General features: G+C 45.7%; 6 protein-coding genes and 1 long non-coding RNA gene across 21 annotated transcripts; 4 read left to right on the top strand and 3 right to left on the bottom strand.

Annotated features, from left to right (window-relative positions):
• Positions 1–12,180: 12,180 nt before the first annotated feature.
• Positions 12,181–79,522, bottom strand: USP32 (ubiquitin specific peptidase 32). Of its 5 annotated transcripts, none has more exons than XM_051809375.1 (34): positions 79,388–79,522; positions 59,053–59,180; positions 53,588–53,693; positions 52,914–53,032; positions 49,879–50,038; positions 40,777–40,908; positions 39,419–39,526; positions 38,556–38,671; positions 38,160–38,222; positions 36,545–36,628; positions 33,772–33,833; positions 33,560–33,662; positions 32,199–32,391; positions 30,892–31,067; positions 30,028–30,168; positions 27,554–27,713; positions 25,228–25,382; positions 24,893–24,974; positions 24,297–24,371; positions 23,594–23,732; positions 23,235–23,340; positions 22,461–22,634; positions 21,997–22,171; positions 21,235–21,386; positions 20,557–20,668; positions 20,134–20,342; positions 19,534–19,718; positions 19,079–19,165; positions 18,067–18,187; positions 17,223–17,414; positions 16,360–16,645; positions 15,551–15,963; positions 15,210–15,302; positions 12,181–14,563 (listed from the first exon to the last, which is right to left on the bottom strand). In XM_051809375.1, exons 1-34 carry the CDS (start codon positions 79,443–79,445, stop codon positions 14,390–14,392), a joined length of 4,839 nt encoding a protein of 1,612 aa, XP_051665335.1. In that variant the 5' UTR covers positions 79,446–79,522; the 3' UTR covers positions 12,181–14,389. The 5 variants fall into 5 exon arrangements, with proteins under 5 accessions (XP_051665335.1, XP_051665337.1, XP_051665339.1 ...); XM_051809377.1 differs by having other exon boundaries at positions 27,596–27,713; XM_051809379.1 differs by having other exon boundaries at positions 32,346–32,391.
• Positions 79,523–79,680: 158 nt separating this feature from the next.
• On the top strand, positions 79,681–89,502 carry LOC127480871 (uncharacterized). Its single transcript, XR_007908042.1, has 3 exons — positions 79,681–80,741; positions 84,308–84,369; positions 89,381–89,502. It is a non-coding gene; the product is annotated as an uncharacterized LOC127480871 (long non-coding RNA).
• Positions 89,503–103,322: 13,820 nt separating this feature from the next.
• On the bottom strand, positions 103,323–122,932 carry APPBP2 (amyloid beta precursor protein binding protein 2). The gene is made up of 13 exons (XM_051809412.1): positions 122,748–122,932; positions 114,033–114,121; positions 113,165–113,316; positions 112,521–112,644; positions 107,951–108,119; positions 107,189–107,278; positions 106,706–106,773; positions 106,515–106,620; positions 106,096–106,220; positions 105,826–105,911; positions 105,267–105,457; positions 104,712–104,877; positions 103,323–103,935 (listed from the first exon to the last, which is right to left on the bottom strand). Exons 1-13 carry the CDS (start codon positions 122,886–122,888, stop codon positions 103,682–103,684), a joined length of 1,761 nt encoding a protein of 586 aa, XP_051665372.1. The 5' UTR covers positions 122,889–122,932; the 3' UTR covers positions 103,323–103,681.
• Positions 122,933–131,365: 8,433 nt separating this feature from the next.
• Positions 131,366–151,567, top strand: PPM1D (protein phosphatase, Mg2+/Mn2+ dependent 1D). Of its 2 annotated transcripts, none has more exons than XM_051809411.1 (6): positions 131,366–132,002; positions 135,978–136,206; positions 138,503–138,627; positions 144,999–145,189; positions 146,055–146,297; positions 150,129–151,567. In XM_051809411.1, exons 1-6 carry the CDS (start codon positions 131,567–131,569, stop codon positions 150,669–150,671), a joined length of 1,767 nt encoding a protein of 588 aa, XP_051665371.1. In that variant the 5' UTR covers positions 131,366–131,566; the 3' UTR covers positions 150,672–151,567. The 2 variants fall into 2 exon arrangements, with proteins under 2 accessions (XP_051665371.1, XP_051665370.1); XM_051809410.1 differs by having other exon boundaries at positions 131,367–132,002; positions 146,052–146,297.
• A 1,717-nt stretch (positions 151,568–153,284) lies between these two features.
• On the top strand, positions 153,285–467,794 carry BCAS3 (BCAS3 microtubule associated cell migration factor). 9 transcript variants are annotated; one of them, XM_051809390.1, is made up of 26 exons: positions 153,285–153,370; positions 154,752–154,839; positions 157,595–157,649; positions 159,613–159,685; positions 160,771–160,877; positions 169,309–169,390; positions 176,777–176,849; positions 189,032–189,139; positions 190,769–190,845; positions 199,937–200,013; positions 201,703–201,786; positions 207,460–207,630; positions 217,051–217,144; positions 232,109–232,242; positions 241,321–241,585; positions 257,165–257,315; positions 264,256–264,300; positions 270,349–270,473; positions 271,082–271,247; positions 272,412–272,512; positions 283,079–283,179; positions 286,575–286,771; positions 288,420–288,517; positions 446,286–446,453; positions 451,871–451,936; positions 466,911–467,794. In XM_051809390.1, exons 2-26 carry the CDS (start codon positions 154,769–154,771, stop codon positions 467,057–467,059), a joined length of 2,838 nt encoding a protein of 945 aa, XP_051665350.1. In that variant the 5' UTR covers positions 153,285–153,370; positions 154,752–154,768; the 3' UTR covers positions 467,060–467,794. The 9 variants fall into 9 exon arrangements, with proteins under 9 accessions (XP_051665350.1, XP_051665355.1, XP_051665351.1 ...); XM_051809395.1 differs by having other exon boundaries at positions 446,286–446,500; positions 466,911–467,045; XM_051809391.1 differs by lacking the exon at positions 264,256–264,300.
• Positions 467,795–470,203: 2,409 nt separating this feature from the next.
• Positions 470,204–480,921, bottom strand: LOC127480854 (5E5 antigen-like). 2 transcript variants are annotated; one of them, XM_051809448.1, is made up of 2 exons: positions 480,494–480,892; positions 470,204–479,440 (listed from the first exon to the last, which is right to left on the bottom strand). In XM_051809448.1, exon 2 carries the CDS (start codon positions 478,235–478,237, stop codon positions 477,329–477,331), a length of 909 nt encoding a protein of 302 aa, XP_051665408.1. In that variant the 5' UTR covers positions 478,238–479,440; positions 480,494–480,892; the 3' UTR covers positions 470,204–477,328. The 2 variants fall into 2 exon arrangements, with proteins under 2 accessions (XP_051665408.1, XP_051665409.1); XM_051809449.1 differs by having other exon boundaries at positions 478,096–479,440; positions 480,494–480,921.
• Positions 480,922–481,143: 222 nt separating this feature from the next.
• On the top strand, positions 481,144–491,628 carry TBX2 (T-box transcription factor 2). The gene is made up of 7 exons (XM_051809407.1): positions 481,144–482,154; positions 482,864–483,131; positions 485,604–485,750; positions 486,928–487,004; positions 487,089–487,258; positions 488,528–489,141; positions 489,996–491,628. Exons 1-7 carry the CDS (start codon positions 481,790–481,792, stop codon positions 490,440–490,442), a joined length of 2,088 nt encoding a protein of 695 aa, XP_051665367.1. The 5' UTR covers positions 481,144–481,789; the 3' UTR covers positions 490,443–491,628.
• The last annotated feature ends 16,308 nt before the right edge of the window (positions 491,629–507,936 follow it).

The raw sequence follows: 507,936 nt of genomic DNA, 5'->3' as shown, positions 1-507,936 counted from the left end.
AGTTTTACTGAGTGACTCAGTGTTGTGGCAATGAGGAAAAGGGAAATGCTCCAGTCTGTACCTGGGACAGTGATTGAGTTCAGTCTGTCCCGTGGCAGAGTCTCCTCTTTGCACTCAGGTGACACGTTCTCTTCTGGGACAGGGTGTGACAATGACAGGACCAGTACTGATGCACTGAATAAATACAGTGCATTTAAAATGCAGTAAAAGACAGGAAGGCTTCAAGTGGGACGTTTGAATTGCCTTTGTGAAGATGGTTATGGAAAAGTAATTTGCTGTTCCACAGGTAGCCTCAGGTGCTGATTGTCAGGAATTTTGTCTATGCTGTGTTTGGCATGAAACTTCTTATATTGTGAAGACACTAGGAAACGAGAGTAACTCCTGAAGGACAAGTGGCCAAGCCATGATAATACAGGAAAGGGTGGGGGAAAGAACAAAAGGATTCAGAAGGACCCAGAAAGAACATTATTTTCCCACGTACAGAAAAGTCAGCAGAGAACATCACTAACACATTTCACATCTGTGGGAGCCAGACTAGATGACTGTTTGTCTTCTGGGGCTGAAAACTGGAGTCCAAGAGAAAATGAAACTACACTGGAAATTAAAATTCACTAGAGATGAAAGTCTGGGGTTTAAAACAGAGACAAGCAGAGGCTCTGCTGATCTGGATCAAGTGGGAGGTAGAGCAGCATTTGGGCTGCAGGAAACCAGATGTATGAAGTGATGGTGCTCAAGAGGGCAAAGACCAAAACATTTGGGAGATTATCAAAGTGTGGATGTAGCTTTGCTTACCAGAGCTCTGTCCTTTGGAAGCAGCTTGGACTTTGGTTGAGAGTTGGAACTGCTGCCACGGCAGAGCCCATTCATGCGCTGAACAGCAACTGGGGACTCACCAGATCAGCAGATCCTCCCTGTTCCTAAAAACACTCCGAGCTGAGATTACATGGCTTTGTACAACACATCCAAAAAGCTCTTTCCCAGATCAGACCTTGACTTGAGTGCACCCTCCGGAGGTGTGAGAGGTGAAGGAGCAGCTCTCCCACATGAACACAAGCCCGGCGTCGCTCCTTCGCAAACATCGGGAGCAGGGGGTGACAGGAGGGGCAGGCACAAAACAAAAACTCTTAATACAATATGTTTTCAGCAAAACATTTTCTCAGGAAGTAGAAAGAGACAAGGAAACCAAACCACTACTCACAAGAAACATATTTACATTACCCACAAAGAATTCTGACAAACTTGGCGCCTCCATTGAACAGTCACAGCTCCTCCTCTGACAAACACCAGCTCAAAACGCACTTGTCTGTACAAAATTAATTTTCTGTGGCTGCTGGGAGAAGAGGAGAAAGCCTTTTGCTTTGTCCTTTCCTTTGTGGCCCATCCAGGAGTGGATTTCACAGGAAAAAACAGCACTTGCCAGCACAGCCAGCAGCCTTCCAGTTAAAAAGATACCACACAGCAAATCCATGTAAAATATCCATCCAACCACCCATAGGCAAAGAAAAAAAAATGATACAGAGAGGCCTACTGAACTTCCCAGGCTGGTTTTGGAGTTTAACAAATGTGTTAATACCATGTATAACATCAACCAGCTCTGATCCAGAGACAGGGGGGATCCATTGCCTGGTGCTGTACCTTGCCCAGGACATACAGCCCAGGAGCAAACATTAAACACAAAAATTATAGCTGGACTCGATGATCTTAAAGGTCTTTTCCAACCTAAATGGTTCTATTATTCTATAAACGATTCTATGAAAAATTATTACCCTTGGAGACAGGATGTTCTTTCTGATAGAGTTAAGAGTGGACTTGGTGATTTTCTTCCACCAAGCACTAAAATGAGATGGGATTTAAAAACAATTCAATGACAGAGAAACAAACGACCTGGTAACTCAGAGGTCGCTGTGGAAAACATTGCATATGGGAGAAAATCATATAAATTACATTATAAAAAAATTGGAGCGTGGGTTTTACTCGTAAATTAATGTGTATCCGTGGAAAAGGCAATAAAACCCCAGCTGGGATGCACTGAAGGGACACAAGTGAGGAAAGGGAATCCTCCCACCACCCTGCCCAGCCCAAGGGGCTGCTCCCACGGACACAGGGGAGATGTTTGGGCACATTCCTGAGGGATTCACCCACAAGAAATGTCTCAAACCCCCCTCACTCACACCACGTGTGAGCCCTATAAAACATCTGAGGGGATCCAGCCTGAGGGGGATTGCACACGTGGGGAGGCAGCCAGGACTGAGGCATCCTGTGCTCGGGATACTGCTCCACCTGGCACATCTCTGTGCTCCACGTTTTTCCCGGTGTTATTTCCCTGTTTGTTGTCTCCCCATGGACAGGACGGACTCACCCCCAGAGGCGGCGGGGCCAGGCCGGGCTCTGAGGGGGCCACGGCTGCCATGACAGAGCCGGGCGCTGGTGCCAGGCCCTGCCACAGAAACACGAACCGAGGGGAAAAGAAAGCTGGGAAAAAAAGCCAGGAAAAATATGAAAAAAGGTGAGGAAAGGCAAAAATTCTCTCTGGGCACAGCAGGGGTGGCAGGCTCGGGGTTGGGCACCCCCCAAAGCTTTAGCTTTGCTGGCCGCCATTTCCTGAGGGTCCCCTTCAGGCTGAGGGGAGCTCCTTCACCCCGGGGCCCCATCCCAGGGAATAAACACCCCATCACGGAGCAGGTATATCCTGTATCCCAGGGTTCAGGTGGTAGAGACAGTGTGGTAAACACTGCATCTCCAAAAAAGGTATTTGAAAGTTGATTTGATCTTGTTGTAGAGGCCTGGGGTGCAAATGGTCTTAAACAGAATGAAGGCCTGCCTTGAGAGAAGTCTAAACAAACTACAAGAATCTAGGAAGTTCGATATGAAATGGGGTCATAGGGTTGGGTATGTGTAAACTACTGTTCTAAAGTGTGACAGATTATACAGCTACATTAAAATCTACGTTTACTACACAACTACTTCTAAAATCTACGAAAAGCTAAAAATCCTAAAAATCCACAGGCATCACCCCCAAAAACAGTGCTGCTTTGGCTGCTCGAGGAGCCCCCATAAAGTGTCTCACCAGCGGCTGCAGGGAACAGAGGTGGCACTTCCAGTGCCTTTCCAGCAAAATTCCAGTCCCTCTGGTGACCTCGGGGCCACCATCGAGGACTCTGGTGCCCAACACAGGATAAAAAGCGATCAAAGAAACTGGGAGGGTGAGCAGTGGAGCAGCAGCGCCACAGTGACCTCCCCAGACCCCTCCTCAGCACGTTCCCTTCCTGATCTCCTCCAAACTCCTCCTGAACAGACACAGCTCGTTCCAGCCAACTGCTGAGAATGGGAACATGCAGTTTCCATTATGAAGTTTAAATGTATTTCCTAAAAATAACCTGCTGTTTGGGGCTTTTAGCATCAGAAATAAATCCATATACACCGATAAAACCTGATTATAATTAGTCACACAAGTAAAATTATGAGTGTAATTAACTACAGCAATTAATTGAAATGCCTTTGGGACATCATTTCCCTTCTTGCAGTTGAACGCAATTTGCATTTAAAGTTATATCGTAAACGGTATAAGATCATAATCAATTTGGGTTATTTTATTATCTTTTACCTATTAATATCTTCTGAAGTGATTTAGACATCCAGTAGTCAAACACTGTAAAAAGAAATGTAAAGGAAAAAAGAAAAGGATGTAAAAAGAAATCTGAACAGCTGATACTGTTTTAATGACCATGGGGTTTGTTTTCCCGTAATCCATCTCCTAGCTATCTCTAGCTAAACTTCTCCGTGCCCTTCCTTTTTATTACCTCTCAAAACTACATTGTTTTTCATCGACTGAAATTACCTTCATAATGTCAACACCCATTCCCTTCCCACATTACCAAGACTGCTCGTTGTTCCCAGCACGTAAGAGAAAGATCTTGATGGATTAGTGATTAGACGGGTAGTTATGAAGAATTTATATGAGACAAAGAAAGGCAGAAGTTTTACATTTTGCTGATTGTGCTGATGTTGAGATTAAATTCTAAATAAATCATAGACATTTCCTATCAAGAATGCAGTATCTTTGTAAACCTGCAATCATTTGAGTTTGTGGCACATGAAGCTCTCAGCATTGCACAAAATGCTTTCTGACATGCAGTAAAACATGATGGTTTATGTCCTGGAACCCAGCAGTGACTGCTGAACCTGGGAGTACCCCTGGGAGAACAGCAGTGACCTCCCCAAGGCAAACAAGAGATGGAGTTTAAATCTTAAAACAGCAAGATGAAGACAGAAAGTCAACCATGGAGCTGCTGAAGCTTCTCCAGCCCTGTCAGCTGAGATGCACAGTGACTGATGGTACCCTACTGCCTGTGCAGCCCTTCATGCCAAACACATCTAAGCAAAAGGGAGGATTCACCACTCATTTGATCTCCTCAGAGAATTTCAGTGCTCCAGATCATTGGTTCAGCTCAAACATTTCAGGAACCGTGTGCTGTGACAGCTGCAGTCCCAGGAGTGTCCCTGTGTACAGAGAGCTCATCCACAAAGCAGGTTGTGAGAAATCGCCAAGGCTCCGTTTGCTCCAGCGGTGTTACAACAGCTTGATTGGCAGGAACACGGTGTCTTACCAAGCACTGTGACAAGGACTCTGCTGTCACTCACATCAACCCCCTGAAAGGGGTTTCTATTGTTCCCCTTGTTGTTACCGCGGCGCCAGGGAAGTTGGGATTTATGATCCCACGGATAGGAGTGGACACGTGATGCATCCGGGCTGATTTATGCTGAAAAACAGCTATTAAAGCTCATAAAACACAAACATTCAGATTGCATGGAAACGCACTCAAAAAGCCAGTGCAGTTCCTGCTGCAGCCACAGGGCTGTTGTGAGGCCGGGACAGGGAAGACCTGCTGGGACCGCAGGCAATCCACGCTTCATGATTTATAAATGCCTCGTATAAGGCTTATTAAAAAGCAAAATCCTGCCTGCCTGTTTCTCAGCAAGTACCAAATGACCCCAGGAAAGATTCAGCCTCAAGAAAGAGAGATCAGTTGGTGAAACCAGCAGCTGGTTTTGCCAACACGAGGTAACACATGTTCACAGGAGGGCTGTGGGACCCAGGGATGTGCAGAAGCACCTTGGAGAGCTAAACTCATTTACAAAAGAGCATGCACAGTAAGCTCTATAAGATGGAATCAACTCCTCCAATAGCTCTTTTCCCTCCTTTGACTAAGGCATAAATGGCTAAGTAAGTGTTTAACTTCTGCAGAACACAGAGCTGCCTGAAATTTTCAACTTTCTGGTTAAACACACTAAATACACGCTTAAAAAATAAGAATAAAGACTGAGATGGGGGTAAAACAAACCTCAACACATGAGAAAGCAACAGTTTACTTTGCAAACCAGTTGTCCCCAGCAGAGCCCACAGCAGTGAGAGTGTAACCTGCTCCTCCCTGAGGAAAGGAGGGAGAACAGCCCCACAGCCGCATCTGGGCACGGCCATAAAACCTGCAGCCTCAGTGCCTGGGTGGCTGGAACCTGCTGCCAAGTTCCTGTCAGGACCGCTGGAGTGGAGTGATTAACACATCCTGTGCCCTCATTAGAGAGCAGTCAGTTATCCCGGGATAATCCGTGCAAAGGGACTGTTTGGGGCACAGCCCGTCCCGCTGCTCCCCACCCCACCCTTCTGCCTGCCTTGTCTCCAGACTCACCTGCAAGGGACCTTCAGGACAGACAGCTCTCCTGCACCAGTGCCCTGAGCACTCCTGGGGCAGCATTTGGACGTGGTGATTTCCATAGGAAGCTCCTTGCAGCACATCCTCCATCGACAGCTCTGTTTGTTCTTATTAAGAGGAATTTAATCATCACTGATGACTTCTACGAGTCCTCTACCATCAGGGACATTATTTCTAATACTGAAAGGGTGGCAATTTCCTCTCTTCCCACTCCTCACTCCTTTTTTCCCTTTTGTTAAAAAAGTGACCAGCAGGTCACTGCAAAGACAAGACGAAAATAGTAAGACTGAAATAAAAGTTCAGTTAAGGCCTAACCACTAGAAATAGTCAGACAGGGCACAGCACAACTGTGGACATGCACAAACTGCAAACAGTACAAGTGACCTGCCCACAACACATTTTTGGTATTCCAGTTATTCGGGGAATCTCAAGCAGTAAAATGACTGGAAAGTATTTGGTGCAGCTTGCAAGGGACTGTCAGCCCAGGTCAGCTGAGTGAGGGGGGGATTCTGCATGGCAAGTTGTTGTGGTAAAGGCAGCTGGGAGCAGGCTGAAGGTCTCTCTGAATTGTGCAGGTTAATGTCCAGCTGACAGCCCAGCACAGCCTGCCAAAATAAATGTGGCCCCTCTCTGCAAGCATTCTTCCTCAAATACCTTCCTTTGGAGTCATCTTTTATTTTAAGCAAAATACATAAACAAAAGAAAACAGTGTCAGTTTTACTATTGTACACATGGACCCAAAATACCCATTACAATCATCACCAAAATAAATTATTGTCCCGGTTTGAAATGGTGGGAAACTTCAGTTTTCCTTTCATTCAAGTGGAGAGCATTTTATAGTAAGACATTCCTTAGGGATAATACACACTTTAATGGACTCACATAAAAGTTATCATATATTTTTATATCAAGTCTGTGTATATTAAATTTAGTAGTGTGGGAAACAGAAGAAGAGCCTGTTAAGAACTTGAAATGATCTTTTTTTATGCAAAAGAAATGAAGGATGACACTTCCAGTGGCTCTTGCAAGAGGCCCTTGAAACAACAGCTTGTGAAAATGAAATAGAGATTTGTGTAAAAAGTCTGTTTTCATACTTGACGAGTGCAGCCTCTTCTTTAAGCAGGTAACTGCATTTTACAGACAGAGAACCCGGCTAAGAAAACCCTTCCCTGTCCCCCTTGTCCCTCTTTTTCTTCCCCACAAAGAGAAAGCAGTTTTGTTCAGCAGACTGGAGCAATCAGAGCCATCAGAGCTCAGGTTGCGGACGTGTCAGCTTTTCCACGGCCGATCCCCTTCCCCTCGGCCACCCTGCATTTAGTTTGAAAAGGTCATTAAACAAGACACAAAAGGTGAAGTGCAAGGTTACAGATTTATAACCTGCCTGAGCAGACAGGGGCTGACAAAGGGCTGGTGCTGCCTGGGACACCAGGCTGAGGTACAGGAGGTGTCTGCTTTGTGCCCTGCAATCCAACCCAGCAGCTGAAGGAAGCAGGGGCAAACCCAGCTCAGAGTGAAATATATTCAGAGGGGATGCTCACATCTGCGTCCTATCCTTCCTTTAATCAGTTCTTAATATATGTTATTTATTTATTTGAACTCTACCCTTCTTCACCCTCACCTTGTCTTCTGCTGTTTTCCACCACCTGCCACTCACACGAGAGGGAAGGCAACCAGTGTTTTGGTCCCAGTTAAATCAAATAAGTTAAACAACAGTCCAAGCTCCTCATCCTGACAGATTTTGTGCTAAAAGCTAATTATTCTTCAGGTCACTCTGAATTCTTACTCCTTTAAACTGCTGCTGGTTTACAGCAGTATCCCATTGAGCTGCCAGATCTCTGGATTATGTTAAAAGCAAAACAGACTGGCTTCTTTAATTGAGGCACTATTTGGAAACACCCACACTGAAAGTAATCATCTTCTGGTTTATAATTCATTCATAATCATTTAAAAAAAAATAATTGGAAGGAAAGGTAAGAAGTTAAAACATCCAGAGTGACATCCTTGTTCGTAACTCATGGCCAAACTGCTCCTCTGATATGCTGCCAACTTTTTATCAAAAAGCTTCCACCAAAAGTCTCTTTGTTACAAGTTAAACGCTGGGGCTGCCTGTGCTCAAAGGGGCTGTTGGGCCCAGAGATTTATTCCCTGGCGTGGGTCTTTTAAACAGGAACATTTTTATAATCAAAACTGGAGATAAAAAGGCACGAGCACATGGCAAACAAACCTTCACCAGCGCGAGCGGGGTCATCGACGGGAGCGTGTGCTAACGAGCCTCGTGCATCACTGGGGCCTTCCTGTGTGGAATCCTTTCCTGCCCCTTGAAGAAATGTTCTGATACAACACGAATGGCTTTGATTTAGAGATCTCCAAAGGGGTTTTATTAAATATCAGAAGGAAAACATCATGTAAGAAAAGAATCCATCGAGCTTTCTGTTCTGCTTGGTGGTGGCTCACAACAGAAACCTCCAGCGTCTCGACAAAGCCCTGAGCCAGGATTTAAACTGCTGCAAGAACATCTGAACCACAGAGCTCAAAAACTCAGCCAGTTCAACCCTTCTGAGTCTGCAAGTTTTAGGTTTAATACTCAGCAAATTTAAACCAAGATCACCCAGAGCTGCAGCAATACCTGGCCAAACTTCTCCCTGGTTTTAAGACTGAGCTAAACCTGTTGCCTCAAACTATTTCATTGCCTCCAAACACAGATAGCACGTAATCCACCACTATTCCAATTTATTTGTCAATCTAGATCCTTTCTTCTACCTCAGTTTGACCAAAACATCCAATTAATAGTGTAAAAACAATAAAAGTTGCAGGATACTTTGAGGGAATAAGAAGCTGGAGAAGATTCAGTAAGAAGATGGAAATCACAGTTCTGCATTTGCAGGCAAGATCTGAAAGTCTAAGTGAGATGGCCTGACTGTGACAGAATAATGACAAACCAAAGTAAAAAGAAGATATTTCAGAAATGAAAATATCTTTTTTTTCCTAATTTACAAAATCTATGTAGGTTTTTTTTTTAAATCACCATTTTCTGCAGCATTAGGATGTGCTCTAATTCAGTGAGGACAGTGCTCTGAGCAGAAGGCTGGACTGGATCAGCTCATTCCAGCCCAAATTATTTTATGATTCAATAGTTCTATGCCAAATAATACCCTGTGCTATGATTTCATTTCTATGAAGTCGATGTTACAGTCTGTGGACAAGACAGAAAGTAAAAAAAAACCCTCCATCCCTTTGGTTTGAGTAAAAGGGAAATGTATCTATTCCTGTCATGAGATAAAACAGAGTCTGCCTTGGTGAGGCCCCCTTCCCAAGGAGCTCCCTGTGCTTCCCAAACTCTGGATCAGGGAAGAACGTGGGATTTTAGCCTGTTACACAGAGCTGAGGAACAACAGACTGAGACAACACTTCCCAAATGCTCAGCACAGTCCCCACACAGCAGAGCTCCCCCAGCCAGTCCAGCTGGACTTTGCACCCAATAAAACTCTAATGCTGAAAAAAAATCTTCCAGCAGCACCGAGATAAATAATATCCAAGTACAGGGAGTCCTGTATTGTCAGATCACACAAACACTGGAACAAAGGCTCTCAAGCATCTGCTGCTCTGTTTATTTTCCTTGCAGGGGATGGGAGTGCACGAACTCCGATCCCCCCCAGCAGCTTGTGACCCACCTGGGGACATCTGTGTTCTCCTCAGTGTTTTTAAATGCACTGTTAGAAGTTGGGTGAGGGTCAGTCATCAGGTAACTGCTCAAGAGCTGTCTGGAATAACCCTAAATCAAATAAAAGCTGTATTTTGCCATTATTTTTCCTCCATTTGTTTTCTACTCTCACAATTAGCAGGGGGAAGCCACTGGATGGGCTTTTGTACAAATGCATGTTCTACTCCTACTGGTATATTTGTTTTAGTCTCAAAATGAGCATCCATACCTGCTTCTGGTGCCTCTTGCATTCTCACAAGCTGGAATAAACACAGGAAAGCAGCCTGGCTTGGTTTTATTCCCGTGCCTTTTCCAGGGGCATCACCACCAACCACACCAGCTCCGAAAGCTTCCAGCCACCAGGGGCTGAACAACAACTGAAATGTAACAAATCAACAGAAATTCTCCTTGTGATTTTCAGTCTTGAGGTCATTTTTTGTGCAATCTAAATAAAGGACTAAGCTTGATTTCCCACTGTCCTCTCAGCTCTGCCCTTATAGGAACAACTCCACGTGTCCTACGGACACCCTGACGTCCTGCTCAGTTCTCCTTCCTCAGACCCTGCTGGGCTTTTTACCCCAGACAAAAGGTCTACACTGCAAAAACTAGGGAAATGCTGAAGACTGCCTCAAGGAAAAACAATATTTAAACCCCAAAAGTCTGTGTGCCTGTATCATAAACCAGCCAGGATGTCACCCGGGTGTTTTAGCTTTTGTGAGCTCCTAAGACTCCTGAAGTGAGCAACTACCACGAGCAGGACTTTCAAATTCTGCAAACATGCTCTGAATATTTAATTCATATCAAATCCAGGAGCATCCTCACCATATTTTCTCATTTGTGTCTCATTTGGTTTAAGGGACCTTACCCAACACCTCTTTCCATTCTCACAAACAGGAAATCTTTTACACGCCATCAAGGAAGTCGGAGGCCTGTCCCAAACAAAAGGCACAATCTCCCGAGCTTCTGAGAGGGTTTTATTTTCCTGAAGTGATAAATCAGCAGGCATGGATGGCTGCATTTCACTCACTTCTTGCTCCAATTTACTGCACCTGAGGGAACAAGTGTAACAAAAGGTATAATTAATACCTTCGCGGATGCTCCGGGGCCCTGGGCCAGCGGCCGCAGCCCGGCACGTTCTCGGGGCACTTGAGGGCCCTGATGGCAGATAAGGGATAAATCCATGATATCCAGATATTTAGAAACAGGGAAAAGCAGGGACACAGCCTCCTGTGGGAGGGCAGGGAGCAGGGGGATGCACTCTGGCCACAACAGTGGCTCCAGAGCAGATTCAAGAGTTGGATGGAGACGGGAAGTACCTTTGGAGTTGGGACTGTCAGCCTGCAGGGGCGACAGTGGGCACTCCTTCTGGCAGCAGGGCACCCTCAGGAGTTGGTGCATCTGTCCCTCCTGTCACACCAGGGGAAATAAGATGCTTTCCCCGCTCCATCTTTCCCCTCCCTCCCAGGAGAGGGATCAGAAGGCACAGCTGGTGGGTGCAGGTCTGAAGGAAGGCTGACCGACCACCCTCAAGTGTAGCACAGGCACTTCCAGCACCGAAAAGGTATGAGGGGAAAATTCCAGCACAGCTCATTTCACATCCCTCCCATCTCACAAAATGGGCTCTGCTAATTTTAGAGTCCTTGTCTGAGACTGCACAGTTCTGATCTGGGAAGGAAAAGGGATTCAGCAGCAGAAAATGGCTGCAGGTTTTGGCAGGGATATGATCCCTGCATCTATTTAATGGCCCTTCCTACACTTCTGAATCAATAAAAGCTTTACCACTGACAACAGCACACGTGAACATCTCTGGTAATTAGAATTTTTAATCTTTTTAAACTGCACTTCCAATACCTCAAAGCCTTAAGAGAGGAAATGCACAATAGGAACAACTAGAGACTGTAATTCTTTCACTGAAATTCAAATTCCAATATTGAAAATGCCCCAGTGACTCCAGTGACACTGTGGGCTGGTCACACTGGTGAGGAATGACCCCAGGCAGTAAAGGCAACTGAGCCCAGCTCGAGGGTCATCACTTAGTGCTGCACCAGCACTCCAAACACAGCAAGAGAGGGCCTCACTTCCATGGACACCAGTTCCTCTGGATCATCCTGGTGATGATCCTGATGTCTGCTAATCCTGGGATAAATATCCATTTAGCACCTTGAAGGGCCATAAAATAAGAACAGTTGTTCATGTCCAGCTCAACAGTGTCTCTGGAAACACTCAAAAGCAAAGAACCTCCACAACCTGTGTCTCCTGGCACAGCTCACCCTGGACTTGGGTCCAGTTTCCAGAATCCACCAGATTCTCTTCCTTTTTGGAAAAAAGCACGACTGTAATTTCAGTTAAAGCTCTCCCAGGCAGTGTCTGCTCAGAGGGAATGTCTCAGCACCATCCACAAGCAAGAAACTGGGAGAAGCAGCACCAGGAACACGTCAGGCCCCGGGACTGTCCATGGAGGACCTGCAGCTCCTCCTTCCAGAGACAGGAGAGCCAAACCTCACGGACCTGAGGGCTCCTTCCACCTTGGCAAAGGACTGTTTCCAAATAATAACCACACTTACTGTCCACAGCAACACTGAACAAGGGACTCCACTGAGAAAGGACCCAACTCACCTCTGGTAAGCAATCGAGAATTGCTGGATGCTCATTCCCACGTTCCTGTTTTTTGGATTGACAAACACATTTAAGCTGAATGAAAACAGCACAGACACTTCAAAGCAGGAAAAGAGTTATTAAAAATTATCTGACAAGAAGTGACACTTCATCTGCATCCACAGTATTTAATTTGTTTGAATAATATAGTTACAGATAAACAGGTTCACTCCATATACAATTACCAATACCTTTGTTTTAATACAGTTCATATTCCAGTACATCAACACTATTTTATTTACAAGGTATTTATGTACATTAACATCTTTCTAAAGTCAGTGCATTGTCAATAAGTTTTTATACAATAATTTACAAAGTGAATGTAGTTAATAGTTAACTTAATAAATTTACTACTAATTTATGAATTAATTTAATTTAAAAAATTAATTACAACCAATGTAACAAACACAGAAGATCAAATAACATTAGTAGATTGTGCTACCTGCTTAAATAAAACATTTTAAAGTAAATCAGTTGAAAATCTTTCACTTTTCATGGAGTTTGCTGAGGGAGGAGCAGACAAGTGGGTATTGAAAAAGCTTCTACCCTAGAAATTCCCAAGTCATGTTTGCTTTTCTTCAGGCTCAATGTTTAGACCACTTGAAAGATAAAAGACCAGAGAGGATAAGGAGCAACACCTGACAGGTAAGACAATACCCATTTTTGGAACAGATCTGCTGCCCCTGCAGAGGCACAACCTCCCAAGGAGGGAACAGCCAGACCAGCTGATTCCATTCCTCACATGGAGAAAGCTCAGACCTTCCTGGGAGTGACAAACCCACTGAAGGTTTGGCATCTTTGTAAAACCCCTCAGGAAGAATCCAAACGTTCAGTTCAGAGAACCACGTAAGTCACAGCTCTGTCAGTGAAGATACAGAATCCAGAGAACTGGGAAGATGACACAGGACAAAATTAATGAGCTGCTTGAACTCAGGAAAAAAAAAGGCCAAAAGAGTGAGATTTTTATCTTCATTCAGATATGCAAACGACTTAACACTGAAAATGTTCAAGGAAATGCCTGCTCAAAAAACAACCATCTTTTTTTCCAGTCTCTGCTAAGACTCAGTCACACCTTCCCTCCTGCAACAGGCCCCTGGAGTTACAGAGCACTGCTGCAAGGGCAGGGAAAGCAATTCTGGTTTAACTGCAAGTATTTGCATAAACTGTTGTTTAAAAAAAAAAAAAAAGGAAGAAGAAAATTTGAAAAGGCAACCAAATTTTGAAACCAAGAAACTCCATTAAATTATGAAACCAAAAAAAAAAAAAAATCTCTCCATCCATGAATGCTACGAGAGCTCCCTGACAGCCACAGCTTTGCCTCCCTTGGAAATACACAGTGGATAATTCACAGCCATTCACTCCAGAGCCCTTACAACAACGACAACAAACAACAGAAAACCAAACTCTGGTTTTTCAATTCAATTCTACGCATTTTCAAAAGTGCAAATTTAAAAAGCAACACCGGTCATGAAACATAAAAGCTCAAGCGTCTCTCCTTGCGCACGCCGGGAACGCTCCGTGCAACGTGCACGCTTTAAAGACACCACGAGTGGAACCACAGCTACTCTCTGCAGCCTGAGGCAGCTCAGAGCTTTGAGCCAGCACCCTCCAGGCAGAAAAGCCATTCCTGAAACCCGCTGGATGTGCACGGCCAACACGGGGAGGAAACACGAGAGAACAAACCATTCGAGTGCAGAAATGAATCTCTTCTCAAAGGATGATTTGGGTTGTGCTCCCAACATACAGAAAGAAAGCAACGGACACACATCAGTGGTGGCAAAACTGGAAACTTCTCCTACTCTTGACAAGAATTCTTTCGGTTTGTGCACTTTTCCTTCTCTTGCTTTCCCTGTTTTGCCAATAAAATGCAATAAAACTGCAGGAAAAAGGAGGTAGCAATATCATGTTGTCCAAAGACAACACTACAAATTGGTTTTCCCCATTACCTTAAACCTAACGAGAGCCTCGGGGGGTTGTTAGAACAGTTGGTAAACTCTACACTACTTCGTTTAGCTCTTATTTGGACTATTTAATTTAGCTCTTATTTGGTCCTGGGTGGCTTTTCTCAAACCATTAGATTTAAAGGCCAGTGGCAGTCTCAGCCTGATGTCCAACATCAGAAACGTTCAGAGCGCGTAGTGAGAAAACAGAACAAAACGATACTACTGGATATTAACTGGGTAACCAGGGGGTGCTTTTTGTGCTTTCGGCCCACGGGCTGCGACAACCACGCGTGGGTGACGCGTCCCAGGGACACCCTCAGCATCCCCTGCCCTGCAGGGTGTCCCCTCCCCTGCTCCCACGGCGGGCAGCTCCTCCTCGCTCACTGCAGCACGCAGTACTTCTTGTAGTCGGACTCGAAGTCCTCGTCCATGCTGCTCGTGTCTGCCATCTTCTTGCCGTCGATCTTGGGCAGGAACTGGGCATAGTCCACCCCCTGCTGCTCGTAGAACAGAATGTAGGCAGAGTCCGTGTCGATCTCATCCGGGTGCAGCTCCTGGGACACGGAAAACACACGGGCGGGGAGACGCAACGGGATGGTCGTGTTACTGTCACGGAACTTAAAATACACAAGACTGCCCTGGAAACTCTTTTTAACTGTCTGTTTGTAACAAATAAAAAATAAATAAATCACGTTTTTGCTCTCTTATTTGTTATCAGGCTCCATTAATTACTGGAGAAGTCTGACATATTTTATAGTGATAAATGCAAATACTTAAAAACATCGGAACTGAATTACTCACTAATTGAATACAAACTGCTCCCATCATGAAAATATATTCTTGGCTTCCTATTTTTAGTAATTTTCCCCATCTCTGCACAAAATAAGCGTCTTTAAGTGTGGGAGCAGCTGATGAACAGATGTCACCTTGGAAAAAATCTCATGTACAATTTCGGTTAATAATTTTAATATTTCTCTGATGCAGCTTTTGAGATGCTCGTGATTTCAAAAAACCAAGTGTCTGGTCTAGTGGAAGGTGTCCCTGCCCCTGGCAGGGGGTTGGATCAAGGTGAGCTTTAGGCTCCCTTCCCACCCAAACCATTCCATGACTCTATAAGGTAAGTTTCTTTGGCAATAAGTAACCAGATTATTATTTGCTAGAAAACTCACTCACTATTTGCTAGAAGAAGCAGTGATTTACCTTACAGCTGCTGTCATTGTAGCAGTACCACTTGTTGTTCGGGTTTTTGGCATAAGTGACGTAATGACCCCCTCCCATAATTCCTGAATGGCACTGAAGAAAAGGAAGGAGAGAATCAATCCTGGATCAAGGAAACGACTCACAAATTCATTATCTGCATGTGACAACGGCTCACGACGATCTAACTTTACACACTCGAGCAGAACAAACAGGTGGCAGAGAGACACCTCAGTTGGACTCAGTGCCAGTTCATCCTCCTTCCCGACTGAGTGACCCACCAGAGGCATTTGGTGCCAAGCCCGTCCCCCCGAGGCTGTCCCGGCCCCGCAGGGCGCACGTACCGAGATTGCATAAAGGTTGTAGATGGGGTTTGCACACACGTCCTCTCTTTGGTCGTCGGCGCCGTCGTCCTCGCTGTGGGTGTCCCCCTGCACACCCAGCCCGTTGCTGAAGGAGCTCTGCTCGCACAGGTACCCGTTGGCCAGAGGCCCCTCGCCCTCCTGGGCACCGCACAGTTCGCTCTGGCTGCCCCCCAGCACGTGCCCCTTGGTGAGGGCATCCCCCTGCTCCTGCTCGGTACCGTTCTCCTTGTTGGCGTCCAAGTTCTCTTTGCTGCTGGACAGTTTGTTTTTCCCCAGCTGGGGCAGCCGCAGCCGCCCTTTGCCCCTCCCTAAAGTCCTGGGGCTGCTGTTTGGGCTGCTGTTTTTACTCGAGGGACAGCTGGTTCCACCTTTCCTCCCCAGAGATGGAGATGCTAAAACAGAAAGCACGTGGATTACTAAGATGAGTAAACACACAGTCTGCGTTTCTTCTTAAAAAGTGATTTTTTTAATAACCAAACATTAAAAAAAAACCAACCACTCTTTCATTAGAACTAATGAGTCATATATGGAATTAAAAATCTATCTTTGTGCACACCTGGAAACTGAAATTTACCTCTTTTGTGCAGGAGCACATTCCTCACTCTTATTCCAGCCCACTTACACGAGTGCCAGTATCTGTTGGCACTGAGCAACTTTATTATTTTTCTTTGGTTTTTCATGGTAAAGCTTCACTAAGAAAGACTAAGAAATGTTGCAAAGTGAGTGAGGAGCTTTGGCCAAAACACTCAGAGGTTCAGATTTTGGAATGTCCCCATGTCACTGCCTACCTTTGACACTGTTGAGGACAGTAGTGTTGAGGGAGGACGGGCTCCTGTTGAGTGTCTCTCCTTCCCCTGGTGTGCCAGAGCTCTGCAGCTCTGTTTTCCTGGGCTCCCCTGGGAGGCTCCGTGGCTCCATGTCCACCTGGAGCGTCAGGGCCTTCCTTTGGAAATGACTTGGATCCCTTTGTACCAAAAAGGCACTTGGGTCAAAATTTTCTCGGGGAAATTTGACAATTTTCTGGGATTTTATCCAGCGGCCGTTTACGAACTGAAACCTTTTCAGGTGAATGATCTAAGGAGAGAAGTTGGAGAAAATTAAAGGAGGACAACTACATCCCAGTGAGTAATTTCACTGTTTAAAAGGAGTTTTTCACAAAACATACACGTTTTATCACTTGCTAATAAACACGGTGACAAAGCTGTGTGTGACAACAACTGTGATCAAGGTGGTAAAATATGAAACTAATGTTTTCATGGGGAATTGATGGAAAGAGTTGCTTCAACTCAGTGATCAGCACTGTCTGTTTTGAATAACCAACCAAATTTGAAAAATAAGAAATGCAGGTGTTGCCCAAGTAAAGATCATGGTACCAGAAAGCCCATCTGAGCGTGAATTCGGTGTCACAACAGCTCACCCTGATCACAAACCACCACCATTTCCTGCCATGGAGCAGCTACAAACATTCAGAAGGAACTCTGAGGTTTGCTTTATTTGCCTGCCTGACAGAACTGCACACAGCAAACTCAGCCAGTCCCCTCCTGAGGCTGTGAGCAAAGCAAATCACCTTCCTCACAGCGAGTGACTCAGATTTGGGAACAACGTACTTTGGGTTTGCTGCTGTGGAGGAAAACCACACAAAAGATCATACCAAAATAGGGGGAAGTCTCCAGAGATCCAGTTTTTTGGTGGCCAAGCAATGGGTCTTGCACTTGGAGCAGTAGTACATCTCATCCTCCCCCAGCTCCTCCTCGCTGGTGAAGGCTCGCAGGCAGCTGTCCAGGTTGATGGGCTCCGCCTGAGCCCGGCGGCTCTGCTCAACACTCTCGTGTTCCTCCACGATCTGAGGGCAGAGAAAACTGCATCTGACTTGCCAAGGTACACACACTGCTCAGAGGGAGGCTCTGCCCCCAGCACCACACAAATAACTTCAGGGACTCGCTTAGAATGGAAGGTAAAAACTGGACGTGCTAAGTTTTAGCAGAAAATTTCATTTCAGTTCTGAAGAGGCAGGTATAAAAATAACTCACTGTCCTTGCTCTTGGGCTCTGCTTACAGATTATCCATAAGGCACAACTTTATGGATTGAACTCACAAGTTTGACCAGTTGTTCTACATCAACTCAAGCACAGGCTTTTACCTTTACATAGGTTTTGTTGGCTCAATGGGGAAATGGGTTTACTAACATGCATAACTGTTTATAGTTACAGAAAATTCATCAAATTAACATATTTTGTAATAGATTATAGAGACTAGATCAAAAGCAACTCACAACAGGCAGCTGTGGTTGCTTAAAAGCTTCCCTTCCACACTATTCAACCACTTAAGAGGTCTAACACAGACATCAATTTATCCAGAATATACTGCTCCGTGATCACTGACTCTACATTAAGAGAAAACGGACTAGAGAAGCAGCAAATAAATTAAAAAAGAGATGAAATGGGTCATGCTTCAGAGCACAGTTGAAGGGCTGAGGGTGTGTGCTGGAGTCTCACCCGCTCCTGGGAGGTTTGGTAGCGCAGGTGGAGGGCGGTGGGGTCCCAGTCCACAGCGATGTACGCGCTGCCCACACAGGCTCTGTCCTCTGTGCACTCGATTTTACAGCCCCGGCAGAACCTGCACCCAAAAGTCAGACTGGATAAGGAACTGCCCAGTGGCTTTTACTTGCTCAGTTCTGCTCCTTGTTGTTTGACACGTGCACCCTCCGGGTTCCAGGCCAGGCCTCGGGGTCAGAGGTGTTTTTATACAACAATCCTCAGAGTCATTTGCTGTGTTCCCACAGAACTTGAACAGGGATGAGGAACTGAAGCATTTGGGTGAATCCAACCCTCTGCCTGCAGATGATGCAGGAGAAGGTTCCTCAGTGGAAGGTGTCCCTGCCCTTGGCAGGGGGTTGGAACGAGATGAGTTTTAAGATCTCTTCCATTCCAGGATCTATCACCCCAAAAACTACACTGCTTTGTTTACTCCATGATAACCAATTCAGTTGATTATTTAGCTGTAAGACACTTTTTTTTTTTTTTAAATGAATGTATGTCCAAATACCTCTCCAGGAGGGGCCTGGAATTTTTGTTTCAGAAAATTTCCAAGCATCCTTCCAGGGTGAATTCCTTATCGCCCATCTTAGTTCTTACCCTTCCAGTGGGACAGGAGCTCACAAGGGTAGCTGATTTACATCTGAAGTTTGGGTTTGTATGAACCCCCCAAAACCATCCAAGCATGTGGAACACATGCCTGCACATACACACGGAATATTCTGAGGGGTTTTTGATAATCTCATGTCTGCCTCCTAATTTAAAGTTTCTCTGCCAGCTTTCAGCTCCCCAAGCCATAGAAGCTGCACTACAGTGCAAGTCTGCCCTGGGAGAGATCTGGTGAAATTGGATTCTAGATTCTTATTGTTTGATATTACCTCTGAAGTCTGAAATGCATCACAGAGCCATTACCATAAATTACCTTTCTGCTGGAGTGATTCCCTGCTGTAAATCGAAAAAAGGGACAATTTACCTGTACCATGGACACCAAGCACAAGAATTTCCATCCTTCTGAACTACCCTGAGGGTGAAGGGATACTGATACCCCATGCTGTCATCACTGAAACAGAAGAGAACACAACATCAAACAGCAGCACTCACTCACTGCCATATCCCCTTAACCAGGCTTATGTCTAGTTAAAAAAAACCAAACAAGCTTAAAACTATAATTTTGATTAGATTAAGCTATTAAAACCTGCCTTTACATGGCCTAAATTTGCCAGATATGAATAATTATCAATCAACCCATTTGTGTAAACCAACCTTCAAGTGCAGCAACATTTAACTGTTACAAAAAGGATTACGAGGTATTTTTATCGTCGCCATTATTATGAGAAATCAAACCTGACAGTGATTAATTTAATTTTAAACCTTGTAACCAAGTTTAAGCCACTGGGTTGGGTCCCTCAAGGCAGAGGCTGCACTCACCAGTCCTGGGCATGGTTACTGGCCTCCTGAGGAGGGAGGGGACTGGCCAGCCTGGACACCTGGATCCACACGGCATCGTACAGGTCCCTTTTCCGGGTGTGCACCGTGCAGGGAACAATGAGGGGCATTCCAAAGAGACTGGGACGATTCTTCTGGGATGAAAGGAAGTACAGCTCTGTCCTCATCTGTGTGCAGGAAATAAAAGGACTCACATGGAAAGGTGCATTAACTCATGGCCCCGTAATTACCTGGGTGCTGACCTTGCTCTGGCAATTAAAATTAACCATTAATTCTACTAAAACCACTCTATTTATTTCCATTATTAAATACTGTAAATTTTGACCACTGACTTGAAAAATGCTTGCATTTTATGATATTATGGCCATGTTATTCAGGCACTAGACCACATCAAACACAAATCTGTACTTCAGACGTGTCCAATATTCTACATTTCACACGATGCATAGGAGGGAAATGCATTCACGCTCCCTCTCCTCTTAGGAAATAAAGATTAATTACCACATGGACATTAAAAAAGTCTTTTTTTTTTTGATAGTTTCTTTCCCAGTGTGTCCCCCAGCCAGTCCATAGCCCACTGACCATTTTCCTGTGCACTGCAATGATGTACCCTGTGCAGGGGCTGTCACACAGCGAGGGCACGTGGCCGTTGAGGGCCCAGCCGGGCGGGTTCCGCTCGGTCCCACATGGCACCACAGTGTTTGGCATCCCGTTGGGAATGAGGGGCTTGGGAAGGTCCCCGTTCATCAGGATGGCGGGGGCTCCGTTAGCTGAGGGCCCAGTGGAGATGTCTGCAGGGAGACAATGAAATTCTCAGTTACCCACAGCAACCAGAGCTGATCCCAGGATCTTTATCCTCTCGTTCCGTGTGGGATCACGGTGGATCACCCGCTCGCAGTTCTTGTCCTTTTAACTTATTACAAGGAGCAAAGCTTTCTCCTGGATTTCTCCATACCAGGGCAGTGTGCAGTTTAAATAAACAGGAAAATCCATGTTTTCTCTTACCTGTCTGCACAGGGCTCGATGCTGAGGTGGGGGATCCTGGGATGGGGATCTCAAACGCACACAAGAACCCGCTCACCGACAACCTCACCTTCTGGTTGTCTTGAGGGAAGTTCTTCAATGAAGAAGGGAAAGTCAGTCAGGCATTTCAATCTTTTAGCTGATCTAAACATGCTTTGTTCTTTTGAAAACAGTGTATCTAGCAGCTCCTCTCTCTCCCTCTCATCTGATTTCTTACCCCTTTCTAGAAGAATAAAGGAACCCACCCCTCTGCAGCAAAACCTGAGAGGAACTGATGGTTCTCTAAACACACTGAGAATATTTCAAGTTTCATTTCAAGCAGTGACAGCAAAATATATCTACAGGTGTACATACACACCACACAGAACTAAGCCAGTCATTACTTATGCCCCCACCACCTCGACAGTGTTTGAATTCCTCACTTCTAACTGAGATTTATCACCTCGAGATGATTCTATGCTTTTCTCCTAAAAATATCATTAGCAATCCATTTTAATTTATTTACAGCTAGCCAAATTACTGTTTAAGAATGAAACAAGAGTTCATGTAGAGATACAGCTAAGCTGACTCTTTAATCATACTTTCAGTTCAATTATTTCAGAGTTCTTGTACACAAAACAATGTCAAAAAGAGACAATGATTCATTTTTTTTCTTCTCACCTTTATATTGGAGCTGTGCACCTCTGCAAGTAGGATCTGTTCTGGTTTGAGCCCACAGAGTTCACTTAACTGTTTTTTCAATCCTGTGTACTTTTCATCCATGTTCAGCCTCAGGCCATATCGAACAGGAGTGGTACCATCTAATTTAATTACTTCAAAGGGGAAAAGAAACACATTGGTCAGCAAACCAGGGAAGTTTTAATGAGAATAATACATTACAGCCCCATACTAATTGGAATTTATTTTTTCCCTGCTTGAAGATATATTTTATTTTCCCAGTCAACTTCCAAGGTCTGCAGGCAAACATCAGACAATGTCTTCTTGCACAGGCAGTACAAAATGGTTTCAAAATTTGGTTCACTTTTTGATGATCTTTTCTTTTGCCTCTTTCCCAGCAATACAGGGGTCCTTCATTGCAAAGTTCATGACCCACACTGTATTTTCCCCTAGGCCTTGTTTTTGCTTCAGGCAGATTTAGGACAACCTCCACAACACAGTGGACAGAAGCAAACTTCCCAAAATCTCCATTTTACATATTTCTGTGTCCTTCAATCACGGTTGAAAATGGGCCATCTATGTTCTGTTTCTAAAGGTTTTATCTTAGTTTAACTGTACTGCAATGAAAATTCTTGAACTCTTGTTACATTAAAGTGACTATAACAAGTACTAACACAAGAAAATGTGATGTTTTATAGCTGTTCTACACATACAACTTTGATTTTAGCAATGACAGCTTAGAAGGAGTTAAACACCCCCACTCACCTGTAATTTCTAGGTGCATGTAGCTGTCCATTGGCAAAGGCAAGGATAAAAAATTAAAGGGGTCAAACCTAACACTTATATGGCCACAAGTTTTACATTTCACTTGTGACTTCAGCTGCCCATGAAATAAATCCACAACAATGGATCTGTTTCTTCTCAGATGGTTTTCCCAGGCCTGAAACAAAACACGAAAAAAATAATAACAGTTAGAAACTGAAGGCTATTCCTTTGATCTCCAAAGTTACACAAGCCTATGGGAGTCATATTATTTCCACAGAAGTTGTGTAGTAACTTCTAATAAATAGCAAGTATTGAGTTTCAACATAAGTAAAGTTCTCAACTAACAGAAGTATCGAGGTATGACATAATTTAAAGTGTTTCTGAGAGGATCATCAGGTACCTTGAAATATTTTAGTGTCATAAGGACAAAAAAAACCCAGCACACAAACAATTTGAAGCCCTACCTCTGCTGCTACTTCCCAGTCTGGTCGCCCATCACTGTCCTTCAGTTCAACATATGGCTTATCATGAACTCTGTTCAAATCCTCGTGGAGCCCATCCAGGAGGAAAGCCAGAAGCTCCTGGGAGTCTTGCTGTTGGAAGCCATTAAATCTTGGAGCATATTTTGCTATTGTCCACTGGAAATAGATGACAAAGTAATTTAACATCACGTAGCAGAAGTTGTAACAATAAATCACGATACTGGAGACAAGACACGTGTTGTCAATGGGAACAAATTCCATTGCCAAGAGCTAAAGGGAACCCCTTTGCTTGCAGAACAAAAGCTCATTTACAGGCAAATGCATCATCTTTTGTCCCTAGAAAGGGCTATGAAAGCCATTATTTTATCCCACAACCTCTGAGTCATACCAGGTCATTCCTTTGACCTCACAACCAGCGAGCCACATATTCCTGAGCACCAGGACTGATGAACATTCCTCTTCCAGGGCATTTGCCCCTGGCACTGCCCTTCCTGAACACCTTCCTTGCACCCTTTACAGGCAAGAAAGGCAATTCCATGATGAGTCTGGAGTGGCAAAGGGGATGTCTGACTGCCCGGGATGTCACCGGCTTCAGAGCCAACTTCCAACACATCCAGGTTTCCTTCTCTTTCTCTAGGGGAGACACTATTTGAGTCTCCAAACCATTACAATACAGGTAACATGAGGAAAAAGTCCACTGAAATATTTATTGGAAGGGATTCTTGTTTTCTCCCCTAACTCCCAGCACAGACTCACCCTCAGCTTTAGGGGTGCAATGTTCTTCTGAGTCCCACTCCACAGCTCCTGAACCAGATCCCCATAGCACTTGGCCATGTGTCCTTTCATTCCTATGGGATTTGTCCTAGAAATTACAAAGTAATTAATACCATATTAAAACTGAAACCCAGTTCAAGCCTGCAGATAAACAAGGAAGTGGAAAGGTCTCTGGCTCCCAGAAGCGAGAGGTTATATTTTCACGTTATCTAATCAGTATTTGCTGCAGAGCTGATAACACTAAATTGAAAAGATTTCTTTAAACTGAGTTTCAGCTTTCAGAACAGGATGAATAAATGCTGCAGGATCTCAAATGCCAACGGTCTCCCACAGATAATTACCTGTTAAGTTCATAGAGATGCCTTCCTGAGATGAAGTAGCGAGTGAGAGGCTGTGTGTTGCTGACACACTGGATGCTGGAGTTCATGAAACACGTGTTCCCCAGATTGCTCAGCCCTGTAGCACCCTTTTCAGTAGGAACTGAGAAAAAAACCCCATCATTAGATCAACTGTGCAGATGTGAAAATTCAGAATGCTGTTATCAGTAAAGATGTGACCTTTTCACAGCAACCAATTTCATTTAACCTGCTCCCAATTACAGCAGCACAGATGCAAGAGATGTTCAAAATACCTGCTCTCGACTCTGCTTAACAGAAATTGAGGTGTTTGGTTGGACCTGACCCACCACAGACATCAGCACAATCCAGACAAACCATTCTCTAATTATGGTACTGAAAATTCTGCATGCATTTGTTAAAATTAATTCCTTACCTTAAAAAGGTCCAAGATAATAAACACAAAATGCAAAATTTGCTAGGTATCCTTCACTACTTCTGTATCTAAACACCTACAGATTTATCTGCCTACACCCTCAACCCACCCACATTTCCAGCATTTCATTAATATAAAGACCAAGCAAAGCTGCACAGGCATACAAGACCTCTCTAATCTAAGAGCACTTAGATTAAAAACAATTGTTTCAGCATAAAACATTCTTGGACTTTTCTTCCCATCATCATTCAGTCACTTTGCTGAAATACTCACCTTTATGTCTGTCTATTTTACTGCTGTTTGCTATAAAAGACATCTCCTCTGGCCAGCTCATGTCCTTGTTCCGAACTAGAAAGAGATATAAAGAGGGTTTTTTTAAAAAAATTTTACTTACTCCACAGAGCTTACACAGCTGAAGAGGTTTAATTAAAATTCTCTAAAATTTGAGACTGGAAATCTGCTTATTTTTAGTTATTATTTTTGCTAGTTTTCATCTCCATGTTTCCAATCATTACTGGGAGTCATTCTAACACTGGCATCACTCCAGCCACACTAGAACATCTTTAGAAAGCAGCCTTAGGTTTGCTTTCCTGTTGGACAGCGAATTTTCCAGTGCTTATTTTAATAATTAACAAGGATCCCCCCAGATCTGAAGGGATCTGTTCACTCCATGAGTGATCACTAATGTTTTTTGTTGTTATGAGCCAGCAACAGAATCAAGTGCATTTCAAAACAAGGACAAATTACATCTGTGTCAAGATAAATTGTGAGAAAACAATGTAAAAACTTGCCTAAGCTGGCTCTACCACCACCTCCCTCTGTAAACCTCTATTTCTAGTGCATGAACTAAGGGTAGGCCCTTTTTATACCTTCTATTACTAAATGCTGCTCATCCTGGATTTTAAGATATTCCAGTCTGTGATCTTCGTCATCCAGCAAGGTGAGATAATTCTGGAGGAGAAAAAAAAAAAACCCTTCATGTAGTTATTACTTCTGGATGTAAAACACTCTCAAAGCAATGAAATTAAACAGTGGAGTGCACAAAAAAACCTCTGGAAAACGAGGAGCGAGAGTTTTCCAACCTGAGCAGTTAAACTTATGGCCACTATAATTTTTCTGTGCAGGTGTATTTAATGGTTTCTAGAAAGGAATGTGATATTTAATAGCTGAAAAGGAGGAGAGGAAGGAGAAGGGCCCCCATTACCTCACTGTTGTACAGCCAGAGCCTCATGTCCTCCTCCTTGATCCTCAGCCTCTGGGACAGATATTCATGGATCTCTTTGATGGTTTGCATCCGACTGAAGCAGCCAGTGTAAGCCAAGACCCTTTTTAGAGGAGCATTTGGAGAAGGGACATTCCCTGGATTCACAATCAGGAGAGAAAGGGAGAAGATAATCTATCCCCTGTCATGACCCCCAGGCCAAGAGAGCAATCAGAGCAGTAACAACTCACACGCTGCATTTACCATCAGGCCTCTGCCAAAAACACCAGACAATTCTACTGCTTGTATTTATGGATAAAATAAACTGGAAAATCAGTTGTTCCTGACCCTTTGGGACAAAAAACTCGCTATCACAAAGGAGATAAATTATCTGCCTTGGTACCAAAACCTCTTAGAAAATGGCTCCCCTGAGAGTCTCACAGGAAACAAATCATTTCAAAGAAGTTTTACTGTTCTTTTTGTCTCTTAAAGACACAGTATCAGAGGCAAAGGTAAAATTTCAAAGTAAAGGGCTTCAAATTTTCCTGAGGATTTTGTTTCTGAGAGAACATCATAAATAAAAACTAAGGGTAAAAAAAGTCAGTCTGACTATTCTTGGGAGTAGCTTCAGCTCTTCTGTGGAGATAAAGGCTGATCTGTGCAGATGGAATCAGCCTGGAGTTCACAACAAAAGTATTCCTAATGACTAAATTCCTCAAAACACATTCTGTGATGGCACCCAGGATTTTCACCAAAATCTCTCAACAACCTCATGTTTGCAACACAAATTAATTCCATCATCAGTCAAGATCGTTGCTCTTTATAACGTGAGCTCATCTTTGAATAAAACATCTGCACAAGAGATGAGACTGACTTGAGATTTAATTTTTTTGAGCTGTTTTAGTTTAAACTTTGGAGGTTCCCCACAGAGACAGGTCTGTAACACACTCATGACAAGCTTTTACTATCCAGCCAAGCCCAAACTGGCAACTGCAGTGCTTAAGTGACCTGAGGAGTGACATCATTCTACCCTTGCTGTAAAAAGATTAAAATAAAATGAACAGCACCATGTGAAAAGATGCAACATTATATTATTCCATGCAATTGGACAAGAGAGGAAACTATACTCTAATCATAAGTCAGCAAAGCATCAGTCTTGCTTCAGTATACCAAGCAAAGTACTCATTTTTTTTTCCAAAGAAAACAAACCAGCATTTTCTGAGATTAGGGATCAGAGGATTAGTTGTAAGATTACAGCAAGAAAGCATATTTGAGAACTCAACAAGATTAATAACTGATTGGATGATTGAATTAGTGCAGTGCAAAATGATTCCAAATCGAGATCAAATTTGGCAGAGATTCTTTATTTGAATTTGGGCATTTGAGGATGTCCAAAGGAAGCGGTTTCCATGGGATTAGGTCAGGTGGGAAAGGTGAATTTGGGAGCAGGCAGTTTCTGTGGTGGAACTCGATCACACAAGGCAGCTGCTGGCTACACCTGAGGTTTAGATTCCAGAAAAGCAGGGAGAAATGGAGCAGCTGCAGGAGGTTTTTAAACACTAGCAAGGCTAAAGGACTGAATTTTCAAGGAGCCAGGTGAGCCCATTTCTGGACATCTGTCCCTGTGGATGCAAATGGGATTCAGGGATTCCTTCAAACCCCTCGTGCCAGGCAGGTTTGCAGCCGTGCAGGAAAACTGGGAACTGGGGACAAATCCTGCAGCACTTCCCAGCTGAAATCTAAATCACAATCTAAACATGGTTCTTGTGCAGTCTTGTGGTGAGCATCACCACCACAGTTATGACAAACAGATTTTAGCTGCATGTTTACACCTCCCATTGAATTGTCTTTCTGAACCGCAACAAATAATAACCTTAATGTTCCATTAATTCAGCTGCTTTCTAAAGAGCATTAAATAATTTTGGGCATCAAAGCCCAGCTGCCCAAGCAGCTCAGAACCAGCTGACTGAACATTAATTGAATTTATTGTGCCACTGTACTGTGAGATGCACACACCCAGCCCGGTGCAGAGGCACCTATTCCACGGCTACAAAAAATCCAAACAGGAACGACCAGCTCTGCCCTTTATCAGCTCAGTTCCTGCAGTGCTCATTTCTCCCTCTCAACTTACAGTAAACCATGCAAATCAACTTCCCTGCCAACGCTGCCCGTGCCTGTTCCTTCAGGAGAGGGCAGGAGGAAGCCTTTGGCTCGTCACCGTGCCGGAGAGGTGATGGTGATTAGCTGGAGCACAAGCACAGTGCCAGGAAGCTCCTACAGCCCGGGGCTGGCTCAGAAACTGCACATTCTTGCTGCATTCTTAAGTTACCTCTGGGTAAGTGCTGAGGGAACATTCTGAGGCTCATCATACCCATATTGACCCAGATGTTAGACTGCTGGGTGCGCGTGGCCGGCTGCTGCCGCAGGAACAGCAGGTACCGCGGGAACAGCTCCAGCTCTGCCACGTTGGTCTTGCTGTTCTTGATCACCTAAACACGTCCAAAACACATGGGAGAGTGTCCTGGTTAGAACAGCTGGGGCCAGTTCATCACTGCATGGCTGTAACCCAAAACTGGGTATTCCATAGCCTTCCATGCCATTGCCCAGAAACTGGTATCAATAGAGCATTTACACCCTCTGCCCATAGAGCCTGACTCCTCAGGGTATAAACTGGGTGTTAAGAGGCCTGTGAGATAGGAGGGTGCTCCTGTCCTCATGCCCATTGTGGAACCCCTGAGGGAGGTACTGGGCATTCCTGCCTGAACTAGAGGATATATAATCTTGGGGTCTTGGGACGTTTTTAACCACTCGTGGGATCCAGAGGAAGACTGAGACCACCACTCTCAACTGGACTGAGACCACCACTCTCAACCAGACTGCAAAGACCACTCTCAACAACAGGTTTTTCCCTCTCCTTTTCCTTTGGACTCAGGGGTCCCAACAAACACCACTCTGTTCATGCCCCAGGGTGCCGGGTTATACATTTGGGGTTTTGTGGGTTAAAACCAATTGTTTGTCTGTATAATCGTACTAATTGTATTATTTTATTAAATTGTTATTCTGACTTATAATGTCTCTTTTGAGTTGGGTTCATTTCCCCTGCTGGTTTACCTTTAAGCCAGCACAGAGACACCCCCTGTTCCAAGCGGGTTGGGAATCCCAACGGGAACGGGAAGCAGCAGTCAGGAAAAATAAACTGTTCTACTGGGAGGTGAGAAATCTTCTGAACTCCTTATGTGGGCAAATATCCCCAGGAATGACAGTTTACTGATTGCTAAGCACTTTTTTGGAGCTTATTAGCTGCAGGTTGTCAAGAGCAAACCCCTTAGTTAGTGGAGCATAGCTGTCTGCACCACACCACAGAAAGAACATTTTTATAATTCCTGAAATATCTGTGAATCTACAATGAAGCTCATTAATTCCACTCAGTGTGTACTTCAATGAGAAAGTTTCACAGCTGTTGAACAAACTGACATGTGCTGCATAAGACATTTGTTTTGCACTTTTTGAACTACAGGATTGAATTAAAACCTTCGTGTTGTGAGAACAGACTAAAACTTGCTTTTGTTACATTCTGATATGTTGACAGAAAGAGCTGGAATCACCCCAAGACATGTTTTTTGCAGCTTTTCAGTCACCATTTCTACCAAGGTTTTGCTACCTAGATGTACCCAAACACAGACATCCACAAATGGAAGGAATGTTGATTGGTTTTGTGACCGTGTGAAGCAGAAAAAAACCCACTTCATCTGTGAGAAGCAATGTAACCCACTGAAGTGCCACAGCACTAAACTCCAGCTACAACAGAAACAACAGTGATGACATTTTCTGAGAAGAAAGCACGTTAGTTTGTGTATAAAGTGATGTGGCCTTTTCTGGATCATGAAAGGTGTTTGTTTCCATGGAGAACGTGTGGGAGGAGGTAACACAAGCCAGTGATTTTTCACTGTAAAATAATTGTCAGTACTGGAGCCAAGAGAGAGGATTGTCAACAATCACCCAGCTGATTCCCTCCCATCTGTGACACTGGATGTTTGTGACACCAACCATCTCATCTCTGCTGCCACCAACAAAAAATCCCTTTGGTGGTTTTTTAAGTGTAGCTCCTACAAGAGACTGCCTGACACAGAACAAACCAACCAGTCTCTGGAATGAAGGCACTCCAAAAAAATCTAAGTTTACACCATTTGTAGGTGAACAAACTGCAGCTCTGAAGTGCTCTGAGCACCTCTTGTGCCAGAGTGCAGGCTCTGCCCCTCCCCTTCCCCAGGCTCCCCTCCTGCCATCTGCTTTTTAGCTCTTCACCAAGTTTTTGCTCATTGTGTTTCTATGACACCGAATCTGAAGGAGCAATTGTTGCCTTCCCCCACTTCATGGAATTGTCAGGGAGAAGAGGAGGGTTTGCAGAGCTGCAGGTGTCCCAGTTTTCATTTCACAGGATTTGCAGACCAGCTGAAAATTTCTCTCAGCTCCTCAAGATGAGTGTTTTGATGCCAAGCCTTTCAAACTGATCTCAGGTTTACTTCTGGCTGCTTTAGCAATCACCACCAGTTGAGCAGCACCCCCTGCCCTGCTGCAGCATCTCCTGGGGATTGTGCTGCAAACCTCCTGCTAAATATCCACAGTTTTCTATCCAAGTCCATTTTGGAGACTGATTTTTCCCAGCTTGCTCTTCCAGACTCTCCATTTAGGATGGGTGGGAGGTGACTGGAGCAGGTGCCCCTGGCAGGGGGTTGGATAAATGAGGTGGTTTGTGTTCTCTCAGTGGTTATGGCAAGTGAAGTGTCTAAAATCCCAACTTACCGGCCTGGGCAAGGACAGATTTGCTCCATACCAGTGGTAAAGTGCTCTCCAGACTGGTTCTGGTACCATCACATAGTCCTTTCCTTCCACCAGCTGTGGAGATCTCTTTAACCTCCCCCCCTCCATTGTTAGTGAGGCAGCCTTGCAAAAAAGAAAAAAGAGGGGTTTTGTCACATCTCAAATGGAAAAATCAGTTTACAGCCACAATGATTTTAGTTCATGAACACAGAACACTCTTTAATTATTAAAAAAAACCTTCTAAGTAGCAATTAGCAACTGCTTTTCATGCTGAAAGATGGTATTTAAATGTAACTACCAACATGCAAGTTTCCTTATTTACTATTTCTCTAAAAGCCTGTCCAGAATAAAATTCATAATGTGTTTCTCTCTTGTGTCACCTCCTCCAACAACTTTGGATGGAGAAATCCAATCCCTGCTCATCACTGATGGTGCTGGGCTGTGTTTCACCTTTCACTTGCACCAACATTGCAAAACCTGTGAGTTTTACAATTTAGTTAATGGTTTTCTGTTGTTATGAACAGCAATAAACTCATCCTCAGATGGAAAATAACAAAGTGCTTCATTATCAAAGTATTTTACATTTAATGCTGCAAGCTGTGTTTCCATAAATACCTTTCCCAGTGTAAGGACATCTTGAATGTTTCTTCTCTCACAAAACACAAAGTAGCCTTAGAAGTAGAACACAATTTTTTTCCCCCTCTTAAAATAAGAGTAAGAAAGCCAAATTTTGTTCTGTGACAAAGCAGGGTTAATTTGGAATTAAGACACCAGCTGACAAAGCTCAACACACAAAAAGCTGTGATATCAGTAACTAAACCAGAGTTTTCCTCTCTTCACACTCACCTTCACTGGTTCCTGTGTCACCAGGGGCTGGTTGTCAATGGCTCCTGGTTTCTGAGGGTTAAGCTGGAGCAGAGCATTCCCATTGCTTCCAAGGAAACACTGGTTGTTGTTGTCTGAAGTGTTGTGCTGCCTGGCAAAGCACACCTCAGAGCCTGGGCTCCCAGGGTAAAGGGTGTCTGCAGCAGAACACAGGGAAAAGGAGAATTTCAGTTCAGGATTCCCCAGGATATAAAGGAATGAGTTACACTCTCTTTTTTTGTTGTTGTTGTTTTTTGTTTTTTTTTTAAAAAAAAAGGTTGTTCAAGTTGGCTGTTCCTTACACTGCAGTTAAACATGCAACTCTTGCCAACCACAGAGGGATAAATGTATTATCTATTATTATCTAATATCTATCTATTATTACAAAAGGTAAAGGAGTGGATAGATGAGCTCCAAATATCACTTACAGGCTTGAAACAGGAGGTTTGTGTGAGCAAATGTGTGGAGCATTTGCTTGTTGTCTGGATGTCTGAATATCAAACTCCTGAATGTCTTACATATAAAACTGAATATATATGCAATAATGCCTTATTTACTTTTCCTTGAAAAGGCAAATGATTTTATTCTGACAGAACCTGCTTTGGTCATGCAGAACACTAAATCTAAATGTCAATTAAAAAAAAAAATAGAAAAAGAACATTTAAGCTAAAACTTGTCTTCTCTTCCTGCCCTTCCTTTATTTTCCCCAAACCCCATCCCCCAAATTCATCAGAGCAACTGATCTAACTTAAATTGAATTTATGATTTTAAAGTACCAGATGCAACATTCAGCTGTCTCACAAGAAAAAAAAAAAATTATCTCCAATTCCCACAAGACCTCATTGAAACCCATCACTAAAATCTCCTCTTTCCCAGAGATGGCTTCAGGATCTGCACAAACTCATTCAAATATAAATCACATGTCCTGTAAAACTACAACTGTCTTTTTCCTAATGGTTTTTGCTGGTTTTTTCCTCTTTTTGGTAGGTGAGGTCATCTCATTGCATGGCAGAGTGCAGAACCAACCAGGCACCAGCTTAAACAACTTAAAGTGAGGACAATCCAGAGAGAAAACAAATGATAAGACAAAAAAACCACCTTGAAAATAATTCTGGAAACTACTCAAAGCAGCTGAACTGCTGTTTAAAAAAGACTAAAAGATCCTAATGATCCTCCAAGTCCTAAAATCCAAAGTGAGTTATGTTTTTAGCTGGAGGGGTTCCATGCAGGGTGGAGGTTTTTTTCAAGAGCTGTTGTACATTAAAGCTCCAAGGAAATAAGGTGCTTACTGCTGCTGCTGGACTCTGAGGCTTCTGAGGCAGTAGAAATATTATCTGAAAACTTTTCTTCTGTTGCACTGCAGTAATTAAGACCTCCCACTTTGTCTTCTCCCTGTTCTGAGGGATTGGCTGGAGCAGCTACGAGGGAATTCTTACCTCCACTCAGGACAGATGAAGGCTCTATCACAACAGGCTTTGCATCCTAAAATGGGCAGAAAAGTGAATTATAAGCCATTATCCAAGACATGGCAGCGAGAACAACCACCAAAATTCACTTGGCACGTCACACAAGCTTTACTCAAAATCCTTGCCACACCTACCAGTGAAAACTCTGCAGGAATGAACAGGCAAAATTGTTCAATGGATGGAATAAATCCTTCTGCACAATGTGAAAATTGAGAAATGCCAGAATTTTCTCTATCTAGATAACACAAAAATCCAACCATTTCAGACAGCTCTAATTACAGACTATAAATATTTGAAGATCTGTCCCTGCTGAATTTCACATGGTTAAATGAGAACAGCAAGCACGAGAACAAAAAACACATTCCTTCCCCAAACCTGCAGCATTTTCACAGCAATTCTGAGTTAATGGCCTTGTGCCACCAGGCAAAGGATTAGGGATGAAATCCTTAGCACATCTGAGCACTTACACCAGGACAAGGATCAAATTACCTGCTATTTCAGGCATTTAAGGCATCGTTTGTCCAATTCATTGTGCACAAAGAATAATTGTCATTACATGGTTAGTTAACACACACACACTGCAGTTTTCTGAGTCCTTTCAGTTATTTGTTTTTATAAAACAAAGCAAATACTCATAGGATTACTTATGATGATATAAAACTCCTCTGAGAAGTTTATTTCACTTGTTTAACCTGCAAACGATATTTATCTCCACCTCAGTTACATTTTATTAAATTTAATTCTAGTAAATGCTCTTTCTTCTGTAAGATTCACAGTGAACATTTTGGAGGGTATTAAAGAGCACCAGTGACTGTCAGGTTTCAGTAGGATTCCTTTGATCACCATCAGGTACTGGGGCTACTTTTCACATTCTCTCTAAATCAAATTATAGCAATTCCCTCCTGATTTGCCCAGAAAATGCCCAGTGTGTGTGTTTGTCCCAACTAAAGCAAATTTTTTATCAAATCCAGATTATCACCAAATGGATCAGAAGACTTGAGGGAAGTACTACTGTTCTGAGAGGCAGGAATGAGGGAAGTAATTATTTGCCACCAAGAGACAGGAGATGCTTCATTTCAAGCATTATTGGTAAGCAGTTGTTTGCTCCACAATATATTTCCATCAACACGTTCACAAACAGAAGATATCACTTATTCAGTGTGGATTATTATAATTATACTTACATATTTGACATATTCTTTCCACTGGTGCCACCAGGGCATGGCAATGAGAAACCAGTTGTGCCCTGGCTGGAGGCCATACCTGCTCTCTCTTTCTAACCAGCCTCTGCACACAGAGAACATGAATTGTGAGCTGAAACAGGGGACTCCCAGTGCTTTGGAAAAATCAGAAAAGCTGACTCTGAAACGCTGGAGGTCCTGAGGAAAACACACACCTGATAATCTGTCCCTCCTCCTCCGGGGTGGCAGGTCTGAGCCCCAGCACTATGTGACACACCTGCAAAAGGAAAGGTGTCCTGGTTAAGAACCACACAGCAAACAAAAGCAAAAACCAGCTCCAATGGGACTTTACAGCTTTTTTTTTTTTTTTTAAATTATGCAGTAAGATGAACTAAAATTGAAATAAATAAAGAAGTGTTTTGAGTTATGAGGTTCACAACCCATTCCTGCTGTTAAGACAAAGACACCAAGAATGTCAAATGCCCCAAGAGGTGAACAGTTGTCATTATTTAGTTTATTTATGTAGTTTATTTATATAGTTTATTGCTATTACATTTATCAGAGTTTATACAGCTTATCATATATTGTATTATTTAGTTTCATTCTTTTCAGGTCTGTGCAAGATCCCAGGACTGACACGGATCAGACACACAAATTAAGATGTTTGGATGTACTGCAGAGAGGGAATGAGGAACTGGGAGAGCAGAAGCTGTTGGAAGAGGATAAACTAAAGGCTAAAACAAAATGGAAAGGGGGAAAATGGGGAGAAGTGGTTATATCTAGGACTTTTTAGTTTTGAACCAAACACAGGAGAAAAAGCACCATCTCCTGGGTGGGGTTTTATTCCCAGGAGAGGACAGTCCCAAGTTTTGCTCCTCATACCAGGATTTACAGTCTTATATCTCTTTTGAGGCCATCGATTTGCATCTCATCTGGAGATTTCTCCATAAAATATCTTATTTAAATTTATATTGCAGTGAGAGAGACCATTTCACATTCTGGATGGAGGAAAGGTCATTAGCTGAGGGGAAAAGCAACAGATTTTCCAGCACCCACAACACAGCTGGTCCTGGTGTTCCCTTCTAAATTCATCCAACACCGAGCTAATAGGAGATTCATCAGAGAAAGCAACCCCTCTGCAAACAAAGCAATTTGTTGACAAGCTTTCCGAGATGCTGCACTCAGAATATTTGGTTTTTGTCTGCGGATGAGACACAGCTCAAACGCCCAGACAAATCAATGGCAGGCTCTGCCCTCCCTGTGCCTCACTGATACAGCTGTCAAAAAAATAAAAATTAAAACAAAAAGCTGAAGTCAAAATACAGCAAAACTGTGCCAGGAATTAAAAAAAAAAAAATACTGTAAATGAGGCTCCCAGTGAGCAGTGTGTGACACTGGGGATGTGCAATCAGCACCAGGACAGATTTATTACAGGTTCAATATTGCAGAGATATTTGTTAGTTCATCAATACTAAGTTATGATGGGATATTTCAGGCTAGACAGGTCAAAAATAAAGGCAGCCCTTCTTGAGAAGGTTGCAATGTAAGCAAAACCTGATGCAATCAGAGATAAAAAGAATCTGAAGAACTTTCTGGTGTTATTCTTTCCAGCTGTGGCCTCAGAATACTCTCACTCAGTTTAGCTGCCCTAAAGTTCTTGGAAAAGTGTCATTCAAAATGCAATTTATAAAGTAGTCCTGGGTCACAAGCAGGAGAATCAGCATGTGCTATTCAGGTAGCTTTTTGCCATGACTTTATTAAAAAAAAAGCCCAAACCACACAGTTTCTCTCTGATTAAGTATTTTTCTGCTACAATCTGACCCTGTTACTGTTTAAGATTCACTGGGAAGATGGGAATGAAGCCCACTGGTTCTCCTTGGCCTTCCCTGGAAGAACTGAGACTCTCAAACAGGGCTGGAGGTGAATTTAGGTGAATCCTAAATTAGGATTATTATTATCATTATTGAAACTCCAAGTATCAACCTCTACAGAAAACAGGCAAGGAACAAACTGCAGTGCATGAAAATACTCTTTGGGTTTTTTTTTCCCCTGCATAAAGTGAGCCAGAGCTAAAATATGGCTTTTAAGGATTTAGAGAAATCCAATTCAAGCTCAATTAAAACCAAATTCAGCACATACTTAATCCTCAGCTGCTGCAACAGAGCAGTGATATGATATCACAGCTTCCAAGGGCTGCCTCATTAAGGAAGCAGTGAGAGGCACCTCAGAGGGCCTGAGCAGAAATTGGAAAGGGAAACTGGAAATTGGAAAGGGAAACTGGAAATTGGAAAGGGAAACTGGAAATTGGAAAGGGAAACTGGAAATTGGAAAGGGAAACTGGAAATGGAAAGGGAAACTGGAAATGGAAAGGGAAAGGGAAAGGGAAACTGGAAATGGAAAGGGAAAGGGAAACTGGAAATGGAAAGGGAAACTGGAAATGGAAAGGGAAACTGGAAATGGAAAGGGAAACTGGAAATGGAAAGGGAAACTGGAAATGGAAAGGGAAACTGGAAATGGAAAGGGAAACTGGAAATGGAAAGGGAAACTGGAAATGGAAAGGGAAACTGGAAATGGAAAGGGAAACTGGAAATGGAAAGGGAAACTGGTTGCAAAATCTAAAGGGAAGGAGAGATTTTTCTCCTTCCCTGAGTCACTTCCTTGGTGAAGATTGGCCACCAAACCCCTTTGAGAAGTCAGCCTCTGTCTGATGGAAAATACCCCTGCTGATACAGCTGGAATTCCATTTTCTGAACACTACACCGGGTTCACTTTAACAACCTGTGCTTTAGGCATCTCCACCCACTGAAAGGAACAATAACCAAGCTGAGAATCCTCTGTGAGGGCAACTGAGCTGCAAAGCCACAGCCCCTCGTGCCCGGGCTCGCGCGGCAGCGCTGACACAAGGGCTGAGCCTGCACCTCATGGCCATGCAAGGAGCTCAGGAGTTCATCTCCAGCACTGTCAAGCTGAAATTTCCAGTAAACATACCTGAAAAAGTAGATTTAAAAACTCATTGGCAAGTGAACTCTTCACACTCCAGATCTGGTAGTCCTCCAGAGTGAGGTGTCCGAGCTGAGAGGGAGGAGGAGGAGGGAAGGGGAAGGAAAAACCATCAAACCATTGAGTTCTAGTAAAATGCTCATTAAATGTCTCACACCAGACAAGACTTTTATTGTACAAGTCTGATAAAAACTAGCACCCACCACTTTGACAGTAAAGTTTGATTCAATAAAAGAAGAAAAACCCAGTTTTAGCACAAAAAACCCAATCCAGAGAACCCAAAAGCTTTGAGAGGAGAGGATGAGCTGTAACCTCTGCTCCATCACTCAGATTTCACTGTCACCCCCTGCATCCATTCAGACCCCCACCATCTCCCTCTGTGGGTTGGGAAAAACCAGTTTGGATCATCCAGTGTTTATGATCTCCCCTAACAACACAAGTCCCATTAATTGTGAACCCCCTGCCCAGTCAGAGCAGTGAAACACTGCCCAGTGTCACTCCTGCTTTCCAACCATCCAGGGGTGGGATCAATCTGATTTTTTATATGGTAATATAATTCATAGCCAATTTTCCAGCAGTGGCAGTTGCTCTGCCTGCTCTTACAGCCCATTTTCTCCAGAGTTCACCCAGGTCAAAGCTAACACACAAAAAGAGGTTAAATAATTTATGTAATTACTGCACCATCAGCTCTTTCCAGCACTCCATTGATGATGCAACTAGGAAAGATATTCTGAAGACTTAAGTCATTTTTTTTTAACTCTTTGTGGAATCAAGACTGCTGGACACTTGCTTAAAAATTACCTTTTTTTAAAAAAGTAAACAATAAAACCCTCAAAGGATGAAAAGAGAGAGAAGCCACATATTCCACTGCTTTGGCAATTAAAGAATTGCAATAAAATATCTGCCCACCACTTTGTTGGAGCCCAAGCAAGCAAAACAACTACTCAAACAAGTAATTAAGCATTTCTAGGCATTCTTTACAGTTTTCATAAATTATTTATAGTTTCCAGACACTTTTCCCAATTAGTGGAGCAGAGGATGAAATAATGGAAACAACTCTGTTGTTCAAGGGTGATAACTCCAAATCTCCTCACCCCCAAAAGCAAGGACATAATTACAGATTTACACCCAGTTCACTCTAAAGCACAATATAAACTAAAAAGACTTTTTGTTGTGTGTCAGATCCCTCCATAATTTCACAGAGGCACATTCCAGCACAGGAGGATAATGTGTCTTTACACAGCATAAAATAGAAGTTAAACTTATGCTCTCTTTTTCATAAGATCATTTTTAACACGAACCAAAAGAACAGTTTCTCCAGGCAAGCATCAGATTTAAAACTGGTGTTAGTGATACACAGTGCAGGCTTCAAATTCATTTCATCTGGTTATGTATTTTTGGGTGAGTTTCATATATAAAAATGGCTTATAAAATTCAAACCTCTCACAGAACAACGTGGTAAATTGTAATGGAGAAGTGACATTTCTTGAAAGAGATTCTTTTATTGACCCGTCTCTGCTCTGAAGAAAGGTTTTACTTCCTTACAAATAAACTGAAGATACAGGGGTGTAAAAGTGACAGGGAAAGAACAGCAAATTCCTACCTTTGTGTTATCATGGGTATGCAAAATATCTTCTACGATCTCAGCCAAACCCATGTCCAGCTCCTTAAACAGAAGGACAGGAAACCTGAGTTAGAGTCTCCCAGCACTCTCTGGAGCTGAATTCAGAATAAAAATGTAACTGTAAGGGATGCTGATGATAAGTATGTAACTCAGAACTGAGGGCTTCCATAGCTGAGGTTTCTTTATGGGAAAGAAGAAATACAATAATGAAATGGTTCTGCTTTGGGCAGGTCAGAGCTGTGCAAGGCAAGGCACACCCAGTTATCCACCTCCCTCAGATCAGGGAGGTCAGGGCAGCCTGTTCAGTGTTCCCATTCCAGCTTTGGAAGGATGGTTTGAAGAAAGGGGAGGAGTAAGAAGCCAAGCACAACTCACGGGTATTTTATCCGTCCGATTGTCCTTCCACACCTCCAGCAGAGCCACCACCATGTCCCTGAGCTCCGTGCGGGACAGCACCCCGTCCCTGTCCACGTCAAACACCTTGAAGCAAACTGAGAGGGGAGGAAACGACTTAGAGCCACTCAACAACTCTCCTTTTCTACCTCTTGCAGAGTCACAAGAAGCTGATTTAGTGCTGGCAGTGGTGATGAGGCAGGATCTGTGTGTGGTGGGGAGGAAGTGGAGCAGCTGTGTTTAATAAACTGCAATCTAGATCCCTGCAATCCTCTGCTGTGTTTTCTGCTGTGACAGAGCAGGGAACATATGTGCATCCAGAAACTTCCAGGGAGTGATGGCTTTTGAGTTGCAGCAATATGGCTTTGGGAAAGGAGGGAACAAAAAGTGTCTCAAAACACCAGAACCTTGCAGGGAGCCAGCTGAGGACTGGGCAGTGAAAAGCCACAACATGCTGTTTTAGCACAAGACAATCAAATAGGACATTTGGTTTATATTATATATAATGAGCAGGTAAGTGTTTGCACTTTATTGAGATACACACTTCTGCATCATGATGCAGAACACTACAAAAGAACTTCGGAAATATGGTTTTTTCCCAGTTTGATAATTTATGTGAAACTACTGGTAAGTTATAAAATATACAGAATTAGGTTTAATCATCCTTTATAAAAGGAAACATTGATATTTAAAGTTCCTGTAATTTTTTTAACTTCCAGAATCTGTCAACCTTTCCCAGACACACATTTGTTCAGCGGGAAAAAAACCTCTCAAAATGTGAAAACAACTAAACCTCAAACTGAAAAACTCCTCTAAAATTAACAGTTAACATTTTGCATACTTACACTTCTGTCTTTCTGCCAAGGGTCCCCTGCAACATGCTGAGAGCCCACAGGAAATTTCTTTAAAATCTATGTGATTGTCTCGGTTTTCATCAAAAGCATTAAACAAACCTGCAAACCACAAAAGCATCTCCTGTTACAGCACCTGACAGTCCCACACTCAGCATTTCCAGGAGGGGTTAATGGGTAACATTGGCAAGGAGAAGTACAAACACTTGTAATTTATTCTTATTAAGTGTAATAAAGACAATTAAGCAGCACTAAGACCATTTCAAGGTGAATCAAATCGCTGGTCAAGCCAGGGCTGGGGAGGGATCAGGAATTCTGATTTACAGGGAACATCTGAACCAGCATGGTCAGGACAGGCCTCTTCCCAAAGGCTAAGGGACAAAACAATCTCAGATGCCAAATGCCTTCACTTTTCCAGTGTGCCTGGCAGAAATTCCTATGGAAATCACTGAATTTCACTGCAAATTTGGCCCTCAGGAGCTTTAGTTACCAGCCTTCAAAGGACTTATCAATTCCATTCATTCAGCACTTATAACCTTCTTTATCCCATGTTATTTTTTTTTTAGCAGCAGTGACTCCACAGAAGCCATAGAATGACCAGAAACCATCCAAGCTTCCCCACAGCAGCTGTGGAAATTTATATCACTAAATAGATAAAACACACTTAGGAACAAAAGAATATGGGGATAAATCCCTATGGAATTGGACATAAGCTCTGATTTTTTTTAACAGTTTGCATCCACTGCAGATGAATTTCCCATTTTCTACTTGCTTGTCAGTGAAGCCAAGCATTTGGTGACAAAAAAATTGCCACTCCTGGACTGCAGACAAAAAACTTGGGTGCAAGTGGAACGTTCCTGAATGTCCTGATGTGCTGCAGCAAATGGCAACTGCACAACTGAAACCTCCAGTTCTGATCAGAGTGGCTTCAACTGGACAGACCAGTTGGGTTATTAACAGAAATAACAACAGACAAACCTCCTGAGTGAGTGTCCTGAATTAAATCTTCCTTAACTTGCACTGCTGGGGAAGGGTCTCTCACTCAGTTTGTCGTGACAGAATCTTAAGGAACCCAGTGAAAAATTTTAAGCAGCTACAGGGCAACTTACACAGAAATTTTGCTGTATTTCCTGACAACTCCTAAGAATGAAACATCACTTCCCTCATCAGTCCAGATTTCCCAACAAACAGGGATTTCTCAGGCATCATTTCCCACTTCCCAAGAGTCAGGACCCAGCGGAACGATCGTGTCATCGAAGCCTAAAAGCCATTTTAGAACAGGCCCAATTTGAAGCCGTAACATCTGTCAGGATTTTGTGTGTCCTCCTCACACTCCTGATCCCATTCCATACCTTCACTCAGAGATGGATGAATTGGAGGGGAAACCAAGGGGGCAAATGTTTCTAAGTCAAAGCGTCCCGTTCTCGACTGAGCCTTCAGCAGCCAGTAGCGCTTCTCCAGGTCGATGATGTCGGACTCTTCCACTGCACAACCAACAAAAAGAAATCAGATTTTATCTTCTTTATCCACAGAACCTTCTCACCTACTCCCCAACAAGGAGTTCAGCATCAGTAGCACCATCACAAGCGTTTAGAGATACAGAAAGGAGCTTTTCCCGCTGCTGAAGGTTCCTGCAGCCTCTTCATTCTCACCTGTTTCTTGAACAGGTAGTTTATAAGTGCAATATCTTATTTTCCCAAAATATCCAGTATTTAAACCCTCAAAAAGGAGAGTAAAGTAGCACTTTTGAAAAATCTCAGATCTTTTAGGAAAAAATAATGTGGTACTTGCCTCAATTCTTCTGATACAGTAACAAGGTTAAATTTTAATGCAGCATTTTAACACTATTCAGCATTTCCCCCCAAATTAAAAAGAGTTTGTTTCACATTATTATTTATACTATAGAATCATTTAGAATCCCACTCAACGTTAGGGAGTGATTACACAAACCCACAAGACACTTTATGCAGAGGAACTTATAAGGCAATTTAAAGAGGGAGGGGGAAAAACCAAACCCCAAAACCAATTAGCAAAACAAGGTGCTAAACAAGAGTAAATAAAATTAGCCAGAGGAAGGACTTGTGCTTTCTTTCCAAACCTCATCCACAAATGCTGGTCTTATGCTTGATCCTTGAAATTAAATATATAAATATATATATATATAAATAACAAGATTAAGTTTCTGCTCAACAATACTTTTAACCTTTTTACATATGCAAGTGTGTCACAACACTGCTTTAGGTCAGTGCAAATTAATTGGTGCTCAAATAGATGTGTAATGACAAAGCTGTCTATATTAAGCACCACTACGTGTGATCTCATTCCCAGATGGTTCTGAGCCCTTAAATCCACGCCAGCTTTCTAATAGGTTTAACTTGAGCTATTTGGCCTGGTTTAGTCTAGAGAAACAATAATAATCCTGTAAGGTTTAAGAAAAGAAGAGCTCCCCCCTCTAAAAACTTATGTGTCAGATTGGAAATTTATTTCTTTCTTATCCTGTTTCTGTTATTAGTTTACTTAGAGTAGTAACTTAGGTAATTCACAGTGAGTTGTAATACCCAGCACACCATTTGATGCATCAAAACCTACACAACACCTCGCCCTCAGCAGCAGAAAGTTGGGGAAAATCTGAGTCAAATGCAAGGAGTTGGAGTGGAAGGGGTTTGCATCTTCCTGTGAGGGATTTTTAGCCAGAAAAGTGACATCAGTGCAAACACGTCCCTTGTGCTCTGTGCAGTCACAGCCAGATCCTGGGGTGCAGCTCTGGGGGCACAGCAAGGTGACCCACCCCAAGCCCTGCCTCCCACCCCCAGGGAGGGCTGAGTGATGGAGAACAAGGAAATACAGCACCCCCAGGCTGGGCTCAGCACCCCCAGGCTGGGCTCAGCACCCCCAGGGCATCATTTCCAGCTGCTGCACTTGCACAGTGACTTAAGAGCTGATCCAGAAGAAAAACTGATTTCCTTTCTCCTCTCCCCCTCCTTCCCAGCTGGATCAATTCCCTGCTCCACCATCTCCTGGCTCCTGGTTGTGTCGTGATCACAAAGTCATTTGGGTTGGAAGGGACCTTTAAGGGTCACCCTGCAGGGAGTGACCCTTCTGGTGGATCAGGTTTTCAGAGCCCCATTCCAGTTGGTTTTGGATGTTTCCATGGATGAGGCATCCACCACCCCTCTGGGCAACCCCACCACAAAAAATTACCCCCCTCATATCTCTCAGTTTAAATTCATTATCACCACAAGTCTGTCCCCAACACATAAGGAAGCAATAATTTAAATAAATAAAGGAACATTATTCTGCTAGAAATCAAGAAAGAGAAATAGTTATTTCTTTGAAACATCACAGCCCTGATACCTTAGGGCTGCCACAGACGTGAGCAGAGCAGTCAAGTGATGGAGAACTGGAATGTTCCATGAAATACAAGGAAATACAGAAAGGCACCCAGGGGATGTCTCCATCACAGTGCCTTGATGATTTAACAACATGCTTCCCCACAACAGCCAGTGTATCAACACAGGAGACAATCTACCCAATCAAATCCACTTTTCCTCAGTCCTGTCACCTCTCCAGGTGTCAGGGGGTCACAGCAGGGACAGGAGAGCTCACAAGAGGTGACATCCCAAACAACTGCACTGCCATTTACAGATGCACAGCCCCCTCACTGCTCTCATCAGCAAACACAACAGCAGCATTTGTGTGCTCCTGCTCCCTTGTTCCCTCAATCACTTTGTTCCCTTTTAATCCACCTTGTAACAAGGAGGAATAACAAGTGGGGGAGTTGCACTTTGTTCCTGAAATGATGCAACACCCAGGATACTCCAAAACCTCAAGGAAGCTCATCCTGCCCTCGGTGAAGGGTAAATCTGCAGAAACCTGCTTTGCCTGGCAGCTGCAATGTTTATCTTCAGTAATTAAGAACTGAAAGACTGTTTTATTGTCAAATATCTACAGTAGAACCTAGCTGCATTCTGGTTTTTAATTGTACTTTACAGAGGTTTCTACAGGGGTAACTTGTTTTGTTCTTTTATCTCCAAGAAGAAAGGTTATCAGAAAGCATTTCAGTTCAAGCAGTGGTTGGAATGACACGGACATTTAAAAGGTAAAGAATTTTCCAATAATCACCTTTAAAGGAACAGCTGATAAGCATTAGCATAAGTGTTACACTTGTATTACAGCAGCCCCAGTACACTGACTTTTGAGGAAAAGACGAACATTTTAGAAAGTAAAACTGGCAAAGCAGTAAATACCATTCTTAGCACTAATCAGCCTTACAGAGATTAGGTTGAACACAAGTAAAAATGTGACAAAAGAGTATTTTTCATTTATAGTCCTAAGGAACTGTAGCCCACTGCAATAGTTTCAGGTAACAAAATCCAGAGGATTTACTGGATTGCAGCCCACGTGAAGTTTAAGTGCAGCTGAGAAAGCAGCTGTTGCATAATTTGATTTCTCCAGAGTGAATTTTTGCACCTAATCTTGTAAGTCACTCTCAGGATATGCAGTGCATCATCTATTCCTCCATAAATGTGAACTGAAAGAAATCTCTGGCAATTTGGGGAATACATATTTGCTGCTGAACCTCAATGAAGCATGAGAAAGGCAGACTGCACTTAATACCCAAACATGTTGATGTGCACGACCAACTCCATATTCTAAAGAGGTTTTGCATAGATAAAGGATTTTATCTTTTCAAAATATAACCTTATTTTCCCCTCATGCCTGTTCAAATCCCATCAAAAAAAGTGTGAACTAGACTTTCATTCAGATTACTTAAAAAAATGTATCATATAGACAACGTAGTCCAAACCATCAGAACAGACTTTCTGGGCCAAGTAATTTTTTCATTTTTGTTAATTAAATACATTTGAGGTCTCATGGAGATATTACACACCTGTGTAATTTAACCATATACTACCAGTTTACTCCCACCTGCTGTTTTGTGTCTCCCTCATCACTTGTCCATTAGGAATAACCAAAACCTTTCACATCTGTAAATCTGTAAAAATCACGGTCTGTAAAATCATGAACAGCATTTCTTGGTTCAGATCCTTAAGAATTAGACTAATTCTAATTTAGGTGTCAAGTACACCTAAAGCACAGTCTTCATATTGTAAAGGAAGAACAAGCAAACACTTTCAGCCAGAATATGCATCTAGAACTGTAAATCTACTAAAAATGGGTTAATTTAAGACCAGACCGAGTCAGGTGGGATGACAGTGATAAACACTAAAAAAACCCCCCATCCTTCATTTTAATGTCATTCCCATGAATCATCCATCCTCCTTAAATATTCCATAGGTAGCAAGCCATGAATAATCCCCTGTCTTAGAACAAAAATTTCGAAGCATGTTTTCATTTCAGGCCCCATTTATCACAATTCTTCCTAGGCCCAGAACTCACTAAGTATCTCTGGTAATTTTTACCCACCTATTGGTACAATCCTCTCTGGTTCACAGCAGCAGAAACATACCATATTCCCAACATTTTCACTGGGACTGGGCCTGCTTTGCTGGTTCCCAGGATGTCCAGGTGGATCCCCGTCCCCGCCGGCGGCTCCTCATGGCGAGGCAGGAGCAGAGCTGAAGGCCTGACACAAACTCTTGTTTCTGACTAAACCCACTCGTTTGTGGCTTTAAAATCAACCCACAGAACACTCTGGGACCTGGGCACCCAGAGCTGCTTTGCAAGACATAAAATAGCCTGGGAACTAAGAGGATAACAAGGGGCAAAATGCAGCTTAAGTGATGCTTGCTGAGGCTTTTACTTATTGGCCCGGGCTGATGTCACACTTTCATCTTTTTTGCCTTTCCTAATTGAAAAAAAACAAACCCAGGGAGAAGGGAATGTTACAGCCTTGGCCAGGAGAGATCCTTGGGTGCATCAGACACGGCTCTCCAGGTTTCTCTCCAGCAGAACAGGGATTATCAGAGCCTTAAGATGGGAACAGCACAGGAGAGGGGGGAGCAGCACAGCTCCTCTCACAGCACAAGTGTTCACACACTTGGAAAAAGCAGTACAGAAGGAAAGATGCTCTTAAAAGCACCTTTAATAAATCTAAAATCTTCAGAATTGCCTTGTAGATATGACTAAGAGATGGTGTTTCAAGAAGTTGAAGTGGAAAAGCTCCAGAACACGTATTTAACATCCTGACAGGCATTTAAAGGGGAGCAAAGGGAAGGGATCACCTCATTTCACTTTGCTTTTACTCTCCCATCTCCAGCTTCCCACAAAGCCCACAGGTTGACAAACCCAGCTCTGACAGACAAGGCTAATTCCACAGCATTCAGCTCCAATCTTGCTTCAAAAGCTGATTCTTCCATTTCCACCCCCCTGTCTGGTTACCCAGGGCTCCTCTCATTAATTACATTAAAATAGTGATAAATGTCTGTTCTAAAATAGAATTATTATCCTGATTACAGACTGTCCTAACTGCCCCTCAGTAGGCAGGAGCTGGTAGGAAGAGCAGGAGCACTTTGATGAATTTTTCTGACAAGAGAGGAGAGTCTCTTCAATTCAAAGGAGAATTGGGATGTTATTTAATCACAACTCAGTGACACAAGAACTGGGTAACAAAGAAGTACAAATTAAACATTCTGTCAGTTCGAAAGCAGGAACCCCTCTGATAAATGTGACTACTGTCCCCATGGAAAAGGACTGGAAATCTGAGCATCTGAGCCCATTACATGACACTGAGACACACCAAAATGACACATACAAAAGGCAACCAGCACCTACAACCAGCAGGAAAAATACTTCCAGTTAAAGGAAGGAAATCAGTGAGGTCTCACCTGAGTCTGTGTGACAGTAACGTGGGATTTACACCACAGTGCTCTTCAGTGGGATGGGTTAAATATATATTTATACACATCAACCTAAATGTACATGATCATACCATGAAACTGAGAAAATCCAAACTGCTGCTAATTGGTCAGTACTCAAGTGCAAGACAGACTCATATCCCTGAGACTGTTTTTTAGGAGCAAATGTCCAAGACAGACTTAAGTTATTTTGTCAGCTTTCAAATGGAAAGATTCATCTTTCTGATTTAAGTGAGATGGAACAAAATTTGATTAAAAGCAGCAAGTGTGGGCAGTTTCCTGTAACTTTAAAATTTCCTTGCTAATTATGTGTTGAGAAACATAATTCAATACATCTGCAGAGCAAAATAAGTGTTATTTACAGATGAAAAATTAGTATTCCGTTGTTTCCCTGCTAGCTCGGCTCATTAGGCAAATTTAAATGGAGCCACTGATGCTTTGCAATAAAATGGTCTCTGTGACTGAATCGATGGGAATAACTTTCACTATTTTGATCAGGGTGATTTTTCACGTCTCTGACATGTTATTCCAGGAGCTGGATGGAAGCACAGAGTGAGGGAAGGCTGGAAGAGGGTCTGATCCAGGGCCAGGAAATTCCTGATTGCCCCAGCAAGTGTCAACTTTAAAACCTTTCCCTCTTTCCCTGTGTTCTCTGACAGTGTTTGCCTCAGTTTACCACAAACATTATTTCACTTACTGGTTCTTCCAACAGGCATCGACTCTCCAGGGAAAAGCCTTAAATCCCAGCCTTCCTTCAGAGCACAGGAACTGTCACAACAGCTCTCACTGTTTTACTCACTCAGCTGGGTTAAAAATACTCCTGAGCTGAATTTCTCACTCTTTAGATTGACCTGATTAGGCTGAAATTACTCCTAAGTGCTCGAGCACTTATATTTTCCTTACTCTTGCATCTGCTGGATGAGATTCCTGCACTGTCACCAATCACAGGGGAATTGGGGAACATTTCATTTTCTCTGGGGTTCCAAACAGAACTGGCACGTGAGCTTCCCAAACCTGGGCACAACAACCACCCGGGGGTTTTCTGGGAGGCACTGAAAAGTTCCACCCCAGACCTCACATGCACTTGAAGACTCAAACACTCTCGGATGTTTTATGTCAGTTTTCTAACCCTACCCACAGAAAACTTAATTTTTCACTCGGTTCTACCTTCACTCAGGTCAGTAAGTTATCAGTAAAGAAAGAGGGAACTCCATCAATCATTAGTGTGATTTCTCAGTCATCTGCTGCAATATATAGCAAATAGTTGTATAGAGAAAAATAATAGAGAAAAATAATGTATGGGAAATGTATGGGAAATGTATGGGAAATGTATGGGAAATGTATGGGAAATGTATGGGAAATGTATGGGAAATGTATGGGAAATGTATGGGAAAACCCAGAAATATACAGAAATTGAAGAAATTGAAGAAATATATAGGAAATATATCGGAAATATATAGAAAATATATAGAAAATAGTTTATTTTTTTCCCTGAGAACATGAGTTGTGTTGAAATGCCCAAGAGGGACCCAAAATTCTGCAAACATGTTTCCCAAGGCTTTAAAACTCCAACTTCTCCAGCAGAACACATCAGAGAGTGACCACACCACCTGGTTCTTGGACAAGAAAAGTTCAGTATTTCCCCCTGTAACTCAGTTCACAGTGTCAGACCCTGCAACTCACAGGGGGGTGATGAAATTCTTACAAAGCAACTCGATCAGAGAGAGATTAAAAGCAAGGACAGGAAAATATGACTTGAATTTCCAGCCCTAAAAAATGAGGAATTGCAAGATAAGAGAGGCAGAGGGAGGTGATTTCAGGCCTGGCAGCTCAGGGCTGGTGGATGTGCTGAGGCAGAGGCTGATTAAGTAACTGGCAGTCTGTTCTGACAAAGGTTGAGCAATTTGAGATGAGAAGATGAAAAGGGAGAAAAAGTAACTGCAACAGGAGAAACAAATGTGATGGGGGGAACCACCTTTTCTCCAAGAATCAGAACAGGTTTTGCCCTCATTCGTTTTTTCCTAATAAGCTTCTCATCCAGTCTCCTTAACTGTGTTTTTAATTATCACTTCAGCCTTAATTGCTCTAATTCTTGGTTTAAAACTGAAAAAAAAAAATCACTTAGTCTAGAGATTGAAAGTAGAAACACTTTTTTTTGACATAACAACAGAGGAGTGGTTGGGTAGAGTATTACGCTCTTCAGTCTACAGATCATTTCCTTCTTGAATGATGTATTTTGCACATCCAGGTGAGAACACAGTTCAGGGCCTGGCTGCAGATGTAACAGTGACAGGCATATCAAACCCAGAGGAAGTGACAACAACATTAAATAGGAAACAAAATCTATTAAAAACAGTAGCTCTTCAATGTAAAGTGAATTTTTTTCTAGTTATAAACCTCAATTTCAGAATAAACAAACTTTCTGGGGGAAAAAAAGCACAGCAAAAACCATTGGGAAAGTTTCAGTTTCAAAGCATAGAAACCCCAAAATCAAATTAAGCTCCATCCAGAGGCCTGGGGCAAAGCTTTCTTTGAACACTGAGGCTGAAGGACACCTGGCCAGGCTGGGGACAGGGACCATCTCACACTGATCCCACTCGAGATCTTGCCCAGGGCTGAACTCCCCAAAACTCAGAGGGTTGGGGTTTTTCAGCCTCATCTCTCAGAGCTCAGAATATTCAATGCTCTTCTGGAACCTCAGTGCCTCCTGCAGCCTCTTGTGTAATGCAAATAAATTGCCTGTTTATAAACCTCTGACTTTCTGATGCCTTTTCCTTTCAGACGGTCCGAAAACAATTATAATGCTCATTTTTAAAACCAAGAGAAAAAACCTGGATGCTGCTTTATTCAAGTAACCCACCTATTAAAGAGATTAAATGCCACACTCACCCCAACAAAGTCAACCTGTGAGAGCACAGAAAACAGCACCAGATAAATGCCTGCCACCTCCACAACAAACCTCCTTCTCCCAGGAATCCCAGGGATCCCTGGGATGCTTTATTGCAGTGAGTGCTTACAATTGGGCATCAGTTATAATTTATCAGCCTTTTGGTTTTAGATTTAATTTAAAAACCAGCTGTTCCTTCTTTTACAGTAATAGAGACACAAGGAAGCACTTGTTCTTTGGAGATTATTCCTAAATGCAAATCCTGAGGAGGCTCCTCTGTAGTTAATTCAGTTCCCTGCCTGTCTCACATGCCAGGAATGCCACTGATTTTAATGCCCAAGTAAATGAGGAGGTAACAATTATTTCTGAAGCAAGCATTATTTTCTCAACTGTCTCAATAGTTTAATGATCCACTATAAAGACTAAATATAAGACCAGCATTACTGGCAAACCACTTCAGAAAATTAATTACCAAAGAGAAGATACCTTTATTTTTATTTTTTTTTTCCAACCTGCTCAGTAGCAAACCTCTAGTAAAAGTTCTCTTAGAAGTGTTGCAATGGCAGCCTTGATAACTCTTAAAAATAAGAGCCACAGTGTCCTTGGACAGAACAATGTTTTCCATGGGCCAGCACAGAACAAATGGAATTTATCCCCGAGCGGGGAGGTTTAATGACCAAGGGTGGCAGAACAGGAGCTGAAATGTGAAAGGCTGTTGAAGATGTGAATAGGCAGCCCCCTTTACTCACAGTGGGTGACTCCAGCCAGGGTCTGGTAGAAGGTGGGGGTGTCACTGTCATCAGTGAGGGTCACGTAGACGCCCCCCGAGAGCAGCCACCGCGAGAACGTGAAGGCGTCTTTGTTGTGCAGGAGCCAAACCCTGAACTTCTCGTAGTTCACCTTCTCACCCTGCAAGAAACGGCAGAAAAGGGGAGCTGTTTGTCTCTCAGCAGCAGTAAACAGGAACCATCCAGCTGGAGGAAGGAAAATTGGGCCAATCTCCTCAAAAAATAAGGACTGAAATGATTTTGCTCTTTGGAGCTTTGTGCCTGTTTTTCCCTTTCCTTCTGAAGCGCAGCACTGGGAGGGAGATGAACTTCTCTCTGCACTTCAAACACCTACTCAGTGTGGCCTTTGGAAACCTGTGTCCTCTGAAACTCAGGTTAAAGGGACTCAAAGAAAAATGGTTACTTACAATCAAAACAGAGCAGGTTATTCTTATGAATTTCAATTTATTATCACAGGCAAAAGCTCTTACGTGCCAAATAACAGCTGCTATAAAATCATAAACATGCTGTTCTATCTGTGCAGGAATACAAGCACCTAACACAGAAAAATGAGATTTGGGAATAACTAATGCCATGATTAATCACTGCAGTAACATGTCCATTTTTTGACTAAAACCCACTTTGGAGCACACGTGTGACCGTGACATTCCCAGGATCTCCCCCTTCAGTCTCTCCTGCTGGATGCCCCATGGAGCTCCAGGAATACATAAAACCAGCACACTGACAGAATTTCAGTGCTGGAGAGGCTGTTTAAACCATTTTGTTGAATCCTTTCCAAGCTGTGCCAGTGAAACCATTGGGATCAGCAGCCTCATTTCCACAGAACCTACACAACTAACTCAAATGAAAGCAAACCCATTATCAATAGACAAACTCATTATATGGAGATTCCAATCTCCAGGGGAAATAAACAGGGGGCTGCAAAGTGGCAGAGGTTTCAAGTCATTGATTATTTAAACTCCCCTCATATCACAGCCCATTAAACTTCACTGAATTACATCTCTACAGATTCCAACAACTCACATTTGGCCACGGACTGTCTGCAACTGCCAACAGCTGAACATCCAGCACTCCTTGGCCAGGCTGCTCCAGGGGTTCTGCACCAGCACTGCCCAACATTTGCTGCATATTCCCATTGTTCCAGGTCCAGACACTCACCCTTTTCATGCCTCTTTTCCCTACACTAAAGACTGTTACATTTTCCTCCAACAAATCCCAGAATGGTTTGGGTTGGAAGGGACCTTAAAGCCCATCCAGTTCCACTCCTTCCACTAGCCCAGGTTGCTCCAACCTGGCCTTGGACACTTCCAGGGATGGGGCAGCCACAGCTTCTCTGGGCAACCCAGGGCCTCCCCAACCTCACAGTTTCTTTAATTTATTATTCTTCAATTTCTCTAACAGTTTGGATCAAGACACAAGATCATTTTCTCACTACCTGCTCCACTCTTGCCCTCCACTTTTTGCACTGCTCCCTGTAAACACAGAAGGGGCTGTGTCACACTCCAATTGTTCCAATGGATTAGGGAAAAGGACAAGGAAAAGGGACAGAAAAACTTGGGATAGGAGGAACAAAAAAACATTTGAAGCAAGTAGTGTTTACAGTTGAGCCATGATGGGACTGGAGCAACACAGGTATGCCTGAATTTCTTCCCTGTATTTCGGAAACAAAAGGAAAACTCTGATTTATTTTAAAGCTTCTACTTCTAGCTGAGCACATGCAATAATTCTGAAGAGCTGAAGCACCTTTAAACATCATCCTTGAAAGCATCAGCTCACCCTCCCTATGGCAGGAAGGCAGGTCCAGAGCAGGAGCATTAAACCTTCTCACTCTCCAGCACTGACTGAGGGTGATTGTCAGCCCAGTAAATCCTGCTGAGTGGGTTATTTTCATCTGAAAAGAATAATCAATATGCAGCATCTTCTTGAGCAGGAAAATGCTCTGAAGCCAGGCTGATACTCCTCTTCCTGCAAGCCTTCATGAAGTATTTCTGGATTTCTTGGACAGCGTGCAGTTAAACTTGTAGGGGGCAATTCATCACACCATGCACTGCTGGGAAATTATAAATAGGAAATACCAGCGTGGGTCAGGTCCAGAGCTGGACTGCAGTGTCCATCTGAGCTGTGATTCCAGCCAAGACTGAGGAATGTCATCACTGCCTACAAATCCAGCACGATCCCAGGGCCAGATCCAATGAGCCTGGTTCAGGCAAAGCCCAGAACCAAAGTTATCTTCAGTAAGGACAAGAAAATCTGAGGTAATTAAGTGATCTGGTAGCCACAAATAAAGCTCGTGGTCAATCCCTTTGGCAGTGGAATGTACAGTCATGTCTAGATTTTGCTGATCTTAGCCCTCTGATAACAAACAAAGCCACCAAAGCACAAAAGCTGACAAGTCATCAGGATCTCTGGTGTCTAAGAATCATCTGTGAAAATCTACAAGCACCAATCCCCTGTTTTGGAGCAGGACTGCAGCAAAGCCTCATAAAGATCACATCTCCCAAACAACCTGAAGCATAAATAAATGTTGTAGCTCCTGGCAGGAACAGTGAGACAACAGTAATACTATAAAACTGTTATTTTTAAGCACCCACTGCTGGCAGGCATTTTTAAATCCAGGATGCAAATTTTCTCCCCTCTCAGATCCATGTTCCAGATTTCTCCCCTAATTGCAATAAAATGGCCACACTAATGAGTAAGTTCCCACTAGCAATATTAGTATTTAAATGTACCTGATAACATGATTACCCTTGGGAAATGGTATCTTTGAAAGCAGCACAGTAAGTACAGGAGCAGGGAGAATGCCTGCATTTATATAACCAAACTGCTATTCACAGCCACAAAATACCTCTAATATCACAACAGCAAAAACTGGGAGCTTTTACCCAATTTAAACAAGGTCAATTTGCTCCCATATGTGCAGGAGCACGAAAAAGAAACTACTTAAGGTAATTTTTATTTTCTTGGAAATGCAGTAGGGGAAAAGCTGGATGAGATACCTCCGAGAAACATTTCTTGAGTGACTCTGGGACTTTCCCATCAACCACATGCAGCATCTTCTCCATCTCATCACGGACCACATAACTCCCAGATTCATTAGAGAAGAGACTGAAAATATCTGAGGAAACAGAGATGTGTGTCAACAACTATGGCAGTGACATTGGTCAGATTTTAAATTTACAACGGGCTGGGAATGCCAAAGGCTGTGCAAGGACTGAAGGAATAAAAACTCTGGCTGATCCAGTTCCAGCAGAGCTCAAAACAAAGTTCAGGTCAAGATGTCCATTCTCTTTTACCTTTGTCATCAAAAGCAAAATAAATACTATCAAGTCAGATTAACAAAGAAGACAAAACAACACAAGTCAGCAGGCAGATGCTTGCATTTGTTTTGAAAATTATCAAGGCCATCCTCCTTCCCCTGCCCACAGCCAGAGATCCCCAGGCTTTCTGGAGGATCCCAACACTTGGATGACAGCATATATTTCATTTTGATGATTACAGAAAGAAAAATGCACTGAATTTCAAAAATTACAGCTAAAAATGTCTTTATTGGAAAATGTTTGCCCTGGTTACATGCAGGAATAGGGACCACAATTCCTGTTTGCTTTTCAGAAGTGTATTTGCACTCCCTACCCACAATCTTGTTGTTGCTGCTAAAAGTTACACCACTTACATTTTGTTTTCTCTTCCTCTCTGCCTCTTGTGAGTAGAACTAATCCAACTATCAAGTTATTGAAGTGTAGCCCTTTGGATATTCCTCCAAATGAACAGTAGATAACCTAGGAGAGGAAACCAGAGAAGTTAAAACCAAAGGCAGGGCAAACACAGAGGGCAGAAGTAACAGCAACAGCTTAGACTGAGGCTCCATCTCATGTGGGTTTTAGGCTTGTCTCCTCCCAGCCACCTAAACAGGCTTCAAATATTAATTGTTATATTTTTGTAGCTCTTCTGGTACCTATAAAACAGCCTTGCCAGGGTACAGTGAAACACAGGTACTTGTCATGAAGAGCAATGTCAAAAACCACGTCAGAACCCTCCAGTGAAGGCAGCTTCTGGCCTGCTCATGGGGTTATTTCCCCAGACTATTTAGCAGGGAAATGAAGGTGAAATCTCCTCCAGGTTGGGCTTGGATAATCTCAGAACCATCAGGGGGATTGTTGGAGCATCAAGTGTTTCATTGAGGCACTTCCAGGAAGACACAAACAACTGCTGCTTCAGAAAGGTGGGACACACCAAAACCAACAAACCAACCTTCCAGCAGCTCTGCCTGAACTATCCCAACACTGCAGCTGCTGCTGGAGGGATTGCTCCAGTCTAGTGCCCTGCTCTAAGAGCAGGATTTACAACCTGCTTCCAAGAGAAAGCTCTAGAGATCAAGAATTCCACCCAGAAGTTATGGAAGATCCACGGAGCGGCACCTGAAGCCAGCTGAGGAAGGGCTGAAGAACTGACCTTCCCCACGAGAAAGGCTGAAACCTTTCCCAGGAAAAGCCACAGGTCAGGAAGGGCTGAAGAATTCACCTTTCCCAAGAAAAAGGCTGCAGCCTTTCCCAGGAAAAGCCTGGATGCTGCAGGCTCAGTGCCCCATCAGCACCTGAGCAGTGACTCAACACTGATCCACGAGACATGAAGTCACTCTGCTGTTTTAGGACAGACAGCAACTCCTTCCAGCAAACAAGAATTACCAACTCACTTGTTGCAATTCATCACCTTGGCTTTAATTCTCCAGAGTGGACACGAAAATACATGTGCTGTACTGCTCCTCCAACACAGGCTCCTCCTGCAATCCCAAATCTACTCCTACAGACACCAGCACTCCATCAGGATCCCAAGACAGGGATCTCCAGCAGGTATTAGAATTTAAAGCAGTCAGAACTTATCTGTTATTCTTACACTTCTTATTTCAGCGTGTCTTATAAATTGATTTTCTTACAGGTATCACAGGGAGCATCTGAGAATAAGGAGAAAGGATCCAGTCTGGCTGATGAGGAACTACTGGGAAAGAGCAGAACTAAGGGATTTCTCACTGCTCGTGGTTTGGACAGCAGCCTTTATTTGCTGAACTTATTTATTAAATAGGACTTTTTCAGAGGGGAAGACAAAGGACCAGAGATCAATTCCTACTAGGAAGAGTGTTGTATTTTAAACAGTGTTTACTTTGCTTGCATCTGAATTACAATCTAAATAAACAGTACTAAAACCAGGATGTGTACTGGGGTTTTTTTAATGTACTGATTTTTTCACTTTTCTCCAGTAAAGCCTTGAGAATATTCCTTACATAACAATTTAGCCAAATACCAATAGCAGATTCAGAATTATTGAGGACAGATTCAATATTTCATGTGAACCTTTTACACTTCTAAACCAAAATACAACAAAATGCTGCCACAAAAGGTTTAATTACCTTAAAACAAGCAGCTGAACACTGGAAATGGACGTGAGAGAAAATAAAATCTTCCTGCATTGTTAAAAACAGGAGCTTTTGAGGTCATCTGCTGACCACTATTTGGTATTAATAAAGGAAAATTTAGCTTCCTTGGTAGTTTAATCACTTCAATAATGTAAATCACTAAGTGACACTTTTCAGAGACAGCTCTGAGTGAAGGTGGAACAAAACCAGCAGCACTGAGAGGAAACCTCTGTGAGCAGCTGCAGTGACATCACTGGGAGGGCTGAACCTGCAGCTTTTCCTGTTAAAAAGGCAGAAGAAGACAACTGAAAATTCCCAAAGAATATATTATATGGCTGCTAACTTCCACACCTGCAAGGGTGGCATGTGTCACCTCTGAGACTCTTCAGGATGATGGCGTGAGGTTCAAAACTGAGCGTCAGAAACGTCTGATGACAAAGCTCAGACTGAGCTGTGCTTCCTCGAGGACCTGATGAGTTGGGATTCAACAAGAGCTTCTCAACTAGACTAAGAAGAAAGCTCCTGGAACCCAAACCCCTCTTTCTATCCCCTCTTTCCCCCCAAGCCCAGTGCTGAATCCTCAAGGCCAGGCTGGTCAGAGCGCCGTGAGTCACTGCACTATCACAGGGGTGGTTTCCACTGCAAGGCAAAACTAAGCCAGGACTGGGAGTGACCAAACAAAACCAGTCCTGGGCTGTCAAGGGCACTGGTTAGACCTGGCCAAGCCCCACAGTGCTGTGGTGGCAAGGAGGAGATAAGGGAACACCTAACCCAGAGTGGCTACACCAGATCTACCACTGCTCTGCAGACTCCCTGGAGAAACCTGCAGAAAATCCTCTCCTGGTCCAACCCATCCAGCCCCTTCCCACTGTTATCCACTTAAAACTATTAAAATATGTCTGCAGGCACATCAGTGTAAATGAGACCAATAACAGAGGAGGATTTAATCCTCCAGCAAACATTCTGCAGAGCCTCAGACCCATCCCACTCTCAGACAGCTCTGCCCAAGCACAGTCATTTCCACAGGGTGCTCAGCTCATCCTCTTCTATTACTACAGTTTAATCCCTTTCCAAATGCTTGAAGGGCTAAATTATTAAAACTAAATTTGGGCTTTATTTGGGCACAGGGATTGTATGGGCTTCACGGCAGAGACTTGAATTCCACACTTTTTATGGCTAATTATTCTGTTTTCACAAGGTGCCTTCAAGGCTACACAGCCCATGTGGGCATTTTACCTTTATATTACACACTGGAATCACTGCTTTTTTAAAATATGCAGTTAAAACATCCCCTCACTTCTGTTGAACTTTGTACATCTCAGTTATGGTAACAGCTGAATGCCAAATATTACATCTATGCATTATTTCAGTGCATTGTCTGCTCCTGATACAAACACAGAAAAGGAATTCTATGAGAATGCCCAGTGTATCTGTATCTAATATATGTAATTATGACCATGGGCAGCTGGCATTGCTTTGAGTTTAGCTGCTTAACCATTCCTTGGGAAGAGTTTATAAACACTGAGTGGTCACAGAACAATATATAAGACAAATTAGTGTGCATGCCTAGAGAAGGGGCTCCACAATTTTTCACATTAATGTGCTATTTGAGAAAACTGTAGCAATATGCACCATGAAAATATGATGCAATTTTCCAAAATTACTTAATACTGTTGCAGCTTTACTTAAAATAGCCACACCCAGGCTATCAGAGCAATTTACATTTCGCAATGTAAAATTCAGGACAATGACATGGTACAAAGTAATGCTTTTTTGTAAGATCTGAGTCTGCCAGCTTATTTTTCATGAAGAGTATAAAGAGATGGTTCTTTTCTGCTCAAAAGCAGCCTCAGCCTATCCAAGCAGTTCCCTTTGGGTCCCAATCCCTGGCCCTGTGCCCATGAGCTCCAGTAAAGGCTGTGGGGGAGCAGGAGATGCTCAAGACGTTCTCCTGGCTCCTTTCTCCAGAGTATAAAATGTCCTGGATTCACTCCTGATTTTATCCTTCTGACCCCTCTCCTCTCCCAGTCCTTGGGAAGTGTGTGTTCCTGTTCTGGCAGCCCCCTCAGTGTGTCCCTCCTGTCCCTGCTGGCATCATCCCTCTCCTCCTTGCCTTTCTGGGGCTGCAGCTTGGGAACCAGTGAGTCACATTTGGAGAAGAAGCTGCACTGACACTCAGCTCCTCAGTCAGGATCACTGAATGCTGTGCACAAACCACCTCACAATCATAATGTGGGTATTTAGAACAGATATCATCTCATGAGTCACTGAAATGACTGCACTGGCCAAAGTTAGGAGCTCCTTTCTCAACGCTGTTCTCCTTCACAGCCTAAAATAGAAAACTATGAAGAAAAAGCCTTCTTGAAACATCATCATCATCATGATTCTGTCCTTCCACCTCCTCTGCACAACACTTCTACTATCAAGGTGCCCACAACTGCAGATGGTGATTCCATTATTTCCCTGCATTTAAAACCAAAAGCTGTTCATGGTTCTCCCCACCTGCAGTTAACACAGACACAGCACAGCTCTTCAGTCCATTTTATTATCATCCCCAACTCCATTTGCCAAGAGATCTTTGGAGAACACTCCTGTCCTGAACATGTAAATAATGGTTTGTGTGTGTGACAATCATGCAAACTGCCGACCAGAGTTCCCCTGGTTTCAGTTCCCTGTTCTGTGTTCCTGCTGCACAACTCCTGTGTTTTTAATTTAACAAATTCCTGAAGGCCCATCACTACTCAGACATGAATAACTATTACTCAGAACATGCAGAGCAGCCAGCCCAGCAACCTGAGGCTCCAAATGATCTATTTTAATGACTGAAAGACTCAAAACCCAGAGCAAGGTCTTTAGCTGCCTGATGGCTTTGCCTGCCTCTCCCCATCCTGCAGCCAGCGTTTACAAAGCACCCCTTTTCAGTATGAGCAGAATCAACCCCAAATTTTGTCCAAATGTACAGTATTCAAGCTCCCAGATATGACCCTGCATTGCCTGAGCCTGACAAGTACCATCATTGGCACTGGAATTTTGAGATGAGTTCTGATGAGATGCCATCAAAAACCAATTATGACTCTTCCATTAATTTTATTTCGCCACCTGGAAACCCAAGAACTGCTGTATAACCATGATGAGTGTTAAAGGACAGAACCATCACCAAAATTGTGTCTTTAAGGACAGATTTTTAAAAAATAAAATAGAGAGCAGCCAGCAGACAGGTGAAAACCCAGAACCTCTATTTGTGACTAAATCAGTAATTTAATCCTTAATATTGACATAAAAGGGACACAATAGTACAAGCTAATATAAAATGCTGAGAATTTTGTTATGAATTATTTCAAATCAATTGTATGCAATTGATTTTTTTGTTTGTTTAGTTTTATGGGCTACCAACAGTCAAAGAACCCAGAAAACACCCTCAGAAATTAATACTGAAGAGAGGTTTTAACCCACGGGCAAATCAGATCCCTCCTTTTAATTCCCTTGTGTTCACACACGTTGCAAATTTTCCTGGGAAGCCTGAAACACCCCCACAGAACCCAAACTGTTTACAGAAGCCAGTAGTATCATCCTCTCTGTCAACACTTAGGGAAAAACCAGGAAAAAATGGAAAGAAATTCAATTAGTTCCTGGGCCTGTAGAAGCACATCTGTGTGTGCACACCCACAGCTCCACGTGATCCACTGCATTTGGCTTCCCAAATGGAAAAGAGCAGGTTCAGAGCTCACCTCAGCAACTTTTGGAGGGACTCCATCACCAAGAACTTCCCTGATGAAGCACTGCTGGGTCATATAATAGGAGAGGCCACAAGTCCTCTTGAAAGCATCTTTCAGCCTCTTCAGCTCTATGTCTGTAACTGTTGAGTGAGAACAGAGGGGGGGAAAAAAACCCAGTCAATAAAGGTGTTAGAGAAAGGTAACAGCTTAAGGAATCCCAGAATTCTGTATGCCTTACATTTACCTTTCCAATAAAGAGACACAAAGAAATTAAATGCATGATTTCACCTAAATAATGGGGAAATGTGACTACTGGAAAATGAGATCTAATAATCTAATCTTGCTTGAAAAGAGAGAAGGGAAGCAGACCTATAGTTAACATCAGTGTGAACACCAGTTCACTGCCTAAGTTTTCTGACTTCAATGGTGTATTATAATTTGTTCTAAATTCAGCCCCATTATTGTCACACAAAGGAAAATGAGCCAGTTTTATGATCAGTTTTACATTGCATGCAAGCCAGAGAAATTATCTGCAACCAACAGTGGTGAATGTTAAGAGCAGCTCCAACAGCATCTTTCAAGCAGCTTCATCCTGTAAAGTCTGATTTTCTGTATTCAAAAAATAAAATACCTCCCCACCACTACATGCTCATGAGGCATGATTCAGGAGGGATAAAACTTGGGACTACACGGAATTCTTCACCTAAGATTCCCTTGCACAGCCAAAATCTGCCTGCCAGCTCCTCCTGCCCAGGCTTGTCCACAGCTGTAAAGGTGGAAAACCTGCTGCCATCCCATCCATGCCTGGGTTGGGAGCTTCCTGGAAAGCAGGAAGCCCTCAAGAACTTTACAGGCACAAGGCAACTTTCTAACAAAGTGTTTGAGAAGGGAAGTATCTCGTGGAACAAAACAAGGCCTTTGTCCAAAGCCAAGCTTCAGGAATAGCACAGCTTGGCCCAGAGCCCCCTGGAAGTCCCCACGTGGTGCAGGGGGGAGTTATTTCTCCTCCAGGAGCTGCAGAAGTGATGCTGCACATGGGAGCTGTGCCACTGTATTTATAGTAAGGCATTTTCCTAACCCTGATATCACGAGCCAGACAGAATCAACACTGACATGGCCAAAGGCTTGTCAGGGCTTTTTGTCAGCCAAAATAAAACAGAACCCTCGAGGGCTTAATCCAGCCCTCAGTAAAACTTCTGCATTTCACTTAATTCATTCATCAAAAGAAAAATCAATCCTTAAAAGTAAATCACATTAAAACATTCCTCCCTGATTTTAATCCTTGTCAACACCAAAACAGACCATTGGCTCCACTTAACAATTGTGTGTAACACCAGAAATTGGGTTATGTTTCTGCTCGAGTTTTATTACAGATTCTGGGGACTTCTGACCAGGATAAAGAAATAAAATCAAAGCAGCTAAGAAATAAACCTCCAGTGTGACCCACACAGCAGCAGAGCTATCAATTAGCACAGTGATGAGTAGCATTATCACAGATCTTGTTTTACTAAACCAAGCACGCTTTAATTACCTGGCAGAAGAATGTTGGGATAACGCTGTTACCTGGCTCATGTGGTGTTTAAATCTCACTATTTCATAACAACATCTGTCCAGAGAGGCATTGGCTGTGCCTGTGCCTTTACATGTGATGCTTTAATGAGCACTCAAAGAAGAAAGAACTGAAGTGCTTCACCTCCTCTCACCTCTGATGCAGAGCAGAACTACAGAACATTTCCAGCCAACAGGGACAACTCCCCACCAGGTGTTCAAGGAGCAAGAGCCTGGGATTGCTCAGGGAACATGGGAAGGGGAAGCTCCTGGCTTTGTGCTTTTGGCAAGGTAAAGCAAACAACCTGGATCTCAGACTAAATCTAGCAACAGTTCTTTGAGGAAAACATTCCCATTTATTGCAGTTTTTATACCCCTACACACACACACACTTTTAATAAAAACAGACTCTGCATTCTGGGGTTTTTTTTTCTCCCCATATTATTTTTTTTGATCTCACAGTTCATCCAATCAGATTGGTGGTCATTTGGTAAAAAAGTTTGTATGCAAACGAAGCATTAATTAACCTGATGCTTACAGCAGTGTGGACTTCAGGAAGTGCTTGGGAACAGGAAAATCCCATATAAACATATTTACCATGACATGCAGGAGTGACTGGAGTGCCAGTGAAGGTGAGGAGAAGGTTGGGAACAAGGTTGGTCATCAACACTACCAAGACCTTCAAAGAGAACTAAACTATCAGGATATTTAATAACAATGATTAGTTGACACTGCCAGCCCATGTTATATTTCAAAAGCAAGTTATTAGTGCCAGAGACCACTTAATATTATTGTTTGCATGCAGAAACTACAAAACAGGTCATGGACTAACAGGAAAGGTAATTACTTCCATTCCTTCCTCAGGAGCCATTAAAATGACTGATGCTGCCCATTTAAAATCATCTGCAAAGCTTTGCAAAGAGAAGTTCATTAGACATTTAGATGCAGGCACACCGAAGTACAACTGAAATGAGCAGAGTATAAATCAAAGATATTATCAGTGTTTACTGGGAGGCTGGAAGACAAAATATTTGAACACAAAATCCCAACACCAAAAGTACCAATTACTCAACACAGAGATAGAACGTGATGGGGTGCTGAGAGGAAATAAAACTAAGTCTTAAATTATTAAAGGAATTATTTCTGGAAGCAATACATCTATTACTACACCAACACTAGGAATCAGAACACTCACACCCCCCCAAAGCCACCTTTTTCTCTCTCAGTTCCACAAGCCCTGCACGTGAAGCATCACAGACCACTGAGGTGTTTTTAATCCCACTTTTAGATGTAAATAGAGTTGACAACCCTGCTTCCTGAAGTTCTTTCATTAAGTTTATTCACTTTTTCCACAGCCCAAAGACTTTGAGGAGCCATTTCTCCCCAAACACCTCCAAAAGACCATTCACAAGCTGCTCTCATCAGACACAGGAGACAGACACTACTAAATACACTTGTTGCATTCATGAACTGACAGAGGAAAACTTCAGACTTCCCAAAATAAGTTCATGGTAGTCAACACAGCAAAAACCATCTCCTGAGCACAGCAAAAGCCACCTCCACATCACACCTCCCAGTGGCACCTCAAAATTATTGTGAAATTGGAACTGCAGAGCTAATTCTTCACACCTCCAAATTAGAGAAGTGAACTTTTTATTGGAAGGTTCTCATTCAAGGTAACGAAAGAAGTTTCAGTAGTTAGATACTGTATGTTAATTCTTAAAAATATATATATATCTGCCCACTTCCAAAAGTCACCACTGAAAGAAATGGTCTTCTCCCCAAAAGGAGAAGCCACAGGCTGTCACTGTGGCTGGGCTGACTCTGCTAACACAGACCTCGGTGTTACCTCAGCTGGAGGGTTTCCAGGAGAGCTGGAGACACTTGAACAGGAGATTAGTGCTGCATCCAACTCTCCAGGGAATACTGGAGCTCCAGTTTGTTTAATAAAGTTTAAATGAAACCACGCAACCTCAGCTAAAAATGTCACCCAGCTTCAAGTAATTGTCCCAAACCTCCAGCTCACCAACTGCTCCGGGTATTTTTAGTTTCAGAGTGTTACTTAAACTCAAGGCTGTTTATATGGATGTACAACTCCACTGTGGCTTTTAATTCCCATCTATCCAGGTAATGACTTGTGCAGTGCCTTCCAAAACAGCCTCGTGCTGGAACCCACCCTCTGCTCTGCCTTCACATTTATCAGCAGGTCATCCTGGAGGTTTCCTTTTAGGCTAAAACCCTCTCTGAAGCTCCAACTGTGCAAGTGCAGGTGCCCAACTCAAGGTAAACCTTAAGTTTACACCTCTAAAGCTGGCCTGAGTTTCAGAGGGGATCCCTGCCAGCTCTGCCACTGATACAAACGGGAGCAGCAGGAGTCTGGCTCAGAAAAAAATCTGCTCCGTGTCTGTAGAAGCCTCATGTTGGATACCCCCAGTCTGGGCTCCAGAGGTGATGTTCCACTTGGAAAAGGAGGGCAGGGAACTGAAGTCACCACCCTTCTCCTCCTCCTTGAAACGAAGAGGGGTGTGAGAAACCCAGGTTAATTGTCTGAAGCATTTACTGCCTAGTACTCAAATGCTGCAATATTTACACGTGCCCATCAACCACTCTCGAGTTTAAAGTCTGTTCTGTATAAAAACTGCAGCCCAAAGAGTGCACATAAACCCCTAATTTATGTACCACAGAGCTCCTCTTCCAGCAGCAAAAACTAATCCTTTTGCTTCCCCAGCCTCGAATGTTAAAACTCATCTTTAGAGGTACCTTTAGAGGCACCTCCAGTTCTGTTTCAGCTGAGCTGGAGGAAACCAAGGGCTGGAGTGGAGCTTTGGCAAGTTCTGCAGCCACAATTATTCATCTGAGAATCTCTATTCACTTCAGAGACTTTTTTTTCTTTGCACATCCTGCAGCTCTAATCCCACCCCCACCTCCTTGGCTTTTATCTTGGAAGGCTCTAAAAGCCTCTGTGTGTAGTTCAGGTGCAGCACAACCCCTGTCCCTCCCAGACAAAGGTCACCCTGAAAGGCCCTGGACAACTTCAGAGCACACAAGCTGGGACACAAACCCTTGTCTCAGCAAAAGCTGCTCTGCTGTTACCAGACTGCTGGGGAGATTTATTAAGAGTCATCATAAAAATATGACTGCATGACTAAATACACCTAATATTGATATTTTTGCTTGTTCACTTCCTGTTTTGGAGAAAGATAAAGAAGAAAACGGCGACATCAAAGCCAGTTTCTCACTAATCAAAGCACCTACAGTGCATATTCTGTGAAACTTCCTCAGAGACCGAGGAATTTACACTAAGATTGGCAAAAACTCCCTCGGTGATGTTTTATTCAAATTCTGTAAAGCAAGTAGTTAAAAATCTTCCTTGATTATATGTATCTGTTATTTTTGTCAATGATGCAACACTAGCACACCGGTGACAGCAGGAATGAAGAACTGCCATGCACGACATTCTCTTCTTGGCACCACCAACCTGCACCTGAAGCAAGAACCAGAGTCACTCCCCTTCCCACAGGGCTGCTCCCAAATGGCAAAGAAATTCCAGTTACGGATTTAGAGGTGCACTGAGGAGAAGCAACAGCAACATTGTGATGAGCAGGCACTGCTGCTGAAGCTGCACCAGCTCACACGTGGATGTTGAGCATTACAAGAAACAAATGTTCATTTGGAAGTGAGTTTGTCTAAAGGTTAGAAGTGGTTAGTCAGGCCCAGTGGATTTTCTGCAGCTCAGATAACATAATTACTGCGTGACACAGGCAGTGAGGACGAGCACAACAAATGCATTTTAAATTCCTATTTAATAGTTACTTGGAAAGTCAGACCAGCCACAAAAAACCACCTTCCCTTACAGTGCTTTTTCCCTCCTGTTCTTCAAAATCCAAACGCACTGATGTAAAATGCTGGAATGAGATACAAACCACAGCTTTCCAAAGCAGAGCAAAGGGGAAGAGTAAAAGCATTTGAACTCTTAATGCTGCCTGAGACATTCAGGCAAGAGCCACTTAACCTCTCTGTGTCTTCTTTCCACACTAAAATGGATATAAATTCTAGTCTACACCAGGCAGATGTGTGATAAATGATCTCAGATACTGCAAAAGCACTACAAGCTACTAAAAAGCTGCTTTAATCACCAAAAAGGGCAGAATCCCAAGAGTTTAACTGAGGGAAGGTGGAATTAATCTGCCCTGGTTGCTAAAAACTGACCAATTAACATCATCTGGAATTAACTGGACACACAAACAACACCAAAATCACAAAAGCAACGTGCAGATCCTCGCTGCCACCAGGATGAGCAGCAGCAACAGCACCAAAAAGCCTCAAATATTTAATTTGAATATATGAAATTATTTATTCTAGTTCGCAGGTTACCAGCAAAAAACGCCAAACCAGCCAAAACAGGGCAAGAAGACCACAACACATCCACAACGCTGACAATCAAAACAGGAAACAAAGTATTGCATAAGCAGGAAGAAAAAAAAAACAGAGGATAAAAAGGTCAGCTGAGGTGAAGGGTCAAGAAACCTTGAGCTCATCTGACTGAAGAATCTCTCTCTAGTAGGATTGGTGCTTTTCCCCCAGAAACACAAGCATCAAAATGCCCACAGTGCTCTACAAACACACACAGAAAATCTGAATTTCCAATGACACCACCTGATGAAAACCAACCTGCTAAAAAAGACAAAATCCCCCTCCCAGCCCTGCAGATCTCAAGCACACAAAGCAAGCAATAATTTGCAACCATCAGCATAACATTGCATTTACTCTTTACTAAAAATAACCAAACCTGAATTGTAATAAAACAGGCAACTTGCTCAGCCTTCAGAAAGCAAGGAAAATTCACCTGTCTCGAGCAGCTCAGGTTTGCAGGATTCTAATATTTTGATTTTTAAGTGACAATTTGAAAGGTTCGATATCAAACTCACAGGGCATATAATTCTCTAACCAGACAATTATCTTCCCTGTAATCACTCGCTCAATATTTCCCCCAGGAATCTTCATCCTAGTTATACATGGAAATTTTATTACTTTTTTCATTAGTCTTTATTGTGACTTAATGGCTGCAGTTATGAAGTTGTCAAGAATTGCAGCAATTACTAAAAAAGCTTCTAAAAGAGGTAAAATGAGCAAGTGAACATAAAGAATGTTTGGGAACAGCCCCAAACAGGCACAACAAACTGCAATTGGGATAAATGAACCAGCTATGAGTAAAAAGTCGACCTCCACACCCACACAGCCCTGCCAAAAGGGAATCCACTGGGGGATATTTTGGGCAAAAACACAGACAAAAAAAAAAAAAAATCCTGCCTCCCCTAAGGAAAAAATTAATCCACTCTTAAGGAATCTTTCATAGCTGGAGTATCAAAAATGACACCACTGGATTTCCACAGAGCACCTCACTAAAGACTTGTCAGTCTTCTCCTGCTGTTTACCAACAACAGGAATTTAAGGATAACACCAGAGTTTTGGGATTTTAAAAAAATAAATAAATAAATAAATGGAATTATTCAATCCAGCTGCACTTTTTTTCCTCCTACCTCTTCTTTGGTTTTGGTAGCAGGGGCTCATCCTGGGGATAAAGCTCTCCTTGGTTTGTCAGATTTAAAGCATATCAGAGGTTTAACATCTCCTGTGCAGGGAGTGGAAGGAGATTTAGTCATTACAAAAGGATTGGCCAGTTCTCTGGAACACCAACACTTCGCATTTATGTGATGCTTTTTATCTTCAAAGAGCTCCCTCCTCCCAGCTCCCATTCCCAAAGGAATGCCAGCATTCCCAGCCTGGTTTATCCCTCTGTATCTCCAGCAGGACACACGCTGGCACTGCTGGGATTATGGTGCCTGCAAAGCAAAGCTCCTCAGCGTGGGTTTGGGGACAGCCCTCCCAGGAAACCCAGGAAACTTAGCCAGGGTAATAATTACAACAGGGTAATAATCCTCCCACCATCTGAGCATATAAATCTTATTGGCTGTATTTTATATCCTCAGGAATTAAAGGAATCCTGGTCCAACCCTGGGAGCCACGGAAAGAAGCTGAACATTCCCAAACCTCTGCAGGGCAGCAAAGGCAATTTTACCATTTGCACCAGGGGCAATCTGAGCACAATGGACTGTGATATTAGGGACAGAAGTCATTCCTGTCACCAATTAAAGAATTAGTAAATTCATTCTCAGGGATGGAGCGAAGTAATTCCCAGCCCTGGGTCATCCCAGGGTGGCACCTTCCTCCCCCACAGGTTCCTGTCCTTTGGTAGAGGGGAAAAGGGGGGCAAGTTTGAAGTGGGTTTAAACAGAGCACAAGTGATCCTGCAGCAACCACTGAGAACTGAACTCCCCTCCAAAAGACAGAAACATCAACTAAAAATAATCAGGAGTGTGGGAAGCCCTAAAAGCAACCCTGGGATGTCCGTCTGCACCTGAGTTCCCAACCTTTTCATTCCCTAATTTTCTTTCCACTGCTGTTTTATGCACAGTTGTCATGGTTTGTCCGTGATTTCCCAGGAGATCATTTTGGCTTTCAATCTTTTCAGTATTTTTAATTAATATTTAGTCCTCTTTAGATGAGAAGTTAAACTCTGCTCTTCTGAGCTGTCCCTTCACCAGTTTTCCTGGCAAACACACTGGAAGTTTGGACTGTTAGAGGTGAGCAGAGCATCTTCTGTCACAATTCAAAAAAGCTGCTCCCACTTTATTACCACCATGAAAAAATCATGTAGACATTTATGCTTGTTAAGATTCACAAAATTACAATATAGAACTCATTTCCAAGAAATAAACAGCCTGTTAAAATGAAAGGCAAATGCCAACTATGTAAATGCAAACACCACATAAGGACCTCGCTACAAAATAAATCGTAACATAACAAATATTTCATATCCTGCCTCCCAACAGTGCCAAAAACACTAGAGGCAGCTGTAATAGGAATTGTTCTTTAAATAAAACAAATATAATCTGAGCCTGAAAGTTAAACACAACCTGCAACTTGTGCACAGGAAGGCAGAGCTTCCCATCACCTTCAGTGAGGATGAGAGGCAAGGAAGGAGTTCTGGTTTGGGGTTGCTGGTGTAGTTTGGATCAAACACTCCAGTGTTTCCCTCTGGCAGCTGAAAGAGCCAAGTCTAGTAAAGCACAGCACTTAAATACTGTGACAAGAATAATAAAAGATTCAGATAATATTTACACACTGCTACATCTTCATTGCTGAAGTCAGAAGGAAAATATTACTCGAGTGCTGTGGCACAAACACACTCCATGTGTGTATCCATGTGCCAGTAAAAGGCTCTGGACTTTGAGCCTTCCCACTCCCAACTCCTGGGGACACATCTACAACCTCAGACTCAGGTGCAAAGGGAGTTATTGCAGTGCCAGGTCACAGATTGATGCCTCCTGCTGCACTGGTGAAAACACACAACAACGAGTTTGCTGCACAACCTGTGAGGGGCTGAGCAGCAACAGCAGAACCTCCCAGGGAGACACCGGCCTGGAGAGCCAAGAAATAAAATCAAAACTACCATGGGGGTAGTTCTGGGACCCCATCACACGTCTGGGAGAACACCAGGAACTGAATGAGGGGTTTATTTCCTATTTCCAAACCATTTCCATCTCCTGTTCAGAGAATTCTCAATTAACATCCGACCGTTCGTATTTAGAATTATCCTGAAAGACTCCAGACCAGTTTTACATCACAAAATTTATGTCTAAAGATATTCAGCATTGGATGTAGATTATTCCCAAGGTCCTCCAGTGGGAAGAATGAGGCAGCCCATTTAGACCCAGCCTGTGACAGCTGCATGGGAATCCAGCTCCCAGTCATCCCACTGCTCAGAGGGATGGGATGACTCCAGTTTCAGAGCTTCTCAGGAACACACTGCCCATTGTTCCACGGGAACAGAACAGGGATTAGAGCCACTTCACACCCCAGAGCTCCAGTGCCCTCAACAGCAGCAGCTGGAACCTCTCCCTGAGTCCCTGCAGAGACTCACAAGATCTCCTCAAGGACATCCCAGGCTCCGGGAGCAGCAGCACATTCACATCATAAATTATCGACATTTTATAAGAGTCTATATTTACCAAACATTTTATAGTCTGCTTTTTAACCTCCCTCCCTGTGACACTGTGACATCTTTAGCCCACATTCTGCACTGGAATTCCTGCACATTGTGATCTATCACTGCAATCTCCTCATTATTTAAAGAGCAAGATCAGTTCTCACAAGACATTCACACCACTGTTCTTTAAACAAGGTGATTAGATTTGTTAATGGCAAAAAGATCAATTACAGTTCTTTAGGAAAAGAAAAATAATGCTCTTTGCTGCAAGATTGGAAAGCAGAGACCAAAAAGTTCTTACATTAGTTTTCCACTGATAAGAACCTTCACTAAGATCCTCAGAGGACACAGCCCAGGCTGTCCTGACTGCTCCAACTGCTCATCAGGATTTATCCCAAAGCACTGTTGCTGAATTTAGCTTGTGCCAAGTGCAAATCCACTCTTTCAATTTTCACACTAAAATCCAGGTTTTAACTGTATCACATCACCAGGGAAAACGTGCTAAAAATCTCCTTTACGAGACCAGGAAATTTCCAGTGCAGAGTAAGATTTTGGTTCTGGGGTAACACCTAAAAGCCAGAAACAGGGATTGAAAAGAAGTGCTTCTTCAGCCCAAAATACACTCATGATGCCACATTCAAGTTCATTTTTAGAACAAATTCAATCTGCAAAACTCAAGTTCTCATAATTACTATCCCAATACTTTCAGTTCTTTTTCTCCACATCCACAGACTTATTCAATCTGGCTCTTCCTGTTCTGTTTAGGGCTCTGAGTTTCTTCCACCTTTTTTTTTCCTACATTCAAGGCCTCCAAATTTTAAAAGAGCAAATTTTGCAAAGTAATGGAGTAAAATTGATGGTTTAAAACAATTCCAGTGACTGAAGGGAACCCACAAGGAAACCAAAGAGGAAGCTGTAGTGGTAGGACACAGAGAAACAGGTTCAAACTGAAAGAGGGGAAATTTGGGTTAAATAGGTTAAATATACAATGGGATATTGGGAAGAAATTCCTCCCTGTGAGGGGGGTGAGTTCCTGGCACAGGGTGCCCAGAGAAGCTGTGGCTGCCCCATCCCTGGAATGTCCAAGGCCAGGTTGGACAGAGCTTGGAGCAACCTGGGACAGTGGGAGGTGTCCCATGGCAGGGACTGGGGGATCTTTAAGGTCCCTTCCAACCCAAACCATTCTGGGATTTTAACTGTCAAAAAAAATCCAACTAAATCAGCCTTGGGATTGTACAATCCCACTGAGACAGCAGCATCTACCTGTTCCAATATTGCAGCTGAGGATTTTGCTGCCCCAGGACAGCCCCAGAGCACTGCCCTTCTCCCTGTGTTTGAGATGAGGAACACCAAGGCAAAACACAAAGAAACAGAAGCATACATTCTATATTAAATACCTAACATGAAATTAAACTACGACAACTGAAAGACCAACTAACAGAAAGATAGTTATAATGTGAATAAAACTGCTGTTCTTGAGGGAGAATTCAGAAGGGCCTGTAAGAGGGTTTATTTTTGAAGGATGAAGCATGTATTTTTACACAGAATGCAATTATCTCTTATTTTGGCCTGCTGACATTGCTTCTCATAACTCGTGGGTCTAATTCAGACTCTAAACTAAGTGAAACAGCTTTCAAAGGCTTTGGACATTTTAAAAAAATCATCAAAATAAGTGTTATCCATCCCTTCTGCCTTTGTAGTGGTGCTGCACTGATGCTGCTGTGGCTGCTCCCTCCAGGCCAGCTCCCACTGCCTGTCCCTGTCCCTGCAGAGAACCCGACCAGGAGGAAGCCAAATCTCATTTTAAGGTACAGAACGTCTCAGTGCCTATTTAAAACCACAGGAAAAGTCAGAGGTGCAGTGTGTGACCCAGCCAGACGTGATTCCTGCCCGGCTGGGTTTGTCTGCTGCTCCCCATCCCGAGGAAGGGGCTGATCCCTCTGGTTCCAGCAGCATCCCTGTCCCAGGAACTCTGCTCTGCAGTGCATTCCACCTCAGAGCAGCTCTGGGAATTAACACCAGCAGTAACACCTCATTTTTGCCCCAAATACACCCCACGGTGAGCACAGCTCCTGTCATTCCCATGGGATGGCAGAGGTTTGTTCTGTGTTAAAAGGAGGAGGGAAAGGAGGATTCAAAGCCCCTGGAGCTCAGGGGATGTCACTGGATCTGCCAGGTCACCCTCCCTGTGACAGGGATCACTTCAGGGAAGTCACTATTTCAGTGCTTGCACCATTTTTTCAGTAACTAATGAAATAAATAAACACCAATCCTTCCAAACTGCCTCAATATCCCTTGTCCAAACCTTGCCCAGCCACATCCTCTTTTACTCAACCCCAAATAAAGGCCTCGTTGCAAATGTTGGTGTATTTTTGACAGAAAGTCATTTTGTTAAATGAGTTATTTAATCAAGACTCTCACACCTCTATCTTCTAGAACTCAGGCACATATAATAAAGGAATACACTAAAATAATTAAGGGAATTTTTTTTAATTGCCATTATAATGAATGACTTAATGGTCTACACAGATTATAAGTTGCAGCAGTTTTTAAAGCAGATTTGGTGAACCACTACAAAACCCATATGCAGACACACTTAGTGTTAAACCACCATCTCAGCCCAGGTTACACCCATCAAAAATCACAAACCCAGGAGCTTTCACACCAGTTTAATAAAACAGCATTTAAAAGTGATGCACTTTCCAAACATGTCCCCACCTATAGGGGCTACATCAGCTGAAGACAAGCCCATAAAAAAAAAAACCCACTTCTCAGAGGGGTTAGAATTCATCAGGTAAAAAAGAAATGCCAGGTATTATTACCCAGCTAAGCTGGAAATACTAAAGCTCCACAGACCCAGCCATCACTACCAAAGGTAAGGTGTCCCTGAAGAAATCACAAAAGAAAATGTGCATTAGGATTTTTGCCACTCTTTAGGTGAGCAGGGGATTTTTATTCCAGTAAGTGCCAGCAATAATCCAGCATTCAAAGTTTTGTGAATCAGACCCTTTCAAACTCTCAGGCAGAATCTACCTTAATGGGTTTTTCTTCTACATTCATCTTTGCCCAAAGGCTTCATTGTCTCATTATGTAAACGACCTTTTCATATGAAAATTAAATGTTAAAGATGCTTTTTGTAGTTCTTCAATACTGCAAATATCACATGGACATTCACAATAATTCAGACTAAGTGTAACATAAAGAAAAAGCACCTGCTTCAAGCAATAGAACAAATTAAGAAATAACTTGTTTTTAAAAAACTTAAAAATTGGAAGCCTTAATTAGAATTAACCTCCAGAACTTTCTTTCCTGCACAGAAACTCAAACTAAGAAATCACAAGGCAAAGAAAGGCTTTCAAGGAGGCCTTTAAGAGCCCTAAAAACCAACTGGGTAGTTCTGGTTTGCATCAGTCTTTGAAATAACTGCAGTCAGTGGACAGAAACAATTCCAGTATTTGAAAACACATCACTTACTCTACCCCTCCTCCCTTGGTTTCCTGTGTGCTCACTGTATTTGGAATTTCTTCTTGGACCAAAAAAGAGCAGGATTATTTTAATAATAATAATTAATAAGTCACACAGAAGCCATGAGAGCTCAAGGACTCCCCACAGAGCAAGTTATTCACGTGAATGTGTGAATTCACAACCTGACCAAAAACACACTCCCTTTTCAGAAGATGTTGTCCTTTTTAAGAGGACAGATATTGGTAACACCTGGTTTTTTACGTACAGAGGAATCCCAGCCAGCCCCACCTCAAAGTAGAGTTCTCCAATAACCTGGATTTCCAGAATGCAGACACTGCTGCTGCCACGTTCCTTCCCAGTCCCACAAAGCCTGTCAGCCCTTCACAGGCCCGTTTTTTGAATCTGATTTCATCTTTTTTGAGTACTAAAGAACTGAATGCTTTACTTATTTTATGAAAGGAGACAGTGCAGAGCAGAGCAAAGGGTGAGGGTTGTTTTACTCATTCCTCCCGTAGTGCCAGGAGCCAGAAAGCCTCAGACTGTTGAGTCAAGTAAACAGGATTCAAAGCAGCCCCCTCTTATTTTCTTTCTTTCACATTTCATTAGAGATGCTTCATCTCATTCTGAAAGACTCCCCAGTTCCTATTTTTGTCTTTTTTTTTTTTTTCTTCTCTGCAGGACACTGTCAGGTAGATTTAGGACTTCATCAAAACAAGGCTTTACCAAATTCAACACAAACACAAATATTCCATAGGATAATCCACCAGGTTGGAAAGTATCTCAGGAGGTCACTCAGTTCAACCTTGTGCTTGAAACTGGGTCAAGGCTGAACTCAAACCAGCTTCTGAAGGGCTTTGTCCAGGCAGAGTTTGAAAACCTCCAAGGATGAAAGTTCAACAACTTTCCCTGGGCTTGTATATTTAAAAAAAAAAAAAAAGAAAGAAATCAAAAAAAGGCCTGGTGTTACAGGAGGAAAAACCAAAGTGACTAGAAAGAGGTGTCCATGAAAATAACTGATCTCATTGATTAAAATCCAAGAAATAAAGCCCAACAAGCCCAGTGGGTCTATGAGAGCTGTGAAATACACAGGCATATAATCTATAAAACAACTGAACGTTGTCAGCACTGAGTTTTACTCTCTATCAAGATAAGAAAATATATTAAGTATAGAATAGGCTGATAGTGGTCTTTTCACTTACATTAAGATGTTTCACACTCAAAATGAGGATTTGTTCAGCTTATCCTTTAACCTCCAGCCCCATGGCTGGAATGGTATCTGTTTACACTCCTTTGGCAGCTTTCCTGACCACTTTGATTGGAATCTCTGCAACATGCTGACAGGACAAAACTGCAGCTAATCTGTGAGACTGCTAGTATTTAGAGACATGATTCACCTGTGAGGGGAGAAACCAGAGGATTCCCAACATTTACTGAATCATATTTCAAGTTTTGAGGTTTTTTTTTTTTCTTTAAGATGTTCAACTTCTTTTTATTTATGAAATGCCTACACTCACAGATGCTCTTTTCTTTGCATCACTGTGTGCACATCCAGCATCTGAGCACTCACCAAGGTTCTGCCATGCTTGGAACAGCTGGGCTTGGGAACCACCTAAGAATCACTAAAAACCAACTAAAAGGTATGAAATCGGCTCCCACAGAACCACAGCACTCCCAGAAGCCTGAGCAGAAGGCAACATTTTCCTCTAATTCCTAAGTTTTCAACTGGCATTTCATAAAGAACCTCCCAAGCCCACAGAAGGCATCTCAGGGAAGGAACCTCAGTGTCAGTTGACTTAAGTTCACCACACAAATGTTCCTCATTTCCAGCAGGAAAGAACTTGGGTAGTTCTAAGTGAGAGGCTGAAAACCCCCGAGGACACTTCTCTAAACTTGGAACGTGAAGTAAAGGAAGAGAAAGTGGTCACTGAAACTTGGCAGATGAAGAATTACAGATAAAACCCCTCTCTCCTCCAAGAGATCAAGGGCAGCCCTGGGGAGAAGGATTTGGGGGTGCTGGTGGGGGAGAGGCTGGACCTGCCCCAGCCCTGCAAACCCTCCATGCCCTGGGCTGATCCCCCAGTGTGAGGGGGTTCTGTCCCTCTGCCCCCTCAGCTGAGACCCCCCTGCAGAGCTGCTCCAGCCCTGGGAACAGCACAGCAAGGACAGGGAGCTGCTGGAGAGAGTCCAGAGGAGGCACCAAGATGATCAGAGGGCTGGAGCAGCTCTGCTGGGAGAGTTGGGATTGTTCAGCCTGGAGAAGAGAAGGCTCTGGAGAGACCAAACTGTGGCCTTCCAGGACCTGAAGGAGCTACAGGAGAGATGGAAAGGGACTATTTCCAAGGGTCTGGAGTGGCAGGACAAGGGGGAACGGCTTCACACTGACAGAGTAGGTTTAGATTAGATATTAGGAAATAATTCTTCCCATGAGGGTGGGGAGGCCCTGGCACAGGTTGCCCAGAGAAGTTGTGGCTGCCCCTGGATCCCTGGAAGTGTCCAAGGCCAGGTTGGACAGGGCTTGGAGCAACCTGGGATAGTGGCAGGTGTCCCTGCCCGTGGCAGGGGGTTGGAATTACGTGATCTTCCCACTCAAACCATTCTGTGATTCTCCAAAAGGCAGCCTCTCTTCATCAGTTTGTGCCAGTTTAAGTAAAGTCCCCAAGTCACTCCCCCTTGGTAGTCCATGCCCAGCAGAGCCTGCTGAGGTGCCCTCCCAAAACAAGCATCACAGCTGAATGCCAAGGTTGTGAAATAATTACTGCCCTGTGAATCTGAGCAGCTACTTGCAGCTCTGCAGCTTTATAAACAGGAAGTGTGAAGCTGTGCATTCATACCTGCTTTCATCATATGACAGAGCCCTAAAGCCATCAAATACTGGCTGGCATAACAAGCCTGGCTGTATAATCTAGACTGTCTCCACAGTGGCTCCTATTCATCCTGATAGCTGGAAAAAAAGGCTAAGAGAGATCTGGGCATTTTCATCACATGCCTCTGAAACTCAGAGCTCCACAGACAGAAAGACACAGGTTTATCCCCCTAAAAAAAAACAACAACACATTCTGAAGAACCCTCACCTCCCCATAATATTCAAGCACTGCTTTTCAGTTATGATAGAAAATAAAGTAGAACAACTTCCTTCTTGGAATACAGAGAGAAGAGAATAAAACACTAAAATGGTTCCCTGATCGTTTTGCCTAAAAATGCATCCGGGATCTAAGAAGTTAATTTTATAATTTGGAGCAATAAAAAGCAGTTTTCCATGGGCTCAAGGGCTGAGTCCATGGATTTGTCACCACGCTGAGATGGACAACCTCAAATAGATGATTATATATTTGCACAAGTTTTCCATCATCCCTCTGTCAGATTTATTACATCTGTACTGGAGGATGTTAATGATCAGACACCAGATATATTTGCCTTGATTTAAATAAAACAAATGTAGCTATTTTTCAAATTCAATCAAGGCACAAGAGGTCATTAACAAGATTTATCCTCTGCCCATCACACAACATTAGTCATTACTGGCACACACACTAAAACCAACCTTCTTGTGGATTAAAGTGGGTTTTCATGGCTTTGATGGGCTTGGAGTCCTCCAACCGGTACCACCTTCGAGATGCACAATGAGGAGGGAAACTGCCTTCAAAAATGACTATTTCCATGACCTCTCCAGAGGCAAAACCTGTGGAATTGATACACCTACCAGTTTTGCCTCACCATTACCCAGCATTTTACATTTCTGAACGACAGCACTGGTTTCCTGCTTTATTTTTGCTCTTTTTCTCCCTGTGCACAAACCCAAACCCAAAGAAATGGATTCAGCAGCAGCCACTCATCCCTCCAAGCCCCTCACACTCCCTGACCACTCTGACGCTGGGGCACTGCCCTTTTTCCCACCCTGCACACAAAAACTCCACCTTGCTTCAAGCAGAAGGAAAACTCTGCCTTCCCCTGCAGCCCCAATCTGACAGATCCATGATTATTCACTGGCATTTCTGGTGTTTCAGCCGTCACCTGACTCAATATTCGGCACAGATAAGCTGGGACTGGCCTGAGTTAGACCTGCTCTAAGCAGCATTCACAGAAAATTTGGCCACACATTCTATAGTTTCATAACTTTCAAGCACCTTGGTGGATTTCTGTTCAGTCTGTGATTATCCTCCAAAAGTTACTGAGGCAGAACACATCAAGAGTCACTGGAAAATACAGTCCTTAGGGATCTCAAATAAACTGGCCACCAACACCACACAGACATCTCTTTCCTGGAGAATACTTATTAAAATATTCTATAGGCAACACAGTGCAGGAGCTGCTGGGATAACAGAGCAGTAATAAAATACAACAGTATTGGAGATAATACAAAAGTCATAACAAGTTCTTCCTTTTATGAAGTTTTAGTGGCCCAACAACAGCACTTTTAAGGAACTGGGTGTCAAGACTGGCAGCAGAACAACTAAAAATAAGGTAGATTTTAGAGCACCACCTCCTTGGCCTAAGGCAAGGCCTAACACCAAGCAATTCCAGACATCCTGATGGACAGAGGGGCAGGAGAGGAGTGGAAATGTTGGAAAAGGCACCAAACCAAAACAGGACCCTGCCTGACTTGCAGCACTGCCCTGGGAAGAAAATTGTTGTTGGAGCTCAGGACGAAGCAAAAAGCAACAAACTCACCAGCCACAAGACCAGTCTGTGCCATCACAAACTGAGTTTGACACGATAACCAACAGTTTGATGCTCAGTTTGGAATAAAGCACTTCTTCCTTCACCTCCTCCCAAAGAATCCCTCTGCAGGCCCAGGGAGAGCTCTCCCCACAAGAGCAGATGCCACACCTTTCCCACAGCAGCTCCCACAGCAGCCCCTCTGGCTACTGGAAATAAATGACCACGAGTGGCAAAAGTCATGAAAAAGCATCCCTTCCTTTCCACTCCCAAACTGCACAACCAGGCCTGGATCTCAGGGAGACCAACGTGGCTCCCTGGGACCTGCACTGGTGGACACAAGACAAGCCCAGGGTGCCCATCCCGAGAAAAATAACCCAGCAGCACAACCTCATGTCCCAGGGTGGAAAAGGCCACCACCACCAGCCTGCTGTCACACTTTCATCTCCTCCAGCAGAAGTTACATTTTAGCTACAGTTATTTATATTGTGAGCCTTTAACCACAACAAGCCTCCTCACCTTCAGAGCCTTTGCTGACTCCCAAAATGGAACTGCAGTAAGTAAAACTGTTGGTCATTATTTTCTAAGAGCAGCATTTATCCAGGTATTCTGAACAACTGAAATTAAAACTGGTGCCTCAAAAATATGATCACCACATTCTGAACGATCACCACAAGCATGGTTAACCACTACTGATTACCCAGAAAGAATTCAGAACCTGTACAACATCACCTAATATAAAACTTTCTCAGCATTTATCTACCAGACACCAATGTTAGAGAAAGCAGATCTAATCAGAGATAAATAGATTTGGCTTTCTTTTTTTTTTAATGTTTGTGTTTATCCATTATCTCTGTTTGTGTCCACAGAAATGCCCCAAGTACCAGGACAGTTCTGTGCAAGTAAGAAACAGTCTAACAAATAATGTTTTGATAACTAGCCTGTTTTATACACACAATGATTCACTGGTTAAGTAAACAACATAGTTATTTAGCAAAACATCAATTTATAACAGAGTGCCTAAAACAACCTTTCTGTTCTCCTACAGAAAAACAGTATTAAATGTCTCATATAGAGAAGAATAACATGAAATAAAATAACAACAAAGGAAAACATTATATTCACTGCGCAGAAATAATTTCAAATAACTTTTTAACAGATCAATCTTATTAATTACAAAACATCCAGAGCAACTTAAGAGTTTGAAGCATTTAAATCCCACGTTAAAATTCAAACCACTCATTTTTTCTTATTTATGAACTTTGAAATACACATTTTGACCAAATGAATGTATTTTCCACCTAAGAGCTTATTTCAAACTCTTCCTGGTATATTCAACTTCACACCTCTACCAAGCTGCATTTGTGACTCCAGCTCCTCTAAAAATACACGCACCAAAGCTTTTAAGGACTTCCTATACTTTCACTAGCAGTGAAATTCTTCAGGGCTGTTACGTTTAAAACATGTAACGTGAGTTTGAGTCACATATTTGTTTCTCCTCCTTGACAGTACGTTGCTCCATTTCCCACCGACATGGCATCCCCTCAGAGGCCCCCACCAGAAAAAAAAAAAACAAAACAAAAAGAAATAAAAAAAACCAGAAAATATTTCATAAAAATCCCCTTTCACATCAAATTGTTTCTCTTTCAATTAACACCCAGCGGTTCCACCCAGCTCTCCCTTATCACTCCTGGCATGCCTCTCACAGAAAGGGCAGCCATAGATTGGCCTGAGCTCGTGGATTTTATCAAGGCTTTCCCTATCAAACAGGTGAGCTGCTTTACCTGCACTGCACCCCGGGAACGCACGACGGGGCAACAACCACAAACACCTGCCCTGCCTGCAAACCATTCACTGCCGAAAATTCCCGTCCCTCTTTGTCCTTGGACTTGGCTATCCCTTCCAGAGCCAGGGAGCTGCCAGGGTGTAGCTGCTGTCGCCTTGGAGCCCTGCAGCTGCGAGCATTCACCATTCAGCTTGTTTATGTTTTCCCCTCGCTGCGTTCCTCTTTAAATTCTCCAGGAGGGCTCTGGAAACGGGGCTGGAACAGCGACACGGATCCCAAAAAACCCCGCACACGCCACATCCACCTCCCCACCCCGGCGGCTGCAGATGCGCGATCCCCGGGCACGGGGGGAAGTAAACACGAGGGATGGGAGAGCCGGGAGCTGACGGACAGCCCTGTCACACCGGGATGGCAGCATTTCCCGATTTATCCAGGGGGAGAGAGCCGGCGAAGCGGCAGGGAAAGGGAAAGGCCGGGCCGAGGGCGGCGGGAGGGTCCTGGCGGTGGGGACGGGAAGGGAGAGAGCGGAGGGGGGGGGGGGGCCTTCCGCGGTGAAACAGGGGGGAGACACCGAAATAAATAGATGGAGAGACACCTAAATAAATAGACGGACAGATAAATAAATAAATGACGGGGTGCTGGGGAAAGGGGGGGCGAAAGGGGGCGGGGAAGGAGCCCGAGGGAGAAGCCCGAGCGGCGCAAGTGCCTCCGCGCGGGGTCCGTCATGGAGGTGCCGCCTCACCGCCCGCTGCCGGGGGGCAGCGCGGGGAGCCCCCCCTCACACACACACACACACCACCCACCCGCACCCCCGCCCTGCCCCGTCCCCGCCGCGCCCTCACCCCTCCGCAGCGCCTCGTCGTAGCCGAGGAAGCCGATGCGGGACTCCTTGGCGCCCATGGTGCCGCTCAGTCCATGGCCGCGGCGGCGGCGCCCGGCGGAGCCGCTACCGACGGACGGGGCGGGGAGGGGCGGAGGGGCGGGGGGGGGGGGAAGAGGCGAGGGAGGGGCGGGGCCTGCCGGGGGGGGGCGGGGGGAGGAGGCGGCCGCGCGCCCGCCCCGCAGCCTCCTCCATGCCGGGTCACGTGGGCCCGGAGAGCGAGGGGAGGGGGGGGAGGAGCGCGCGCCGCGTCACGTGGCGGCGGAGCGGGGGCGCGCACGCGCGCGGGGCGGGGCCGCCATTGGTCGCCGGCGTGAGGGGAGGGGGCGGAGTCCGCGCGCGCGTCGTCTCCTTTCGGCGGGCGCCGCCCCCCCCCCCCATTCTACCCTCAGCCCTCGGGGGGTCCTGAGGCGGGAACCGGGAGTCTGATGGTTCGGGTCCTGCCTAAGGTTCTGTTTCGGCCCAAGCGGCCTCAGAGGAAGGGCCCTGTGAGGAGGTGGGAAGGGTTTTGCTGGCGCTTCTCTCTCTGTCTCTCTCACAATTTTTGGCGCTTGCGAAAGTGGCGGAGCTTCCCGGGGAGACCGGGGAGGAAAAGGCTTCGGGGCACGGGAGGAATGGCCTCAGCACGCTGTGGGAGGGTGAGCTCCTTCTAAACCTTACGGGGAAGGGGACCCTCAGACTGCTCAAACCTCACAGGGGGACCAGCCCCTTGAACCTCACAAGGCCCTCAGCCCTTCAAACTTCACAGGGGGATCAGCCCTTCATCCCCCTCAGACGTCGCGGGGAGATCAGCCCTTCATCCTCCTCAAACCCCACAGGGAACAGCCCTTCAGCCCATCAAACCTCACAGGGGATGATGGTTCTCCTCAAAAAGTCCTCCAAGGAGCAGGGCTGCGACCACAGGGTGACAGTAGGAGTTTCCCATTCCATTAAAATGCCTTTTCACTGTCTGAAACAGAAACTCGTGCTGAATGGTAAAAGGATCAAAACCACCTCTGCCCTTTGCTGTTCTCCAGCGTGTTTGCTTTTAGTATTCAGCCCAGCACTGACACAGAATGGGAGGATTTCCCAAATGGCTTTGTTACAACATTAAGCCTGGTAACCTACCCTGGGTCGCTCCTGAGTAGAAAATAAGGAGCTTGAAAGAAAAACATTGATTTCCAAGGGCGGCCTGTTCCAAGGATTGTTCCTGCACTGAAACAAAGCCTGTGAAAACACCAGTTGCCAGTCATTCCCTAAGTTACTGTTTCCACAGGGAATGATCTTGCCACATCAGAGCTGCGGAAAGGTCACGCCGCAGTTACTTTCTCGCTGATGTAAGTTCGTGCGTAGGTATTTTTATAGCAAACATTCCAGACAAATTTCATATCTGATATGCAAAGCCAAGAATGCTGCTCGCAGAGACAGGGAGCTCGAAGGCCAGATTTCTCCTCGTGTGACCCAAGTGCAAAGACACAACAAATGAAATAAGTTTTGTAAAGCCTCCTTATATTTTTTTTTTCCCTGCCGTCATTTGAAATGTTTATTGTCTTAGATTTGTGACACATAATTATTCAAGAAAAAAATCTGCTACTTTTGCCTCTGTGGAATATATGGACTATGAGGACAAGGGGGAGAAGCTTAAGTGATTTTTAAAAATATAAACAAAACTAGTGGAAACATATTTCACCCACCAGCCATTTGTTATGCATTTATCATTTAAAGAGTAAAGGTAAGAGAAAAGGTAAATGTAAAGGTAGGAATAAGAGGATTTAAGCTCCCTTGATATATGTCCTCTTATTTCCATGTTACCTTTACACATCTCTTCTTGATATTGTCCTTCAACAAGTAGCTTTCAATTTAGATAAAGTCTTTAAAATATTTGAGAGAATAACAGTACCCCTATTTGTAGCATGAACAACCCTTACTCTCAGGCAGCAGAGATTACTAGGCAGTATTGAGGGTTTATTGACAACTGGTTCCCTTGCTAAATCATGAAAAAAAAATGAATGGTTAAAATTATAATTACAAATCAGATCCTGCCACCAGCCTAAAGTCACAAGGAGCTGACTTGGTACCAGTGAGGAAGCAGAAACCTCTAGTGAGGAGTTCCTTCCTCTAGAGGAAGGAAAAGGGATTGATGGTTCATAATAATGGTTAGCATTTCATATTAAAAAATTAAAAAAATCTTCCCAGAATGCTTAAAAAATATGTGCTTCCTTAAAACTTGCTGCTTTTCCCAGTTTCCGAGACTCACCCTGCATTTTTGTATGACATTCTAAAAGAGCCCGACCACAGGGACACCTCTCACGTCCCAGAGATACAAACCATGTCTAACAACCAGCAGAATTCTGTTTGAAGAGTACTTTAAAATAATTTACTGGACCCATTGTATGCACCAAATTTAATAACAAAGATATTCTGGAGTGGAAAGTCGGGCTGGAGGCTCCTGGTGGCAGTGCCTTTGCTCAGATTAAATCAAGCATGTTCTCAAAGGCACTGGAGCAGGAACCCTGAGCTAAGGCTGCCTGTGCTAACCAAGGATTGGATCTGGCACTAACTTTTTAATGAAGCCTTATTGGGGAGCACAAGGTTGTGGATGCTGCTACTGTTTAAATGCCATGTCAAAGGTAAATCAAATTAAGATGCACTGAGTTCAGACTTGTATTAGATGAATTGAGCTCCTCTGGTGACAGAGAAGTGCTGTACATGCAAATCACGCTGCCCACCCGTCCTTTGGATTGCTGGGGTTTAGTTAATTATTCACTAATCACAAATTAATTCCTGAGCACTTAGCAAATATCTTGAAGTGTCTTTGCATCACTGTCAGGTGCCTGTGGCAGAGCAGGTATTTACTGCAGCCCAGGAGCTGCAGGAGCCTCCTCGGCACGGCAGCTGTCACCGGGAGGGGGCTGCAGTCCACAGGGCCACCAGCAACAGGGAAAAGGCCACCTGCGAGGAGAGGGTGTTTGGGGTCACAGCAAAGAGGCCTGAGCTCCAAAGAGGTGAGCCAAGGAATTGTGGAACTGCTGCAGGGACTCAGAAACCCTTCTGAGAAGAGCAGTGTAGGGCCGAGGATTTCCTGATCCCAATCTACAGAAAACAGAAGCCAAAAAACGCAACTTTGAGGCCCTGCTCTGTCGCTGGGCTCTAGATCTGTGCCTCCCTCCCCCCAAAATCTGCCTCCCCACCCCGGGACATCATTCATTTCATAAGGACTGCTTGGAACTGGACAAACAGGGGACAACTTTTACCCCTTCCTGCTTCACAGACAGCCCTGACAGAAGTGCAACAGAGCACATCCCAAATATTTGGGAAGAGCAGAAGGTGGCAGAGATCTCCAGGTGCAATAAGAGCATTCAGTACTGCAGGCCTGCAGTGCTCAGAGCTAGATGGTTTCACATCTCTCTAATCACAATGAACTGATGGAGGAGAAAAATACCCCAAATCATTGTCTGCCAACCTGATTCTGATTTTTCAGAGGCAGAGGGGAAACACAGAGGTTGCTGCTCCTCAAAGAGCAGCAAAACTACACTTGCAAATTGAAACTGCTGCCACATTTTCCATGAAACAAGTGGTTTAGAGTAGTAGCAGAGGGTGACGTTTGTTACAGATTTATATAAACTAGAGGGGAATAAGAAAGGGAACAGATTCTTACCAGGACACCCCTATTGTTGTCATATAAGCTGTACTCCCACACTATTGCCAACATGGGGTGAAATACTGTGGGGGAAAATTAAAAATTTAATTTAATTTTTTTTAATTAAGTTACACTGAATTTTAATAAACATTTCAAAAGAGAGAAAATTTAAAAAGAGAAAGGTAATAATTCTAGGATCCAGTTTTAATAGCAGATAAGAAAATGAAGTCTTATCTTCTTTCTCAGGAAGCCCCACTCTATTTTATCCAAATTTGTGTTTATTTTTTTTAGCCACAAACAGTCCAACTGCATTTCTGCAAGCACAGCAATCACCCCCCTGGCTGAGGGGCTGTGCTTCCAGGCAGGCAGGGCTGCAGGGGGGTGTAGCCAGGGAGGAAGAGGGTTGGGATTTTTTTCCCACGTTTCCAGCACGAGGACACTTCTCTTTCCCCCCCTGCCCCAGAGATCCCCTGCACTCCCCTGACCCGAGCAGCTGCCCATCCCCACCCACCCTGGCACAGCTGCCTGTGCCCCGACAGCCAGGCCTTTGCCTGGCACCCTCCCCTGCTCCTTCCTGGCACCTCAGCCCCTGGTTTTTCCTGCTGAGTTCCAGGCAGGGCGGGGAGGCAGGAGGGACCAGCCCATCCCCGTGTCCCAAAGGCTGAGCTGCAGTGCCAGCACAGCGTGGGGGTGCCAGGCAGGAGTGACAGCCCTGCTCTGCACACCCCCAGTGCCACACAGACCTGCAGCCCAGGGGGTGGCAGAGACGGGCAGGGGACAGCAGTGCCCGGGAAAGGACAGCAGGGGAAGTGGGAGCATCCCACAGGCCTCACTTGAGCTGTGGGCTCCCTCTGGTTAGTTCTGCCCCCCCCTTTATAACAGAATTAATTACTCTTTTTGCTGAGCCACTTCCCCCTGGTTGTTTCTGCTCAGGGAACCCGTGCCAGGTTTAAAGCCACCCAGAAGTGCTGCTCACATTACTGCTCAATCCATAACTTCAGCTCCTCTTATTAACAGTGGTATCCACACAGCCCAGGGAAGGGGGGCACATCACACCCAGAGCTATTCTAGGGTTTGTGGGTAAGGGATCCCCCACTTTTCCTGCAGTTGCCTTTGAAAGACACAGAAAAAACACCATAAGGCTCCCTCCACTCTCGCTGTTCTCTTGAGCAGAGCTTCCCTGTGCGTGGAAGGGTGGCACAATCCCACTCGAGGCCCACAGAGAACAGGAAAAAAAATCCCTTTTTTTTTTCTCCTTCCCAGACTTTGCTGCTGTTCCTCCACCCCAGAAGCACCGAGGGGCCACAGCTCACGACAGTCCCGAGGTGAGCGTCACGCGTCAGACATTCCCACAAACGCCACGTCCTTCCCCATTTTCTGTCAACCTGTTTGATTGGGCCATGCCCAGGGAACGTGTGACAGAATTAATCATCCTGCTGGGCTGCACACCGAGGGAAGGGAGCAGCTGAGCTCTGGCAAGGCTGTTGTTAGCACTGAGAAACTGCGACAAAAAAGAGGCAGACTGCAAGCCAGACGTGTGTCAGTCACCGAGTGAGACACGCTGTGATTTATCAACAATTGACGGGAACGTGGATCTCCCATTTCAAAGTGTTGTCTCTGTGTGGATTAAGAGTAGGATCTGTCATCAGGAAACAATGGGAAAAGAAATATGTTTGATAAAAGCAATCCCGTGCTCTCCCGGAGACAGAAACCGCTGTGGCGCTGGAATGGAAGTAAAGGATTGCTCTGCAAGTTCCATCCCGGGCAGCAAAAAGAAAATGTGTTGTGACAAGAGGAAGTGCAAATAATTAATAACAGAGGATCAAATGAAAGGAGTGGCTTTGCAAGGAGTGACTAATGCTGAGTGTGTTCCAGCAAAGCCCGGGTTGCACTGTGGACAGAGGAGCTCTCTGGCCCGGGCGCACAGCGGGCAGGGCCCCGGCCCCGCGGCTCCACGGGGCAGCTCCCCTTTCTAAGGCAGGGCTGCTTTTCCTCTGAGCTCCCCAGCTGCTGCACACGGGGTCCCCAGCACTGCAGCACTCTGGCTGTTGTGTACACAGAGAGCAACACCAGAGCATCAAACATGGAACAAGCTCGGGAGCGCTTTGCCAGCAGCTGATTACAGGGAGAAGTGCATCTCAAAGCAGCAGGGCAGCAGAGTAAAACAAAAGCCACGGAGCCAGTGCTGCCCTGTCCTTTGGCACATCCTTGTGCTTCCCTTAATTCTGCCTCAGAGCTTGGAAGGGAAGGCCAAAGCTTCTTATTTGCTAATTAAGGTTCCACCCAATTCAAACACCCAACAAAGGACATCCCCAAAGAGAGGAACCTGCCAGCCCTCCTGGCCCTGCCAACAGGCTGATGTCTCAGTTCAGTGCTCTCCCAACACAGAGAGTGAAAGAGCCCTGGACAGTGGCAAATCCAACTGTGTGCACACACACATTGTTGTGCTGGCACACAGCTCTGATTGGGATCCAAAGGCTCCAGCTCCCTGGTTTTGTTGTGCACACTCCAGACACCCCACAGACAGGGGTAAAACAGAAAGATATTGAAACAACACAGCCCTATTTTATGGTGTCAAATGGCTAATGACAGTAATTAAGGATTTAAAAGGCCTTTATCAAGGGGCATTATCTAAGATACCATCATGCCTGTAATCAGTCAGGGAAGAATTGCTTGATCAAGCCAAGAAGGCAACAAAAATAGCCCAACCTCTTGCCATCTGCTCCAGCCACCACATCCCACCCCACTGCCTGAATGCAGCAGTGAGTCACAACAGGACACAGATGAGCAGGTTGTGTCCCTGGCATTTCAGCTGAACGTGCAGGGGCTGTTGAAGTGTTCCAGTGGGCTCCCAAAACAAAACCTGTGTCGTTGCTGGACCAGTAGCTCCAACAGCATTTTGCCTTCCCCCTTTTGTGGATTCATTGTGCCTGTGCAGCAAGGTAAAGCATTAGAGGTTAATCAACATTTTTGCCTACTATATTAAGTATTTGCATGGGTATTTATTTTGTAAAACATACTGTTAAATGATCCATAAAAGCCTTTGGGTAGAAGTCCAGCTACTCCTAGAAGAGCTTTTGGCCTAGCAGCTCTTTTCAGCTACTGTAATAAAAATTAGGCCTGGGATATGGAGTAGACTCTTGAGCAGATTCTTTGCAACAGAAGACAAGTTCAGAGTCAATGGAGGTTGCCAAATTGTCACAGTTTGAAAAAGAAAATTGGTACATTCAAGGAAGGAGCAATTTGAAGTTCTTATAAAACACTTGGACACCACGATGATGGGCAAAAGTTTCTCCACTCATTTTGCTGCCTCTTATCACTTCCCAGCTGTTTCTTCCACTCTCAGGTAGTTTCAATTTACCCTTCTATTTTTACCCACACAGTTTGCTAACAGCCTTGGAGTTGAGATTCTGCTGGCTTTAGTGATGAGGTGCCAGCTGTGCATCCCTGCAAACTGCTGCATGGACGACCTTGAAATCTTCTGGAGATGCCTCTAAACATCTCCCAGAGAGCATCTCTCTGTTTTTAGCATTAGAAATATATCACTTTAGAGCATCCAGAGCGTTGTGCAGACGTTTGCCAGGCTAATGCCAACCCAAATCCCTCCCCTCCCAGCCTGTACCCTGTCATTGTCAAAGGAACAGCTCCTCCATCCCACTGGAGCCAGCCTGGGGAGTTCTTTTTGCTTCCTTCTCTGCAGGAATATTAAACCAGAATGAGAATAAAGATAGCTGTTAATTTTATGTCACAGCAAGAAAACTGAAGGTCTTCAGATCACACTTTTCTCCTCAGTCTTTTAATTGCAAAATTATACTTCAAGGTTTGACACGAGTTTCTCACCTCCCTATTTTCAAGCTCCTAGCAAACAAAACCAGACAAAGACACTTTTTTTCCCCCCTGCTCTGCAGAGCCTGCACAATGCTTTAATTTCAAAGAGCTGAAATATTGCTAATTACCAGCATATTCTAACAAAACTTGTGATTTTACAGAGAGCTGTGTCAAACCAAACCAAATTATAGGTCAGAACATGCCAATCTTTTCATCGTTCTCACCAATTCCCTTTGTGGTTTGTGTGCCCTCCCAACATGTGTCTTCCCAGGTTGTTGGAGCCCCTGGCTGGCACTGCTCAGCTGCTCCATAATTATTCCTCACACCAGAGACAGCAACAAGGCATTCACAGCACACTCTTCTCACATTTTCTTTAAACATTAGCTACAATAACAGGAATAGAAAGTGGAGATTCCGAGGCAGGAGACACGGGAATCTGGGTGGGAACAGATAGCCAGAAGAATTTTTTCTAGAAAAAAAACACTGAAGGGGTGAAAAAAAGATCCTTTCTTTTTTTGGATAAGCACTAGTCTAGACCATGGAATACTCCCACTTCTAGATATGGTGCTTAGTAACCTGCTCCTAATTTCCAATTAAAGGTTAATTAAAATAATGGGAATACTCCCTAAATAAGTTACAATGTGACTTCCCGTGATCCTCTCCCAGATCCCACACTCTGTCCCTTTGCCATCAGACTTACCTGAACTCTGTGGCATCCCACGACCCTTCCCTGGCATCCACCATTCCCTGCAGCCACCCACAGCCTCTTCCCCTTGGATTAGATCCCACCTTCCAAGATGGAACTGCCTGCCCTGCCTCTGGAGAACACCCAGCACCAGAGGAGCTGAGCATCCAGAGCCCCAGCTGGGAACTGCACAAACAATAAATCATCAAAACCCATTTTTTTTTTGCTGCAGATTAATGTTATATAAGTTACTCCAGCCATAAACTATAAACAGCATAAAATGCACTTCTTTGCATTCCAGCGTGTTGGGGGAGATCATAAAAGCACTTAATATATTATTTAAGCCATTTAAGGGAGATGGCACAAGTGCTGTAATTAGCAACAGTTCTCCAAATCCCCATATGCCAGACAAAGGATCACATTCAGCATTTCCAGGCTGGTGGGAGGGAATCAGAACATCACAGAAATTAAATGGCACACACTGCTTTTTTTCCCCCCTCTGCCAATCTCAGCAGAGCCTGTGTCTCACTCCAGCCTCCCCCCTGCACCATCATGCAAGAGACTCAAACCATCCCCTAAAGATTGGCCTTTTTGGTCTCATTATTTGAAGCATAACAGGGTGTTGAAGGCTTTAAGAAAGAGAAATGAAGCCACTTCTCCTGGCAGTGACCTTCTGCAGGCTGGAGGGGAAATTCCTTGCTTTTTCCTTTTAATAAAACCAAAACCAAAAGAAAACCAAAACCAAAACCTGAACTTCCTCTGGAAAATCCACGGACTGAAGTGTTCAGTGGAAGTTTCCAAGCTCTCCAGTCCTTGGTGCCCAGGGGGTCAGTCCCAGGGCCAGAGCAGGAGGGAGGCAGGATGGGCACGCAAAGGGCACCGGTGACAACGGAGGGACAGGGCCTGGCCAGTGCCAGCAGCCTGAACTCACCACCTCGTGCCACCCCAGCACTCACCACGTGCCCAGAAGCCTCAGCCCAGCCTGGTGGCACCACTGCCCTGGCAATTATCCCAGTGTGACACTCCTGTGCCAGGAACAAGATCACTGGGGGCAGGTGACAAAATCTGCCAAAGGAACAGGGAGAGAGGGAAGCTTGAGAGCCTCTGCCAGGAAGGGAGGCTCTGAACCCCAGGGTGCCCTGACTGCAGGAGGGGAGACTCCTGAGGCAGGGGGGTCTCCTGGCTCTGGGGCCCACTTGCTCTGACCAGTTGTTACTTCCCATCCTCTTCCCATGCACAGATACAACATGGAAAAGGTGTTTCCCCAGTGAGCCCTTCAGAGAAGAGCTTCAAGACTGGGAAGGGATAACAGGACAGGACAACCCCTTCTGGTGGCCTGACATTTGGTTTCTCTGTATTGCAGGGAGAGGAAAATCCCTTTGTTCTTCTACAGCTTTTCTTATTTTTGCATCGTCTCTCCCTCATTTCTTTTTGTTGCTCCCTGTGTGGGCTCCAGTTTGACTTACCCAGCTCTGTGCACATCTCCCTGATCCCCTGCCATCCCCTGTCCTGTTCCCTGGGCAGATGGGAACCAGTCTCCTCCTTTTCCAGGCCTCTCTGACTCACTGCTGGCCTGGGGGATAACCTTGTTAGGGAGAGGAAGTGAGCAAGGCAGATATCACCCAGGGAGCTCATATTATGGGATCCAAAAAGTTAATAGAAGTCAAATAATTTTCACTATGAAGAGATAGCCAACTTGTTATACCAGTGGCACCAAAGGGATGGGCTTATTAACATCTCATTAATAATGCCTATTTCAATTTGCATAAAAACTTATGAAGCACAATAAGAAGAAAAGCCTTTAACTATCTTGTTTCTCACAGGGTGCATGTTTCAAAGTGTGGAGGAAGCTGATAATGCTCTTTCAGTTCCTGAGGACTTCAAGCAGCTTAAAAAAGTTTTTTGACATGAGCAAACACCATCAATAAGCTCATGAAGAGCTGGCTGAGAAGCCAAGGACAACACTTACCAAAAAGCAGCTCCTGTGGCATGTCGAGATGCCTCTGACAATGCCACATAGAAACAACAGCTGGCCCAAATTCTCCTTCACATCTCTTCCCCTCAGACAGGTTATTAACTTGAGCTGTATTTATCTGCAGGGAGAAGACAGGTCTTTGGTTGGCTGTGAAAGTCTTCGTCACCCCCAAGCAACAGGAAAGGAATTTCCAGGTGGAATTAGCAAAGCCTCCACCCCTACAGTCCAAGCAGTTGCTGAGTATCACTGATCATTCCATCAAATGGAGCATTCACCACCCCCCTGGTAAGAACAGGTTATTGGAAAACATTCCTCGTTACAATTCCTCTTTGGCATCACATTGCAAGACATCTGGCACTGATGGTTGGAGTTTGTGTTTAACTAAACCACATGGACAGGCAGGTGGTTTAAGTGTAAAGCAAAATACCTGTATATTTATCTGCCTTTATCAGCTCTCCTTCCTGTGATCTGACAGTAAATAAATACCACATCAGCTGCCTGCACGTACCATGAGCACCCAGATCCATCCCATCCCACGTGGTAATGGTGCTAAATCTGCCCACAGCAGCAAATTACAAACAGCAGCACACCCAGAGCATCTTCCCAGCTTCCTCTCTGGCTCCCTGCCTGCTCTGCACTGCAAGACTTGGGTAATGTTTGCACTTGCACAGCTCCTGGAAGATGAAGACACTCAAATACAGAAATTAATATTCACAGGAGAGCTGTCAGGGGAAAGGGGAGCCTTTTCCCCGAGGTGCACTGTTCCAGTACAGTGTGTTTGACTGGCACCCTCCTTGCCTTCCCAGGGAGAAACAGGAGATGCATAATCTGTTTGTACTCTTCCCCATCCAACTAGAACACCCTTTCAAAGGACTCCTGCCATCAGCAGGCAATATAATCCCACGGATTTACATGGCTGTGGTCTGTGTTACACCACCTTCCAACAGGAGAGGGTTCAGAGCAGGAAGCAGAGTTGTATTCCAGAGGAGAGGGGGAAGCAGGACAGCCACAGCCTCGGGAGGGCTCAAAGACACATCTCGTGTCTGATCTCACAGCAGTGAACCAGGCTGATGGACAACTTCTAAATCCAGGGAGAGCCTCAGAGGAAGCCTGGCCAGAGAAGTCCATCTGTGCCTCCCACTTGTATATTCCTGGCTTTGGCTGAGCTCTGAGCGCCGCGGACACTGAGAGGTGGAACAAAGCCTTGGGTTTTCAAGGGGAACTCAAGGCCCTCTCAATCCTCTGAAAGGCAAAGTGTACACATGATAAGCCAAGAGAGCCATTCCATGCTGCAGTCACATGCTGTGTGGAAGCTGTAATCTCACAAGGACACAGATATGGCCATGCAAATATGGGTTATGCCTGTGCTAACAACCAGCTTCTGTCCCCAGAGCTCCTGAGTGGCCTTTAATCTGGCTGCTAATGCAGGTGAAAGCTCGTGCTGAAGAAGCTTCATTTCTCTCGTGCTCCCATTAGCCAGGAACCTGCTGCCCTTCATCCCCTGACTTGAGAGGTGAGGACATAAAATGGCAACTTCTGGGATTACATCCTTGGAGGTGAAAAGGAGAGGAGCTGCCCCAGAGGGGACGGATGTCACCATTGCAGGCAGCAGGAGCAGCAGGAGGGCGGTTGGTGTTGGGAAACCAGCTGCATTTTCAACATCCCCTTCAGCCAAACCACCTCTAAGAGTCCTCCCAAGAGCCAGGCTGAGGCAGCCCAGCTCCAGCCAGCTGTGCCATCCCACTGCTTCCCTCTGCAGAGCTCACCTTGGGTACAGCAACAACACCCTGGGCAATCCCAGCATGGGCTAAACGAGCTGTAAACCCACCTCAGATGGTCCAAGCAAACCCAACTGCACAGTGGGAGCAGGGAATTGCCTTTGCATCTGCCCAGCACCGGCCTGGGAGAGGCTCCTGCACCCAGAGCTGGCAGCAGAGTCTGAGACAGGGGGAGGAAGAAAGCAGACACAGGAGGGAAAAGGCTGCAGACATCTTGAGGGGAGGGCCTGTCTCTGTGGATGTTTGTCACTGTGGAATTCAATCATGGGTAAAGGTCCCTGTTCCCCATCAAATGGGACCATCCCCAGCTCAGGGCAGAGCTTCCCCACAGCACTGGCTCAGCAGGGGCAGGGGGAGAGCTGAGAAAGACCCATCTTGGACTTGCTGGTACAGAAGCTGTAGAGGGAAACTGTGATTGCCCACCCCAGGAGCTGCACCCACACTCCCTGACAGCCAACCCAGCCCAGCCAGGGCTGTGACTCAGAGCTGCACTTTGCACCCTCAGAGGCCACACTAATCCTGACTGATGCCCAGGGACTGGTGCTGCACCCACTGCAGGGGCAGACCCTGAGCCCCAGAGATCCCACAGCTGCAAACAGAGCAATCCTCTGAGGGAGCAGGATGTCAGGGAGGGAAGGACTTCTCTTCCTACACACTTCAGCATCTTCTAAAAGGCAACATAAGCTGGTGCTGAGGTCAGTTATGTAAGTGCTGCTTTCCAAAGGAGGAGTGGAGGAGTTACCTACACAGGGGAGAGCAGCCCTGGCCCCTTTGCAGGAGAAAATATCCCCATCCCCAACCCAGGGAGGTGCACACTCAGTGGCTGAGGGTTTGGGTTTGTCACAGGTCAGCCACAGCCCCTTTGCCACCAATAAAAGCTGCAGACAGAACACCCTGGGGTTACAGTGACCCACAACCACACATTTCCACCTCACCAGTGGCTGCCAGCCCGTGTTTGATTGGTGCCATTAGCAATGGGTGACCATTGCTTACCCTGTAATTTATTAGAGGCAGCATTTCCAAAAGGGACCTAAAGTAGGCACCTAATTCTTATGGACTTTTAATGAGCGTTGAACACCTTCATTAAGCAGCTCTGAAAACCCAATCTGGAATGATTTGGCAGGAACAAAACTGCCCCTGAGCCTCAGGACAGGGTTTGTCACTGGTGGTTTTTTAAAGAGAGGGTGAAAGGTTTGTATGAGCTGGAGACTGACCCATGGATTTGGCAATTTGTAGATCACAGAGAAGGACCTGGGCAGCTCAGGGGAGGAGACAACTGTTGTATTGGGCAGAGAAGGCTCCACCATGCAAGACCCTGATCATCTGCACAGACACCCTCATCAGGACACATTGTGAGGGACTGAACAGTAGAAAGAGTCAGTGGCACCTCAGGTGAGAAAGAGAGAGGGAACAAATAAAACCCAGGAGTTTGGCAGAGGCAGCCAAAAAGCAGGACAAGACACTTCTTTCTGCAGCTTTCAGCAGAAGACACTGAGCCCAGAGCTCTGTCCCCTCTCACCCAGCACTGGTGGCACCACAGCAGTGACACTCCCAGCACAACGGGCTCCTGGACACAGACTTTGGCCCTGCATTTCCAGGCACTGGAAGGGAGGTTGGATATCAACAGCAGACTTGCACAGCTTGATCCAACTGCCAGAGAATCACAGGTCACACAGATAATTCCAGCAGAGGCCACGTGGCACCTGGTCCTGCCCAGCACGAGGGATTCAATGTGCTGCCCACCAGCAACACCCCTGGGCAAGTGAAGGGGCTCCTGTGCAGCCCCCTGAGCTCATGGATCACCCTTTCCATGCTTAGGGAAGAGCAGCTTTCACCTTTATAGGCTTGGGGGAAGAGGAGAAAAGCAACTGGTTCAGGCAAAGCCTGTGTTTGCCAACAACCATTCCTGTGCCTGAGCATCTCCTGCAGAAGGGAAGGAAACTGCAACAGTTCCCTGGGAATTCAGCTCCAAAGGGTTAAAACACACTTAAGCACACTCAGAGCCAACAATAAACATAATCTCCTGAGCAAAGGCTGGGCACACCAGGAAGTTCAAAGGTCCACAAGAAATACACACTTCCAGGAGTTCATTAAAAAATAATTAGAAGCAGGTCTACCAAAAAAAAAAAAAAAGTCAACTAAGAAATTGTTTTGAATAAAAACGGGGACAGGCTTGTTGGGTCACTGGGACACTGCCTGCTCCAGTCAAAAGGGAGCTGTGGTCATTTGATAGCTGGCACTGATAAGGCCACAAATAAGTTTGAGGCTGCAGGTTAAGAGCTCTCTCCTGCAGTTAGAGAGACCAGCTACAGTTTTTGCTCTTAGTTTGTGGGGAAACAAACCCATTTATTTACTTTTAAGGCTGCAAAAAGATTCTCCACCGAGGAGGAAATCAAACCTACTGGGAAGAGAAAACCCCAAACACGAATTCCTGCTGGGAGACACTCGAGATTCAGAAAAGGCATTAAAAAAGCAACTGCCAGCTCGGGGAGGCAGGTGGTGACAGGTGCTCCTGCTCCTTAAACCTGGGGAATGGAGCTCCATTTCCAGCACAGCCCTTTCCAGAGGCTTGGGACACGAGCTCTGCTGAGGACAAGCCCCCTCAAAACAAGGACTACGGAGCAAACAACCCCCTAAAACACCTTCCCATCCTTTTGCTCTCCGTAACAACCACGACCAAACCACACAACTCCACATCTTCCCTTCCCAAGGGCGGAAAAAAAGGCAAAGCCCAAGCGGGGGGTGAGAGGAATTAGTCAGGGATGCAGCGGGATGTGCTGGGGCCGAGCTGCCTCCAGAAAGGCCACAGAAGTGACAAATCCCGCCGTTATGTAACGGGTGACAAACGCCTTTTGTTATGCAAGACAAGTGGGAGAAAAAGAAGCATCTTCGCCCTTTGTGGGGAGGGAAGAGCAGGCGGCTCCTGCTCGAGCACAAACAACAGGCTGCGGATCCCGGGGCACCGGCACTGCAGGAACAGATCCCGGGGAAACGCCTCTATTGGGCTGAGCGAGCACGAAAACACGGGATCGATACTGAATTGGTCAGTGATTGAGGATGTCAGCGCGGTAACGTGGTGATTCGGTGGGTTTTCTTAAGGAGAGAGGCTACAGGGCAGCCATCCCTAGCCTGGCTCCCCAGTCATCTAAAATTAGGGATCCACCTCCCCTTTGCTCCATCCTGGGGCTTTTAGGGTTTTTTAAAAAATTAAAAATTTAAATCAGCATTCACATAATTGAATTAATAAAAATAATAATTAAAGAGCTCCACACATCTGAATTTAAACACTGGTCCCAACTCCTTGTTTTCAGACTTGGTGCAAATCCCAGACCCACTTGGGGATGGAACGCACTTGTCAGCTTGGAGCTGGAACGGGGCATCCTCTCCCCCTGCAATCTGCTGGCTCCTGCAGGCTGCAGAAATCAGCTCCACGGCTTGCTCTGGGGAAGAAATCAGGCTCTGGGCTCTCGGAGGCTCTGCAAGGGTTTGTTTAAAAACAAAAAAATAAAACAAAAAACCCAGCCAAACAACTGGCGAAAGGAACGCTATTTTCCCCTGGGATTACCCGAGGGATGCTCAGCAATCCGCTCCCCATCCAGCTGTGCGGTGCTCCCACCACTCCCGCGGAGCTCAGGGACCGCCCCGCCGTGCTCCCAGTGCCACACGGCCACAGTGACATCCAGCGGCAGCCACACCGCCCACAGCGCCCCAGCCTCGGCCACCTCCAACGCCTGGGAAATGCCGGGGAAATTCCAGCCCCCTCAGGGTGCCGGGAAGGGCTTGGGCTTGAAGACACAGGATTAGGTGCTGGGTGCCAGCACGGAAGGACAGACACCTCCCAGGTGAGGATTTCACCACTCACCCCTCAGCCCTTTGCTGCTTCCTCCCAACAGCCCCACAGTTGAGCAAGAGCTGTTGCCCAGGCATGAATCAACCTGGGGTGCTTTGCTCACAGAAATATCTCCAAAATTGGGGTTTTGTTCTTTTGTTCGTTTTTTTTAAGCCATTTTGCTGTCCTTCAGCAAAGCCCAGCTCGGTTCCGGGACTCACAGGACGGACACGGCAGCAGCTGTAAATCAGTTGTTGCCTCCTCAGAGACCTGCAGGGACACAGAGAGAGTCACCTCCACCACCCCTGGGAAGGAGGGACAGGTGAGGGCCTGGCACAGCCAGTGTCACACTGTCACTGAGCAGGAGCAGCCTTTCCCTGCTCCCCTCGAGCAGAGGGATGAGCAGGGGGGACGGGATCCGTGCTGGGGCTGCAGCAGTCGGGCAGGGAGAAGAGCAGGAGCAGCTGCTCCAGCACCAGGAGGGAGCAGGGACTGAGACATGCCAGCCAGTGGTAATTAGGGTGTCTCCCCAGAGCAGTGTGGATGTCAAAGCATAGCTGTGGTTTGCCTTTGGGCCCACCCCAGCCAGGCCACACGTGTGTGTTCCACTGCAAAAATGCAGCCAGACCCGTCCCAGGGGTGTTTGGCAGCCAGGCCTGGGAACCTCAAAGGGGGAATGCAGCAGGGATGGTAACAGCCACTGCTGACAGATCAGCTCTGCCACAAACAGGTACCACAGCCTGCCCAGGGAAGGAGGGTTTGTCCCACACAAGCCTCTTTTCAAGCAGCTGAAGTACAATCACACATCCTGTGGGAGTTCTCACACACTTGGAGCCATCTTGATGTTCATCCCCTTTTCTCCCCAGTCTCTCTCTCTCTGCCCCTAAAAAAGTCCAGTCTGGGCTGTGACAGCTCTGAGGGAGCACTTCAAACCCAAACTGGCAAACTGAGAGTCAAACCCCCAGACAGGCTGAGGAGGAGCCCCACAGTGCCCTGCTGGCTGTGGCTCCAGGGATGATCCTCCTCTGCTTCCCTGGAGGAACAGGGAAACCCCCCCAGCCAATTCCTGCACCAGGAAATGCACCCAAAACACAGAGCACGGGAAACACTGGAAACCAGAGCACTTGGAATGGCAGGAACATCCCAAGGGCCTGGGGCTGCTCCTGCCCGTGAGCCTGGGTGGGCCACAGAGCAGCTGCTGTCCCTGGGGATTCCTGAGGACACGGACTTGGGGATGGAACCAGATGTGGAACCCACCCAGCCAAGCCCCAGAGCACAGACTGGGCTCACCAGTGTCACTCCTGCCTTCCACTTGGGGGGGTTTTGTTTCTGAGGTTCCCAGACAACATCAGGAGACCAACAGAAAAGACAGAACTTGGTTAATGCAGCATCACCACCTGCACAAAAAGCAAGGAATAAAGACTGTCTCCATGGTTTCCCAAAACCACAAACCCCTGCAATACTTGCAGCATCATAGCAACAAGCTTCAACCCAGCAACATGGAAATTCTGTTCCTTGAAACCACATGACCTTATTTATTATTATCCTGGAGATTCCCAACAGTTGTGCCCCAGCACTGAGGCTGGATTGGGGCTGTGGAAGTCCCAGACCTACCTCCAGTGCATTGTTCCTTCTGTGTAAACCCCAGTGGAGGAGCAGTGTTTGGAGGAAGCAGCAGCTGATCCTTTCCTTGCTGTGGCAAAAACCCTCTTCAGGGGATTGGGCATTGCTGGGTTAGGGTTGGGCTTGATGATCCTAAAGGTCTTTCCCAGCCTGAATGATTCTGTGATCCTGAAAGATCCTGGCTGGGCTTTGGGGTTGGCCAGACCTGACTGATGGTGGAATCCAGGTTTTAAGGAAACATCAACAGCTTGGTACAGAAGTCCTTTAGTCTCCTAAAAAAAACCCCAAAAGATCCTTCACTCCCACATGCTGAAGCTGGGATGGGTGGGTGGGGCTCAGCTTCTGTCTTCAGGAGAACAGAATATTTCTTGTAGCTGAAGGTAAACCCAGTGTAGGAGCACATGTGGCTGCATCAGAAAAATCCTGTCTGCCCTCAAAGTGTCACACTTGTTTAAGACAGAACTGAGCAAGATTAAAGGCTGCTCAAGACTTGGATTATCCTACAATTTTTCCAGTAGGACATGAGGTGACTTAGAAGTGACAGGAAAGCTCTCCAGGAAAATTGAGCTCTGCCAGAAATAACCTCAGTTTCCTGACCAGGTGATGTGGGCAAAGAGGAAAGATTCACCTTGGAAGGTTCCTGTTCCAAGTATGATCAGAAAACCTTTGGAATAAACCATGGATGCACCAGTGCCCCTCACAGGGATTGCATTTTCCTGCTGTTGGATTTTGGAAGCTGGTGGGCAGCAGCACTACCAGAGCAGACCTGACAACTGGGATGTGCATTTCCTGGGCTCTTTTCCATGAAACATCAGGGAATTCATGGAATTGTTGCACAACCTTGGCTTTAGCTCTTAAGGAAACTAAGATTTTAATGCATTTTATAAAGTGTCAGTGAGTAACAAACCACAGGGAAAAACCACCCAAAATCCCATTTCCCTCTGCAAACCACCACCTGAAGGGATGGAAACAAAGGCCACTGGTGACAGTTGAGGGCAGTGACACACATTTTGTGCCAGAGGAAGCAGAAATGTTGTTCAGGGAGAAACAAAGGATGTCAGGAATAAGCAGAACTTGCTCTGCCCAAAGCCCTGCAGGAGTGACACCGGCACTGTCACCCTGGGCCAGGCAGCCCCAGGGCAGGAGCTGGCCCTGCCAGGGATGCACCAGAGCTGTGCCAGCCAGGAGGAGCTTCAGGAAGCCCAAGGGAGCATTTCTCCTGATGTCTGGAAAACCCCAGAGCACCCAGAGCCCAGCCAGCCCCAGGCAGGTTCAGCACAACAGCCTCCCACCTCCCTTCCCCCTTCACCTGGGCACAGCAGTTGTGGGGTTGCTGCTGTTGATTCTTCCCTGGTAGCAGCTGAAGGAAACAGAACTTTTTACAGTCTCCTGTGGTTGGCTTGTGCTCAGCAGCTCATCTTCAGCACTTCCAAAGTGTCACCATTTCCCTGGGGAAAGTAAATGCCCATCTCAGCCCTGTGGGATGAGGGACTATGGGTCACTGAAACAACTCAAACCTGAGGATTTGAAAATAAACCCCCCAAGAAAAGCCCATTTTCAACCCCCCCTGTGCTCAGGCAGCCACATGAGACACTTCCCTGCTCACCTGCACGAAAAACTTCCATATTTCCACAGCTACTTCAGAGGGGGAATAAAAGACCAACATGCAGGGAAGGAGCTGGGAAAGATCCACACCTCGCAGGTAACACAGGTTCCCACTTCACAGGTACCCCACAGGCTCATCCCACAGCCCCCATCCACAAGGATTTGCCCACAAAGGCTGGAATCAACACCTTCTCTTTGCCCCGTGGAGCGACCGGGCCGAGGCAGGAACGTGCTGGGAGCAAAGTTTGAACCAAGTCAGTGCAGATACCTCAGGCTGCAGGAACACTCTATTTATTAGGTCAATATTTCAGTTGAGCAATACAGTTACAGAATATCACAATGCTGGTTACAAACAGGGGATGGTTCCATGGGCACAGACAACGCCGGGCTCTGCAGGGGGGGTCAGGGGGACACCAAAGTCCACCCTGACACCACAGGGAGGGTGGTCTGCAAGGTCTGGTCATGAGCAAGAGACTTTTATATAAATGAAAGTGGCACTACAGGCAGAGATTCTGGTTTAGAGGTGGGTTTGTGTGAGTATTTCCATTTATACAGTTATACAGTTCAAGCAACACCTTTTTTTTTCCTCTTTTTTTTTTTCTTAAATGCTATTAAATTAAAATCCCCTGTAGTTCAATAAAGTATAAAAATAGTACTGAACCTGGTAATATTCAATAAAATGTAGAGTTCATTCACATCATTAAGTAGTAAAGAAATTGTAAAGTTGTAGTTACCATGGCAACATTGCTTCCCAGAGAGGGATACACAGAGAAGTTACACGTATGGTACCTGCGACGATTACTGAGCGATCCAACACTGAACTTGTGCACCACAGACCGAGTTCCTAAATAGCTCTATATATTTATATAGTATATATCTTCTTCATCTTAAAATTTACTTCTGAAAAGAAAAAAAAAAGAAAAAAAAAAAAGAAAATGTGCACTTCAACAAACTCACTAAGGCCACTCATGCTATAGATACCGAGGAGAGCGCCAGACGAGAGCCCAGAGCACACACAGCCTTCCACCCCCCAGGGACACCTGTGGCACTGCCCAAAATGTTCCTGAGATTGAGGGACAAGAGCATTCCCAGCGCTGCCAAGGCTTCTGGGGGAATTTGAGTTGATTTCTAGATGGAGGGAGCCCCGAGGCCCTCGCAGGGCCCAGCGGCACGAGGTGACAACCCCCCAGCTGCAACTGCGTTTGGCCAGGAATTCTCTTGGGAAACTTGGGAAAACAGGGAGACAACAGTCTCTAGATAAATCCAGGGAGGATCTGTGTGAGGGGTGGTGACAGCAATCCCTGCCCTGTGTCACCTGCTGCCAGCCCGAGCCACGGCCCCACCACAGCACCCAAGGGGACGTTTGCCAACAGTTTCCACCCTGTTTGAGGCACCTTTTCATCCTCTGCCACGTGCAGGGCTGGAAAAAGGGAACTGACTTCCATGTGCATCTTGTACCACGAGAAGCAGCACCTCGAGAGAATTCCAGACTGCAGCACATGGACAGGAAAACTTCCTCTGGAGAGTCACAAAAACATCCCTGTGCTGGCAAGCTGGAATTCAACAAACCCCTCCAGAACAGTTTAACAAAACCTGTGTGCAAAAAGGAAATAGTCTGAAACCAAAGGTCTGGCTCCAGAGCAGGGAGTGAAGCAGCATCCAAAGAGCTGGACACCCAGGCAGACACAGACACTCCCTGGTTGGAATTATCCTGCTACAACAGTGACCAAACAACTGTTAGGGGCCAAATTAATTACTGGCTTGTTTACTTTGAGCAGCTGAGAGACTTGCAAAGACATTTCCCCCTCCCCTTCTGTTAGCTCTTCAAACCCGGGTGTGCTCCCCCTCTTCCATAACATCCGGGGGGAATCTGACATCACCTTCCTCACTCCCTCCCAACTGCATGGAAAACAGGCCTCACCCCTCACTGACCAAACATGGGAGGGAAAGATTAAGGGTTTAACTTCATCAACAGTGAAAATAATTTGCCTTAAGGTGCCACCCGTCCTCCCCACTGCACCCGCTGACTCTGGGGGGATTTGTTTACTCACCTTCAGGCAAAAGATGCATGTTCACAGGATTGCCACTCCCAGGTCTCCCCTGGCACTGCCAGCACCAAACAGCCCCTGTGCAGCTGCCAGGGGGTGCTTTGTGTGCCTATAAATGCCAATAATTAATTCCCTGTGTCCAGGGTTCCATCGTGCCAGGACTGACACCCGTATGGAAAACTGCTCTGGGGTACGGCCAGAGGGGACACCTGGCAGGGCACTGGAAAACCCCAGAGTAGGGAGAACATAGGGAATTATACCCCCTGCTCCTGGAAAACCCCACAGGATAGAAAATGTAGGGAATTGCACTCTCTGCTCCTCCAGCTCTGCCCGGGGCAGTCAGGCAGTGCTGGAGCCCCACTACAAGATCGACCCACGCTGGCCCAGAGGGACAAGTCCTTTCCCTGCCTCTGGCACCATCCCATGGGGCTCCAGCTTCCTCAGACACATCCAGCTGGAACAGCAGAGACAGGAACACACATAAGGGCAGCACAGCATTCCAGACTGGCTCCAGGTGCCAACAGGGACACTTCCAAGAGCTCCATCAGGGGGTTCTGTGCCATCCCAGCTCCCGGCGGGTCCTGAGCCCCGGCAGGAGGAGCTCCCGGAGCCAGAGGAGCTCCAGGGCAGCTGCAGCCTCATCCTGCCAGCCCCAAACAGTGCCAGCCGTCGGCACAGCCCCCTGTCCCACACGGGGGAGCTCAGCCCAGGGCTGGGAGCTCCTGCAGCCACGGGCAGAGCTCAGCAGAGCCTCCCGGGTCACATCACGGCCCAGGCACATCTCCTGGCCACATCCTCTACCAACGAGAATTCTCCGGGAGTTTTAGGACCTTAATTCCTTCCTGACAAGCCAAAGCACCAAGGAGACAACATCCTAAAGTGGCTTTAGGAAAGGAAAAGGAGTGACCTCCACCAGATTTGAGACTAAAGCCACTGATGGGACACGTTTGGTTGTGGGATGAACCTGCCCTGGCTGAAGGCAAACATGGAGCAGGGACACAGGGCAGGGCTGGAACAAGAGATGGTGTCAGTCAAACAATGGTCCTCATCCCAAACACGACCTCGAGAGCCCTGAGACTCCTTAGTCAGAGGCTGGCCATGGAGACTCCGAGTGGATAAAGGATCTCCCCGGGACGTCAGGGTAAGTGCAGGGACCCACTCCTGCAGCTCAGAGCCCCAGAACCACTCAGCTGCTTCAGGACAGCTCTGAGCCACTTCCCTGCCCGAGTTCTGACACCACTGTTACCTACTTGGTTTGACTGTAAATAAGTTTTAATAGGATTTAAGAGCTCATGAGAACGTTATAACTCATCAGGGAGAAAAAGGTTTTGCCTTTTACAGCTGAATTTGTCTGTAGTTCCTACACATCATAAACAAAAACTGCTATAAATAAATTAGATTTTAAGTCCACACATACAGTTGGATTTTCACTGAGCAGCTGCTGAGGCCACACTGCAGTTAAGTCCTAATACCACAGGGGGTTTTATGCAAACCTTTCTTTTCACCTCAGTGAAGACATCCCAAGCATGCAATCATTAATCTTCCCTAACTACACAACTGCATTTTAAAGTTGATAATTACTCAGCCTTTCCCCCCAAAACACACTTGAAGGCACCAGTATATGAACTATTGGCCTATAAAATTTCACTTCTTAAAAGAGCCATTAAATCATGTCCAAAATCTCTATTTCTTCCCTGAAGACCATCCAGCACCTTTCCCTGCCAGAAACCAACTGCAAACCAGACCCCAAAGGGAACATCCAGAGCCAGCCCAGCCCCAGCTGGGACTGGCCAAGGTCCAAACCCCTGAAATCAGCAGGAGAGAAAACTCCCCCAAGCCAGAACCCGCTGGAAGAACTGAGGTACCACCAGAGTCAGGTCTAGTTCGTGTCACACAGACTTTCAAATATCACCTCAACACTGAGAAATAAAACAAACCCAGAACAACACCCAAACCCACACCAACAGGCAGCCCCAACAGAAGGATTAAGACAAGCCAGTGAGAGAGGCATAGCCAAGGTCTGTCCAGTGAGCTCTGCTTTGGGAAGGAACGGGAAGGAACCGGTTTCTGGTTGTACTGGTGTTTAATGTAGAAATGAAGCATCACAGAAAAAAAAAAAAAAAAGAAAAAAGACCTGTTGTGCTTTTTGGCATTTTCCACTGACCCCTGTGAACTGTACAGTAAGTTGTGTTGTCAGAAACAGAAAAGGGAACTGGATTGTTATACAAAACTCTTCTGTATAAACAAGGACTGGCCTCCATCAGCAGGTGAAAGCCCATCAGAGAGGAGAGCAGAGGTGGCTGCAGCAGAGTCGAGCGTGGCTGGTTCTGCCTGTGGCACTGGCAGGGTGTCTGGAGAAGCTCACTAGGTACAGACATGCCATGGCTAAGGAACGGGCACTTCCTAGCTCTGGATCTATGACAGGAATATCATTTGCACTGATCAGACACCTAAATGAAAGATTCCTACTGTCAAAGTGAAAGCAGGGGCAGAAAGATTAAATTAAAGCCACTGGTCCAAAAGCAGTTTCTAGCAGCTGGTCCACTGTGGGTTCTGCTGGTCCTGCTCAGGCTGAGCACTGGTGGTGGCCCCAAGGACACCGGGGTGGCTGGGCTGGGGGTCTGTCCCGCTCCCAGGTGAGCACTGGTCCAGTTCAGGGATCACAAAGCACACGGTGGGGCTCCACTCCGAGCGCGGTTCAGTGTTGCTCCCAAGTGGTTCTCGGTAAGGCAGCAGCCCAGGCCAGGGCATCCTCCCTGTGCTATTTCCCATCAACTTTGCTACAAAGATACAGCAGAAAGACCTTTCTCCTACAGCTCCTCAGAGGACAGCTTTTACTCTCTCTCTCTCTCTACATCAGCAGAAAGCTCTTGGTGACACCTTCCATCCATAACAACAATGCAACTCTTTTGAACTCAAACAGTTTTATTTAATGTTTTCTTGCAGACTTTCTGCAAAGGAGCTTCTTTTGGAAGAAGAGAGAAAGAAGGGGTGGTTTTTTTTTTTTTTTTTTTTTTTGTTTTTGTTTTTGGGAATACCAAGTTAAAAATGTGAGCCGAACTAAACATGCCATACACATGCTGAGAGGAATTGAACACACATTCATCCGTATGGGCACTCTTCAGTAGACTGGACCAGTGTTTCAACGCAAATTCCAGCCCCCAGAGAACTACATGGTTTAGATTTCACAGTATGACTTTTCCCCCTGGAACTCGGGGGGTGGGGGGGGGGAGGAGAAAACCTTAACTGGTTAAGTGACCAAGTTCTTAGCTGCTCTGTCCATCGAGGCTCTGAGACATCAGGAAGGACTGGACCACCTCCTCCGTGGACTGGGGGCTGGTGCTCACGTCCTCCAGGGCATCCGTGACCGAGAACTGCCGGTCCCGCAACCGGTTCCAGTTGGCCAAGATATTGTGGTACTCAAAGACCTTCTCATAATTGCCAATGGAATTGTACAGTTTAATGAGACCTCTGTAATCATATTCAAGTCCACTGTATCCTTCCCCAAAAAGCTTCTTTCCTAAAGGAATCCAAAAGAAAACTGGATTCAGAGGTGGAACATCCACGCGCTGCGATTGCTCAGGTCATTTTTAGCAACAGCTTGGACTTTTTTGTCAGGGCAAATCAAGAGCACAAAACAACACACAGGGTTATCAACAACCTTCCTGGATGATGGTCTGAATTCCATCCACCTCCTGCTCTGAGGGTGCTGCAACTGCTCCTCAGGGACTCTACAATCTCACCTGCACCACAGCTTTACACGTGCAGAATCTACAGCCCTGCACAGGAGACTCCCTTTGTGCCCCAGTCACACTCCAAATTCAATTTAAACGGTGAAGTTGTTGTTGTTTTCTACCTTAAAACCATATTTTTTTTCTGTAACACACTGTACATAACTGTATGAAGCACGACTATGCCCCAAACCTGGGCTACAGCATGGCCCAAGGATGCATTTGATTGGGGATTAAAATTCACTGCAAAGGGTAACAGGCAAGACAAATATTTAATGAGAGGAGTTATTCTGATGGGCACAATCATCACCCATTTCTTTCAAAATTTGACTACATTCTGCAACTCAGGTTCTGGCCACAACTCCAAAATGTATTTAATGGGTCTGTTTTCAATGAATTCTGAAGGAACACTAAAAATAACATGAGTTCAGAATTCAGTCCCCGGGGAGAACATTAAAGAAAAAACCCATATTTACATTGAACACCCATATGAAATAAAGTATCTTGTGTCTCATGAAGTTCTTTACTAAAACTTTCAGACACTTAAATGCCCTGTGTCACTCACCAATTGCTATGGATCTCAAATAAAGCTTTTCAGCATTTTCATACTGGTTCATGTCATAGTTGTAGAGGGAGGCGAGATGGCCCACGGAGAGGGCGACTTCATAATCCTCCTGGCCCAGGAGCTGCTCCTTGATCTGAATTGCCTTGATGTGCATTTCCTCTGCTTCCTGGAGGGTCAAAATCACACAGGTCAGTCAGACACCTCTCACCCCACAAACAGAGGAAAAGGTTTAAAGAAACACAACTGTGTTGCTGAACAGTCTGTAGTATTTTAGAAAAGACAAAAAATAACAAAGCCAAAACCAAAGTTCTCCAAATTCTTAATGAAGTGGATCATTAAATGCTATCACCAAACCCTCTGTTACCCCCTGAGGGCATCAAGCACCCCCATGGACTGTTTCTGCACAAAGCTTTTGGGATGAATCATAAAGCACAAGTTTTCCAAGCACAGAACTACTGACTGAGGCTGTGAAATGTGGACACTGGAAACCCTCCCCTGTGACAGATTCTGGATGCCTTGCAGATGAAGTCAGGCCCTTCACACCCCCAGTCTCACCTTGAACTTCCTCATGGACTGGTACAGCCTGCCCAGGTTGCCGTAGTGTTTGGCTGTTTGCACGTTGAACTCCCCAAAGGCTTTTTTGGCCAACTGGAGCGAGGAGAGGTGCAGGTCATGAGCCTCCTGGAGCAGCCTCTGCTCTGTCTCCTTGTTGTGACAGTCTATGGCAATCTCCTCCAGGATGAGTGCTGGGGGCAGAGAGAGGGGCTGGCACTGTGTTGCACACCCAGGGTTCCCTGTGGGCAGCACAGAGCCATCCCTGGACACACCTTGGGACACATCTCACCAGCTTGGGCTGGCACAAACTGGGACCCCCAGGGATCAAGCTCACAACCTATATTTGTATATTCTATGTTTTTACACCCCTCAAAGCCTTCCAGACAAATTGTAAAGAGCTTTCTTTGTGTTTTACAGGTGTGTTGACAGAGAACAACAAGGATTACGAACACCCAGAGTTACCTCCATTGAAAACAACAACTCAAGTTCCATTGTCTGTAAGAGAACAGGATAAACAAATCCCAAGGAAGGATTTCTAGGGAACTAGAAAGGGAACTACCTTTCACTCTCTTCGAAGAGGCCAAGAGAAGATGGTCCTCTGGGAGAATGTGAGTTATAATGCCAATAGCACGTTCAGCGTGGAATCTGAAATCAAGTGGAAATAAAAAAATTCAAGGTACCCCTCTGAGTCAGCAGCTGACACAACATCCCAAACATTACTGCAGTCAACATGCATTGAATCCTAATTGGAAAGCTGGATCACTTAAGAACATTTTTCTCCATTTACAGCAGTAAATGTGCTGCCAGACCCCCAAAGGGCTGCACTCACAGTGCATTGTCGAATTTGCCAGAGCTGTACTGGTGAACATATGAAGAATAAGCCAGGTCTTCGTGGGCTGTGGCTACGTGGATGTTTTTACCTCCAAACACCGACTGCCGGATATCGAGCGCTGTCTGCAAGAGGGGCCAGACAAAAATCCCACAGTTAATACAGAAAAAAATCCCTGGCAAAAAGGGACAAAAACCCACTGCCTCTGAAATTCTCTACATGCTTGAGACATTGAATATACAAAGGACACATAAGTCAGGGAAAGAATACAGAAAGAAAAATCCCACAGTTGGCGGTGTTCGGGTTTTTTTTAAAGAACAGCACTGCAGTAAATAAATCAACTATTATCTGTCCCCATGAATTAACTAGAACATTTCAGAGACTGAGAACACCAAGCCAGACACAGTCCTGCTGCCTACCTGATAGATGGCAACAGATTGGCAGATATTGTCTACGTTGAGCAAGTAAAACCCATAGTCTAGTAGCGTGTCAGAGTATTTGGGGTGCTTGGCTCCAAAATGCTCCCTGGAGAAGAAACACACTTCCATTATTACAAATCAAAGCAAGCCAAGCATCATCCTAAAAGGGTCTCTCTTGGAGTGCTGCTCACCTGGCCAGGTACACGGCGTGCTTGATGAGCTGCTCAGCCTTCTTGAACTCCCGCTTCACCACACAGGCCTGAGGGGAAAGGGAGCACGTGAGGAGCTGGGCACCCCCTCAGCTCCACACACTGCTGCTTTTATCTCAAAACACCCCTCTGCTTATTAAAGGACTTGGCAGTTATTTGAGGAAAGGATCACAGTATTAATAAACTTATTTTATTCTGCCAGAAATGCCTGACTGAAGGGTTTGTGCTGTCCAGATCAAAGAGGGAAGAGAGCACCTTTTTATGGCAGCTCACAGCTTAATGTTGTCATGATGGTCATTTGTGCAGCTGAAGCTCAGTTTGAGAAAGGAAAAACCCCAGAAATACATCCCTGCCCAAGGCTCCTGAAATAGAGCTGGTCCCAAGAATTCTGGAGATACAAACTATCCCCACCTGCTCTGGGTTGCAGATCAGGTACAAAAGCAACATAGAAGCTTTTAAATTCACCTTTGAGGCTTGTCGGAGCACATCCACCACCACCTTCACGGGCAGCCCCACCGTGATCTCCTTCATGGCCTCTATGCACCACTTGTAGGCCTGGGGGACACAGAGGGACCAACACAATGGAGCTGGAACTTCACCACAGCAAGAAAAAGATTACCTGGCTCTGAAAAGCTGCTCATTTACATTCCAAAATTTCAAATGTTCCGTCCAATTGTTTACGTGTAATGGAACTTGACCTAAAAACCACTTTTAAGTTAATACTGAATGTGTAAGTATTTTATGTTAGCCTAAGCATAAATTATTACAATTGCTTTTTCAGACAAAACTGTATTTATTATGAACATTTATAAAGATGTTTTTATAAAGGTTATTTTATAATCTTTAAGTCATCCTCACAATTCCCACTGTGCAGGACAACACCCTGGTCGGTGGACTCGGGAGCCAAAGGAAAACCAGAGTTTACACAGTGGTTCCACTTCAGAGAAAATTTTTAGAAAACAGGTGTAAAGCTTTGTTACCTGTGCTCTGCTATACATTTTTACCCATTAAAAGAAGCTTTTGTAACACTTAGGGAGGACCAACACACCCCACCGAGGTATCGCACATCCCAGCGTCGGTCACGTGGACCAACTCCAAATGACACACAGACTGACAACTCCAGGGTTTCTCTGGCAGAGCCAGGCACTGGGAGATCAGGGACAGGATGTGGGTGATGCTGCACCCCCTGGCAGGGTGCAGGGTGCAGGGGCAGCCCCCAGCCCTCACCTCGTCGTAGTGGCTCTTGGCGAAGAGCAGGGCGCAGAGCTCGCCGTAGAGCGCGGCCTTGTTGGCCTGCTGGCCGTGCTTGGCCAGCTTGTCCATGTAGGACTGGGCCAGCTTGAACGTCTCCTCCCCCAGGTGGTATTTACAGTTCCCGTTCCGGACGTGCAGCAACCTGGGGGGACACAGAGGTGAGCTCAGGGAGGCTGGGAATCATCCACACACAGGATCACAGGACCAACCAGCTGGGAAAACACCTCTGGGGTCATCGAGTCCCACCTGTGATCCAACCCTACTCTGGCACCCAGAGCCACATCCAGGCTCTGCTTCAACACCTCCAGGGACAGTGACTCCACCCATTCCAATGGCTGATCACTCTTTCTGTACAGAACTTCTTCCCAATGGCCAACCTAAACCCACCCTGGCACAGCTAAGGCTGGGCCCTCTTGTCCTATTCCCTGAGAGCAGGGCCTGACCCCCCCGCCTCCCCCTCCTCTCAGGGAGTTGTAGAGAGCAATAAGGTCTCCCCTGAGCCTCCTTTTCTCCAGGTTGAGCCCCCCCAGCTGCTCCTCACAGGACCTGTGCTCCAGTTTGGTGTGGCACCCTCAGAACTGCCCTGGCCGGGGTCAGGAACACACAGTTCTGTTCCCAGAGCAGTTCTGGGGCTGCACTTTGGCTCTGGCACGGCAGGAATTGTCACTGCTGGAGATGTAAATGAGTTCACATATTGATGCAGTTTTGCACATCCAGTGCTTGAACCAGCCTGGTGTGGTGGTTTTGTGTTTTATTTTTCATAAAATCTGTTCTCCTCAATCCTGATGAAATGCCATTCCCAAAGCCCTGTCCTGTGCAGCAGGAAATCCCTTCCACCTGCTTCCCAAAGGATGGTAACCTCAGACAGCCACTGAGTACACACAGAGCTCCTTTTCCTGCATCTCTGCACTTTTCCCTCAAACCCTGCCTAGCCCAGGGCTCCAAACGGGCATTTTTGTCTTTTGGGGTTTCCTCACCAAAGATTTAGTCACAGTCATTTGACATGAGATCCAGCAGCACCAGAAGAGAGTATTTTCTTGACCCAATCCACAATAACTCCACCATCCTCTCCCTGCCCTGCCCTGCCCTCTCCTATCCCACTGCCTTTCCCTCTGCAGGATTAACAGGAGCCTCAGGGAGCAGCCAGTCACACACAGCACTAGTGAAATCCCCTCCTGTCCCTCTAGAGAAGTAACAGCTTCAGCTTCTGGCAACTTAAGTTAAAATAAAAGTAAAGCATTTTTTTCATTAGTGTAGGCTGATGCTTATTTACTTTAATGAGATACATTTGGAATGGGTGCCTTATCATATTCCAAGCCCACGGGGCAGAGGTGGATTCCCAGCCAGGGCAGCTGTTCCTGCTCCATGGCAAATGCCTGCATGGAGCACACATGAAATCTGGGTGAATTAACCTCTCCTGGCCCCCTGGAAATGTGTCATTAGACAGTGAGTAACAGAGACTGAAAAACAGAGGGCAAGGCTTGGGAATCAGGACACCAGAACCCAGTGGTGCTGCACTGCAAACAGGCTGGAACTCGGAGTTAATGGATGGCAAAAGCATTTTATTCCTGTTATGATACCTTGGGATAAAACTCCCAATAAATTGTTAAGGAGGAAGGAATGAACAGTGAAGGTTTTGCTCAAATTTTTTTCTTCTCTAAGCGTGTTTTCTGTTTCCACTTACTCCAGGCAGAGATTTAAGGTACTGTAGCCACGTGCTGTAGCACAGAAACACAGCTCAGTTCACCCTAAAAATTCAGCCTGTCCCTCAGTTTCCTATCCAATGCATCATCAGACTCAAACACTGACAGGAAAGGAAATAAAGTTCCCCTTTTCCCAAGCAGGGAGTGGAGGCAAGCACATGACAGATGTGCATTTGCTGCACAAAGAGAACATCAAAGAACAGACCTTCAAAAACCCTGCAAGCAGCTCCACAAACACCAGCCTTCCAGGGGCAAACAGCAACCAGGCTCAGGAAAAGCAGAGAAAAGTAACACCCACAGTTTTCCTTAAATATGGTCTGAGAACTAAACACGATGTGCAAGTGCATTGTGTGCTTGGGCACAGGAATATTGCAGCTACAAGAGACAGGAATTATGAAGAAACTGGAGAGAAATTAAGCAAACAGCTTCCCTAAAGAGGCAAAACCATTCTGCCTGCACCATTCAGCTGGGAGCTGCTCTGCAACATCAAAACCTTGGAGCCCAAATCCCATGTAATGGCATAAGCCAGTGGGGATAGCACTGCAATTTAGATAAGCTCCTGGGAAAGATCCTATCCAGTGTCTGGATGCTTCAGTGATAGTGTCTTAAAACAAAGAAATCTCCCAAAAAACCAAGCTAAACCTAAAAGCCAATCCTCTAGGATAAACAGAGTTTATGTGATCCAGCTCTGAGTAACAAAAATCCTTTATTAATCCAAAGGAATTCTAGAAGATAAAGACAAGAGGAAGAGAAAAGGCCTCGGGACGTTTATGCTAATGGTTCTGAACCTCCTTTGATGTCTGCAACAACAGCTTTTGGGGACTAACCTCCCCCCATAAAACCAGTCTCTGGGAGCCAACACAATGTTACACAGCAGCTTAGGAAGTCTGAAACCACCAGAAAAAAAACCAACCCAAGAATCAGCAAAACGTGAAACAATGAAGTGGGGGAACCACATACTCGTGTTCTTTATTTGTACCTCGTTGTTTAACACACAATAACGAGAGAAAGCAAACCAAGAGGAGCACCACACACTCAGGAGAGCAGCACACAAGCTCATCAAAACCTCCAGTCTTCCCAGCTTCTCCACAGAATTTACTACTGGTAGAAGGAAACACCAAGTCGTGCCTAAACAGCACAAAACTTCCCATGTTTGTGGATTCCATTCTATTACCAATGTGCATTAATTCAACTCCCAGAGCTCAGACTTATTAGCATTTAGAGCAAGAGCTGCCACTTTTTTAAAGGGTCATACACTGGATTTGAGTTTTGCTTCCCTAAAACTCCCCCCAGCCTCCAGTGCAAAGCCAGTTGTAAGAACAAGATTTCCTGGAGCAGGGATCAGGTGGAGCCACACAAAGTTTCTCTCTGCAGTCAGAAGGCTGAGTGAAATCACTGCTCTGTCCCACAGGAAGGTGTTTGGATTTCACACACTTGAGCCCTTCTCTGAGTGCTTTAAATCCTTTCAGTGTGACACAATCCCAAATGAGGGTTGCAGTGTGTTTGGGAGATGCCACAACATCTTCCCATTCCTGCTGCTGCCCAGAGGGATGATGTTCCTCAGGGAACAATGGCTGTCTCTACCAAACCCAGTCAATTCTAACACAGGATGCTTTTTCCCCAGCCCAAAATGAAAATCTCCTTTCCACGACTGCTGTCCAACAGAGAGTTTCATTTTTCCCTTTCTTTACCTTCTTTTCTTTTTTTTTTTTTTCCTATTCAGAGAAGGCAACAGTTTATTTAAAGCAACTTCCCCAGCTTGCCAAATGGCTTGATACCACCAGGGAACTTTTTTTAGACTAATTAGAAGGCAAAGCACCAAGTACTAACTGTGGTTCTGTATCCATCACTCCTCAGTTCTGGAAGGTGGGTACGTGTGCCCAGTCTCCTGGCACCAGTTTATTGCTGGAATGGCAGCCAGCAGAACCAGGCAGAGCAGTGTTGCCATGGCCCTGGGGCTGGCACAGCACATCAGCAGCTCCTGGCAAAGCCTCTTTCCTCTTCGTGTTTGCCCAGCCATAAAGAAGATGCAGGGCTTTTTTTGGAGCAGCTTCCCCAAACAAGTTTTGCTCTATATTCAACACAGCACATGCTTTGTTCTGTTTTGCAGCAGCTAAAAAAAGTTCAGTCCTGTCCTAGCTCTGCTCAGCAGCCCCCAGGTAACTCCTGTGATCCCTGGTGTTCCCAACAAACCCCACCTGGCCACTGGCTGCACTTCATCTCACCTGGACACAGAGGTGGAAGAGCTACCAAAATCTGCAATATGATCTCTATCAATGCAATATCAATCTCCACGGGCCCCTGAGAAACAAGGCAGGTTCAAAACCCAAATGCCTCCTAACAGCAAAAAAATTCTTTCCCAAATGTTTCCAGCTGTGGCTCAAGGTGCACACAAGAGCTGGAGAGCTGCACATCAGATCTTTACCTAATCCCTGTGAAGCAAGAGAACTCACTGATCTGAACCAGGAAAGGTAAGTTTTTGCTTTTATTTCTGAATCTGTAGCACTTGAGTTTGGATTTGGCAAATTCTTCTTGCAGCAAACAGAACTTCAGCAGAGTCCAACACTGAACATTCCTTCATGTGCAACAAGCCTTGAGCAAGCAGGGTGCTGGCCCACTCTCACTGCCCAGCCACACTTCCCAGGAGATATTGGGAAGGGCAGCAAAACAGGGGGGGTTATCCACTGTTCTGTGCTGCCAGCTTACATGGTGAAAACCCAGGGATTAGTGCAGAACAAGCACCTCCTGACCCTCAGCTCTGGCCAGGAGAGTGTTTTGGTGCAGCACAACAGCAGAGGAGCATCTGGAGTGGGTTCCCCCAGGAATGAAGGGGAGCTCACCTCACACAGCACTCCACGGCACGGAACCAGTGCAGGATCTCATCGTGGAGGGTGCACAGCTGAAGGCAGGACAGGAACACCTTCTCAGCATCACTGTACCAGCCTGCATCCGACAGGAACCCCCCTGGGAAAACAGCAGGGACAGAAATGGGAACCCTTTCCAAGGGATAAAGGCTTTGCCCAAGTCTTGGGAGACGACTCTTTATTTCATAGACCTGCATCTACAGACAGAAATCCTGTCAAGGTCAAATCCTCCAGCCCTGAACTGAAAAGGATGAAATCTGAGAGTAGAAGGATTCTCCTTCAATTAAAGAATTCTCCTTCAGTTGAGCATGACTAGTTGGTATGACCTAGTTTTCCTACAGTTCTCTGTCAAGAAGAACTTACCAGTAATAAAAACATTTAAATACCTTACATTAAGCATCACATCTGCAGAGAAATTTTAAGTCTAAACCATTTGAAATAGAAAAGCCTATACGCTCTTAGATATTCAAGTCCAGTCTATTTTTCTTAAGACACCAGGGAATTTTCTCAAAATCACATCCCAAAACACACAAGTTCTTTAAAAAGATGTCACAGACATTAACATGAAAATAATTAGAAGTTAGATTAAGTGAAGCTTGCACAGAGAAAGCAGCAGTTACCTAAAACAAACCCAATCTGGATTGCTTTTTCTTTGACAGCAGCATCTGACTCTGCAATGTAGGAGCACCTTCTGCTGAAGGAATAGGCCAGGACAGAAGCCACTTTGACCCCATGGTCCATCAAAGCCTGGAAACAGTGATGGAGCAGATGTCTGGAACAAAAGAAAGCAGAACTCGATGCCACATGAAGTTTTTAGAGCGCTGGCTCTGGGGTGCCATGAATTCACATGAGAGAAATCAAGCCCAAGCCTCCCTCCAACCCCAAGCAGATGAGGACCAGCATCCCTGGGGGTCTCCAGGCTCAGGGATCACAGCTGTGGGATGGTCTGACACCAAGGGAGGGGACACAGAGTTCTTCACAAGGACACCCTCCGGTGGAAGGAAAACACAGCCTGCCCAGGCAACATTAAAACTGGGAAACAACGTTTTCAGCCCAAACTGAGGAGGGAGGAAGCCTCAAATCCCCCCTCCCCCAGCAGTCAGCCAGACAAGCAATGATGGCTCCATTAACATCACACACGTGCAGAGTCTGGAGACTCAGAGCTCACTGCAGTTCCCAGGAATCTGATCTGAAACAGTCGAGTTCTGAGTGTAACACCACAAATGCAATATTTAATGACAGGAAAGCTCTTGAAACTGGGGCAACCCTGTCAGCAGGAGAACCCTTCCCTCAGGATTTGCTAAGCCAGCAGGATGTGGGTGCTGTGACTGCCACAGTTCAGGGCCTGGCTGGGCATCCACAAGAAACTGAGGGGGGTTTGGCATCGTTTGTTTTTCTTGTTTGCACCTTATTTTTCCCCCCTCCTTTCTCCCAAGATCGAGAGGTCAAGGGCTGAAATGGGAATTACTGGTTTGTTAAGACACTCACCTTTTATCTAAAGCTCGTAGCACCTTTGCAAAAACTTCTAGTTCACAAAATTCACTACCCAGCTGGCACAGACGGCCCTGTTGGTAAAGCTGAAAAAAACCGTGGAAGTTAATCTTAAAATTTAAGGTTGAGCTTTTTTTCCTGGGAAATTTAGCTTAATGGTAAAGAGGACTCATGAGGAAATTGAGACTTTAGAGCACTGAAATCCAGCAGGCTAAAAAAGTAACAATTCCAGAATCACCACAGGGTATCACCACAGGACATAAGTGCAGTGTTTAGCTGAGCACACCAGCTAGGAGAGCTCCAGAGGGGCTTTCAAGGGGTTTTTTTTATCTATAAATATATTTTCAAGTGTCTGTGTCCTCCTGCATCACTAAAACACTGCCACACATAAGCTACAAACCCAAGAGAAAACCAAGAAACCCCTAAAGTCAGCAAAAAACACAATTAAGAGCTTTGACACATAAGCCAGAGCACAGCAATGCACATACACAATATACAAATAAACCCCAACCCACAAGTTGTGCAAGGGGTGACTCAGCAATCCCCAGCACCAGACAGGCACTGGCCCCATTAACACCTGAGCTCCCCCAGGTAAGTGCTCCCTTGGAAAATGGGGAAACTGGAGCACAGCTGTTCCTGCAGTTATTGAAAGCAAGGGCCTGTTTCACACCCAAAGTGATCTGTGCCTGCAGGTCAGCACATTTATCTGTTGAGTCCTTCACAACAAACCAAGAGACACCTGCCCATGCAGAGCAGGGGGAAGTTGTGCCACATGAGGGTGTAAATAACATGGATTTACACAGGTACAACAATACAACAGTGACTGTGCAAAGAAGTGTCAGAAAACCCGCTGTGAGTGATTAATTCCCATTATCCTGAAGCCCCTGACCCACAGCTGGGACCTAAGGAAGCACCACTGCACACCTGCCACAGGTACCACCAGGGCTCTAATGACAACACTGATATTCCTCTCAGTCCTAATAAAGGCTTAAAATCCTTCCAGTGAGAAGCATCTTGTGCCTGGTTCACCTTTTTCTCCACAAACACTGATGGATTAGTATTCCAAACACAGCAAGTGAGAACATCTCCAGCCAGAAATTTAGTTTTTAGCCAACTCTTCTTACAAAAGCACATGACACTGACTCCACAGCACGGCAAGTTTGTTATTTTAACAGCAGCACCTACAAAAAAACCCTCCAAAAATACTTTGACCTAATAACGTCAATTGCCAGAAATGAACGTTTTCCTTTCAGTTATCTGTTTTTTCTGGGGGATAATAAATAAAAAGGAAGCCTTTTAAAAAACCAGAGCGAGTTTGCATGCAAAGTTAGTGCTCAGATAAAGCAGGGATGTGTCCCTGCACTTCAAAGGGATCAGAGCTGGATTCTCTCTGGCACTGGAGGAACAGCCAGGGTGGTGTGTTTAAAAGCTACAGTCATGGTTAAATGGTTTCATTTCTTCAGCACAGCTGTCTCGGGGCAAACGCTCTATAAAACCTAAAACATATTTTCTGCAGTAAAATCAAAAAAAAAAGGGGGGTTAAATTGCCTGGTTTTCCATGCCCAAACTGCAGGGGGACATCCTGTCAATATTTCAACATTTCTGGAGGGAGCCAAGGCACACCCCCAAGGTGTTTTACCTGGATTTCAGGCAGTCAAAGCCCCATCACACATTGCACAATTCCCAAGCCCAGTATCATTTCCTCCTATCACTGAGCAGTGGTAACTAAAAACCCCAGAGACTCCTGGCTCACCAAAAACTAACTGTAGTAAGACTTGTTAAAATTAATATTTATGAGGTTACATAAACACATCTGGGACTGTGCCCATTGTTCCATGTGATTCCTAAACTGCCAAGGAATAAAAGCCCTGGTGGGGTGGAGGGAAGGGCCCAAACTCCCCTCAGCTTTGACACATCAATTATTTGGGGCACACCTGAAGGCTGGTCCAAGGTGCCAGTTTTCACTGCTCTAAGTAGAGATAAAATCTCCCTGGGACGTTCACCCCACCACTCACCCCTTCCCTCGAGGAACTAACCCAGCTCTGAGCCTCTTGGAACTGTTGGAGCTGTTACAGCAAACTTTTCAGACAGGATTTGACATGGAAATAGTGAGTTATACGTCAAACTGTGAAGTAATTCCAGGAGATTCAGCAACACTCATTTGTTCATTGAGGACTGAAGAAATAGTTCTCTTGTCAAAGTTCCAGAGAGACAGAATTCCTGACCACAGCCTTGCTACATAACCCAAAATACAAAACAAAATAGTGATTCAAGAAAAACATGTCCTGACACGAAGAGCAGAGCCTGGGCTTCTGAACAACTGTTCTTTTCTGAACAGAGAAATGCCTTTTAGACACCAACTTCACCTATTTGGAGCCTACCAGGGATTTATTTTTCTCTAACAATGGAAAAATGACTAAAAGGCTGCAATGGGACTCCACCAGTTCACACTGACACATCAATTCTGGCACTGCAAACAGCTATAAATTTAATATACAGGTATATTATTTACATACCTGCCCAATCCAGCTGTGGGAAATCCACCCTGACCCTCCTACAGGATCTGAGGCTGAATATTGAACTTGTAACACACTCACCTAAACATGCAAAAGCTGCACATCACAGTGGCCCCAATTAAATAAATTAATAACATTAACTTCTTGTTATCTATTATATCATAATTCTATTAAAGTTCTCGTTGGATTTCTCTCCCTGAGTAGATTAAGCTGAAGGAAAAAAAACAAAACAAACAACAAAACAACTTCTTCTAAACGTAACAAAAAATCATTTTAAAACTTATTTTTTAAAGCAGCTGGAGGTTAATTCCAACCAGTTGCACAAGGACCCTCCAGAGGAGGAACTGAACACGCAACTTGAAAAATATGCTCCTGTTGCTCCAGCTTGGAAGAGGACTGAAAAACATGGATGTTTCAGTAAGAATTACAGAGGAAATCCAAGGAGCTCCCCAGCACGTTTTGTAATGCCTGACAACATAACGTGGAGTATCCTGCCAGGCTGGGGGAGGATTCTGCACTTCACAAACAGCAGGAGTTGGGAAAAAAGTGTGGCTGAAGCCACCATCTTCCTTCCCCACTTGACAAGGAAGGAAAAAGTTCCCTGAGTCGACAGTGCACTGAATGAATCTGCTGGCAAATGAGTCAGGGGGCACGGCCTTGGAGAACAACCAGCTGGAAATTTAGGGACATTCAATGCTTTTAAGTGTCAAAACCATCTCCAAACCTCCAGCCAAGCCCTGGTTCTACTGGAGATTGTTTGAGGCATAAAAAATGCAATTTTTCAACTATTCTTGGAAAACATATTGACAATTACTAGGCTGGTCCTTACAAACCTCCATCAGTTAAATAATCAAGAAGAAAACCAACACTCTGGCTTCAGAGCCAACTTTTGGACACCCCAAACACTCCCCACCTGCTCTCTGGGTCACAGCAGCACAGTCTGTGTTTCACAAGGGACACAAGTCTGAGCCTTCCAGTGACACAGGTGGGAGATTCTCCTCAGCAGTAATTGGGAAAACCCAGTTTGCTTTGGAGTTAAATCAGCCCAAAGGAAATGAAGTGGAAATAGGAATTATTGTTCAGCAGGAGCCAAACACCTCTGTTCATGGTGTGACCTCATTATCTCAATTGTGATGAGTTCTACTGTCTCAGTCAGCAAGGAGACTGAAAAAAACAGAGAAGCTACAGGATATTGGGATGAGAAAATATGTCCCATAGGTAGAGCTTCAAAAAAAAAAAAAGCAATCTGAGTAATACCAGTTCGAAGTAAGAAGTTTCAAACCAGGAAAGACACAACAAGGAAAGATGGTTCAGCTCAGATCTAAATTTAGACCAGAGAAACAAGGCATGTGTTAATAATTGGAAAAAACTCATGAGGTGCTGATTCTCCCTCAGAGGGAGGGTTTGATTTGCAGTGGTGGCAGAAAGGAGGTTTGGTTCCAGCAGCTCTCAGGGAGGGGAGCAGGGAGGCTGCAGGGGGTGTGCACACCAGAAACCAGCACATGCTTCAGGTCTGACCCCAAACCAGCAGCACAGGGGAATGAGGTGTCTGTGAAATCCCACTGGGGGGTCCCAGAATCCCACAGAACCGGCTCTGGGATGCTCTGCCTCCCTCACACGCTGAGCTGGGGACCTTGTTTGTGCTGCCCTGGGCAGGGAAGCTCAGCCACACTTCACTTCAGGGGGAGTTTCTCCTCCTCACATGGGACAGTTTCGTTCTGATCTACAGAACTGATGATGATCCTTCCCCAGCAAACCTGATCTCTGAGCTCAATCTGTGCTGCAATGCAGGGAACGGACGTTCTGCTGCTTGCTGGGAACAGTCAGCAAATTCCTGTTTGCTCACTTTCTTTGGTTCAAAACACATCCAGACGTGATGGAAACCAAATCCATGTCATCCCCAACTGTCCCTGTGGTTAATGATCACATCAGAAAGCACTCCAAGAACACTGGACGCAAATTATTGTCAAGAAAAATCAATTGTAAAGAACCAAAACCACACAGTCCAGAAAAGACATTCCAAAAGGAAAATAAACATGGGATGAAACTCCTCGTTAACCAACACAAGTCCAAGATGAGCCTGTCAGTGATTAACTGCAACAAATACCTGGGACAGAGAACATTAAAGCACCTCGAGACCCAAAGAAATGAGATAATTACACAAAACAGAATATAAGGCTGAGGCACAGGAGGAAAGAGCTGAATTCTGTGTAGGGCACCGACTACAGAGTTCAGTATCTGATTTCTGCCAACAAAAACTAGATCCCTTCCATGAACACCCTCCCTCAGAGCTCCATCCTCACCCCAACAAACTACAAAATATAGTAATTTGATTTTTTTTTTTTGAGGACTTACAGTTTATTCCAGCTGTCACCACTTTTTGATGTAGAATTTTGGCATTTTGTTCATATGCTGGATCTCAGTTAAATGAGATCCAGTATATTTTTTTCTTTGGCTTCTAAAAACTACACCCTCTCTCTCTCTTTTCTCCCCAGCCCAAAAAAAAAAAAAAAAAAACAAAACAAGAGGAAAGAGAACCTGACCAGTTTAACTAGGAAACAACCCAACCAGGATATACACACACCTGGCAAACACCCAAAGGAAATAAAATATCATATGTGAGCACATTTTTATTTTGCCCTCCAGAGGCAGGTGTTACTTGTAACAATACTAGTTATTAAGCTCTTCAAAATACAGCTGTGATTAATAAGACATTTAAATATTTTTTAGCTCAAATGTAGGCTTGGAAATTTCCAGGATATCCTCCCAAGTGTCCTGCTCTGCCTCTAATGGTTGCAAGGAAAAAAAAAAAAGATATCCAGTGACACCCTGCTGAACCAGGACAGGTTTGTTGTTTTACCACAGTCATGATTATTTGATATTCCTTGTTTTGAGCTTTACTCACTGTTTGAGAATGCTCCAGAAAGACAAAGGTGCTCAGTGTGAGGGGCCTGCCTGCTCCTGGGACTCTGCAGCAGGACCCATCTCCTACCAAACCCACACCAAGAACTTCCCACAGCTACCCCAGGGTCAGCTCCTCACTCAAGTCCCAAAATTTAACAATAATGGAAGACAAAGTTCAAACTAATTGAATTTGTTCAATAAACACAGGCAATATATTGTGACAATAGAGCCAAACACTGGATCAGAGGGAACCCTGGGGAAAAAACCAAGACACTCTGCTGGCACTCTCCTGCCTTTTAAATCCCAGCACAGTGATTGTCTCTGCTGCTGGATCTTATCTGTGGCTTCTGAATCAACCTGAACACACTGGTAAACCTGTGCCAGCCTGGCAAATGTTAAGTTTGAGTGTTGATATCAATGAATATGATACAAAAAGTTCTGTATGGCCACAGCCAATTAATATCTGTATATCAAAATACAACCTGACTGACACCACCGTTTATTTTCTGCAAAAATCAGTGGAACCTTCTCCAGTACCACAAACCATGATTAAGAGCTGGACAACAAACCATTACTTCCAAATCGTACTCACTCATATGTGAAAGACTGGGGAAAAAATTATTTTTATCTTTTAATGATCACATTAGAGGGATTCTCTGCCTCTTTTAGGGTCTAAATGCAGGTGTACTTGTGCAAATCCTCAATCACACACCACTTTTCCTCAGCTGTATCTGAAGGATAAGTCCTGTTCCACAGGATGCTAACAACTGACACCACCCAACACAGCAGCAACACCACCAGGCAGCCAAACAAAGATTTAATAGTCTTCTAGTCTGTCTTACTTTGGAAATTCTACTTCTGGATGGCCAGGATGAATGGAACATGGCTCACCAGGCTGAAATGGCATTAAAATCCACCTGATTTTCCAAGTAACTGTATCCAGAACTGAACAGCTACACCACTTGTCCTGCTGTCACCAGGCAAAGAGAGACAGCAAGAACCAGTTACCAAGAGTTCTGCAGGTGCACAGGAAAATGCAAACACTGTTCCAGGAGATCTGCACCCTGGGCTGGGCTCTGAGGCACTCACTGCAGGCACACACTGTTTAGTGAGGGCTGAGGACTTCTCTCAGCATCCTATCCAGGGTTTAGGGACATTTATGGATAAGCTAATTTGAATGTGACTATTAAAGAGGACAGTTATGGAATCACAGGACGGTTTGGGTGGGAAGGGACCCTAAAGCCCATGTCATTCCAACCCCCTGCCACAGGCAGGGATGTCATTCCCCAGACCAGGTTGCTCCTGGTCTAAAATTGGTTCTCCTCCCCAGAAAAGTGGCAGGAGCAGAAGCCCAGCGTGCCCTGGGCAGCCAAGGAACACTCACTGCACGAGGGGCCCAGTTTTCCTGTTCCCTGGGGGCCATCCCAGAGATGAAGATTGGTGAGAGGAATGTTGGTGCACCTCACACATTCCAGGTCACCAAAGGCTGTCCTGTTGTAAAACACAGAAGGAACAGAGAAAGTGAGGGGGAATGGCTTCAAACTGACACAGATGAGGTTTAGAGTGGATATTAGGAAAAAATATCTCAGGTAGCAAGGCCCTGGCACAGGTTGCCCAGAGAAGCTGTGGCTGCCCCATCCCTGGAAGTGTCCAAGGCCAGGTCGGACAACCTGGGCTAGAGGAAGGTGTTGGGATTGGAACAGGATGAGCTTTAAGGCCTCTGCCAACCCAAACCATTCTGTGACTCGATGAAATTACAGTCACCAACAACAGCAATACTGTCAGTACAACACAAACAGTATTTTGGGGACAGGTACTTAGCACATTTATTACCCAACAAGACAACAAACCAACACACAGGAGCAGAACAAACAGGTCAGAAGGTCTCTTCAGAACTCAGATGTGCTGCTGGACCTTTTTTCATCACGGAACAACTCCCCACGAACCTGAGTCAATGCAACCACTGAACACTGCCAATAAAAGCACCAGAAATCAGTGATGTATTAAGCTCACCTGCAAGTGAGTTTTTAAACAACACTTGAACATTTCTATCATCAGACAGAGGTTTTGGTTTTATGCTTTTAAAACCCACGGAGCACCATCCTCTCACCTGAATGAACATGAAGACAGGCAATGCCAAGGAAGGTTATTTGTCAAGAGGTCATACCTACTAACAGTTAAAAGTGACCTCCAAAATATTTTTCCATATCTTTAGCCTTTATCTGATGAGATTACCATGTGGCAATCACATCATTTATCCATGAGCACACTCATGTGTGGTAAAAAGGGGTTTCCATCCTCCTCAACACCCAAGGCAGACAAGTAACAACCAGTACACAGAAAATGTTCATGCCCGTTTCAATGCCACAGAAGCAACTTCCCTGTGTCCACTGAAGGCATTCCTTACAAATACTATTACTCCCTATGTATATGATGGATCACTACCTCTGGTTCATAAAAATCCACCTAAAGGATTACTTCACTCAAGAAATCCTCAATTTTTAGAAATTCGCCGGCAGAGGAAAGAAGGGTTATCCCCCATCTTAGGTTTTTGGGGAGGGTTTTACACACGCTGTTTCTCTCCTGATGATGCTCATTTCCAGCAGTTCCTGCACACAGATGAAATGTCTCTTTAGTGGACAATGGAAATTAATGGACCATCTCAGTACACCTTTTACAGCAACTCTCTACATTTCAGGGGCAGCTGAATGAGAAACAGCCCTTTCAGCAAGGAATGATTTAATGCTAATAAACTACACCGTCAAACGACTCTCAGTCCTTCTCATCTGGTTCCTACCAGATCATTAATACCAGAGCACGGCAAAGCACTCCTTCAACCACTGACATCACCATCTCCAATACATTAAAAAAAAAAAAAAAGGAAAAAAAAAAGGGAAAAAAAAAAAAGGCGAGAAGGAAAAACACATATTCCAACACATCCAGCCTGGCCTCCTCCTGCCCCAACCGCTCCCCAACGGCGAGGAGGCCCCTTTCCCCCGGCCCCCAAGGACGGGCCCCGTGCCCGCGTCCCCCCGGGGGCTCCCCCAGCCCCTCACCGCGGCCTCGGGGCGGCTCCCGGGGGCACCCGCAGGGCCCCGGCCCTGCCCGAGCCCCGACCCGCAGCCCAGGCGGCCCCACAGGCCCTCGGTCCCCCCGGCCCGTCCTTCAGGGGCCCCGCGGCCCCTCAGCGCGGCCAGGCCCGGGCCGACCCCCGGGGCCGCTTCTCCTTCCCGCTCCCGCAGGCCCGGCCGGGCCGGGGCCCCGCTCGGCCGCGCCCCCCATCCCCCCGTACCTTGTAGTACACGTCGAACTGGATGTTCTCGGGCAGCGAGCGGATGTCGCGGCGCCGCGCCCGCCCGTAGCTGTCGACCACGGCCGAGATGGCCGTGTTGTACAGCGTCTCGGGCACCCACTCCAGCTCCACCGCCGCCATCTTGGCTGTGCGGAGCCGCCTTCCCCTCCCTCCCTCCCTCCCTCCGCCTCCCGCCCGCTCCGCCTCGCGGGGCTCCCGCCGCCCTGCCCGCCCCGCCTCACGGCCCGGGGCTCCCGCCGCCTCCCGCCCGTTCCCCTCCTCACGCTCCGGGGCAGGATCCTGCAGCCCTGCCCTCCTCAATCCCCGGCTCTCTCGTCCCCCTTGCCCGTTTCCCCTCACGCCCCGGGCCTCTCGTCCATCTACCCGCCCGCTCCGCCTCGCGCCCCGGAGCTCTCGCCTCGCTGCCCGCCTGGTTCCCCTCACGCCCCGGGGCTCCCGGAGCTCTCGTCTCGCTGCCCGCCTGGTTCCCCTCACGCCCCGGGGCTCTCGTCTCGCTGCCCGCCTGGTTCCCTTCACGCCCCGGGGCTCCCGGAGCTCTCGTCCCGCCGCCCGCCTGGTTCTCCTCACGCCCCTGGGCTCCCGCAGCCCTGCCCTCCTCACGCCCCGGGGCTCTCGTCCCCCAGCCCGTTCCCCCTCACGCCCCGGGGTGTCCCGGGGCGCTCAGCCCTCCCCGGGCGCGGGCGGGCGGCTGCGGCCGGAGCGGTAACGGGGGATTGGTGAGGGAGGCACGAGGGAACCGCCGCGGGGCTGAGGGCACAGCGAGGGGCCGCGGGGCAACGTGAGGGAGCACGGCCGAGAATGGAGGGTCTGGAGGGTCCCCCCGATGAGGAGAGACCGCGGGAGCTGGGCCTGGTTATTCTGGAGAAGAGAAGGCTGAGCAGGTCTCGTTAGCGCACATTAAATATCTCCAAGGTGGGCGCCGGAGGATGGTGCCAGACTCTATTCCAGCGGTGCCCAGCGACAGGAGGAGGAGCAAAGGCCACGCGAGAAGTTCCACCTGAACAGGAGAAGTTCTTTACATGGAGGGAGGTGGCCAAACACTGGTTTGGCCAAACAGGTGCCCAGAGAGGGTGTGGAATCTCCCTCTCCAGAGACATTCCAAACTGCTTGGATGCAGTCAAGGCTCCTGCTCCAGGTGCCCCTGCCTTGGCAGGAGTGGGTGATATCGAGATCCCTTCCGACCCTAATGAACATCCCCCCTCATGCCGAGCTCCAGGGCCCGCCCAGCCTAAACCTCTTTAAGGGTGTAAATATTATTTACAGCTTACCTGTGCTAACACGCAGCTGATACTGGGCTTTTTGTGACTTCCAGGTGTATTGGCAGCTCCTGTGAGCAATACCTGGGCACCCGAAGTTTGAGGAGGTTTGCTGTTGAACCTGACATTCTTCTGACCTTTGTAGTGTTCCTTCTTGGCTGCCACGTGGTAAAAACACCCTTTTCCTCCCTAAATGAGCCCTGTGACCCCACGTGGGAGTGCCTCTATATTTTATCAAATCTCATTATCTTCAGCAAGCTCTTTAAGGAATGTTTTTCTTCCCAATTTGTGTTCCCTGCAGGGCTCACACACGCCCCTAGGAACATTTTGGGTGGTTCCCAGACACAGGTGGGAGATTTTTAGGTCATTTGGTCTAAAGGAGACTCACCCTGTGTAGCCAGTGATTTAACTACCCCAGTGCAACACAGGTAAGGGGTCTTGGTGTAGATTTAATCTCACCAAGCTGATATCACTCAAGTGTGCCTGCTCTAAATGTGGTCTTGAACAGAACTCTTATTCAGAGTTAAATATTTGGCATTTTTCAAACTCATGAATACAAAAAACCCAAATGCTTGGTGCACTGACTATACTGGGAAATATTTCTTCTATCTAGTCTTAATTTGGTTTTCTTGGCTAATGTAGGACTGCTACTGGGACTTATTGTTTGGTTTTTTTTTTTTTATTTTAAGAATTATAGGAAGCAGAGCTTCTGCACTTTGGGCACGTTATTTTTAATAATCCTAAATTGTTGCTATTCCTCCCATTTTGTGAGAGGACATTATTCTCTGTCCTTTACTTGCAGAAAGAAATGTTGTGGGGTGGGAAGAAAGGAATGCCACATAAACAGACCATGGAATGTTGCTTTGTCCTCTTTTTCCTTCTGCTTTTCCTACTGGTGGCTATCTGGTTTTCTCTCATTTTCTGACATTAAATGAATTTATTTCAGTTGAGGGAATACAGCTGGTTTCTGTTGGCAATTAGCCCCCACCCCCAAGGAGAGGCTATTTATCCCACTTACTTTTGGAGGGCTAGTTTGGGAAGGTTGGGGGCCTGTTAGGAGGGCACAAGTTTTTCAGTGCATGAAGGAAAAAATATTGTTAATGTATTAAAAAGGGTAATTCTTGAACTCATAATGCCCTTTTTTTTGTTTTGCTTTAAAATAAAGGGTCTAATAATTTTTCCAAAAGTAATAGCTAAGGTAAATATACTTTTCAAGCAGCATGGCAATGGACTTTATCTTCTTGATAAATTACTATGTTTTGAAAAATAAGCCAGGCTACACCTTTTACTGCCTGGTAATTTTTTTGTAGACAAAGCTATAATGTGCCTGTTCCAGGAGAAGAAATAAATGTATCTATGAAAGAGGGATGTTATATTAACTTTCTCTGGAGCACGTTATGTATTCAGGCCACAATTCATTTTGGTGGAGCCTGAAGAATAATCTTCATGGCAAAAGTGATTTAATCTCTAGGTAGAAATAGAATTTAAACATAGAAGCATTTGTTATTTATTAATACTGTGTGATTTAATATATTTGTGTGTTGAGCAACTTGGTACTCTTCTATATTAAATATTTATTTTGCTTTAAAGGTGTTATTAGAGAGTTGAAGTTCTCAGTTCACTGTATGTGTTTAATGTTGAGATAGTAGGTAACCATCAAAGTAACATATTTAGCAGCAAAACTGACCCACAAAAATCTATTTTATTAAATAATTTATTAGTCCTCTGAAAGTCTTTAAACTTAAGAGTTATCCTGTTTGTTTAATGATTTTTTTTTCCTCCTTAATCTGTATTGGGAACTTCTTAGCAAAGTGGCTCTGTGCAGTGACGTGCATTTGCACATCAGTAAATTCCTTTAATGCAATTGCTCATTAATAATTGCAGATGTTGGAAAATCCCTCTGACTCCAGTGCTTGCTGGCAGAGGTTCTGATGGATATCCTTATCTTTGGTGGTGTCTCCTCTCTTTTCTTTTGTCTTCTTTATGCAGGGAAGCATTTGAAGGACGTTTACAAACAAAACAAAACAAAAAAGCCGAGTGTGGTGAGGGCTGTTGTTGAGGGAAAAGCCCTCAGCCTGTCTGTCTGTCTGTCTGTCTGCTGGAATCTGAGCTTTTGAAGCTGCAGCTGGGCCTCTGAACCCCTCACGTGTCCAGCGTCTGGAGGGACATCTGGGTGTCATCGGAGGGGAAGGAGAGGCAGACAAGCTTTGTGATGGGTAAGTGCATAAAGAAAACCTAATCAGTCTTCAAATTGTAAAAAAAAAAATACTCCTAGAGATCAAACAACCCCTTGGTTGTTGGAGTTCTCTGGGTGGAAGGAGCTCGTATGGAAGAGATTTTCCATCTGCAAAGATGGTTGTGCTGTTTCAGTAGAGTGTGGTTGGAGCCTGATGCTGTTCTGCTCCCCCCAGGCCTCAAAATCCTTAAAAACCCCTAAAATCCCAACCAGCTCTGAGTACTGAGTTACTGTTTCTGGACAGCAGTGAGCTGCTGAAGCTCACCAGAGCTGGAGGAGGTTGTTCCCATGAAAGGCTGAGAGTTGGGATTGTTCAGCCTGGAGAAGAAAAGGCTTTGGGGTGACCTGACTGTGGCCTTCCAGTGCCTGAGGGAGCTGCAGGAAAGATGGAGAGAGACTTTTCACAAGGGCCTGGAGTGACAGGACAAGGGGGAATGGCTTCCCACTGCCAGAGGGCAGGGTTAGGTGGGATATTGGGAAGAAATTCCTCCCTGTGAGGGTGGGGAGGCCCTGGCACAGGTTGCCCAGAGAAGCTGTGGCTGCCCCTGGATCCCTGGAAGTGTCCAAGGCCAGGTTGGACAGGGCTTGGAGCAACCTGGGCTAGTGGAAGGTGTCCCTGCCCATGGCAGGAGGTGGAACTGGATGAGCTTTAAGGTCACTCCCAACCCAAACCATTCTGGGATTCTTTCCCAAATCCATTTGTGAAACCATAGCTTGATGACTAACAAGCCAATTGGGTCTGAAAATCACTGCAGAAAGTAACAGCACTGTCTTTGTCTCACAATTTATTGACTCTGTGGCTGAGCTGCAAACTGAAAAGAGGTTTGTTTTCTTTTTGTTCCTTTGGTTGTTTTTTTTTTTAGTTGTGCTTGCAGATTTATATTTCAGCCAAATCAGGAGCTGTACCTTGGTTACAGGTCATGCAGGAAGCAGCAGAATTGCCTCTTCTCCTGCTGCTTTTTTTCTCACTGCTGCATTCTCAGGTCAGGGGAAGTGACCTGCAGGTTCCCCTGACTTGCCTTTAACTGAAAGCAATTAGGAAGTGTTCACATAATGAACATTTTCAGGGGATAGGTATGGATGGGGATTTAGGGATTCTTGTCAGGGAAGTGGTGATCAGTGTTTGTGTGAGCCCTTTCACTGACCCAGTGAGGAACTGAGAGGGGAGCGCTGCAGATGCTCTGCCTTTTTTTTTCCACTTCTCAAATAATTTTATAAATGTGGTGTAGTAGTATAACTACTGCAATTATTGCTAAATAAATAAATACTGTCTTTTTCTTTTTTTTTCTTTTAGGACTATAGTTCCAGGAAGCCTGGATGAAAAACATGGAATCTGTTTCATGTGCTGCCAGAGTGTTGTTTGCATGTTTTCCTCAAAGGTAAGATAGCTGTCAAAGAGCAAAATTGTGTTTGTCAAATGAATGTGGTAACGAGGATGAAGTTCAGTGTGGATGTAGCTGAAAATTCGAGCTAACTCATCAATGGAAAATCAGGATTTGGGATCATAATCCTGGCAGGGTTTAGGCTTTTCACATTGGACCAGCAGTTCTTGCTTTGTCACGGTTTAAATATGAGCTTGTGTCTTTGAACAGCTTTATTTTTTTAATTACTGTAGCTGGGCATGGTTAGTGAGGAAAAAAAGGTTCTAAGAGAACAATAAAAACCTGCTGAATTTCCCTGCAATGTGCTTATTTTGAAGTGGGAAGGAAGCGAAGTGACATGGATAACATATGAACCTACTATATCTCCTTGATGTGGATATTAAAGGAACCTTGAAAATAGTTTATGGGGAAGTTGTTGGAGGCTTCTAATTTTAAATTCTTAACAGGAAATCATTAAACTGTAGAGGAGCCAACATAACAGACTGTTGCTCTAAAACAAGAGCTAAATGCAGAGCATCCACATGAACTTGTCAGATCTTTCTTTAATGATTTTTTTTTTTTGCCCTTCCTTTCATGTTTGCTGCAACCCAGATAAATACATTTTCATTTTTTTGTTTTTCATATGCATCAGTTCAGGGGTCTCATTCTGGATGAGAGGTGAGAGCCAATGCCCTTGTGGTCAGACCTCAGGGAATGTGGAGATGATCCATCAGCCCCAGAGGTGTTAACTCCTTGTGTGGCCACCCAGAACTTGTGGAATTAGGAGGAATTTCAGTGTCCCTTTCTTGGTTCCTTTTTTTGTCTGATGCAGGGAGAAATGCAACTAATTTAATTTAAAGTTTAAGCCTATTTGGCAATTTTTTTTTTAAACTCCAGCCACTCTGAGATGGATTTATTTCAGTAACTGTTAGCCAAAATGAGAAATAAGCTGTCATTAAGGTCAAGTAAATATCTGATTGTGTTGGAGTTAGAAACATTTTATGTTAAATGATTTTTTTACTCACATAAAAGATGCTTTTAACTGTGAGCTGTTTAACTTGAGCTGGGTATTAGAAATAAATAGCTGAGGGGCCATGGGCAGTTTCTGCTTAGCATTTGCTTCCTTTAGGTCCAAACCCAAGGGAAGCACTCCCCAATTTTATATATCCAAGTGAGAGGTCCATAAAAAATGCTCAGTTGCCCTTCAGTTGTTGCCTGGGACTCAGGCCCTGCAGTGGAGAAACTTCCCATCAAGCTGCTTCTTTATTAAAAGCTTTTTCTCCCTGCATCAAACTTCATCTTTATTAGAAGATTTTTTTCCTCCCTGCATCTTCAAACTTTTATGTGCTCCTATTTCTGTGAGGGTCTGGTTTAGCTGAAAGGGTTTGTTGTTTTTTTTTTTTTTTGAAGGACTTCAGAGGAAAATGAGGAAATATGGTTTGAGTTGCTGGAGGATCTGCTGGTTTTTGTGTGCCCTGTAAATCTTGAAGCACTTTGGTTTTCCAGCAGTGGTTTGGGGAATGCAGTTGTTGCAGGCAGAAACATCTTTAATGCATTGTAATTTGATTAAATGTGTGAGTGTAGGTATGATTTATATGTGCTGCCATTGCCTTGATTGTAGAAGTATTGACAGAAACGAGGCACTTTTTCACTTGAAAAGGCAAAAGCAACACTTGGATATAAAAAGACAGAAATACCTTGGGGTGTGAAGAGGAGTTTCTTCCCTCATAACTATTTTTTCCCCTTTGTTTCCTTAAATTTTACAAATGCCAGGCTCCCTAGAGTGTGTTGACACCAGGCACAGGGGTAGGAGTCCATCTGTGTGGTTCTGTTCCTGGAGGAGCTTGTGATTTTCCACTCTAAATTGTTTGGGAGAGCATCACCTCTATTGAATGGGACTAATCCTCCCATGACAACACCCCTGCCCACATTTATCCAGCTATGAAATAGGAATATTGTACTTTTTGGAAGTGATGGGCTTTAGTCATCCCTGTGACGACACAGATGTGACAATCTTATTTTGTCATTTTTTTGGGCAGTGGTTTTAAGTTGGTTTCCTCATTTCCTGGCTGAAAAGTAATTGTAAAATATTTATTCCCCCCTTATTTTGTGTGTGCTGTGATGTGGATGGCAGTGGATCTGCTGCAGGCCTGGCAATTAATGTGCCATGCCCATGTTTTATATGTTAATTAAAAGGGGAGTAGTGATACCTCGAGGTGTTTGGGATTGTAGAGAGCTCAAATTAATCTTTATCTCCTTTACACGCCGTTGAAGTGCCCAACAGACTTATCTAAAATACTGTTATGAAACTTAATGGGCAGATTTTTAAAGCAATTCTATCTTGGGCTGCTGATCTGGTGATTGATCTGATGGTATAAACACCTGGAAAGTAGGGAGGGCTCGTTATCTTATTGGATTAGTGGGGATTAATTCATTAATGCTTGTAACAGGTTTGCAAATCCCTCGGAGCTCCTGGAATCCAAAGCTTTGTTGATATATTTGTTATTTTTTTTAAAATACCGTTGACTTTCATGTGGTTGAGGGAAGGAAATCCCAAGGCCTTGCAGTCCTTAAGCTGAACAATTATCTCCGTGGAAGTATTTCTGCAAAATTCCACGGTGGTTTCCCCTGGGGTGGGAAGGGGCTCTGGGAGCTGCAAGTAAAACAAGGTCTAGAATTTCAGCTCTAAAACCCAAATGCACAAACCCCTCCTGTCTTAAATAGTCAGGAGTGGAAACCCTGCATGTCCTGTGGGATGTGTAATTCCGGAGGGATCACTGTCCAAGCGGGAGAGCAGGGATTTCAGCCAGGAGCAGGGAAAGATGGAGGGGCTGGAAAGATGCTGGAGTTTCTGGCTCAGGGAAAGATGAGGGGGATGAGTAACAGGGGATCCTGGAGCAGGGAAAGATGGAGGGGCTGGAATGATGCTGGAGTTTCTGGAGCAGGGAGAGATGGGGGGCTGAGTAACATTCAGGGATTCCTAGAGCAGGGAAGGATAACGTGCTGGGCTTGTTGGAGCAGGGAAAGACTGGAGTAACACCCAGGGGATCCTGGAACAGGGAAAGATGGAGGGGTTGGGATAATGCTGAAGTTCCTGGAGCAGGACCTGAGTAGCACCCAGGTGGTCCTGGAGCAGGGAAAGATATGGGGCTGAGTAACATTCAGGGATTCCTAGAGCAGGGAAGGATAACGTGCTGGGCTTGCTGGAGCAGGGAAAGATGTGGGGCTGGAGTAACACCCAGGGGATCCCGGAGCAGGGAAAGATGGGATTGGGGAATCTCCAGCATTCCAGGAGCAGGGAAGGAGAAGAACGGGGGCTGAGTAACAGGGGATCCTATAGCAGGGAAAGATTGGGGCCGGAGTAACACTGGAGCAACGTGGGGAGCCCCGCGCTTCGAGTCAGTAGCTGCCATCCTACTGGCACCTGGGGGTGTGTGTGCTCGGAGCCCTCCTGTCGCGGGGTCCCCCCCCCTCCTGTCCCAGGGCTCCCCCCCCTCCTGTCCCGGGGTCCCCCCCCTCCTGTCCCAGGGCTCCCCCCCCTCCTGTCCCGGGGTCCCCCCCCTCCTGTCCCGGGGTCCCCCCCCCTCCTGTCCCGGGGTCCCCCCCCTCCTGTCCCAGGGTCCCCGCTCCTGCCGCGGTCGGTCCCGCCGGTGGCCGCGGGGGGCGCTGCGGTGCCGAGGCCGCGCCCGCCGCCCCTTCCTGCGCGGCGGTGCCGGGCGGGGCCCGCAGGGGGCGCTGGCCCGGCCCGGCCCCGCTGCCGGCGCCGTTCCCGTTCCGGCGGGCGGAGGGAGCGCGGCGGGAGCGGCCCCGGGAGGCTGCGGGAGGCGCCGCGGACATGCCCGGGCGGCCCCGGGGACGCCCGCAATAGTCCTCGCTGTCGGCGGCGCTGGGCGGGGAGCGGCGGGCGAGCTGCCCCCTCCTCTCCCCCCCCTCCTCCTCCTCCCCATGGAGGGGCCGTACGCGCTCGGGGTGAGCGTGTTCTCGGACCAGGGCGGCAGGAAATACATGGAGGACGTGACCCACATCGTGGTGGAGCCCGAGCCGCCGCCAGGGCCGCACAAAGGCGGAGCGGCGCCCGCAGGCCCCGGCGCCGCCGAGCCCCCGGCCGAGGGCGGGCGGCGCCGGGGGGGGACCCCGCGGGCGGCCGAGGAGGGAGCGCAGCCCCCCGGCAGCGGCCCCGGGCGGCGGCCCCGCCGCTCCGTCGCCTTCTTCGCCGTGTGCGACGGGCACGGCGGGCGGGAGGCGGCCCAGTTCGCCCGGGAGAACCTGTGGGGCTTCATCAAGAAGCAGAAGGGCTTCGGCTCGGCCGAGCCGGCCGAGGTGTGCGCGGCCCTGCGCAAGGGCTTCATCGCCTGCCACCGCGCCATGTGGAAAAAGCTGCGTAAGTCCCGCACCCTCCGCTCCCTCCCGCGGGAGAACCGGCCCCGCCATCCCCCTCCGCGGTTTAGCCGCCTTTTCCTTCCCCCGCACTATTGTGAGTTCCCCCTCCATCGCTGCCCCTCCGTCTCTGCCGGCCCTGTGCCGGGAATGGGGAGAACGCGGGGTGGGATTCCAGGTCTCGGCTCGAGTGGTTCGGTGGAACGAGAAAAACTGGAGCGCGGGCTGCGAGAGAAAAGATGTAAACACAGGGTGGTGAGGACGCGCTGTTGTGTAGCTGGGAATGGTGTGATGGGAGAGCTGCGGTTTGTTTTCGGCGTGTTACAGGTCGCATCTCCAAACCGGATTTATTTGGAGGTCTTCGCCTTGTTGCCCTGGGGAACCGCGCGGGACTCCCGCTTAGATTTCCCTGGGATCATTTATAAAAAGATAATTTTAACAAACCGGGCTGGGAAGGCGTTTTTTCCTTAAGTGTGCTTCCAGTTGTTTTTGTGAGTCCTGATGGAAGGATTGAAGTGTGGCTGGCGTATAACGGGTACTCGTGTTGTTGTGTGAGCATCGGGGGTTACGCAGGGTCCCTGCCAAAATAGAGAACACGCTCGGTATCCTGAATATTCTGTATATTGTTTGCTTAATTGCAGGGGTCCTAAATAGGGAAGGGTAAAGGAAAGAGAGTGCCCAGACAGGTGACAGTCATCATTCCTGTGCTATTCCTTCTCCCTGCGTCTAGTGAGACTGAAGAATTGAGTTTTTGAAAGGTATTTTTTTCTCTGGGTAAGGTGAAGGTTATGGTTTAGAGTATGGTTATTGTTTATATAGGATGTGTAGAGTGTGTGTGTACCGTGTGTGGATTTATGTGTTCAAAAGCCTCAGGAAGAAAAAAATACAACAGGCAGCATCCAGCATATGAAGACAGAAGGGTGTGGAACACGGGAAAATCGGATCCAAAACACCGTGACATAATGACAGTTGGGCTCGGGAGGGAAACCTGAAAAGCAAGAACTGCACTCTGAGCACCCCCGGGGGATTTCAGTGGAGTGATTCAAGGGGTGGGGGGGATTATAACGTCAAAACAGTTTCGTTTTCCTTTTTCTTGAACAGCAAAATGGAGAAGTTGTGCAAATATCAGATGCTTGAGAAATGCAGGGGAAGGAGTAGCAGGGTCGAGGGCACTCTGTGTGGAGAGGAAAGGGTGTGTGAGGTTTAGGAGCAGCAGAACTTGCCCCCAGCCCTGATGTTGGGGTGGGTGCCCTCCTGGGCTGCAGAGCTGGGTGATAAGATGTGTGAGCAGGGGAAGGTGGCATGGGGGGGAAGATAAGGAGTTTAGTTTTCTGCTTGTGGTATCCCTGGTGTGCTATTTGTCACTGGGACCAAAGGCAGGGAGGTGAAGTGGCAGAGTGCAGCCAGCCTTGTTTTAGTAAGGAGTGTTTAGCAATTACCACCGGGGCTGTGGAAGCAATTTAAATTGTTGGGAGAAACAACATCGCTCTGGCTGTGAGTGTTTGATGACAGTTCGAGGTGTTTTGTAAACTCCAGAGTATGTTTGGCCTTAATGATTCGGGCTGCACTTGTGGAGGTGACACTGTGGGCATGAAATGGAGAACTGGGTATTTTGGTATCTTGGAAAGTCAAAGAACAGTTTGGAATTGTGGTGTGGGGGATGGAGGCTTTACTGCTTCCAGTTGGAAGAGAAGCCCACACTCAGCTGCTCTGTTGGTTGTTGGAAGCTCTGGGATCACCCTCTGCATCTCCTGGGATGGACACAAAACACACTGATTGTGAGAGTACCAGAAAAATTAAAAGAGAAAAATACCCCTTTGGCATTGCTGATAATTTTGGGCGTTAATTCTATAATAATAAAAATTTGTACTGAAGAGCTTCTGGAGTAAAGGTTCACATTGGAAGCTACAAATCCAGTTTATGAGTTTATGGGCTCAAAGTTACAAGGCTGAGTGAAGGGTAGTGGTTTTCAAGTAGAGGGGAAAGTTGTTGTAGGAAGATGTTCTTGCTCAGGTGACAGGATTGCTGAAGACACGCTCCTGGTACCTGGAGGAGGGGGGTGAGTGGCTTCAATTCTAATACTTGAGCTCAGGAGAAAACTCAATGGTTTTGCTGCTTCTGCTGATTTCTAAATGTCCTAAGAGAGCTGTGCTGGGTCTAATAGTTGTGTCTGCACAGGAGCAAGGCACGAAGTGCAGTCCCTGCTGAGCAGCAGATCAGATCTGCTTCTGTCGAGCCTAAAATCTGAGGCTGCTCTATCAGTCTTTTTCTCACAAGTGGGTGATTTCCCTCTCTGTCTCCTCGTCCCCATAAAGACTGATTTGACTCTCTGATAGGTTTTATTGCTGTTGAGGGGTTGTTCCACTGACAGAAACTCATTAGTCGCAGCTTGTTTTCTGTTAAGTGCACGGTTGAAGTCCTCATTACCACTTGGCTCCCTCCCTCGTTTCCTCCCATTTGGAATGTGTTACATTTAATATCCACAGTTAAAATTGCCAGACAAAGTGCTTCCAATAAGCTGATTGAATGTTTGTGTTCCTGAAATAAAGCTACTCCGAGGGAGAAAGTGTGGTTTAGTATTTAGAACACAAAGCTAGAACGCTGTTAGAGCTCAAATGTTTAAATTGTGCTGGATGCCTTGGTAGCTCATTCCGAGGGGATGCAGCTTTTACCTTCATCCTGCCTATAAATTGTGCTTCTCCTTCAGCACTTTTCCCTCAGGCATCTGAACACCAGAACTTAAATTCCTCATTTTTTGGTCCCGCTTAAAGCCGTGGAAGTTTAAAAATCTGTATCTTCGCAGAGGGGAAGGAGTAATTGTGTTGAATTCTTCTTTTCTCCTCTGTTTGTTTCTGGTGTGTTTGTTGTGTCCCAGCAAAGAGAAGAGCAGCCTGGCTGGGGTATTCCCTGCAGACAGCTTGTGTCAGGGTGGAATTCCTGCCTTGTGAGCCTGACTTGTGAAGTGCAGGAGATGGAATGTGACAGGGAGATGAGTCTCCCCGTGGAGAGTTTGTCTGGAGACGTGAGTGGGTGCAGTGAAGAGGAAACAGGAGGTTACTGTTGACAGTTGAAGTCAACTGATAACTGGGAATTGGAGTTGGGATTTCGGAGGGTGCTGGAGCGGGGAGGAGGTGCTTTGGCTGAGCTGTCTGAAGGGGGGATGTCTCTGTGGAGGTTTGGAAGTAGATGTAAAAATAGAAAAGGCATGAAAGGGAAATTTGGGTTGGACATAAATGGGGAGAGCAGCGTAATAGGAAGTTAATATCAGTGGTTTGAGGGCAAAGCAGTTGAGAAAGGAGGAGATTTCCTTAACCATGTGTAGCTGACAGCAGTGTAGGGATGTTGTTGCTCTGGTTTCAAGGGGTATCTCCTGTAGAAGTGGGATGTTGTGTTAAGGAGAGCATCTCTAACCAGTCTGCATCAGTCCTCTCAAAGGAAATGTGGGTAAAACAGTTGAGATGTTGCTCAGTCTGAATGTTGTTGTTCAGCTATAAAAATAAAAGAACACTTTCCTTCCTTCCGAGGGGATCAGGAACATCCAGAAATCCTGATTGCCAGTCCAGTATCCAGACAAAATAATTAGAATTGGTGACATTTCTTCTACTTCAGACAGGGAAATGAACAGTAGGCCTTAATGAAACACTCTGGATCCTGTTTGAGGAGCACATCTTCCCCTGGGTTCTTCTAGTGGTGCTTGGAATATTAAGCCAGAGGAGGCAGTTTTTTTGAATCCTATTCTGGTGCTTTGGTAGTAGCTTTATCTCCATGTTTGTGTCAATTCAAGCTGTAGCTCAAACTGCTGTGAGGAGAGTGGGGGTGCCCCGGGGGCACTGCTCGCCCTGACCGTGCTGTGGTTCAGCCCAGGCCGTGCTGTAACATCACACAAGCCTCTGGCACACCCTCCATCCTGACCTTCAGGACTTTCCCAGCTCCAGAGAGTTAAAATCATGCCTTTCCTTGGCCTTTTCTGTCCCTGCAGCAGAGTGGCCCAAGACCATGACGGGCCTGCCCAGCACGTCGGGGACGACGGCGAGCGTGGTGATCATCCGGGGCTCCAAGATGTACGTGGCCCACGTGGGGGACTCAGGGGTGGTGCTGGGGGTCCAGGATGACCCCAAGGACGACTTTGTGAGAGCTGTGGAGGTCACACAGGACCACAAGCCAGAGCTGCCCAAAGAGAGGGAGAGAATCGAAGGCCTTGGGGGCAGGTGAGTGTGTCTACTCTGACTGAGCTAAGCTTGTTCCTAGAGGGTCATGCAAGAAGCTGAATCTCACAGTGTATTTCTATTATCCTCTGTTTTTTATAGCTTGTTGGGGAATATGTTACAGTGATCCATTGTTACATGGGTTTTTTTTTTGCTGGTGGTTTATGGCATATACAGAATTTTAAAAAACCCAGCTGAGGTGTGCTTACAGTTCTACGTGTTCACCCAGCACTTTGAAAGTGGAGATGGTGATATTTGACCTATTTTTTGTTAAATTCCAAGGAATCTGGGGGTTGGGAAAATTATCTTTGCACCTAGAGAAAATTATCTTTGCAGATAGGGAAAATTATCTTTGCACCTAGAGAAAATTACCTTTGCATATAAGTAAAATGATCTGAGGTCTGGAATACTGAGTTTGTCAAATTTTGACACAAACCACTGTAATTTCTTAGGTGTTCTGCATTGTTCCTGAGATGACAATGGCAGCTGTTGAGTGGGCTCCTCAAAGCTTCTGCTTAGGGGACATTGAAAAAAAAAATAAAGGTTAGATTTGAAACCAAGTCCTGTTTGGATTTGCTGTGTTTAAACACCCCCTGCAAGTGTCAGAACGCTGTGTCTGGGCAGGAGTTGTTTCTTCCTTGTCAGGAGCTGGCAGAGGCTGGAATGCCCAAGCTGGGGTGGGTGTGTGTTCCCTGTGGGTGAGGGGGAAGCAGGCAGGGCCGTCAGGTGGCACAAATGTTTGGGCACCAACCTCAGGGCTGGTGTTTGGTGGAGTTTCCCGGGAGCTCAGGGAGCTCAGCGCTCCCCTGGTGTCACAGCAGATGGGTGGGCACGGCTTCCTTCCCAGAGCAGGGCTCTGCAAAGGCTTTCCTGTTGCCATCACTCATGTGAGAGCCCTGTCAGCCCATTAACCTGCAGACATTTGTGTCTCTGGCAGCTGGGACTCCATCAGGTGGCTCTGCAGAAGGGGGAACCTGCAGTTCCCCTGGGTTAGTCCCTGTGCACGTTTCCAAGTTGTGCATCTCAGAGACTGAAGCTTCAAAGCAGCATTCCCTGAAGCTTTGTGTCTACAGGAATGCTTAATTTGGTTTTAGGTTGTTTTGTTTTTTTTTTTTTGTTTTTTTTTTTATTCTTTTATTTCTACTGGTGCTCCTCCTGTTTTTCCCAGGCTGGCTGTGAGGCAAATGGTAGGAGTGGGGTGGAACTGTGCAGCTGTGCCTGGTAATGTCCTCTCTTTCATGAGAGCAAACTGGGAACAGTTAAGGGCAGAGCATAATTGAATCTTCCATTAAAATGAGATTTTTCCTAGTAACAGTCTGAGCGTGGGATGAGGTTTTCTTTCAGCTAATGCCTGAAGTGAGCTTTGTGTGGTCATTAGTTGGACAAGTGGATGAGATCAGTTTTTAGGATGTGGTGTTTGTGACTTTGCAGTGCTGTGGATGGAGCTCAACATGCCCTTGTTGTTAAGGCCTTTGAAGTCTCAGGAAGTGCATCTTGAATGGCTTCAGTATGAGGAATCTTGAGGCTGTTCCAGAGCTGCTCAGTTCCTAATTACCAATGGCTGTTCCTTGGATGAAAGGAACTTCCAAGTATCCAGTTCTTAACTTGTCTGGGACCAAGCTTTGCTAGCTCCTGGTTTCATTAGCTCTTATTCCTTGGCTGTTCATACACTATTCTTTCTTCCCTGCCTGATGCAGCTGCCCCAGTTATTTGCTGTGCAGCCTCTCTGACCCCTCAGTGCCATCTGTGAGAGCCAAACCAGCTCAGTGCCTCAGAGCAGGTGTTCACATGCAAATACAGAGCTGTTTCCTCCCATCTCCTGCTTCCAGCAGACAGCAACTGGCAACAATTCCCCTTTTGTGTCTGCAAGGGAATCCCTACAGCAGGCTGCTCCTTTCTCTTCTCTTGTTTCCGCTGTACTGTGCTGCTCTTTGCTGCCAGACTCTGGGAGATGGAGAAAGCTGCAGGAGGAGCTCAGTGCTAAATCCACCTGAGCGAGCTGGTGTTGATGGTCCTCGGATGAGGGGGGCAAATTCAGTTCTGTTCTTTCTCTGACAAAGAGTTTCTTCGAGTTCTTCATTCCCCTGCTTTTTTATTTTCTTCTGCCCTTCCCCTCTCACTTTTCCCTTTGGCTGAATAAGGAGTGAAGCTCTCCAAGGGGCACGGTGTGTTTTGAAACACTGCATTGTGCCCTGGACTGCCCCGAGGGCGTTGTCATTATCGCCTCCGGATTTGCATATTTAACTGGCTTTGTCTCCTTTGTTCCTGTGTGACCTCTGCCTGTCTCTGGTGCTTCCAGCGTGATCAACAAGTCCGGAGTGAACCGTGTGGTGTGGAAGAGGCCCCGGCTGAGCCACAACGGCCCCGTTCGCCGCAGCACCGTCATCGACCAGATCCCCTTCCTGGCCGTGGCCAGAGCCCTGGGTGAGTGCTGTGCTGGGGGCAAACATGGAGCTCGAGGGATTCAAGCACTTGCTTTTTTGCAAGCCTGGGCCTTTTAAATATATTTTTAATACCACCTGGATTTATTTTTTTGAAATCTGTAAAAGGCGGCGTCGGCGAGAGAAGAACCCGCCTTAAAACTTTCAGGGTTTTCAGTGTCAGCCTTACAAGGATGGGACTTAATTTCTGGTGCAAATGAAAATGTATAAGCAGCACATTGTCTCCAGAGTGGAGAGCACCTTGGTCTTTTTCTTGCTGAGATAACAGGACTGGAATTTTTGACTGGTTGGTAAAACTTAAGTGTTGCTGGATGGCAGGTGAATTCAGTCTGTCCTTTGTGGTGAGTCTTTTTTCTTTAAGACTTAGCATAGAATGGGATGAAAGTCAAGTCTGTGTTTTATCTGTTAACTTGCCTTTGTGGGAGCTCTAATAATGGGAAACTGTCTTTGAGAAACACTTTATTCCAAGGACAAAAAGGCATATTGCAGTACTGGAAAACTAGTGACAAATAGTTTTTGGGAAGTGCTTCATAACTGAATCACTGGATGCCTCTTACCCATGAGTGTTGGTGTCTGCTGGTTATTTTTTTCCCTTAAAACACAGGGATCTGTCCAGGCTTAAGGAGAACTCTGCAGTGAACATTTAAAAGCCAGATCCGTATCAAAGTGGTGGAATGGTGCTCTTATAAAATTTTAATTGTATGGACGTTTTCTCAGTAGCTTCAAGCCTTTATGGGCCATATTTTAGGTAGGATAGAGTTTATTTTGTGGTTAGTAAAACCGACTGGGGAGTTGGAGTAAATCCTTGGAAGAGTCTTTGGCATCTTCAACTCGTGGCACAGAAAGAATTCTGGCCCAAGAGAAACCTTGTGAGCTCTGTTGACATCCCCTTTCCTGTTCTGATTGTCACAAGTGCCCTTCTGCCCTAAAATAAGCATTTGTGGAATGCTTAATTCTGCATTTAAGTATTTAAATAATGTTTAATTTATTTATAGCCCCAGAATAAGGCAGAAATATTTGGGCTTCCTCCTGTCCCTGTGAAACATCTTTAAGCTGCTTTTGCTGAATCCAGCAGGTTTCTGTGCCTTCTAATGGAATATTTTAAGAGTATTCTGCATTTTCACAGCTATTTCTGCTGACCTTTTCTGGGCAATAAAAACACCTCTTTTTATATCAATTTACCTCCTAATAAATATGAATCCCAGGGAGTCCCAGAATTGGAAATCTGGCTCTGTGTGTAATTTTGGAAGGTGCTGCACTAAGCAGGGGACATAGAGAGAGAAGCTACACTTGGTATCACTTGAAACAAGAAGCAAGTGTAGGAAGGAGCAGACAGGCAGGGTGATTAATGGCTGGGCTTTGGGGGTTCCTACAAGTGCAGCTTAAAGTCGTTGTGGTTTTCCTAAGCTGCTGTTTAAGTTCATATCCCCCAGCATGGGTGAGTTCACTGCTAACAGTGTGGTGGCAGAAATGGGGCTTTTAAAGGGCTTTTTGATTTATGTGGGATCTCTCTTGTTGGTAAATTAGCTCAGCTCTAAATCTGGTAAATATTTTATGGACTTTTTTTCCCCTGTTCCCCTCCCCTTTTCCTTGGGAACTGATGTGGAGCCAAGACCTGCAGCTGTGAGTGGGTTCTGTGGGGAGGGATTGCCCTGAAGTATTGGAGCTGTTTGGGGGGTGTTTAAATTAATGAATGATGAAAGCTGAGCCAAGAACCCCTTAGTTAAACCCCCCAGTCACATGGGAACACAAGCCATCCTTTCCCTGGATTTTTATATGGAACTATAATAGACTCAGCCCTGTATTTCAAGTAGGGCAGCCTCTGCCATGCAGGTTGGACTTTTCCTAAGAGCAGGAATTCCCTGCTGCCCCCTAAAAGGAGTTGTGTGCTAGCACAGGGAATCCCTGGATAGCTGCAGGAATGTTGGCTCTGACAGGGACAAGGAAGCTGTTTCAGAGCAACTTCCTGGATGCCAGAGTTTTGTGAAGCTCCCTGAATGCACATTCCATGGAACCCCGGGGAAGAGGGTGTTGCTGACCTCAGATGACCTCAGTAGACTCCTGTATGATGGTCTAGGTTTTTTACATGCATTTAACCATTATTTTATTGGAATCTACCTCTCCTTTGGCAATGTAGAAAAACAATCCCAAACCCTTCTCCCAAAGGCAGAACTTCAGCCAGGTTTGGGCAGTGCATTCTTGGGGTTTGCCCCTTCTCCAGCTGAGCAGATGCTGCCCAGGATTGGCTGTTGAAGCCTCAAATTCCACCCTGGTGTTCATTTGAAGGATTTAATTCAAGGCCAGCCACTGGGAGTAGCTTCCTGCAGGTCGAGTTCTTTGCCTCTGCTTTTGCAAGGTGTTCTTGCAGGTTTTCTCATTCCAGCCCCCTGCCATGGGCAGGGACACTTCCCACTTGCCCAGGTTGCTCCAAGCCCTGTCCAGCTTGTTCTTGAGCACTTCCAGGGATGAACAGTGCTTTAGGAACAGCTTTTGATTCACCATTCATTTCAAATGCAATTATTTGTGTAAATTGCTGTTGAAATACTGTTCTCTTAGCTGTGCTTTGCTTTTCTGTTGAGGGTGGCATCCTTTCTACAGGGGTTAGACTGAAAAAGTGTGTAAATAAAACAAGTTCCTAAAAACACACTGCTCAAGGAGTGCAGAAAGTTTTAAAGCCTCAGGTGCTTCTGTGTCACTTCTCTGCTTGCTGTCCCTGCAGTTTTGTCCCCATCTCTCAGCCTGAGCTCTCCTTAATCATTCCTGATTGGAAATCAGGATGGGACACTGCTTCCATTCCTCCCCTTGTGGCTCCAGGCCTGGCTTGCCAGGGGTGCAGTGAAAATCCCCCCCAGCTCAGCCTGACTGGTTTCCAGTGGTTCCTGTCCTCATCCTTGCAGGGATTTGTCTCACTTCCCCCAGCTCTGCTTCCCTGGCACTGGGAAAAAAAGGAAGTTCTGCAAGTCTTCCCTTTGTAGCAACAGCCCTGTCAGATAAAACTGGGCTTTGGAAAGCTCTGGGATTAATCAAAGCAGGTTTTTGGTTTGGACCCACTTATAAAAATCAACGTCTCTTTCCTCTATTAAAACCAAAAGCTGTTTTTGTATTTTGTATGCAAGGCAGCATCTCCTGAAACAGGAATGAAAGGCTTGATTTATGTGACTTCTGGACATGCTTTGCTCTAAGAAGGCTTTGGGTTTAATCCAGTCCAGCCCACTTACGTGATGGGTGTTTTTGTTTGGAGCTTCAGTTGCCTCCCTGGCAGCAGCTGAGCTAAAAGTGGGTTTTTTGTTGTGTGTTTGAAGAGTTAGCCCTGAGCACGTAAGAGAGACTGCACAGTTTGATATATTCTCCTAGGCAGCTAAATTAGAGTCCTGCTCCTTCAGGATCTGATTTCAAACATCTCTTTCATTTTGGAAGATGCAGTATTTTAATGTGGAGCTCTGTGTGTTATTCAGGTTTGAGCCAGTACTGAGAAACAGGTATGACTTTTCTGGAAGATGCAGAAGGAACCACGTTAGTAACAATTTTTTAATGCTTTGGAAAAGAAATATGCAAACCAAACACTGCAAGGAATATTCCCAGTGTGTAAAGTCTTTAAAGAAGGAGATTGTTAAAGAGTTGTGTAAATGTTTGGGTTTTAATTCAGAACAAAAATAGTCTGGCTCCCAGAAGGGAGTCAGAGCCTGGCATTGCAGTGCTGTAACAGGAGCCTTTGGCACATCCCAGTGTCACGGGATCCCTCCTTCCCAGCCTGCCAGAGGGTCACTGTCCTTCTGCTTGCTTTGGAACAGAATTAAACATTTCAGAGCCCTTTGAAATGCTCAGGGAAGAGTGTGCTGTGCCTCCTGCCTGGCCTCCCTGGCCCTCTCTCCTCCCCAGGGCTGGGGCAGAGGCTGCCCCGGGAGGGACTCAGCAGGTTTGTGATTCCTGAGCTCTCCAGGTTTGTGATTCCCGAGTCTCCAGTCAGGCAGGGAGGGCACACAGCTGACATTGGAATGACAGCATTCCATCTGGGCAGCAGCTCCACAGAGCTCTGGCTCAGCCTGTGCTGAAAATAAATCCCAAATCACTGTCCCTGCCCTGTGACAGGGATCAGCCTCTGGGGGGTCTGAGAGCCCCTCCCCGAGCAGAGCATCCCGAGGCTGCTCCTCCTGCCAGGAATTCTGCAGGTCCATGGAGCAGCCTGCTGAGAAATGAACACCAGAGTCAGTTCTCCCTGTTCTTCAGGGCAGTCACAAGTACTGGTTGTTTCCTCCTAGGCTGAGGAAGGCAGAATTTCACTGTATGCCTCAGGCTTCAAGTATTCCTTGTGGAATTTTTGCTGGGTTAAGGACCAAAAGCTTTATTTTCTTTCAGTTTGTGAATCCTGAGGCTCTTCTGAGCTTCCAGTAGCTCCTGACTGGTCTGGTTGGTCAGTTAATTCCTGATTGGGCTTTAATGCTCTTCCATCCTACGGCTTTGGGAATAAATTATTGTGTATTTCCTCTTTATAACCACTGTGATATTCCCAGTTATCCCTGTGAGGAGCCTTCTTCCTCTTGGAGAAGATCCCCTGAAATCAGTGTGGTGATTACTTGGCAGTTTGCTCAGGAAGAGCAGCAGATGGACACGATGACATGTTCATCCCTGAACCCAACTGAAATAGCAGCAGGTTATTTTTATCAGCCAGCCCAGGATTTTAATTAAAACAACGATTCAGTGAATGACAGTTGTCTTTTCTCCTACGTGAGTGTGAACAAAGAAGCAAAGAGCAGCAGAAAAATATTAAGCACGTTGGAAATGGATGCTGCCAGGACTCCAAGGGTGGGTTTGTGATCCCAGGCTCCTGTTTGTTCACCTGCTGTGCCCACGACAGGTCGATGGGAGGAACTTCGGGTGGCGATTCCCATCCAATAATTTCTGTGCTGCAGCTCCTGTGCCCCAGGATTTCTTTCTTTGGCTGCCTTTCCAGCTGGCTTTGCTGGGGTCTGGGGGGGCCCAGTGCACCTCTGGACGAGCAGCCTTGGCTGTTAATTAGGGCTCATTAGCAGCGTGTGCTTGTCGGGGAGGAGAATTGGGGCTTTAATGAGGGTGGAGCAGCCCTCCTTGCTACTGGAGAGCACTAATTGAGCCCAAGTATTCCCTTCCCTCATCCTGGAAGAGTCTTTTCAGCTGGTTGATAGCTTGAGGCAAAGCTAATGGAGGGAAGTAGGAAGACAAAAAGCTTATTTATTATCTTTAAAAGGGTGGTGATGGATGTGGAAGAAGCTCCAGGCTTTGTGAGGGCAGCAAAAAGCCAAGAGCCCGACAAACCTTTGCTCTTGAGCTGGAGTTGTTGAGCTTCTCTTTGCTGCTCACCTCTGACATTTTAATTAATTTCTGCTTTTAAAGCTGTGTGTCCTGCACAGAAAAGCTTAGCCAGTGCTTGCAATTAATAATGTTACTTTTTGTTGCTTTTTGCTATGGGAAGTTGTTTGTGAACATGGAAATGAAAGAGAAGGTGCCAGCACAAATTATTTCTTGATTTAAATGAAGGATTTTAATTTTTTCAAATATACTTGGTAAATGAAATTGAAATAATTTGATATGGAAATGGAATTTTCTGATGGAGGGGGGTTTTACCTGAGGAGGGTTTGGAGGGAGCACTGGATGCAGGGGATGTTTGGATGTGTTGCTGCCAAGGTGACCCCCAACTCATTCACACGGTGAGGGAGGGGTAAAAATAGAAAGGTTCCCTGGCTGAGGCCATCCTGGGGAGAGGCTGCAGCTCTCATTCCCTGCTGGAACTCAGCACTCCTCGTGTTCCTGTGGCTGCTCTCCAGCTCTGAAGTTTGGCACAGGGTGTTCAGCTGGAAGGAGGCTCCAACAGCCCTGCAAGGGATGCAGAGGGAAGAGGGCCGGGGAAGAGGATGGAGCAGGGGAAAGCTCAGTCTCCTCCCTTCCCCTCTGCCTTTGTCCCCTCCCTGTGGCACCTGCCCACAGGAATATTTGCAGGTTTGGTGTGGGATCAGCAAAGTAAGGCCTTACTTCTGTTTGAGGAGGACTTTATAAATCCAGGTGGGTTTTACTTTGGGCAGCGACTGAGGTTTCACCATTTTTGAGGTGTTAATCTCTGATATTTCCCCTTGCCCCAAAAACTAGTTTGAAGAGAGTAGATCTCCTATAAACATAGGTTTGAATGTGGCTTAATTTGTTGCATTAAATATGATTGGAAGGTGCCAGCAGCAGAACAGCAGCTGTGCTGGAATTCCTTCGTGTTGCTGTTGACTCCAGCCTGGTGCCGACGGTTTTCCCAGGAACCCTGATCTGTATTTTCCAAGCTGGAGATTTCTCACGTGGAATGTAACCATTCCAACCCATTTTCTGCTTTGCCAGGTGACCTCTGGAGCTACGACTTCTACAGTGGGGAGTTTGTGGTGTCCCCTGAGCCCGACACGAGCGTTCACACCATCGACCCCCAGAAACACAGATACATCATCCTGGGCAGTGACGGGCTCTGGAACATGATCCCACCCCAGGATGCCATCTCCATGTGCCAGGATCACGAGGAGAAGAAGTACTTCGTGGTGAGAGCAGTGGAAATTTAATACTTTTTACCTCTAAAAATCACTCAGACTGAACAATGAAGTGTCCAACAAAGGGGTTGTTATTTGGGCATATTCAGTTTTGCCACAGCATAAAGTTGTTAGAACAGCTTAGTTGTAGAGGCTGATGTCAAATAACATTGTTGAGTTTATTATTATTATTATTATTATTATTATTATTATTATTATTATTATTATTATTATTTGGTGGTCATTTTGGGGAAATGTGACCACTAGAATGGTATCTCTCAGTAATAAAGGACATGGTGTTCCTTCTCTAAGGAGGTTATACAAAATGCTGTCCGAAAATCAAATTTATCTCATGTCAGGGCTCGTGTCACAATGCAGACAGTTGCTTAGACTGAATTAAATTATTCTCTGGTTTATTTTACAAAGCAGTTAAGATGAGGGCAGTGGTCACAGTCTCCAGAAGCAGTTGGACAATACCCTCAGGCACAGGGTGTGACCTGTGCAGGGCTGAGGGTTGGACTCCCTGATCCCTGTGGGTCCCTCCCAGCTCGGCACATTCTGGGATTCTGTGAATTCCTGTAGTGGAGCATCAGACAGTAAATGCTCTGTAAACCCTGGAGAGGCTTTGGGAGGGAGGGCTGTAGGTTCTGCCACAGGCAGGCAGTGTTCTGGTTTAGAGCGCTTGTATGTACGTGGAAGGAAGGGTTGGAAGGAAGAGGTTTCCACGAGTGTTTCCTCCCGCGTTTCCGGCTGGAGCTCCTTCAGCCCGTGCCTCGCAGGAGCACAAACCTCCAGCTGTGCTGCCCCTGTGCCACCTCCCAGTGGCCCTGAGGTGTCCCTGACGTGTCCCTGATGTGTCCCCCCGTGTCCCCAGCAGGGAGAGCACCGGCAGTCGTGTGCCAAGATGCTGGTGAGCCGCGCCCTGGGCCGCTGGAGGCAGCGGATGCTGCGGGCGGACAACACGAGCGCCATCGTGATCTGCATCCACCCCCCTCGCGCCAGCCAGAGCCCCTGGGAGCACGAGGAGGAGCTGTACCTCAACCTGGCCGAGGGGCCCTGCTACAGCAGCCCTGACACCAACAGCACGAGCCCCTCCCGCTGCTGCACCCCCCCTGTCAAGGTAAAGGTGCCACAGAATCCTCGGCAGCAGCTGAGCTACGAGGGGGTTTTTTGTTGTGTTTGAAAAGGTAGCCCTGAGCACGTAAGAGAGACTGCACAGTTTGATGTATTCTCATAGGCAGCTGAATTAGAGGCCTGCTCCTTCAGGATCTGATTTCAAACATCTCTTTCATTTTGGAAGATGCAGTATTTTAATGTGGAGCTCTGTATGTTATTCAGGTTTGAGCCAGTACTGAGAAACAGGTATGACTTTTCTGGAAGATGCAGAAGGAACCACGTTAGTAACATTTTTTTTAATGCTTTGGAAAAGAAATATGCAAACCTCACACTGCAAGGAATATTCCCAGTGTGTAAAGTGTTTAAAGAAAGAGATTGTTAAAGAGTTCTGTAAATGTTTGGGTTTTAATTCAGAACAAAAATAGTCTGGGTCCCAGAAGGGAGTCAGAGCCTGGCATTGCAGTGCTCCCCCTGGGAGGAATTTCCCCTTAGACAGCTTCCTGGGGCATGGTGGAGTCAGACCATTGCCAGGGATTTAGTAATAGTCTTAGAAACTACTGACCTCTCAATTTAAATCACTGTTTAACGTACCCTTTTGATGTCTTCAATGTGTTTTTAACCCTGGGCCAGGCACCGTGTGTATCTAGATAATGTGTTTCAGTTGTGACTTGTTCTGTGCCACCTCCTCAGTACTTCCACGTGCAAGGCTTTGGAGAAGTGGGCCAGCTTTTATTATTGTTTCTTAAAAGACTTTGGAGCACCAGAGGCAGAGTATTAATGTAGGAACCTCTCAGAATTGCTGCTGGTGGTTTGTTAGTAGTTTTGGATCTGTGATCCCTCAGTGTGGAAGAAATTATTAGTGTAACTTTATGCACGTGGTTCACACAGCTTGAAATGCACTCTTAGGGGTAAGTTTTTTCCAAGATTCACCCCAAAATCCAAAGGAGCCTGTTAGGAAGAAATCAGACTGGGGATCAGAGGTTTAAAAAAGGAAAAAACCCAACACATCCCCTTGGAGAATAAGGTTGGGCTGCAGTTTCCCTTCTGCCTTGCCATGTCCTGGTGCAGCACAGCTGGGGAACTGCAGAGTGGTGCTTGTGGGGGTGTTCTGACCTTGTGGGGCTTGGTTTGGGATTGTTTGGCTGTGGGTTTTTATTTTCTCCTCTAAGGTAACCCATGGGTTAATTTATACCAGCACATGTTGATATAAAGAACATTTCTCTCTGCATTGGGAGATCTCATTATCTTCCTGTGGTTGATTTAATGTTCTTTGTTGGAGGAAGAGACATTGTAACAGAAGGTCTTTCTTGAGGCTGGAAGTTTTAACCATCAACATAAAGCAGAGCCCTTCAGAAGGTTATTTTGTTCTGTTCTGTGGCCTTTTCTTTGCCCCTGTAAGAAGTGCAGTGTAGCTGTGAGTGGATGTTTGCTTCAGTAATTCCCAGCTGCTCCTGATTTCAGTCACTGTCCTTTGATGTTCTGCAGTGTCTGTAGATAACTGTCCTTTGGGCAAAGGAAAAGAAAGCAGAAATTAGAGAGGGAGTTGGGAACGTTCCCTTGGGAGAAAGAAGCTGCTCATAAAACAGGAAACTCCACCTTTGTCTCCTCCCCTTCCATCCATGGAGAGCCATGACAAGAGCTCAAACCCCAGCAAAATCTTGAGGGGAAAAATATTTGAATTCTGAGCACTCCTAAAATTTTAAATGGTGCCATCTGGTCTGTGTGTGAACTGTTAGCAGGAATCACTGAGCTGTGCTGGCTGCAGAATATCCAGCAACCAGCAGTTCTGGATGAGGGCTTAGGGACAGTCTGTATTTTTTTTTATTCCCCCTCTCCATCTAAGTAGATTCAGTGAACTGGGAATCTGCAGAAATGGAAGCAGGTGGTGAGGGATTCGGGAAAGGCCTTTATTCCATGATCCTTTGGGATCCCAGTGGTGTGGGCAACATCACAGGAGGAAGAGCCCCATTTGGTTGGTCCCAGCAAATCTGGCCATAGAGAACAGCATCCATTTGCAGAACAAAACAGAAATACTTTGGTACATAAAGCTGCAGGTAAATGTATGATCTAATTTAGGTTGGGAATTAATTAATACTGTTGAATTTTACTGCAGAGGGATCATCCCAATTTCTGTGAGGGAAGCAGGGATGGCCTTGACTCCTGACAGCTGCTACCTGCCAAAACAATTAATCTGGGAATAGATGGAGACCAAAGTTTCTCAATTAAACAGAAGTATTTCTTAATTGCTTATCCTTCTGGCAGCAATTACTAATACCAAATTAATTCCAGTATTCCTGGGGCCAGTGATAAAGATTGATTGGATTGTTGAGACATTAAATGGTGATTCATGGTTTATTTTTCCTGTTTGGTCACATCCCTCTCCACAGTCCATCCTCTGCCTTCCCTTGGCTTCCTGAGCCTTCTCCAGGCTCAGCTGTTTGCAGCAGGCAGGAGATGTTGGAGATAAGTTAAATGTCTTGCACAATAAAATCATCAAACCAAGTTGTTGTTAGAGACACAATGTCAGAAATTTGGCTGAGGAGCTGCAGCAGCATTGCCAGAGCTGCTCTCTGTGTGTGTGTGTGATCAGCTTCCTCATGGATCCTGCAGGAGCTGAGCTGAGGAATAACCTTTGGAACACCATCCATAAAGGTCTTCCCTCTCCTGTTGGTAAATGTAGCAAAAGAATCTTAACCCAGATGGTTTTATTTACACGTGGGGAGCAGCAGAGGAGTGGAAACCTGGTGTGGATGCTGGAAACAATTCTGATTATCCTCTCTTTTGGAGGGCATTTTATAAACTTCAGGATCAGATTTTTGCCAAGTGCTGAGCAGCCCTGGAACTCACCTTGAAGGAGAACTGGAGTTCTTCTGGGCTGGGACTCAAAAAGCATCTGTTTGTTCACCTGAGGTGTTGCTCTGACTGATGGAGCTGTGTGAGCACTGGAGTTTTCAGCACATTATTTTCTTAAAATAAGAACTGTCATCTGCCTCTCACTGATGGTGTGTGGAGTAACGTGGCCTTGAAATTTACTTTTGAAGGACTCTCTGAGTAACCAGGGATTTCTTCACAATTAAATCTTTAATAAGGTCATAATTCATATCTTCAGGGCACTGCATAAACACTAATTTTTATAATCTCCCTGTGGATGGGGAGAGCAAGTGTTGTCCCCATTTTCCTGTCGGTAGGACTGGGAATGAGGCTGCAGAAGAGATGAGGAGCTGAAGGGAGGGTCAGAATTTGGGAAGTCCCTGGTTCTCAGGACATCATTAAACAGCTCCTGCCCAACACACAGAGACTGTGCTTCCTGGGGAGTGGCTGGGAGTGCTGGCAGGGATGGAGCTGGAGGAAACCAGAGGCAATAAAGCCATTTTTAGAATAGCTCTGACTCCCTATCTTTCTGTGGGCAATGAGGACACTGGTGAGGAGTTGGTCCATCTCTGTTAACCTGGTTATGCAGTAACTGAGGACTCAGATGTGACAAAGGTTAGAAGCCTCTTGCTGCTGTTTGGCCCCCTGATGGTGGATGGATCTCCTGGGGGCAGGACAGGGCCCTGTGGCAGTGCCTGAAGGAGGGAGGTCATGTCTGCAGGGTGGAAAATGCTGCTCTGCCTCTGATGAGGCTTAGAGGAGTTCTGTCACACTGTCTGCAGCCCCAAAGGACAGTGCCCGTTCCTGGAAGTGTTCCAGGCCAGGTTGGACGGGGCTTGGAGCAACGTGGTCTGGTGGGTGCAGCCTGGCAGGGGTTGTACAAGATGATCGTTAAGGTGCTTTCCAAGCCCAGCCATTCTGTGATTATATTTGAGCCTAACCGTGTATTTTCCTTCCCCCTCAGCTTTCGGAAGATGAGCCGTGGCCACGCCTGAGCGCCGCCGAGCCCGTCCCTCCCCTCCTGCACAGCCCCGCGCTCACAGACAAGTACCTGGAGCTGCCAACCGAGATTGCCAAAAGCAGCGTCGCTCCCTCGGGAGGAGCCCCGAAGGATTCCGGCCCCCCGGAGGAGAAGTGCAGCAAAGCGCTGGCTCTGCGGATACAGGAATCCTACGGCAGCGGCCTGTCGGTCAGCCTGGCCCCCTCCAACTCCGCCAACTCAGGCACGGACCAAAAAGGCTTCAAGGTGTCCCCTGCCGGCCAAACTAAAGCGCAGGAGGCGGAGAAAACGCCCGCGGCGAACTTTAAAAGGACCTTGGAGGAGTCCAACTCGGGCCCGGCGGTGAAGAAGCCGCGGCGGGGGCTGGGCCGGGCGCTGGGCCCGCAGGGGGAGGCCCCGGCCCGCAGGACCCCCGCCAAGCTGGCCATGAGGCGCAGCCTGCGCGGGCAGAAGAAGCTCAGCCCCGGCCTCTTCCACCCGCCCAGGAAAGCCGTGTGCGTGTGCTGAGGGAGGCTCTGAGGGGCTGCAGAAAGTTTTGGAAACTCTTTTATCTTTTTTTAATAAAAGTAGAAAACTTTTTTTGGTATCCGACAGCTTTATCCCCCACCCCACCCCTCCCCGGCCTTGTACTTGCTTGTATTATAACTGTGAATTTTGTAGATGTGTAGGGTATAAGTCACTGTAAAATGTGTGTAAATTTGTATTCCTTCATATAAATGTAGTCTCTTTTTTTTTTCTTCCTTGTATAATTGTTTTAAAACCTTGTTTTAAAAAAGGAAAAAAAAAAAAACGAACACAAAAAATTAATCCTTTTTGTTAATTTACTAAAGTCATCGATTTGTATACGCTTCTTGTGAGGAGAATTTCACAGCTTTTTAACTAAAGTAAATTATTAAACAGAACAGGAGATATGTATTTTCGTAGTCCAATATGTTCCACCTAAGGTGTGTCTTTTAGAGAATACACTAGGTCTATATTTTGGTTTTAAATTTTAGATTTCTCTACTCAGAAAGGAAATGTATGTGGAAGCAGAGATTTGGGTCTTGCTTTACACACCTCCATGTCGATTTTATGTTCATTAAAATACTATGCAGTATCTTTATTTAGTTGTATTTTTTTGTAACAATGATCGTCAAAAGTATTTAGCAAAAAAAAAAAGTGTGTTTTAAAAAAAAACTCCCAACTCCCCAGAGCATCCAACAAAGCCATTCCCATCCCCTGTTCCAGATGATGGCATTTTAGCCAGGCATAACTGCCCTTTGGAGACGTGTTTTCTGGTATTCCAATACTGATGGTGCTGCTAATACCTTTCAACACAAGTTCTTAAATTATTTTATGACTATTTTCATTGACTGTGTGGACCATGTGTATGTTCACCTCAATAAAACACATGAAAATCTCAAGGGGATGCTTTTCATTTTTTAATTTTATTTCAGGCACGAGTTCTGTTATTTATTAAACAGTATAATATGAATTTATTATTCCAAAATAAATTCATGTTTGTTTTGCATTCATTACAAATCTGAATATTCTCCCCTTTTCCACGTAGGAAACAAGACATCCCACACAGGTTTATCATGGAAGTGATCTTGGTAATTTATACTGAATGTTTACTGGAGCAATAGAGAACTTTTTAAAATGTTGTTTTAATGGGGAATTAAAATGGTTATTTACAGAATCCAATTGTTTACTGCTGGAACACTCAAACATAGGTTGGAACCAGGCCTGCCATCTATACACGTTACCATGGTTACAGAAATCCCAGGGGATTTGATTCCTGAAAATGTCCACTTCTCTTTCATCCCTGCTGGGAAGGCAGTGCTGTCTGGGGATGTGGAAGTACCAGTCTGTCCAAACGGGATCCTGCAGGAATGTTGCTCCTGTGTATTTTGCCCACCTATTTATCACTTGGCTTCTCTGAAATTAATATTCAAAGCTGAGACAGCCAAGAGTGGGAATTTACTCCTGGTGTGTGAGCACAGGCTCCTTTGGTAAAATCCAAGTGACACCAACTTTTCCTCTCCTGAGAAATAAAGCTCCAGTACGTGCAAACCTGCTAACAGGTGCTTTGTGGGTGTTGGCTGGGTGGCTGTTTAATTCTTCAGGTATGCAGAGATGGTGACTGTGCTCACGGGGTGGATTCCTGGAGCTGCTGCTGGAAACCTGAGCTGAGCAGGGCCAGGGGCGTCACCCTGAGGGCTGCGGGCACCGCTGGGCACTGCAAACATAAATCACAGCCCGGGGGCGTGGGAAGGGAACTTAAAGGTCACCCAGTGCCACCCCTGCCGTGGGCAGGGACACCTTCCATAGACCAGGCTGCTCCGAGCCCCGTCCGACCTGGCCTGGGACACTTCCAGGGATCCAGGGGCAGCCACAGCTTCTGTGGGCAACCTGTGCCAGGGCCTCCCCACCCTCACGGGGAAATATCCGATTTAAATCCACCCTCTGTCAGCGTGAATCCATTCCCCGGGCCGTGTCACCCCATCCCTTGTACGAAGTCCCGCTCCAGCTCTCTGGGAGCCCCTTTAGGCACTGGAAGGCGCTCTAAGGTCTCCCCGGAGCCTTCTCTTCTCCAGCACTTGGGCAGCGCTGCCACAGCACCCACATTCTGAGCGACGCCCGCTGCTGCCCCTCAGGAGCCGCTGCCTCGGCCCCGCGGGGCTTCACCCCGCCAGGATCCTCTTCCTGCTCGTTCCCCGTCCTCCCCGAGCCGCGCTCACCTTCCCTGGGCCCCCCCGAGCCGCTCTCGCCCCGGGAAAGACTCGTCACCCCCTCATCGCCCGCCCGCCCGGTCCCCTCACGGTCCCCTCACGGTCCCCTCACGGTCCCCTCACGGTCCCCTCACGGTCCCCTCACGGTGGTGACCACGCCCCCGTGACGTCACTCATCGGGGGCGGGCTCCACCCCCGCCAATCCGGCGCGGCCCCGCCTTCCTCCTCCCCTCCCCGCCCCACGTGCGCGCGGCGGCTCTCGCGAGATCCCCGATGTAAACAAAGCCGGGGGACGGGGCTGGAGGGGGCGGCTCCGCCCGCCTTCGGCCGCGTCCCACCGCGCCCCGCCCACCGCCCGGCGGCGCGGCCTCCCATTGGCCGAGCTGGCGGAGCGGCCCGCCCCCGCGGCGCGCTGATTGGTGGCGGGCGCGGAGCGCTGGTTGTCATTGCCCCGGGGGTCCCAAACAGTGTCAGTGGCGCCGGGAGCGGCGGCAGGTGAGGGGCGTGCGGGCTGAGGGGGCGCCGCGCGGGTTCGCGCGCGGGGCAGCGCTGAGGCGGCTCCGAGCGGGCTCCGAGCGCCGGGGATGCGCGGCCGGGGCGGGCCGGGGGGCGGCGGGCAGCGGGCAGGGCAGGCCGGGCCGTGCGGCCTGAGGGACCCCCGGCGGTGCGGCGGGAGGGCGCGGGGCGGGAGGCGAGGCCGCGGCCCCGCTCACCGGGCGGTCCCGGCGAGGACACGGCCCCGCTCACCGGGTGGCCAAAAGAGGGACAAAAGGCCGGGCAGGTCGCGGCGTTTGGGTGGGAGTTGCTCAATAGCTGAGGGTGCCCGGCCGGCCCGGCCGCGGGGGGGGACGGGGTGTCCAGGTTGGGGCGCAGGCGTGTGGGATCCCCGAAGATGAGGGGCCGAACCGTGTTCAGCTGCTCCCTGCCCCTCACGGGGGTGGCACCAGGTGTTGGCACTCAGGGCTGGGCGGGCACAGGTGTCCCGAGGGTGGGTTCATCCCTCCCCTGCCATTTTGTGTTCTGCGGTTCCTTCACGTGCGTGTCACGCTGCGGTTGTGTTCCTGGAGGTTTCGTTATTAATTATTATTTTTTAAATTAATTTCCGGGTGGCTGTCTTGCCTCACTGAATGAGTTGGCCCTGACAGAGTCTGCCCCGACGTGAAACGATGCTGGTGATTGGTACCACGTTGGGGATTTGGCTTTTTTCTCTCTCACTTTGTGCCCAGGTTCTTGGTTTGGGGTGGGGGGACAGAACCGAGTGGACTGAGGAGCTGGCAGGGATCTGTGATGCTCCTCAAGTGCTTTTTGCCTTTAGGAACCTTGCCCAGAACGTTCACACAACAGAAGTGTGAAGAAAAGCTCACAGGTGGCACAAAAAGCTGACATGGAACAGCAGAATGCGTTCCACCACACTTTTTGTGTGAGCTTCAGTGTAACGCATTTTTTTTCAAGAGTACAGTACACTGCAGTTGTGACTGTATATTATTTTTATATAATTATTTTCCAAGACAACAGTAAATAGTGGGTTTATGTGATGATGGCGACACCTGTGTGCCTGTACCACTGTCCTCAGTCATGGAATTGTTTGGGTTGAAAGGGTTGAGAGTCGAAGGTGCTTTTCCAGTTTGTCATGCAGGTCTGTGGGGTGTTTTTTTGCTTCCACAAACGCTCCAGGAGCTGCAGTGACCGAGACACTGCAAAGAGGAATCGCTGCTTTGGCGCATGCTTTTCTTTCGCTTAGAAAAGAAGTGCTGTGAAGGCACCTACAGGTTTGTCTGGGTGGAGTTTCTCTGCTACCACCTTGAAGAATGTGTCAGGGAGTTTGTAACAATTAACCTTGCACAGGTGATGCTAAAAAGGGCTGTGTTTCCTGCAGGTGTGAGCACAGAAACGATGGCGACAGAGTCCCCGCGCCGGCCCAGCCGATGCACAGGAGGGGTGGTGGTTCGGCCTCAAGCTGCCACGTAAGAACCTTCTAGAAGAGCAGCCCTGAGTGAAATGCTCTTTATTTTCTTGTAGAGTTCCTTGCCTGAGTTTTGTGGGGTGTTTTTTTTCCAAGCCAGCTGGGAGGGTTTGTGTTGCCTCTGCGGTTTTCCAAAAGTCAGCACACGTTTCATTCCCATCTTTTAGGTGCAGGTCAGACTTGTCTCCCTGCCTGGGATGCTTTGCACTTGTACACCAAAGCAAAGCTGCATGTTTAGAAAACTGAAATGTTGCATGGTTTTGTTGTTGTTTGCACCATTTTGCTGCACAAACACTGCCCTGGCTGTAGGTTCAATGGTGCAAACTTCCTTAGGCCAGAGGGACATGCTGCACAGGCTCCTTTCCTGCTGTTCTCTTCAATAACACCTTGCCCCCTGGACTGGATATATTAAAACACATAAAACTTGTCATTGAAGTCCTTCAGTAAGTAGAGTTGAACATTCTATTCTATTTATTTTTTTTTTTTTTTTATACTTGAAAGAACAAAACCAAGAGGAAAGGAAGCAGCTCTGTCTCTTTGGCCAGAGCTCCCAAGAGACCATTTTTGTCCTTGGGCATCCTGACTTTCATTGTGTTCACATGGAAATACTTTCATGGCAAAAGAGCTTTTGGGCTGTAAGACAGCCTAGAAGATTTATGGTCTTTTTTCTGTCTGTTAAAGGATTTTTGTAGCAGTTTTTCTTTCTTGGGATGCTTACACTGCTGCAGGATAACACTCCATTGAAATATTCCCTTCAGTTTTTACCCCTGTGTGCTTAAACATCAAGATTCACTTTATTTTTACTGGAGAGCACAAGAAACTGATTGTTGTAGCACAGAAAGTTGTGTTAGAGGTTTGTCTTGCAGCCCTGTGACAGAGGAAGCATTTTTTATATTTTTTTTTTAAGTTGCAGAATTCCTTCACAAACACACTTCCCTTTGTAATGACCTTTTCTTGAAAATAGGCTTTAAGAATATAATACTGGAACAACACTGCAAGAAGCTGATTGTGATGGTTATCTGTTCTTTTTATTTTTGTTCTTTTTGAACCTGGTGTCTTGTTCTTGAGGTACCAGTGCTCACCTCACAAATGTCAGTGTTTTTGAGGCTGTGTGTGCTGAGCAGCACAGCAGCATTCTGCTGGTCATGTTAAGTTTCTAGATCCCTATTAGGGAAAGATTTTTATATATATATGTGTGTTTTGTGGCTTATGTTGTTTTTAAGCACTTTAAAGACCTCTTCCTGGAAGTTTTTCAGCCTCAGGAGGGATTTAGAGCACATACACTGCATAAAACATTGCCCTGACATCAAATTTGTTTTGACGTGTAGCTGGGGGAGGGAAAAGTCCATTCCAGGAGCTGAACCATGGGGACAGGATGACTCTGGCTGGGAGGCATTCCCAGACCTTCAGACACTGTGTTTAACACCCTGCCTGTGGCCAAGCATTATAATCAAGGGCTCTGAAGGTGTGCAAGGGCAGTTTGGGTGACCTACATAAATCAGAGAGGAGTCAGCACCAGACACCCACAGCTCGTTTGTGAGGCCTCAGCCTAAAGCAGTGGCACAAACTGGGATGCAGAAATCCTTGGGTTACTGGACAGAGGCTGATTTGGCCACGAGCTGGAATAAGCTTTCTAAAAGTTAAGACTTTGAAAACACAGATAAAACTGAGAGCAAAACTAATCCAGCTGGTGCAGCATTTGGCTTTGATACCTTCTGTATTGCTGTGTGCAGTGCTTAATTCTTCAGAGGACTTCACTCTTCAGTGCTAAACACTCCCACTTCTATTAAAACACTCTTGCAGAGCTTCAGAAAGCACCTTTGGCCATCCAGGAGTTTACAGGTTCCCTTTGTTGCTCTTAGAAATCTGGAGTTAGCCCAGAAAAAAACTGTGACAGCATAAAAGTTAATTTGGGGGCTGCCAAAGCTGTTGCCTGAAGAGTTGTTTTGTTTTGGTTTTTTTTTTTTTTTAAGTAGTCCCAGACTGTGTGAAGGTAGTTCTTGCTGCCAGAGTGTCTCTAGTGTTACTCACTGCATAAAAACCCAAACTTCTTGCATAGTTTCAGCACCATCTGTGTGACCTGCTCAGCCCACACCACGTTACTCAGCACTTACACGAGACACTCCCCACCTGGGCAGGGCTAAGCTAATAAAAGCATTACTTTAAATCTACCCCAAAAAAATGCATCTCATGCTTCACACCATCCTAAATCATGGCTGCTGGGGAACTTCCAAGAAGGAATAAGCTTTCCCAAGCTATAAAATCTCTTCTGAAAATACCTCTCCCCCTGCTATTCTTAGGGAGGATGTTGCTCCATCTCCTGCCCCCCCTCGTGCTGCCACTTCCTCCATCCTTGTACATAATGCACAGGAGGGCTGGAATCTTCCTTGTCCCACCATCCCCTGTTTAAATCCTCATTTTCATGTTGTAACAGCCAAATCAGGGAGAAAAATACTGAGAGATAATTTCCTGATGTGGAGAACGTGGCTTATTCCTTCATTTTTAGGTTTTATACTTCCCCCCCCAAGCAGTTATTCCATAAGCAGGTGTCACTGAGCTTTTTTATTACTTGTCTTTAGTCCTTTCATTACTTACAGGCCAATATTTATATTATCAGTGTTTGGCAGTATATTGAATAACTGCATTGCATATTTGGTATTTTCCTTTGTTTCCTCTGGTTCTGTGTGTCTTATTTGATATTTTCATGACCATTTCTGAGCTTCAGTGGGAGTTGAAATTCTCCTTCTGTTTTCAAGGGAACAGTCCTACATGGAGAGTGTTGTTACCTTCCTGCAAGATGTTGTGCCACAGGTATGTGCAGGTCTTTAAAACTGGGGTTTTCTTTTGAGTGGAAATGCGTGTCAGGTGGACCAAAATAAAGTAAAATAACCCAGAAAAACAAAAGCCAAGTGTTTTGACCTTTTGAATGTGAATCTTGAGATGGGGTTTGTGAGCTCAGGCTGCAGAGCAGCTGAGGGTGGGCCTGCACACTTCCTCTGATGAGTAAGAATGAAGTGAAAATCACAGCCACACAGTGGAAGAACTGCAGTATAAATAGCAGGAAGAGGATTGCAGCTTTTCCTTGGATAATTTGAACAGTGGAAGAGCTGGTGGAGGGAGGGACTGCCTGTCATACTCACTGTGCCTCTGACAAATATGTGTTTTCTGGGAGGAGGTGGTTGTAAACCTGTGGCTGGATTGGTGCAGGATAACTTGGTGCACACCCTTTGTCACCTGAAAAGGAGAAAGGGAGGCAAAAGAAACTTGCTCCTGCTTTTATATCTTGTTTCCTTAACTTGCCCCAGCCTGTCCTGGCTGCTGTGGGACTGTCAGCTCTGCCTGACCCCAGCTCCTCCAGCCTGCTGAGGAGTCCTCACTCTTTGTCAGTGTATTATTTCATATAATAGATAAATTTCTATAAAAATATATTTAGATTTATCAATACAAATGTGTGGATATTGAATTTATGTATAAATATTTTGATATTTGTATATAATAAATGTGGAACTGGAATGGTCCCTCCCATGGGCCTCTTGGTAGCAGAGGGGCAGGAATTCTGTTCTCCTCCTTGGAAAGCTGTGGTTCATAGTGGAGGAGCCCTGCAGCTCATTGGAGCCTCAGGAAACAATCCTGATTGTGATCTGAAGGATTATCTTGGTTAGTTGGTGCCTTGGTTTCCTCGTGGAGTTCCTCCTGGGAATTCCCAATGATTTAAATGATAATGATATAAAAAAATACCCTGAATAACAGCAATTTGTGCAGTGCATTTTGGACTCAGGGTTAAATTAAGCATAGTCCAGCTTTCATTTAGGAGGTTGCTGCATTCCACAGCCACCCCTTTCCCCCTCTGGAGTTCCAGGATCCAGCCTGTGTTTTATTTCCCAAACCAGTTTTGCCTTTGCAAGCCCGGAATGTGATTTGTTTTGAAAAGTAAAACCCCACGCTTATTTTTCAGATTTGGGTGTTTTTAGCTCATGTTATTGCTTTTCTGGCAATGTGTGAAGTGATTATACAGGCTCTTTTCATATTTAATCCCAAATACTGCTCAGCATTTTGTTGTAATTCACTTGGAAGTGCTGGTATTTCTGCTGGAGCTCACGTTCTCCCCACCACAGCTTCTCCTGAGAACTGTAAAACCTCCAGCTTGGAAGCACTGCAGGGGCTCCTCCACAGTTCCTTTTTGTGTCTCATCTTTTTATGGGAATGTGTGGAACCCAGAACTGAAACCTGGATCTGTTCTGCTGGAGTGAAGAGTTGATTCTCTTTTAAATGGCTGCATTAAAGGTGTCACAAACGGACCTGAAAGGTGGCAGTGGAATAAACTGGCCAGTAAAGGTCCCTTTCTTTCCTCAGTCTTGCCTGCAAAGCTTTTAAGTGAAAGAAAGAGGATTTTAATAATAAAACACCTCGTGTGAGAGCTCTAACACTGCTTTTGGAAGCAGTGTACAACTGCTGAAGGTAAAGATTATAGAAGCCACTGTATTTAACTTTACTAACCTGCTGTAATTCATGTGGCATTTCTGACCTGCCCCAGCACATTGATTGCTGTGTATATTTTGTCATTCCTGCATTAGTAAGTGGTGTTTAACATGGTTATGTTGCTCATGGAAACATTCATTCCTGAAACCCAGACCTCCCAGGAATACTGGGGACAACGAGACACATGGATCAGGTTTTTCTTTTTTAACTTACATTCCCTCTTAGAGAGGGAGGGGGAAAAAAAAAAAAGGATGTTAAACTTACTTATTTCAACCCTTTTGCTTTTTTTGTCCAGGCCTACAGTGGGACCCCACCAGAAGAAAAGGAGAAGATTGTTTGGGTCAGATTTGAAAATGCAGATTTAAATGGTATGGCTTCATTTTCCCCTCATTATTTTAATGATTTTTTTTTGGGGGGGTCCATGTACAATAATTCCAGTCAGTTTTATCCATGAGCATTGCTGACTCCAAATTAAGTATTTAATTTCCCTAAGTTCTAAGTGATAGCTGCACTTTTGCCCAGTACCTGCCAAACAGAGTCAATAGGCCTCGTGATTCATCTGAAGGCAAACAAACTCTAGCTTGGGAAGAAATGCAAATTAGGAAAAAATCCATTTATTTTCCTTAAGGTAGTTGAAAACAAAAGCATAGAACTGAATTTATGTCACCTGCAGTTTGATTTCAAAGCCACATTCTGTAACTGAATCCAGTCCAGGTCCCAGGTACGTTTTCAGTGGTGTGACAGAACTCGGAGTCACCTGGAAAGGAAGAGCAGTTGGATAAAATGAGCAGGAGATTCCAGGAGGTCTTTGAGAGAAATAATAGAGCAAAGCCACAAAATACTCTTAAAAGGTAATTTGTTTATCACTTCCAGTGTATATCAGTAAATCATCCCTGCTGACTTAGGGCAGAAAACAGATTCCAACCTTTTTAAGAGGAGATGGTGATTAATTCCCACTTCAGCTCTGAGCTGTTCTACTGGTCTATCCCAGTTCCCTGGTTTTTAAAGGAAGGGTAGGGACTGAGTGAGAAGTGGTTGGATGCTGCAATCAGGTAGTTACTTCTTAATTAATTGAACACACCTACAAATACTTCTGCCCAGTCTGTGCATTTCTGTAATTTCTCTTTTTGTTAATGTTTATTTTGTTGGTGCTGTGCAAATTTGTTCTCTATTTAAAAAGTTTGCCACGTTTCATTAATCCCTGGAGGAAGAAACAACCCATGTTGTAATGCAGAATATTTTTCTCCATTGTTTTAAATTTTAAAGCTTTTTAACTTCTCTGTTAAAAGTCTTTAACGTTTGCATTAAAGAACATATTTTGGTGTTGTTCCAGCATTAAAATTTCAGCCCCTTTGGTTGCTTTAACTTCTGCCAGCAGAAAGGGGCAGTGAGAAAACACCCTCTCGTGTTCCTGACCTGCTCCTAATGGCTTTGCTGTTTAACCCCCTTTTAGATACATCCAGGAATATGGAATTCCATGAAATCCACAGCACTGGGAATGAACCCCCCTTGCTGCTGCTGATTGGGTACAGTGATGGAATGCAAGTCTGGAGCATCCCTGTGAGTACAGAGCTCACCTCTCCTCCCTGCCAGGGGGTTTTCTCTCTGTGTTGTGCTGCTACCTTGATATTTTACTTTTAATTTTTTCCTTCTGAAGTGCCAAAAGCCAATATTTCCCATCAGGATCACGTGGCTTGTGTGCAATGTGCTTGTCTGAGGATAACACTGAGCACAGATCAAACACTTGAATTCATGTACCTTCACACTGGAGGGTTTTTTACACATTATTTGTGTTAAATACACTTTGAGACTTAAACTGAGAGCTGTGTTTGACGTTAGGGAATAATTTGTAGCCCAGAAGGGGCAGATCTTTTATTTAACAGAAGAGAGTAAGGGTGGAAAAAAACACAAACAGGGCTTGTTTGTCCCAGCAATGCAGGTGTGTGACAGTGTTCATAATATTCCACAGTCACATTTGCCATGTGTGTGATCTGCAGTTTTAATTTCGTTAAAATTAACAAAATTAATTTTTAATTAATCAAAAAAATATTTTTTTAATTAATTAAAATTAAATTTTAGTTTTAATTGTGTGCACATGACTTTGATTTCATGCTGTCAGAGCCTGTGTTTCACAGTGATTTATGGGCACGTGGTCCTGATTTGGGGGAATTTACCCCAAATTTCACCAAACAACAGAATAAAGTTTAAGACAGCAGGTCATAAAATTCTTAGCTTGAAAAAGCAGAGTGGCTCATGACACCTTGCCCTTCAGAATAAAGGAGAGAGGATGGAGTTCTGCCTTTTTAAAATGCTTTTTGTTTTTTTTAAGAAATATGTACATTTTCCCAACTTTTTGGTTGCCTTAGTAGGACATATGTTTGTGTAGCAGTAGTTTGTAGAAAAAAGAAAGTTAATTTCTACACCTAAAGTTCAGTTAAATTGAGTTTCAAGAAGTGTGGGAGTTTTTTTCCCCTCTTGATTGCATCTTTTTGGCCGGAGATGAGGAAATAAAAAAAAACTGCTGGGCTTTTGCATTGGATGGAGGGTTTGACAGAGATGGAGTAACACCTCATATACTTCACTAAATTTCCTTATTTTGTAACTGCTTGCTAAAATTTAGGAGCTTAATCCAAAAATTAGGGACATTTCAACCAATCCTGGGTTTGTTTTCAGAGGAGCAAAACCTAACTTTGAGTCGGGTTTATATTTCATGTTTTTAAAGCTGAAATGAGACACAAAAGCTGCCTTGGGCACTCTTTTTTTTTTTTTTAATAATTTTTTAAAAAAATCTGCTTTTACACTGGATTTTGTCTTTCGAACTTCCAGAGGGCAGGGTTAGTTGGGATGTTGGGAAGGAATTCTTGGCTGGGAGGGCAGGGAGGCCCTGGCACAGGTTGCCCAGAGAAGCTGTGGCTGCCCCATCCCTGGAAGTGTCCAAGGCCAGGTTGCAGCAACCTGGGCTAGTGGGAGGTGTCCCTGCCCATGGCAAGGAGTGGAATAGATGATCTTTAAGGTCCCTTCCCACCCACCCCGTCCCGTAATTCCGTGAAAACTCAGGGAATCGGGTCCCTGAGGTGGTTTTGTGTCGCGGTGCATTTACGCGAACCCCCCACACGGGGCCGCTGCGACACCGAGCGACGGGCGCTTCATTAATTAATTAATTAATTAATTAAAGCACCCTCAGGAGCACATCTTGAGCTAAAGAATCCTTACAGAACACCCTGTTTTATCCAGCTGAAATGTTCTCGTCCGAATGAACACGTGTTTCTGACATAAATCTGGAACGGTTCTGTGCCCCTCTCCGGAAGGGCTTTGTGTCCAAACTCTCTCAGAGTGGGGTTGGATCTCACCTGGGTGAGGGAAGGAAGAATGGAAGTGTTTCAGTTCTTTGGGATGGGGACAATCACCTCGGTGTAGCCAGCCCTGCATTCCCTGCCTGCATCTAAACTGCAGTGACTGTGAAATAATTTGATGGAGATTGCCCATAAATGACAAGTTAAACGACTTTGTTTGTCCTGGCTTAGAGTCCTCAGTGTCATTGTCAGCCAGGCAGTGCATTAAGATACAGATTTCTACTTCTCCTAATGGGGAAGAAGGGTTTTCTTCAGGTTTATGGATTTTTTTTCCTTTCTTTTTCCCTTTTTTTTTTTTCTCATTTTTTTCTCTTTTTTTTCCCTCATTTCTCTTCCCCCCCCCCCTCATCTTCACATCTGAATGAGCAACAATTTGGGCTGTTTCTACCTTCTTTTTTACATTCTTTTCAGTAGGACCATACAACCAGGTTGTCTTTTTTCTTTTTCTTTTTTTTTTCACTTCTTCCTAATTCCTAGATTTTGCTGGTATTTAGTATTTGAGGAAAAAAATAGCAAAACTGAAATTGCAGGGCAGTTTCTCTGAGCGTTGTTCAGGTTTTGCAGGAGTATTTGTGATGAGCAGGGGAGAAGGGCAGTGAAATGCAGAAAATGCCAAATGTGGAGATGTTTTTCCATCAGCCTTAAGAATATCAGCTGTAGAGATACTGGATCACTTTGTCAGCCCTTCATTTGTACATTCTGTGAAATTCTGAGGCCGCATCCAGGGATGTTCAGCTCGGACCTGTGCAGGTTTTGTCAGTACAAATTCACTGTTGGAGTGGTTCCTGTGTTAGTAAGATGGTCTTGGGGACTGTCACAGTCCTTAACATCAGTTTTAAATGTCTTTTCAGAGCAGGATTTGTATATCCAACACATCCAGAAGGAGCATAACCCGGTGGGGTTTTGTCCACATTGTTGTTTCTCCTTTGCATTTTTTCACTTATTTAGTTCGAGCACAACAAAATTTGGCAGTCGTGTGATTGACTTGATATTTAAGAGCTTATTTGGCAACACTTTTTTGTGTCCTTTGGTATCAGACAAACCTTTCTACTTGGCCTTGCTGAGTATTTAGCTTGTAATTAAGCAATGTTATTCCAGCTAAGGGGGGGAGGAAAAACCCCAAAAACCACCACCCTGCATTCTCCACTTTATAAAAAAAAAAAAAAAAGCTTTTAATCCGAAAAAGCAACAATCTGACATTTATGTGAAAATCTCCTCGGGAAGGCCATTATCTGCAGCATTGTGCTTTTTTTATTCCTACAATTGAAGCTCTATTCAGCACTTAATAAGGTGTTGCAGGCGGTGGGGTTGGTGGGTGAGTGATTATGAAGTGTTTATGACAGGTCCTAAGCCCACACTCCCCGGTAATGGTGTTACATTGACTTGCCCACACCTCGGCAGCTCTCTCTGCAGTCTGAGTGCTTTCACATTAACATCTCCTCGGAGTTCAGGTCTTTGACTGCACGGGTGTGACTTTGCAAATGGGAGATACCATTAAAGCTGCTTCAAAGGGCCGGGAGTGGTGTCTGGAACCCCGGGAGCGGGCTTGGGAGCGCAGCCTTTGTTGCATAAGGAGCGGAAGGTGCCCGTCCAAAAGGGCTCTGCTTTGATCTCTGTTTGGAAATGGGGGTGGGAAGGTTAAAAGTGTTCTTAAAACCCGCCTCACCGAGCGGGGAGAAATCTGGGAATGCACCAAAGCGAGGCTGGGAGTTCCTATTTGATAGTTGCGCGGCGCGGTTCTGTTTGGAATTCGGTTCTCCCCTCGCTCCCAGCTCTCTGTTTCGAGCACGGTTGGAACTGGTTTCTGCCTCATGTGGTGTCCAAGTATCTGCTCTGGATGTTCCTGTTCAGGGAATGCACGTTGGCTGCTTTTGGGGCAGATGAGTTTTGTTTCGTTGCAGGCTGGACGTTTCAAAAGTGGAAAAATCGTCTTAATTCAGTGGCTCATGTTGGAATTAAAAAGGAAAGATCAAGCTGGACTTGAATAAAGCAGGAACTACCAAAGGGGACTTTTAATAACAAGCACAGATGTGTATTTAGCAAAAATACTCCAAGGCTGCAATCCTTCCTCTGTCCAGACCTCCTGCTAGAGGGAACCACTGTCCAGGCTTGCATTGGCCACTTGGAAAAATGGAATAACAACCTGACCTAGTAACCCTGGGAAATGTCTGAGGGACTTTACAAACAATTTTCTGAGGCTTTGGGGTTTTCACACTGAGGATGTGTGCACAGTGTGCAAGAAATTTTTATAGCCTTACACAGTTATCAATAGCACTGCCATAATTTAAAGTACTGGGTGCCACTTCACACTCAGTCCAGTCACTAGAGTAGATGTCTGTAACATTCTTTGAGCATCTAAATCCTTATGATCTCTAGATAATTAAAGATATTTGGTTTGAATGGAAATGCAGACTGTTTGAATTTCTAAACTAAAGTGTTAAAGTTTATCCTTTTGCTTCCAGTCCTTCCCTACTCTCTTCTTAGTGCAATGACTGCAAGTTGTCGTTAACCCAGTGTGATTATATCCAGTAATATTTTGTGGTGGTATCTGTCAATTGCTTATTGTCATAACATCCCAGTTCATTCCCTTTCCCTTTTACAAACTCCCCAGTTTCCTTTTTTATAGTTGCACAGAAGTTTAAACATCGAGTTCCGAACTCAATTTTCTTTCACTTTGGTGTATGTTTGACTTTTTTTTATTATTTTTTTTTTTCCCCCCACCATGTGAAAACCATTTTCTATGGTTGGAAACTATTAGTTTACCCTTGGTGTGAACAAAACTTCCTTTGTTCAGTGTTTTTGATGGGTGCAAACTGGTATGTTCCAAACAATGCAGCTCTGTCATCGAAAATTAACCAGCGCTCCAGATTTCTGGGCTGTCATATTTTAAGCTCAAGATGTCTTAAGTGGAGGAGAGAGGAGCTCTTCCTCCTTCAGTCTGGCATTGGAACATGGTGCTGAAGACTTCAGTGGGGGCTGGGATGTGAATCCATGTGTTCTTTGCTTCCAGCCTTCCACGTAGGCCTGGGAGTTGTGGAAAGCTGAGATGTTCTCTCAGACCAGCTTGGAGCCATCAGTTTGGATTCCCTCTTCCACACAACAAGTACCTGGAGCTGCTTTTACAGCTTAATATCCAATTCTTGAAACCTGCTTGGGGAAGGATTCTTGGCTTTTGGAATGGGGAAAGGAAAACCTTTTTAAGAGCTCTGAGAGCTGCCACGGGGACTTGCTACTTAGCTGGAGCCCGTCCAGAATGGCAGCCCCAGCCCCGCTCCTCACAGGTGCTTTTTGAAGAATTTACAGCTCTGTTTTCAATTCACAAAGTCTATTTATGTTTTGTCTGTGCATGTGTGAGACTGTGGAGCTCCAGGGACTGGTAATGGGATGTGGAGCCTTTTTCCTGAGCCTTGCCCAGCCCACGTGTGCCCCGGGCTGGCAGGGATGGAGCTGGTGGGGCTGCCTGGGGTCCCTTGTCCCACCTGAGTTCCTGGAGGAGTAAGTGTCCCATTCACAGGAAAACTCAGCTCTCTCATGGCTATCTCAGGGCTGAACTGGCAGGAAGATCAGCCCACCCAGCCCCTCTCCCCTGAAGAGACAGGTTTGATCTGTGTGGCCTCAGCACTGGTGATAAAGGTCTGTGTTATCCACAGATAAATGAAGGCCATAACATTAACCACAGTTAATTCAGAATTTTAGGAGATTGCAAATGGCTGAAGCTTCTGCTGGTGGTAGTAGTGTTTAAAAAAAGATCATTAAAGTCAGAGGAAATCTTGAACTCAAAGCCCTAATGCATTTTTCAGTGCCAAGCAAACCAAGGCACAACCAGGCTCTGACTAATTCATGGCACAACAATGTGCAAAGCCTTCTGTGAGTCCCTGTCTATAGAACAGTGAAGGGCACACAACTTAAATCCTTAAAAACCCTGTTAGGGGTTAAATATTAGTGTTTTAATTTGCTCCATGTTGTAGGTCCAGACTTTTTGTAGACTTTTCCTTTTGGTGCCTGTTGCTGAATTTGAATTTCCTTCACAAACAAGATACCAGTGGTTGGGTGGCATCTTGTATTTTCATTATAGAATCTCCAGTGGGGGCATGTCTTAAAATTTACTCTTTTTTTTGCTCCCAGGAGTACATGAGCTGTAGAGTTGAAGGTTTTTGGAACCAAACCATGCCACGATGTAGGATCCTACACAGGCAGAGAGGAAAGGACCTGTTACCCTGCAGTATTAAACATTGCAGTGGTCTCAAAACAGGAGCTAAATACTTATAATCTCATGTTTGCCACTGTCAGATCCTGTAGCTTTGGTTATTCCACTGAACCTTTCTCTCTGGCATTTCCCCCCAGTATGAAATAATAAATTATCTTTCAAGTAGTGATTATTAATTATTAAAAAGTAAAAGCATTACATGCCTGAGAAGAGCTGGGCTGGGATTTTCATGTTAAATGCTTCAGAACAAATGAACTACATTTGTATTTGGACATTTTAGGCTTTTCTTTGAAAATCTCAGCTTTAAGCTCTACCAGGTCTTGGCATCCCAGTCTAAATAAACAGACTCCTGGAGTTCAGGATATTTAAGAGCAGAACCTGAGCTGAGAGGGTTTGGCCTTCTTAGTGTGCCTTCCTTTGGGGACCAGCACTTTATTGGAAGTAGATGGGAGCTGGGGCTGATGTGCTGGCAGAGTTAGAAAGGAGCAGGAGCTGTCTGGATTGGGTTGGGGTATTTTATGGGAATCACTCCTTCCGTACCTTTGTTGTGCTGGTTCCTTTCCCTCCTGTTTTCATTCGTGGCCAGTGTTGTGCAGACACGTGTGAAACAGCATTTTCACCATTTGAGGGGAAAAAAAGCTTTAATTGCCAATAATAATAGTTCCAAAACCCTTGTATTTTTCTTCTTCTCCATTTCCTCCCTCCCCTTTTCCCAGAGCTGCTGTGTTCTGATGAATAGAGAACGTGCTGCTGTCTTCAGTTTTTTCATCTCTTTATTGCTCTTTCTCTCTTTAATTTTTTCTCATTTTCTGCTTAGCTGTGCTCTACATTTTTCCAAGCTGTTTTTTCTGGATGCAGATGTTTTTATCTTGATGGTTTTTTTTTTTTTTCCACACTGCCCTCCCAGCTCACCAGCAGTTAAAATCAATCAGGAAACCTTCACTGAGCTGATTCCTGACCATCATTCCTGTGTCTTGTGTAGAATCTGGTGGAGAAGCTGTTTAGAGCAGAGGCCTCTGGCTGTCCCTGGGAGAGAATTAAACTTGTTTTGCAAAAGCTGAAGCACCTTAATGTGTGTTCAGAGGATGCTGCTGGAGGGCAGAGGAGAATCCACTGTGATCAGAGAACATCTGGCTAATAAAATAAGAGAAGGGTAGACCAAGGGATGAATTCTCATATTGATTAGAGTTTTAAAACTGGTTTTGTTCATCAGGAATAACTCTGATGGTGTCACTAACAGCAGTGGTAATTGATATCATTGAATGCCAACTGGATTTCAGTGGAACTGCTACCTGTCTGCAAAGCTAAAATGGCTTAAAATGTGATTTCCCCACATTTGTGTAGCTTTGTTACTCCAGGCATAACAGGGAAAAGCAGGAGTTCTCTACATTGGGTTGCTGTGTGCAGAAAGGTGGGCTGGCTCTGTAGTAAATAGTGTTTTCAAAGTAATTTTCCTAAACCTTGTGCTTCACTGGGGTGGGGTTCATTCTCCACGTTATCCAGAGCAATGATAATAAATAACCAGGCTTGAGGTTTAGACTAGACTTGAGCTGAGAGCCTGGAGTGCTGCATTTAGGATTTGTTGGTCAAACAGTAGGAGCATTTAAACTTTCTGAACGTGTGAGCTGGAGTGCAGAAAGAAATGGAAACAGCCATAAAGTGACATTTCCAAAAGTTCACTTGAATTTACGGTTTATTGACTCCTAAGAACCTCGTTCCAAATCGTGTTCCCCTCTGATATTGTAAGCTGCCTGTTTGGCAGAACTCTGTGCCAGCCTTGGCTGTGCTCTGAGCCTCATTACATCTGTTTTAAGCTGTTGGTTGGTTGGAAATGAGCTTCATAACATTTGCCATTTTCCTGGAGTTTGACGTTCCGTGTCGGATCCGTTACCAGGCAGTCATGAAAACACGCTCTGACTGACCGTTGCAGGAAGCCTGCAAATCCATCTTTTAACCACTCCTGGCTTAATCTTTTCAAGATTTGCCATTAGTGACACACTTCAGCAGTTTGCCCACCTATTTTTAACCGTGGTTTTCACACCTGGTGAGCCTGGAATGAACCAACACACGGGATTCTCCCGTCTCTTACCCCCCGTGTTTGCCGCCCTCGGGCACCGGGCAGTTGGCATCTTTCTCAGAAGCAGGTGAAATGTGGGGTAGATGCTTGTGTGGCAGATTCCTTGGATTTCTGTGAGTTTTACTCAGCAGTCCCCTTCAAGCCTTGCTTCTTCCACAACACGTGTAGTCACCAACAGTTAATTCAAGAGATGTTCTCTTTTAGAGGAGTCTCATTTGAAAGGCAGAGTCTTCCCAACCTCCTTCCCCACCTCCCTTTGCTACAGTGTCTTTGTACCTACTGTCTAAATATGTCTATTTTTATAAGCATCTGTGGTTTTTTATGCTGTTTGCTCACAGCCCTTGTGTTTTGCAGATCAGTGGTGAAGCTCAGGAGCTCTTCTCCATCCGCCACGGGCCCGTTCGAGCCGCCCGGATTTTACCTGCCCCACAAATCAGTAAGTTCTGAGTTATGTGGTTCATAATCCAGCAGAACTTCTTCAGAAAAGCTTCTTTTCCCCTCTAGTAGAAATAACAAAACAACAGAATGTGGGTTTTTTGGGGGGTTAGCTTCTGCTTTGTTCAATTTTATGTAAACTTTCCTCAGTTTGACCTTTTTAGGGGTTGAACTCTTGTCATCGCTTGAGTGCCAACAGGCACCTCCTCTCTGCCCCTGCTTAAATACTGGTTTAGCAAGTCCTAAGCCAAGCTGCTTAGTTTAACAGGATTGTTCCAGAAATTGAGTTAACCCTTGGAAGAACTTGATGCAAAACTTAAGCAACTGTACAATGAGCAAATCCCTTTAAAAATGACCCTCTTCAATCCAAACACCATCTAATTGTAGAGTTCTGAAAGGCCTCACAGCTGTTGGGCTCTGGTTTAAATGGGTTGCCAACATCTGATATGACCAAGGTGTTTTGGGGTTATGCTGGATTACAATTTTCAGTAATAAGTTATGAATTAATTAGTGAACTCAAAAAATAACAGCCTAAAATCTAATTGTTCAAAGTATTACAAACCCAGTAAATTATAATAATTTTGTGTGCTTCAAAGAAAGCAAAAGGAGAAAGTTCAAGGTTTAATGGACTCATTTTTTGTTGTCTTGGTGATTTTTCTGAGCAGAGGAATATACAAAGCATGAGTGTATGTGGTTCTGTAACTACTATAGGTTAAAATAACAAGGTAAAATACTTCCCAAGCATGTTGTGCCTCTTATTCCATTTACAGGAACACTGCACAATTCCTGATGAGCTGTTCTTTTGCTATTATATGTATTAAGTAAGGGATGTCTATGCCCCTTCCTCTCTCAAAGGGGGGAAAAAAGGAGAAAGGGAAGTGTAAATGGAAATGAAAATGAATTAACTGAGGAACCTGCAAGTTCTATTTTTTTCTGACAATAAAATAGTGCTTTTTGGTTTTTCAGTCAACTTCCACTGCTCATGAACTCCTTCAAGAAGTTACTGTCTTTTTGTCTCTAAATTCCATGTATTTAGAATCTGACAATGGTGGTTGTTACATTAGAAAACTATTCAAATTAGCTCATATTAAATTAAGCCAAACCTTTTAAAAACATGTTTTGGTCTCTTTTTACATGGCTTGCTTTAAATAAATCTTTGATTAAAAGTACATGAATGTATCATTGACCAGTATCTGGAATCAGATAAAAGTAAAGCTGTAATAAGAGGCCTTAGATAACTAACACATGAGCTTTAATGATTCTGAACAAAATAAAAGGAGTTTGTAAAGGAGAAGGTGATTACCATCAGCAGGCTCAAACACTATTTTACTGTAAAGCTGTAAAAAGGGAATTATTGAAAATAGGAATCTCCGGGTGGATGGATTTTGGCACGTTCCTGAAAACAGATCTTAGTTGGTGATAAGCAGCTCATTCCCAGGTGTGAAAGGAAAGCTCATGGCTTCAACTTGGTGACTTTACAGTAGCAGAACTTAATAGTTTGTCAACTATTCTGTTCCAAACCCTGTGATCCTTTGATGTGAGATCCTGTGCTGCGGCGGGCGCTGCCCGGCACAATGCCCCAGTGTTCCAGCTGAGCTGGGCTCCTGCACAGGAGGCCTCCTCCAGCCTGATGGAGCAGGTTCTGAGTGCTCCTCGTGGCCCTGGAGGTGGCCCTGGCAGCTGCCAGCTGGGCTGTGGGCAGGTCTGTGTGCTCAGGAGCTGTGCCAGGCCGGGGCAGCTCGGGGGCTCCTGGAGCTGCTCTGACCTGGCAGCTCTGCCAGGCTGAGCCAACAGACCAGGCAAGGCCTGACCTGGCCCAGCACTGCACAGCTTTGATGTCTCATGCCCATGGCAAGGGTTGCTCTGCAGCCTGGCCATGAAAAATGGACAGATCTCTGTAAATAATGCTAAAAATCTTTCAACTCTTCTCTGGGGTCAGGCTATACCTACCAGTGCCTTCGACAGGAGACATGGCTTTAATTACTTTGTGCAGTTGACAGTTTAAATGGCCTTATTGGGGACTGAAGGTTTTCACTCTGACCAGATTTTGGGCTTGCAGAGCTGATATTGAGACTATGAGAGAATAATTTCAGCCTTAGGAAGAGGATTTCTGAGCCGTGGCACTGCTGTGCCACAGGTAATGCCTGCTGAACCATCTGAGCTGGCCTGGCTCTTCTTCCCTTCCAAAGCTGGGTGCTGGCATTATTTCAGCATTATTTCCTTGTGTCCAGGTGCCTGCTGGGCTGGGCACTGGGGTTTTCTGTCTCAGTAAAAAATAAGTTCAATTTAGCTGCAGTTCTCTGTGAAGAGGAAACTGCAGTTGGGAAGATCACTGTAGTTAGAGATGGTGAGAGAACCAAGCAAAAGTCACTGATAAAAAAAGGTTCAGAGCTCTTTTAGTAGTTTTAAAAATGTGTTGTGTTTTGACTTCATTTTTGGGGTCCATTGCAGATATATCTGTAAGATCAGTGCTGAGGAAATAATACATGTACTTCAGTTGTCTTTGCTGTTCTTTTACCTGCAAAATCAGATTATTGATGCTTTCTGAAGTAAGTCAGTGCTACAGCTTCCCATTTTTCATTCCTTACCCCAGGTCATTTTACAGCCACCTGGCCAAATACCTGCTTTGCCTTGTGCTGTCCCATTTAAAAATCAATTCAGAAGCTTGGAAAGCTGCAGGAGCAGCACTGTGTGTGGGAATTCCTGGGGAGAGGGACACGGTGACAGGCTTGTGTGATGGAGTTTAGATCAGTCATTGTCTGTAAAACCTATTTCCACGTCTCAGCATTATGAAAATAAATTCCCCCAGCCAGCTGAATTAATTTATTGCCATTTTCTAGATTGTGCTGCTTGCAGGAAGATGGTATTATAGCCCTGCATCTCCCAGGGAACTGGACTGTTTAGTCAAATTGACTGATAAGGGGGATGGGGAGAAAGCAAACAGGAAAGGAAATAAAAGAAATCAGAGGTACTAGAAACTGTTGAAAGTTGCAATTTTGCTGCAGATTTATTGCTGTTCTCCACTGCTCCCATCTTTGGTGTTGGGAAAACGGGATTTGAGGCTCCAGAGCTGACTCAGGTTTCTGTGCAGGTACACTCACAGAACTCTGATATTTGGGTTGCTCTCTAAAGGGAGGCAGATGTGAGGGTTGTGCCTGTTCAGCCACGTGGGTGGCTCAGTGGTTTGAGATCCCCCAAGGCCAAACTAATTCCAGGCTCTGTCTGGCCCTGCAAAGCTGAACAAGCAGCACTGGGGACCGGGGTTGGTTTGGTGGAGGTGGGTCCTGCAGGTGTTTGAGTTTTGGTGTCCTCTGCCTGTTCTGTGGGTTGTTCTGGGATAATGAATGTCCCTGGATTGCACAAATTACAGGATGGAATTGCCCAGCACAGCAAGTAAGGTTCCCACAGATATTACAGGGGAGAATTTTGGAGCACAGCATTTTAAAATACCAATTTCTCTGAAGCTTTGGACTGACCTGTTTGCCCCCATTTCAGTTTTGGCCACATCACGACCAGCACCCCTTAAACTTTCACCCAGTTAGACTGGTAGGTCTTTTAAGTAGTTTTTTCAAACAAGATTCAATGAAAAGAAAATCTTTCTATCCATCTTCAGTTCCTGAGGGACTCTGGAAATGTTGATCTCTAACAAATGTTTCAAGGTAATTTTTAAGATTTTTTTTTTTTTTGTAGAGAAGCTGTATAGTTATCAGAGACTAAAACTATGATACTGTGCAGAAAAAAAAGAGGAAACCCCAACTTTCTGTAGTGTCTGGCAGAGCTGGCAAGATCATGTTCTCCAACCACTGTTGCTGTCTTGGAATTGGGAGGGTGGAATGGGCTGAGGAGGGAGCAGAGCTGGAAATAACAGGAGTTTGAAGGGGGTTTTTTAGGATGATAACTTTTTGGGGGGTGTAAAAAGCAGGTATTGTGATGCTGGAGAGGGACTTGGAAAACCTGGAGTGCCTGGATGGTGCTGGAGTTAAGGGAGGTGGGATAATGGGATGTTCACGGTCAGGAACGTGAATCCTAAAGGAGCACCTGAATTTCTGGGGTGAGGGCAGCAGCCACAGCACCACTGATCAGGCAGGAGAGGGAGTGATGCAGTCAGAGTTCATCCCTGCAGGAAATGGAGGGTTTGTAGGTGCTGCCCTGGAGCTGGGGGAAGAATTCACCCACTGTTTTTAGGACTGACTTGAATCACTTCTCTTTCAAGGGTTTTTTGTTGGTTTTTTTTTTTTTTCATTTGTGTTCCATAAGAAAGCAGACACAAAATCAGAGCGATTGAGAAATGGCAAGAAAGATATTTTCTTTTTTAATCAACCCTCTAGTCATGAAAAGAAGCAGGAAAAGAGGGAGTGGAAGCCATACATAGTGAATTCCAGCCTCGTGCATTCCCGGGTTCTGCTTGGCTGCTGTGCTGATGTGGGGCAGGACCACAAATGCAACCTGATTTTCGAGGACTAGGAGGAAATAGGAGGGGTTCAGTCAGGCAGGGGATACACTGCATTGTGAACTGGCTGTGTTAGGACTGAACAATGGACTTACAGAGCAGAGAAACACAGCCCAGGGTGCAAATGTGCCACTGCTGAATAGATGTGAAACACAGCCAGTTCTTACTCCTGGGAAATGGGGGGAATTTTCAGAGCTTTGAGCAGCTTTTGAGTTGCTGTGGAAATCACTGGGGTTCATTTTTATTCTGCATAAAGATGTGCTGTTGTTGTTGCTGTTGCTCTCATTATTGGCACTATTGGGAGGCCTTAGCAGGCCCCAAAATCTCTGTTCACAGTTTCATCAGGACAGTGCTTAAGCTGCTTTGAGCTTACGTGTGGATAACCTTTTGACTTCATAAAGTTCTAAATGTTGATTTGTATGACATTTCCTTTAGCCACAGATGTGTTTTTGTTTTTTTTTTTTTCAATTTTAAGTCTCCTAACTGAAGTTACATTAAAAAAAAACCCCAAACATACATCATTTAGCTAAATGGAGCTGTAGATAAGGTGGTGCCTCGTTGGCAGGAAGGGCAGTTTTCATTACTTTAATTGTGTGATTTGTCAGGATTTTCAGCATTTTATAAATGCTGTAGTGTTATATGACAGAATTAAAAGGATTTAGAATAAAAGGAGTTTAAGAAGGAGACTTTGCAACAGGATTTCAATACTTTTTGTATTTGGGGGGATTTAGGGAGCTGCTTTTCATTTCAATCATCCCCCTGCATTTCGTTAAACACTGTGTGTGCAGCAGGTGTGTGCAACCTCAGTGCATCACACATGCAAATAAACACAATTTTACAAATGAGAATTAATCCCCCACAACTTGGAGGATTAAATCCCACCCCAGAACTGCCTCCATTAAGCAGCACAGAGCCCAACACATGGCACTCTGCAATCCCATGAACGGGGCAGCTATTAACCTGATTTAGTGCCCTCCCAGTCCTCACCACAGTGATCCTTTTCCACAGTATTAATATTTACATTCTGAAAGTATTTGGAGGAGAAAATGGATTTTTTTTTTTTTTTGAAAAACAAAACGAAGGCCTTGGTGGTTACAGACCAAAATGAGAAGTTTAAGCACCTATTGTAGAAATTTTGCACATCTGTGCCGTGGGGATTAAAACTGGCATTCCTTTGGATTTGGTTTCCCTCTGCTCCCCACCACCTCTCTTCCCCTTCCTTGTCGTTAAACTGAGAACTACACCCTAAAGAAACGTATGAATTCGTTCTAATAAACCTTAAATTAAACCCTAAAAAAAAAAATAAAAGGAGAGTTAAATCCTTCAGGTGAAATCCTGGCTCCACTTAAATCAGTGTCAGAACTCCTGGTAACCAGCATTTCCCCCTCACTGAGGGAACAGAACAAATTCATGTGTTCCCTGCACATGAAGGCAACAAAGGGGTTGCCAGATTTTAAGAAGGCTGCATGTTTCATTTATCAATTCACAGGTCAGTACATACAGTCCAGGTTTGACTCACAAAAGGCCTTGAAATAATAGGAATAAAAGGAAAATCCATTTGGCTGTTTTAGGTTACTTGCAAAGCTATTGTTGATGTTGGAGTTATTGATGGGACCCATTTGACTTTTTCTAAATACCCAAATGTGTAGGAGGGAAGACTTCTCCTCCTAAAAATGAGAGGACTGAACAGTGTTTGTTACAAATTAAGTGCATGTACCCGAGTTACTAATAATTAACAGAGTCTGCTATGTGAAAATGTATATTGTTAATTGTTGTGCCCTTCTGAATAAATGATTTAGTGCTGTGCACCAGCATTTGAGAATTAAGTTTTCAGCAGGCTACATCACTGATATTCTTTAGAGATCAAAGGGTTTGGCGTGTAAGGGAGGGGAAAAAAATTGAAATTCCATTGTTCACCACACACATCCAGAGCTATGGAGAGATAATGGAAAAGGCAAAGGTTGAAAGAAGACGGAGGAAATTCAGAAGTGGTGGTGTTGGTTGTTATTCTACTGTTTAAGTTGGGGAGGAACATGCCCTGGAATTCAGGAAAACACCGTTCACAGGCAGAAGGGAGAGGGTTTTTTTTCGGCTCAATTTCAGTTTTATTTCTGTTTGTGCAGCAGTTAAAGCAAGGTTCTCCAAACTCTTAAAGCCCAATTTTAAGAAGTGTGGCCTCTTTAACAGTCTGACTGTGCTGGGTGAAGGTGTGACTGAGCCCGGGGGCACCCAGGGCTGCTTTTCATCAGTGGGGTGGGAGAGGATCCCAGGGCTGGGAAAACTGGCCCAGCAGCTGAGTTAGAGCAGGGCACAACCAACCTGGGGCTGGGCTGGGGAAACCACTCTGAAAACCAGATCAAACCTGGCATTAGAGGTGGGGTTTCCCTTGGAGAAGCCTGAATCTCTACTAGATGTTTCTTTCTTAAAGGCTTAAATCTCTTGCTGGTGGAACTTCTGTGAATGTGACCTGGTGTTGTTCTCTTGGGCACAGGGAGGGAGAAGGGGTTTCTCTCAGGGCTGACACTCTTTGCTCCACTTGCCCCTCAGCAGAACAAGGTGGAGAGTGAGGTGTGAGACCCTCCCAGGGCTGGGGACACCTCAGCACAGCCAGTCCTTCATAAAACAGTGCAAAGTCAGCAAATATCACTCCTTAAACTCGCAGAATCCTTAACCCCCAGGGAAGAAACCAAAATAACTCCCCAGCCCTGGCCAGGTTTTGCTCCTGGTGTTGTTATTCTGTCCCATCTCTACCAGTTCTTCAGTGTCCACGACTGTAATTTGTGTTCCTGTCACTGCTCTTGTCCAGGCTGGTTTATATTATCTATTCACAGGTTTATATTGTATATTCAATATCCTCCCCATAGATTTGGCCCCTGCCTGTGCTTGGGAAGGTGGCACAAACAACTCTGTCTCACTGTTTGTTTTCCCTCTTCCCAGGTGCCCAGAAATGTGATAATTTCTCTGAGAAACGGCCCCTGCTTGGTGTGTGCAAAAGCATTGGATCCTCTGGGTAAGGATATAAAGTCACATAGAAAATCTTAACATCATCTAAAAGCCCCAGGAAATGACATCTTTAAAGCCCTCTTCCCTTTTTTGCTCATGGGATGTGGTTTTATACTCCTTTTCAGTGTGTCAACAGGCATTTTCTTATGATCTGAGCTTTTGGAAAGGAATAAAAAAGAGATGTAAAGTAAATAAAGAGGTATTTTAAGTTTATTTTATTCTCAGCGTAACCACAATTCTATGATTAACCTTTCCTGACATTAATCCTGGTCAGAATTATTATTGTGAAGTGTCTAAAGCAATCTTTGTGTCTTAAAAAGTAATTAGAAGATGCTTTCAAGCAGCAGTCACGTCCCACATGAACTCCAAGCACCAAATGATTTCATTGTTACAGCCACACACTGTTTATCAGCAAAATATGTGTTAAATCCACTTCTTTTGAGTTAGAAAAATGAGTTTACAGTCTCTCTGGCCAGTGTGGTTGTGTCTCTCCTCTTCAGAAGAGGCCCTTAAGATATTTTATGTCTGTTTGATGCCTCAGTTCAGACAATGCACAGGATTTATATCTCTACCTACAGGAAAATATTTGCTTTTCAGGGGTAATCCCCTACACAGCCATTCAAAGGCTGAGCAGCTGAAGCAAATCTTCTTACAGTTGTAAGACTAATTCAGGGCCACACCTTTTTCAATTAAGGATTTAATCACTCTGGGTGTGGAGGAAGACTGTCAAACCTTCAGATTTCTCTGGTTTATTTCTGTGTTTTTACTACAATATTATTGTTACCCCATTGAAATGTTTAAATTAAAAGCCACAGCAGAGAAGTGATTATTTTTTTTTTAATGTGTTTGCAACTTGCAAAACTGTTTATGGTGATTTTTTTCTCCTTTTCTCCCCTGCCCTGTGAGAATAACTGTTTATAAATTAGAGTGTGTGGCACCAGAGATGTAAATATTGCTCTTGTAGGAGTTTGTCTTAATCCAGGCAGTGTATTTATATGTATAAAGGATGTGTTGGTTGGAAAAAACCTTCCTTCACACCCTGGTTTTAGAAGCTGAGATACCTCAGAAATGGACAAACTATAAGGGTCATTATTTTCACTTTTTAGTTAATAATTGTATTATTGTATTAATATTTTATTATTGTATTCCTTTAGTTAATGGAAAATAATTCAAAGATTATGGGTAGTTTCTGCTTTTCTACAAAAAAAAAACCAAACCCTCATATATTTTCAGAATGGATGGAGAGGTTTGGGTTAGTTCTTATCAGCAGTGAAATATCTGAAACAGATAATTTAAAACCAGACTTTCCCCTGTGAGCAGAAAAACCATCATTAAAAAAAAGGGGATTGATAAAGAACCAGTTTGCAACAGAAAACCCCAGAACACTTTTCTGTATTTCCTGTTTGCTGCAGGTTGGTTTTGGGAGCCCTTTCAGAGCATTTTTCTGTGTGGAGCTCTCACATGAAGAGATCTTTGATGCTTTGCCCTCAGCTGGAGTCACTCTCCTTTCAAACTGGCTCGAGTGTTGCACTTGCTTTCTTCTCCTGTCACATTCACAGCTAATTTGATTATATTTCTGTTGTGCATAAGGAACAATTTGTGGAGGACCCTTCAATGGCTCTGTTGGGAACCTCAAGCAGGATTTTAGTTCTGCTCTTAACTGGAGGTTTTGTTCTGGTTTCCTGTAAACCTTTCTGGTTGTGGACACATAAACAGATGCTTAATCATCAGTCTGAAGAAAATACTGCATTTCTCCTGCAGCATTTATTCCAGAGCACTTGGTATTTTTACTCCAGTCACCTGGATTATTGTCTAAAACGTGTCAGGGTCATGTGCCAAAGGGAATGATTCTGGAGAAAAAAAACAGTTCAGCTTTGATCATCACTTGGATTTTTCCTATTAATTCTTCCAGATTTCTGACTTTTAATTCCTCTGCTCAAGTTTGCACCTATTGCTGCTCTTTTCCTGGTGGTTTTGGCATTTCCAAATAAGTTTTTATTGTTACCTGTTATTAATTTCCAGATGCTGACAATAGATATTTTTTGTTCTATTCTCATCATTTTGTGCTTAGCAACAAGATGGAACTTCTGCCTCCTACCTGTGTTTCTGGTTGGCTTTTGGTCCACACATTTTTTTTGTACTTTCAAAGCCAGGTTTTCCACCAGTAAAATGATTGCAGTGTCTTCCCGGGGGGGTTGGACTGGAGGATCTTTAAAGTTCCCCTTCCAACCCAAACCAGCCCGTGATTCACTCCATAATCTTTTCAAAACAACAGTTTTCACAGCCCCCAGAAAAGGATGCAGTCCTGACACATTAAATGGGAACCAGACTGTGTTTTTTGGCTGATACATCCCTGCTGCTTTGGAGGTTGGTTCAGTCAACTCCAGTCTTAGATTACAAGATTTGCAAATTGAAGGAGAGCCCAAAAAGCAGGAACATGAGTTTGGGTTTTGGGGAGGTTTGTGCAGACGTGCCTGCTGGTTCCTGGTGACAAAGCAAACATCTTTACACGCACACAGAATTAGTTGATGGGCTTTGGTGCATATTAATGAATTTTCTGGCTGGAGAAACATGAAGATATTCTTGTTTTCCCCCATATGGGTTGTTGAAGCCACAGTGTGGAACACACTGGATGTGTAAAACACCTTCAAATACTCCAGAGATGTCCAAAGTACATCAAATGTGCTTTTTGTTGTGCTCAAATGTAAATGCACCAGTATCTTTAATTTCAGTAAATGCTTCGTTTTAGCCAAGGGAGAAGTTTTAAGGGAAACCAAGCAGGATAATTTTGATTTATTTTAGATTATTAAGGAATAAATGCTGGTTTGAGTGACTGCAGATCTGCCCTCCAGTAGATAATACAGGTAACAAGAAAGCTAAAAAAAAAAATAGAAGTGCCCATGGCAGGAGGGAAATAAAAGTGTGTGGAGGAGCAGAGGAAGGGAGAAGGGGCAGGGAAGAGAGAGCTGAGTAATTGCAGTGTCTGATGGAGGAAACCACCTCTCCTGAGCACAGAACATTTTAAACACTTTAAACCTGATGACTCAAGTGTTTACCCCATCATGCTTAATTATGTGTTACCAAACTTTGTTTCTAGCCTAAAGATTTTTTTTTCCTCCCTTATGTTTTTTTTTTTTTTTTTTTTGGTTTTTACATTAGCTGAGCAGTTTATCACAGGGAGGGGGCAGAATTCCTGGAAGGAAATGCAAACCAGGCTTGTCTCAGCACAGCTGTGGGTTTGTGGTGGTTCTGGGGTTCACTGACTGGCAGCAAAGACACCTTAAAACCCCTCCTCACCCCCTGAGTGCTGCCACCTCTGAGCTGCTGCTGTGGCACCTCAGCTGGTTGTGAAGGAAAGGGGATGGCAGAAATAATCCAAGTATCAAATAATGCTCTTTTTTTTGTTTTAGTCACACAGATGATTTCAGTCACCTGGTTTGCAAACAGCTGCTCACAAAGTGCAGCTGAGTCAGCTGGAGGGTGAAGGTGGGAGTGAGCACAGAGGGTGGAATTTCTTGGGTTGACTTCAGCCCTGAGCTGTGGCCTCACTCCTTCCTGTAATGTTTTATTCTGTTGCCCACCCCTCTTTTAACAGAGCAAAACAAAGGAGGGGAAAGTCCTACGAGTGATTTGTCCCAACCCCTGCGTTCCTGATGGGAACATTTCATCTCCTGTTAATGAATTGTTCAGCAGGAGATGGGAAAAAACACCCTGAAGATCTCCTTGAGGTGCAACTCAGGTCGTGGAATCCCAGAACCCCAGACTGGTTTGGCTTGGAAGGGACCTTAAAGATCATGTCATTCCAAGCCCATGTCGTGGGCAGGGACACCTCCCACTAGCCCAGGTTGCTCCAAGCCCTGTCCAACCTGGCCTTGGACACATCCAGGGGCAGCCACAGCTTCTCTGGGCAACCTGTGCCAGGGCCTTAATGGGATAAGGATCAGGTGTAGCTGATTGAGCAATGAGTGGCAGAAGATTAAAAAGTCAGAGTTTGGGGCCAGCAGACCTCGTGGAGCTCAGTCGGTTGTCCACGCTGCAGCCTCTTGGCTCTCCAGCATATATTTTTAGAAAGAAGCATTAATTTGATGGTGTCAAGTGATGGAAAATTTTGGATGACTTGAAGAATTGGATGGAGGTCACTTAAGGGCATGAGAAGCAAGAGGTAATCTTTTTTTAATCATGGGAGGAGAGAGGAAATTAGGGTAAATTAAAGAAGGAGGAGTAGCTGGAGCAAACAAAATGTATAACTTTGGCTAGCCAGCATTTTTTTTTTTTTTTTCCCTGCTGATCTGTTTACAAGGCAAATCAATTGGCAGCAGATTTTCAGGAAGCATGTTTTATTCACATGGCTACTGCAGATTAAATCCTGCTAACCTTAACCCAACTGCAGCTCAGGAATGTGCTCGTGGGAGCGCTCAGGTTTGGGTAGAAAGCAGCTCTGTGTGAGCAAGAATAGAAAAAAGTGATTAAAGCATTAATATTTTCTCCCATTAATGTGTTAAAATCACTGGGCAATGCTAAAATCCAGTGTCCAGCTCCAAGTGTCTGGTGGCTTTTAATGTTTAAAATGAGTTGGCTGTGAAATGGTTTGTCAAGGAGCAAAGCTTTGGGGAAGGGTCCCCCAAGGGAAGGGAGTGCATGAATGGAGCCCTTGTTCACAGTTCTCACCCTGCTCAGGGGGACTCTCCCCGGGATATTTTCCCTGGAATGCCTTTGCCCAGGCCGTGGTGATGCCATGGGCTCACCTGGCAGTGCCAGAGGCTCAGCCATGCCATGGAGAGGGCAAAGGGTGTCACCACTCTGGATCTAAAACACAGGGGTGGGCAGCTGGTTGTGATTTTCCATTGTGTTGGACACCATGACATGGATTTCATGAAGTCTGTTGAATATTTGTGGTCTTTTATTGAAGGCTCCACAAAACTCAGCCGGATTTTTCTCCCCGGCCTCGCTTTTTAAAGCCTCCCAAGCCTGGGTAAGTTTAAATTTCTAGAGAGCAAACTTTAATTGGTTTTGGTCTAAAAAAGTACAGTAGAACCTTTTAAGCTGGGCAGAGCTCTCTCAGTTCTGTTACCTTTGAGGGATTGAGTCCCTTGTGCTGCTGGAAAAGTGTAAGGAATCATGAAGTGCAGAGAGTGGTCATGTCAACTGCCCTGCAAAGATTTCCTTCCCTTCCAAATGAAAAACATTATCCTTGCAGGAAAATTCAGTTCTTAGCAGGTTCTGTGGTAGCTTTAAAGATCCTGAGAGGTGCAACCCCTGAATAAAGTAGCTCAAATTGCTTGTAGTGATGTTGGATGGGATTGCTGTGTGCTAAAGATGGAATGCTCTTTATCTTAAAAAGAGCTCTTCAGATCCCAGGATTTTTTTTCTTGGGAGTTGTTTCTGTGATTATAATAAACTTCAGCTGGCTTTGTGATGCTGAAGTGGTGTTTACTGGCAATTCTGTGAGTTTTCTCACAGTTCCAAGTGCCAGGAGATGCAGCTTTAAAGGAATAAGGTGGTGTTTCCATGTGTAAATACCCAGGGTAGGAAAGCTCTGGTGTTCCTCTGCCACACCAAATGTTTGCCTGAGCGAACCAGAGTAAGAAATAACCTTTGAACTATAATAAACTGCTAATCTTGGATCAAAACTGGAAGAAAACGAGTATTTGGGGTCAAGCTTTGACCAGTTGGTGAGAACTATGGGTAGTTTTGACCTTCTCAAGCTTTGATTTATGGAGCTGTAAAAAGATAACCCTTTTCCAGGCGATCCTTGGGATAGTGAGGAGATGTCTGAGCCGAGGCACACAGTTTCATTTCCCTGCCTGTGACGATCCAGGAGGGGGTGGAGGGGGAGGATAAATAGGAGGATAAATGGGAGGATAAATGCACATCCAGATCCAACCAGCTGGAGCACAAACCTCCCCCCAGTAACTCAGAAAGCAGCACCACGGGGAAAAGATAATGCACAGCCCCATTCCAGGGGCTGCTGCTGCTGCTTCCAGGGCCACTCCAAGCTCCCCTCTTAAATTATTCAACACTGTAAACGCTATAAAGTTAATTAGAAGAGGAACAAACTCCGCGAAGAGAAACGTGGTTTCTCGGGGAGGGGACAGGAGGAACCCGGTGAAGGAGAGGAAATTTCTTCCTGGCAGGGCTCTGGTGGTGGAGCTGGGGTTGAACTTTTTACCCTAATTACGTCCCCACCGATGCCTGCAGGGCTGGAATCAAAGTGGCCCTTCAGGCCCCGCCGAGCCTCTGATGTGGGGGCCGTTTGTTGTGTGTGCCGGGAGAGAAAACGGGAATATTGTGACAGGGGCGCTCCGAATCTCTCAGCTACCACCCACCTCACTTGTTGCCTACAAAAATAGAGTAATTGTTTGCATCTGGGGTGGGTTTTTTTGTCCCTCTTGGAAATAACTGTTATAAATCAACGTGACAGAGCCGGGGAACGGCCGGGGATTAGGTTTTCTTGTATGTTTGAGGGTTGTTTCTGTGTTATATGCTGCAAGGAGGATTTAAAGTGCTTTGCAAACCAGCAATTTCAGGATGATTTAAGTTTTTGGGTTTTTTCTGAGGACCAATCAATCCATAGAAGATGCTGCTTAATCTCTTTTTTTCCCCTAAATTAGGGCTGTCACTTCTCACTGGTAGTTGGAGCAGCTGATTGCAAACTGCTTCAGCTTCCACCCCTTGTGTCTGAATTGTTCCACAACTGCTGCCACTTGAGGTACTCACTGCAGCTTGACAGTATTTGAACTTGGCATCTCTCAGTAAATGCCATTTTCTCTCTTACCCTGGGCTCTCCGAGTCCTTCTTGTCCTTTTTCTCTCCTTCAAAAATATCTCATGTGCAGAGAAAACGTGTGGGGAGTTTGCTGAGCTCAACCATTCACACGTGGAGGAGGCCCCTTTAAATCTCCAAAGTACAGAAAAAGACAATTAAAACATGATAAATGGAATCCAGTAAAATCTGATATCATTATTTTTTCCCTCAGTTCTGTGGGCTGTTTTTTCTTTTGGAGCACAATGAATAATATTTTAGTAGCTTTACAATTCCGAATTTAAATGTAGAACGCAGTAACTGTTTCTTCAGTAATTCAAAATAGAAATTTAAAAGGCTCCTACTTCATGAAAAAGCTGTAAGGCATGTGCTTAAAAATTATCTTGTTTAATCCCTTCTTTCTTTAAATTCTGACCAGGTAATACATTCAAAATATCACCTGAGGAGACCCCTTGTGCATTTTTGGGTGGTGATTTTAAAAGGAATTGTGATTTAAGTTATTAATAGAATATTTGTGCTGTATAATTATCCTATTTTACAGAGGAGGTATTAACAAAATAACACTGAATGTTTCAATCAGTTTTGCCTGCCCAGTTTGAATGAGTGTATCTGACATTTCAGCATCACTCTGTTGGGTGACTGGGAATATGGTATTTCTGTGTGCCTTTCCTTGGCAGCTGTAATTCCCCCTGGGAACATCAGCCACATTTAACTATTAAATTACTCCAAATTTAATGAAAAGTTCTCCAGGAAAGGATGTGGCTTCACCGAGAGAAAGGCTGCAACACAAACTAATGCTTTCTTTGGTGTTAAGCGATTTGTGGAGGATTTCAGCTTTAGGAGCAGTTTAAGGAAAAGCAGGAGATTCCTTTTGCTGCCCATGGGGCTCCGTGTTCAGAGGAATTATATTCAGGTATCATTTCATAATGTCAGAGCTTTCGGCGAGTTCGTTTACGGTGAGAATTCTGTCGAACGTGGTCTGTGTGGAGTCATAAAGCAAAGCAAGACATAAGAACATGTAATTAATGGGCACCTGGGGAAAATTGGACCTACCTGGTGTGACCAGAACCTCGGAGCTTTGTTGTTCCCGGCACTTTTATGCTTTACCCATCAGATCTGAGCTCATTCCTGCTCAGCTTTGGTTCATACGCACCCTAAAACCCTCTCATTATTTCTTGGAGATGGGATTGTTTTCAAGCTACTCCAGAGTTGTAATTTGAGCCATATACTAGCATCGAAACAATTAAGGTTTAGCAGAGCCCTCAGCAGCTGACAGATCCCTTCTCATGATCCCTCTCCTGCAACCCGAGGCAGAGGCCGCTTAATTCCGAGGTGATGAAGTGTTGCACAACCCCAGGAGTTCCCTGGGCCGTTAAGGACACCAAGGGCAAACATATTTTAGATGGAACAGGTCGGGACAAGGGTTTTGTGCTTAATGTTGAATCCCCAAAGTGGTTGGTGCGGGCTCGGGGACGGCGCTGTGGAGCCGCCGGCTTAGCGTGGCCTTTGTTGGGGGTGATGGCAGGTGAGGGCAGGAGATGCCAGCGGGCCTGTCAGCCCCATGAATCACAGGGGGAGAGCACAGGAAGGGAAAAGCAAACCCGAAACCCAGAGAAATCTGTTACAAGAACCGACAGGATGGGATGTTTGGTCCCTCAGAGTGCTTTTGCCGTGTTAACAGTAGCAGGTTGTTGAGTATTCCCCCACAGAGAAGCCTTCAGTGTCCGTGGGCTGCAGAGGAACAGGCCTCAAATACACACAGTTAATTGGAGATGTGTTGTGTTAATCAGCTGCCCTCTGTATTACCTGTCCTGTCTTCTGATCAGAAAATACTGTCCATTAAAGTGCCTGAAAATAGAGCAAAAATAAAAAGCTTTGGTGTTGGTTTGGAGTGTTGGAAGTACTGGCAGTTTATAAAGTCTGGGCCTGGCTGTGGCTCCACAGGATTCTCTACTTGGTGAGATTTGGCTGGAGCTGAGCTGTTCCACCCTCAGTTTGCCCTCAGGGTTGTGCCCCCAGAATTCTGATCTTTTCCTATTAAGCTGTGACATCTGGCTGTTGATCTGCAAAGATTGCTACACTGTTGGGTTTGGGCCATCTTGGATGATCTTGAAGGATCTTTGTGGCTGTTTTGGCAGTACAAATGACTTCATTTCGTTCATTGCATTTATTTCAGTGGTGAATTCTCCTTTACAGTAAAGAAGGGCAAGACAACTCTTTAAATTTACTTAATTTTGTGGTTTTGGGGGAAACATCTGCCAAATTGCAGCTTAATCATAGAAATCATGCAGCTGATCATAGAAATGTTAACCTTTGGTAGAGGTGTGATAAATGCAGCTGGGTTCTGCTCTGAAGTTAATCTGTGTTCTCAGACATTGACAGAAATCTCTCCAGTTTTGTGTATGTTTGTAGAATGACCAAAGGCAGCCAGGGCAGGTTTGTAAATTGGGTATAAAAGCAATTGGGTATAACACCAATATGTGCACAAACCTCTCTGTTATGTGCCCATGAGATGATGAAAATGATGAAGTAAAGGATAAAGTGGAACTTTTTTCCCTGACCTGACAGAGTTGATCAGAAAGTTTGAGGGAGATGCAACAGTGATGTTTGTGTCTCTTGGTATTTAGCACAAATATTTTAGTGCTGTATCGAATAATTCCCTGCCTTGTATTTAAAGGATTAGATTTTAGTAACATGTGTCTAAGGTTGGTACAGGTTTTTCTTATTTAGAAATAAGTGTTCCCATGCTTTTCTGCAAATTTGTGGTGCACTTAAAATGTCTCTGCTGCTTTGTATTTCTCTGGTGCACACACATTTTGGGGGAAGTGGCACTTTCTCAGAAATCTTCCCCTGCTTTTCCTGGTTTGGAATGAATCTGTTAAGTACCATGAATTAGAAAATTACTTACAGAGTGGAGTTTTCAAGCTTTTGTTGTGCAAGGGTGGGATGCAGAGAGGCCATTAGATAATGAAAGTCCCAGTAAAAGCTTTTTCTGCACTGGTGTTTAAGGAATGAATAGTTGAATTTATTTATTTTTTTTTTTTAAGTTTTCATTCTGTTGTGCATCCTTCAGAAAGAAGTTGAGAATTGCAGTACTGATGAGGGCTCAGAGGAGGACTAGGGCTGGAAAACAAACCTTACAACTTCAGGCTTAAAAGTCTTTTTCACTCTATTAGTTATTGCCTGGATTGCTCTGGGTCATTAGTGACTTACACAAAAGATAAGTGAATGCAATGAGCTTTTCTGTGTTGTTGACAGAGACACAGAGGCCAAAAAGCAGAATATGTACACATTCTGTCTTGCACTGAGAAGTGATTTCATAAAAATGAAACGATCTAAATGTTGGAACAACTCACCATAAAAATAGAGGCCCCATTGTTGGTCAAAGTCTTTTCAGACAAGATTGGGTTGCTTGGTAAAGAATCATTTCTTTGAGCTCCTGGGACGTTCTGTGCGTGGCCTGGAAAGAGAAGATGGTCCTTCTGGTCTTGAAATCTGTTAATCTGAGCAAACTTCCAGGGCCCTTGAGGAGAACAGCATTGCCTTTGTGGTCTCAACAGATTAATAATATTACTCCAAAGATCACAATCAAATCGTGCTTCAGCTTCCCCGTGGAAAGGTTCAGGCTGGGTTTTTCCCAATATACCATTAATTAACTCTGTCCTCTGGGTTTGTTTTGCTTTTCTTCCCTTTCAGAGTGCTGACCTGTCCATACTTCATGTCCCAGGCCAACTTGGACAGGGTTTGGAGCACCCTGGTCTGTGGGAGGTGTCCCTGCCCATGGCAGGGGGTGGAACCGGATGAGTTTTTAAAGCCCTTCCAACCCAAACCCTTCTGGAATTCTGTGATTCCATGATAATACTTGGTTGTTGGCACCAGAACTCTGTTACTGGTTTTTACCCAGTGTGGTTGAAAAAACCAGTGGTAGGAGGGTCTTACCATGATCAACCAAAGGAAAGTAATAATTATTATTATCATTTGAGCGACAGGATTATCACCCACAACTTGGAAAAATGGGACTGTTCAGCACAGGCTGGTGTGGAAATAGTGATTTTATCAATTCTGCTGAGAGAATTCTATCTGTATCAACTTTGGTGATTCCTGATTTGAAATCAGGGTCTGTGTGCCCTTCTAGCAACATCACTATTTGCTGTAGGTAACAAATTACTTTAATTAAAGAAGTTTTTTGTGTTTTTGAGCAGCAATGAACTTTAATGTGAAGGAATTAGACTGTTTCACTGTTTTAAAAGTGTTTTTGAAGAGCCTTTGAAATACTGGAAGTAATAAATAGCACCCTCTAGTCCTTAGCCCGGGTATGTGCCTAGAAAAATGTATATTTTGGGAAGAATTGAAGTAGGCAAAATGTCAAGCCTTATTTTTTTCCTCTTATTTCTGTGCCAGTTGTGTTTCTGTGCATGTCCTGGGTGTCACCCATTGCTGGATGAACCAGCTCATTATCTGGAGGCACAAACAGTTGGCATTTGTGCCCCAGCCCTCCTGGATGTTCTCGGGCAGCTCCGAGGGTGTCATGGCAGGAATTGTGTTAAACTCTGTAAAATAAAGCAGATCTGGGCAAGGGGAAACACCCTCTTTTTACCAATGCTCAGGAGATGTTTGCACAGCTGGCAGCTCGTGCTCCCTCCTGTTCCTTGACCCAGGAGGAGCCAACATTTTAATGTGTTCCTGGAGGGGGAAGAAGGTGTTGTGGAACGGAGCTGCCACATCAAAGCCTCTGCTCAGCCTGGAAAATGGTTTCCACCACTGCCTTCCCCGGCCCTATCGGAGCACTCAGCACTTTCTCCCACTCAGCCTTTTTATTAAGAAATGGCCTGGAGAGAGTTTTATTTATATTGAAATGATAAAAGTGACGCAGAGCAGTTGAAAAGATCTGTGTGGCTCAGGAGACGAGGCCGTCAGGGATGTGATGTGAATTCTGGGTGATGTGCCCCTATCAAACCAAGCCATGTGGGTGAAGGAATTCCTCCCTGGAGGACAGTGTTGCTCTCTGGAGTAGTTTTTAACTGGAATGTCCTCTAAAATTTCCTGGCTTGTATTTTGCTGCTGTTCCCAAGTCTTCCTTGTGGCAGGAGAAATCATGTGTTTGATCAGTGGTTGCACAATAAAGGTTCGTGACCGTCGTGGAGATCATAATTCAGTTTTCAGCAGACCTTCCCTCTGTAGAAGGCTTATATTGACCCTTTGTTCTCCAGCATTTCTCCTTGGATTGCTGGAATTACGAGTCCAACCTTGGGTCAAGGGTTGGACTTGATGGTCTTGGAGGTCTTTTCCAGGTTTAATGATTCTGTGATTTTTTTCCTTCAGCGTGCTCAGCAATATAAGGAGGCTGAAATAATTAAAAAGCAATTTTTAAAATACCCTTATTTCCATTAAAATATCTTTTTTTTTTTTTTTTTAAATTCCTTTCAGCACCAGCCCTCCCTACTGCTGTGTGGATCTGTATTCCCTGAGAACAGGAGAGATGGTCAAGTCCATCCAGTTCAAAACTCCCATTTATGACCTCCACTGCAACAAGAGGTAAGGAGGGGGTTACTCTGCATTGCTTCTGTGTTAGGGCATGGAAAATTTCAATAATAAATACAATTATTCTGTCTTTCCTGCAAGCACAGCTTTGGTTCTGCATTTCTCGTGGAATATTTCAGCTGGGATCTCCCAATGTGCTTCCCCAATGGCTTTTGTTTAAGGAGCTCAGACCATTTTGCATCTGAAATCATTTAAGCTCCTTTCAGGGTGAGCAGGAATCATTGAAATCCTTGATCATCCACCTACAGCTGGAGAAATGGGATCATGGAGAGTTTAACCAGCACTAAGGGGTTTATGTCCCTCTCCTTTGTGCTCCCTTGTCGTGTCAGACTCTGCCTTCCTGCCCAAAGCATTCCTGGTGTGCAGGCTGTGGTTTGCAGGGAATGATGTTCCAGTGAGTCAAATAATAAAGCTGCATCTCTCAGTTGGGGTGGAGAGAAAACAGCTCTGCAGGCTGAGGATCCCAGAGCTCAGACAGAATCTCTCGTGCTCACGGAATCACGAGTCCGGCTTTTTTTCTGAGTTAATTTTAAATTCACATCTCTGCCAGACACGCACAAAACTGAACCCCCTTGTAGTTTTTAAGGCAGAAGAGGAGTCCCAGGATGCCTGTGGGAGGATCTGGCTGATCCCTTGGCACTGCTGGTGGGAGGATTTGGGGCAGAGGCTCTGCTCCCAGCCCCTGGTGCTGACGTTGGTGCTCCTCTCGCTCCGTGTTCCTGGGTTGGTCCCTGCCTGTCCTCAGGTCCCCCTGGACGTGGTGCAATCACATCCCTGCCTTAAAGGGAGGGCACTGAGGGAAGAAATTCCTGCTTTCCTTTGGAAATACCCCTTTGCTGCCAGAGCTGATGGTCCTTCACCAAGGCAGGTGGATAATACAAATAGGCAAGAATAAGACGTGGTTTATTCCAGCCTGTCATACAAGAGTTTAAAAACTTGCTTTGGGGAAGTTCTCAGTGTGGGAGAAGGTGTATCCTGGTTATAAAGCTTCCACATCTGCATCTTTGGCCTCAATTTTTCAGGCAGCAAAGTGTTTCCTGCATAGTTTTTGCTCTTTAGTTCTGGTGATGAGCAGGTATTTTACAACAAAAGTGTGTCATGTACAAGCAAATACATAAACATACACCTGTAATTTTGCTTATTGACACAAGTTCTGCTTCTCTCAGCTGTGTTTGTGTGCTGATGTTCTTGGTATTAAACCCTCCCCTGCTCTTAGTAAATGAAATGGTTTAATAACTTTGCAGCGAGACGGGCAATGGGATTATTTCAAATTTAGCTCCTGTTCTGCCCGTCGTTGATTTGATTGTTATTTGAGTCAGTGAAAGTAATTCAGGGTTTGTTTTATTTTTTTGCAATCCCATCCTTTGTTTTTAATGGAGCTTTTACTGCAGGAGGCAGATCATAAATGTGTTGCTGGGCATCAGATCTGTTGTGCCTCCTGAAGTGAGGGTCGTGTGGTCGGGAGGGGAGAGAACCCTCAGTAACTGCCAGGGGTGGGTAACGTGGCACTTCATCACTGCAGAGTTCCTGTCGATGCTTTTGGAATAATTACATTTGGATATTGAATCTTTAAGCCCATGCATTTAATGCCTGCAGCACGTGCTCCCCTTTCTGTGTTTGCAGGATCCTGGTCGTGGTCCTGCAGGAGAAAATCGCTGCCTTTGACAGCTGCACCTTCACCAAAAAGTTCTTCGTTACCAGTATGTAAAAAAACCCCAAAGCTTGCTTTTTTTTTTTCTGTTATTCTGTGCTTTGTTTTGTTTCTGAATCCTCAAGGCAGGTCTCCATGTCTTCCTTTGGACTTGCAGGAAATCTCCTGCTCCAGAAGCCCCCAAAATGTTACTCTTTGAATCCTCGTCTCCCTTCTGTATTTATTATTGCTGGGACTAATTTCTCACTGTTGTGGATTATTAATTATCAATTTAGCACATTGACATCCAGAAGGAGCTGAGGAATTCTTTTGTTCATTCTGTACAAATACATGTAAAAGACTCAGGACTGGAATTTCAGATTATCCATGTAAGCAGCAATTAAAACCACATCCACAGTGATCTGCCCACTGTTCATGTTTGGTTGTTCTTTAGCCTCAGGTACTTTGTGGGGTTTTTTTAATGTGTCTTTATTTTACCAGGCCCCAAAGCTCCAACAGCTTATGATTTATTTGGAAAGGTCAGAGTTTTATTATTCCAAAGGAGAGTGTGAATTTTTCTGGACGTATTTTCAGTCACAATTGGAAAAGTTCTAAGTTATCTTTTGTGTTATATGTGTATTTATAGGAAAATCTCGTTGGGAGAAGCTGTTTCTTGGGATAGTTTGAGGGAAAGCAGCTTTCTGCAGTAATATTAAAGTTGCCAATAGGTGTCAGGTTCTTCCTATCCATGGATGGAAGATCCTGGAAATCTGCTGGGGTTCAGTGACAGGAACCAAGTGGGAAAAGACTTATTTGTGTCCTTCTATTCCTTACTCCTCTTGGAATGAGAATTAGGGTACCAACCTTGCTTTATTTTAGATCAAAAGTAAAAAAACCCCACAAACTCTCAGTTAAATGTGTATTTTGAGAATTTTGGTACTATTTTTATTCCAGTTAATTTATTGTGGATTTTTTTTTTTCAAAGGTACTGCAGTTGTTTTTAGACATTAATTCACTGGCCTGTATTTTGAGGAACAGGGTAATCCTATTCCTTACCCTGACTTTGATTTGCAGTGCATTTTTAATGGAACAGCAGCAGAACTTAAAGAGGATGAAATAAAACTTTGGGAGATAAAGAGCAAATGAGTTGAAAAATCCCAACCTCCTGAGCTGTCCCTAATCACAATGTATTTCTCAAGCTGTGCTGCACTTTTAATATGAGAAACTCAAGATTTTCTCTAACTGTTACATTTCTGGGGTCCCAAATTTGATTAAGAACACCCTTATTTTTGGGGTGTTTTGGACCATCCCAGCCCCTCTCAGCTCAACAGTGGCCTGTGCCCCAGTGAGTGGGCAAATCCAGGTGCTTTTTCCCTGGCTAACTGGATTTCTGGGAGCTGTGCCCAGGGTTCTGCAGCTCCCTGGTTTCCCAGGGTGGGTGTCGTGCCCCGACACGCCGGGGCTGCAGCAAAGCTTTTGTCTGAGCTTTCCCCATTTCATGTGCTGAAATCTCCTCCACCTGAGAGTGGATCTTTAAAGGCTTAAGTCACTGTGCTGGGCTTGGAATGGGATGTAAATGAGCTGCAGGGATTTTTGGGAGGCAGCCAACTGGCCACAACTGGGCTCTCTTGCTGCCTTGGTAAAAAAAAATTTATTGCAAGACAGTGCCAGTTTAAATTGAAAAAGTAGAAATCCCTGAATAGGAAGCTCAGGAAAAGGTCTTTTAAAGTCTTTGTTGCTATTCTTGGAGCATCCCTGCTCCTCAGGACAGCCTGGGGAGCATCTGGATCACCCTGGTCACCTCAGCTGGACAGTGGCTGTGACAGTGTCACCGCCTGCCCAGGGAATTTCTCAGCATGAAGAGGATTCTCAGCTGTGATATTTGACTGCTTTTGGTCCTGAAAGGTCAAAAATATTAATGAGGATTACTGGCTCTCTGAAGACTTTTTTTTTTTATGGTTTAAACCACTGTAGGAAAAAAAATAATCTTATTTTTCAAGCCAGTTTGGTTGTGATGTGGAAATCACATCTTCCATCAGAACCAACCCCATGGTGTGGGAGCCTTGGAACCTCCCTGAGGCAGCTCAAAGGCAAACATCCAACAGAAGCTCTGCTCTGTTTTGTTGGCTACACATAGAAATCAAATGCAGAAGGTACAATTAAAAGCAGTGTCAGGAATTCTGAAGTCCCTCAGAAATGCTAATGCAGCTGCCTTGCACGTGAGGAGTGTTTGTCTTTCTGTTTTTTGGGGGTTTTTTTGTGGTTGAATGTGTAGCTTAATATATTGTTACAATAAATACACCATAAAATATTCAGGATGTAGAACACGGGCGAGTTCGTGCTGCTGTTGGAATGTTTAGCTCCTGCATTTCCTGCTTTTTTTCTGGAGCAAATTTGACATAGTACTAACCTTTCTTTTCCCCTCTGCATGGGATTAGATGGAAATGAGCTGATTTGACCGGGCTGGCTGAGAGCCAGCAGGTTTTATTTGTGCCTTTTGTGACAGAACCTCGGGGTACAGGTGCTCCAGCCTGGGGTGAGGGGATTTAAGGCAGGTGCTTAAAGGTGGAGGGAAAACATACTGGAGCCATTGTGGAAAAATGACCAGGATATCCCATAATCTACCCTGTGGGGTGTTGTGATTTTTAAATGGGAAGGCAGAGCATGGGTCTGCAGAGAACCTGTGGCAGTGACTTCCATCCATCACTGTTCTCCCAGCTCCTTTTCCCTAGGAAAGGCCTTGCTCCAAGGGGAGGATAAAGCCAAGCAGTACCTTCACATCCTGCCCTGTTTTAAGTGCTCACGTGGCCAAACTAAAAAAGAAATTCATTTGATGCTTCTGATCAGAAAGTGTTGCCTTTCCTAGTTGTGAGTGTCAAGGCGTGGATTTAAAATAGATTTTTTTAATAATTAAGGGTTTTACTGTGGCTCGTTTCAGAGCCTTTTCTGAACTCTGCACGTGATCAGAAACCAGAGTGATGTAGAGGCTTCCTCCCCCCTCCTTTGCTCTGAACAATAGCTGCAGAAAAGCTGAATTTCATTGATTTCTATTCCATCAGTGCTCCCTCAACCCATCTCCAAAACTGCTTACTGAGTGAGCGCTGATGGTTATGATGGATACTTTCTTCTCCATGAAGAATATCCTTCCCACCCCCTGGGCCCTGGCTAAAGATGAGCACAGATAACATCATGCATGTGGCATCATCTCTGGGGCTGATAACGAGAGCCTGCTCAGGTTCTCCTGCCCTTCCACTCCTCATATTGATAAATCCTCCATCCATCATTCCCCAGGGATGGAGACAGTTATTGCAGCCATTAGCTGGCACCACATTTCTATTGATGCTACTTAGAGCCCTGAGAGGTAATTTTCCAGATTTTAGTCAGAGTATTTCACTGTGTGCAAGGGTCTCCAAAGGCTCACCCAACCACAGGCCTAAAGTTATTGGGTGGATGTTGGATGCACCTCTCCAAGGAAGGGAAAAACCCCAAACCAAAGGGTGTTGGATGCTCTGATTTGGACTTGGTGTTGCTGTTTGCACTGACATTCACACAGGAGGGGTGACTGGGTGGTTTCAGTTTGTCTGGAAATCATCTTTTTGGGGCATTTCTGGTAGAATTCCTTTCCCTGAAGGGCTCCCAGGGAGCTCTTTGCTTTGAAGTGAAAAACATTGGATGTCTCCTGAAAAGGTTTAATGGCTGAAGAGTCACGTTCTTGAGGAAGTTCTGAGTGTACATTTCCCTCCTCAGCTGTGCCCAGTGAGTGGCATTTATCCTGGTTATCCCACACAGAATAATTGGGATAATCATTGCCAGGATTCCTGTGTCTGTGGGGGAGATGGAAAGTCCTGGAGGCAGGTGGGGAACAGCTCCTGAGTCACAGTATTTTCTTGATCAGTGAAGAGGAGCCGAGTGTGTCCCTGTGAATTTAAACACTTTTTATCTTTATGCACACTCATATATATGAACACATAACCCTTCATGTCATTTTTATGCCCCTTGCCTGAGAAATGTTGATTTGATCTTGCTTGTACTTTTTAACAGCGTTTTATTTATAAGAGTGTTTCTTCCTGGCTGTGGGAACCAGTGTCTCACCATTCCAGGATGATGTTGAAAGACTTTCTGAAGGGGTTTTTTAGGGCAGATTTATGGAAACAAATGACTTGGTTGCTCACAGGAGGTTTTGCTACGTTGCAGGAAAATAGAAATACAACACAAAAACTGCATCAAGTCCCCGAGATGTGAATCTGTCACATCTCCTGGCTTTGACAGTTGTAAAAATTACATGTAAAACAGGAAGTGCTGTTTGTTTCTAGACAAGTTATTTCTATCTAAAGCACCCAAATCCTTAATGTTAAAGGCCAAACAAAGCCATCTCACTCACGTTGTCCTGCCCAGGAACAGCAACCTCAGTGCTAACATTGTTATTTATCACTGTCCAAGTCTCTGAACAAAAAAAAGTGCACCTGAGATTAAACATTGTCCTGAAATCAGGCAAATTTGTGCTAAATTAAACAGCCAGGCCTAAGGAACATTAAGGGTATTTTTGGTAAAAGCTCTGGGGTTGGTCTTGGACCTTTGGAGTAACAGTAAAATCATAGAATATCCTGAGCTGGAAGGGACACAGTGGGATCATCAAAGTCCAGATGCTTAAAAATACCCTGATAGAGAGGACAGGGAAGTAGTAAAAATATCTCTGTAGTGAAAATAATAATAATAGCAACAATAATAGCTATAATAATGCTAGTAATGGTAAGAATGCTAGTCATAATGATGATGATAATTTTAAAAAAAATAAATCTGTGTTACTTCCACAATTATCTGTGAGGGAATTTAGTTCTTCTGCTCCAGGACAGCACAAAATCATGGAATGGTTTGGGTTGGAAGGGACCTTAAAGCTCATCTCCTTCTCCCACCCATTTTATGGGTGATGCTTGAACAGAAGGAAGTACAAGAACAATAGAAGAGTTTTGGAAAGTATGTGACAGCGTGAGAGGAATAACATTTACACAGGGCCTTACATCTAGGAGGGACCCAGAGGAATTTATAAACAATATTGCTTTATACAGTTTATAAACAAACAAAAAAATTGGTTCACTAAAAAAAAAACCCAAACAAAAACGAAACAACAAAACCAAAAAACAACCCAACAAAAAATATTAGATAAAACAACTTTTATGATTTGTTTTCCTTGAAATAAACAATGCTTTTGCTACAGCAGTATCACTGTAGCAGTTATTTATTGGATATTCCTTCTCTGTGCTCCCCCTCATGGATCTGCTTTCTGGAGTGCAGTTCTTGAGGATGTAGTTGTGTAATTCCATTCCTGTGGAGTGCTGTGTGTTTTGTAAGGCCCAGGCAAGAATTACACATTGATTATTAGAGAAGCAGCACAGCTTTAGTGGGCTCTTGGAGCTGTTTATTTAAAAATACACCATGTCACTGCTTCACTGATTTTTAGTGATATCCAGCGAGTCCATTGGATGATTAAAGGTAAATAATTTTGGTTTAAACAAGTTCCTCCTTTGGAGCCTGCCTTCCCCAGCATTCCTGGTGTTTGCTGATTGTATCCCATCCCAGTGTCATGGTCATCACACCTGAGAGATGCCATTTGATTTATTGTTGGCTTATAGATATGAATTTCCAGGGAGGGGTAGGGATTTTCATAATTAGCACAAGGGTAGTAATTGAAAAATAATGTAAGATAAATGTACCTTCTCTTTGCTCACTCACTAAGCAAACATTTGTGTAGCTCTTTGGAGAATTGTAACTTCTGACATTCCTGTGTTCTCAGTAAAACCAAATATATAAAGTGAGCAGAGCAGCAGAGATGTTAGAAGCATCTTTGAATCCAATTAATCGTAATAATCCAATTTCAGATGATCATTTTATAACTCCGTTATTCAAAAAAGGGAAGAAACTAAGAAACTGTAGCACTAAAGAATTTTATCTGTGATACTGTTTTGGTGTAGGTAAAACATGTGTCTTGGAAATGGGAAGACCAAGGCACAGGATATGAGGTACCAGGGTGCTCTTAGCCAAGTCCTCGTTTGGAGGGAGCCTGTTTTGTACTCCTCAGTGTTGCCTAGTTGGAATTTTTGGCTGTAGGAACTGAATCAAATGAGCAGAAAAACCTACACTTCCATTCTGATTTTCAAATGATGGTTTTTCCACTTTTTTTTTCCATGTGCATTTAGAGGGAGAGAGTGGCCATGTGCTCAAAACCTTGTCACTCCCAGTAGGTTTTCACCTATATTTTGGGGGTGATAGGCCCACCACAGCTTGCTCCAAGCTCAGATGTTTTTTAATGCTTCCTTGGTTTGCTGCACTTTTGGAAGGCCTTTCCCTCAGCGATGCTTTCTTGGATGACCTCTCCATGCTGTCATTAAAACTTGGAAACTTTGGTCTCCTTGACAGTTAGTTCTGCATTCTCATTATGTTCATTCCTATTGTAAACACACCAAAGTTGCTGCTGTTGCTGCTTGGAATGGCCTTTTCCTCTGTTGTTTTGAAGTCCAGTAGAAATAGAAGTTAATCTTTAAGAGAGTGAGGCTGGTGAGGGTTGGATGGCCCAGCTTGGTGGGTCACGCCGTGTCTGCCTTTTCCTTTGCCTTGGAGATGATGTTCTACTGACTCCAGCTGTTTTTTTGGAAAGCAGAAAAACAGTTTGCTTTTCCTTCCCATCAAGTATAACCCTTTGTTTATCCCTTGTGCTCGCTCTCCGAAATGCAGAGACTTGCAAAGAAAAGAAAGGGAGGAAATAGCTCTTTTTTTTTATTCTGTTTTTCGTGTAGGAGAGTAGAGTTTAGGACTGAGCTGAATTGTTGACCTCTGTGGAGTTTATTCTTAGAACTGGCTGATTTGTGTGTGGAGTCTGATTGACTGAGCCCAGTTCATGGAACAAACCACCACCAGTGGGTCTGGGGAGGGCAGTCCCAGCTTTCCCAAGTAACTCTTCTATTACATGATCAGTTTTTGATTGGAAGGATGCTTTTTTGTAGTTCTTCATTTACTTCAGTTCGCTGAAGTATTTGAGAACAGCTCCCTTTTCCAAGGAGGACTCATTTTTTGCTGTGAGTTGTTGAATTGCTGAGACTCCTTTTAGTTTTTCTCCTGTGGGGATATTGCAGAGTTTGGGAAACACAAATCCCTGATTCTAAAGTCACCGTAGAGATTTACATGATGAGGGTTATCATCTGGCAGCTTTTAGTGCTGTATTTTATCCATAAAAAGGAAGGCAAAAAGATGTGGGGGACCTGAATGCCTTTACTGACCCAGATCAGAGCTGCTGAGGCAAAAGTCAGCATTAAAACCTCGCCGGTCCTGATCCGTAATGCCATCGGAAGAATGTTTGTGTTTACAACCCAGGGTTGTATTTACAACCTTTTTTTTTTTTTTTTTGCTTGCTTTGTTCCTTAAGAGGCTCTGGCTGCCCACATTTTATGCCCTTCTGGAAGGCAATAACAATTGTGGCATCATCTCTTCAGAATCCGTTTCCCTTCCTGAGATCGGGGTGGCGATGAGGCCTCGCAAAACATTCGCTTTGGTTTCTGCTTTTCCCGGCCCGAGATGGGTTTAACTGGATGAATTGCTGCTTTCTCTCCTTCCCTTCCTTTATGACCTCTGAAATGATCTTTCAGATTTTGCAATGCCCTCAGTGCTGTGCTCTGAAAGATGAAATGCAGAGCTGGTTTATCCCGGCGGCGGCGGGGCCTGCGCGGGCCTGGCGGAACGCACCGAAAACGTTGTCAAAAGTCACTTTAAACCTGTTATAACGCCCTCCCACACACCTTTGCCACCGCTCTGCAAGCACTGAAAATAAAGCCATTTCGCTTATAAAAGCCCTGTTCCCCTCAGCAAACGCTCTGGGCTTTTTTGGGGCCTGTTCACAAAGTCGGGAGTGTTTGCGAAGGTCAGTTTGCCTTTTCTCCCTGTGCTTGGCAGAGCAGTGTCAGAGTCTGGTACAGGAGATTTTGGGGCTATAAAAACTTAGCTGGCTGTGTCTGTTGTATTTTTAATTTTTTTCTTTAGGATTTTACAGTTGTGTGTTATGTGTGTTCTCCTAAAAATGCTGGTTTTCCCCTGATCCCAGCGCTCCTTCAAATGTGACACAGGACCAGCTGCCCAGGGCTCCTTTAAATCACACACACGTGTCTATAAGATTTTACATATTGTGAGCAAATCTTGGGCAATCCATGAGAGAATTTAAATTATTAAATTGGCTGTTGAAAACTGAGATTAACCACTTGCTTCATAGTCTCCTTTCCCTTATTTTCTCTCCCCCCTTTTTTTAATGTAAAAAAGTGGTTTTTAAAATATAAATTAGTTTTAAAATTTTTATTTATAAAACTCTTTTATTTATAAAATTTCATTAAAAACATGTAGTTTTTAAACTTTATTCATTAAATGCCGTTTAACATGGGCCTGATTTATTTTAAGCCTTGCCATATTTTCATTCACAGCTATTTTCTCATATAGGTATTTTCACCTTTTAATCCTCAGGAATAATTTTCTGTTTTATTCTGATCTTTATCTGTGTATGTATCTGTTTTTAATGACAGTGTAAAGGTAATGGAAAGCAGGTGAAAAATGGAAAGGTGGCCGCTGATTTTAAATGAATTACAAATTCTCTCACTGTGTAAAGTTAAGTGTGTGCAAAAGTACAGTGAGAGGCTGAGGGCTTGTATATAAAATTGTTAAAATCAAAACCAAAAGCATTTTGAAAGGCTGAGGGCTTCTGTGTAGAATTATTAAAACCAAACCCAAAGCACACTGCACCCTTTCATACAACAAAAAAATCTAGAAGAGCTCGAAGTGAGCAAACTGCTCACCAACAGAAAAATGGCAATCAAATAAAATGAATTAAAACGTGAAGATACAGAACCAGTCGGGTCAAACTTCAATATCCCCTCACCCCACTGTATCAAAATGGCACTAAAAATGCAAACATAAGGAGAAATCGTTATTTACACATAATTAAATGTTCAGAATAGCTCATCTAACCACAGCCTTATCTGGAAGAACAAAAATGCAAGCATCCACTGAGTGATATTAGCAACCCAAAGAGGTTTGTTTAGACTTTTTTTGTTTTCTTGGCAATAAATAGAATTCTTTGTGAGAAGTCATTAAGATATTTCTTAATGTTCCCTTTTCCAACTTTACAGGCTGCTATCCTTGTCCAGGGCCAAACATGAATCCCATTGCCCTCGGAAGCCGTTGGCTTGCTTATGCAGAAAATAAGGTAAGGGAAGGTTTAATTGCAAAAAATACTTCTGGGTTTCATTCTAGATTTTTTGTATATGTGAGGGGGGAAAAAGAAAAGAAAAAGTCTCAGGAAAAAGGTATGTGAAAAAGAAGGTCTGTAAGAGGAGTTGCATTAAAATGACAGACCTAATAGGTATTTTTATATATCATATATTTACTGTGCACATGAACTTGGAAGGCATAAATATGTGGAGGCAGAGAAGACAAGCCCTCAATGTGTGTTTTCAGTGAGGTAACTCAATAACCAACCCCTTTTGTGCTTTAAAAGTTTAGAGCACTTAGTTATAGACACTTCTGAAGGCAAAACAGTTCCTAAATTCTGTTTTGGGGGGGGCTGAGTCTGGAAAGAGCTGATGAGTTAGTGTGAAACAACACAGCAATGCAGAAAATAACATCAAAATACCCACTTTTGAACATCTTTGAAAATGTTAAGCTTCAGGGAAAAAAAAGAAAATATTTAGATAATTGTTCTTGTTTCTAGAGGCAAAGAAAACAGATCCCAAGCAAAGAAATGATCACTCCTTTTACCCAGCCCTGGACCAGGGGTGTGATCATGTATTTAAAGCTCAGAGTGTTTGAAAAGTCTAAATTCGGCTTCTAAAGCCTTATTTTTTATTTCAAAGCAGATTCTTTTTCTCTCTTCCACCTGTGTGAGTGGAGTAGCTGTTTCTAGAGCTGAGCCAGGAATTATCAGAGGCAGACTTTAGAAATGCACAACTGATTCCTTCCCAAACCCAGGCCTGCCTTTGCCTCAATGCCACGCCTGCCTGGTGCTGTAAAACTTAACCAGCCAGCCTGGGATTTAAAAAGTTGCATTTTGCTGACAAAATATAAGTTGCTGATCTGCAAAAGAATTACATCACAAAGGGAATTTAAATGGTTTGTGTGTTCCCAGGTAAATTCCCTGTGGGCTTCCCCTTTCTCTCTAGTTTAGCTGTTTTTATTTAGATACTTAAGGCAGAAAAGCCTGTAGAAACAAATCCATCTTACAGTGATTTTAAATTTTCTTTAGCTCAAACAGGCAACATTTTCTGTGTGCAAGCAACAAATGCCTATAGTTTTTTATCATTTTATTTGGTCAGAAGCAGAGATTCTGTTGTTATTTAGGGTTCAAAGGCAGAACCTTTTGTAGGCTGATGGCAGGTACAAGAGTCTTGTTTTGATTTATTAATTTTGCAGGAAGGCAATATAAAGCAAACCCCGTGTACATTTCCTTTAATCTATTAAATGTAAAGTTTCAAGCAGCTCTTTTTCCTTTGTCATCTCCTTTGCTCCTAAAGAGGAGGGGGGGGAAAAGCCACACTCGGATTCTTAGAATGTCTGATATTTAATGTTACATATACACGGCTAAAGCTTTTGATTATATTTATTTAAATTTATTTGTGGTATTGCTGCCAGACCAAAAATCCCACCATTTCAAAAGTTTATGAATTCTCAGTGACTACTCAGCTGGTAATTGAAAACTGGAGCGGAGGACGCGACAGTCTGGGTGGCACCCAGAAGATTATAAAAAGGGGTTAAGTGTCTCAGCAGGGCTTTCTGCTATTTGTAGGGGGGAAAAAAAAAAAACACACCACTGTACATGATAAATAAGAGCTCTGGTAATGGCTTATGGGTTTGTGTAGTTTAATAGTAGTTACTTGGTTGCTGTCTTTTCTTCTCGTAGCTGATCCGATGCCATCAATCCCGTGGTGGAGCCTGTGGAGACAACATCCAGTCTTACACTGCCACAGTCATTAGTGCTGCCAAAGTGAGTCCATCATCTGCTCAGCTTCTCGTGGAACATAATTATTAGGTTTCCCTGCTGAATTGGGCTGTGTGTCATCACCCCCCTTCCCTTCCCTTCCCAGACAGGAGAACCCTGCAAGCATCAGCACCCTGTGCCTGTGCTCCCTGACCCTGCAGATCTGGGAGCAGCCACAGAGTGTTCCACAAAGTATTCCCGGGCCTGAGCTGATCTTTATTGCAAGCAGCTCTTCATATTAGGGGGGAAGTCACAGTAAAATGGGTTTGTGTAATGGCTACTTGTAATGGTACAAGTTTATCAACATTTTGAATTATTAGTCTTTTAGCATCATGAAAAGTGACTTTACAAGTGCTTGGTGCTTCTTGGGCTCCATCACACTCACACTGTGCATTTTAATCTCTCTGAAGGATGACAGTGCAGTCCTGGAGCTAATTAATCACCTTCTTTGAAGGTTAGAGCTTATTAATGACTGTTTACATATAGGTTCCACTGCCTCATTTTCTTGGTTCAAATGTTATAATATCCCCCTTTTCAGAGAAATATCTGGGGTTTCATAATAGCAAAGGAAGACCATGGCTTGGAAAACTCTTAAACAGGACAGAGTATGCACAACTTTTGTTTAACTGTTCCCCCCCAGCTCCAACATTTTGCCAAGTACTTTCTTTTTCTCACACACAGACACACACAGGGTGAGTTTTGGCACTGCCTGGTGAACTTGGTGCTGATTAGAAGCTTTCCCTGTAACCACGAGCCTTTTCATTTCTGATATGCACAACAAAACAAACCTAATAATAGGAATGAAATGACAGCACAGGACAAGAAGGCTCAGTGTCACTGGAGAAAACAACACTTAGAAGAAGCCACAAAGAGAGACACAGGGCAGGCCAGCTCATGTAAAAACAAAACATAAAAACAAACATATTCCCTCACAATCCCAGTGTGGCTGGAGGAGGAGAAAAATCACAGTTTTTTACATAGTTGAGGGGAACTGGAATTGCTCCTCTCCTGCTGTGATTTGCTGCATCTCTGTCTACTTTCACCATCAGCAGAGTGGAGGAAAAAAAAATGTGTGGGGAAATCTCCCCAAACTCCTTCAATCTCAGTATCATGAACATCTCTTTTTATAGCAGAGATAAGTTTGAAGAAGTGACTGGCTTAGTGTGATCAGCCACAGTTTGGATCAGATGTGGTAAAATCCTCCACAACAGATCACTGCAGCTGATGACCTTCCCTGCTGAGTTGCACTAGCCAAGGAGCATAATCCAGAAATTCCAATGTTAAGCTGAATTTATCACACTGAAGTAGTGCTATTGCATCATGTGAGTAGATCCTGAAGATAAAATGTGTTTATAATCATAGGAAAGAAAAGATTGTTCGCCTCTGTACGGAGATAAACTCGCAGTGAGAGTCAGGAAAAGGGATAATCCCCAGGGCACAGTGTCTGCACTACTTGGTGTTTGCACATGGCTTGTGCTCCTCACTGTTACTGTAACAGGCAAGATTAATACTGATACACTTTTAAATATTTGCACCATTTGGCTCTTGAGTCTGTCTCAGCCTCGGTGTATTAATTTGTTACCCGCAAATAAGGCAACTGCGAATCCGAAATGTTTAATTTATTAGTGATTTCACTGAGCCTTGGCTGCTTATCCAGCGAGTTTTCATCTCTGATAACTGCAGTGCTGACTTGCTGGCAAATATCTGGTGCTCTCTGTCCATCTCATTGCCTCACCACCAGCTTTACTCCATCCTTTTGTGAGCCATCACTTCTGAGCCTCTCCTGCTGCTGTGTCCTCTCAGCCTGCAGTGGTTTGTCATCCCTTTGCTTTCATCAGCAGAGGTGGCAGCTCTTTGGGAAGTGGAGCTCCTTTTTTTCCCCCTTTTGGTTCAGAAGTGGTTCTGTTAAAGTTCTTGTTTTGCCAGGTTCCCTTGGCTTCCAGCCTGTTCTCTGTTTGGGTTCCAGTCTCTTCCTGAAGGAAGTGAAAGGACCTTCCTATAAAAGAGAGGAAAAGCTGAGAGCAAAGAGGGGTTTCAGCAGGGCCACTTGGGAGAGTTGCCTCTGAGATCCTCTCAGTGGCAGCACAGAATATTGACTTTGGTTTTCCCTTTGAGGAGATGTGTCCTGGTGGTGACAGTGGCTTTGTCCTCCCTGGGAGCTCCTGCTGTGCCCTGCACTCCAGGAATTCCCTCCCTAATCGAGTCAGAAGGTCCCTCTTGGCTCAGAATGCCAAGGTCAAAACTGTGATCCTGTTTGGGTGGGTTGTTACTGGTGCCAGAACTCTTGTTATTCAGGTGACACTATGAAGAATTCCTTTGTGTCATCTTCCCATTTGATTTCCAGGAGGATTTTATTTTTAAAATTGAGCTTTTTGCTGTTTCTCCTTAAATGCATCTCGCAGGAGCATTGCTTGCTGCTGCTGCAGGAAAACACACACATCTTTCCCAACTCTATCTCTGATTTTCCACACTTTGGTGCTTTTCTTGCTAAAAACTCTGATAACTTCTATCATTTGACCCAGCAGAAAACTTCTGGAAATAGAACATGTCTCAAGATTCCCATTTAGGTTCATTGTTATCAAACTCATATGTTTGGAAAAATGAAAATATTGTTCCTTATGGGATAAAGTTTCTTTTCCCTCCTGCTGGATGGAGTAGGATGGAAGTAGATTAACTTTGAGAACAAACTCCACTATTACCTAACGGTGTTGCTGATGGGAGAATGTTCAGGTGAAATGTGAAATTTTTTTTGTTGTAATTGTCCATATTTATCCATTTTGGATGCAGCAAGGAAGGGGAATTAGGAAAAGACATTTTTGCTTCTTTTCTCCCTGTGTCTTGTTGAGGAGAACTTTGGTCCCACCGTGTCCCAGCACACTCTGTGTTCAAGTGGAGCTCACACTTTCTGTTTAAGAGGAATTTCCTAACAGTTTTATTCCCTATCTTACCTCTTTTCAGAACGTGGGGCAAGAGCAGGAAAGGGAAACTTCTTTGCAAAGCCCAAATATTTCCATAAATATTTAGTTTGAACTTGAATCTGTAATTGATTGAACGTTCACTTTGTTCACACTGACTGTGAGGCTCAACTGTGCTGACACCCAAGGCAGATCTTCTTGATATCTTCCTGCTTTCTATAGATTTTTCATTTGACAGCAAATAAATCATATAAAATGCATTTATTATGAGAAACAGGAGCAATATATTGTGTTGTCTCTAAAAGGATGCAAGGCCTTTGCTGGAACAAAAGAGCCTAAAAAGCACCGAATGATGCATTTTAATTCTTTTCATCTAATTAAAGCTGCAGTTATTCTTCAATTAAATGGGATATGAGTGCATGTATTTATTTTAATTAAATATATGTATTTCTTTATATTTAAATGAACGTGAACAATCCTGTTTTTAAGTAGATAGGGTGGATGTGAGTTATAAATAATATGTGTGTCTGCACAATGTGCATCGTTGCTTAAAAGGAACTGGATCAAGGATTTTAATTTTATTTATAAGCAAACTTCACTGGCAGGTTCCCATCAGTGACAGAGGAGCTGGGACAGTGCAAACTTTAACCTATTTCATTTAAAATGTATTTGGTCTGTCACATGTCTCGCATCAAATTATAAACCAGCTCCTTCTCACCTCATAACTTCTTTGGTTGATTCTTTCTCCATATCTTTTAATCCCAGAGTGGTAAAGTGATTTAGCAAAGGCTGCATCTGTTTTCTCTTGTTACCTGATAACTCCTTAATGAGGACTAACAGCTTATGTGAGAGCAAGGTCATTAGTCCTAATGGATGGAGGGACAGCTGATATGGCATGGGAAAGGTTAAAGATTACCCGGGAAGTTTGGCAAATATACACAACAGCACGGGGCAGTCAGTGCTGGAATGGCTTCACACTGATATTCCTGGGCTAATGGGCTCATCCCTGCACACCCACTGCTCCTCAGGATTCCTGCTCCAGGGGGCAGGAATTCATTTGGCTCGATAAGCACTTTGGGTTTTTTTCCTGGAGAGCTATAAATTTCTCCTTGGCACTGTGTCATCCCAGCGCTCGAGGTATAAATAGTAAAGATATTTTCCTAAAACAGGTCAATTAGAGTTTTTGGCCTTTTTTCACTTGGCCGTGTGGCGCTTCCTGATTTCTCCTTCCTGCTGGATAAACTATAAACGAATCATTTTGGGGCATTTTAAGTGCAAAAAAACCCTGCCTGGTCAGTTTTTGGGAGGAGAGTTGGACCCCCCTCCCCGTGGTGGCTATTTTAGTCTGTCCCTCACCCCTCAGTCCCTGCTTTATGTCACAATTCTCATCCCTCTGCCTCGTTTTATTCCACTCTCCGCCCGTCGCTGGGTATAAAAAGAAATAATCAGAAACAAATGGCAGGATATTACTAAAGACTTTAAACCCCAAAAAGCCATCACTGTGCTCAAGGCCTGGCTCGATTTTGAAGTGGAAGTATCTCCATTAGCAGTAATGGGGTGAGTCCATCAGCAGAGGCATCTCAGAGGTTAATCAGCCTTCCTGGCCATCGATACCGTGTGGCGCCTGCTGCCCTGGGCCCTGCCCGGGCTCTCCTGACAGCACACCCGCAAGTCATTGCCCATGAATTATTAAAACAAACGTTTGGCTGCTAATTGATGAACACTAATGTGTTTTCTAATCACTGCAGTTCGAGATTTTAGCACTAAACAAAGCAGTTGCTATTGATTTGTGGCCGCTTCTTGGTTTTTGCAGCCTGGCATCTGGGTGCCTTTTTTTTTTTTTTTTTTCTCCCCCTTTTCAATTTAGCAGGCAGCTTAGCTTGTCTTTTTAGTTAAGAATTGGCTTGTTACAGTGTCATTCCATTCTGATCTCTTTTGCTATTTCTTATTTATATTGCCTAATAAATCTGCTCAGTTCCCTTACAGGCAAACCGGGCGCAGTCCTTGATTCAAGGAGAAAACATTTCAAGTTGTAGTTGGGGTTGTTTTTCTTTAAATCCTCATCTCTCCTACTGTGTCTACTCTGCCTCTTTCTCCAAACAAAATAAAGCAACATAAAAACAATCTCCAGCATCTTTAGCTGATAAAAGCTGGTGCAGTGAAAATGTTTTCGAAAGCCACGTCTGGAAAACACACAGAGCCTGGAAAGTCCCAGGACTTGTGCTGGGATGTGCAGCTGGGGATGGGGGTTCTGCTTTCCAGGACCTTCAGAGGGGCATTTGTAATTTTCCTGGGTTTGATCCCACGTTCAGTTTTCACGCTGCAAAAGGCTTTAATTGCCAAGGAGTGTGTCGGATCCAGGGAAGGCCAAATCCCATCTCTTGCCCTGTGCAGGAGACAAAACTCTGTCAGGATCAGCATCTCAGGGTGGTTTTGTGTGAGCTCTGCCTTCCTACACACCCAGCTCAGCCTCATCGTTTAATCCTTCCCAGGCTCTTGAAAGAAGTCAAAACCAAATTACAGAAACTAAAAGCTGAAATACTTAAAATATTAAAAATCATTTAAACGTTAAAATACTCCTTTTTTTTTTTTTTTTTCCTGAAGAATGCTTTGGAATAACTGAATTCCAAACCTGAGGTGAAATTTTTTCAAGCTGTTCCTCCTCCAGCCCTTTGCAGCCGATGCATCACGGGCAGAAAACACTGCAGATAAATCCACCCCGCCGCCCTAAAATGTCATTTATTGGGTGTTTTCCTCTTGGCAGACGATAAAGACGGGGCTGACCATGGTTGGGAAGGTGGTCACTCAGCTCACGGGGACGCTGCCGTCGGGAGCCACCGAGGAGGAGATTTTGGCTCACAGCAACCTCCGCCGGAGCCCTCTGGTGCCCGGGATCGTCACCATCATCGACACCGAGACAGTGGCAGAGGGACAGGTAATGTCAGCACACAGGCAGGACCTGCATTTGCACTGAAACCTCACCGAAACGCCCTTGAAAATGAAAAATAAATCAGATTTTTCTGTGCTCGTTCCGGTCCCGCAGCGCTGAGATAAAGTCCTGCTTGGGGCTGAAACGAAGCCAAAATATATAAATATCGTCCTTCCAGGGTATTTATGTGACACTTTGACAGGGCAGAGTGTGAAGTGTCACATTTTGTCTCTCAGGCACTTGTTCCTCATTGACACTGATTGATGCTGATCAGCCGAGGTGGAGAGGGAGCCTGATTATATTTGTTAATGTGAAAACGTGATGGTCTAGAAAATGCAGAGAACTGTTGAATTCCAGGTGAAAAAAAGATGCTGAGTGAAGTTTATTAAAAAAGCTTATAATTTTCTATAAATCTCAAGGCTACCACACAGCTGTTTTGTGAGGCATTTGCACTGTTTTACCAAGAATATAATAAATTTACTGTATGTAATAATATACATACAGTGCATCAGGCAAAACCATTTGTTGCAAAATCCATACCATTATCACACCCACTATAAATGGGTGTATTTTACTGTCTTTAGGGCAGAGAAGATTTCCATGTCCTTCTTTGTTTTGTTCTCTCATTTCATTTTTGGTCCTGGATCCAGTGTTTATGCAGAACTCCCACACACTCCATTATTCTGTAACTGGTAATATTTTTTTTACCTCGTGGTCCCATTTATTGAATTCAAAAAGACAAAGCCTTTATTTTTTTCTTGTTTCCCCCTGTATTTATGGTGCTCCTTGCAGGTGAGGTTTTAAGGACACATCAGTAGTCAGGTTGACATGGTGGGGAAAATAAAATGTTTTACTTGAAAAGAAACAAAACAAAGAAAAAACCCTGTTCTGCTTGTTCCTGAGAATTAGTTTTGGAAGTATTTAGCCAAGCAATGTTTCATTGAAAAGGGGGTTGTTCATAAAACATTATAGGCCTTTTCTTCCGAAATCGAAATGAAGGAAAAGAAAGAAAGAGGATGGAAAAAGAATTTATTTACTTAAGATCTTAAGAGTCAGGTCTTAAAATAATTCTGTTGGCTGTTGGGGTTTGTTTTTGTTTCCAGGGGAAAAAAACAAAGGTCTTTTGGCTCTTCATATACAACCAGGGGAAAAAAAAAAAGAAGAATTTTCCTTCATAAATTTCTGATGAAGCCTTTTTAATGTGGTCATTATTCCTGCCCCTCGTTGTCTGTGCTTTGATTCTTCTGCACAGGCCTAGGGGGAAAAAAAATGATAGATCTTAGGGTTTTAAGTCTTGTTATGTATGATTTAGAGGTTTTATGAACTTGTCCTCTGACCTTAACAATAGTAGGGAGCTCTCAAGCCTAAAGGGCACTATAGGAGAGTAGTTGTAAAAATGATAACGTTTGCCTTGTCCAAATACTGCTGCTCTAACATAAATAAGCCATCAGTTCTAGGAAAATCATTTTTGCCTTGGATCTCCAGGGAAGGAGGCTCCAAGTTGGATGTCCTAATTGTTTGTGTGTGCTGCATTCATATTTTTGTGAACTGAAGTTTTAAATCTGTCAGATTATTATTTTAATAAAATTATTATTATTTTAATTATTATCAACATTATTATTTTAATTTTAAATATGCCTTATTATTATTTTTTTTTTTTTTTTTTTTTTTAAATCTGTCAGATTATTATTTTCAGTGCTGGGATTTGCTTTCAGCATTAGCATTGTGTTTCTTTCCAGGGAATGACAATAACCTTTCTTTTGCAATGTTAGATTTTTCACTGTGCAGGAGACTTATATTTAACAGTCTTTTCTTGCTGAAATGTGCTTCTAGCAAAAGGAAAGTTGATTAAAAATGACTGAATACACTTTGTACTTGGTCGTTCCCCACGGCCCCAGCACAGAACCTCCTCACATGAAGAGTGTCCTGGCTGCTCCCTGTCCCCACTGAGCTCTTCCCTGTCCCTCCAGCTCCATTTCCAGGCGAAATGTAAGTTTTTGTGCACTTTTGGATGTGCTGGAGCCTGATTTTGGGTGTTTCCCGAGGAGCCTGGCAGGGATCTGGTGCTGTGTGCTGGGCAAGGAGTGCCAGGCCAGGGCAGGTGGCACGTGTTTGGACTGGCTGGGTAGTCCTGGCTGGTTTTTATGGCAGAATTGACTGAAGCTTTAGTTCAGGGGAGTGTTTTAGCACATCTGACCTTTAAACCGGGCGAGGAGCTCCCTGAGCTCCCTGGGATTGCTGCTGCTGGGGGAGCATCCAGCTGATTCCACAGCTTAGCCCTCATTCTGTGAACTTCTGACATTATTCTGCTCTTCTGGGGCCAATCTGCTTGCTGGCAGTGGTCACCCAGAGTGCCTGTGCCCAGCCTGTGGCTGGCAGGGCAGGGGATGGAGCAGGTTTTGGGGAGAAAACGGGGGTTTTGGGGAGAGCCGGCGCCGTCCAGCGACTGCCTCGCATGGGTCACTCCCTGTTTTCCTGATGCAGTGGTTTTTCCAGAGTTATTGGTTTATGGAATCACAGAATCATTAAGGTTGGAAAAGACCTGATGGATCATCAAGTCCAACCTGTGATCTAATCCCCCCATCCCATGAAGTGCCACGTCCGCTCGTTTTTTGGACGCTCCCAGGGGTGGTGACTCCACTTCCCTTCCACTGCTTGGCCACTCTTTCACTGAAGAGATTTTCTTTTTTTTCCCTTGTCTTGTCATCCCAGTTTTCAGATTTCAGGGAATAACAGGTCTGGGTGGGACCAAACAAACAGCAGCATTCCTCTTTCCTCATACCTGTTCCGGGGGGGTTTTGTCACTGTGCCCATCACAGACTTTGCTCTCCCTGCACTCACTGGGAACCCCCAAATTAGGAATGCCAGCCAAGTGCTTCCTGGGCTGAATTAGCCCTTGGAAAGCCTTGCATCCCTTCCATCAGTGTAGATTTGTGGGTGCTTCCATGGTTTCCAGGGGGGGTGTCAGCCTGGTTGTAACCGAGGGGAGTTTCAGAAGCAGGAAGGAGTTGTTTTCTTATCATTAAATAAATCCCTCCCCTCCTTCAGGTCCATAAAGATTTCCATCGACCTGCACAGCCTAACTGAGAACTTGGGTGTTGCAGGGAAATAAAACAATTTCCAAGTTATGAATGCATCTTTAAGATAACCTGTGGTAAAAAAAGAGAAAGGAAGAAATCTGATTTAAAAAGAGAAAGTAAACCTAAGGCAGGCAAGCACATCATTTTGGAGGAAGAATAACTGCTTTTTTTCAGTGGGGAAGCAGAGTTTTAAAAAAAATATATGTATTTAAAGACTTGCAAATTAATTAGGCAAGTGCTTGTCCAGTTCCTTTGAGCACAACAGCACAGGTTTTAAAGATGGACTGAGCTGCTCTGTGCAAATACAGCAATTTATTTGCCAGTAGGACGATTGGGGAACATATTTTGGTTACAAGCCAGAGGGACTATTTGCAGCTTTAAGTTTTCACTAATTTTTTTGTTATTTCTCCCGTTTCAAAGACATCAAATATGAGGAATGTGAGGTGGAACTCGATGTGTTCCGTGCACTGCACGGGGGGTGAAATGCAAACTCGCCACTGAAAAACACACAGTTAGAGACCAAAGAAGTCTCCTTGTGGAATCTGCCAGGATTAAATATGGGGAAATATTTTTAATAAACCTGATGAATGTAGATATTGTAGTAAACTCCCATCCCCAGCAGTTGTTTATGTGATAGCTCCTACTTTCTTAATTGGCGATACTTTAAGAAAATTTGAATTATGAGGTCATTAAATAAATGCAGAGGAATGCAGAATTATTGACGTTGGCTGTCATGAGATATTTGTGAAAGGAATAAAAATAATTATCGAGATGCCCAAGTAACTTTGTGGTAAACCAAAGTATGTTAACAAGGTTGTGTGCTTGTTTAAACTTCCTTCTAATGAAGTGTTAGCAAACTTTTCAGTTGGATGGAACCACTATTTATTTGAATCTGTTAATTAGTTGAAATGGCTAAAACTAAAGCCCTACAGATGTCCCCTTTTTTTTTTTTTTCAGTAATTGGAATTAAATGTGTGAGACTTTATTGGCTCGGGCTTTGAAAGCAAAAATTATTTTCCCCTCGACCTTTGTTTCTGTATTTTAATTAATTCATCCACTGGGCCACCCACGTGCAGGCTGCAATAACCACCCTGCTCAAAAAAGTCTCCAGTTTTTTGGGGGCTTGAATGTAAAATCTGTTCAACATCCAGCAGTTGGTTGACAGAGAAATGATGTGGCCCTTCCAAAATACAGGACCTGGTGACGGATGAGCCACCGCCGAGCGGCTCATCCCCGACCCAGGCCAGGGTTTGGGGAATATTTGCAAAACAACTCAGGAGAAGAAGATAACATGTTGATCTGTTTATGTTTTAAAATGTGATTGGGGCTTTTTTTTTTTTTTTTTCCCCTCCCTGTTCCCTATTAACTTTTTATTGCATTAAAGAGGAATTTTCAGGAAAAAAAAAACAAAACAAAAAAAGAACAACCAGCCGACCGCTGCAGTTTCAAAAGTTCATTTTCATTTGGTGAGGAGTTGATGGCAATTGAACCAAATCAAGATGCTTATCAGGAGCAGGAATTGTTGGGAAACTTTGGTCTGAAGCAGGGAGAAGCTCAAAGAATAGAGCATATTCCATAATAAAACTTTAACTGTGGACATAATTCCACTGGTCATTAACACTAGGGCTTTTATTTTGGGAGCAGCTCTCACAAAGCCTGACCTGATGTTCTCTTGCTCAGACATTTAGCCTCGATTTTCTTCACTTTTTATGTCCCCGTGTATTACAGAAGAATTCTTTTTATATGTAAATATAAAAAAGAGCACCAGGATTCCCTGGGAGCATAATACTGTCTGCCTCACTTTTATTAAAGGAGATCTGGTTTTTGTCAAGAAGACATTTTTGTCTCAGATAAATGGTTCAGGCTGAGCACGGGGCTGGTTTGAGTTTATGCTGGATTCTATTAAAAGGAGAGCAGTAGTTTAATGCCACAGATCTATCACTTTTAGCCCCTTTCCACTGATGTCTGACCTTGGCTGTAAGTTGGGGGAGGCTGAGGGGGTTGGTGTTTGTGGGTAGGAACTGACTCAAACCCTACCTTCAGCTATTTAAGCCATTGGAGAGCTCATCAGCCAAGATATCTTTATGATATAATATTCATATTTATAATTATTGCCAAAGCTATTCGTTTTTATGATGATGGGATTACTCTTTCTTAATTGTATTAAGAGTAGGACCGGCTTGATTAGATTTGGGCCCATTTTTTACTTGTGTTACTTTCATGTTTTATTTAAAAACATGTCTCCACTGGGATAAGTGGTGTAATTTGCCTTTAAAGATTAAAATAATTGGAGTCATAATTACTGGTGGCTTCTGTTGAGCAGGACGGAAAATACGGCGGATGAAGAAAAATATGGCATAGGAGGAAAAAGCTGCAGCTTCAGCCCTCAGAGCAGACACTGGTGGCTGGTAGTAAATGTAACAATGCCCTTGGTGTTCTGTCTCTTCATTTTTGAGTGAGATAAAGAGGGTTTGATGACCCTTCTCTCAGTGTTCTGTTGGAGCTGCTTTGGGAGCCGCGGCCTTGGCTCGGCGTGTCCGGCCACGGGCTCCGTCCTGGGCAGCTCTTTGGAAAATCTTGTTGCAACTCTCTTGGTAAAACTCTGTTTGGGCATCAGGAATAGCTCATTTATTACAGTTTATTACGTTTATTCCTTTGTTACATTTAGTACAAGTGCTCATTTATTTGCGAGGGTGTCTGGGTGGAACAGTCCGAGCGTTCGTTTCTCGTCGCTTGTTTTTTGCCAGCTCTGCAGGGAAGGTCCTCGAGCACCCTGAGGAGCCCCAGTGAGTGAGTAATGCTCAGATTTATGAACCTTTCCCAGTGAGAGACTTTGTAAGGCCTTTTACTCCTAATAGTAGGGTGGTTAGAGGCCACCACCTTGGAGAACGAAGCCTGGTTGGCACGAAAAAAATTGCAGGCTGGGGATTCCTGTGGGCTCTGTCAGCTCTGGGAGGGCGAATGAGCTGCTTCCCTCCAGCTCCCCCACAGCACTTGGGTGTGTTATTAGGGAAATTGTCCCACTGTTGTGATTTCCAGGAAAAATTTCCAGCTCTGCTGTTTGCAGTGGTAAGAAACCATCAGCCAGTTGAAAGGAGCCGGTGGGACGATGTGGGTGTTGATTTGAGGGGCCATTTATTACCCTGCAGTCCCTCCAGCAGCATCTTCCACTTCAGCTCTGCCAGGAGGGGCTCTAAAATCTGTGACATTTGTGTGACAGAGGCCTGGGATGATTTTTAATTATTGCACAGCTCCAGTTTCATCCTTGTCCACCCGAAATCTGTGCGATTCGATCCATCCAACTCGATACAAACCCTGCTGTACTGAGGCACTTAAATCCATATCAGGATCTCTGATACAGAAAATAATGTATTCCTAAGGCATCATGTGTACCATCAGCATAATTTTGACTTCCTTAGGTTGTATTAAAAGGGGAAAATCACCCTGGGATTTAAAGCTGTGCAAAGTCTGACCTGGGACGGGAACCAGGCTTTGGGTTGGTGGCATCTTAGGGAGGGACATTCCCAAAGAGGCTCTTTGGTTGATGATGTTAAATCTAATCCCTTGGATTTTATTTTTTACCTCCTTCCTCTGTAGTGTTGGAATTGTAAAAAGGGACGTGTGTTTTCCCCAACTGTGCAGGAGGGCAGGGGAAGGATGTGACAAGTCCTGAAAACTGAAATAGAAATGGTTGATTTTAAGCAAGGCACTTTCTCTCTGTTCCTAAAACGTCTTCCTGCTGATTTGAAAAAGATGAAGAACGTTTTTTCCAGTGTTCTGAAACAGCAAGTGCTGTTTCCATGTGTGTTTCCAAAGCCAGATTGTCCATCCTGTGGTGAGTCCTGGACAGGGACATGGATCAGGTGTCCACAGAGGGTGTGGGGTGGCACCATCACAGCCCTGAGTGTCACATTCTCCAAGGATTTCCACATTTTTGAGTAATGAAGGTGCTTTTGTGATTTTTTTTTTTTTAAATATATTTTTTTAATTTACTTGGCCAGAGCAGGAGATGAACACATTTGAGTTTAAATCTGAAAGCTCCTCATAAGGACTGGTTTTGCTGGACCTGTAAATCAGCTTTTACAGTGAAAAGTGGAGATTTTTAAAAACTCCTTTTTGGAGTGTTTTTTTTCAGGAAGGTAATTTTAAGCAGTGATTGGCAGAAAAAACATGGAATCTGAAAAAACATTGGCAGAAAAAACATTTCCTACAGATATAGATTTGGGCTTTATTGTGTTCTCAGAGTGGTGTAACTGAGGTGTCTGACAACTTTTAATGTTGTGACATTTTTGCTTCGTATCGTATTTCCAGAGGAAAAATATTTAAAGATCATCTTATCATGCAGAGTAAAAGGAGGAATCTTCCCCTGTCTGCTGGACAGGGGGTGATAACAGCAGTGCATTTATCACTTTTATTTTTCCTTAAAATAAAACCACATTGAATTAATCCAGTTTACAACCTGCACGTGAATTACCCCGTAAAGCTGGTTTTGAGCAGTGATTTAGGTGCTGTTGATACCTACACGTTTCTAGATTAAATATTTTTGTTTCACAGTGTTAGTTTATGATTTGAGCAAAACGTTGAGGCTGTGAGGGGGTGACGTGTGGCAGTCAGAGTGCAGTCGCTGCAGGCTGAGGGGAGAAGAGGCTCCCTTTGAAGAGCCCTTCGGAAGATCTCCAGACCTTTTGGTTTCGTGGTTCTGGAGCGAGCACGAAATGCTGACGAGGGGGAAGCAAAAGCCATAATTGTGTGGGGGGACAGTGCCAAGGCAGCTGAGCAGCCAGAGCCAGGCAGGGCCGACTCTCCGGCCCCGTTACGTGACTGCCTTAAACACTTAAAGATGAGCCCCTCTTTTTGAAGCATAAAAATATCCCCGAATCATTTGGATATCTGCTCGGGATGGGAAGTATTAAAAACCTTCAGATTGTTTTGGAAGTGTCTTGTTAAGGAGGTGGTTTTTACCCCCTTTTTTAAGCCCTTCCCTGACAGATCTTTCCCTTTGTTTCGCTTAATTTAGTCTTGAAAATGATGTGATCAAGGAATAAAATACCCCTGCAGCTCTTGCACGTGTCGTGCCCACACAAATTTCAGTTCTTTTCTATAAATCTAAGAGTATCTTTGCTTTTCATTCAGTGAGACATTGATGTGTGTCCCTTTGGATGTCCTCACAGTCAGCTTCAGGAGTTTTTTCAGCTTCAAATTGGCTTTTGTTTAAAAACTCCAAAAGCTCATCCTTTGTCCTTTTCTCTGGAAGATGTTGCACAACGCTGATCCCAGTCCAGGTATTTTCCACTGAATTTCCCACTCTTGTGAAAACTCTCTCCTATCTTTTAATTCCTTTTTTTGTTCACAGGAAGGTATTTTATGAGAGCATGATTTTTTTTAAAGGGGTTTTGATGAACAACTCCTTGTAATCATTTTATCTGGTGTTCACTGAGGCAGTTTCAGGACAGAGAAAACTCCTGTTAGCTGCTATTTACAGTGCAGCTGCTTCCATCCACATTCCCAACCCCTGGCATTTCTTGCATCCATTGGAAATGCAGATCCCTCTAGTGTTCCCACCTGTGTGACTGATGGAAAGCAAACCCACTCTTTTGGGGGTTTTGGTCTGGTTTTCCACTCACTTGCCCTGTGTGCTTTGAATCCTCCCAGAGAAAAATCTGGTTTATTTAAGGATTAAATATCCCCTTTTCTTTAAAAGTCTCTGTGCTGCCTCTTGTTTTCCCTTCTATTATGTGACTCCTGTTGTTGCCTGCAGAAAATCATGTGTTTAAAGAACTCTGTGCCCTCTCCAGTGGAATTCCAGTGATCCTCCTTCTGTGATTCCAGGGAGCTGGTGGGATGGGAGCTCCTGCTGTGGGAGAGCTGGAGGAGCAGCAGAGTTCCCTCACAAGTTTAGGGGCAATAGACCCCTCCATTTTGGGCATCCAGAAAGGTCTCAGCCCTTTTACTTCAGCCAAGGGAAGTGGAAACCTCAAATATCTCTTCCTGCACAGCACAAAGAGTCCTGTTGGAACGAGCTGCTGCACAGGCAGGAATAAATCATGGAGCAAAACAGGAATATTTCACTGTTTTGTCCTGTTTGAATAGGACAAGTGAATAGGAGATCAGGTATAACAACCATAATCCTCACTAGTTATTGGAGCAGTCTCATGTCTATGTGAAAAAACTCCAGAGGATTGTGTTGTATTGTTATATGTGACTTGTTATATATGTTATATATTGCAGTTTTATTGGGAATTGCACCACTCTGGACATCTCATAAACCAATCCCTGTGGCAGTAAGGTGGTTTTTTCCCTCAGGTGTGTTCTTCCCTGCTGACCCCTGGCTGTGTCCCTGTTCCAGGTGCTGGTGAGCGAGGACTCGGACAGCGACGGCATCGTGGCCCATTTCCCTGCCCACGAGAAGCCCATTTGCTGCATGGCCTTTAACCCCAGTGGTAAGAGATTTTCCTGCTTCCTGTGATAGCTGTAAGCAAGATGCAGGCAGTAAATACTGCTGGGATGTGTTCCAGGGCTTGGGAGGAATTGCAGGTCCCACTGTGAGCCCTGCAGGTGCCCAGCTCCGTGCCCTGCTCAGTGCTGGATGTGTCACATTTGGGGTAGTTTGTCTTTTCTGGGGATTTCAAACTTTAGCAACTGTTGTACTCTGGTAAAAGTCAGGAGGTTCAGTCTGTCCCTGAGGAATTCCCATCTGTTGGAATCCTGCCAGCCAGGTACCCAGATGTTGTGGTCCACAGGTATCCAGAGGATCAGCACATGGGTTAGATTATATTCCTCCATAAATATGAAAATAAAATAATTTTGCTGGTTTTAAAAGTAACTTCCACTGCCATGATCTGGTTGTTGATTCTGCCCTCTCTCCTGGGTGAAATAACTCTAATCTCAAAATACTTGTAAGAAACTCCTCAAAATTACCTCTTTCTTTCCTTCCTCTTTATAAACAAACAGTGACTGTGGGCAGCAGAGAGATATACAAACCTTGTGGATTAATAGATCTTATTAACCTGACAATTAACACTTTCATTATCTGTAGACAAATAATTTGTAGACAATAAATTTGGCTGATGTCAGGGAGATAGTCAGGGAATCAACAGCTTCCACTTGCCTAAATTAACAATTTCTATAATGCAGCAAATGCCATGAAGATCACGAGGGTGAAGTCACATTTCAGAGAATAAAACTCCATGTCTGTCATTTATGTTTTCACTTTTACTGACCAGTTGGTGTTATTCTGACACCCCATCTGTTGTGTCAGAACTCTTTAATAGAGCTGTGCAGTTCACAGGGTTTTCACTGGGAGTTTGTGACAGAAAAAGCTGTATTCTCATCTGGCTGGGTTTTCTTTTAGGAGGATTTTTTTGTGGAATTCTGTGCATTGAAGTGAGAATCAGCTACTCCAGATCAGTCATTTTGCTCTGTGCCCTGGAAGCAGGATGATACCTAGAGTTGAGCAGTGCTAATTAGGTGAAAATAAATACAGCTGCCTAAATTAGGATGGTTTATGGATATTATTTAAATGCCTCCTTAAGACAGTTTTTAGGATTTATAAATTTAAGGGCAGCAGAATGTTTATAGAAAACCAAATTAACTTATTTTTAAAATGGAAGGGTATTTTTGCAGATGACTGGAATATTTTTATTAGGATCAAATTCTTTGTTTTGCTCAGGTACTGCAATGACAGTAATTTGTGTGTGATGGAGCAGGGTGAGACCTTTTTTAATTGGTGTTGGTTTTGGCTGCCAGCTCGGGGGTGTTTGCAGGAGGGAGGGGGATCATCCCTCTTGTCCTGGGCACTGCAAGAGCAAACCAGGAGAAAACTCTTCTCCACTGAGAGCAGCACTTAGCCCAGGGTTCTGTGCTCTTTATTTAACATCAAGGCAGGGTTTTGTTTGAAGCCAGGGCTGTAACATCATCTCAATCCATTCTATAGTGGTATATTGGCAATCAAGCCGAGCTCATTACAGACAACAAAACAAGAGGTGGCTTTTGATACTGTCCTTGGCTGCTTGCAGGGAAAAACCACTTCTGCCCCTCATTTCAAGCCCAGCAACTGCAAACTTGTGCTGTAAAGGCAAACAGGGAACTCTGCTCTGTTTCACTGCACTGTTTTATTCTCTGATAAATTTAATTTCATCACATCTCAGCCCACGGGCCTGTGAGCTGCCCAGGGGTTCAGCTCTGTGAAAACTGGCAGGTTTGTGTTTAAAAAAATCCCAAATAAAGCCACCAGTGACACTGGAAGGCACTGAAGGTCAGTGGAGATGGAAGATAGGTATGATTTTTGTGTACTGAACTAGTGCCACAGCCCCTTCAAGCCCTATTTTAAAGGAATCAGTTGCCAGTAAGTTCCTTTTAATTTTTGTTTCTGCTCTGTATTTTTTCATGCTGAACAAGGAGCTTGCTGGGGACAAGTTAATTGTGATAAAATAAGAGTGCAGAAGGGGTGGGTACTGTGAGAACAGCTCCTTGGGAACATATTGCTGCACTGCTGGATCTCCAGAAACAATCCAATGGGAGGAAGGAGGCTCCCTGGAGTCAGTAAATGACAGTCAGATTTTTTTTTCCCCCCCAAATACATTTTTTTTAGGTATTCAAAGGAATTTATGTGCAGTCAGCTTTTTTTGGTATTAGATTCATAGCTGCTCTGAAAATCTGGGTGAATAAAAAAATAACAAACCTGAAATATCCCTTCTGAACATACTTAGGGGGCACCATAAGTTGTTTTTTCCCTGCTGCCCTGGATCTCTCTCTTCCAGACCCTTCTGGTCATAACAGCTTCTGAGGCAGCTGATTTTTAGGGAGACTGTAAAAGTCTCAGGCTAAAACATGCAGCAAATCATGTTTATCATTAAAGGGAAAAAAAGAAAAAAAAGCCATAAAGCAGAAAATTTCAGTCCCTGGCAGTTCAGGTTTTCTCTGGGTTTTTTCCTGTGCACAGCAAATTTTAATTTTTAAGAAAAGTTGATGGTTTACTCTTGGGAATGGGTTGCTGGGGATTTTTTGGGGGGTGGAGGGGAGAGAAGGGTTTCTGCCACAGGTGAAAATGTGCAGCCAGGCATCTCATGCCCAAAATTCCCCATTCCTATGGAATTCCTAAAAGCCAGGTCCCTTCCTACCTTGTTATGGGCTCTGTGCTCGACATTTTTCATTTTAATGGGTAAGACATGGAGTGGGGCAATAAAGGGGAGCCAGGACTGCTCCTCCCTGGCTGTTTGCTGCTGCTGGAGGCTTTGGGAAGCAGACATGGAATGCTGAGGGGGTCCTTATCCCAGTGGGAAGAACAGGAAGGATGATGTGAAGCCCCTGAGCCCCTCCCAGTGCCGTGGTGGGGGGACACTGGTTCTGCTGGTGACTGGGACATCCTTGCTCTGCTCTGGGAAATGGGCTTGAGAAATCCAGCCCAGGTTCCCAGTTCAGCCAACCTGGCACTTCTGGTTGTTCTCTTTTTTTAATATTCAGAATATGAGTGTTTCCTGTAGCATTTCCTTCTGTGGTGTCACAGTTTTTCTCTACATTTTTAAGTCAAAATGGAGATTATTTATACAATATACCAAAAGTGGTGGCTTTTGTGACTTACAGGAGGATAAAGTCCCTCTTCTGGAGTACTCCTCTTTTGATTTCTCTTAGACATCCATCCAATATTGAATAAATAACGTTCTAATAATGATTTATTAGATTTATTATGGCACTTCCAAGTGCCAGGCAAGAGATGCTGTGGATTGCCAGGAAACAGGGATCTGTGAGTTTTTTGGGAGCTGTGGGTGATCAGTCATAGGCTCTTGAGTGGCTCTTGGTTACAGCACAGTTTCCTAGTGGATTGGGGAATAATAATGATGATAATCATAACAATAATGTTATTATTATTATTATTATTAATTCTTCAACTTGCTGCATTGAAGTCCCACAGGATGGTCTGTGGGAGCAGCTGCTGCAACAGAGTCACAGCCCCAAGTCCCCCCCTTGGTTCTGAACAGAGACTTTAAGCCTTTTCTGAAAAGTTTTTAAGATGAGAATAAATAATACAAGGAAGTGGAGTAATATTAATAATCTGGAGGCTTTATTAATGTCCCTCTGGCAGGGATGTTGGTGCAGTGGAAGCAAGAGGCTTGTACTGACCAAGAGGCTCTAGGAACAGTTACTTTAATTCACTTATTAAATGAAAATCACATTAAGCTTTTGTGTGTGGATGCTTTTACTCAACCTTAACATTGGCTTGATTTATTGTAGCTTGAATATTCAGTTTTGGCTGAATTGGAGGCCAGCTTACTGTGGGCAGAGTGTCCAGGCAAAAAAACGTCGTGCTGGTTACTAATTCCCAGCGGGTAATTTAAATTAATTAGTCAGGCTGCAGAAGTGTGGATCTGCTCCCAACCTGTGCATCATATTTTCCTTGGAAGTGTCCAAGGCCAGGTTGGATGTGGCTTGGAGCAACCTGGGCTGGTGGAAGGTGTCCCTGCCCATGGCAGGGGGTGGGACTGGATGAGCTTTAAGGTCCCTTCCAGCCCAACCCATTCCACGATTCCATGTACAACCAGTAACAGTTTTCTAACCAGTAAAACCTCTCTGTTACATGAGGTAAAGCAGCAGCATTGACACCAAGGTCTCTTATTTATTATGGTTGAATTTTTGCCATTATTAAAATGCAGCCAGGAGGGGAAAAAAAATAATTAGGTAAATATTTTCCTGGTTATTAAGATGTTTTTCTGTCAGTGCAAGATTGTGTGAGAATTTATCATTAGGAGGCTTTGAACTTTTATGGGTCTGTAATATTTATATATATTTTTATATATTTAGATTTTATACTCGTTTATCTAATTAAGAAACCAGTTGGAGAATGACGTGGTCATTAGAGCCTCTCTGCTACTTAATGTAAAGCTCATTATTTAAACTCTGGGTGGAGGTGACCTGGACTAGGTTTTGGAAGTCCACAAAAGGCAGGAAGCCCCAGAGGGGGGTCACTGAAATGAAGATGTTTACAGCAAAGCCTCCAAGCTTTTAACGTGTTGGGGAGAGGCTGCCAGGAATTGTGAGTGTGTGCAGGGCTGGGAACGGGAGAGGGAAGGGAAGGATTAAATGTTACAGTTGGAAAGGGTTCTCAGTGATAAACTGGATTAGTCTGAACTGGAGAGTGTCTAGACTGGAGACTGAGGGAACCCAGCAAATATCCTCATTTTTCATTAAGTTGTATTAGACACTGATTTCCAAAGGAGGAAAAAAACCTCACCAGTTGTGGTGTCCATGAAAGTTAATTCCCTTTGTTCCTGTCCCATCCCACCCGGAGCAGGGGCTGCCAGGGAAATTCCCTGCATGGCTTCACTCACATGCTTTGGGTTATTGCTGCTCCTTTGCTTTTTGGTCCAAAGAATTCACTGTTTCACTTTCCTGTAAGGGCCTGGGATTGGAGCAAAGTTGTGGAAGCAAATACCCAGGGCTGAGGTGGGACTGGGAATTAGGGCTGCAGTGGGATTTGGGACTGGGAATTAGGGCTGCAGTGGGATTTGGGACTGGGAATTAGGACTGCAGTGGGATTGGGGAGATTTAAGTCTCCCTCCTGTTTTTATTTTTTGTTTCAATATAATAATATCAGTTATTTGGAAGTTGGATTTCCACGTATTTAAAATAAATACCTATTGTTTTTATTTTAATTTTTTGAATTAAAAACCACAGAAAGCAAACAGTGGTTACTTTTGGAGGGCTGTGAGGTACTCGTTCTTCTCTCTTCACAACCCAAACCTGAGGGCTGAGGAGAGGAGGGTGGTACATCTTTGAAAAAAAAAAAACCAATGTGCTGTAATTTTTTGGCAAACTAAATTTATCTGTGTTTTCCTCCATATATTTCAAAACAAATTGAAAATTCTGGCTCCCTTACTACCCTGATGTTTAATCCTCAGTTCTTTGTGTCTACAATTTTAAAAGGATGTGGCTCCCTTTGCCCTGTTCTGAATGGATTCCTTTCAGGGATGCTCAGGTTCCTGATTCTCTAATTAATATTAATCCTGTGCATTCTGGAAAGGTGTTTTTTAATTAATTTTTATAAAGACATATTAAAAAAAAATAGTACTTTTTGAGGACAACAAGTCAGTTTTGGGGAGTCCGTGGAGCAGCAGAGGCTTCGTGTCTCACCCCTCTGCGTGGGGTTTTTGTGTCATTCTGGAATGCCTTTCTGAGTAGTTCCTAAAACATGAATCCTCTGGTCCCTGGATATGTTGGAGTGGACTCTGGGCTGCCACACAACCATGTTTTATAGACACAAAATCCTGCTGGCTCGTGTGTGAGGGCAGTGATGGAACTCGACCCAAACACCGTCCGTGTCCCGGTGAGGAACCCCCAGGAAATCACTGCCTGCTGTTTGCTGCCCACAACTCAGAGGGCAGTAAAATCCAGTCAAAATCCAATAAGAATCCAGTAACAATCCAGTAAAATGTCCCTGGTTTAACTGTGCCAGAGGAAGTGCAGAGCAGACCCCGCTGCTCGTGGCATCGCAGGGCGCGGTGAAGCCGTTGTGGGCCGTCCAGCCCGACAGCTGCATTCAGTTTGTTTTCCAATTTTTGCCTGCCTTTCTTGTTTATTAGCTGTGACTCTGGGGTCAGAATTAAAACAAATATTTTAATGGCAGCAGGGATGGTGTTGGCTGGAACCCCCCGGCCGGGGCTCCAGCTGGGAGGGGAGAGGGAGCCCCGTCCGGCGGGGCCGGAGTCGCCTTCGGTGGGGCTTCTCCAAGTTGGGATCTCTGTAAATCACAGCCCTGGTCAAGCCTGGAATCTGCTTTTTTAGTCCTCTTAGCAAGCTGGACGTGCTTAAAAGATCTGGGTTTCAGGAGGGAGGACCCTTTTATCCATTTTTGCCGCGTTGAAAACGAACAGAATCCTCTCTTCGTTCGGGCAGCTCGGAGGTATAAAGGCCTTTATGAACTGTGATAATTAAAACCAACTTGTGTGTAAATTATACACATCTCTCCATACTGCAGGAATTGTTGTATGTGCTTTTAAGAGTAATTTTAGAGTCTGTTGGGCTGCAGCTTTATTTCAGTCAATTGTCTTTACTTCACCACATTTAAAGGCGAATTATGGATGTTTTATTTGTGCTAAAGCTGAATATGAGTTGCTAAATTCATTGTTGTCTACACTTGGGCAAGTTCTCTACAGCCATAGATAATACAATAAAAACAGAGTCTGTAAGGAAGGAAATCAGATCAGTGCTTCAGAAATCAGTTCCAGACAGGGGTTTCTACCTTATTTACCAGTTCTGTTACCCAAATTTCATGATAAACTGGAAGTTTCCTCTCCACCCTCTAGGAAAACAGAAAATTTTATAGCCGTGCCAAGCTTAATTAAATTTTATAAACACCGATCTGAAAGTATTGATTTTATTTTTTATTATTTTAACTTTTTATTTAAACGTGGAACAAACAAGTTTTTAATATCTTTGCATTCCTTGCTGGTGTTTCGAAGAAGGCAGGAAGGAAATCATTTAGAATTTGAAAGTTCTGGAGGTGAAGGGTTTAATTCAGATGACACAGGGGTAGAACTTAGAGAATTTCTTTTCCCCTCCCTCCTCATGTGAGGACTGGAAATGATGCTGGGCTGGGAAATGGGAGCTTCAGCCTTTCAGTCTTGACCAGCTGCTTTAGAAATGCTACCAAGGAGCCTGGGATTAACCAAACCCCTCATTTTTATTTCTGTTCTCCACCTTTATTATTTTTTGAAGGCTGGAATCTCTTGCCTGCAGTGATGTCTTTTGTCTGCAGGACGTGGCTGGTGTGGGACAGAATTTTCGAGGTGGGAAAGTGGAACTTCTCTGTGAGCACTTGCAGTCAGGGCTGGAGCTGCATTCTCTTTGTTTGGAGTGGTTCAGGGTCATAAAATCGGGATTTTTTTTTAGGATTTATGGAAATACGAACCACTAGGATGAATATTCTTTTTAGGTTAGCTGGAGTTGCTGATTGGACTGGGTTTGACACAACAAAGAAATGTGTTACAGTAGTTTGTTCCCTCCCAGCTCCAGGGTTTCCCTTTTGCAGCTGAGCTGGGACTGGCTGATTCCAACTGGGATTGTGGCTTTGGGCTCCACTGGAGAGCTGTCACTGCTGTGCTTTTATTCCTTATTTCCAGGAGCATCCATACAAACCTATCTGTTACTTGGGTTTGTTTTGGGAGTCGGGTCAAGGGGAGAAGTTTACACGTCTGTTTGAAGGTTGTTTAAATCCTTCATTCCTGTTTTTGGCAGGTTTGTGCCTCGTTTCTCAGTGGGTCTGGGGAGGGAAAGCTGCACTGCCAAGAACTATATGTACAACAAACCCAGTAGGTGGCTGTGGGCAGCCAGGAAAGATGAGAATTATCCTCTATTTGATTTTTTTTTTTTAAGAGGTTGTGCTTCAACTGCCAATTTGTTAAGGCAAGTAAGTAGCCTTAGAGCCTCTGAAAAGGACATTTTGTTACAAAGGCTTCCTGGTGGTCTTCTCCTGGGACAGTGTTTCTCCATAAAAACTTTTCTCCACACTAAATTTCCAGAGGCAGGATTGTGTCCTGGCTTCTCACCCTTTTAGGGGGAGCCACAGACCCAAAATTTTTCGGTACAAGCCCTTAAAAACAAACTGAAAATACAATAATTAAAACATTTCTGTAGCTGTAGCAAAGTCCACACTCAATTTGGGAGTAGCACCAGCTTTTGAATGGACGGGATGGGGCAAGTGCATTCCAATATACATAATTAATAGGTATTATTACATATATTGCATAGAGAAGTGTGAATTCAAACACCTTGCATGTGCAGAATGGGATGAGTTTTTGGACCTCTACCTGAGGCTGGAAAGGTGGAGGCTGTAAGACTTGATCCATATGGAATTAATGGCAAGGTGGTAAAAAAGATTCCAGAGAAACGGGTTTGGAGAGGAAGAAGTGAGTCCTTCAAGCAAGGTTCTCAGTCAGTAAGCAACCAAAAGATGGTGCTGATTTATACATACCTACTTGGTTTGTTTTCCTTTTAATTGTGGTAAATAAATGATCTGCTTTCCAGGAGTGTTGCTCCTGCCAGCTTAGCAGCTGGGAGCTGTGAAGTGCAACACATTGAAAATTGAAAATAATTACGCTTCCTTGGCTACAAAAGGGATTTTTCCACCCATTAATAACGAGAAAATTAATGTTGGGCCAGCAGTAAAACAGATTAAACTGTGTCCCCCTTAGGATGCCTGACTGCACCTTTAACAGACCTGAAATTGCTCTGATTATTGAAATGTTCTGTATTGAAACATGACGGTGGCCTTGAGTTAATTGTTAAAGAGGTTGAAATTGGAACATCCCTGCAGAAGTTTTTCCCATTGAAAAGAGCAAGTGGGCAGAAAAGCACTCATCTGGAGGGAAATGAGCTGTAATTATTTAATGACAGAATAATTACTTATTTTCCTATTTATTTTGACTTTTGTTTTTCAACTTGAATTATTGCCTTGTCCTGAGCGTTACAGTGTCTAGAAATCTCCAGAGTACAGTCACAGGGAGTTATTTATTCACAAAATAATAGTTTATTGTTCTTCCCTTCCTTTTGACTCGCTGGCATTTTTTAAAAATGTTTATTTTGAATATATTGGGTATCTTTACCTCCTTGTGTTTCTTTTGTGGTGAATTTTTGTTAAAATCAGAATTTCTTTGTTTGGTTAAGTGTCCTTGAGACCAAATTTTGCAACTGGAGCAGAGGTTACATGTGGAGTCTCCCTGGGCTGAGCAGCACTGATGTTTGGCAGTATTTTGACTCCCATCAGCCCGGGAGAGGAGTGAAATGAGTATAAATAAAGCTCCTGTTCATAGGTCGGGTCAGATGCTTCACAAAACCATACAAACTTTGTCACATCTTAACAAGATTTGTCTGCAACTGCTTCTGCCAGAGAGCTGCAGGGGAGCAGGAGGCTGTGCAAGGAGCATGGGGAAAGTGGGAATGCTGGGAGAAATCCATGTGGACTGAATCAGGAGTGGCTGGAAGGCAGAGTGGTTCTTCTGAGCGCTCTGATCCTGGAATTTGGAAATCTGCAGAGCGTTGGATGGGATCGAAGTTCATATTTAAAATCTGAGAAGATCATATTTTTAACCAATTGTGCAAATAGTTTGTGCAGTGACTGAACTGGTCTGTCCATGGCTGTGCGTGGAAATGGAAGAGTTCCCTTCCCAGTGAAGTATATCCATGGATACACATCCTCCATGCAGATGTGTGCCTGCCTTCCTGATGGAGTATATCCATGGATACACGTGCCCTCCATGCAGATGTGTGCCTGCCTTCCTAATGGAGTATATCCATGGATTCACATGCCCTCCATGCAGATGTGTGCCTGCCTTCCCAGCCCTGCCCTTGGTGTTTTGGAAAGGAATCCCACCCAGCTCGGACGTGTCGAGTCCTTCAGTGAGTGGGGACAGAATGACATCGTTCTGGGAGGTGGGAAACCCTCCTGTCCCTCTGAAAATGGGAATTCAGAGTCACAGAATATTGGGAGTTGGAAGGGATCCCTGAGGATCATCGAGATCCAGCGAGTGGCCCATCTGGGCTCAGCCCCCCAGCCTTGGTGTTCCCAGCACCGTGCTCTGCCCAGTGGAGCCCAGAGCTCCCCGTGAAGCTCCAGCCCGAGGTGAGCCCTCCAGCCCTCCGGGGCCTCGTTTGCCTCGGGAGGTGTTATAAATAGGATGTGGTGGGGTGCTGGGGCTGCTCGGCTCTCCCAGAGCAGCCCCTGCCCAGAGCGGGCCCTGCTCTCTAATTTGCCGCCGGGGCTGCCCCGCTGACGCCGAGCTGCCAAGGGTTCTGTGCCGGCACATCCCGCCCGCGCTCCTGGGGACTGCGGAGAACTCCGTGTACCGGCGGCGACTGCCATCCCACCCTTTAGGCCAAGCCTCATCTATCAAAGCCGGGCCCAGAGCGAGCGAGAGGAAGCTCCCAGATAAACATACAGCAGCGCCTAAACTCCTAATCACTCTGGGCTTCCGCTTCCAGGCCCTATAATTAGAAGTCCTTCTTTTCCTTGTATTCCCAGTTGACGCAAATGCTTTTTGTGGCTTGGCACCTCATTTAGGGCGTGGGCTTAGTTTATGGCCAGGCCAGAGTCTGGTTTAGTCTTCTGATACTGCATAAATAGCTCTTAGCCCACAGTCTACATCTGTACCAGTTTTTCCTTTTATGCATATATTCCCGGTGTTTTTTAAACGTTTCTATCCTGAAAGAAGCTTATTGTTTCCCAAAAAGAATGCAGGAAAAGTAGGAAGCTGTAAATTAGGGCAGGTAAAACAAAGCTTTGCTAATTTTTTTTTTCCCATTTAGGATATCTATCTCCTCCTTTAAGTATGGATTTTAATCAGCTCTGTGGATTTAAAACAGCCACGCGGTAAAACAGTCATTAATTTATTCTGGCTGCACCCTCTTACTATGGATAAGCAAAATCAGAATTTTTGCAGTGAGATACATTCTAAATAATGTCTGTTTTACACATAAATTTCCACTGGGTCCTGTGTATGCAAGACTTCAGCTGTTATCTGTTAAACAGGGATTATTGCCAGTTTGAAAAATAAGCAGGAAATCCTCAAGAATTATTCACTTTTCATCTCTGATTATTCATCCATAAAGTACATCACAAGAGAAAACATTCCGGGCTGAACTTACGGCAGCTTTAACCCGTATTTCTGTCTAAACAACTTTTTGGGAAAACTGTCACAAGGTCTCTTAGAAAGCCGAGTTGGAGTTTCCTGCTCTTGAAAGTGAAAGTGAGGTGAGGACCAGGATTCCAGTTCGCCTTTCCCCGCTGGGATTAGGTATTCCTGCAGGGAGATGGAGAGAGCAGCAAAATGGCTGAGCTGTGATAATGGAAACCCGGGATTCTTCAGCGTGAGGGCTGGAAAATACCACGGCGAAACCCAAGCGCAGTGTTCTAAACCAGTGGTGATTTATTGTTTGAATAACAGGGGTGAGGAAGACATTTCAAAATGCTGTTTTATAAATACACGTTCTTTCCCATCTGTGGTGTTGTGCTTGGGACCTCCGTGTTGATACAAGTTCTGCCAGTATATATTTGTACTTGAAATGCAAATGTGGGTGTGAAAGGTCCTGCTTTAACTTACTGAAAAAGTCGCTAATAACAAGCGAAGGGCCTGTTTCCCCTCGGCTTTCATCTACTAAAATGCATTTATTCCAAACAGGACAGGCAGCAGGAGTTTGGATTAGGCCAAATTGCCAGATCAGATACCACCCATCTTTCTATTTTTAAGGCAATTCCTTTCCACCCACAAATGTATTCTCTTTCACCTCCGGGCTCCTTCAAGTTAGCAAAGACAGAAAAAAAGACCCAAAACCCACGAAACCCCTGAAAAACCCAAAGGTGAGGCACGTGGGTGTGGAACCAAGGACCGTGTGGATCACCTGGAAGCGATCAGAGCCCGGAGGGATGAGCCAGCTCACGGCTGCGGCCGTTTGGGTCCGGGCCGTGAACAAACAGGTACCACCGTGGGCTCTGGGGGGTTCGTGCACCGCAGGTTAAAGCTCAGGTTAAAGAGGGGTTTATGGATTTGGGGGAAGGGCTGTGAGGTGAAATTCTATCCCATGTGGGCTCACTGGCTGCCCGCAGACACCTGCGGTTCTCGCCGGCACTGGAAACAAGATCCCGGTTGGCCAAACACCGATGGCTGTGATGGACAACACGGGGGGGAGTGCCGGTGTTTTCACTGGCAACTTTTTGTCCCCAGTTCCAGACAGATTTTTGGCTCGTTTAAAGTATTTTTTTTATGATCTTCCTCACACCGTGCCGTGGGATGGAATCCCACAGGGAACCTCTGCTGGGATCTCTGGGTGCACTCAGCGCTGTGTCCGGGTTTATAAAACACTTCTAGAGCTTTGGGAGAAGAAAATCTATCTGTGTTTGCTCAGGCTGTCTGCTCACTGTTGAGAGAAGCCTCATGGATTCATCTCTTCCAGCTTCTCCAAAGGGAATAATGGAGAGCTCAAAAGGACTCAAAGCACACTCCACTTCTGTATGAAACTGTCTGACATGTGAGCAGAGAAAAACACGGGAATAGGGAAAATAAATTCTTACTGGGTTGAATTAGACCTTTTGGAATATCCTTGCTCCAGTAACAGTGGCAGCCTAATTCCAGCACACAAGCCCCTGTTTGCTTCCAGCTTTCTCTGCTGGAAATGCTATATATTATTGAGGACCGCACACTTCACTAGGAGGGAAGTGGAGTTTGTGATGTTGCAGAACAGAATTAATGCAAATTGTGTGCACAATCCCACACTAAAGACTTGGCTGACTCGCACCGGAGCGACTTTAGCTGTATTTCCTATCAACACAGTCACTACAAATCAAGGAAATTGCCAGTTAAGCCAACATTAACATCCAGACCAACCTCAGCTCACATGCCTTCCCGCCCAAACATAATACCCCAGTGCACTGCCGGGTTTCTCAGCTCCATAACAAACTCCCTTTCATTTCCAACACCCGGGATCGCGGTCCCAGCCGGTAACAGTAAAAGTATGTCTGCTGGAGGGGATCTTGCTGAGGTCAGGCCTGGGGTGCCGTGCTGGTGTGACGGTGAGGGATGGTGGGAGCTGTGTGGGTGGCCGCGCTCCGGCCCGGCCCTGCCGGCCTCGCTGCTCGCGCTGAGGGGAGACTCGAGGGCAGGTTCGTCTCTGATGCCATTTGGATTTCTCTGAGTTTGTCCCTTGCAGCTGGTGGGCCTCACTGCCCCCAAAGGAGGTGTTTGCCCTCTGAGGATGCTGATTTCCTGAGGGGCACAGGGGTGCGGCCCTGGTGCTCCCACAGAGCCGTGGATGATTCCAGGTTGTCCCAGTTGGAGGGGTCGGGGCTGGGCCGTGCCTCACGTGTCCTCACAGACCCCTCAGGGGCACCGGCAGAGATGTTGGGCCCACAAGGTCGAGGCCTCCTTGGCCACTGAAATTTTTCCATGTGGGCTGAAAGGAAGGGGGATTCCAGGATTGCCAAGGAGGGAAAACACTCAGGATAGCGATCCAGTGATGTAATGGTGGCCCAGTAGAAAAATTAATTGATCTTTGCTAAGAGACTGTTTCTCAGCTGCTCGGTACACAAGAGGATTTTATTCCAGTTTCATTCTAAAATGTTCCAAGTGTCATAAGGTGGGACTTCAAGGCTGATGTGTGAGAGCTTTAGATGTGTCCTGTCTGTGTCTGAGGGGAAGATGAATCCTGGAGCCACGTGTAAATAACCCAAGGAAGCAAATGCTTTTTTATGATAGCAGTAAGATAATCATTATTCCTTTAAATAGGTGTCATGTAAAACATGGAGATAAGGTTCTCTTCCTAAAGGATGAAAGATTTCAGTTTTGCCTTATGTGGAGAATCATCACAACAGAGCTATGTGGGAATTCCTGGGCTCCCTTAACAGATGGGTTCCTTGAAAACTACTTAGAATGTCACTGTTAAACTGCTAAAACCACTTTGTATCTGACAGAAATTAAATGCCAGAGGATTACTTTGGGTTGATAACTTATTAGATTTCATTGATAAGCATGGTACTATGGACATTTCTATACAGAAAAATGAATCTGAGGTTTGCTACCATAGCTCTGTGTTCTGCCAGGATGCTGCACTTCTCTTATATGTACAAAAATACCTAATTTTTGGTTTAAAATCATGCACTTTTATGGCAAATCGACTTCAAATATGTTTATAAATGTTTAAAAACTGAATTATGGACTGACTCATAGTGGGAGAAAAAAGTAAGTAACAAACACAAGTTATTGTGATTTTGCTGATCTTTTAATGGAATCATTTCAGTACCTCCACCAGTGACCTGTTTTCAATGAAGTTAATACCTAATTTAGTATTTCACTTGAAAGCTCTCAACTCTGATTTGCTGCCTTTCACCAATAAATCAGTTTCTTTCATTTATAAGAAAGATGCTTCTTCAAGATTGGTTTGGTCTGGGTTGTTTTGGTTGGGTTTTGAAAATGTCTCTTCTTCCAGGAATTGTTGTTGTGGAGACATCAATCTTGCCTAGGGAAGAGCATTTTGGGGTTTTGCTGTAACATCCATCATTTCAATGCTTCATATTGGTCACACAGTTCTCAAATTTAGTTAGAATATTCAGATTTTTCAGTTGTTTTTTTATGGATTTGTGTTGTAATACTATATGAATGCTTAATAAGATATTAAGTAGTAATACTGTGAATATGATTTCAGCTGAATTTCTGATTCATTTTTACAAGGTGAATCCCTTTCAATTCACTAATTTTCTGTGTCTGTTTTCTCCTGTTTCCAGAAACCCAAATGTAAGCCACACTTGCTTTTTTAGATAGACATTTTAAGCCTCTTCTTTTGCAGTGATTAATCTCTTGTGCTTTTGTGTTTCTTTTTCTTTTTTTTCTTTCTTTTTTTTTTTTTTTTTGTTTTTTTTTACCCAGGGATGTTGCTGGTCACCACTGACACGTTAGGCCATGATTTCCATGTTTTCCAAATCCTGACACATCCTTGGTCATCCTCACAAAGTGCCGTCCATCATTTGTACACACTTCACAGGGGAGAGACTGAAGCCAAAGTAAGTCCAACTCTTTTTGCTGCAGAATAATCCCCAGACACCTTATACATTCTGTGTATGTTGGCACTTTAATGTTTGTTTCAGCACACAAAGAGCCTTTCTTGTGTTCCAGCCACAGAAGGGATAAGAGCAGAGCGTTTAACCTGGACAAGAATAAATTCTTGCCCTTTGCAATGAGGTGCTGTCAGATTTATTCAGCTCTGGCACTGCCTCCAAAGGGCCCCGATTATTGGCTGTGTTTGCACTTAACCTTTTCTCATGTAACATGTTCAACATTTGTCTCGTGCCCGTGGAGCAACTGTCAGGCTCTGTGCTTGCCTTTGGTGGTAAAAGCCACAGACAGACAATTAAAGAGTTGAAGGGAAGGCTTAATCAGAGGGCTGCCATTAACTTCTCTCTGCGGTGATACGTGTCCGACTTCCCAGCTGAGAAATCCCACCCTGAAAGGTGGAACCCCGGGTTAGGATGTTAGCCAAGGGTGGGCAAGGCTGAGGTTTTAAACAGTGCTCAGTGAGGTGATTTTCTGGCAGGGTGGGGGACAGGGAGCTGCTCCTGCTGGCACTGCTGTGCTCTGCTCGAGCCCAGCGTCGCTCTCGGGCACCGAGAGGGCCCCACCTTCGTGGCACTGAGTAACTGCCGAGGAACCCGCTCTAAATACAGAAATAAAAATGTCACCACGGGCTAAGAAATGAGTATTGCACTCGCTGATGCAATTACACACTGCGAGCACAGGCTTGTGACAGCCTGGCAGATGTAAAGCAGTGTGACAGGGAGAGGCCTCGGGCGCTGTGATTATGACCCTGGCACTGGGAGCTGGGATTAGTGTGGTACCCTGATTATACTTCCTTCAAACCTCTTTTTTTTTTCCCTATGAGTTGTGCCATTTCCCTTCAATTTTTTGCCTCTGTAACAAGTAGAATCTGAAAACCTTGTTGCTTGTAGCAGTGGTTGATAATGTTTCAATCTGTGTGAATTTAATTTGCTGATGGTTTAAGTTAGGCTTTGCTGCTGCCGTTCTGAAAAAGTGTAATTACTGTTATAGGTAGTGGTTTGCTATAAGAAGGAATAACCCATCTGGAAAGTGAGAGGAAATTAGGAAAAAACTGTGCCTATGGGATAATATATATAGTACTAACAAGTAGTTTTTATAAATAATGCACAGAGCAATGAGATCTGTGTGTATACACACACTCTGTCATCTAATTGAGCCTGTTCTGTAATGTGTTTAATGTTTTAGAGTTATTTTTGTTCTCCTTTCATACAAAGACTCAATATTGAAAACCAAAGCACAGGACTCCAGTCACAAGGAACAAAGATGTTCTTCTGGTTTTTACAGCTGATAAATTTGTTTTCAAGGCACACATTGGAAACCAAACAGAACATGTCTTAGAGAAGAAACCCTTATTGATACCCGGGTTTTTGGGGTATAGTATTAGCATCTCTGTGAAAGCATTGCATTAAAATCCTCAGAATCAACATAGTAAAATTTTTTTCCTCGTTTGCCACACAGTTTCCATTTGGGATGTGAACAGTATGGCTTTTGGAATGGTGGAAAATAGGGAAAATTCTAACCAGTCTGAGGTGTGTTGGTGGGAGTTTCACAGCTCCCTGGATAATTAAACAATATTGCATTGGTACCTGTGATCCTCAATACACATAATTTAAAAGATTTGCAGAATGTGATGAATTGTTTTATTGTTTTCTTTTGGAATAGAAGTATTTGTAGCTGTTTAGTGAGAAGAGTAGTATGTGGTGCTGTTCTTTTGTTGTATAAATGTCATGTATGAGTAGCATTAGACACGAATTTTGGAGACTGTTCAGTGCAAAATCCTCAATGCAGATATTCTGTGGCCCACACTGGGAGCCTCTGTACCTCCTTTCTGGTTAGAACAGTGTTTATACATTTGCCACCAGACCTTTTTCCTTTTTTTTTCCCCCCCTGGTTTAAAGCTAACTGTGAATCAAGGCCAATGGTCTTAAAGGTCACCTTCTGCACTGGAGCTATAAAAAGTTCTAATTTGTGTTGATGGACATGAGTGATTATCAGTGTCAGAATTTGTTTAGCTAGTACCCATGATAAATTGGTTAAACATCATCATTATGCCCGTGTTATATGTGGGATTTTAATGTCCCTGCTGAAATCATCTGCTTTTGGACACGAGATTCTGGCCAGCAGAGCTTCACCCCACATTCCCAAAATCTCCTTCTTTCACAGGCTTTTTTTTTTTTTGCTTTGTCTCCATTAGTGTTTTTCTTGCTAATACTAATTACTGAGAATATAAGACCATTCAGTCTGTGGACAAAGAACTGGTACATGGGTGGTGTTTTTAGAACTCTCAGGTGGTTTTTCTGTGGCTGGGCCTGAGCTCTGGACACACAGAAGTTTCCACAGGGCATCACTGCTCCTGCACAAATGGACTTCACATGGAATGCACCTTGGGACTGATTTATCCAAGACGTGTTGGATCTGCAGTGTAACACAGGACAGACCATTTTCACTCTGGGAGCAGAAATTTGGGATCCAAGTTTATTGGTGTGAACTGCAATTTCCCCTGGTTTGGAATCCCAGCCCTGGAATATCCCTGTTTGCAGGGCTGCAGAATTCCTGGTCTCTGTTTTACCTTGGCTTTGGTGGTTGGAGGACAGAGCAGGAGCTTGTACTTCTCATGTGTCTCCTAAGAGGAAGTGGCAGGAAGTCCCCTCTGTCATTCCTAAACTGAAGCATCCTAAGTGGATTAAGTTGCCCACTTAATGTGCATTAAAGGAAAAGAAGCAAGTGTTGTGACTTAATAAGGGTGTTTTCTGATCAGGTACTGCAGTCAAGCAGTGTCTCCATGTCACCCACATGTCAGCTGTCAGTGATCTTCATTTAAGGGGCCTGTCCCTGCCAGCCCACTTGGTGTCCTGGTGCTGAGGATGTTTAGGTACCATTCCTGGTGAGGTTGGGTTTCTGAGCTTCCCCTCTCCTTGACACAAATTCAGGGTGAGCAGCAGCATTATTCCTGTCTCTCCAGAACTGCTGTTCCTAACACGGCTTTCCTTTTCTCCTCCTGGGTGCCTTGAATGATGAAACAGAGCATTATTGAGTTTTAAAGTGCTGTTATTGCAAATTGTGTTGCATTGGCTGACACTGAGCAGCAAATACAGGAAGAAGCCTTTTGTGCTGAATCAAACATTGGGTCGGGACTGTGAAGATCAGTCACTTCCTAGGAAAGCCACTTTCCTGTGACTGGGATGAAGATGGGGTAAGGTGGAAAGGGGAGCTCTGCCTCAGAAGGGAATTGCAGGGACAATGGCCATGGAAGGATGTGAAGAGCTCAGATGATTCACGATGCAAGTCCCGAGGTCACAACGCTCAAAGTCACTTTTCTGCAAACACAGACAGAAGTCACTGTTTTGGTTACATCAGATTAAGATCTGCTAGTCCTGAAGTGCCACTTACACTTTAGATTTTATTTTTTTTTCCCCTAAGAGGACAAAAAGCAGCATGTCTGAGGCACTGAATAACACCAGGAAGGTCCACTGCAAGTGCTGGTTGTATTTAACTGTGCCAGAGAGAGACCTGAAGCTCTCAGAGGATCCACATTTGGACAGTTCAGCTGCAAAGAGGAAAAATGTGCCAGTGTCTGTGGTGCATGGTTTGGTCAAGGATACCTTTTCTTGTCCTGCAGCTCTTGCACTGTGAGTCAACACTTCCCACACTCATGTTTTTCCCCAGGAGCATTCTGGAAGGCTTTTAATGAAGGTATAGCATGTTCTGAACTGAGGAAGCTCATTTGCTTGCAGATGAAAGTTAGAGCGTCACCTGATGATCCTTTGCCTTTGATCTGAAATCGTAAACAGAACAAACAAAATCCCTGAAAACACAATTATCTCAGCCCAGAACAAATAAACGCAGCCATAGCGTCAGCGGGCCCGTGGCCAGGGCCCTCCGTGACCTCCTGCACTGTCAGCCTGCTGCTGCTGCTGCTCTGGCTGACTTCAGTGGGCACAGGCAAACACAGGGAATGAGGAAAACATTCCAGCTCGGGCTGCCACGGAGCACGTGCCATTCCATGCTTTTCCAGGGAATGCAGGAATGTTCCTGTGATTCCACAGGGACCAGGCAAGGTTGTGTCGTGTCCCATGTCCGGGAGTGAAAGGTTGGAACAGCTCACAAACGTTTGGGGTGAACCTCCACGGCCAGGAGAAATTCCTTCCTGTCCTTTGACAGACAGCTGCAGTTATTGAAATAGTCTCTGGAAGAGAGACTTTCTAATTTCTAGGAAATAAGCCGGGGACAGGCTTGAAATAATAAAGATTGATTTTGGGAAGTTGATCAGTCTTGGATGAGAGCAGACACGAAGAAGCTGCTGCAATTAGAAGTAGCTTGAGTGCCTGGAGGAGCCAGAGCTCGGAGCAGTGGCCTTTGTAGTTTCAGTTATTAATAGGCAGCTCTGCTCTGGCTGGGGGACCCCACATGAGCATCTCCCTGTGCCCAGGGAGAAACTGGGATCTGAAATCAGTTTTGAGGACTTGGGGAGACAGAGTTGGGTCTGTGTGGGTCTGATAAATCTTATTGTGCAGTCCATGATTTTATTATTTTTTCATTTGTGTTCGTTGCTGCATCATTTCCTTAATTTTCTCGACCAAAAAAATTCACGTGCAGACCAGTTTTCTAATTTATTTCGACCCTTAGCTCCTCAGTGCTGCTGCTCTTTCTCATTGTTAATGATAGTGGTTTTTGCTTTCTGCCATCTCTCTGCACAGCATAATTAAATACTTAAGTCCAGTGCCTCAAATAACGGTGTGTTTTCTCTGTGACACGGCACAGTGAGCATGAACAGGTCAAGTTCCTGCCACAGCACTGCTGGTCCTTCTCCACTGTTGTTTCAATTAACTATCAAAGTTTAATTAAATGCAGTGAAGTGCACCAGAATATACAGATGGCAGCTGGTGGAACTCCCCACACCTGAAAAAGTGGCTGTAGGGGAAAAAAAAAAGAGCACTAGGAAGATCAAAATGTGCTTTATTTCTTTATTGGGAGCTCTGTTTTCTGACTGTTGCATGGTGCACGTGCATCAGGGGTGGATTTGCCTGGGAGGTGCTGGGACAGCCCAGGAAAGCTCCTTCTCCTTGCTAAGAAAAGAGGTGCCAGTACCTGTGTGAGGGTTCTGCTTCAGGTGGGGGAGGTTGGAGCAGATGACCCACTGTGGCCCCTTCCAACCTGCCCCACTGGGTGATTCTGTAATATCAGAAGTGATTTTTGATCTGTGCAGGCCTGAAAGCTGATCTCTGGGAGGGCTGTTGGCACTTGGTGTGTCCTTGTAGGACTCCATGGATTAAATTACCTGACTGTCTGGCTCGGGGCAGGCTCTGAACGGGGCAGCTACAGTGTAATTCAGTTTTGTAGAGGATTTGACATCATAGTGTTGGAAACAGGGAAATAGGATAGTGGAAGGTAGAAGGATAGAAGAGTGATTGCAGGAAAACAGGGGAGACAGGGAAGACATGGACCTGTTGGAGTGAGTCCAGAGGAGGCACTGAGATGATCAGAGGGCTGGAGCAGCTCTGCTGGGAGGAAAGGCTGAGGGAATTGGGATTGTTCAGCCTGGAGAAGAGAAGCTTTGGGATGACCTACTTACAGCTTTCCAGGACCTGAAGGGGCTGACAAGAAAGATGGAAGGAGACTATTTACAAGGGTCTGGAGTGACAGTGACACTGGGGAATGGCTTCCCACTGCCAGAGGGCAGGGTTAGATTGGATTTGGGGAAGAAATCCTTCCCTGTGAGGGTGGGGAGGCCCTGGCACAGGTTGCCCAGAGAAGCTGTGGCTGCCCCTGGATCCCTGGAAGTGTCCAAGGCCAGGTTGGACAGGGCTTGGAGCAACCTGGGCTAGTGGAAGGTGTCCCTGCCCTTGGCAGGGGGTGGAACTGGATGAGCTTTAAGGTCCCTTCCAACCCAAAACATTCTGGAATTCTTTGAAGAGAGGGGAAGACTGAAAAGAATTTACAGAGTTAGAAGTGAATTCTTTGGTGGAAAGGGTTGTGTGAAACAACTGGTGAAGGTGAGAGAAGTGGCAGAGCTGAAGGAAGCTGAGGGTGGGACTCTCAGGATCCTTGTTTAGGCACAGGAGAATTGGAGGATGCACCTTGTTGCCCTTATAGCATTCTGTGGTTGCCTTAAATGCATTCCTTTGGGCCAGAAGAGGCTTTTGTGCTTCTAATTAGGGCTTGAGGTATCCAGGGATTTCACTGAGACTTTTGGATATGTGGGAAATGTAGTGTGAAGCTTAAGGGACCAAACTGCTCCGAAGAAATGGCTGTAAAACTGGGAGAGGGCACTGATGTTCCCACGAAAGGATTTAGTGTTGCAACTGAAAATATCTTAAGGGTTCCCAAGTTATACAAAATCTCATGTCTGTAATTGCCTTTACTACCCCAGACAGGGGAGGATAGATAAAATTTTGAATTACAGGCGAGAGTATTAAATGTGATGTTGACCTTGAGCTATGGAATAAACTGTGCATCGTGAGAGATCTGGTGTACTTTGTGCTTTATTAACATGTGTCTGTAAACACTCTGGGGTCTTGATTGATCTTTGGTATCTAAACATTACATCACAATTAACAACAAATCCAGAAATATATTCTAAATACATGAAATAATAGTACATTAGCCTAAAGGACAGCAATAAATTGCAACGCTTAGCATAAACTTGAAAACCACTAATGGGCCACTGTGCAGCTTGTTTATACTCTGAGCAGTCAAGAACTCTGTGTAATGTACAGGAGCAGCGTGGTGGAAGATTTATGGGGTTTGTCATGGACACACAGAGCTGATTTTTTGATTTTTTGGAGTCATTTCTGAGCATTCTCCTCTCAACCTGGTCCACTGCCTTCTTCCAGGGCTGCTGGAAAGTTCCAGAGTCCTTCGCATGGCACAGGTGGATTTGGGCTGGTCTGACATGAACGTGTTTAATTCTGCCCTTGGCATTGGAAATATTCCCTGAATTACCTCCTGGAACTTCTGTGCTTCTCTTACTCCTGGTTTATCTGTGGAGGACAAACGAGGCCGTGTTTGACACCAGGAGGAGAGAGGTGGAATTCCTGCCTGTGTGACAGCAGCTTCCAGAGTCCTTTTTGTCACTGCTGAGGAGGGTTTCGTGGCCCTGTTCCTAAAAATCTTAATTCACTGCACACTCATCTGTCAACACTTTTTTCCCCAGTATTACTATTAAAAGCCTTGTACCTCTGTGTTTTCAGCAATCATGGCCACAATACCCTGACTGCACACCCCGAGGGCTGTTTGCAAGAGAGCATTTTGGGTTATGTAGTTCCACTCCTTCCTCCTGTAGATCAGGGATACTATTTCTGTGTCTAATGTTTACACTGAGAGAAAAAAAAACATCCTGTACTGATTGTTTCCCAGTTTCTTGGCTTGGGTTGTCGTGTGCCAGGGCTGGTGTGTGTAGTTTTTACAACAACATAACCCCAGGATGCCCACTGGAAGTATTGAAGTAGAAACACACACTTCTGTTGCATGGGATGGTGAGATGTCATTTTTTCCCTCTGTCATCTCACAGCTCTGTTGTGACTGAGGGTGGCAGTTTTTACACAACTCATAATATTTGGTTTTGACCAGGAGAATTTGCCCCTTTAAACAGAAATACCCTCGGTGCCATCATTTTTGGGGTTTCCTTTTTTGGCCCTCCTTAATCCCTGTGGGGTCTCTAACCCTTTTTTGAGCCATCTGTGAGGGTGAAGCACTTTCTGAGTAGACTCAGAGCTCTGAGTGCTGTGACTGTAGGTCAGGAAGAGCAGAATCCCTGATTTTGGGGGGCTGGTTGAGCTGTGAGGTTGGTGGATCCTTGGGGTCTGTCCCCAGGACTGAAGGAGCAGGTGTGCAGGGCTGGTTTTTGCTTTATCTGTGTAATGTCGATGAAGCATTTTGTGTCCCGACAGTCTGTCAGCCAAATATCTTGTCACAAGTCACAAGACCTAAATCCTTTTTTTATCTCCCAAGGCTTCGGGGGCTCCGTTGGAAACTTGCACTTTGATGAATACTTTGCTGCTTTTGTCTGGAATAGCTGGAGTGCATTTCTGGAATATTTGTCAAGATTTTATCAGTGTTTACTCCAATTTGAGTACCTAGTGTATTGTAAAACTGGCTTCAGTGAAATCTTGAAGAATTTTATGGAGTTTATGCTGTTTAATAATATAATGAGAACTAATCCTTCGTCTGTATGTTTGTTTGCTGTGGTAAATCCCACTTGCATGCTGGTTCTTTTTAGTCAGCTTTTACCTTTAAAAACAATTTTGGAAGAATTGGTTTAGGACTTTTTTTCTCTATGATAAATCATTTTAACCTCCACTACTTGTTTTCTTGAGTTGTCTGCCAGGACCGGGCTAGAAACAAACTTTAATCTCTCTTTTCAAGCATTCCTTCAGAAACAAGAATTTGCTTTCCATCAAAGCGTTGTGTAGAGCACACTTAAAAGAGAATTAAATCCTTCTGGACTTCGTATCTGAGATCTATGCAAGGAGTAACTGTAGTGGAAAATGTTTAACTGTATTTTTGTATTTGCTTCAAAACTGGCCATTTTAAGCTAAAATAAGACTTGTGCCAGGATTTGTCAAAGTCAGGCCCAGTGGTGAGATGTCTCTCTCTTCCTTCTCATCCCTCCTTTTCCCCCTTTTTGGGCAATCTCTACAAATTAAACAAACCAATACAAAACATGTAATTGAAATGATTTCCCAGCTCTTTTTAGAGCTTTGAGTTCTATTTGAAAATTCCACCAGGCTCTTGTGGCTTTCTGTGGCACTTTGCAGCGTGGTTTGTTTTCGTTAAGTTCGGGCCTGTTGAAAAGGAAAATCTCAGAAATCTTTTGAGAAGTGCCCAAAATTTGGCTGTGGGTGTTACACTGCTGCTCGTGTTCAATCATAGAGCTGATTTATATAAAATATGCTTTTCTGATTTATATAAAACATGCTTTTATTCCCTTTTCCAGTTAAGATTTGTGTTGGTTTAAGACGTGGCTGTTTCCCACGTCAGGGATGTGACCGCTGGTGACTCCATCCCGCTTCTCCCCTGTTTTCCAGGTCCAGGACATCTCCTTCAGCCACGACTGTCGCTGGGTGGTGGTCAGCACGCTGCGGGGCACTTCCCACGTTTTTCCCATCAATCCCTACGGGGGCCAGCCCTGTGTGAGGACACACATGTCCCCCCGGGTGGTGAATCGCATGAGCCGCTTCCAGAAGAGCGCGGGGCTGGAGGAGATCGAGCAGGAGCTCACGTCCAAGCAAGGGGGACGCTGCAGCCCCGTGCCAGGCCTGTCCAGCAGCCCCTCTGGCTCACCCCTCCACGGTAAATCCACTGCTTTCCTTTCTTCCCTCCCCCTCATATCATCAAGAATTCCTAAATAAGGTGCTGCGGGTTTTGTGCAAAAATATGTGATGTAAGCAGGTATTACAGGAATGAGCCAAGGTGGACATACCTCAGAAGGACAGTTCGAGTTTTGCAGCTCAAGTAAACGATGCTATCACAGATGTGTTAATGATTTCCACTCTAAACTGAAAGTTTGGGGGTCTTTAGGTCTCTAGTTTCATGTAGGTCAGTAATCTGGTCTGTATTCAAGTGCCATTACCTAAAATTCTCACTGCTCATCAGCCCCAGTGGTCATGAAGCACATCTGGATATCTGCAATAAATGCTGCTTGAGGAGAAATGTGGAAACCAGACAGTGGGAAGTTGATGGCACAGATTTTTGTCCACTTTTTTTTTGTGTGTGTGTGTGAGCAATGTGACAAATAATGTGCAAAGGGAAAACAGTCTGTAAGAATTGATCTGTCCATCCTGGTCCTGTGGTGGAGACACCCGAAGGATGTGAAGGGGAGCCTCAGAAATGTTCAAAAATCATCATTGCCACAGCTGCTTCAGTTTTGTCTTTGCCATTCTTTCTGCCTTTCTCTTTCATGAGGTCTGTGCTAGAAGCTGCTTTGTTTGGATTCAGGATTTGCTGCATCCTTGTGCCTCCTTTCCATTAAGAGTAAGTCACAACTTCCATGGAAGTGAAGTTTCAATAGCAGTTTGTTTGGGGTGCCCACCCTTTTCCAGTCTGAGAGTGTTCAAAATGGCCAAGGACAGTCCCTCTTCCCTAATTATGAGTAGGTCTCGTGCTTGTGAAAGCCCAACTCTGTGCTGGGCTCTCTGCTATAGAGAGAACCTTTGTGGGGATTCGGAATCAAAGGGACTGTTTTATGTCTTGGTGATTATTAAGGGAACCAGGCTTGTCTCAGAAGAAGCCTCTGTATTTTCTCCTTTCTTTGGACTTTTCTGAACAAAGGTTTGTGCATAGCTGTTCTGGAGCCCTGCTCTTCTGCCTGGAGCCACTGGAAGGCACCCAAAACGTGCTCTGAAGTTTCCTCCTCCTTGCAGACAGTTGTGTATCATCTACCAGTTTACTTTCTGTCCTTGCTGCAGAGCAGCTCAGCCTGTCAGGCCTGAGACAGGCTGGGGACTGCTAAAGCTTTGCCATGGCAAATCCCTTTTAACTGTTGACATCACACAGAAGAGAGGAAGGAACTATCAATTTGTGTAGCTTTCATCCAGCCAATTCTGTTTTCTGTCAAGGGGAGCTGCAGTAAGATGTTGCCTTTGCAGAGCTCTGAGGGGCATTTGAAGTTTTGAATAGATTTGACACTTCTTTCTGAAAGAAGGCTCAGCAGTTCCACCTCCCCCAGGATGCTCAGTGGTGGGCAGGTTGTGCGTGGCCGAGTCCCTGAGAGAAAGGGAGCAGCTTTCAGGGGAGTGTCCCAAGAGTTCTGAGACTTTGGTTGGCAAATGTCTGTCCCGAAAGATAATAAATCAGATTTCTTTCAAGATCTCTGCGCAGTCATCATGGCTTGGAAATGAGCTCTGTTTAAACAGTCAGCTCTGTTGGAGGGCTGCACGTGGGCACGGGCAGTTAAGGCAGGAAGGTAACTGTGGCTCCTGGAGGATTTCACACAGATTGTGCTCATCACTTCGATGAGGAAGGGCTTGGAGTTGGACACGAGCTAAGACCGTGTGCTGGTAACTCACAAACCTGCTTGTGAAAGTTTTCCAGGAGGAGTTTGCGGGGATCGTGTAGAGGAGTTAGCAGAGTTGTCTTAAAAAAATCTTAGGGGGGAAAAAAGAAAGATAAAATGGTTCCATTTTAAAAAAGTCCATTTGAGAAAACACTGTAATGTTTTCAGTAATTTTATTGCTGCTTTTTCATTTCAGTAATCTTTCAGTTTACCTGGCTGCAGGCAGGCAGGATATTGAACCCCATTATAGGCTTTTTATAAAAAGCCATTTATCATCAACTTGTTAAAAAAAAAACCAAAAACCTGAAGTTCCCAGCGACTTTCAGCAGAGGGATTGTATGTGTGTGTCTGTCTGTGTGTGTGGCAGCTGCATTAGCCAGAGACCGATGATTATTTTAATTTGTGAGCTAAGATGTGTTTACTCAGATTGTAACAGCTCCTTCCCATATTCTAATGTTAAATGATTGTTGTTTGGAGGAGTTAGGACAGTCTGGTGACAGGAGTGTAAGCCAGTACTCCAGAGAGGGAAGAGCAGTCCTGGGTTTTACTTTTAACTCGCTCTGCAACCCTTAGTAAATTTTATTGAGCTGATTCTGTCTATCAGTTTTGTGATGTGTGACAGCAGTAATAATCTGTGTGTTCCCCATGTGTGGAATTACTTTAATTTTGTAATTTTCTTCCAGAAGAATAACTGTTGCTTTCCTTAATCATCCCTCTAAATGCAGCTGATTATAATGGAAATAAAACCAAAGACCATGTCCTGAGAGCACCATTGCACTGGGACAAATTATTGATTAGGTGACTGATTCAGAGGAGATTGTGGCAAACTGGAAGATTTTTTTTTTGTGTCCTTTGCAATCCAGAAAACTTTAAATAAACCCCAATTTAAAAAAAAAAACCCTGCTGTTAATCCTCCTACTAATATTTCTTCTGCATTAAAATCTCATTGCTACAACCTTGTGCCAAGAGAACAGACTGCCACGCACAAAGCACTGGCTCCTTATCTTCTTTTTCTGATTAGCAATCGTAACTTATTGATGGCAATTTGTGATTAGCTTTTGTTCTGGTAAATATTTTCAGAGCTCGTGCTCTGTCATATTTTTCACCTCCCAGTTTCAAACCGAAGCTGTTTGTTGTGTGTATAGTAGCCAGGCAATCTATTTACATTTTGTCGGAGCACCCCAGGAACTGTTTACCCACACAACGTCAGCCCTTACTGGGGCTGGGGATGATTTCATTTCCAAATGAATCATAGCTGGGCTTTGTTCTTTTCAGCAGAATGAAGTAAACTGTTAAAGGGAGGATGATAAAGAGATATTTCCTTTGCACCTTTTACAGCCGACAGAGATTTTGTTTGGGCTGCTCTGTCTCTTACTCCAGCGACGTTGTATTTTTGTCATTCCTTTGGATTGCCAGAGTTGTCAGGAATATCTGAGTTGGGTTGGGATCCTTTTATGGGCTTTTACTATTATAAGACTGTTACGACATCACTTGGTTGTGGGGGTGAATATTGGGGTAGAATTTGGCCTTACATGACCTTTTTACTTGTATAAAATGGGGTTTATGGTTCTTACCTATCTCACAGGTATGATGTGGGGATTAAGGGATGAGTGGTAAAAACAAAACTATGTCCCTGGTCTCTCAAAAGTGTCCCTGGTCTCCTCAGGACACCTATATGGGAATAGAGCATTTAGGTGTTAAAAAGTAATGTTTTACTTGGAAGATTGAAAAATATATCTCTCTCAAAGTATTTTTATTCTGCAGATTAAAATTTACAGAGTGTTATTGTCATTACTTCTTGCACCACTAGTAAGTGAAATAAAGTCTCTGTAGCTCTGCTTGGAGTTTCTCTGTTGCTGGCTGCAGGGATTTCCAGTATCAGAACAAATAATAATAATTATTATTATTATACAGTAAGTTAAACACACATTCAACCTATATATCCACACCTACTAAAACCATTCCATAATAATATGATACTCTCTGTATTTGTCCTGCATTTTGCTGGGGATTGAAGTATTTATTTGGATGGCTTAATTTTGCCAAAAAACTGTTCATAGTACACCATGGGGTTTTTTCCAGATTTAATACCAATGCTGAGATGGAGTAGATAAATTTAGAATTGTGAAAAAACATGTTGTTGTGGACATAGTGCATTCAAGGCTTGTGTTTATCTCTTCATAAATATTTCAGTATGGCAAGTTTTTCATTGCAAAATCTCTTCTAATTTTAAAAATCAAAAGGTTTCGTCTCGCTTTTCCTTCATTTGTTACAATCACAACATGATTAAAATCCAGGCATAGAACTGGAAGTTCGATAAACATGCAGCCCTGAGATGCTTTAAATATTTTCACGTTACTTTTCACTATTTCCCAGAGTGAAACTCCTTTTACTAGAAGAATTCTTATGGGAAAGCAGAGTTGAAAGGACTGACATCATCAGCCCTTCCTGAAAAACAGATTGGTTTCCTTTAAGTAACACTCACTTAAGAAACCACCTATTTAGAGAGAGGCAGACAAAAATAGTTTCGAAGAAAATTAACTGTATAATAACTTAAAGCACCGGAGGGCAGTTCCTTCGCAGAGTTTAACTCCAAACGCTGCGAACACGAGCTGGAAACTGTTCTTTGAAAACTCTCTGTGGAGTTTAATTTTTCCCTTTGTGATCTGTAGCATCTAAAAGCGGTTTTTAGAAATGTGTAAAAGCAGTAAATCAAGCTGCAGCATCGGCCCGTAGCTTTAATGTAATTTTAACATTTGTATTTGCGTAGAATTGTTGTGCTGCTCCGCAGCATCGCACTCGGCTCTTCTTTATACAGATGTAATTTCACGTAGTTCTTTTTGCAGCTTCGGTTCAAAGCCTGAGCGCGCCTCTCTTCTTATTTCAAAGCTCGGTTTTAGTGACTGCTTTTAAGCTGATTGCACTAATTTCTCCTTAGAACACCGTTCAGCTGCATGAGTGTACCTAACCCTCTGCACGGACACGCGAAGCGCTCCGAGAAGACCCGAAGTCGAGCGCGTTCCCTCTGGCGGATCATTAATGTCGTTACTTATCGATTTCCGATGGGAAGCCGGTTATTTTTTAATCGATTTGCAGCTGGGGGCTCCCCGCGCTCCCTCGGTCCCCTCAGCGCTCCCGCCGGTGCCCGGTGCGGCCTGCAGGGGGCGCCGTCCTCCCGGGCATGGCGCCTCAGGCGGGGCCGGCCCTGAGGGGGGCCCTGCTCGGCGGGCAGATGGTGGCGAGGAGGATGAAACCTCCCTTTTCCCCCCCCCAACTCGTACAAGCACTGAGCTACTCGTATAAGCGTTATAAATATTTATTCGGTTGCGAATATAAACCCTCCGCCTTCGCTGGCCTGAAGCGCCCGGCGGTCCTCTTAGTTTCACACCCTCACCTGGAGTTTCTCTTCGCAGTTTTAACCCAGTTGGGGAGAAACAGGCTTAGTTTGCCTGGTGGGAATTTCCTGCTAACGGCTTTTAGAGACCGATTCTATGATTCTATGATGACTCCTTCCTTCTGGAGCAGTCCCAGGGCTGGCGATGGAAGTGCCCAGAGCAGCCCCACGTGTAGGGCCGGGAAAAGAGGTGGGAACAGCTGGAAGCACCAGTTTGGGAACTGGCCAGCAGCTTACTGGTTGTAAATGAGCTGTGTTTTTAGCTGCCTTTTTTTTTTTCCCCCTTTTTTTTTTTTTTTTTTTTTTTTGGTAATGGATAAAGAGTCAGTGGAGTGGAAGAAGTGGGTGGTATATTTTGGATAGTTTCTGAAGTGGAAGGAAAAGATCCATTCCCTTCAGATAAGCAGGGAAGTAGACTGATAAATTCTGTCACCAGGGAAGTTCATGTCTGTACATAAGGTGTTTTAAAGCAGGTTTTTGTAAACAGCGTAAATTGGGGGCGAATACATGTTTGCCTTAATAGTTGAAAGGAAGCTGTGACTATTCCGGATGAATCGGAGATTGAAGGAGACAGACATCAGAAGGGAATTGCAGCTCTTGAGATCTGGAGTGTAAAACTCTCTGAGTGAGTGATTTAGCCCAGCAAATGCCGTAGCAGTGGTCAGAGCAAAGGTTGTGGGTAGGCAGGCGGAGGGGAAGCGATCGGCAGCGCACAGGAGACCGCGATGGCAAAGATGGATCGCGGGGGGAAAGGAAGGGGGAAGGCAGGCGGGAGTTGGATTACCACATGTGAGCGTCCCACTGAAGTTTTCCTGTCAAGATGGATGATTTCAGTCTTGGTAACATCACATTGGAGAAAATTTTGATAGGGTCAAGTGCTGATGTGTGAGAGGCAGGTACCGAGGGAGTGCAAGGAGCGGTGACTGGAATTTTAAGTGTTCGTCTGAAAATGACTTACCCTAATGACATTTTGGGATTTTATGGTTATTTCAATTGTTCCCTCAATTGCTTCCTCTTAATTTACAGTAAACCCATGCTTTGTCATCCGCAAATCTCCCAGTTAACCAGGGATATAAAGGACAGGCTGGTGCATTTCCTTCTCTACACTGGGAGTAGTAACAACATCCTGCAGCTGATGCATCGCTTTGATCGGGTTTTCAGTTGCCAATCGGAAATTGATAAATAATATTAATGATCCCTGAGAAGGAACACGCTCAGCTTTGTCTTCTCAGTGTGCCTTATATGTCTGTGCAGAGGGCTAGATACACTTGTGTACAGCTGAATGGTGTTTTAGGGAGAAATCAGTGCAATCAGCATAAAACCCATCACTAAGACTGAGCTTTGAAATAACAAGGCAGCTGAAAAGAGCCAGTCACTGAAGGAGCAGTGCAGGAATGGTTCTTGCATGGTGGTTGTGTCCAAAGCACAAAAGGGAAAAGGCAGGAATTAGGGCAGGAGAAGAGAGGTCTAGTGCAGGGGAGACAGCAGGGTCCAGGCATTTGTTGGTGGGTCAAGGAATGTAAGTGGCTTGAGGGAGCTGCGATCAGTGAAATGACAAAAAGTGGCTTTGCTCACCTGATACAGGCCTGTAGGATGTTTGATCACAAGGTGAGAAAGTAGAATCCGGAGTTTTTCAAGAGACCGTATCAGCTGAAGGAGGAGGTTTAAGTATGGAGGGTGTTGTATGACAAGGAAGGTTTGGCATGAGGGAAGGTGAAAGCATGTGAAGCTCCGTGTTAGGAACCAGCAAGGGGAAGGAATGGGACAAGAGCTGGTGGGAACAATCATTTTATCTGATGGACCTGCTGGGTTCAAGCCCAAACACCTTTTGCTTCCCCTGGCAGTGGGTATTCTGGGAATCTGGGGCTGCTCCCTTGTGCCTGCAGCCTGAATCAGACTCCCTATCTATATGATTGGTGATGGATTGTGCAGTAAATGGGTGCTGCCCTTATTGTCCTTTCTTTTTCCAGCACAGTTATTATTCCTAAGTAAGGCATTTAATCAAATGTGCATTTTTGGTAGTCCGAAAAATGCAAACACTTTATGGAAAGAAACGTAAGCATTAAGATTGGAAATAAAATATACTCGTATCTTTTAAAAGGTTTATCTTTACCCTTAAATATGCTGATTGGGCTTATTCTTTTTTGCTTAGTCTTTACAGGCTGTTAAAATCAGTTGCTTTTTTCCCATCTCAAGGAAATGCATCTTTGACACTTCTCATGACCTGAGTCACGATGCTGTCACGGAGCCAGAAAACATCCTCAACGGTCATGGGTAAAAGAGCAGAGCTGCTGAGGGTGTGTGGAGGGTGCAAGAGGGAGAGATTGCCATGGTTTGCTTCAGTTCCTATTCTGTGGGTGTTTCAGACAAGCCATCTATTATAATTACCCATGGATGTTATTATCAAGTTCTCAAATGCAGTGGTTCTCAAGGCACTTTTTTTTCCCTTCCACATAACTTGGGATAAATCCTGTGTATTCGACCCGGATTGAATTCAGATGCTAAAATATCTGTGCTAATGGTTGCAGCTAGAGGGAAAATGAGGCAGAGATAAAAAGGTGGGGATAAAAAAATCACAGATGTGTTAATATGGAGTTTATCATCAATACAAAATTCAATTCTAATAAGCTCAGCCTTTGAGTAAGGAACTACCTTTAAACTTTCCCTGTCTTCTCACCCGACACAGCTGCACAGAGAGATGTCCTTCAGAAATTCCCAGATGTCTTAGAAATTCTGCAGTTTCTAAGACATGCTGATCAGTTTTTCTGTCCCGATACAAAAAAAATTAGGTTCATAAAGATCATTTTATTCTGTATCATTTGGAAGAGGAGTGTGAGACGCCCGAATTTCCCCAAGTTCACAACTCTGCAGTGTCTCGGAGTCATCCCTGAAAGGAGGCTTTGACTTCAGAGCTGTGCTGATATGAATTATGATGGATAGATGTGACAAGGGGCAGCAGCAGCAGTACATACTTGTTTTCTCAAGCGCTTCATCATTCACCAGCAGACAGTGTTAGCAAAATTCCCATGTGCAAGGAATCGGAGTAGCAGAGTCTCTCCACAGTGCCCGGAGGCTGCCTGTGCGATAACCTCATTAGTGCAGTGTTAGTCTGAGCTCACAGAGTCCTGTCCTCAGAAGGGTTTGCAAACTCCAGCTCAGTGCTGGGGGAGCTGCAGCCACAACCTGTGACCCAGAGCGCCGGGGAGGGGAGGATGGCACTGCTCCTGCCTGTTTGCTTGGAAACACTCCGGAACTACACCCGTAGCAGTTACAAGACGCTGGTCTTGGAGTCTTTCCATCTGTGGAGAGTTGGAGGTGCAAGGTCTGGCTCAAAGAGGATGGCAAGGTGTGGACCCAGCCCTGCCTGTGCCTGGTGCTTCCTGGACATGACCCAGGAGCAGGAGGGCCAGTTTGGCCCTCTGGGCTGGGAACCACCACGTGGAAGAGCCCGGCTGAAGCGCTGCCGCCGCTGCCTGCGGAGCCAACAGCTGGCAAACCAGTTTCCTGGGGTTTATTTCGAGTTCTGCCCATAAACGGGCTGGAGATTTGCACCAACAGTATTTTTAGTTAAATAAGTCCAGAAAAATTATCTTTGTGCCAGATTTGTATGTGTGGTAGAGGGTTTGTTTTCTAAGGAGATGCTTCAAGACACCTTTGTTGTCTTTAGCACAGCAAAGTGGTGTCTGTACACAGTGAGGATGGGAAGCAGCAAGGGAAGAAGAAGCAGGTATTTGTGTCAGATTTTCAAGGAGTTATTTTTTGCACAAGGCAGTTGACACTGTGGATGTCTTCACAGCTGCTGTGAGAGGTGCCATGGGGCCCAGAACATGGTTGCTGTTCTGGCAGAGTGGTTTCCTCTCCTTTTTGATTTCTCTGGACTGTCAGTGTAATTTCTTTTCCATACAGGAAAGGAAGAAATACACAAGGAGGTAGGAAAAATGACCAACTGTACTGTGCCATCAGTAGTTGTATAAGTAAATGACAGGTTCAAATCCCAGGTAGAGCTTGAGGTTGGAACTGTTCTTTCACAATCCATCTTTGGCCAGGGAGAGGTACAGGCAGCAAAGAGGTCATGGCAGTTCCTGTGCCCAGCACAAGAGGAGATCATTGAGCATCAGTGGGACACTCTGTAACTGGGGGGCAAAGTTTCTGATAGTAGAAGGAAAACTTCAGGAGGAGGAAGACACTGCTGGGAGGTCCTGTTCAGATCTGGAGTGGAGGAGGCTGATGAGCAGTCGGAAGAGCTGGAGTTCAAGGAGCTGGGGTGAGAGGGCAGAGGGCTCTGGCTCAGCAGGGCCTCAGACACTTGGGCTGGCGCTTGCACGTCTCGGCAGAGCACTCTGACTGTCACCATCACATGCCTTGCCTGGATGCAAACAGGGAGAGAGTTCTTCCTTAGGACAGTTGTGAGATTTGGTGCAGCTGTGTTTCCAAAGGTTTGATATCGAGAGGTTTGAAATGTTACACAAACAACTGGCTGCGTTGTTTTCTCCCATCCATTCCAGTGGAATCAGATTAGTGACAGGTTTTGGGCTTGGACCACTTTAGCTGGGAGGAAAAGTTGCTCTGAGTAGCTACATGAAGTGCATGTACATGCAGTAGCCAAGACATAATATTCCTCCTTTAATGGGCCTAATTGTACTGGAAATATTGAAGGTGAGGGTGTGAAATGAGTTTAAATTTGATAGGACACAATTGAAGGAAGTGGCAATGTGACTTGAATTGAGAGGCGATCGTTAACTAAAATAATCAGTTTCCTGACTTTTTCTAGGAAAGCATCTTAACATTTCACGAGCAAAGATAACACACGTTCGACTGGATAAAACAAACCATGAAAGCAAAAGCCCACTTTGGCAGCAGTCAGGGCTCATGGTGCTGAGCGTGTTCCCTCGGAGGCTGTTGAGTTTTGCCTGTCAGGCTCTTCCCGAGGGCTCGGTGAGCCAGCATTGCTTCCGCTGGGCTCCCTCCTCGGGTCACAAGGCAGCGTTTCTCACCAGGGCGCTGCTGTTTCCTCTTCCGACTGTAGTAGATTACAGATTAGACTGGAACATGTCTGAGAAAAGGTCAGGAACGAGGGTGAAAGTCTTGGAGCTGGAGCTGGGAAGCTTTCCATTCTCATCCGGGAAACTTTTTTGTGTGGAATAAAAGGCAAAGCAAAATAAACCACCATGTCCATGACACTTCTGTTTTTCCTGCCTTTTTTTTTTTTTTTTTTTTTCTGCCTGCCTGTTAGAAAGGATTTTATTTCCCTTGCATTATATGATTAGGGAATGTTTAGCTGAGGAATCCTCAGTGTTACACTAAACAGAAATAATGGCCAAACACGGTTCTTTTTCCTGTAACTCGGCCTCCACATGATTGCATAGCCTGGAGTTACTGTTTTTATTTCCCAAATTATAGTTGTTTATATGTAGTGTTAATGTCAGTAGACTACGTGGTACCCTTTGAAATGGAGTCTGTTAAATACTGTAAGATATAAAAGCTAATCAAGTGGGGTTTGAATTTTAATGACACTGCATTACTAAGCTTTTTGTATTGGAGTAATGGAACAAAAATGGAAAAAATCAACACAGAAGCATTTTATTATAAGGCTGAGAGGTGCTTGATACCACTTTAGTTTTTCATGTAAAGTGTATAGAGAAACTAAAATCCTTCTGATCATTACTTTCCTACCAGAAAAAAAAAATTTGTCTGGGCCAAGTCCTCTTTGCTTTGCTCGCTGGCAGGGTGGAATTTCTTGACAGCAAAGAAAAGCAGCACTCAAACAGGGAGGCAGGTCATATATACAGATACAGTGGGGCTGCATCAAACTGGTTCTTTCAGGATCCCATAACTCTACCCACACAGTGCTGATGCACAGTGTGCTCCTCGGGGCTGCACTTGGATGTGGAATCGTGTCATTATAGTGGCAAAACTCAGGGTGGTTTTGCTCCTCTCTCCTCAGAGATGGGCTCTGACAGCAGTGCCCTCAAGTCCTCTGTTCAAACACTGACCAATTTGAAATCTGGCCTGAACTCATCAAGGCTCTGAGTTGATCAGAAGAGGACAAGTTACTGTATTAATTGCTTTCAGTCGATTGATTGCTTTTTGAACGGTGTTAGAGGCCTGCAAGTCTCACGCATTTTCTGCTTGGAGTAGCTTTCCTTTCTTATCCAAAAATACAGTTAGAAAACTTAGAGTGGTTTGATCAAATGTTTGAAGAGCAGCTTATGGGTTTAACACATATAAATAAAATAATGATAAATAGAATTGTGGCTGTTGATAAACGAGCACCACAGTGGTGAAGGTGTGTGGAGAGCTGAGGGTGACTCTTCCCAGAGAGGCCGTGGTGAGGAGGGAGGAGATGCCTGTCCAGCCATACCTGGGAGCTGCTCCTGATGGCTTTTCCACAGATGTCCAGCTCTGTCAAAACCCACTAAATCTTGTGAAGTTTATTTTCCTTATAGCATCTGTGTTTTATAATGGCGCTTTTAATTTGTTGTTTCTCTGCCTGCTGGGATTTCTTTTGTCCGGCCCTTTCAGGCCTCCCTGTTTTCCTCGGTGGAAGTGAGTCTGTCAGTGATGGCTGGTCTGGGAATACAGCCCGGCCCGGCGGCCGCTCCCTCCCTCTGACAACAAAGCACATTGTTGTTTGCTCTCTTCACTTTTATCCTCAGCTTAATGCGTTCTGCCTTTGGTTGTCCGTGGAATGAAATGTCTGGAAAAGCGTGGCTCAGGTTTTGGGGGGATGAGATGAGATGGGGGTGGGTTTGGAGGCTCTCAACAAACAGGTACAAAGGCAGAACCCACTGGTTTTCCATGTCTCTGTAGGTATGGAAGTTCATCCAGTGTGTAAAGCTGCACTTGGAAATAAACTTCAGTCAGACTCCGGAGCCACGGCATCCCTGGCTTTTTGGAAGTCCCTTAGTAAAATTAGTAAGAGATTTACCAGCAGCTTAAATTGAGACATAAGCCTGTTTTTCTTTTATTTCTCTCCAGTGGAGATCTGAAAGGCTGAATTAGGATTAACCAGAGGAATTTTTTGTTGTGGGTTTAGCAGGAATTCATACCTTGAGTGGAAATAATGCGAGTCCTGAGCTGTCGCCCGGGCTGGAGAGGGAGTGCAGGCACATGGGAAAATAAAGCTGAGCCTAAACTGGCTTTAATGCATTCCGTGCACAGCTCTTGAACTCTGATCCGAACAACTCTTCCCTGGCAGCCCCTGGAACGACAAATACTTGACCCAAGGGACTTGCCTTGCACGGGGTCCTGAGGGCTGTTGAGCTCAGCTCCGGGTGAGTACCGAGGGAAAGAGCCCCCTCCCTCGGGATGCTCCCCTGGAAACCTTCAGAGTGACCCTTGAGAGGACGTGTTTGCCATGGCATTGGGAGGGTGGCCATTGATCCCCCTGAATTTCTCTAAATTCAGCAGGAAGTGTCCCTGGGCAGGCAGTAGGATGTGATCTGTGTGCAGCTGTCAGTGCACAACCGAGTTACCCCTCACAGCTGAGTGTGCTGTGCACGTGTCCTGAGGTAACTGGAGTTCAGGGTTCTGCATGAAAAATATTGGATATTTCGAGCAGACTTAAACTTTGGCTTATTTGTTGCCCGTCCTTTGACAGTGAATCAACAACTGCTCGAGCTGTAGAAATAATGTTGATGCTTGACTGCATTCTTTGTGCTCTTTTGGCCTGATCCAGCAGCCCTGTGCACACACAACTCCTGTTTACTGCAGGAGTTTCCTACTTGGACAGGCTGGAGGAATGGAAGGGGAATTTTTCCAGTTTCTGGAGGGCTACAGCAGCACACCAGAAAATTATGGGGTTTTCTTTAACCTTAATGGTCCACACCATCTTAATGTTACTGTATTTAGATTCTGAAGAACAACTTTACTGTCAGAAATAATCTCTCTCCTTTCTGCGGCATTCCAACTTGGAATTTTTTACTTCTATCACTTTTAATTACATTTTTTCGCAGTTAAGCAACTGAATGTTGCTGCAGAAAATACAGGCTGGCAGGCAATGGTTGTTGTGACATATGTTTGGTAGTTACAGCTTTTTCATTTGTCACAGCTGAATTTTTTTCTCGTGGTTGGGCTGTGCATTATGAGCTCTGCTTTAGTTAATTTTTTATTGAGGTTTGTATACATCAGATTAAGCTGTACTTCTAAATATATATTTACAAATTAAATGCTGAACGTTTTTTGGTTTTTGTTTTGTTTTTTTTTTGCAAAGAGGAATCATCTTAGATTTTGGTCCTATTCAGCATCTCTTTTATACCTTTTCATTCTCTCTTCATAGCTTAGTGCTTTTTTCCCTTTACTCTGTATTTTCTTATGTGTGAGGCTGAGAACTGCAGAATGTTATAACTACAATTAATAAAAAGCTCTGAGGGAGTGACTTAATCCTGCAGTTTTCTGAGTATCCCTGACTGCCTTGGGATTCCTCAACTTGCTTGGAAGTAGAGCAGCTCATCCTTGTGTTGGAAGGATGTCTGTAAATTCCTCCTTCCTCTGCATGCAAATATTCCATCAAATCAGCTGATGGTTTTGCATGTGGAAAACCACATGGAAGTTGGGAGTGGGTCATTAAATGTGCCTTGAGAGGGGACAGGGGCTGTTACCACAGCCTTTGGGTCAGGAGTTCCTAGTTAATCATTATATTCCAAACAAGTAAAAGAAAACAGATTACAGGCAGATTTGGAGCCCCCTCTGCAGATACTGGGGGTGTTTGCTGTGCAAATGTGGATCAAGGGGAAGATGGGAGAGGGAAACACTCTCAGAGAGGCCTTGGCTGCATGAACAGTAACTAATTAGACAATAATGCACAAAACTATTCATGGGCCTTTCTGCAAGAACCAAGACTGTATTATTAAGCTAATCTTAAAAAAATTAATTGCATCTCAGTCTTAATTTAAAACTGAGCCGGGCTGGGGTTTTTTTGGTTTTGTTTTTTTTTTTTTTTTCCCTTTTCTTTTTATTCCAAGTTGGTGCAGGAAAATTGCTATTAATGAAATCTGCTCTCTGGGACTTCAATGGGCTCGTTCTTCATTAAAGCCTCGCCATGTCTCTTAAAACGTATTGAGCGAGCAGAGACTCCCACAAAATCCACTCTGTAATTTCAGCATTTCTCTTATTGTGCCAGCCTGACATGCAGAGCTCTGGGGACTTTGCAGAAAACCCCCAATAAAACCCCCTAAGCTCACAGTTATATAGTATTAAAAGAAGGGTGAAGGAAGCCTTGAGTGTCTTTAGGATGATGAGACATTCATTAAGATTTTTCCGCCTTCCTTTTCCTATTTTCAATCCATCTGAAGGACCATTAAAGCTTTTCAGGCAGCTTCCTGTGAGAAACCCTTTGCTGTGCTGTTTTTCTTCCTTGAAAAAAGGTGGCTGCACTTGAGGCAGATTGTATGGATTTGGCCTGGGATTTGTATAATATCTGTGTAGAATGCAGCAGTTGTTTAGGAACCTAATTCCCAATATGGCTCCCTTTTGATTAAGAACAAAGCCAGCGTTTCACAGCATTACAGGAACACAGAAAAACAAGTTAATGATCTAAACCTTTTAATTCATGGTTGCTTGTCTATTTAAAGTACTTTTGATTCTGCTATAAACAGACTGGCCCCTTTTTTTGTTTAACTTCTTTCTTTGGTTTCTTCGCATTTCTTTCTTTACTGTCCATGAAATTTGGAGCTCGTTTCCTTTTCCAACTGAAGAATGAAAGGTTGTGACTACAGAGTGATACAGGGAGTAAGAAAAGCGTATCCAGACTGGGCTTCCATCCAGCACAGACCTCTTTGAAACAAGCTAAATTTAGGCTTCTCGGGGGTTTTCTGCTTGTGTTTTTTCCCTTTCCTTTTTTTTTTTTTAATTTTTTTTCAATACCTATGTTTCATTTTCTCCTTTCTGAACAAAGATGAAGTTTATGACTTTTTTGACACTTTCTTGATTTTTACATGTAGTTTGGCCTGGGTTTATTTTATATAGTTACTTGAGATTTTCCTCCAGCCTTAGTTCTGCAGATGATTATTCTCTGTGTCTTTATCCACTGGGACAACAAAAGCGACCTTTTCAGGACTTCCAATTACCAACACTGTATGTGGTACTTTAGGAAAATAATTCCCTTCCAGATATTCTTTTCTTTTTAAATAGAGAGTTGGAATCCAGAGCTCGTTCTTCAAATCGAACTCAAATACTTTTTGGTGAACAAAACTGTCAGGGCAGCAGCAGCAGCAGCAGGAATAATTTCCCTTCCATGGAAGGAAATCCTTGCTTATCCCCCTGTATAAAATTAGTATTTGCTGTTTCCATTGCCGTTTATTTTTTATCTGAAGATGAATTTTTTCAGATTTTTTTTTTTTAATTGCGACGGGAGATCATTTTTTTGGTTTATTTTTTGAGGGCTTTTTTTTTTTAAAAAATCTTATTTCGGTCCGATGTAGAAATGCCAAATGAAGATAAAAATCCCAATAATGTGTCTTCTCACACCTCTGTTCCCATGAAGGTAAATTGAACAGCCAAGACACTTACAACAACTTCACAAACAACAATCCTGGGAACCCTCGGCTGCTGCCTCTTCCAAGCCTGACTGTGGTGTTGCCTCTTGCTCAGATCAAGCAGCCAATGACGTTGGGGACCATCACCAAACGCACAGGGTGAGTGCACAAACCTTCCTTAACCTTCTTAGTTATCACTCAGGGGCAAAGAATTTGGGTTACTGGTGATAATTAGTTTTATTCCTTACTTTAATTCCAGTGTACGGAATTTGCTTGGCAGCAGAAGGGGTCGGGGGGGAAGAGGAGACAAGAAAACCAGCATCAGAGGAGTGAATTAAACCTGCAAAGAAATCTCTGTAAATTCAGGAATATTCATTTGGGTGGCTCAGGAGCAGTTTTCACACCAGGAATGGGAATGAAACATAAGCAGAGCTGTATTCAATCAGAATAAAATATGGGTTTACTTTTTTTTTGGAAAAGTTTGTTTGGATTTCCAACCTTTTCAAGCAGAATTGATTTTTTTGACTACCAGAGCTGCAAAGACAGTAAAGGCAGGTTGAGCAGAAAGGCAGAACTTAATCCTGCTGTTTTCCTTGACCTTATTTTTCCTCTGAAGTGACTGTGCTGGACTGTGTAACTCACGTGTGGACTCCAGAGCCAGCTGCACTTTGCTACTTCTCACTGGGCCAGGATAAAGCATTTCAGGATATTTGTTGGGAAAAACTCCTCTAAATATACATGCAATTACTAGGAAGATTTTTGTGAGCTTCATAAACTATAACAATATTAAGTTAATTCACACTGTTCAACAGTTGATACTTCTGCTAAACTTCAAATCTTTTATTACAATTAACACAGAAAGCTACTGGGTGATAAGTATATTTTTTTCCCTCTTAATTTTTAGTGCTTCGAATCCCTGAATATTTTCTAATTAAAAGTCTGATTCATCCATTAATTTACAGAGGGTTTTTACATTTTTAAGGAAAATAGATCGAGCATGGCATGTTGTTGGACAAAACAACTGGGAGTCCTACAGCTTCCTAACATTTTCCTGCTTTTTGCCCAGTGCAGGCACTGCCTTCCTTTGCCTCAGAGCTTTCTTGCTCAAACTCTGCTCGTGAGGGGAATTTTTACCTTGTGTTTCGTGAACTGGGAATTGTTTTTCAGGATATTCCCCCTCTCCCTGAGTAATTCCCACATTCTGTGCTTCAGCATCCAGGCCATCCTGTAAGATCTGTGTTGTTTGGTGCACTGAGTGGTGCCTGGTGACCATCAGAAGCTTGATCTGTGTGCACATAAATGTGTATCCACACATGTGTCTGTCCAACAATCCTGCTCTTACCCATGGAAACTGGAATTTCATGGAGCCAGATCGTGAGCTCTGAACACACAGTTGCCCTCAGCACAGAGAAATCCCTGAACTTCACAGAGAATTGGAAATGGAACTTAGGAAACAGTAAAGAAGCAGTCTGAGGGTCGTGTTGGGGTTTAGCTTCCTCCACACACACATTTCAGCTGCTTATTTGTGCCTTTTTTTTTTCCTGCTTGCAGTTTAAACACAGGTGAGGGGGAAAAAAGGTTGTGCTGCTGGTCAGGTGAATCTGGAAATGGGGAGGAGGCCAGGAAGGGAGGTGGGATGAGGGGGAGGTTGGTGTGCAAGGAGACGAGCAGGAAGGCACAGCTCCTCAAAGAGGGGAAATAATGAAAATGTGGCTTGAAGAGTACGGTCAGTGAAGGACAGAAATGGAAATCTGGGCTCCTGGAACTGGGATAGACACTTAGAACCAGATGGGACAAGGCAGAGAGAGGAATTAAAAATCCACCTGATGGCCTGCCAGAGGAGGTAGGGGACAGGAGTGCTGGGGAGGAGCAGGATTTGGGATAAAACACTTGGTTTGCAATAATAATTCATACAAAACCCATTACAAAGGCTGTTCCTGAATGCTTGGTGATACCAGCAAACCTTTCTAAAATTGTTGCATGTGTAGTAAGTCTGCATTACTTAATGGAATGTTTCATTCTTGAATATCTTAAAACATATTCAGAGTGTTCATATTCATGGTTTTCCCATAAATTATACTATTCACTGACTGTCTCTGCCCCGTTCTGTGCGATTTTAAAAGCTAATTAAATTTAAAATGCTCAGTGAGGCTTATGCAAGGGGGGGAAGACAACAGTCCTGGGAAATACCCTGCTGTGTAAGTAGAGTTTTGGTGGATGAGGATCATAATTTTCAGCCCGGCCCAGGTCGCCGTGTCACACTGAGCCGAGGGCTCCCTTCATTTGTTCTGCATCCAAAATATCTGATGAAAGCACAGCGAATTAACATGAAAAGCTGCATTTATAAAACACATTTAAGAGGAATGCCTCGCATCCCAGAAGCCTGGCATGCCTAAAATGACCAAATTGAGACAGCAGCCTTAACTTAAACCTCCAGGGGGCAAAGCGTGTGTTTAACATATTTAACATCTGCCCTCGTATTTCTGCAAACACGTCGCACTGCGGGGCTGTGCAGTGTGAGCTTTCGACAGGACAGGGACCATCTGCCTCACTGGAGGAGAGGAGGAGGCTGCATTACTGCAAATGGCAAAGGACAGATGTATTTACACCTACATGGGCAGCACCTCTGAGCAGCGCTCCGAGGAAACAAGGCTCTTCCTTGGGAGCAGCTGCTTCACCTTGCGACTGCGCAGCGATCAGAGGGGGAGAGGAGCTCAGAGCCAGTTGGCTTTTACACTCTCTGTTCACTCCTCTTCTGCTGTTGTACCCTTAAAAATTAAAAAAATTTCATCTGTTGCAGCACAGCTCTAAAAGTCAAAATCGGGCTTGAAATGCTGTAAAATTAAAAGTCTGGATTGACCTTCCTTTTAACGTACAAAAAGCTTCTTTAGTTCTGAACGTCTTCAGGGAGTCTTGGAGGTTTTGTTAACCCAAAAGTCAGGGTGGGTTTTGTTCTGATGGTATCCAAGACAAGCAAAATATTTTCCAGGTACTGAAAGGGCTGATCAGTGCCCTTAATACCATGTGTCTGGAGCAGAGCTGCAGAGCATGTCACGGTGCTTGACAGGTGGAATGGCAGTAAATTTTTCACAAGTGTTCCCCTGTAGCCCCGTGGGAGTGAAGGAGGGAGTCTGGAATTGTGTCACGACTGTGCTGTTCATCCCAGGTGCTTTTTTTGTGCCATGCAATCACGTAGATGTTTGGGACGTGTCCTGATCAGTCACTGCTGTGAACAAACCCTCTGTTCTGGGCAGGAAGTGTCTGGGAGCGTCACCTCCTGTGCTACCATCGCTGGCCTTTCCTTCTCCCCTGCTTCTCTCCTTGCTTTTTCAAGTCTCTCACTGTAATTTCCTCACCTCCATCAAGCACTTCATCTCTGTCCCTACATTTTGCCATCCCATTGCCTGGCTTTCCTGCAGTTTGTGCTGTCAGCACATCCTGAAGGAGCAGAGAGGCTTTCCCAAAGGGGCTCTAACACTAATGAGTGAGGAAGCATCTGATGTTTTAAAGATCAGGGGGATGCAGGACAGCACAAGAGCTGGATGTAATAAGTTTTTATATATCCATGCCTCAGTTTCCCTCTCAAACTTTTAATAGTGATGCTGAATTCCTTGTTGGGGCTGGTGAATGGGTTAATTCATTGCTCATTTACAAAGAGCTTATAGATTTGAGAGGGGGAGAGCTGGATGATCCATCTCGGTGTCTATAAAAGGCAGTGAATCAGAACATTCTAGAAGACAGCTTTGTGCTTTGCAGGAGCTTTATAAGCGTTCCTTGTGTTTGTGGGATGAGTTGCAGTTTGTTTCCAGTTGGTAAGAATGTGGGGACATGGAAAAAGGGAAAGAAAAGATACAATAATTGCCCCGAAAGAAAAACTCTTGTCCAAGTTGGCTCCTCTGACAGCAGTATTTGTTTTAAGTTCCTCCAGGGACATGGTCATTATATTTGGATCATACTTCACTCTCCAGTTCATCCTTGCTGGAGTGAACAGCAGGATGGAACCTGCATTAGTTGGACCTTGTCAAAACAGAGGCATCCAGTGTTTCCTCCAGGAAAGGGAGAAACCTTGCCTTTATCCAGCCAGGAGATTCAGACAGTGTGTTTTTAAACATGAAACTCTATCCCCTCTATCTTAACTCATCCCTCATTCCACCCCCAGTGAGGAAGGGGGAAATAGGTAAAGTGTGTGGTGCAATTTTACCATTCTAATATTTATGCACAGCAAATCCCTGGTGTTTGGTTCATTTTGTGCCAGAGAGCTTCCTTTGTCCCAGGTTCTGCTGGCTGAAGCAAACAAAAACAAGGAGTGCAAAGTCATGGGGTCACGATACAATTAAGTAGGAAAAAGTAGCTGAAAAGGTCAATTAAAAAGTTAAAAGTAAAGCCCAAGAATTCAGCACAATTGTCTGAAGCTGGACCCATTTCTCAAGCGTGTTTTGTGTCACCTTTAGCTTCTGCAATACATTCTGGGAATAAAGCAAGCGCTGTAATGATTTGTAATTGATATGAAATACAGTTCCTTGCACTAAATTTTGCTCAGATCTCACTGTTTATGAAAAGCTTCCTGACATGGCAACATATCCCAGCGAGGGTCAGAATAAATGGCTGTTGCACATTTAAAAGCTTAAATAGCTTTTATCAAACGTTACAACGCGAAATCAAAGCGTTTCGGTTTTCAGTTCACCCAAACTCAGAATGAGGTAAGGCACTGGGAAAACTCTGTCAGAATTTTGAATCCTAAGTCATCTTCCTTCCCTGATTTCCCTCTGGAATTTCTCAGTAGCCACGAGGAAGGGGCAGCTCGGTGAGTTTGTGCCTCTCTGGCTGTCACCGAGCGCGGCCATCTGGTGCTGTCTCTTCAAGGTTGGGTTCTCCTCTAATTTGTGGGCTCTCCCTCTCGCTCTCAATTAGCATTCCATCCATATTATGGGAAGGAAAGAGTGGAAAACAATCCCTTATATAAATATCATGGGGGGGGAATAATGGTTGTCTTTAAAGGAATCAGGTCTCGTGAGCAGAAAGGAAACGCTGAGTTGTTTTCCTCGCACTTAAAGCTTTTTCCTGAGGCTCTGCTGTGTCTTTGCAAGTGTAATTGCATTTTGTTTGTGATACAAGATTTTCTATCCAAAACCAACCAAACAAAACCTTCAGTTGAAGCCTGTGTCCACCTGGGTCAATTTGTAATTAAAATAAGGAGAATTTGTTCATTTGCAAGTATAATCAGCTCAACGTAGTATGTTGTGGAGAAAGTAAAAGCCTGTGTTATCTTCTGAAATGTTCTAATGGGCTCAGCTAAGTGTCATTTGCTTGATGTTTGCAGACAGAGCCACTGAGGCAGAGAAGAAAAAAAAAATAGTTGCCAAAAAACCATCCGTGATCATAATTTAGAAATTTAACTCTGAGCTCCCAGGCAGATCCCACCACTCTGCAGTGACCCTTCAGATTTACACACAAGCTGCATTCTCTGTTTTAAATTGTGTTGGCTGTGGGTCTTGCAGGAGATTTAGCTTTCAGTTAAATATTTAAGCAGTGCAATAGTGCTGGGCTCATCTTTTGTTGAGCCGTTAGAGCGGCCTTTGACTCGGGCTGAGTGTTGGCTTTGGAGGAGATCACACAGTTCAGACAATTCAAGTGGGTTTTCTCTCTGTTCAAAGATGATATATTAGGTCTAGAAGGGTGGTTGGTTCTACCAGATGAGCTCTGTCCCCCAAAATGTTGACTAAACATCTATTAGATACAAAAAGCTAAAGACCAGTCCCTTACACAGAGCTCAGAAGCTCTTCATTATGTTTTTGCCTATAGTACTAATTAAAAATAGTGGGTTTTTCTGCAATATTCTATTCTTTATTGGGTTTTTACATCTTTACATGTTGAGGGATGTGTGTTTTAGGTCTGTACCTCCACCTAAATGTTTTTTTGGGAGGATGCCTTCATTCATTGATGTTGTGCTCGTGTCAGATTTAGTTCACCGAATCTTTTTTTATCAGGCTGGTATCCTTTTAACTGTGTAGGCCCATGGCTGAGTGCTTTAGTGCTGCACCTTTTCTGGGAGTTCATTGCCTGAAAATATTCCACCTGTTTCAACTGGCCAGGATTTATGGCTGAGTCAGGGTGTAAAAAGGAAAATGAGCCATCGGCATTTACAAAATCAATTAGTCAGTGATTTTGTGGCTGATGTCACAGCCCAAATGAGAATCAGAGAAGCCTTGAGCATGTGAGTAGCTCCAAATTTGCCTCCTGCTCCTCCTTTTCAGATTTTATGCAAATGTCAGTGTGGCAATGGCTTTCTAAAGGGAGATACCCATTGAAAATGCCCTCGGATTCATGGGGGTGATGCCACTTTAAAAACCATCCACTGTGCAAAATACCTGAACAAAAATGACAATAAAACCACAGTGTAGATAAATGGTTGGGGTGGCCAAAAGCACTCAGCTCTAGGTCTGGTGATTTGAACATCAGATACCTCTGAACCAAGTCAGGGTTCTCCCTCCTGCATCTGTGCAAGCTTTGATGTGGGGGCAGAAGGTTTGCTGGGGCACAGAGTTGCTAAAGATCTTGAATTTAAGGTGTATTTCTGTCCTGGCAAAAGGCTGGAGTGATTTCCCCTAAAAGGGGGCTGTAGGCTTTTTAATTTTGGATTCATTGTGCTCGTACCTGTCGTTGTTTTTACTCAGGACTTGCCTCCTCCCAGTAAATTTGTAAAACTGCCTCACTCGGACCTTCAGCGTTTCTCGGAAAACACCCCCAGATTTGTTGGGTTTGGTGCTAATTTTCGTGTCACTTTTGGCTTTGATATCTGCCACTGCCTCAGATGTGTGAGCAGGTCTGAGGAAGGAGCCCTAAGCTGAGTCTAACCCGAGCTGTAACCCCGAGCCCAGCTTGCACGGATGCATTCCCCGTGTCCCAGCATGAGGAGCCTTCCCGGGGGGTTGTGCTGGGTGGGAGCTCAGGGTGCTGCTTCCAGGACAGGGCATCAGGAAGGGTTCCACAAGCTATTCTGGGGACTTTCTGAGTAAATCTTAATGGCATGATGTACAGTGGACTTGTTGGGAATGGAGTTTTCATCTAATTTCTGTGCATTTTTCCCCTTTCCGTGAAGACCTTACCTGTTTGGAGCAGGATGTTTTTCCATAAAAGCTCCCTGGTGAGTTCCCAGTTCCAACCCAGCATGCCTATAAATCCATTTGCTGTCCTGGCTGAAAATAACTCTGTGCTTAGACTTTTTAATTTTGGATTAATTTCCTTGTTTACCTGCATGGCTGATCCATAGGTTTCCACCCCCATAATTTCACTTTCAAACCATGAGATGTGTGTTCACCACTGAGCATTGCAAAGAAATGCATTCACCTTCTTGATTTCTTTTTTACCTTTGAGAGTGCATTTAATTTTTAAGTAGCAGGGAAGTTGAAAAAATAAATTATTTCTAAGTGGGCAGAAATTACTGCAATGTCTTTCCAAACAAGGCTCTTTTTTTTTTTTTTTAATTCTATATTGCTTCCTTTATTATTGGAGCACTAAGTTGCTTACAGACAGAAAACATCGATGATGACCTCTGGAAAATAAGCCAGATTAGCAGTGAGTAGGCAGTAAAGTACTGCAGGGAGAGAGAGGTGCAGCAAATAAAATGGGCACTGGAAAAAGAAAAGCTGATTTCACTTGAGAAAAAAAACCCCACGGAATGATTTGGGTTGGAAGGGACCTTTGGGATCATCTCGTTCCAACCCCCTGCCACGGGGAACAGTTCTGTTAAAATCAGAATATTTGAAATAATGAGGGGATTTGGGTTTAATATGAAAAATTGCAGCAGGTTGTAAGAATAAAGACAGGAGAAGAAGCAAGTTTTAACAAGTGTTTTGGGTTTGGAGCTTGGTTCAGTGTTTGAGCAGTGCTACATCACCTCCATTTCCTAATGGGATGAGGGTCGGGTGGTCCAAGTTTTGGGCAGCAAGAACTGGGGAAGTGGGAATGTCTTAGAAAATCTAAAAACTTTCAGCTTGGAGGTTTTTGGGCTTTGGTTCTTTTGGGGTTGGGGGTTTTCTGCCTGTCTTTAATTTAGCTCGAGATGCTGCTGAGCTGTTCCTGTCAGTGTCTGTTAGAATATTTGTCCATGGCTTCTGGTTTTGCTGCTAGAAGTTGGTTCCATGTTCATCACCCCTTGTGTCTGTGCCAAAATATTATGTCCAGCAGAAAGAATTTCTTCAGAGCTTCCTTGGGACACAAACCTCTCTAGGGAAAGGCTGAGGACAGTTGTGGGGTTTATGGGAGCTGACCCAGGAGAAGCAAAGGAAAGAAGGGGACTTTGCCTTAACCCTGGAGAATTTCTGATTACTGAAGCATCTCCCTAAACCCCATTTCCAAATGTAGATTATGACACAGCTCAGAATTTTGCCTGATGGGGCTCCAAGAGCACCAGAGGCTCTGGAAGAAGAGTTTTGGCAGAGGATTGTGGCAGTCACCCCCTGCACAAATTTATCAGCCAGAAATGAGTTGAGATGGAGGCAAGATTAAAAGGCTGAGATTAAAGGGGGGGAAATATATGAAATAGGCTCAAAAATTGTTGCCTCTCTTTCCCAAGACTTTTTTTGTGGTTTGTTTAATGCCAGTGCAAGCTCAGAAATATGGTCCTTGCTAAGTCTGCAGAGAAATTAAGGATAAAAAACACGCTTTGGGTGGGGGAAGAAATCATGTTGTTTCCATTAAGGTCTTAATGAGACCTAAAATTCTGTAAACAAAACGAGTGGAGGTTTGACAGGGAAGAGCCTGGTGAATAAAGGAGCCCACCATTCCTTTTCCCTGCTTTTCCTTGCTTTGGTCGTGATGTGACAACTGGAAACGTGGCTTTGGTTTCCTTGGTTTAGGCACAAGGATAAACTAATTAAAATTTATGTACTTGGAGGGGGATTTTTTTTTTGGTAATTTTATGTGCAGTTGTGAATTTCACCCAGGATTTTTCTCCTGATACTTTTTTTGCTACTTTTGTAGTTGAGATAAAGCTTTTCCCTTCAGCAATGTTTTGGTGGGTTTAGTGTGGAATTGTGGATAAATGCTTTTGCTTTTATGACTCTCACATGTTTGTTGGAAATATAAAATCAAAGTGATTCTCAGTCTTTGCAGCCTCTTACTATTGATTAATAATATTTGAATTTATAAGGCAGTTCATTCATATCATACATTTGCAATTCATTTATTGTTTAAAACTCATGTCGCTGGTTTGACTGTGAACTTAAAGGTACATTTAGGAGCCAGAAGACTTTTGTGAGACATAAAGCTCTTTGAGGAACCCCAGTTGTGAACTGCACAGCCTTCTGGCTTTCAAAATATTTTACTAATGTTAATTCATATAAATAAAACAGAACAGAAAGTGCAAACTAGTTAAAATATTGTAACTATTTAGCATTTTTATAGAGAGCTAACACAGTACATTCCCAGAGATTAGGGCAGAGTTTGGTGTGTTACAAAGTCAACAAGTGGTGGCACTGAATAGTTTCCATAGGTCTTAATCTGTTCTTGTTGTGTTGGCAACATGAAAGAACTTCCACGCTGTGCTGGGTCCCTTCACTGCTTTTTAAGCTCTGACCAAGTGATGTCTTAATTTTCCTCTTTAGTTCCCTCCCATCTCTCTTTGTGCCATTCCAGCAGAAAATGCCCGTGGATGTTTTTTCCTGGACGTGTCTGTGTCTCCACCTCGGTGCTTCTGCATTTAAAATGGAAATAACCCTCCAGAGTTGTGTTAGAAAAATTAATAACAGCCCAGATTTCCCCAGATCCTGTGATATTGAGCCAGGTTTTGGCATTAACTTGACTCTTGGAGGTGACTTTGACTGCAGCAGGGGCAGGTGATGTGACATGGTCTGCAGTGGAGACACAGCTCTTATTAAATTTACAGCAGAGCAAGAGCTAAAAGGACAAGATTTCAAAGGTGTTTTTATTACTGTTGTATTTGTGATAGAGTTTTCTGCAGTTTTATCCCAGTTATCTAACTGGGATAAAACTGCTGCTGTGTCTCATTGAATTCCAGGTGTAGCTGCACAGTTGAGTGGAACCAGAGAGGAAAAAGTAAACTGCTTTTTCATTCTTCTGATGTCTTACATGTAGTGCTGCTGTTTCTAATGTTTGAAAGAAATGAAGATTGAAATTATAATGGGGAATGTTTTGGTCCCATTTACTTCACTGTCTTGGTTCTAGTGTTGATTCCCAACACCCTGAGCTTCTTCCTGCCTCCCTTTTCAGGAAAAACCTCTGGCACAACATTTTGGAAGTTCCTATATTGTGAAGATTCTTTTAAAATTAACTGTTTTTTAAAAGTGAGGGCAAATGTGCCTTTATTTCATCTCTTGGAATAATTTATGAAGTGCTGACAAGCCAAGAGCAAGGAAAGAGCAGGAGTTCAGAGCAGAAACAAGTCATTCAGCACCCACCTTCCACATGATTGTTTTGTTATCATTTATAAAGCTGAGAGGGTGTTTGCATCTGCAGAACAACGAGAATTTATAATTTCCAAGCTGTTAAAATATCACAATGACACGAAAATGTATTTTGCTAATGGCTGAGGATAACTGGGCTTTGGAGCTTTGCTGAAGGGATGAAACTGGAGCTGGAGTGTGTTGATGAAAACTCAGGGATGGAGGAAAATGGGGGTAAAATTAAAAATCCCTCAGTTGCAAGAGGTTTCAGAAGAGACTTGTTGACATCTCAGCAGTATTTTCAGAGCTCTGTCCAAACCAATAGATGCACTGGGGGTGTTTGGGTTTTTTTGTTTGTTTGTTTGCTTTGTTTTCCAGCAGGGCTGAGTTTAACCACAGGAGTAATCTGTGTTTTACAAGTTCTGCTCTCTCTGCCTACAAAACATCCTCCTCCGAGGGAAAATGTTCTGGCACTGAAACCAGCACTTAAGTGCCTGCCTTGAAAGATGTACATCTCAGAGACAAGGTGGAAATAGAACCCAGCTTGGACCATTTCCTCTAAGGGTGTTTGTGACTGGATTTGGTTGGACACAAGAGTGTGGAGAACCCAATAAAAATGTATTGTCATAGTCCCAGGTTCACTTCTGCTTCAGGGCCTGAAGGAATGGAGATCAGTTCTGTCTCTGCTGAAGTTTGCTCCAGTTTGTAGCTGAGAGTAGCATTTACTTCCAAATTTTTTTTCCCCATTTTGAATTATTTTATGAACCTCTGACAGTTATTTTAATGATTTAAACAATAATTTCATAAATCCATCAGGTTGTGTTGAGTAAAAATTGAGAATATTGAGAATATTAGGAGAGTGTAGTGTCAAGAGTTTCTAAGACTGAGTGTGGCTGAGTCAGACCTGTGCTCGTGGTGTGCCTTGTATTGACTGATGGGTGACACTGTCCTTCTGAACAACCTTCTTCTCTACTAAAAACAATCATTTACTGAAGTGTAGACCAGTAACAAGACTCTAATTAGTGGATGCATTTCTATTTTAATTTCTGAAGGAATTTTAGTGTGGGAACACTTGAAAGGCGAGAGCTAAAATAGTTCTCAACATACAATTTGCTTAAAAATACTGTTTGTGTGACAGATGATTATTTCAAAGTGAAAGAAATCTATTCTTGTTTTATTATGACCAACTAATAAAACACTTATTAGTTAACACACTATCAGTTTAAATATCCTAATATAGATTGTGCTGTGCCACTGCAAGCGAGGGAATAAATATATTTAGAGTCAGGAACTTTTTGGAACAGAGTTTCTGACCCAGCCATGTGTAGCTGGAGGTTTAACAGTTGGATATTAAGTGCTTTGTGGTGGTTCAATAGCAGAGTTACTGACTATAAATTGCAATTGCTCTTTTGGGACATTCCAGCTTCTCCCACTTGTAGAGCTTCAGGTCTGATCCGAGTCCATGGAAGTTTGTCTGAATTTTTCCATGGACACAGATCAATGTGATGGAATTCCTTTGGAAAGAGCTTTTTTTGTTTTAATTTCTAACTGTTACATAGGCTTGCTATGTGAGTGATTTATTAGTATGTGTGGTATTTTAGTATAAATTAACTACAATTATACAACATTTAAATTGTTTTCTGCCACTTCAGAGTATTTTTCTGCTGCTTAATTGCATTGTAACACTTGCAGTGATTTGTCTGCACACATTTATGTGCACACTCAGAACCATTCTCTGAAGATCATTGCTTAAAAATTGAAGATTGTTCCTCAAAACCGAGCAGGTTAATGTGGTGTAATCACAGGCTGAAATAGAGTGGAACAAGAAATTAGTAGAAGAAATAAGAAATAATATATTAGTAGAGGAAAAAAGAAAAGGAGGAAGAGGCAGCAAGAGAAGGGAGCAGGGAAAGAGAGTAGAGATGGAGAAATATAAAATAATTTGATTAAAAAGAGGGAGAAGAAGCAAAAATGGAGAAGGAGAAATCCTGTGTGGACTTCTGAGACAGCTTTTCCCTTAAGGAAAGGGTGGGATCCTGGTTTAATCTGGTTTAAACAGGCAATGCTCTGGACACAGTGCTGAGTTTGTGCACAGCAGAGTGTTCTGTACCTGCAGGTTCCTGTGGGCAGGAACCACTGCATGGTGTTTTAGGAAAACAGAATATAAAATTTCCATGTAAACCCTTTTACCTGCTCCATACACATTGTGGTTGCAGAGGAGAATGTCTCTTAATCTGCTTTTCCGTGATGTAATTCCTGGTCTGTTCTAACACGTGGCTCGTGAGTGTTGCATCCTTTCCCTTCCCTTTATCCTCTGCATGTTTTCCCTCTCCTCCTTCTTATATCCCGTGGTTTCAGTGCTGTGCTGAGTTAGAACTGAGCAGCAGTCCAGGTTATTCCTGACTTTCTTTTGCAAATGCCAGAAAATCTCCACCACCTGGAATGGCTGCCCCAGAATCTGTATTTTCATTCCCAAAGGATTGAGGATTACAAGTGTTAGTGTTCGCTTCTGAAATTGTTTCTGTTGGATGTAAATATTCAATATTGGGTCTTTTAAACAGCCCAGTTCTCCATTAGGAGCCAGTGCTGTTCTTCCAGTTAATAAGTTCAGTGATCCAGGGGAATTTGGGACCTATCATTGGGAGACACTGAGCATCTGTAAATCCTGCTTGGTCTTCTGGGAACTGCAGAGAGTCACCATTTCTGAACTAAGAGGTTAAAATGGCTGTTAAGGAAGGGACACCTTCATTTTTAACTTGTATAATTCTGTTTTGTTCTTTCCTTTAAAGCAAATCCAAACCAGCTCCCCAGATTTCACCCAGTAAGTCTGTGGGGGGAGAGTTTTGTGTCGCCGCAGTCTTTGGATCATCAAGGTCATGGTTTGCAAACAATTCCGGTCTGAAGCGGGAAAAAGGTGGGTGTCTTACAAAATTAGGGCTTGCGAATTTAAATTTAAATTTAAATGCTTTGTTTTCTCATTCTGTGACAAGTTCTGAGAAATCAGTGTGGATTTTATTCCTTAAACTCCCTGACAATGGAGATTTTTGGGTACATGGTTGGGGTGCTTTGGTAGACAGGACAATTTACAAGACATTTTTAATTAGTGAAATAAATCATTGATCTTCTATTATGATACAGTGAGAGAAAACAAACTTTGATAGTTCAGTCCAAAGCTACTGTGTGAAGGGGCACTGAAAAGCCTGCGAGGTAAAGGTGAGACACCTCTGCTAAAACAAATGTCCAGACACAAATTTTGGGGGTGTGTAATTCTCTGAACACACCTTGGCAAGAAACTCTGTCCCACCCTCTTTCTCTTTTATGAGATATTTGTATTTTTTTGAAACAGGAGGGAAATGGTGTGTTTTGCACAGTTTTCTTTTTGTCTTTCCAGCCCTTTTGCTTCTTTTTATTCACATTTTTTGACAGCGAGGAAGAGACTTAAAAGAATGCAGAGTTTGCTGTTTCTGTAAACGTTTTTCTCTGTTTCTGCTGCAATGAGATTTTCTTTCCTTTTGCAAACAGATCAATCCAAGCAGTTTGTGGTGGAGTCCTTGTACATCATCAGCTGTTATGGGAGCCTGGTGGAGCACGTCCTGGAGCCAAGGCCCCTCAGCACAGCTCCCAAAATCAGTGATGACACCCCCCTGGAAATGCTGACCTGCCCCAGAGCCAGCTGGACTTTGGTTAGGTAGCTCATTCCTTTCACTTTGCCTTCTTTTGGTCCAGAAAGTGGTTGTGATCTTTCTTTTTTCCATGACCTGCATCACTCATATTTTTATTTTCAAACTCATCCTAAAGACTCTTAAAGTGTTCCATTGAAGGAGGGGACACTTGATGGGAAATCCCATATAGTTCTGTTAGTGTTTATGTGTCCCATTTAAATACTTCTGTGGACGTGGAGCTACATGAACATATTTACAAATCAACAGAGCTCCTTATTAATTGCTGATTTTAAATGATCAGATTGTAATTTACTTTTTATATAAGGACCGGAAACAATTATTTTAGTGGTGTTGAAGTCCAGAATTCTGCTGTGAGACAGGAGGGAGGTTTCCACACTGAGGCATTGCAAAGAGTTAGGCAAGTTATCCTGGGAGCCAGCTGAAGGTAGCAGTTCTTAAGACAGTTGAAGAAATTATTCCTGACAGGTGGAGGAAAGTAAACAAAAATTGATGAGAAAGTGTCGTCAGTGCTTTTGACGTTTTAAAATATTTTCCTATCGATTTTCCTCGGCTCCCATATTCCTTAGTGCTGCTCATGGCTGGGCTGGACTGATCAATACTTGATTTACCAAGCTATTTAGGAATGGCCCACCCTAATTAAAATTACAACACAGACTTCGGGGCCATTATTGTTGAAATGAGTAGGTTGTAATGGAATTGAAAATTCTAATTGGATCAATAGCCCCTAACTTTACACAGCTTTATTTTCACAGTTTGTAAAGTGTTCAGTGACTTCCCAGGGTGGGAGCAGTGCTGGTGAACAGAACAAAAAAAGTTCCCCAGTTTCTGTTGTGTGTTTATATAACGTCAGCATGACATGCAATGGTCCTAAACATATTTGCCAACTTAATCTAAACCTCCCTCTTGGGTTTTTTGGGTTTTTTTTTTTTTTGTGTGTGTGTGCAATCCATGCTGCAAGTCAACAAAGAAGAATTGTCTTTGCCTCACAGTCTGCAGGGTTTGGCCCTGCTGCTCCACTGCCTGTGGTGTGCTGCAGTGTTTGAACAAGCTAATTTAAATAATTACAAACATTTTGCGAGCTTGTATAGATAATTGCATGTGATGACAGAAACACTGATTTACATTCTCTGTATTAGCTTAAATATTAATAGTCTTGTGTTTTACCTCAGAACTCCTCAGTGGAATGAGCTCCAACCACCATTTAATGCAAACCATCCTCTGCTCCTGGCTGCAGATGCTGTGCAGTACTACCAGTATCTTCTGGCTGGCTGTGAGTAGCTGACAACTTCTTGTCTTGTCTGATGTGCACATTTTCTGCAGAGTGGGGCTTTCTGAGCTGGTTTTTCAGCCTGTAATAATTTCAGTGTATGTTCAGTGTATAACTAACTGTGTGGAGCACTGAATGTAATTTGGGGATTTTTTACATGAAGCAGAGTTGAGAGGCTGTCACACAGCCAAGATGGGAGTGTTTGGCTTGAGAGCAGGGCCCACTGGATCCCCTGAAGTCCTCAGGGTTTCCTCACCTCGTTCCTTCTCACACTTTTTGCCATTTCCTCTCGTGAATTCCACATGAATTCAGTGACAAGTGAGTGCATCTGCATTTTCCCCCTCCCCTGGAACTCCTGGTTGCTGGGCTCCTTCCAGCCAGAGCCTCAGGGAGCTGCTTCCCTCAGGAACCTTGGCACTGCTTCCACCAGCCACATCATTCCCAGGGAGCCAATGTGCATGGCATGGCATATCCAGAGACATTTATATATCTATGTCTATAGGTAAAATTTGTGTGTGTGTGTGTATATATATATATATATATATATTTTTACAAACCCATGTTTGGGTTTTACAGACAAATTAGTATCTTTGTGAGGTTTTATTTGACAATTCAAAAAAGGGAAGACTACTATCAGTGAGTAGCAACCCTCTGTTTTATCCAGGGTATAGTCAGGATCAAAGCAATAATAAACACCAAATACAAACAGAATAATAGACACGGAAAATCATCTAGAGGACATGTTAAAAACGGCATAACAGAGAAATCTGTGTGTGTGTTCAGATTGGTTCAGTATGACTCCACTCAGTGAAATTCCTGAAAAAAGATGGAGTCAGAGCAGGTTTCCCAGAGCAGAGCCCAAGACACCTGGTAAACAACTGCTGACCCGGGTCCTGTGGCCCTGCTCTCCTGCAACTCTGCCAGGACCTGCAGCCTGGGCTTCCACGTGCTCCTGCTTCCATCAGGGCCTTTAATTGCCAGGAGGTGGCTGAAGCAGGGGCTGGGGGGATGCTCCAGAGCCCTGGCGCCGTCCAGGGGCTCTGCTGGGATCTGTCCCCGAGGTGGAGCACAGCAGTTCCTCCCCAGCCCTGGATAGCATTTCTGCCAATTGTTTGGCTCCATTAAGTGTGCAGGGGAAATAAAAGCCTGAATGACCAAGTCACAAGGGGGTATGGATAGACCCTTTCTTTGTCCACACTCGGAACATTGCATTAGGTCTCATTATCCATTTATAATAAGTGACCTTTGCCCCCCCTGGGTCATTGAAAAACCCTCAGTGTGCTTTTTAGCACAGAGTACCTCTGTCAGCAGCCCGGCAGAACAATGAGACGTCTGGCAGGGCTGCACGGGCAGCCTTCCATAAAGGAGAGCTTTGGTGCCAAAACACGGGGCCAAAAATCTTCCTCAGCCTCTCCAAAAGTATAAACCAGGCCGGTGGCTTCTCGTGCTGAGCAGTGAATAACCTAAAAAACCATTTATTGACACCCAGCTCAGCTTTTAATGGCTTTAAAGAGTCTCGAAGTTGCATTCTCAGCTCAGAGGGAAGGAACAAGGAGCCATTGTTTGAAGGAAGGTTTTGTACAACAAGTGTCCAAGACCTTTATCCCAAGGGTATTTGTAAGTGGATCAGCACAGCTGTTCCACTGCTTTGGGGTCATCTGGGACATCTGCTGCAGAAACCTGGCTGAGAGTGTGCAGTTTGTGCCTACCTGAGCTCATTAGCATGGCCAGGGCTGGGCACAGGGGAGAAAGTGGGGAGCAGGAGATTTGCACCCTTTGTGGCTTGAAAGTGAACTTGCATGTAGAATTCCACAACCTGCTGGCCTGCAGGAAGTGTCAGGATCCTGCTGCCAACTGTTTCAGGCTTTCTGCAGTTGGTCAGTGTGAAAATATCCCATCCTGAGACCTCCTCACTTCTCACAGAGCAGATTCCAGACTCACTGTTGTCTCCATAAGAGTTCATCCCACAAAACCCCGGATTTATTACAATCCTCAGGTCCTCAGTGCTGGGTGTTAGGACTCAGATATTTTTCTGATTTAATCCACAGTATTTTAGCTTATTTGTGTCTCTGGTATTCCCTCCCTGTGTCTTGAGCAACTTCTAAATCTAAGCACAGCAGAAGAAGGAAATCTAAGTCACATTTTATTCTTCCTGATTGTTTTTTCTCTAACATAAATACCATCAGGTGATGTAGTTAGACTCTCCTAGCAGACCTGGCAGTGGGAGGAGAGTCACTACACACGTGCACAGGAGAGGTTTTGGTGTCCACAGGAACTTTAAATAGAAAGGACTTGGCTTTCTCCAGAGAATTGCCAAATTTTGTCATTAAATCCTGCTTTCTTCCAGCTGTTTGATACTTAGGAATTAGGATGGTTCTGGCAGTATAAACTCTTGAGGATGCTGTGAGGATGGGCAGGGGCACCTTCCAGCAACCCAGGTTGCTCCAGGCCCTGTCCAACCTGGCACATTTGAATCCACACAGACACGAGCCTGGCACACAATGGAATTTCCATGGAAATAGGGAACTTGGCATCACAGCAGAAAGTCTGCCATCCTTGTTTCATTCTTCTCATTTCCTCTCTTCCTTATCCCTCCACTTGGAATTCACTTTTTCATTGCACTGGAGGGCTGGACAGGACTTGCAGTATCTGAAAGGTGGCCAACTAACACATTAATGAATAAACCCCCTGAATTAGACCAAAAACTGCCCCATGAAGGTATTGAATAAACTGAGATCTGATTTCTCTCCTCTGGCTCTGGAAAGGGCACCTTCATGTTCCAGGCAAGAGTTTTGGCTCATCAGGACCAATTTTATGGACACGACCTGCAGTTGTCAGGAGTGGGCCAGTGACAAGAATTAATATATTAACTGGTATGCAGTACTCTGACAAATTGCTTACTAAATACATCAAAATTGATTGGGCATTCTGTGTTTAAATTGACAAATGACTGCATTAGGGGAAGGAGGGAAATCCATTAATTACAGCTGCCCTCAACCATAGGAAATGTAATCGTATAAATATAGATTTTGTTAAAACAAAAGTCTGTACTTTACTCCAGTGTTGCTGGTAAGTGTACTTGCACCTCTCTGCTATTAAACCTGCAATAGGAGGTTTTGAAGACAGATCTTTGCAATTGGCTTTTAAATAATCAAAGAGCATTTCTGTTGTGTTAAAAGGAATGGTGCAGTTGTTTCTGCATCCCGCCCTGACCGCTTCTGCAAATTGTTTCTCCCTCAGAAAAATGGACCTGTAGCCCAGGCTGCCGCTGCCTCATTAATTGTTTATTCTAAATGCAGTGTAATTTGTATTCCAAGACGTTGGGATTCAAACCAGTACTCTGCATTCTCCTTCTTTGTCCCTGTCCTGGTCTCTAAGTAATACTTGCAGGGCTGTTACTTATTTCTGAGTAAGAATTTGCTCTTGAGTTGGGCCTGAAGATATGATCAGTTTTATAGACTTTGTTAAGGGATTCTTGAAAAGATTAAGGCCTGTATTTATAGCTGCCTTTGACTTTTGGCTGTTACAGCAGATTTTCATTTCTGGACCAACTGCTGCACATATCTTGTGTTTTACTGAAAGTGGCTTTCATTAGAAGTCCAATTTAGTAACTATCCATTGTCTTCAAAGGGAAGGGGTGAGCCTTCCCCTGCTGTTTGTTTGGGCTAAATGATAACACCATTTATACAGATAATCTCTGTAACTCTGACATCATGTTTGCACTTCCTTCTCCCTCTCATGAAAGCTGTGCACCCTGAGCAAGGCTTCTCCCAGCAGCACTGGGGTTCTTTATAACCCATTTATATTCCTTTCCTACATTCCATTGATGGAAATAAAAATTACATACACAGAGCTGGTGAATACTGTGGAAAGCAGTGTGGAGGGTGGGAGGGGAGGGTGTATTAAATAACTGTGTGACTGTGAGCTGTGAAGACAGATCCTATGAAAACCAAGCCGTGGTGCCTGGAGTCACAGCCAAGCTGCTGCCACGGGAGTTACACCACAGACACAGGAGGAATCTGGTCCTTCTGGTCTGCCAGCCCTTCCCAGGTGAATGAACTGGGGCTGAGAGGGACATTTAGTGTTCTACCTCCATTTTCCTCCTTGCATTCTTTTGTGTGTGAGTATTTAACAGTGGGTTTGATCCCTCCCAAGAACATGGGTTATGGGACATCCCCTCTGTGTGTACCTCTGGTGTGTGGTGGGGTGATTTTGGGGAGGCCAGAGCTGGCCCTTGCTCTGGGGATATTCAATGTCTATCACAAGGGAACTCAGTTTGAAATAATAGAGCTGATCAATTGAAGATATAGGTATCTGTATGAACATATAAGTGAAACAGGTAAAATATGTTGGAGAAGGATTTTGGCAATTTGAAATTTGGAATTTTTTACTGCATGTAAAACTGTTGCAGATCTTAAATAGATATGCTAGAAATATATACACTTATATTTATTTTTTATGAGTTACAGAATTCCCAGTGAAACTTGATTCCAAATGTGCATTTCTCTTACAGAATTGTTACATGTATTTGGATTTTTTTTGGCAATAGGCACAAAGAGTGGAAATGGAATTTTCAGGTTTACTTCTTACACTTGGAGGTGTAACAGATTCCAGACTGATCTGGGTCCCCTTCCAGAGAAGGTGTTTCTAATGAAACTGGAGTTCATGCTATTTTTTTAAGGGAAAACTGTGTTTCCCTAAAACTGTAACCTGCACTTTCTGCTCCCTGCAGGAACTAGGATTGAGTGTTAAAGGGAAGCAAATTTAATTTCTGCCTGAGCATGGACTGATTGGGGTAAATGAGAGCGGGGTCAGGTCATGAAAGAGCTGCATGGTCCCGTGAGCAGTGGAGTAAATCACGATGTATTCTCCAGCCATAATTGCTGTTTGTGAAATAATATAGACAAGGTGGATAAAAATTAACTCTGTGAGGTGCTCTGGGTGCTGGGAACATGTGTGTTGAGGGTTTGATGCAGAGATACACCTGGGCACGTGCGTGGCTCCACGGCTCACCCTCCCTAATCCACGTCTTACAAACCGACCGCTGGAAGCAACGCGGCGTCCGGGGATGGAAACACTTTCAGATGTGTACAAACAACCCTAATGAACGAGGGCACATGCTGAAATGGTTCTTTACTGCTCTGGCAGGGTCATCTGGAACTCCTTAGAGCGGGGTCCGTGGACACGCAGGGGTCAGTTTTCAAAGCAGTGTTCGGGGATTTGGCCGCGCGACTCCCATTGACGTTAATGGGAGTCAAACGGGTAAATCCCCACGCTCCGCTTTGAAAATTTACTGCTGAGCCTCTTGACTTCTCACTACACACTTTGATTGTAACAGTAATCCATGGTTAACATAATTTTCCCGACAATAATGTCAAACATACTTTTGAAGTCGGTGAATTATAGAAATAGTTACCTCTTCCATAATTCTTTAAAGATGGCCATCAGATGGATTCCGCCGTGGGTTCGTGCGGTTGGAATTGTTCTTTAACTCGGGGAAGGATATGTGTGTTCTCCTTTGGTGCAGAACTGATTGTGTGCTCACAGTCTGAGCCTTAAGGTGCTCTGGACTGTGAGTAATATCAGGTTCTAGCTCTGCCCAGCCTGAAAGTTCATCGTGCTTGGCTGGTTTCCTAAGGGAACTTTAGAGATGGAAGCTGGAATTAAGCACAGGGAATATATACCAGCCTTGCAGTACAACCAGGGGTGATGGTGAGGCCTAAACACCTTTTTGGGGGAAAAAACCTCCAGGCTGTTGACCATCAGACCAGTGTAAGTAAGGAGGAGGTAAAGCAGTCATCAAAGCTGGGAAGATCTGAGGAGAATTCATGTCCTGATTACAGACCTACTTATTCCTGTATTAAAATGCTGATACAGAGAATGGATGGTCCATAAAGCACCAATAAACTTTGGGCAGTACACAAATAATGACTGAATAAAGCTCCAGTAAGTTGTTGGGGTGAAATAACTCTTAGCCCAACTAAACTACTTTACGGGGCTTTTTTTTAAGCTTAATTTTATGATATTTATGTATATAAGGATGTCAGAAAGTCCTTACAGGAAAAAAAAGTGAGTGGGGAGAAGTTTTGGGTAAAAGGACATATTTTAATTTGCCTGCCGTGCTCCTGCAGAAGTTTACAAGCTGAAAGCTGCATTAAAACCAGAACTTGGTTCAGTAACACAGAGCCACAAGTAAAAACACGTAGAGCATATCACCAGACTGCAAAGAGTTTATTGTAAACATGGCTGTGAGCATTCCAAATGAACCTCTGATCTTCTCTTGACTGTCAGACACGAGCAGAGGTGGAGCAGGCACAGAGCCCCAAGTCACTGACACAAACTCACTGAGGGCTCCTTGGGTATGCACTGCATGGCAAAGCCAACTGTGGGACATCAAAACCAGCCTCTGGCAGGAGGGAGAACACATCTGTGAGGTGAATTTGAAGGGGCTGCCTGCAGACCTAAAGCAGAACCATCCCCTCGTGCTTGTCGTGGGTGACATGGGGTAACCAATGCCAGCAGTTCCAGGAGGAGCATGAAGTAAATCCAACTGGGGAGAAGCACTCCTGAAGCTTGTTGACAAGCCTGTGATTACCTCAGGTCTCTAAACCACCTCTGGTTGTTTTAGGTATAACTGAGGAACCACAGGAAAAGCATCAAAATCAGATGTTAGGGTGGGATTTGTACGAAACCAAGGATGTGTCCTTTTATCCCGAGTACCTGTTTGCCACCAGAGCTGAATGGATTGGTTAGGAGTACATTGGCCTGTTTCTACTGGATTTCAGAAACTTATTTCAGCCTGGAAGTGTGTATTTAGCTGGAATAAAGGCAAGCTCTGGGGCTGTCTGCAGGCATGTGCACCAAACAAATAGGCTTTATAGTCCTCGAGCGCCTTTGTTTGCTCCCAGTTTGGACAAACATTCTTAGAGAAGAGCACATCGGGAATTTCATATATAACTCTCAATTAAATTGACTTGTGCAAAGCTTATTTATATAAATGAGAAAATTAAAACCTTTTGGTTCGAGGAGTACACAGCACTAAGTAAAACTAATGATTTATTGTTCCCAAATTAAAACCATAAGTGCAGGCACTACAATTGAGCTGTAGTGGTTCTTTGTTCCAACACTTTCATGCTGCTGAAAGATGACAATTTATAATCTTTGAATGAAGATTTGTCTTTGCTCTAGGTATTTATTGTATAATTAGCCCATCTATGAACAAACCCACTGCATGTTAATTCCAGTATTCCTCAAACGTGAGTATTTGTTTGGGTGCTGCTCACGTGTCAGAAATGTCTATGCAAATTATTTGAGATTAATACAAATTGTTTGTTTTCTTTACTTGTCACTAAATGTCACAGGGAAGTTTTGAAACAATGGTGTTTTTTTTTTTCATACTTAATCATGAAAGTGTGTGAATCACATCCAGAGAATTCCAGGGAAATATCAGCTCTGCTGTATTTCAGCCTTTGCTTTGGCTTGTGTTGAAATCTGTGTCCCCACAGTCCCTTCTGTGCAGCTTTCCTGGCACTGACAATTATCACACAAATAACTTCATTTGTAATGTGGTTTCTTTCAGCCCCTTTGGTTAAATGTGGAGTGGCTCAGCAGAGCTGCTCAGGGTGGAGAGGCAGGAATATATTCCACATTTAGAGTTGATCTGCATCACTTTTCACTTGAAGGAGGACAGAGCTTAAAAGTGCTACTCCTCCTTTTGGGCAGCTCAGAGCTGGTTTTTGCCCCTTGCCAAATATTTACGGCCAAACCCTGATTTTTTGCTGCAGGTACCAGTGCAGTTTTTCAGAAGTGCCTTTAAGTGCTTATTTTTAGATTTATTAGCCTTTACAAGCAGACTTTAGAAACTCATGTCCTGTCATACTGCATGGGCAGAAGTTGTATGTTCTAATTCTCACCTTAGATTTTTAATAAACACTCATTTTCTTTGTACTTTTTCACTTCCCATTTGTGTATTTCTCAATTAAACAAACTCAGTTGCATTCTGATATTTGATATATGTTTGTTCCAGATGTTGGTGTAAGAACAGAAAAGGTTAAAAATTGGCACAGCTCTGACACAAGGCATTGAATTGATTATTTGAGGAAGGTGCAAACCACCTGCAATTGCCAGTAAAATACCTCTGTACAGCAAAGGTTTGCTTGCTCCTGGTCTGTGTGTGCTCCATTTGTGACTTATCCCAATGAAAGAGGAATTCCAGGAGTGCCAGAAAAAACACTGCTTGCTGCAAAGCTTCGGAATAATTTAATTTAATTATTTTATATCCTGTCTGATAGTGAAATTCTTGGGAAATTGAAACAATTCTTTGCTGCAGCATAAGAAAAGCCCCACTGATGGGGGAGAGGCTGCCGTAATTTCCAGTGTGAATTCAGATTTTCAAAGAATTAAGCTGGAAGATAAAAGATTACTTTTGAGCTCAAATTCCTGGAAATGTCCCTCTGGGCTTAAATTAATCTCATCTTGGAACTTGATACTGATGTGAGAGGTGCGTGACCCAGAAATGAGGGGGGAAAATGGGGTTTGCATTCTCAGACCGTGTTTGTTCCTGTAACTTCAAGGGCATTTTAAACTTGAAAAAAAAAAAATGACCATATGTATATGTGGAATAAGCAGCACAGGGATGGCAAATCTCCAGCAAGGATCACTTGTCTTATGAAGTCCTATCTCCCAGCACACTGGGAATGGTGGGAGTGGAGACCGGGAGCAGCGTTACGGATCCCAGATACGGATCCAAACCTGCCCCTCTGAACGCTGCTTTTGTGATAGGTGTGGGACAGAAACACTGGTTTATTAAATAGGCAAATAAATTACTGAGGGCTGACCCCAGCTGAGGCTTTATCAGTGCTGCCCTGCTGGTGAACTCTGAGGCAGAGCTTTTCCGTGGAATTCAGCATGTCGTCACTTTTTGGGTGGAAAGAGTTAACGCTGCGCTCGGGAGCTGCAGGGAGGCACAAGACCTGTGCAGAGCTGTGATTCCTCAGGAAGAGCCTTGCAGCACAGCATCCAAACTGATCATTTTTTTCAGCTTTTTTATTTTTTTTTTTATTTTTTTATAATTTCTTCCTTACTGTAAAGCTGTCTCGGAGCTCCAGGAAAAGGTAGAAGTCATTCCACGAGGGAGAAATCCGGTGAGCGAGCAGGGGGGATGCTGCTCCCTGGGCTGTGTTTTTGCAGCTTCCCTAATCTTGACAGCTCTAGTAGTTGCCCCTGGGATAGAAAGAACAAAAAAAATTCAGAACAGTCCATAAAGTTCCCGTTGGTTTGAAAGCAAAACCATCTGCTGGAGCCACGAAGAGCCTGTCAGGGAGTTCAATAACAGGAAAGCCTGCAGTTGATCAGCTGTGCCCTCTGGAACAGGCAGGAGGATTTAGTGGAGGGAGCCAGGGGATGTGGGGAACATCAGGACAACAGCAAAATGTGTCAAAATAAGGGTTTGTTTCTTTGGTTTCAAATATAGAGCTTTAAGGTTGGGCACTGTGGTTTCATATTCAGATTTTCCTGGGAATCCTCAGGTGTTTGTGACCCAGGAAGGGTGTGTGTGTTCTCTTGAAAGGAGTTTGGTGTGGACTAGACAGACACATCCCAAAGTTGTTGACTTAGGTCTGACATGGCTGGAATGGAGCAGTTGAAGGCAGTTTTTATATTGTCTGAAAACTGGTGAAGAGACACTGCTGACCCAGGGGCTGTGGAGGGGTGTGTGCAGGGAGTGTGGCAGATCATGGAAGCATGGAATGGTTTGGGTTGGAAGGGACCTTAAAGATCATCTATTCCACCCCCTGCCACTGGCAGGGACACCTCCTACTATCCCAAGTTGCTCCCACTATCCCAGGTTGCTCCTTGTCCAACCTGGCCTTGGACACTTGCAGGGATGGGGCAGCCACAGCTTCTCTGGGCAACCTGTGCCAGGGCCTCCCCACCCTGACAGCCAAGAATTCCTTCCCAATATCCAGTGCATGGTATCTCATGGCTCCATAGCTTGAGACACCCACTCACACAAGCAGGATGAGATTCCCTTTATTCCATGGATTTCTGCAGCCCCTGTGCTGTTCCCGTTCCAGAGGCGCCGCTCTGTATTTGTGGGTATTTATGCTTTGCCATTAAAACTCCAGTTATTGGGGGGTTTACAGCATGGCTGGAAACATTTGTAGTGCTTGGAAACCTGACACAGAAAGGTGGACCCTGCAATAACACAGTTTTGAAAAATTAATTTGCAAAAAATAATTTTCAAAATGTTGAGTGATTTTAAAACTGTGTGACTGTAAAAATACTTCAGTATTTTAAGAACTTAAGGTTAAAAGGAGAAGAGCCAATGGGTTTTCTCAGTGGCTCTATGGATGCATCCAAGTTAAAGAACAGGAATCTTGTCATCCCTTTTGATGTCAACATTTGAGCTCTTTCTGCGCTTCTAGGAAATCTGTTGTCACAGATTTTAGGAAAATTACTGTACCAATAACTTACTGAAAAAGTTATTATATTATTCATTTGACAGTGGATCTGATTTTTATTCATTTAACAGCGGATCTGATTTTTCATTTTGTTTTGGCTCTTTTTCAGTGGTGCCACCGGGGAGCCCTGGGCCCATCACCCGGCACGAGTCCTACGACAGCTTGGCCTCCGACCACAGCGGGCAGGAGGACGAGGAGTGGCTGTCCCAGGTACATTTCTGGGGTGTTCCAGTTCAGGAAAACAGGAATATTAGCCACTGGAAGGAAATTTAACACCTTCCTTCCAAAAGGGAAGTAAGCTTCCAACGACCAGGGGTGTTGCTGTGGGTGAAACTCGCTCGCTACCGGTTTAACGTGGTGTGAGTTTGGTGGCCTCTACATTTTAAACAAATTAGATAAAAACAGACAAAGCCCCATCATTACTGACACAATCACATCTTTGGGAAGCTCAGGATGAAGTGGGAAGTTTCAACTGGCAGCAGCAAGTTACCCCTCTCCCTCTTTCTGCTGACAGACGTGGATAAAGGAGGTTGGCTTGGCAAAATGACTTTTGGGTGGTGACTGTGCTGCATTTTACCATAAAAATGGTTTACTTCCTTCCTTTTCTGGTTATCTGCATTTCCTGCTGATAATTCCTGTGAGTTATAGCTAGATATAAACACTGTATTGCTTTGAAATCATCCTGCTTGGTGGAATATTTTTATATGAGGTCAAATCTTTGTGTTTTTATCCATTCTTGTTTTGTCTCAGTCAATGAAGCTCCTCTTTAAAAACTCAGTAAATACTTGACCATTTGGCTCAAAACAGAAGTTCAGTTTAAGAATGTAGGTCATGAATAATACACTGAGAATTAGTTTCTGTTAGAAATAAAAGGTTAGAGCTAAATAAATAAATAACATTTACAAATGCTCTGGATTTGCCAAAGCAATTACAAGGTACCTGATCCATGGAATTCATCCTGACAAATTAGGTGGGTTTCCTTTGGTTTAAGAACAATGTTGTTATGGGAGTGATGCATTAAATGTGTTGCTGGGGTGTATGGCATAAATATGAAATATTCATGGATGGGATTTGCTTCTCCCACTGGTGAATAAATCATACACAGCTTTCTCCTAAAATGAGAGGTTAGGCTTCCACCTGTCCAGGAGCACATTCACTGGGGAATCCTGCCATGGGAATCCACTTCCCTGGCCTGGGGTTCCAGCTATGGCTGCACATTGAGACATCTCATTTGTCTGTGCTGGGTCTAATTTCTCACAGCACAAAGGTGGTGGAACAGCTCAGTCGGGGCAGTCAGCAGGACTTCTATCCCTGAGCTCACTGGGGCAAGATCTCAACTGTAGTTTTCCACCTCTCCAGTACTTTTTGGAGAGTTATTTTACTCTTCTGGTGACTTTGTGGTATAGCAGAAAACCACAGGAAAAAGAGATTAAGGTAAATCTACCTTATGGGTGTCTGTTTATTACTAATTCTTGGACAATAAAAGGTGTCAGCGGAACTTAAGACCTCTTGAACTTCATCACACCCATCCCTCTGAAAGAGCAAATATATTTACAAGGCAAAAAAAAAAATAAAAAAATCCCAGTTGATGTCACAGAAGGCAGATAATTCCAAAGATGCTTCCAGAATGTTTAATTTTTGCTGAGTGAAGGGGTGGTGATAGCCCTCGGAGCACGAAGGCGCTGCCGCTCCCCGAGCAAAGCCACTTCAGATTAAGCCCCAAGTGCAAGTGTGCTTTTCAAAATGAAAGTGTTGTTATCAACAGTAACAGCATGCAGCGAAAAAACACCGCCCTTCACTTCAACTTTTCAATTAGAACAGTGGGTAATGTGTGCTGTCAGTGGGAAGTAGATACAATATGTTTGTCCTGCACACAACAGGAGAGTGAATAGGAACATCTGGCCGTAGCCTCAGTAAAATTGCAAAGGCATCTGTTTACCTCTCGGCTCTGTGACACTGATGGTTTCAAGCTTAAAATATACAGATTACTTTATCTGTGGCCTAATTTACACTGCTACATAAAAGCCACTTGCCTCAGAAACGGCTGCAGCCAAGCTGAGTTAGGCTGAGAGAAATGCAGGGATGGAAACAGCGCTGCCCAGGCTGGGGGGTTGTTGTCTTTCACCAGCACCCAGCGTTTCAAACTGCCTCTTAAAGCTTGACAGTCACTGCTAGTGGACATCTATGCCATGTGTACACAAAATCTATTTTCCTGAATTCCCTCACTGAGTTATATTTCTGTTGTTTGTTATTTTAGCAGAATTGATAGGAATTTAATAGTCTTTTTTTTTGTCTTAAAAGTGTGAGTTTGCCAGAGCTTAATATATTTATTTCATATTCCCCTTTTCATATTTTTAAAAGCTCTTTTTGATTTTTGGTGTTGTACGATCTTTCCAGCTTTAATGATTCTATTCTATAATTACAGAAGTTCTATGCTTTGTTTACCTATTTAATTACAAGGCCTAATTTTCCAGTTACCATCTTAAATTTTCATGGTTGTTTGCAGTCCTACAGTTGCCTTATTCAATACTTTATCAGAATTGTTGCTCATCACGTTTAAAGTTATCAGTGTGAAAAGACATTTTTAAAATATTTTGGATGCTTCATTTACTGAAACAACTTATTTTTCCAAAGTCCCTATCCAGGCTTTCACAGGGAGCAAGCACCCAGAGGAAAACTTGAATATTTGAAGTTATTGTTAGACACACCACAGGAATTCTCTGTGCCTTTTGGAAGCAGCCTTGGAGCTGTGAAGCTTTTGTCTCTCTGCGTGTACGTGCAGTAAATATCCCAAATATGCCTATTCTATAATTTTGGGCAGTTGTTCACTGCACTCAAGCACCCCACCTCTGGTTTAATTGTCAGAGTTTGGGTTACATGAGTATATTTGTGTGTGGCTGCCCTTCTGTTGCACACCCTTGTTTGTGTTACGCGGTGACGACACGACCCGGGCTCATCCCAGGGCCCTTCCCATCGCTCTCGGTTACAAACCTTGTGCTTCCCAGCAAGATGCTCCCTGCCAGCCATCTCCTCACATGTGCCAACAGGAATTATGAGCTTGGATTTGAAATCCAGCTCGCGCTGTGTCCGTGGGAAGCAGCGCTGTTAAAGGTGTGAACTTCCACAAAGCAGCTGCAATGAGATTCCCAAAAGAGCATCCCTTGCCCTGGTCAGGATGGGATTTTCTCTGGCTGCTCCATGCAGATTTAGGCAGGAATGTGTTCCCCTGTTGGTTACACCACAAGGGCAGTTTCATTGTGTTCGAGTTAGAGCACATATTTCATCCTGGCAAGGGGAGGAATGAGCAGGAGCAGGTGAGGGGATGGCCAGGATGGAGCGTCAGTCTTCAGAACAATTTAAGAACCGGGGTTCAGTGTCCTCAGGCTGGAGGTTCATGGACTTTCAAGGCTCTGCCAGAAGCTCTTGGCTTGGGCTAACACATCTTTTCTCTAGCAAAGACATTCCAAACTTCCCCTTGTTAGACCCTCCTCCAGATGGACGGCTCCGAACACCCTTTTCCCTTGAACACGGCCGGGCTCCGGGCGCTCAGCATTCGGAGGGAACCACTCATTGCATTCATCATTTCCCACACTCCCTTCCCACAGGTGGAAATAGTGACTCACACGGGGCCCCACCGGCGCCTGTGGATGGGCCCCCAGTTCCAGTTCAAAACAATCCACCCCTCGGGCCAAACCACCGTCATCTCCTCCAGCTCGTCGGTGCTGCAGTCGCACGGCCCCAGCGACACCCCCCAGCCGCTGCTGGACTTCGACACGGACGATCTCGATCTCAACAGTCTCAGGTAAAAACACAGCCCCTTTCCAAGCTGCTTCACATTTGTCGTGTGAATAACTCGCCTCCTGCTTAAACGGGGCCATCTGTGCAGGATGTGTCACAGCTTTCACCAGGCCTGGCCAGATGAAAGTCTCAGAAGAGCGCGTGACTCACCCTCAGTAAAAACCCACGCAGGCCAAGCAGCTCAGGTTCCTTTTGCTGCCCCTTCCTGGGCACACGACAGGGAAAGACAGGACAAAGCCTGGTGGCCTTGCTCAGCATCCTCTAATAAATCCATTTTCTCAGCCATGAGTGGGAGCTTTGTGCCCTGGATTTAGACACTGGCTATCAGCGGTCAGTGTGTTGGAACAGTAAGTGAACTTCTGGAATGTTTTCCTGCTCCCTGATTTTTGGTTTTTTTCCCCTTCCTTTGGTTCCTTCCCTGTAATTCTTTTTCATGTATTTGATTCATCTGGTTTTGGACATTGGCTGATTTGGAACTGGGGACAGGGACTGGGCCTAGGGAAGGGAAGGAAGGAGAGCGAAGGCAACTGTGGGTTTGTATTTACTGGTGGTTTGTAGAAGAGCTTTATGCACCATGTGTTTGTGTCCAGGAACTCCAGATCTAACAAGTTTCCATGCTTCTGACTCCTCATGTGACTTGGAGTCCAGAGTTCTGTGGTAGGGACTTGGATGGTTTGGGACTCTGTCTGAAACTCTTAGCAGTAAAATAAGAGAGATGGATATTATGACTAATCCCATTAAAACTGGGCAGACTGTCCTTGGACTGGAAATCCATGGGTTTGCAATGTGTGATTTCTCCTTGTTTGCAATTATTGCCATGAATAAGGATATGGCTTTCAAACATATTATTTTTTATTGTACATATGTGTGTGTATGAAGAAAGAAAACTGAAATAAAAAATACTCATGTGGATCTGTGTTACAAAAGGGGTGGGCAATTACAAATGAGTCTTTTCTCCTAAAGTGACAACACCTGCTGTTGAGGAGGTGCTGGAGGCTTTTTAAGCAGTTTGGGTGGGGGGAGCTTTTCCCTTTGAGGCTCCCTGAGAGCTCCCATCTGAGCCATGCCTTGGGAATACTCCCTTGTGTAAGTCTCAAAAAATACTACTATGGATCTGTGTTACAAAAGGAATGAACAACTATAAATGAGTTTTTTCTCCTAAAATTACCAAAAAAAAATGCTGCTGTTCAGAAGGGGAAGGAGGCTTTTTAACCTGTTTGGGTAGGGTGAGCTTTTCCCTTTGAGACCCCCTGAGAGCTCCCATCTGAGCCATGCCTTGGGAATATTCCCTTTGTGTAAGTCTCAAAAAATACTCAGGTGGATCTATGTTACTAACGGAGTGGGCAGTTACAAACGAGTCATTTCTCCTAAAGTGACAACACCTGCTGTTGAGGAGGTGCTGGAGGCTTTTTAAGCAGCTTGGATGGGGTGAGCGCTTCCATTTGAGGCTCCCTGAGAGCTCCCATCGGGAACACTCCTGTTGTGTGAGTCTCAATCCATCTCCAGATGGATTCTCCAGATCTTGGGAGAAGGGAAACCAAAGTTTTTGGCAGCTTCAAACACATTTCGAAACAAATGGTTGATGGTTCCAGCTGGTTGAGGGATGGGCTCAGGCCTGGCTGTGCCCCGAGGTGACCGTGTGTGTCCCGCAGGATCCAGCCGGTGCGCTCGGAGCCCGTCAGCATGCCGGGGTCACCGCGGCCCGCGGCCGACCGCAGAGGGGTCTCCACAGTCATCGATGCTACTTCAGGTAGGAACACCTCCATTTCTGGTTTTCTATGCTGTTTATCAACCTGCTGGTTTTTTCCTCTGGTAAATGTTCACTAACCATTGCCACAGACTTGAGGGGTATTGTGATTTTCAATCAGTGTTCATCAACCTGCTGGTTTTTTCCCTTGGTAAATGTTCACTAACCATTGCCACAGGCTTGAGGGGTATTGTGATTTTCAGCTGCACACCGGGGTAAGTGCTGTTATACAAATACTCACTGAGTGCTGCCATAATGAGGACTTGCTGGTTTGGTTTTTTTTCCCCTCTTACCACTCAAATGTGAAGTCGCAGCGTTGTGGTAAGATCTGGACACACTGTTTACGTGAGGTTTAACACGAGCTCTAGAATGCTAAAATCTGCCTAAACTAAAAAGCAGAACATTTACAAATACTAACACTGAACTGCTTTTATTAATGAATGCCCGAAGCAGAGAATATTACAGTTCCATCTCATTTATAAAAGAGCTTTCATTGAAATGTAATCATAAATGTAATTGATTTCTGTGAACAGTCAGGACAACAGGAGAGTTCATCTGATGTTTGTGTAATAGGCACATTTTCACTACTCTGCTCTGAAGGGGTGTGTAAATTTAATACCACAGTGGTTATGTTAATATCAACAGAGTAATATATGTACTATAAAGTTCTCTTTTTCCCCTCAGTGGTGGGGTGTAGCCTGTCTAAAGAAACAAGGGCAGCAGAGCTTTATATTCCAGTGCAGCTGTGCAGCGTCTGAGGGTCCACACAGCAGGATTTTGTCAAATAAAATCTCTCACAAGTAGAATTATTAAACACACAGCATTAGTCAAACAGTCAAGTCAGAGAGGATTTTAATCTTTAGCGATTTGAAAATCCCTGGAGGCTGCTGATTGGATTGAGGTTAAACTGTAAAGAGAGACTGTAACACATACAGAAACAGGGTTCTGAAGGGTGGTTTAAAGAGAGTTAAAATAAAAGCTCCTGTTTCAGACTCTGCTATTGATATAAATGCTGAGTCCAAGACACTCCATTGTTTGCCAAATGAATTTATTTGGGTCTTGCTGGGTATTTCTTATATGTGTTTATAACTGAGTTCGATAATAACCACGTTTACTTTGGATATTGAGAATTGTCATTATAAATTCCATTTTCAAATATTTAAAAGTCGTTAAATTAATTCACATTGAGCTTAGACAAACATCTGATGCTGGTTGTTTAAGGGGAATTTTGGTTTTTTTACTACAAGACAGAGTAATTTTGAAAATAATTGTTTGATACAGAAGAGAACATAGATGCATCCATTATGATTTTTTTTTTTTGGACTGGTTCATCTATACCTGTTAGCCCTGAAAGGTTACAAGTTTGAATCACAGGAGTGCTTCTGTCTGTGTGTGTGACACTGGAGATTCAGAGTGATTAATGGCAGAGCTGTTCCTCCCTATCAGCTGGTACAGAAAGAGATATCAGGATTATCAGGGTGGGGAATTTTCCCTCTTGTGTAGGGGCAGTGCCTTTACCTGTGACAGGGATGTGTAATAATTCTGAAATATGACCATTCTGAAACTGTTATTCCACCTCCAGTAGAAGCAATGAACACATAGGACTTGTAGCTCTTCCATGCTGAACAACTTTTCCTGAGGTGTGGATGGAGCTTTAATATGAACTGGCCCATGTGAAGGTGATGAAGCTCCATTTTTAATGCCTTTAACATGTGTGTTCATATTACAGTTGCCACAGTCCATTGTGTAAGTTTTTAGGATGCTGAAGATATATTTACTGTACAGCAGTGACTCAGTTTTGTTGTAGCACCTCATAAGTTTCTTATAAACAATACATGGGGTTTGTAAGGGACATGCTGATGGCAGGGATTTATTTACTTCACTGCCAGACAGGTTGGATTTGAATTGACTTTTGATTCAGGGGCTTCGCCATCTATTATCAGTTTTTGTATTGCCTGAGCCCTGTCCTTTCCCATGCAGAAATTAGTGCAAATTTTAGATGATGTGTGATGGTGCAGGGCTGTGAATTCTGCTACAGAGTAAAGGAGACACAAGTAAAAACCATACACTGTGTTCTGAGACTTTGAGATGTTCTTGTACCAGGGCCCAGCAAAGTAGAGTATTTTATGCTCATTTTGTTCTCTTCCCATCTCTGAGATGTGCAGAAAATTACACTGAGCTCAGCTCTGGATGTGAAGGTTCTATTTAAACAGTGCTCATGCACACCATTGCATTTTGGTGCTGCAATTACTCCCATTTCCTGCTGTTCCCAGGGCGTGCCCCGAGTGGCTGATGTTCTTTATGGAAAATACATTTCTAGGTTTGAAGGATTTTTTTTAAGTAGGTCATAAATTTTTCCTGCCTGAGCTGACCCAGGAAGTGATTCCTCAGCTCTGACCTGTGATTTGAGCCCGTTGCACTTTATGAAGATGCTTATCTGGAGGTTTCATTGCCTGTTGCTTGGAGATACAACCCATGTGGCGCCTCTGCTTATCTGACTCATCACTTCTTCTTCCTAGCAAAAGATTTCAAGTACATGTTTATCATCTCCCATTATCCTCCTGCCATTCTTGATGGCTTCCTTCCTTCTCCCCCCGTTGGTGACAGCTCTGTTGTTGCATTTAATAAGAAATTTATGTGTTTTTTTTTTTTAAATCACGATTTTCACGTCTGTAAAACTGGGGTTGTGCTTATGACAATCAGATAATTTTCAAAAATCTGCCTTTAAGAAGTATGTCATAGGTTTTAGATTTCCTTACAAAACTAATGCTGTTATCAATAAGGAAATTTTGCAATGCTATTTTAACTTGGATGGTTGTTTCTATAACCATTCCTTGGATAAATTAAAAAAAAAAGGTATATTTCAATATGGCAGGTTATCTCAACTCAAAATTCTCCTGAGATATTCTTCTCTGGTTCATTTTTTTAAAATCAAATCTTGAAGGGAAGTTTGCAAAGCTGCAGTCACCTAAAGCTACTGGACATTTGTCCCTCAGTGCACACATTTTAGTCGTGTGCATCATGGAGAGAATATACCCTGAAGGATTAAACACGCTGTAATTCCAGCTGCTGTTCCAGATTGCCAGTTGGAGATGTTAAAGGGACAACACTGAGTTTAAATCTGTATAAAGCAGGAAGCTTTTACTGATAATGCAGCAGGAGAGCCAGTGCTGTGCAGGCAGTAGCTGCTGACTGTGTGTCAGGAGTGTCTCTGTGTCCGTCCTTCCCAAAGTGTGCTCTGGCTGTGACACAGCTGGGGTGAGCCTTGGTAAGTCAGGTTGTATTTAAGACTTTATTAGACACCAGAGATGAAAGAAAAACCTTCAAGGGGGCTCCGTGTGCAGGAGATGCTGCAGCTGAAGGTCACACCCTTTACACACCCAAACCAACCAACCCTGCACCACAATCTGTGGTGTGACCAGAAAAATTGGTGCTGAATGACCTGTCTTGGATTTCAGAAAACCACCCTGCAAGCAGGATTTGGAAATCTTGCATTACAGGTGTGCATTGAATGCTCTTCCTTTTTTTTTTTTTTGCTGTGCATTAGATCAGATTTTGGGCCAGCTGAGCAGAGCTACAGGATAGTGGGGACTAATGTAGAAAATATGAGCATAGGCCAGACATGCAGTTGAGTATTTCCAGGCACCTTTCTGAATGTTCATGCTATGGCCTGTGGAGGAGTGATGCACATCATATGTGTTCCATACCTGAACAATCAAAGCTGATAGAGCTCCATGAATAATCCACAGTACAGAAATTAGGGGTGTAGGGAGGCTGGGATACCTGTACAGACAACTCTGAGTGTTCAGAGCTAGAGAACCCCCAGGGAAAAGGTTTGCAGCAGTTCCTGAGCACAGTGAATTTGCTCACACAGCTGCACTGAGTGTGTGGGCAAGTGTTGCCCTCAAACTGCAGCACATGTGTGGGCTCAGGTGTGCTCAGTGAGTCAGCCCTGCTCAGCTAAGGGAAGTGGCTGCATTTGTGTGTATGAAAAGTCGTGTTTATTCCCTCACACAAAGGGGTTTTGGACACCCAGCAGCCAAATAATGACGTGGTTGCATCACTGGTGGTGTAGGAGAACGTTGACAAAGAAGTTGTCTGATCTCTTTTTTTACATCAACCTTTTCCTGCTTGGAGGAGATCATAGAATAGAATCTTTGTTTGTTTCTTGCTTGGGACCAAAGCAGAAGTTAGAGTGGGAAGGATTTTAATGAATGGTATTATTTAATGAACAAAATTAAATTTGTAGGAGAAAAAGATCCTGAGGAATTTTTTTCCCCCCTCTTTGATTGTGTGTGGGGTGGGGGGCACCTTAATGTTCTCATCTGAAACCTGGCTGTGCTTCTTAGGGATGCACATAATTTTTTAATGAAGCTTGTTTATTACTGTTGTATGAAACTCTGACAACACTAAGCTCTCTTCTGGTTACTTCAATCAATGCCCACTTAAAATCAGCTTGTAATTTAGTACTTCCCTTTCTTTTGTGTGCGACTGGCTGGTCATGGACAGATAACTCTGTGCCTGCAGAGGGTTTAATGAACAGGAGGATTGACTTGGGTTCTGTGGGGGAGGGAATTGGCCTCTCCTCCCTCCCTCCCTGCTGCCTTCCAAGGCCCTTTCATTGTTCATCCCCACACCTGGGAGAAGGGACCACGGGACAAATCCTTACTGTCCAGCAGTGCTCTCTTCCCTTGGAATTTAATCAACACTTGTGCTGTCACACCTTAAACCAGCCGAGCTCTTCTCTGTTGTCTGCACAATCAAATATTCATTGCCCAGCCCTGCACACCACAAAGTGCTGCCTGGCAGCAGCTCAGTTATTCAGGTAGTAAAGATGTGGGAATGCAGCTGGCAGATGAAGTCACCGACATTACCAATTCCCAGGCTGTCCTTCCTGCCACAGGCAATCACTGGCAGGCCTGGGCTGGGCCTGGTTTCCCATCCCAGGCTCTGGAAGGGCCCGGGAATGTCACGGATGCTTGAGCTGCTGTGCCTGAGTGGAGCCGGGCAGGGCTGGAGGGTCCTTGTTGCAGAGAGATGAAATCAATAGGGGCTGAGTCCTTGACCTCAACCTGTAATTACCTGGCTGGGGTAAAGGTGGGGCAGGGAGAGATTGCACTCAGTATAATGCTGAGCTTTGAAGCCCAGGGAGAGGTTTGGCCCTTGGTCTGTTCCTCACAGCAATTGAGAGGTTTTAATAATGGGCAGAGAACAAGCTGCTCTTAGAGGGCATCACCTGTTCAGCAACACAAAAATGTACCCAGCACTGCTTGGTTTGGATTTCTGCATCCCCTCAGCTTAAAGTTAAGTGGGTTTAAGTTGTGGTTCTTTCCTGGAATAACTCCTGTGCCAATTCTGTTAATACATCTATTTAAAATGCTTATTATGTTACTGATTTGCATAAGTTTATGCATTATTCCTTGACTAGTGACAGCCTGTGGGATATGTCAGGTATCTGTTTCCTCAGTGCAATAGCACACACTCACATGTGCTCCTGCTCTCCATCCTGCTCATCTGCCTTGCTAAGCATGTGTGTGCATGAGCTGCATAATGCAAAATTCTGGTACTTAGAATGTTTTCAACTTGATTTATTTCATCTAATTTGAGAAAATGTTATCTGATGATTTTTGAAGAGAGCCTTAAGACAGAAGTGACTTCAACAGGCTCCAGGATGCCAAGGCAGTGTACATGATTACATCCAGAAACAGCTATGCCCTATAGACTGGGGAGAGATGTGAGGAGAAATTAAAATGACCTGACACTACTGACTGGGCACTTGCTGCTGGATCCTTGCCTGGGCTGGGAAAAGACTCAGCTGCAGGGAGACATGGAGTAGCATTAATGTCTTGAAACACCAGTGGGTGTTTTCTCCAGGCAGGAGAAGTACAGTGGAGAGAGGACAAGCACGGGAGCAGTGACTGAAAGGCAGCAGAATCGTTATATACTGATTTAATTTCCCTCTCTGGGGTGGTTGTGGGTGGTTTAGTCGGTTCTGGAGGTGGGAACTCACTCTGCACAGCACAAGGTAGTGATGGGGGGACTGTTATTCCTCATCCAGTTTGCCTTTGGGGCAGCTGAGGAGGCTCCCAGTAACTGAAGCAGTTCATCCCTTTGAAGGTGGTTGTGCTCCAACACACGAGTGTGTATCAGCTTAAAAAAATAGTGCAACGTGCAATTAACTTCACTGATGGAAGTGAAAATCAAAAATCAATGATTTCTAGACATTGCTGCCTTGAGTTGAGTTTCATTTTAAGCAATTTAAGTTCCTCAAGGTGCTTAATCTTAACCCCAAGCCTGGTCACCTCCTTCATGTGGCCAATAATGTGATTTTTGGCCCAGCAGTTCCCGTGTTCTCGATGAAAGCCGAGCTGTGACCTGATCAGCATCACAACCAAACACAGGGGAATGAGGTTTTTCTTCCCCTTACCCGAAGATAAGTTGCAGTGGGGCCTCCAGGGGCCACACTAATGGTCACTGGCCCAGTCCTGCTGCTCCCAGACAGTTGTTCTCGTGTCACACAACCCGCTGGGCGCGTGTTCCGCGGGCCATTAATGCAGCCACTGCAGTGTCTCCTCACTCAAGTGCTGGGAACTGACTGCCAGTTGGGGAAGCCACCTTCAGCTCACATAATGGTTTGTCAGCTGAAAAACAGCAGCAGGTCCAGCACAGAAGTGCCTTGGGTTTATTTATGGGGGGGGGGAAAAAAAATCTTAATATCCTGGGTGTTTTGCACATCACTAGTTCAAACTCACTCCTAATATGATATTGTCTTATATGCCCCTAATTATCTGTCATTAGCAGTTGTTAATGTTGTGTGTAGGTAGCTTTAAAGCTCTGGATAAGTGGAAAGTGTTGATTCTAATCATATCTGACACCACAATCTTCCGTGGAGCAACACATGAGCTGAGATTCCCGATGGGCTCCTGTAGGATACAATATTTATTATAGCTTGAGATCTAAGAGCTCCCAGCTACTGTTAAACTTACAAGAGATCCAGAAACCTCAGTGTCTGTACTTGTGTTTTTAGAGATTGCACAGAAATAACACACCGTGTGGTATTTGTTCATTGACATTTCTGCTCTTTTCCTGCAGTGCTTAAAGGAAGCATTTTGCAAATCTTTATATTTTTATAAGCCTGTAATAGATTCTAAGCTCATCTATTAATCTGGACTGCTTGAAGTGGCTTTAAAACAGTATTCTTTGTGCATGTTAAAAGGGGGGTATTTGGACATCCATCTGCAAGTGAATTTTAGAGTTGCTGTTGTTTCAGGGCAAGCTTTCATTTATAAGCAGTTTTCCCAGTTTAGAATAAAGAAATTCTTACTGAGTGATTTCACTAAATTAGGCTTTATATTTTGAAGTATTTTTGAAGTATTTGCTCAACATTTTGCTAAGCAATGTCTGCTAGTTCCTTAGTGAACACTAATTTTTTAGTATTTCCTCATACTACAGATAATATATTCTTTTGTGGGTAATACTTTGTTCTTTAATAATTAAATGTTTGACAGTTAATATTTCCAGAGCCACAAAAACTTGTTGCTTTATAAACCACCACAGGTTTAATATCTGATTTTTTTAATTTATCTGGCCCAATCCACTGCTCGTGGTAGAAAGACTTTACCTGGATCTTTACTGACACAGCTTTAAACAAGAGCATCACTCCTCACACATGGGGTTTTTTTTACTGTAATATCAGCAAATGTACCTATTTTCACTGTTGTTAATCCAAAATGAGTGGGTTTTAGCAATTGGCCATTGGGGTGTGATAAGGATGAGTGAGCACAGGTGTGAGTTTAGGTGTATGACACACAAAACTGAGCTCTTTGGATTGATAGATCCAATGCCTGACTGATCTGTTTGAAGGTGGAGTTTGATGCTTGGAGGGTGTCACAATCACAGCCTCCTCACCCCGGCTTCTTGCTGAAATAAGGATGTTCTCTGCTGGAAGTAAATATTTATATCCAAGTTGAAATATGGCCTGCTGGTACTTACTTGTGTATATATTTTATTGCCTCGGTGACGTAAGGGGCAAAGAAACACATGGAAAATATTTTGTTTTCCTTAATTATCCACTGCTGTGGAATACCCATTGGCTTGGAGTCGTGGCTCCTCCCCTGCCTTGGACTCCATCCCTGGCATCATCCCAGCCAGTTTTTAATAGTGCTTTATCTGCTGCTTGCACTGCTTTTAACTTTCACTTTTTATTGCAACCCGAGCTAAATTGGGTGCTGGTTACAGCCCCAGCTCCGGGTGCAGAGCTCCAAAGAGCCAGAGCTGGTGCCAGCAAGTGTTTGCTGTGGAGAGCGGCCGGAATGTGGGATGAGCCGGGAAGGGGAATGTGGGGTGAGAGGAGCCCCTGTTTGGCACCAGCCTCCTCCTCAGCCAGCTCTCATGTGCAATAGGTCCTGGCAGTGCCTCCAGCTGGGGGGCTCTGACTCCTGAGCACCTCTGGGGACATCCCACCCAGGAATCACCTCCTTTCAAAAGGAACACGGAGTCTTGGAATGCGGAGCACGGGAAGCCGGTTATTCCATGTGCATAAACCTGCTGGTGCTGCTCCCCTTGGGAAGGTGAAAACAAGCAGGTCACAGTGGGTAAATGACAGAGAACAGGTTTGGGATTATCAACATCATTAGCAGGGATCTCTCCAGGTGAGAGGTGCTCTGGGAGCACTGAGGCCTGTGCCATGCAGGGAACGGGCCTGTAAGATGGAGCAGGATCAGGGAAAAGCAAAAGGTGGTGCTATGACTAACATATTTCTTTTTCTGGAGTTTGGCCACAGCTTTAAGGCCTCCGAGTGGATTCCTGGGGCCTTCGTCTCCTATCCCAAACCCGACACGAAAGCCTTTCCTAATCTGTTTTATAAGCTGGGTGACTGTAATAGTCCTATCAAAAACCCCGTGTCCCCAGGTCAGGTGGGGTGCAGGCCCCCTCCTCTCCTGAAATCCCGGGCTTGCCAAGTCTTTCTTCTCTGATATTTCCCTCCAGCAACGGCGGGCAACCATTTGTGCCTCGTGTGTGCCGTGTGGGAGAGCCCGCGGGGGCTCCGGCACAGCTGCTCTCCCTGGAGCTCACATCTGCTCACAGGAGCGGGCATTTGTCCCAGGCACAGCTGGCCCTGGCTCTGCCCGACCCACCTGGATTGCTGGAGAGCTCATGGAATTCGTGAGGCTCTGGCACCGGGACCGGAACTCGCTGGGGAACCCTGGGTTGGGTTGGAGTGTTTGGGTTTGGTGTCTTCCCTTCGTGTTGCGTTTCCTCTGCTCCAGGTTGTGGTGATGTTGATGGGAGAAAAGCGGCTCAAGAACTGGGATCTCTCTAATTTGTGGCCTTTTTTAGGGCACTACAAATAGCCCTGACTGTGCCCCTCTACAAAGATAGGACCTGCCTAATTTTACCTTGATAGGAAAAAGCAGGAGAAGCCACTGTTGCAGTCAGAACCTTGCAATTCCCATTCACTGCATTCCCATTAATTGGAAAAGTAGCTCTTCAGACTTTCACCTCTCTTATTTACAGTGTGAATGCTGAGCAAACCACCGTGTGTTCTGCTGTTTGCTCATCACTTAAAATGCATTTTAAAAGCCGACATAATGTCCTCAAAACTTAACTTGTGATTGAATGTCAGATGTAGTAAATGGCCGTGGAACATCTGCAGAGTTTTTGTGTTGCTGGTCGATTTTTTTTTTCTTTAAGAATCAGAAAGTTGCCATGAAAGAATTTGGAAAAGAAAAGGAATACTCCAGTGTTAGTCTTTTGCTTTGGGTGTTCCTATTTAAGCTCGAAAAAAACACCCAAAATAAACCCAAAGCAGCACACAGTATGCAGTGAAACACTTAGAGGGACAAGACATTTTACCACTGAAGTTCGATAAAAAATTCACTGTATCATAAGTGAATCATTTCCCCCTTGATTTTTGTCCAAAATATGAGGAGAAACCTTGCAGCTGCATGTTGCATTTTACAAAAGAACATATGCATGCATTTAAATCATTTACATTTCATCTTTGCTCTCTCTTATTTTTAACCCATCTTATGGTGAGTGACAGCATGTTTGGAAAAGCGAGGCTGAAAGCAAAGTTTAAACTTTGATGCCCAGTAAGCTGAACTGCAAGCAGGGCTTCACCATTTCATTATTTTATTTCAAAGTTTTGGCTCATGCCTTTTCCTTTCTCTCCAGTGAAACGTGTGACTGAAACTTTGGGAATCTGGCTGGCAATAAAAAAAATTAAGTTCTGCTGCAGTTGGTCTGTGCTGGTCCTGCAGATCCATCCTTGGGAGGGTGCACAGCCACGTGCTTAAAGATGCTCTGGCTCAGTGAGGCCATTAATTAATTGGTGATCATTAGGGGGTATCAAATATTCCTTGTGCTATAAAACTGGTTTTGCTGGGGGTGAGGAGGGGAAGGTGGAGGGGCACCAGCTCTGCCTGGTGTACTCCCCTGACATGACTGTTCTTCAGTGTCAAACTGACCACTTTTAACTCACCTGCTTTTATAGCAGGGGTTGACAAAGAATTTGGATTGTGGGTGTGATGTTTTGTTCAGTGCCATCAGCAGGGCAGTGCTCCCCCTCGACTCTGTGTGAACAAATAAAATTCAGCTTTATTGGCCTAGTTATGGCCTTTTAATAACCCTTCAGTGGCACATTGTGCAAGCCGTGAAGTGCTAACGTGTGCTCTGCCACGATGGAAGTGACAGGAGGACACGAATCCGTCCAGGGGTGGCAGGTGAGGGGGTACAGGAGCCCACCCCCCCTTTTCCAGGGCGAGCTGGGCTCCCAAGAGTAGCAGAAGAGCAGCAGAGGTACCCAAATGATGCTGGGGAGAAGAGTTTGTCACCTTCCCCTCATCCCTGTCTGTCTGTAAATGTAGATTTGACTCAGTGAGATTCAGAGCTCAAAATACACAGTGAGTTTATCCCTGAGAGCTTGCAGAAATTTTTCCGACCTTCCGGACTTTCTAAGAGCTAAACCCAGTGTTCTTCATTTATTTTGCTAGTAAAGACTGACTCATAATTGAGGACCTGTTACTTATTTGCCCATCCATCCTTCCATGTTTAAAACCAAGTCGAGAACCTAATGAGGTTACAAAAATATTGCTGATCCTGAAGCAAATACAGTTGGAGAACATATGCTTTGGTTTTACATTTCTGCCTCTAAAAGGTGACATGTCCCGTGTTTGTCATTTAATTTAACATTCTATATATTTTTAAACGGCTGTATGATTTGAAGTCTCCAGATGCCCTGCTTTGTGCTAAACGAGGCTGACAGTTCAGTGATGTGGAAGGCCATTATCTCACCTTTGTGCTTCTAAACTGTAGCCACTTGCCTTTGCCTGCTCAGAATGCATTTGCTGCCTTGCAGCCCAGGAATTTTTAACACCTATTGAAAGCATTAATTAGCTGTGCCATGCTGATGAGCACTCGAGGTGAAAAGCAGGAACTGATGCTGCCCTTCCAGTTTGTGTTTCTCCCCTTGCTTGTGCCGGGGGTGCAGTAGGTGACTGATGAACTCCGGTGGCAGAGGCTGACTGGGGTGCTCTGTGCTCTCAAATTTCCCAGTTAACAACTGGCAGTCAGTCATTTGGTGCTGAGGTGATGTGTGTAGTGTGTCAGTGGGAAGGGAGTGGAAGGTGATCCTGTGCCAGTGGCAGCTTGCTGAGATGTTCTTTGGATAATCCCTGTAACCCAGAATCCTGGAATGCTTTGAGTTGAAGGGACCTTAAAGCCCATCCAGCTCCACCCTCTGCCATAGGCAGGGACACCTTCCACTAGCCCAGGTTGCTCCAGCCTGGCCTTGGACACTTACAGGGATGGGGCAGCCACAGCTTCTCTGGGAATTCTATTCCAGCACCTCACCACCCTCACATGGAAGAATTCCTTCCTAATATCCAATCTAAACCTGCTCTGGCAGTGTGAAGCCATTTCCCCTTTTCCTGTCACTCCAAGCCCTTGTCTCTCTCCATCTTTCTTATCAGCTCCCTTCAGTTCATGTGGAATTCCAAACCACACCATGGGAAAGACCACTGGATTTTTATACACTCAGTAGAAGCATTTCCCTAAATGCTGTGGTCGCTCACATTGACTAATGAATCCTAAAGGAATATGATTTAATTGAAAAAAAGTGATTTAAAGATAAAGCAGTAGCATTGCAGAGGTTTATCTTGAGGTCGATTTGCTCAGAAATGTTACTCCCGTTTTCCAGCAGATTTGGTGATATTGTATGTTCTCTCCTGATGTTTAGTCACCAGTGGAAGGGATTTGTGTGTTTCCACAGTCCTTGTTAACATAAAACCACCAACACAGTGTCTTAGCAGCCAAGAATGCGAGCTCGAAAAACAAAGTTCCATCCCGATGTTTGTGGACTGATATAACCCCGTTCCCGTAAACTGAAATCCCTTTAAGAATGTAGAAGTTCCATATGGTTTGTCCTTTCGAAGGGGAAATTGGTTCCATTTCTGCAGATTATCGTGGTGTCCTTTCAGAGGACAAGGAGTCCCTGGAGAAATCCAACCCCCACATTCCCCAGGCACACTGGAGCTGCTCCCGAGCTGGGCTGGCCCCTGATGATGCCATGGAGGTGCTTCTGTCCACGTCCCATCCCTCTGTGTGCCTGGAACATGAGGCCATGTGTTGATAAACAGCTCTAAATGACTCTATCCATAAACCAATAAACCAAAATTCAGGCTTTTGTATCCCATTACCGCCATCCTGAGTCAGCAGGTCTCTCAGACAATCATTTTTCTCCAAACTTGGAAAACGGATAATCATTACTCGGACTGTTAAAGTTCAGTAATACAAGAATAAGTCATAAATATGTCACTTGTATCTTAAAAGCTAACCAGCTAGAAACTCTCCCTCCTGTCTGATCAGGCCTCCAGTGCCTTTGATCACCATTTTCTCCTCTTTCCCAGCACCACAGCGAACTTCTTTAGTTTTCCACGTTTTCCTCTGCCCCTGTGACAGTGTTCTGCTGCAGATTACAGCTGTGCTCAGGCACCATAAGGTTTATATGATTAGTCAGCATTTGGTTTCCATATATAGCAAAAAGTACGTCTGGAGAAAATATTCTTGTACATATTTCCAGGCAATAGGATCAAAGCCCTCTGTAGGTTCTCAGTTTTAATTTATCTCTTCTTGCTTGCTGTCTGAGGAACATCAAACAGAGCCCGTGGTCGCGGGAGGGAAGGGAGGGAGCCCTTTGCTGCTGAGCTTTGGGAGCACCTTTCATCCCAGCCAGCTCCAAATCCTGCCCTTTCTTCCCTCCCCGTTGCCCAGCTGTGAACTTTGGGGTTTGTGCCCATGTGTTTCTGCCCAGGTGTGCCTCCTTTTCTTGAATTTTTGTCTCCTTGATCCCCAGTTCTCCCCAGGTCTCTGTCAGTCCCAGTTGCAGCTGCTGGACACGTCTCCCTCCTTTGCCACAGTGTTTTCTGTAGTTCTTGATCCCTGTGTTGACTCCTCTTCTGCCATAATGTGCACAGTTCATCCTCTTCCAACTAAGGAATGCTTGTTCCCATCTCATCTTTGGGGTTTTTGGGTAAATTCCTCCAACTTCTCTTTGTACTCTTAATATCTCTCAGTATTTGCCCAGAGAAGCTGTGGCTGCCCCATCCCTGGGAGTGTCCAAGGCCAGGTTGGATGTGACTTGGAGCAACCTGGGCTAGTGGGAGGTGTCCCTGCCCATGGCAGGGGTGGAACTGGATGGTTTTTGAGATGCCTTCCCACTCAAACCAATCTGTCATTCAGTGATTTGCTTCTCCACAAGAAGGCCTTTTTTCTAGTGTCAGCTCCCCAAACTGAAGCTCTGATATCTCCCAAAAACATGCAAACTAACAGCACTTCCATTTATGTCCCTGTGAGGAATCCCCTGTGCAGGTGGATATTATTGGATTAGGTGCTGTATTTATGTCATCTCAGTTAGATTTTTTTATTTTTTTTTTTTTTGGAGCTTTCATTAGATTCTTACAGCAACAATTTGTAAACTTTGATGTGTGGAGACAGCCAGAGGTGACTGTCATTAAGTGAGTAAGCAGGATACTTTAATCACACAAATCCTAGAACATTTTCATAGGAGGAAGTTTTCTGAAGTTTTCTGAGCTATTAATAAGTGTAGCAAGCCCAGAGATCCGAGACCTTTTTTACATCACATTTTTAGAAAGGCCTTTTTTTTTCCTCCCGATAGAAGACCTGCATTAAAAAAAAATAAAATATATAATTAGCTTGATTTCAGTCATCTACTCAACATTTCTGAGGCGCTCGCCAAACGATCCCAGGTGTGGGATTGCAGCAGGTAATTTCCTGCGCGGAATTTGTGCGGATGATTTTCTGTGTCGGGAGATGATATCGGCTCACCTGGCCCCCTGAGCCACAGAGAAATCCTTTGTTTATTCATTTAGTAGGCAGATTAACCCTAATGAATATGGGCTTCCTGGAAACAGATACAGGGGACAATGGCAGGGTGAGGAGCGGGGGAGAAACAGGGGCAAATTCCCTTTTCTTTCTTCACTTGGAAATAATGGTGGCTTTCAGGGGGCAGGGGGTTGTAAAACCCGAAAGGAACGTGAAATATGTCGGCCAGAAATTCTTGATTTTCGAAGAAAATCTTTTGTTTCGTGGTTCAAAGAGGGGCTGGGGCTTCCTTACTGTGTCAGGTACAATTGTGCCCTGTTGAACCTGTTGGAGTGTTTTGTCCTGTCAAGAAGTAGCATAAAGTGGACATCTGAGATGTTGCACTGAATAGCACTTAAATCCTAAAACTGGAAGACCTCAGTGCGTGTTTTACATGGTTACTCCAGTGTTTTGTGGAATATAGGAGTGGTTTTTAATAATTATTTCACTGCATTAAAGGTTCATAATATAATGTGCCTTTGAAATAGTTCATACATTGTCCTAGACAACCACACAAAAACACGAGAGTCTTGATGGCTTAAATAATTTTGTTCCATTTCTTTTTATTTCATGGGAATAAAGCTGTGGAAAGGTGTGTTAAGGAGTGTGTGGGATTTCTGTTGCCTGAGTAGCTGTGCTGGACAGGGAGGCAGTGTCCACACAAGGTTAGACTGCACATCTGACTTGATTTTCATTCTTGGGGTGGCACAGAAAAGCTTCCAGAAGCATTTCAAACAGCAGAATTCCTTGTGTTCCTGTTGTGTGATGTCTGCAAGTGTTCTACACGAGGCTCATGAAAGGCTGCACCATTACATTGATTTAAATAAACGAGGAGTAATTTCTCAGCTGTTGTTGACGTGACATTGGACTATTGTTCGTAACACAATGTGGGAATCTGCCTGGAAAAGTAGTGGAGGTGAATCCCAAAGCCCTGAGAAACAAAGGGAAAAGAGGGTCACTGACTTCAGGGGCATAAATCAGGCTGGCCGTGGTGTTACAGGCAGGTTCACTGCAGTATCACTCAGCCTGTGTTTGAACAGCATGAATAAATTAACTTATTCGAGCTCAAAGAGGGAATAATGTCACGGTGAATTAAGATGTGTGTATGTTAGTCATTATGTATTTTTTAATGCATACACACGTTTGATGGTATTTGAAATTAGGAGAAAGCAGTCTGCTAGCTGAGATCTCTGCTGTGAGCTACCAGTCAAAGTGCAGACATGAGTACAATGAATGATTTTGCTGCATTTGAGAGAGGAACAATTTCTTGCATTTTTATGTGACTGGTACTCGAGATACATTATTCCCAAGGCATGGATGTGTAGACACAGATGTGAAAATCTCTTAACTTCCAACCAAACTTTTCCAGATCTTATCACTATAATTTATCCTCTACTCTCTGTGGACTAGAAAAATGTCTTCTTACACATAACTTTATACATTGGAGGGAAAGGAAAGTTCTGTTCTACCACATGGTGAGTGTTGAAGATCGGATACTGTTGGCTTTGACACGCTGACTTTTGTAGTTGCCTGTAAAAACTCTAGAGTTTCAGAAGGGAAGTGAAAAAACAGAATCCAACTTTTCCACAAAGAAGAAAAGTTTCCATTGTCCCTCAGTCCCATCACTGCAAGTACAAGTGGGCAGGAGCAGATGATTTTCTGGAGGTGAACATCTCTGCATGGGTATTGTGTGTGTGCGTGCATCGGGCAGCAGTAAATCACAAAGGAATATGTTTGCTTTGTATGGAGATTGTTTTATCCTTCTTAAAGCTACTATTTATATAACCTTTAACCAAACAGAGAGTAGCCAAAGTATTTCTGAGAGTGAGAACTGCTTTTCTGGCCGGGGTGGGCAACAGCTCCGTCCCCTCCCCTCGTGCCGGGCGGGAACTCACCACGTTGACACGTGGACAATTTGCCAGAGATTATTTTTTCCCCCCCCTTTGCACGTGAAAGCTCCAAACAGATCCGTGTCACATTAGGTGTCATTAAAATAGAGCTTGTGATAACTAAATAATAAATTTAGTGGTACCTAATTACTTTCAGGAGATGTTGACACAGTTGCCCGAGATGACTGTCGCGGGGAGCCTTTGGAAGGAGCAGGGACTGTCTGTGCTAGAGGGAGGGTTTTTTTCCCCTTTTAGTGGAAACCAAAGGACAACAGTCATTATACGATTCTGTACTTTAAGTATTTTCATAATCCAACATAAATTGGCCCACCCAAGGATTATGTCTGTCTTATAAGGATGTGTTTATACAGTCATTGGGTGAAAGATTGCAGAAGTTGAACCGCTAGTTTTGAAAGTCGAGCCAGACCAGGAAAAATCAGGATACAATTTGGCACTTATGGAGACTAAATGATTTCCTTTTTAGCTGCTGATTTCTACTGGGAAATGTATCCTTGGACTGAAAATTGCATCCGGAAAAATGTTTATGTAGTGTTTTTCAAATGACTGATTATTCCTCTAACCTTTAACACGCACTGTGTGTGATTTTCTTCCTTATTAACTCTTTCACAACCAAAGGAATGATTTCCTTCACTGTAAATAAAATTAAGTATGTATTTCAATTCATGCAATATTTTAATGCTGTAACAACACAGCAAAAGACAAGCTGGGGATTTTGTTGAGTCAGTAACCCAGGGAAATCCAGCTCATCTTGAGTCAGATTCTCCTGGAAGAGGAATATCCTGCTTGGACAGTGAGGCAGGCAGAGCACATGAACTTTTTATCCTGATTACTGCAGAGAAGGAGAACAAAAATGTTCCTAACATACCATTAGATGCAGTTTTCTGCCAGCCAGGGGAGATTTCCCCAAGGCATGTGGCTGAGGTAGAGGGACCGTGCTGCCAACTACTGGCTATTACTTGCTGCTGAATATAGTGAATTATTTCATTGTGGGCTTGGGGTTTGTCTGCAGGGGAATTGATTAGTGCAGCTAGAACAGGACCAGGAGTTTTAGAGAGATCCACATATGCTCTGTCTGGAGCTAAAATGTTCTCAGTGGTGATGTTCTCACGTAAAGACATACCATAATTCACTGTAATCACATCATCAGTATGCTGGTGTAGAACGGCCACACCGGGTGTCTTTCCTTGCATCCAGAATGTTCTGGATGCAGGGTGGGAGTTGGGTTTCAGAGCAGCAGCCTGACCTTGCTCCCCTTGTCTGAGGCACCCGTGTAAACACAGCAGGGTGGGACTGAGCCACGTCTTTAAAAGGCATCTCAAGTGATCCTGCATGGAGTGGATCCCACGCTGACAAATGGGGCTGGAACCAGAGCTCCCATTTTGGCACAGCTGTCTGTAAATTATGGTTGGTGTTTTCCTGTGTAGAAACACGCCAAAATTTAAGATGAATCCGCTGGGTTTCTGTAAAATGTATCACCCAGCCCATCACAAGGCTGTAAAAATCGCTTGAGTGGAAAAGGTGACAGAAGAAAAGCACAGCAAGGACAGTCTGATGATTCCAATTAATGCTGATGGTCTGGTCCTGAAGGACAGATCTGTGTCCTGCAAGGGGAAGCAGAGTTGGAAAGAAATGGAATTCCAGCCCTGCCAATCCTGATGGACTCATGCAAAGACGTCCAGTGCTCCACAGCTCCCCGGGGCCCGCAGCGTTCGTGCTCCACGGGGGGATCTGTGTGTCCTTCTGGCATCAGCTGGGGATTAGCTGCTGAAAAACAAAGGCTGGGATTCCTTGTGGCAGCAGCGTGGGTCATTCTTGGCGTGGTGGGATGAGGGGAAGTGCCTGGCAGCTGCTGCTCTCTTTCATCTCTTCTCCCAACTCTTTTTGATCGTTTTCTGCTGCGAAGTTTTGGGTTTGTGTTTATAAGTGAAGAGAGGATGCAGCCCTGCTTACCTCAGATAGCTTTTTCCCAGGAGCAGCAATTCCCAGGCAGTGATTCCCAGGCAGTCTCGTTCATTTGAGGCCGTAATGGGTTTAGGAAATTTGTAGAATGTTCACAGTCAAACGGCTTTTAACCACCTATGGATGGAGTGAAATTTGGCAGATGACAGAGGAACCTCACGTTTTATTTCTGAAGTCTAAATGGCTTGTCAGCCTTGCAGAGCCCCTTGAATTTATGAGATCTGAATGTTGGGGTTTGGGTTTGGTTTTTTTGTTTGTTTGTTTTTTTTTCACGTGGAACCCAGCAGAGTCTCTGATGGAAACTGTTGACCCTTCTTTGTGCTGTTCCTTTACTGTCTCGTCAAACATCTGGAAAACAGCATGTTTGCAGTCATTTCACAACATAATTTTGCATTTACATCATGTGTTATCTGGTAAAAGTTCTCTTGTTTTTTTCTAAGGGGGGGGGGAATTAAAAAAAAAAAGAGGGGGCAGAGAGAAATCAGCAAGTCGAAGGCTGCCGCGAGGTCAAGTGGTGACGGTGGGCGCTGCCTGCACCGAACATGTGTCGAGCTCCGAAAAGCTGAGGCAGTTCCCAAAAATTTGGTAACCATTAGAGTACTTCCTAAGTCAGTTCCGGATGTCAGGCCCGGGCTGGAGGGGGAAGGGGCAGGGATTGAGCCTGGCAGCCGAGGAGGCCGAACTGCACATCACGCAAGGCCCAGCGAGACAGGAAAGGGCTGTTTGGGGAGAGGATCAGGAGCTCAGCAGAGGAGCTGTGAACTCTCCCCGCGACCCGGGGCAGGGAGCGCCGCCCCAGCCACCTGAGGGCTCGGGGATAAGAAAGGAAATTAAAGGATCATTTAAGTGGAGTGGGACCAGACAACTTAAATGACGATTTTCATCTCGGGGAAGGGAACGCTGGAGCATATTGAATTCTTTGAAGTAGCGGAGCGCGGCTGGTGGAGGGAATATTTTTGTTACATTCCACGCTCTGGTTTAGCAGCTCCTCCAATATAACCCATCTCTAACCCTCCTAAGCCACCTATTTGTAGCACTCAAAAGTGCTGTGGACTTCAGAGCAGAGTTTAGACTAAAGCTATAGTCTAAAGCTATAGACTTCAGAGCAGAGTTTATCAGCTGAACACTCTGATCTGAAATTAGCTACCTAGATAACTTCTAAAATTCAAATGAGTATTAATCAGTAGGCATGATTAGCAGATTATTTACTTGTATTTTGATTCCATAGTAAATATTTTTATGTTGCTCACGGTAACCCCTGTAATTGTAATAAACCTGAGTGTGAGCCTCAGACTCTCCAGAAGTTCACGATGAGTTCATAGCAAAGGTTGTCTCTTCTTGCTTCCCCTCCCTTCAGGATCAAACCTTTGGGCAGAAGATGCTCCATTCCAGTGCTGCTCTCTGCTGCTTTGGGAGTAGTTTGGCAGAGGTCAGGCACGAGGTCCTGCCACTCCAGGTCCTGAGGAAGCTTCTTAATACCCTGACAGAGACCCTCTGCTAATGGGGCACTTGCAAAGAGGCAAAATCTGCTGCTGCTAAAGCACAGGACCTTCATCCTGTCTTAAATTAAGTCAGTGCTAAACCCAGAATCCAAAACTAGAGGTGTCTGAGTCTCAGAAGCTGACTTGACTATGACTGTGCCTCCCACCAGGGAAATACCAGTGAAGCACATGCTAGACCTCAAAATTTGGGCTGTGTAGAAGCATTTTCATGTGCCTTCCTTTGCCTCCCAGCTCGAACTGAATCCATTCTGCAGTTTATATGGTCCAAAGCTTCAAGGAAAAGGAAGCAGGCAACAGTAAATAGCTCTGGTTTGTTGGTTTAGGATGGTAAAAGGTTTTTCTACAGTAATGCTGAATTTCAGTGCTGGAATCACCTTGCTGAGGGATGTGATTCCTGGGACCTTCCTGAGCTTTGGAAGTAGCAACAGTGGAAGATTCTTCCTTTCCTGTGATCTTTCCATGTATGGCCATAATCACTTTATCTCCCTGGGCCAGGTTTCCAGGTACCATAGAGAGGAGTCTTAACAGGGGGGGAAAAAACCCTGTGGCTGGCTGCAATTATGGTTTTGGAAAAGCTTGCTCTGGGATTTTTGTTTAACAGCTGTTGGATGGGAGGATGCTTAGGTTGCTAATTTGGGTGCCAGCGCTCCGTAGGGTTATTTCAGTGGTACTGGCTCCCACTGTGGGGAAAGGCAGGAGGGCCTGGGTGTGCATTCAGCTTTTTTCTGTGATGTGTTTGGCAAGAACTGGTGCAGACTTGGGAATTTGGACAACTTTAAGGAATAATAACAACTGCAGAAGCATTAATTGTTTCTGCAGTTGAAGGATCAGGCAGTAATTTTAAAGGGATCACATGGAGGGAATTGGGTCTTAGCACAGACAACCTGTGCAGATATTTTCCTTTTGAGATGATATCTGTTTGGTTGTGTTTATAAATAACCTTTGAAAACAGGAGAAATGGACAAAATACTTTCTTCCTCCACTGCAGTGATACAGGAGGTGTCTTGGGAATGTGTTATCTTCTATCCATTTCCCTTTCCTCCTCCTCTCCAGTTTCATTGTACGCTGATTTTTTTTTCCCCTCTACAAATTGCAGGACAGCAGCACGAGGTGTCCATTACCAAGTTTGTTTCCCTGAATGCTTTCTAGCAGGAGGCACAAGTGCAATACACTGAATTAGTGGAACCAAGCTCAAGGGTGAGAGCACAGCCCCTCTTTATCAATAAAGTCCCTTTATCCAGCGAGAACAATCCACGTGCGAGAGGCTTTTAAATAATATCTGCGAGTGCGAGTCCTGCTGAGCCTGGAAGGTAGAGATGGTTCACTGGGTTGTTATTTTGATGTAGGCCGTTCTTCCTCGAGGCCACCGAGCCTTCAGGTTCCTCCAAGCCTTTAGTGGTCTGCACTCCTCTGTTATTCTTTCCCTGAGAGTGCTGATTAGTGACTTGCGGTGTGGATGCTGATTTATCGCAGCCGAGAGCTGCCCCTTGGGGGCTGAGCAGAAACACTCACGAAGGAGCCCTGATTAAAAAGAGTGGTAATGAAGACAAATGTTTCGGAGGGAGTCAAGAGCAAACCAGGCCTTGGCATTCCCACTGCTCCTCTGAGCTTTTGGAGAGGAGGTAACGGTGGCCAAAGGAAATATTTCCCTCTTGTTGTTTATTTCTCATGGCACTGGAAAAATTTTTCTTTTCCTCCTGGGTGTTCTAACTCTCACTTGTTAACTGCTTTTCATGCAGGGTTGCAATTAACCCTTGGCAGATACTTACCATGTTCCCTTTATATTCACTCTATACATAAAGAAGTTTTTATGTTTTGACCTGTTAACCATTTTAAGATTCTTTAAACTTGACAGTTTCATCTAATTTCTCACGTCATTAAATCGTACTTTATTTTCCAACAGTCCATTCACAGGAGGTTTGGTGTTTGTTTGATATCTTTAATCATCTTTTTTTCCTCACTGCCCTTTTTAATAAGGAAAAAAAGAAGGACAAAAAGTAATGCTCACAACCAGGTTTTAAATCACAGAGAGGTCAGAAAGTTCCTATCTAGTGTTGGACGTGTAACCAGAGACAGATCTCAAAAGCACGTTGGTAGGGTCTGGATGGTCTGACACTTGTATTAACTAAGAATTCAAAACACAGATAAATGGAATGGTTTCACCCTGTTGTAGTTTGGAGTTGGTTTTTTTTTTTCATTCTATGGGTTTTTCATTTTTAAAGATCACCTCTTCCAGATGTTAGAGAGGACAGTCCCAGCACAGCCCCCCTGGATACTCCACTGCTGCCAGCACAGCGTGGCCTCTTCATCCCTTCTTTCTGTGCTTAATTATCCAAGGCAACAGGCAAAACTGAAAGGAAAGTGCTGTTGGGAAACTGTGCTGTGATCCTGTGTCCCAGAGGGGGAAATCTGATGCCCAGCCCAGAGATGGGCACACTGGTGAATGTGGGCACTGCTCCTGTGCCATCCTGGCTGTTCCTGTTCCCCTCCTTTGGGAATGAAGTGGAGAGCTGGACACTTCCTGAGCAGTGAGAATTTCTGGATGGCCCTTTGCATTCAGTGAGAATTTCAGGGTGTTTTCCAAATGTTAATTAACTTTCTCATGAGATTTTTAGCTCATGCTTTGCTTTAGAACAACATTCTGACCTATCATGCAGGAAGGTTCTTCTTCCTAAAATAGTGTGATAAAGAAACAGTTCATCCCAGAGAAAAGCAGGGAGCAGGGTTTTCTCTGATTGACTGGCCTCGTTCATGATGCACCCAAAAGGTCAAAGACTGTTTTGAGAAAGTATTTTAAAGGATGGGTCTGTGTTTTCTCTCTGTCTGGGAAGCTACTTACAACTTCCATAGTAGTTCTTGCAGCATTAAATAAACTCCCTGTACATCTAAGGCAGCTATTTAATCAGTCTTACACTGATTCTAATTCTAATACTTCCCAAGTATTAGAATTATAAACATTGTCCAGCATTAGGTTTGAAAAAGAAAACAAAAAATTGAGGTTCCTTAATATCATTTTGTCAAAGTGAATTATTTTGTGTGGTAGTGCCATAGAATAAAGCAGCATTGGGGACCCTGCACTTCATGATGGGTGAAAGGTTGTGATTTGGTGGCAGGTTTTTAAACTTCTCTTTAAACTTTTTTAATCACTCAGCTACTTTGAAAATCCAGGTGAACTGGCTGAGGAGTCTCAAAGGCTTGTGAAATTTTAGAAGTGGCTTTTGGAAGTTACTTTTTTTGAAGGCACCGCTTGGGTTTTAGTCCCATGCGAGCTACTCTACGTTTACTCCACAATTGCCCAGGATTCAGGAAAGGCTGATTACTTGTTTCTAAGTGAAAAGTCATGTGAGTTTTGGTTTTTTTTGATGTGAGAAATGGAGTGTACAGGGGAGCTCCATCTCGTTAGTAACAGTGCCTGGGCCATTAAGAGATCACAGCAACTGGTGGAAGCTCGGTGGCACCAGCCTTTGTCTCTGAGCCACTGCACTGGTCCGAATTTTGGAAATTTTTAGGCTTAAATCTGATTAACTTGTGGGTGTTGGAGAGCTAGTTTGAGGCTGGCATTGCTGCACTAGTCAGCTTGCATCACCATCAGCTGCCCACTAATTATCAGGAAATTTATAGCTGCATTAGGTAAATGTCACTTCACTGCAGTGGCCTGGAATAAGAGCGTTTTCTGCTCTGAATTAGCACCATGGGCACGTCTCAGTGAGGGGCTACCCAAGCAAGAGAAGGGCTTGATTTATGCACAGACATATCAGGGTTTTAAGAAAGGGTAGCTGAGAGATGTTGTGTTGCTTTTTTTGAACCGTGACATCTCCCCCGCCGTAAATGTGTGTTTGTTTATTCATTAGGGAGGAATCACATGGAGAGTGTTTAAAGAGAATTTGCTAATTCCAGAGTGGGGCTGCATTCAGCACCGTGAGGTTCTGGATGTGCACGAGCTTGAGAGGGATAATCCAGAGCTGAAGGGTCTCACAGCCCTAAAGGGCTCAAGAGAAAAGGAACCTGAACATTAAAAATACATATATATACATAAAAAAACCCCACCTTCATTCTTAATGCACTGGAAATAAGGTCCCCAACTCTTCCCAAAAGACCAGTGTAGAATTCATGGTGCTTCAGAACGATGCCAGAGCATCTGAAGAGTTGCCACTATGAATTCTTCATAAATACCAGGGTGAATGATGGCTGCTCTTCTGTGAGGGACATCTCAGCAGTTCCAACACACTGGAAAAAGAGAAGGCCACTTAAGAAATGCTGGCTAAATTCTAGAAAAACTTACCCTCTACATCTCTTTTAAGGAACTGAATAGCTTCAGTGGTCCCCTTGCATTTTTCTACCATCAAATCAAATCATCCATTTCTGGTGTAAATTTTTCAGGTAACTTCCAAAGTGTTGATTTTTTAGAAACCTCTATAAAGAGAATCTTTGAACTTTCCTTTTCAGTGTTGTTTGCTTGCCCACTTTATAATAAATAACATGCAAGTGGAGAGAAGAGCCTGGAATTATGGTTATTTCATATTGATTTGAGATGTCCTCCCAAAACACTTCTTTAGCTCTGTCTCACAAATCATGGAACCATTGCATGTTTCCTGTTGGGTTTAGTCACCCTCCCAAAACACTTCCTTAGTGATGTGTCCTTTCACAAATCTTAGAATCACAGAATTGTTAAGGTTGGAAGAGACCTTTAGAACGACCAAGTCCAACCCAGGGGCACCACCACCTTCACCACTAAACCGTGTCCTCCAGTGCCACATCCACACAGTTTTTGAACAATTCCATGGATGGTGACTCCAGCACTTCCCTGGTTCTAATGCTTCACAGCCCTTTCCATGAAAAAAAAATAATTCTGAATGTCTAATCTAAATCTTCCCTGGCTGTAAAGCAAAAAATAAAAAAAAACAAAAACAAAACCCACAAAAATTGGAGGCAAAGCATCACTTCTTTCTGTTCTGTGCCCCAGTGCACCTTCTGGATTTCTGGATGTTCATGGATGCAGGAAAGGCACCCACCACCCACTGCTGTGCCACAGGAGAGTCACTGGAGTTAATTAGGGAGCAGAAGAGGTTTAAAGAAAGTCGCTGTCCAGTATTAAGCACTTTGGCTTCCCTTCTGTTTTCACTCTTTGCTGCTTTTATGGTTCAAAGTGCTGCAGATCAGACAAAGCCTTTGGATGCTGCATTCAGGAGGCCTTTCTTCTGCGTCAGTAACACGAGCACTGGCACAGCCCAACCAACCACTTACTTCAAAAGGCTCTTTTTATTAGATAAGAGCAGATACTTACACACCAGCGTCAGAGGAATATCATTTTTACAAAAGACCATTCTGCCTGCAGCTCTGTTTCAAGGTTGTATTGAAGTTGCTTCTCTTTGTTCTTCCTAAGATGCAAACAGCCCCCCACCCTCCCCTTCTGCCGGACCTCCCAGTTCCAGCATGTGAGGGAAGGGTTGAAATTCTGGAAGTAAATTCAGCCCTAAACAGGTTTAGTGCAGGCATTAAACCTGTCCTGGGAGAGAGGACTTCATCTCTTCCCCCTGCACAGTTCGGTGTCGAGTTCTTCCCAGCACATCCAGCAGGGAAACAGGGATTGCTTTGGGGTTTATGGATTGTGTGTCTCGGTGTTTATTCACCCTGTCTGATGGGAGGGATGATTATTTTACCTGGGAATTTTGAATTTGGCTCAGGTGGAGCAAGATCAAGCCATAAAAGCAGACCTCAGTCAGCTGGGCTGTGAGCAGGTTTATGTTAATGTACCAAACACTGTTCTGGTGCTCCATGAATTCAACTCTGACTTGCTCAGGGGGTGGTTTGCTCCAAAAAGCAGCTGGGGGGGAAACTCTGTTCTCCCCTGCAAGGCTGCATTTAACTCCTTATACCTGACAACTTAGTTTTCATAATGGAGTTTTCTTTGATTTACCATTGTACCAGTCAGATGTTAAGGGTTGTAAGAATTAAATATGAATCTGCTGTTTCTCTGCTCATTAGTGCCTGACTAATCAAAGTTTAACCTGAGTACCATGTCCAAAAGAAGTTGTTTGGTTTTTTCCTGGCTGGAGAAGTGCTTGGTTCATGACAGAGTTGAAATGCCATTGTTGTAAATGGGTATCTTCAGTCCTATCCATCCCAAAATACTTGGGAGTTTTTGCTCAAGGTGTTGTTTCGCCGTTTAAACCCAGTGTTTGAAAGGGCCTTGAAGCCTTTACATGAGAAGGGAAAAGAGCAGAAATAAATCCTACAATGGTCTGGATTGGAAGGGACTTTAAAGCCCATCCAGTGCCACCCCCTGCCATGGGAAGGGCCACCTTCCACCACCCCAGGTTGCTCCAAGCCCTGTCCAACCTGCCCTGTGCAGTAAATACATTATTTATTATTTAGTAGACAAACTGCCCTTACCTGTTCAGTAAATAGGAACCATTCAGGTAATTTGTGCCCAGCAAAGTCTAAATTGCTTCTCTGAATGCTGATAGGTCTCCCCCACAACTTGGCAAAAGGAATTGTGCAAATCCTACAACCTTTGCAATAGGCTGATCAGTCCCTTCAGCATCAGCTGATGTTTTAGGGCCTTACCTTGGCCATTAGCAGTATAGGTTGTGAGAAGATAAGTTTTTAATCTCTCCCTCACGTTTTATAGTGTATTTGGGATTTGTGGTGATATTAAGCTTTGGGGGAAAATGGTCAGCAAAGCAGATTCATTGACAAAATTTACCATTCCCGGGCACCAGTGATGACCTGTGCAAGGATGACTTTTCCCTCATGGTTCTCCCTCCCTGGAGCTCTGACCTTGGCCCATCTGAGAGCTGCATTCAGATTCTTTTCCAACAGAGACCATTCCCTGCTCCAGAAGTTAAAACATTCCTGAGATGGCAAATGGCTTGGAAGGTTTGCTTCCAAAGATGCCCAATTACTGCGAGTATTTATAGCCCTCGTGGTAAATGCCTGTCTCCAGGGAAACAGGGAAGTGCTGGGAGAGGGAGATGTGGCTTCTGTGTGGATATGGGAAGGGACCAAGCCTTGGAGCCCCTTCATCCTGGAGTTCTGGGGGCTGGTAAATATTTTGTGAGCTGGGCAGGTTGCTTTTCTGGAGTGCAGGAGTGTGTTGCACAGGGCCCTGTGACAGTGCAGGGTTTCTCATCTGCAATAGTAAATTAATAAACAGCCAGACTGTTCTGGCATCAAACTTTTATACTTGTGCTTTTCTATAAGAAATGACCTTATATAATTAGGTACATTACAGTCATATGAATTTATAATAAATATATAGATACGATGGGGCACTGGATACTGCACGATGTGAAATCTTTGTTCTAATTTGGGAGGGTTCTGACAAACACTGGCTGGGTAAAAGACACGTTTTCCTCTAAATTTAACCTTATTGATCATTTTGCAAATATGTTATTGCTTTGATGCAAATAGAATTCCAGAATGGATGAACTAACTCCTCATGCACCACAAGCACAGTTTGGATGGTGGTGATTTATTGCTGCCTTTTACCACGTTTCCTGCAGAGCTGCTCGGAATTAAACATGGTGCTTTAAAAAGACTTCGTACAGTGATCCCAGAACATACATAATTTTGAGCAACTTTACTGACAATTGCTTTTTTATGGGCCTTGATGGAAGCAAATGACAATCTTCACGTTCCCTGGAGGAGCGTCTGTCTTTGCAGACAGAGACACTGTCGTGGTTTTATTCAGGATCTAAGCACAGCCTCCCAATTTGGGACTAGTCAGGAAGGTTGAGGTGTGGAGCAAGGATGTGGCACCTGTCCCTTGGGAGGGCTGGTGACATTGGAGTCTGTCTTAGGCCATTTGGGTTGGATTTGATGGGATCCTCAGGACTTACCCGGGGTGCTGCTGAGTGGAGCCCCCAGTGTCCTTCCTCCCCCCGCCAGCTCTTAAATCCTCATTAACCAGTTGCCAACATGAAAGCAAGACACTTGTGTTTGGACAAAGTTTTGGGTGCTGTTGAGCGAGTCAGCAAGGAGGGAGCCAACCCTTCCCCAAGTGTCCCAGCCTCCCTTGTTTCTCAGGCTGGTACTGGAGCAGTTCCTGCTCCACACGACAGCTCCTTGAATGCAAATAATGAATGTTAATCCAGCCTCATTGTTCCAGGGTCAAACACCAAGAAAAAAGAGCTCAGTCAGGGTGACAGTGTGGTAAATCGTGTTTGTTTGCTTTGTGCATTAGGTTGGGCTCTGCCTCTCTTTTTCCAGCCATGGTTTCAGCGTGTGCTTTTCATTCCCTGCTCGAGTGTGTCGGGAGCAGCATTCCAGCTGGGTTCACTCTTCCTCCCGAGGTGAGGACTTTTGTCCTCTATTTGTTGTTATGCAATATTGTGCTGCTTTCGGTGATGAAGAGGGGGGGGGGGAAAATTGTCTGCCAATAGGACTGTGATATTTGGATGATTTATCTCATTCCTCTTCTGAGTAACCTAACTTTGACATTATTCGTGAACTCCGAGCCTTGCTTGCGTTGTTCTTGCTAGTAGAAAACATAGCAAGGATGTAGTGGGTAATTGAACCCAGATGCACCGAAGGCTGCTCAGCCAGACTGTTATTTTAGCCTACACTAGTAGGTTTTTAATACGAGTTTGACCTTACTTTGAAACATTCTCAAAATACCATACTTTAATATCAATTTATACCCTCCCGCTTCAAGACGGGGCAGAGTCGTTCGCAAAAGTAATGAAACACTTTCTACCTGTTAATGCAGGAGATACAGAGGGAGTTTGGGAGCTAATTTATGTATCTGAGGGACAAGCTTTACATGCTGCCTGTCTAATTGGAGCCTTATCGTGTGCCTGGGGTTGGGATCATGACCATCAGGGAAAGCGGATCCCTCTGCTTTCCCGGTGCCACCTGGGTGTGCCTGCTCCCTGGGCGCTGGGCAGGCAGGTTTTAGGTGCTCACTGATAGGAAGATTTGCCCACAGTCCATGTCAGAGAGTTTAATAGCCACAGTACAAATTCATCTGAATTATTTTGAACGGGAGGGAAACGTTTGGTGCCCGCGTTGCACGAGGTTAAGCTGCGTTAAACAGCTTAGAAATGCATTCCTGATTTAAAAAAAGGGAAAAAAAGAAACAAAACCAACCAACCAAACCAACCCAGAACGTTTCTCTGCCAGAATGGTAGTTGGATTTTGACATACATGTAATGTACTTTCCATATCCACGCTGTTTTCCTAAAGGAGGAGCTGCTAATGGCAGGACGGAGCAGAGCCGTGTTTCCCTCCTCAATACAGGCTTTGTCAGGAACAACCCAGCACAAAAAACCTGATGTATAATTAAATTTCCTGTGAAGATAGCATACCTTTTTCTGCTTAAACAGAACTGGGGTCCATTCATTATTGCTCCTCTCAGGTGGAACTGAGGTTGCTGCCTTTCTAACGTGTCCAAATAGTTATTCTTTAATAAAGAATAATAAAGGAATTAAAGTTTTGTGGTTGTACATCAACAGCTTGAAGTAAAGTAACACCGAAACAAGATTTTGTGGTAGATGTGGAAGTTAAATACTTAACTTGATTAATTTTTTTCAATTTCACTCTAATTTGGGGTTAATTCTTGTAACTGCTCGTGGTGAAACAGAGAAGGGATATTTAAGGGCTATTGAAAGCGAGTGGGTTGGAGTTATTTTAAATTATTCTCCAGGTATTGCTGTGCCCCCTCGGTGTCATTCAGCTGACGTGGTGCTGCCTTTGCTTCCCAACCCTGGTCCAGTGCTTGGTGTAAAAACCGAAGCTTTAATCGGAGCGATGGTGGCAAACGGCTTTAAACCTGTTTGGCTCTGGGCACTGCAGCTTAAAACACAGAAAGCAAGAAATTAAAAATGGGTTAGTGTTTTTCTTTCTGTTCTCTTATCAGAAATGTTCACTCAGACTATAACAACTGTTAGAACAAGATAACAACTTCAGGCCAGCTGTCAAATGTTTACCATTATCAAACCTCTCCCTGGGGTAAGATGCGACTTTGGCTCGCCTCACCGGCAGTAATTTAATTTTTCCTTCGTTCTGACTCGGAAATGGCAGCATTTTTCAAAGCTTCCTCCCACTGATGGCTGAAATTTTCCTTGTGAAATGATTTCCACCAGTCTTGAATCTTTCTTGCTTCTGCCGTCTTCACCTTTCCTGATGGTTCTGCAACTCATCACCAGCTATGCGAACTGACAGTTCACATCCTGGGGCAGCAGCCGGGGCTGGCCTGCAGAAAGGAGCAGCCTGACCAAATTTACGCTCACAAGATCTCTTAATTCACAAAAGCATTTGCTCTAGTTCCTGCTCTCTGCTGCAGGGGCTTTTGGGGGGGGAGCAGGAGCGGTCGGAGGGGAGAGAGGCACTCTTCACACTCTGCTGAGTCCACAGCCTTCCGAGATGGAAAACAGACGGAAAGAGACATTTCCAGCCATCTTGCTGATCTGTGCAGGGGTTCACTGAACTGTGCAACATAGCACCAGACCCATGTATCATTTAATGTGCTAATTTCTTCTTTCTTTCATTCCTTCTTTTTTTTTTTTTTTTTTGACTGAAGCGGTTTCTCATTTTGTTGACAAGCATATTAAAATTAAAAGTGGAAACGGTTAAAAGAGAACCTAAAATGTGAACTCAATACCCACTGGTTCCTTCCTCCTTTGACATTGGAGCTACAGAGAGATCTGCTTAGTTTTGAAAAGCCTCTGACAAATGAGAATAGTCAGAATAAGTTTTCTATTTGGTCTGAACTGCACGGAACATCGGGATTATTTTTTTTCCTCCCTCACAAGCTGAAACACGTGCCATATGCTTGCCCAAATGCTTCCCCTTCTTGCACTGCAAGACAGATACGAAACTTTTGTTCCACTCTTTCCCTAGACAAGGATTTTGTTCCTTCTCCCACCCAGGGCAGTTTGCAGCCAGAGAAAAGTGATGCTCCCACCAGCCCGGCCGGGTGTGCTCACTCCTTACCCAAAAGTCATTCAAACACCTTTTTTGGGGGGGTGTTTTTTGGCTCTCCAAAGAATACCCCATTTTACATTTTTGTGATTTACTTTGGAGGAAAAAAAAAATTAAAAAGTGCTCCAATACCAGGATGTAAATGTGGGGGGGAAACAACATTCCCAGTAATCCGATCGCGCTCCTGTAGTATTTGCTTTGGTACTTTCCTATCATTGACTGTCCAGTTGCTCAAGGAGCAGCTGCAGGGTCTGGTAAATTAATATATTTTGTCGTCAAAAGTTTAGTCAGAAGGAAAAGTTAACTTTGGTTTGTACTGACACAGATCCTGATCCCACTAACTGGTATTCTAATTGAAGGTGGAGGAATTTTATTTTTTTTTTTTAGCTCTTTTTATGTGCAAAGTAGTCCTGTCTCTCAGTGATGGTGGGGGTTTAAAGAATAAATATATTTATATAGATATATATATTTCTAATGGCTTCTCATGTCCTCAGCATTAACTCTACTTGTATGCTCTGTTTTCGGAGCTTTTGGGCATTGTGAGAAATATATGAGAGATTTGCAAACAGGGGCAAGGAGAGGTCAGATGTATCATATCCATGGATTCCAGCAAGCAGAGACCCTGCCTTAGAAATGTGAATTAATAGGAGAGCTTCCTTCTGCACAGATTTGGAGGAGCAAAAACTGGTGGTGACTGGTCGAGGTATTTTGTCATCTTAATAAACTGACAAAATGGAAAAATAAACACCAATCTTATCAGTCTGCATTTTTTTTTTTTTTGGAAGGGATGAAAGTGTTTGAAGAAAAAAATCATAAAGGAATCCATGGTAGCTCAAGGAGGTTAAACTCAACAGTTGTTCCCTTTGAAGTGTATGACCACGAGGTTAATTGCCAAAACTGCTTGTGGAAAAGGTGGTAACAATTTAACAAGACTGTACAACTGCAGCGACTCAGATGAATATCAGGTGTTTGCAGACGGGCTTGCTTGGGGTTTGGGGTTGGTTTGTTGTTTTTTTTTTTTTTTTTTCCTTTTGCCTAACAGGAAAAGGGGAGAAAAAACCCGAATGAGAACCAGGGGAGCGAGAGGGAGAAGAAAAGCCCGACTAAACAGCCAATAATTCCTTGTTTGCTTTGCCAATGAGGCTGTAATTGGCCGGGAGGTCAATGGGAGCCTGTGGATTGGCGGCTCCCATCCTCAGGACACGCCGTCGGTGGAGCTTTCCCGGCCCTTCTTTAGGCTCAGATTTATTAATCCCAGCAAGGGGTTTGTGTTTCGGTTGATTCCAGAACTTATTTCTCCAGCTCTGGATCAGGAGGTTCATTTGTCCCCTCCTGAAGCTGCCGTGCTTCTACATCTTTCTTAATTTAGTGGGAACAAAGTCTTTAAGCACAGAATTCCCTGAAGCCCTGCAGAAACCCAATTAGGTCAATGCAATATCATAATTGGGAAGCTGAAATCCCTTACCATTAGTTACACTGGGTAAACAGAGATGCAGAAGTGTGATAGAAACAGAAGGAGAAGAAATTCTTTTAATGTTGCTTTGCACTTCCAGAGAGAGGGAGAACCTTTATAATTTTTGCAATATCATCAGGGTATTTTAATTTTGACATCCTTCTCAGAATTCAGCAGCGGGGTTTTTTTCCATTGTTGTATTTTATATCTAGAGGAATTTGTGAAACTTGGAAAATGTGTGCAAGGAGCAGCTTTTTCAAGCTATTTTTTCGTAGACAAAGAGTTGGCAACGCACGAAAACAATGAGAAAAAAATCTTTAAATCGTTAACTAAACTCTTTGAACCTCAAAGAGAGTTTGTTTCTGATGGAAAAGTTGCTCACCATTCACAAATCCCTATTTACATGGGTTTCTCTCCATCAGATACCTTTAATGAACTGCAAGTTTTATTAACAGCAACTCAAGTAATACTTTCATGGCTCGTTGTTCAACTGAGTGACCAGTAAAACTTTGAAACCTTTGTAATCCAACATTTAATTTATCCTAATTTCCTTGCTCGGCTGTAAAGCCAGAGCAGCAGCCTGGATCCTGAATTTAATGCAAACTGTAATTTTTCCTGTGCTGTTTTGCTTGTTTACATGTTGTGTATTAAAAGCAAAACCTCTTCTGGGAAGAATCCCCCCTTTGCAGCCCAGATTTCTGTGCTCCAGCTGGAGCATCCCTGGGGGGCTGCTGGTCCCCACCCACAGCAGGCAGGAAATGTAACTCAGGAGATCACATCTCCTTTTCCCTGGTGAGGAATTGTGAATTTGGGTCGTGGTGGAATCCCCTAAATAATGACACTCTCAAGTGCATCTTTGAACCTGTGGCTCACTTTTATAAACAGAGCCACTGAGTCACAGTCAGGCATCCTTGGGAAGTGATTGCAGCCAAAGGGGGAGGGTTTAGAAGCCTCTGGTTTCATCCTTTCCTATGAGATCTGACTACAGAGAGAGCTCAACTGGCTGCCCAACACCTTTAGATCTGCTGTGGTGTCTTGTCTGTCACAAGCCATTTATGTTTTTACAGTTCAGTTCTGGCTCTTGCCCTGTTCCTGTGCCAGGGATGTTTTACAGGTGGCAGGAACCCCAGTTCCAACCCTCCAGAAGGCACCTGCCAGTCTTGCATTCTTCTTAACCAGCTACAGCATTTATATAACACCATAAAGCATAACTCTGAGAGGGGGAGAAGAGCTCAGTTTACAACGGTGATGTCTCTGCAATATTGATTTAGACTCTGCTCACGAAGACAATGGCACGTTGAAAGCATGTGTGGCTTAATACACATTTTATTTTTCTTGCTTTTCAATCTGAGGTGGTCTCTGGTATCCAGCAGGTCAGTGTGACTCAGCAGACAGAAAACCTTTGCTTTTTTGGGATGCCAAGCAAATCTCTGCTGGAGCAAAGAGAAGCCAACCCTCGTTCAGTTTTAAACTTTAATAATATTCCTTCTTCATTACAAGAACACAAACTCACTGCAACACTGGGGGGGGGAGATATTCTTTAACATCACTTTTATTTATTAAAAAGAAAAAAGGAGGGGGAGAAGAGAGAAAAGCAGGCTTTGCAATCTGCATATGCAAATCCTGCCCTGTTCCTCCCAGACAGGAGGAAACTCTAACTCTCAATAGATATTTATTTTCTAAATTGGGGACAGACATGCGAGCGAGAACGTTCAAATGACTTCAGCTCTCCTTCTGCCTTCGTTGTGGCAGGAGAGCAGATCACATATGGCATTATGGAAATCACTAAATGAAAACCATATTGATCAGCATTGAGAACAAATGTAAAAAAGCTGGGCTGAAGGAGGAGAGGTGGAGAAGTATGTTCCTCTCTTCAACCAGATAGGCCCTCGTTAAGGCCTTTAATCATTTATTAATGTAAACTCCCTCCTTCCCTTTCCACTCAAATTACCTCAGCCATAGAGCATCCTGCTCCATTTATCTTTTAATGTTTCCTTTATTTAATTTATTTTTAAGCTATACATTATACTTTTATTACAAAATCAAGGGTGTGTTTTTCTTTTTTTTTTTTTTTGTTCTTTTCTAAAAGACAGTGTGGAGCAACTAGATTTGCTATAAATGCCCCTGCTTGAGCAGTGAGGGTTTAGGAGCAGGAGCAGGACTGGATTTTCCGTGGCTGGCAGTGCCAGAGGACTGGCAGTGAAAAGGAGTGTGTGTTACAGAGCCTCCCCCACTTCACGCTGTTTGTAATTAAGGTTGTGTCAGCGTTTCCATCATAAACCCTTGTTTACAGGGTTTATAATTCAGCTGTGAAAATTTGCTCCAGGCCAGATTTGACATACAAGGGTTCAACCTCACAGTAAAGGAGGCTTTTACCCTCCCTTCCTCCCCCAAACTTAAAAGCTGCTCGGTTCCAAAAGTATAAAGAGAAGAAAAGGTGTAGTGGTGGGGCTTGGGGGAAAACTGAAAAAAATATTATTAACCAAAAAAAAAAAACATTGGGGGCAATGTAAGTCTTAAAACTCCTCTGTGGAGAGCTGCACGTGACTGGCTGTGCCAGTGCTGGGAGAACTGGGATTTTCTGGTCAGGCAGTGGATCGCTGAGTTCCCAGTCATTCATCAAAATCCTCAACCATGGACATCTCAATCCCCACGTCCGCTCCCTGTCATTCTCTCACGGGTTAGTTTGCAATTTCCACGACAATAATTAGGGGGTTCTGCTCTGAAATTTGGGCTGGTTTACGCTCCCGACAGAGCTCCCGCTGGCCCGTGGGGCATTTCCCAGTGCCCTCTCAGCCGCCTAACCTAGGCTGCTCTTAGAGATAATAATATACTTTTTACTTGGAGTCTGCATCTTTCCCACAGCAGGCATAGTTTCTCTGGCATTTTTTAATCCATTTGGCTAAAAAAAAAAAAAAAAAAAGTCACATTTGTGTGTGTGTGTGTGTTTGGAGCAGTTGGGTGTCTGTGGCACGTTGATTTTAAAAATAACTAATAACAATCGTGGAGAGCAGCCAGAATGGTCTCCCCGTGCCCAGCACAGCTGAGGAAGGTGGGAATAAGCAGGAAGCTGCCCCAGTTGGGTGTCTTGGTGTGGGTCTGGCTCCGGCAGCACCACGTGGATCCGGGCACGGTGGGCATGGCGCTCCAGGAAGAGCACGTCAACCTGGGCTGGGAATTGCTGGGCTGCTGTCAGTTGTAGTTAAATCCTTATCACTGTAACGTTTTCATATTCTCTGGGATAACAGACTTCAAGTCTCAGCCGTGGAGATGGCTCCTGATTGATCTGGAATGATCCTGGCGTCGCACGTCTCATTTATTTTAAGTGCTATTCCAGATTTATTTTTTTTTTTGGAAGGGGGGGATAATTCCTGGGGGGCAGCAAAGATACACATGGTGATGTATCTATAAAATATGTGTGTAAAATGCACTCCATCCTTCCTCCTCCTTGCACACTCACCCACTTCCAACTTCTTTTCCTCTTTGACTCGCATTACAATCCTACTTTCCTCTCCCTGCTCTCGACATCAAACAGTATATAAATTACAGCCAGAGTGCTGTCTGTGGCAGACATACAGTCCTTGTTTGTGGCAGAAGAGCAGAGCATTAAACAGTGAGTGGACTATGCAGAGAGCTCTCTCTCTCTCGCCGTTCCCAGTGGGAGTGTTGTTTATAGAGCATTATAATTTATAACTGAGGAGAGTGGATTTAATTTCAGCGGAGGGGGCTCGCCAGCGGGGCGCCAGCCTGCAATCATATGAATCAGCAAGCTGCAAACTCTATTGAATGGAAAGTATTATCGCTGCCCACAAACGGACACTGTTTCTCCTTAAACAACTCCCTCGGTGCAGGAAGACGTTGTCTTCATTCATCTATTTTACATATCTACTCCTGGTTTAATTTTGCTGTTTCCTAAAAGTCTTGTCTTTTTTTTTTTTTTTTCTCCAAAGGCATCTTTTTCTGTTGCTGCCCGAACTTCCTGGTCTGACATTGGGAAGCTGATTATTGTCTGGATGTTGCTGATTTTGTAGCTCTTTGCTTCTTAGCCTCTGTGTGTGTGTGTGTTTTGTTTTCGGTCTCTGAAATGCCATTTCCCTCTGATCCTGTGTACAAGCAACTTTTATGGGAACCGAAGTTAAACATGCAAACAAGAGGATGATAATCCATTAGCATTAATATTGTAAAATGGTAGTCAGATTCAATCACAGGAAGTTTTATTTAATCATGGATGTTTTGTGCTTTTCTCTTGCACAAATGGAAACTCTTTTCCCCCCCCCCCCCCCTTTAGTCTTGGAGAAGTTTAACATTTTGTCCTTTGAAATGAGACCATCAAATCCATAACGAAGCCAAACAACTTTCTGAAATACTTTCAAGCAGTCTTTGCTTTGATTATGTTTTATATCAGTTGTTTCTGTGGTGTTCAAGACAGGGCTAACTCATGAGCTGATGTTTTCTATAAGGGTTTTATGCAGCCCTTGTAATTTATTAGACATTTGCAAGCAAAGCAGTAACACAATGCATTAACAGCCTATGGCAAATACAAGTTTTACACGGGTTACTATTTTCCTTTATCCTTCTTTTTATAAAATAATAGCTAAGCTTTGAAAAAGAAAAACCAACTAGAGTGATATAGGGCAGATTGGGTGGAATTATGGACTTACAAGCTGGGTTCCTGGGGAGTGGTTGAGCAGCAGAATCCCTGAGAGCTGCTGCCTGTCCTCCCCCTTCAGAGGGAAGTTTCTGGTGAAGTTTGGGCATTTCTAAGGAATATAAACTTTCTGGTTTTGTTGAATCCTAAGCCACAGGCACCACTCTGAAATCGCTGCTGTGCCGTGTCGTGCCGGGCTGGCCCTGCCTGGGGAAGGGCTGCTCGGGGGGCACCACTCCCACTAAACCCCTCCAAGGCTCCTCTCCCCCTTCCCAAAGGAGGATCCCACCGTGTGGGAGGGAATGCTGCGGTAATTATCCAGCTCGTGTCCCACACAGCTGGATAGGAGGATGGTCTTTCTTTTCCCTGCCCTACATTCTGATCTTCAGACCTGACTAAGGAGCTTTGTGTGTCTAGTGATGATTGAGCCGAGGGGGCCGACCCTTCCCCCCGCCCCAAAATCTGTGCCTGGCGTTCGTTTGTGTGGATTCAGGAGCGGGATCGGGGCTGTGGGATAATTGGCCTCATTCTGCACCCCTTTCCCAGGAAAAGCAGAGCCTTGGGATGGCAGCTCTGCTCCCGGGCAGGAGTGCCAGGCAGCTCCAGAGGTGTTTCCTCCGCAGAAATGCCAGTCCCGTGTTCCTTGCACTTTTCAGCAGTGACAAACAGCAGCTTTATCTGATGTATTTTAAACATTGTGGCTTTTTTGGTTCCGTCTGCGCTGTAATTTGGCCTCACTAAAAGGAGCAGTGCAGCTCCCCAGCCTCTGATGTACCTGATCGAAGCTGTGCTTTTGTTCAGCAGATAGAGCAGGGGCATCAGTCTCCGTTTGCTTTGCATTGCATTTATGAGCATAATAAAGTTATTGCCCTCCTTTTCACAGAGAGATTGTCCTGCATTAGCAAAAAAAGCCACATAAATTATTTGCAAATGAGTGGCTTGGTGGGTTGTTTTTTTTTTGTTTTGGTGTTTGTTTTTTTTTTGCTTATTGATTTCCCAGAAGTGGCAAAATGCTTTAGCTTATGTTCACGACTATTTATAAAATGTAAAATGTATTTTTCTCTCTGCCTCCTGGCACAGACAGTGAAGTTTGTTAAAGGATTAAAGGCTACATCCTCCTGTTCCTTCCACGGGCTTTTAAACAGTCTCCTTGACTGTGTTTTCTACGCTTAACTTCATCCTAAATTCCAAAAGTACATGAAATACTCGTAGCCCTTTAATTCCGTAGCACCACATACAGCTCTTTTGGTCCCCTTAGGGGAAAAAAACGTTGTAAAATCCAAACCTGTAGGTAGATTGGAAAGATACAGCTCTGTACCTTCCAGTTTCACCTCATTACCTCTTTTGTATGTGTAAGAACTGTTCTGCACTCCAGAATGATCATATTTTATACTGTTTCAATCTGAGTCAGAGCTAGTAAATATTTTGGGCACACAGAGTAAACTAGTTAGTGTTTAACTTCGGTTTGCAAAAGCCAAGATGATCCACAGTGTTAACATTTTGGTTTCTTGTTCATTCTGACTGCGAGGGGAATGAATTAGATTTGGCATTTTAAATCATTAAGGATTTCAGTTATATTCTGCCTTTCTCGGTATAATTTTCTCAGGGCTTTCGAGAAAGCTTAAAATACTGAAATACCTTAAAAATATTTTTTTCATTCTGGTTGGGAAATAGGACTGTCTGTATCTGGAGCTTTCCTTTTCTCCAAACTAACGCATCTGCAACAAATGTGAGCAAAACTTGTGAAGTGCTTTGAATGAACAGGGGGAACATCACCTGAAGTAGAGTCGGATGCAACTGCAGCATTTTTGTGTGCAGCAGAACAACCTCTGGAGGAATGCTCACTTAGGGAGGTCTGGCTGGTTTTTATGTAGTCCAAAATTACTTGATCAAAGAATTTTCAGGAATAAAACGCAGGGCTAATCTTTATTGAAAATATACTTTTATTTTACTAGGTGACTTACTGCTGTACAACAGCACCACTTACTTCGGGTTACGTGTGCTCCTGCTGTAGGTCCCGTTATAATAAAGACATTTTTTGGGGGTTTGCTTTGATGAAACTTCACAAGAGCCGTCTGGAGGGGGAGAAATACAATTTCCCCTGGGCTTTAATTGTGCTCTGCCGTGTGTTTTAGCTCAGTTAACCCAATCAGGGGAGCTGCAGCCGGGGATCTGAGTGGATCTTATCAGCGCCGGGCTCCGGGGCGTGGTTTTTTCCCCTCGGTGCCCGTTTGACAATTGAAATGTGCTGGGCAGTTTTATTCCTCCTCTCGGCACACGGGGCACAGGGATATCCCCCCTCCGTTTATGTGCCTTAAAAGAAAAAAAAAAAAAGGTCACGTCCTTATCAGTGATTGTAATTGATAACAATGTTGATAACAATGTGGTGGTTGGAGTCAGCCCGGTGACCTTGGCCCCGGCTCTGGCCGCTGCTTTCCTCACTCCCTCCTGCTTTGATGTGATCCCGCAGCTGATAGGGATGCACACAGGTCAGGGCTGCTGGCAGCACCACGTGAAGATAGTTCTGACCCACAAAAGTAACCAAATCCTCATATTTCTTCGTGTAGCATAATTAATACCTTGTATTTCCATTGACTTTGATAAACGGAGGGTTCCCCCCACCACCTTTCTTTCTTTATTATTTTATTCCCCATAGCTTTCAGTGACAGTTGCAGGAGATCTGCTCTTAAAATGTGTTACAGCCTCCAAAGAATAACTCGGATCAAAAGTCTCCATGCGGTCCCAGCCTTGACAGGAAGCTCAGGGCCACATTAAAACGGGCGAGTTATTTCATTTTTAGTGAATTGTGTTTTCAGTAGCCAGCGTAGGGAGCTGAAGGCAAAAGGAAACATGTTGGATCTCTCACCAAGGAAATCCTCTTGCCCTTATGAATTTTTAATTAGGGAAGATATGTACAATAAGTACAAGTGTTCAGTGTTTAATGTGGATCCTTCTGGAGGAGAACTTACTGAAACAGCAGCTGGAGGAGCTGATAAAATACTATTATTTTTCTTTTTTGTCATAAATATTTGCTGTTAATTATTACTGTCACCCTTTGAAATGACTCTGTAAGTAGCAGTGGTGCAGTGAGTGCCTGGCTCTCTGTGGATCAGCTCCGAGGATCCCATTAAAAGATCTCTGGGAGCAAACCTGAGAGGATCCACTCGGGACCCGCCCGTCAGCTGAGGGCTTTATTTAAAAAATAACAACAAAACCAAGGGCAAAGCAGGCCATCTGGAGGGCTGACGTTTGCTGTGGGCGATGGTATTTGTAGCTGCTGCTCTTTCTTCCCTGGATTTGTGGCAAGGTGGGGAGGGCAGCCCCGTTCCCGTTGCCATTCCCGCTCCGTGTGCCGCAGCACGGCTGGAAATCCCGGCCCGGGGAGAGATTAACAGCACTGATTTGTTGTGATGGATTGAGCTCGGGTGGCTTGCTCTTGGAAGGCAAGAAATATATTTTATGCCATAACCAAATTTGATTCCTTTTTACCGATACATTTGGAGCTGCGTTTAACAGCCAGATAAATGTGGAGCTTATTTTATTGCAGTTACCATTCGAGATATCTGTGGTACATGGATTTCTATTGAACTTTACATTAGGCACAGTAGATCTTCTCTGTCAACAAATAAATTAGGCTTGGACCAAGGAGTGTTTTCTCGTACATGTCACGGATCAGTTTTTGCAGCGTGTTTTTATTTTCCAGTGACGGCAGCATCAAAATATGATACCTGTGAGGATTGTGTGTCCTCAAGTACTCCTGAAAGGAAGAGGTCCTGAGCTGTTACCTGTGGCAGAGCCCTGGCATTAGTGCAGGGAAATCATCTTTGCTGTAATTATTGCAGGAAAAAGAATTTAAATAAATTAGAGGCAGTTTTACAAAGTGACACAGAGTAGGATGGACAGGGGGCCAGAAATGTCAGCTCATTTAACCCCCAAAGTATTGGGGTTCAACACTCCCCTTTTTAGACATCAGAAGTATTTTATACAATAAATTTAATTCATCCTGTAGCTGAAGAATGGGCACGGAGAAGGAAAATTAAAATAGGAATTCAACAGTGTTTGAATTTGCTGTGAAGACATGATGTCTTTTTGAACTAGCTCACCTGACTGGATATCCCCAGTTCAGGACTTCTCATCCTTTTCCACACCTCAGATCCCTCCACCTTCCTGAGGTCTCTTATCCCTGTGAGCCTGTGGTGCTGCTGTTGGATTCCAGGTGCTGCAGCCTTTGCTCCACAGCAGATTTCCAGCAGCACCAACACAGTTCTCACAGGCTGCACCTGCAGATTTGGCATCTCCTGCACCCTGGTGACAACTAAAATAATCCAAACTCTTTGTGTTACATAAAATGTGGCTTCTCATTTCTTGTGAGTCTCAGTTTACTCTGAAATGTCTGATAAAGTGGGGGAAGTGTTGAGTCTGGTAAAAAACGAGTGTGTGAGAGCTAGAGCTGTAAGGGCAAGGAAGCTGATTTTCAAAATCAGAGGAATCCCCGTTGGAATCTAATTTTTTATCTGAAACTGGTGCTCCTTTGGTGCTCTGAATGTCTGTCATCTGTGTCTTAGTGGCTGTAACACGACTTGTGTGTGTGGGAAGCGTTGGGTGTTCGGGGTCTGACAGCGTTTGTCGTTGCCGATTGCTAATTCCGAGAGCGGCAAAAAATAGAAACAAGGATAAAAACACAAATGTCAGGGGATTCCTTCTCTTTTAGGGGATTCCTCCTCCTCCCCTGTGCTTGCAGCAGTGCTGTTAAAAGCAACAGCAGCGTGTGTGATCTTTATTTAAGCATCCAGCCAGGCTGCTGGGAGGCTCAGCACGCCGTGTTCCCGTTCTTCCCCCTCCTGTGTGACTGGTTTTGCACATGCTGGGCACAGGCATTCCCAACATGTGCATCACATCCAGGAAGCATCCGAGCTACCGGGCGTGTGGATGAGCTACTGCACACGCCAGGCTCTGTCAGCGCCCTGGCCTGGCCAGCACACAGCCAGTTTGGGCTCAATCTGCTTTTTAAACCAAAGCAAGGAGCGCCTGCAATGCTGGGGGGTCACCGCTGCCACCGCCCCAAATCCTCCTTCCCTTGGGAAGGGAGCTCTGGGAACTCTGCTCTAGGATCCACTGCCCTGTGGGGCTGCATGAAGCCCTACAGCTGGACATTGCACCCCCACAGCTGGATATTTAGCCCCTTCCCTTTTCTCCTTCAATGTATGTTCTGCACTGAAAGGGGGGGGGGAAATTGGGCTCAGCTTTTGTGGACGTTTTAATAAGCATCTAACTTAGCTTCACAGACCTAAAACTACTTGCAACCTACTCCTGTGCTTAATAATAAACATCTGTGTAGGTTTTTTTTTGTACCCTAAGATTTCAGACAAGGCAGTGTCTGAAGAGCTCGTGGCTCAGAGGAGATGATTTAAAGCTCAGGTCGGAATTAATGCACAGAACACTTGGGGAAGCAAAACCAGAAAACATCCAAGGAAACAGAGTGTTTCGGGGATGACATTAACAGTTCTGAGCAGGATATGTGTCTGTGCTTGCATATTCCATAGAAGTGTTTGAAAAAATCAGTTCAGACACGGCAAATCCAGTGTTTAAGTGTATTTTGTGCTAATTCTTTCAAAAGAAGCCTACATTCCAGCATGTCTTCATTCAGTAATTTAATTGGGATGTGGGTCTTTGAGCTAGTGGCTGATTAGAAAACATGACCTGCTTGAGAGATCAAGAAGGTAAATTGATAAATGTTGTAGCAAAGGTTAGTAATGTGTGAGAGAGTAGAAGCTGCTCTGGGCTTTGAATCACTGATCAAGGTCAGCTGCAGTTCATTAAAATCTTCAGAGATTTAGATTCGCTGTAAATATACCCACATACTCTAGTTTATCTTTTAAATCCTACATATTGTTGTGTAGTAATATTGCATATTATGGCAAAGGTATTATGGTGGTAAATGTACACTGAGTGCAAAGCTAAAGTTGAAATACTTCAGTTGGAAAACCAGGATGGACATGGGGATGAGACTTGTGTCCCTCTGTCTTCGGCCAGAGCTCTGCCCCTGCATTTTGTACTCGGTCTTTTAAGGTACACTTGGGTTTGTGCTGGTGCTGTCCTTAAAGTTCAATAGTTTTTCCCTCCCTGGAGTGTCTGTGGAGTGTGGTCATGTGCTCATCCTGGCTCCCAGCTGGAATGGGAAGGAGCCCTGCTGCTCTCCCTCCTTATCTGAGCCAGGGTTTCTGTTCCCCTCGTCAGGCTGCTTTGTATCCCTTTCAAGTTTTCAGCTGGAACACGGGGATGGGGGGTGTGTGTGAGATGACATCTCTCCCCTGTGCTGAACAAGATAAAATCCCTGTTTTCTGTGGTGTGTGCTGGAGCATAGCCATGCCAGCCAGCCCATCGCTGTCCTTGGGCCAGGAGTCACCTTCTCCAGTCCCTCACAGCCTCTCCAGCTCCTGCACTCCCAGCCCTGCCCTCTGTGCTAACACACCTTGTGCCTGGGTTGGTCACAGTCCTCAGGAGCTTCCCTTCCTTCTGGATGGTCCATCCTTATTATCAGCATCCTTGTCCTGTTTTCTTCCTTCTCTTTCCAAAAGCCTCACGTTTGAAGGCCATGTAAAGACCTTTTCCTTGGTCATGTTTGACCAGCCCAGTCTTTTGGTTCTCTCCAGTTCATCCTGACTTTGCTGGAGCTTCTTTGGAGCCCTTTCAGTGTCACTTCCTCCATCTCTGCCCGTGTCACCAGTGCCAGGTCCTGCTTTCATTCCAGCCCCTCGTTTATCTTTTGAAGAGCACACATGTGCTGCTCCCATATTTCTTGTTTCCCTTGTCCTTCCCAGTGCTGGTCTGATGAACTTCCAGCAGTGTGTGGTTCCACACCTCACCTGCACCTCCAGTTCTGGAGCAGGATCCACGTGCTCGTTGCAGCAGCACTTGGGCATTTCCCAACCCACAGTTATTTCTCAGTGGTGGCCCCGTCCCAAGGCAGTCAGATCCATATTTCAGGGCAGCAGAGGCTGTTGGGGTGACTGTGTCCATCACATCCCATCATGTGGTCCCTTCAAACACCATCTTTCCACTCATCCCACAGCCTGACTTCACAAACCCAAATGTCACATGGTTTTATGTCCCCACTGCACATGGTTCTGTGGCTGAGTAAAATGCATTTGCAGGTGTTCTGGGATGTTCTTGAAATGTTCTTTAAAACTTGACCAAATACCTTTCCATGAGGTTATTCCTGGCTCAAATCTGTTGCCGTGAGGTTCAAGTGATGTTAAATCTACTTTAAAAAAAAAAAAGTGCCTAACAGAAATACTTTGAAAGTACTTTTCTTGAAGCATAACTGTGAATCACTTTGAGCTTAATGGTTTTCAAAAAAAAAAAATCTAGAACAAAAGAGTTTTTTTTCCCCCTACAACAGCTGTGCAGTTTTATTAAAAATTTAAAGAAATCTTATGTGTCTAATCCTTTGAGCGGATGTGTAATTACTTGGCTTGGGCTCTTACACATGGATAACCTAGCTGTACTGTGAGACAAGATTCTTATGTTTAATTTAAAGAATCAGGGGTGTGCTTTGGAGATTATCAACACCAAACCTCGTAAAGGAACACAAACCCAGAACAACTATTGTACATTATCATTTGTTATACAGATGTTAGGAGCCATCTGACGAGCAGATAGGGCTGTTTGCAGCAGCATTAGCCAGTGGTGGTGGGGTATGGGCAATAAATAGTGGGGAAAATGGCTTTTTGGAGGTGTTTCCACTTGCCAAATTTAGGGGTTTTTTTTCCCCTTGTGTTTGGGTGTTTACATTTACGTGCTTTAGGTGAACCTGTTGCTTTTATGATCAGTTGTTCAAAGTGAATTAGCACCTTCTGTGACTTCATAGGGGTCATTTGATCCAAAGCCCCCTCAGCAACATCCTGGGGCTTGAACAAGCTGAGCCTGACCTGGGTTATAAATGCAGCTGCACTGAGGGGAGTTTTGCATCTGTCATAATGTCACTGCCACGGGTTAGATGCTTTAAAAATGAATGTGTTTGAAAGGTCCAAAGAAAGGATCATCCAAACCCAGTTAAAACCCAGTTCCTTCTGCTTTAGGTCATTTTATCAGGATGTGTACCTCCTGGTACTTTTATCAGAATATGATTCCTTATTTAAAATGATGATGAACTAACCCACATCTGAAATGAATTATAATCTCTTTCAGTCAAGTTTGAGATATCAGTCAAAATCAGCCCTCATGTGAGCAGGTACAACTCCATTGAAGTCAAGTCTGCTTACAATCAAGCTGATTTTAGCCAAGGGACGTTTTTTCCTTGTTTTCTCTCTTTTTCTTCCCTTTCCCCCCCACCCTTAGTAATCTCCTTCGTGTTAGTTGCATTTTTTTGGGTTGCATTTGGCTGTAGTCACTTGGGCAGGACAAACACACATCATAACATTTTATTCTGCAGAAATCATGCGTGCACATTATTTTCAAAATCTGTATTACCAAGTCTTTTATCCTTTTATTAGTTTAGTACTTAAGCCCTAGACATAAGAAAGAAGCCTATCAGTGAAAATCAATTGAAATGCAGTTAGATACAGATCTGATGTACTGGGCAAGGAGGCTTAGACACAGCACAATAAAATCAATTAAAGCCTTTCCAGCCCCATGGAGTTTTACCCATCCAATCACTTTTCACACATTCCCTCCATTAGTTTTGCAAGAGGGTTTTTTTTAAATATGAATTATGATGAATGAGACCCTTGTTATGAATATATAGATGGGTCATTACCCTACGAAACCCAGACTGTGCTGGTGCTTAGTGATTAAGGCTTTCTGCTGCTACTGTCAATAAAGTTCAAATCCATCCACCTCAATCTATGATAGGGAAGCTGCAGCCATTGTTGTCTAATTCACTTAACAATGTTTTAATTGTGATTTGGGTTTGTTCATCACAATAATTTACATAAACCCTTTTGTATTTGTTAATAATTTGGATTAGTCGTCAAGCTTAAGGAATGTAACAGATCAAATAAACAAAAGGGAAATAATAATATATATAAAAAAGAGGCACCAGGCCTACCCAGACAGATGTGAAGAACAGATTAAATATTAGTTGTGTACGATGCCAAAAAATGAAATGTTTTGGATTGAGAAGTTAAATACGTACAAAGTGCAGGTTAGATCCGGGGCAGGGCTGGAACACCTTCCCCTCAAAACTCTTCTTCCCTTCTGGGAGTGGCTGGCTTAGCTGAATTTGAATTTAAACCTTAGATATTAGCCAAGCCAGGGCCAAGTGGCCAGACCGCTGTGGTCTATGGATGTTTATGCAAATGAAGCTGCAATAAAACAAGGCTCCTTGAAAAATCTGCCCCAGCAAATTAGCGGAAAATGCTCCGCCATAAACAGCTGTTGCATTTTAATCAAGCATCTGTAGAGTATATTTTGCTTTGTGTTACAAACAAAACAAAACAAAAAACACCCAGATTGCAGCAGCCTCATTTCATATGCAGAAGTTAACCCCTTCTGCACTGCTCCAGAGGAGGAATTCCCAGGTCAAGGGTTTCAGGCAGTGAGTGGGTTGGAAGGATGTTGAACGGGTTGAGTTTCGGCACACCCGGTTTAATTCAGAGAGCAGCGTTTCTGAGGGGGAGAACGACGGCAGATTTTACTTGTCTCTGATTCTTGGGAGGTTTTTGCTCGCGCAGCCTCGTGGTTTGAAGCACATTTTATACCGAAAGTGATGCAGCTGGGTTTGAGGAGGGGTTTAAGGAGCGTTCCTTCCCTACTCCTCGCTCTGCTCAAATTAGAATTAACCTCCCAAAGCGGCTCGGCTGTCAGGTGTGTGGTTAGAAAACGTCCCTTCTGTTAAACGTGACACAAAATTGTGCATCTTGGTTTTCAAAGAGTTAATAAACACCCCGAGCTGTGCTGATCTTGTAGCTTTAGCGAGCCTTAATCTGTAAGCTTGATTACCTCCTAACCCTCAGTCGCCTGCCTCCCTCCCTCCGAACTCAGCGGGAGTTTTACGGCAGCATTAGTGGCATTTTGCCCGGCTTTGGCTTTAGGGAAATCATTCAGTGAGAAAGAAAAGCAGAAGGACTGGATCTGTCTACTGCTGCGAGGTCATTAACGCAGCGGCACGGGCACGGTCCCACCGCTGCCACCCCGGCACCCCATGGCATGTAGGAACACTCCTACGGATGCAGCGACCCCAAACCCACCTCCAGGAGACTGTTGTTCCCTTTAAATCGTGCACACCACGTGTGGGCACCGGTGTGTGCGTGTCCTGGTCCCTCTCAGAGCAATATTCCCCCAGATTTATGTGCTCGGGGCTCTTCGTGCGCACGGGGGCAGGCAGGAATATTTAGTGGAGTTTGCTCTCGCTCCAGGAAAGGCTCACAAATGGGAATAACTCCTGCCCGTCGCTCGAGCTGGATGGCCTTTATTTATGACACTGGCTCTGCTGCCTGACTCTGCGGAGTGATTCTGCCTGCACAGGCAGTTGGTGTGACTGTTTGGGTCCAGCAGTGGGTTTGATCATGGGCTCTGCTGATTCCCAGCAGGAATGTTCAGAGTTGGGCCATTTAATCCATGGAAGGTCCCAGTGCAGTTCAAAGCAGGGATTGTTCTTCCAACCGCTCCCGGCACGTTGTTATGGTCCCCTTCCCAAAGCTGATTTGCTTCTCCTGTCCCCTGGGTTTTCACTCTCTGCTTCTGGGAACAGCCACGACACTTCCTCCCATGAACACGTGCTGTTCCAAGGGGAATGGTGCTGGTTGGCCTCGAGCCCAAACTTAACCAGGAGCTTGTGCTGAGTTACTTGGCAGGAGAGGACCCTCTTTGTAGCATGATGTTGTAGGGGTGGGATGTCAACTCTGAACAACCATCCTTACACCAGGAGGGACCCTGGGCAGGGATCAGGGGCTGGGCCCAAGCACAGATCCAAGGAGAGAGGGTGGTCTGTGCTGTGAGGTCCAAATGGGAGATTTTCAGAAGCGATTCCAATTCTGCCTGGTCACCAAAATGTGAGACCTAAAACCTGTCAGGGGTTTTATATTTTCAGCAACTAATCTTCTCAGTGAATGTAGACACCATCCTAATTGAAATTTATTGTGTTCCCTTTTAACCTGAGTGCCTGTTAAAGGGGCAAGTGTGTGAGACCACTGATCTAAAATTAAACCTGAAAATATCCCAGCTCCTGGCTGAGGTCTGTTGTGGGGAGAGCTGTGTGCCTCTTACTCCTCTCTTGTATCTGAAAAGCAGCAGCAGAATTGTAACATGCAGCTTTTGCTTGGTATTTTCTGCACTTCTCTGGTGACAGGTTAGAAGTGGCTTTGGACTCACCAAAGTTCTCCTGGCAGCAGATTGGCTTAGAAACCAAACCCAAACTGCATGAACTCTAATCTGCATTTTTGAAGTGAAGCTGTTTGGGTTGATAATCTGTTGTCTGGAGAGGCTGTGAGGGATCTCCAGTGAGCTCCAAGGCAGCAGTGGGAGTGAGAGGAGGCACATTTAGAGACCCTTGTTGATCTGGAATTTGGCCTTGTCATTGGTGTGGACATGTCCTACTGTTCTTTATTCTGCAGTGGAAATTCAGATTTAAACCCCTGGGGAGTTCCTTGACACTGTTTGATTCAGGAGGAACTTCCCAACGAGCTGGTCAAGGACACACCTCATCATCCTCACCTCCCTGTGCCAGAGCATCTTGCCTGTGGGCTGGAGCTCGCTTGTTTGCTGTGTTTATTTAATAAAAATTCAGCCTTTGCTGCTGTTTTGCAACAGTAGGCATGTGTTTATCCTCATTTCAGCATGCTGTCAGCAAGTATTTCCTTAAAAATACCCTTCTTGTAGCATTCCCTGCTCTGTCATTGACTGTGGCTCCTCTTGTTATGCAGTGAGGTGAAGAGCAGTGGCCAGAAGGTGCTGAGGGCAGAGCCCTGCAAATATATTAATGCCTGTTTTTCCTTGAAATGTTGTTTTTGTCTAATAATACTCTCCAGAGAATGTTGTTGCACCCCTGTATTGTGCTGCTCCTGCTTGTTTGGATGGGCCTAATCAAAGCTGCTTTATTTCCCTTGAACCTGAAGGGATTTTCTCCACTGGCCTTACAGTGCAGGAGCAGCAAAGTGCCCATGTCTGGGAGGAGGATGAGGATGGAGAACCTTTCTACTTCATGCAGAAACAAATGCCCTCATTAGAGTCAGAGCTTGGGTGACACCATCTCCTTTACACCCTCAGGAAATAGTAGAATGTGTTTCAATTAAGCTTTGATGCTGTTGCTTTCTGTTCCACTGCAAACCTCTTTGCTAGATTAAAATATATCCCAATATTCCAGGGTATTCCAAGTCAAAGGAGAGGGTTATACCACTGCTGAGAGCAGAACTGTGTTCCAGGTAACTATGGATATGTGCAGACTCACACTGACCTGTCACAGGCTTCACGCCTTGTCTTTTTATAAATTAGTAACAAATGGGATAAATTTTGGTAGCTGGGGTGTTTCTGTACCTATTTCCTTTGCAACCCACAGAAGTGATACATTTGGTGTCCTGGGTATAGCAATTCCCACCAATATAATAGAAATCCTATGGGAACCAGAAAAATTATCTCTTCCTTAATGTCCTTCCAAGGAATAAACACACAATGCACTGGGTTGCGTTGTTTTAAGAGGTTTTTAAAGGTGTTTTTGTTTGGTTTTTTTTTTAAAGAGTGGTTGCTTTAAAGCTTTAATTTCCAGCTACTGACAGCTCAGAATAAATACAGCCTGTTTGCATATAAATTGCATTTGAGTTTAAAACCTTTTGATATCAGCCTGCAGTTTTGCACTGTTGGACAACCCTTGCCAGCATTTAATATCCTCTGTCTTTTCGGTGACCAAGCCGTGACCTTTCAAAATAAAAGTTGCAGATCGGAAGTAACTGGCTGAGAATTAGTGGTTGGTATCTCCCAGTTTACACAGAAATGTCCTCAGTTAAAATATGGTTCATTCATCGGTCAAACCGTCCTTACTTCCTTTAATTGAATTAAGATGGGCAAATGAGGGATGAGTGCAGGGCAGAAAACCTTCTCCTGCAAGTCCCTCTTATCCCTTGGACAGTGTAAAAAAAATCAGTTAGAAACCTGTCACAGCACCTTTTGCACAGGCACAACTTGGGAGCGGGGAGTGTTTCCCCAAAAGTGGGAATTGAAATGGGAGAATGTAAATTAGATTTTGCGATTCCACATAATCCGATTTTTTTTTTTTTTGAGAAAGATAGGTGCCTGGTTTTGACCGCGTTTTATAGGTTGTTACATCTGCTCTGATGGTTTTTGTAACTTGTGCCTTTAGGAACTGTCTGTGGACCTTTTGTCTCGTCAAATTGTAGCAGCAGCAACAAGAGAAAATAGATTTTAGCTGTTCACTGTTAAAATGTGAGACCCTGCGTGGCAGCTGACAGGAGTCTGAGAAAAACTTACATTTTGCTGTTATGTCTTTCTGCATTTCCTGATCAGCTGGTTGTCAGGAATCCACTCTTTTCCACGGTCTGTAGTTTTTGTGCTGTTAGTGGCCTTTGCAGCAGGATTTCCTACTTGACAAGTTGCTTTAGGTGGTCAGAATAAACTGCTTCAACTCCGAGGTGTTTAAACCTGTGTGACATTTTAGAATTGGTGGTTTCCCCTTTGTTTTTTCCCCCCTCTGTGTTTCCACTTGAGCCATTGCCAGAGCCCAGCCAGGGATGCACTCCTGGGCTGCCCCAAAAGAAGTCCTGTGCACCTTTACACCCTACATACTTTTTAATTTCAAACAATTTACCTCAATTAAGAAAAATATATGCATGGTTGCAATATCTTCAGTAAAAAGTGCAAATTTCCATTACAGAAATCCATGTTCTGGTGTGTTTGAATGTGTGTAAAATAGGGTTGTGTATATTAAAAACTTCCTCACCTTGTAACTCTGATCTGGGTTAGAACTGAAGTTACAATAAGCTTAGAAACAAATTATTTAATTAAAAAAAACCCACAAGATAGTTGGGGTTTTTTTAAGAGATGGGTGAAAGTTACAGTCTGTCCTTTTGTCTTATTTTTATGCCAAACATTTCTATAGGATTGTTTGTGGGGTTTTTTTTTAAAGTTTGCTCAGGTTAACTTGTGGACAGCACAGAGAACAAGAGTTTTCACAGGACCCCACGGCCAGGGACCTTCCAAACCTGTATTTTCATCACAAACCACGTGGTTTTTCACTTGGAAGCTTTTAGAAAACAGGCTGTGGTGCAGCAGATTTTCATGGGGTTTTTTTGGTGTTCGAAGGAGTACCTTGGAAGGTAGAAAATCCAGCTGTGGTGTAATGCTGATGGCAAACCTTGTCCACCAGCTGCCTTAATTTCGGTTGGTTTCCTTGTTGGAAGCTTTCTGTTTGTCCCACAAAAAAAAGAAGAAAACCAGCCCAAATGTGACAGGACCACTGCAAGAAGCTCTAAACACATTACCAACAGCTTTGGAGTTATTTATTGATGGGTTTGCCCACTGGCGGTGTAAAATGTGTGTCAGTTGTCATCACCAGTAACAATTTCAGCACATTGTGTTCCTTTTTTATTTACACCAGTGGCAACATGCTTATAAACACCGGCACCGGGGGCGGGTCAGGAGGTCAGAGCTCGGGGTTAGGAATGGAAGAGGTCATCAGCTATTAACCTAAGTTTAGCAGCAACTGGTGCAGCCCTGGATAGATTGGGGCCTCAGCACCTTCTAAACTGGTGGGTCTCGAAGGATTGGGCTGCAAGAGGTTCTGTAGGGTTTGAATTCTGGGGGGGGTTTTGGGGCAGGGTAAAGTCTCTTGTGTTTTATATCTATCTCTGTGTGTTTTTATGGGCTTCCTGATCTTTGCACCGAAGGCAAGCTACTCATGTAAGGGTTTAATTCCCTTCTGCTTTGGAAGCAGGGGGAGTTTTCCATTGGCTTCGGCCGGAGCAGAGTCGGGCTGATCCGACACGTCACAGAATAAAAGGCATCGGCAGCGGCCGGGACTGAAACCTCAGCTCGGGACTGATGGCACAGGGGACAAAAAAAGTGAAGTTAATCTTTCACACACAGAAGTTTTCCAGCTTTGCCAGTTTCCTTTGGAATTTGCAGACCCGGAATAACCTGAACCGGGGGTTTGCAGTGGTGATGGGTGGTTTGGGTGAGCAGCCTTTGAGAAAGTGCAGCCCTCTAAAAGCACTTCCCCCGAAGGTGTTTCCAAACGAGCTCTGAGAGGCAAAACACGGGAGTGCTGCCCAAAAATATCCCGGGATGTGTTTGCAGAGGATGGTCGTTAGTGCCTTGTTTATTCAGCCAGGCTTCCAGGGAGCCGAGTGTTCCCTGAGGATCTCTCACCTCCTTGACTTTTATAGATGCTGTTGCTTTGAATGCTCTGAAGGCAAAGTAATTTTTTATTGTATACTTTGTTACGCTGTGTTTCCTGGGACCGTCAGGGGGTTTAAAAATTCTTAAGGAGGAAAGGAGTGCGAGGCTTTTCCCCTATTTCACACACAGCTCTGCAGTCCGTCAGCGCCGGGAAAAGAGACAAAACTGTTCCCATTAATGTTCCCTGTATTTACAAGTGACACTGTGTTTGGAGTCGTGTACAGCCCTCACCCTCCCTGCACCACGGGGCACTCAGAGAGTGGATGTACCTGTTTGAAATTCCCTCTGTTCCCATCCTTTCCGTGTGTTTGACACAGAGGTGTTTCCCCGAGAGCTCCCTGTGCCTCCTCTGCCAGGCAACCTCTGCTGCAGCACCACAAAACCCTCTTTAGAAACCCTTAAAGAAAGCTGGAAATTCACAGTTGCAGTTAAACACGAGCTTAGTGTTTCCCGAAGGTACCTGGTGGATTTGAATACACAGATCTAATGAATTTTAATGGGAATAAGCTTTGAATTATGTAAAATATAGTAAGATGTTCAGCTTGAACCAAACTAAAATAATCTCTTAAAGTAACATTTTAATACACAATTTATCTAACATGGATAATTTATACAAGTTTCTTCCAACCCAAAGTCTTTTCTGGGAGGCAGCACTCCTGCCAAAAAGCTCTTTTTTTTTTTTTTTTCTTCGTATAGAATCACAGGGATTTTGAATTACACCGAAAAAAAAAAAAGTTGTCTAAAGCTGCCTTTAAATTCCCCCAGTCCTGTTGTTTGGATGTTCAGAATTTGGTTTGTAAATAAAACTTGCAGCCTGCCTCTACCAGAGCTTTTTTCCCTCATCCATGAAAACGTCTGGAGTGTGATAGTCCTAAAAGAAGGGTTTAATTCCTCGGCTGATACGTGCGAGATAGCACTTATTGAAAGCAGGGGGCTGCATTATTTATGGACATTATATTTGCATAATACATGAAAGTAGAAAAATATATTTTTTTTTCCCCCTTTTTGTTCTGTGGGGAGTGCTCAAAGTCCAGCTTTTCCCTGGGAAATGAGGGGAGGGGTGAGCAGAGCAGGGCAGGGCAGCCCCCGGGCTCGGGGTTTAGTGGAATCGCTCCCTCGTCGCTCCCGTGATTTTATGGGAAGCTTTTCCCGGGCAAACATCGGCGTTCCCAGCGTGTGGAACCTGTGGGGGGAATTACAAAACCTCGGTGTGGGGTTGTGTAACCAGGCCTACGTGTCTGGACTGATGCAATATGTGCACACCAATGGTGTTACTATTAATTTTCCGACTCAAATCCTGCGCGAGGAGCCAGATGGCTTGGGGAGCATCTTGTCATGCCGACCGCTGCAAACACGTCCAGCCAGGAAAAAAAGAAGATTGAACTGTGATTTCACAGATTTTGCATTAGTTAATCTGGGATAGAGAGGCTTCAAAGATCCCATCAGTTAATTCTCTTCAGCACTTGCGGAAATTTCTGGCACATTGTGCTAAAGCTGGTTTGAAATCCAAGCGGAGAATCCCGGCCTTAAAGAAGCTGATCTCCAACATGTGCCCAAATTAAAAAAAAAAAAGAGAGAGAGAGAGATAAAATAACCCATCCCTTGTGTAGAATTGGATTGACTCTGATGGTTGAGAAAACACTTTGAATACTTTCAATATTATCCAAAGTAGTCGGGCTCTGTCATCGGTTTCATTCCCAAGGCTTCTACAAAGTGTTTGCTAAATTCAAATATTTCTGATCATACAAATGATAAAGGTGTGGTTTTTTTCCTTTTGGCTAGCTGTAATGCCACTTTCACCTTTGCAAACAGACCTACTAAATAATAATCACTTGCAATCTGTGAATTTCCCTCCCCTTATCAATTATTAAGTATCATAAACCTTCTGTTTGGATAATCTTGGCACCACTTTAAGCGTTAACAGTAAATTTATTTTTAATTAAATCTGTGCATTGAGAATAAAATGAGGCTCTTCTGCATACTAAACAGAACACATATGCCACCTCTACTTATTATCAAAAAATCTGATAATGCTTATGAAAGTTGTAAGGGCTGGATGGAGTTCATTGTCTGTGTCCCATTTAACTTCAGCAGGGCTGGTTAATGAGGTACCAGCCAAGGTGAGCAGCTGCTGGTGCTTCAGAAGGGTTTGTTGGGAGAATCTCCCTTTCTCAGAGGATTTCTTGACTGTAGTTCAGACCAGTTTTGTTCCAGCAAAGCTACAGGTGATGGGGATGTGTGATGTGTGTCATACACAGACCAGTGCTCTGGGGTACACAGACAGTGGTTTTCCTGCTCAGATGCACTTGATGTGAAAGTCTGAAATCATTAGAGTTGGATGTTATGATTTAGTAGTAGCAGTAGTACTAGTTGCTATTGGTTTAGCTGATTATTTAGCTGCAATTCTTTTCAAGCACTCTAGTGAAGATCCATCGGGTGGCAGTTCCACGGGGGGAAAACCAAGTCTGCAAAAACAGCCCGGGAATGTTTTGACAGTTCAGCTCAGGAAACTTTCTGCTCCCAAACAGAAGAGCGAAAATGCCTTTTTTTTTTTTTTTTTTCCCCCTGTGTGTTTTCCTTAACCTTTTTCTGCTAAACCCGAGCGGGGTCTGAAACCTCCGAGCGCTTCTGCCGGGGACAGGAAGGCTCCGGCCGGCGCTGGGAATCTCATCATTTATTTTTCCTGAGCCCTTCCAGCTTCCAGCTCGGGGGGCCGTGTGACTCCAGAGCCCGGAGGGAAGCGCCGGGGCAGCACTGGGCACCCATTGTCCTGCCGGGGAGCGCGTGGGGCCGTTTGCACGGCGTGGAGGTGCCGGCGGGGTCAGCCCCGCTCCGCCGCTCCCCAAATGAAAAACATGCCCCGGCCGGGCCCGGAGCGGGGTCAACAGCTGGCAAAGGATATGGCAATCATTTATATAAATATGCTTTCTCAAGCCCGCAAAAACAAAAAACCCAAAGCCAACAGCTGGGAAGGGTTGGAAGTAGCCCCAAGGCTGGTTAGTTCCCTTCCAGATGGGGAGGTTAGACCGGGGCTAGCCAGGCTGCTCCACATAGACTTCCGATTCGCATTAGGAATAAAGAGAGTGGAGGGAAGGAAAGAGGAAGAAAAGCTACAAGCATGACTGCTCTGTTTTTCACCTAACTTAATCAAATAAGTGAGGAGTTTCCGAGGCGGAAGGCTTGCATTTATTGGTATTCACGCTCGGTTTTGTGTGTTTATCGCGGCGTCTGATACACTCCTTAACTCTTGGAAGGGGAAGCAGATATATTCCATAGAATGCTTTATGTGCAATGTCATGGTCATTTGTAGGCAGATTGAAGAATCATGTGAAGATTTATGCTCAGTTCGTGTCTTCTGAGTGTTCACAGAGTCAGATCCAGTGGAAGGAGAGACAAAGAAGTTGGTGGTTGCGTTTCATTGAGTTCTAACAAGCAGATACAGTTTGTTCTTCATACAATTTGCTTTTACTCTTAAGTGTGCTCTTAGCACAGTCAAGTCAGAGCAGAAACTTGGGCAGCCACGAGCCATTAAATGTTCTTTCCTTCAGCATCCTTGCCATCCACGTGGTGATGCCGGGGAAGTTCTCCCACAGTTGCTAATGGTGTTTTGTGATCATTACTGTCACATTACAAGTTCTGTTTCCTGCCATCCTGACCAGTGGTGTCAGTTCTTTGACAATCATGAAGTCATCACTTGAGCATTTAAGTTAAAAACTGGGATTTCACCCCTTCATAGCTGGGGAGAGGATCTCTGTCCTTTCTGCTGCACATAAAACCCCTCATGCATGGCTGAAGCTCTGTTTTCCATTTGCAGTTGGTCACAGGTGTCCCCACACCTCTCAGGATTTGGAAACCAACTTATGGTCACACAAATTCACCTTTTGGTTCTGGAATAGTTATTTGCAGGGAGGCTGGAAGAGCTCCTGGGTAGCTGGTCAGGTTTGAGCTCCTCTAACTGTGAAATCACAGCAGTGTGGCAGGGGAGAGGTTTTTCAACCTCTGAACACTCAAACTACTTTACAGTTGGAAATAAGAAGTAAAGCTCGTGTTGGCTGCGTGTATATATTCATGTAGGTGATATTAATCTTCTGGATTTGATCTTATCTCTTTTCCTCTTGGAAAAGACCAATAAAACAAGGTAATTTAAAACTACCTGAACACATCCTTCCACCTTACTGTTGGGCCCTGCAGTCATAACCTCCTGACCCCAGAGGTTACAGGTCTAGTGCTTTTTATCCGCCCTGATTTCTCAGTATCTGCCCACTTCCTCCCCACATTGGAGCCTTGTTATATAAGGAAATTGGAAACACGGAGCAGCCCGTGCAGGGCCAGCAATCTCCTCCAGAGATAAGGGCGGCCCCGGCGCTGGTGCAGGAGGGCTGGTTTTAAATAGAAATGTGTGCCCAGGATATCTGGGGAGTCAAAGTGGCTTTGCAGTGTCCAGCTAGGAGGGCATTTGCTGAAGAGGGAGGTCTGCATTTTTACTCAGATACGGTCGTTTGACTTCTTTTTAATGGAAAATGTACCTTGAGACTTTGGCAGCTTGAAGGAGCGCGTGTAAAAATCAGAATGTAAAAATCAGAATATATAAATCAGAATGCTTTAGAGAGGTTCCAGTTCCACAAACAGTTGAGAGAAGGATTAATAGACATATTAATAAACCCCATTCAGTTGCTAGCTGAATTTTTTCTCTTAACTCTCGTCTTTCTGAGATGGGGTTTTGAAGACCAGGTGTCAGGAGTTACTGTCAGAGGTGGGTGGTTGAGCCAAGCTTCAGCACTGGAGGGAGAGAGAGAACAGGCTATTGTGAAAGCCAAGCAGTCTCATTTCTTCTTAAAGATTTTTGCTAGACTTCTGTCTTGTCAGAGTTAATTTTATAAAGTGCCAGCTTGCTTAGTTTGTGAGAAACAGGGCTCAGCAAAATAAGAGCATTGAGTGGGCTCTGTGTGGTCTGAATGGGACAAGAAGTTTAAAGCAGTAGATGGGGATGGTGTATCAAGTTAAAAGAGTGAGGCATGCATGGCATTGAGACTCCAAAGTAGTCATTAAGACATTTGCATTAAGGGATACCTGTGTTAACAAAATAATTCAACAAAAATATAAAGCTTAGCACGTGTAAGAATAATGCTGAAAGTTGGCAGTTTACTGCTGGAAACCCTCACAAATAACAATAGTTGGATCAGCAGCGATGAAACTACTGTAAATTTGTCTCTTTGCAGCGTTTGATAGAAGCAGAAAGCAGAGTGAGAGAAAATTTAAAGTATTTGAACTATATTTCATGAAGTGACTGGTAGGAAATGTCCGAGACCGGAAACATCCATGGGATGTGCTTGAATAATTTCAAGTCCAGAATCCAGGTCAAATCAGCTGCTCTTTCAGGGCACACAACCTACCTTACAAAACCTAAAAAAGCCTGTTTGTTTTCCCCTGTAACAAATGTGGTGCTGAGAGCAGCGGGCAGGGAAATGTTCCCTGAGGCCGAGCTGAGGGAAATGCGGAGCTGGGATGAGAACTCAGCTTCCACGGCATAACCTGTGGGCTTCTCCTCGAGGAACAGCCACCATCTGTAACAACAGCACTCCATGGGAATGTCTGAGCTCCACCAGTCCCTTTCGAAGTGTTTCAGGACAGTTTTAGCTCCGTTGGTAGCAAATAAACAAATTCTGATTCCTGCAGACTGAGATGGGGCGGTTGGGATGGTCCCTGAATATCTTGGAGACAGGAGAGGCACAAGAGTGTCTTGGATGCAGAAGTGGAAGGAAGGATTGTGTGTTAAACAAGAGGTGGCAAAGTAATATTAGGCAGCAAGAGCTTTCCTTAGGAATTTCAGTAATAAAATAGTACATGTGTTGTCTGTTAATTAATATCTCTGGTACTTGGAGCACAATTCTGGAGCACATAAGATGGATTAAGGGAGGTAAAATTTAACTTATGTACTGGCAGCTCAAGACATATTGTTGATTTAATCTCATTGAACTGCTCAACTGATCCATAGAACTGAACAGAACCTGAACAGGAAGGGCCAAAGCAGGAGAAAAGGCTGGAAAACAAACTCTGCGGCAGCAGACATGCCAAAAGCTTCGTGGAATGAGCAAAGAAGAAGAATTCATAAAATGAAACAGTAATTCCTTTCCAGAAGATTAACCAAATGGAAATGCTCAGCACACAGGACTGGTTAATTAATAGTCAGGTCCATCAGTTCCCTGTAGGATTTTCCATTTAAGAGAGAGTCTCGTCTTAAAACAGAGCCAGGTGAAATGATTGAAGTTGCACTACTGTGGCTTAATTATTTTAAGTCACTCTCAGGTTTATGTAGTACTAAACTACCCTCTGGTCTTATTATTCTCCAGTTATTTGCCTTTAGGATAAATTTCCTCTTCCTCCTTTTGCACTGATTGTAGAGTTCTTGTTAAATATCCTACAGAAACTCCTGGTTCTGTAAGTGTAGTGTCAGGAGAATTAGTGCCTTGCCATGTCATATACACACAGTTGGCCTCAATTTTTATTATTTGGTGTTAATTTACTTGATCCTTGCAAGTCCCCTGTAAATGTAACTTCACTCCTTAATTATCCTTTAGCACTTCTCTGTCTGAAATTTATACTGCGAATATTTTTCCTCACTAGTCATCTTTGGGTTTGAAGCAGCAAACCCGGCGAAAATAAGAACTTCAGTGCAGCTTAAAGTCATTTCCTTCCTTCCTTTTCCTTGACACTGAGCTTTGAACACACACCTGCCCTGGAGCCTGCTGGCAAAGCAGGGCTTGCTTTCTCTGGTGGCCCAGTGGCCCTTGGTGGTGGCCCACCCGTGGCTGCAGGATTTGAAGTGCCTTTAAAGGCAGTTGGAGTTTCACTTGCAAAGTTTCAATCTCTAGCTGTCAAGCAACCCCCCAAAACATGCCTAAAAAATCACTTAAGGCCCCAGGGTTTGGTTGGGTCAGTGATGAGGAGAAGCATTTTAACCACACTGTGAGTTTGTCCACAACATGCTGGGTTTGGATTCAGGGGGTGCTTTAACTGAAACTTTTGCTTTATAAAGAAAGCAGCAGTGAGACAAAAAGAGAGGATTTAGAGTGCAAAGCAGAAAATAATGTAAAAGAAAGACTACCTCCCCCTCAATTGAATATTTATTCCTGCTTTTTTCTCCAATATGAAGCAAGAAGACATTTAACTTTGGTACTGAACTTCAGTGGCTTCCTGCTGGAGTTCGTACCTACATTTAACAGGCATCGAGCAAATTATTCCTTATTTAATCTCCTCCCTACCAACTACAGTGTCCCTTTTCTGCCACCTAAAGGAAGGAGAAGTGCCCCATGGGTTCTTCCCAAAAAGCAAAAACTGCTTTCATCCCTGCAGGCCAAGTTTTCCTCCCTAATTCCTCACCCTGTGGTCTCATAAGGTGGTGAACAGAGGAACCAGGACGCTCGAGAAACCCCCTCGTGAGCTGCCATTTAAACCCCAGCACTTCAATAGAGGTGTAATATATAAGAAATTTGGAAGGATTTTTTTTTTTCCTCGTGGTTGTCCAGCATATAGGCCCCAGTCCAGCAGAGCACTTAAATCCATGCTTAACTTCAAACATGTGAGGAGTTGGAGTCAAGTATGTGCTTAAGTGCTTCCTTTGCATCCCCTGCCAGGGCCGTGACGTGGGCTCGGGGTCCTACAGTAGCAGGTGAGTCACTTGATAAATCTCTCCATGCTCTGAAGTGATTCCATGACAACTTTTCTACTTGAAATAACCATTCCTGGGTTGGTGTTTGGTTTTTTTTTGGCATCAGATGAATTGCACTCTCACTGTTCACACAGGGGTTTGTATTTAAAGGTGTATAATTCACCTTCTGGCTACGCCACTTCTGGGACAGGGCAGATTTTGGGGGTTGGGAATTTAGAGCAGGACTTTAAAGCTCCATCCTTGCGATGAAAGGTATCAATCCATAGGGAAATGCTTCCACTGCAGAGTTCCCTGGTGCTTTCCCAGCTCAGACAAGAACAGAACCAAGCGTTGGAATGACCCGATGGACGAGCGTGTCACCCCGGCAGAGCTCCTCACTCTGCAATCCCCTACGTCTTCCCTGCTTTTCAAGAGGTTTATTTGATTTCTTCCAACGAAATTTGGGACGTGAAGAAGACCAAGTGAGCAAAGAGCCCGGGTGTGCACCCGCCCTTTCACAGCTGGGCTTTTGGCCGAGTGTCCCTCCCGCCGTTAGACGCGGTGACCTCGCCGCCCGTGATTTACTGACTGTTTTACAAACATTTCCTCACTCTGTGAGGTTTGATATGTTCTCCATCCTCAGCAGCTCAACAGAGCCACTCAACCACCGAGCCAAACCTGCCTTTGTTTACGGCTTTTCCGGAAATTTTCGCAGAGGGGGGGAAAAAAAAAAAACCCAAAACTTTCTCCTTTTCCAATGTTTTATTTTTAAGTCAACACTTTCTATGGTTTATTTGTGCAAAGCAACATTCGGGTACAAGGTATTACACCGTGTCCAAGTGGGAATTGCTGCCTTTCTAAAAATAAATGGGGGGGTCATGTGAACCAGTGCAGAAAAATCTGAAGATACCAAATATTACAGGACCTTTACATTTGGTGGTTCTTTTTTCCATAATATTCCGGGCCTGGATTTTTCTGATCTCTTTTTCCCACATCAGTTTCTATAATAGAGCATAACGTAAAATGATGAAACACAGGAAGGAATCTTCTTTTAAACAAAATTATCAGTGTTAAAAATAACAGCCCTATTTTCCCTCAGTGTGCATTTTTTTTTCTTATAAGGGCTTTATTTAGTAGTCTTGCCATTAGATATAGCCAGAGAGTCCAGTAATATTTCAGCAGCATTTCATTTCATTAAAGCTTAATTTTCCTAAATGCTAATTTGCCTTGTGTGCCTTAAAAATCCCATAGATTTAATTTCATATTTTGGGCAGGGAACTTGAAACTTGGGGGCTCTTTGGAGGAGGAAATCAGGCAGCTGTGCCTGTTCTTTGCATTGAAACTGAGCACAAATTAAAATTAGAATGGGATGGGAATGTTTTCCTTGCGTGTTCTCGCAGTGGAGATACATTTCATGGAAATGACCTTGTTTGGATGACAGTTTCTCAGGGTCAGGGTGGAATTTCTAGGGGAAAAAAGGAGACAAGAATAACCTGGGCTGCTTGGAGAAGGGCATGTGGGGCTCCTCATGCCCAGGTATCCAGCGCTCCCAGGAGTGGGAATTCCTCTCCCTCCCCTGTTTCCTTTTTAAAAATACATTTATTTAATGTATTTGTTGTTTCTCTTGGACCTGGCCTACAGCAAGTCCCTCTCAGTGTTCTTTATTCTGAAATAATCACTTCCCTGTGATATTTCAGAGTGAAGAAATAAAATCAGCTGGTTTATTGAACACTTTGTTGGAAATGGGCAGTTGATGATACAAGAGGTAAAGAAATTTAGACAAGGTCGTGTCTTCTGTGAGGTGTGCAGGTCACTCAGGACTGGGTATCAGATTTAAATCTGTTTCTAAATGACAAAGCTATTCTTGGGTTTGTTTTCAGTCCTGCTCAGTCTGTTCTTTGAGCTGGATCCCAGTGAATGTGTATTTTCAGGCCTATCTGAGCAATAAATATTTTCTTTGGGCATTACAGACTGAGGAAGGAGAATTTAAATGACCTACAAAGGTGTTGAACTCCTGCACAACAGGAATGGCTGTTGTCAAAATACCTCCATGATCTGGTTGTGTTTCTATCCTGTGGCTATATTACATTTATTGCATTTTTAATCCCGTGAAATACAAGTGAATTAGAATTCTAAATCTTCCTTTTAAATGCATTAGATTATTAATGCTGTTAAAGGAAATACCCACAAATGGAATTATTTCTAGAGGATTTGTTTGCTTGTTTTAATCACTCAGAATCACTCAGGCATTCGGAGGGAATTTCTATGCCAGGGTACCAAGTCAAAAGGAGAGACAGAACCTTCACCAAAGGAAAACAGCCTTTAGATATTGAGGGAAAATGCTTTGAAAACACTTTGTGTCTAGGAATTATAATTATTAATTTAATGTTTGTTGTTTAATGCCGGTGTCATAATGAAAGCCAGAAAGAAATGAGTTGGAATACTGAAGTGAATGAGTATTTAATTAATGTGAATTAAGTAAATTCAAGTAAACAAATATTTGCTTCAGTTTCCTTACATACATGGGATGGAAAAAAATAAAAGCATGAAAATAAGAGTCCTGTTGAGTGGTTACAGCCCCACAGAGGCTCAGGCTGCTGGAGCAGGGCAGTCCTGCATCCCACATGGCACATTCCCACTCCGGGAAAAACCCGTTTCCTCTTTCAGTTCGGTGTGAAAAATTGGATAATAAGTGACTGTTATGCAGCCCGTGCTCAGAGAAGTGGTTAGAAGGGAGTGAAAGTGGGAAATGTGGAGTTGTGAGCTTTGTGTGCCCGAGGATCAGGAGCTGCGACCCCGTGGTCGACTCGTGATCCGGGATGTCCTGTGTGACTCCAGGGGCATCGTGGGCAGGGCCAGCACAAGGATGAGCCTTCCCTCGGATCCTTGAGGGCATTTGATAAACTGCTGGCTTTCCTGGTTTGTGCCCCTCCTCTCAGCAGGAAATATCACTCAGTTTTAATCTTGTGGTGCCGTTCTCGTCCTGGTTGTGCTGCAGGTGAAATTATTGGGGTGAAAACAGTGAGCACTTAGAACAGATTCACTGGTGGAACAGATCCTCTCAGGATCTGTTAATTAATTTCTTTGACTGCTCTGCTGTGTCCTTCCCTTGCAGAGGCCAGAATGTCAAAGATCAAGTAGACTGGAGAAAATAAAAAATTCACATTGCGAAAGGGATATAAAAAAATACTTGGAATTTCAATGCATTGGCTTCTATTTATCTCAAATGAAGAGAACAGATCCCCTCAGGATCTGTTGGGGTTTTTATCTCTCTGAACCTACTTTTAGGATATTCTTGTGCAGTTTGGAGGCTGTGTGACCTCACACCAGGACAAGCAGAGTGGACAAACGGGCACAAGGGCATCACGTGCCTTGGCTGTGTCTGAGCTTAAATCCACAGTTCTGGAGATGTTCATCATCCCAGAAATAAAGAGAACGACACAAGCAGCATGTTTGGCCCAAAGAAATTATTGATTAATGTCGTCTTCTGAAAAGTAGGTGGCCACAAATCAAGAAACTGGGTACGAGTCCTGACCATGGGCGTGTTTCAGAAGCACTTTGGGATGAATCCTGGTGGGAAAGAGGTGCAGGAAAGAGAGAGGGAAAAGGCTGTACTTGCTTGTCCCTTGCTGTTGAGGACACACAGCCAGCTCACCACTCTCTCCACATGCTTGTGGTTCCAGGGGACAAAATAAGTAGCGTGGAGTGGTTTTGTTGCTATGGGAAAAGTGCTAAAAAAGGCTGGATCTCTTGTAGGGCTCAGATCCTTTGGGCATTTAATGTACAATTTCTGCTAAGGACACTCAGAATTATACCTCTGATTCTGAATTGCTTAAATGTTGAAACATATGGTCTTGTGTGCTGTTCACTAGGAAACAACTGGCTGTATCCAAGCTGCCAAAATTCAAATAAACTCGGGCTGTAGGAAAGGGGGGAACCTGCAGCAGCTCAGAGGAACTTTAAAAAAGGGGGGGTTGACTGAAAAGCCAACCTGACATATAGAAAAATAGAATAATTGAGCTAGTGCCATATATCGGTAACAGATAATTAAATGTTAATAGCTGAGAAGTTTTTTGATTAAAAATGAACTGTTTGTGTCCTCTTGGTTTCTTCAGGGGGGCCAGGTTCGTGTCGCTGGCGTTCGGTGCGTTCCCTGCTACAGTAATCATTTTAATAAAATGCAATTATCTGCATAATTAATTTCTTTGACTGCTCTGCTGTGTCCTTCCCTTGCAGAGGCCAGAATGTCAAAGATCAAGTAGACTGGAGAAAATAAAAAATTCACATTGTGAAAGGGATATAAAAAAAAAATACTTGGAATTTCAATGCATTGGCTTCTATTTATCTCAAATGTCAAGGGCAGTGTAAAATGTATTTTTAAAATGTGTTTTTGTATGGTTTGAGCCCATTCTTGGCGTAGTTGCGAATCTAGAGGGGCCATTGTTCTTTGAGAGAGTTTGAGGGGGTTTCTTTGTACAAAGTGACAAAAAGAAGACTTGGAGTACTGGGCTGCCATTGTTCCTGTGCGGCGCTGTAAAATTTGATTTGAAATTAGGACCTCGGGGCAAGCTCTTCAATAGCCAGTTTTTATTTTCTGCCAGCATTTTAATCACTCTTGGGCTTAAAGTGGATGACCAACATAATGCCTCTATGTTTAATAGAACAGTTCATATCTTGAAGGCCAGTTAACTGAATTCAGGGATCTGTCATCTGCCCAACATTAGTCTTTTCTGTTTCCTGTCTATTTATGAAGATAGCTCTCCACTCCGGCCAGCTCTCAAAGAAGAGCAACTCTTTCTTTCTTTCTCTTTCCTTTTTTTTCCCCCCTCCTCCCCTCTGAATTTCTCCAGTGCTCTGACATCTCTTTCAGTGAGCTCTTAAAGGAGCCGGGCGGGCTGGGTGAGTGTCACCAGATGGGGCCGGGAGGGAGGGACAGATGGGAGAGTCAGATTTCCCAGTGAAACGGGATGACGGGAAGGGAAAAGTGATACACGTTGGCCTAAGCCTCCCTCACCTCCTTGGGATTCACAGTGCAGGGACACGTGGGCAGGGAAATGAGGAAAACTGGGGGAGAAGGACAGGACTGGAAGAGCTGATGGCTGAGTGAGTGACGTGGGACTGCAGCGTGTTCTGGTCCAATTGCAAAGGGGGTTGTTTGGGGTGTTTGGGTAATCTGAACCCTCGGGGTGGGTTCATCCTGGTAATTCATGCTCATGTTTGCTGGGGAGGTGCCAGGCTTGTGGGCTGGCTCTTGGCAGCACGTGGTGGAGCTCGGAACGTTCGAGGGTCTGTAGGAACCAGCACTGTGGAGAGGTGTCCCCTGGTGTCCCCTGGTTCTGCAGGAGAGGACTAGGCCAGAGCTGTTGTTCAGGTTTAAAACCCCTCAGTAAACATGAACCAGCAGATGGGAGGGTTTGCTGGTTTAGAGTTGTCATTTCTCCAGCACTGCTCGACCTGAGGGCCTTGTACCCCACAAGTGTCTTGCCCCACACGTGCCCTCCTCTGAGCACGCTGTGGCAGCAGGTCCTGCACAGGGAGGGGGGTCCTACCCCTCCTGTCCTCATCTGGGGTGTCACAGAGAGTTTGGTGGGGTGTCAAGGTGGTTATGAGCACAGGGGGCTTTCTAAAAAGCAAGTTGCACCTTTCTTAAAAAGGCAGAAGGATGGGAGTGGATGTTCCCTCAATCATTTGGTTTGGGATTGCTGTCACAGTGCTCATTGTCACAGTGATGGCACCTGTGATTAGGGAAGGGACTTCAACCACGAGGCTGTTTCACACTGACCACTAACTGGTCATTAACCGGCAGTGGCTTCTGATTGAGTTAAAAGTGGGCAAAGCTGACACCAGCAGCCCAAAGTAAAAGGGAAAATGTTCACATCCCATTACTAATTATGGCCCGTTACACATTACGATTAATTCTTAGCAAGCTTCAGTGTAGGGTCAGTTTGCCAGAAATGAAGCAGATTTTGATATTTCAGTCAACATCATCTGATGCCTTTGTTGTCTTTATTTGTCTGTGATCAACAGAATCCTGCTTGTGTTCCACACTGTTCCTTGTGGATGCTGGAGAAGGGTGGCTCACCAGGGCTGGGGATCTGGGAGAGGTTAATATATTCAGCAGCATCAAGCAGAGCTTTTCATTCACGTTCAAATGGGGCTGTGTGGGTGGTTCCACAATGTGGGAAACGCTTTTCATTGAAGAATCTGAATATTTTGTAAGGAAGTGAATAGTTGCAAATAATCTTTTCTGTGGCACTGAAATAAAGGACAAATGAGCTATTCTCAGAACATACTGAAGCGTTATTGTCTCCAGTGATTTAACAGAGCTGTACAGAAAAAAATATTCCAAACTTGACAGATTCATATCCTAATCTTTTGCTCCTTCATCGAGAGACTGTGGGGTTTGTGTGGCTGATACTGCTCTTAGGGGGTTTTCCAATTTCAGTGATTCTGTGATATAATGTAAGGATGAAATTTTGCTCTCGTTGTTTTGCTGAGGTGAGGGAGTTTTCCCCTGACTTACCTGTAGAACATGTTGTTGTCTGGAGGGTTGGGAGGACACAGCCAAGCTTCAGGAGCCCCCGAGCCACAATCCACAGCCCTGCTTTCCAGCATTCCCATCCGTGATCTCTGGCAGTGATGCAGGGATGAAGTGGTGCTTTTCCTGCAGTGTGCACACATAAAGCTCTGCAGGAATTCAGGGCAGCTGGTACAAGCTCTGTGTTCCCATAGAGTAAAACTTCCAGCCAGTCCAAGGGATCTCCAAGGCAGGGCTGAGTAGGTCAGCATTAGCCTCCACTAAACGTGATTAACTTTATCCATCTCCTGGTGTATTTCTTTCCAATCCACTCCAGTGCTTGATTTAATTTTCCTTTTATGTAAACTCCAAGGTTTAGCTTCATTAGAGTGATTGCAGGGATTCCCTGCACATGGCCTGGCTGCTTCCCTGATCCCTCCGGGGCTTTCCTGCCAACCCCTCCGCTCCGGTGACGTGGGGGCACAAGTGGAGAAGTCCCTGGCAGCAGGGCATGAAGGAGCTGTCCTGGGCAAGTTGCTCAGAGGGGAGATCTGGTAGGAATTCTCCTCGGGAAAATGAGCAGCAGGTTGGATCAGGTGGGGAGGAGAGAAGCCCACCCTGGAATTCCAGCCCCGATGCTCAGGTCGGGATCCAGGCTGGGTGAGGTTTGTACCTGTTTTCCTGAGTGTCAGGTGGATGAGGTGATCAGTAGATATTCTTTTTCTTTCTTTTTTTTTTTTTTAAATAATTAGAAACTAGTTGTAAATTATTTTGGAGAGATTTTGTACCCTTATTCTGAATTACCCACTTTGCCTGTCCCCAGAAGAGCATTTTGTGCTCCACGAGCCGTTACTCGTTTTTACCTTCTCTAACAAGTTCAAAACCCAGCCACAGTTGTTTTCAAGCTTTAGGAGGTTAATATTGTATACAGACCACTTTAAACTCATTTTCTTATTAAAAAAAAAAAAAAAAGGAGGGGGACTTCTGGCTTTTTCCACAGTATTAGATCTATCATATCAGAGTACTTTATTGAATATTTTATTGACCGTCTGCTTGCCCTGTGCTAACCTGCCTGACATCCAAAGTTTCTCTCTCTCTGGAGATGCCATGTCAGCTCCCATTAAGCAGCTGAGCGTGAATCTTCCCTTCATATTTCCCGTGGATCAGCTCCAGCCCAGCAGGAGGACACTGTGGGCCCTGGTGCATCACGGGGGTGTCCAGCTCTGGCTCGGGGGGGATTTAAGGTGGTCTAGGCCAGGGTGGGCTGCTCAGCACGAGGCTCTGCCCTCTGGGGCTTGGCATCAGCACTCTAGGAGTTTGCTTTCCTCAAATGTAAAGGTATTGAAGAGGAAAATTTCTTCCCCTGGCAAGTTAATTACTTGACTTCTCGTAGAAGGAAGGCTTGGAGCAAAAGGGAAGAGAGGGAAGTGCATCATCTGCTTAAATCAGGCAGGAACACAGGGTTGATGTGCTGAGCTGCTGCAGTTACAAGGGCATTTCAATTGTCTCCCTTCGTTTTCCAAAATTTTATATGTGTTATTAATGTTTAATTTTGCTTTCTGCACAACTTCCTTCTTAAATTGCGTGATATTTAAATTCTGTGTTTTCTTCCTTCGTAGAAAAACAGAAAAAAAAAAAAAGATGGATGTTTGTCACTGTAGGGTTTTGTGGCCACATAAACACTTTGCTTGCAGAGTCTGCTCTTGCTGGGCATCGGTCTGAGAGCTCTGCTGCCCTCTCAATAATGTGCCCGTGGGGTTTTTTTGCTGTGCTGTGTGACATTTGCTAAATAATTTTAAAGTAGGTATAAATCTTTCATAATTCCTTAGCTGGCATGGTTGAAATAATGGACAGTGTCATTATGGGCTCTCCTTCACAGGCAGTGATTGTTTGACAGACATTGTGGCGTCCCTGAGCAAGCATCCAGGGGCAAGGGAAAACAGAATTTTCCTCAAAGCCATAAAATATTTTAGGCCACCTTTCGTGGTGTGTTGTTTTAAAATTCTTTTTAAACAGAATCTCAAAATATTTAGAAAAATTTGCTTTTCTTCGAGGAATAAGAATTCACACAGCAGGACAACTGTACCTGTTCTTAGAAAGCTCCCAGGAAAATAAGCAGAGTTGGAAGGACAGACTATTATGCTGAGTTTCCAAGTGTGTTTTCCTTGTGGTGGAGTTGAAGAGGTGAACAGAGTTGGTTCAGATTCTGTCGCTGTGACTGCACCATCCAACAGATCTGTGCTGGCAGCAACCCCAACACAAAATGCAATAAGAAAGGGAGGAAATCTAATTTTTTTTATTGTGGTTATGGAAATCTGTGGAGAAGAGGGTGTATGGGATGCAGTCCTTGGGACATGCATGGATTAGGCAGATCTAGGTTTTTAATACCTTCCTTTCCAAGCTTGGTGTCAGATGTTGTAAGTTAATTTATTTTCCCGTTAGTTCTTGCTAATGATAATAAAACTTTTTTAAAAAGCTTTCCTAATTAATGATCTTCTTGCTCCCAAACAAAAACTATATTGTCTCTGAGAAGTTGCCTGAGTATTTTAAAAGCAACGGGCTGTTGGTAGGTTTTATTGCCTCATGAATTTAGGGTCAACACACCTATTATTTGCCAGAGTTAATTTGTACTGGGTTATTGACTGTAGGGTTGCTGGGGATATCTGACTCTTGTGAAAGTTACACTCATCTCAAATGGTTGTAATTTTATTCCTTGTGCTCTGGTGCCACAATATTTAGCTAATAAAAGAAGGGGAACAGTTGTACAAAGGCAGGTATTTAACTGAGAGCAGGGGAGTAAGACTGTCATTACTCTTGATAGTCCTTCTTTCTGACACTGAATGGTTTTAACTTTCCTTTAGATAAAGGAGAGGGGGAAAGAGGACTTTATAAAAGTAAAAATGTACAAGATACTTAGGATTCGTAAAAGTGCCTAATTAGGCTTTTAGGCTAATTTTAGGCTTCCAGTTGTAACGGGCTCAGCAGCCCCAGAACAACCAGCTCCCCAAAGAAAGAGGGAAGAGCTTAGTTTCACATCTAACTTTGTATGTCAAGGTGAAAATACACCCCTTGCACTCTCCAAGCTGGAAGCACAACAGATAGTAAAGCCAGCAGTTGGTTTAAAAATTCCCTAGGAAACCATCCCTTGTGTGTTTACAGCTCAGAGTTAAATTGCAGTCCTGGGGAATCTTTACTTCTGCTTTTCCAAGCGTCTGCTTCCATCCCAAACTGAGCCATATGTCCTCGTGGGGTAAAAACCAGAGGCCCTTCCTATAAACCAGCCTTCAGATATGCAATGCCAAGCCCAAGTGTCTTGCCATCCCAACTGCAGTGGGATAAGAATCCAAATTAGCACCAGTAAGTCGTGGCCTGTAATGTGGGAGTTGGAAAATACCCATTTATTCTGCAGGATGTACTGGGACATCATGTGTTTCCCTATACGAAATTCAGAAGAGTGGTGAGCTTAATCCTCTTGCCCCAGTATTTTCCTAATCAGTTTTTTTAATATACCAAAATATATTATTATTATTATTATTATTATTATTACTAGTAGTACTACTTTGGGTGAAAGTAATGCATTTCTAGAAATACCTTTTGCTTCATTCTGGGCTGGCAGAAACAACTAAAAACTATTCCTAAGCATCTCTGCAGGTCCAGGGAGCACCTGGCAGAAGTTTGTTCTGAGACATTTATCAGCACAACCACTTCCTATTAAAAAGGGGGTGGATCCTGTGACCCCCAAACCCAGAACTGAGCAATTCTTTGACTCATTCCCAGCGAGCTCTGGCTTTTGGCCCTCTGCAGTGGATATTTATTGGGTGAAAAGGGGGAAGCATCTGGTTTAGTACAAGTCCAGGACTTTCCCTGCCTGCCACAGCGATCCCAAGGAGGCACCTGAGGAACTAAAACATCCCTGGTTCTCTTGCACTGAGCTGGAGGTGCACACGATCTCTGTCATAGCTGCTTTATAAATAACCACCCCAATCCTTCCTAAATTGTTTTTACTACTTTTTTAGTGGGTGTGCAGCTTTTAAAACTGGAAACCCAAAAGCTGGCTCTGTTCGTTTTCTCATGAAATCGTGGCCAGAGCAGTAAATTCATAACTAAGCACTTACTCATTGGCTACTGTATTATAAATAACTCTTCACCTTGGCCCTGTTTCTCCAGCCATTATTCACTGGGAGTAGCACTTACTCATGAGCACAGAGTAGCAGAGAAGGAGATGATTCTGCTATCATTGCCCACAGTTTTAGGACCCTGGCACATCAGGAGGTCTGTTTTCAAGCAAGGCATCGCTCTCCTCAAGAAGCAGCAAATTTTCCTGCCTGGTAGGACTATACTTGCAAAAACCACCCCAAGCAATTGCCACTAAAAATCAATCAAAAATCAAAGGAGAGACCAGTGGGGAGAAACTATAGTGTGGGATATTTGGAAGGGCATGTGCCTAAAAGTGGTGCTGTGGTTTATCCTCTGGTGAAGCTGAGGAGCAGCTCAGGAGCACTGATGGGAGAGCCATCACCTCATCCCTCCTGCTTTCCCTTTGCCATTCCACTGCCTTGCTTTCAAAGTGTAAATTAACTTCCAGGCTCAAAGCTTTCGGGAAGGATGCCAGCCCAGAGGTCATCTTTTCTGGGTGGTTTATTGGCTGGCCTGTGTTTGCCCACATCTCCAGTGTTTACCAGCTGAGGGAGTTTATGAAATTTTGATGCAGGAATTAGGTTGTTGCTCATCTTGTACCTTCTTGCTCATATTATTGACAGTACCAGTGAACTGCTTGAGGCAGATAGTATCTCAGTGATCTCTGTGCTCTTTCAGCCCTCCACTGCTGACAACATCAGAAGTGTTTTAACAGGGTTTTAATGGGCAGCCTCTGTAGCTCCTTGGAGGGTTGCAAATAGCTGCCGTGAAAAACCTTTTCTGCCGCTCTGAGCTGACGTGCCCTCCTTTCCTGCCTTCCCTTCCCTTCCCCATCCAGCTGCTGCCTGTCTCGGAGGCTGCAGCGCTGTTGACAAGTCCTTCTGATTTGGGCCAGGCACTGTGGGCACCGTGCAAGCTCCTGCATCTTTGGGGGGAGCCGTGAAGAGCAACGACACGACCGTGAAAGCGCTGGGAGGAGCGGAGGGATGAGCCGGGAACCCAACGCGCGTTCACAAATCCCCCCCTTCTCCGCCAGCTCTTCCAAAGAGGAATCGTACAACTTACACCAGTGCACAACAAGGAGCTCACAACATGTTTTCCATGATACCCCAGAGCAGGACTTAACGATTTTGGGAGAGAACAACCTTTATTTTTTAGCTGAGAACAAAGCGGGGCGGAATGAATCCCTCCTTCCCGAGACAAAGCGTTGGTTTGATGGCAGCCCTTTCTAGCTGACTGGTTGCCTTGCTCTGCTTGTTACCAGAAATGAAGCTCTGAGCACAGCTTTCTTTGGACTATGGAAAAGCTTTCTCCTCCCCATTTTGCTTAATATAACTATAATGTGCCCTTTATCACACTTCAACTTGAGTAATCCCAGTTTAGAAATAGTGCAGAAATACCCATGGGAAAAAAGCACGGGAAACGTACATTATAAAAAACATACAGGCCAAGCTCAAAAGATCCACTGACATGTAAATTTAATTAAAAAATTATAGGTTTTCAATGAGGGCTTGTGTCTTCAATTTACCAGTTTCCATGACTTGTTCAGAAAAAGTGTTTCTTTTTTGCATTCTTGGTGGAAAACACGCTGAGGGCTATTACAGACTCCAAGAAGAGTCTCTATTCTGTGTCACAGGGAAAAAATAAAATTACCCAAAATATGTACACTTGAAATAAGTAAGAAAAATATCCACTTTCCTGTTTTGCTTTATTTCTATCCTCTAACAAAAGCTAAACTTTCCAGTAACCAGCAGTGCATGAAAAAGCATGTCCTAACTGTGTGAATAAACTTCCTTTTGATTGCATGTGCACATTTTAGGGTATTTTGGTCCTTTCCATAAAAGATGAGTGAGACTGGATAGAAGAGTGGTGAGTGGGCAAGCAGAAGAAGAGCTGATGGCCAGAGGTAGAGGCTGGTTATAAATAGGGCTCGTGATATAAAATATCACTGTTCTAAGAGGATTCTGGCTTAAATAAGGGAATCTCAAAGTTTTACTGAAAATTATGAGTTGCTCCATCTATTACATCTTCAAAGGGAGAAATCCCAGCAAGGGAACCCCACCTTCCTTGGTGTGATGTCCCAGCACCGAGAGCAGCCGGAGTTGTTGGTTGGTTAAATGTCCTAAATCCAGAGATTCTCCTCAATGTCCTCAGTCTCAAATCCTGGGTGAAAATAAAACTTGAATCTCTTGGCTGCTAAAACTTCAAGGGAAAATCTGAAGGTCTTTGGGACTCACCAGGATTAAATGCTTTTCTTAACTCTATTCTTCCATCTTCTCTTCTCTCAGCAAAGCCCGTCGTGAGCTGAACCACTCCAATATCAGTGTGTTATAAAAACTACTTCTGCCTAATACCCATTATTGCAGTTTTTAATGCAGTGGCTTTTGTGGTGCTTTCTTAAGTCCAAAGCAGCTGCTCAAAGGACCAAATCTTTAGGTTAAGAGAGAGAGAAAACCCCCTTGCCTGTGGGATTTCAGCCCCCCCAGTAAATGGAGCAGAGCAGAGCTCTGACTTTCACACTTCTTTCTGCCTCCAAGCTTGTGGGTTCTGCTGTGAGCTGCAGCACTGAAAACCAACTGTGGTTTTTGTTTCTCTAACTTAATTAATAAAAACAGTTCATCAGTAGCTTTTCAGAGTGGTTTTTCCCTGAGTCAGCTTACTGGGGAAGAGGTTCATTATAAATTACAATTAGCAAACCAAAAAGAAATAGGCAGAATAAAGCTTCTGATGCGGGGGACTTCTCTCAGCCTCATTTGTTGGAGGAAACTTGTAGCCAAAGTGCTGCATCTCGTTTATATACATTGTTCAATGTCCAAAATGAAAAAAAAAATGTCAAAAGTGTTTTATGAGCAAGAGCAGAACTTGCTTGGGGATTATCTGTTGGAAATTCCGGAGGTTATTATCAAACCAGAAGTTTGTAGGATGTACTAACCTCGTATTTGGAGTCACAGAATCTGGCAGTATTTGTTTGACAGCACTCTTTGAGTGGCAGAGCTTTATGCTCAGCTGTGTGTTCACATGAAGTATTTCAGACTGCAAACATTATTTATCTGTACATAACAACACCCCAGTGAGGTGCCTGTGGACCTGAGACCTGAGGCCACTGGAGGCTTTGGTGTACCTGGTGTGCCAGAGCCTCAGAGCCAGGAATGAGAGCTGGAAGTCCTTCTCCTTCCTTTTTCCTCCTTCTCCTCCCCTCATCCTGCAGCACCAAGTGCCACATCCCCCAGTCAGAGTGCACTTCAGGGTGATGGTGATCCATGTGCTGCTCCTTCCCGTTGGGTTGGATCCTGACTAAGGGAAGAAAAAGGAGCCAATGCTGGTTGAAGTTTATTATTATTATTATGCAGATTGTTTGTCACCTGTGCTGGTTCAGTTGCTGCTTTGAAGTCAGTCTTGCATTAGTGTTGTGCCTTAGGCAAAGATTGTTTGCTGCTTCGCTGTCCGTGTTATTTCACTTGCTTTTATGTTCACTTCTATCTCATATTTTGCTCTGCCAATTTGGATATAATTGTATGAAACTTGGCTTTTGGTTCTACCCTGTGACTTCTCACAGGAGCCATCCTTTAACCCTGCAAAAAGACACTCAGTGAATAAAAGGCATTGGATTGGCCTTGCTATTCCTCAGTTTCCCATGAACAAAGATGTATTATCTTTAATCTTGTTTCTTAACACGTTGTAAACAGGATCTTGTAAACAAGATCCAAATCAATCAGAAATCAGAGTCACATTCATTCAGAAGGGTGTCCCATGGAGTTATGGATCTTCTGGTTGGACTCAGTGACCCTTGAGGTCTTTCCCAACCTGAATGATTCAGTGGTTCCTCTGGGTGCATGATGTGATTCCTGTAGGTGTGTGAGGATCCAGGCAGGTTTGGGCTGTGCAGGATCAATACAGAGAGATTTAAGGGGTGAATCCATCAACTGCAGCTTTTCTTTAACATCATGGAACAGAAACCAGTGTAGGATTGCACTGGTTATGTCACTACTTGAATTCTATCTCCTTTCCTTTATTCCCAAATGGGCTCTTATCCCACTGGGGACAGGCAAGGTGCTGCACAGCCAAGGGGCAATTCCTTGCTTCAGGATTTAAGAGTTTCCTTAAAAATAGGTCCTGTGTGTAACTCTGTAGGTAAATTCGCCAAAAATAATTGCTTAAATTTCCTTATGTAGCCTGTGCTTTTTCAGCACATGAAGCAAATGTGAGCTGCAGGGGCTCAATTAAAAAAAAAATAAAAAGGAAAATAAAAAATAAAATATCCTTGTGCTCTCCTATGAAGGTTTGTGCTTTAGGAGTGAGATTCCCAGGCTGTCCTGGGCACAGCACCCACCACAGGGTGCCCAGGCCAAGGCCACAGCGACAGGAGAAAGCTGAGCCTCTTCTTCATGCTTTGTAATATCCATTTGTATTTATGGCCTGATCCTGAAGGGTATCAAATGTATAAAATATGTATGTTTAAGTGATGTATTTGAATCTCTTAATGTGCTTTTAAGTGTTTTCCTGACGATGTGCTTAGGTAGGAACAAATCGGGCTCGTAGGGAAGGTGAAACTGGGGATGCCTTGAGCTTCTCCAGGTGGATTTTGAGGCAGGGCTGGAGCAGGGTTTGCTCACCAGGCTTTTTGCCTCCAACCTGGGCCAGCCAGGTACGGATCTGAGCTGCCAGTGAGCAGCTGCTCCGTGATGCTCCTGGTTTTGGCAGAGGCCTGAGCAGCTCGTGGGGAAGCCTCTGCCCTGGCCGTGTGTTCCTCAGCGAGCAGAGCTGAGGAGACTCATCCTGCAGGGATTTCTAGTCACATGCTGCAGAGTGGTTTAGGCAAATTTTTTGTTGAAGCAGCTGTCGGGTGAAAACTATCAAAGCTGGGTTTTGTTCCTGCAGATCTCAGAACGTCCGTCATGGGTTCCCAGGGCTGAAAGCAAGTCATGTGTGGCAAAGCCACGCTGCCAGAGCTCCTGTGCTCTGGAATTTAGAGGGAAATGAAGGATAGTCTCTCTCTCTCTCATTTACTTCCATGGCTGGGTCTTGCTTTATTTCAGTGCTCTGAGGTCTCCCGGCCTCAGAACTGGGCAGGTCATTTCTAAAATGCAATATTTACCCTCTGCCACTTATAGGCTGCGTCCTCAGTGACAGAATTGATTCAGTTGGTGCTGCTGCACTTTTAATGTTCCCTTTTATGTTCATGTTTGTTCCAACAGAGTGGCCACTAGCACAGACGACTTGAACTTGTATCACCCGCAAACTGACAACGCTGGAGCCACCAGTTTGTCATTATCCCTCCTAGTGTATCTGATTTAATTTTGCAACAGTGGATTAATTCTTAAAATTGCAGTGCTTTTTGCTCGTTAATGGTCAGTAAACGATTCGGGGGCGGGGGGGGTTGGTGGGGGAATGGAATTCATCAGTTTTGTAGCCGTTTTAATTCTTCTAGTTTTAAGTTGTTCTATAAATATGCCTTTATGGATGCAGTTTTACTAGCTTAAAAAACATCTAATTGAAAACAGTTGCTTAAATCTCTTTGGATCAAGGAGGCAGTAATAAGCAAAGAGAGTATCTTATCCCTGCAATCCAGAAATGCTTAGTGACTGGTATCCTCAGTGCATGTGTAATCAGCTTCTTGTTTCATCTAAAAACCTTAGCTCTTTTGGTGTGATTTAGTACCTCACCAGCAGCATGGTTTTCCTGGGCTGGGAGGTTATCAACCAGCGAAACAAAATATAAACCAAAAGTGGCATAACACCCAGAAACGTTTGTAACACTGACTCATTCATGCCATCCCACCCTGTGGATGGTGTGTTGTAGCATAGGAGAAAAAAAAACAAAAAAAAAAAGCCTGATTTGATGCCTGTAAATGAACGTTTTGCTGCACATTATGTAATGTTATTCTTGTGACTTAACGTTTGCATCGGGCAGGGCTGAGCTCTGCTCTTCTGTGAGGCCCCCAGCAGGTGAACCCATAGCTCTTAGAGGAGATCAGCCCCTGCTTTTACCTATTGCTGCTGCTCCTGAGTCCAAAACCTATGAGCTGCAAGGGATACGAGCTGGGATATGGATACCTTTGCTTCCTGGAACAGCTGGATTCCATGGGACGGGGTTTGGCGAGGGGCCTGTTGGGATTTGGGTTTGGTGCCTTGTCTACTGTTTGTTTAATGTCAGAAATGTAGGTCCTTTGTGGCTGATGGGATGCAATGACTGTAGATCCTGTGCATGATGGTGGGATACTTGGATTATTTTAAATTATGTTGCTAATATATTTAAACAAGAATTATTGATGACCACTCTGGCTGTCGGCCTGGTTTTTTAAAGGCTTGTACCCGCGTCCCTCTGGTTTGGAATGTGGTGCCATGGTGCAAAGTGATCCTCAGAAAGTGCTGCACCAAACCTCAGAAGTCTATAAATGATCCATGCCTCGTTTCCAAGCTGGGAACCAAGTTAAAAAAAAAAAACCAGTCTGTGCTGGTGGAGAGGGAATGCAAAACCACAAGTTTTCCTTCGTGCAAGTGGGAAGTAAAACAGGTTAAATTACCTGATCTTTAGTGAGCATTTTTTCTGACATCTGTGTTCATTCATCTGGCTTGGACTGTCCACATGGGCACTTGTAACGTCTCATTAGGGGCCATAATTAATGGAGGTGGTAATTCAATAAATTGCAAGCACACGTTTAATAAGATTTTCACGTATCTTGTTCCTTATTGCTTAAACAGGCAAACTGTGACACAGATCTTCATGGGAAGAAAGTCAGGAAGCTTTTCTTTATGATTTATTTGCTTTTGAAATGTCAAATAATTTCATGCAGCTTCATCAATCTGCAGGATTAAAGAGCTGTGGTGGCATCATGTCTCAGGGCACGGGCACTTGGGGCAGGCTGCCTGCCCACAGCACCCAGGAGCACACACTGGTGCAGCCTCTGACTCCTTGTCCAGGGTTAAAACTCAAGAGTTCAACCCCTGAAATTCTCTCCTTTTTTCTGAGTCTTTTTGATAAGCAAGTAGCACTTCACACAAGGCCATTGTTGGAAAGCCCTCGTTTGGGGGTTTAGGAAATGCGTAAGTGTGCTCTGCCCATCTAAAAGCCATCCATTACAAAAAATAATCAGACATCCCTTTTTTTTTTTCTTGTACATTTGTGTCATTCTGCGAATCAGAAGCATTTTTTTGGACTGAGGGCAATGTGCTTTGCTTTTGGAATTCCTGAGTTTCACTAAAACCCCGGGGCATGGTTTGTTCAGGAGACCTGAGGTGACCTGTAAATGGGAGCTGCTGTGTCCCTTTGCTGCTTAGCAAGATCACTTTAAAGAGAAGTTGAAATACAGTGTCCAGATATAATATGATAACATTTTAATCCAGAGGGAAAAGCAGTATTTCTATATTAGTTGACCTCCTGAAAGCACATTCTCTTAGCTCTCCTCTGAGATGGGCAGTTTCCTCATTTGTAAATGACAAATCTCAGATGGAAAAAAAAAAATGAGGTGACTTTCCTGAACCCAAACAAATCCCTTGTGCAATCAGGAGCTGAAGAGTTCCTGTGAAGGCTTTGGATTCTGTGTTCCTGCACACAGTTTTGGGTGTGCTGAGCTCTGGGGAGGTGTAGGAAGGAGGAGTATCTGCTTTGTGAGTTGTTTTGGTTGTGATAATGCCCTGTCTCATTTGGGAACCGGCCTTTCCATTCTTCTGGACTTCAAATAAAGCCTTAGTTTTTCTCCTAAATCCCTGTGATTGACTGTCTGTAAACATGCTGGCAGCCTCAAAACTAACAAGGAGGAACCTGCTCACAGTCCCTGCGAAGCAGGAAACGTCGTGTTTGAGCTGCTGAGCTGCCCTTGGGTTCCCTCCTTTGCTGGGATCTCTTTTTTTCAGTTTAAGGCACCTCAGAACTAATGAAGAATCTTTATGGTCATTATCTTGAAGTTGGATTAATTTTTAAGCTGTTCCAGCTTCCCCCAGAGGGTGAATCTCCCTGTGGGTGATCCTCTCCCTGTGAGGACCCCCAGCATCACAAAGCCACGTCTGCCCAGAGCAGCACGGCCCTGTCTGAGGTGCAGCACCAAGTTCTTGCATCAGCTGGGAATTTTGTGGGATTTGCTTCCATCTGACAGTGTTTCCAGATGCAACTGTCTGTTCCTGTCCGGGGCCCTTTCCATCCCCTTCAGCTGGGTTTGGGTTTGGGGATCTGCTGCTTTGTTCTCGCGGTGTGAAGACAGATGTTATTTCACTGCCCTGTCTGGAAGCTTTTTCTCATCCCCCACTTCAGTTATAGGTGCTTGTCTTTTGAACCCAGGCAAATTCCACTGGAAGTGTTAGAAAGTGAGTTCCATTTCCAGTTATTTCAGCGATCCCTCCTTTCTCCTGCGCGGTGGGTTCGGAACGTGTTAAAGCCGGTGGTAAAGTAATTTATGAAGGGCAGATGGAGTTCAAAAGGTTCAAATATACAAGTTCAGTTCCAGCCTCGTTTGGATCTTCACACCTCAGTGTCCCAACAGAGAAACTGGATACTGAGTTTTTACAGGTTTCACTGTAAAAACTGAGCCCTCCAGAACTTTCAGTAACTAATGGATTTTGCAGAAGTGATTTGACTACCCTGGATGTCCATTAGCTGGTTTGCTTTTATGTCTTTGCTGGAAACCTAAATGGCTTTTACTTGCACTTTTTTTTTTTTTTTTTTCTAGTTATATGTTTGCAGGAGATGTCTTTTGTGTTTCAGTAGCCAGTAGGAAACAAGTGATGTGCTCAAAAAATTGTGGGAGCGTTTAATCACGGTCCGGTCCTGACTAGAATTTAAACTGTGTGTTGTCAAGAAAGTTTCCATCTGGAGCTGACCAATCCCACGCTGACTACATGCAGTTTTAATCTTCTGATTCTTGGATTCATTCTTTTTTGTGTGGCTTTGGTGGTGTTCAAATTTAATCCCCAGCAGCTACATTGTGTTTGAGTCTATATTTCCCTCCTTTCCTTGCTTGTCCTACTTTATTACTGTCAATGGATTTTGAAATATCCTGAAAAATCTGTGTTTTCTAGTATGGGGATGATTGACAAAATACCTTTCTACCACAGGGGTGGTTTAAGAAAGTTTCCTCTTGTATTTGTTGAGCTGCCAGATACTTGGCAAAATTAATTCCATGTAATATACTGTTCCTAATACTGTTCTTTTTAGAGGTGCACACCTTTGATGGGCAACTCTTAAAAATACCTTGCTGATTTAAAAGAGTTTTTCACTGTGTTCATCATCTATCACTCATAGTGAGTTTACCTGCATTACATCACCAAGGAGAATTGAATTTTTACATTAATATGAAGAGCAAACTGTTAATTCTGTGTCACAAAATGATACAGAATTAAAAAAAAAAAAAAACAAAAACAAAAAACTCCCAGAAAAATCAATAGATTTTCAGGTACATGTGACAGTTCTGGAAATTTTACACATGGAAAAAAAGTGGCTGGCAGGGGAGCAGAGGAATGATCAAACCACTTCCATTTGGAAGAGAGGGCTGGGCCGGGCTGGGGGGGTTCCTCGGTGTCGAACAAGCACTTGGGAGGAAGGAGGTGTTGGATGGTTCACCACACGAGGGATTTATTTTGTGGTGGAAAATCTAATCTTTCCGAGACCGTTTCTCTGGGGTCTGAGCCTGAAGTCTGCTTTACATTGGGAGATTGGCATGAAATCCACAGCCTTTAAGAGGATAAAGGCCTTTGTCTCCAAAATGTACATTTTTTTTGGAGCTGTAAAGGCGGCGGAACGAGAAATGGTTTTAAGTATATAATGTTAAGATTCAACCTTGTAATCCTTTCTCAAGTAAAAACATGGCATAGATGAATTTTATCGATTCATATTTTTTTTTTCCGTGTGTTTGAGAGAATTCACTGGGAAAAAAAAAAAAAAAAAACACAAAAGGAAACCTTCCACATTTAACTAATGATTAAAGAACTAAAAAAATCAACTTATAAGGACCTACTGTGACCAACCAGAGTGGCATCTTTTGGTTCCTCTCTAGGCACCATTTGATTTCTGGGCCAAGCATAGGAGATTTTAAAAATTAAATAAAATGAAATAAAATACAATTTCTCTTATTGCCTTTCTCATTTCCGTGGTCACTTTAAAAAGGATCCCAAAGCCTATTTGTATATAAGGACAGAAGAAACAAAATCAAGAGGAGTTGACAGGAATGAAAAGACAAGAGACTCATTCAGTAAGTAAATTAGAAATTATATCAGATAAACAGATGTAAACAAGAGCAGCTCCCTGACCAATGTCAGTTGTTGTGGCACCGCTGACTTAAATCAGTTTACACGACTCAGGGTTGGGGCAGACTAATTTTTTAATCTGAACTTCCAACTTTCTTGCTTTGAGTACTTAAATTGATGTTTTCTAACTTCATAAATTAACGTACAACAAAAGTAGAATCGGCACAGGAACTCACAGGGAGAGAAAAGTGATAAAATAGATGGGATGTCTGATGATCTTTGATATCAGAGGATCCCAGCTGTTAGTTTGTCCATCATAATGAACATTTGCATGGCTGCTTTTATCTTGGATGGACTGGGATGCTCTGGCTGATGAATATTGACATGACTGGAGGGAGATTACATTGATTTTAATCACTTAAGGTCCTGGCAAGTACATAGAGATGTGATTTGCTTTGTTCCACCTGAAGGTATTGGAATCCTCCTGATTTAGGGGAACTGCCTGCATTTGAAGATTATTTGAATACTTTGGTTTTCTGTCTATCTGTCCATCTATTTTTGTATTTATCTACTTCAACCTAAAGGAGGGCAGGATTAGATGGGATTTTGGGAAGGAATTCCTCCCTGTCAGGGTGGTGAGGCCCTGGCTCAGGGTGCCCAGAGAAGCTGTGGCTGCCCCATCCCTGGAAGTGTCCAAGGCCAGGTTGGACAGGGCTTGGAGCAACCTGGGCTAGTGGAAGGTGTCCCTGCCCATGGCAGGGGGTGGAACTGGGTGATCTTTAAGGTCTTTTCCCACCAAACCATTCTGAGATCCTGTCTATCTTTCCAAACTGCCCAGCACAGGAAGGCTCTTGGCTTTCCAAGAACAACCACAGCCCGTGACATTTAAAAAGTGAATTTTACTCCTCAAAAACCCTCACACCTCAAGTATTTCTCCTGTTTGCTTTAAGCTCTGGGGAAGGCAGCACCCTCTGCTCCTCCAGGCAGCTTTGTGCCTGGCCCCTGTGCTTTGTGGGGCTCAGGTCCCTCACCAGCAGATATAAAATACAAAAATATTCTCTTTCTCAAGTGCCTCATTTTGACAGTGGGTTCGTTGGCCAAACACTGATTCACCTCCACTGAGATGTGGGATTTAGAGCGAGCCATGTGCACCACGTTGCTGTGGGGATGCATTTTTGGTCTGTGAGCAGCAAAGGTCCTTGGCCATCCCTCCTCCAGCACTTTCAAGGCACCTCCTGAAGTGCTTTTAAACTGAGCCAGCATCACTTGGATGTGGGTGAGGTGCAGCAATTTGGGAATTGCTCCCAGCTGGTGGAGAAATGGTTTCCAAGCAAGCTGGGTGGCTCTTTAACCGCTGTTCCCAGTAGAAATAAGCTAAAATATATAGAAATTGTTGCTGTGACAAATAATCTAACGAGCCACTCAAGTTGCTTTATGTGTTGAATGTAGTCGCTTGACAGTTATTATTATTTTCTAATGATATTAAGTTATAAATTATTAACAAGTGTTTAATTTCAGTCCAAACAGACCCAACAAAGGGGATTTGTGCGGTTATGAATTGCAGCAAAATGCAAAATTGTTGAGCTTTTAGTGTATGCAAACTTGGAGACCCTGGTTATTTCTCCCTCTTTCAACAGCCAGTCATGAAACTTTCTTGCCCTTTTCACCTTTAAACTTCATTTGAACTTGGAAAGAAGACTTGTGAATTGTGGAGGGGGGGAAAGAAAAGGGAAGAAAAGAAAAAGGGTGGGGGCTGGGGGGGGAGAAGCTCTGATTCTGTGTTACCCTAACAGCAATACTGGCAAAATAATCCTGCTCTTGTGCACCAGTGTCTGCTACTGCTGCGGGTAATCAGCTCACATGACGTGCCTGGAGGCTAAGGCTGGCCTGGGCTTTCTTTCTTCCCTTTCTCTCTATTTTTTTTTTTCCCCTTCAGTCCATATTTAAACAAAGGCTGATTATCCAAACAAGAATTTGGAGACTGCGTCAGCTGGGCCGGTTAAATTATAGTTAGTAAAACTTGGCACCTTGGGAGCTTGGAATGTTGCAGTTGCAGCTGGGTCCTCCTCGGGTAGGAGCTGTACAGAGTCGTAAAAATGGAGATTTTTATCTTCTCAGGACGGGGCTTAACTCTTTGAACACGGAGAACTGAGTGCCAAATATTGCAGTCAGTGCTCAGGCAAACTCTTGCAGGCCAATAAATGGGATAAACAGTTGTGTCCGTGCCCCTGTGTCCGTGCTGCTGTGCCAGCACTGGGCTGGATGCTGTGGCACTTGGAGTGGATGTTCAGGACCCTCCAGGATTTCTCTGAGATAAGCAATGAGAATACAACAGGCAGCTTGTTGTTTATCTCCCTGTTGCCTTTCTGATGGCGTTGCTGTGGTTTTATTTGACTTTCTCTTCTTTTTGTTATTTCCTCTCGCTGTGAAAAAAAAAGTTGGCGTCTGTGTAGGATCTCAGATGGTCCTTGGAGTTGTGGTGATTTTCACCTCTCTGGAAAAATGTCTTCAAATACCAACTTCAGATCCTCGTGGAGCTGCTCCAGGGTGGGCAGGAGGGAGGGGATGTGAGGCAGAAGTTGGGTTTTATTTTAAGGAAGTGCTGTTGCCCATTTCAGACTTGCCTTCCCTTCTCTCCTCCAGAGGGGGATTGGCTTCAATCAGTCCCTTGCAAAGCCAAACTTTGGCTTTCTGGTTGTGTCAATGCCAATCAGAAAATGAAAGTTCTTCCCCTAAAATTAAACCACGAGACCTTATCATCAGCCTGGAACAAATCAGTGCCTTTGCATTAATTCCCATGGAGTGGGGCCAGTCCCCAATCCACCTGGTGGGGGTTTTTTGTGCCCAGGTTTATCTCAGCTTCTTTTTTAAGAAAGTCTTTTATTGTCTGCGTTTTCTGAAAAACCTTACTGAGGGATAATGATTGAAATTCAAGCAGTCAAGACTATCCAGAGTGTCTGCAAGAAGTTATCTTTTGTCTTCTTTGCACAGAACAAAAGTTCACAATCATTAAGAGTTAATTTCCTTTATCATGGCAGTTTTTCCCTGTTTCAGGGTACTTTTGTCCCAGCAGTGACAAATAATTTGGATAATATGTGAGTGCTGCAGTCACGGTCCCGTGGGAGTTCAGAGAGCACAGAGCAGGTCTTTTTGAATGGAAGGACATTTCATTTTCTTCCATTGAAAACTTGAGAAGTTAAAGATTTTTCATCAAGATAAACCCTCAGATCCATAAGGTGCAACCTGGTCTGGGAGGAATGATACCAACTGGGAAGTAAGAAAGACCTAAGGAAAAATTGCGAGTTAATGTTTACTCTTTAATTACTATTTTAATCGAGTGACTTTACAATGTGACCTTTCAAGTGGTGGCTGTTCTAAAAAGGGGTATTTGTGGTGCAGGACCTGTTGGCTTTGCAGTCCAGCACTCAGCATTTTCCATGGTCGTGGCTCAAGGGAGAACTCTGTAAACCAGGACTTTGGGCAACTTTGGGCCACTTCCCATAAAACTCCTGACTTTTTTTTTTGGAGACCGTTGAGCCTGGAGGGGGGGACGGTGCAGGAGAAGGAACCCAAACCTGCTTTCTGAGGGCAGATATTGGACTTTGTCTCCTTTGAGGTTGTCTGGCATGTGCCTGGAAGGCCATCAGAGGGTTTCTCCTCCCAGCTGTGGGGAGGAATCAGGTTCTTGCTCCGTGTTTCCCCCAGTTCTCAGCAGCAGGGATGCCCCAATGAGGCTTTTGCATGACAATATTTAATTTCCAGCACCGGTATTTGGTTTCTGGCCAGAAGAAATCCTGTATTTATTACATCTGCTGTCCTTGCTTTTTGTCTGTACTCAAGTTGTGCCACAGTGTGATGACTGAAGTGGTGCTTTGCTGATTTAGGGGACCCAGGTTTACAGCCTAGATCCAAGTGTCTGTAGAACCTGCAATATCCATCAGAAAACATCCTTGCTGTTCAAACAGAAGAGGATCCACGAGGCTTTGCAGATGGGATGGTCATGGAGCTGTTGACAGGGGGAATCTCAGATTTTAGAATCTCTCCTCAGACAGTCTGAATGTACTTTCAGCTGCCAAGGAGGAGTCAGCAGGAATGATCCATGGATAAATGTGAGCAACAGGCTCTGTCTGCAGGAGAGGTTCAGTCCAGCAGCTTTGCTTTTCAAGTATTTCCTGCATTGCTAATTAAGAAACAACCTTGGATCAGATTTTAGGTAGCCAGTATTGTATTCAGAAATTATTCCCAGTCTTAATTTTTCCCATCTGTGGCCTTATCTAGTTCATCTTCTCTTTCTCCCTTCTCCTCTGTTCAGTAGCTTTATTCCTGGATCATCCAGGGAGGGAAGGAGAAGGAAGCAGGGCACGAGTTGGGTACCATTGCTCAGCTCTTTTGGAGTTGTAGTTCCCACCTTTTGTATTTCTTGCATCGTGGATTTATTGTGAATTAATATTCACTTTAACATTAAAACAGTTCAAATTAAATCACAGTCAAAGAAAAGAACGTTCATGGTGGAGGAGGAGTCAAAACCAGGAGGGGTCCTCAGTAAAGTTTCATCAGGCAGTGAGAGCTGTACTGGGGAAAGAAAAGTGTATTTCTCATAGAGCATGAGCTGTATTGAAAAAATGCCCATTATTTAAGTAAGAAGAGACTTTGAACTATTTTGTCTCTGAGGCTGTTGCTGCAGGAGCCACTCTGGATGCTCCAGATGCATTATAATTTATTTAATTTTAATTAATATCGCATGTTACAAAACACCTTCCTTCACTGTACAAAAACCAGTTTAAAAGTCGCATTTTTATCTGTGTTTTGGTTTCTTGGAACTGGTTGATGCACACACAGAAATAGCTGCAGCATCCTGAGGGGAACAGGGATGCAAATGGTTGGAGATTTGCTGAAATGGGTGAATGGAACAGCAGCCAAGACTGTTGGTTCTTGTAGGTTGATTGTTTGTTGTTTTAAGCTTAATTAAAGTAGCTTTTGCTTAAAAAGAAGGAGGAAAATTCCATTTAAATGGAGGTATCTGCGATAACTCTGTAATACAGCTTTTTCTCTCACACATTGTGTTGGCAAGGGAGGTTTACAGAGATGGCCAAAGCTGAAAATAATAATAAGGAAATTCTATTTATGCCACAAGTTAAGAATTCCCATCACTGGCAAATCCTAATTTACTACTTCATCTGATTTCTGATGGGAAAAATCTAATTGCTTTTGTACTGGAAATAAAGTTGATTGAACTCAAGAGTTTTTTCCAGTGGCTCAAAAGGTTATTTCCCAAGCAGTGCTCTTTTACAAACTGCAGTGGGGGTTCATTTATCTGGTTTTTTCAGCAGATGGACCTTCAGTGGTATTAAATGTAGGAGAAGGGAGACTCTTAATTCTGCTCTGGGTTGGATGTACTGAGAGGTGGGATGTTATTTAACTTCCAGAACTTCACATGAAATTTCATATTATGGCTGTGATGGCAGAAACTCCCTGGAGATGAAATTGTGTTGATACAGAGATCAGTTAAATATAATTTTTGTGGGTTTCTTTGTTTCACATCAAGCTCTGTGATTTCTTTCCAGAAGAAAACACTTGGGGACTCCTGCTGCCTATAGGAACTGTTCAATCAGTGTTAACATGCAACTTGTCAGGAGCACAGTCCTTAAAAATACTTATTCTGAAGGTCCCTGGGCTTTGAATAGAAAATGTCATGAAAAACAGTGATTTATTCTCTTTTTTTCTTTTTTTTTAACTTTCTAAAAAATTTTAGCATTTCTGTTTGGTTTCAGGAAGCTAAAAATAGAAGGTAAAATTGGTTTTGCCTTTTGATTTCATAGAATCAGACTATTTACTCACATTTATTCCTCGTAGTGGTTTCAGTTGATTTAGTAATTTCAGTTTGACTCGAGTGGGGACCTGTTGGTGAGGGGAGAGAACTGGTCATGGGCCAGCAGCTTTCTCCTTCACCACAGCCTGCCTTGACAAACTATTTAACGTGATCAGTGAGAAGATTTTCTTGTGTGATGTCCAACTCCTTCTGGTTTGGGCAAATTCCACACGAGTTTGGAGCCTTGTGCTGCCACAGGAAAGCTTTGCTTTGTAGCAGTTCCCAAGCTCCAAGCACGGGTGGTGGTTGTTCTTCAGGCTGTGATCAACCTTTCCAAACCTCAGAGGTTTATATATCAAAAGCAGCATTTAAAGCTTAGGTGGGTTTTCCTTTCCACCAGGACCTTTTCCCAGCGCTCTGGCAGATCCTCTTCAATTATTTCAACCGACATTAACCCAACTGCCACGAGTGATGGGGCAGGATTTTGTGGACATCAGCACGGTGCTGAAAATGAGTCAAAACTGCCCAAAAATGGCCCTGGCTGGGTTTGTTTTACAAGTGGAGGAATTGCTTAATTGGGGGAATTACATAACTCGAGAAACCAGTTGTTTTTGTAATTCTGGTAACGTTTTTGTCTGCCGGGACACTTCCCATGCAGCAGGTTTGAGCTGATCCAATTAGTAAGAAAATTGGTGTAATTAACCTGTCCGTTAATGAAATGTGGGCGCACACTCTGCTCTCAGTCGCTGGTTTGGGGTTGGGTTTCCTTCATTATCCTGTTGCAGAAAGCAAATTTCTCTCCATATCATCTATACTGAAAGCATGTAGAATCACAGAATAATTTAAGTTGGAATATACCTCTAAAATCATGGAGTCCAACAGTTCCCCAGCACTGCCAAGGTCACCACTAAACCGTGTCCCCAAAGTGCCACATCTTTTAAATTCCTCCTGGGACTGTGACTCCACCTCTGCCCTGGGCAGCTGTGCTGGGCCTTGATGACCCTCATGGGGAAGGAATTTTGCTTCTCCTGGCTCTTCACTCCTTGGCCCGAGGTCCTGATGGGAAAGTTGCTCTCTGGAGGGATGAGCCTCCAAGGAGGGGTGGCTGTTGCCGAGATTAACTGGCACGTGGAGCAAATCACCTTTTTTTGATGAGAGGAACCGTGATAAACCCTTGACAGGTTCCCTGTAGTGTGGCTTGTGCAGGGAACAGTTGAGCATGGAAGAGTCACCCATGACTGGTGCCACTGCAGAATTCCAAACTGCCTCGGAGAAGGCCCAGGAGAAAAATCCTCCAAGACAAGGAGCTCTCTGGATAAACTCCTGTGTGCAGCGCTGTGGAAAATTTTACTCAGCAGTTGCCTTCCCTTGTAGTTGATTAATACAAGATTTCAGTGTTCCCAGTCCATTAATCTTCACAAGCACATCTGCATACTGGAAAAAAAAAATGTTTTTAAAAACAACATTAAAAAAAAAATTAACAGGCACTGATGATTTTGAAGATAAAAAGAACCAAAAGAGCAACGATGAACTGCAGTTCACTTGCAGTTATTATGTGAATCCCAGTCCCACGTGAGAGGGGGGCTCTGCCACTTCAAATATTTTAAAAGAGGAAAATGTTGCAAAGTGGTTGCTCTCCAGGCCCTGTGGAATATCCTGGCCTGCATTGTATCAAGTAATAGTATCTTGCAAGCCAAGAAAGTATTAGGGAGGTGTTAGAGACATCACAGGAGGAGCTGGAGGTAATGTTGGGGGGTTGAGAAGTTAATTACCTTCAAAAGAAACAAAGAGTGAAGGTGTTTAAGAACCAAATTCTAGGAGAGCAGGCTTTGAGGTTTAAGGAGTGCACAGCTAAATTTGGATAGCTAAGTCCATTCTTTTCTAGCACGTTTGCTAATACAAACAGGATAACAGTGATGTCAAAAATCCTGATATTTCCTGAAGTGGGGTATTTTAAGGGTTCCCTTCGCCTTTTGAAACTGCAGCTTCATGAACGACAAAGCCCATGGTTAGTTTTATGACCCTGGATTTCTATTTGTTTTATCAAGTACTTTTCTAGTAAGGAGATACCCCAAAAGCCTGCCAGGTAACTCTGTGATCCCCTTCCCATTTATCCCAGGAGGACCGAAAGGCCTCGTTGTCCAGGGCAGTGTTTGCTTTGAGGGAAGACAACTGAGCACAATAAACCCTCCCAGGCTCTGCTCCCCAGTTCCAGAGGGAGAACTGCATCGTGAGGAATTTGGGACTTACAGCTCAGGCAGGATCTTACCCCAAACCCACCTTCCCTCAGTGGCTCAGGCTGGGACAGTGCCACGTGCCCTCTGCCAGCTCTGGCAGCCACAGTGGGCGGGGGTGGCCGTGACATCTCCATTGCCAAGTTCCTGCATCCCTTCCCAAGCACTTCCAGCCTTGACAGGAACAAGGCACCGAGAGCAAACCGAGCAGGGAAGGTCTGAAAATCTGGGAAATTCAGTGTAGCCCTTATTTAGATCAGATTTTTACCAAGAGTAACTGGATTCTAAGTTCATTTAAAGAACTAATTTTCTAGATCCGGGTGTTTTTATAGTGAGGGGATGTTGTAAAGGAGTTGTTTATAATGGAGTTTATCTTAGACGTGGAACTTTTTGCCAGCCTAGTATCAGGAACGGTCTGGAAAAGCCTTGCAGTGGTGGTAGCTTAAGGAAGGGGGACCAGGGTGGGGGAGAAAACCTAATAAAAATAGCTGAGATCATTCAACAGTTATCAAGAAACAGATACTGCAGTTTTATAACAGAGAGCACTAAAAGTATATGCACTCTTAAAAGGCAATTAAAATGTATACTCCAAAACTATAAAACATTTTCTTTTCATCTGGAACATTGAGGGCAGATTACAACACATTAATAACGTTTTGTTTACAGTTCAGTTTCTGATGGCTTCCAAATGCAGTCTGTGTAGATTAACCAGAAGGAGTCCAGTTCTCTTTTAAGAGAGCTTGTAAAGGAAAGCAATGTGGTAAGATTGTTATGAAAAGCTGGTGTATTTAGGAAATAGCACTTAGCAGGGTCTCTCTGAATGGCTGCCAGGTCAGGAAGCTGAAGTGCAAGGCTTGGCCCTCGTTCAGGCCCCCCAGTCCCGGCTCCTTGACCACACAGTACGTCAGGAGCATGTCCCGGCGAGCCAGGAGCCCTCACCACGCCCCCGCCGCTTGGCACACGCATTTTCACATAACCCAGGGCTCCGAGGGGAGGGAGGCACGGCGGGGCCGAGGGAACAGGCTGCTTATTAAAATAGAAATGGATAAATAAAAGGAGCCTGGGAATGGAGCGGCGGCCCGGTCCCGCTGCCGCGGTTCGCGGCCGGTCCGCCGGGATCCGCTCGGTGCCGGCGCGGGAGGGAACGTGGCACCCGCTCCCAGAGCTCGTCCTCTGCTCCCCGGGGGCCTGTGCCAGCTGTGCCTCTTGGTGAAGGAGCTGAGGAGCACAAGGGTGTTGTCCCAACAAGATCCGTAATAAATTGGGCGTGTTGTGACAGGACAAAGGGGAATGGCCTTAAGCTGGAAGAGCGTGGGTTTAGGTTGGATATTGGGAAGAAATTCCTCCCTGTGAGGGTGGGGAGGCCCTGGCACAGGTTGCCCAGAGAAGCTGTGGCTGCCCCATCCCTGGAAGTGTCCAAGGCCAGGTTGGACAGGGCTTGGAGCAACCTGGGCTAGTGGAAGGTGTCCCTGCCCATGGCAGGGAGTTGGAACCAGATGATCTTTAAGATCCAACCCAACACACCCTGGGATTCTGTGAAATATGCCCAGAACTGTTGTGTGAGGCAAGAGGGGGCAGCTTGGTGGCATGACCAGGCTGGGAGCCCTGTGAATGTTGGTCAGATGAGGTGATGTCTCCTCCAGGTCCAGGGCTGGTGCCACTCAGCTCGTTTCTCCAGGATTCCTTGTCTCCATCGGGCATTTGGGTGGCAGAAGGTGGGAATGGACCACTGGCCCACCAGGCTTGGTGCTTGTACAGGGCAAGGGGATCCGTGGGGATGGATTATGTCCTCCACATGGTAACTTTCCTGCTTTTTGTGATCACAGTGGTGAGGGAAAACAGCATTGGCAAGGAGTTAGTTTAGTTCATAATATCATGGCTTCTGGGACTCCTGGTGACATTTTCATTGCTGTTTTCTGTTAGGAAAAGGCCAAAATGGGACTCGCTGGTGACCCAGTACACCCAGTCCTTCTTCAGTATCTCTGTTACCCACATTTCCCCCTTTCTCCCTCTCAGCCAGCTCTGTGGAAACCACCAGGTATTGAGAATAATATAAAATTTGATTTTTCTGAAGTGCTGCAGTGGTATATTTTATATTAAATACAAGGGGAACACAATTGCTCTCCAGTCACTCCTTCATGAGAGTTATCCTTTGGCTGTGCTTTATTTCATCGTGTAAGTCAGTGCTGGTCATTTGTACAGACTCTTTTCAGGGCTCTCAAACTGCTCTTTTGCCCTTAGAAATGGATCCCCTGGTTAGAAAAATCTGCTTTTCGCAGCCACTGAGTTCACTTCAAAACCCTTTTTCCAGAGAAATGGGGGGGTATGAAGTGCGTGGTTCCATCTAACACTTGGGTCACTAATAATTCCTGGCTTTTCTTGGAAAGAGCCCTGGGTATTAGCAACATGTTGTACATTAACAACTCCCGCGCTTGATGGGAAAATCTAATAAATTGTCATTACTCAGAACTGAGTAATTATACACAAAATTCAGTGTGTGCATGTGTGTGTGTGTGAGGGAGGAACTTCAGCTTGTTCTTGGTTTCAGACAGTGACTCATTAAGCCACCCTAAAGCCTCGGATCTGCAGCAGAAGACTCTGAACGTTAACACTTCCATTCTCATCTCCATAAATGAGGATTTGAACACATAATTCCCTGAGATGAGTCTATACCTCTTGATTTTTTATTTCTAAATCTATGCTCAACTGGCAGATGTTAGGGAATAGCTTTTAGCATTTTTTCATTTAGATTCTGATTAAAAGATACGGGTTTTGTTTGGTTTTTTTTTCCTTAAAACCAGCAAAACTAATTATTCATGAGCGCAAAAATCATCATCCCTGACTAAGAGACGTCTCAATCGAGGGTCAGCAGCAGATAATGTGAGGTCTGTAACAACTGTGTCCCAGAATAGTGTTTCTGGATTTCATTATCTGCAGGAATAGAGGAGAGGAGAAAGTTCAGGAGCTGTTCCTGCCTCTGCTCCCTCCCGACCGTGCTCAGATCCCGAGGTCTGCGTCGAGGACGGGGTGATGTGGGTTTGCTCAGAGCTCTGGGGTTCCTCTGCTTCCCTCTAGTTGGGCTTCAGGTATCAGGGCATCATTCCCAGGGACTGAAAAGCTGAGGAGTGAAAAGGAGCAGGGGAAAAAATGTTATTTAAGCTGATCCAGAGTGACTGAATTCCTTCAGCTGCCCGTGAACTCAAAGACCTACTACTGGAATAACAGTTTTCCCATATTTATTATTCATATCCTGCCCAGTTGCTGGTTATTTGTCACCACACCTTCATCACTGTCAGGATGAAAACGGATTCAGTTTCTCTGCTGTATTCCTGGTTTGCTTCCTGATGTTGTGCAACACCTGAAATCCTGATCCCGTGGGCAGTAGAGCAGCAGAGGAAGGATCCAGGCTTGCACCACTGTGCATTGTCTAAAATCCATGACTCGGGGAAAAACAGTGTATCTGATTTCATTAGCTGGGAGATCATAATCCAATTATTTTATTTTTAATTTCTCTTTCCTGAGCTGTTTTGCAGATGCTGCTTTTTGGCCCTTTGACAGAAGCCTTTCAGCCTTCCTTATGAAAATCCCAGATTGCAGCCTTCCGTGGGGGCATTTCTTGAGTTATAGAGTTAACCTGAGAAGGCAGAAAAAAGGCCTTATTACATTGCTACAAGCTGCCAGCTCCTTGCTAATATTTTAAAGGTGTGGGTGCATGTGTTGCTCTTGTGTAGTATCAGTTCTCTGTGATTTTGTAAACAGAGCCCTGTGAACCCTGAGTACCCGAGCTGCGGTGTAAAGACAAAACTAAAATTACTCATTTTAAGGTCATCTGTTTTTACTGACACACCAAAGGTCCAGGAGAAGGAGTGAGCAAGCATCATATTTCTCAAATACAAAATTTTACAGTGGGAACGTGTTATAAAACATTCTGCCAGTGTTGTTTCCCTTGGGATTTAGAGTGAGAGACATGAAGGCTGACAACTCTCTTCCTGTTGTAGGTCAGAGCTTCAAGGAACTCTGTAATCTTCCCACCAGCTTTACTCTCTCCTGGAACTCACGGTTAAAATTAGATGCTGGCTGAACTTTAGCAGTTCAATTTGAAAGCTTTTCGGAGGCAGAAGTAAAACAACTGCAGAGGGGACTTTTCTCACAGTGCCATTTTGAGAACAGCTTTGTACGAACGTCCTCCGCGAACCGCCGGGTGCCTTGCAGAGATGTTGTCATAAATCATGGTTAACAGGAGAGGCATCATGGAAATAACCTCTGGGTGCACTTTGTCTTGCACTGAGGTATCTTTCTTTAGGGTATTATGTTATCTCATGATTTGGTTTGGGTTTTTCTGTTTCCCCTGCTGCCCCACGCTTTGTCTGGGACGGCGCACGGGCACTTTCTGCCCCGGCAGAATGTCAAAGATCAAACAAACAGGGGGAAAAGAGAGGGTGACAAGGCCTTACAGTACGTGCTGTGAGTTATGAACTGCCAAAGCAGGAATTAGGAGCTCCAGCAGCTCGGGAAAGCCTCTGCATACAGTGCAGGAGGGTGAGGTGTTCTGCTTAGTCTCTGCTGCAGGATGCTGTGCCCGTCCCACTCATAACCCAGCCTGCCTTGATTACCCCTTTTATTCGGGCCTCAAAACAGCTTGTAAATTTTTTTATCATTCCTCCCCAGATTGTGTGGAGTGTATTGTAGCCTTCACTTGCCTTTTCCCACATCTGTTTTCCAAACTCATTACTTTCATGTTATTAGGTTCATTTAAAAGCACTGTGTTTATTTCCATCCCGAGAGTTTATTTTTTTAATCTTTGGAATTAATGCAACAACTCCATCAAACCATGATTTATTTTGGAAAAATCGCCATCTATCAATTTTTCCTGCATATTAATTGTTGCTAACACTGCCTTTGTCAGCAGATTGATACCACCAGCAGCACCGAGGAGCTGCTGTTCTGTGTTCAGAGATGCTGTGCTGGGAATACTATTTGTAATTTCAATTACTTGTAATAATAATACAGTATACTCAGTGTACTTTAGGAGGACACTCTCCTGAGGAGAGCTTTTGTCCCCTACTTGCTTGCACAGTACCTCACACAACATTTGTCTGATCTCAATTGAACCCAAGGGCTTTTCCTTAACACAAATATTAACCCGAGCCCGTGGCCAGTCCAACAACTGCCTGAGGACACTGAAATGTCTGTGATCATCACTTCCCAGGCTAATCATCTTGCCTGTCTCACTCTTATCTTGCTTTTGGCAGCTATTTTTGCCACCTGTAGTTTCTCTTCCCAGTCTCGTAGCAGAATTTTTGGGGTCTGGCAGCTTCTTGGCCTGTATTAATAAAATGTGTAAAACATTTCCTAGGGCTGGGACCATCAGGTGCCCGTGGTGTGGGAATAGTAAAGAGTGATCACAAGTCCCACACAGTGACATGAGGTGAGGTTAGCAGAGCTCTCCTGTCTTTAATCCACGTTGGAATTTAAGATAAGGAATGCACAAACACACCATACGCTGTTTGTCATTCATTTCCCCATTTCCTCATTGCAACTGTAGTCACTTCTTAGAGAAAAATTACACTTCTGTGAGAAAATTATGGATATGTGGTTAATCACCCTTAAAAATGCAAATTGTATGTGCTGCAAAGTGTATGGAAGAGGTTTTATTCCTGGACTAAACCGGGGAGGGAACGTGCTCTCACCTGGCCCAGCGGCCGTGCCATCAGCCTTGGGCTTCAGGAGAACCAACCAGGCCTCTGTGGGCTGAATTCCTTTGGAGTTTGGGAATAGTTCATTACCCCAAAGGGGATTTGGGGTTCTGTGGATCGGTGCTTAAATCACTGGAGATTTCATAGCTCTTTGTGCATAAAATGTCCATCCCAAAGGCCTCCTGGAGGGATTCACAGTAAACTTCTGACTGTTCTCCCTCATCACTCCCTGCAGAGATTAATGAAAAGCGGTATAAAATTGTATTTTATCAAGTTTTCTCCCCATTGGCCTCAGGTGTGTTATTTTTTTTAATTCAAGATGAAGGCACTACACATTTTGGATTAGAAACATTTCCTATCCATTAATATCCAGTAACTTAGATTTGAAGTGCAGGAGAAGCCTTTGGCAACTGTAAGCACTTGGTGGTTATTAATGCCAAAGCTGTAAAAATGAAAATGGGAAGTCACTGCATAGTGTTAGTGTTGTTTACATTCCTCATTTGATTCACATATTAACCACAATTAACGTGCTTGCTGGATTTCAAGCATGTGTTTCTTCTATCACAGAACATTGGGGGTTTTTTTTCTCACATGCTTTTTACTCCAGGTCGTTCCTCGTTGGGAAAGCTTTTAACAGATTCAGACAGTGGGAAAGAATTGTGATTTGCATTATCTCAGGGAATGTGTGTGTTGGGATGGGCTGGGGATGTTCTGCTGTGCAGTGACCCTGCTGGGTGCTGCTGTGTTAGTGCTTCATGGGGTTCTATAAATGTCCAGCTCTGGTTGGGGGGGATTTTTTTTTTTTTTTTTTGAAATTTGCCTTTTTTCTCTCTCAGGCACTTCCAGATGGGGATGGTGTTCTTGATTACAACTGGAATAATAATAATAATAGTTCCCTGTGAATAGTTCCTGGTCCTTCCCTCTTCCTGATAATCCCTCCTTTCTCACCCCACCCCCCTGGTCTGAACTCCCTCATCCCCCCATTTTCTTTTGTAGCCCTGTGGGCTAGGGAGGGATTAATTGTACCAATAAACACAACTTTATTTTATAGTTTTATAGCATGATTAGCTATCAAATACTTTGTGCTAAAATAACATTTGCTAGGCTGTTTCAAGACAAAGTTTTGTTAGGCACAGTGGGCCTTTAATCCCCGGAGGAGTTCAGCTGACTAAATATAATATTAGTTAACATACTTTACTGATGTTAAGAAAATACTTCTGTGCTACTAAGAGATCCTTAGTCATGGTATTCCATTTGCAGTAATGGCTCTTTTCCTTTGCATGGAGTTTGTAAACTTGTAGAACAATTTGGTTGATTAATTCTGTCCCTTTTTTTAAATGGTGATAGTTATCTTTTATTGGAAATTCCCCTTAGTGTTACGGACAGGGCTTGATTCTGTCATTGTGTAATTAATTAAGATATTATAGGAAATTGTTGTTTACATAGGCTTTTGAGAGCTCACATTTAGGAACATCACTTCATCCCTCTTGTGCCATTTTTCCGCTGATCTAATTCCCCTTGGTGGGGCAGGGGATACAATTGCCTTCTCCATGACAGATCATGGAATGGTTTGGGTTGGAAGGGAACTGGATCATCCAGTGCCACCCCCTGCCATGAGCAGGGACACCTCCCACTATCCCAGGTTGCTCCATCCCCATCCAACCTGGCCTTGGACACTCCCAGGGATGGGGCAGCCACAGCTTCTCTGGGCAACCTGTGCCAGGGCTTCCCCACCCTCACAGGCAGGAATTTTTTCCCAATATCCAATCTAAGTGCTGTTAACACAATTCAGCCATCAGAATTGTTTATCCAGTATCCAGAGTATATTTTCCCAGGAACATCAGAGTTAAACTACAGAATAACCTTCTGAGAGGTGACAACCTCACCATGCAGGACATGTGGAGTGAGACAGATGTCTCTGCAGAGAGCAGTGCTGGGTGTGTGGGAGGGACAGCTGAGATGGTCCAACAGGGCTTTGCAATTTCAGGTTTTGCATTTAAACCAAAACCCAAGTAAAGCAGCAAGAAATATTCCAATGGCATATCAGCTGGAAGTCAGGGAGCTTGCTTTCCTCCTAGGAAGCATCTGTCAGGAGCAGGTGGGTGTGCCCGGGACGGGTTGTCTGTGGTCTCGAGGGCTGGTCACTGCTGAGTGTGGCTCTAAGATTCTTGCATGCTAAGGACTCTGAGAGTAAAACTATCCAAAATCTCTCAAGTGACCAGATTGTTATAAAACCCATGACTCAGTGGCGCCTTCCCTCCTGTCCTCATGGCGTTGACCGCCCTTTGTGCTGTGTTAGAAACTCGTGTGTTTTGATCTGCTGTAATCCAAACGTATTTAGTCTGGGTTTTATTCCACTTTGTAAACACGTTTTTTCCGTAGCTGCAAACGTCTCCACAATTATTTGTTTCAATCTGTAAATTGAACAAAAGGCTTTAATAAACAATGTCCCCAGGCAGCCTCTCCTCTCCTCCTCGTGAAGAGACAGGGTTTCTAAACCCAGCCGCCTGTAAACTCGTTAGAAATTCAAAGGGGGAAACTTCCACCATTTTGTCCAGCTTGGCCATTTAGGAGTTCAAAACACTTCTTGCCATGTAGCTGAATTTGTAAACAAAGTTTGGAATTACAAGTTGGTGTCTCAGAGCCTGCTGCTGGTGGCATTGGGTCTCATCCGAAACGTGGCACCGCGTGTGACAAGTAGGAACTTGCTGGAGGAGACTTTATGGCTTGATTCAGCCTGTAGCTGACCAAAATGCTTGATTTTATACTTGGGATCTCTGCTTATAATTGCTAAGCTGTAATTAGACAAGTATAAGCTCCATCAAGCGGCTCCTGGCTATGGATACTGTAAACACAGGAGCTTGGACGTCACGGTGGGGTGGGATGGCCGGGAGACGTCCGGCTGCAAACTCTGCTGGGAATTCAAACTTCTCGTAGGATCCTGAGCCCACAGCTGTTCTGCTGCATTTTAGCAGTGCCTGAGACAGTCTTTAGCTTCCCTACATCCTAAGGAATTTGAGCTGAGGAATTCCTGATTCATGTTGTTTGAATCACTTGTATAAAAGTGTACGATGTCCTCGCTCGTGTGTGTTGATAACACACACACGCCCATTCACAGACAGGAATTAAATCCACCAAACATTGGAGTGGTTGTAAAAGAAAGTAAATCTGCTGCTGGTTCAGCTCATCTCAGGAGGATGAAGGACATTGTGAGGTTTTGAAGGGAGAAAATTAGAATGGCCAAAGCCCGACTGGAACTTAAACCTGCCTAAAAAAGACACCAAAAATGTTTCCACAAATACATCATCAACAAAAGGAGGGTGAGGAGAATCTCCATCCTTTGTTGGATGCAGGGGAAACATAGTGACTGAAAGGCTGAGGTGCTCAATGCCTTGTTTGCCTCAGTCTGTAACAGTAAACTCTGTTGTCCTCAGGGTACTCAGCCCCTGGAGCTGGAAGAGAGGGATGGGGAGCAGAATGAAGTCTCTCTAAAGTCTCTCTTCCTCTCTAAATGACAACCACCACAACAGACACCCTTTCCTTGTTCAGTGTTGAGGTTTTAATTTGTTTTCCAGCACTACAAGATATTTAGCCACTGGATTTTGCCTGCAGAGCAGAACTGGAGGGAGGCAGGACAGGGTACAGGGGGGTTGTTTGAACCTTTCTCTCTCTTGATCCTTGTTGGCTGGAACAACTTCTCCTTTCAGCACATTTTTAGGTGTTTCCTGATTGGCACCACAATGTATTTATTGCCCCTGCTGTTGGGAAATCGTGGCTCAGGTGTAATGGGAAGGGTTCTCCACTGCTGATAAATTCTGGGTGTAAAACATCCCCCTGCTCGACAGCAGAGGTTTATTTGTGTCCTTTCCAAATCACTCCTCAAGATTTCAGAACTGCTGTTCAGTAGAAAGGTGCTGGGGTTTTCCAACCCCTAACCCTTCACTGGAAAGAAGTTTTGGTACTCCCTGTTGCAGACACACTGAGCTTCAGCCTATTCATCTGCCCATCTTATCCCTGGTTTTCTTGTGAACAGGAGGGGTGGGATTGTTTGTTCTCTTACACTGCTCTTTTTAACTGTTTTTATCAACCTTTGCTTGGAGAAGGAGCTGGTTATACAGAGGCTCCATGTCTGTGGTTCCCTGCTAGGTGACACTGTCTTTCTCACAAGTCTTCTGCTCCTTTTGTGCAAAATATGGCGTGTGAGGTTTTTCTTGTTTTGGCTTTGGCCAGACTCTTCTGCCATTGACTTCATTGTTAGTGCTAATAAAACCATGGGAAGTGTTTTGATGGGTAGGAGATTGCAGGGACTTGAGGTTTGAGCTTTGATGGTGTATTGGCTGCTGCACATAATCTTTGGTAAACCAAAGATAAAAAAGCACAGCTTGTTTTAGAAAGCCATGGGCTTTTCAGAATGACGCTTGGCAAGTTTTGATCCTCACTTTGTCAAGTATTTTGTCCACATATCAGTTGTTTTCTGCCTGTGTTTACACTCATTTTTGCCTCCGGGCTTGTTTTACTGAGTCGGATAAAGTGTTTATTATGTGGGTTGCAAAATATGTTCCTAATGGGATCCTAACCCGTGGTGCCACAGTGGCTGGGGGTTGTTGGGATCTCCTGTTGTGCAACAGGGAGTGGGGCAGGTAACCACAGCCCAGCATGTTGGCTTCCCTTTGGGGAGCCTGGAGGGTTGTGGCAGGGCAGGACTTTGCTGGGCTCCCTCAGCATTAACTGTTTGCTTGGCTTGGCTGGTGGCTGCTGGCAGGGTCATCCCCCTGAGAGATCTTGAGTCTCTTCCATACCCAGAGCCTCCCCTCTTCAGAAATTAGGGCAAGTTGCAGCAGCTCCACAGGCTGGAATTTGGATCACGACAGTGTCAAAGTGGCTCGTGCTCGTTCTTCTGGCAGGTTATTTGGGGGGAGCTGGTGGATGAAGGTCCTCAGCAAACCAGCAAAGTTCTCCTTGCCCTGTGACCAGCCTCCCACTGGCCTGAAGCTGCTCTGGTTTGTAGCCTGTTTATAGCACTTGTGTGCACACACTGAAATTTCAGCTGAATTAGGGATGTATTTTGGGATCTGTTTCCATCTCGTGGAAGATGTGGTGCTCCTGTGGTTTCAGGATATCTCCCACATGTCCTCTCTCAGATTGCTCTGGGTGTTCAGGAACTTTTTCACTTGGAGAGAGCTCTAACTAAAGCTCATTTAGCAACTCTGACCTAATGAAGGCTAAAGAATTTATTCTAAAATACAAATTAGGCCACGATCCTTCCAGAGCCAGAGTGCCTCCTGGAGATTCTCCTAGAAATAAATAACACTGGAAAAGTTTGCTTTCCTTAATGCAATAACGTGTAGGAAGGTAGGTCTTGTATTAAATTACTTTATATGTGATAAGATGTGATTATAATAAAGAAGGAGATTTATGATTACTATAAAAAGAAATGTGATTGTATTATAGTTTAAATAAGTTATTTGCATTTCAGATTTATTTTGGAGTAGTGTCTTTAGGCACCAGCTGTACACTGGGTTCACATGTGCCAGGAACTGTACAAAGAAAACAAGATTATTGCTGCTTTAGGAGCCTTGAGGGAAGTTGTGGCTTCCCAGGTTGTATCACTTCACTCTGCAGAATAAATGTAGAACCTCATCCTTTCACTACTAGCAAGTAAAAATTACTTTGAGAATGGAGTTAGAAGCTGTGTCATGATAACCTGGTGGGCTGTTCAGTGGGACCCCCTAAGAGGCATCTTAGGAAATTCTTTTTCCCCCTCTACTTTTGATTTTATTTTTTTTTACTTTTTGCAGTTGTATTAAGCACAGACATTCATCCCACAACAGGTTCAGCCGAGATCCAGGGCTGTGTAAATAATGTAGATGGAGCTGACTTGGATGAGGTGCAAATTGGGATCACACGTCTGCCGGGCTGGAGTGATTTACGTTCTCTGGTTACAGCAGTTAATTGTGGGTGCCCTGATAAGCCCTGTTTACTGCCAGAGCAGCTTGTCACAGGCCTGCTGAGCATCAGCACTGGGCCATTTAAGGCTCCATTACCTGCTCTGGTTACTATTGCACGGGAAGGGTCTAATGCAGGAGAAAATCCAAATGCCATCTCCTGTCTGATGCAGGATTGGAGACCTGAAATTCCCGTTTCAGTTCCTTCACCCTCTGGTAGCAGAAATGTTAAAGGATTAAGTTGTCTAAAAACTAGTGTTTGGAAAAGGAATTTTTAACTGTTGACACCTTTCTTGAGCCTGGGGCGGGGCTGAGTGTGGCAGGAGCTGCTCGTGGGGTGACCCTGCCCATCACAGGAGATCTGGACCCCTTAGGGAAGGGGCTGTGACCCTGCTCACCCTGCCCATCCCAGGAGATCTGGATCCCTTAGGGAAGTGGCTGTGACCCTGCTCACTCTGCCCATTCCAGGAGATCTGGATCCCTTAGGGAAGGGGCTGTGACCCTGCTCACCCTGCCCATCCCAGGAGATCTGGATCCCTTAGGGAAGGGGCTGTGACCCTGCTCAGTCCTTCATCGAGCTGGGAAACAGGAGCTCCCTAAAGCCGGGCTCTAGAGACTGCCCAGAGCACAGGGCCCAGCCCTGGGAAGGAGCCATTCCCGCCTGCCCAGCTGTCAGGGATGGTGCTGGGAGGCTCCATGGAAAAGCCAGCACGTTCCCCAGCTTCTGTTACCTTTTTGGTGTGATTCCCACGGAGCGGGACGGGAGCAGTTGGTCTCCGCTCCCGACCCTTGACTGCGCTCAGAGCTCCAGCCTGCCAAGTTTCCACTCCTTTTGTAGGCACAGGGAGATGGGAGGGAAAGGGCAGGATCCACGGGCAGCTCCAGCACCCTTCCTTCCCTGGGAGCTTCACACCACTCACCCTTGAAGAGAAGGATGAGCCCCCCTGTACTGTTCAGTGCGTGTGCAGGTGGGGTGGGCACAACCTGCAAGTCCTTCCTGCTGCCCAGAGGGTTTTTCTGTCCATAGTGTTTTTCCCCTTCCATCTTCCTCAGCTTGGGGCTGCCTCTGTGCTGTCTGCAGGGTGACAATCAGCACCAAGAAAGCTGTACCTTAAATTAAGTTGTCATTAAACATCGTACAGAGGGTGGGGGATGCTCCTACCCCATTCCTTGTGTGAAAAATCTTAACCTAAACTTTTAAACCCCCTGAGGACAGTTGATTGTGCAGCGTGGCTGGTACCCAGCGGGCTCAGATTACTGGGTTTTTTCCTAAATGGGAAGAAAAGCAGCAGCATGGCATGTGTTTTCCAGCATTCTGGGTGTTCATACACACCCCTCTGACAGCCCTGCTTGAGCACCCGTTGGTACACCAAGGGTACAACGTGTAGTGTTATTGAAACAGCCCACAGAAAGCCTTTGGGATAAAGTAACATCCTGTGATCATCTTAAATCTGAGCTAATTTTAAAGTATCCCTGCCTAAATTGCATCTGTTCATCAGATTAAACTAAAGGAGTCGAAGGTAAAAATGAAATAAAGGGTTTCCCTTTGCAACTCGGGGATTGTTTCTTAGGCACAGAAAAATGAGTGTTTGCAGCCCCCTCAATAATAACCCACAGAAACACCCAGTGCTCTGCCCCATCACAGCCCTGGGGCTCCCAGCCTGACCATCCTGCCCTCCCTGCTACTGGAAACACAGGAAAAGTGCCCTGTGAGCAGAGTGTCCACACAGAAGCAACTTTAATCTCCAAGTTTATCCCTGAGACAGCTCCACAGGGGAATTTCAGCCTCACCGGCAAGAGGAGGAGTAAGGAATGAGCTCAATCACTCAAAAGAAAATTCAGCAAGCTTTAAAATAATGCATCTTGAGTGCCAATATATTGTATAGGTTGCAATATACTGGTTAATGAATGTTGAATTAGTAAGTCAATATTCCCATTCCCCAACCTTTTAGGGTAATTTTGCGTGAATATATAAAAAAAAAAAAAAACTAAAACATCCAGCACATGTTTGTGCAGGGTTCAGTTTTCAAGGGCAGCTTGATCTGACCAGAAAGTTTCCAGTCCAAGGAGTGGCAGCTAAAAGATGCCCCTGTTACCTCCACGGGTCTGGAAAAGCGCAGGGAGGTTCTGCACATGTTTTGTGGCTTCTCTGTGTGTTCCTCCAAATGGGAAACAGCAGAACCTGTTAACATTGTGGTGAATTTTAGTTTGATTTTTTGTGTTCTTATATGGAGTCCTACTGTGTTGGGACTGCTGGGAATCCGGGGAAAGGAGAGAGGAGACTATCAAGGGATACAGAGGCGTACATTGACCATAAAGGGAAAAGCATTGCTGGACTTTGTGGGCACCTGGTTGTAATTTCCATTGGACTCAGAGGGGTCACCTGTGCAGGAAAAAGTGCCTGAGCATGACTTCACCATGTCTTCACTTTTATTCTAATCCTCTTGACCCAGTTGAATTCCTGGTGGTGATGCAAATCTCCCAGCACTGAGTTCATGTTAGACTCAGGTTTAATTTATTCGATGAGCAGCAAAGGCTTCTGTGGTTTTACAGTGCAGAAGGAACTGGTCATTTCCCTCAAAAAATTGATGAATTTGAAATCCATTCAAATGAGATATTTCTGTCTTGTGACAAGAGCTTAATAGCTTCTTGCATTTGTGTTTGGAAACATATTCTTTGAACTTCTGCGTAGCGTTCAGCCAGTATAAGGCAAACATTCTTCTTCAGTTGGTAATAGGCTGTCTGGTGTCTGTAATTCAGTTATTTAGCTTCAAAATGAACTGTATATATTTGTAAGTTTTTAATTAAGATGTGTTTCTCCTCGGAGCTTTTCAGAGCTTACTCAGAGGAGCATCAAACACGGCATAGTTTTGGTCTTTCCTCTCTGCCTATTAGCTTCCCCCTCCTCTGCTTATAAATTTCTGATGACAGACATAAACATTTACCTCCGTGGGCATTACTTAACTCTGAGATCACTTTGTTCTATAAATACAAATAAATAAAAGGCCCTTTAATGGGTGCAGGGGGAGCCAGCAGCGAAGTGGTTAAAGGTTTGTGCCGGCAGCCTGGCCAGCAGGAGCTGGCCGTGTGGAGCAGGGGGGACGCCAGCCTGTCTCTAAACTTTTTGGCCCTCCCTGAGTGCAGAGATGAAGGAAGAGCCCTCTATAAATCACTGGAGATTAGAGACCCTGTTCTTGCCGACTCTGCAGGGTTGCACTGCTTAATGTCAAAGCCTCACGTATTACTTTAACAGCACTCCTTTTCTTTATTAAATCCACTTTGAAATAAAAAAATGATGATCTTTCCAGTGAGGGGGAGAAGGCCTAAAAGGATTTAGAAAGTATCTGTTATGTTACATTACGGAGACTAATAACTGCACAGGGAGTAGGTAACATTTTTGCACCATTTCAGAAAGTAAAATGAATAGACTTTACAGAGTTTTCCTCCTTCAAAATATTTATTGCTGTTGATTTTTGAGTAACTTTCGTGGGCTTCTCCCTAAAGGTGGACCGAGCGTGAACGCCGGCGGGGATTTCCCTCCGGGTTTGGCGAAATTAAATTTGCATCTTCATTTTTGCACGTTCCGCAGCATCTGGTTTTAGATTGCTTTTCTTTAACCTTTGGGTTTATTCTGGGGGAATTTTATTCCGCCTCTATCTCCGTCTGAGTAGGATGAAGACATATTTTAAACAGCTGTATCTGTGTCAAATGTCAGTGTTTGCTCGTAGCCTCGCTGTCTTGAGGACGTACAGAGGCTTCCAGGCACTGCATATTTATCCATTATTATGACCTGATTTTCTTCTGATTTGTGAAAGTCACATTTAAGCAGGATATACTATTTTTTTTGACTTGCAAAAGTTAATTACATTGTTTATATGCAAACCACTATTGTTTTCCCACATGTATTCAGTTCCCTCCTTTAATACATTGCATCCCAGCTAACAAATACCCCAAGCCAAAGGAATTGCACATATGTATTTTTTTTTCCTGCACATAAGTGTTTCAGATCCTCCAGGTCATTTAGTATCCATTAGGACACTAAAGCTTCTTACTGTTTTCTCATTAATAGTCAAGTCTGTTACCACGACAAAAACAATTTCTGCGAGACAGGATTCTTTGAGAAACATCCCTGATGAAAGTCCTGGAAATCCTAACAACAAATGTTGTCAAGTTAGATTTCAGCGAAGCATTTCTGTTTCACTGTGCAGCATTATGCCCCAGGAATGTAGTTTTTCTTTTAGTCTCATGACTTTAAACACAACATTGGCATGAAACCCATTAAGAATAACAGATTTATAAGCTCTTGTTGATGGATCCTGTTCAAATGCAGTAGGATGGAAGGTGAAAATATTTTTAGTCTTTAAACGTATTAAAAATAAACTGTGATTATTTTAATTCTCCACATTTGAAGTCATTTGCTTCTTTGCAACTGTTTTTCTACCCGTTCACAGTTCATTTACGGTACAGTCTTGAAGTTTGGAAATAGTTCACACCTATAAAATGTGGGGCTTGCGTTTGCCAGGGAAAATGAATATTGTTTTGCAATGTATCTTATCCAAAAGCTGACAAGTAACAGCTTTTTTTGCTGGTTTACCCTGACAAACAGCTTGAAGGTATCACCTTTGTAGGCGGCTGCCGCAATGAATTGCAGATATTCATTTATAGCTGTTTGTACTCCGTGTGTTCTTTCATGTGCTCAGGAATATTGCCCAGTTCCAAAGTATGAGCTCTTAAAATAACCAGAAATGGGGGGTGGGGTCAAGATATTGTATAAACAGGGCGAGTTTTCTGGGGCTGGCTGGGTGCACGTTTGAGGATCCGGCCCCGGTTGGGGTGAACGCTTCCCAAGTGCACTTTGGAGGCGAGCAGGGAGCGGAGCAGGAGGTTATCAGAGCCCCGAGCGGCGATGCCGACGCTCAGACCAGCAGGCCGTGTTTTATTAGGAGAGAACAACTCTATAAAAGGAACAGGAGATTCAATCATAATATAGTGGGGTGACATGGAGGCAGCTGACAGCATGGCTTCAAAACCCATTTAAGATCCAAGCAGAGTTGCCACGAGTAATGCGCTGCAGCTGGGGAGAGCGTTTTGGAAAAAGCAGGACCTGCCACGGGCCTGTGGATTCGCCGAGCGGAGCCGTCGCCTCGCACGGAAAAGGCTCGGGCTGGGCCCTCCTTACCACCCACAGGCAGCGCTGGGAAAGCTCAGCCGGTGTTTGTGTGTGTGTGTTTTTCCTTCTGAAAGTGGTTTGGGGAGAAATGGGAAGCGATGACCGGTTTGGGTTGGAAAGAGAGGGAATGAAAGCGCCGGCTACGAAGCGGCGCAGCGTGTCCTTCTGGTGGGAGGAAATGCCTCCAAGAAAGGCCATTTTGAAAAAGGGGAAGCGCTCTGGTTCTGGAATTTTTTTTTGTGGTGTGTGAAGAAGTGAAATGCAACTTATAAGGGAAAAAAAAAAAATCCAATTTTCTTCCCCTTGATTCTTCCTGCTGTCCGGCGGTTCAGTAAGTCGCCGCTCTTTTGGTCATCTCTGCTGGGTGGAACATCCAGGGAACATTCCCCAGGGAAGTGGTGGAGTTACCACCCCTGGAAGTGCTCAAAAAACAGGGTAAATGTGGCATTTCATGACAGGGTTCATTGGGCATGGGGGTGTTTGGTCAAAGGTTGGACTCGATGATCTTGGAGATCTTTTCCCACCGCAGTGATTCTGGGGTTGGCTGTTCGTCAGCATTGCTGACTGTCTTTCATCTCTCTTCCTCTGACACCCCTGAGCCAAGTCCTGAAAGCTGCAAAACACTTCTAAATCTGAGGCAAAGACTGGAACGTTTAAAAATTATAAACTTTGGTGTGCCAAAACTGGTTTGGTTTGGGACTGCTTAAACCCAAGTAGCTGTTGAACTGGAATCATTTGGAAATAGGATACTGGAGCGTGTCCAGTTTAAAAATGTATTTTTAAAAGCTTTGCTGCTTCATTAGTTCAGCTGGGCTGTTAAGTTTGCACTCTTAAAAGAAATTTGGGAGGGACTTTATGCCTTCTCTCATGTGACAGTTTGTGTTTGTAGCTTTACTGGGAAGTGACTGAAAGCTGCCTGGATGGTTTTTCCAAGGGATGGACTTCCCGAGGACAGCAGTGTCAGCAGGGGTGATGTCTCTGTCTAGAGGAAAGGTTGGCCAAATTTCTACTCTACTGTGATCAAAATCGAAAATCACTTATATTTTGGCTGGAAGTACCATGTCATTTATGGAAGAAAAGGTCATCTTCTCCCTGGTAGAAGGTAATGCTAATTTAGGAATATACAGGGGTTTTTTTTCCCTACTTTTCCTTACAGTGGTTGCTATCCTACGAAAATGCCCTGCATGAAAAGGGACTCAAAGAGGAGAAGCACAATTAAAACAAATATCACTGGGTTTTCTGAGTAGTTACAAGGAGTTTTCTCTTCTAAAAGGACAACAGAAATACCGTGTAAAGGAAATTTTGGAATTAACACATCGGGTTGTGTCGCTTCCCAACAGGGGGAAGAAGTAACCAGGACTGCAAAAAATCCCTCAAACAAGCAAATCTTTCATTTTTAATTTATCTGTATTAGAAGCAGAATCAAAATAGTTACAGTAAGTGTTTGGGATTCCTCTTTTTATTAAAAAATTCCATGCCGATTGTATTTTTTGAAAAAAAAAAAAAAGGCAGGAGCATAGGTAGAATTAGGAAATCCAGGCTACCCCTGTCAACCTCAGCATTGCATGGGATTGACTTTAAATTGGGCACCTGGTCACACGGACGTGGAGAAGTGAAAAACGAACCCCGGTGTGGGGAGAGGTTCCCTCTTTCCCACTGGAGCTTCCTGCCATCCCTGGCATCTTCTGGACACCGGGATTTTTCCCTGGTTTGGACACAGAGTACAATTACAAGGATGACTTGACGAAAAAACATGTGTTCTCACTCCTTCTGCCACTTGATTTCTCACTTTTCCCTCCTTTTGAAATTCCCTGGTTTCTCTTTGGTGCTGCATCCGTGTCAAAGATTTGATTGGGTGGAAGTGTCTAATTTAAGAAGGCATTTTTGACTGGCAAGGTAGCACAAAATTCCATGTGCTGCCTTGGCTCCCAGGGAATGCAGCCCTGCAAGGTTGGGGTTATTAGCAAAGCAAGTATCCGTCATCCAGAAAACAAGGCAGCTTAAAGATTATGTCCTAATTTCACACTTGCTATGGCATAGCATTACTGGTGCAGAAAATGATGGAGAATAAGCTGAACACTCATTTGCCCATAAACCTACAGGGGGGTAATGTCCTAAAAAGCCACTGAAATTGGATATCTGGAAAATGAACTCATTTTTTAAGTGGGTCACAACATCTGTGATTATCCCGTCGGGATTACGAGCGCGATTGTGCTGTGGTAGCACCGACTGCTTCCCGTGGGCTTCGCCCTTCTGTGCCAGTGGTCTGTGGCTGGATGAGTGCTGGTGTGCCCAACACATCCCCAGCTTGCCTTCATGGGTGGGAGGAAGAAATATGTCAGGATGGTCTGGAAATGCTGGATACGTCAGCCCTGGTTTAAAACGTCGCCTTTGACTTAAATTAGGGATAAATTTTGACCGGTTGTCTTTTAAGATGATACCAGGTTCTTCTATGCTTTTGTTTTCCTGCTCTCCAGGGGATAATTTAAATGTTTTCAAATTAGCTTGAAAATTATCTGGAAAGTGGCAGGGAAATTATTTTAGAATCTTCATGGGGCTTTGAGTCACTGTGTGGTGCACATGAACCTTCCTACTCTTCCCCTCAGCAGAAGTCCTTTACCTTTATCACAGAATCATAGAAACATATGTTTAGGTTGGAAGGGACCTTAAAGATGATCCAGTCCCACCCCCTGCCATGGGCAGGGACACCTTCCACTAGCCCAGGTTGCTCCAAGCCCTGTCCAACCTGGCCTTGGACACTCCCAGGGAAGGGGCAGCCACAGCTTCTCTGGGCAATCTGTGCCAGGGCCTCCCCACCCTCACAGGGAAGAACTTTATCCACTTTTCTCCTTCAGGTTTGTTCTGTACATACTGGCTTTGGAGTCTCCAACCCTTTGGAGACCCACAGCTGAGTTGCTCTGTAGGTGGATACAGGCTGTGTCCTTATTCTTGTTTGTTGAGCAAGGATATGCTCTTTCAGGTCCTTTGGATCCTTCTTTCATCCCACATCAGAGCTCTATCTCTTTCCTCCTCCTGAAACCCCTTCCTGAATGTCTTTGGGGCAAACTGCAAAGGATTGTAGCCTCTTAGCAGTTCTTCCTACCCAGCCCTCTAAATTTGTGCCTCGCTCTGGATCTCGGGGCACTTTAGGCTGTACATGTGGCAACTTAATCCTTGGGAGATGTGGGAATCCTCAGAACTATGTGCTGGGATTTGGGGTGGAATCTCAATTTCCTTCCTCTCAGATAGAGCACCCTGAGAAAAGGCCATGGTTGCAGGAGCCATCTGCCAGAAACGAGCCGCGATAGCCGGGACCCGGAGCCGCTGGACAACCCTCACAGCTTCCCAGCAGAGAGCTGGATCCCGCTCCCTGTTCCCTTTCCTCTGCCAGGAGATGAGGCAGGATAGGGGAGAGATTAGTCTGCACTCCAGGAGCCTGTGAAATGGGTATTTTTTTCACGCCCTAATGGTAATAGCATTTTTATGACAAAGAATCCTCTCTGCTGAGGCAACCTGTGGAAGAGGCTGTGCTCCCAGAATGGTGATCTTGAAAGGATTTAGAAGCACAATTGACTGAAGCTTGAAAAATGTGAAACACTCGGAGAAAAAACTGCCTTCTGTTAGACTAGTTCTGTAGAAAGGGAAAAAAAAAAAGGGACAAAAGCCAAACCCGGCGATCACACATTCCTCTTCTGCTTAAGGCTCTGAGTGGAGGTTGCCTGCCCTCAACAGAGCCCTCGTTGGGGCAAATCATTACAATTTGGAGGAACCACTCCTGGTTTTACCAGGTTGTTTTTCTCCGTGGCAGCAGAGGGGTCACAGGCTCCCAAAGGTTATTTCCTGCCACACAGTCACCCGCCCAACAACATTGTTCTTGGGGAGTGCCAACCCCAAGTAATGCTGTACCCCCTCACCATTGTTTACCTAACACCAATCTTTGCTTTATTTTTCTTCTCGTGGTACTTTGTGTCCGTTCAGGCTCTCACAAATAAAATAGGAAGTGGTAAAAACACAAAGAAGCAGAGGACGAAGCAGTGCAGAGAAAGGGTTGATGCTGGTTTGGGGACAAAGGTGACGTACACAAGGGTCTCTGAAACCTTAAAAGTTCAGTTTTTCATACATTTCGGCTTTGAATATAATTAGCTTACGAGCACTTTGTTGTTTTCATGCCTAAAACCCGGGGCAGGAAGCGGCAGAGAACTGAGATATATCGTGAGATTTATGAAGGCACAGCCCAGAGAGCTTTCAGACGCTGTTTATAAATGTCAGCCCTGTCTAAACCCACAGTGGGCTTGCAGGGGAACCCAGGAGCAGAGAGGTCTTGTCCCTAAGCATGACAAAGCAATTATTGATCTCCCTGACAGGGGAAGCAGCACTAAAAAAGCACAAGGGACGGCGGAGAGAGGGAGGGAACGTGACACAGAGGCGGAAGGAGAGGCCAAGGACAGGTTACCAGAGGAGTGGGCCTGAATCCAAATACCCCAGATGCAAAATCCCTCAGTTTTGGTAAACTTGGATTAGCATGTAAGAACAAACAGAAGAACACAGCTGGCCTTGCAGCTCTATCATTGATTAAACAATATCTGCGGGGCTTTGAAGTCTGGAGAAGTTTGGGGAGCTCAGTCTCGCAGTTTATCTGCCAGGGTTGAAGTATTCCATCCTGGTTTTCTGTTTTAGCACCTCTGCAAAAGGGGCTTTTCTAATGAGCTAAATATATAGAAAGGTGTAGGGAGAAACTTGGGATTCAGGCACGGAAAAGATCTATTTAGGGACACCCTGTAGTGACTGTGCTCGAGGCAGTTTTTGGATGCTGTGCCCAGAGTGGCCTGTCCTGCTCCCAGCTCCCTGTGCAGCTCCCAGCTTTCCTGCTGGCATTGCTTCCATCTTCCCACTCAGGGTGTTGAGAGTGGGAATTTCTTCTGACTAGAAAATTACCTTTTCCAAGTCTGATTTGTATATAAACACAGGGAGTTTTCAATACTGGGAGGAGGGAGATGGACCAAAACCTGGATTTTTAGACTCTTATTGGGGTGTGTATAATTGAAAATCCACATGTGTGGGGGAAGGACTGAGAACCAGAGGGCAGAAGACAGGAGTTTTATTTGTGATTCTACCACTACTTCCCATAGTCTGTAGTTGAATTCACTCTCCCCTCTTACAAACTGAGAATAAGACTATTTCCATGGAGTGTTTTAAAATGACCATATGGGAGCCAATAAGTGTGAACTGTTATTATATCTGGAAAAAATTGTGGGTGTTTATGAATGCCCAAGGGCCAGGATCTGTCCCAGATGGGATTCAGCACCTGAGAAAAAGAGCTTGAGTTCATTTCATCTTCTCCAGTGACTTTTTAAGAAACTCATAGGAACTGTATAATGCAGTCCATGATTTAGTGACTAGTTCTGTGCCTGGAGCAAGGCAGGGGGGGAGTCAGGGCCTCAGTCACTGAAACACCACCATGCTGAGGCTTCCATCTGAGAATCACAGAATGGCCTGGCTTGGAAGGGACCTTAAAGCTCATCCAGGGACACCTTCCACTATCCCAGGTTGCTCCAAGGCCAGTCCAACCTGACCTTGTACACTTCCAGGGATGGGGCAGCCACAGCTTCTCTGGGCAGCCTGTTCCAGCTGATTTATAATTTCCCAGGAAGGGCTCTCTTTGCCAGGATTGCAGATTTTTAGCCCAGTCCTGAGAGGTGTTTCGACTGCCCTTAGCACTTCCTCTCAGTGATTGAAGTCTTCCTTTCATTCCCCATCCTTTCTCCCTGTGGATTAGCTGTAGATTTTGTGGCTGTCACGATCTGATGTTTGTCTGTGCAGGGCTTGCAGATGGAGAAGCTTGTGAAAGTTCTGGCACTGGTGTGATGGAGGAATTGAAAGGCCAACCCTCCAATGAGCTGTGTGTGTAGGAAGTGGGAGTTTGGCTTGGCATTGGGAAGGGGAGTGTGGAATCCTGTGCAGTGGTTCCTGTCCCCTCCCAGCAGCCAGTTCTCTCCAGGTGGCAGAGCCACGCTGGTGTAAATCACACTTTTACTCCCTGGCTTCAGAGCCAAATCTAAAGACCTTTACGCAAGTCCTGGGAGTTTTGCTGGAGTAAAACCTCCAGATCAGTGATGAGCATGAGCTTTGCTGGCTCTGTTGTGCTCCAGACACTGAAATCCTGCCTGTATTGAAATCACTGGCAAAACCATCGCTGGCTGCAGTGGAGACAGGACTCCCTCCTCTGATTGAACAACACAGGGGCATGTTGAGCACTTAGGGATCTTAAGTAAAGTTTAAAAATGCTTAAGTCCTTACTAAAAAAAAAAAAAAAAAAAAAAGTGTGTTTTTTTCTCTGTTGTTAGCAATGGGCATTTCTCTTCTAGATAAGTTTATGGTGGTGTGTAATTTCAGTGTCCGAAATCCCAACTTCCTCCAGTAGCCAAACTGGTTTTGGAACACTTGGGTACAGCTCAGTAGAGGAGATCAACAACTTCTGACTTAAATACCAGGCAGTTATGTCTCAGAGCTGTTCTGACAGCTTTATAAATAGGAATATCTTAAATATCTTAAAGGAGATGCTGTTTTGCAGTGGCCACTGAAATCTTTATGGCTGATCTGAACAGGATGTTATAAACCAACTGGATACCCCGATGACTCTGTGCAGATGCTGTATAGGGACATCTTTATCAGTAAAAAGAAAAGATGTTAAAAAGGAGCTCTCTTAAGCCAGTGCTTTTAGAAGCAATCTGAAACAGTTCTATCATGGAAGGAGTTCTGATTTTTTTTTTTTTTGTGGAAGTAATAACCCACCTGCAGATGAGTATTTGGGGTGAATTTAGTCTGTATTTGCTTCAGGTAGAGTTGTATAATCAGCCTTGTACCCCAAGTTCAAGAAAACGGTTTATTTTGACTGATGAGCTTAATGAAGTTTAGTAAAACCACTTAATTACTGTAACCACTGGTCTTAATATTCCAACCAGGGCAGGCTGCAGGAAGCCTTGGGATAACACGCCAGTCCCTTCCTCCTCTTACTAAAGAGGGCTGGAGTCCCACAGAAGTTGAGCTTGTTTGTCCTGGTGTCTGTTCCCGGGCTCATTTTCGTGCCTGATTTTACTTCCACACCTTCCTTCCCTGGCATCCTCCTCCTCAGGGTTTCTTACTCACCCTCAGGTACCATTTCTTGAGGTTTCTCCCCCCCCTTTTCCAGCAGCTCGCTGTCCGTTCGTTCAAATCCCTCCTTAAAACTGACATCTTCCAGGAAATTCTTCCTCCTCCCCTGTCACTGATAATCTCTCCCACATCTTCCTTTCTAATTTTTTTCTGTGCCCTGCTCTCTGTTTTTCTGTCAGAGTTTCTGCAAGGCAGGGAGTGTGTCTGTTCAGATTATTCCTTACCATATATATATATATTTTAAATGCACACTATGGAATATTGCTCCTATAAGTACATGAAAATGAGAATATTTAACCTTTATAAATATTCACCAATACACCTCTGGTGTTTTCTAACATCCTGATTCAAGGGGTAGAAGTAAAACACTAGTTCCTGTGTAGCAGTGTGGTCCTATATCTACTCCTCTACATAATAATAAATGTTATGAAAGAAAGCAGCCACTAACGTTTAGGAAATGAAGTAAACTAGAATCAAATTATGTTTGACTCCATAATTTTCAGCTATAGGACATGTTTGATAGATGAACTGAGTCTGTATTTGGGTTTGGAAATATGTTATATCTGACTGTAGGTGTGTGTATGTACAGGGTGTCCGTGTGCACTGAAATACTAAAGTGACATCACCAGATTATTATTTTGCATGAATGTTCCATGAAGTAAGAACTCTCTGGTGTTGTACTACAGTAAAAGTGGTAATAAAAACCTGGGTTTTAGACCCATAGCTAAATGCTTGGTTGCACATAAACACACACACGTAGCTGAGAGCAAAGGAGAGGTATGTGGGAGATAAAAGAGAACAAATGGACAACTTATAATTACATGTATTTTAGTTCATGTGGTATCCAGATGATCATCCTCGATCCTGAAGGGTTTGACAAATCAGTTTATTAGGACTGTAAGTGTAACCCAGGACTGTGCAGTAGGCAAGGGAACACTGATTATTTTTTTTTCATATTATATTCAGTCATTTCATTATTGGAGGTAAATACTGCTTGTACTTAGAAACACAACAGCTGGTCTCATGTGAGAAGGCAATCCACAGATTAACTTGCCAAATGTATTACCAGTTCATTTCACTAGACTGAGAACCTAAGGGTATTTTAATAGTTTTGACCTTGATCAGACAAGAAAACAAATGCCCTCGTTCTCAAGTTGAACCTGTGACTTAAGGACTGATCTGTTCTGCTGCAGTGTGAAGTGTGCCCAGCAACCCTGCCAGGTTGGGAACGAGTGTTTTATAAAATAAATGGGCCAAATTCAGTGCTAAAAGGTGTAGTTGTGATTCTCAGGTTGCTCAGGAGGGGAGATGCTCTGATTCCTGCCTTGCTGCTTCCAGTGCTGTTTATGTGGAGGGTTGTTCTGTGCAAATTGGCTCTTGAGTAAGGAGGTGTTTTTAGTCAGATGTTTGCAAGTCTGATTTGGCTTCAGCATAGATTTTTACATTTTAAAAAGTCGATTTTATTCAAACTGAAAGGCCAGATGTTTGCAGCCTCTTCACTGGACCCTGCTGCTGTTTGCAGACCGTGATGGCTGCAGGCTCATGGCTGGGTTTTGTGCACCTCTGGATGCAAAGAGTGCCACAAAGAGCTGCTCCAGGGACAGGTGTGTGTGTCCAGCACTGGGAAAGGAGCTTTAGTGAAAATTAAATTGCAAAGAGGGACTGTTTTTAACAGAGTTTTCCCCGTAAGGTTTTTGTGCAATGGGAGTTTTCCTTCAAGGAGGGCAGTGCTGGACCCTGCACCCTGTCAGGGCTGGAGGGACTCTCAGATTTCCCTTTCCCTGAGCAACCTCTCCTGAGAAGTGTCTCTGTTCCCAGGGTCTCCTCACACTCAACATGGAAAATTGGGCAAGATTAACCTTTTTCAGAGCATGAACTCGCTGGTGGGGCTTATCCAGGCTCAGTCCCTTTAACTGAGGTCTCCAGTGCCTGCGTGGATCCACAGGCCTGACTATCTGCTTTCCTTCAGGAAGAGTTATGAGCACTAAGGATTTAAGGGTGAGACTTTGGAAAGCTCTTGACATTGGCCTAATTCAGTTTGCTTTGAAGTTTGTTTTGTTGGAAGCCAGGCGCCGCAGCCGCCGAGCGCTTCCCGAGCGCCGTCCTGCTGCAGGGAGAAAAGGGATTGAGCCTCCCTGTCCTGCTGGGAGCTGGGTGCTCTCATCTGAGGGGCCAACTGGTGAAACCACTTCTCCCCTTTCCATTTTTGAATCTCTCCTTTTCCTCTGTTTCCTTCTCCCATTGCTTCCTTCTGCCAGCTGTGCCACAACCACACAGCAGTGCCAGCAGGGGAGTGACAGAAGCGGGAGGGCACCAGCCAGTCCTGACAGTGGCTGAAGCCTCAACATCCATCTTTTGCCTCTCATTTCCTAATCACATCTTTGTCAAAGTCTCGTGGTCACTTATCATTAATTCCCTGTGAGAACTCTTTGAAAGAATTGAGTTTGGAGGTGCGGGACAGCCAAAAACTCTGGAAAACTTTTTCCACAAAAACCTACATCTTATTTCACAGTCCTGTGACTGCTTTTAAAAATAGCTTCTCCCTGCATCTCCAAAATCCCTTCTCCTGCTCTGTGCTCTTTGAAGTGAGATAAACCAGACAAATATCAGGATTTTTATTTTTTTTTTCACTTTTTTATAACATTTACCAGATTAGCAAATGGGGATTTACTTTCCACTTCCCTTCTACTGTGCTGTTCCTGGAAGAGATAAGGAAAACTCCGTGTTACACACAGCTCCCAGGTCTGCTGAGCGTTGGGTCAGGCTCTTGGGCCCTGCAAAGGAAGAACAGAGCCTTGAACTTGAATCTCAGCAACAAAACTCCTTCCATTTGATCTGGCTCTTGGATTCAGTAAAAGCATTTTTTGATTGTTTTGGAGGGAGGAATTTTTTCAATAAATAAATAATTAGACTATGCAGAAAATCCTAGATTTCCACTTACTGCCATTTCAGATGAAAGCAGAGGCTCTTCAATCATGGAATCATAGAATGGTTTGGCTTGGAAGGGACCTTAAAGATCATCTAATTCCAACATCCCTGACGTGTGCAGGGACACCTCCCACTAGACCAAGATACCCAGAGCCATTATTTCCATTCCATTATTTCCTTGGGTTTAGAGTAGTTCAGTACCTAATTTTACTGAATGTTTAAGCTTCATTTAATAATAAGAAGGCAAGAGTAGTTTCCCTACTGTTCTATTCTCCAACTGTGTTTACGTTTTCATAGTAACACAGATTTGTATTTCTTCAAGAATTTCAGGGTGATTTAAGCCTCCATTAATATCCACTTCAACATGTTTTTACTAGTTTTGACATCTAATTTCCTGAACACGCTGCCACTTCCCACCCTGGTATTCTCAAGGCAAACGTTGCTCCACCAACACCAATTTTCTTCCCTGTTCGCTGAATTTCCCCCTTTGATTCTGCTGGTTGGCGACGAAAAAAAGAGTTGGGTCGCCATTATCGGCTCCAATCAATAAATCTGAAGGAAGAAAAAGAGGAAACCTCAGCTCAGGGGGAGCCCCAGTCAGCAAACATTTACTGACAAAGAAAACACTCTTATATCTGACGCGTCATCAGCTCCCGGTGTTTGCTTACGGCGCCCAAGCGCTCGTCACTGCGAGAAGAGACTTGGAGCTGCTGGAGCTGGGTTTCCATGGTCCCTCCAAGAGCTGCCTTTAGTCAGAGAACCACCAAGTGCGGTGGAAACTGCTGTTTTCAAGGAATCTTCCTCAAAAGATGGGTGGCTTCAAGGGATGCTCTGAGAAACCCGCCGAAGTCGTGCTCGGCTGGTGGTGGGAATGAAAGAGCACGTGCTCTGTTACCCAGAACTTTGCTGTCCTGGTGGGTGAGATGCAGAACCATTGCTTTGTAGTCACTGTGGCTCATGGTTTTTTTCTGGCCCTGGGTTGGCATTTAGTGTTGTCATTGGAATTTGATGTTAATTTAAAAAAAAAAAACCCTGAAGATGAAACGATGCTGATAAGAACAAGGTGTAAAAGAATTAACCTCGCTCTGAGGGGGTTGTGCAGCAATGCTTTTGGGGAGTGCTGTGTCCTGGTTGTGTTTCACACAGGCTCTTAGTCTCATCAGCTGGAAAATCTTGAAGCAAATACAGCAGATTCTGTGGTGGTTTCTCCACTGAGGAACATTATCCACACTGTCCATCCTGAGGGGATGCACAAAGTTGCTCGAGTGCTCCGGGTCAGGATTTAAACTGTCTTGCACTACAAGTATCTGGAAAGAAATGAAAACTTTGTTTGTTTTGCAGTGTGCTACTTCCTTTAATTATTCAGCAGACCTCTGGCAACCACCTGATTTATCTCCTCATTGCCTTGCCACTGTAGCAACTGTGATGATCAGTTGTTGGAGTGACACCTCTGTAGTTCCTTTAGTTCCTTTTCCCCCAGGGATGTCCATTCCTTATGACTGTGGTGTCACACAAGTGGAGTTCCTCTTTCCTGTTAGTGCCTTAAAGAAGCTGTAAATCTATAGGTTGGTGTCTGTGTGGAGTTCTTTGCAACAGAGCTTAAACCCATCTCAGCATCTCTTGAGGCTGAACGATGTTTAATGCTGTTATTTTAGAGAGAACCTGAGCATGTCATAGACAACCTGACCAATAATATACCCTAAGTGTGGATCTGAGCTATAAATCTATTCTATACAGCATGAAGAAGCACTTAGGCCAGGCACATGGCTGAAGTGCCATGCTGGGAGTGCAAGGTTTGCAAACAGCTCATTGAAATGAAGACTAGCAGAGCTATGGATCTTAGCAGAGTTGCTCTGAAGGGTTTACCTGCATCAGTTTCCCTCGTTTTAATTAGATTTTGTCATTTACAGTAGATTTGGGCTTCACAGCATAAATTGGGTGACAGTTGAGATCTTCCCTCGGAAGGTTGGGGACCTCCAATACACTGATAGCCCTAATGTTTGCTCATTATTTTTGCTGGCAAATAGAGATTTAGCTTTGTTTATCTGCGGGATTACTTGTTGGGATTGGCTTTGAAGCTCGGGGGGATTATATGATGATGTTTGTGCACAGCACTTCAGGAAATCTTTGCATTCCTGGGAGCATTATAAACAGTGCTCATTGTTAGGTGTCAAGCAGCTCGGTGGGAGCTGTGAAAGTGGCAGCTGAAGCACCCCGAGGTCTCTGGGTCTCCACGGGGCGCTGCAACAGGGTGAAAGGAGCTGTCCTGCCTCGCTGGAGGTGTGGGGTCAACGCCTGATCCGCCACTTCCACCCAAGCCAGGTCAGCCCCAGGGTGAGGGTGCCGGGAGGACCACGGCATCTGCCCTATCCCACAGGAGTGAGGGTGAGACCCCCGGCAAATCCCTTGTGGCACAGTAGCCACAGATGGTGGCTACAGTCAGTCATGGCAAAACAGGCTGATTTAAAGTGGTGATTTAGAGCTGGAAGTGTCCTGTTCCCAGAGCACTCAGGGCTCGGACACACCTCATTAGTTTGATGGGCAGAGGGGGTTTTGACTCTCAGTGTTTGCTGAGAATTTTGCCTGCTTCACTTTCTCCGAGGGCTCCCTCTGATAAATCTGCACCTCGTTAGAGATGAGGCTGTTAATTGAAAAAGGGGGCATTTCAGTTTTTAGAGCCTGTTCCACACTCGCTGCTGGGCCGTGGTGAGACACAGTGTAAGGACCCAGCTGGGCAGGTGCCGGGGGCTTTCCTGGCAGGGTGGATGTGATGCCCAGGGAATCCTGGCCGGGTGTGTGTCAGGGATTTCAGGCAGTGGCTGCACAGGCAGGGGCTCTCTTGCCCTTAGTGGAACTGAGTTGTACCACTGGGTACAAATCTACTCATGGCAAATTAAAATAAATTCAGACATCCTGTCTGAATTTCTACTTCTGATGATATAATCTCTATTTCTGATGATATAATTTCTGGTTTTGATTATATAATTTATCCTTCTGATGTAGTCTGAGAATGGGCTCTTTCCTGGAGACCTCAGTGTCTTCCTGAGCACCAGTTGGTGAATCACTGAATGAGGTTCCCAAAGTTGAGGAGCCACTGAAACTGGAGCTGTTTGGGCTCAGATCAGGACTGGGGGCAGAACCTGAAATGATTATGAGGATATTGAGAGCTGCACTCTTAAACCACCTGTGCTAGAACTCGATGCAGCAATAAAGAAATGTAAAGCAGAAACAAGGATATCTGTGTGCTAATAACACACAAAAGCCTGTCTGCATTTTAACATTTTAATGTGGGGTGGTTTTTTAGGTTCAGCAGTTTATTATCCAATAACACCCTAAAGGTTTGGTTTTTATTTTTTCTTATTGTCATCTTCATTTTTGCATTTGAGTGTTTATTCCTTTTTCCTTATTTGGGTTACAGCATCTTGATTTTTTTTTCTGTCCTTTCCTCCAGGAATAATGAAAACCAAAAATACCCCACAGTAATGAGAACCAATAGTGTACAGAGATTAACGTCACAAACCCATCGCTGACCTCAATAACATTTCACAACATTTAGTTTTCATTACAGTGCAATGTTACTGCAGACTTTTTACATGAACTTCTGAAGAAAAATATATGATAGGGGCTTTCCAAAAATACACACATGTTGGGAAATAAGGCTTCTAAATCAAGAGTTTTACACATCCACCGATCACATTTGACGAATCAGAGGTATGGTATTAATTACTCTGAATCACAGCAAGCAGACTTAAACACTTGGAAAACAAAGATTTTGTGCTTTGCTGATGCAGACACGTGTCGTGCCTTCTTCAAAAGGTGCCTCCTGACTTTTAGTGCCATTTGCTCCCTTTGCATGATGAAAGAACGTTCAATTTTTAAATTGTATTTGTAAAAAGTATTGCTTGGCACAGAGCGTAGGAAAGAACATTTAGAACAGGTTGATCTGTAACACCACAAGCAGTCTGTTTTCTATCAATGATTCCTAGCCAGCTTATTAAACAGATTTATACAATGAAAGAATCTAATAACAAAAACATTCACCTCCTTTATTACTTGGCATTATTTATGGCTCTTACTTTTTTTTAGCTACCTTTTTATATATCTGAATCTGCCAACATTGTATTTATAAAGTTTATGTACTAGCAGCATTTGTTGGGCAGGGATTTGGGTTATTTTATGTTTCTTTCCTCCTACACTTATTATTACTAAACCCTATAGACAAATGCTTGTAAAGATTTAAAAAAATTCACCAAAGAAAATATTCCGGAGAAACGGAACACTTGAAAAATTAATTAATTCTGGAGAAATGGGATCTTTAATGTACTTATATTTTAGATATTCTCCATAATAATAAAAGATAAGGGTGCTTATGACAGAGCCTATTCCAGGGCTTAACTGTGTTCCCCAGAACCTCCAGCGTTGGATCGTGGATGGGGAAGTGATTACACGCTGCGAAATCAAAAGTTCCTCCTGTGGCTATTAATTGAGATCTCTAAATATCTATAATTGCTGTCCAAAGAACAACTTTGTCTTCCAGAGCTCCTTCCTTCCTTCCTTCCCTCCTTCCTCTCCTCTGTCCGTCTGTCTGTCCCAAGGCGACGGAGCCACAATGGCACGTTTGTCGTCGTCTGGTGGGGTCAGTGGGAGCCCTTGGGCGTCCTCCTGGTGCCAGCACTTGGCTCCAGGCTGGGCTGGGCCTGGCACAGACGTGGCCATGGAATTAAAATGTAGTCTCCCTTTCCTATGGATTGTTCTTTCCTGGCAGGCCAGTTCTGCAGCGTCACGAGCGGCCTCTCCGTGGGGCTGCTCAGGGACAGAACAACCTGGAGTGAGACACGTCTGTTTGTCTGCAAAGCTCCTGTGTGTGTGCCCAGGACAATCCTTTGGCTGGTGTTAGAAATGCCTGGAGATGCCTCTTCTGTAGTCAAAGAGAGAAAAAAGGGTCCTATTTGAAAAATGGGGACTGGAAGTCTTGGGGCAGCGCAGGACCCCGCGTTCCCATCGGCAAAGCCAGGACAAAGTGGGTGGTTTGCCCTGGATAGAGGGAAACAGGGAATCCCTTGGAGATCCATGCAGCAGGCACGAGGAGCAGCTGCTTTCCCCAGGCAAACAATAGCAGTGAACTGTTAAAATAAATAAAAAGTGAGAAGCAGAAGCAGGGGAAGGTTTGCACTGAGCTCTCTTGGTTGAAAATCGCGGCCCTGGGAAACATGGTGTGTCCCCCTGAGCTGCCGGGGGGTCAGCAAGTCCTTTCCCCCCCCTTCCCTCCCACCTGAAGCTTTGTTGGTTTATAAATGATCTGTCTGATTCTGGCTCTTGGGTTGCCTTTGTCTCACCCTCCCAGGAACGTTCCCCCTGAATGCCCAGGCTCCAGCTATTTCAGAAGAAAACCTTTATTTTTTTTTCCACTGAGGTTAACCAAGCCTCCTCCTGTTTTGCTGTGCTCAGCAGTTAAGGCCAAAGTTTACAAGAAAGGTAATTACAGTCTTACTTTTAATTGTAATTAACTAGGAGTAAAGAATCAAAATAATCCAGCTACTCTTTTGCTGAACCAGAGCATTATATATAATGTGACAAAGAGAATGCCTTGCCCTTCAGCCATTAATTTTAGCAGCTCTGTTATTCCTAAATCACATAAACCTCTGGTGTCAGAGGGGAGAGAATATGAATCAGCTCAGAGGTTTCCTTGGAATACCTTGCCCGTGGTTGTGTCAGAACGTGCAAGGCTTTGGAAGCACCTGAGGTTGTGATAAATTAGAAACGTGTAATGAAGAAAATCGGGAACTCCGAATGGAGGGGTCACGAGTGAAAAATGTTGGTAGTGAATTACAGGCATTTCTGGGCTCATAAAGACCAAAACTCGGGCTTTTGAAGGGAGTCTTTCCCTTTTATTGTAGAAGGTGTTGGAGCAGTGTGAGTGTGGGGAGGTTGAGGGGTGACACTGCCCTAAGGATACATCACTGCCCTGGCTGTGGCAGGACAGGCACATACGTAGGGATGAGTGGATTCTTAGTCAACAAAGGATGAAGATGGGAAGCATTTTAACTCTCTTATTCCCAGCTGTGTTCATTGATTATGACCCAGAATCCAATTCTGAACATTCAACAAATTCTGCTCTTTCCGAACTCTTTATTGAACTGGGATTGAACTCCTGGTTTTTTACCTTTGCCTTAACTGTGGCCACTTTTCTTGGGTGCAGGGAGGATGAGGCTCAATGGCACCACTAGTGACAAAGAAGTTGAACCAATCCTTGAAAACACAGTGAAATGTCAGATATCCACATTTAAAGCCCAGACCAGGGCAGATTTTACTTGTGCTGCAGCACTTCCACAGCCAAAAACCCGAGTGCCACAGACCTTGGCAGCATTATTAGGGGGATCTTCATTTAAAGATGAACTATTCTGGAACAATTTCCCCACTGTATCTGACACAAACAGGCTTTTCTTCGACACCAGACGTGCATGTCTTCTTGCTCCAGCTATTTTTTTCTTGAACAAACATATGTATTGTAGCCAACGCAAGGAAAATCCCGCTCACTATTTATGTTTGAGTTCCCTGTGTCCCATTAACAATATCCCAGTGTACTCCTGGCACTGGAGCATCTTGATCCGGATCCAGCACTGTTTTCCTGGATTCCCCTTCGGAGACTTAAGTGCCACGAAGTAATCGGTCTTATTTAGTGACCTTCCATCCCAGAGGCTCTGTTTTTTGGGCACTGAAACGGTTTCCTGTCCCTTCTGACAATTTTTTTGCTAAGCAGGGAGCACCTCTCACTGTGAATGTGAACTAAGAACAGTTGCCAGCACTAGTAACCCCACTGACAGATTTTATCTGCTGTCCTGTGACTCTTCCACACGTCCAGGAGGTCTGATTTTGATGGTGCTCCTGGACACCACACCAATATTTATTATATGTGCACTATTTGAATATGCTGGGAACTGTGTGTGTCTCCCAAATGGCAAAAGCTTTCCATAGGGAAAAGGAATCCTGTTGCTGGTGCCTTTCCTTTGAGGCTGCTCTCCTTTGTTGTAGTGTATAGATGGAGATCTGGAAACATATGTTTGGGGTTGGTATATATTTAATATCTATATTTGGTGTATATATCATGTGAGTGTGTGTATTTTAAGGTTAAATGCCACTGACTTTAATATATTTTGATATTTTAACTTGCTGGATGGCCCACAGCTTATACTTGGGAGAGGTAGTGTAAGGAAGTCTCTTGTCCTTCCATGTACGTTCCAACTCTGTTGACATTGGGCAACTGAAGCTTTTATCCCTTTTTTTTTCCTTTTTTTCTTCTTTTCCTTTTTTCTTCTACTTTTTTCCCTCTTTTCCTTTTTTTGTCTCTACCTTTTTGCTTTTCTGTTCTTTTTTTTTCTCATTTCCCTTTCCCCTATTTTTCTTTTTTCCTTTTTTTTCCTTTTTCTTCTTTTCCTTTTTCCCCCTTCTTTTCCTTTTTCCCCCTTCTTTTCCTTTTTTCCCCCTTCTTTTCCTTTTTTCCTTATCTTCCTTTTTTCACCTATTTTCATCCTGATTTTTTTCCCCCTTCTTTATTTCCTTTTCTCATTTAGTATAAAAGGTGGCTAGGCACACTCTCCTTTGATAGAAATAATTATAGCTTTTGTATAAATAGTTTTTAAAAATGCATTGTTACAGACTCTCATTGCATAAGTATTTTATACATATTTTATACATATTTATACATATTTCAGTATACATTAATGCAGATTTATTTTGAGATGGAGTCTGTTAGCTTAGCTTTGGAAAGCTGGGTTTCAAAGCCACCCTCAGCTCCCTGAGTTTTCTCTCCTGTCAACATCAGCCATTGATTTATCCAAAAAGTCACATCGTTTACCACGGAGACATTCAATCATAAAACAACTTCCAGTGTATCCTGTGCTCAGATAGGGAAAAGCATTTCCTAACTGTGAATCCAGCTGGTCTAATCTTTGATGACTTTGGTTCAGTGTCCAAATCTACTTCTTTGTGCTGTCCTAATGCACCATTAGATTAGTTACTGTCGCTGGAATTGCTGTCGCTCAGGCTCTGCTTTGTGGAGGATCATGGTATTTTTCATAAATCATTTTTTTTTCCTTCTTCTTTTACTGTTTAAAGGATAACAGTACTGTGGCTTTGCAATTGTTTTATGAGGCAGTAATCTTGTTGCTGGGAGGATAAACCGTGAGGCCAGAGGCAGTGCTTATCTCTGGAGAAGCCAGTTATTGCCCAGGAAATCTCTACAGAACATCAATTATCGCAGGTTCCACCCCTTACAAATAGCAACAACGAGATTTTGTGTCCAAAGTAGTCCAAAATAAACCCAAAATGCAGTACTTGGGGGATTCTTTTGCAATTGGTTCACAGCCTTCTGAACTTTGTTTGACTGTCAAAGGCCAAAATCCTGGGATGTTACTCAGGGCCGTGCTCGTGGCTCACAGAGCATCCACAGGCTCTGGCATCACCAAAGCCAACCAGAACAACCCATCCTCCAAAAGCCATGCAGAGAACTCCTGGTTTCTTGTCTCCTTGGTTGTGCCTTTGACTCAGGCTGCAGGAGGAGGATTTCCCAGCTCAGGCAGCGCTGCACCCGGAGCAGCAGCAGCAGCAGCTTGGGAGCTCATTGCCTTTAACTAGACATTAATAACATTTTTAGGCCTTTCTGCATTTAAAAGCAAGGGTGGGGAAAGCAGCTCAGAGTGATGATCACTGTGCTAAACCTGAGTTGGGTGAACAGAGAGTGATCCAGGCACATTCCACACGACGCCTCGGGAATCCCGCGGCACCGAACTGGGAAACTGCTAAACATCCCGCCCTGGTGCACTCTGTCTTTAAGAGGTTTATTCAATTAACCGTTTAAACTTTCATTATATTTTGCCATTTGGTGAAGAGGATTCTTATGCATTTAATAGTTTTATGCATTTACCCATTAGCCCTTTAAGTGGGCTCGCTGGGGCGAGCTCTGCCATTTCCCAGCGGCGGCCGGGGAGGGCGGTGGGCAGAGCAGACAGTGATCCATGACACGTGTCACGGCCGTTTGCATCTCCCTGACCTCCCCAATCCATCTCCCCGAAGGTTGCTGTCCATTAATCCTGTGGCAGCTGCTGGTGCAGCCTCTCTGAGGGGCCGGGGCAGGTAGCCAAGGGTTCAGGTACCTTCCCTGCACGAGGAGCCCAGATTGGCAGGATATTTGCATCAAAACACAAACTTGGAAGAAAATGACATATGTTCGTTAACCTAAGGGCTGCTGATCACTTTAAATACTTTAAATTAATCCAGCTTCATTTGTTAAAACTAGCATCATCTGCTTAACAACTGAGGGAACGCTGGGTTATGCTTCAAAACAGGCACCGCAGCAAATCTTCCCCTGGTGCTTCATGCAAGGTTGTCTAAAACTCAATTTACGGCAATATTTGCATTCCATGTCAGTCCATATTCCTTTTTAAATTCCTGCCACGCAGCACTGTGCCTGTTTCCTTCCCTTACACTGTAGATATTTCTGGCCTTGCTCTGTCTGTGCAGAAAGCTGGGCAGGTCAGGGATTTATCTGCATCCAGGCTGCTTTGGAGGGAGCTGAGGGCAGGACTAACCCACAGTCTGCAGGTAAATTCAAGCACTGGCTGTGCAGATTCTCCCCAGTACCAGAAGCTTCTGTAAGCCAATATTTTATGTCTCTTTGGCTTCTGATAATGACCGAGAATTAAATGTTTGCTGCCTTCAAATGGAATTTTTAAAAAGTAAGATAAGCAGTGGCCATATAATTGCCAAAGCATCCAGAAATGGAGGGCAGGTTTAGATGGGATATTAGGAAGAAATTCTTGGCTGTGAGGATGGTGAGGCACAGGTTGCCCAGAGAAGCCCCATCCCTGCAAGTGTCCAAGGCCAGGTTGGACAGGGCTTGGAGCAACCTGGGGTAAGTGGAAGGTGTCCCTGCCCATGGATCCAGGAGACCTTTATGGTCCCTTCCACCCAACCCATTCCATGCTGTGTGATTCCATGACTCATGTCTAGCTCACCAGAGCCCTCCTGGCTCCCACAGCAGCAGTGTTGTCTCAGGGTTGCTCTGTGCAGGCTCCTCCACGGCGGATGCTCTTCCCAGCCAAATATGACCACCTGCAAGTTTGTGCTGGTGTTAGCATTTTCATCTCCCATTATTCAAATCCAGCTGGCTTCGCCTTTGAAGTCCGTTCCCTCATGTTAAATGTTAACTCTAATTTCTCTTGGCCCAGGGAACAGATAGTGCATTCTTTCCTGTCTGTGTGATAATGGCCACAAGTGTGCTGGCTGCCTTCGGCCCGACCCGCCGCTCCAGCTCCCCGCTCTCCTCCACAAGGAATGTCGAGGCCCAGCTCTGCCTCGGGGAGCGGGTCCGTCCTGCAAAAACCTCCAGGCCGGGCCTGTCCCTGAGAACTGCCCACACACACACATCACATGTATGTCCAAACCTCTCTTCCGAGACTGGCACGTGCTTAGGGCAGGGAAAAATCACCGAGAAATCACATCTAGGGGTAGATTTTGAGCAACCACAGGGTGTTTTGGGGTTTTTTCAGATTCATGCATGGGCTGATGTTTTGATTTTTCCAGCTGTACTAGCATTTTTCTGAACATATTTCCGTGGTTATGCTTGCATTAAGCACAATAGCACTGGAAGAGGGAGACTTGTGACCATTTGAACTTGAAATCCCCAGAGAGCTTTTTATTCTAATAAAACAGCAAAATATTGGATACATGACACCCCTTACATCAAACTCTATCATATTAAGGAAACCTTAGAACTCTGGTCTGCAGTCTGGCCTGATACATTACAATTCATCTGGGATCAGTATGAGAAATAATTACATCTATTTATTTATTCCACTGTCAGAATGTTGACACTAGTTTTTCATATTGTCTCTGTCACGAAGAATCGTAATTAAATAACATGTCAAATGCATTGATCATACATTTATAAATCTGTTTGATAGATCATGGAGGCCTTTTGTTGTTGGGAGATATCACAAGATTAAACCTAAAGTTTGCCAAGCCATCTACCTCATTTTACACAGGACTTTTTCCTCCTAATTAACCACAGAATTCTGATGGCTTGTCATTCTGATATTGCACAAAGTAATCTCTTCCTTTTTATTTCAAGTTGGGGATGCCGTTTCCCTTCGACCAAAACCTGGCCAGATATGTACAATCATATTAGGGGATGTAATGACATGCTTTTCTTGTAGGTTTTTTGGGTTTTTTTTCTATTTTTCTGGCCTAATTCCTCTACTTAAGAGGCACTGTCTTATCACAAAGAAGATCAGCCAGAGCTCGCCTTCAGTTCTTGTGCTTTCTGCACAAAACAGAGCAGGGGCCTTGACCACCCTCATTCCTTCCCCTCTCCTTGTGGTTGTGTGTGGACCCGACCCAGATGGGAGAGTGGATGCTGATCAGTGGCCATGAATCCATGAACAACCTTCCAGCTCCTCCACACACACTCCCACCTTTAGGAAAAACAGATTTTTAGGAAGGTGACAAGAACCAGAAAAATCAGTAACTTGTGGTGCTTAAATAGTACTGTTTCCTCCAAAGCAAATGTAATTTATAAAGAATCATATTCCCTGTACATGTGCTGCTTCAGAGGATAAAAAGATGTAAATAAATAGGCATTTGTTGTCCCTTTTTGATGTGTTTTCTCCCATTTTCCATAAGAACATAAGCTAGGAGGGTTTTACTCAGATTTGGTGGCAGAACACATGCATTAAGATTAAGTTTCTTTTTAAAATTTGCATTCTTTGCTTTGTGTGTTTCCTAAATGGGGCAAGAGGGTTTCTTAGTATGTCTTAGTATTAAAATCTAAAGTAACAGACCTTCATTCTAATGAGCTTTGTAAATCTGACCTAAAAAGTGTCGCCTGGAGTCTTTGAAATGAGTTTCCTACAACTTCCTCTGATCTGATTGTGTGTTTTAGGGGAGGTTAAATGGGTTAAGATTCTTAGCTGTCCTAAAGCCATTGGAGTGATTCCTTATTAATCTTTTTCACCCCCTAAGACATCATCTACAGATCTAGGCGGATTTAGTACATAAGATAACGTAGCCAGCCCTGCCATAACTATCCACACAGCTTCTGAAAGGACAAAAGGGTGACAAAAATATGCAGAAACCCTTTGCAGAGGTTCATGTTAACAATACTTCCCAGTCTTTCCCTCACCCGTGTCCAGCCCTCGCTCGTTGCGTAAGGGAAGTTTCATCGTCACAGGATAATATCTCTGTAACTTGTGATCTGAATTACAAAGGAGTTTGTTGTGCTCCCTGTCCTGTGGCAAAACTTGTGAGCATAAGATGGGGTCTTCAATTAGCCCTATGCCTGCTGATAACCAAGAGCTCCTTGTTCCTGCAGGAAGGGACTCGGTGCCCGTGCCAGCGACTCCTCCTCCCTGGGGCTCCCAAACAGCTTCTCCTCCCACTCTCCTCTTTGCTGCTCCCCTTGGTGAGGCTGGTAGGCTGCACACAGGGGCTCTGCTGAGGTACAGCTTTTCCAGAGCTTTAATTTGGGGAGAAAAATTGCCTTTTCACCAAGGAATTGGTGAATCTCGGGCACAGGTTGCCCAGAGAAGCTGCAACTGCCCCATCCCTGGAAGTGTCCAAGGCCAGGTTGGACAGGGCTTGGAGCAACTTGGGATAGTGGAAGGTGTCCCTGCCCATGGCAGGAGGGTTGGACTAGATCAGCTTTAAAGGTTCTTTCCAGTCCAAACTCTTCTATGATTCTAAATAACAAAAATAAGAGTAAAACCACAGAGATAGTTGCATTTATTTGAGTGATTGATGCTTCTGTCTCGGACATCCTTCGACATAAGAGGGCAGTTCAGGGCCTTTGCCTCTGGTGGGAAGGTCATACAGTAGCATTGTAATACTTTTACCATAAATATGCTCTTTTTTTTTTTTGAAGAAAAAAATTTAGTTATCCTTTGACATCGACCATATATTTTACATGATCCTCTTTTACCCTGTTCAAGTGTTACTTGAACAGTGTTGCTGCATGGCAGCAACAGCATTTTGGGTTCCACCCTCTTCTGCTTGAGCTTATTTGCTCATGATCTTTTTGCTGTGCAAGAAAATGCAAGCAGAGGATTTTTTTTAGGGCTGTCCAGGGCATAACAGCATTGGGGAACCTTAGGTGTTGTACAAACAGTGGTAATATCATTTCAGGGATCAGCTGCCATTTAATCAACGTCAGGAGATTGTCAATTCCTGCCGTGATTTATGGTTGTGAAAATACAGAATGATTTGTAAAATAACAAGGAGCATTCCCCCCCCCCAACCCCCTGAAGGGGGTATTTTGGAAACACAGCAAACTGAAACATGAAACTATTTTGGAAGAATTTTCTCAGGATTTTGAAGTGCTTGCCTTAGCATTGAGCTCCCTGTTGACATAAATGTTCCTTAGTCCTTTGCAGGTGCTACTGTCGTCTCACAGAGCTCTCAGGAGCCCATTACAGTCTTTTGACCTCACAAAAAAATAAAAAGAAAACCACTTAAAAATAGTGAGTGGCTTCTTCAAAGCTGGAGCGCCCCGATAAGGAGCCCAAGTGTGTGGTTTTCCCCGTGTTTTAACGCTCTCTGAAGTGTAAGACACACCCCATGGGGCCAGTGGTCCCCACAGTTCCTGTCCCACCGGGGTCACTGCTCTGCCCTTGCTTCCAGAATATCCTCAAGTGTCTGCTTAACTTCTTCCAGGCTGAGTTCTTAAATCGTGATGGCTCTGAAGTCTTAAAAGTTCTCATCTGGCTGAATATCCAAATCTTTCAATGCCAGTGGGCAAATGTGGCAAATCTTTCAAGGAAAGGTGCTAAGAACTGAATAAAAATCAAATGCTGTGTACCTAAAGAGGGGAGGTGGGATGCTAAGGCACCCTTCCTGGGCCCCAGGCTGGATCATTTAGACTTTCCACGCTGGTTTGCCTGTCTCTAAAAGGAGACTCATGATTTTATTTCCTTCCTGTGCTGCAGATATTATAGGTCTTTATAAAATGAATTCAGGTCACCGGGCCATCAGCAACTTGTGAGTGCTTGGGCTTGTGGTTACTCGAGTGCAGTGCTGAGTCTGGGGGGGGCAGCAGCAGCAGGAGCTCTTCTCAAAGGACACAGAGCTGTCACTCTTCCTCTTTAACAACATTCAAACCAGAAATTATTAAATTACACGTGTATTTGGAAAGCTGTGGGACCCCTCAATGGCAGAAGATGAAAAGCTTACCCTTTTCTAGCAGCTGTGGTGGTGTGCTCTGCCCAATAAATACACCTGCTTCTGGAATTCCCCTTCTGCTCCTTCTGACACCAGCACTGCCAGGGATTTTTTGCCTGCATGGAGACCAGCTTTGGGGTCTACAGAGATGTTCCAAGTGGAATCTGGGAGAGCTCAGGAATGCATGCTTTATTAAAAAAAAAAAAAAAAAACCACACAAAACCAAAAAACCCTGCAGGCAGTTTAGGTATTTATCTCCTGAAGCATTTTTTTGTACCTCTTAATTACTTATAATCTGACTTTTCTTTCTAATTGAGGCTCCCAGCATCTGTCTAGCTACCAATACTCTTAACTACTAATTTACATTGCAGTTGGCACCTGACCTTGCATGACACATGTAAGGCTCTTAGACAGATAATCCTGGCTTCTTCTTGAGACTTATGTCGCCATGGAGGGGTCAGTGGTGTGAGACAGCACAGCTTGAGGTGCGAAGTGCCACGGCAGCTCACACACTTTACCTTCTGAGTCTGGGAATCCCTTAACAGGCTGATCCGGGCTTTTGCACAGCCAGCCCTCCTGCTTTTGTCCCGGGCAAGGCATTTTTCTGCCTGTCACTTCCAGGCCCCTTAAAGCAGCATGTCTGTGTGTTGGTTAATTTGCAGGCATCAGTAGGGCACATTTCACACTGAATTCCACCCCGTGGGGCCGTGTCTAATTGGACAAATTTGAGCAGCAGGCAGGAAAGCCACCGCAGCATGGAGCAGTGATATATGGGCACGGGGAGAGGGCCGAGAGCTTAAAGACACACAGCTCCTCTGCTCGCCTGCCTGGCTCCCACATCTGAAGCAGGATGGCTCTGCCAAGCGAGGTTTAACATCCCAAGTGAGGTTTAACATCCCAAGTGAGGTTTAACATCCCCAGTGAGGTTTAACATCCCACGGCACGACCTTGGTGCTCCAGGATTTTTTGGAGTGGACACGTGTCTCTCTGAGCGTTCATTCCACTATGGAATTGCTTCGAAACACAGAATCATTCAGGTTGGAAAAGACCTCCAAGGTGATGGAGTCCCACCTGTGACCTATCCCCACCTTGTCTCCCAGCCCAGAGCACTGAGTGCCACGTCCAGTCGTTCCTTGGACACCTTCACCATCTTTCTGGGCAGCCCTTTCCAATGCTTAACAGCCCTTTCCATGAGGAAGGCTCTGTGAAGGAGCAGGAAAAGTGTTCTGCACCTTCAGAACGGGACATGGGAACATTCAGTCCAGCTCAAACCCCTGAAATAAAGCCCTGCTCAGCTTCAAACTGCACAGCTGCCATCCATGTTAGGGTTTCCTTCAGGGAATTTCCTGCAATATTCCAGAGGCAAGGTGGAGTGGGGGGGCTGTTATTAGTGAAGAGGAAAGGGGGGAAAAAAAGAATTTCAGGACCTTGGCAATAAAAGTGGGCTGAAGGGTTGTTTCTGGTCATAGATATTTCTTTCCTATTTTATGTTGCTTAAGCATAATAAGTGTCAGATGGCTGGAGTAGCATGTTTTATTAAAATAAGTGAATTTGGAGGTCATGAGAGCGCTGTGTTGGTAGCATTGTGCACAGGATGGCTTTGTCAGGGTGGGTCCATCCCAGTGTACAGGGACCAGTTTTAGAGAGGGAGGAATAACCTAAAATCCTATTTCTGTGTAATTTCTCCGGTTTTGGTGTCTCTGCTCAGCTCACAAACAAAAGTGCCATCTAATGACAACTAGGAAAAGTCTTTTGGAATGTAAACCTGAAGAATATTATGTGGTTTGGTTGGGTTTTGATTGGTTTTTGGATGCCTTTGTTAAGTGGACCGAGACTCTTAACTTGGTTTTCATAAATTGTGGAAGGGCCACCAGAAGATGATGTTTATCTGCTGTCCCTTCCCTGCTGCTCTGGTTGTGTGGTGCAGCTCTGCAGAACGGTCCCTGTGAGAAATCCAGCTCCCAAATGTCTTGAAGTTCATCAATGTAATTTGCAAAAATACCAGCCCTCCACCCCAGTATTAGTGTTTCTTAGAATATATTTGTATTAGAGACATTTTGATCTGTTAGAGGTTCCCCACTTGAGTTTTGGGGTTTTTTTTAAACGTCTCTGAGAAATGTTGCTCCATATTCTGATCTTTCACAGGTAACAGTAGGTCTGAAAAGGATCTTATTAAGCTCAAAATCCAAGTGTTGAAACAGCTTCCCAGAGGATGGCTTTGGTGACAAGTCCTTACATTTTGCATCAGTCAGACCATTGTGTCGTGGGTCTGAACCCGGACCAAAAATCTCGGTCTGACTCTTGAATGGGCAGAGAGTTCACTGGGTGCAGCTGTTCTAGAGAGACAGGGGAAAAAATTAAGTGGCTTGGTGGTTTTGAAAGGATCCTAGCAGAGTTTTTATGCTTCTGCTACAGTATATTGATGCTCAGGGGTTTAAAGAAGTGGATGCCCTTCAGCTCTTCTCGTGAGTGGAGTGACCCACAGGGCTGCCAGTGTTGAACATCATCTCTCACTGCCCCAAAATGCCAAATTATGGGCTTTTCATGAACAGATCTCTGCCAAATGGCATGGAAGTGATGGCTTCAACAGATAGTAATTACTGTTTTCGCTCTGTGATGGATGTCTGTTTGTGTTTAATGTAGTCACTAGATGAAAAGGGGAGTCTTTGGTTAATCAGATATGGGTTTAGAAACCAAAATTAAGTCATTCATGTGGATATGGTTGAATTTCCTCCTTTCCTTGTGACCTGCTCCTTCAATCCTGTAGCTTAGATCTGAGAGTTTGCTTTACTTAAGTTTTCCCAAATTGAAATAAAAAGCAGCTTACTTTAACATATATCATGGGAGCGCTGTGGATTTTCCCCCCTCCAGGCTACTCAAAACAAGCCCCAGGCCCAGCAGTTCTGAAAACTTGTGTGAGGCTGAAAGTGCAAGATTTAATGCCTTGTAACTTTAATCTGTCTCCACAATAAATTATTTATGCAGAACGTGTCAAAAAGGCAGATGTGGCAGAGCAGTAAAAGTTGCCGCTGTGGTGGGTGAAGGCAGGGGAGGTCCTGGTGCTACCTGTTGGCATCCTGGCAGGGTGGCAGAGACACCAGCTGTGATTCAGGCTCTTCTCCCTGGTCACATTCCTGCTTTTCCTACGGGAATGGTGCTGCTTCCCATCGTAGCTGAGGGGAGTCTTCCAGTGGAAACGCATTCAATCCCTTAGAAGTGCAAAACCACCTAAAATACTAGGATGTCTTTAAAAACATGTTAAGTATTAGACCACCAGCTACCAGGATATGAACAAGAAGGTCAGAAAAAACAAGGATAATTAATGTTTAAGGACCAGCTTCCACATTGATGGGGAAGGCCACATGAGCAGGTGGGGAAGGAGAGTCCTGCCAGGCATCCCTGGATCCAGGTGTGACCCGTGACTCCATCACCCGCTCGCTCTGCTGTTCAACAGGAGTGACAAGACTTCTTCTGCACTCCCCATCCCTTTCTTCTCCTTCTGTGAGGTGGCAGGCACATCTCCCATCCCAGCAGGATGACTGGTGGGGGTGCCAGCCCCGTGCAAAGCCCATCCCCAGCTCCTCGGAGCCGTGCGCGCCCGTCAGCGGGAGCACAAGTCGCTCGCGCGGAGCCTCGTAAAAATGAATCGTCGCTCAAGTGCCAGGGCCATAATTAAAAAGGTTTTGTCTTTTGGGTTTTGTCTACATACTTTCCTAATGCTGTCACTTGGCAGGGCCGGGGTGTCTCTCGCGGTGTAATCGCCGCAGAACATTTCCTTGAAAGCGCGGCCCCACCCCGCCTCCTCCTCGCACTTGCATGTGGAAAGCACCCACTGTTTTATAGGCATTAGTGAGTTGTGCTCCGCAGTGCAAGGAGGTATTAACTGTCTGTGCTGCTGAGGCAGCTGCAGAACAGCTTTGGAGATGAAGTGACCTGCCCGAGGCTGCGCTTCGGGTGCTGTGGCAGAGGCAGGAGCTCTTCCACAGAGGTGGTGCCTCTTCCACAGGGAAGATAGGGAGGCTCTGACAGGACAGTCTGTCTGTGTGTGTTGTTTTTCTTCTCTTCCTGCTGTATAGGGCCTGTATGTACAAGGGACCTGTATCACCCCAGAGCAGCAGCACCTTGGGTTGCATGTTCATGCCATGGTGTTCATGCAGCACCAGCGCTCCAGCTCCTGTCTGTGCTCCCTTCCTGCCTGGTTTTCAGTGGGAAGCTGGGATTGCAGGGACACCAGGCCTTCTCTCCTCACCTCAGGCACTTCTCATTCATTTGGGTATTTAAAAAGCCAAAGGGCTCTCCTGCCACTCTGTTAAAGAGTGCCAGGTAATCCCTTTATGTAGTTACCTGGATTTCCCTGCCCTGGCATCACCACCTGCACGGAGGGTGAGGAGTGCAGGTGCCTCCCTGTCAGGGGGCTGAATGGCAAGGAATCCCTTGGGGTTCATTTCTTAAAAGAGTGCTTGTGGTAATATTAGAATAAGTAAATAAACAGAACAGATCTTTAAAATCAGTTGCAGAATATACTTTCTATTTTTGGTCAAAACTTTGAAGATCTGGACATTGTCCAGCTGTTTCGAAATGAAACCTTAAATTAAATCGATGGCTTGGAGGAGGTTGTTTAATTTTTTTTTAATCTTTAGTACCGAGAAAATTAATCTTCTAGACAGGGGTTACGTTTGAGGGAAGAGCAGTGCATGGGCAATTAGGACTTTTTCCCCCCTTCGGAGTGGTGAAGTGAAGTTTGGGGTAGTGCAGGCTCAGGTCTTCAGCTGGGCTAAATTAGCACAGCTCCTCTCAGGCTCCAGCTGTAGGCACATATTACTCCTCCATTGCAGCAGATCTCATTTATGACATGTTTTTAAAGCAGATCTGTGAAATGATCCAGCTTTAAAAAAATAACACTAATAAGGGTGTAGTTACATGAGCATCTTATCCCACAGCAAAGCCAGTTTAAGAGGCTCCCAGCCCTTCCCTGACCCTGCCTTCTCCTTCCAACCCCACACTTCATTTCCCCTCAGCTTTGCTGCTGCAACTTTTTGGTGTTTGTGGCTTTGGGTTGGGTTTTTTGTTTCATCTTTCTTGCATTGTTTCAGTGATCAAGTAGAGCACATTTCTTTAACACATGTATGAATAGACAGAGAGTGTGGTGTGATGAAGCTGATGAGGGACGTGGGGAAGGGCTGGGAAGGACATGGCAGTGGCAGTTTTTCAGACTTGGGTGCCAGAATGGGTGTTCTTGCAGCTGCTGCTAAAGCCAAGTGATGCTGAGGGGTTTGTTTGAAGGGCCAGGCAGGTGAGGAGCTGAGTGGGCACTGCTGGCACTGCCTGGGGGGGTGGGAGGGATCTTTAAAGGACATCTAACCCAACCCCCTGCAGTGAACAGGGACATCTTCAACCAAATCAGGCTGCTCACAGCCCTGTCCAGTGTGACACTTCCAGGGATGGGGAATCTTCCACCTCCCTGGGCGACCTGTGGTGTTGGCTGAGATTTTGGCTCCTGTAGTCAGCTTGGGCACAGTTACAGTCAGTTCCTGGACCTCTGCTGAACTGGGGCCACAGCTATTAGTTATTAAGTGAATCACAGTGATTTTTTGTTCTCCACAGCAGTTTGCTTTCCCCGGGGCAGCAGTGGTGTTAGTGCTGGACTAGAGGAGAACAAGTGGAGATTTTAAGGAATCTCGGAATACTTCACCCTACCAGGAAATCCAGCCTACTGGGATTCTGCACTGTGCAGCAATGAGATCAAATGCTTTCCTAACCTACTGAGTTCAAATGTATCTTGAATATTAGTAACGATGGCGTAAACATTCAGCTCTTTGAAAAGTGTGGTGCCTGGTGAGCGTCTGACACGGTGTTTAATGAGTGCAGGAAGGTTTTTTTATCCAACTGCCTTTGGTATGTGGAACGTGTTGTCTCCTTGTTTTGGCTGATCTCTTTAAAAATAATTAAGTGAACAGTTGCATGAACAACACAATGTGGTATCTCAGAGCTGCACGTGGTACAGATCGGGCAGAACGCGGTGTTGGTTATCGGTGCTCCCCCAGCCACACGTGCAGATACTGTCCCACATCCTTTCTGGAGGAGCTGAAAAACATGATGACCCCCCCCCCGAGTGACAGTTTGACATTTGTTGGGGAAGCAGCAGGGAGCTGGGGGTGATGCAGGGAGCCCCTGTCCCTTGGTGCTTGCCAGGGCAGCCCCCCATGGCAGTGCTGGCAGCGATGCCCCAGGAGGGGTTTGTTTGCCTGCTGCTCTCTGGGAGCAAGATATATTACTCCTCTTATTCCTTTATACATTACACAGAGTGGAAACAAAAATCAGATATAAACACAGAGTCCATCAATCATTACTAACCCAGAAGATAGACTGTGATAGTAAATCTTCCTTTTTTCGTCTCCTTTCTGGTCTTTACACACAGCAGTACAACACAGTGTAGGAATACAGGAAGAATTAAGTTGCTTGGATGCACACCAGGGTGTAAAACCATCTGTCTGTACAGTGGTCATGCCTTGGGCACTGTACCTGCCCACTGCACCCCTGACCATGAGCCAGAGCTGCCTTTCTCTTGGCATCACAAGGTAGTTACTGGAATGGTCTGGATGAGACCAAAGGGGCTTTTTAGGTGAAGTGCAGCAGTTCTGGTTTAGCTGAATCAGGAATAAAGTGCTTAACCACAGCCCCAGGTGGAGGCAGTGCCCAAAATATCCCCTAAGTACAGATTGGAACCAGTGGCTTTGCCATTTGGATTTCTTTTAGTAATCAGTTTTGCAGCGGCGCTGATGAGATCGGGGTGGTAAGAGGGGCTTGTTTGTATTTGGTACTTGTGTCATTTCTTTTGTAATTAACCTTTTGTGTGCTACAGCTGTTCACTGCAGTCCAGAGGGGGTTTATGAGTTGAGAATTTATTATAAAGTTCTCTAACACAAGGAATCTGAGCTGGATTAAGCTGGGTGTGCACAGGTTGTTGCAGCAGCATTCACTGGCCTTTCTTCTTCCTATAATTCTGTTGGTAGCACTTATAACATATATAAAATTCATATTAGAACATTAGCAAATGCAAATGCATAGCCACATTCTCATCATTTACCCTCATTTGAATCCTTTGGATAAAGTACTTTGTTTTTATCAATTCACAGGCATGGCAGTGACAAGCCTGTTTATAACTATCAGTGATACTGAGCAGCAGCTCCAAAAAAGCCATGGGATTTTGGAGTCAGCACTGAGAAACTTTTCCATAAATGCCAGGAATAACATTATATTTGAATATTTAACCCTTACCCAGGCAATTTGAGGACTGGAAACCATATGTGCTTTTCCTAATGGGAGCCAAGATGACCCTACATAAAGATAAATATAACTACATGAAAGCACTCAGGAAGGATGGTCTTGTGGTTAAGAGCTGGGCAAGGACTGGGGAGCTCCAAGGTCTAATCCCAGCTCAGCCACAGGCTTCTTGGGTGATCCTGGGCATGTAACTGAATCTCTGTGTGTTCAGTTTTTCCATTTGTGAATGAGAGATAATAACCCTGCCCCAAGCCATGCCAGGAGGAGAAACACGTTGCTATGTGGGAGGTGTGGGCATGGAGATGGTGCTGGTGACCACCAGGATAAGTCTCCCCAGGTGCTCTGCTGAGGGTCTTCAGAGTTATACCTGAATAACTCCTTCTCCAAAGGCTGCTGGAATAAACTCCTGCCTTAATTAGACAGCCTGTCAGACCAGGGAGGCACACCTGAAGTCTGGGAAGTCACATCATTGGCAAATGTTCCTTGTTTGAACACAATTTAAATTCAAAAGCAACAAGGGGAAAAAATGAGAAAAGAGGAGGGAAACCTGCAGTAGATGAGACCATCTGGTTTTGTTTGAGTGCTACCTAAGTAACTTGTGTTTATTGGTTATAGACTGGTGTTTGCTTTATACGCTCGCGGGCCAGGTAGCTCTTGTTCTGCTCGTGACTTGGCACCCACTTCTGCCCTTCGAGAGTCTGCTCGGGAGGTATAAATCCTGCTCCTGTTACTGTTCTTTGAAAAAGTGGGATCTTTCAAGTAACCATCAAAAATGAGACTTCATTGGTCACCAAGAATTCCCACTTGCAGCCCGTGTCTCCCACGGGGATGTGATTTCGTCACCACGGGAGCCAAGGCGATGGGCTGACAGTGCCTGGGAGGGGCAACCTGTCCAGCTGTTGGCACAAGCAGGGATCATGTTGGCGAGATAATGTCTCTGCAAGGAGCAGCCCTTGCTCTGGGAAGCAGGTAAAATCCCACTGGATGCCGAGCAGCCGGCGCTGGGCTCGTGCACAGGAGGTTCTCCTGCTCGTGCACAGGCTGGGCCACGTCAGGTGCAGGGGGGGGAAAGCGATCACCCATTGTTTGGAAGGAAGAGTTTTGATGTAATTATACCCTTCAGCCATTGCCACACTTTCCTCCCTTTCATCTTCGGGCAGGTCCACACGTTCAGATGTGAAGCTGGAAATGAAACACATCTGGATCCCCGAAAATGACAACAGACTTTTATTTGCTATTTTTGGTATACAACAAAAGCTTTGTATCTCGCTAATTGAACATATGGGGCTCTCCCTTGCTTTTTTTTTTTCCCCCCCTGCTCAACTCCGCTTTTCCATGTGTCATCGTACGATTCCAACATTTGATCTGTCGAGTCCATCTCGGCCATGTGTTTGTTGTAATCTGCTACACATGTCGGCTTGTTTTCGTGTGCGTCCTGACCTCCAGTGAGAGCTGCAGTTGTTTCCATCATGGATAGTGTTGAGGAGTTACACATCCTTTTTATCAGTGTATTTGGCCACCGGCAGCTCCTCGCAGCGCGGAGCAGGGATCCTGCCAAGCCTCTGAAAGCTCGGTGTTTGGGGAAGCCATATCTGTTTGTGTTGTGATACCAGATGCTGGCTTTCCTCAGCGAAACAGGAGTGGAAGGGAAAGCTTCCCAAAAATAGAAGATATCCGTGTGAGTTAAGTCCAGCCTCTCCCCGAGGGAAGCCGAGGGTCAGCGTTAGCCTCGTTAGAGCTGGAGTGTAAGGGAAGGATGGAGGTGGATGGCTGGACAGCGGCCACCGCACAGATCCACGTGGATCGCTGGGATCCGCGGAGAAGCGGAGTTTGCTTGGGCAGAACTGTGCTCTTCAGAGAACAGTCTGTGGGATACAGGCAGGAAAATGCTGCCTGGAGTTGGAAGGCTGAGGCCTTCAAAGCAGGCAGTGTCATAAATACCCAGTGGGAACTTGGCCCCGCCGCACGGGCGTTCGTGAGACTCGACTCGTTGCGAATACAGGACCTCTTGATTAGCATGAAGGGTTCGTCATCAGGGTTTTTTTGTGCCTGTGGGGGATCCACTTAGTTATTTCCAACTACAGCTCTAAATTGTTCCCATGCTTCATCGTGCTTTGATTAGCTAAAATCTTGCAGTAACTGTTTGAGGCACTTACTGTAACGAAAAAACAGGTGATGGTGATCAAGCCATAGGGGATGGAGTAGGAACTCTTGGGGTGCAGAGCCTGGATGTGGTTGGAGGCAACCCCTGTACAGGTTCCTGAGTGCTGAAGGACCTGCAGCTTTCACCGTGCTGCCTATTCACCCCAGGAGAAATGACAAATAAATGCCAAAAAAAGGAGGTAACTGTGCATCTATTTGCCTGCACACACATGCAGGCACAGCCCCAGCCTGTGGGTCCCCATCATGTCCCAGCTGTGCTAATAGTCACCTTTCCTGCAGTAAATATTGGGCCAATTTCATCACATTTGGCTTGTGTTTATCAACAGAGCACTTAGGCAATGGGGTTTTGGTTGCAATAAGGGAATGAGTCCATCTCTGTCTCACCCCGAGGTGAGGGATGAGGAGCCATGCGTGGGGTGTCCTGGCTGGAGGTTCTCCTCAGTCTGTGTCGCAACCCACTGACTGCAGCAAAAATCAAATATTTGTACTTGAAGGCAGAGCTGAGGTAATTCCCACCAGGAACATGCCATCTCTCACCAGTTGAAAAATATTCTACATTAATTGTAGTATTAGTCTGTTCAGTTCTTGACATACACTGCTGAGCAGTTTTGTCTTAAACTCCCTTTTTAGCCAAGAGTGTAACCTTAAACAAGTCTGAGGTTGCACTCGAGGACTTCCCAATCAACTGAGGAATGAACTCTGAAGCTGAAGTTGTATTTAGCAAAGTGGACTTACAATTATTATTCATAAATGCACATGTTATGGCTACAGTTGTTTCACTTCTTTCTTTTACAGCCCTATAAATTGTATACAGAACATAAAGGCTTTACTTCTTACATAAATGTTTTGCAGCCGCCATAAATTATCTTTCTTGCATTCATAATGAAAAAAAAAAAATCACTGTTTGATGTTTTATATCCTCTTCCCTAAAATGTAAAATATGGTAGTTGGAGCCAGATTTTATCTCATTTGAAAATAAAAGAAGGTTCATTTCCTACTAATTTTTTTCAGTCTTAGGTTTGGAGTTCCCATGAAGTGTTGCCCAATCTGCAAGGCAGCGTTACAATAAACTCTCCTTTAGCTGAGGCTCTGTGTTTGAGTTGTACCAGCACTAATAATCCTCATCGTGAAGTGGGTTATGAACACAGCCTGAATCCCTCTGATTATTTTTTTAATCCCTAATTTTGGTTATCTTTCATCTCTCTACACACCCCGATCACTGGCTGAGTATCGGATTGTCAAACTTCTCTCCGCGCCAGCCCTCGAGGACCCTGCCCCAGCCTTGCTGTCCTGGAAGCAGGCCTTGCTAAACTCCCAGCTCACTGGTTTGCAAAGCAAACTTCAGCCTTGTACTATTTACCTTGGCAAGTGCCCGACCAGATTGATGATCTGTAAAGTGGATTTGTTATTTGGCTGTTTGCTTTGGCAGCTCTTGAAAGCAGTTTGCTGATTACAGTCCCAGATGTCATTGCATACATTACTGTTCACTATAAGTTCCTTTTAAAGTTTTAATTTCAGCCACAAATACTATTAAGCTTTTTGCACCTTTCTGTCTTTAACTCGTGGATATTAAATATCAAGAGCAGACAGCCTTGATTTCCTTAAGTTTTCCTCTCATTGTCTTTGTTGGCCTCCTCCAGGCGTATCTGTGATGCCAGGAGGAGGGATGGTGCTTCCCCCCGGCTCGGTGCTGTGCCCAGCTGTGCCACAGGCAGTTGCAAGTTGGTCACATGCACAGTTTCCTAACTGTAGATAACCTGGAAAATGGCCATTTTTATAAATTATCAGCTTTAACATGACCAAACACTTGGGTCAGTGGGGTGGAGATCAGGAGCGATGGTCACTAAAATCGCCCCGTGCCCCATTTGTGTGAGGGTTGGCACAAACAGAGTGTGGTTTCCCTGGGTTGTATCCATCTCCTCTAACTATTATCTTGACTTTTAAAGGCTCTCAAACCCGATAAGCAATTTGGCAAATCAATAGGCTCAAAATCAATTTGTTTCTGACGTGGGGTAATCCTGAGTTTGGCTCTGGTGCCAGCAGGGCTCTGCTCCAGCGTGCTCCACACTCCCAGCCCTGTGCATGCGACCGTCAGGATTAGGGTTGAGGAATACTGGGATATTTTATTTCAAAGTGCATTTGCCCTTCTAAAGTCCAATAAGAGGCACATGAGAAGCTCAGCTGGGTGTTTGCTGCTCCCCTGCTGCAAGTGCTGCAGGGCTGTCCAGGAGCAAAACCTGGCACAGCCCAGCGTGGGCAAACGATGCTGGTCCTGGCCTCGAGCAGTTAAACCAGCCTTTGTGGCCAGGAGCTTTTTTTTTTCTTTTCAGTGGGGGCACTTTCAGCTTTGAAATATTTCAGTTGAAGAAGTTAATTCACTTTAAGTAAGTTTACTTTTCGAGGGGAGGATATCATTGTAGTATTTTTGGCCACTGCTTGAAAATTCCTCTAACCCTTTACTATAATAAGCAAATTGAGCAGATTAAAGACACATTACGCTGCCAAATGGTTTTTCTGCGCAGGGCGACATATATTTTTTTTCTGTGGAAAAGGTTGTGGGGGTTTTTGTGAGCTGCTATGCTTTTTTTAGCACTTCCTGTTTTATTGTGTTTGAAGTGTCTTTGTGGTGACCTGTTGGGGTAAGATTCTTCCATATGGAAGTGTTTCTTCAACTTTTAATCATTTTGTTTAAAAAAAAAAAAGGGTTTTAAATCCGATTTGCAGATGTCTCTGGTTTTGTTCGCTGAGAGCTAGTCCAGCTCACTGCAGTGCTGTAGAAATGATGGATTGTTCATACACAACGTGACAGTGACATCCACACAGTTGCACTCTCAGATAACTTCTTTGAAAGCTGTTTAAAATACCTGTTAAAAAAAAGCATTTGTTTGGGTTTTAATGTATTTTTCTCTTTGAAAATTATATTCCTTCAAAGATTTGGGGTGAAACCCAGCCTTCACTGAGTGCCTTGGTGAAACTCCTGTTGGTTTTGGTGGAACTGGGGTTTCACCAGTAGACCATGAGTGCCATAGGCATCTCTGGAGTGAAGTAGCATCAGGACAACAAGCAGGTTTGTGTCTGTTCCTGGATGAGATCTTGCTGGGGTTTTACACAGGGTCAAAAAAAGTTGCATGTTTGTTTTTAAGCTCTATGAGACACAGTCCTTCATTAATATACAACAGAATGTAGATCATATTGGACTCGCCGGGCCGTAACTGAGACCAGAACTTGGACCACTGGAGCTGTGTTGTAGCTGCATCCTGTTTCCTATTAGTGCTGACACTAACATCTGAATTTCAGATTTCATCTTGTTTAGGTTTAACTGCTCAATCAGTGCTTACAACAGGCATCTCAGGACCTCTCTGTGGCTGCCTGGCTTGCAGGGGTGCGAGGGCAGCGCTCGGCACCGGCGCGAGCTTCGGAGCTGGTGGGGCACAGTGTGTCCATCAGCCACCTCCAGGCTCTCCCTGTGCATCACATCCCCGACATTTTAACCGTAAGAAAACTGGCTTTGACAGTGTTTTTGAGCCCACATGTGAATACCACATGTTGAGGTCTCATGTCTGCAGTTTCACTCCTAATTAAGTGTAGATGTAAGTACTGGGTATCGTATAAGGTCTTTGGCTCTCTGCAATTCACCACAAGCATCTAATTCCCACTTCCTTTGTCTTGGACCTATTATTTATACGAGGAGGGTACATGGACTCAGTGGTTACGAGTCTGTTGGATTATTATGTTTCTGTAGCTGTCATCCTGTCAAGGGTCCTGCAGAAATTTGCACTAAGGGCTCTTGGTAGTTTATTGGGAGTAAAATCCCCTCCTGTGCCAAAGGCTGGCCCTAGGTCTGTGCACCACTTAAGTCTTGCTAAGCCCTGAAAATGGGTCTTAAATCTTATATTGGCCTTCTCAGTGCGGAGGTGAACTGCATTCTGTATGAACAGTGAGATTGCCAGTTCAGCTGAGGCTGTTTGTCTCCACTTCTGTGAGAATTAGGAAATTAGGATGGGGTCTCTAAACCTGCCTGAACCTTTTGATGCTCAGCCCACAGAAGCCAAAGCCTTGCAGCTCTCTGACCTAACAACAGTATGGTCTGGAAAAAGACAGCTTTTTGATGTAGATGGGCACTGAACTCATCTGGTTTGGATTTTCGAGGTGTTCCAGAGTCATATTGTTACTACAGGGGGTCTTCTGTGAGCAGCAATATGCAGTGACTTGCTACTGAAACCTCAGAGCATTCCCAGATACTTATTTCTTGAAAACTGAAATCAAGTGGCTCTGTTGTCTCATGTCTATTAGACAGATGGAGAAACTGAGGTGTAAGATGGACTGGGCTGGTCACAAGAGTATCAACAAAACTCAGATGTAAAGCTGGAGAGTTATTTTTCTACCTCCATTTGCTCTGGTTTTCACAGTACTCAGAGTGTGTTGGAAACATTTCCAGTAAGGAAATCCTTGCAACCTTACTTTCATTTACCCAAAGAAGATCATACTGATGAAACCTTTCCAGGGATGCTTTCCCTTCTCCCAGCTGATGACCTGACATGTCCAGATGTGGGCGTAGGTTTGGGTGTTTGGGTCTGACTTTCAAAGTTGACATGGAAAAGATGGAATTATGCACATAAAGGTCATTATCATCTCCAGACCATCTTCCCACTGCACCCTGGCAGGGCTGCAGGGGCTCTGGGGACAAGGTGCCTTCAGCTCATTGGCAACTCTCCAGTTTAAACATTTCACCAGAACACCTCCAACATATCCCACTTCCTCAGTAGTTTCCAAACGTTGCCCAACTAGATGAAAATTAGCCAGTCTTGCTTTGTAGAGCTACAAAGGTCAAATGTCTTGGAGAGACAAGGTGCTAAGATGCTAATTCTCTCCTTGGAATGAGAAGGCAGTTCTCTGCTCGATTAAGCAGAAAATGCAGGTGATCTTAAACATCTCAATTTTTGCCTCCTGTTTTGAATGCAATTAAACTCTGCTGTGATTTCAGGAAGGATAACCAGCTTCCAGTGCAGTCCCAAATCCCATCCTAAGACCAGATATGAGGCAAACAGCCTGAGGAGGCTGCAAGTGTCCTGGGCTGGTCCCTGCCCTCTCAGTCCCCAGCGCGGGACACACAGGAAGCTCGCCCTGAACTTCTGTTCTCACACTTCTCCTCTTGGAATCTTGTTTTCCACTTTTTGGAGATTTGTGAAACACATGCTTTGGAGGGTTCCCAATTTTATTTTTTTTTTCACAGCGAGAAGAGAATTGCTCTGTGCGTTGTAAAAGCCCTCACGAAAAAAGCACACTCCTTTCTAACGGACCTGCCTGGAGCGGCTCAACAATTCCCATTTCTCATCACTTCACAGCGCATTTTATAGGGTATAAAAATGGTGTTATGATCCGTGTTCCCAAACCTTGCCTCAGCTAGCAAGAACATCAATAAACATGGCTTGATAGACACCAGAGCTGCCCCGCCGCTCCCCCGGCGCTTTGAACGTGCCCTGACGTACCTTTGGAATCTATTCCCCATTTAGGAAACTCCTCGTGCCTCTGTTGAACCTTTAGCACATCAAAGGTAATAACAGTGCTTAGGAGAAGTGACTTCTCCCAGGATACATTCCCAATCTGGCCACTTAGAAATATTCTCTTTCCTTCATCTCGTGTCCCGCTTCCTGTTTTTTCTCATTCCTTGATTTAAATTAATCTGCAGACTGGGAGGTCAGTGTTACCTGGACCTGGCAAAAGATTGTGCTTCATTTCTCCCCCTTTCCTTTTCCTCCCCTCTCTATAAAATTATTACTGTTATTTCTTCAGTTCACAACTGGGATGATGGGTTGATGTTTGAACAGTTACATGCTCCGTTCCAGGAAATTCTGTCTTTGTTCCAAGGCTTCCAGCGCAGAGGCTCCTTTCACCTTGATCTTTCAGCACAGCACTAAAACATTTGGCAGGTTTCTTGTCACATTTTTTGCTGCTATCCAGGGCTTTTGAGAGATTCCCCTTGGACGGCTTCCACCTTTGAGCTTGCCCACTGGAGGAAAAACTTCCCCTTGAATTTACACAGCCACATCATCACGCGTGGTGCATCCCTCTCACATCTTCATTACCTTCCTCACCTCCTCTCTGGTTTGAAAGTTTTTCCTCCTGATGCTTTGAGCTGATGGGAAGGTGGAGCTGGAGCAGAAGTTGATCCAATGGGCTTGTAGATCCTCACTGTGCTCACCAAAGGGAGGTGGCTCAGCAGGCTGCAGAAAGCAGTTCCCTCTGCAAAACATCAGCAGTTTCACTCGTAGTTTTAGTCTGGAAAAGGTGTAGGATCAGCTTCTACCTGAGTTATAGGAGTCTCCCTAATAATCAGCTTTCTTTTCCATATTAAATTCCCCAGAAACTTGTGATTAGCCCCACTTCTGAGAGTTCACCGCGGCTTAATTCTACTGTAAAACTGTCAACAGTGATTTTCTTGTTTAAAGACAGGTTTTGGTTCTTGTACAGAACTGCTTCTTGCTAAATTCCTTTTCAACCAAACACTCTTGTCATTTCTCAGCCATTAAGGACAATAAACTCCATCTTTGGATTTTTACATGCTGGACTTAGTTTATAATGATAGATACTTGTTTATAACGCACTGAAGATTTTTGTTAGCTCTCTGGCATAAAAATTGGAATCTTCTCTTTTGATTCGTAGTTATTAGGAGCAGGTTTATCCTTTCAAATACGTACAAGCCATGACTCAAGTGGAATATTTATTGTCCACAAGAATGGGAGACTGCAGCTCTCAGAATCCATCTTGCCTTGGCAAGCAGCATCGTTATGACCATCAAACTATTCACATGAGCTGAAGCTGATTTCACAGGAGGATTTGGGTGTTTGCAACCCAGAAGGTCACAGCACCTGATTTTCAGTGCTTTGGTCCCTGTGGAGAGACCTGGGGTTTCTCTCCTATGTGTAACTGGGCAGCTCCAGGTGTGGAGGATCCCACTTTTCCTGGGGTCCTTAAGCCTCTTGGTGCTATAAAATGTGTTTTGAGGGTGCAGTAAAGCTGAATCAGGCAGCGAGAAACACCCACTTGAACCATCCTGGAAGTCCTGGGGAGGGGCCACAGTGCTGGGAAAACTGGGGCAGTTCTTCACAGATCCAGGGAAATCTGTCAGACAGAGCCTGTTGGGTCAGATAGGGATTTGGGGCATCATGATTTGGACTTCCAGACACCCAAATGTCTTCTCTGTACAGGGTGACTCCTTGTGGAATGGTGCATCCCAAATGACATTGGGGGTTATATTGCATCATAAATCAGTGAAAAGTATGTCCTTGCTATCACTGCTCCAAAATAGGGTTTACTGAAGAAATAAAGAAGAAAATTGACTGTAAAAACCCAGTTCTTGTGCTTCCAGCTTAGAGCACACCATGTTTCATGAGTTAACAGCACAGCGTGATTTATCAGACACTCCTCTTAACTGTGATTTATTTTGCATTTGCTTGGCTTGGTGCACCCACTTTTTTCCTATTCTTGTAGGAAGTAAGGAAGAAAAGTAAGAAAAAAAAATCCATTTTAATTTGTCCCCATAAGGATGATGCCCTACAGGCACACCCTTCTGGTCACCTGTAGTGACTCCTGCAGCAGGAGGTCAGAGTGCTGCTGTCAAGTGAAAAAACGGTGCTGTTACTCAAGGCAGTCAAAGTCCTTGTGTGACTCTGGTTTTTTTTAAGTAGTTCTTGCTTATTCCTGAAAGCTTTGCTGTTGGCCATGAAGGGCGAGCCACCGCTGCCTGATTCCTGTTTGCTCTTGGAGTTGTTCCTGCAAGTCTCCGAGTGCCAACGTGGAGCTTTGTGGAAGGGTAAATCTGCTGCCCTTTGAGTGCAGTCTGTGCTGGGGATGAGAGGGAGATGAGTTAAATGACCGAAAGCCTTAGGCTGGGACGTGCCAGCTGCAATCATTTTTTCACTCCATCATCTCACCTTGCAACGTCGCTCTGCCTTATCCAGCCACCAGATGCCTGATGGATAACACAAGTGACAAGGGCAAAACCTCCTCGATGGATGCGGAGGAAAACTTCAGACAGCGAGGACAGGGCTGCTGGCTCCTGACCAGCTGGGTCCTGCCTGGCTGGAGTGAAATCCCTGCCTTGGATGGGGTTTGGGAGGAGATCAGACCTTGGTGCTGTGAGTCCCCGAGTGCTCTGGCCCCGCTCCAGCAGCACACTTAAGCACACACTTAACTTTCAGCATATATATACCCCCATTGAAGTCACTGTGGCTCTTTGCATGCTTAAAAGTAAGTATATGCTTAAGCTGGCTCAGGACCAGAGATTTCAGTGCTTTGTAGGTCCAGTCCTTTGCTGGAGCTCAGATAACTCGCTCGTGCAACTTGGCACGTGCTTTTAATGAATTCAGAATTGGGCCAAAAGAATTTATCTTCCCGGACTTGGAAGGCTCACAAGGAAACAAGTTTAAGGTTTTGTTGAATTTTTTATTATTTTCTAAACATAAAATTTCACGTTTCTCTGTAGCCCCTAAAGAAACACATTTTCCTGGTGTTCTTGGAGGGACCCAGAGGCTTGGAGTGAGCAGTTTCCAAAAGGCCCAGAGCTGATGGAGTAGTACCTGGGATGTGCAGCCTGCCCAAGGCAGAATGTGGTGGATCTGGAAGTCCTGTCCATGTTTTCATACTTTGTAGGAAGATGTGGCATTGCACTGGGTTGTCCTCAGGCAGAAGATTTCATTCTGGGCAGCCCTGGCTTGGGTGAGCTGGTTAAACCTTGATGTTCCAGCTGTTCCCTGGTGTGAGCAATAAAACTCTGTCAACACTGAAAATTTGCCTCAGCAAATAGTTTGGTCCTTTAGGTGTGTTTTGCAGTCTTTCCTCCATTCCCTGATCTTGGTCACTCAGAAGTTGCTGAGTTTCCAAACCAGTTCCTGATGTTGGTGGTGCTGTATCCTCACAGCAGCTGCTCAGCTACCCCAGACACAGACATTTCCATCACCCTGGTTTAATACCTGAATTCATCTTGTGCTGGTTGTGAAATATGTTAAAATTGTGAGTCCAGCAGGCTCTGCAGTGGATATAACCGTAATAAGTTGAATGGTAACAAGCGTCAGAAGGTTCATCATTAGGAAGAAATCCTAATGGGAGGGTGGGGAGGCCCTGACACAGGTTGCCCAGAGAAACTGTAGCTGCCCCATCCCTGGAAGTGTCCAAGGCCAGGTTGGACAGGGCTTGGAGCAACCTGGGATAGTGGAAGGTGTCCCTGCCCATGGCAGGGGGTGGAACAAGGTGGTCTGTAAGGTCCTTTCCAACCCAAACCCTTCCATAATTCTGTGCCTTGTGCTGCAGGCGATGGCAGGGGCTGGGTGTGACCATCCACGGGCTGGGCAGAGAGACCAGCAGGAAAAGTCACCCTGTGAGCTCTTCCCAAACACCCAGTGAGTGCCTGGTGTTTGCAAATGAGATTTATTTATCCCATGTACAAGTAGTTATTAGACAGTAGCTTGGAACTGGCGCTTACATTATCTCATAGTGAGGTAAGATAAATAAATTACAAGTTGGAGGCCCCGAGCTGGATTAGTGATGCACCTTAGGAAAATATTTTGGTTTCTGTTTATATGTCAGCTGGGTTGTGAAATGTTTCATCTGGGAAAGGTGATATGAGACCAGAGGAACTTTTGCTGTTATAATGCAAAAAATATTTCAGTTTCTCTCTTACCAAGTTGTCAGTGATGTAAAGGAAATTTTGTGTTTCCGGAGCATCGATGCTCAGCTGCTTCCCCACAGATGCTCTGCTGTGAGCCTCTCTTGGCTGACAACAAGCTGTCCATTATCTCCCCTTGTTCGTGAACATTTTTCTGGCTGCAAATTACTTATGAAGAAGAAATTACCCCCCCCCTCTTCCTTTGCAGCAGGTTTAAAATCCAGTATCCCCAGCATTCAGCTGCAGATGAACTGTACCCACAATGAACTTGGCCTTTCCAAGCATTACACTCTCTGTTTCTATTACACAAGAAAGAGTCTCCTATTACAATTTGAGTGATATATTAGTACATAGCACGGTTCCAATGTTTTTTCAACACTTAAGATTTTTTTTTTTTTTTAATTCAAACGAAACAATCAGAATTAAATTCCTTGGCTCGGGCAGTTACCACTAACTCCCAAGCAATATGACAAATCCACGCTTGTGTCTCAAAGTGTAACATAAGATCTTAGTTATCCCGAAAACCCCGATGAGTTGTCAGATCTTTCCTTACTTGTGGGTGAATATGAGCCTTTTATAATCCATTATGTGTCCTTTGTACATGTATATATATATATATGTATGTGCATTTGCACATGCCACGAGATTGATAATAAGCAAGATAAATCTTGCTGTTTTCTTAAGGGAAGTAATGCATTATTCCAGTCCCTGCAGTGGAATTGGCATTTCTACCTCACTAAGGCAAGGTAGGCCTGCAAACCTCTTCCCAGGAGTTCAGAAATTACTTGGCATATAAACAAATAGGCAAATCAGGATCATTCTGTAGTGTCACAGAAATGCCAGATGTGTCCTTCCTGCATCTTACCCAGCTCTCCCCACAGCATCCTGAAATCGCGGCTTTTCTTCAGCTGAGAAGTCAAACAAAATAAAGACTCCTCTAAAAAAGCCTCCACTGAGATTTAATGGAATTCACTGCGTGTTTAAATTTCCTAGGCATTGTTGAAAATCTCAATAATCATCTTCTTGTAAGCTTAGCTAAGTCGTAGATCTTCAGAGAGTGGGAAATTTTACTAGGAGGGAAAAAAAAAGAAAAAAACCCACGTTACTGGATTTTCTAATTTTAACCAGGGCTGAGAATTGTAAGTATGTGAATACCACAAGAAAACATTTCCAACCTTGCAAAAACTAAGAAGTGCTGAAGATCTTTTGCGAATCCTTTTTTAATGAAATTTCCAGAACTGGAGGTTGAAAGAACATCAGGTGAAGTTTTTCTGCTGTGCAGAGTCGTACCTGGTGACTCACACCCACCCCGGCTCCTGCAGAGCCCTCTGTCCTTCAGGACACTCTGCTTTATGCCAGGATTAAATACAAAGAAATGTTAATCTCTGAGGGGGTTTGGGGCTGATTGTAGCATTCCTGATTTTTTCCAGGCTTTCTGATTCTTTAAAGCGTTAAAATATGCAGGAATCTTGCTGTTCGAGGGGACTGGGGAGGGGGAGGGAATTTCTTGGAAATTAATTTTATTACGAAGGGATATTTTGTTTTTAAAATCATAATAGCATCCACTTATACTGTAGTTTCCATCTCCTTTTTTGCTTTTAGACAGATAAATGGCATCCAGTATTGGAAAAATGCGCTCATCTGATTTTTCAGTGCGCTGTGCTCCTTAGGCTGGGGGTGAGTTGCATCTTCTCCGTGGGTGCCTGCAACCCATGACAGCACCCACCTGTCCCCACCTGTGCCCCAGCCCCCACATGACTCTTCAGAGCAAGATGACAAAGTCCTGTGCTTCTGGTGCTGCAAAACCACGGCATCAATTCCCCCGTCGACACCAAACGCGCATTTTTTTGCATTTTATCTTTTAAGTCCTGCTCTGGATGGATGTCACATCCTGCCTCCTGGTTTTTAAGCCATCCAGTCTCTGCCATGTCCTTTCACTAACCTCCATGCCTTGGGGAAGCCAGGAGCTCAGCAAGGGCCGGAGGAGCTCTTGGCAGTGCTCAAGGGGCTTGGGGGGGCTTCGCTCAGCGTCGCGATTGCGGGGCTCGGCGTCATGTGGTGGCAGCTCTGGGGTGCCTGGTTTGGTGGCCAGGTGTGCTGCCCGCAGGAATCTGCACTTGGATGGCATCTAACAGAGTGGCTGGGAGCATTCAAGGCGAAGGCAGAGTTTAATAAATACACTTAATCATTTATGTTTTGACCTTAGCCCAGACTCGTCCTCAGACACAGAAAGCGGAGAGTTGGAACCGCACTCTGTCAAGGCTCCTTTGGCAAAGCAGGGCAGCCCTGCTCTGAGGAAAGGCAGATCCTTCAGAAAGGAGAGTAAAAGGTCAGCACTAATCCAAAAGGACAAGCAGTGTATGTCTGTGTGTATATTGGGTTTCACATATGAAATCCAGTCATGATAAATCTGATGGCTTTAGAAACATCTACTTTGATTAATGAAAACATAGTTCCCATAGACCACGGGTTTCATACTTCAAAGTTCCCCTGGATTTAGGACCTTAGGTTTTGCTTATTCATATAACATGCAGGAAACTATTTTTAAATGAATAAGAGGGTTTAAAAAAAGGAAAAAAAAAAAAGGCAAATGTTTCAACATCGGTGGTACAGATAGGCTGGATAATAAGGAGCAAAATTAACAAACAACAGACATTTTATTATGCATTTTACAATAATGTTTACATTCTTTCCTCTATATTTGTTTTTCCTTGAAAAGATTTATGTATTTATAAAAATGTCTCGCTGCTCCAGCTCTGAAAATTGCAGCCTCGCTCGTGTTTGAAAGCCTTCAGGATGGCTGTGATCACTGGCTGTGCTCCTAATCATCCAAAATGCTCCTCCTGAGCCCCTGGTTAACCCCTTGTGCAGGAGGAGATGGAGTTTTTCGGGATGTGAGGAGGAGCAGGAGGATGAGATGGTCCCTAAGGACCTGCTGAGCTTTCACCACGACATCACTGTGATCCTGAACGTTGCCATCATTGCCTTGGCCACTGTCCTGAGTCTGTGGCCGTGTGGGACATGGGCAGTGGTTGGGCAACTTCCTTCTGGACCATCCTTCATCCCATGGAGCTGCTGGGCACGGGGGCTCCCGAGGCAGCTACCGGCAGCTGCGTGTTTGCTCAGAGCTCCTTTAGAAACACTGACAGAGGAATAAACAGGGGTTTTGTTTACAAGCCTGGAGTGCTGGGGAGGGACGAGGAACCTCTTGGGCTCGCTCAGCCAGGAGTTCAAAGGGATTTGGAAGTGTTGGTTGCCTGTGGGACTGGGTACCCCGGCCGAAGGCTCCGTTAATGAAGTGCACTCACAGGATACAGGGCTGGTGAGTAATGTCCTGTTTATAACAGAACTGTGAGAGGTTCTGGAAAAAAAGAAACTCTGTGGGAGGGAAGATGACAGGGAATAGAGTCACTCCGAAGGCTGAAGCTCCTGCCATCGTTTCCAAAGGCTGTAATTAGCACTTACACCTTGGTGTAGCAATGGTTCACGGGGATGAGCTGGAGCATTCTGTCCCACTTGAACTGACCACAGGGGGCTGGGACTGCAGCATGGCAGTTGTGCATGGGTGGGGATCAGCAGCACGTGCCACATGGTCAGCAGCCAGATCTGGGGCAGGCTGGGGGGATGTTTCTTCCTCCACCCTCAAATGAGGCATTTGGGCAGATCCCCGTTGGAGCACTGAGAGCGGCCGCTTTGTGCCATTCCCCCTGGAGTCACAAAGTTATGGCACGGAAGGGAATTGGCAGGGCCTGTAGGAAAGTTCAACCCTTAATGTTTGAACGGGGTATGTTACAGTTTGACTCACTGCTTTGGGCAAGGGTTTCCATGTGCTGGTCCCTCACACGCCCGTGGGGTTCCCGCTCCCGGCCAAGGTGTTTCTGGGCAGCTCCGTCCTGCCCCCACTGTGCTCACCAGCATGGCCAGTGCCAAGTGGGTTGGGACTTCCTTCAAAGCCCTCTCTTGCTTCTGAAGAGGCAGGAGAAGTGATGGGCAACCCCTCCTGTCCCTCCAAGCCCCCCTTGGTACCCCCCAGGTCCAACATCACACAGGGTCAACCCCCATCCCATTGATCAGGATGCATCTTCTATCAGTGAAAACTGGCAGGTCGTGTGTCCCCCCCCCCCGTTGACTCTGTTATTTTTGCTCACCCTGATGTTGCAATATGCGAGGTGAGGCTCAAAACTGTCAAGCTCTTTAATAGAACCATTACTGTATTTTTGGAGAATGTTCTCTGTTTGATTTACTGTTCCTTAGAAGACAGGAAATGGAGCTACTTGATTTCATATTTTAAACAAAGCCGTCCAGAGGTTTAATGAAAAAAATTTTCCCTGGCTTTCGAATTAAAGGGCTATGGTGAAAGATTTAGCTTAGCTATTTTGACTTAGAAAAATAACACACTAGAAGCATTAAAACATTTTGTAAAAATACTTTTTACTACTAAATTTTTTCAGAGGAGAAAATAAGTTTCTCTGGTTTTCTCGCTCTTGGTTGGTGGGGCTGGGAAATGAAAGGACATTTCCAAAGTTTAGGGTGAGGGTTTTTTTTAATTGCTTCTGTAGAATTTATTTTGCTTTTATATTAAAAGCCTTGAAACAATTGCAATGCTAAATCCCGTGTGTCTAAGCAAGGTAATTTGGTGTGAGTAATAACAGAAGCCTTTGCCATTAATAAAATGCGAGAAACGTTAAGCAGAAAGATGAGGACCTGATTCTGCTCCATTGGCAATGGTGGGAGAAAAGGGAGGCAAATATCCTTGGAAGGGGAGAAGTGGGAGGTTGTTTTCAGGCAAAAATTAGAGTTGTAATTGGAAAATTCTGTGTGTGGAGCAGAATTAGCTCGGAGTGTTTGGAGCAGTGTAAACTTAAACTGCAATTGCAAAACAAAGCACTTTTGACCCAGATGGTCAATCCAAGGGTCATTCTTGTTCCATTTGGGTTGATCTAGGGTTCTTTATTGGTAGTGCTGTGGGTCTGGGATGATGCTTGGACATCATACAAAAAAGGCTGGTGGTCTTTATTCCCACCCAGTTTCATCTCCAGTAAATAAGCAGAGAAGTGAGTGTTCTGCTGGCCTGAAAACACTGTGCAATAGGATGAAATATCGACATAATTTTAAGTCAGGGGGATTTTTTTTTTTCAGTGATTTAATGAGGTTTCACCAGGATTTCACTAGTAATTGCTTGACTCAAATAATACCCAATTTGCTGGTTCTTGAGTTGTTTCTAAATGAATTGCTCCTTTTAGGTGGAACCTGTTCCCCTGCCAAAGCCGTATCCGGGCGGGGGACAGAGGGAAGTCTGGGCTTCACACGTCAGGGTCTGATATTGGTGGCTGTCAGTAGGGTTTCAGCAGTCTGTCAGTGGCAGCACAAGGCAAAGCCTGCCTTCTCTCAACCCTCAGTAATCCCTGGAATCAGCAGGAGCTTTCTCAGCCCCGCTGGTTCTGCAGGCACATTCCGGCGGCGGGGTTGGGGGATTTTGGGAGCGAGGACGCTCCACTGAGGTTTATTTGTAAACTTCTCGCTGGCCGGCGATGGGGAATTTGATCCGTTATCAAGTGAGATACTGGGATTGAAAAGGGGAGAGCGAGGCAGCCAGGGAGGGAGAGAGAGGGAGAGATTACAATTTAATAAATAGCAGAGATAGGGTGAGCTGCTATCAGTGTAAGTTTAATGCCATTAACCCGTGTGCCGTCGGGAATGATGCACGGAGGGCGAAGCACCCACAGGCTCCTGGGAGCAACCAGCCCACTGCCATGTCACACACACTCCACAGAAGAATTTTCCAAGGTGTAAAAATACCCAGGACCTAATTCTGCCTTTGAAAAATCATTTTACTCTGATACATGTGCTGTCTGCTGATGCAGTGGCAGGACAGACAGGAAGGTGTATGACAGTTGGTCTTGTTTTTGCTGGAGCGGTTTTGTTTTACATCAGAGAGGGACAGAGCCAGGGATTTACAGTAGGAAAGGACCTGCCTGCTCAAGCAAGGTCCCATTTTCTACCCCCACAGCCAGAATAACCTCAGTCACACTCTGCGTGTTCAGCTTTACCCGGAACACCTTTTATCAATGTGTGCATGGAAATAAGGAGGAATTTGTGGGTGCCACTGCAGCACAGAGCAGATGCTGGTGCACAGACCTCTCCTGTTACTCACAGGCAGGGCACTCACCCATGGGGTGCAGCGGTGGCTGCTGAATCACAGCTGGATGTCTGGACATGGATGGTGTTGCCAGATGTGCACTGCTAAAGTGGAGAAGGACTGAAAAGGGAGGAAAGATAAAACTAGAGCTTCCCCAGCCTTACAGGTTGTTTTGGTTTTTTTTTTTTACAAGAAAACTTTCAGTGCAGTTAATCCCTCTAACCTGCATTTGCATTAACACTTGCAACCTCACACGTTGCTGCTAAGAAGTTTTGGCAGCTCCTGGCCCTGATTGCAGAGGTAACGCTGCACTTGTCTCCTTTGCTCTCACTCAAGTATCTCAGGAGCCAGAGCCTGGCGCTCCACGAAGTTTCTCCCTGTACACATAAGCAGGCATCTTGGCAGAGCTTCAAAAGCCATTTGCCTTATTATTCATGTGTCTGCTTATAGGAGCAGAAATGCTCCCATTTCTCACTTCAGGAATAAAGGCAGACACCAGGAAAGAGGAGATTTCTCATCTCTGGCACAACCCTGCAAACCTGTGGGAGCTCATAATCCCCCCGCTGCTTCCCTGGGGTTTGGGAAGCAGGTTTAAAAGCCCCCCCAGTGGCTCTCTGGGTATGTGAACAGGCCTGTCAAAAACAGCTGAAATCCGTGGGGTCTTGGAGTATGTGCAGAGTGGGAGTCTCAGGGTTGCATGAAACTGTAGAAGGATGACTTGGGGGGAAAAAAGCTTCAAAAAAAGATCAAATTTTGCTTTTCCTCCTGCCTTTAGGAGAACTGACATCATGAAAATGTTTCAGAGACTTAAACATCACCGGAATTACTTCGCCTCCTCGCTGCATTTTCTCAAACAAGCTTCAAGAACCCTTGCTTTAAAACAAATTAGTAGACTGGAGCAACCTTATAAATCCAAAGACCCATTAAAAGTTGAAATATTTGGCCATTCCTCCTCTTGGTTTAAACTGGGATTCATCCAGAGTTCAAGTGCATGTATCACATAAGAGCCACGGTCCCATTTTGTAGAGGTCCATTTTAGTGTTGATGGTTTTCTAGTGCCAGGAATCCACTCTGCAGCCAGGCGAGGAGATAAATCAAAGTTTGTTGCGCGCCGATGAAATTCAGGAGCCAGGAGTCACCATTGCAGCCCATATAAATCCCTGAAATGCCAGCCCCGGTGCTTTTGTCCGTGCCATTAGAGTTCAAAATTATCTGCCCCTCTTTGCTGATGTATGGATTAACTGGCTGCCCGAGTGTTTACTAACGGTTATCACCCGGTACTTTGGACGTTATCAGAGGAAGGGACGCCTGCCGCGGGGCTTGGTCTCTCACCCTTTCTATTACCACCTGTCAGTGGCAGGGGGTGTGCTGTGAAGCTGTACAGTCACAGACTACAAGTGTAGATAGTTTCTGACGGCTGATCAAAGGGGAAAACCAAAGGCCTGATAACAAGGACGTGTTTCATGTACTTTTAACTTTGAGAAACATTGGCATTTGCATTTTTTCTCCCCCCTCCCTGCCCCCCCCCCCCACTAGGCTGGCAGAAACCAGGCACAATAAACGCTGCATATTCAGTTACCTAATAGTGGAGTAAATGGTATGTGCTTGAAGCAACAAAGCATAACTGTAATCTTGTTCCAAGTGGGAATGATTTAAGTAAGCCTTCGCAGAAGACTTGCTGTATAATAAAGGAGAATCATTTTAATTTGTACTTTGAAGTGATCCTGAATTCGGAATCTAATCTTTGCATTGGGCAGAACATCATACTCTGCTGTGAATGAGGTAATAACTGCAAGTCAAGGGGTTATTTGAAGTGTCTTTTGTAGGTACGTGCGCTCCGTCACAAGAACCAGCATCTTCAGTAACGTGCTGCTGGTGAAAGAGTCTCTCTTGGAGCACGTTTGACCTAAAACTTCACCGGGCAGGAACAGAGAAAACCCACAGATACTCCAGACTGAGGGAAGGGCTTGGTTTCTTCCCTCAGCAAACACACTTCAGACACAAGGCAGCTCTGCCACACTGTTGCAGTTCTCTGTTTTAAGTGCAAGAAAGGGGTTTTAGCTAAAATTTCTGCCTATTGGCAAAGACAAAATGACTGTTTCCTCTGTGTGAGGTAGGAAGGGGGGAAAGGATCTCAGCAGCAGCCCAGTGAAAGACAAATCAACTTTAAAAGTAATTTCTTGTTGTCTAACATATACTTAAAAACATATGTATGTTTTTTAACATTGCATGTCATTCATGTTTTGTTACTGTGCTGCTCTCATGACTCTCTCTCACTGCTGTGAGACCGGAATTGGGTCTGTATTTTTAATTTAACCTTTTTGTTTGGTCAAAGCTGGTCAGTAGTACTTAGGGCTCTATCTAATCCTGCTGTGCTGGTAACACCAAGACAAATCAACTTGAAAAATAATTTCTAGATGTCTAACATATACTTAAAAGTGCATTTTTTTTAACATTACACACCATTCCCATTTGCATTATTGTGCTGCTTTTGTGACTCTCGCTGGTGCGAGACCAGAAGTGGGTCTGTATTTTAATTTTATTTTAATTTCGTTTACAACTGCTTGGTCTCGGCTGGTCAGTATTTAAGGCTCTGCTGTGCTGGTAGCACCAACACTCACAACCAAGTTACCAAAATTACCTTTTCCCGGCCTCCAGACGCGAAAAGGGGCTTCGTTCTTTCCCTCGCGCGGGAGGAGGTTGGTCCCGGCGTGCCCCAAACGTGTCCCAAACGTGTCCCAAACATGTCCCAAACATGTCCTGTTTGTGTGTTGCAGGTGCCTTCGACCGGAGCGTGACCTTGCTGGAGGTGTGCGGGAGCTGGCCCGAGAACTTCGGTCTGCGCCACATGTCCTCCATGGAGCACACGGAGGAGGGCCTGCGGGAGCGCCTGGCCGACGCGATGTGCGAATCCCCCAGCAGGGACATGGTGGGATCAGGAACAGGTACAAAGAAGAGGTGTGATCAGAGATCACGTACATCTCACCCAATGGTGATTTTTGTTTTTTAATTTCTTTTTATTTATTTATTTATTTATTTTAAGTTTTGCTTTTCTTTTTCTCTGTGCGTTCTCTCTCTCTCTCTCTCTCTCTCTCTCTCTCTCTCACTGATTAACTTTTGGGCGGGGGATATCTCAGTGCGAGCGAGGTCATTCATAGAAGGGAATTAGTGATACCTCCCATAAACACAGTCTGAGAAGCCTTAAATAACTTGAAGAAAAATACTGGCACATGAAGCCCTTTATCATAAGGGCTCTCCTCCCTCTCCTGCCAGCTCAGGAGCACCCAAGTTTCTCTGCAGATTGCTGCCCTTGCCCACCCTGCTCCAAACAATGTCATAATCACACATATCCTCATTTTGTGTCCTGAATAGAGCCGCTGGTTCTGTAATCCAAATTAATCCATCTTCATCAGTGTCCATTATATTGATAAATTATATCATCTGTTTAAGTAAATGGAATGGCACGTCAGAGATTATGCTGTCAGGAGGGGCCCCGTGGTAGGAGATGCTCAGAAATTAAAACGCAGCTATTGCGGTTTTATTGTCTCCATTAATTTTGACTTGTTCTAAAAAACACCTCTAGTAAAAACACCCAACAGTTATGGTGGCTCCTGACATCAGCTGCCAGCTCGCTTGTTGCTCTTCTGGCAGCTTGCCTGGGAAAGAAAAAGAGGAGGAACTCTGGCAGAAAGGTGTGGGAATGCCAACCCCTGGACCTTTCAGGAAGGCTGTGTAAGGCAGGAGTTGTCTCTTCCTTTTGCTTTTGCCCTCATGTGTTGCTGAGAGTCTTGTGCTGCTCTGAGCTCTTCCTGCTCCTCCAGAAGGCTCAGGGTCTCTCCCACCAGGGCTCCTCCCCTGCTTTGCAGGTGGGTCACCTTTGGGCACATACAGCAGGTACAAAAACTGCATCTGCCTCCCACAGTCTGCAGGAGGAGGATTCAGAGCAGAATTTAAGCCCTTTTAACCCAACTGGTCACCTTTCCAACTGTCTCTCCTCTGATTTCCATCTTGGGAAAAATGAAGTCAAAGGATTTGGTTTAAGATTTGGTATTAACAGAAAGAGTTGGTTGAAGACTAAGTGTGGGTCTCTTAGAGATCTGGTGCAAATCCTCACCAGTTTGTTGCCTTGGATGAGGCATTTCACGTGTCCATGACTCCAGAGCTCCATCACTGCAGTGAGGATAGAGGTGCCTCACGGTGCTGGTGTGGAGTTTAATCAGCTCGTGTCTGTAAAGGCCTTGGAAGGTGGAAAAAACAGGCTGTGAAAATAGAGAAAGTCACATATTTCATCACTTACTGACCCACACTGTGATCAGTGTGAACTTTGGGAGGGTATCCACTGCTGATAACGGGTCAGCACCCCTCAGGCTGTGGATGGTAGGGGAAAGGTGAGGGGAATACCTTCTCTGAAAGCTGAAGCCTTCCAGACATGCCAAGCTAAGGTGACTGACTGCCCTGGAGACTTCACAGTGTATTATATTGTAAACCAAGAGCTTTGTCAGAGGCAGAGCCCTGTATTTTCCTTCCATTTCCACCAAGCCCAGCTGATGGCAGTGAGAGCCAACTTCTCTGGCAAAGGCTGAGGCTCACAGCACTGCAGGTGTAAAGGCAGAAAGGAGCTGTTTGCAGGGATGCCATCACTGAGCTAAAATTCATCCAGAGAGATTTCTCCCTGCTTTTACTCCAGACACATAAATCTTCCTAATGAGTGCAAGGTGGGTGCCAACTCAGAGCAGCAAATGTACGTGGCAGTAATGAGTAACGTGAGCACTGACCCAGCTCACCCCATCCCACCACCCTCCTCTTGCTCTCATTAACACTCTGTGTTTTCCTGCCTGTTGTGGGATTCTCTCTACCACTAACATACTTTATTCTCAGGATCTGGGCATGTGGTGACTCAGAGCAGCAGAGAAAACCTGGTGATAAGGCGGTGAACTCCCATGCCCTTTCCACTTCCATCCCCTGACAGCTCTTGAGCTGCTCCTCTTACCAGACAGACATAAAAAGTTCTCTCCTGCTCAGATGGTACCTGGAGAGCTGCACTTGCCGAGGGAGTCGACTGGCACTGGCTGCCAGCACCATTCCTCAGGCTGGGAGCACAGGGAAGGGCTCATCTGTCTGCTGCTTAATAAATGGGGGAAGATAAGTGTGGAGCTACATTACCCTGGCTTCAAAGAAGAGGCGTCTTTGTTGCCTCGTAACAAGTAGGAGAGTTTTCACTTTCCCCAAAGCACTTACATCGTACCCAGCCTCAGCTGAACTGGTTTAGCTTTGAAAACATGCAGTTTTCTTCCTTGGTTTCTCTGCTGCCCACTCACTGCAGCGAAAGGACAGCAAACAGTTCAGCAGAAAAGGACACACTGAAGGTTTACTTGTTGGTAGTTGATTTTTATGTTGGTGCTGCTTCCAAAACCAGTGGTTATATTTCTGCATTGGACTCAGAATTGTGGAAGTTATAGTCTTCCTTCTAATAATCCTAAAATGGCTTATTTTAACTTGCTCATGCCTTTATGTTGTGCATACTGCAACCCCTGTTTGTGCTCCTTGGATTCGCTTCAGTCCTTAAATAGATTTTGCAGAGATTTAACAGAACTTGCAAAGTCCTACTCGAGCTGCAGCACGAGTTAATGAACATTTCTAACTCGGAATGTTGAGATATGGAGCACATGCAGTGCACAGGTCCACTGTGTGGACAAAAAATGGGCAGTAGGGTGGACAGTGAGACTTTGTCAAGTGCTCAACTGGCCCTGACATGCACTTAATGGCAAGAGATAAATAGATTCTTTTAATGCCTTAACTGTTAGGGCATAGCTGACACGTAGATTTATTTAGTAGTCAGGGCTGATGTGCTGCAGGAGTGAGGAGGAAGCATGTGCTTGTGGTGCACAGACCTAAGGGGGGGTAGATACTCACAGGGTCTTTGATACCTGCCCCCTTGCACTGCAGAGCAGGAATGGCAACACTAACCCTGGGTCCTGGCTACTGGCAGAGGCAGAAATGACCCAAAGATTGGTCATTCCAGAAACATCAAACTGGAGGATGCTAAAAACATGAGGGATAATCTGGCATTTGCAGGGAAGGGGAATTAGATGGGTCTTTCCCACCTCCAACTCCAGCTGGTTGCCAAGGGCTGTTGGACAGTGGATGGGAGAAGAACCAGGTCTGGAAAATGACCCCCCAAAAATCTCCTTTCCTCGTGACCTAAATGATAACTCCAGTCATCCAGCTAGTTGACTTGATTGGGAAACCAGCTTTTCTCCTTGTTATCCAATTATCCAGACGACCCATGTCTATCTTAAGTGGAGTCTGCTGTACATAAGCTGTCAGCCCAGATACACATTTAATTCCAAAGAGGGCGTAAATTGGCAAAGATGCAAAAAGATGTTTTTGCTGTTTCTGTCAAACTCTCACTGACAAAAAAAAAAAATTAGGTCTACTCCCAAATGTTAGTGGTCAGTGCCCTCTTTTGCTTGCAAGGCTTTGTTTTCAAGCAGCTACAATATTTACATTTGCAGTGCAGTTTCTGAGTGTGTGCTGGAACTTCACAGTGCATTCCCCCCAAAAAAAAAAAAAAAAGATTTATGTGATTTATGAAACTGTGCTTTCAGGAGACAAATATCTCTGACAGCATTCCACTTCAGCTGGACATGCAGAAATTGCCAGCCCAGGCTAGAAATCTTTCCCTCCAAAAATACAATTTAGTAATCAGTAAATCCTCTGATTCACCTATTCCTTCAGCAAGTACGTTTTTCAAGCTTTCAGATGTATTTTAGTGATTTCTAGGCTTAATATTTAAAATTAGTCTATCACAGGGGACCAAACCATTACAGTCTGAGCAACGGGATAGTTTGTTTTTTTTAAATATATATTTCTTCCAAAACTCCTGCAAAACTCCAAGCCCGTGGGAAGCCCCGTGGCACAGCGGTGAGTTGCACCTCTGGCCCTCGGAGGAAACCATCTGGATTCCTTCCAAACGTCATGAGCAAACTCATAATGCGATGAAGGAAGCTCATATGTTGAAGCAAACTCTTTAACCTGATTAATGGGATGTAAGTAAGTGGAGCTAATTAGACGTGCTGTTAGGGAACAGCCCGTAGGAAACCCAGGATCGGTGTTCCGGGCAGTTGGGATCCTGGTCCTCGGCCAAAGCTGTGTGGTTACACCAACCTGAGCCTAACTCGGGTCTGGACACCTTTGAGATTTGCAGGGGGATGATTTGGAGATCTTTCTGTGAAATCTGGGGCTTGGAGAGGTGAAGTCACACGTTTCCTGGTGTGCCTGGATGAGGTGGGAAGCGGAGGGAGGAGAGCGAGCCAGTGACTCCTGTGCAAGGAACATCCTTCCTGGGGATTTTTTCCAAAGATAACTGTGGTCACAAGCTCTGTTCAAAGATCAGCAGCCACCTGAGCATAGATGTATCTGTACATTTAATTTCAGGAATAGGATTAGCCCTTTATAGAGTAAGAGCTTCCATTGGTACCTTCCCCTCTCTCTGTCTCTCCCTCCTTTCATTCTTTCCTTCCTCTTCCTTTTAATTTACCCAAGACAGTTTTCCCCTTCTCTCTCCTCAGCTGGTCCTAATCCTAACTCAGACATGGGCTGTAGGAACACAGAGCAGTGGATTTTCCCTCTGTGGAGCATTTCTGCCAAGAGATTTCTGCACAGGTTCAGTGCAAAACCAGCTCGGGCAGCAAACCCACTGGTGGATCAAATAACATCCATGCTAAAAGCAGCCTTTGAGCTTTCAGAATATTCATCCCAGGGTCAGAGATTAAATTACCCCCTCAAATAAGTCGAAGAGCTCAGTGCAGTTCTTCCTGCAAAAGGTTTATTTGGATGGGCCTCGTTTGAAAGGAAGGAAAATTCTGTCTCTTTAGGAGCCACAACTTTTGAAGTGCTGGGCAAGAGGAGCATTGGCCTTGCACACATTTTGGGACATGGAGCACTTCAGCCTGGGCTTCTTGCTCTCTCCTGCCCAAGGGTGTCCCGGAGCAGTCCCATCCCACAGCCCCTCCAGGGCTAACAGGAGCATTTTTCATTTCCCTGCAATTTCCCAGGTCTCCAAATCCATCTTGCCACCGGCCCTGGGAGTTTTTAGTGGAAGTTCTTCCAGGTCATACATTATTTAAGGGGGAGGGGGATGTCAATGCTGATACCATGAATGTTTCTGGTGTGAAATTAAGTTCATTACTGTTTGTAGAAAAATTCTAAAGGGAGCACTGAAACCACAAGACAACTCTGACTTTTCTGCCATTTGATAACAAGTTGCTTATTATCAATTGTGGTGTGGGGAGATTCCTTTTCTTTTTCTTCTTATTAAATCAAGGCATTTTCTTTAAGAAATATTTTATTTTTGATACAGACACAGCCGGTGAAGTAGCAGTAAAAAACATCACCACAAAGAGGCACATGGCTTTGAAATGTTTTGGTATGTAACACAACTGTATTGTTATCAGGTCTTAACTTTTGCACAAAGAATATTGTTTTTTCCTTGTTCTAAAAAGCAAACCCTCTCTCAGCTTTCCAAGGGCTACACGTACCTAACGTGGCCGTAGGGGGACAAACCCCCAAAAAAAAAAATATCAAAGTGTCTCAAGTCATTTCACAAATAACATTGTTCTGTTTCTCTCCTTAAACGAACAAGAGTTTCTTTGATTTATTTTTTTTTTTTTTAAGTCAAATTTAGGATTCTGCTGTTCAGAGCAGAGAGGTCACAAGGCCCTAATGTATTTAGCATTGACTGCCCTCTCTTGTAGTGCGTCTATTAGTCAGTAATTTGATTTGTACCTATTCATTTGCAGTCCCTGCAGGAGCTCTGAGCTGGCCCCAAGTATAATTGGTGCTGTCTCTATTTTTACATCATTAGATTAGCCCCGACTCCTGGCCACTTGTTGTCTGCGCTTGTCTGTCCATTTATACAACCTAATGTAACACAAAATTCATTACTGATCACATTACTTTCAACTCTGAAGCCAGCTTTGTGATAAACATTTTGTTAACCCTTTCCTGCCAGCGCACAGACCTGGGGGATAAATGCACTTTTCCCTTTGCAGAAAAATCGATATCATAATAAAACAAAGTGCAGTCACATTTCTGGATTTGTCATTCCTCCCGGAGAGAGAAATGGGGAGGAACATATAGGAGATGACTAAATGGTGTCTGCATCCAGGCATCCACACTGCTCTGGATGCAATGAGCTCAGCAGTGTCCTTTCTACTGGAATATAAAGAAGTGACACGAGATAGGGCCAGCACTCAATTTAAAACTTAATTCCTTACTCATTGTTCTGCAAGTGTTTTAGCTCTTCTGGTCAGGCTGTAATCAGGTTATGACATTATTGGAACTGGACATTTTCCTTCCAGTGCTTTGTCTCAAAGTGGTGAGCAGAGACACAGTTCCCTTTCTCCTTAGAGATTTGTTATTGTTGTTGGGGTTTGTTTTGGTTTGCTTTGGGTTGTTGTTTTTCCTCCTAATGATGAAGCAAATTAACTGCAATACTCCAGAATTTCACAGGAAAATTTAAAGCTCTGTCCTGTCTCGCTTGGCTTTGCTCACATTTGACTGTCTGTTGAGTCCCTCCTAAAGCATTAAGCTGTTTGCATCCCTGAGGCTTCTGCTGTTAATTCCAGGGGGAACAAGAGGAGAGCCACGGTAGGTATTCCCACGGGGAATTCCCAGCTCCACATGCAGCATCCTGCCCATGAGGTGATGCCTGCTAATCCAAAGAAATATATTTGGGCACACGCAGAAGCTGTTGATTTTTTAACAAGTTTTCTAAATTCATGTTCTGTTTGCACAGCTTGGCTTGGAAATCTGTTATTTTGAGTTTTCTAAATATTTAGAAATGTTTCTCAGTGTTTATTAAATCTTCCCTTTAAAAGTCTGAGGCCTGAAGTCTGCCCCACACCGAGTGGTCCCACACTGAGCAGGGGGCAGGAGACTACAGGGTTTTTCCATCTCTAATCTCTATAATTACCTTGTCATTCCTTTTAGGATTCTTTGCATGGTATTTTTATGTAGAATACGACTTATGGCAAGCATATCTCTCTTAGTAAGTACAAGAGCCCTCGTCTCCCAGCATTTGAACCAGAACTGGTATTTTTACAGCTGTTTTGTGAACCAAAACTTGTTGCAGCTGCTGAGGTGGTGGCAGAATAAAGACAAGACAGTTCCTGTCCCTCCTCCCGAGCCCAGCAGCCCCAGAGAGCTGTTTGGTATTTGCTGATTTTTGGGGTGTGCAGCACAGGCCATCACAAAGCTCTCATAAACTATGCATTGCCCTCTCCGGGGGAGATGGGAGAGGAGGCTGTGGAATGGAAACCCATTTGTGCAATAAATTGTTAAGCAGTCAAACTGTTAAATGAACACTTATTAGGGAGGTAGGACAAAGCATGAGTCACCAAACAGCAAAATACACATTAACACAGCAAAACCCCCGGCAGTAAATGGAAGGTCAAGAGCCAAAACAATGCAAATGTTCTGGTGTGAGCCAACCCTCTGGCCCTGCAGCCTCCAGTGCTCTCAGCCCCTCTCCCACAGCAGGATCCAAACCTCCTGCTTTGGCAGCAGCAGGCACAGGTCCTTTGGTGAGCCCCCAAAGTGCCACCTCTGCCATCTCCAGGTCCTTCTCCCACCCCTCTGGATGCTGTGTGGTTTCATGTTGTTGTGCTGCAGTTTGCAGCCCTGCCCTCACCTCTCATCACCCCTTTCTCTGGCAGAAGATCAGGCAAATAATAACCTGATTTTTGCCATAATCCTGCCTTGCTATCCATGGTGGAGTCTGAGGATATCAGGCCTTGGCTGATGGTGGTGTTGGCTGTCTGATGCTTGTAGGGTGTCTTAGGGGATGTGGTCAGGCAGAAGGAGAGAGGGATAGGGAAAAGGAGAAACAAACCCAAAGGGGATTTTGGCTGGGGGAGGATCTCACTGATCAGTGGGGAAGGAGACTCCCTGGAGCATCCCTGTGGGACCAGATCCAGTGGCTGCCCCCAGAGGAAGCAGGGTTGTGGCCAGGTCCCTGGCAATGCTGGGAATGCTTAGTTCTCCTTGAAGTATATATCCTAATTTGTGGTATGAAAAGATTAGCTTCCCTTCCATTCCTAGCCTGCTGTCTCCCCACCATGGATAATACATAAAACAGTAGACTTTTATTCATTAACATTTATGGGAAAATGTTAATATTAAACTGTAAGTGAAAAGCCCCATCTTATTGAATTCTTCTGCTGTGTTATTGGGAGCCTAATTTCATTTTGCATTTAAATAAAAACCAGATGACGTTCAGGACAGTCAGGGAAGCATTCTGTAAGTGAGAATTTATCTTACAATCTGGGTAAACAATGTCTCATCATTTAACAGTTATTATAAATAATGGCTTTTTAAGCACTTTGCTGGGAGTTCATATTGGCTCCACACGGGTTGCACTGAGGGAGAGAGAATTTCAGTGACATCTTCCAGGCATCCGGTGAGGAGGAATCATATCCTGAGCTCACTTCTCAAGCTGCAGCAGTTTTCATCCTCCTCTGGTTATTATTGCTCAATATTGTGTGACCAGAAATGCTAAGAGAAAGAAAAAAAAATGACAAATTGGTTGGAAGCATTTTGGAAATGAATAAACTATCTATGCTGCTGCCCCCACAAAAGGGGAAGGTGTTTTGGGGCCCTGCAGAGGTTCATGCAGGTGGTTGAACCTCCAAAGGGACATTCTTCCTGTAAAAATGGGGCTGTGTAAAAGTTGTACCTTCACAGAGAACGAAAAGGATGTTGAGGCAAAACATGAAGACAAAAAGATCCTAAACCAGCTGCTTTTTTTCTTTGTGTTTCTGGTGATGCCCTGTGCAACGACATCAGTGGTGGCTTCATGCTTGAGAATGTGTGAGCTAAGTTAGAAAAAAGAGTAAAAACTCCTAAAAAAATGTAAATAGCTTTTCCCCCACTCCTGTTGCTTCTATTCTGCCTTTAATTCCTGTCTCTTCAGGTGAGGTGATGGTGCTTTGGTGCTCTCTGGCTTTGCTCCTTGTTCCTCAGACATCACAACCTTGGAGATTCCTCCAAGGCATTTCCCACCACGGGCAGGGAGCAGCTTCCCCACAGTCTGTCCTGCATCCTGGGGAGGAAGGAATTAGTTTTCCATGCAGATGGAAGCAGGTGGTGAGGGGATGAATTTTAGAAGCAACTATCCACTGTTGTGAAAAGACACCAAATTTGAGAGGGCCTGATGTGGCTGGTGGTTCACTTCTGGACACTCCACTGTAATATGGCTGTTCCAGGACATAAACTGTTTACTGCCCTTTTCCATGTGACTCATTTTATCCCATTTTCCAAAAAGACCCCCAGAGCTAAAATACCATCTTCTTTTATTTATTTATTTCTGGTATTTATTTGTTATTCCCTTGGTCAGTGACTTTCTCAGTAACTGCCCAACCCATGAACTCTGTGTTTACACCAAAAGCTGATGGTGTTGTGAAAGACAAAGGGTCAGTATCACTTCTCTGGCTGTTTCTAAAGATGTTTTTCTGGGAAGGCTGCGGGCAGGAAGGTGCTGGCAGGGTCAGCAGCCAGGACCTGCCCTGTTGCCTCTGTTCCAGCTCCAACTTGGTGTCATGGCATGGGAGCAAGGAGCCAGGAGTGGCTGGGAATGGAAAGCACAGGCAGAGCCCTGATGTCAGGTAGAAATGACATTTGGAGTCCTAATCAAGGGGCAAATTAACTTCACAGCCTTCCTCCCTCATCTGCAGCCGTGGAGGCAGCAGTGGGAGGGGAACTGTACAGGGACAGATCCCTAACCTGAGATTTGGGGGTGCTTTCTTGCCTCCACTCAGGGCTACTTTTATCCAAACCCTTAAAAAAATCTTTTTATTATATTATGCCAGGATTGTGTTGTCTCCTCCTTGGTTTATCTTTTGGAAACGTGGCTGGTCACCCATCAAAATGTGAGCAAAAAGTCTGCAGAGGAGCACAACATGAGGAGCAGGTACTTATGTGAACTTCACTGCCAGATGCCCAAGTGCAAGGCAGGATCTGCCCAGCCTGAGATGACTTAAATGGCCTTTTCTGTGGGATGTGACCAGAGGAATGCCTTGGTTTGCCATCAGGGCTTTCAGGTTTCACACAGGGTTACCTTCCACCACGTGCTCCTCCAGCAGCTGCAGCTCATCCACACCTTTGTAGGAGTGTAACTACAAAGATGAGGCGTAATAGAATCAGTACTCAGAACAGTTTTTAAAATATGACTTTTAAAAAAACAAAAACGTCCAGTTTACTATTTCCAGCTGCCTTCTGGCTTCAGGAGCACAAATGGGAGCTGCTGTGTTGAACAGCTCCATTAACAAAGGGCCAAATTAAGCTTCAGATGTCATTTTTATCGAGGCCCTTTCCTATTTATGTCTAACATCAGAATTTGGAGCTGTATAAATAAGAGAGAGTGTATTAAGAGCCTCAAGCAATCCTTCAAGGGAGAGAGCCCACGAGGTTGGCCTGTTGTTTTTTCCAGGCTGGGTTAATACTCAGCCAAGGTAAAGCTGTGATTTTAAGGGGCCGAGCTGTGAGTGCTTCTTAAAATTAGGGCTGTGCATAGAAAACTGGTCTGTTTGAAGCAGCCACGTCCACGTAATCTTTAAAAGAATTGACTAGATAGACTAAATAAGTTGCATTAGGATTACTTGGATGGGTTTGGAGTTTCTCAGTGACACTAAACTAGCTCTGGGGAAACAAGAGGAGGAGGGCTCTGCTCCTCAGATCTCCACCTGGGCTCTCCCCATTTGAGAGCCTTGAACTGTTTAGATGAGCAGGCAAGGCTGTGGTGACATCATTTCGTGAGCTTCAACAAAATTCTTCTGATTTGGACCAGCTGAGCATCTGCTTCCCCCAGACTTTTAACTTTTCCTTTGAATCAAACCCAAATTCCAGTCTGGTCTAGCTTCCTCCTCAGCATCACTCTGCACCAGGGGAACAGCCCAGAGCCTCTCACTGGCCCAAAAGGCCACTTTGTGTCAGAAGTACTAGAAGTTGTGCCAGAATTACTTTGCTTTGTAATATTATACTTTTCAAATGAGCTTGGCAATGTGTTTGTGTCAGGAGCACAGAGTGCACGCACGCAAGATGCACTGAGCACAGGAGTTGTGCTCCTCTGGCTTGCCTTGCCTTCCCACCTGAGGATTTTTAAGGAGGGCCCCTGACTGAGGTAGAGTCACAGAGAGGAAAAAATTGGGTCTTTGCTGTGAAAGAAACTGCAATTTGGAGGGTCAGGTCTGAAATGCCCCATGCAGCGTGTTGGCGAGCACCGCCCAGACCCTGAGCTGACCACCAGGTTTGTGGGTTTGACCTTCAGGCAGCTTTTCCTTACCCAGCCTTTTTGTTGGGACTGCTTGGCCAAGCCCAAGGAGGAGAAGGAGCCCCCCAGCACTCCCCAAGTGCTCCTGGCCATCACACTTCTGGCTGCAGCCTCCTCTGGGACAGGACCCCTCCCATCCCGAGACCTTGAGTGGCTCCAGCTCTGGTGGGATGCTCAGATCCACACGTGGGGTCCACACCTGCTCTGGATAGAAGCCTGGTGTTTCAGGAATAGGAGCATTGCCTCCAGAACTCCTGAGTAAGATCCCAAGAGTCCAGCGGGTGCAGGACACGGAGCTGGTAGGTGTCATAAACACACATTTTACTTTGAATTTGTAATTTCCTTTGTGGAGTCGAGGCTGACAGAGGGGTCAGTGTTGAGCAATCCGAGGCACTCCCATAACCCTGGGAATGAGAGACCAAACCCAGGAATTTTAATGCAGTGTTTTCTCTGCAAATGCTTTTGGTCTGATATACACAGATGTGCTGCTTGCGTAACTGAAGATGCAAGAGAGTTCTGCCTAAATACATTAAAAAACTTGCCTACACAGTGGCTCACACAGGAAAGCATGTATTACATACAGAACATCTTACAGGATTTTATAGTAGCAACATAGTGAAACTTTCAGGATGGGGCAGGAGAGAATTCCTTTAAACCCAAACAACCACAGTTGCGTATTCATTTAAAAACCTCCTCTGGAAATGTTGTATAAGGCTTGCAGGATGTGATGGGCTACAGAAATTGTTTTCTACAAGCATTTGACTGTCATAGCTTTTGAAATTTCACATGCTGACTAAAATCAGCAGCTCATCCTTCTGAAGTGCCATTTATATAGGAAAACATCCTAAACCTTTTTACAAAAACATGCAGCTCTAGGAAACTCGAGATTATTTTTTAAAAGCACTGGAGTCACTGTGAAAGTGCCTATCGTGAAGAATATTCTCCCTCTAAATGCCAGTCCTTTATCTGGTGCACTTTTGACCTTCCATAAAATGCTCAGAGTCAAGTCTGGCAAGATGCCAAAGTCTTGGGTCTCTCCTACTCCGTGGGCTTGAGTCGTGTGGAGCTTCTTGGATTCTCTTTTTAAAGGGGTAAACAAGCTGCTTGCCTTTTTTTTTTTTTCTCAGTAGACAGAATTCTTCAGAAGTTCATGCATGAAAATGTTCTGTCCTTATCTCCCCCATCTCTTTGTGCCTGAAGTAGACCCAGACGTTCCTGTAAGTTCAGGTGTCCTCCCCGTTTTGTAAGTGTTAAGTTGTTTGGCATCTCCGCAGTGAAATCAGGCACTAGAAATGAGATTTGGGGTCTCAGAGGGGCTCAGATGTTCAGAAGGCTCAGTCTTCATTTCCCTGGTTCTCTCCTGCCTCCTGTACATCCTCATCTCCTTGCTGGATCCTGCCACCTTTGTTCCAAGATGCCAAGTTTCATCTCCAAGTGCACAGCATGAGCCAACTCTGTGTGGATTCAGCATTGGAGTTATTGTAAGGTAGTTTGACAGTAACTAATATTTTACATAGGCCACTGAATCCTGATTTCACAGAAGTTGTTCAGGCAGTGTTTTCCAGTCTTCTTTATTTGAAAATTTAATGGATGTGCTTTTGTGGCACCTCGACATCTTTCAGGTTGTGGGAATCAATTTTCAGTGTTCTAATGCCATAGTTTTAATTTTTTTTTTTTAATTTTCTCTTTTGAATAGAGTTTAAAATCTCTTTTTCTCAAACTGCTGGTTTAAAAAGAAGGAAAGTGAAACATTTCTTTGGAGAAGGTCATCACAGCCACCCAAAGTATCACAGTAAATCTGTTCCCACAGCTGCCTGTGCTGGGTGCTGGAGTGCAGGCAAACAGGCACAAGGCTTGGGGCAGGGAGCAGCTTTGATTGACTTCTAAACATTATCATAATGTATAAAACTGGGAACTGACTTTCTGCCTGTGCTCCCTTTGGAAAGGGAGCAGTACAAAAATACGTTTGCCCAGAAATTTCAACCATCTCAAATTAAAAGGAAACTAAGAGCCTTAATGAGAACTCGGTGCTTTTGTTTCACTGTGATTTAATATTAACGATTTTTGTTTATCCCAATACCCAAAAGTGCAGGTTCCCCCGGGGGTGTGGTGCCCTCCTCTGCCCTCCCCAGGGCCGGAGCCGCTGGCAGGGCTGGAGCCAGTTCCGCAGGTCCTTGCTCGGAGCAGCCGCCAAGGGTGGTGGAGATGGATTATAATTAGAGCTCCCTCGTTAGCATAATTGCATTTCATTAAAAAAAAATGGGAATACTCAAGAAAAACCTCCCAACAGCAGCAGCAATAATGCAATTTCCAAGCATCCCAGTATTTCTGCATCCCGGTTTGGTTTCTGACCGCACGTCAGCTTTGGAGCTCTTCTCCACCTTGGACGGCACCGTGCACGTCCCAGGCAGCAGCACTGGTTCCCCTGGGCACCACTTATGATGCTCTTAGTGAATTTGCATGCAGAAATAGAGCCAAAAGCATCCAGCAGAGTTTGGGATGTTGTCTAAATACTGAAAGATGGAGATTTTCCGTGTACAAGCACCGTGTCTACCGTGTCCAGGGCCAGTGTGAGCTCCTCCGGGGGAGCACATCCCGCTCCCTTCGGCAGCAATCAGGAAAATTAAAATGTTTAACTAAGCCATTCACTGGGGAGCGTTGTGTAAATTACAGTTTAAGAGATCCTCAAGACTTCCATTGTGTTGATACAAATTGCCTTTTAGCGTTCCCTTTATATAGGACCCTTTTGAGTGAGAATCCAGATGGCAGAAGCTACATAATTATTATTCATTACAGTTAATAAGTAACACTCAGAAGCCCCAGTCGGTTCTGCAAGTCCCCCGTGATGGGCACTGTGTGAATGTAAGGGTGAAAAAATAGTCCTTGTTGCAGAAAATGTCGGGATTTCAGTTAAAGACAAGGAGGGGTGAAGGGCCCTTATGTGTGCCTGCCCCAGAGCACCGACCAGGCTGTCATTCCCAGAGCTCTGTCTGCAGGGAATCTCCTCACTTCTCCTCCAGAGGAAGGGAATTGTCTTTGGTTTTAAAATGAGGCTCGAACTTTGTCCCTTTAGCCGTTTGTTCAAAACTGCTTGTGTGGCTGGGGAGAGGTGGGTTTAGTGAGCAGCACCTTGTTTCTGGCCCCCACCGCTGGAAAATGCCTGTCTTGCATCCTGATTTCAGGAAGGGGCCGAGTCCATTCCCGCGTTTGCGGCCCCTCAGCGCACGGCAGAGCCCGGGAAGTTCCCCAAAACAATTGCTGTGAATGACAGAAATGAAATCGAGGAGATTCGAGCTCTGCTGGCCATTACCCCGCTTCCTGCATTCCTACTTGTTAATTGTCTAATTCCTAACGAGTCTTCGGGCGTCTGATGGACTTTCTGATGCGTGCTCACTCCGGCGCTTCCTTCCCTCCCCTCCCTGGCCTCATCCCTCGCCAGAGACCTTGTTCCTTTAAAAATGCCATCCTTAAAAATCAGAAATACTCAGCCCAGCAAAAGGAAAAGGGAACTTGACATTAGTTGAGCTTGAAAGGCTTGGTGCTGTGAAAAGTGACTGACGTGTGAAAAGAGGCTACAATTAGTTCTTTCCCCGAGCACTCTCCCATTCAGTCCAGGGTCACTCCTTCAGCGAGCTGCGGCTCTGAGGGTAATGTGTTGTGACAGTTTGAGATGATGAAGAATAATTCTTGTATTCAGAGTTGCTGCCGCTTCCCCGCTGCCCTGACACATCAGGCTGCTGTCATTGTATCAGTTATCCCGGCCGGGCTCTGCCGGAGCCTGGGCAGCCCCTCCGTAGGTAAGGAGGAAAGGGTCAGCTCTTCCAGCAAATGATTTGGGAGGATATTTTGAAACTGTGCTTAACAGGGGAAAGCAAACAGAGAGAGAGAAAGGAAAAACCATTAGGAGAAATAATGCACCGGAGAGGAGATTTTTGAGTAGACATAAAGGAGATACCAGGGCTTTGAGAGGGCCACTGCAGGAGAGCACGGATAAGGAAGGCAGCATAATTTATGAGTGTTCCGGGCAAAAGAGGGCTTATATAGATTTTCTACAGGCATCAAATTAATGCACCCCAGAAAATTATTTCACATTTAAGCTTGGCAGGGCTTTGTACCTTTCTGGATTTGTCAGAGTCCTTTGACAGTCCCTGGAGCTTTCTGGAATTGAGGGTGCAGCCGCCTGGCTGGACAGGGAATGGCACTGCTGCCCCAGGCCTGCAGACCCCGGGCTGTCCCCTGAGCAGCTCCTCCTGCTCTTCCTCCTCCCCTCCACCTTGGCAGCCAGCTCAGGCAGCAGAACAAGGGACAGGACAGTCTGGCCACAGCGTGGCTGTCGGGAATATCAGCAGCAAGCAATGTTTCCTGGGAGGTTTCATTTTCAGTCTCTCCTGGACCACCATCCACCCCGCGGGAGGGCCGTGCCGGTGCCGGGCTGCGGGCAGGCCTGCAGGCAGCGCTGCCAGGCAGGGAGCACCAGCATCTGCTTGCAGCTCCTTCCATGCCCCATTGCTCTCCAAATGTTCCCACAGCCCTGGAGCGTGGTGTGGGGCCGTGGGATGGGGTGGCTCCCCTGGGGTGGGGTGGGCACCCCGGCTGGCCACTGGCTGTGCCACCTTCCCTCCCCACACCGGCAGCCACGAGGAGTTTTGCTGCTGCCGCCTCCGCCGCGGCAGAGAGCGCGTGTGCCCTGAAAATCCCCGTTACCCTGGGACCCTGGGTGATGCCAGCGGTGCCCATTACTGTTACTGTCAAAAGCGCAGGCAGGGCTGTTCCCAGCTCCCCTGAAGTGACTTTCTCCTCATGGCTTCAGCAGATGTTCCAGCTCCTTCGTCTCTTTTCCCTTTTTTTAAATTTTTTTTTTAGGGCAGTCAGGACTTTGTGAGTCGTTTCCTCCGGGGACATGGGCAGGTTTTAGTATTTACGTTTCCAGTATTAGCATTTATTTGTATTTGTGTTTGTTTTTCACGGGCTTCTGAAAGCCTCAGGGAGCCATTTATGGGGCCAAAATAATGCAAGTGCTGGTCTTCTCACAGTATTTCATTTCCTTGATGGTGGAAATGCTACGAGAAGAGCAGGTCTCATGTTATTTTGACCCCATAAAGAGCTCCCAGAGGCCCCTTTCTTCCTTCTCCCACCCACTCCCCCCCAAATCAAATATTTAGGTTTCTGCAAAGCCTGACTTCTCAACCCTGGTTATCTTGCTTCAGCAGAAGCAAATTGCAGTTATTACAAAATAGCCAGAGAGTCTATAAGGCCGAATGGGTTTTATATGATGCACAATTTGTTGGCTACTGTACAAGTTCATTAAAGTGTATCATAAGAGGTTGTTTTACTGGTACATTTAAGGAAGTTAATACATCTCGACAGTATATGCATGGGGGAATGCAGATACAATAACCCTCAGACATGCTGGGGCCAAGTCCATTCCTGGCGTAACTCCACTGGAGTAAACGAAATCACTTGCTGGGCAGCCATGTCCTGCTCTGCTGGCACGGTGCTGAGCCCTGATCCTGCTGCCCTGGGCTCTGCTGCCCCTCAGCCCCATCCTTCCATGAGGGGATCCTTGGGTTTGCTTCTGTTTTGTGTTTTCCAGCAGCGTGTTCCCAGCACAGAGGGCATCAGTGGTCTGACTGGTTGTGTGATGGGTCTTCTTGAGGTCTGGGAGGTATTTCAGTCCCTTTCAGCTGTGCCATGAGGCTTGGCTGTTCCATCCCAGGGTGCTGCTTTTTGTTTTAGGGACTGGCTTCTCCTGGTACCCACAGCCCCACTACACCGTGGTGGCTCTTCTGCACTTGTTGGGTCTCTCCGGGCATTGGATCTATCAGAAATCATCCTCCAGTTTGTAGTCCGTAATAGGAGGGTTGTCCCCATGTCATGGAGCCATTCCCAGCCTTGTCTGAGCTTCCCATGGGAATGGTATCAATGTCCCTCTGCCATGCCCTGGTCTGCTGGAAGGGCTGGGGGAAAGAATAATATTAAGTATTGGGATTTTTTAAATTTTCTTGTTTATTAATGAAGCAGGCCGATTTAGGGGCACGCAGGCAAACGTGCTGACGGGGATGCAGGGGGTCAGACGTGCGGGCAGGTAGTCCCTGGTGACCATGTAAAGGCTAATTGCCCCCCTGGCGTGACCCCGCCGTGCTCGAGCGCCGGGCGAGGGTGAGGGCAAGAGCCCAATTTCCTGAGCACGGCGGTGTCTCCGCGGCAGCGCTCGGCACTTTTACAGGGCTTCCTTGGGTATCAAAATACACTGCTCGTCTGCCTCGCTGGCTAATGAGTTCCAGAGTTTGCAGTGCCGGGCTGTTTGAGAGCGCCCGGACTCGTATTCCGTGGGGAATGCGAGGATGTCCCATCCACAGCGCTTGGGGTGGCAGCTCAGAGGTGGGAGCTGCTTGGGTCTTAGCCCGGCACTCTCTGAACCCAGAGGGGGACAGAGGGCTGGACGTCATCCCCTCCAGTTCCTCCTGTCCCCCTGCACCTTCCATACCCTCTGTTTTGTCCCTCCCTGTCAGAATTGTCAGGTTTTCCTGCCTGGCAGCAGCAAGGGCAGCTCAGGGCTGCCGCACTCGGGGCTGTGGGACACAGCTGGGATGGGACCCCGTCCAGGCCCTGCGCCCACCCGCTCTGTCTCCCCCTGATTTTTGATCCAGGCTTTTTCCCTGGCTGGCATCAGTCTCTGCAGTGCCACCCCCTGGCAGGCCCCCGCAGAGGTGACAAGCACTGTCGGCTGCAGAAATCCTGCAGACCCCAGAAAAGCCCGAATTCCCCCAAATCCCATCCCGGCAGGGTGTGCGGTCCCACACAGGGCACCGAGGGACAGGCAGGACACGGTGTGGGCACAGACAGGCAGGACCTCGGCCCCAAGGAGCAGGAACAGCCACGCAGGATCCACAGGGGAACAAATGCTCCTCGCTCTGTCCCTCTCCCTTCTTCAGCCACGGTTACTGGAAACACATTTGCCCGAAAATCAATTATAGCTTGAAGAGAGAGCAGAGTCCCCCCACGAGGAGCCACGCCGGGTTTGGGGGAGCCCAGCGCCCCGAGCTCTGACGTGGGATGTCTAACCAAAGCCAGCTGTGTGCTGAGGGAGATAAAAGCCCCAAATCAGACAGGATAAGCACGGCATTAGTGTGGGATACGCCACTCAGTTCTGATTTAAATTACTGGTTTTACTTCCTGAACTCATGGGAGAGTAAGGATGTGAGGAGAATGAAGAGGTTTAGACAGGGACATTCCTTCACCCAGTACTGCTGAGGCATGGTGGTGAACACAGCCCAGGTCGTGCTCACTGCTGCTCCCAGGGTGACCAGCTTCCTGCTGATTTGTTTCCCTTGTATCCTGGGCAGATTATCTCCATCACAGGTTACCTTGGGGATGAGGGATTAAATCCCACAGCCCTCACTGCTAGGTGTGTGCTTGCCTGGCTACTGCCCTGCAGTGCTCAGGTGGTGAGGGGAGCAGGGCAGTGTCCGAGGATGCTGGGGTGGGAAGGTGGGATGCTTTTTGGTTTGGGGAAGAACTGACTTTTTGCTTTGCCTTGCACTATATGTATAGATCTATCCTTATCACATAGTCTCACTGAAGCAAAAGGACTGCCAGGGTGTTCACAGGAGGTAAAATATCCCAGGTGAGGCAGTGGAAGTTGTGGAGCTGCAGGAATATTTTGCAGAGAGCAGAGAGGGCACTGCTCCTCCAGCTCCACCAGCTCCTTTGCATCCCAGCCAAGCAAAACTCGGGATGCAGGGACAGGGAAAGCTGCCTGTCTCCTCCAGGAGTTCAACCCTGTGCCTTATAGGGAACCATAGAATGGATAGCATGGGAAGAGACTTTAAAGCTCATCCAGTTCCACCCCCCTGCCATGTTCAGGGACACCTTCCACTATCCCAGCCTGGCCTTGGACACTTCCAGGGATCCAGGGGCAGCCACAGCTTCTCTGGGCAACCTGTGCCAGCCCCTCCCCACCCTCACAGGGAAGGATTTCTTCCTGATATCCAGCCTAAATGTACTCTGTTTCAATTTAAAGCCATTCCTCCTTGTCCTGTCCCTCCATGCCCTTGTGAAAAGTCCCTCTCCAGCTCTCTTGGAGCCCCTTCAGGTGTTCTTTCCCCCTTGGCAGCAGAGGAATTATTTGAAGCTCCTGTCCCTGTCCCAGCCCGGGCTGCGCAGACGGAAGTCGCAACCCGCCGGAATATTTCTTGTCCCCTGTCACCGCGTGTCTGGGAGAGGATTCCTGTGGTGGATGTGGGCTCTGCCTAATCTCACCCTGCCTGCCACTGCTGAGTGCTGCCGGGGGGACGCTGCCCAGCAGCGCTGCTGCCGCCGGGGCCACCGCTGGGTTCAAGTGGCTCACAGAGAGGCCACGGCTGGAAACGACGCTCTGCACACACAGAAATCCTCCTGTTCCGAGATTAGGGAGCAGGAAAGGCTTTGGGAGGTCAGAGAGGGGAGATGTCTGGGTGTGTGTGACCAAGAGAGGGAGAGCCACAGCCAGGCTGCTTTCTCCTTTGTTTTGAGGCACAGCTCAGGAAGGGGGATATTTTCTCTATGCCTTGAAAAAGCAGAGTTACTGACATCCTTTTGGGTAGGATAACAGGGTGTGGGAAGTCCCTGGTGTTCCCAAGGTGGAGAATGGCAGTGGTTAGGCACTGTTGGTACACACCATCAGTAAGCAGTGCTGCTGCCAGTGCCCCTTCCCACATGGCTGGGAGGGAAGATGTTCCATCATCTACCACTGTTCTCTTTGTGCCCTGCTCAGTTCTGCCGTGAGCATCCCCACTGTCAAGTCCTGACATGTCATGACTCAGCAGCCTGGACCCCAGGGAAGGGGCTGCTCTGCCAGGCAGCAGGTAATGCCTCCCTCCAGCTCCTCTTAGGCTCAGGTGAGCCATGAACCCAGCAGGGAAGTAGAACCAGGAGCTGGCATCCCCTGGGAGTGATTCCCAGATCACCCCAGAAAAGAAAGATGATGAGCAAACCTTGGAGCAGTGAGGGATTTGTCAGTTAAGAGCCTGTCTAACGGCACTCTGGGTTTGTCCCAAACACTAACCAGGCCCTGCTCTCTCTCCCCTTGCAGAGCTTCAGCGAGAGGGAAGCATAGAGACGCTGAGTAACAGCTCTGGCTCCACCAGCGGCAGCATCCCGCGCAACTTCGACGGCTACCGGTCCCCCCTCCCGACTAACGAAAACCAGCCCCTCAGCCTGTTCCCCACGGGATTCCCCTAAATTAGCCGAACATCCAAGGAGAGATCCAGACAGGGTAACGAGCCGCCTCTCCGCCTAAACAATCCCGCTGTGTCCGTCACCTGCCGGCTCCCGCGGCGCTGGATGGTTCTCGTTACCCTGATGAATATTGACGACTCTCAGACCTTCCTGAAACTGTACTCACGAAATCTTGACTCTGTGTCCCTGTGCAATATGAAGAGGCTCCGTCTTCAAATCCTGACAGCCCTGTGGCTTCTTTTCTCGCTGTCTTCAGGGAAGAGGTTGGGTGAGGAGAGATATTTCTAAGCCATTTTTGGGTCAGGCGCGCGGTCCCACGGCCGCTCTCTGCTTTCTTCGTGTTGAGAGATGAATTTCCGTAACTCAGAGGAGCTCTCGCCGTTCGTGCAAGTGCCGAGCATTAATGGATGAACTGGAGAGACTGGAAACTGGAGGACTTGGTGTGGACAGGGTTGATAATGTTGTTCCTTCCTCGTCGCGTCTCCTTGCTGCCCTCCTTCCCCTCTGACGCTCACCGATGCCAGGAGTATTACAAATGGAAATGTTTCTTTTCTGTTCTTTGGAAGGATTCTCTCTATTGCTCCGGTTTTCTTCTAGTCATGTATTTTAGAAACGTACTTAATTGACTAAACTGCAGTCACAGATTTCTCATATTTGGTTATAAAAGTTGTTCATTGGAACTCAGATATCTGTCCAGAAATGCATGTGTCATTGAATAAATCTAAGTTAAACAAGAAACTGCTTAAATGGCAATGTTCATGGAGTGTTACTGGGCTGACTGTGGGCTTTGTGTATCTCCCTGGACCAGACTCTGGGCATATTTGCTAACTCAAGGGCTTTAATTAAAGCCATCAGTGGTTGTTAGGCAGCCAGTCTAGCTTGGGTTTGCCTCCCCACTCCCTCATCCCTGTGTGTGAGGGATATTAAAAGTAAGGGATATTAAAAATAAGGGATATTAAACCCAAGATATTTAGGTGGTGCCTTGGCACCTCTGATAACCAACACCCATCTCTTGGGGGTGTCTGAGCCCAGCTCCAGCTCCTCATCTTGGCTGGGGCCCTTCTTCTTTGTCCCACTGATTTCTGTGGGACAAGGACCAGGTGCTGGGAGCACCCACCTCCACCCGTTCAGTTGTGGGATCACGGACCAGGGGCTTTGCAGAGCTGTGTAACAGCCTGAACCTCCGTGCCCTTCGGAACATGCACAGTCGAAACCAGCCCCGCATAACTCTGCTGATAAAACAGTCCTGGGCTCACACATCATAACCACACGAATTCCTACATCTCAGCCAACTTGTGTCGAGAAGCAGAGTGAGATGGGACTGTCAGCTTATGAAATTTCCTTCCCACTACTTGTTTTTAATAGAAGCCGTTTGAGTCATGGTGAGGAGAGGAAACTATCTAAACCCACAAATCTCCTCGCACTCTTACAGCTCAAACCAGCCCTGCCAAGGGACGCAGAACCGACCACCCTCTTCCTCCTCCATCCCCAAACACCAAATACCCAGTTCAGTCCTGGGCTTGATTTTCTTTTTTGTTTTGTTTTGTTTTTAACTGTAATGCAGCCACTCAGAAGGTTTTGTTTTCTTCAGGCTTGGAAACCGCTAATAAAAAACTGAGAGTTTACAGCAATAATTTCAGCTTCTTGCTTGGTTTTCAGTCAGTCCTTTCTTAAGCAGAAAAAAAAAAAAACTTCCTTGGGATGAAATCAGAGGAGAGTTTGCCTGTAAGTAAGTACTTGCAGCTCCGCTGGCTATATCTGCTGTAATGCTATGTTCCTTTTTGTCTGTAAAATAATGGCTTGAAGTAAGGAAGGGGCTGAGGGCAGGGCTGGCACAAATGGGACCGCAGGGTCAAGTCAGTCCACACCAGTCAGGGTTTTTAACACAGTTCAAGCCAAGGTCAGCTCCAAAAGTTCAAACAAAATCCAGATTAACACATACAGAAGGGATTGTGTTGTCACCGTGATGCTTGTTTCCTTTCAGGCTTTCCAAGGAGCAGGGGAAGGGACAAAGTTCTTGCAGAGGAAGGAAGGCGGCTCTTCTCCCTCCTGCCTGGGACAGCTTGGCTGGTTCTTACTGAGCACACAAAGTAGGATAGCACATAACACAGAGTGGTGTCATTGCAAATGTATTTGTTGTTGGCAGGCATTAAATCACTTTTTATAAGTGCTGCAATATGGCCATGTGGAAATTCCCAGTCTGCAAGAAGCTCCTTTGAATCAGGATGTTTTGTTTAAAAGGGGGGGGAAAGGGATTCAAAAAAACCCTACAAACTGGGGCTGTACCAAAATATTTTCAGTCTGGTTCATTGAAAAGAATGTCCTAAATTCCCTGCTGTTGATAGCCCCGTAGCCAAACTGTTAAGAAAGCCTAGAGCTTAAAAAAAAAAAAAAGCATTGCTATGAGGCAGTTAATTTAACTTTAATTTGATACTTTCACAGATGACCCAGCAGAATAACCACCAAGTTCCAGCTCTTCTGTGAGCCAGAGAGAACTGAGTGTGTTGCAACAATGACTGTATAGTGTCTGATTCATTGATAATTCTATAGGGTCTGATATAACAATAACTGTACAGTGGCTGATGCATTGATAACTCTATAGGATCTGATTTAATGATAACTCTATAGGGTCTGATTTATCAATAATTCTATAAGGTTTGATTCAACAAAACTCCATGGGGTCTGATTTAATCATAAGTCTATGGGGTCTGATTCAATAATTACTCTGTAGGGTCTGATGCATCAATAACTCTGTAAGGTTTGATTCACTGATCTCTCTATAGGGTCTGGTTCATCAATAACTCTGTAGGGTCTGGCTCAACACATCCCTGCACCTTGTTCCTCACTCACAGCACACACCTGCTCCCACCCATGGCCCTGCCTGTAGCCTACACACAAAACCCCCCCATTTCAACGGGGTGCCACTTGCTTTTGTGCCCCCCCACCTTTCCTCCTCCTTGGCCTCAGCAGCCATATGATAACTCTTTTTCAGGCACCAAGAGGGAATATTTCTGCTCCTTGATGATGTCTAGAAGCTGCTCCTCGGGGAGGTTTGCCCCTGACTTTTAACACGACCAGGTTTTCAGCCGAGGGAACTGATCCAAACCCCACTTAAAGCAGAAACACCCAGAGGCTCGTGGGCTTCTCAGGACTTGGGACGAGCGGCTCCCGTTGCCGTGGAAATTCTCCAGGTGAGTTTCTGGAACGCCGGGTTTTCGAGTGCAGGGGCTGGCAGGCGGTCACAGGCAGCCCAGCAAGAATGTTGTGCCATGATATAAACCAAAGAGCCCCAAAAGACACACGGACTGGCAGGTTTTTAAACTGTTTCCAGTAGTAGTAAGCAGTGGGCTCCTGCTGAGTTCAAAAGGCAAAACGTCTCATTTAAAGCAGGGCGGACTGTATATCACTCTGTGCATAAAGTGGGGCTCTTCTATTAAAAGTTGAGTTCAGATTTCATGAATTAACATGAAATATTGCTTTCTTATCCTACCCTGGTTTCTGTAATAAACACACGCGTGTAGCGGGCTTAAATCATGGGAAGGGGGATGTTTGGCTGTTTGAAAAGGAGTGGGAAGTCAAAGGTTCTCCAAATGTGACAGCTCGGAGTTCAAATGAAATCAAATCTCAGAACCAGCCCAGGGGTTGGGTATAACCAGCAGGGCTGGTGTTCCCCAGTGCTTTGCAGGGTGCGTGGGGCTCAGGATTTGGTGGTTTTGCTGGTGATGCTGAGCCTTGCTGAGCCCAGATGGGGCTCTGCCCAGGCAAACCCCATCCTGCTGCCCGTCCCTCGAGGGGACAGGCCCTGCTTGTCCTGCCCTGAGCAGCTTTCCCCAGCCCCAGAACAACATTTGCTGGCAACAAGGCTGGGAGAAGGCAAAGGACTGACCGAGGGCAAAATTCTGCCAAGATCTCTGTCCTCCTTCCTCAGCAGAAAGCCTGGAGCAGTTTTGCTGCAAAGTGCAGCTCCCCCTCCTCTCTGACCGCCCAAGCAAGGGGGTAAATCCATGGTGCTGTCACCAGGGCTTCCTTAGTGATTGTTTTGAGGATCCAGACCACGTCTGCGCCACGTCTCCGCATTTATTTTCTCGCTCCTTCGCTCTGGCTTGTTGCTGTGCAGGGTAGGAAAGTTTGCGCCATTTCCTGTTGTCTTTCCCTTGTGCTCCTGAGATATTGTAAAAATGTTCGGTATCCTCCAGTAGGTTGTAATCACTTCACCCTAATGTTTCACAGCTGCTAAGTGTAACTTTAAACCCCACCATCTGAGTGCTTACAATTAGCGAGTCAATGGGGCTGAGATCGGGTCTTTGTGATTGCAAAAGAAAAAAAAAAAAGAGAAAACGAAACTTTTTTTTTTTTTTTGTCCTGAGTTTTAATTGGATAAAACGGGAACAAAAGTTGCGGAGACGAGGGGGTTTTTTAATGCAATAAATGATTAGTGGCTTATGTGTGCTAGGAAAAAATAATTGAATCCACTGCTTGGCCTGCTTCACAGATGGAAAAGGCACCGGGACAAGCATGTGGCTGTGGAAGCAGCGCCTGTCCCAGGGACTGCAGGAGCCCCTCTCCGAGCTCGTGGCTCCCCACGTGTGGGAGCAGAGCTGGTGGGAACAGAATTGGGAAGAGTCAAGAGGCTTCAGCTGTGCCCCTCACCTGTCCCTGCCACGGCAGAGCATCCAGCCCTCCCATCACCCGCCCGACTGGGGTGGAAAACTGGGGCACAGGGGCTGTTCAATCTCACGTAATGAGATTAAAGGGTATAAAAATTATAATTAATATTAAATTTATTTAATATGGACGTTGCATAACACGAATTGAATACAAGGGTAAGCTGGGGCTCGTACTGAAGAGTCCTCCCGGCCCAACCAGGGTGAAGCCTCCTCTGGCTGATGTCACTGGGTTTGTTCCCGCTCCCGCCTCCTGCACGTGCTGGGAGCAGGTTTCAATTATCCCAGAAAATGCCTTTACCCTGGTGGAAGCAAAGGGCAGGACACAGCAGGATACAAGTCACTAACGCTGGAGCTGGACCAGGGAGGTGGCAGGGTCGCTGCCTCCCTGTCCCACGCCGTGCCTGGCTGTGCCCTCACTCCTCCAACACTGCCCACGAGCAGGGCCAGCGCTGGAATTGGTGTTTCCCACTGCAGGATCAGCCTTGGGAACATGCCACATGTCCCCCCAGCCTTTGGGACACACGGCCATTCCTGGCTGTGCCTGGGCATTGACACTGTCCCATCAATTGCCACCCCATCCCTCACTGGGCTCAGATGTAATTTGAAGCTGTGCATCTGTCAGTGAGTTCCCAGGCTGAATTTTTGCCTTTCTTGGGAATTTCTGCTGCAGGAAATTACACTAAAATACCGACAGCAGGGTCAGGGGCTTGCAGCCTTCCCTGTCCCCTCTGTCTCCTTCCCTCCATCACATCCCTTGGGGATGGGCACGGCGCAGCAGGGACGCTGCTCCCTGGCAGCCCTCCCTCCACGGGAAGAATTCCTGGCACCTGACCATAAATACTAATTAATAGCAAAGCCCTGGTCTAGATCAAGGAGGAGGCTCTGAATTTTCTTGGGAACTTCGCTGTCTGAAAGGTATCTGAAATATTCTGTAGCACTCAGCCTATCCCTGGGTCAATTATACGGTGAGCAGTCATACGAAGTTAATTTCTAATTTAATACAATGTTAAAAGGTTGTCAGGTTAAAATCTAATCTATAAACGAGACATGAAACGTCTCTTTAAAGCGAGTGTCGTGAACCGGCCCTGGCTCACACCACAGGCTGCTGCCTCTTTTATAGGGTGTAATTACTGCCCAGTGAGTATTTACAGTATTATTACAGGACACTGATAAAAGGCGGGTGCCATGGCCCGTGTGGCAGCCCAGTGCCAGCTGGGCACTAATCCCACTCCCACCCAGCCCCTTCTCTGGGGAGGTGGGAAGCAGGATGGGGAAAGAACCGATAGTGTTTTCACTTAAATACACCTGGACAGGGACCCCCTGGGGTGTTTTGGAGGGAGCACCGTGTCTCTGCATCCCCCAGCAGGGAGGACTCTCTGGGCCAGCACCACAGCCTGTCACCAGCCTGTCGCCTCCCCTGGGAGGAGCCGTACCTGACAACCCAGGTGGAAACGACGGGTGAGTGCATTCATTTCTGAACAGCCTGGGGAGAGGACTTTGCCAAGGGTCTGCTGTGGGCTGAAGGTTATGAACCACGTCCAGACCAGCAGCTTCATTCAAGCAGAAAACCAGAGACAGCCCCTGCAGCCTGGCCTGTACCCTGCCTCCCACCCTACCTCACACCCATTCCATGACTCCCTCTGCGGGAGGGATGGACACGTCCCGCTGCCTCTCCTCCCACACGAGGGGGTCCATGTTACAGCCACCTCGCAAGGTACATTGAATTTTGCCCTTTTTGCTGTCGAAAGGGGAAAGTCCAGCTGTCATGTGGGAGTGATGCCATTGTCCTGCCTGGGTGACTGACCGGACCATGAGACTCCTGGTAGTCCACAGTGTCTGTGGGAGCTTGCCAGGCTCAGCCAAAAAACACCAAGTGTCACACTGCCACAGGTCATGTGATTGGCTTTGATATCATGTGGGTTTATTTTCCAGGAGGAATCTCACCGGCTGCAAAGGTTTGGATCAGGAGTGGTCATGTCTGATCTCTCCTTCGTGCCCGTGAAGCCCAGCAAGGTGGGGGTTTCCAGAAGAAGTCCAAGATTTTGATGGGAGCAGGTGACCCCCTACCAGAGCGAGGGCTGGAGGGGAACGTGGGGGAATGGAATGGAATGGAATGGAATGGAATGGAATGGAATGTTATATTGGTGCTAAAATGGAGGGAAGTGGTGATGTGCTGGAATGACCCATCCCGTGGAGCTGCAAGGGTTGCGTGGGCTCCGCTGTGGCCCCTCCACTGGCCAGAGCTCCTTCCCTTCCCTGCCCTGGGTTTTCTGGTAAATTCTGCTGCTGTCTGTAATTGATAAAAGCTGCTGCTGAACATCTGCACAGGCACTGTCCGCTCCGAGGCTGCCGGGGCCGCGAGCGCTCTCCTTGCCGGCGCTTTGATGTGCGCTGTGATTCACAGCTTGGCCGGGGCCGCCCCGCAGATGCTGCCCCTGGGTGGTGCGGGGCAAGACGGGATGGGACAGGATGGGATGGGATGCCAGGATGTGAGACAGCACCTGCCACATCTGTGCAAACAGCAGTCCAACCACGTGAACCCCCCTGTACCTCCCGGCCAGGACACAGGGGGTGACCTCTCCTGCTTCCGTCCGCATAGGAAAGGACCTGGAGACAGCCAGGGAGGTCAGCTCAGGTGCTTCCCTCCATCCCACCAGCACCTGGAGGGCAGAGGGATGGGGATGCCCGCGCACTGGCCGCCTCCCCGGCGCGAAGGAGCAGCTGAGGGGAGGGAGCAGAGCCCCAAGGCAGGCAGAGCCGCAGGGCCGGGCTTTGCTGCGGCGGCACAGCGCGGCCCGGGGAGCACAATCTGTGGCCTTAATCCCGCCGTGTCCTGTGCACTCTCAAATCCCCTCCACTTCAATGAGCGCTTGTAGTGTCAGGCCTGCGCCGGGCGAGACGGCACGCGGGGACGGCGGGGAGGATTTGCTCAAGAGGCACTGTTTTTAAGGTGAGATTTGAAGGATGGAAGACAGATGGCAACTGGAGAGGACAAACGGATGAAGTGAAGGATTTGTTTTCAGCGTGGAGGGGAAAACACAGGAGAGAATTACTGCTGGCTACAAAATGGGGGCTATTAATACCTGCAGCATCTCGAGCTCTGCACTTAGCCCGGCGAGTCGGGACCCTCACGGGCACCACGGCGGGGGCAGGAGTGTGTTTTTCTCTGCAGAGATGAATTGATCCCAGCGTCGCGCTGAGTGTACCCAGACAAAGCTGGGAGAAGGGTTATTAGCCAGCCGGCGGCCCTGCCATTGTCCCCACTATCTTTTCTTCCCTTTCAGCTTCCCTCCCCGTGGCCCAGGTCTCAAAGACCATGTGTCAAGAGATTAGTGACCTGCGTGAAGGGCAATTGCTTGCTTTGTGCCGGCAGCCCGGCGTCGGGGGCTGTTATTTACTTGTTATTTGGTGCTGCCTCCGTTGAGGTATCCATGGAAAACACGCCTGGAGAGCAATCTGCCGGCACTGCAGAGCTCATGCAGGAGAGGAGCTGGGAGAAGAGAGGCTTGAGGGTGGCAGGTCTCAGCGTGCTCACTGTGTGCCCATGCCAAGACCCCAAGACCCTCAGGGCAATCAGTGCAAGAGCCCAGGACCTACAGAGAAGTGAGGAAAAAGCTGGGCAATGAGAAAATGTAGTGCAATGCAGAGGTGCCCAGGAACGGAGATGGATCCAGGGCCGTGACGGGGCATTGCCCCACAGCAGTTTGAGTTTGCAGACTGGTTTCAAGAACTGAAAGATGGGAAGAGCCTGTCCTGCCTTCAGAGCCCTGCTCCCCCTCTCTGTGCCTCTGGCAGAATAGGGCCCAGAGGAGCACTGTGTCTTGGAGGAAATGTGGATACAGATGATGAGAGTTGGTCCTTCCATGCAGTGCTGGTGTACACCAGATTTGTTCATGGTGAAGCACCCAGGAAAGGGACAGGTGCAATGAAAAGTGTTATTCCTGCCCAGGACCAGCTCCTGATTTATTCTGACCATTTTTATTCTCTCGGCAGCGAAATGCTCTCTCCTACAATCACAAGATGGTGATTTTCTGCAATCCTAAAAGTCAAACCTAGACCAAACCCACAACTCACGTGATGTGGGAACGGCGGCGTCAGATCCTGCTTTAGATGTGATTCCAGACACGTTCCCAGATCCCATCTGAAGAAGACAGGCCAAGATGTGAGACCCCCTCAGCTCTGCCCACCCAGGGCCAGTTCACTCGCCCCTCCTTTGATCCTGTAACTTCTGCCAAACTCCTGGCCCCAAACAGGGAGAAAAGGGTTTCTGGGGATGCAAAGGGACTGGGAACCAGGAGGGCTGAGTGACCCTCATGAAGCTGGGGGCTGCCCTGCACCTTTCCCCCTTCCAGGGGCAACCGGTGGGGACTGCACCCACCGGGCACAGTTTGAAAAATAAAATTGAGGAGAGAAACCGTGGGCCAGGACCCAGCCCGGGACATCCCCTGCCCTGTTGTCCCTGTACAGGAGAGGTCCCTGCCCAGAAGGGGATTTTGCCTCGGGGGAGGTTGGACCGATGATCGTGGAGCCCTTCGTGATAGTTTCCCTTTCACTCCCGGCCCCGCCGCTCCGCTCTCAGAACCGCCGTTCCTGTCGCTTTTCCCCGATTTTTCCCGGGACATCGTTGCTGTGGGAGTCGGGCGGCCTCGTCCCAGCTGCTCCGGGCACTGTGCAGCGGGACGACCCCAAATCCTCGCTGTTAACCTCACAGAGGAAGGGGGTGGGGGGCCCAAGAGCATCATTTTATCAAGTAATGCCGTTTGTTGAAGCCCTTTGAGTTCAGAGACGAGCCGCGGAGCGCAGGGGAACCGGGACGGGCTTCGCTCGGGGAACCCGGGCGGACAACGGGACCCCGATTATCGATACAGCCTCCAAGGGGGAATCGACGGACCCGGGAGGGGGGTCGACACCGACCCCAGGGTCCCCCAACGGAGCGGGGGATCCGGCGCTCCGTTTCCCCGCGGAACCGAGCCGCGGTCACGCGTGGCGGCGGGCGGGGTGTGCTCGCCCCCAGCCCCATCCCATGACGGCGATGAGGCGGCGATAATGCCATTAGCCCGGGGATTACGCGCCCGCGCCGGGATGTGACACACTTTCTCAAATGGAAGTTTTTTAAACAGAGGGATTTACATGATCCCCCACCGTGCCCCTCCATCCCTGTACCCATTCCCATTCCCATCCTCGGGGCCAGCGCGGGTTCCAGGCGGGTCCCCCCGCTCTGGGACGGCCCGGACTGGGGCTCCCGTCGCCTTTTAAGGCAGCGGGCTCGGTGCGGGCTCGGCGCCGCGCCCCGACGTGGGGAGCTGGGCAGCCCCGGGGGCGCGGGGCTGGAGGGGGGTCACTCCGCCCTGCGCGGGGAGAGCGCTCCGTAATTAAAAAAAAAAATTAATGAAATAATTTAAAACTCAATCAGGCGGAGGGTTGAGCGGGCTCCTGGCTCAAAGCAACGTGGAGTAACGGGGGAGCGGAGGACGCGTGTCCCCCCCGGCCGGGCCGGGGTCACTCGCCGCCCGCCCTGACAAACAAGCCGGGAAATGTGTTTATAAATTGTTCAAACTCTGGATAAACTTCAGCGGCGTTTGTGTCTGCGTCTCCCCGCCTGTTGTTATTTTCCAGAAATCTGGATTACTGGAAATATTTTCTTTAAAGCTGGAAAGAAATCTAAACAGTCTGAGGGCTGGGGGAGCTCGGAGCAGGGGGGACAGCCCGGGGGCTGCCGCGCTGGCGGGGCTCCGCGGGGTTCCCTGCGCACGGAAGGGGCGCGGAGCTCCGCGGCCGCGCGGCGGGAGGAAGAGGAGGGAGGAAGGAGGGCGGCGGGGCCGGGGCTGGTGTCGGGTCGAGCATCTCTCTCGGTGGCTGTCGATAAAAGGGCATCAGGCGGCCCCCGGTGCCCGGCGGCCCCTCCCCGTCCCCTCCAACGGGCACCGGAGCACTGGAGGGGGGCAGAGTCGTTTTCCCGGGATCTCCCGGGGGTAAGGGAATTCCCACCCCGCCGAGGGGTGTGAGGGGAGATGCGGCGCCCCGGGGAAGGGAAGCAGAGGAGGGGTGGACGCGGGTGGGTGAGAGCAAACGAGGATGGATTCATCACACGTGGGGTTCTTTTCCTCTCCAGGTGGAGCAGAGAGGAGCGGCCGAGGAAGCTGCTGGGGCTGTGGGGTCGCCCCTCGCCTCCTCCCCGCCTGCCCCACGGCCCAGCTGCGGCAGGAGGGCCAGGTCGGACCGGGGGGCACACCCTAGGACTCGTGGGGGCCACCGAGTCCCGCGGGGACCCAGTACCTTCGGGACAGAGGTTGTTCCCCACCCCGCACCTGCGGCTTCGCTCTGGGGGGCCTCTGACATCCCCGTGTCTGTTCTTCTCCCGGGGAAGCACCGTGGAGCCCAGTCCTGTGGCACCGTCCCCCTCCCTCCACGGCACGGCCTGTTTCCACCCCCGCTCTGGTCTCTCCGCTTGGGAAGGTGCGAGAAGCTCGGTCGTCCTCGCCAGGGGCCCCGGGGTGCCCTCTTGCCGTGGCATCAGTGCCGGGAACGGGGGGGGCGGCGGAAAACCCTTTCGCCTGGAGCCCCTTCCTCGGCCGCGGCTGGTGCACCCCGTCGGGGGGGAGCGCTCCCCGGGGCGCGGGGCCGCCGCAGCCCGGTGGAGCCGGGAGGAGGGGAAGGCGGAGGCCCGGCTGCTTGTGAGAATTGTTATTTTTCATCAATCACCCGCAATTTGTGTAAGTGCCCCGGACAGGACACCAGCCGTCCTGCTGGCTGGGGTCACGGAGACAACACAGCGATGGAGAAGAGCAAATTGCATTTGCTCACCAGCTCACAGATCCAAATTACGGCCCTCGCATGGCGCGGGGAAGGGAGCGAAAGGTCCATGTGACATGAGGGAAATATGAAGGACTTTGACAGGTCTTAAACGGCCTGGCGCCAAGGCCTAAGTCTACCGGCTAAAAATAGAAAAAGGATGATGAGTGGAGATGGGCAGAGATGAAAGGGGAAGAGCGAGCGGGGCCGCGCTGCGGGGCGGGCGGGGGGCGGAGGCGGCCCGATGGGACAGTTTCTCCGGGCTGGACCGGGACAGATCCCCAGGACGGATCTCCGGGACGAATTCGCGAGACGGCCCGGCCTCCATCCGCCCCAGCCTGGGGACCGCACGCCGGTGTAGTGCCGGGCCCGCAGGCGGCCGGGGCGGCTCCCGGGAGCCGGACACGGTGGCCCCGAGCGCTGTAGGTTGGAAAACCCTCCCTGGAAGGGGGCTGCGCAGGGACAGCTCTCGTCCCCTGTCCCCGGGGCACAGCTGCCCTCAGGGTGGGAGCCGAGGCCGTCGGTTCCTCTCTCCCTGCCCCGTGCTCGGTCACCGACGGGGCGATGCGCGGCCTGTCCCGACCATGGGTGCGGGATCCCTAGTCGTGTCCGCGCCCGTAGTGGATACTCTGGTCCCCGCTATCCCCCTACCCACGCAGTCCCCTTGTGGGGCGTCCCTGCGGAAGTTCGAGGAGACGAGGCTGCTCTGGATGGGTTTTATTCCTCAGGCGAGGCCGTTTGTGGTGTTTACAGCGGGGCGGGGGGCGCGGGCGGGGGGCCGGGCAGTGGCCCTGAGGGGAGGCGACCTTGCCTCGCGGGGAGACGGCTGTGTCCGGGCCCAGAGGAACAGCGGGCGAGGTGTCCGTGAGAGAACAGCCGCGGCCTGAGGGGATTCGCCGCGGGGCAACGAAAGACTCCGCTTTTGCTTTGTGAGGGGGGAATTCGGAAAAAAAAAAAAATTACAAGCAAGCCCCACTTTTGCCAAAGCTGCCGTCAGCAGTTTTCCGCGGCGGCAAGGAAGCAAAGTCCAAATTGGGTCTAAATTTCAGTCCCCGCTGCCCGTTCAATGGTCAGTGGGACCCCCCCCGACCCCGCCGCCCGGGGCAGCCCCGGGGGGGGACGCGCGGTGCGGGGCCGGGCGCGGTGCGGGCAGAGGTGAACCTGCCGCGGGACGCGGGGCAGGTGGTGATCGGCCCGGAGAACAGCCTGGGGCCGGGGCTCCGCGTGGCGCCGGGGGACAGTGGGCGGGGGTCGCTATCGGCCGGATGAACGGGGGCAGAGGGATAAAGAGGAGAAGCCGGGATGGGAAGGGGGCATCGGGAGGTCCCTGCGTCCCGCCCTGCGCGGGGAGCAGCGACACACGGCCACGAGGGCTCCGAGCGGCTGCGGCCGCTCCTCGCTGCGCATCCGCGGAGTGTGAGGGCCGGGGGCAGAGAGGGGGCCAGGCCGGGGGACAGAGCAGTGGGCCGGCCGTCACCCCCCCGTCCCGCCTGGCCGCAGCGCAGGCGGCGGGGGCAGGAGCCTTGGAAGGATGGCAGGGCGCTTTTTGAAGATTTGGGGGTAAATATGAAGTGACAAGAGACGGGTCTTTATTGTGAGGGCTCAGCCGCCTGGCGCCAGGGCCCTCTTCAGCCACCGCGGCCCTCAGTTAATCAGCGCAGATCTCCAAACCGGCCTCTCCGAGGGGACACCCACCGCGCCCGCCGCCCCCCCCCGGGCCCCGGCGCGGCGGGACCGGCCCTAATCCCTCAGCAAACAGCCCCGGAGTGTCCCCCCTCCTCCTTATCTGCCTCCCCCCGCCCGGGTAAACAGCCCCTCCGGCCGGGCACAGCCGCGCCGGCCCCCGGCCGTGCAGCCGACGCGCCCCGACGGCGGGGTCCGCGCCTCCGTCGTGGGCGCGGAGCTACGGGCGGGACCCCCCCTCCGCGGTCCGGGCGGCTGCCGGCAGGGCGGGGGGCGACGGCTGGGAGCGACTCACCCGCGCTGGAGGTCGCCGCTCGGGGCCTCGCCGCCGCCCGCAGCTCTCCGCAGGGCCGCGCTCCCGGCGGCCGCCCCGTCGGCGCTGCGCGGCCGTGCGCGGTTGTGCGCGGAGCGGCGGGCGGGGCGCGCCCCACCGCGATCCGCTCTCCAGGATCTGTCGTAAAGCGGCCGCAGCCGGGCTCGCCCGGCCGCTCTCCCCCCCCCCTCCCCGGCCCCGCCGCCCCCGCGGAGACCGGCGGGGGCCTCTGCCGCGGCCCCCCGCCCCCGTGGCTCCGCTCCCCGCTCCGCCGAGGTGGCTCCGCGCTGGCCCCGCACCGGCGGCGCAGCCGGGGCTGACCCGGTATGCGGAAAGGAGCCGGGGGTGGGATCTCGAGCACTTTTCTCTGTCATTGGTTAATATTTTATTCTGTTGACATGTTTTCTTACTGCCGATGCTTCCGACACCTTCTTCTTTTTTTTTTTCCTCCCTTTTTTTTTTTCCTCCTCTTCTTCCCTTCCTCCCTCCCTCCGCGCCCCCCGCCCCCCCGAGCCCGGAGCTTGGCCGGAGCTGTCAAAACCCCGCCTATGCAGATCCACAATTGGTCTGAAACGCGTAAAATCAGCAATCAAGGGGGCTTGGCTCATTAGCGGGCGGATCAGAGCAGGAAGGACATGTGAGATAGTCACAGTTTTACAGAGATCAGGACAAGATCTCACCGTTCCCACTCGGCTCCTTTGGCCATGAGCAGCCCGAGCCCCAGCGCCGAGCGCGGAGCGCGGAGCCGGGCCGGCCCCGCCGGGGCTCAGCCCGGGCCCGCGGGGGTGTGAGGGCAGCGCGGCCGCCCCTGCCCCGCCGCGCCCCGCGCAGCCCCGCGCAGCCCCAACCCGGCTTTTGTTTCTATTTTAGTGTCGAGAAGGACTTTCCTGGGAGGGCTCGTTCCCTCGCTCGCTCTCCCTCGCTGCAACAACAACAACAAAAAATAAGGACCTACTGTCTCCCCTCCGCAGACTGGGAGTCCCAGGAGCCGGGAACTGCCTCGATATTTTTTTGTTTTTCTTTCTTCTTCTTCTTCATTTTTTTCCTTTTTTTTTTTTTTCCCGAATCTAGTTCCGCTGATTTTCGCCTTTTTTTTTTTTTTTGTATGCTTTTTTTTGGAGCGTGTGTGCGTGCTCTTGATTTTCCTTCCTCTTCCAGAGACTCAAGCGAGTTCGCTGGGCAGGAGAGGGGAAAAAAAATAAAAATACAACAAATACACACACGCGCATTTTTTGTAAAGGGAATCCCTCTTTTTCTCCTGGATTTGTGGATGCACCGATGAGAGATCCAGCCTTCCCAGGGACTGCCATGGCTTACCACCCCTTCCACGCACCCCGGCCGGCTGACTTCCCCATGTCCGCTTTCCTCGCAGCCGCCCAGCCGTCCTTTTTCCCGGCTCTGGCTCTGCCTCCGGCGGCGCTGGCGAAGCCCATGCCGGACCCGGGGCTGGCCGGGGCGGCCGAGGCCGGGCTGCACGTCTCGGCCCTGGGACACCACCACCAAGCCGCCCATCTGCGCTCGCTCAAGAGCCTGGAGCCCGAGGAGGAGGTCGAGGACGACCCCAAAGTAACGCTGGAAGCCAAAGAGCTCTGGGACCAGTTTCACAAGCTGGGCACCGAGATGGTGATCACCAAGTCCGGGAGGTAAGAGCCGGCCCCGCGCGGCCCCCACAGCCCGCCCCGCACCTGCGCGGCCGCGCAGCGCCCTCGCCCCTCTCTCCATCCCGCTTCCCATCCGCCCCCGAGAATTAACGCGGGGAGTTTCGATCTCTGGAGTTTTTCGGAGGTGTTTCCCCCCCCACACCTCCTCCGAGCTTTCTCGCCACCCCCCAGTTACTACTTTTCGGAGCGCGATCCCAAATTAAATTCGTGCGCGTTAATTGAGCGCCCGGAATCCGCCTCTCCCGTTGTTTACGCCGCTTCCCGCCGCTTCCTTCCCTCCTGCCAAACTTTCCCCGCGTCCGGGGTCGTTCCCGGCCCTGGCCCTGGCCCCGGGCCCGGGGGAGGCAGCGGCGGGGCTGCCGGGGTGCTGGGCGAGCGGATCGGCAGAGGCCAGAGAAATGGGGTAAAACCAGGATGTGTTTTCGCCCCCCTATTTCCCGGAATGGGATTTTTGAGCTTTTCCCTGCTTTCCGTGAGCTGCAGAGCGGGATGAGAAGCGATGAGACGTGAGGAAGTCTGGGAATCCTCAGCGAACTAAATTAGAAGATGGTGGTTTGGGAGCGGCACCCGGGGCCGGGCGGTGCGGGGGGCTCGGCGGGGCCAGGGGGTGCGGGGGGCTCGGCGGGGCCGCGGCCGTCGGGGGTCGTTTGCGGGCGGGCACAGCCCTGTACTTCTCTGGGTCTCTCCGCAGGAGGATGTTCCCCCCGTTCAAGGTGCGGGTGAGCGGCCTGGACAAGAAGGCCAAGTACATTTTGCTGATGGATATAGTGGCGGCCGACGATTGCCGGTACAAGTTCCACAACTCCCGCTGGATGGTGGCCGGCAAGGCCGACCCGGAGATGCCCAAGCGCATGTACATCCACCCCGACAGCCCGGCCACGGGGGAGCAGTGGATGGCCAAACCTGTTGCCTTTCACAAGCTGAAGCTCACCAACAACATCTCGGACAAGCACGGCTTTGTAAGTGCGGCTGCGGGGCAGAGTGTGGACCCCGGGCAGGCGCGGGGTGTCCCGGTGCCGGTGCTGCCCGGCCCGAGGGGGACGGCGGGGCTTTAAGGGCTCCTCCAGCCGGGTCGGGCTGGGCGGCGGGGCCTGGCCGGGCCTTGCGGTGATGTGGCTGTCCCGCAGCCACCCAGCCCCTGCTCCTGCCCGGCACGGAGGGGGCAGCTCCCCTTCCCCGGGGGAAAAGGGGGGATTGGGGTGCGGGCAGCCTCGGGATCCGCTTGGCTCCCACATCCGCGGCCTCCACGGCCTGTCCTGCCGCTTCTTCCCGGCCCTCGAGGCTCTGCGGGGACAGGGACTTGGGGTGGTGGATGTGCGGGGCCGAGGCCGTGCGGGGGATGCAGCGAGAGCAGCCCCGACGGGGCGGCGGGGCCGCGGCCGACCAGGGGCTGTCAGTGCTGGCCGGGCCGAGCCGAACCGGGCCGGGCCGGGGGAATGGAGGCGGCGGCACCTGCGCTGGGTTCCCGCGGCTGAGAGCAGGGCTGGAGTCGTTGGCAGCCTCGGCTCCACACCAGCTGCGTCTAAAAGCCCTTATTTAATTCTCTATTGATCATATCTGCATCACCTAAAGGAGGTAAAACAGAACAAAAAAATACAGCCAAAAAAACCCACAAACCAAAATAAACAGAGAGAGGGAAAAGAGAGAGAAAGGAAGGAAAGAAAGCGCAGCGTGTTGGCCGTTTGCAGAGACCCGCAGAAGGCAGGGTCAGAACGCGAGGGGAGCGCGATCCTGCGGGAACGCACGGAGGGGGAAATCCCAGCGCCCCGACCAGCTCTGTAGCCTCTGGACACGCATTTAGGGCGATAAAGGGAAAGTTCATCGTGCAGCGTTGGTGATACGGTAATTAGTGGGGAGCCGGGGCCGGCAGAGCTGCGGGACCCCGCTCAGGTGGGGAGGGCAGAGCAGCTCCGCACCTCCCGGAGAGCTTTCCTCTCTCCTTTTATTTTTTCCACCTCCTCTTTTTATTTTTTCCTCTCTCTTTTTTATATTTTTTTTTCTCCTCCTCTCTTTTTATTTTTTCTCTTTAGGCAGGAAACAGCGTCTTTGTTAAATAATACATTGCGAGGTTATTTATAGCCAGCAAGGTAAATCGATAGAGAAGGAGTCTAAAAAATACGGGGTTTTTTGTACTGGTTAAAAACTGGTTTGATTCAGCGTTTTTAACGGTTCGCCTCCTTCAATTAAAGATTTCTGGTATCTGTCGTTGTCCAAAATCCGGACTGTGTTAAATCTGGGAGATGAGGGTTTAGCCAGTGCCCATCTGGTCGGAGAGGGATGATTATTTTTTTTTTAAAGGAATGCAGATTTGCATGCCTCAATGAGACTTTTTGCACCATTTTCATGATAAATCCCGTCTAGATTATATTAATATAACAGCGATCCGACAGTTCATCAGCAGGTGATTATCGCTTGGGTTAAGAGGAAAAAAAAAAAAAAAAGAGGGGATTTTTTTTATTACCTTCTAAACCAAAATGAAGTGATAATTATTTAGCCATTTGGCCGACATTCTTTGACAACAATTACTCAAGCTTTCGCCGTTCCTCTACCAATTCTGGGCGATGAATTCTGCATTTCAGTCCGACCACAGCAGGTTGGGGAATTATTTAAACGCTATCGGGCAGGAAAACAGGCAGCGAGGGGCAGAGGGGTCGGAGCCGCCCCAGGGGCGCGGCTCGGGGAGGGGGGGATGATTCTGGCGCTTCCGAAAATCCCCAGCCAAATTGCGGGAAACTCGGGTTTAAAAAAAAAAAAAAACAACAAAACAAACAACAAACCAAACCGAAAAAATAAAACGAGAGTGTAGAGAACTGCTTTGAGTGTTGGCGAGGCTTTTAGACACCTGACTGGGGAAAAAAAAAAAAAAAAAAGCGTCTGTTCCTTCTGCAACGTTGCTCCGAGACATAAATTTGCCATGGTTGGTGGTGAAACGCTCCTTTCAGGTCGCAGGCGCTGGCTGGGGCTGGCACCGGCTCCTGCCGCCCCCGACACTAACCCAGAGCCTTTTAACATTATTTTTTTGTGGTGGCGAGGGAGAGTAACTTTTTTTTTTTTTTGAGGACGGAAATATGAAAAGCGGGCGAGAAACGCGTCGAAAATTCGCCTCGTTCACAGGGTTGTAATAAAACAGGGAGATCCCTTTTGCTGCTTTATTGCCGTGCTTAACACCCGCAAAGATGCTGCTGTGCCTGCCTTGCCTGACCTCCTTCTCTGGGAGCAGATCCTGCAACGGCATCAACAAAAAAACCAAGAAATCTCCCTGTTTGGCATCCGCCGGCGTTCCATCCTCAGGGCGAATTCGTGGGGGTTATTTTTTTGGGTTGTTTTCGGGAGGAAAGGGATTTTTATTTAGGGAGGCGGCCGGGCGCGCGCACATCCCGCGCACTGTGGGGCTGATGGCAGCCGCGGGCTCTGCTCTCTCGCCCACCCAGACCATCCTGAACTCCATGCACAAGTACCAACCCAGGTTCCACATAGTCCGGGCCAACGACATCCTCAAGCTGCCCTACAGCACCTTCCGCACCTACGTGTTCCCCGAGACCGACTTCATCGCCGTCACTGCCTACCAGAACGACAAGGTATGGCCGGGCAGCCCCTGCCCTGCCCCTGTGCCCTGTCCCTACCCCTGCTCTCACCCCTGTCCCAACCCTCACCCCTTTATTAGGGTGTATTTACATACATGTGTGTGTGTGAGGATATTTCAGGGCAGAGTGGCCAAAAAGCAGTAGTAGGAGAAAGGTTAAACCCCAAGCCCTCAGAGCAGGGTGCACCCTCATACTTACTTCTATTATTATCGCTGTTTTTAATACTAATACCAGCATCATTATCAGTATTTCAATTATTACTATTAATAATTTCCTCCTGGGGTTTGTTGTGTCTTTCTGGGCCGTGGGAGTCTTTGCTGCAGGCCCGGGCTGTGGAGAGCAGCACCAGGCCTGGGCAGCCTCACCGAGAAGGTGCCCTGGGCTCTGGAGGAGCCAAAAAATAGAGCCAGATAAGCTAATTTTAGTTGCTTTCGTGATTTAGCAAGTGTCACCCTGTGAGCAACCAGAGCCTGGAGAGCTCGGTGGGGAGCAGAGAGCCTCTGCCGTCCCCCTCCAAGAGTTGTGTGTACGTGTGTGTGTGTTTTAACCCAAAAGCTGACCCCCACCTCCACCCCTGGCTGCTGATGCTAATTGACAGCTCTGTCTGAGGGTCCTGGTGGGCTTGTTTCCCTCGTAAAGTTTATGGCGAAGAGTCACAATCGATTAAAGAGCACTTTGTCTGCTCGCCCGCCGCAAGCGGCGCGGGGCGGCCGCCGGGCCGTGGGCCCCGTCGGGCGGGGGATGCTCGGGCCAGGGGATGCTCGGGCCGGGGGTCGTGGCGGGGCCGGGCAGCCGGGCCTTTTGCAGAGCCCCCTCTCGGGGCCGTGTTTCAGAGCCATGCATTATTGAGCGCCCTGATGTCGCCGGGCCCGGCAGCCCGTGGCGCGGGGAGGGATAAGAATAGCTTTTAACCAGCGGCCGCGCAGCTCAGTCGCCATCTTCCCTCCGGGGGGCCGTGAAAAATAACTTCCTATCATTAAGACGCCATTAATAATTCAAGCCCAAACCTCAGCATCATTTTTAATAAAGCATGCGGTGTGTTAACGCGGGGCCGCGGCGCGTTCCGCAGCCTGCGCCGCGCACCCCGCGCTCCCCGACGGCGGCGGGTACGGGGAGGGGGCGGCCGGGGCTTCACGTCACCTCCTCTGTCCTTCCTTCTCCCCCTCCACAGATCACCCAGCTGAAAATCGATAACAACCCCTTCGCCAAGGGCTTTCGGGACACGGGCAATGGCCGGCGGGAGAAGAGGTAAGGGGTGTTCCCGTCCCCCCCACGGCTCCGCGCCCGCCCGCGGGGGGACGGGCAGTGCCCGACGCTGCCTCTCGCCCGTAGGAAGCAGCTCTCGCTGCCGTCCCTGCGGATGTACGAGGAGCCCTGCAAGCCCGACCGCGACGGCGGGGAGTCGGACGCCTCCTCCTGCGAGCCCTCGGCCGTGCGTGACGCCCTCCACTCGCCCGTGGGTGCCCTCCCCAGCCCCCTGCGCCTCAAGGGCAGCGGCAGAGGTAACGGAGGAGTCTCGGTCCCCAGACATCCCCAAACGTCCCCAAACATCGGGGTTCTGCTCCCTCGGGGCTGCTGTGTGCTGGTTTCTTGGGGGCAGTGAGGCAAAACACCAAGGAGAATAAAGATGGGGATGCGCAGGGAGGAAAAGACAAGAACTGAGCAAACTCAAATGGCATTCATGAGTTGCAACGTTTTTTCTCTTTATATATTTTATCTTGACTATACATTGCATCTTCTATACAGTTTATATCTTGTATTTATATTATACAAGGAGAAATGGCAAGGCAGACCGTGCGCTCTCCATATTAGCCTGGCTCCTTACTGGTGTGTGCCCTGCCTTCCATGGGAAGCTCACATTCCCTAAAAAAAAAAACAAGAAAAAAGAGGATAAAAACTCAGAAAGAATTAATTCATTTGAAAGGAGAAAAAAATGTTGTAACTCCAGGGCTGCAAGCTGGTGAACGAAAATAAACCAGCGGCTCCACGTAGCAGTTTCTCGATGCTGGGTTTTGTCTTGCCGCACTATCAGTCTGCTCTTTAAACTTTCCACCAGCCCGATTCCCTGCAAACCTTCATCAAAACTGCAACCTCCCCCTCTCCCGAGCTGGAGGGAGGGTTTATTACACCCCTCTCCACTTTCAAAGGCTTCCCCGAATATTCGCCCCAGCCTGCAGAGCTTCACCTCACCCGCACCAAAAGGCTTTTCTCGTTTAGTGGAGCCGGGCAGGGGTTCAGCTCCCCTTGCCAGCCCCTCGCATCCCCCATCCTCCTCTGAGAGCTCGATGGGGTTTTTTAAATTAAAGCCCCTTTTAGGAGGGTCTGTGCCGTACTCCCTGCCTTAAAACTGCCTCTTTAACCTGCCTCAACCTGCACATTTGGAATAAATCCACGGCACACAGTTGATCAGCTCCACGTAATTAAATCTATGGAGGACCATTTCCTCCCGCGCTGTCCAGCGCCCGCTCTCCTCATCCCCCGCTCGGAGTTTGCAGCTAACGAGAGCGATGCTGTAATAGATTTTGGTTCTCCATCAAACATGTTTTTCTGTTTGGCAGAGCAGCAGGACTGCTGTTGCTAATCCCCTTTTCCCCAGAGCGGCCGTAGCGCGAGGGCCCATTTCTGCCCCCAAAATGAGTTTCTCTCGTTAATAACGATCGCAGCTTCGCTGTCGCAACCTCTCCCTGACACCAGGGCTCTCGCCAGCGACCCGCTCCTCGCCTCCCCTGGGTGCTTCTGCTCTGACCCTCTGCCCTTCCATCCCCTTGCAGAGGAGAAGCCGGGGGCCGACAGCGATGCGGAGGTGGAGAAGGTGCCCGAGGAGCGGCCGGTGGCAGCCGCCAGCCCCAGCGGGGAGGACGCGACGCCCCGGGGCAGCCCCCGGTGCCTGGAGGAGCGGGGCAAGGAGAGGCACAGCCCGGAGAAGGTCAAGGATGGCGCATCCCCCCGGGAGGGTCCCGGCGAAGGCCTGTTCGGCACGCGGGGCCTGGAGAAGGACAAGGTGGAAGGACGGAGGAAAGAGACGGAGCCGGGCAAGAAGGACACGGAGGGCGGCGGGCTGGGCAAGGAGGCCTTTGCCCCGCTGATGGTGCACACGGACAGCCCCCCGCACCTCAGCGCTGGGCACCTGCAGAGCCTGGCGCTCTCCGGCCTCCACGGGCAGCAGTTCTTCAGCCCGCTGGGCGCTGGGCAGCCCCTCTTCATCCACCCGGGACAGTTTGCCATGGCCCCCGGCGCCTTCTCTGCCATGGGCATGGGACACTTGCTGGCCTCGGTGACCGGTGGGGGCAGCCTGGAGAATGGAGCCCTCTCGTCCGCCCCGGGCGCGGCAGGGACGGCCACCCCCTTCCCTTTCCACCTCTCCCAGCACATGTTGGCCTCTCAGGTAAGACCCTGCGCCTGTCCTGCATCCCTATCCCCATCCCTGCTGTCTGGTCAGGCCCCGGCACCTCCTTTCCATGTCCTCCCAAAAGGTACCCTGAATGATGGAGGACTTTGGGGATGCAGGCCAGGCTTGGCTAGCATCACCCCCCTGTGGGGACATGTGGGGTGGCCCCAGTGCAGGAAAAGTGCTTTTGGTGCCCCCAGCCTCCCCCCCAGGCCCTCTGCAGCCTCTGGGGACAAGAGGGTGACACCCCTGACATTGCTGCCTGGTGAGGGACATTTAGAAAGTTGGCCTCAGGGGTGATTTGAGGAGGAATCCTGATTTTTTTTGCAGCTGCCATGGTTCTTCCATAAGCAAGGGCAGAGTCAGGATCTGTGGCCCTGCCTGACCTGGCTGTCCCCATCCAGCATCCCACCGTCTCTCTGTCAGCTTTGAAACAGCTTCCACAATGCCTGGGCTTGTGCTGCCTTTCCCATCCCCTCTGATGAAATACATGAAGATGTCTTTGAACTCCCCTAATTTATCGATCCTGCTTAACAATGTGTTTTAATGTGGTTAAAGGGCTGTGATGCTGCACAGACGAGGGCACGCAGCACGCAGGGAGGGGACGGGGCAGGCCTCAAAGAGGGGTTTGTGTTTGGTGTCATCAGCCTGGGGGACCCCCATCCCACAGCCTGTTCCACATGGATATCCCCACACTGTTTTTAGGGTGACACTGAGGTGTCCCAGCTTTGCCTTGTCTTTCCTGGGGGAAGGCAGCTGGGGGGCAGGCAGGAGGGGGGGGACACAGCAGGCATTGCCACAGCTCTGACCCAGCATCTACACAGCTCTGACCCCTATTCCTCTCTCCACAGGGAATCCCGATGCCCACCTTCGGCGGACTCTTCCCCTACCCCTACACCTACATGGCGGCGGCAGCGGCGGCCGCCTCGGCCATGCCGGCCACCAGCGCCGCGGCCGCGGGGCCGCTGTCCCGCAACCCCTTCCTGGGCAGCAGCCGCCCCCGCCTGCGCTTCAGCCCCTACCAGCTCCCAGTCACCATCCCGCCCAGCACCAACCTGCTGACCACCGGCCTCCCCGCCAGCCTCAACCCCGGCTCCGAGGGCTCCAAGGCCGGCAGCAGCCGCGAGTCCAGCCCCCTCCCCGAGGTGCCCCTGCACAAGGGGGGCAGCCAGCGCCCCGCCGCCTCCCCCAAGGGCTCCCTGAAGGAGTCCCTCAATGAACTGCAGAACATCCAGAGACTGGTGAGCGGGCTGGAGAGCCAGCGGGAGCTGTCACCCGGCAGAGAGTCCCCCAAGTGACCGACGGGGCGGGCGGCGAGCCCTCCCGGCGGGGCGGAAAGCACTGGTATTCTGTACAGCACAGTATAAATATTTATTGTGGAGCGAGGGGTGGGCGAGGACAGGGAGCGGAGTGCTGGAGCAAAGGGATGGGCCCCGCCGGCCAAGCGGACCCACCACCCCGGAGCCAGGAGGGAGCGGGCGGAGCATGGGGCTCACCTGCCCCTTCATCTGTGGGGCTGGGAGCAGCTCCCCCCACTCCAGCGAGGCCATGGAGCCCCCAGGACACCCCATTCCCTGTTCCGGGCACTGGGCAGCTCGAGGGGGGATAATGAGCCCATATGGAGACACCTGATGGATGGGGCAACCCCGACTCCAGCCCCAGCCCCCATCCCGGGCAGGTGAGAGGGGCCAAACCCTCATCTGTGCAAGGGGAGGGGGAAGGAAAAAATAATTAAAAAAGTAAGGAAAAAAAAAAAGATATAAGAAACAGAAGATGGAAAAGAAGCCGCCTCGGCAGCCACCGCGCAGAGCGGGCACGGCGGGGGAGCCTCGTGGGTACCTGGGCAGATATTTATGAAATAAATGGTAATTTGTGTAAATAAGCTATAAGGATCCCAGAATATGCAAATTGGTATTAATTTATTCAGAGTTGTACATTGGTGTGTACATAATATTTAGAGTTTAACTCATCGCATTTAAGGGGTTTTTTTCTTTTTTTTTTTTCATTTTACATGAACATATATATTGTAAATGAAAACTATTTAGCTCTTTGTGATTGAAGGAGATATCGGTTTCTCTAACTGTGTTTTAAAATATTGTTTATCCCGCCTGTTCTCTAGGACAATCATGTGCCACCAGTAAAACGATTTTTGGAGTCATTGAAACTAAGAGTTCAATCCTTTAATGGACTTTTGCAAGAAAAAAGAAAAAAAAAAACAGCAAATCCAAAACTTAACTAAAATATCGCTACAGTGCGGGGTATAGAGAATGCAGGAATAAACCTCAGGTTTTTATTTTTCACTCCAGAACAAAAAAAAAAAAAAAAAGTATAATAAATTTAAATATCACAGGACTGTGCTCTATATTTGTTTTAAAATAAAAAAGATACATGATTTGCAACGTGCTGGTTACTCGGGTATCTGTCTGTTCGGTTTTGATGAATTCTCACATCTTTCAATAAAAAAAAAAAAATCTACTCGGAGAAGTCCTGCCGGCTCCCGCCTGTTTCATTCCTGTCGGGGCCGCCGCTCCTCCGCAGGTGCGCAGCGCTGGGAGCCGCCCCCCTTCCGAGCTGCGCGGAGCTTCCGCAGCCGAGCCCCTTATTTATTGGGGAAAGAAAACGCCCCGGGTTGCCACCGCGCCGGCGGAGCGTTGCAAGGGGCTCTTGGGGCAGGGGGACCCTCCGCCGGCTCTGCCCGTCGGGGATCGCTGCCTTCAGGGCCTTTACCGGCCCCGTAAGACCCCGCTGCGGGCGGGGGTGGCGCGGCAGGTGCGCGGGGCGGGGGCGCGGAGGTGCGGAGGTGCGCACGGGGCCCTGCCGGGTGCGGCGGGAGGGATCGGCACCGGGAGTCTGCCCGCGCCGTCCTCGGGGCCACCCGCGAAAGCAGAGCCAGGGGACGCCGGTGCCGTCCCGCCGTGCTGAGGGGATGAGCATCGGTACCGGCGGGGACCGGGGTGCGCTGGTCACACCGGCACCGGTGAGGAGGGGGTGACCGGGGCAGAGCGGCACCGTCGGTGGCGGGGAAGGGGTGACGGAGAAGGGGTGACCCGGGGACGGTGAAGGAATGACCCGGGCACACCTGTACCGTCGGGGATGGTGAAGGAGTGGTCCGGGCACGCCGGTACCGTAAGGGATGGTGAAGGAGTGGTCCGGGCACGCCGGTACCGTCAGGGATGGTGAAGGAATGACACGGACACGCCGGTACCGTCGGGGATGTGGCTGGCCCGGCGAGGGGGCTGTGGGTCCCCACGTCTCCCCCCGCGCCCGCAGCCGCTCGGGGCGTTGCGGAGCGCGGCCGCGGAGGACGCAAACAGCCCTTTTCCTCACCAATTACCTTTCTCCCGTTCCCGGGAAGATTTACGGCCCCGGTCGCGGCGGGGGCGGGGGCGCGGCCCCCTCGGGCCGGAGCGGCAGCGCCGGGCGCGGGGCTCCCTCTGCCGGTGCCGCCGCGCTCCCGCCGCCGCGCGGCCCCGACGGGGCGGGTCGTGGGCGGGCGCGGCTCCTCCTCGGCCTCCCCCGAACCCCCGCTCCAGCCCTCCGGGGGGGCTGCAGGCGGGGAAGGGGCTTTGGACCACCCCCACACACCCCCCGTCGTGGCCGTGTCTGAGGGGAGATGCTGGCGCTGGGTCCCTCGACGGCGGGAGAGGAGCCGCTGCCTCTGCGAGAGGAGTGAGGCCATTTCCGCCGGCGGGGGGGGGGGGACACCGGCAGGGTGGGAACGGCTTAAGCAGGAGGAGGGAAGTGTAGTGACTAAAATTAGGCTTATTTCCGAATAAACATCACTCAGGATGAGTAGCGATTTAATGGGCTCTGTTTTTAGTGAGGGGGCACAGCATGTGCCAGTGTGGGGGATCTCCTGGCCCTTTCTCCCTCCAATCCAACCATGCTGGATTTAGGCTGAGCTGGCTGGGAGAATCACAGCAGGGAGATGGTGACAGTGTTGCCGAACACGCCGGGGAGCCTCATGCCAGGTTCAGGGACAGCCACATCACCCATCTTGGTTCTGTGGGACAGTGAGTGTTTAAACATCACTTCCTTCTTGGTGCCAATGGGACATCCCAACCTGCCCACTGAGCACAAAGCTGCTCTTCGCTGGAGAGAGGAAAAGTGTTCTGAGCAGAGCGTGGGTTCACGATGGTGACCCCAAGGGACGGTGCCTGAGGGCAGGGAGCAGGGCCCCCACAGACAGGGGGTATGGGCATTGGGGTGTTTTGGCAGGAGCCAAGCTGCTCCAGGCCTGCCCTGGCCAAACCTAGGCTCTGAGAAACCCTATTCAAGCAGCTCGATGAGCAGCTACCGATTAGTCACGCACTGCGCTGGGATTATTTTCCTCAGCTATGAAAAGGCTCTGGGAGGCCTCGCAGGGGCACACCCGGCACAACCCCCACATGGCTCTGCTGCTCTGCACCCGGCAAAACCTGGCTTGGCCATGGTCCCGTGGGCACTGTCAAGTCATGAAAATAAAGCTCTGGGTGCTCCAGTGACCTCCAGGGCTGGTGTTCAACCAGCAGGTAACGCTGGTGCCATGTCACCAACGCAGTGAGATCCTTGAACACTGAGGTCTCCACCAGTGTTAGCGGAGAATTCTGAATTTCCTTAGCTAAATGCACAAGGTGCTTGGCCAGACACTAAAAATAGCATTCTTGCCCTGAGGGTTTCGTGGGCCTGGTGGACAAACCCCCCGGCCAATTTGGCCGCTGAGCTGCCGTGCAGCACAATAGTGCTGCTGGAACAGCTCCACGGGCGGCTGTTTGTAAACAGGAATATGGATTCATGCCAGAGAATCTCGCAGCCCCGTGGAGGGGGAACGTTGCCACAGGTCCCGTCCTTGTGCAGCCCAGTGGTGGCTTTTCAGGACCACCCAGCCCTCATTTGGGCTGCAGGGCTGTGCTGCTGGCCCCGTGCCCCGTGTGTTATCCCAGTGCCACCGTGCACTGCCCGAGCATGTTGGGTCATGGATGCAGGGCAGAATAATGAAACCATAGAATGGTTTGGTTTGGAAAGGATCTTAAGGCTCTTCTCACTCCAATCTCCTGGATGGCAGGGGTGCCTTCCACTATCCCAAGCTGCTTCAAGCCCTGTCCAACCTGGCCTTGAACATTTCCAGGGATGGGGCATCCATTGCTTCTCTGGGAACCTTGTACCAACGTCTCACCACCCTCACAGGGAAGAGTTTCCTCCAAACATCTAATCTAAATCTCCCCCTCTTTTAGTTCAAAACTGTCCTCTCCTTGTCCTATCCTATCTGTCTGTGTAAACTCTGTGCTCTCCATCTTTTTATAAACCCCCTTTTAAGTACTGAAATTTGCAGAAGGGGCAAGGGAGGTGTTGGCACCTCTCTGTGTGCACCCAGGCCCTTACTGCTGTGAAGGGTGTGGAAATAGGGCTTTTTGTTACTGCTGAGTGGGGTTTATAGGAGCAGACACTGCACAGCCTGGAGGAAATGCAGATGGGCAGCATCCTGAGAACGATTCCATGGAACTGGGCATGCCGTGGTGCCAGGGTCCTGTCCCAACCCAGGAGCTCCCCCAGCCCTGGGGGCTCTCAGGGCCTGTCGGTGCCACACATAGGTTCCAGTCCCCCATTTGAACATTTCAGTGAATATCTGGGCCGCTCGGCCAGCCCCGGCCGTGCGACTACGGGGTGCGGCCGTCGGGGCAGAGGAGCCCCGGTCCGACGGGGCGGGCGGGGTGGTGGCAGCTCTTTATGCCGTGCTGGCGCCGTCCTGCCGCCGCGCTGCCTCCGCGCCCGGGACAAAGCGGGGCTGGCCAAGGCCCGGCCCCGGCTCCCAATTAAGGCCCCGCCGGCGCTGCCCCCCGCGGCGCGCAGGGGCGGGGGGCGATCAGCCGCGGTCACGGCCCTGGAGCCCCAATTACCCGCGGGGCCGCCGCTCTGTCTGCGGCTCCCGATCGCGGATCAATAGACAAAGGGCAGCGGCGGGACCCCGGCGGAGCCCCTGCTCACGCACAGACACACCCCCGTGCCCAGCGAAGCCTCGCCCCCCATCCCGGCCGGGCATCCCCGAGCACCGGCCTCACCTGCGCGCTCGGGGCCGCGGCTCCGCACCTGTGCCCGGAGGGGATTTAGGAGGCTGCGCGGGGCCCTCTCCTCCCTCCCGCCCTGTCAGTGGGGCTGCGGGGCTGAGCCCTCATGGGGCGTCCTGGAGCCCCGGTGTGGAGCACAGCTGGTCCCGCCTTGGGTGAGCCTCAGTCCCCCTTGCCCGCTCCAGGGCTTTTCCCCTCGGAGCCTCTGCCCGGGTCCTTCCTCCAGGCAGAGGCATCTCACAGGTTTCCTGACCCCACTCATCCAGTTCTGGACCGTTGTGCCCGCGGGGGGACGGTCCTTGTCCCGGGCCGGGGGTGCGGGGAGGACACAGCGGGGTCCAGGTTCTGGGAACCCAGAGACACTTTGATCCGTGCGGGTGTTTTCTGGGGGGGTGGGTGGGTGTGTAACATTATCAGGGGAAAAGCAGCTGTTTATTTTGATGCAAAGCCGGTTCTTAGCCGCAGGCAGCGTTTGCTCCCTCCTTGCTCTGAGGCAGGGTGGGAAAGGGGAAAGGGGAGGCTCTCGGTTTATTCCGGTTGTTTACAGCGCCGGGTGATGGCGAGGGAGAGCCGGGTCTGTCGCCCCTCGGCGCCCGCCCGGGCCCTTTCCCAGGCCTTCCCCGGAGCCGCGCCGGGAAGGGAGGAGGCGCGGCCGCGCCCCGACGGTGCTCTCTGCTCGGGACATCCGACGGGAGGCACCGGAGGCTCCGCTGCTCTCCTCGGGGGTCCAGACCGCTCCCAGCCCTCGCCGAAGGGCAGCGGCACCGCTTGGTTCTGGGGTCGAAAGGGAAAAAAAAAAAAAAAAAAAAAAAAAAGGCAGGGTTTTTTCCTTCCCTGGATGTTCCTCGGCTCGGGAACATCCCAGCCCCGTCCCGGCCCTGCCCGGCGCTACCCCGGGATCGGCCACCAGGTGGCGAAGTGGCCGCGCCGAGGGGCCGGCCCCGGGGGGGTGGTCGGTGTTGGGGCTCCCCGGGGGGGTGGTCGGTGTCGGGGCTCGGAGGTGGTCGGTGTCGGGGTTCCCCAGGGGGCTGGCCAGTGTCGGGGCTCCCCGCGAGGTTCCCCAGAGGCAGCAGCCCGTGCCAGTGCCAGCATCAGTATCCCGGGGGTTTGACTTCCTACAGACCTCAGGGATGGGAGGTCTGCAGGACCCCCCCACGATGTGCCCAGCCTCTGGTCCCTCTGTCCCCTGCTCTCACACCCTGTGTCCTGCCCCCCCTGCACTGCCAGGTCGCACCTTCCTGAGGGCGTTTGTGTGGGTTTGTGTTCACTTTTTCTGTGCGTTTGTTCTGCCGAAAAGGTTCACTCTGCTACACCTACAGAGCCCCTCAGAATGCAGTGAATGCTCACTCCAAGGCACGTAAGCCCCACCAAGCATCCAGGATCACTGGTGCTGTGTCTTCTACACGCTGGATTCTGTACTGCCTGACGTATCACCGGATGAAATCGTGCAGGAGAGGCCGCTCCTCTCCTTCCCCAAGTTGTCGCTGCTGTAGCTGGTGACGTAAGCACAGGTACATCTGTCCTTCCCTTCCCGTTGATTCCTGTAAATGGTCCTTGCCTCCAGCCCTGGGCCTGGCACACTTGGTAATTCTTTGGAAATAAGATCTAATTAAAGTGAGACAGCGCTGCCGAGGGACTACCTAATTGTCTTTGCAAAATGACCTTGTGGAGATCCTGGCTTGGTTCCCAGCACAAAGGTGTTGTCAGTGCAAAATCCTGTGCGGTTGGGGGGAATCTGTTACAGACTTTTGGGAAATAATTCCCCAGGCTGGGAAATAATGAGCTGGTGGAGACGCTGCAGTGCCCTTCTGCATCCAGGCCACGTCAGGCCTTGAGGACACCCTCAAAGCAGCTTTAAAAGAGGCAAATTATATGCAGTGGGGTTCAGCCAAGGCCAATACCCACAGGTTTTCCTGGGGTTTCCCTCTACTCCCCCATTTGCACTTTCTCCCCACATCAGTGAGAGTCGAAGGTGGTTTGGCTGCTAAAGCCTCAAAAGCACTTGAGATCCCTGGATGGTGGACACAGAGGAGCCCCTAGCCCTGAGCTCATCCCATCCTATGCCCACTTTGTCCCACTCACTCTGGAGGTCCTGTTGGGCACTGAGGGCTGGCTCCATGGGGAGGATGCACAGCGCTGTGAGGGGAGTGTCACTGGCCCCCACACACCCCTCAGTCCTGCAGGGCCCCTCATCCCTGGGAAGGTTTTGGGACAAGACCTCTCCCAGTCTCCCAAGGCAGCAGGAGAGCCAGCCTCCACGAGAGGGAGCATTTGCAGGGATTTTTATTCCAGCTGGGTTGTTTTGGTTTTCCCCGGTTGTTTTCAAGCAGAGACCATCCCTCTGGGTCGGGCACAGCCTCACACTGACAGACCCGGCTGTCTGAGCCCTTTGCCTGCATGAAATGCCCGTTTTCCCGGGATGGGGGAGAACTGGGCAGAAATCTCGGCTCTCCTGAGAGAATTGTCGTGTTGTCATAGTGCCACGTGCTGTGCTTTGGTGACACCAGGGGAAATCCTGCTCTTTCCCTGGTTGGGTGGCAGGGTCCTGTTCCTTGTGAAGAGGAGGATGGAGGGTATTTTCTTCCTTTTGGCCCTATCAAAGAGAAGTCCCTCTTACTGGGGTGACTGGTGATGTTGTGACTGGTCTGGGTTGAGTGTGGGGCAGGACATGAGTGGCCAAGCAAGGGTCCCACCATGGACCCTGACCCTGGGATACCCCAGTGTGTCTCCTTGTGGCAAAAAGTGGCTTTTTCAGCTCACACATTTACCCTGTGACCTGGGGAGGTTTTCTGGGGACCCATTTCAGGACTAGAAGGGCAGGTCCCACTACTCTCCATCTCACTGCTCCCCTCTGCAAGCCTCAGTCCCTTTAAGCCCCCACCAATGCCTGTGATCCTTTTAGAATGGGAATGGGTTGTTTATAATTTCCCAAGTGACTGCCACAAATCCGAGGCCAAAACTCCCACTTGTGGGGGCACAGGATCACGTCTGGGTGCCTTGGTGGCCACGTGTGCTGCGGGTGGTTTGCAAGAAAGATGCACAACCAGCCTGAGCCATGGGAGGGAACCTGGTCCTGCCTCCCCCTGCCCTCCCTGTGCATCCCCAGAGCCTGTGAGAGCCCAGACTACCCTATCTGCAAACTGCAGAGCAGATTATCAGCGAGTGTGGCTGAGATTAAAGACCCGTAGTTATGTCTGGTTCCCCCAGAGCCAGGGAGGCCGGAGCTGAGTTCGGTGCAGACTCTTTGGCACCACGGGGCTGATTACTGGGGTAACCTTTTCCTTGGCTGCAAGGAGGGCTCAGACAATATTCAATCAAGAAAAGAAAAAAAGGAACACACAACAACAACAGTTTTCTCCATCAGGGTGGTGGGAGGAAAGTCTGGCTCAGCTCTGAGATGCCACTGATTCCTGTGAGCTGTGACCTGTGGGGCAGGGAGTGAGTTGCTGTGGAGGGTTTGTCCCTGTGGCCTTCTTCATCAACCATTTACTACTGTAAGTTCTTGATTGAGAGCCCAGTGAGAAGCCCAGAGGTGGTGGATTTGCAGCTGTAGGATGCAGGAAAGCTCCGGGGGTGCTCTTGCTTTGCTGTCCCAGCTGCACGTGCCCTGCAGGGCTCGCACGGGTGCAACACACACCTGGTGCCGTGTAGGGAGGGCATCCTCATCAAAACAGGGTGAGATCTTTTCTGAGAGTGCCATGGTTGGGAGAAATGGCAAAGATTTCTCTGTGCACGCTGTATTCTCCCAGGGGAAATGTGTGCCCAGCTGCTGTGAGCAACCCTCAGGCTCTGGGGGGTGCACAGCCGAGGCCAGGCGGGTGGGAGCAGATAGCCCTGGCCAGCCAGAATGGCTTAATGGGCTTAGTGTGGCGTTGTTCTTATAAACAATCACGTGAATTAGCACAAATCTCATTAGATCCGTGCTTCTCCTGGCCTCCTGTGTTCCTAATGCCAGGAGCAGCTCTCGCAGGGGTTCTGTGCAGTGAGGAACTCCTTTCCAGTGAATTCCGAGCTGGTGCTGTGGGTGCTCAGCCCACGGCTGCATCCCTGGGGAGCATTTCGGGCTTGCTCTTCTCAGAACCATTTCCATTAGGCCTAATGGGCAGGAGAGCAGAAATCTAATAGGTAAAAAGCCATTCGAGGTCCTTGGGTGTTTTAAACCTGATTTAAAGCTTTGGCTGCTCTGTTAGGGCAGTGATGGTGCCCAGGGGTGTTCCTTGTGTTTCCCCTGTTGAGTGACAGGAACGTGGTGATGTCTCTGCTCTGATGTGCTCCTGTGGGGCCGTGGTGCTCAGACCCAAGAGCCCTGCTCTCTGTTGGCTCTTGCACTTGTCTGGCTGGTGGCCTGGCACCGTGGGGAACAGGGCTGTCTGGCAGGGTTTTATAGTGTTCCATTAACAGTTTAGCAGCAGAGGTGGTCGGAGCCCAGAAAACGTGGGAATTGCAGGTTTAACCTGGAGTGCTCTGGGAAAGGCAGTGATTTTTCTCCTGTTGGTGCTGTGCTGCTGAACGCTGCCCACTCCAGGCCTCTATGTCTCCCACTTCTCCTCCCAAATCGCTCCGAGAAGCAGCACAGGAGTGTCCCTTTTTGCAGAGCTGCTCCTGGGGTGAAGCACCTTGGTTGGTGCTTCAGGACCAGAGTTGGGCTCCTGGTAGTCGTGGCAGGAAACACCACGGGAGATTTAATGATAAAAAAATGGTTTTTTACGTCTCTGCTGAAAATCTGATGCCGTTTCACCTCTCGGAGGACGAGGGATGTGAGCAGCAAAGGACTGGGGCAGGCAGCAGAGCTTGAGAAAGCAGCTCCCCGGGGACGCGGTCTCTGGCGGAGCAGCCCGGGATAAGCGAGCATGAGAAAAGCAGGCTTAGCCCTCCAGTCACCCTTTAGATGCGTTTCCGGCTGCTTTTCATCTCACTCCGAGTTTAAAAGCCATCTTATTCCAGCCCCGACGCTGCCGCCAGTCTCGGCACGGCTTCAAAGCGGGGCTGTCTCCGGGCGGCCCGGGGGGAGAGGCGCGGGCAGGAGCGGCAGGGACGTGTCCCTGTGTCCCCGTGTCCCCATGTCCCTGTGTCCCTGCAGCACCTGCCAGCCCCGTGGGAGCCAGGACACGGGCACTGGGAGGGTCTGGCCTCCAGCAACCCCCCCTATGCACTGGGAGTCTGCTCCCTCAGTGTGTTTGTGGCTGCCCAGGGATGTGTGGTGGGACATGCCAGGAGTGCTCTTTTTCCTAACCCTTTTTGTCCCACTCCTAAGATCAGCCTTGCAGTGGGGAGTGGGGTCACTGCTAAGCCAGGGACCAGTGACCTCTCAGAGTTTTGCATCCCCTTTTTACATTCCCACTTAAACCAAATTGCCTCTTCTCCCCTGTAGCACACAGGATGTGGTGTGGCCAGGGACAAGCACCAGGAGTGGTTGGTGACACCCAGCCCAGTGCTGGGGGGACATGGGGGGTTTCACAGAGTGTGTTTGTGGAGTTTGGCATTTAGACCACCTGGAAACAAGAGGGTGGTGGGTAGTGCAGTGTCCAGGAGAGCTGTGACTGTGTTGGCCTTCAGGGTGGTGGTTGTGCCTGTCACAGCTTGGGTGATGCTGGTGGATCCCCAGCTGTCACAGAGGAACCTTTGCCCGAAGCACTGGGGTTCTCCTGCATCCAAGCAAAGGCTGAAGGTGGGATCTGCTCCTTCCCAGGTCATCCACAAGTGATTTGCCCCCAAAAGTGCTCTGAGCAGGAGCTGGAGGATGTGAGCCTCATGCTTTAGGCTGGAGGCATCACCTGAATTCAGCTGGTGGCGATTTCTGTAGATTTGCTGGAAAGACTCTTGAATCCAGCAAATGTATTTGCCCTTCATTTTTGACTCTACCTCAGGTGAGAAATAGCAGATATGCAGCACACTATGGTACAAGCAGTGTCTGGCCTCTGGGAATACGCTCCCAAACACCTTCCTGGGCATCATGGGGTGTGTTCACTGCCCTGAAGGAGCAATATGGGCAGTGCCAGGGCAGGTGTGGGGGAGCAGAGGGGCCAAGTGGAGTCAGGAACCTGAGACGAGCCACAAGCCTCCCAGGATGGGAAAGTGCTGCCCAGACTCTTCCCTCCTTGGCCTTTATTTGTTTGCCAAGCACCCGGATGCGGTTCTCCATTTTTTTCCAGGAGTTTTTGCTTCAGCAAATCTGTCGGGAGTGGTGCACTTACTGCTCGGTGACAAAACCCCTTCTCGAGATGGAAAAAGCTCTTTTCAAGGAAAACATGACATTTCAATGGAAAAGTAACTTTGCATGCTGTTTCTAATTTTAAAGCTTTGCCTTGGAATGCTCCCATAGACTTTGAAATCAGAGCTGGCTCTTATGCTTTCCAGGTTTTATCCACCTTTCCCCATATAATTTCAAATTGCTCCCCCTGTTAACGAGACAATATTAATTCTGCCTCGGTGGATTTTGTGTAGACTGCTTCCAAAGTGCAGTTTCCCTTATCCCATCCCTTTTTTCTCTGTTTTCTTTCCCCCAGCTCCAGGCTATAAATACCTTTAGGCCAGACTGTGGGAACAGCACAAAGCTCTGTACCTGGCTGATGCCTCCTGAATGGATGAATGAACGAACGTGCTTCCCGGTATTGCTCCCATGCTCAGATTAACTCTTAAAGCCACATGCTTCAAATTAATGCATCTACTCATTCCTAAAGCATTTCATCTCCATTAAACGTGCTAGCATTAATTTCCCCCTGTTAATCTGACCCGTGCCACGAGGGAGGAATGCTGGTGAGTTTTTCCCCCCTGTGTTCCACCTAGTCCCGGTTTGTCCTCACTGATCTTAACTCTTTTAAAGCAGAGGAGCAAAACCAGGCACGGGCCAAGCGCTGCTGGCGCCAGCAGAGGGGAGGCGAGAGCAGAGATTCTGCTTTTCCCTGCTTGGCAATGAATTTCAGGAGAAGGGGAAAAATGGCTACTGGCTTATTTCTGTTATTATTTCCCAAAAATAAGAGCGGTGTGGTCAAGCTGATAACGACAGTGGTGTCAACAGCAATCAGTGCAAGAACAAGCCAGAAGTGTCAGGCGAAGCAGAGGGACAGGCAGGGGCTGGAGGGTTCTCCCTACCCTTTATCCCCCCAGTTTGGAGGCTGCCAAGAGCTGCATTTCTCCTCTCCTTGGCACAGCTCCTGCCAGCGATGTCCCGCACTCTGGGAGAGCAGGGGAATATTTACACTGGAAGATGGTATCGTGGTGCAGCTCGAGCTGCCCCTCGAGGTGAAGCACAAACAGGTCTTGCTTAAACAAGGTCACTCCTTTTAGCAGGTTTAAGTGGGTTTCACTGTAAAATGAATTTATTTCAACAAAACCTTTTTTGATAAATTAAACCAGCACCGCTCTGTGTATAATTTCTATAAACAGTCTTCTCTGATGTTTATCTAACCTGGGCACGCAGAAACTCTCACACGTTAAATATTAGATGGAAAGGGGCTGTGAAAATTTAAATAATTTCTTTTCTTTTTTTCTTTTTTAAAGCAAGAAAGCCAGCATACCACAGGAAAATACTCTGCTGCTGTTGAGCTGAGGGTCTCCTGGCTTCTGCCAAGGGTGAAGGGGGACAAACCCCTTGTGCTGCCAAAGGTTTGTGTTGGGATTTTGTATTTCCAAGGCTGTTTCACAAGGCTTGCTGGGTGCTACCCATCCACCCTGTGTAGCTGGAGGTGTGATGGTTTACCTCCTGTCACATTTGTGGGGTCCTGGGAAGTTTGGGGCTCTTATCAACTTGTGAATTAATGGTAGAGCATTAATTAATTTATTAACTAAAGGGCTGCAGCCCAGCCCCATTCCAGGTGCTGCTTTGGGAGAGCTGAGAGCTGTTTGGGATTTGAAGTGCTGCAGTGCTGAGGTGTTTCAGGCTGTGCTGGGTCATTTGCTGAGTGATTTGGATGCTTTCCCTTGATCACCCTGGTGGCAGAACACCCTGGAAAGATGGACATGATTTTGGTGAGAACAAACTGTTTGGCTCATAAAAGAGAGCTGAGGTGAGTGAGAAATTTGCCTGCAACAAGGCTAAAATTTGCCTGCTGGGGGATGTGTAGGTTTGAGTGAGTTTGGCTGAGTTTGTGCTGTTTGCATCCAGAAAGAAGGAGGAGGTGAGTGGGAGGAATCTGTTGCTGCAGAAAACCCCAGCCTGGACAAAGCATCACTCTTCCAGCTTTGCTCCTTGAGGGTGGGTCACTCCATTGCCTCAACTCCTTCTTGGGCTGGACTCTGGTAGGAAAGATCTTAATCCTAAGCAAAGTCTTTGCTGCATCTGACTTCTCCCTAAGAATCACTGACTCACTGGTCAGTCCCACTGTTTTGTGAAAACAGGAGTGTGCTTTGCAGTTGAGCATAAAGCTTAATTGGGTTGGAGGGAGGACAGCAGAAATGTTTCTGCTGAATAATTCAGTGTTTAGAGAGACCCTCACAGCTCATGTCCTGCTCAGCTGTTCAGATCCCTGTCTGGAGCCTGCTCAGCCAAGGATTTCATCATGAGTTAAATTATTCAGTAATATATATATAGGCAAAATTTGACCCCTTAGGGGTGCCAGGGTATTAATCCAGCGAGGTGCACCATGGGGCTGTTTGCAGATCAATCAGCTGCAGTAGCTCCTGGGGGGACCTGGTGATATTAAGGGAACACCCACTCCAAAACCAGCTCCTCTGGCACCCAAGAGGCACCAGCCCCCAGCTGATGCCCACAGCTCCATGGGGTTTTCTGTTTCCTGGCACAGGTTGCCCAGAGAAGCTGTGGCTGCCCCATCCCTGGAAGTGTCCAAGGCCAGGTTGGACGGGGCTTGGAGCAACCTGGGATACTGGAAGGTGTCCCTGCCCATGGCAGGGGGTGGGATGAGATGATCTTTAAGGTCCCTCCCAACCCAAACCAGTCTGTGATTCTATGACAGGAATGATATAAAATGACACAGGAGATGGGAACAATGTAAAGCAGATCCCAGCGCTGGGACCTGGATGGGCTCAAAGTGGCTTTTGTCACTGTCTTGAGTCCGAGTGCATAGAAACTCCTCATCCTTTGGTCAGGGAGAGCCTGGAATGAGCTCATGTGTTTCTTCAGCACTTTGTGGATACTGGGATTGCAGGATCTGTCCAAAATATGTATTAAAAATCAGCTTATCTTCCAAACAAACCCTCAGAAATTCCAGTATCTCCAAGACGTGCTTGGAAGTGATTTATTAGTTTTTACTTTTGGTGTTTCCCTGACACTTTTCAGCATTGTTTTTAATAACACTGTGTTACCAGAGATCACTTTCGGTGGATAACACGGTATTTATGGAAAAATCAACAGCTAAGTCTGGTTATCATTGGCATTGCTTATAAAACATGCATAGCAACCAAGATACTGACCGTGGCAGTAAATTGAAAATATATTGAAAACATAAAGCATTTTTCCAATTTATTAGTAATATAAAAAAATATCTGAGCATTTTTTTTTCCCCCTCCTTGATAAAAAGCAAGATATAGAAGCTGTTGTGAGGAAATCTGTAGCAGTGTTGGTCCAAAGGCTGGCGTGGTGAGGGAGGGTGAGGGGTGTGCTGGGTTTTGTGGGATTTCAGAGAGCAGACATCCCTCTCTGGGCACGCTACAGCAGTGCCTGGGGCACTGTTCCTTTGCCAAAGGGCTTGTGGAGATGCTGACTTGGGGTTTTTGCTGTAAGGGGTTCAAGGTGCGGGTTTAGGAGCCGCTGGAGGGCTGGTGGTTTTGCAGTGGTGGCATTAAAACAGGTGAGTTCCCCCCACGGGCTGCAGCCCCTGGTTCTGGCTCAGGTCACCCCTCCTGCCCCCACAGCACAGCACAATTTGGGCATGTTGTTGAAGGGTTAACCCTGGCAACTGCTGGGTAAGTGTAAAAATATTAATAAGGCTGCTGCGGGTTGCCCTAAAATGGGAATTTATGGTGGTAGTCAAAGCTAATGTTTGGGATCAATGCAACATCCCCTCTCAGAATGAAAAAATAAATTAAACAGACCATCATACAGAGGGTATGTAACCAAATCAATCATATTTATGGCATTTAATCAAAACTTGATTCAGTTAAATCTGTTCCATATGATAGCCTTTGCAGGATGCACACCTTGCTGAGCCCCGCTCCGCTCACCAGAGGGAGGGCTCAGCCCCTGTGTCATTGCACATTAATGAGATTAGGGGTATTAATTTGTGTATGATGCTCTGGGTTTGTGTCTCTGTACCCAGGGAAATGATCACAGGGCTTTGCTGTGGATAAATGGTAGGTGTTTAGTGACCAGCATCACTCAGGCTCCTGCTGCTCGGCCCTGTTGGCTCACTGCTGGCTGTGTCTGGAGGGTGAGATGTGCTGCTGCCACACAGCCACCCCAACACCACAGTGCATGGCCTCATGGGCAGATGTGGTGGGACAAAACCTGCCCAAAAAGCCCAAGTGGGGCTGGAGCAGGGCTGAGAAAGGCACCCCAGGCACAGGGGTTTATGCCGTGCTGGAATCTCATTGAAATCTCTGAATCCACCCATCCTGGCCAGATCCATCCATCCATCCCTTCGGGAAGGCTCTTGCCACCATCCCACAGGAGCAGGTCCTTGGGAGCAAGAGGTGCTCACACCTCCCTGCCTGCCCACACCACCAGACACTGTGTTCCCATCCTGGAAGGAGGGTTTGATCGCACAAACCTTCCCTCTCCTCCTGGAAGTTAAATATTAGAATTCTTCCTAGCTGCATTTTTAATTCACTACATTAATCTTCCCCTAAAACACGCTCCTTCCACAAAGCCCCTCTGTATTGATCCAACAAAGACAATTATACATTATGGGGGGGAGGGAGAAACAGCTGAAATATTTGAGATTGGCCCTTCTGTGGGATTTATTACGTGTCTGAACTATAGTGTCTGCCTATTTTTTACTCTAAGCCTCTATGACAGGGGTCATGTCTTCCTCCATATACTGTACAGTGCTGTGCTCTCTGATGGGGCTGTATTAAATGCTCAGGATGATTAATCACACTGAATAAACACACTTGGGTTGTGTTTGGAGGCGTGCACACGTCTGTGCATCAGTGGTCGCCAGCAACAGGTACTTGTAGGGTCCCAAGCAGCATGGTCTGACTCTGAGGTGCCCCTTGGTGTGTGCAGGAGGTTGATCTGGAGACCCCCAAGGTCCTTTCCAACCTGGTTTTGTCCTGCTATTCTGTTTTTCCCAGCCCAGTTGGTTGCAGTGACCTTCCCAAGCAGGATGCAGTCCTGGGGCATCTCCAGGTGATGCAGAGCACGAGTTTGGGGGATTTTGGGGTGATTCTCTGCATAGGAACCCATCACCCTCTGCCTCAGGGCTCCATGCCCAGGTTGTGAGGATGCAGGGTGGACACCCTTTAGAGGGGAGGGATCGTGTTCTCTCTCCATCCATACCCCAAAATAAGGAGGCAAAGCAGACAAGCCAAGAACCTCTGCGAGTCAGACCGTGTAGGGAATGAGAAAATAATGAATGACCAGGATTGAATGTTTGTAAATGTGTGTGAGATTAATGAGCAAAGGCTTCTCCATAACACAGAAGGCATGAAATCAATCCCGCGCTCCCAGAATAATGAGGGAATCAATAGGATTACGAGGTTAAGGCCAGAGTAAACCTGAATGACAGCTGCAAAATAAATTTTATTTGGAGGACGTGGCTGGGGTTAAATGAAACGTAATAAATAATGTAAAGCATTTTAAGGGGTGGGGAAGTGGCCCAGAGATGTCAGGAAGAACAGAAGGCCCCACAGTCGCCAGATCTGCCCAGTTTATACCCGTGGCATATTTTTGCAGGCATGTGGTGGGTGTGACACACACCAAGCCTGTGGCTGGTGAGGTCATGGCCTCTCCCCTCGCTGTCCAGGACAGGGACAGGAGCAGGGGGCTGGCAGTGGTGCCATCAGGTCCCCAGGCTGCAGCAGCGGCCCCAAAGCAGGAAGGGATGTGGGTGTGTGAGCCGTGTGACACAGGCTGGGATGCATTTGGGGTTCAGCTTGTGTGAGCTGCAGGTCTGTGCATCCCTTTCCCCCTGTGTTTTCTTCTCTGGTGTCCCAACTATAAAAAGCTGATATTGCCTCCATCCCATTTCCCACAGGACTCCTGGAGACCTGCTGCAGGGCCTGTGCAGAGCCCAAAGCTGTGCTCAGGGCTCACACCTACCCCCCTGCACCCATCCTTTGGATGTCATGGTCACTGCAGGGACATGGACCCTTCTGGCAGCGAGAACCTGAAGCTGTTCCACCTTTGCCCCCACAGTGGGCATGTCCTGTCCTGCTCTGTGCTCCAGCCAGCCCACGATGTCCTGCTGACCTTGGCTTTGGGGATAAATCTCTGCAGGTGGGTGCAGTGCTGTGATTTCAGGTGCTCAGCACCTTCTCCTGTGCAGCTTTGGGTGGGTGCTTGTGGAAGAGCTCAGTGTTGAGTCTGCTGCTGTCTGAGAGCTCAGACACTTCCGATGCCTCAGTGAAAACTGAGCTGGTCTGGAAAACCGGCCACAGGGGTGGGTGCCAAACCAGTGTGGACGCCAAAGTTGTAATGGTTGCACTGATTTTTCCAGCATGATTAATTCCTGGTCCTGCTCCTCCCTGCTAGGAGCATTCAGGGAAGGGCATTTGGAGTTCCTGGGATGTGGTCAGTGCTTTAGAGGCAGAGCCCAGCCCAGAGAGGTGTCAGCTGCTTCTGCCCCTGAGGAAACACATACCCTGCTCTGACAGGAGCAGCTCCTAGTGGGGGTGGGACAGCAGAGATTTT

The sequence above is a fragment of the Manacus candei genome, unplaced genomic scaffold (genome assembly GCF_025592945.1).
Source record: "Manacus candei isolate 608988 ecotype Guabito, Panama unplaced genomic scaffold, ASM2559294v1 h1tg000076l, whole genome shotgun sequence".
Lineage (NCBI taxonomy): Eukaryota > Metazoa > Chordata > Aves > Passeriformes > Pipridae > Manacus > Manacus candei.
This window is presented reverse-complemented; position numbering and strand designations above follow the sequence as displayed.

Bases quoted from the DNA above. Each gene is read 5' to 3' on its own strand.
- PPM1D (XM_051809410.1), top strand. From the start codon at position 131,567: ATGGAGGGGCCGTACGCGCTCGGGGTGAGCGTGTTCTCGGACCAGGGC. The intron at 136,207-138,502 runs GTGAGTGTGTCT...TGGTGCTTCCAG, and splicing joins ATCGAAGGCCTTGGGGGCAG to CGTGATCAACAAGTCCGGAG. The intron at 145,190-146,051 runs GTGAGAGCAGTG...CCGTGTCCCCAG, and splicing joins AGGAGAAGAAGTACTTCGTG to CAGGGAGAGCACCGGCAGTC.
- APPBP2 (XM_051809412.1), bottom strand. From the start codon at position 122,888: ATGGCGGCGGTGGAGCTGGAGTGGGTGCCCGAGACGCTGTACAACACG. The intron at 114,122-122,747 runs GTACGGGGGGAT...GGTTTTTTTCAG, and splicing joins AGTTCGACGTGTACTACAAG to CTTTACCAACAGGGCCGTCT. The intron at 113,317-114,032 runs GTGAGTGTCTTA...CTTTTGTTCCAG, and splicing joins CTACGAGCTTTAGATAAAAG to ACATCTGCTCCATCACTGTT.
- BCAS3 (XM_051809390.1), top strand. From the start codon at position 154,769: ATGGCGACAGAGTCCCCGCGCCGGCCCAGCCGATGCACAGGAGGGGTG. The intron at 264,301-270,348 runs GTGAGTTCCCAG...TTTCCTTTAAAG, and splicing joins TTTTCCATAAAAGCTCCCTG to CAAATCCAAACCAGCTCCCC. The intron at 446,454-451,870 runs GTACAAAGAAGA...TTTTTGATACAG, and splicing joins CATGGTGGGATCAGGAACAG to ACACAGCCGGTGAAGTAGCA.
- USP32 (XM_051809375.1), bottom strand. From the start codon at position 79,445: ATGGGCGCCAAGGAGTCCCGCATCGGCTTCCTCGGCTACGACGAGGCG. The intron at 50,039-52,913 runs GTATCTCATCCA...CGTTTCTTGCAG, and splicing joins TCAAGAAATGTTTCTCGGAG to GGTGAGAAGGTGAACTACGA. The intron at 22,635-23,234 runs GTGAGTCTGTGC...ATCTATTTCCAG, and splicing joins TTGCACCCCTAAAGCTGAGG to TGGACAATAGCAAAATATGC.
- LOC127480854 (XM_051809448.1), bottom strand. From the start codon at position 478,237: ATGCCACGGCAAGAGGGCACCCCGGGGCCCCTGGCGAGGACGACCGAG.
- TBX2 (XM_051809407.1), top strand. From the start codon at position 481,790: ATGAGAGATCCAGCCTTCCCAGGGACTGCCATGGCTTACCACCCCTTC. The intron at 482,155-482,863 runs GTAAGAGCCGGC...GTCTCTCCGCAG, and splicing joins GTGATCACCAAGTCCGGGAG to GAGGATGTTCCCCCCGTTCA. The intron at 487,005-487,088 runs GTAAGGGGTGTT...TCTCGCCCGTAG, and splicing joins AATGGCCGGCGGGAGAAGAG to GAAGCAGCTCTCGCTGCCGT.